General features: G+C 42.3%; 1 protein-coding gene across 8 annotated transcripts; it reads left to right on the plus strand.

Moving 5' to 3' along the window:
• The first annotated feature begins 47,163 nt into the window (after positions 1–47,163).
• Positions 47,164–480,186, plus strand: ARID1B (AT-rich interaction domain 1B). Of its 8 annotated transcripts, XM_054493038.2 has the most exons (22): positions 47,164–49,326; positions 99,085–99,279; positions 171,221–171,370; positions 205,347–205,457; positions 307,641–307,682; positions 355,119–355,362; positions 381,290–381,379; positions 403,733–403,912; positions 419,546–419,873; positions 421,657–421,785; positions 437,805–437,950; positions 444,798–444,907; positions 445,628–445,786; positions 451,779–451,988; positions 455,043–455,247; positions 460,508–460,646; positions 460,903–461,075; positions 466,975–467,125; positions 469,612–469,708; positions 471,508–472,291; positions 474,788–474,918; positions 477,070–480,186. In XM_054493038.2, exons 1-22 carry the CDS (start codon positions 47,524–47,526, stop codon positions 478,792–478,794), a joined length of 7,302 nt encoding a protein of 2,433 aa, XP_054349013.2. In that variant the 5' UTR covers positions 47,164–47,523; the 3' UTR covers positions 478,795–480,186. The 8 variants fall into 8 exon arrangements, with proteins under 8 accessions (XP_054349013.2, XP_054349017.2, XP_063522830.1 ...); XM_054493042.2 differs by lacking the exon at positions 445,628–445,786; XM_063666760.1 differs by lacking the exon at positions 381,290–381,379.
• Positions 480,187–563,211: the final 83,025 nt, after the last annotated feature.

Consider the following 563,211-nt stretch of genomic DNA (forward strand, 5'->3'; position numbering starts at 1 on the left):
GGCATCATAGTGAGATGCCATCTCTACAAAAAATTTAAAAATTAGCTGGGCATGGTGGCGCACACTGGTAATTCCAGCTAAGGCTGAGGCTGGAGGATTGCTTGGGTCCTGAAGGTCAAGGCTGCAGTGAGTTGGGATCGTACCACTGCCCTATAGCCTGGACGACAGACACTACTTGTTTTTTCCCATTAATTGCCACTTCACCCTACACTGTCTTGTGGCTTCTTTTATTCTGTTGTCTTCCACTGTTATTGAACTTCTGTCCCGTAATTTAACTTTCAGTGTATATATTTTTTCTTTCCCCAACCTTGATTTTTAAACGCCCTTAAGAAGAGCACTTCTACTTTATTCGTTCTCTTCTATAGCAAGCCTAACAAATTACCCTGAAAATAATAAATCTTCAATGAATATTTGGACAGAAATAATAAAAAGCTCATTGTCTTTATGTAAATATTGTCAGCATATCTGGTATCATAATTTAATAAGTTGCCTTGAATTTTGTTTCTTTATTGCTTATTGTGTACATCAGAGTCTTTAGTTTTAAAATCATTTTTGAAGCCTCAGCACTTTGGGAGGCTGAGGCAGGAGGATCACTTGAGCCCAGAAGTTTGAGACCAGCCTAAGCAACAAAGAGAGAGCCTACCTCTACAAAAAATACAAAAATTAGCCACGCATGGTGGTGAATGCCTCCCGTAGTGTTCCCAGCTACAGGGGAGGCTAAGGCAGGAGGATCGCTTGAGGCCAGGAAGTCGAGGCTTCAGTGAGTCATGTTCGTGCCACTGCACTCCAGCCTGGTGACACCAAAACCCAATGTAAATAAATAAATAAATAAACAGTTTTGAGAAGAAGGAGTGTATCAAAACGTAAACTGGGACAAACAGATTTAATTATCAGAGAAATATTTTTTAAAATTGTAAGGAAACTCTAAAACATATGGTAATTAATATGTTTAAATAAAGTAAATTCCAAATTTTAGGCACTCCACTTTTTATCCAGATATCCCTGCGTACCTTAACAAAAACAGCAATTGCATAATTGATCAAAATGGGCAACTCTCTCAAAGTATACCAAAGACTAAGTAGAAAGCAAACCAAACACCTCACCTATCATCTGTACTTTTGACCCAAAAGAGAAGATTTCAAATTATACGTATAAACTTACTTATGTATAAGCCTGAATGTAAAACAAAAACAACTTCCCCTATTACTAGTAAATAACAAGAAAAAAAAAAAAAAAACTTTTGAGCCTTACCTGGAAGGATGCCAAAGATATACACTTGAGAATATTTTAAGGTAATTAGCATTTTTGTCTCTGTGTCAGTTAAAATAGGCTTTTGCCTGCTACTAATTTTCTTTGGGTTACTGAGACCATTGTATGAATGAAGGGCTGTTAAAGGCCATTTATATTGTGCAAACAGAGGCACAAATTAGAGAGGGCATGTTAATAAGGAAAGGGGGCTTATGAGTGCTCAATTATGAGCCCAGAACCTGTTCCTATTTTAGAGGGATAGAAAACACATCAATCTTGCTTTTAGAATATTTTCAATTAAAATGAACAGCTCACGGCACACTAAGAGCCAGCAAAGGCTGAGGCCTTGTAGATTTTGAATCATTCTTACATACCATCTTAGTTTCAAAACTGATGTACGTATAATGGGCTGAAATATCATTTGAGATCCCAGAAGGCCAAGGTCCCTGAGCTGCATAAGAAATTCGAAAGGAAAAGAAATATAAAACTGGACCATCTGTTTCCCTTTTCAACATGCAACCTTTGGAGTAGAAAATTTGGAAGAGGATGCTATTTAAAACCTGAATAGGGATGAAATACAGTACACACACTCACAACATATCATTAACTTCCTCTCTCCTAAGCATAATCAATAGCATCTGCAAGCCTAGTTCTGCATGTTAAAAACAAAGCACAATGTTAGCCACACAGAGCAGCTCACCCTTCTCCCCACACAGAGACAATAGTGAGTCGTAATAGACTCACCAGGCAGACTCAATCTCCAGCCCTAGGCAGTGCCTCCTGCCTAATTGGCGTAAGCAAAGGGAGGCAACCACTCTGCACAGGCAAGTGTTTTGGGAATCTAATTCTAGTTTGCATATGCAACTATATGTATGAGCCTGGTTTTGCCCCTGTGTTAGCCACTACTTCCAGTGGCCTGCTATCATGTTCCTGATATGTGTTTATGAAAACATCGCAAGATATTGTCCCCAAAGCTACCTTTTCCCCTCTATGAAATACCTATTTTGGATTTATAGCTAAGCGGGTAGCCAGTGTTCATATAATGTTCATAGAGTGGAAATACACAAAATAAAACAGTAACGGGTGGCAAGATGAAGGTCTTTAGTCTCAGAGTAGAAAAACCACTATGCCTCAATACTATTCAGTAAGCCCAATGCTGAACTTCTGCAAACCATAATTGTATTGGATTTTTGGCCTTTCTTTTTCAGGTGGCACCAGTCCTCCCTCTTGAAACCTTTGTAACTATTAAGGTTGAAGTGCCATTTAAAGAAAAAGGAAGGCAAAGAAATGAGCTCCAGGAAGCCATGGTGAGTCATTTGTCAATGTATCCTTTCTTGAGCTCATTGGGGAAGCAGGCTTCAGGGTGATGGGATCATAGACTTTATTTTGAATTTGTCTGTTATAACCTTAAAGCTTTCTTCAAGGGAAATACGTAGGGTCCATGTCTGATATATAACGTCTGTTGCTATGGAAAAGTTTATACTTAATCATATAACAGTGTTCTCTTAGGGGTGGGGAAACTGGGATATCAGTTCATCTTGTTTCAAAAATCCATATGTTTTACAGGATAAAACAAGACAAAAAACATGTACAGCACATGTTTCTGACATTAGAGGAAAATTTGAAAGGTCCTTTTTACATTGTGTGTATCGAGATGCCATTCCGCATTCAAAAATGATAGTAGCCTCTTACTGCAAAAGTTAATGATAGAGATGTCAGTTACTCACAGCATATTATCTAAGCTCTTCTGATATTTCCATCTCTAAACTCATGTCTATGTTGCCTTTCCCGTTTCCACCCAAGTGTCTGTTGTTGGCTCCACAAGAGAGCTGTCCTGTTGGCATATTATCTAGTGCTCTGTTCTTGGTGAACAATTTCACCACATTGTACTATGAACGCTTGCTGTTCATGAGCCCAGCACTGTTTAAAATAGAAAGGCGGAGGCTGCCCTAATATTATAGTCTTGGCTTTTCTAGAAAAATGCAACAATTGTTCAAGCACAATCTAAACATTTTCAACATTCAGATTTTTCTTTCTATTAAACATTGAAAAGTATTGTTTGTTTTTTCACAGTAGTACGTTGTATGGTGCTGACTACTGCGCTTGTATGGAAGGAGGCAGGAGCGTGGACTGTAGAGTCAGACAGCCCAGCTCTGCCGTGCATAATCTTGGGCAGGCTTCTTAACCTTTCTCTGCCTGTTCCCACATCTGTAACATTGGGATAATAATAGGACCTATTTCATAGAGTTGGGGTGGGAATTAAACAAGATAGTTCTGGTAAAGCATTTATAATAGTGAATGACACATAGTAGGTAGGCAGTTAAGTGTTGGTTTACTACATTGTTGAATATCTTCATCATCCTACAATTTTTACTCTTGCCTTTCTTCTTTGTGTGTGTGTGTGTGTGTGTGTGTTAGACGGAGTCTCACTCTCTCGCCCAGGATAGAGTACAGTGGTGAGATCTCGGTTCACTGCAGCCTCCGCCTCCCAGGTTCAAGCGATTCTCCTGTCTTAGCCTCCCGAGTATCTGGGATGACAGGCACCTGCCACCATGCCTGGCTAATTTTTGTATTTTTAGTAGAGACGGAGTTTCACCATGTTGGCCAGGCTGGTCTCGAACTCCTGACCTCAGGTGATCCACCCATTTTGGCCTCCCAAAGTGCTAGGATTACAGGCATGAGCCACCGCACCCAGCCTGCCTTTCTTCTTGAATATGCAGCTACTTCGTTTAACTCAGAGGAATTTAAAGTAGTAGACTCTGGGATAGTGTTGAAGGATGTTTGAAAAATATGTGGAAATGAGAACTTTTCTGTGCCCCACAAACAATACTAAGAATCTAATTGATGACCTTCCTACATCTGTGAGGACAACTTTGCCCTCAATCTGTAATGACTGTGATTCCCTTTCTGCCCACTGTCTCAGCAAAAGCTTCATTTTGGTTCTAGATGATATAAACATGGAAACAGTTTGTCCAGGTGTATACGTTTTATATATGTTTTAAAAATCTCTTTACATCAACTGCTGTCTCTTTTTTTTTTTTTTGAGACAGGGTCTCACTGTGTTACTCAGGCTGTAGCATAATGGTGCAGTCTCAGCTCACTGCAACATCCGCCTCCCAGGTTCAAGCAATTCTGGTACCTCAGCCTCCCAAGAGGCTGGGATTACAGGTGTGCTGCCATGCCTGGCTAGTTTTTGTATTTTTAGTAGAGACGGAGTTTCATCGTGTTGACCAGGCTGGTCTCGAACTCGTGGCCTCATGTGATCCACTCGCCTTGGCCTCCCAAAGTGCTGGGATTACAGGCATGAGCCACTGCACCCAGCCTCACATCAACTACTTTCGTGCGGTCGGTCTTCCCTATTCACAGTTCTTACATGTTATCAAATGTAGAAAGAGGTTAAAAAACAATTTTGATAATTAACCACAATATATATAAGGCTTTACCAGTATCGCAAGTTTAATAAATGTAGGTGTCTAGAGAAAGACAAAGAGCTCATCTTGTATACATCCAAACCGATGACCAAGGTTTCGGCCCAGACCTGGAATTCATTGTCAGTGTTTGGCATTTACCACAACCAGTGGAATCAATATTAGTGGGACTCTTTTCTTTATGCAGGACACAATTTGGTACTGTCAAGTCAATCTGGCTACAATTGAATGGAAGTTTTTGTTCTTTAAATGCTGTTTCAAAAACATTTAATTTATATACGATCTCTAGTGAGGTCAAATTCCCCTGTAAATATTATCTAATTTGTTCTCATAACATCTCTAAGTGATAGGATGCATTTGTCTTTATTATTAGCATCTGGTGTTAGGAGATTCACATTTACTTTGTTGGAAATCACCAGGAATAAATCTCATGTAGACACTAATGGAAAATATAATAGGAGATAAATACAGGTATGTCTGCAAATGAGGATATTTTCCCACCTTTGAAATCTGTTGACTAAAAAGATAAAAAGTGGAACAACTTATGATGATTGAATAGTAATAAAAAGCTGCATTTAATCTAAATCTCTCTTTCCTATGATTACAGCATGCTAAATATTACTCAATACTAGGAAGTCAAGTCTGCTGATGAGCTATGTAAATGTTTTCCAATAAAATTAAATAGATTAGATTTGGAAAGAGAATGCTAATGTTTTGAAGGCTTTTAGGGAGTCTTCTTTTAAAACTTTTCTGAAAAATATAATTTAAGACCATGTGTCATAGTTTCAATAGTCCCTAGCAGAGTGAATGCCATTGCTCCCGTGTGGGTAGAACAGGCAGAGGCAACCATGATGTTCGAGAAGTTCTTGTCATCTGTGATCCTTTATTGTTAATTCTCTTCATGTATTTTGCCTGCTGCTTTGTTTTGGTTGTCAAAGTTTGTTACTGAGACAAGACTAAGATCATCCTATTCTGACAGTCGCGGATTGACTTGGCATGACGCACCATGAGGTGAGTTTAATTGCTGTTAATATTAGAAGGATGAATAATCCTATTAAAAAGATGAACAGTTATAAAAAAATAAATAAGTGGAGGCAAGTCTAGATTACATGAAAGAAAGACAGCTTGATGAGGGGAAACCCATTAACCTGAAAGGAGACAGTTCTTTGCTTCTAATTTAGCAGTTGTGAGCAAGACTGCATTCATACCAAATCAAAATGGCAACAATTTTTCTGTATCATTTATAGACTTAAATATTAGGTGTTCTTATACAAGGAAAAAGAGATCCTACTGTGATTCCTAATTGCTCGTAGAATACCAGGATGCCATGTTAGATGAGTTGACGTTGTTTATAGAATACCAGGATGCCATGTTAGATGAGTTGATGTTGTTTATAGAATACCAGGATGGCATGTTAGATGAGGTTTTTTCCCCCATCTTGTTCTTAGATATTATTACTGAGTCAAAAGAGGTAACTCTACGCTAGGTCAAGAGCACAATACTTGACACCAGTGCTTCTCAGACTCGAATGTGGGTGTGCATCACTGGGATCTTGATACATTGTGGATTCAGATTCAGAGGCTCTGGGTCGGGGCCTGAGATGCTGTACTGGAGAAGCTCCCAGGAGATTCCCACGCTGCTGATTCATGGCCACTCTTTGAGAAGCCAGGCTTCAGACAACTGTTTTATTTTATTATTTATTTATTTGTTTGTTTTTTTTGAGACAGGGCTCACTCTGTCGCCCAGGCTGGAGTGCAGTAGCGTAATCTCGGCTCACTGCAACCTCTGCCTCCCAGGTTCAAGTGATTCTCCTGCCTCCACCTCCCAAGTAGCTGGGATCACAGGTGCCTGCCACCACGCCCGGCTAATTTTTGTATATTTAGTAGAGATGGGGTTTCACCATGTTGGCCAGGCTGGTCTCGAACTCCTGACCTCAGGTGATCTATCCTCCTCCGCCTCCCAGAATGCTGAGATTACAGGTGTGAGCCACTGTGCCTGGCCCAGATAACTATTTTAAAAAGAACTCAGCCAGGCTTGGTGGCCCATGCCTATAATCCAAGCACTTTGGGAGGCCGAGGCGGGCAGATCACAAGGTCAGGAGTTCGAGACCAGCCTGGCCAGCATGGTGAAACTAACAAAATACAAAAAATTAGCCAGGCATGGTGGCACGCACCTGTAATCCAGCTGCTTGGGAGGCTGAGGCAGGACAATCACCTGAACCAGGGAGGCAGAGGTTGCAGTGAGCCGAGATCACGCCACTGCACTCCAGCCTGGGTGACAGAGCAAGACTCCATCTCAAAAAAAACCAAAAACCAAAAAACAAAAAACAAAACTCTGCACCCACACAAGGTAAGTTGTTTTGTCAAAGTCTGGGATGAGTAAGGACTCACGACCATAGGAGGCATGCCTGGAAGGGCGGACTCTCCAATCTCACAGCCAAATGCCACCTCTGTGTGCTGTGTGACACCTCCTGAGACACTGATGAGTTTCTTTTATCAAAGTCAAGTTTGCCCATGCTAGGCTCATTATTTTAGGAAATTGAATGGCATCAATATAACAAAATATGAACCACTTGTTCTGGAATGGAAATGGAGAGAACAAGGAAATTTAAAGTTTCAAGGACTCCTTTAAGGACAACCAGAAACACCAGCAAGACTGAAGCCAAAATGGAGCAGTCTAGAAAGGCAGGAAGTCTCCTGGTTTCCATCAGAGCTTTATTAGTGTTCTCCTTCAATCCCTTCCTTCCTTCCTTATGGTCACAGTTGTTAGATGGCTACAGGAAACATGGGAATATTCTGTCTATGTGATAGACATCACCACTGAAATTCACGATGCCTTAGTAAGAGGGAGCAGTATGCTTCTTCTTCCTCCTCCCACAGACTAAGTTGTTAAGAGAACACTGCAAGGAACACACAGCATGCACATCTCAGCCATTCAGCCTGTGTCCAGGAGATGCTATTTATTGGTAGTTACATACTGGTAAGATCACCCGACACCCCCCAGCGTGAAGTCTGGTGTTGTGGGCTCTCGAATGCATTAATCTTAATCAAACCTCAGATAGCTGAATAAGAGGGAGAACATTGAATTACTTGGAATAATTAAGAATGTATTTGAGTCAGGAGAGCTTTAAATGGGAAAAAATAGGTTTCAGAAACTTGACTGCATGTTAAATACTGTGCATTTGGGTTATCATGACTATCATTTATGACTTCTCTGGGTAAGTGTGTAGGAACAGCATAAATATGAAGCATAGACTTGCTTGAATAGATGATAGGAAAGCAAATGACAGGTATATGGACAGCAGGTGCATTAAAGGTCCATGAAGGTACTAGTGACTTTGCAGTTATAATACAGCCACAAAGATGAAGACTTTTTTCTTGCTTTTCAACTTACAATTATATATGTATGCATATGTATGTACGCATACATATATAACTTATAATTCTATGTGTGTATTATATACGCATGTATATACATATACATAAAATACATCTATTGTTTCTGAAACCATGAACCACTACATACATCACACTGATGTCCTTAAATCTGGAAAAAAAACTCTGATGATCATTTCATGACATTATTGAAGGTTATTTATTCTAAAATTAATTTATTCTTCTACTCACAACATAACCTTTTTTTAAAAAAAGGTTGTGACAAATTTATTAGCTACTAACTCATATAATTTCTTTGGCCTTGCTCTACAAAGACAAATTTACTTCTAGCGTGTTAGAAAAATATCTACTCCTTCTAGCGCACACAATTAGAAAGCAAACACAGTAGATATACATGACATGGAAAGCCTTCCTTCCTTCTACCAGGTCATGAAAGTGATGGATAAAACAAAACAACAAACTCAGACATTGTCTGAAACTGATACCAGACTGGGCCACATATTGAGAGGTCTGAATTTATAATATTTGCTTGGAAAACTGATCCTAAATCCATTGTCTTGGAATAGGACACTAAGCAAATAAATTAACAGAAAAATAGGTCCAAAGACTTTGAAACCTTTGGATCTGATAGAAGCAAATGCAAAAGAACTCTTTGAGGTTACTTTCAAAACATAGAGGTCAGAAGCTGTATTAATTGGCTAGGGCTGCCATAACAAAATACCATAGACTGGATGGATTAAACAATAAAATTTTATTTTATTTATTTTCTCATAATTTTGGAAGTTGCGGAAGCCAAGATCAAGGTATCAGCAGGTTAGATTTCACCTGAGGACTCATTTCTTGACTTACAGAGGGCACCTTATTGTATCTTCACATGGCCTTTTCCAGAGCAGACACATCTCTGGTGTTGCTTTCTTTCTCTTTTCTTTCTTTCTTTTTTTTTTGTGTGTGTGTGTGTGTGAGATGGAGTCTCGCTCTGTTGCCCAGGCTGGAGTGCAGTGGCGCAGTCTTGGCTCACTGCAACCTCCGCCTCCTGGGTTCAAGTGATTCTTCTGCCTCAGTTTCCTGAGTAGCTGGGACTACAGGCACATGCCACCACGCCCAGCTAATTTTTGTATTTTTAGTAGAGACGAGGTTTCACCATATTTGGCGAGGCTGGTCTCAAACTCCTGACCTCGTGATCCACCTGCCTCAGCCTCCCAAAGTGCTGGGATTACAGGTGTGAGCCACCACACCTGGCCTCTCTCTCTTTTCATAAGGATACCAGTCATGCTGTATTAAGGCCCCATTCTTTTTTTTTGAGATGGAGTTTTGCTCTTGTTTCCCAGGCTAGAGTGCAAGGGCACGATCTCGGCTCATTGCAGCCTCCACCTCCTGGGTTCAAGCAATTCTCCTGCCTCAGCCTCCCGAGTAGCTGGGCTTACAGGCATGCGCCACCATTCCCGGCTAACTTTGTATTTTTAGTAGAGACGGGGTTTATCCATGTTGGTCAAGCTGGTCTTGAACTCCCGGCCTCAGGTGATCCGCCCACCTCGGCCTCCCAAAATGGTGGGATTAAAGGCGTGAGCCACCATGCCCGGCCCCAGCCCCACTCTTATGACCTCATTTAATCTTAATTACCTCTTTAAAGGCCCTATCTCCAAATCTGGTTACATTGAGTGTTAGGGCTCTGTACTTTTGTGTTCTCCAAAGAAACAGAACCAACAGAATATATATGTATAAATAATGAGATTTATTTTCATATGTATACATATATATGGAAAGTGATTTATTGTAAGGCATTGGCTCATGTGATTATGCTGACTGAGAGGTCCCATGATATGCCTTCTGTAAGCTGGAGCCCCAGGAAGGCCTATTGTGTTGTTTAAGGGCTTGAGAGCCACAGAACCAATGGTAAAGATTCTAGTTGAAGTCTGAAAGCCTGAGAACCAGGAGCGTCAAGGGCAGGAGGTTGACATCCCAGCTTAAGCAATCAGGCAGAGAGAGAATTTGACCTTCCTTCATGGTTTTCCTATTGAGTTCCTCAGTGAACTGGATGATGTCCACCTTGGGGAAGGCCATCTACTTTACTCAGTTCACCAATTCAAATGCTAATCTCTTTTGGAAACACCCTCAGGGACATGCCAGAAAGGATGTTTAACCAACTATCTGGGCATTCCATGGTCCAGTCAAGTTGACATATAAACTTAACCATCACAGGCTTCAACATATAAACAGGGTTGTGGAGAGGGACACAGTTCAGTCCATAACAGAAACCTTTGTCTGAAAAACAAATTAAAGCACTGAAGATGAATACAAAACAACAACCACAAAAAATGTTATAAAGTACACAAGGAATGAAACTACCATTAAAAAAAAAGTCATTGGAGGCAAAAATCAAGAGAATTAGCACCAAAACAACTATGGATAACAAAACAAAATAAAAAACACTCTAAAGTAATATGCTTAAAATGAGTAAAGAGATTTTTAAAGGAAGTGAAAACATAATGAAACAATAGGACACTATGAAAACAAAGAGTAGGCAAATTTGAAACGACATAGAATGTCTAGAAATGACATTTATAGTCTTGGAAATGTTAATTGGATATGTTAAATAGCATATTAGACACATCTAAAGAAAAAAATTAGCAAACTGGAAGATATATATGAGGAATTTGCCCATAATGAAGTAAGGAAAGAAAGAGAAGAGATTAAAAAGTGGTTCAGAGATAAGGAAGATAAAATGAGAAGGTCCAACATATGTCTAATATGTCTCAAGGAAACACTGGAGAGAGCAGAAAATGGGATGATAATTTTCTGTAATGAAATACAAGAGTCTAAAACGTGAAGAAATACATTGATTCCCAGGCAGGAAAAATAGACGAGTGAGTATTATCTAATTTGAGAAAAATTCAACAATTTCAATGTTTCCCACAAAGGAAATCTCAATAGACAACACAAAATTGATTACATATAGAACACATTCTCTGGTCACAATGCGGTAAAATTAGAAATTAATAACAAAATTATAGCTGCTTGGAAAATGAAAATGAAATGAAATGAAAATGACCATAGTATCAATAAAGAGTCTGAAAATGACCATAGTATCAATAAAAAGAGTCTGAAAAAAACACAAACTACATTAAAGCATGAATTGAATCTTTTAACTATTTTTTCACCATATATATATGAAAACAAATTTTTAAGGTACAATATATGGCATATAGCTGTACCTGATTAATTATAATTCTGGTTTTTTGTTTTTTGTTTTTTGAGATGGAGGCTCACTCTGTTGGCCAGGCTGGAGTGAAGTGGTGCAATCTTGGCTTGCTGCAACCTCCATCTCCCGGGTTCATATGATTCTCTTGCCTCAGCCTCCACACCATGCCCAGCTAATTTTTGTATTTTTGGTAGAGACAGCATTTCACCATGTTGGTCAGGCTTGTCTCAAACTCCTGACTTCAGGTGATCCACCTGCCTCAGCCTCCCAAAGTGCTAGGATTACAGGCGTGAGCCACTGTGCCCAGCCTATAATTCTGGTTTTATAAGCAAATAATTTTCCTTTGCTTCATGGCTATTCCTGAGACTACTTTGTTAACTTCTGTCTGATTTTGATACTAGAGGACTACATTTTGTTGGTACTTTACAAAGTGCTTTTGCATACATTCCTGTCATCCTCTAATTTCCCCCTCTTGGTGATGTAAATGAGAGATGCATTTATGACATCCTTAACTTAACTAGAATGCAAATCACTTAGCAATATGCAAATGAATGAATATTGCTAGAGTCAGAAATTTCTTGTAAGTGATTTTTACTTCCTGTTACAGCATATAGAGACTTCATTCAAGTATGCCCAGTGAGTACAGACTTACAGTGGAAAATTACTGACAAAGGATTGAAGAGCTTGAAGACAGTATTCTCCCACTAGTATTAAGTATTAGATACACAATATAATAGATTTGTTAATTGATTTAAGAAAAGAACAGTCTGAATAATCCTAAGATATTTAATAATAAAATGTAACAGAAACATTGTATATAGAAAAACATTGTTTCCTTTAAAAATGTGACAATGGCCAGGCACAGTGGCTCACACCTGTAATCTTAGTACTTTGGGAGGCTGAGAAGGGAGAATCACTTGAGGCCAGGCCAGTTCAAGACCAGCCTGGTCAACATGATGAGACTCATCTCTCCAAATTTTTTTTTTAAAATTAACCAGGCAGCCGGGCACAGTGGCTCACACCTGTAATCCTAGCACTTTGGGAGGCCGAGGCAGGCAGATCACTGGAGGCCAGGAGTTCAAGACCAGCCTGGCCAACATGGGGAAAGCCTGTCTCTACTAAAAATACAAAAATTAGCCAGGTGTGGTAACGTGCACCTATAGTCCCAGCTACTCCGGAGGCTGAGGCAGGAGAATTGCTTAAACCCAGTGGGCAGAGGTTGCAATGAGCGGAGATCGCGCCACTTCACTCCAGCCTAGGGGAAAGGGCGAAACTCCAACTCAAAAAAAAAAAAAAAAAAAAATTAACCAGGCATGGTGGTACACTTCTGTAGTCTCAGCTACTCAGGAGCTAAGGCCAGAGGATCCCTTGAGCCTAGGAGTTCAAGGTTACAGTGAGCTATGATTGCGCCACTGCACTCCAAATTTTGATGTTAAGACATAAACTTCTACTAAGGATTATGTTCTTGTCATTTATTTAATAAATAACCCATAGAAGGCTGGGCGCGGTGGCTCACACCTGTAATCCCAGCACTTTGGGAGACCAAGGCGGGCGGATCACTTGAGGTCAGGAGTTCAAGACCAGCCTGGTCAACATGGTGAAACCCCATCTCTATTAAAAATACAAATAATTAGCTGGGCGTGGTGGTGAGCATCTGTAATCCCAGCTACTCAGGAGGCTGAGGCGGGAGAATTGCTTGAACCTAGGAGGCAGAGGTTGCAGTGAGTCGAGATTGTGCCACTGCACTCCAGCCTGGGCGACAGAGCGAGACTCTGTCTCAAAAAAATAAACAAATAAATAAATAAAATAACCCATAGAGGTCTGCTTGGGGAATATTTTCATTTCTGAACGTGTCTGTAGTGAACTTTGGTTGATACTCCAGACAGGCAGGCAGCTGTATCAGGAAACGTTGCATAGGCCTGCTAGGATTCACAAGCCCAGGCACAACTAAATGGCAAAGCATTGAATAAATAATTCTGACAGTTTTTAGTGCCGACTTTTTGTTATGTTACTGACGTGTCTGCTGTCCTTTTTATCTATATTGAGCTGAATATTTCTGCCTGGAGCCAACCTTGATATAAACTCTTTCTATTCACTGGCTTCCCCAAGAAATCCAGTCAGTTCAATATCCTTAAAGGTTTACTGAAGGCTGATGATGGCATCACAAGGGGTTACATCTCCCACTGTGCAAACTTTCACCTCCAGGCCTGTTGAACATTTCTTACTTTATCTCTTCTCCCAGGTCCCCAGGCATCAGGAGTCACCTTTTCTGGGACACTCACCAGCACAGCCTCACTGCACTCTTATTCCTCCAGGACTTTCTCCAAGGGGAACTTGTCACCTGCCCTTCGGCCCTGCACTATTAGGCAGAGTAATTCAGTCATCCAGCCCAATTTTCTTATTTTATCACTGCACCCAGTAAACTGAAGGCTCTCCAGCTACAAGAATGTATCCTCAGAGAGCAATGAGGGCTACAACCAACAATCATTCTGTTACATAAACAAAAAATTCTTTATTAAACTACCAGTACTGACATTTCCCCCCAAACCATCTTTGCCTTATAAATAAATCAAAATGTAAAATGGAGTAACTTCTAAAGAAATACAATAATCTAATAACAGATTGGTTACATTCCCAATCTGTTAGTATATCTTGACTAAAACTTGGATTTATTTTGGGGTAGATAAAAACTTCAGGATTAAATTCCTTTAGATTTGGGGCTTCTGAGTAGTTTCCAAGCTTGGTGAATATCTAAGGATTTTAGAACATCCTGATATCTCTTTACTTAGATTTCAAATGCTTTTTAATTTAGCTGTTATCTAAATTAATTTCAAGAGGTGGCCAATAGATATTTGTTCAATAAATGGAAAGATCTGTATATGTTATCACCTCCAGATAATCCTTATATCAAAAGTTTGCCTATCTTCTGATATGTTTACTTTTTTAAATTTAGTCAAAACCAAAATACATTGATCTCTCTTGACCAAACAAAAACACGAAAAAATAAATATTAATAAAATAACATCATACATTATAATAAATCTACTTTGCAATGTTAAACAAAATAATGTATTAAGTAGCCTTACTTCACTTGTATTTAAATAGAAACTAAATATGCAGGCCAAGCACAGTGGCTCACAATTGTAATGCCAGCACTTTGGGAGGCCGAGGCGAGCAGATCACTTGAGATTGGGAGTTCAAGACCAGCCTGGCCAACACGGTAAATCCCCATCTCTACTAAAAATACAAAAACTAGCCAGGTGTGGTGGTGGGTGCCTGTAATCCCAGCTACTCAGGAGGCTGAGGCAGGAGAATTGCTTGAACCTGGGAGGCAGAGGTTGCAGAGAGCTGAGATTGTTCCATTGCATTCCAGCCTGGGGGACAGAGCAAGACTCCATCTCAAAAAAAAAGAAAAAAATAAATAAACTAAAAATGCTAGCCTAGCAACATATTACTTTTTCTGTAATATATTTAATTATATTTGATTTTAATTTAGTTACTTTATTACTATGACTGCAATTGTCTAGCCTGTTTGGTTTGAGGAATTATGTATTTCTTAAATTAGTCCACTAATTACCTAATTAATGGTTTAAAAAAAAAATAAGCCATTGAGCATCTAAAACAATTTGGAACCTGAAACAGTGGTTTGTAAACATAGTTAAATAGTTACTTCCATATAAAATTCTAGACTCATAAGTTCATAGAATTTTAGGGGTTAAATCATAGAATGATGTGATTCTCAGAGATTTAGAAAAATTAAAGAATTTCATTTCACATAAACCAGCATTTAGTATTTAGGCTATTTCATCCAGCATTATTGTTACTAATTTTCCTACTCAAACTGTTTCAGAGATAAGACTTTTGTGAGCATTAGTTAAGTCAAGGTTAAGACATAGCTGCTGATAAACTGTGTGTACAGTGATCTGAGTCTTTGGCAATGACCTTCCTGTAGAATTGTGTATGGAATATAACAGTGATTAACTTTTAAGTCAAACTTTGGTCCCCTCAAAAAATACAACATTTCAGAAGATATGTGAGATAATTTGGAAAAGAGGATGTGAGTAAAGAGAGGGAATTGGGAATATGTCCTCTAAAGAGGACATTGCCATAGAAATGATAAAGAAAAAAATTGGCAAAGTAATTAAGAACAAAGTTCTGAGCAAAGCTTGAAATCCCCATAAATGTTCTATGTCTTATATTCTTAATTTATTTTATTCTAAAGGTTTCATGAGACATGAAGATGGTCATCATAATTCTTTGACTTTTCATTGTTCTTTCCTAATTTTTTTCTTCTTTCTGAATATAAATCTATCTTGGAGGTAATGACTATGTATTAAAGTTACATCAAACAACTATTTTAAGATTAAATCAAATAGAAGAATGCATTTTCTTTGGAAAAATTGATTAAATCCAGTTTCTCTAATGAAAGATTTAAATAGGAATGATTTTAAATCAAATTTCTCCTGGATAAGGAGTCTACTGATAAAACTAGGACTATTCTTTTAAATGGACTATTTATTATACATTCTTGAAAAAACATTTTTTATTTGTATGACAAGGTGTTAATTTCCTTAATATCCAGATGTTCTTACACATTAATTAAAAGGTAAACAAGTCAATTTAAAAATAATAGATAGTTTTGTTTGCAGGGGAAAAAAACCTGACCAATAAAAATATGCAAAGTTCAAACTCATTTATAATTGAAGATATGAAAATTTCTAAAATTGAGAAATGAATTTTCCTCTTTCATATTGCCAGTGATGAAAACATTTGTTGCAAGTGGGAAATCTGCCTCTCTGTTACCATTACTAGGAGTGCAAGTTGATAAAACCTCCTTCCAGAGCAATTTGGCAGGATGTATTAAACATTAACCTATAAATTTTACTTTTAAATTGAAATAACACATCTTTTGATCTTCCAGTTCCATTTAGAAATTTATCCTATGGTTGGCCGGGTGCAGTGACTCACGCCTGTAATCCCAGCACTTTGGGAGGCTGAGGCGGGAGGATCACGAGGTCAGAAGATCGAGACCATCCTGGCTAACATGGTGAAACCCCGTCTCTACTAAAAATACAAAAAATGAGCCAGGTGTGGTGGCGGGCGCCTGTAGTCCCAGCTACTTGGGAGGCTGAGGCAGGAGAATGGCATGAAGCTGGGAGGTGGAGCTTGCAGTGAGCAGAAATTGTGCCACTGCACTTCAGCCTGGGCAACAGAGCAAGGCTGTCTCAAAAAAAACAAAAAACAAAGAAATTTATCCTATGGATTTTTACACATGAACAAGCATAATCATCACATTGCTTTTTTTTTTTTGAAATGGAATTTCACTCTTGTCACCCAGGCTGGAGTGCAATGGGGTGATCTCAGCTCACTGCAACCTCTGCTTCCCAGGTTCAAGTGATTCTCCTGTCTCAGCCTCCTGAGTAGCTGCGATTACAGGTGTCCACCACCACGCTGGGCTAATTTTTGTATTTTTAGTGGAGACGGGGTTTCACCATGTTGGTCAGGCTGATCTTGAACTCCTGACCTCAAGTGATCTGCCTGCCTCAGCCTCCCAAAGTGCTGGGATTACAGGCATGAGCCACCACACCCAGCAACATTGTTTTGTAAAACCTAGCTGAAGGTCCATCAGTCAAGATCTCGTGTCTTCTATGTTACGGATATCTCTGCTTAAAGGGAGGAGATGGAGCTATATGTACTGGTAGAGAAAGATGTCCAAGATAAATTGTGCAAAAAAAAGCAAGCTGGAAAACAATATATAATACAATCCTATTTGTCTAAAATAAATAAATATTTTACTGAGGAGTTGAAGAGTGAGAAGTACTTTTGCTTTATACATTGTTCTATCACACACCATTTCTTTTCTTTTTTTCTGGTTTTGTGGTTGTTGTTGCTCTGTTGGATTTCTTTGTTTGCTTGTTTGTTTGTTGCCATAGCATGTATAATTTTTTATATAATTTATAGCTAATGGTGAAAGTCATTTTTACCTAGATTCAATATTTGGTTTCAATGTCTCTCAGTCTTCTGGGAACCACAATATATGCACTTTTAGGAACTAGAGTAGGAATATTATCAGTCCCTTTGTTTTTTTTTTCATTTCTCCCCCGTGGCGTTCCCGGTGGAGAGGCTCTTCTTTAACACTTGACTAAAGAGAGAAAGATGCCTCCGAGGTCACAGAGGATGCTCAGAAAATTAGCATCACTGGGTCTGAGGGCCAAAGTGGGCTTTGAAAACAAAAGTTAAATGTGCTTTTATTAAAAAAATAAAAACCCTACACTTACATGCAGCACTTTTTTATTTCCTCTCATACAGTCTCACTTAACAGCCATTAATTACAAGTAAGGGAAGGCAGAGAGGAATTAATGGCACAAAATGAAGCGAACATTTTTAAGCTCTCTTTTGTGGGGTAGACCTATTTCCAAATAACTCTTCCAATTCTAAAAAGCAGCAACAACAAGAACCAAAAGTATTTTGCTTCACATCATGTAGATGTCAGTTGTATGGTGAGAAAAAAATAAAATATTCATGCTACAGGAGAGTGGCTTTTGCAGACTGAAAAGCAACTGTGATACACTTAGAAATGCTTATTTCAATGAGATTTTCTGCCATCAGACTCAGTACATTGAAAGAAATAAAACAGCAGAGAAATAGGTTGTCCCAATAGCTGTTTTATTTATTCCTCTTATTTTCCTATTTGATCAAATTTTCTTGCAAACTCCTTTGTAGATTAAAGTTTATTTTAGTAGGCAATACCTTGGTTAAAGCTGCTTTGCAATAAGGAGGAGGATGGATTAAACTGCCCTCTTCCTAATTGCTTTGTGAAGCCTTCCTCTCTCCCTAATCTCACTGTAGTTTCTTAAGAAATGAGGCACTTACATATCCCAAGGGCTTAAACGGAGATTTCTGCTGCAGACGGTAAAGTAGGGAGTTTGCTGCATTAATCATTGAGTAACATCAATCACGCATCCACTTGGGCAGTTAAATTTCTGTTGAACAAAGTACAGAAGTACCTGGGGAATGTCTCCCCCTCTTTATAAGTGGTGTCATTAGACATCTGTTGTGAAGACTGTAAAAATAGATTTTAGATGCAAACAATGTCATTTTAATGCTAACACAGTGCTAGGCACATAGTGAGTAATATTCTATGAAAAGTATTGAGTAAATAAATTAAATTCCAAATTAAAGTATTGCACCAATTCCCTAAACAGACTATTAACTACCTCCTTACTCCAAATTTGTCTGCCCATTGCAGCAGGAATATCTTTTTTAAGCATCATTTTTATTTCAGACTCATTTTCAGAAGCTACAATAGGTCCAAATTTTTGCTCACATAAAACCTATATTGACGATTCATCTTGAAAGGTTTTCTAGCAATTGGTTTCCTTCTCCCTCATTCCTCTTTTAAAAGATGATTGTATATTCACATGATCTTTGCTAGCCTAGAACACATGCGAATTTGCTTCGTGATTTGCTTTCTCTAATCCAAATGCCATTTCTGCCATCTGCAATGCCTTTCACCATCTCCTTTACCACTCCAGATCAATCCCATTCTGCTCTTACTGTCACTTGTCCTCTCAGCCAACTTTGCAGAATTCAAGTACAGAACAGGGTATTTATAGTAATAAAGTATGGAGAGTTTTATTTCTGTTTTACTTGACTTTATGTCAACTCCATAGAGCTTCATTATCTTTTGTGGAATATAAGCACAGTGAAGGCAAAGGCTGCTTTTATGACTTTCTCATTCTCAACAAAATGATTGACATATACAAGAGATTTCATGACTTAATTTCAAGGGTCTGCTAACATCTCAGCAAAAGGATCAAAGTGACTTCACTTAAAAATAAGAAGAAATATGATATTAAATATTAATGGGAGGAGTCAATAATAAAAAGTGTTAAATATTTGCAAATTAGTCCAAAAGTATAATGAAATTCAAATCAAAGTCTCAATTGTGGTGGATTTATGTGTTTTTGTTTGTTTGTTTTGTTGGAATATTAAAAGCATTCTAAAGGCCAGGCACAGTGACTCATGTCTGTAATCCAATAGCTTTAGGAGACTGAGGTACAGGGATCTCTTGAGGCCAAGAGTTCCAGACCAGCCTGGGCAACATTGTGAGACCCTGTCTCTACAAAAAATTTAAAAATTAGCCAAACAAAGTGTCACGCACCTGTAATACTAGCTGCTCAGGAGGCTGAAGCCGGAGGATTGCTTAAGCACAGCAGCTCAAGGCTGCAGTGAGTTATGATGGTGTCATTGCACTCCGGCCTAACTTACAAAGCAAGATCCTGTCTCTAAAATATTAAGTAAAACAAAACAAAATTACTCTAAAACTCACCGTAAATGGTGAATTTGTATTTATGGAAAAGAATCTTTTAAAAATTTTATCAGGGAGAATATACCATACCGGTTATTATACACTATTCAAAAGCTAGAATAATTAAAGCAATGGAATTGGTAGAAAAATAGATGTATAGATCAACATAGCATAACTGAGAATTAAAAATGATCCATGGACATAAGAGAATTTAGGTTTTTCTACAGAGAGCATTTTGTATCAGGAAATAAAGGATGACATATTCAATAAAGGTTGAGACATTTGGTTAACCGTTTGGAGGAGGAAACATTTAGATTCCTACCATATAACAAAACAAATACTAAATGAATTAACAGTATCAAAGTAAGTAAAACAAAAACAAGACAAAAAATAAAAGTACTAGCGGATTGCAGGCAATTTTTTTTTTTTTTTTTTTTTTGAGACGGAGTCTCGCTCTGTCGCCCAGGCTGGAGTGCAGCGGCGTGATCTCAGCTCACTGCAAGCTCCGCCTCCCGGGTTCACGCCATTCTCCTGCCTCAGCCTCCCGAGTAGCTGGGACTACAGGCGCCGCCACCACGCCCGGCTAATTTTCATATTTTTAGTAGAGACGGAGTTTCGCCATGTTGGTCAGGCTGGTCTCAAACTCGTGACCTCATGATCTGCCCGCCTTGGCCTCCCAATGTGCTGGGATTAGAGGCGTGAGCCACTGCACCTGGCTAAAATGATAGAATTTCTAAACTATCTTTTTGGTTTTTACATTTCTGACTACATTGCATTGTAATATGAAATGTGCTCTGTAGGAAGTGAATACGTTGGTATTTGGGTTTTATTCGTTTGTTTGTTGTTTGTTTGTTTTGAGACAGGGTCTCACTTTGCCGCCCAGGATAGAATGCAGTGGGACGATCTCAGCTTACTGCAGCCTCAACCTCCCAGGCTCAAGTGATCCTCCAGCCTCAGCCTTCTGAGTAGCTGAGACTACAGGCCCACACCACCACACCGGGCTAATGTTTTTGCATTTTTTGTAGACATAGGGTTTTACCATGTTGCCCAAGCTGGTCTTGAACTCCTGAGCTCAAACGATCTGCCAGCCTTGGTCTCCCAAAGTGCTGGGATTACGGGTGTGCACTACTGTGCCTGGCCTCCTTGTATTTGTTGATGTATTTGTTGTGTCTAGACTGTGGTCACTCTACTAATTATCTGTTTCCTCTAATTATTTGGGGCAGGATTCTGTATATGTCCATTAGAATGTGCTTATTAATTGTGTTGTTCAAGACATTTTATATTTCCTAGTTATTCATTGGCTTGCTATGTCAGCTTCTGAGAGGGGTGTGTTAAAAATATCTACCATGTGGGGTGGTGGGAGGGAGAGCATTAGGAAAATTAGTTAATGCATACTGGGCTTAATACCTAGGTGATGATATTAAGCAAAACACCATGGGACACGTTTACCTATGTAACAAACTTGCACGTCCTGCACATGTACCCCGGAATTTAAAAAAAAAGAATAAAACTACTCTTTATCAACCATGCAAAAAACAAAACCAAAACAAAAACCTACCATGATTGGGGAATTTAACAATTTCTTTTAGTATATCTATCATTGTTTATCTTTATATATTTTTGTGGCTATATTGTTGGGTGCAAACAAGTTCAGGATTGCTTTATTTTCTTGATAACTCTTCTTTTTATTAGTCAATAATGACTTTTTATACCTAACATTATTGCCTTAAATTCTATTTCATATAATTGGTATTGTTTCATTACCTTTATTTGTTTAGTACTTACCTGAAATATTTTTGCATAAGTTTACTTCAGATTTTAAGAATCATTGTATTTTATGTTTCTGAAGAACATGAGAGCATAAAACGTAGATACAATTTGTATTTCAATTCAGATAATCTCTGATTTGTAACAGAGATTTCATGTTTACATTTATGAGGATTCCTTATATTGGATTTATTTCTATCATCTTATTTTATGTTTTCTAGTTACCATATTTTTTCATATTATTTGGGTTTTTACTTTTTCCTGCTGTCTACTGCATTTCTTGAGTTTGTTGCCTTTTTTTCTCCTCCAGTGTTTTGAAAGACATGTATTTTATTCCTTTAGAAGTTACCCTTAAATTTTGAGTATGTCATGCTTAATTTTTAAAAAAGCTAAAGCTCAACAGTAGCTCCATTCTCTCTCCCCATGTTATTGTTCTCTAATTTGTTAGTTTCGCCAGTTTTTGAAAATCTCTTTAAATTAGCCTTTATTATTAGAGTTGTAGGGTATCTCATATACAGAACTTATCTTCCTCTCTTAAAACTAGAATCCATATGGAGAAATAAGGGTGGAAAGAGGCAAGAATGAGAGAGTTGAAAATCAAAATACAATGTTAGCTTTATTTCAGGTAGGTCTCATTGCAGAGAGAGATTTTAGATCTGTGGACAGATGAGCTTGCTGACACTGTATTCCTGAATTAAATGGACTTTATGCCAATGGCAGAGTGGGACAAGAAGTGTCCCCAATAACGCTGTTTGCACAGACCACACAGACAAGAATGCAGCTTCTCTGGGAGATGCAGCTCTGAAGGAGAGAAAACAGTAGGGGCTGAGCCAAGCATGTTGAGGCCTTTCTTCTAAACTTTGCAATCCTCCTGCCTTGTGGAAGAATGGTTGAGGAAGCAGAAAGAAGTGCAAAGTGTTCTCACATTATCACTTGAGGAGATTAGAGTAGACCTTTTCTCCTCTCTGTGGACATATGAGCGGGAAACAGTTGTTCCTCTAACCATTGTTACTATTATTGCTGCTGTTATGAAAGTTGTTTTCTATATTCCCTGCAAAAGTCTGATTTACCTTGGAGCTAATATTTCAGTTTCAGGATCCCTAGTCTGCAAAGACACTTCCAAGGTCCGGGAAGAAGAAGTAGCCCCAGGAGAGTTAGAGGAAGGCAGCTCTGCCAGCCTGGAGGTCACTCTGCTCACCCTAGTGGTAATCCTGGAGCTGCAGCGTGGGGGTTGGGTACCAGGCCCCAGTGACAACTTGAACTTGGTGGACCTTATGGGACATCAGCCTCTTCCCCAAGGAAAACATTCTGAGACACAGCTCTACTCCCAGCCGCAGGGCCATGTGACCGGGCTTCATGGTCCCTTTGGCACACACTCTACCCCTGACAACAGCCGTGGCATGGCCAAGGGTGGCAGGGATACTGGGTGTGGTAAAACCCAGTCGACCTTGACCAGCTTGCTGTGACTGTGAGATCAAAGGGCTGATTCCCCTCAACTACCAATAACAAATTGTGAAGCTAAAATAAACTTTTCTCAACTATGACTGATTAAAAACAAATAAACAAATTTTGCTACTTGGGGAGCTGAGGCAAGGAGGATCACTTGACACCAGGAATTGGGGGCTGTAGTGTGCTACAATCACACCTGTGAATAGCCACTGCATTCTAGCCTAGGCAATATAGCAAGACCCCATCTCTAAAAACAAACCAACAAACCACAAATATTGATCTACTGTGTTAGAAGACTAATCTATCCTTACAAGACAGACTTCTCTTTCTACTTTTTTAAAATAGAAGATGATACTTAAAAGTCATTGTCACATTAACAGGTGATCAAAGAATATATAGCCAAAAAATGTAAGGAATATAAAAAAGGAAGGGATTGGTTATAATAAAATAATTGAAGATTGTATTATAGTCCTGGATTTTGTGAGGTTTTGAGGCACTTAACTACAATTTAAATTGTCATGATTTTTATTTTTATTCTGAGTAAATCTAAACTTTTCTACCTGGGTATTTATTAATAATTTGGTATTCTTTTATTTAAAAACCCCCCTCCCCCCCACCAAACTATTAAAGCTTTAGATCCCACAAAACTTGGGCCAAACCCAGCTTTTTTTGTTTTATGAATCATGTTTGCTGAACTAGGTGCAGGGGCTCACACCTGTAATCCCAGCAACTGGGGAGGCTGAAGCAGGAGGATTCCTTGAGGCCAGAAGTTTAAATCCAGGCTGCAAAACATAGCGAGATCCTATGTCTCTACAAAAAAATTTTACAAAATTAGCCGGGTATGGCGGCATGTATCTGCAGTCTCAGCTATTTGGTAGGCTGAGGTGGGAGGAACACTTTAGCCCAGCAGTTTGAGGCTGCAGTGAGCTGTGATTGCACCACTGCATTCTAGCCTGGGCAAGAGTGAGATCTTGACTCAAAAAGATTTTTAAAAAATTAATAATGTTTATTTATTTTTATTTTTTGAGACAAAGTATTGCTCTGTCACCCAGGCTGGAGTACAGTGGTGTGATCTCAGCTCACTGCAATCTCCGCTTCACAGGTTCAAGTGATTCTCCTGCCTCAGCCTCCCAAGTAGCTGGGACTACAGGCATGCACCACTACACACAGCTAATTTTTGTATTTTTAGTAGAGATGGGTTTCACTATGTTGGCCAGGCTGGTCCCAAACTCCTGACCTCAAGTGATCCGCCCGTCTTGACCTCCCAAAGTGCTGGGATTATAGGTGTGAGCCACTGTGCCTGACCTGTTTATTTAATTCCTTTGCTTACCATTTCTCCTTATTTTTCCCATCTCTCTTCTGGGTCCCTTTTCCTTATTGATCAAGTACAGTCATGCAGCACGTAATGATGGACTGCACATATGACAATGGTCCCATAGATTGTAATGGAGCTGAAAAATGCCCATGTGACATCACAGCTGCTGTAATATCATAATGCAATGCATCACTCACTTGTTTGTAGTGTAAGCAAACCTACTGAGCTGCTAGTCATATAAAAGTATGGCACATACAATTATATACAGTACATAATGCATGATAATAAATGACTGTGTGACTGGCTTTTATATTTACTATATTATACTCGTTATCATTATTCTAGAGTGCACGCCTTCTAGTTATTTAAAAAAAAGTTAACTGTAAAACAGCCTCAGGCAGGCCCTTCAGGAGGTATCCAGAAGAAAGCATTGTAATCATAGGAGATGATAGCTCCATGTGTGCCATTGCCCCTGAAGACCTTCCAGTGGGATGAGATGTGGAGGTAAGACACTGATGTAGATGATCCTGACCCTGTCTGGGCCTAGACTAGTGTATGTGTTTGCATCTTAGCTTTTAACAATATTTTAAAAGGTGTTTTTGTTTGTTTTTTGTTTTTGTTTTTGTTTTGAGATGGAGTTTCGCTCTTGTTGCCCAGGCTGGAGTGCAATGGCACGATCTCGACTCACTGCAACCTACTCCTCCTGGGCTCAAGCAATTCTCCTGCCTCAGCCTCCCAAGCAGCTGGAATTATGGGCATGCACCACCACACTGGCTAATTTTGAATTTTTAGTAGGGATGGGGTTTCTCCATATTGGTCAGGCTGGTCTCGAACTCCCGACCTCAGGTGATCCACCCGCCTCGGCCTCCCAAAGTGCTGGGATTACAGGCATGAGCCACCGCGCCCGGCCAACATTTTAAAAGTGTTTTAAAAAATTAACAAAAGGAAGCTTGGCCAGGTGCAGTGGCTCACCTCTGGATTCCTAGTGCTTTGGGATGCCAAAGTGGGAGGATGGCTTGAGGCCAGCAGTTTAAGACCAGTTTTGGGCAACAAAGCAAGACCTCATCTCTACAAAAAAAGTTAAAAATTAGCCAGGTGTGGTGATACACACCTGTAGTCCCAGCCAATCAGGAAACTGAAACTAGGGGATTGTTTTTTTTGTTTTGTTTTGGGTTTTTTTTTTAGACGGAGTCTCGCTCTGTCGCCCAGGCTGGGGTGCAGTGGTGCGATCTCAGCTCATTGCAACTTCTGCCTCCTGGGTTCAAGCGATTCTCCTGCCTCAGTCTCCCGAGTAGCTGGGATTGCAGGTGTGTGCCACCACATCCAGCTAATTTTTTTTTTTTTTTTGTATTTTTGGTAGAGATGGGGTTTCACCATGTTGGACATGCTGGTCTCAAACTCCTGACTTCAAGTGATCTGCTTGCCTCAGCCTCTCAAAGTGTTGGGATTACAGGCGTGAGCCACTGTGCCCGGCCTGGAGGACTGTTTGAGTCCCGGAGTTCAAGGCTGCAGTGAACCATAAAAGCGCCACTGCACTCCAAACAAGACATCACTATTGTATGTTGTTTTTTGATACATTGTATCACGTTTTTTGAAACAAGAGTGAGAACTTGTATCAAAAAAAAAAAAAAAAACAGAAAAAGAAAAAGAAAAAGAAAGAAAAAGGCTTATAGAATACACATATAAAGAAAGAAAGAAAATATTTTTGAACAGCTCTTTACTGTGTTCATGTTTTAAGTGTTATCAGAAGAGTCAAAGAAGACCAGGCACAATGGCTCATGCCTGTAATTCCAGTGATTTGGGAGGCTGAGAAGGGATGATGGCTTTAAGCCAGGAGTTCAAGACCAGCTGGGGCAATAAAGTGAGACCCTCCAGTCTCTAAAAACAATTTTAAAATGAGCTGGGCCTGATGGCGTGTGTCTGTAGTCCCAGTTACTTGGGAGGCTGAGGTGGGAGAATCACTTGAGCCCTAGATTTTGAGGCTGTAGTGAGCTATGAGTGCAGCACTGCACTCCAGCCTGGGCAACTGAGCAAGACTTATTTTTTTTTTTGAGACAGAGTCTTGCTCTGTCACCCAGGCTGAAGTGCAATGGCATGACCTCGGCTCACTACAACCTCCACCTCCCAGGTTCAAACAATTATTCTGCCTCAGCCTCCCAAGTAGCTGGGATTACAGGCGCATGCCACCATGCCTTGCTAAATTGTTTTATTTTTAGTAGAGACAGGGTTTCGCCACGTTGGCCAGGGGGGTCTCGAACTCCTGACCTCAGGTGATCCACCCACCTCAGCCTCCCAAAGTGCTGGGATTACAAGCGTCAGTCACAGTGCCCGTCCAAGCAAGACAGAAAGAAAGAGAGAAAGAGAGAGAGAGAGAAAAAAGAAGAAGAAGAAGAAGAAGGAGGAGGAGGAGGAGGAGGAAAGGAAGGAAGGAAAGAAAGGGAGGGAGGGAGGGAAGGGAAGACAGAAGGGAGGGAGGGAGAGAGGGAAGAGAGAGAGAGGAAAAGAGAAAGAAGAAAGAAAGAAAGAAAGAAAGGAAGAAAGAAAAAAAGAAAGAAAGGAAGGAAGGAAGGAAGGAAGAACAGACGGAGGGACGAAGGGAGGGAGGGAGGGAGACAGGGAGGGAGGGAGAGAGGGAGGGAGGGAAAGAGGGAGGGAGGGAGGGAGGAAGGGAAGGGAGGATGGAAGGGAGGGAGGGAGGGAAGAGAGAGAAAGAAAAAGGAAGGAAGGAAAGAAGGTCTAAAAGTTTTTTTTAATTAAGATTGTAAAGTGAAAAGGTTACAGTAAGCTAAGATAATTTATTACTGAAGAAATGAATGAATTGAATGCAGCCTCAGTGTCCAGTGTTGATAAAGTCTACAGTAGCACACAGTAATGTCCTAGGCCTTCACAGCCACTCCCCACTCACTCACTCACTCACCCAAGCAACTGCCAGTCCTGCAAGCTCCATTCATGGTAAGTGCCCTGTACAGGTGAACCATTTTAAAATCTTTTAAATTGTATTTTTGCTGTCATCTTTCCTATGTTTAGACACACAAAATACTTAGCATTGTGTTCCAGTTGCCTGTAGCATTCAGCACAGTCACATGGTGTATAGGTGTGTAACCTAGGAGCAACAGGCTGTCCCACACAGCCTAGGTGTGGAGTAGGCTATGCTGTGTAGCTTTGTGTAAGCGCACTCTATGATGTTCGCACAAAGATGGAAGTGCCTAACGATGCATTTCTCAGAATGTATGCCCATCATTAAGCGACACATGACTGTTTATTTGTAGTTCTTCCAGTGAAGGTCTGTTAATGGTGAATTCTAATAGGGTGATCATTTAGCCCTCACTCTTGAATGAAGTTGCTGGATAAAGAATTCTATCCTGGGGTTTTCCTCCCTTGGCCAGGCACGGTGGCTCACGCCTGTAATCCCAGCACTTTGGGAGGCTGAGGCAGGTGGATCATGAGGTCAAAAGATTGAGACCATCCTGGCTAACATGGTGAAACCCTGTCTCTACTAAAAATACAAAAATTAGCTGGGCATAGTGGCGTGTGCCTATCGTCCCAGCTACTCAGGAGGCTCAGGCAGGAGAATCGCTTGAGCCCAGGAGGCAGAGGTTGCAGTGAGCAGAGATCGCCCCACTGTACTCCAGCCTGGTGATAGAGCAAGACTCTGTCCCAGAAAAAAAAAAAAGAATTCTATCCAGGGGTTTTCCCTCCTTTCAGCACCTAGAATTTTTATGTCACTTCTGGGGTGTGTCACTGTTGTACAGCATTGAACGTTTTCCTTTGAAGGTAGCCTATCTTTACCCCCTATCTTTTCTCTGTCTTTGGTGCTCTGCAGTTTCACTCTCATATGTCTAGGTGTGAATTTGTTTTTATTTAACCTGCAAGGACCTAGGCGCACTTCTACAATCTGAGGATTTATGTCCTTTTTCAATTTTGGAAAAGTGTCACTCTTTAGCATTTTATTTTTTAAATTGTTTTTAATAAATACTGAGAAGATACAAAACAATATTTTAAAAATATGTGAGGTATAAAGTATAATGGAAAAAACAAAAAGAGAATAATAGTACAACCCCTATGTCCTCTCCCTCGAGTGTAGGAAAAGAGTGCCAAAGCCACACCATTGCTTTTGAATTCCTTGTCCACCTCCCTAGCCCTGCTGGTTTCCATTCTGGAGACCATTATAATCCTAAATTCGATAGTTATCATTTCTTTGTACTTTCACAAAGAAAATATAGTTATGCATGTTTTAAACTGTATATCATTGGACTAAAGCTGTGTTTTCCTTTGTTTTCTCCACTCAAAATTATGTTCTTCAGATTCTCGTGCATTGATGGGCACAGGTGTAATTTATTCATACTCATTACTATATAGTATTCTGTCACCCATATTTTATTCATTCTGCTGTCAATGGACATAGATTTGCTTTTAGTTTTTTTATTAGTAAGAATAGTGCTTCTTGGGCTGGGCGCGGTGGCTCACGCCTGTAATCCCAGCACTTCGGGAGGCCAAGGCAGGCAGGTCACTTGAGGTCAGGAGTTTGAGACAGCCTGGCCAACATGGTCTCTACTAAATATCCCCATTTCTACTAAAAATACAAAAATTTGCCGGGCATGGTGGCATGCACCTGTAAGCCCACCTACTCGGGAGACTAAGGCAGGAGAATCACTTGAATCTGGAAGGCAGAGGTTGCAGTGAGCAGAGATCATGCCACTGCACTCCAGCCTGGGCAACAGAGTGAGACTCTGTCTCCAAAAAAATAAAAATAAAAATAAAAGACTAGTGCTGCTTTAAGCATTTTCATAAATGCCTCCTGGAACAGGACAGTTTCTCTAGAGTTTATACCTAGGAGTGGAATTGCTAGGTCATAGAGTATGTATGTGCATTTTCACACAGCAAAATTGGTCTCCAGAGTGATTGAATTAATTTACACTTCCATCAACAATATATGAGAAAATGTTTTGCTTCACATCCCATTCAATGCACAGTAGTGTCAGGTTTCCATTTTTGCAAACTTTGCTGATGTATAACAGTACTTCATATCAGAATTAATTTGTATTTTCCTGATTGCTAATGAGTGAGTGACATTTTGTACATCTATAAAACACTTGTGTAATTATTCTGACTCTTTGGTGAAAATAGATGTCTTTTTTTATTGATTTGTATGGATTCTTTGCATGTTTAGGAGCCTAATCCCTTGACAATTACACATTTAGCAAATATCTCATCCTAGTCTGTGGCTGGTCATTTCATTCTCATTACAGCGTCTTTTGATAAATAGATGTTTTTATTTTAAATGTAGGCCAATTTGTCAATTTTTCCTTTGTGGATTTCAATTTTTGTTTCCTGTCTAAGAAAATGTTTACATCCCTAAGTTCAGATGAGTATTCTCCCAGACTAACTTCTAAAATTTCTGTAGGGTTGTATTTCACATGTAGCTCATTAATACACCTAGAGCTGATTTTTGTGTGTGATGTGATGTATTAGTGTTAAGTCCTAAGTACCCTTATGTATTCTACCCTTGTTTGTTTTTATAAGTATGTTCTCATCTCCCATCTCACTTATATACACAGCTATACTATGGGACATGGAAAAATGGCACTTTTTGAGAAATTTATAGACTTAATGCTTAAAGCTGAAAATTAAGTAGCTATGTTTTCAAACTTGAATGTTAAAGAACAACAGAAAAAAAATCACAAAAAAAGTGGGATGAAGAATGCTATAGAGATGAGAGCAGAAACCAAATAAATAACCACCATATAAATAATAGATCAATTAAACAGAAGTCAATTAAATAGGAAACACATAAATAATAGAAATGCTCAAGGAATCCAAAATACTGCTCTTTGAAAAGTCTAACAAAGTAGATATCTGGTAAGACTACTCAAAAAAACAAAAGGAGAAAAGGCAAAAATAAATATTGTTAAACTGACAAAAGTGTCATAAGTTCAGATGCAGCAGAAATTAAAAGGTTAAGAGAATGCTTTAATCAACTTTATGCCAATAAAATTAAAAATTCAGAAGAAAAAATACCATTTCCAGAAAAATGTATGTCAATTTTGCATCTATCCAGCTAAATTCTCTTGTTAATTCTAATAATTTCCCTGTGCATAATTTTCAGTTTTCTGTCTGGAGCAACTATACAATACATGAACTGTAACAGTATTACTCTTCCCCCATTGTTTCTTTGAATGTCACTACAATTGTCTTTCTGGAATGCCAATAAAAGTATAGTTATTTTGTACTTCTTATTCTGTCCTCCAGGCCTCCTAACCTCTCTTTTGTATTTTTAGTTTGTTTGTTTTTGTTTTTTGGTGTTTTGTTTTTTTTTTTTTTCTGAGACAGAATCTTGCTCTGTTGCCCAGGCTGGAATACAGCGGCATGACCTCGGCTTACTGCAACTTCCGCCTCCCAGGCTCAAGCGATTCTCAGCCTCAGCCTCCCAAGTAGTTGGGACTACAGGTGTGTGCACTATGCCTGGCTAATTTTTGTATTTATGGATTTGACCCTGTAGTGTGAATTTATATTTGGTTCTCAAGGGTCCCAGAGTTGTTGTGGGCCTTGGCCCAATTTGTTTTTTCTTGTGCAAGTTTTTTGTTAGTTTAGCAGCTGAGGATTCTCACCTTATATAGTGATATGTGATGTGTCTCGGGTGTGAGGATGTGTATTTGCGAGAGGTATTAGGGGTATGAGGATGTCTGTGCCGAGTGATTTCTAATTCTTCTACTCTTTAATACATTTACTTTACCTTGTCCTTATTCAAACAATCATGACTTCTAAATTATTGAGGCTCAAAAAAAGTTTTTCTCTAAGTGATCTGCCAATACATATGTACTGATTTTCTTTAAGTCAAAGATTTTTTAAAATACTTAATTCTAAAGGAGAGGAAAATAGAAAATATTCTGCAGAACTATCACACCAAACTTTGCTCAGCATATTATTTGAAAATTTTTCTCATGGTTCCTGCCTCTTTCAGAAAGCTTTGGCAATAAATTATATTAAAATAAATTCTATACAGAACACAAGACTGCCAGTATAGCAAAATGTGTGACATAGTTTCTCACAATGGACTTTCAGTGGAATATGAACATCTCTTTTCTAGATGATATAACTTTCCTAAGATATTAGAAGACATTTTAAAAGTTTCTCTTGCCAGGCGAGGTGGCTCACACCTGTAATCCCAGCACTTTGGGAGGCCGAGGCAGGCGGATCACGAGGTCAGGAGATCCAGACCATCCTGGCTAACACGGTGAAACCCCGTCTCTACTAAAAATACAAAACATTAGCCGGGTGCGGTGGCGGGCACCTGTAGTCCCAGCTACTCGGGAAGCTGAGGCAGGAGAATGGCGTGAACCCGGGAGGCGGAGCTTGCAGTGAGCCAAGATGGCGCCACTGCACTCCAGCCTGGGTGACAAAGTGAGATTCAGTCTCAAAAAAACAAAAAACAAAAAAACAAAAACAAAAGTTTCTCTTATACAGAAGGAAAGAAGAAAGGAGGAAGGAAGAAAGGAAGGAGGGGAGGGAAGGGAAGGGAAGCGAAGGGGGAAGGAAGGGAAGGGGGAAAACAGGAAGGGAAGCAAAGGGGGAAGGAAGGGAGGGAAGGAGGAAGGAAAGAAGGAAGGGAGAGAGGGAGGAAGGGAGGAAGGAAGGAAGGGAGGGAAGAATAAAATCTAATAAAGTTTTACCAAATATAAATACATTTTTATATGTGTTCTTCATACCTAGCATTTCCCATTATTAATTATTGGTAGTCTTGGATAAGAGAAGTATGGGCATGGCTCATGTGCTGTGGTGTGGGTCAAAAATGAAAGAGCCAATTATGACAGAACAGCCTGGCAGTGTGTGACCCTGGAATTGGACGCATCTATTGAGTTGGGGCCAAAGCGACAGCACCAAATTCAGCCCAGGCCATGGTGAGAGGTGCCTCAGCGAAGGCTTCACCCGAGACCTGTAGACTGCGGCCGCAGGGCTTCCCCAGAATGGGAACCAGCTTGAGACTCCTCCAGTCTCAAGATTCTCTCTTTACTGGTTGTATAACCTGATACAAATTCTTTTTTTTTTTTTTTGGCGGGGTGGGAGGGGGATGGAGTTTCGCTCTTGTCGCCCAGGCTGGAGTACAGTGGCATGATCTCAGCTCACCACAACCTCCGCCTCCCAGGTTCAAGCGATTCTCCTGCCTCAGCCTCCTGAGTAGCTGGGATTACAGGTGCCCACCACCACGCCCGGCTAATTTTTTGTATTTTTTTGGTAGAGACGGGGTTTCACCACGTTGGGCAGGCTGGTCTTAAACTCCTGACCTCAGGTGATCTGCCTGCCTCAGCCTCCCAAAGTTCTGGGATTACAGGCGTGAGCCACCGCACCTGGCAACCTGATACAAATTCTTTTACTTCACATTTTCCAGTATCCTTACCTGTAAAACAGAGATATTATCTACCTCATAGGATCCTTAGGAAGATCATATGAGGTCACGAATGCACAGCCCATGGCACTGTGCCCTGGCACACCACAAGCACTCGACTAATGTGAACTGTCAATGCAAGCAGTAGGCGTCAGGGCGTGTTCAATAAGCAGGGAGCTGATATTTGGCAATCCAGGCGGGCTGGCAGCATCATATACAGTTTTCAGCAGGTAACAAGATGACAGCAATGAACCAAGAGTTGAAGGACCAGATCCCGGTCCCAACGGAGTGGAAGGATAAAATAGACATTGTGGCAAAAGCAAAGAAGAGCCCCAGGCTCAGGAGAATAGAGTAGGCAGGATTCAGTGGTTGGGGCTCAATCCTAAGAAACAAGACAAGGATGTGGTTAGCAAAACTGTTGGACAAAGTGAAGACTGGGTCTTGGCTGCAGGTACAGCACAGAACTGGAGGAGCAGTGGCAAAGGAGAACGGGTGTCCACTCTCAAAGCATCTAGACATAGCTTTGGAAATTCACTGCATGTCACCCTACTGAAGCCCCGTTAGCTGACTGTTGGTCCTGGAGCCAGTGTAGGGGAACTTGCTGGAGATGATAAATAAAATGTTTTTAGATTTCTGTATTTATTTATTATAAAAGAAATTAAATGAGATCTTGACCGAATAATGTAATGCTAAGATGCATATAACATATAGCATCTTATACTTGAGTTAACAAAATTAGAAATTAAACCAAAGTATCTAGAAATTACATCACAGCTCAGCTACAAATAGCCTATTTTTAGACCTATCATGCTAATAACTTTATTTCTCTGTAGTGCAAGGAAATATCTAATGTCTATATCTAATAATTGTAATAGTCTGAGCTCTTTGGCAGTATAGAGAAAAAGCATTTTCAACAGGGGCTTTAGTTATTTTTTTAAAAAAATCCCAAGGCTAGGTGCGGTGGTTCATGCCTGTAATCCCAGCAATTTGGGAGGCCGAGGCAGGCAGACCACCTGAGGCCAGGAGTTTGAGACCAGCCTGGCCAACATGGTGAGACCCTGTCTTTACTAAAAATGCAAAAATTAGCTGGGTGCAGTGGCGTGTGCCTGTAGTCCCAGCTACTCGAGAGGCTGAGGCAGCAGAATCTCTTAACCCGGGAGGTGGAGGTTGCAGTGAGCTGAGATTGAGCCACTACACTCCAGCCTGGGTGACACAGCTAGACTCTGTCTCAAAAAATAAAATAAAATAAAAATAAAAATAAATCCCAAGTCTGTAGGGTGGCCACACAGCCTTTTTGCATGCCATTTAAAAATTATATATGTGCTCCGCATTGCACAACTTTTATTTCCCCCATGTTGTCTAGAAATTTTCCCCATGTTGATACCTGGAAATCATTAAAGCAATCCATGATGGCTGTTTCTAGTTCTTTGACTCTTGCTATGGGGAGCAGAGAACTTTTCTTCTATAATGTCCCAGGGCAAAATTCCACATTTCAGAAGTAGGGCTCCTGGGGAGGCCCTGTGGGCTTGGGGTTCCCTAACTACGAGAGCGGAGTACTGGCATAGGAGGGTGGTCGCCTCATGTTCTCCCTCCTGCACAGACCACCCTGCAGTATGTTCAGACGAGCAGAGTGACTGGCATGTGTCTTGAAAAAATATGGCTCCAGCAAGTGATTTTCTGAAGTCATTGCCCATGTTGTGACACGAGGATTCTGCTCAATTTCCCTAGAATCATGGATTGATCAGCCGGGCTCGGTGGCTTACATCTGTAATCCCAGCTCTTTGGGAGGCCAAGGCGGGAGGATCACTTGAGGTCAGGAGTTTAAGAACAGCCTGGCCAACATGGTGAAACCCCGGCTCTACTAAAAATACAAAAATTAGCCAGATGTGGTGGCGCATGCCTGTAATCCCAGCTACTCAGGAGGCTGAGGCAGGAGAATCACCTGAATCTGAGAAGTGGAGGTTGCAGTGAGCCAAGATGGTGCCAATGCACTCCAGCCTGGGTGACAGAGAGAGACTCCGTCTCAAAAAAAAAAGCAAGCAAGCAAGCAAAAAGGAAGAGAAAAGAATAATGGATTGATTGCTAAGGACATATCCTCATGCATAGGGGCCTTGTGCCTGCTCAGGAAGTGTTGGGAAAGCTCAAATGTATCAGTCACACTGGTCCCCTGCTTGGAGGAGCGGGCATTGCCCCACTATTGCTCTAACTGGTTTCAGAGGTCATTCATTCAGTGGAGGACCAGGTCCTAGGTTAGACCCTAGATATGCAAAAATGTGGGGGTGCCCTTCTGGAGCACCCTTTTTGAGGTCGTGACATGAACACTCACAAATATTTACACCATAATACAATAAAGGCTAAGATCGTGATGCCCACAAGCTGGTTTCATAGCTCTGAGGTGACTATTCCATAGGGCGTGTGGGAACTGTGATCAAGGAGGGCTTCACAAAGGCCGGTGACATTTGGGCTGAGTTTGGAAAGATGGCAGCTTCTTACCAAGCAATGGGAAAGAACACAGGAGGTAGCAAATGTAAAGGCGGAGAGGCGTGAGCGAGCCCGGTGGGGCAGGGGTTAGCAGTGGAACTCGTCAAGGACCACTTCTCAGAGAGGGCTAGTAGTGAGCCTGACTTGGGAGCAGTGGCTGGACATTTGGGGGAATGACACAAACCAAGGCACAGAGAGAGGAACCAGCAACAGTGGGTGAGGGCGGAGAGGCCAGGGCCGTCCTGAGGGGCACCAGGTGGACTGGAGGGCCATGGGGCAGTGGGGCCTGAAAGAAAAGGAGCAGATAGGGGCTGCCTCAGGGTTGGAAGGCTGTGGCTAGGAGGACAAGAAGTTGGTGAAGGAAACAGAAAGTGTGGAAGAAGCTAGAATGGTCTCAGAGAAATCAGGGAAGGGGAAAAATAATTTTGAGACTCACAGAGTCACCGGTGGCCACTAACTGGTCCATTCGCCACAGGAAATTGAAATCTGTCAGTAGGTGCCTCTTTCAGGTGGAGGACCCCCGTCTGCCCTTGAGACTTCCATCCCACCCACACCCCTGAGTCCTCTCACACATATCTGGCACTTAGAAGGGCTTATATCATGTAAACAGACCTCCTATCTCAGCTCTAATCAGCAGGAGTAGAATTAGTCAGAAAACACCACGCTCCAGATATCAATACGTATTTCCAAAAGATGGAAGCAGGGGAAAGCCAAGAAGAGACAAGAGGGTTTTTCTAGAAGAAAGAAGGTCATGAGAAATCAGAGATGGAAATTTTCCAGGAACCAGATGAGGCTAGAAATTAGAATGTGGCAGGGGTTACGGAATAAAATGGAGTCAGTGGGGCCAATTGTTTAAGGAATTTCTCTCTGGAAAATCAGCAAGAAATAATACTCATTGGAAAGGCTAAGAGGGTCTTACTCATCTTCTACAGTTTTATGTTTGTTTGTTTCTGAGACAGGGTCTCTTGCTCTGTTGCCCAGGCTGGCGCATAGTGGCATGATCATGGCTCACTGCAACCTCAACCTCCCAGGCTCAAGCAATCCTCCCAGCTCAGCCTCTCAAATAGCTGGGACTGCAGGAGTGCACCACCACACCTGGCTGATTTTATTTTTTATTTTTTTGTAGAGACTGGGTCTCATTTTGTTGCCCAGGCTGGCCTTGAACTCCTGGCCTCAAGTCACCCTCCCACCTAGGCCTCCCAAAGTGTTGGGATTACAAGTATGAGCCATTGCAACCATCCATCTTCTATAGTTTTAACCTCAAGCCTGAAATTGCTATGACTTCCATGAATTATCTCACATTACTAAGAGGATCTAGCCTGGCTAATGATACATGTATCAAATGATAAATTATAGTTTGTAACATTGTTTTTTTCCTAGACCCAGTGATGTCTTTAGTAACCATGTCTGGCTGTCTCTCTCACTCTCTCTCTGTCATTCTACCTCTCTCATCCCTCCCTCTTCTTCCCCACTTCCGTTCCCTTCCAGTTTCTTCCTTCCTTGTCCTCTTCTCCACAGCACTGTGGGCGACGTGGACTCTCATCTCTGTGCATGCACCAATCCTTGTCATTGCAGCCGAAGGGACCCACGTGGCCTCACATGGTAGGGTGCAGGTTCCAGAGGCCTAGGGCCAGCAGCTTCCTTTACTTCCCTCTTCCCTCCTGCCAGCATCCTTTTGTAGCGGTAGAGGATCTATAGTGCTTCGTCATCACCTCTAAAGTAAAAATGTTCTACATCATCCCCTGTCCTATGTAGCCACAGACTCATGGAATTAACTTGGGCTTGCCTGGAAAAGAGCCCCCCCTACTGCATGACCCTCCTTCTCAGTATCCATCTCCATCTACCAAGAGTCTATCATGCCATGGTCAGCGGTGGCAAACCCTGGGATTCCAGCTTTGAGGGAATGGGTTGAGGATCCATGAGACTGAACTGTTCAGATGGAAAGAAAAACTTTTCCAATATTTAGGTATGTTCTCCTTTTCATACCTTCAGCTCATTAATATCTAGGGCTGGGTCTGAGGGGATATTGTGCAGGAAATAGACTTTGTCCCCACCATTCAGCCTCCCATTCACTGAGGTCCCTCCTCCTGCTTCAGCTCTCCTTCTCTCTGGCACCCACATCCTCTTTCTCGTCTCCTCTCCTTCTTCATCAAAGCAGGCTTTCAGAAACAGATCCAAAATATGTTCATAAGAAGGTGTAAATAACTGATACAAGTTTAAGGTATTACTCGTTAGAAGCAAATTTGTATTTTGACAAGGCTCAAAGCCTTTGAGGAAAAGAATAAATCCATAAATCTTTAATGGAAAAGTTTAATTACATAGCAGGAGAAATGCTTGGGGTTGAGTGGAGTATCCTGGTTTTCCTGAAAGCATACAACACACATCTATTCTACTTAGACATTAACACACACACACACACACACACACACACACACACACACACACACACACACATTCTCAAACCTCCTTACCTGTTTAATTCCAGGCAATATGTTAAGTACTTACATATACTTTCTCATTTAATTCTTACCCCCAGAAATTGTATGAAGTAGGTATTTAGTGTCTCACGTACATCCTGGTACACAGGACGGTCAGCTCATTGCCCAAACTTGCACAGCCTGTAAACATGGAGCTGGGATGTGAATCTACCTTCTCTCCACAGATCATGAAGCCCCCGGCAGGAATACTCCATCCATGTGGCGAGTAGTAGTTTTCCTGTTTGCCTCCTGGGTTGCTATGTTAAGGAACATATAGAGCTTTAAGTACCTTTTCTCGTAAGTCATCTTTAAAAGGCCCCTTAATCATCTTTGTTTTTCTCTGAACTCCCCAGAGTCTGTGTGTGTCATCCTCATAATGATTTGCTTGAAATGAAACACAGTGGCCTGGTCTATTTTCACTTTTCAGCCTATGCAGGATATAAAAATAAACAGCATATGGTGAAAAGTTAATGAGATTTAAAAAAATAAGTTCACTTAAAATAATCCATGGGGTTTTCTACATGTGTTCTTGGTCTGGTTTCAAAAACCACAGGAGTTTTACTATGCTTTAGAAAAGGGTAAATATTTTGCATTGTTTCTGTTGGGGTCAATGGGAAACCAATCTTGTAGAATCAGCACTAATAATCATGTTGTTTGTAAACAACTGCCATGCTAGACTAGTACAGACCAAGCCTTACTGTGATGTGCCCAAGCATTAAAACATGTACATAGCAACTCTGCAATGCTTTCTACAGTTGCGAATCTCATGCCTACACAATAGTCCTTTAGCTAACAAGAATGAGGAAGTCTACCTGGGGGAAGATGGTAAGTCAGACAGAGTTCCTTTCTTAGAGCAGTAGCTCTCTGAACACAGCTGGAAACATATATTACCTTAATAGGTAGAAACCACCTTTTAAGAAAAATGCTCTCTGCCTTATTTTTCTTTTTTTTTTTGGGTGGGGGGGTGGTGTGCAGGGGGACAGGGTCTTGCTCTGTCACCCAGGCTGGAGTGCAGTGGTACAAACATGGTTCACTGCAGCCTCAGACCTCCTGGGCTTAAGTGATCCTTCCCCCTCAGCCACTCAAGTAGCTGGGACTACAGGTGCGTGCCACCATGCCCAGCTTTTTTTATTTTTTGTAGAGATCGGGTCTTACTATGTTGGCCAGGCTGGTCTTGAACTCCTGAGCTCAATCCTCCTGCCTGGGCCTCTTAAAGTGCTAGAATTACAGGTGTAAGCCAACATACCTGGCCTTCTCTGCCTTTTAAGTAATTTTTTAAAAGTTAGGAATCCTGTATTTATTTATTTTATTGAGACAGGGTCTCACTCTGTTGCCAAGGCTTGTGTGCAGTGGTGTGATCACTGCTCACCGCAGCCTCCAACCTCCCAGGCTCAAGCGATCCTCCCACCTCAACCTCCTGAGTAGCTGGGACCACAGGCACATACCATCATGCTTAGCTGATTTTTGTATTTTTTGGTAGAGATGGGGTTTCGCCATGTTGTCCAGGCTGGTCTCAAGCTCCTGGGCTCAAGCAACCCACCCGCCTCAGCTTCCCAAAGTGCTGGGATTACAGGCATGAGCCACTGTGTCCAGCCTGTCTTTATTTTAAATGACCAGCATAGTCATTGCTGCTTTAGCTACATCAGTTCTCCGCACTGAAAGAAACAATTAATTTGAAAATGCATGTAATAATTTTATTTGCATGTTTGGATTCAGCCATACAATTATGTTGACAATTGAGTACCCACTGTGGGTTCAGGAATGTTCTGAGTGTGGTAGACAATATAACAGGAATTGAAGACAGGGACTTTGTCCTTAAAAAATTGATCATCCGGCTAGAGAGATGAAAAGTACCTTAATAAAGTACAGTTAAAAAACACTTCCGGTGTGCCAGGTGCTGTGCTCAGAGCTTTGAAGGCATTATTTGACTGAATCCTCAGAAGCCTGGGGAAGTAAGTACTACTGCGATCTGTGTGTTATACAGGAGTAAACCAAGGTTTGGGATGTTTACAAACTCTTCAAAGGGTTGTTGTGAGGATTATGTGAGAAACCATAATACATTATATCAGTTGGGTTTACATGTGATTTTCTACTAAAAAAAGAAAGAAAAAGGGAAAAAAAACCAAAACAAAGCAAAAAATACCAGTAGCTTAAACAAGACAGAAGTTTATTCTTATTTCTCATACACGAAGTCAGGCGGCAGACAGTAGCTGAGCTGCCCTGAAGCTCCGCTTGAGCGTGTGGACATACTGACTTCCAAGGGAATCTGCAAAATGTAGATTTCTTTAAACAGGTGGTCATGTGCCCAGCTAAAAATTGGGGCTTCTGTAACTAAAGGTGGGAAGAACAGATATTGGGTTAGGCAACTTGCTTCTCTGCCATATGTATGCAAAGTGCCAGACATGGGATAAACATACTAAATCGTATGTAATAACAGTTACAAAGCTCAATGCAGCCTAGAGGTGGTTTGGTTCATTGATTAAATACAACCCTTTGTGTCTGAGGTTTTCTCTTTTTTAGGCTTGTGCACTATCCCTAAATAGGTAAGTGAATGAGAACAAGAGAGGGGTGTACCGCAGGCTGGGGGCATCAACATCCCCGGTCGGGCCAGCTTCTCCTTTACCTTTTCCAGAGATTCGAGGTGGTTTGCCCTAAGGTTTCACACCTGTGTGAAGGTGGCAGGAAGCAGCCAAGTCATGATGCAAAACAAGGACGCTGCCCAGGCCTGGGCATTTCAGCTTCTGCTTGCCTCTCCTGCTCCCTCTCAGCACCTGTGAATGACAGCTCAGGTCTCTGGCAAATGGGAAAAACCGAGGACATGCCAGTCACATTGGACAAGACATCCTCTGTATCAGTGACAACAAGCAAGATGCCCCTGGTGCTGTGCAAGCAGGTGGCCCTGAGAAGGGGTTGGTTGTAACTCATGGTTAGGTGTCTTGAATTTGGTCCATTTATTTTGAAAGGTTTTCCATGGATCATCTCAATCTCACAAATTCCTAGATAAGAGAGAAGATGCTCAGGCTACAGAATGTTCCCACTGTGTGGAATTGAGGAGTTGTCCTCCGCCTCTTAAACCTTGAATCTTGCTTTTTCTTTTTTGAGACAAGTTCTCACTCTGAGGCCCAGGCTGGAGTGTAGTGGTCTGATCACAGCTCACTGCAGCCTCGACTTCCTAGGCTCAGGTGATTCTCCCACCTCAGCCTCCCAAGTAGCTAGGACTACAGGCACATGTGACTATACCTAGCTAATTTTTTTTTTTTTTTTAATAGAGATGAGATTTCACCATGTTGGCCAGGCTGGTCTCGAACTCCTGGGCTCAAGCCATCCGCCTGCCTTAGCCTCCCAAAGTTCTGGGATTATAGGCATGAGCCACCATGCCCAGCCTGAAGCTTTCTTTAGATCTAAGTTTCTATCGTGAGCAGGGTTGGCTTATCAGAGCAGGGGTGGGAGAGCAAGCTGGGTAGGATTGATGGGTAGGGTGGAATGGTCTGGATGGCAGGGATAAAAGCTGGAACTTCCAGTTGCTTCATATATTGGTTTGGGTAGGAAGGGATGGAGAGGAAAAAGAGGAAAGAGAAGGCCTTGGCCCTGCCATCCTCTCACCTCCTTATCTAATCTACGACCTCATTCTTCAGTGTTACCTCCTCACCGTCTCTCTCATGGAGGCCACTGCTAGCATACATGGAGCTTTGTGTAAGTTAGAAAAAGACACCCCATTCTCCAGTGGACTCAGCTCTGTGCCAGGACTCAATGAGTGGCATGCAAGGCCCTGGCTGAATCAGAGCCCCCACCCACCTCCTTGGCCTTGAGCAGTGAGTAACCTGCACACTCTGAAGTAGTGGACTCTGTGGGGTCAGTTCACTTATCTCTATCCCCATAGTCCCTCTGGTCCCCATACAACTCCACCATCTCTCTTTTCTCACTTGGGCTATGCGCAATCATCACAGATAATTAGGAGAGTCATTTACAAAGAGGCCTACATTTAGACGTTGGTGTTGCTGCCAGGTATAGTTATACATTTAGTCCTAGAGTTACAACGACTAGATTAAAAGATGTTCATCATGTTTTTTGCTTTTTAGGTTGGGATCTATTATCAGCTCACACTGCCCTATGAATTAAAAAATAAATAAATCTTAAGATTTATTCTGCAAAAGGCGTATTTGTATGGCATTGTATTCTTGAGTCTGTACATTAGAAATTTAAAAATGTAAACATTAAAATACACATTTGTATGATCCTCTTTTATGGTTTTTAAAAATATCATAATATCCTCAGAGCCTCAATAAATGAGAGTGGCCAGGCCTCCCAGAGGTCCCAGAGGTCTGAGCCCTGACTCCTGGGACCTGCCCCCTGATTCTAGCTCTGGCTGCACCTCTAACGTGCTGTCTTCCTAGCAGTGGTTTCTTGCTATAACCCAGATGTGGTGTCAGCCCTCTGCTTAAATGCCCTGGTTACTTCCCACTGCTTTTGGGTCACAAGCCCTGATTTAATTGGGCCTGGGACAAGCATGGTGGTCCCCGTCTCCCAGCATGCCTGCCCTCACTCCCAGCATGCCTGCCCTCACCCTGCTCTCCAGTCCCACTTGTCTCCTGCCGTCTGCGGCACTCTTTCCCTTCTTTATTTAATGTTTTCTCCTCTTTCTTTAGTGTTCAGCCCAAGTCACATTTCCTCAGGAAAGCTGTCCCTCAGCCCCCAGTCTGCATCAGGCTCCCTGGCTATTTCCCTCATAGGACCCTGTACCTTTCCTTCAGAACCTATTGCTTTGTAACTCTCCACTAGTGATCATTCAATGAATGATCTGGTACATTCAATGTGGTCAAGTATTATTAGTTTTTACTGTTCACTATAGTGCCCACGGCACCTAGCACAGGGCTAGGGCAGAGTAGGTGATAGACAGTTCCTTGTCAAATGAATAATCAGGGTTGAGGCAAGGAGTCCCCTTCCCAGATGCTCCTTGTGGGTTATGCTTTGGCAGGGAAACCTTTTGGCATGTCCGGTCCTTGAGAAAGAGGGTCACCTATACTACACAGAGTACAGCTTGACACAGGTGTCGCTTGAGGGCCCAAGAAGATGCCAGGGAGAGCTCACTGAAATTTAAGTCTTAGAGTTAACATGTTGCAATGTAATTTCAAGTTAGAGAGAGAAAAAAATTCTTTACATTTAACTTGGGCATTTTTAGGGGAATGGGTTAATAAGCAGATTCCTCAATGAAATTATGTCATTTTGTGTACGAAAAGCATATAACCAAGTCCTTTGGCCCTGACCAAGACAATTAGATGACTGTCATAAACCCTTAAAGGTGCTCACTAACTCGCATAATAAATTAGAAACCAAGTCATCAGGTATAAGCAAGGTGAACTAAAAACAAGGAATGCGCTCCATTAATGCACGAGTTGTTACTTGGGACTTACTGTTTTTGAAATATAGTCTTATTCTCAAAGTTTACCTGTACTATAAAGCAATTAATCATATCTGTGAGAGACCTAGAAGGCCTTCAGGTAAGTTGCTGAAACTTTTCTAGAAAACTGAGGTGATTCAACTGCCAAGTGACTTCTTTGTATACCTGATTATATATGCTTACTACCCAAATATTTATTTTGAGGAACTAGAGAGGAGTTACCTATGCAGGACCTTTAGCCAGCCAGGCAGCATGTTATCACTAAGAACGGCCACATAGATGACTACATGATGTGATGTAGAATACTGAAAAACACTGGTAGGTGCTCAGTAAGTGATTTTCACTAATGGCAAAATGATTGAGGACAGTACTGGAAATAAAAGAAGCCATTGAACATACATTCGTCTAAAAGTTACAAGAAATTTATAAATGAGGCTGTAACAAAGTCATTCAAAAGCAGACAGTCCAGGATAAAATAAAAAGTACAATGTATTAAAATGTAGTAAGGTGTTTCTTAATGTATTTCACTGGTGTTACTATGTTTCTAAGGACTTTGGAGAGAAACTGTAGTAGCCTGATGTTAAACTTAAGGTTCTGGAAGTCCAAACTCCACAGTGGTGGGTTCCAGGTGTCAAGTCGGAGCTGTGTCAGAGGGAGGATTAGGGTCAGGTGCCCGCTAATGGCAGCCAGCAAGGCTCCCCTGCAGGAAATGCTGTGGGATGGGGAAAGTCTGAGCTTGCTTCTTTACTGGCCAAATCCCATGTGACATTGAAGGGCAGACCTTAGTAGGTATGAGTGATTGTTAACAGTTTATCTCCCCTATGAAGGACAGGACCAAAGTAATTATCTTTCATTTTCAAGGCATGGCACAAGGTAGACTCTAGGTAAATTTGTTGAATGACTACATGCAGTGTATCTCCATCCAGGTTTGTTATCCCCACAATAATTTTCTTAGTAAGTTTATTAGTGCTACCGTCTGCCATAGTTCCCAAATTTAAACTATTTTTTTTGCCTAGGCTTTTTTTTTTTTTTCAAATCCTACCTAATTGATTTGCATAGTTGTTTCCAATCAAATGCTACATCCCATATCTTGCAGTGACGCAGTTATTCACTGCTAACGTCTAAATCGGAGAAGTGAAAAGGACAATTGTTTCGTGCTTTCTTAAGTCCCTGACCAAGATCAGTAGGGAAATCCCATTAGCTCTATTCATCGCATTTCTCATAAATCTAAAAGGAAAGCAAGTATCCAAAGCTTTACTCTTTAATAGTTCTTATTTGTAAAACCTTGACAGGGCTTTATTCTAAATTGCTTCCAAATTACATAAAGAATAGTTAGAAATATGATGGGCAGTGAATCGTGATAGTTTCAGTCATCGAATAAATAAGTAGAACAGTAAAAGGGGACTAATCTGAAAGCAAACAGAGTATGATGGGCTACGATGAGGCAAAAAGAACAGAACTGTGGAATTCTTAAACTACCATCTGGCTCAATCCCCTTTAAGTGGCCAAGTTGAAGAGCCTTTTATTCAGTGCCCTAAAACTTATTCAAAAGGCGCAGTATTTGAATATTAATATTTCCATACAGTAAAAAAAAAAAGTCTTTTGTAACCAAAAAGGAATGTTTAACAAAATAATGGGTAATCCTCTGGCTAAACATGAAGGCGTGGGGAGCACCCTGTGGGTGGGAGGTCGGCTGGGACCCAGGGTGGCTGCGGGCAGCCTCGGGGCCTTCCCCTCATGGCTTCTTTGTGGTTAGGGTAACTTATTAAAGTTGTCATTGTGGTTTGAAATTTAGGCAAGAGGTGTAAAATTAAGGAGCAAAAATGAGCGCAGTGATTTCTAGTACCTTATTTCATCAAAAAGAAACAATAAGGTAGAATTGCCATATGAGATAGCTGAGGCAAGGAACACAATGGAAATTCGAACCTGTGGCTGAAATTGTGCTTTTGTGTAATGGGAACCTATTTCATCACTTTGTAACAGACCCCTGACAATTGGTGTTTTGTTTATTAAGCCCTGGATGTTTAAATGAAACTAAACAGGCTTTTATTTTGTTTTCCTGAGGTGTGTTTGAAAAGTTGAACAAATTCGAGTGCACTTCTTATCTTCAGCAAAGATTTTAGAAAGGTATTTTAGCATTCTCCGTGGTTTAAAAGACAAAACCAAGTCCTGCCGGCTTTGTGTTGTGCTTCTCCTACAGGCTGCAGTGCCTTCTGTCTGCTTTAGGGTGTGGCATCTGCCATTGGGGAGGAAAAACTGGCATGTGTCGCCTTTTATAGCAGACTGATTTCATTGTGCTGGGGGCCTCTATTTTATAGCCTCTTAGTTCCAATCTTCTAGTTGACTTGCTGAAGCAAACGGAATTAAAAGAGATTTTGACTTCTTTACTAATTTTTTTTTTTGTTTCATGATTTTCCAATATGAAAAAATATTTTAAGGAAAGGGGCCATAGCTGAACTTGGTGACTCATTTTCCCTTTTAGGATTAGTTGTGAAAATAAGCTACAACATATGGCTACACTTGTATGAACTGACTTTGATATATTTTATCAATTTGAAAAAATGCACTTTTATGATGATGTGTACATACTTAGTTTAACTATAAATGTCTAAAAGCATAAATATGTAATTGATTTTAGAATATATGTATATACACACAAAACAGACATATATTTATATTTGCATATGAAAAACTAAAAATTCAACTTCTGTGGTGTAATGTGTATAATTAGTATGTATTTGAATATATAAAGGGAGAAAATCCAGGAAAAAATGTCAAAAAGGCACACTAACAAAGATGTAGTATTCTCTTGGCAAAAACTGATGAATGATTTGGCACGAATTCATCTTATGGTTCTGTTATTCTCTCTAACACACGGTGATATACCCCGTTTTCCAGTTGTTTGCGTAGAATTGCAATTTGTTGTTTCTACACTCTATAATGACCCTTGGGTGTGCACCTGATTCCCTCCCCCCCCACCCCAATTAGTCACCAGTTTTCCCGTCAATCCTTTTCTATTTAGTCATGTAACATATTTACACTTGGTCAAACAAATAACCACTGCTGCAGTGGAAATGAACTAAAATAGTTTTTATGGAAAGCTGAAGAATGAAATAATTTTGGAAAACTATACTCTACCCAAACCGTCAGTATTGTTTCTGCCAGGTTTTAAATGCTTTCTCTCAATGAAAACTGAGTCCACACTAGTACAAGTGGGTCATTGCCTAAGGTTAAGAAGTCTTGCTTTTTAAAATGTTACTAGGTGACAATGCAAATATTGAAAACATTTAATAACAATGCAAATATTAAAAACATTATAAAATGTTAATAGACACCAATTTTTAAGAGAACAAAGTATGGAACATTTCTACTTTTGGACTAGAGTTGACTGTTTTATATTATTATTGATGTTATATTTATTAAATATAATGTCTATAATAGTGTCGTTCCACATCTCTTTGAAATGAATGTATATCGAGAGGGTTAACTGTGCACATGAAGCTCTGAAACATGATGAAAGGTGTCATATAGATTTATGAAGATACGAGCTAACCCATAGCTGTCACTGTTCTGGCACCAAGAGTTAAATTTTCATGTGAAAGTTGGCGTAGAAAACACCACTGTACATACTCGAGAGAGGACATCCAAGTGCATATAAGAAAAATGCTCCTTTGGGAATACACTGACAAACCTACATACGTGTTTAAGGTGCCTTCAAAAAGAGTTATGTAAACATTCTCTTTGGGGCGGGTGCAGTCAGTCATAAGCATTTATTGAGTACCTACTGGGTACAGGCCATAGAGCTCTCTGACCCGGGGCTAACCTTCATTTCAAATCTTTCCTAATTTTGCAGTTGGAAGAAGTTGTGGGAATTACGCCGATGGCCCGAAATCAAGGCAGAGGCGAACGTTCTGAAAATTACATAACTCCTGGGAGAGACTGTGCTTTTGCAGATTGCCTAAATACTTTCTTTCTCCGTCGGCTCCTTGTAACCTCTGAGGCCAACAGACAACTTTGTTTCCCAGCCCTTCTCCCTCTTTTGTCTGCTCGTCAGACTCGTTTTCCACCTTTGTATCGTTCCTTTTAGACGTGAAAACAAACACGCGAACGCCCGGTTGGCAAGGAGACAGCGGCCCGAGGGGAAAGTGCAGGTTCCGGCCGCCCCACGCCGCCGCACTCCGAGCGGCCGCCGAGCCGCCCCGGCCCCGGCCCCGGCCCCAGCCTTAGCCCCAGCCCGGCTGGGCCCCGCGAGGCTGCGCCGGGGCGGGCGGCGGCGGCCCGGAGACGAGTCCAGTCCACGTTTTGCGAGTGCGCGGGAGTAATGCGAGCGAAGTGGATAATAGTTGCTCGAGCTCGCCCGCTCCCTCTCAAGCCATGCTGGGCCCGATAGGCTCAGCTAGTCGTGTATTTACCCATATCCGGGTTAGAGAGGAAAAGAGAAAAGTTTCATTTAAACCTGAACTAAAAACTTTCACCATGAAAGCACACAGCGGGAGCAGGCCCAGAGCGTAAGGCGTGCCCGGCCCGGCGCTCCGGCGGGGCCTGCGGAGGGGGAGGGGGTCGCGGCTTCCCGGCGGGCCGCGTGGATGCGCACAGGAGGGGCCGCGGCCTGAAAAGTGGGGGTTATTGTCTCCCCCCGCCCCCCGCCCGGCCTCGCCACGCCGCGGCGATCATGGCCGCGCGGGCAGCAGCGGCGGCGGCGGCGGCGGCGCGGGCACGGGCGCGGGCAGGCAGCGGCGAACGGCGGGCGCTCCCCGGGCCGCGGCCGGCGCCCGGAGCCCGGGACCTGGAGGCGGGGGCGCGCGGCGCGGCGGCGGCGGCGGCGGCGGCGGCACCGGGACCCATGCTGGGGGGCGGCGGCGACGGCGGCGGCGGCCTGAACAGTGTGCACCACCACCCCCTGCTCCCCCGTCACGAACTCAACATGGCCCATAACGCGGGCGCCGCGGCCGCCGCCGCCGCCGCCGGCACCCACAGCGCCAAAAGCGGCGGCTCCGAGGCGGCTCTCAAGGAGGGTGGAAGCGCCGCCGCGCTGTCCTCCTCCTCCTCCTCCTCCGCGGCGGCAGCGGCGGCGTCCTCTTCCTCCTCGTCGGGCCCGGGCTCGGCCATGGAGACGGGGCTGCTCCCCAACCACAAACTGAAAACCGTTGGCGAAGCCCCCGCCGCGCCGCCCCACCAGCAGCACCACCACCACCACCACCATACCCACCACCACCACCACCATGTCCACCACCTCCACCACCACCACGCACTACAGCAGCAGCTAAACCAGTTCCAGCAGCAGCAGCAGCAGCAGCAACAGCAGCAGCAGCAGCAGCAACATCCCATTTCCAACAACAACAGCTTGGGCGGCGCGGGCGGCGGCGCGCCTCAGCCCGGCCCCGACATGGAGCAGCCGCAACATGGAGGCGCCAAGGACAGTGCCGCGGGCGGCCAGGCCGACCCCCCGGGCCCGCCGCTGCTGAGCAAGCCGGGCGACGAGGACGACGCGCCGCCCAAGATGGGGGAGCCGGCGGGCGGCCGCTACGAGCACCCGGGCCTGGGCGCCCTGGGCGCGCAGCAGCCGCCGGTCGCCGTGCCCGGGGGCGGCGGCGGCCCGGCAGCCGTCCCGGAGTTTAATAATTACTATGGCAGCGCTGCCCCTGCGAGCGGCGGCCCCGGCGGCCGCGCTGGGCCTTGCTTTGATCAACATGGCGGACAACAAAGCCCCGGGATGGGGATGATGCACTCCGCCTCCGCCGCCGCCGCCGGGGCCCCCGGCAGCATGGACCCCCTGCAGAACTCCCACGAAGGGTACCCCAACAGCCAGTGCAACCATTATCCGGGCTACAGCCGGCCCGGCGCGGGCGGCGGCGGCGGCGGCGGCGGCGGAGGAGGAGGAGGAGGCAGCGGAGGAGGAGGAGGAGGAGGAGGAGCAGGAGCAGGAGCAGGAGGAGCAGGAGCGGGAGCTGTGGCGGCGGCGGCCGCGGCGGCGGCAGCAGCAGCAGGAGGCGGCGGCGGCTATGGGGGCTCGTCCGCGGGGTACGGGGTGCTAAGCTCCCCCCGGCAGCAGGGCGGCGGCATGATGATGGGCCCCGGGGGCGGCGGGGCCGCGAGCCTCAGCAAGGCGGCCGCCGGCTCGGCGGCGGGGGGCTTCCAGCGCTTCGCCGGGCAGAACCAGCACCCGTCGGGGGCCACCCCGACCCTCAATCAGCTGCTCACCTCGCCCAGCCCCATGATGCGGAGCTACGGCGGCAGCTACCCCGAGTACAGCAGCCCCAGCGCGCCGCCGCCGCCGCCGTCGCAGCCCCAGTCCCAGGCGGCGGCGGCGGCGGGGGCGGCGGCGGGCGGCCAGCAGGCGGCCGCGGGCATGGGCTTGGGCAAGGACATGGGCGCCCAGTACGCCGCTGCCAGCCCGGCCTGGGCGGCCGCGCAACAAAGGAGTCACCCGGCGATGAGCCCCGGCACCCCCGGACCGACCATGGGCAGATCCCAGGTAACCCCCGCGCCGGCCGGGCCTGCTTCCGCCCGGCGGCCTCGCCGCGCCGCGAGCCTGAGTTTCTTTCTTTGCCGCGTACTTTTCCCCGTCTTCCCGCGGGGGCGGCGGGGGCGCGGCGCCCAAAGCCATCTTGACGGGCGGCCGCCTCCCGCCGCGGTCGGGGCGCCCCGGGGGCCGGCGCGCTGTCCAGGCCTGGGAGGGCTTCGCCGGGCCGGGCCGGGCCGGGTGGCTTCGACCCCGTCGGCCCGCACCCGCGTCCCCTCCTCCCCCAGGCCCGGGAACGCGAAGCTAGATCCCGAGGCGCCACCCGCGCGGTCGCCGTTTGGGGCGGCGGGGACCGTTCGGGTGTTTTTGTAACAAATAGGCTCTCCCGGCCAGGACGGCCGAGGCGAAGAGCCACCCGATCGGCTCTGGGAGCGCCCACAATGTGCTTTAACGGGGGAAAGAATGAGGAACTTTCTCCCACCTTTAGCCACAGCACGTTCCCTCTTGGCTTCCGAGGTCCAGGCAGGGAAAATAGGTTAGCTTTGTGACAAGCGAGTGGGTTTTTCCTACTTAGGGAGAGCCATTCAGACACACTCGGTGCGGGCTTCGAGCTCGAACGTTTGCTGGCAGGAATAATAACAAAATTTACAACGACGTGGAGGTGCAATATTCTAAAATACATCGATTCGTTCCTTAGAATAGCCAGGGAAATCCATTATTGGGCTTACGGGCTGCTTGCAGGGAGTCACCTTCAACAGGCAGGCTATGTGAAAGGAGCACGTTCCGGATCAATTGAACTTATTTTGATCATGGATTAGGCATGCATTTTATTTAGCAAATCCAGTAAGATAGCAGACCAGTGAAAATTGATCTTTTGGGATCGTATTTATTTGGATTTTCTTTATTTTGCTGTCACCAGAGTCCTACAGCGCTGTTAGGAAGTGTCCTGCACTCTTGCTGTTTCTTGCTAGTAGGCTGAGCCTAAAGACTGACTTGATCTCCTTTGCAAGGTTTGGAATTTGAATTGTGGAGGTAAACTGGCTGTAATAGTCTCCAGACAGCTGCCTCTGAGTTGACATCTAATCTGCCATCTGATTGGCTCCCCTCTCACCATTGGGCATTTAGCACTGCTGATGTAAATAGAAGTGCTGAGCAGTACAGTCACAAAAATTCTTGCCACAAATAATAACTGAGCTCTATTACAAGCAGATGTAAGGTTCGGTATTTAAAGCTGAAACTATTATGAATCATAGTTATTAATAAGAGGATCAAATACAGAAAAACAGTCCGCTGGTGTCCAGTATTGGGCATTTACAGAATTCAGATCTTTGATGATAGTCTTACAATATGCACATTACATATATCATAGACTTTAATTGGAGGCTGAGGATAAGGCCATTGAAAAATAAGTAAACCACGAATTTTACCAATTTTTGGATTTGTAAAGCCTTTATAAAAGTCTCCCCTTTACAAATTCAACTATGGAAAAATTTGAATTCTATCAGCACACGCAGCTTAATAAAACCTTAAAATTTTTTTAATTTTAAGATTTTGATAGACAGCAATATATTTTGGTGATGTGTAATTCACCTGATAAACAAGATTTAAGCTTCATTTTTTTGTGATTTATCAGTTCTGTTTAAAGATATTTGTGGATGAGGAGTTTTGGTTAGAATTGACGTATTTAAAAAACGAAATGAGGAAACCACATATTTGTGCAGATAATAATTAAAAGGGGAAAAATCAGATATTCCTGTGAAATACTAAGAATCGTTTCATACTTGCTTTTGATTTGGAGAATACAGAAATGCCCCAATAATCTTTTCTTTTTTCTTGATTGTTTTGTTAGATTAGGTAATTTGAGCCTTGTTTGAACTGCTTACACAATGAATTAGGGAAACTATATTCTAAGCAAGTTGTGCTGGGTGTTTTTTTCCAAATAATTTTTCTTTCATGTTAATGCTATGAAAGTTTAAAAAATTCTAATCTGTTAGAGGGGAACAACAGTCGTTGTATGTATATTTTTATGTAACTCATTTATTTTAGGAAGAGGTATTTTAACAGTAATCATACCTTAGAGACTTGTCAGAGTGAAGGAAGAGCTGAATTTAATAAATAATCTTGTGAATCCCAGGCTGAACACTGCTGTCCGCTGTTTTCAGATCTTTAGTTATTGGAGTTTTGCTTTTAAGGATAATATATTTTTCTATTATTGATAGAAAACTTGTGATTTCAACTTCTGTTTTTGATTCCCACGAGGAAAAACGTTATAGAGAAGAATCATGGAAATAAACCCACGTAATTAATTTTAAAAAGGTTTGCTTTGTCAGCCTGCTTTTAAAGGAGCAGTTTAAAATTCACATCTTCGTAAACTAGAGACGAATGAAGTTAGAGGCAGATGTAGGACCATGTTACTTTAGAGTATTTTTTTGTTAATGGTACCAATCATTTTCAGTATTTTGTTTTCTTGGAATGAGAATGAATCCATTATGTCCCTATGACCCTTGGGAATAGCCTTTTTTTTTTTTTTTTTTTTTTTTGAGGTGGGGGGAAATGTGATGGACATGCGACCTAGATTCAGGAATTTCTTTTAAGTACCTTACCGTGTAACATGTGGAATGTGTCTTTTTTACGATCCTTTTTTTTTTTTCTTTTTGGAAGGCTAGTATTATTTAGTATTTGTTGTTGTAATTATACTAAGAAACAGTCATTTGTCCAAAATATTAAATTACTGCCTGACTGTAGGTCATAAAATGCTATTAAATCACATTGTTAAATGATGAAATATTTTGGCTTTTAATACGTTTTTAGTTTCATTTTTGATTTCAGGAAATAGTTTCTATTGGGTGGCAAATGTTTTCGTAATTGGGACAAAACATGTATGTATTATAGGAGAAGGGTCTTTTTAAAAAGTGAAATAAGCCATTTTTGACTATTCAGTTTGTTACTAGATTTTTGTAAGATGAGTATTCAGATGGAGCAGTCTCAAAAGGAATATTGAGGTCTACTCACACACATAGGTTTTATGATGTCCACATTTCTACTGAATTCCATAAATGCAGTTTTAACTTTTAGTTTATAAAACGTAGTACAATGTATTAAGAAAAGGGCCTTATTTACCATTAGAAGAAAAGTGATTAGCTAGCATGCGAAGCAGGAAGCTACAAACTGGTTCCTGATTACCTTAAAATGTGTGTGAGATATATTGTTTGATAAAATCACTCCCAGTTAAATCTTAGGGTGTCTGATATTTAAAATCTTGTAAATAAATTTTTGTGGCCTAAGTTTATATATTTGCCAAAGTATGGATGGCTGTGTATAGTTAGAAAAGGTGGACTTAGTAACTGTGGCTCATGGAAAGGGCCTATCATTTAAAAAACAGGAAAAGAAAATACAACAAATGTCTGCAGTTTTGTTTTCTGAATCATCTGGGATGAAATTATGCATGGCTTAAAATCGTTTTCATTGGGAGTCCTGATTTTTGTGGTACATACTTTTGACAATATTTTGGTACTTTTTTTTTTAGTGGTAGCCACTCTTTAAGACAGCTATTACTTAGGTTTATGTTTATATTAATACTACATCAGTAAGTATATGCTAGGGACTAGCATATCCTTACCTTGAATCTATAATGAGGAACCGTAACCCCTCTTTGCTTTGGCTCTGCTTGTCTATATTTAGTCATGAATTTTTGGCAAGGCTTTTTATACTTGTTCCATTTTTCTCAATGTCATAGTGTATCAGAAGTGTGTTATGGATGTGGAAATAATGCAGATCACACTTGGACACTTTTACTAATATACTTAACCTCTGAATGTCATTTTCCTTTACTGAAATTGAAGAAAATAACGTCTTTATTCTGATATTAAAAAAAAAAAACATTAATTCTGGTTTGAGAACTGATTTTAAAAATGTAAGACAATGTAGAGGAAGACTTAATATAAGCTCATTTGATCGTTTTATTAGACACAGATACCTTTTAAAGAGAATAGGTGTAATAGAATGCAGTTGAGTTTTCAGTTCTATTTCTTATTAATAGACTTTATTTCTTTATCATTCCAGGCAGGGTGTATCTATCTAAAAAGATGACTTCTGATGTAATAGGAACACTTGCTTTCCTAGGATAAATTCCAATATCACAGGCAAACCGAAAAGATGATCATTTCATTTATTTAACCCTACCCTTTCCTAGGAGATGAGTGATTTGATGAACATTTGTTAGGGTTCCATGAGATTTTCTACTCCGTTTGGAGACTCACTGGGGATGTCAATTTTGGATGTGCTGGCATAGGACTCTGTATTAGCTTTTTTGCCGGTGTCCTCAATCTGGAGGCTTTTCTCGCAGCTCTGCGCTGGACTGACACTGCTCAGCTCATGGGGCTGTGTGCTTTGATCCATGTGGGTGGAAAAGGCACTGATATTTCATTCGTGTCACTTTTGTTTTGGAGTGTATGTGTAGATTTGTAAATTTGAGATTGATATTTATGTTTGATAGAACTGTGGTGTGTTGCATAAAATGACAGATTTATGGAGGCTGAACATGAATATTAATAAAACTCAATTCCATTTTTTTTTTGCAATATTTAGGTTTTCAAGTTGGATGTTATAAAATTTTTATGACATTTTACACTGCTGTTATTACTCAAGGGGCCGTATCCATCTCTTAGGCCTTTTTGGGATTGGGTGGTTTTGGTTGCATGCCTTTTCGAAGGTGCCCTTTCCTGAACGGGAGGGAGGTTTTTTGCAGGTTCTCTGTGGATATGTAAAGTAGTGCCGCACACTTGCTGTGTGTGCTTGCTTGAGGCTGAGGAATCCCAAACCCTGTTCCCTGTGGTGTCCGGGAGAGGCACTAGGCAAAACTGTTCCTCTACCAAGAATATATTTCTGTATCATAGATGTAGAACTATTATAAATATCTTTTCTCTAGCTTGGAGGCTATTTGAATAAGACTCAATGGCCCTTTTGGTTTAATTGGGTAATTGAGTGAATTAATTCTGATCCAGAAACTTGGTGTACTTTAGCAACTTTTTCTTCAGGAAATTTGGTGAAGATAAAATGACTTAGGTGTCAGTCATTACCTGAGTGTCCTAAATATTCATTTGTTTTTCCTTATACTGACATCTGAATGAATGGAATGGTAGATATATACTATGTAGTTTTAATTAGCAATTCACTTTAATTGAGTGAGTGAATTTTTTCAGAGTAGAATATGTGTTTCCACTGTAAGTTTTCACTAAATATGTTCTATTTTCAAAGTCTTTGACTTGGAGTAATTCTAAGAAAATTATTTCCTTACATTAGTTATTTGTTTTTCTTTTTGAGACAGGGTCTCACTTTGCCACCCAGGTTGGAGTGCAGTGGCGTGATCTTGGCTCATTGCAGCCTTGACCTCCCAGATTCAAGTGATTCTCCTGCCTCAGCCCCGCAAGCAGCTGGGACTACAGGTGCATGCCATCACACCTGGCTAATTTTTGTATTTTTCGTAGAGATGGGGTTTTGCCATGTTGCCCAGGCTGGTCTCGAACTCCTGAGCTCAAGTGATCCACCCACCTCGGCCTCCCAAAGTGCTGGGATTACAGATGTGAACCATCGTGCCAGGCAAGATTTACTTATTTTAATAGGATCCAGTAGGCAGTTTTCAAACTCACATCTGTATGGATCAATGCCAAGAATATTAGAAGGCTACTGAGTTTGACAGATGAACTAATGATGAAATTAACTTGTTTCTTGGATGAGATTTATTACCAGGCACCAGACTAAAGCCCTAAAATCTTAAGCATATCTGGTTTACAAATAGCTACTCTTATTTCCATTATTAAAATCAGGTAGATGGCAGCAGAATCTGGAGGAGATTGACCCTCTGTTGACCATCTTCTGTAAGGTGCACTTCTCAGTGTCTTCCTGGGCCTTGAGGAATGATGAGCTGGAGAACTAGACCAGAAGCCATTCCTTATCAGGCGACTCTGGAAGGGAAGCCATATTTGATGAAATCCAGAAGAAATCCTGGACCATAATGCTACATTTTTTCTTTTTTTGAATGGGATGCTAAAAAATTAAATATATGTTTTTTTTTTTTTTAAATAGAGGTAAGCTATATGTACATAACATACAGTTTACCATTTGAACCATTTTTAGGCATACATTCCGGTGGCATTAAGTACATTGTCATTGTTGTGTGGCTGTCACCATCATCATCTATCCCCAGAACTTTTCCTTCTTCTCAAACGGAAATAAAAATATTTTTCTTTCTTTTAAAATTGTTAGCTGCTAATGTGTATTGTAAGTAAAATAATCTTGTTTTTGTAACCATTAATCTTATCACTTCATAGTTTGTGAGTAAATTCTTCCACAGACATTGCATCAGGATGCTAATGGTTTTTTTTGTTTTTGTTTTTTATTAGTACATTACTTCCTCTCCATTCTAACTTTGGGGTAATCCTCATAGAGTTGGTCTCTTTGGAGATGTGTATTACAAAGGTTAGTAGTTTCACTGCCAGTTATGTTATTAAAAGTTTGAAAAGCAGCTTTTTGGAACCTTTCTAAAGTTTAAAGGTTGAGGGTATTTAGTTGAGAGAAACCTGGGACTTGGTTAGATAATAGGGTGTGGAAATGAACTGTTACCATTCTCACTTTTCCCTTGCCTTTCTTCCCTCACCTTTTGCATTTGTAGTCTCTTAAAAATTATTAATTCTATTTTCCCACTATTAGTGAAAATCATTTGTAGTGATACTTTTTTCTGTTCTTTCTGTGTTTGAAGTTTTTGGGCGTCTCACCCCCGCCAACCCAGAGCAAACGCAGAGTCTAGGTGGTGCCATGTCCTTTTCCATAGTGTTCTCTGCCGCCAAATTTGTGCCTCCCCCTCATGTTTTTACTTTCTAGTCCTCTGCAGAACTTCAGAAATTCTTTGTATGTGGAAAAATTACTAAATTAAGATGACTGACCTTTTAGAATTACATTTTAAAGGCAGCTGTGAAGGGAGACTTCTAGATCCTGCCTAGTCTCATGAACAGGCGTCTTTGGTTTGTGTAAGGTATTGGCATTGTACTGGAACTGCTGCTGATGCTGATAGGTAGTCACATCTTTGTAAGATCAGTTATGTACTTTTAACACTAGCTTCCACAGAGGGGAAATGAAGTGTTATTTAAGAGCTTGTACTGGGAAGCAATAATTATTTCTTTAAGGTGTAAACATTTAGCATTTGTGTATGCAGTGAGGTATATGTTAGATAAATATCTACTCCAGACAGTCAATTGGCAAATATTTATTGAGCTCCCACTTTCTTAATCAGCCCTGTGCCAGAGACAGACAATAGCTGGGGTCTGGGGATTGCTGCTGTTGGTGTGCGGATCATGCAGAGATATTGCTAACGCTTGCTCCCTTCATAACCTGGATCGTGGTATTGTTGACATCATTGACTTAGAACTGGCTCATTTAAACAAAGTGCAGATAGCAACCATGTGGGTCAGCAGTCTCTTTGGCCTGCTTTTTTTTTTTCCCCCCGGTGGGGGAGTAGATTTTGGCAAAACAAAATCTGGCCAACAACAATTGTAGGTTGTTGTGATACAGTTGATGTGATCTAGTGACTCTTTTCCATTTCTACCAATCAGTTACTGGCTTTGTGCCAGAGCAAAATATAGATCCACTACCGAGAATAATAACTAAAAGAAGGAAAATATAATCACTTTCAAATTTATATAGAATGGTCCTTTTTCTTTTTCTCAGTTTTCTACATTACATAGATTCTTGGAAAAAAAGTTAAAACAGTCTGTTCAGATTTAGGAAGATACTTGGATTGCTGGGGTATTTTTGGTAACTGTTTAGATAATGTATGCTGGCTGAGGAGTAAATTCAGCTACTGCTTCTGGGTCCTGAAATAAACCTTTCAGAAAGCGAGGCATTGATGATTAGTGGAGGCAGTTCCAGAATTCTTAGTATCTACTGTTTCTTTTTGTGATGAGCATCTTAGAAGTTAAACCACTCACCATATTTCATAGCCTTATATTGAAATGATTGTTAATTCTAAAATTCATTTAGAAGCTGGCATCTAATTTGTGAAATCTTGAGAACCACCTTTTAAGATTCAGTGATCATATATCAAGCTACACACCCATTTTAATGCCCTTTAAATTTTCTGTTACCACTGGTATATTTTATAATAAATTCACTCTAACCAATGAATTATAAATGACCTTGGAAATAGGAATGTGGAACATTGGTACTGCTGAGCAAGTATCTTTCTGAAGAAGCAGACATAATTCCAAGGGGACTGGCATGTTTGCTGTGTATTAGTTTATTTTGGTGGTTCTGAGGATTTGTGAGTGAATAAGCTTCTATGATGAGGCATCTTGATATAATGGTAAGATCACGGGCTTGGAGCTGGTCAGACCTTAGCTCATTTGGAAGCCTCAGCACCAATTTTCTCTGCGCTCCAGCAGGGGGTCAGTTTCCTTACCTGGAATGTTGGCTGCCAGGCCAACATTTGTTGAAAACCTTCACTGAGGTCATGGATGTCTATCTGTGGCATCTGTATGTGGCCCCTCTCTTCTCTGCCTACCTGCCTTCCCATGTGGGGCTTGTTTTCTCGTTCTTTGCCTGGTCCTGCTGCACTTCGGGGTGTGGCTGACTCAGAACAAGCCCTTGCTGGCATCAGTTAGGTGATGCTCAGCCCCTCCCACTCCAAAAATCTGTGCTGCTTTGAATTTTTAAACAAATAGTGCCTAATCAGCTATGCACCACTGAACAGCTTATTAAACCACACTAGATCCCAGACATATTCTGTGAATATAAACTGAGACCTGTGCAAATACATAGATTTTTGCATTCCACTGTAGTTTCCCTTACAGAATGTGGTTTTGTACTGATTGGGACTCTTGCTCAGCAGTTATATAAATTGGTTTTGGTTTACCCACAGAGCCTATGGCTGATGCCATTGGACCCAAGCTGCTATCCCATTCAGTATCCCATCCCTAATATTAATTAGTAGTCTCTTCTCCGGCCAACAGTCATTCCTCTGTTATACTTCCTAAACCTTCCCACTTTGATGATCTGCAAAAAATGACTGGCTTTTTAGGAGAATTACTTTTTGCAAAGGAACGAAGTTGCAAAAATTTAAAAGTAGGCTTCTTGGAGCTTTTGGGTGCTAGACTTTGGTCTCTCATTAGCTAAGTAACTTGCTTCTGTGTTTGCTTCAACTTCACTGAATATATGATTTAGACTTGATCCTTAGCAAAATTATAATTTATTACGCATGGAGGGTTAGGGCTGCTCCTAAATAGTCAAAACAGGAATGTCAAATCTAAGAATACCGGGGTCCTCCCTCAAATATATAAAGAACAATTTTTTTTAAAATGCTGAGATTTATAGAACTATCAGGGACAAAATGTAATTCTATTATGAACAAATACTTACTGAGCACCACTTGGTGCTTAAGATCCACCGAGTAAAGATGACATATGATCCTTAATTTTCCCTGGTATATTATCATAGACTCCTGGTGTTTTAAAAAGTGGAAATTAAAGTGAATGGCTACAGTTTTCTTCTGTAGTTCTTATGCAAAAAGACTATATCTATACCTCAAAGTGCACCATCTAAGAAGTATTTATGGAGTAGATGATGTATCCAAACTGAAACTTTCCTAATGAATGTGTTATTCATTTCCAATATCAGTTGCAAGGAAATCCGTTTGGTCAGTATTTGCTATTCTATGTGGAAGGTCAGTGTACTTGGAGATTGTTCTTTGGTGCTGTGACATTGATGAGAAAGTGATCCTAATTTGGATTTTGTATTGGGTGTCATTCATATGGTGATTTTTCTGCTAAAGAAAAGCCTTCACATCAGTAACATGAAGGATTTAATACTCAGTTCATCTACTTCACTGTATTGAACCGTCTGCGTCAGGGCTTTGGAACTATAGATTTGTGTCATCACAGCAATAATGTGGGCAGAAGGCGCATGTTTGTGAAGAGCCCACTGTGTGCCGGGCACCATGCTGGGTGATGGGATCCTTTGGTGACCTCCACAAATGGACAATGCAGGAACTAAGGACAAGGAAACATGCTACACAGTAAGGTGTAAAGGATTTTGTGAAAGAAGTTTTGATGTTAGAGGGTCACTTTATATAGATTAGGTTGGGGTGGAGTTGAGGCAGGAAGGCTCCTACAGCAAAGGGGGTCTGATGAGCTAAGACTTGGTTGATGAGAAACAAACAGTGAAGGTAAAGAGGCGTGGGGCTTGGGGCAAGGGCTAGCGCCAAAAGCTGGCAGGTTAGAGAGCACTGGAAGATTAGACATTTACTAGCTGTGTGACCTCAGGCAAGTCACTTCGCTTCTCTGTGCTGTGTGGTTTCCTCATTTGTCAAAGAATGGGAAAGGATACTTAACTCATGGAATTTTCGTGAGGACTAAACTTTATGAGAAACGTGTATGCTGCTTGGCAATGAAAAGGACCTTTTAATAGAGTAACAAAGGATTGTATTTTCTCATGAATAAGGAATTAAAATGAGTTAGAGGCGATTCTCTATTAGTTAATTTAACAAGTTACTTAGCAGACTATCGGTCTTTCAGAGCAAATAGGTTTATATTTGAAGCTTAGTTCTAATCCATACCATGGCAGTTTTCAAATTTCCTGATATGTTTTTACCTTGTCCAGTGTTTAGGAAAAGTAAGTTATTGAGCAATTCTAAAATGTTTGCTGTAGTTTGCCTGTTTTTTAGGCAGTCATATTTTTAACTGGTGAGGAAATAAATTCAGAAGATTTATAATTGAAGAATTTAATTTTCCTACCATCAATAAACATTTAGTGATGTTGGTGTAGGGGCACTGTACCACAGAAGTAGATATCCAGAAAATATTTGTAAATTGTTAAACATTGTATTAATTGTTGAGCATAGAGTGATGTCCTTAGATTACTGAGTAAATAGTGGTGATTAAATTAATTAAGATAGTTTGTGGGGTGTTTAAATTTTACTTACTATTCCATTTAATTAGAAATATAGACTTAATAACTCTGGCCTCATAAGCAATCTGAACTTTGAGTTGAAGGAAATGGGTGGCTGGCAGACAATTTCCAAATTGGTAAAATGGATCTTTTGCTTCTACTTTATTTTCTTCATGTATTAAACAAGTATTTATTATTGTGGACTGCTGGAAAGTTTTAAAAATTACAGTCATACTTTTTATGACTTTGCTGGGTGTGGAAATCGTCCCTTTCCCCCCATCTTCGTGCCAACTGCCTTTAACCTGAATTGGCTGATGCAGAACGCATTTCAGGAAGGTGCCATGCGTACAGGAGGCAGAGACATGCCCTCTGCAGTCCTGACTTTTCCTCTTTCACCCATGTCTATTGTGTATGACAAGACTGTCCTTCCTCCTTCACTCTGATATGGGTCGGAGATACAAGCACTTAGAAGCACCAGTGTTTTATTCTACAATTAATTACTGAAGAGGGAAATTGAAAGGAAAGCAGTTTTGTGTTTTATCTTTTATTGTGCATTAAGTTTCTGTAATTTTCCATATTGCTATATTATTAGTGAGAAAGAGAAGAATAGAGAAAGATGGAGAAGATGAATTTTATTTAAGAGAGTTATATTTGGATAACTTAAAAGAATATGCTTTTTTAGTCTAAATGCCCTTTCCCAGTCTAAGTAGTTTCATGCTTCATGGAAAAACTAATGCAAAGAAGTTGTAATCAGCTGTTAAGATATTTGAGCCAACTGGCTGTCAATATGTTGAAGTTTTATTCTTGGTGCATCCACAAATTTCATATAAATGTATTTTATGAAGAGGAAGGTGTACTAGCATGGCTAAACTGGTAAAGCTGAAATCTGGATTTGATTTGCATATGTGGTATTTTTCAGGGACTCTCAAACTTTCACACATGAAATAAACGAGGTAATGTGTATGGCATCACATGATCAAAATATTTTTCCCCTTGCTGCTGCCAGAAGCTATCTATTGCTTTTCAACAGTCTTACTTGTTGGGCATCATGCCAAGATGTTTAAGACAACCCCTTACGTGAGCTGTTCCATTCTTAACCTCTTTGACTGAAGTGCCGTGACCTTCACATATGTAGATTAGCCATGTGCTCTGTGAATTGAAACTTGCTGCCTCAGGAAGAAAAGGGTTTTTCTTTTTATTCCACTGGGAATTTGACGGCCATTCATCCCTGACCTGGGCAGAGGTAATGCAAGGAAATTGGATTCAAACGGAACACGGACAGATAACACAGGGAGGCAGTCAGCGTGTACAGGCAGGCAAGCTTTCTACCTGGTCCAGGGTGAAAATACCCACTGTCTGTTCACAATGTGCTGATGTGCAGGATCCGAAGAGCAACTGACAGATGGAGATAGAGAGATAAATATAGGAATTCTGGAACCGTGTCCTTTTAAAAAAGGACATTGTTATTATGGGCATTGCTAATTCATTTTGACTCTCCTCTTTCTCTTCCTTTCCAAACTATATTTTTTAAATCTTTGAATTTTTGTTTATTTCCTAATGCTGGGAATTAAATACTTTTGACATAGTGGACAATTTAGATGAGTCTTTCAAAAGCAGAAATCTTTAAAAAAAAATGAGAGATGAATGTATGACCTGTATCTGGAATTTTGAAATGAATTGATACTTAGAGCTTTACTCATATGAGAGTTATTAGCTTTGTAATAGCTGAGTATTTTTATTATAGCACTGTTATTTATGGCTCTTCTAAGTCTTTCTCTAAACCTACATTTCTTTATTTGAGAGGCAAGAATGAGAAGCAGCATATCCGTAAGAGTTTTGCCAATCACTCCTGACTAGAATGACAAGCTGATTTCATGTTTCCCCAAGTATCAGTCCTATGCAGCCCACCGTTTTTAAAAACCATGCAAGGCTGGGCCCAGTGGTTCAACACCTATAATCCTAGCTCTTCGGGAAGCTGAGGCAGGAGAAGTGCCTGAGGCCAGGAGTCCAAGGCCAGCCCGGGCAACATAGTGAGACCCATCATAGTGTAATGATGAATAAAAGTAATTAATAGCACATTTTTGGATTTTTATTAGACAAAACTAGTTTTAAAGAACATTTATCTTTGCCTTGTTAATAAACATACTTGCAGTTAGTGTAAAATTCAGTATAAATAATAGTCATGGTGCTTGAGTAGGCTGATAGGACGAGGTGCATAAGGAAGGTTGTCGTTATAAGAATAATAGGTCTGAAGTGGTACTGCAGCTAGTGTCTTAGCAAAAGGAGAGGTGCTTAGGGCAGTCTGAAATTTATGAGTGCTTTTGTATAGCTTTCAATGAGAGCTTTTCCTGTGTATATTAGGGTTTATGAAATATCGTGGGTCAGAGCATCCGTTACAGGCGCTGTGGGAGCTGTCATAGATACCTGGCTCTTTCCGTGGGTGTAAAATAGGTTTAGTCCTTAGGATGTCTGTGTGGGGAATGTGCTTAATGGATACGATAGACTATGGGGGAAGCAGAATTATCCTTTCACCTGAGGATGACTTGTTTCTTTCTCAAATGAGGACAATGAAAAAAAAATTGGGGAAAGTATCTTATCACAATCTTGTAGAATGTGGGGGCTTTCGTGGACTGCAGTTCGCATGGCAGGCATAAGGAGCGCTAATCCAGTGATGACAGCATCTTCATGCCTACCTGGGAAGATGCAGCAGCCAGCACAGCCCTAATATCAGATTAATACCGGGGTGAGGGCATGAGGCGTGGCTGGCACCTGAGAAGGCAAAAGGGAATTCTGTGATTGGAGAAGAAGCAAGGCAGGCGTGTCATTAAGGTCAGGATGGCCAAGTGCAGAGTGGTCCTCCTGGTGCACACAGTGAAGGAGAGCAGCCAGCTGGGTGCAGAGGAGGCAGCAGAAATGTCAGGGTGGCTGTGAATCAGCAGCTGAGCATTGTGGGATTTTTTTTTTCTTTTCTTTGAGACAAGGTCTTACTCTGTTGCCCAGGCTAGTGGGCAGCGGTGCGGTCATGGCTCGACTTTCTGTGCTTCAGCAATCCTCCCAGCTCAGCATTGTGAGTATCTGGGACTACAGGTGCATGCCACCATGCCTGCCTACTTTTTAAAATTTTTGTGGAGATGGGGTCTCACTGTGTTGCCCGGGCTGGTCTTGGACTCCTGGCCTCAGGCAGTTCTCCTGCCTCAGCTTCCCGAAGAGCTAGGATTATAGGCGTTGAACCACTGGGCCCGGCCTTGCATGGTTTTTTAAAAACGGTGGGCTGCATAGGACTGATACTTGGGGAAACATGAAAGCAGCCTGTCGTTCTAGTCAGGAGTGATTGGCAAAACTCTTACGGATATGCTGCTTCTCATTCTTGCCTCTCAAATAAAGAAATGTAGGTTTAGAGAAAGACTTAGACGAGCCATAAATAACAGTGCTATAATAAAAAGCAATAGTAATAGTAATAATGACTACCATTAATGGACTCCTAGTATGTGTGCCAGGCACATTGCACGTATTATCTGCAATCCTTTCAACAGTCTTGCAAAAGCATCATCATTATCTCTATTTTATAGACAAGTAAACTGGTAGAATTTAGGAATTTGTTCAATACCCTGGTTTTTCTGGTGCTAAAGCCTACATTCTTTCCACTAAACTAGTGGTTTTCAAACCCAGTTGTGCTTCAGAATCACCCAGGGAAGTAACCCCTGACCCCAGGGACTCAGATGCCATCAGGCTGTGGAGTGACCTGGAAGCCCACCTTTCTGTCTCTCACAAGGGCCACTGAAGAGCAAGTGGTAACATTTCAAAAAAAGGACTTCTTTTTTGTTATTGCTAAGACATGTAAAATTGCATTCTTTTTTTTTCTTTTCTTTTTCTTTTTTTTGGAGACAGAGTCTTGCTCTGTCGCTCAGCCTAGAGTCCTGTGGCATGATCATAGCTCACTGCAACCTTGAATTCCTGGGCCCAAGCAATCCTCCCTCCACAGCCTCCTGAGTAGCTGGGACCACAGGCGCATGGTACAATGCCCAGCTAATTTTTAAATTCTTTGTAGAGATGGGGGTCTTGCTGTGTTGCCCAGGCTGGTCTCTTTACATTCTGGGCTCAAGTGATCCTCCTGCCTTGGCCTGGGAGGTCTGGGAGTCTGGGCTCAGTCATTCACATGAACCGTGGAGCCTGGCACATTCTTTTTTTTCTTTCTTTTCTTTTTTTTTTGAGACAATTTCACATTATCACCCAGGCTGGAGTGCAGTGGTGCGATCTTGGTTCACTGATTGCAACCTCTCTCTCCTGGGCTCAAGTGACTCCCACCTCAGCCTCCCAAGTAACTGGAGTTAAGGCACGCACCACCACACCTGGCTAATTTTTGTTATTTTTTTTGTAGAGACGGGGGTTTTGCCATGTTGCCCAGGCTGGTCTTGAATTCCTGAGCTCAAGTGATCCACTCACCTTGGCCTCCCAAAGTCTGGGATTACAGGCGTGAGCCCTTCTGCACCTGGCCCACGTTCTTATAATTCAGGAGCTTTTAGTGTATTTTGGCTCTGTAGTCATTATCAGACATAGAAGAGGCAAGAATTTGGGCTACAAGGGCTGGAGGGTGGCATTGGGATTTTCTGATCACATCACCAGACATTAATTTACATTTGCTCTTCAGGGAAACTCCCTGCCATTATCTGGGTCATTGCTCCCTACCACCGTCTGGGTCATTGCATAGTTACCCAGGGTGGCCGTGAACTAGTCAGCAGCCGTGACCTAGTCAGCAGCCATTTAGAGGAAAGCCTGCTTGGCTTGGCTGGTTCAGGAGGCAGAGGCTGCTGCAGGGCCTGGGAAGGAGTAAGGCAGCACACGGTGGCTGTTAGGTCATTTGTGTTAGATGAAAGAGAGTTGGTGCACAGACTGGATGGTGTCTCAGATTCGCTGGGGTTTACGCGTCCAGAAATCCATGAGTCCAAGGAAGTGGGAAGAGAGAGTAAGGGAAGGGAGGCCAGAAGGTGGGAGAGAAGGGGAAATCCAGGCAGCCGGATGAGAGATAATTTTAGAGTAAGAAACCAACAAAATATAATATTCATTATGTACCCAGATTGAAGTACTATGGTGCTAAAAGTTGTCAACCAAACACCAAAATTAGCATATCTAAAAATCATCAAGACGGTAAATGCATAGTTAAAAGAACAGATGTAAGGCAGAAAACTCCTCCAGTTCTTCAGTGAGGTTATTTCATGACATAGAGTCTTGATTATTTCTGTCTTTGTAGCCACACGGTCATTTTGGAACCAGATTCAGTGGTGTTAGGAGGTTGTGGAAAGCACTCAGCGGACACCTTCTTTCCCTCCCTCCCCAGGCCGCCCAGGCCTCCCAGGCCTCCTCGGGTGTGGGAGGGCTCCCGAGACCCTCTGCGCCCTTCCTTCTCTTCCTTATTATTAGTATGCCTTATGGGTAAAGTACAGTACTGGGAAAAGTTTCTCTTTATGTCCCCAACTATTCCTCTCTTCTAATTGCCAATAAAACTACATCTCACAGCTTTAAAACAAAATTCAGTTTAGCTCATAACCTTGTCTTAGACAAGGGGTGTAAGTTAAATTTCACGTAAGCGGTCCTGCCGGGGTTCCTGCGCGGTGGGAAAGCTCGGCACTGTTTGCGGTGGGAAAGCTCGGCACTGTTTGCGGTGGGAAAGCTCGGCACTGCTCTGCTCATGCCTGTTGTCTGGGTTTTCAGCGTGTGTGCTGCTCATCTGCTTTCTCTCTAATTTGAGGCTGAGACTGTTTCCAAGTGGCATACCCCTGTAATTCTGTTTTTAGCTTAGAATTAAATGAAGTCTTTGCTGTCTCTTGTTTCCTATTTTATAATATTTCATCTTGCTTTATTGTTTATGGTAATGTATCACTATGAGGGTAATCATGGATTTCCAGTTTTTCAAGTTAAAGCTGACTGTGCCTAACCCATCTCAAGCAAATGAGTGGGCAGTTAATTTTTAAAAGCCCACAGGAAGAAAAAAACAACAAAATCTGCAACCTGATTTTTAGGCTTTTGCCATGTGTCTCTAAGACTGGACCTTTACTTTTTTTTTTTTTTTTTTTTTAAACTTATGAAGGGACTGGGCATCTTCAGTGTCTTAGCTGCCACGTTTAAATCTCTATCATTATGATGAAAGGTATCTTTTGCCTAGAAAGCTAACACCTGTCTACTTGTGTTATTTCTTTCAGGGAATTTCAGTAGTAATGTATCATTCATCTAGTGGTAAGATTTTCAGCAATGAGAACATTCTGAAGCAGCTGAGAAAGCCCTAAGAAAACAACTGTCAGAATGCTCATGAGCTTCTCTCTGTTGGAGAAGAATCAAGCCATTTCCTTCTTTTCCAGGCATAGAGGATAGTTATCCTTTTTGCCATATTACAAGGACAGAGTGGAGAAGTTCGTCATGCAGCTGTGGGTGCAGGCTAGCGTGCGGGGCTCGGGGAAGCAGACAAGTGGTGAGATGGTGGGCTCTGCTAAGCCCTGGGGTGGGTGTAGGAGCAGAAGCCAGAGCCTGGGGCCTCCGAGTGAGTGGGCTCAGTGAGGAGTAGGCCAAGCCTCATGTGCTTTGAGGTCTTTGAGAGCCTCAGACACCAACCTGGTAGAAGAGGCATTTGGAGGGATGCCTTCCATACCCCAAGACCCTGGGAAAGGAGAGCGGGGAGTCAGGGTTGGGGTGGGTGGGAGGCCTGAGTTGATTGCCAGCAGCTGCCAGATACGATGCCCCTTTGTGTATATACTTCCCTTATTCATCAAATAGCTGCTGCCGTCTACTCAGTTGCTGGTTATCTATTCAGTGCCTGCCGTATGGCAGAGTGTTCTAGGGGCTGGGGATACCACAGTGACAAAACCTAGTCCCTACTTTCATAAGGCTTACCTTCCAGAGAAATTTAATCTCAGAGACAGCAGACCAACCATCCACATGGGGGTGCTGCTGTTTATTGTAGGGATGAACAGCAGTACAAGGGAATTCAAAATAATGGAACATTTTCAAAAATTGGTTTTAATGGAGCTGTAGATGAATATGCAGTAAAATCAGTTTGGAGAGGAGCCCTCGCAGCTATTTCTCTAGTCTTTCAGATGCCCAGCCTGAGCCTCTTGTGCTGCAGGACAGTTGTTAAATATAGCATTTCCATTGCCCATGGTTGAAATGACCAGTGGCAGCCCTGATGCCACCTTTATTTCCTCAAGGCTGGACAGAAGAGGGGGTGCAAGCGCAAGGATCTTGATCTGACTCTATGGGAAGGTATCATACAGTGCTGGATTTTTTGAAGATGTTCCTGCTTTTGAATCATCTCATGTACTTGGTGGCAGGCTGTGGTTTTGGATTTGGACATGATGGGTTGAGATGGATTCCAGACAGCTCGATGGAGATGCTGGAGCAGAAGGAAAAGAGGGATGTGCAGTTGAGGCGGGGACAACGGCCGCAGCCTGAGGTGCCAGCTGAGAAGCCAATGACACTGCCCCGTGGAGCACGTGCCTGGTGAGGAGAGAGGTGCCTGGGCGTTTTAGGGGGCACCAACCTTTAGGGGTGAAGACGAGCCACCCAGAGAGCCAGAAAGGGCAATGGAGAAGCTGAGGAGAGTTCCACCGGGGCAGGAAGACGTGCACAACTGAGGTGAGCACTGAGGAATGCCCAGTAAGCCTGGGGGCTGACATTGTGGTCATTTCGTCACTGGTGACCTTCAGAGGAGTGGTTGGGAAGGCGGCAGGTTGCAGTAGGTGGAGCGAGAGATGGATAGGAAGCCAGAAAAAGGCTCTGGACAGCTGGAAGAGGAGCGGGGTGTTTGATGTGTTCTTCTTTCGCTGGAAGAGGGTGGAGCACCTGGGCCTGCCGCTCTGCTTTCTCTGCCGGGCGCTGTGCTGGTTGCTCCCTGCCGGGGCCCCTGCATGTCCACCCATCCTTCCTCCTCTCCGGTGGGCCTGGAGCTGCTCAGGGGAAGGCGGGAGCACGCCTGGCTCTTTGTGGCCCAGTGCCTGGGATCGTGTCTGGCATGCGGTGGGGCTCAGAGTATGCTGGTGATAGAGTTCCCTTAGCACTCCTAGGTGACAGGCTTTCCCTTCTGCATTTTACAGATTCTAAGGTAACGTACAACGAAGGGTGCGTGCACTTTGGCCAAGGCCATACATGATGGTACCAGGAGTCAGCCCTGAGGCAGATGAACTCCAAAGCCTGTGCTGCCCTCGCGCCTTGTTGAGGGTGGAGAATATTTCACTAGATTTGTAGGCTGAGGGGAAGATTATTCACAAATATTTCCAGAAGGTTAGTTTTGTAATATATTGAACTACCAGTATATTTTGGATGCCTTTGATCTCTTTGGTAAACTGGATTGTCACCTTGATGTAGTGAGTCAGCTGGCTTGGTGGAGACATCTCTGAGTGTCTGGAGAAACTTCATAGAAATTATTGCATTTGGGGAGTTAGTTTTGGTCATTGCCACTTGTGTGGCAAAAATCTTGGGTTAAAGCATGGTCAGCATGAGTAAATGTTGTTATTGTACATTTTCTCTTTACCCCTTCTGAAAGCTTATGTTTGAGAGCTGTCATTCAGGATTGGATACTAAAAAACTTGGCAGTTGTGAAACAGTTTTCTCTCTGTGTGTATAGGTTATTCTCTGATGTTAAAATGGCTAATGCTGCACAGGTGTGTATTTCCTACCATATATTTATAACAAAACCGCTCTTTAAACTTCAACTTGCATACGTGTCCCGTCTCAAGTATTACAGACTGTAGGTCAGATTCCCTCATGATATGTGGAACCTCAAAGGGAAATCAATTGTTTTGCTGTTGTAGTGAAATATTAAGTATTGAATAATTAACAATATAAAATAATTCATCAAGCAATTTCTAGGTGCCAAGCGCTGTGCTAAGAACTCTATATGCATTTTCTATGAGGTATGTTCTGTTACTGTACTCATTTTAGGCACACATCTAGCGAGTGGCATAGGTGCAGTTTGCACCCAGGCATTCTGACCCCATTGCCTTTTCATATATGCTGTATTGCCTCTCAGGAGGGACTGGAATGAGTGGAGTTGGACAAGTGATCTGAATTTACATTACAAAAGGTGTTATTATAATAGATTTTTTTATTGCTTGCTTGCACATTCACATCAGTTGATATATATGTGTTTTTTTGGACACGGAGTCTTGCTCTGTTGCACAGGCTGGAGTGCAGTGGCGCTGTCTCCTCACTGCAACCTCCACCTCCCAGGTTCAAGCAATTCTCCTGCCTCAGCCTCCCTTGTAGCTGGGATTACAGATGTGCACCACCATGCCTGGGTAATATTTGTATTTTTTAGTACAGATGGGGTTTCACCATGTTGGCAAGGCTAGTCTTGAACTCGTGACCTCAAGTGATCTACCCGCCTCAGCCTCCCAAAGTGTGAGGATTACAGGCATGAGCCACCACACCTGGCCTCAAATCATTTGATATTCTATGAAGATACTGGAAAAGTTGGTGAAAGATCTTCCTTTCCCTCCAAGAGGATACCATTTAGTTAGAGAGACCTGTGAAACAGAATCATTGAAGAAGCTACGCAGTAATAAGACTCCCAGCCAGCAGGTGAAACAAGAGTTGTTTTCTTGTTTTCGGGGTCCTAGGTGACATGGCTCTAAGGTGCCCACCCGGAACCCCCACCCCCACCCCTGCCATGGCAAATACTTTTATTATACACATCCCTCCTGTCTCACCAGTTTACAAAGCAGATTTGAACTGAAGCATATTTCTTCTTTTGATGAGAATGTGAAGGGGGATCTTTGTACTTGGTTAGTTTTCATTACAATTCCCCTTTCCTAAAGAGGAAGCTCAGAATCAGGATGCATTTCATGTGTCTGAAGAACCTTTTTCCAACATAAAACCTCTTCAGCATTAAAAGTATACTCTGAAATGGCTGTGTTCAGTATGGCAGCCATCAGCTTTGTGTGGCTATTTAAATTAAAATTAATTAAAATTAGGCTGGGTGTGGTGGGTCACCCCTGTAATCCAACACTTTGGGAGGCCGAGGCGGGTGGATCATCTAAGGTCAGGAGTTCAAGACCAGCCTGGCCAACATGGTAAAACCTTATCTCTACTAAAAATGCAAAAATTAGCCAGGCTTGGTGGCAGGCATCTGTAATCCCAGCTTTGGGGAGGTTGAATCAGGAGAATCTCTTGAACCCGGGAGGTGAAGGTTGCAGTGACCTGAGATTGTACCACCGCACTTCAACCTGGATGACAGAGCAATACTCCATCTCAAAAAAAAAAAAAAAAAAAAAGTAAATAAAATAAATTAAAATTAGGCTGGGCATGGTGGCTCATACTTGTAATCCCAGCATTTTGGGAGGCTGAAGCAGGAGCATCACTTGAGCCCAGGAGTTTGAGACCAGCTTGGGCAACATAGTAAGACCCTGTCTCTACAAAAAATTAAAAAATTAGCCAGGCATGGTGGTGTGTGCCTGTAGTCCCAGCTACCTGGGAGGCTGAGGTGGAGGATCACCTGAGCTCAGGCGTTCGAGGTTGCAGTGAGCCATTGCACTCTGGCCTGGGAGATAGAGAAAGACCGTGTCTCTTAAAAAAAATTAATTAAATGAAATTAGTTAATGTCTGCAGTGGCATTAGCCACATTTTATGTGCTCAGCAGCACAATCTATTGTCAGTAGCTGTCTGTCATAAGTTGCAAAATAGATCTAGAACATTCTCATCACTGTAGAAAGCTCTCTGGGACAGTGTTCTAGAGACTCTTGAGTTGCATCTTGTAGTATTTATAAGAATTTAAACCTACTAGTACTGTGCCTGGGTCTTAGCAAGTGCAGAATGTGAGCCACTTGAATTTTGGATGGCTGTCAGTAGGGTAGGATCTTGAATAATCGTTTTTTTTTTTTTTTTTTTTTTTTTTTTGAGACAGAGTCTTGCTCTGTCGCCCACGCTGGAGTGCAGTGGTGCAATCTCGGCTCACTGCAACCTCTGCCTCCCGGGTTCAAGCAATTCTCTGCCTCAGCCTTCTGAGTAGCTGGGATTACAGGCGCCCGCCACCATGTCTGGCTAATTTTTTGTATTTTTAGTAGGAATGGGGTTTCACTATCTTGGCCGGGCTGGTCTTGAAACTCCTGACCTCATGATCCACCTACCTCGGCCTCCCAAAGTGCTGGGATTACAGGCGTGAGCCACTGTGCCCGGCCTATTGTTTTTGAAACTATCTTTGATAGTACAAATGTATTGCAGTGATCTAAACTTTAAAAATAATGAAAAACCATTAAAACCACATTATAAATAAGGGAAGATTTCTTCTCTTCTTGAAGCAACTATCCAGGTTCTGCCATGGGGTCTAAGGATGGTAAGAGCAGGGAGGGGTCTGTGTTTGTTGCTTTTTTTTTAATAGTAGAGAAAAGGCTGTTTGGAACCAAACATGTGGAAGGCTGTTTTACTTCATTTTGTTTTATATCCACTGAAAATAAATACAAGCTTAGTTAGTGTTTTTTTTCTTCCACGATGTTTGAAGGAAAGCCCTGGATTTCTCTCTGTGTTGCAGTTTGAACTTTAACCTGTGGCCTGGTAGTTGAAATGGATTGTGCATTTTGGTGTGGAAAAAAAGTCGAATTGCTTTCTCAAGATTGACTAAAATGTTTTAACTCTTCATAGCAAATGAGGCGTGAAACAAATTGTCAAAAGCATGGAGACAAAATTACTGCAGTACTGAATGTTTAACTGGCTGGTGGCTGTTCTATCGAAGGTGTGAGCCGAGCAGATAAATGTGTAAACGGCACCTTTCTCCTTCTCTTCTACCCAATTTTTCACAGCTTGTCTTCACTAGAAGACCTCCATCTATGTCAGAAAAATCACAGTCCTTCTGAAAGTGTTAGATTACAGTGTTGCTGTGAGGAATAATTAGGAAGTCCTGTAGGCTATGGATTAGAAGAAATAAACTTCCTGTTTGCAAACATTTTATTTCACATCATCATTAGATGAAGCAAAAATACATCTTTTAGTGTCTCTGAAAGCTTGATGATATGTAAAGGATGTTAGTTATTTATGCTCATATTCTTTCGCATTCGTTCATTGTGTTTCATTCTACTTGGAATATTTTACCTTTCTTTTTAGGATTTAGTAGTTTGAATAATAATGCTTAACCTGAAAAATAATAAAATATTTAAATCATATACTTTTTAGTTTTAAAATATCAAATGTTAATTTAAGGAATGTCCAGAGGTTTAATAAGGAGGACTTTAAATTTTTGGCTGTTCCTTCACTTTTCTTTTTGAAGCTTCTATTTAGGTTCTTAGGTTAGGATTTCTCAAGATCCCTGCCTATTAGAAGGCTACTGCTCTCCTAGCCCACTGGGGCTTTGATTTCTAATGTAGGTCATTGAATGGCCAAAATAGATGTGCTATACAGAGTGCAAGGCTTTTAAATAAGGAGAAAGATTATGTATTGGCATTGTTTTTTGTGGCTAAGTGTAGGTTGAGGGTTATTGTTTATATTTCTAAGTATTTTTAGCATCTCATAAGCAAAGAGATGGATGAATATATGTGTACATATGTGTTTATGAGTATGTAGCTGTGTGTTATTTGTTATGTACACAATATGTTTCGCAGTTTTATTATAACTACAAATATGAAAAACAGAAATAAAGCATGATCCTTATACTAATGCAGCTGATTATACTTTCGCATCTTTCCATGTAGTTTTTATTTCTGATGGGTGTATGTGTGAGTATGAACATTTTTTTTCTGTCCTCCCAACCTATTTTGTTTTTTTTTAATTACTGCTATAGCGATAGGTGTATGTAAAGAGTATAGTAAATTGATTATACAACTTCCAAGCAACGATGTTTTCTTTTTATCAGATTGACTCTAGTTTGCAGAGATGATGGAATTTTCGTGCGTGTGGTCTTGCACATTTATTAAGCCTTTTCAATGAAGATTTAAGAGCCAACATTTTATTTATGAAATGCAGTCCACATTTATAATGTTGTATAATAAAAATGTATGTACATTTCCTGTGATTTTTCAGTATAGAAGAATAATGGATCTTGCAAAGATTGTAGTCACTGCTACTTGCCTTTTTAAGAGAGAACCAAAATATTTTCCTTTCCTTTCCTTTTTCCTTTCCTTTCCTTTTTCCTTTCCTTTTTTCCTTTCCTTTTTCCTTTCCTTTTTCCTTTCCTTTCCTTTCCTTTCCGTGTTCTCTAAGCTGTCTGTCTATCTATAAATCTTTATCCATCCACCATCTTCATTCCTCTGTACTTATCTGTCTTATACTTACCTAGACTTACCTTTGCTTTCGTTTTGCATTTATGATTTTTCCCTCCTTTCTCTTCAAGTGAATGCTTTATTTTTGTTTTCATGGTGTGTTTTTTCTTGCTTTCATTTTATCTTTCTCTCTCTCTTTTTTTTTTAATTTCTTTTTTGATCTAGTTCTTCCTATCTCTCCACAGCTGCCCACATTGAGTGGGTTAGTTGTAAGTGTCCCATTCCACATCCTGTCTTGGGTGGGCTTTCCTATAAGATTTTTTCTGGGTGTCTGTTATTACCTTTTTTTCCAATACATATTAAACAATTGGCCATTTTTAATCATGTTTAGGAAACACTTAGCCTTGTTTTCCTCATCTGCAAAATAGGGATGATGAAACTTAATTTACATGGTTGCTAAGAGAGCTAAATTAGTTGAGGTGTGTAAAGCATATAGCTTTACATCCAATGTGAAATAAGTGTTCATTAAATGTTAGTGGCAGAGGTAATAGTAGTTGTAATGTTGAATTGCCTGGTATGATGGAGAATGTTTCTAAAGAACACCCCTCAAGGCTGGGCATGGTGGCTCACTCCTGTAATCCCAGCACTTTGGGAGGCTGAGACTGGCTGATCAGTTGCGGTCAGGAGTTCGAGACTAGCCTGGACAACATGGTGAAACACCATCTCTACCAGAAAATACAAAAATTAGCTGGGTGTGGTGGTGCAAGCCTGTAGTTCCAGCTTCTTGGGAGGATGAGGCAGGAGAATCACTTGAACCCGGAAGCGGAGGTTGCAGTGAGCTGAGATTGCACCACTGCACACCAGCCTGGGCGACAGAGCAAGACTCCGTCTCAAAAAAAAAAAAAAAGGAATACCCCTCAATTTTGGATTACATTGATAATTAGGGGCCAGATCATAAAGAGAGCTTTATTTACTGTATTAGTTCGTTCTCACACTGCTATCAAGATATACCTGAGACTGGGTAATTTATAAAGGAAAGAGGTTTATTTGACTCATAGTTCTGCATGGCTGGCGAGGCCTCAGGAAACTTAACAATCATGGTGGAAGGCACCTCTTCACGGGGTGGCAGGGGAGAGAATGAGTGCCCAGCGAAGGGGGAAGCCCCTTATAAAACCATCAGATTTCGTGAGAACTAACACAATCATGAGAACAGCCTGGGGGAAACCACCCCCGTGATTCAATCACCTCCCACCAAGTCCCTCCCACAACACATGGGGATTATGGGAACTATAATTCAAGATAAGATTTGAGTGGGGACACAGCCTATCATGAAAAGATTACATTTTATTCCAGGGGTCATAGAAACCGTTGAAGAATTTTATTACTAAGACAGATGTGATCTGATTGGCCAAAAAAAAAAAAAAAAGAAAAGAAAAGAAATTGGCCCTTTTTGTGTCTTAATGTTCCTATTTCCCCCACCCTTAAAATATAAAATTTAAAGATTAGGCAATATTACTAATGGCCAGTATTTATAAAGTGACATGTAAATAGGACAAGAGTTTAACAAATGTAAACATCTCATTAAATTTTAGTACTTCACTTACCAACCCTTGGATGTTTAGCTAATAATTGCTAATTATAACTATGCATTTGTTTGCTTATACTACTCTGGCGGGAACAGGCCTCTCTCAGCTTACTCAGTAGGCCAAGTTAGAGTTTCTGGGTTGAGTCCTAGTTTTTCAGGGGTGTAGTATTGGCTCCTTGATTTGAGTCTTAGGGAAAATCTGGTGGAGACACTTTGCCTCCACCTGCAGCCTGCTGTGCTGTATGTGTAGTGAGGGAATGAGACAGGATAGGCCTGAGAGTAAAGTGGTCTGTTTGAATCCCCAGCTCTGCCACTCATTTTTTGTAAAATGGGAATAATGATAATATCTAAGGTCTGGGGTTATTTTGAGGATTAAATGAGGTTGCATGTTTGAAGCATGTAGGATGTTATCTGAGTGTCAGCTATTATTGTCACCATTACTATTATTGAGGAAACCTAGCAGGTTTACACTTCACCAAGGAAAGGTAGCTGTTGGTTTGCCTATAGGAGTATGCTCTCTCTGCTCTCAGAGGGCCTACAAGAAAAATTTTTTTCTATCCAAATGTCACCTTTGCTTTTATTTTCTTTCCTTTCCATACACGGAAGAAAAAATAGGAAAAAGAATTACATATACTTTGCAACTCTTTTATTATTTATTTATTTTTTTTAGAGACAGTGGAGTGCAGTGGTACCATCGTAACTCACTGCAGCCTGTAGCTCCTGGGCTCAGGTGATCCTCCCATCTCAGCCTCCTGAGTAGCTGGAATCACAGATGCACACCGCCACAGCTAGCTAATTTTTTAATTTTTTTGTGGAGATGGAGTCTCGCTGTGTTGCCTAAACTGGTCTCAGACTCCTGGCCTCAAGTGATCCTCCTGCCTTGGCGTCCTGATGTGTTGGGATTACAGGTGTGAGCCACTGTGCCCGGCCACATTTTTCAGCTTTGAAACCTTGTAATGTGAGTTTCCCCTCACTCCAGTTAGAAAGCTCATTTCTAATTTCCGTATTGGCCACTTTTTCTGTGTCACATTCACTAAATTAGGTTTAATGGTGGGTCCCAAAATCATAACCATAAACCTTGTTGAGGTTCTGTTTTCTTGTCCGTAAAATGGGGATTAAGTGAATTGCTGGAAGGGTGCGTTGCCCAGGTCCTCAATAAATGATAAACTCATGTTCAGCACATTAAACAAACTTTTAAAGGTTTTTAAATAAAAAAAGCAAAGGCTTATGGTCTTTGGAAAGTTCTTTCAGTTTCTCAAGTTGGGACACCGCGCCTTACCGTGCAGTTCAGTTGAAGAACAGGTTCTACCTCTGGCTTTCAGAACCTCCTTAGAGCTGGTTTGGATCTGTTCCTGCTCTCTACGTGTCCTTTCTTCTAAAAACACATTTCACAAAAATACATTTCACAGACTTTACTGTATCATATTTTCAACCAAAGTTTAAGTGGGGATTGTTTGCTCTTGCTTAATAATACTACTTTACAGATCATTTAATAATTTCCAAAGTGCTTTTCTTATCTAGTCCTCGCAGTAATCTTGCTAGGTTTGGTTAATATCCCTGTTTTGTGTGCGCTGAAGCAGAAGCACAGTGACTTGGTTAAGGACACGACTTGATTTCAAACCAGGTTTTGTGACCCAAATCTGAGCTTTTGCACCTCACACTGTTGCTGTGTGTTACAGTGATTCTTTAGCTTAGAGACACGTTTGGATCAGGGGGTCACCAAACTTTTCCTATGAAGGGCCAGATAGTAAACATTTCAGATTTTCTGGGCCAGATGATGTTTGTTTCAACTACTCAGCTCCGCTGAGGCAGTGCTGAGTGTCCATAGACAATCCGTAAATGAACGTGGGAGGAGGCTGCGTGCCAGAAAAGCTATGGAGCTGAAATTGAATTTCATGTAATTTTACATGTCTTAAAATATTCTTCTTTTGATTTCTTTCCCCCAACCATTTAAAAATGTAAAACATATTCTTAGCTTATGGGTCCTACAAAAACCAAGCGGTGGACCAGATTTGCCTGGAGGACCGCAGCTTGCCAACCCCTGGACAGCGTGCGTTTTTCCATTTCCAGTTCCATCCAAGTCTTGTGCACCCTCCCCACCCCCCACCCAATGAAGCATCTTTGTTTGCACAACTTTTTATTCTCTAGCATCTCAGCTAACAGGGAGCTGGGAGAAAGTTCAGATCTATGGAGCGGAAGAGCCCAGGGTGAAGGAGCCAGCGGATCACATGGTGTCGGAAACGCCTTAAGCAAGAAGCTTGCACGTCAGAAACCAAGCTCAGGGCTCTCTGTTTTGTTTTGATTTTTACTGCCCACCATCTAATTGAGTTTCTTCATGTTCTAGGAGCTCTGTCAGTTCTTTGATTCCCCCACTAGAGTTTTGAGTTTTTTTCTTAAGGTGTTTTTTTTGTTTTTTTTTTTTTGAAAAAGAGAATTATAGACATATAGTGTGTTAGTATAGTTTGATTATTAAAAGATTCAAACGCTGGCAAAAACGTGTATGTTGAATATTTAAACTCTCATTTACTGCTTCCCCTTCCCAGAAGTATATGCTCTTAAGTTAAATGTGTCTTTTAGTTGATTTTAAAATACTGCATGTGAACATAGACAATTATAGAAATGTAAACAACTGTATATAAGATGATATTGTACGTGTTCTCTGACCTTTTCCTTACAGAAAGTTCCTTGGATCACACCACAGTGGTTCGACTTTTTGCTTTGGGTAATTTGTTGTGTGAGCAGGAGAGGTTCTCAGTTGTCTAAGCAGTCACCAACAGTGAAAAAACACAATATCATTTTTTTTGCTGTGGACTGTGGAATCATTTTAGAATGTCATCCTCTTTTGAGGCAGTTGGCAGGATTTGCCCAGAAGGATCAGGATAGGGTCTTTGGGTCTGAGTCCTGCGTGACTTCCTTTTCTGACAGCCTCAGATGCAGTCCTAGACTCCCGTGTCATTGAGCGCTGTCCATAACATCTTACCATGAGTGTGCTATAAAAATACAACCTCTTCATTGTTAAGTTGTGTTACTGTTGAGGCTTTAACCCTATTGTATCCCAAAGCAGAAGCAGAGGTAAGTATTTCAAAGTAATTGGATTTAGTAATTGAAATTTCAAAAGTAATTGAGAGATGAGAGCGTTTCCTATTTGGAAGACGTCAGCTGGATTTTATTTTATTTTTCCTGAAGTTATTTTCATTCTGTCTTGTTAGCTTTAGAAATAAGAACAGGGAAAACAGAAAGGAGAACATGTAGTGGTATAATGTAGATCTTGAAATACTTCAGAGTTCTCATTCTTTTTTCGGTATGGTACTCAATAGGTATTCTAGTCAAATGTAGGCTATATAACTTTGTAAATAATCTCTCTTGAAAAAAGGGAGCCTTCATTGCATTCTTGGCAGCCTATCACGTGGTGCTCTTGTGAGTGTGGGCTCCAGCCTACATTGACTGTGAACCAGAGCAGCCCTGTTGCTAAAGTCAGTGCTTGTAATTCTCTTACAGTCCTCATACCACAGATTTCCTTGCAATCATACTTTTTTTCTTTCATTCTCTTTTTTACCTGTTTTGTTTTCAGTCTCAGCTGAAATTGAATATATATAAGTGTACTAACTCTCCATAAAGAAGTCTTTTTCTAATCTACATGCCACTATGAAAATTGAAAATAAAAACATCTGTATTGTTTAATAAGGATTTATTCATTAGTTGTGCACATTCTTTATTTGTTCATTTGGTTTTAAAATATCAATGCTCTTATTTTTGCTTGATGAAAGGAGAGAAACTTCTTTTTAACAAATATTTTTAGAGGCACTAAAATCCTTGATTAAAAACAGTGTTAAGGATTTGTATTTCATTGTGCTTTGGGAGAAATGTCTTAAGATTTGTACACACGAGTTTGTTTTATCTGTGTGACTCTAATTAAAGTTAATCAAAGTCACATGGCTTAGCAAATCACTGAAGTTTCTTTTTGGAGGTTTTTATTCATTTTAGTAATTTGATTTGTTGATTTGCTATTAATCTTTTAAAAGCGAAACATCAATAACCTAATTTTATAAAGTATCGGGTGTCTTTTTTTTGGCCTACTTTATGTTCCTTATTCTGTACTTTCAAGCAGGCACATAAAGGCTCAGTCTGTTTCAGCTCTGTGCACCGCTGAGCAGTGTCATACCATGACTGACCTCCTGATTAAGAGGAAGTCAGCACGTGAGAGCCACGTTGAGTCTGCTGGCCTTAGCTTCATGTGCTATGTGAGAGATGTGGTCGTTTTGTATACACAGGGTGTTATAATGGGATACTGACATTTTACGGATCCAGAATCCTGTGTATAAATTAAGCTGACTTTCTTTTTAAGAAGACATTTTACAGTTGTAAAATTCTCGCCTATTTGAATTTTGAGATCTCGATGAAACATAATCCCTGGAGTGCTCTTTCACTGTTGCAGTGTAATCTTTCCATATGATACCTGATTTAGTTGGAAGCAACTTAGTAATTATGCATACTTAAAGGAAGCAACTTAATAAACAGGATTTTAGAGAAACCCAATCAGAATTGTAAAATGATACTGGTGAATCAATTGCATTACATAGAATTATTGGGTTAGATGTAGGTTTGAGATAAGTGGGCAGACCTGAGGCTCCTGTACCACCACCATTGTCAAGAGCATGTGAAGATTTGCCTTTTTCAAAGAAAAAAAAAAAAAAAAGGACTCCCTTTCCCTTGGTTCATTCAAAAATGATTCAAAAGTAGCCTTCTCAAGTCTGGTGGCTGAGGGCCACCAGAAAGTGGAGCGGGCCTTGGCTCTGACATGGGCTTAGCATGGTAGGCTAGGTAAATTTAGTCAGCTTTGTGGAGGTGGGCACAGTTTGTTATGTGGTCAGGTGGCATGCAGAGGACAAAGAGATGCAGCTCTGAACTTGAGGATTTAAGCAATCATCTGGGAAATCGGCACAGCATGTGGCTGAGGAATCAGATTCAGGAGGGAGGTGAAGACCGTCAGGTGTATCAGGCCCCACGTGTGACCTCTGCTGCTTTACATGTGAAGTATAGGAAGGGGAAAAATAACTATTGAAAATCATTTCTATTCCTTGTCAGCATATACACGTGTACTATTAAATAGTCGCAGTTTAAACTACTTATTTTCAGTTCACTGTTTTGTACACATTGTCCTATATTGGTATTATTGCTAGCATTTCTGCCAATTTTTGAGTTAGAATTTAGGGTGACCTCTCAAGAATATTTTGTCATACTGATTCCATCTACAGATATACATTGTGGTAGGTTCTGGGTATAAAAGTGTAAATGGTAACAGCTGCCATTTACCAAAGATCAACCTGCCAGCCCGCCTGCTTTATAGATGAGGGTATTGAGGCCTGGGAGGTTGAGGAACTTGCCTCAGCTCCTGGAGCTGCGCTGGATTCCTGCTCTCGTTCTGTCTCCCTTGTAAAGCGAGAGGGGTGTTCTCCTTTGGTTTGTAAACTCTCTTGCTATTTCACAGCCTCTGGTGTCCAGAAGACAGACAGACAGTGGCAACCAAACCTTCTAAATTTTAGAACACAGGTTTCCTCAGGGGTCTCTGATCTCTTGATCGTTTTCATTTTGCCTGGTGGTTTCAAGATAAACTTGACATAGAAGGTGATCCTTGAGTCAAGGCCTGAAAGATGAGAAACCAGCCCCCAATAACTTCTGGAATCATGTGTCTTCAGGCTTCTGGTCAGTGAGAATGTGAGAGCACCAACACCAATGTTTTGTGCAGCAGCAGGTCTTATGTGGGAGGGGCAAGAGTGAGGAAGAGCTATATGAAATGCATATTATTTGTATTAGCTTGTGGATTAGTTTGCTGTTGCTGCATAACACATTGAGTGGCTTAAAATAACACACATCGATTATATCAGAGTTTCTGGAGGTTAGGATTCCAGGCATGGCTTAGCTGCCATACTCTGCTTGGGGTCTTAGAGGCTGTAATCCAGGTGTCAGCCGGGCCGCATTCTCATCGAGAGGCTTGACTGGGGAAGGCTGCCTCAGACTTGTTGGCAGAATTTATTTCCTGGTGGCTGTAGAATTCATATCTGCCTGCTTCTTCAGTGCCACCAGCAGAGAGAGAATCTCTAACTTCTGGGAAGGCCTGGACTCTCTTTTAAAGGGCTCACCAGATTATGTCAGGCCCATCCAGGCCACTGTTTTAACTTAATGTCATGTAATTAAGGAGGGGCTTTAATTATATCAGCAAAGTCTCTTCCTTTGCTGTATTTTCTTAGTTAGATGCAAGTCACAGGTCTTACCCATACTCAAGAGGAGAGGATTACACAGAAGTGTGGATATGAGGGGCATAAATCCCATGGATTTATTTTAGAATTCTGCCAACTACAGGTTGTGTGTTATAATTCATAAAAATAGCAGTGGTTTCTGTTGGTCTGTTTATGCTGCTATGACAAAATGCCAGACAGAATTTCTCCCTCTCAGTTCTGGAGGCTGGCAGTCCAAGATCAAGGTGCTGGCAAGGTAGTTTTCATTCTGAGGCCTCTTCCCTGGGCTTTTAGGTAGCTGCCACCTCTCTGTGTGCCCACTTGGTCTTTCTGAGCATGTGCAGGGGGAGAGAGAGGATGCAAGAGCCTCTGCATGCCTGTACCAGAAGCCTGGTCTGTCTTCTTATAAGGACAGCAGTCCTGTCAGATTAGAACCCATGCTCATGGCCTCTTTTAACCTTCGTTACCTCTTCATAGACGCTAGTCCCAAATACAATCACATTGGACGTTAGGGTTTCAATGTAGGAATTTTGGTGGGGGACACAATTCATTCTGTAGCAGGCTAAGAAAGTCTTCTAGTTACATTCTGCTTATCTCAGGGGATATCAGTTGGGGTATAGATGCCTTCCCCAAAAAGCATCATGACTCTTATATTATAATATGACCTTGGGCAAATTACCTACTCTAGGAGATGATTTCCTTCAACTAAAATAGTGGTTGGCAACATTAACTACTTTGCAGGATTTTTGTTCGCATTGGTTGTGCCGTGTGTAAATCACCTATAGTGTGCCGAGTGCACAGGAGGTGCTCATTAAATGGTGGCTGTTGTTGCTGTATTTGTGCCTTGATATTTCTGCATCTTTCTCTCTCTCTTTTTTGAGACAGGGTCTTCCTTTGTCGCCCAGGCTGGTGTGTGGTGGCATGCTCATCACAGCTCATTGCAGCCTCAACCTCCCAGGCTCAAGTGATCCTCTGTTCTCAGCCTCCTGAGTAGCTGGGACTACAGGCATGTGCCACCACACCTGCCTAATTTTTGTATTTTTTGGTTTTGTTATGTTGCGCAGGCTGATTTCTTTTTTTAATTACTATCTACCTTAAATGATGAATTCCCCATGAATCCTTCCATTTCTTCCAGAAAGAAGTGGTTACCCTCCCGTGAACTCATAGGACAGTGGCATTTATAAGCCTCTGTCCTATAGTATTTATAAGCTTATTTTTGCAGTGTATTATTTGTATACATCTTTTGTTTCTTCTGTTTCTTAAAGTCAAGGACCTTCTTATACCTCTGCTTATCTGTTTCATAGTGCCTTGTACATTAATATTTTTTCAGTTTAAACAATGTTGAATGAACGAATAAATGAAGGGGCATGGCCTCTGAGGTAATGTGTTTCTTCTTTCATCTAAATCTTTGTTTCTCAATCCTTTCTAACTCATGCCTTCTTCTGAAAATCTAAGTTTCCTTACACCCCTTCCACCTTTCAGTATCTCCTCCCAAAAGACCAGGCCCGCAGCTCCCATCTCCCTTGATGAGACAAGCTCTACTTTTCCTACAGATCCTCAACAGTTGAGATTATTTTATCAAGCTCCACTTTCATACTTTCATGTGGTATGTTATTAAAAAAAATAGCTTTTCTCCTTTCTTTTCCAAATAGAAAATTATAATCCTGGGGGGGTGTGTGTGTGTGTGTGTGTATTTTTTTTTTTATTTTTTATTTTTTATTTTTTGAGACGGAGTCCGCAGTGTTGCCAGGCTGGAGTGCAGTGGCACCATCTCGGCTCACTGCAACCTCTGCCACCCGGGTTCTAGCAATTCTCCTGACTCAGCCTCCCGAGTAGCTATGACTGAAGGTGCATGCTGCCACGCCCTGCTAATTTTTTTTTTTTTTTCGTATTTTAGTAGAGATGGGGTTTCACCATGTTGCCCAGGCTGGTTTCAAACTCCTGAGCTCAGGCAAGCTGCCCGCCTCGGCCTCCCAAAGTGCTAGGATTACAGGCGCGAGCCATTGCGCTCAGGCTATCTTGGGTGCATATTTTAACTGGACCCTCCTTGTAGCCCTCGTTCTTATTTATGTAGCATTCATTCATTTTCACCCTTGAGAATTACTGCTCTAAACAATTTGTGATATACTATAGAATCCTGTTACAGGAAGTAGTGAGGTTAGAATTTAGTGTTCAGGTGCAGTATTGTGTCTCTACCACCTTTGCACATGTGTAAGATAATATTCTGTCTTCCCTTTATATGATTCTTTTTTAATGACAGGGTTAAATTGATACACATTTGAATTTGTTGAACGCTATTCTCCAAAATGATTCCAGTTTGTGTCACTTAAGAAGTGACCCTAGACATATATTACGCTTTCATAAGACCTTTCTCTCCAGAGCTTATAGTGCTTTGCAGACATTACCTTATCAATACTTAGGGCATCCTCGTGAGCCAAGCAAGAACTGGGAGCTGTTGCTGTTTTTTTTTTGCAGTGGAATGACACAAGAGGTTCAGGAGGGGCCTGCCCTCCAGACTCCATCTCAAGGATGTGTGCACTGGTCAGACCTTACCTTCATGCTCCTGCGCTGTGGATTCTTCACGATAGCCCACACCATGAGAGTGGGTACAGTGTGCCAGCAAACACAAGATAATAGAGTAAATTTACAAGGTGATATTTATTTTTAAAGGAATACATAAGAATCAAAATTCCATGTACGGAAAGGAAGGTAAAATATTAATACATCTGGAGTGGTGGCTCACGCATGTAATTCCAGCACTTTGGGAGGCTGAGGTAGGAGGATCACTTGAGCCCAGTAGTTCGAGACCAACCTGGGTAACATGGCAAGACCCCGTCTCTACAAAAAATACAACAAAACTTAGCTGGGCATGGTGGCACGTGCCTATGGTCCTAGCTGCTATGGAGGCTGAGGTGGGAGGATCACTTGAGCTGGGTAAGCCATGATTGCCACTGCACTCCAGCCTGGGTGATAGAGTGAGAGGCCCTGTCTCAAAAACAAAAACACCAATGTAAAGTACATCTGGTTTCCACAGGGGGCCTCTTTTAAATTCAAGATGTCTTATTTAAAAGAGGCTGTGTTTGGAATTGGATTGCAGTGAATGGGGGTTGTTTTAAGCCTACCCCCCTCTGTATTCTGGAAGTTACGTTATGCCTTTGAAAACAAATTGGCTTGGCGTGGTCAATCCTGCTTTTAGTTAATGTTGAGAATGTGGGAAACGCAACCATGAGCTTGTGGGAGAGATGGGGTCCCAAGATTTAAGGACCTGTTTAGAATTGGGCATCTTTCTGAGAAGGCAGATTGATGGTAAAGAAAAGTAGAATCTTTGGCTGGTTTGATGTTTATGTGAGTGCACTTGAAATAAGATGTTGTAGGCAATGCCTTCTCACTTTTGGGAGGATGATACTCAATAACTATTAAAAATCCCCTTTCATCCCTTGTTCTGTACTCTTCATTTTTTTTTTTTAATACAACAAATGCTTTTTAGCCTAATCTCTGTTACTTGTGATGACAGGTTTTTAGGTGAAGACCCATCAATTATCAATAGACTATTAAATATTAAATAGTGAGCAAGAAATCCAATATAAAAGTGTGTATGTAACAATAATATTCAAATATTGTTGAAAGACTGCCTGCTTATGTGTTTTGAGTTTACATAAAATGGATATACTTTGTCTCCATTGTAAATTCCTAAAATTTCTGGTCATGCCTTTTTTATTAGAAAGCCTAAGAAAGGAAGAGTATGGGAAATTGAAATGGCTGGCAGTAGACAGTATGCCACTCTAAGATAGTGCTGCTTTTATCTTGATATAGACATATCCAGACATATGTATATATTTTGTAACGTAGGGTAAAATTTTCTACTGTTGTTTGTCCATATACATTCTAGTTATTATTTTAAGATAGTAAAGATCCTTCATGCCCTGATGCTAGATTGGTATATTAATTCATTTAGCAGAAGGGTATTGATATTGAGTGTAATTAGCATGAAACACTTTCAACTTTTTTAGGCTGAAAAGCATAATGTAACTTCTTTAGTTTTCCTCCTTTCTCCCTTTCTCCCCACACCCATTTTTAAAATAGCAGTGCTTTTCATACTGTCAGAATTTCATGTTGTGACACCCTACTCAGAAGTTATGACAGCAGGGTAATGACAGCAACTGCCTCCTGAGAATCAATCAGGCAATTAATTTTGTAAATGAAATGCTGATTATACAAAGCTTCAAATGAGAGGCCCAGTGATTAAAATCAATTTAACAAATTGTTTCAGGTGGGACTTGATTAATAATTTGCCATAAATGCTAAGGATATATGACCAGCATACCTTGTTGTTCCTGTTACTATCCAGCTATATATAAAAATCGACAGGGAAGCTCTATCTATCTTTATATTAGTGACACTTTGCTTGTTTGTTTACCTAAGTAGGCCTGGGTAACAGTGAAAATGGAATGCATTTTTACATTTTTATGTCATCCTACTTAATGTTTTCCTGTGTTCTGCTTTAAAAAACATTGCCCAGGCAGGTTTGAGTTCAACCAAGTTAAATAAGTTTTTTCTATATAGGACATTTTAGACTTTTCCCATGTTAATATATGTTATGAATCTTAAAGAATGGTGTGTGCTTTATACACATTTTGCATTCTTAATTACAATAACATCTATTCATATACTTTGGGAAATACTGTTTTTAGAATACTAGAAATAGTGACATTATAGCATGGAAATTAAAAAATGCGTATGTTTGGAGCATTATAACTTGAATTCAGAAGGCACTTGGAATAGGAGATGGATGTCTTTCCAGCAGTCACATACCAAATATTTATTAAGTGCCTGTTATAAGTCAGACAGTGTATCGATTTTCATAATTTTATTACTTATACTTGACACAGCTAGGAAGACAGTACAGTATTGTTTAGAAAAGGATGGCTTGGAGAGAGGTAAGGGTTAAAAGACGCACTTGGGTTTCTTTAATTTTGTTTTTTTATTAAAGAAATAATAGCAATAATAGTTGTCCATTGGGTGTCAGAAGTTGGGGCTATAAGGAAAATTAGGGTGAAGAAAAAAACATATCTGGCCTTAAAGAACTTACTGTCTGATAAAGGAGGCAGAGATAAACAATGGGTTGCAGTTGATGGTGATAAATTGAGTATCTGTTAAATAAGAGAGCTGTGGGGAACGGTGGAGCCTTGTGAAGGCAGGCTGCTGTAGTCACTGGTATTTCCCCGGTCTGGAAGTGCTTCTTCCGTTTACAGGGCAGCCACAGCTGTGCTGGGTACAGAGTGTTCTAGAAATGGGCTTGGAGTTGTGTGCTCAGGCATCGGCTTGGCGGTGCGTAAGAGGGCTGTCCAGGTACAGGGCGGGCTGAGGCCCGATGGGTCGCTGCGCCTGTCACCTTGAGGCTAACCTTGTTTGTTTGAATTTGTTCTTCTGGAGTTTAGATTTTTCGGACCCCTTTATGTCCTCTTTCTTACTTTTGATCTTCAAGGAAGTTTATTGATAAGATTTCTGATCGAAGAATGGGGCAGAAAGGAGAAGTATCTCTAACAGCCCACATTCTTTTTGATACCACAGCATAATTGGAAGGTCTGGCAGGGAGGGACAAAGGATGATTCTAGAATTATCGCACATTAGAACAGTAAGGAACTTCATCCCATTTGCCCTTTAATTAAAAAAAAAAAAAGGCCGGGCATTGGTGGCTTACACCTGTTAATTCCAGCACTTCGGGAGGCCAAGGTGGGTGGATCACCTGAGGTCAAGAGTTCAGACCAGCCTGGGCAAAACCCTGTCTCTACTAAAAATACACAAAAAAATTAGCCAGGCGTGGTGGGCAGGAGAATCACTTGAACCCAGGAGGAGGAGGTTGCAGTGATCTGAGATTGCACCACTGCACTCCAGCCTGGGCGACAGAGTGAGAGAATCCATATCAAAAAAGCAGCCTGATATTGTGACTCACACCCATAATCCCAGCACTTTGGGAGGTCAAGGCAGGAGGATCACTTGAGCCCAGGAGTTTGAGACCAATCTAGGCAATATAGCAAGACCCCATCTCTACAAAAAAAAATTAGCCAGGTGTAGTAGCACACGCTTGTGGTCCCAGCTATGTGGGAGGCTGGGTGGGAGGATGGGTTGAGCCCAGGAGTTTGAGGCTGCTGTGAGCTGTGATTGCACCACTGCACTCCAGCCTGTGTGACAGAGCAAGACCTTGTCTGACTCTTAAAAAAAAAAAAAAAAGAAACCACACACACACACACACACACACACACCTTTTATTTTGAAATAATTTTAAATTTACAGCAAAGTTGCAAGAATAGTGCAGAGAAGTCCCATGTACCTTTTATTCTGATGCATTACATTTTTACATTTTGCTACATTTATTATTCTGTCTGTTCATCCATCTGTTCATCCATCATTTATTTATAATGCATTTTCTCAGAATCATTTTTGAGAGTAGGTTGTATACATTCCGCTTCTTTACTCCTAGATACTTCAGGGTGTATTTCCTAGGAGCAAGCGTATGCTCTTACACACACCTCAGTGCAGTTATCACTGTCAGCAAACTTAGATTTAATTGCATACTTTAACCTAGAGTCTATATTCTAATTTTGTCTGTTGTCCTAATAGCATCTATATAGCAGTCTTCTTTCCTTCAGTGTAAGATTCTGTCTGGCCTTTGTATGTTGAATTTAGTTGCCCAATTTTTTTTTTTTTAAGAATATAAGATTTGACCATATATTAGTCATGTTAACTTCTTTTTCTTTAATCAACCACATTACAGTAAGAGTCAATATATGCTTACACATAGTTACAGCTCTGACAAATTAGATATCTAATAGGGTCATATCTCTGAAAAGCATTTTAAAACCAGGGGCAAATAGCCTGTGTATCAGCATGGCAAGCACCCTTTGTCCCAAGATAGGTAAGTCAGTTGGTAATTTAAATATCTTAACTGGCATTTTAATACAATTTTTAAGTTGTTTATTTAAAATATTGATAAAATAGTTGGAAAGAGGCATGGTAGCAACCATAGGGATTGCTGGGGAAATTAGTAACTTCTCTGTCTTTACGTAGTGCTCTGATACGTGTTTGGAATTGTTTATCCTTGCAAATCACACTAAACATCTTTTGAATGGTTGTCTGAGGGAGGTATTATTGTTTTTACTTGAGAGGTGGGGAAATTGAGGCTTAGAGTACTTCAATAATTCACTTAATATTTCATGGCTTGTCAGAAGTAGGAGAGAGATGTGAACCCAGGTGTACCTGATGACATACTTTTATGCTCTTTCCATTTTACTGGAGATGGCACATTGCTTTTTGCTTGTGCAAATTCTGATAGTTGACACAACTGCCCGCAACTTTGCAGGACAAAAGATTCTGAGGCTTACTGGACTTAGAGAAAATAATGCTAGGATTGATTAGCAATGTCTGTCTTCTGCACATTGATGGAGGAGTAGAGGGTTTCCATGCCTCATTGATTATTCTGGGATTATACCTCCGTATAATAATGGTGATAATAAAATCTATCCTTTTTTTTTTTTAAAAAAAAGCCTGTTATGTACCAAGAACTTGAATATATTATCTCCAGTTCTATAACAGCTCTGAAATGTTAGTGGTAGTGTTCTTTGTGTACAGATCCATTAACTGAGGTGCAAAGAAGTTAAGTGGTAGCTTTTTTCAGTATCACACAGCTACAAGTGGTGGGGTTAAAATTTGACATATTCTTACAAAAGCTTCTTTCTCAATTTGAATCTGTATTTGTATGGGAAATATACCATATTATTTCTCCTTTTTAAATAAGTGCTTGCTGCTAGGCTGTCAGTAGTGACACATGGTTATGAACAATATTGCATACTTAGAGATGTAAATGTTAGAAAATGTTAAAGCCATGATAAAAGCTTTACAGTTTTTTTGGGTAGCAAGAGTAACAAATGTGAGGAAAAATGGAAATATATTCTATTACTATTTTGGTATTCCTTTTAGATCTAATTTACTCTCAAAATAAACAATATATATAGCCTTTGGTTTGTTCATAAAATTATTACATTTGCTAAATTAAATTTAAAAGTGTAGCTTAGTCAGACAGTAATTTACTCATTGAATTGACTTACAAGCAGCTGAGCTTTGGGGGATGAAGCTAATAATAGGTTTTGCCAATTTATAAAAATCAGGGAAAAACTAGGGAACTAAAATAGTCTTCCTTTCTGGACTTATTCTGTGGCACCTGGATGATAGCTATAAATGGGTTTGATACTTGTTTTTCCCCTCTTCCGTACTCCTGTTTCTCTGGGACAGTCTAGGCTGGGGGACAGACATTGATCAAGTAGTCACACAGATGAGCCCACTGTTACTCTGAGAGGATCCTGCCCGGGCCTGGAGTTCAGGGAGGGCTCCTCTAAGGACATGATGTTGGAGCTGAGTTCTGCAGGAGAACAGAGCTCATTCTAGGTGAAAGAATGACATATTTGAAATGTGTGTGGTTTTTCTAGAGCCCTGTGGAGGCCAGCATGGTTGGAGGGGAGATTTCCTGCTGGCAGAGATGGGGAGGTCCCACAGATTGACTTGGTAAGGAGCTGGCTGTCGTGGAGAGGAGAGGAGGGGTCAGGATGTGTCCTGGATTCTGACATGAACGTCTGGGTGGATGGGGTGTCTTTCTCTAAGGTCAGAGAGAGGCGGAGAGGAGCCTGTGGATGTCTGGGCAGGAATGTTGCGCAGAGTTCTGGGGCTTGGAGGAAGCAGCCAAGGGAAGCAGCATTTGGGAGACAGAAGCTTGGGGAGGTGATGGAAGCTGTGGTCTGGGTGAACTTGTGAAAAGTGAAGCTTTGTCTGCAGGGAGGGGAGACTAGAAGGGTCTTTACCTCTTCTATCTAGTAGTCATCAAGAGGCCTACATTCTAGTTAGAGTCCTGCTGTTTAAGCGACCATGTGGTATTGAGGAAGCTGTTCCTTTCTCATGTCAACAAATGTTAATTATGCCAGGCATGATACTAAGTGCTAGGTATGCAAAGATGAATAAGACAAAATTTTCACCTTAAAATTAACAGTCTGCTGGGGAGACAGGAAAATATGTAGATTAAATTATTGAGTGGTTTAGCTCTGCTTTCAATTTGCTAATTTGTTAAGAGTAAAATAAAAGAGATTTAGGAAGTTCTTTTTATGTGATAAATCCTGTGGTATCTCATTTAATCCACCAGCAACACTGCGAGGTGAGTGTGACCATATTCTGTTGAATAGCTTAAGTTTACCTAGCTAATAAGCAGCACAGGCAGGATTCTCACCCAGGTTTGTCTGACTTGAAACCCTCTGCCTGCTCCGTTATAACCTTTTCCCCAAATTATGTTTCTAAACTTTGGATTTATTTTATATATTAGAAAAGATGTAGGAATTTGAAGTGGTCAAGAGGTGGTCACCTAAAGGCAAATATGGTATTGTACTTGCATAGCAAGAGTAGTAAAGGAATGGGAGGTTTCCTGGGAACCAGTGGAAAGGTTTCTGTACGGATCTGCTTCAAGAACACTGATGCTTGGATTTAAATACCAGTCTTTATGAATAGGTTTGGTAGTGAGTCCAAGCCTCTGTCTCCCCTCGCACCTCTTCAGTGTTTTCATTGGTGAAGACTTGGGTGAAATAGTATGCTGATTTCATTGATGGTTGATGTCAAGCTAGAAAATGCAGTTACTATAATAAGTCAGATCCAAATCAAGATCTGAAAAACAACCTCATCCTGGTAGAATGGTGATCAGAAATAAGCGAAATGCAAACAAGCGGAGATAAAGACCAACTGCTTCTACTAGGGTCAACTCCCCAAGTGTCTGATAGGAGATGGGGAGGTGGGGTTTAGTCAGCTGTTGATGGGGATGGGGCTGCCAACAGTGCAGAGCTCTTAGACTGTGTTGTCAGCAGTGCAGGTTCTAGAAAAAGGAAGCAAGAACTGCTCCCCCACTCCCCCCACAATACCTTTTGTGTTGAGGGGGCTGAGAATGGGTATATGTCATGCAGAAAAGGGAAATAGCTTACAGCGATCTTCAAATATTCTGCCAAAGGACCAAAGTAATACCAATGGGTATAAATGACAGGGAGCAGACTTTTGTTACATAGGAGGAAGAAATTCATAACATTCATTGTAGATGCTTTGAAAGGATTTGTACGTACATCACTTACGGACCTGTGAGGCTCTCTGCAGTTCTAAGGTTCTGAGTTTCATTGCTGAATCTTTGAATCTTTGGTCAGGGTGTCTTAAGAATTGTGATCACGTGAGAATATATTAAAGTACTTTGGAAATGCATGGTATATGTTGTTATTATTTGATAATGTAAGTCTGGGATCTTTGGATGGGTGTCTAGAGTAGATTCCATGAACTCCTCTGACACTGTATGCTAAATTGAGAATTCCATGGTTCCACAAATACATATGTTCTCTGCATCTTAAGAAAACCAAAACCAAGACCAAAAACACCGGCAGTGGTCATCTTTTTCAGTCAGTTATGAGTGTTTTGAGGTCTCTCCCCCAATATTGCTAATGACGTCATGGTTAGAGGGCACCGATAATTTGATGGTTCTTAGAGTTAATAACAAAACAACCTTTTCTGCCTTGTCTAATATCTTTTTTTTTTTTTTTTCTTCCAGCAGAGAAGGGATTTCACCATGTTGGCCAGGCTGATCTTGAACTCCTGACCTCAAGTGATCTGCCTGCCTTGGCCTCCCAAAGTGCTGGGATTACAGGTGTGAGCCACCATGTGTGGCCAGTCTTGTCTAATATCTTAGAATCCCATTTCTTGATCCTTTCTGTACCATTGGAAAATGTGGCAAATATTCCTGCATTAACAAAAGAAGAACTTCTGTGTGTTGATACCCACATTTGAAGTTCCAATGTGTTAGTTCAAGTCTTAATAAGCAGGCAGTATTTTGTCACGAGTTGAAGTAAAACACATAGTGGTTTTAAATGCAGGGTTGCATGTTATCCTATTTCAGTCTGATGATCGTGTGTAGACACACCAGACCAGAGAAGGGACTGTGGACCCAAGCTGGGAGACTTGACTCTGGTCTGAGCTCTGCTACCTCGAGCCTCCCTCGTGTCGTTGGGCATGAGAATCTCTTTGGCGATTACATTCTGCAGTAGTGGTGGCAGTGGTAGCTGAGATTCTTGGTTCTTTCTGGCTTAGAGAGGAGTAGGCACTTGTTACGAAACAAGGGAAGAGTCTTTAGTGCCCACTCTTACTTTTGCCATAAACGGGTTTTTATGCCGTTAGGAGAAGAACCTGACCAGAGTGTGCATTCAGTATTATCATTGTCTTTACTTGTGTCTTCCGCAGGTGTGTACAGCAACTCTGAAGTCTGTCCCACAGTGGCTTCTGGGTGGTGTCACTGGCACGTGACGGGGGACCTCTGTGGTGAGGTGGAGTGGGCGCCCACTGCCCACTGTTCTGTGTGTGCCGTGACCAGGCGGGTGTGCAAGGGAGGAAGACAGGCTAGACGGCCATGTTGCATCCACCTCCTGTTCTCCCTTTACAGAGAGCCAGAGAACTGTTTGTAGTATGCTCAGGGAAAAACAGAGGCATTTCAAGCTATATTTAGACACCATCACAGAAAAGTAAACACAGATTGCTTCCTGATATGACAGCAACTATTTACAGGCCGCTGTGGCTGACCCCGATCCTTATCGAGCTTGTTTTGCATGGCTGTGATCCGTGTGCATCAGTATTGAAGAAATGGCACGTTACCTGACATGTCCTCTCTATGCCTGTGTGTAGTCTGCTGTGTTGGTTTGTTACGGCTGGGCCATAGATTCTCTACTTCTGCACAGTTGGGCTGTTCCATTTTTTCTCAATGAGTAGGTGGGCCTCGGGCTCCAGGTGCTACCATAGCCCTTGTGACCTCTGAGAGCCTTTATAGCACTGGTGAATTTGATGTTCATAATAATTGCAAGGTGGGTTTTATTTCTCCTTTAGTGAATGAGAAAACTAAGAAATAAGGTCACAGTGTACTCGAGGTCCCTGGTGGGACAGGGCTGTGAATCCATTCTGAATCCAGAGCCCCTGCTTCCTTGCTGGGCAGTGCCGTTCAGTACACAGCTACAGACGTGAATAAACACCCCCTGCCCTGTTTGAGCGGGAGAAATAGAGTCAGATTTCAAAAGTTTTCTTTAGTTACTAGTAAGAGAATGTTGTTTCCCAAACAATGGTTCAAAAGGGGGAAGAGTTTTCTTTTCTATCAGCTCTTGTTTAATCCACATGAGTAGAAATTATTTTAGATCAACAAGATTTGATAGTTCTTTCTGTGGGTTTTCTTTGTTGTTGTTGTTGTTGTTGTTTTTTTGTGAAGCGTTTTTCCAATTTGCGGTTGAAGGAATTGGGCTGAAAAAAAGTAGTAAAATATGGTATGCATAAAGATACATCTAATAAACTATGTCCTTAACTTGATATTTAGGAGCAAATACAATTACATAGCCATCTTTTACTATAAATACATGTGTAGGGATACTCTGAAAGCGTGATAACAGAGTATCTAAATATAAAAAGGATACAGTATATCTAAAGTATACTAAAAGTATATAAGCAAGTTGTCCTTTAACTTGGATCATCTTAAAAAGGACAGTTGGATTCCCAGGCCAGCCTCTGAAAGCCTATCTGACATGTAATATAGCTGAATTGTGCTACCCAATATGCTTAGAAGAATCTATATACAAACATTTCTTAAAAATAGACAATGTATTTCTTCCTTAGAGAGAGAGAGAATAACTCCTACTTACATGTACATCCAAAAGTTTACTTTGAATAAGGAGGAAGAAAGTCTTATCAAGTAAAAAAAATTGCATTAAAAGCCAAGTAACTAAAATCAGACTGGTTAGGTTAAGAGCTCTTTGAAAATGGTGGTGTATATATTGTGGCCTTCACAGCACTTGTCTTATTTTCTGGAATTGAAACTCAAGCTGCAGCAGTTGTGGAATGCCATCTAGAAATGAAAACATGCTTGGACAACCTATTTAGAGAAGTTGTTGAGGGCTGTTTTCGATGTGGATGATAACCCTGATAGAGCATAAACTTTCAGTGAGAAATGAAAGTGGTCATACCTGGATAGATGTTAAAAAAACATAAAATTGGCCAGGTGCAGCGGCTCACGCCTGTAATCCCAGCACTTTGGGAGGTCGAGGCAGGCGAATCACTTGAGGTCAGGAGTTCCAGACCAGCCTTGCCAACATGGCAAAATCCTGTCTCTACAAAAAATACAAAAGTAAGCTGGGTGTGGTGGTATGTGCCTGTAATCCCAGCTACTCGGGAGGCTGAGACATGAGAGTCACTTGAATCAGGGAGGTGGAGGTTGCAGTGAGCCGAGATCGCGCCACTGCACTCCAGTCTGGGTGACAGAGCGAGACCCTGTCTCAAAAAACAAAACAAAACAAAAAACATAAAATTGCTTCAGGTTAGATGTGCATATGAGAAGCAGCTTGGCCTTTCTGTTTTCCAGAAGTCCTAGATTTGATTTGTTTTTTGTTTTTTTTTTTTTGAGATGGCGTCTTGCTCTGTCACCCAGGGTGGAGTGTGCAGTGGCACGATCTTGGCTCACTGCAACCTCTCCCTCACAGGTTCAAGCAGTTCTCCTTCCTCAGCCTTCCGAGTAGCTGGGATTACAGGTGCACGCCACCACGCCTGGCTAATTTTTTTGTATTTTAGTGGAGACGGAATTTCACCGTGTTGCTCAGGCTGGTCTTGAACTCCTGAGCTCAGGCAGTCCACCTGCCTCAGCCTCCCAAAGTGCTGGGATTACAGGCGTGAGCTGCCGCGCTCAGCCAATTTTTAGTTTCTTTAAGGGACTGGTAGTGAGAAGCAGGAGTTGAGACCCTCAGTTGTACATTTTTAATGCTCAAAATAGAGTACACAGCAGGATGGATTTGGACTGTGGGTGAATATTTAATAATAGGCCGTAAGGAGAGGTTAAAATTAAATAATTTGCACTGTATGAGTGTCTGTTTTTCTGTCTGAAGTCTCATTGAAAGATATTTGATGCATTTTGAGAGGTTCAGGTAATCTTTGTATTTCATGCTTTCGATTTTCAGAAATCTGAGGGTTAAGCTAACATTTTTGACATGCTGCAAATTAACTGAATTTTAAGTAGGACTGTGAGAGTTGATGGCAGTGATGAGACAGATATTACAAAACAATTTTAGTCACTGATAAGATAAATTTGCTGCACTGTTATCTATAGCATTAAAACATAGACATTCCAATCATTTTCCCGTTTAACATTTCTGCTTTAATTAAGGCAGTTTTAGTCGTGCACTATTTGAAGTGAAATAAGTAGACGTTTCCTATGCCCTGGGCTGTCTAGATTGAATGTGAAGATAGGACTGCCTCAGGGCCCCGTATTGGAAATTTAGCCTGAAATTTGATTTACTCAGCCTCTCCATAGGCCCTTCATTCACTTGGCTGATTTTGAAATCAGCAACTCAGCCTTGATTTTCATACTTCCATAAAAAGTTTTACCTTTTTCAAGAAAATCTAGAAAATAATCACATTTTATTTTTATCAGGCATACATTCTAATTTAAATAATTATGAGAAAATGAATTCTTAGCCCTAGATTTTAGTTTTATTACAAATATATCAACATATATGTTTGTACACTTAATTATGAAGGCGGCTCAGGTTATGTAAAATCAGTATATTGTTTGGTCAAACAAATGTACTGTCATTTAATTTCTGTCATTTTAAGTCCAAACAATGTCTTGGCTGGTTGGTGAAAGTAGTAACAGTTTAAAATTGCATCACATGGTGAATTTTGAGCAGAACAGTTGTTTGTAGGCTGTGGAGCCCGGGGCAAAGCACCCTCTTTCCTCCTGTGTCCTCCACAGAGCTTCATTCAGGTGAGATGGGTTCCTCGTGGCACAGTCCTGTGGATCCCTTGGGACTGAGCTCAGGTATTTCCTATAGGAAGCCTTTGTTAAAACCCATGGCCGACCGAGGGAGACACCCTCTTCTCGCCTTGCCTTGGTGCTTTGTCCCTTCAGGACATCTGCTGTGTTGCACTGTGACCTGTTTAGTCTGTCTCCTTCAGTGAATCTCCAGTACATGGAGGCTTGTTCATCCTTCTGCTTCCAGTGTTGGACACAACACACATAGTAGGTGCTTAGTAAATGTGTGGTGAATGGATTCACCAAATCCTTAAAGTGAACATCAGAGTATTGAGGAAGGCAGAGAAGGGGAAGGACCCATGGGTCCTTGGAGTGGGAGTGCCGGTGAAAGGGAGGACTGGCAGTTCTCGGGGTCTGTGCTCCTGCCTTCCATCTTCATCTCCCCTCCGTCCCTCCTCTTCCAACTTCAGCCCTCACCTCTGCAGCGAGACTGTCCTTGCCAAGCACAGCAGTGGCCTCCTCGTCAAGTATAGCAGAAGCCTTTACCCTTCACCTGACTGCATTCCTGGGCTGCATTTGGCACACCTGTTTCGTTGCTACACCTGACTCCCTTCCCTCCTGTAATACCACACTCTCCAGAGTGTCTACATTTTCTGAACATTCTTCCAGCTTGTCTGTGGGTTCATTTTCCCTTTTCCCTTAAGAGGTGATATTCTCTAGGATTCTGTTCACTACCCATTGTTTTCCTTTCATATATTCCTCCTAAATAAAGTTCATGGGTTTTATTGCTTCCTATTGATTAATTCATCAATTAATGTGCTGGGTACACCGTTCAACTTATGCCCTGGAGATATAATAGTGAATAAAACAGAAAATCCCTGCTCTCTGGGAGTGGATGTCCTCTCTGCTGACTTTACCTATTTTTCTAGGTCAGGCCTTACTCCCCAAGCGGCAGCTCATTGTGTCTCTTCCTTCTGGATATTTTCACCTGGATTTCATATCAGAGCCTCAAGTTTCCTATGTAAACCACTGAAGGCTCCCACTCCTGGGGATATGGTGATTGGCTTCTCCCTCTGCACACTCCATCTCATTTGGCTGCTGGCTTCCATCACTCATTCGGTCTCCAAATCCTGCCGCATTTCCCTCCTAACTGTGCCTTGGAGCTGGGCTTGCTTCCTCCCACCACTGCTGCCAGTTCAGGACCTCAGCCTCACCTGCCTGCCAGGGCAACCTGACCTGCTTCCAGCTGGGTCGGGTGCCCAAGGGAGCAGTCCTGTGTTCATCTGTCAGAGGCAGCCTGAGCCTGTAGAATGCCCTGCAGGGCTCACTCATGTTCTGGCTTCTGCCTGCTTTAGCATCTCCGCAAACTCGTGCTTCACGTGGATCCAGATGGTTTTTATTTCCTGATACACACCAGGCAGTTCATCTCCCTTGACCCAGTGCCTTGTGCTGTTTCTTCTGCCCTGTGGTACTGTACGTGCTGTTCCTTCCCACCTTGGACGTGTTACTCCCCTTTATCCTGGTAATTCTTTTTTCTTTTTTTTTTTGAGACAGAGTCTAGCTCTGTCTCCCAGGCTGGAGTGGCACAGTCTTGGCTCACTGCAGCCTCCGCCTCCTGGGTTCAAGCGATTCTCCTGCCTCAGCCTCCGGAGTAGCTGGGATTATAGGCGTGCAGTACCATGCCCAGCTAATTTTTGTATTTTTAGTAGAGACAGGGTTTCACCATGTTGGTCAGGCTGGTCTCAAACTCCTGACCTCGAGTGATCTGCCTGTCTTGGCCTCCCAAAGTGCTGGGATTACAGGCATGAGTCACCATGCCCAGCCTCTTTTTTTTTTTTTTTTTTTTTTTTTTTTTTAAGAGACAGGGTCCCACTGTGTTACCTAGACTGGAGTGGAGTGGTGTGATCATAGCTCACTGCAGCCTCGAACTCCTGGGGTCAAGCGATCTTCTTGCCTTAGCCGGAACAGCTGAGACTATAGGTCTGCCTGCCACCACGCCTGGCTTAGTTTTTAATTTGTTGTAGAGACAGAGTCTTGTGATGTTGCCAGGATGGTCTTGAATTTACCCTGCTAATTCTTAAGCCTTCGTGAAAGTCCCCATGTACTTACCTCAGTGTGAACGCAGCATCTGGCACACAGTAAGGATCAATATGTGGTTTTAGAAGGGCAGAGGAGGGAAGGAAGGAGCTGTTGGGTGAATGCTGCCTGCTTCTGTAGCACCGGGTGAGGGCCTTTCTGCCCATTGCTTTGTTCCTTTGACGCCCCAGGACATGAAGGGCTGAGGCTCCGCGCCTAGCCCTCCTGTATGACCTCGGCCCTGAAGCCCAGGGCCTGACTCACCAAACCAAAAATAAAATTCAACATCTACTTGTGAACTGGTTGTGTTTGGTAAGATGCTGACTTACATGGGGAGAGGTGCTGTGACTCAGTCTGAGTGCTCATCCCTACACACTGCTGGTCTCTGAACAAAATCTTTACCCTGGACATATGCATGATCTAAAATCTATCTTTTCACTTTTTAATGAACACTTGGTTGCACTAAGGTTTGATCAAGACTTGCAGACTCAGTTCTAAAATAAAATCATTGTTCTAAGAATACTTTGAAGGCCGAAAATGTTAATCACTCAATACCCTCTGCTCTTATTACTAGTAAGCTAAAAGGAGGTGGGTGAGCTTAACTATCATGCTCTTTTCCTGTACGCATAAGAGAATTTTAGATGCAAATGTTTTCTCTCTGCTTATGGTCCAAAATCGTTTTTAGTATTGTTTAGTCCAGAGCTCTCTTAATTGTTAAAAACTTCCTAAAAGTAAAAAATAAAATTTCTTGTATCCATCTAGGTTTTTTCTTTAATGTCTTTCTGGATTTTTTGTCAAATCGTTGTTTTTAATATTTTTAAAACTTAAGGATAGTTGTGTTATTAATGCATATGTTAACATAACACAAATTTCTGCCTTTGTAATAGAGAATGAATTAATAAACTGACTTCTTTTATGTCTTCACAGGGCAGCCCAATGGATCCAATGGTGATGAAGAGACCTCAGTTGTATGGCATGGGCAGTAACCCTCATTCTCAGCCTCAGCAGAGCAGTCCGTACCCAGGAGGTTCCTATGGCCCCCCAGGCCCACAGCGGTATCCAATTGGCATCCAGGGTCGGACTCCCGGGGCCATGGGCGGAATGCAGTACCCTCAGCAGCAGGTTTGTGCTGGTCCCCTGACCCCCTGCTTTTTTGTGATAGTTTTGTCTTTGCCTTTTGCTGTCCACCTAAGATTGATGTTAAAGAGAATTAGGGGGCATTGCACGGATTTTCTGCTTTAATTTTTATTGTTTTTTTAATCACAGATATAATTTTTTTTTTCTTTTAAAGATGGAAAGGTGAGCTTCTTAAAGTGGACAGAATACCTGTTTGGTAGAAGGGCAGCAGGACCAGCTGTATTTGATAGATGCACTGTGTCATAAATTTGCAGCAGATTATAACAGATGTAAGCTCTGAAGTGAACTTGGCATTCTAACATTTCTGTCAGACTGTGTCAGATTTTGAGCTGTTAATAGACTATCTTAAGGTGAATTTTCAAGTCATTTAAAGGTCTTTTCCATGAGGATGGCATCAAGTTTTTAAAATTGAAAAAAAAAAAAAATTTAGTCTCCCAAAGTTATTTTGCTTTCATTTCTTAACAAATTATTTCTTCTGTACCTTTTGAAAAAGGTTTCTGTATTTCATATAAGAGGATTTGATGTGCATCTGTTTTGTTAGGTCTTGATGGGTTTTGTGTTTTTACTCAAAAAAGACTTTTCCTGCTCTTAAAAGACCCAACATTTTCCTCCTTTTTCTCTAGAATCAAATGGAGTCACCTTAGAAGGCCATTTACCCTCTAGCAGTGGTAAACCTAGTCTTTTGGATACTTGAAAGAATACCCCTTTATGCTGGCTGGAGGGAGGATGAAATTTGGAAAAGACTAAATTAGATTCAGACTTGTTAGGGTATTTAGTTACTAGGAGCACCAGAAAGGCTTATTTATAAATCGCCATACCGTGCCTAAGCCCCCAGGGAGTGGGTCAGGCTGATGCTGCTGCACGTTTTACTGCCCCAGGCTGGGGTGTCCCATGGTGCGGCCATCGGTAATCCACAACAGGGCTTGACAGTGCTGCCTCAGGAAATGCTTCCATCTGACCAGACATCTTTTGTTGAGGGGGAAAAATTAGATATGACTACTGTTCTATCTGACGTGGATATGGAGAATGATTGATCATACTTTACATGATACATAGCTGTATATTAACAGTTCATTAATAGATTGCTTCTGAGCCTTCTCGTTTATACACTATTCGATCTGTATTGTGATTTATTATTTATTTCATTATTGTTACTAATTTATTATTGAAGTTTATTTTAATTATAATATTGTGTAAGTCTATGTTATAGTAGCATGGCATGGTGGCACCCTCCTGTAGTTCCAGCTCTTCGGGAGGCTGAAGTGGGAGGATCTCTTGAGCCCAGGAATTTGAGTCCAGCCTAGGCAATGTATCGAGACCCTAAAAAAAAGAAATAAGTCTTTTATTTATCAAATAAGAAATAAAATGTTGTCTTTCCTCTTTATCTTTGCTCCCACTTGGATGATTTTTTTTTTATGTTAAGGCCATTATGGGGGAAGATAGAGGTAGCTCAGCCTTTGAATCCTAGATGCAGATTGAACACCGTTTGCTGTTGTCAGAGACCTCACTTCTCAATTATTGAAGGTTACCCACTCAGAAGTCTGGCAGTCAGTTGCATACTTAATTGTACTCTTAATTTTTTCCACATTATTCCTTTTTTCCAGCAATATTTTGCTGCCTAGAGTAAAAATCTTTAGTTGTGGCTGCTGATTGTGAGAAGGAAATAATTTGTAAATGATGAAAAGTAAGGTAAAAGAGTTGCGATTTTCTCTCCTTCATTTTAGTTTTAGAGCAACTTTACCATTAGTTGAGAGGAAGACAGCCCAGGCAGCTGGCTGCTCAAGTCTCCATCGCACTCTGTTGCTGATTTTATGTGGGAGCTAATAGTTGTGGATGATGCTGTGGCCACAGGAAGAGAGCAGAGGTGGGAAGGTAGTAAGAAGTAGTGGGACCGGCAGAGAGAAGTGGATGCTTGCCGCTCTTGGTCTCCCCACTTTGCTTTTCAGCATGTTTCCCTGATGTGAGATTAAACAGTCAGTTTCAAAAGATGCTGTTCACGGCAAGCAGCCGGATCTCCCTGGTCTCTGAAGGAGTTAAGTCTCACTAGAAGTTCTAGACATTGGCTTAGTTTCCAGTCCCAAAGTGGGAGTCAAACAAATGGAGAGGGTGTGCGAAGAATGATTACCTAGGAAATGTTTTTAATTATTTTCTTTTCCAAATGTGTAAAGCTAAAAGTAGAGGACATACACAGATATATAGAGTAATCTCAATTTTCTTAGCTTCTTCCATTTATTTAATCCGTGTGACTCTTATACACTTTTTAAATCCAATGACTCTTAGATTTATTTGAAGGGACAAATTGATGTAGATTGCCCATCAAGTATTTCAGCAAATTTTTAATTAAGATTTTAGATTAGATATTTTACTGCTAACCAAAAGAAATACCCAATTCTAATTAAGCACACGTCTTTCTGATAATGAAAGGAAAATAGTATATCTGGTAAGAAATTGAATATCCTGGCTGCAGAAGTGTCGAAACTTTCATAATGAGTTAATCAAAGCCATGGGTCTAAATAATCTGTATTGCCTTTTTACCCTTTCGTGTAGTTAAATACAGCTTTGAAATATAGTATCTTGTTTTAAAATTTAAAAGGCTAAAAATAACGGAATGCACTTTTGAATGTGTATAACATTTTAAAGAAGACATACAGCTTTTATAATACCAAGGTCATGTGAACAGTTCTTAATAGTTTTTGAAATGGAAAAAAATAGTGAAGATTTAGAGCAAAGGTTATTAGAGCACATGCATTCATTTTGTTAGCTTGAGTCTGTGTTCTTTGGGGAGGAATTTTCAGTGAATTGCTTTGTTTCTGCAATTTGGGTAATTATAAATTTGTTCACAAACAGGGTCCTGGCACTGTGATTGGCTGCTGGTCCCATCCATCTTCCCCTAGGATTAATGTAATTGGCTAAGCATTGTTGTAGTTGTGGCTAATAATGTTCTTCAGGGAAAAAGTTGAAAGATAATCATGACATTGAGTATTTATTGAGTGGACATCACCACCTAGGCATGACTTTGCTTTGGATGGCTTCCAGAACGTTCTGTGTTTGGTTTGTGAACCTCTAATGAGCTGAATCCAGTTCATTTAATATTGCTCATATATTTCTGCACAGAATTAAAATGCAGGAATTCAAGTTTGTAAATTGAGTTGCCCACTTACCAGCTGAGTGGTAAGTTGTCTTTGGCTCAGGGGTCACAGTTTGATTCCTGGCTGGCATTCTGCTCCTGGGATATGAATTTTAAATGAGTATTTTGTTAGAAAGAACTGCAGTGCTGATGTGAAATTTAACATGGAGAGGAGTATCACTGTTTATTTTTTGTCTCTGAGAGTCTGAAGGAACTGGCCACTGACTGTGTTTGATTTTAGTATTACCCTGGTGATCTTTGATTTGTATGGTGATAATTTTGTTTTTGAGATATACTCGTGACTGGATCTTTGAAGCATGACGTGTTAATAGTACATCACTTTAGTCTTTATTAACTGGAACTAGATTTGTGGTCTTTCACTTGCCGATTCTCCCACATCATCAGGCAAATACATGGCTAAACAGATTAGTTTTGCACGGTGCCCTAAAAACTGGTCTACTTGGGTTTTTGTTGAGTTCAGGGGGGGAAATGAATTTTCTATGCCTCTGTGGAGAATGTTCTGCCTCCAGGCTTCTGGAATTCAGACCTGCGGTTGGTTAACAGAAGTACATTGGTTGATTTCATCTATTAGACAGCTACACAGAAGAGGCATAATTTTTAAGGTTACTAGAATCTGAGTTTTTCAGATTAAAAAAAAAAAACCTTAAAGACACCAAGATATTCTTTGCTGGGTCAGGAATGCAGATTTTGTTTCATTTTTCTTGTCCTTTGTGATCATAAATGTACACCTAGGCCTTTACCAACTTGTTTTAAATAAGATTTTAATATAAAATGGCACCCAGGAGAAATAGCTTACAGAAGCTGAGTTATTTATTTGTGTCAAGCAGATTTCAATTATGTAGACTGAGATTTTTCTGAGTTTTTTTTGTAATTGGGTTGATATTTTAACTATTCTTGTAGATGTTTGATAATATGATGCCTGTTGGAATTATAAAACAGGGCAAAAGGAAAAAAAGCAAAATGAGAGATTTAAGTTCGTGAGTGCTTTTATGATGGGAAAACATGACTTTTTTAGTTTTAAAGCCATATCTGTATTGCGAAGAACTTTATAGCAGGAACATAGAATATGATCGTTGTTTTGAAATAGAAAATGGCAAAATTAAATAAAAACTAATTATTTTTGTTAAGGTGATTCATCTGAACTTATTACTTCATATTGAAGTAAAAACAATTCAAAACAGGTTTCCTTGAAGAGGACTTGAAAAAGATTTGTATTCTAATGTTGCTGCATGTTTTTTGAGTAAAATATTTATTTCAGAACATAAGCATTTTATTTGGTACCCTCTTAACAGCCAAAACACTTCTTCCAATGCAAATGTTTATTTTGGCAGCAGATGTTTCTAAAAAGGAGACAAACATTACAATTGTTCGGCTAAAATAAATGTTTCCTTTGGGGTTATTAAGGCAGCCAGGCAATTTCTAGGGTTTCCACCTGTGTTAATTTATATTGTTGATCTATTCTGGAAAAAAATGTGTTTCTTTTAAATGTAATTAAAGCCATGTTTTGATATAGTTTGCATGAGAGCTCTGAAAAGTAAGGATGAATGGGGAGAGGAAGACTGGTTTAAGACTTAAAAATTCCGGAGTTTTTCATCATGAATATTTATTATGATTCAGTCTTTGAATCCTAAGTGTGAATCCAATAGGGCTTAATTTTTGTTTTATCTAAAAAAGAGCCTAGACTTCCTATGTTTGCGACTGTGATGGTGTGTCCAGGATGAGAAAGGATAACTCGACTTAGTATAATGGAGAGGAATGGGTGTCTGGTGCCTGTTTTACATTCAGACTCTTAATTTTTTGAGTCTCTATATTTACTTAAAGATGCCCATTCATATCTGTGTGCGCATGTATGCTCCCACATGTGTGTAAAAAACAGAACATTCATGTGACAATGGCATTCTCGTGTAATGAAACGTGTATATGTATATTAATTTATATGTTAAACATATTTGTAGATATACATATATAAACACACAAATAAAATGAAGGTGAACATTTTGGCCAGTAAAATAATGAAATGCTGTGAAATTTCACTATGTTATTTACAGCATTTTCATACATTCGTGTTCTATGCTGAGACTTGGAGCCCAGCTGATTTGCTTGTACACCTGAAATGTTTGGAGGCACTTCAGCAGATTGCAGATTTTTATAAATAATGGCCTTTCATTGGCCACATTTTGTTGTAGTTTCCTCAGTTGTTCTTCAGCAGTGAACATGAAGGTATTTAAGGTTTACCAGCAAAATACATTTATACCTCACATTTCTGCTTCCAAGTAGATAGCAGATGCTACTGGCTGTGATGCCAAAGCTCCCTGTAGATAGAGTTTTGTACTAAGAAAATATTTTTGGGCCGGGCGCGGTGGCTCACACCTGTAATCCCAGCACTTGGGGAGGCTGAGGTGGGCGGATCATGAGGTCAGGAGATCGAGACCATCCTGGCTAACACGGTGAAACCCTGTCTCTACTAAAAAAATACAAAAAAATTAGCCGGCGTGGTGGCGGGCGCCTGTAGTCCCAGCTCCTCCGGAGGCTGAGGCAGGAGTATGGCGTGAACCCGGGAGGCGGAGCTTGCAGTGAGCCGAGATCTTGCCACTGCACTCCAGCCTGGGCAACAGAGGGAGACTCTGTCTCAAAAAAAAGAAAAAAAAAGAAAATATTTTTGAAAAGATTTGTAAATTCCTATAATACCTAGCTGGTTTTGTTTACTTTTTATATTGTATTTGCGTTTAAACATATTTGAATTGTGACATTCTTGGAACAATATGTTAGAAGAGATCATATTTCAAGTTAAATACAGATTTTTAAATCTTTAGCCTTTTTCCGAAAAGTGAAAGAAGATCAGATTTTACCTGAAAGTTTAATGAGAAAATGTGAGATGATTTCACTTTAATATGGAAAGCTGCTTTTATATTAGGATGTTTATATTGATACATTTGTTTTTTATCTGTACATTTACATTATTCTCGATTTTCTAAGCTTATATACAGTATATAGCACCTGTTTTCTGCTGTTAGTTTATACTGTTTTGTCATGTACACATGAGTTCCACTATGTATCTTACATATAGACTTTCAACCTAAAATATCTGTAAGGTTTTCTATTTTATTTTTGAGATGTAAATCTTAAATGTATATTTTATTTTTATTTTTTAGAGACAAGGTCTTGCTCTGTTGCCCGGGCTGGAGTGCAGTGGCATGGACATGGGTCACTGCAGCCTTGACCTCCTGGGCTCAAACAATCCTCCCACCTCAGCCTCCCAAGCAGTTGGGGCTACAGACATGTGCCACCATGCCCAGCTAATTTTTAAGTTTTTTTGTAGAGATGAGGTCTCACCATGTTGCCCAGGTTGGTCTCGAACAAGTGTGTGTTTTAGTAGCATTGAATTAGTATATTTTAAATAAGTGTGATTTATTTGCTTTCACCAAAGAAACATTAAACATGATATTTATGTTAAAATGTTAATGATTCAAATAAAGGTAACTGTCGACATCAGTAAACTCAACCAACCATATCCCTTCAGGCTCCTTGGAAAACAAACACTAAACAACGGAAATCCCACAAGATAAATGGAAAGTTAAAGCGATTAAGTGACCTATCTTAGACAAGTGGTTCTCAAACTTTGCTGAATGTTAGAGTCTCCCAGGGCATTAAGAAAATCCCCCCACAGATGCCCAGGGATGCACATATCAATGACACCTGACTGTGAAGGCCCTAGTCTCCCGTGACTGCCCTGTGAGTCAGGGTGTTAGAGGGAGGCCACGTCGGCAAGCGGGGGCAGCTCACACCCTCTGGAGGCTTGGTAGTGATGCTGGTTCTTGGCCCACTCGGTGAATCAGAAACTCACCACTGACCCAAAGAATGAAATGGGCCCAGAACCAGGAGCTGGGATGGTTGAGTCCTTGCCTATTCATGTCTAATCTGTGTGTGATACTGGGAAAATCTGGATCTCACTGTGCTCCTCTGCCAGATGAGGGGGTTGGACTATAAGACCTCCCAGCTTGGATTTCCCCTTTAAAGTAATATTAAGTGAATGTCTTTTCATTTCAGTATTAGATTTTTGTTTGTTTGTTTGTTTGTTTGTTTGAGATGGGGTCCTGCTGTGTCACCCAGGATGGAGTGCAGTGGCACGATCACGACTCACTGCAGCCTTGACCTCCTGGGCTCAGGTGATTCTCTCACCTCAGCCTCCTGAGTAGCTGGGACTACAGGTGCATGCCACCACACCCAGCTAATTTTTAATATTTTTGTAGAGACAGAGTTTTGCCATGTAGCCCAGGCTGGTTTTGAACTTCAGGACTCAAGCGATCCACTCGCCTTGGCCTCCAAAGTGCTAGGATTACAGGCATGAGCCACCATACCCAGCCTCAGTATTAGATTTTAAAGTCTTATTTCAACAGTCTTGTGAAATGTATGGGTTGATGCTTGACAAATTGTATTAATATAACTACTGACCCACATTCTTTTTAAAAGACAAAGAGGTGTTTCTTTCTCCTTCAAAGATTAGCAAATTGTTGGAATCAGTCTAATAAATTATTTTCTAATTCTTAATTTTATTATTTTTTAAATGAATGCATTCTCACGTAAGTCTTTGTTCTGCGAGAACCTGGTATGTGTTAGATGTGTAGAGTGCAGTCTGTCCTTTTTGATAAGTAGAAAATCTTAAGGTTGACATTCTTGGAATCACAAAAGGAAGCAAAGAGAGATCTACCAATTACTCATTTTTAAGACATTGCTACTTTCTAAATAGTTCTGAAAATAAGTGTATATTGTACAACATCGGGACAAATTGTATAAAGTGAAGTCCGGATGGAAACACGTTTCAAGATTTATGTTCTATGCATTACCTTAACTCTTTAACTCTCATGAGGTAGGCTAGATGGCTTTGTTTTTGTATTTTAAAACAAGTTTCTTTTCTAAAGGTAAAAAGTTTTTTCTTTTATGTTAATAGCCAGCCAGTAGTTAAATTCTTAATGGCAAAAAATTCTTTATGGCAGTTTGATTATTTTTACATGTAACAAATTTATTAAAGCTATTTGCCCTTATTATAGTTTTGAAAAGGAACTTTAAAAGTTAAATCTGTAGTTGTGAATGAAATTAAGAAAACTCTTAAGCCTAGAGGATGCAGAGGAAGAAGATGGGTGGGAGCGTGTGAGGCAAGTAGGGGATTATAAAGAAGCAGCAGCCTCACTTCTCAGAGTGGCCTGTGGACTCCTCCGCAGAGCCAGGGAGCCTTGCTTAATCCAGGCTTCCTCAGGCCTCAGGAGCAACTCTGCAGTTGGACTCAAGTTTAGAAATGTTTGGGACGTCCTGGATTTGAGATCTGAATGTGGGTAGTGTGCGTGTATAACACAAACATCCCTTGCCTGCTTAAATAGCCCCAATCCAAAATTTTGGTCACTAGATAAACAGCAGGAGTTCCCCAGCTTCCCAATTCTTATGGAGAAGTGTGTTTAATTTAGAAGGCAGACCATATTCCAAAGAATGAGCCAAATTCATCTCCCTTTATTGATATTGACTTGGTAAGAGCATGCTTATTTTATTTTATTTTATTTTTTTTTAAATAACTACCAAGCAAACCAACCAGTAGAATTGGCTCTTCAGGGTTAGTCAAAGGCAGGGATCCAAGTCAATATCTATAAAACACCAAACATTCAGAAACAAAGTCAGACTAATGTTAATAGCAAAAATACGCAGGTATTAGAATTAAAATGCAAAAACCTGTCATTGCTGAGGTAATTAAGTTTTACTTAATGGTCCTGAGACATGGTATAACCAGCCTCACTTGGATAGTTGTAGTAGCTAGTCCTCAAGAGAGCTGGAGACAAATGTCTTTTGGAAGAAAGTTTCAGTCTGAGATGCACCACAGAAAAGACAGCTGTGCAGGGATGGTTTTCCAGCCTGAGCTGCCAACGATAGCGAGAGCATACCTGAAAGCAAGAGCTCTTAAAACACTCTAAGTCACCGGGGCCTGTCAGTGGGGTGGGAGGAGGGGGGAGGGATAGCATTAGGAGAAATACCTAATGTAAATGATGAGTTGATGGGTGCAGCAAACCAACATGGCACATGTATACCTATGTAACAAACCTGCATGTTGTACACAGGTACCCTAGAACTTAAAGTATAATAATAATAATAATAATAATAAACCAAAAAAAAAACACTCTAAGGATTAGATGTTTCTTTATAATCAGTATCATAATCATTGTTTCCGAAGAGAACTGGGAAAAGGTAAAGGCCAGAATAATAATTGGCCTATGGGATCTGTGACCTCAGATGCTCTCTTAAAAGGGTCAGCCAACAAGGAGGCTTCCCTTTTTTTCAATTAGTATATTACCTTGAGATTTCCAGTAGGATCTTCAAGTATCCCAATAGTCATTTTCCAGACATCTTAAGGATTTACATCTCTGGAGGTTCTCCTCAGTATCCTGGGCTTCATGGAGAAATAGGGCCTACCTTCTTTTCTTCCTGCTTGTGGGTCCTGTGCCATTCGTTACGGGTCATGGAGATGACAAGGTCTTACTCTTCAGTAATTGGCCAAAATTTGATGGTTAGTGTCTTAGTTTCTTTTTTGTTGCTATAAAAAAAAATCACAGACTGGGTAATTTATAAAGAAAGGAAATTTATTTCTTATAGTTCTGAAGGCTGAGAAGTTCAAAGGCATGGTGTTGGCCTCTGTTGAGGGCCTTTTGCTGCTTCACAGCGTGGCGGAAGGCATCACAGGGTGAGAGGGCAGGAGCATGCCGGCTCAGATCTCTCTTCCTCTTCTTATAAAGCCATGAGTCCCATTGTAGGGGACCTCATTCTGATGACCTTATCTAATTAATTCCTGAAGTCCCTACCTCCAGTCAACATATGAATTTGGAGATTAAATTTTCAACACATGAAATTTAGGGGATACATTCAAATCACTAAGCAGTTGGGGAGAGGAGAAAAGACTAGAATCCCCTTCAGCTGCCAGGGAGAGCTAATCTCTTTCTCCCCTAGTGTCTCTGGCTGAGTTCTCACCCGTTCTTCTTCCTCCTTGGCTTCAAAATAAAAGGATGGGAAGAGTGATAACTTGGTCACATCACTGGCCCTTCGTCTTCATGGCATCTGATGTATCACAGCACAGTTCCAAGAATGGCGGTTAAGGGATGCTTCACTGCACATACGCAGCAGGCCATGAGAGTGATAAGCACACAGTGGAGAGTGAGACATGAGGCTCCAGGAGGGATTCCAGCTCTGATCAGGAAATCACCACTGCTGCTGAAAGCCACCAAGGTCTGGCAAGGAGCATCATGCAGTGTGCTTACTTCCAAATCAAACTCTGCTATGATCTAACAAAGAATTTAAGTCATGTGAATGTACGCAGGCTGCAAGAGGCTGCGAATTTGATTTCTGATTTCTAAATTTTGGAGGCAGAACTTTGTGGTTGCTAACTCTTTGTAGGGAACACAGAATTGTTCTCGACAGTTCCAAAGTTTTTCTTGTGTAGAAATTTCCCTCTTCAGTGTCGCCTCCTGTAGTTTTCCTGTCTCAATACCTGGTAGCTTCTTCCTTCCCACCGTCTGGGCCACAACCCCTCCTCTGTTTCTCAGCCTTTAAATCTTTTTCTCAGCCTTTCTCAGCCTTTTTCATCTGTTCTGACCTTTGCGTTTCCTTTTCCTCCTGCTGGGAAGGCTTTTGGCCAGGTCTTGCAGGGCTTGCTATCTCAGTTCCTTGAGACATTTCTCTGACTTAAGTAAAATTGCACACTCCCCCACTGCCTCCTGCCCTGTTCTGTTTTCTCCAGTTCTCTTGTCCCCTCCTGAACCTCACTTGTCTGATCCTCCTGTTAGAACATATGGCCTAGGCTGGCAGGGACTGTTTTCCCCGGGTGTGGACCCATCATCTAGAGCCATACATGGCATTTCACAAACATTTCCAAACTACAAATGAAGAAGTTGCCAAATCCTAGACTCTGGCCGGTGAAATCTGTCCAGCTTGATGCAAAAATGTCTGTGTGCTTTAGCTGTGTATCTGCCACCCATGGTTTGCTCCGAGGTTAGGCTCATTCTCCAAAGCTTTCATAGTTTCCACTAGAATCCCAGTGCCCAGGTGCTCTGAGAACGAAGCCTGCAGACAGCTACGTTTTAATGCTGCTTTTAGATTCCCGAGGAAGTTTTGATGCCTGAGATATTGTTCTAGCTGAGTGGTTTTCTGTCTTGCTCATTTCAGTGTGTGTCATGTCCAGGGTCTATGTTTCTTCCTCTCTGATTCTAACCCTATCGAGTAAATCGGAGATGGCTACTACTCTGCTCTAAGGCCCATCATGTCTCAGAATGATCCCTTGTGCTGGGTGTAATACCTCGGTCTGGAGAAGGTTGAGTTGGATTTAGTGTACCTGTGATGGGAGCTATGTTCTTCATCACAACACCAGTCATTCAACAGTGCTTACTGAAGAAAGTTCCCAAGTAGTTAGGATGCCGTACACACAAAACACATGTTTTTCTGTTAGGGATTTGCTGCTGGAGGGAAGAGAGTTCTACCACATGTGGTGGAAGAACAGGGCCTGGAAGATGGGCTTTGAGCCTCTGCGGTGAGAGCACAGTTCACATCCATGTTTGTGCTGGGATCATGGAAAGGGCTTTTGATGGCATTTTAGTTCTCTGTCGCTGATCGTTTGGACACAGACTTGATTTTCACAGTGCTTTATGGGGGCTGCTGCCATTATGCATACATTGCATCGTAGTCTGTTTCCAAAGCAGAGGTCATGGCTACGGCTGGAATGAGTGTTGCACCTCGGAGTAGAGGAATGAAATTTAGGTTGAATTCTTAAAAATCATCCCTGTGTGCTTTATTCTAGTTGAGAATCTTTGATAGACATATAATTTTGATGATGATGATGACAGGAATCTAGTGCCTTCATGTAAACTGTCATCATCATAATTGTCTCCTCTCTGGACCCAATTTCTTATTTGTATAATATGAGAAGTTGCTTCTGGATGACAGTAACAATAACAGCAATCTCTGTGCCAGGTCTTATCCTAAGTACTTTTACATGGATGTTCTCCTTTAATCCCTGCCATCTTTCTATTTATCTCCATTTTATGAATAGTAATAGTAGCTCATGTTTATTGAGGGCTTACTCTGGGTCAGGCACTTGCTTGTTTTGCTTTTTTGTATGGATTAACTCACGCAGTCCTCATAACAGCCTCTGAGACAGGCATTGTTATATAGTCATCCTCAATTTACAAGTGAGGAGGCTAAGGGAAGGGGTTACTCAGGCTGTTCAAATTTACGTGCCTACTAAGTGCTATAACAAGCATTTCAGTTCGTTAGCGCCTGAACTCTGGGCACACGCTAGCACTGTTTTATGATTCTGGTAAAGCTGGAATCCTTGTAACTGACACTAGAGTTCCTTTGAGTTTTTAAATAATAAGACTGATTATAATTAAAGTAGCCTCATTTTGACACTGAATATTCGTTTCACGTAAAATCTTTTGTGACCTTTAACAAATTGAAAATTGAATGTTACCTACTATGTCTATCACACTTAGAGGAATTTTTTTGAGGGGAAATTCACATAACGTAAAATTAACCACTTAAAAGTGTACAGTTCAGTACTGTTTACTGCAGTAATAGTGTTGTACAACCACCTCCTCTGTCTGGTTCCAGCATTTTCACCACCCCCAGATGAGACCCCTGGACTCATTACGTTGTTACTCTCCATTGTCCCTCTTCCCCTCAGGCAACTGCTAACCTGCCTTCTGCCTCTGGATTTACCTGTTTTTGATGCTTCATGTAAATAGAATGATATAATATGTGACCTTTTGTGTCTGGCTTTTTTCACTTAGCATACTGTTTTCAAGGTTCATCTCTTGTGGCACGTTCCAGCACTTCATTCCTTTCTATGGCGTAATAATCTGTTGGATATATGCACTGCATTCTGTTTATCCATTCATCCATTGATAGACACTTGGGTTGTTTCCACCTTTTAGCAATTGTAAATAGTGCTGTTATGAACATTTGTGTACAGGTATTTGTTTGAATACTTACTTTCAATTATTTTGAGTATATACCTAGGAGTAGAATTGCTGGATCATATGGTAATTCTATATGTTAACTTTTTAAGGAGCTGCCAAACCGTTTTCCATAGTGGCTGTACCATTTTACACTAGAAACAGGTTTTTACCATTGGTCTGTTATTTACTAAGACTCTTAAGTGCCAGGGAATCTTGCCAAACCCTTTCCATATATCATTTCCTATAATTCTCGCCAAATCCATGAGGTAAGTAATACTACTCACTTTACCAGTGGGGAAACAGAGGTTAGGTAGCTTGCCCAAGCTGATACAAACTGTAAGTAGAGAATTCTGCCTTTCTGTTAGATAGTAGCCTTAAAGATCCTCCAGCCCAGCCTTGCTGTGTGTGCAACACATTCCACTGGTGTTAGGCAAGGTCATTTTGGGTGGCACATAGACACAGCATTACATAACCTGGAGTTCTAGAGTAGGGAAGTTGTTCTCTCATTGGTGTTAGTACGCGGTAGCACCCTTCCAACACTTCATAGTGCCGCCTACCCTGTTTCCTTTTTCTGAAGAACAGGCCCCTGTCTATGCCTTGGGTAGCATCAATATCTGGTTAGAATGTAACCATTATTGTATTGTCTTCATGGTATTCATTTTTTCTGGTAATCTTCTGTTTATCACGAGTAATATTATTTTATATATATAGTAGTATGCAAAGTTTTAAAATACAATTTTTGAATTAAAGAGTGTTTCACTGGAAAGAAAAACAGTTCATGCTGTAAGTTAAGCTTACTTACTTTGAGTTTAACTCAGCACATGTATTTTCAATGTCTACAGTGTGTTCAGTCCTGTACTAGTCATGGGGAAGTACCAAGACGGCTGTAACTGGGGCTTTGCTCCAGAGGACCATGGCAGGGACACTCTGCAAAGAGATATGCTGAGTAGTGCGCACAGGTAGAGGTGTTTACCCTGGGGCTATGGTAACACCGAGGGGCACTCCTGGGCTGGGATAAGGACAGGAATGTAGGGGAAGTGTTAGGCTGTATATGTGAATCCAGACTGATTCTAATAATAATATGTATTTACTAAATTTTAAAAATTGATATTTTGCATTTAGATAAATGCCATTATCTCATATGTCCATTGCTATCCATAGCTATTGTTTTGGTCGAATACATTGAGAGAATATTATTAAGGTCTTTGATAGTTTGTCCACTTAGTTGTCATCAGATGTTTATTGGTAGCCGTAAGTGGGTGAACTCAAAGTACATCATGGGAACAGACACGTACCAGGTACTTGGATGCAGTGTGAGGAGTGCTGGGTCAAGATCTATGGACCATACTCTGGGAACACCTGAAGCTGCATGGGGTGGGGAATAGGTGCCCCTAGACCTGGCTCTTGCTGTACGAGTTTGCGAGTTTGCTGGGTCCGGGGAGAGAGGCATGTGTTCTTGGGGAGTAGGTAGAATGTACTTTTCAAGTTCAATTAGATTGTAAAGGGGTCTTTGTGAATTTTACAGAATTTTTCACATTTTCTGTTTACACATGGTTATGAGCATAGAATCTAGCTTTCTCCCCTTCTTGCTTCCAGATTTTCCTTTCATCTTTGTTCTGCTTTGGTGCTTTGATGGATCAGTTCAGAAAGCCACAGGGCTGCTGCTTACAGGCTGGCTGGATCTTGTTTGACTTTGTTGTTGTTGTTGTTTAAGAAGAGAAACTGTTTCTTCGTACTTGCAGCAAGCGCTCAGGTTTCCAGAGTGAGGAAAATTCCTAATCTATCTGTGTATCCCCAGAGAATGGAATTGCAGTATGTCTGTAAACACTGTTTTGATAAGTAGACTTTTTAAAATTGGTATATGATTTCTATTAACCTTATTTTCTTCTATATCAGAGTGCATCATGCAATTATAGCACCTCTATGGCAGTTAAGTTTATATATAAAGAATTAACATTTTGCTTTGCAGTCTATATTGCTGGTGACTTTTGCCTTTGGAAATAGGAACTTGCCAGAAAGCTAAAGTAATGTTCAGGCGATATACTCAACACTCTGAGCATTTATTCTGGTGTGTTTAACCTGGTGAAGGATGATAGGGAAATAAGTAAAGAAATGAAGTTTTGAATAAAAACTGACTGCCTTGCCCTGTATTTCCTTTTCCCTCTATCATCTTTCCATATTATAACTTTTGGTTAAATCAACTTTCAGTGTTCAGGCTAATGTAACTATAAAATAACTGTCTGTAGTTGAGTCATGGACTGCCAGTATATTTCCTTACTGTACAACTTTCTGTTATCCAGGAGATGATAACTGCCCATTATTTTACTTTTTAAGAAATGTATACATCACCAGTTTATCCTCAAGCTCTGATAGAACGGTGCACTTCCTCTCAAGATGGTGGAACCCATTAGTTAATCAGACTCCGAGTGAACATTTTTCATGTTCATGGATGACCATCATCTTTTGAATAGCCTTTCCGTGTCTGGGGAGATGTCCACATGTAAAAAGCTCTGCCTCCGTAATTTAGGATTCAGAACTCAAATTCACAGCCTCTCTTGCAGCCAGGGATGCATTCAGATGGCTTAAGTTCTTTTAATTAGACCAGCCATACTGGACTTTGATTTGGAAGTAAGCACTTTGCATGTTGCTCTTTAAATTTTGTGTGGCTTTCAGCAGCAGTGGTGATCTCCTGGTCAGAGCTGGAATCTCTCCGGGAGGCCCCTGCTGCATTCTGCATTCTGTACTTTATTACCCGCCTGGCCCGCTGCGTATTCGGAGTAAAGCATCCCTTAACTGCCGTTCTTGGAATTACTTTGACTTCAAACCCTGTTTTCTGAATTCCATGTCTTGTCTTTATGTAATCCTCGTTTTAGTAGGGTTCATCCTGTAGTAGCTTTGTAGGAAGGGTGCAGGAGATGTGCATGTCTCTGCTTGTCAGAAAGGTGGCCTTAATGGGTGGATTGGCTCAGTGTAGAATTCTAGATTGGATATAATTTTCCCTCAAAAGCTGTTGTTCCCCACTGTCCTCCCAGCTTATAGCATGTCTGTTGAGAAGTCCAGGGCCCCTTCTTTGGTATGTCACTGATTGTTTTTCTCTCTGGAGACTTTAGAAAACTTGATTTCCTTGATTTCTAAAATGTGGATGAACTTTGGAGTTGGTATTTTCCATCCATTTTGCTAGACTCATTCAGTATTAAACTTGGTGCTATTTTTTTCTTCATTAGGGGAGGGTATTATTTCTTTGATAATTACCATATCTTTATTTTCTTTGTTCTTACTATCTGTGAACCTTATTAGTTGGGTGTTATAAGTCCTGGATTAATTCTTTAATTTTTGAAACTTTTTTTCTATCCTTCTTTCATCTGTTTACTTTTTTTTGTTGTAGTTCCTGGCAGATGTTTGTTCTGTTTTTGTAGTTTCACTTTCCATGAACTTGTTTTGTTGACCAAATTTTTCTTTTTTATGCCATCTTACTCGTATTTCATGGCTACAATGGTTTATCTCGCCGACGATAATGTTGGGATTCTTTTTGAACAGCTCCTCTGCAGTGTTCCTGGTCCATATTTCCTTTCAGCCCTTCACCTATGTGGCCTTTCTGGTTGGAGGCCTTTTTTTTTTTTTTTTTTTGAGACAGAGTCTCACTCTGTCACCCAGGCTGCAGTACAGTGGCACAATCTCCGCTCACTGCAACCGCCACCTCCCGGGTTCAAGTGATTCTTCTGCCTCAGCCTCCTGAGTAGCTGGGGCTACAGGTGTGCGCCACCACACCCGGCTATTTTTTTTTTTTTTTTGTATTTTTAGTGGAGACGGGGTTTCACCATGTTGGCCAGGCTGGTCTCAAACTCCTGACCTCGTGAACCACCCGCCTCAGGCTCTCAAAGTGCTGGGATTACAGGCTGAGCCACTGCGCCTGGCCATAGGCCTTCTTGAGATGTCTGGTGGTCCTTCGCTTTCTGCACATCTGTAACAGCTAGTTCTGAGAACTGATCGGCACGCTGTGTGTGTGTGGACGGGGCTGCGGTGGGTCGGGAGAGGATTGGGCCACGTTGTTGGCAGACCTTCACATGCTGTTATCTCCCCCTCCCCAGTAACTAACTCATCGTTGACTCTCAGAGGAGAAGTCAGAGTGTCTGGAGAGCTGGAGGCTGACTGGGGGACAGGCCTGTTACGTGTTTTAACTCAGTCCCTGTTTTCCATGGAGTCGCCTGCTGTGGCCCCTCCAGATGGCAAGTCCTCTTGACTTCCTACAGGACAGGTGGGGATTGGGAAGGGGGATCTCTGAATTGCTCCCTACAGATTGTTTACCCAGCCCCCCACTGCCCTCTGATTCCTGTCTTTGGGGTTCTGCACTTTAATTAGCTTGCTTCTTATCCTCTCACCTAGAACAGATTAAAACTTTAATAATCACTTGTCTTTTTGCTTTTCTCCTTCCAAAAATTTTTTGACCTTTCTTATCTGTTACCGTCTCGCCTCATGTTTTCTTTGCCCTTGTGGTACTTTTGTTTTTATTCCTTTACTGTCATTTTAATGGGGTCCCATGAAAGAGTAGAGAGAAACACGAGCATTTAATCTGTCTGTTTACCAGAAACCTCTGCAAAGGCATCTTTAATTAGCAGTTTTTTTTTTTTTTTAAACCAACCTATTTTCTACATAGGTTTTAATACTGTGCTATCTGGTAATGTGCCACAGTTTTCAGTGTCTCAAGGAATTGGTAGACTAAGAATAAATGAATTAAACAGCACAACTGGAGCGTCTCTGGCAGGGAACCTGGCCTGAGGAGGCCATGTAAGGGTGGGGTGGCCTTTGTTTAGATTTGCCAGGAAAAGCTTCAGGGAACTCAGGAAGTGCTGCTCAGGGGAAAGGGTCTCCCAGCTGTGTTTAGGACCCAGCGAATGGGAGATCTGAAGTGGGAAGGCCGGCCAGGCTCTCCCACCATCCAGAGGCGAAATCAGGTCTGGGTCTGTAGAGAACATCCCCAGTGAAGGAGAACAGAGAGGAGAGTCCAGCTGAGATAGACGATGGGAAGGAAAGAGAGTTTTGGAGGTTTCTTGCAGATGAGAGCAGATATATTGTAATGAGGCTGAAGATGATCCTAGTGTTGTAAATGTTAAGGATACCTTGAATGTGTTTACATTTGGTAGTTATTAACACACATCTGCAGGTAGACATGATTTTCCTGGTTATCCTTTGCTTTTAGGAGAAAAAAAGAGGCAAGTTAAGTAAAATATTTTAAGGTTATATTTAGTCCGAAAAGAAATTTCTGACTGTAGACCCGGCTCTCCGCAGATGTGGCTTGCTCTCCAGGAGTTGCAGAACCCAACTCGACCTCCTCCCTGGAAGCCTGCCAGAGAATCCAATAAATAAAACAGTCAGAGTGGGGCTGTTGTAATTGAGACCCCACCTACCTGGCCTTCTCCTTGCCCTGTCGCTGGACAGGTGATACTACTAAGCATTCATATTTAGAATTGTGACAGAGACTTTGCCAGTCTTCAGTCCTCAAGGAAAGATGCAGTGGTGCTCATTTAAGGCAGAAAATATAACTAATGTCTGTGTTTCAGTGTAATTTTTAACAATAAAGAATGAAATGGGAAGAAATTTCCGATTAATACTTATGAACCCAGAAAATGAAGTTAGTCATTGTAGCATAATCCTTAGCTCCTTAGCCTTCAGTTGTACTGTTGCTGTATTTGAGCTTTATCGAAGAGAACAGCTTCACAGTATCTGTATGTGTGGCCCAGTGCCAAGACCAGTGTGAAACTAAAAACAACAACAGCAAACTGTTAGAGTAATTATAACAAAAGTCAAGTCTGTAGCCTTATGTGTCAGGAATAAAGAATAAGAGTTCAATTTATTTGGCCAGTGTTTGGTGTTCACATAGCTGTTTATGTAACTCTACATATGGTCTTTCAAAGTGATCGTGCACTTCCAAAATGAAGTATCTACCCACTTTTATCAGCTTTCCCAAATGTTATCTTTTAATGTTTTCATCACGATTAGAACACCCATTAGTAATTAGGATAACTCAGGAAAAGGATCTTCCATGTGGACCACCATCCTGGCTGGAGGTTGTTATTCTTCTCTGCGCATTTTTGGTGCCCTGGATTTGGCCTGATCCTCAGGCCCCTTTAAGTTAAAAATACCCGGTGTGTGGTCTGCCAGCTGGCCCAAGGCCAGGCTTTTTATAGCCTTGTCTGGCCTGGGAATGGAGCTTAGCATGAGGGGAGGTGCCGGGGGAGGGGGGGGGCCTTCTCTGGCTTGGTAGACCAGAAGTGTGGGGAGGCCCTGCTGCCTTGCTAAGTCTTAGCTCTGGCATCATAAATAAAAGACAAGAGTCATCTGATGGCAGTCCCTTTCTTCTCTGATATCTTTTGGTAAGATATTTGTTGCAATAACCAAGGAGACAACTTTGAGTAGATTTCCCATTATTTTTGAAGCCTGTTGCACCATCTGCCAGGGAGAAACTTCACCGCCTGGGTCCATATACTTTCACTAATTAACTGAGCACCAGGTTCCTGGAGAAACATATTTATTAAATGTCAAAAATTTGGGGACATTTAGTCTTCATTTTTGGTCTTCTGTGTCCAGTGACATTTTTCCTAAATCATGTCCAGCATTTCCTTGAGATTACGTATGCTATTTTTTATTCTAAATTGTTGCGTCGATTCTTCTGAAGGTACTCATGTGTTAACAGGGTTCTTCCCTCTGCTCCCCTGGGAGCTCTTAGAAAACCATTTTTGTCTCCCTTCCTTCATGCCCTTTTCCCTGAAAGAGTTTTATATACTAAATCATAGGGTTAAAGTAATAAATGCCATCGACACCTTGCTTTATTTTGTTATTAAACATTGGTAAGGAATTTGGTAAAGTGAGGGATAATATTACAGAATTGTCATTACAAATAATTTTCACGCTATACCCCGCAGTTAGCCAACATGTGGGACCCGCTGCTAAGACTAGCAGAATGTTAATTAATTCATAGAGAGAAGCATCTGCATTTATGTAGTCTAAAAGAGTCAAAATTTAAACACCTCTTTGTGTAAATTGTTACAGTCTTTGCATGTTTTTCTGTCCCAGAGAGCAGACAATCACATTCATTTTCTCCTTCTTTTCTTATTCATTACTTGATGGAAGGGGCAAAAGAAGAAAAAGGCAAATATTTGGGTGTTTTTCTGTCCCGGGGAGGATAGCTTTTTTGGTTTTGTTTTGTTTTTAAAGCCCTTAAGGACCGTAGTTGGTAAGCCAATTGTCACAGTTTGGGTGGACCCTAAGGAAGGGAAGCCGTGTCATTGGCCCTGACACTGATTATCGAAGGACAATTGCTCACTTTCTCTCTTGGATTAAAAATGCATGAAAGCACCTTTTTGACACCGGGCTTTCTGAAACCCAGTGCTGTCTTTTTTGTAATACCCCTGTGGATGTTTTTGCACAAAGTGGCACCTGTTAGAGCTGGAAGTGTTCTTGCATGGCTGTCTTTGATCTAGTAGCCCTGGACAAGTTTTAGCGCACAGTTACTAGATGCAGGCCCATCTACTCCTGCCCAACCCCAGGAGAGCGTATCTGGCTTGCACATATTTAAGGTGATGTGCAGAAGAGAACTGGACCACTTCACACGCTGTGCTGTACAACACAATTACTGTGTTTCCCATTTGAATTATCACTTCATTTCTGAAAATGGAAAAGATGGGACAGAGTGACAGGAAGTTTTGAGAATGCTGCAATATATGATTACATTGGAGACTCGTTTTGACTGGACAATATGAATCTATATTTTTATTATTGCATTTTGGGTGATTTTGGACACCAGTATTCTTATTTAGGATTGAATTCTCACATGAAATTGTGTAAATATTTTTCTTTTTGAGGACCTATTTCTAAAATTAAGCGGTTTTTGTGAATTTGTCTTTTGAATTCCTAATTTTGTAGGATATGCCACTTTTAAGACATAAGTGCCTAAAAGGTTGAAAAGTAATAGAAAGTAGAATGGGGAAGTGGAAACACTGGAATCACCCCTTGCACTGAACGCATAGTAATTTTTAATGATCACAGAGTGGCTCTTCATTGTAATTAGTGTAATTTCTCAGACAAGCATTTAATGTATAGGCAGTTTAAGCATTTTTTTCTTTCTGAAAATATGTTAGACCAATATTCTTTCAGAATTTCTTCTGGGAAGAAGGAACTGTCTATTTAAATTTTACTAAGGCTACCTTTTGAAGACCACTAACCTGGTTGAAGCAGTTAAACTTACTATCCATTCTTTGACACCACATTGAGTGAGAAAATTAAAAAGGAAAATGGCTTAAATATTTTCCCTTTGACAGGAGAAATGATAGGTATTTACTGTGAAGTGTCCAGATAATGTAAAGGAATATAAAAGACACAAAAATTCCCCCATCATCTTTCCACTCACAGATAACAAGTGGTTGTATGAAGGGAGCGAGGTGTTTTATTAATCTTTGAACCTTGCATATTTGTCCCGTATTTATTAACAACATTGGGCAGTGTTTTTGAATGTTCTGTGTGGTTATATTATTTATTACCATGGGGGAATGGGCCAGGTCTGGCTCTTTGAACACTGCTACCTTACATGAAGAAAATGTCCACAAGAAGGAGCCTTAAATAGGGAAAGAATGAGTTACCTTGGCCTCTCTGTGCGTGTGCCAGAGCCCCCTGCAAGTACTGGGGGCTGCTTCTAGAAAGGAGACCCAGAGCTTCAAGCTTCGAGGAGGAAGATGCCCTATTTGTTCTCCAAGACCGTTCAGTCGTGAAGGGTTCAACTTGTTCCTGGTTACTTATTTAGCATTCTCTATTTTCTGCTTTGCTTTTGACACTCCAATGTTTAGTTGTATATTTAGGAAATAACAATGAAGAGTACATTTTTAAAAAGAGGAATGTTTTCTGGAAGGGATTTCCCCCCACTTTTGGACAGTGAATTAGACTCCTTCTGAAGGCTCTGGATCTAGGTTATTACAGGGTTTGTCTTCTTGAAGCTGGAACTGTCCAACTGTTGTGCTATTTCAGACCTGGCCTGTGTTTCACTTTCAAGCTCCAGAGATAATTTGTAGCTGTAGGGTGTCAGGAGTGGGCTTGAACTGGGCCTGCACAACGTAACATGGAATTGTGCACAGATTGTTAAAATTACTATTTCTGCATTCAAATGACTAAGTACAGTAAACTTTTTACTGGCACAGTTAATTTATTTGAATATTTGTTGGTCGAGTGCTTCACGTGGAAGGCTAACATAATGAAAAAGCCCAGCACATACTCAGAGCTGATTTGGCTTTTTAAAAGATTCTAGGCTTGAATATAGCTAGCTAAATGGTCTTTAGCAAATTGACTGGCAGTAAATTGATCCCTGTGGACTGTGGCTTGAATCAGCCTCTCATTCTTTAAAGGTATTATGGAGATATTGTTATCTCAGTGTAAGGCTGGTCTAGAAAAGGGATGCTTTCAGTACAAATACTTGTTACTTACATATTTCCTTCCTAACTGGGTAAAGTTATATTTCTATTCTTTACCTCTCGCAAGAGCATATAGGGACTTCGAATCAGAATATTTTGTTCAATAGTAATAGCCTTCACAAATTTAGTTTGTTTCTGTGTTTAAGTCTCTTTTGACTTAAAAAAAAAAAAAAAAAATTTGAGGCCGGGCGCAGTGGCTCACACCTGTAATCCTAGCACATTGGGAGGCCGAGGTGGGAGGATTGCCTGAGGCCAGAAGTTTGAGACCAGCCTGGGCAACATAACGAAACCTCCCTGTACAGAAAAAATTATTAAAATTAGCAGGGTGTGGTGATGTGCACCTGTAGTCTCCAGCTTGAGCAGTTGAAGTGGGAGGATCCCTTGAGCCCAGGAGTTTGAGGTTACAGTGAGCTGTGATGAGGCCACTGCACTCCAGCCTGGGCAACAGAGCAAGAAGACTCTGTTTCCCTGTCTCTTAAAAAAAAAAAAAAATTAAGAGCCAGTGATTTGGACCTTCATTAATTCAGTGTTTTCATTGACTTACTCATATGACTCTGTTCCAACCAGAAGGATGTAATTTTCCCCCCTCTGAGCCCCAAATTTTACCATTAGCAGATGTTTTTCCAAAACTAACCGCAAGGAAACATGTCAAGACTAACTCAGAGGATTATACAGAGGATTAAACTATGATTTAATTACAACAGTGGGCTCTCTGGCTCTATTAATAGCTAATGACTTGTATTATATTTTCGCGTGCCTGTGAACTCTATGCTATTTTAGACCTTTCAGATATTAGCGACCCCAGCTACAGCTATCTTACTTACTCTGAAAGTAAGAGCCTCTCTTTTCATGTTTGGTGTCGTTTTATAACTTAATATTTCTTCCTCCTTCACTTAATTGGGAGAGCAAAAGGTTTACTAAACAAACAGGTTTGAAAACCCAAAGCTTCCCTCATGTCTTGGTGAGCTTGCTGTGAAGTGGAGTAGCCTGTTATAATGCTGATAGGGATAATGGCTGGAAGCTTTGTGCTTCCTCAAGGAATGTGCTACATGCATCATTTGCACATACGGCGATCGGTTTGACTGGTGGAATTACTAAGACCATGGTATAGGGTGGTACTTTAAAATCTTACAGTGCTTAAGGACTGGATTAGGAATTAGGACTTAAGAATTCTAGGTTTAACCCTGTGCTTTAAATCTTACTTAACACATTGGGATTATAGTACTTAAGTATGCCTGTATTGAAATGTGTTGTGAGACTAGATGAAAGTCTATGTAAAAATGAATTTGAAATGTTTGGATATATTCTTTAAAACAATCTTGCTGTGTGTTTTTATTCAGAGCCCTAGTATCGTCCTGAGGATGAGTATTTTCCCACCGTGGGCATGAAAATGGGTCCTAATGGTAGACCCAGGCCTCTAGGGTGGTCAGTTTGAGGCCCAAGCTTCCTTTCCAGGGAGGCAGTGGCTTAACCTGGGTCACCCTGTAGGAGCAGTAGCTGGAGGCTGCTGGACAGGTGTTTTTTTCTCCTCCCACGTGTGCTTTTTGTGGTGGAAGAGGGGGCAAGGTGTAGATATGTCTGATGCTGATTCCTCTATCTGCCAGCATAGCTTCTCTTGTTTTCTGTGGTCTCACCTTTATGGCACAGTACTCATTCCTATTTGTCTTTGAGCTCTCAGGCTCAGCCCTAACCTCGAAGAGATGGTTTCTGCATGTGTCAGATGGGTCTCATAGTATTACCTGCCTCCATACGTTTTGTTTTTGTTTTAAGAAAAGGCCTTGTTCTGTTACCCGGACTGGACAGTGGCACGATCACGGCTCACTGCAGCCTAGAACTCCTGTGTTCAAGTGATCCTCCCATCTCAGCCTCCTGAGTAGCTGGGACCACAGGCATGTACCACCATGCTGGCTAATTTCATTTTTTGTGGAGATGGGGTCTCACTATGTTGCCCAGTCTGGTCTTGAACTCCTGGGCTCCAGTGATCCCCCACTTTGGCATCTCACAGTGCTGGGATTACAGGTACAAGCTACACTGCGCCTGGCCCTCCGTAAATTTTTGTGAGGTTAAATGAGGTGATACTTGTAAATAATTTAATGTTTTCACTCACTAAAAAACAAACTTTTTTGGTGAAAATGTTATGAATGTTTTCATAAAACATGTCATTCTTCAGGGAGTTGTGAATTGTGACATTAACAATTTCCTTTTATCAACCAAAGCTAGCTAACTAGTACCTGTTCCTACCCCCTCCACTTTCTGTTTTTCTGGCGGGGGGCACTAAGGAACGAATGCAGTTGCCAAGGTGAGCTGGAATGAGCTTGAAAGGCTATTTTCCTTGGTTTGGAGTGATTATTGACTTGTACTTGGGGACCTTCTGTGGAATTCAGGAAATTAAGGTTTCTTATGACCCATAACCTGAGGCAGTTCAGGAAGCCCTTTGGGGCTGTGAAGCAGGGGTAGGGGCTTGTCCTGGAGCAGAGCGGAAGATTCAGGTGTCTGCTTGGTTCCTCCAGGCTCTGGGATGTTAAGCTTATTAAATAGCCTCTCTAGACCCAGGGAACATGTTGGGTCAGCTTTCAAAATTGACAGAATTGTCTCAGGACTGAGGAAGTGTGGCCTGTTCCACAGTGCTTACAGCCTGCTGCTATAAACCGTCGCAGTGTGCCCCTGCGCCCATCCCGGCCATCCTGCCATGCGGAATTGTGTCTGCCTCTAGATACCAGGTAACACTGTGCTATTCGCTTGTTGTGTTTGAATATATAGGGCACAGATGAAACAGTGAAAGATTTAGGAAGGTTTTATTGAGAGTTCATTTCTTTTGCAAAAATGTTACAGCACATTAACTGCTATAATTACCATAAATAATTAAAACAAAAATATGATCATAAGAATAAATGAACAAAATGTGTTAAGTTGTAACATGGGCTTCTGTTGATTGTTCTGGCCTGTTTACTTCCAGTTAATTACTAGGCAGTTTTTGTCCACTTGGGCCGTTTGATAAGGCTTTTGTGATAAACTATGAGTTCGGGGCAGTTGGGGTTGGGATGGGTGCTTATCATATATCATGGAAGGCATTTCATGAAGCATAAAATTCAAATTGTAATCATGTCTCTAGTGTCTAAGTTAACACTAAGAGGTGAATGAACATAGGTCAGAGAGATGGGGAATGATGTCCACTTTTGGAAGAGCAAGTTTCTAATATTATTATCTAAGTTATTCTTAATAATTAGTAATAGATTTTTAAGGCGTGTGGATGATATTATACATTTAAAGCCCATTAGCGAGCACATTGTTTTTTGATTTTTGAAAGTTTGAGAATTAGTCAGAATTTACGCTGAGTGGACTTCAGCTACAAAAATATTGTTGTGTGCAAGTGTACCTTCTGCACAGGGTTCTGGTGTGTCTGAGGAAGGCGTGTGCTAACACAGACACGTGGGATGCCGACCCACAAAACACTGCAGGCTCGTCCACTTTGTGTGTTTCACATGGTGGCAGACTACATGCTTACCTTTATTTTTAGTTTCTTTTCTGACAAAATATCACGTATTTCAGTCAGTGTTTCTGATAAAGTTTGTAAAATAACCATTTTATAATTATATTAAGATGATATTAACAAGCCAAACAATAAGTTAGCTATATGAAAACTGGTTAAAATAATGAAACCTTAAGTTCATCAAAGCAGTTCATCATTTTGAATGGAGCCCTAAATTGTGTGTGTGTGCGCGTGTGCACGCGTGCATGTGAGTATCTTTTTTAAATGCCACAACTGGAGATGGGAATATGAAATTCAGTGATTTACATTGGAGAAATTAGCTCTGGAATCTAGGCACCAGCTGGCTACTTTTACTCATAGGATCCTCAGAGATGCTGTCATACTTTTATGAAAAAGACAATTGTTGAAATACCAGTATGAGAATAAAGATTATAGTGATTTGTTCTCTGTTATCAAAATTTTCAGGAAAAATGTGGCTATGTAGCCTACAGTTTTCACGTATTATAATTATAACTCTTCGTGTGGACTGGTTGTAGATGGAGGGAAGACAGCAGGCTCTGGAGACTTTCTGGACCCCTGCTTCTTTGTAGGGTTGTTATGAGGACAACATGTGTTCCTAGGTATTGAGGTCTTAGAGCAGTGCCTGGAGTGAGGTAAACAACATAAACTGATGTAGGTTGCCTAACGTTAACTTGAGCGAACTTACTGCAGGTGCCATGTGGAAAGATGTGTGTATGTTTCAACAAATACGTTCAACTATACCAATGCCTAGAACCATGTATGTGTGTGTGTATGTGATGACCGTATAACCTATGCTTTTCAGGATTCGTTGAATGATAATAACATAAACACTTATAACCTCCCACTGTGTGCCATGTGCTGTTTTTGGCATTTTATGTACATTAACTTATCAACTTCTTAGGAATTCTAAGATGTATGTCCTATTAACTCATTTACAGATGATGAAACTAAGGCATGGAGAGATTAAGTAACTTCCCCAAGTATTTCTAGTGGAAAAGCCGGGGTTGCATCCAGACTCTGACCTTAACCACTGCTCCATGCTGCCTCCCTGCATCAAGCACCGTGTCTTCTAAAAGCACTTGTATATCCACATGTGTGTGTCTGTATATGGCAGAGCCCATTTAATGCATCCTGTGTGGGTGGGCATGCATATCCTCTCTCTCTTTCTATATATATATCCTCTCTGTCTCTCTCTCTCTCTCTCTCTCTCTCTCTCACACACACACACACACACACACGCACACCTGATGTTGGCTTTCTGAAATGCTTAAGCCTAGTAAATCTCAATGCTGAAAAACCCATTGCCTTTGCTTAATTGTAAAATGTATCAGTCATATTTTGTTGAAACTGTGACAAAAGGTAAGGGGAAGAAATTTGGGGGAAAAACTAGAAAAGTAATATATATCTAAACTGGACCGTTGGGAGCTTGATGTGCTGGTGATCTAAGGGTAGGATGGGCTATCTGACCTCACTCATTCACCCCAAGGCTAGAAGGGTCCAGAAGGGCTTGCAGTTGGATTTATGGGAGCCGTATGGAGGAGCTGGGATTCAGGAAAATTTACATGTTGTGCCCTAGGTTTGCTTGAACTGTTACCACAACTAGAACACCAATGTAGTAAGATTTGTCTGTTTGCTGGGTGCTTTTAAATCAGTAATCTCATTTGAACCTCATAATAGCTCTCTTAAATGGCACCAAAAGTATTACTATTTTCCAGACAAGGAAATTGAGGCTTAGGTTAAGTGACATTCCTAAAGTTACACAGTTTTGAAGTGTCAAAAGCTGAATTGGTTTTCTGATGCAAAACAGTGTTCTTTGATTCTGTCACCTGCAATTTCAACAGGGTGTCAGTGCCCTGGTCCCCTGCTTTGTGGAGGCTGTACAGAGGCCCTGGGAAGCTGAGGTGCCAGGCGTACCCACTGAGAATGCAAGGACAGGTGGCTGTTAGAAGCAGAGGCCCTGGTGTGTCCTTGGCCTGGGGGCTAACTTCTAGTATGGAGTTTCAAGAAGCCCTCTTGCTCAAGTGTGAAGGAGGGCTTTGTTCTGAAGCTTCTATTTGAATTGGAAACTCAGGGTGTTGTTGAGCTAGGAAGGGGGCTGAAGAGCCATGACCAAGGTGCTGGCCACCTACTCTGGAACTACTTTGATTTTTTGTTTCAGTTTGGCTTGAGGAAACAGAGGCAAATAGCATTCTGTTCCTAACTGGTATAGTAGTCAGTTTTGCATTGGAAATATACAGTCATGTTGCTTAACAACAGAGATATGTTCCGAGAAATGTGTCGTCAGACAGTGTAGTCATTGTGCGAACACCATAGAGTGTACTCACACAAACCTAGATGGTATAGCCTGCTGCACACCTAGGCTATGTAACAGAGCCTGATGCTCCTAGGCTGCAAACCTGTGTTGCATGTGACTGGATTGAATACTCTAGGCAGCTGGAACACAGTGGCAAGTGTTTGTGTGTCAACACATTGAAACATAGAAAAGATACAGTAAAAATACAACTTAGGTGTCCATCAGTGGGATGAATGGATAAAGAAAATGTGGTACACAGACACAGCAGAATATTATTCAGCTGTAATAGAGAATGAAATCCTGTCATTTCCAACAACGTGGGTGAAACTGGAGGACATTATGTTACGTGTAGTAAGTCAGGCACAGAGAGACAAATAATGCATGTTCTCCCTCATAGGTGGGAGCTTAAAAAAAAAAAAAAGTGAACTCATGGAGCTGGATAGAATGATGATTAACAGAGGCTGGACAGTGTAGTGGAGAGATGGGAGGGGGGATAAAGAGGGGATGGTTAATAGGTACAAATATACTGTTAGAAGGAATAAGATGTAGTGTTTGATAGCACAGTAGGGCAACTATAGTTAACAATAATGTAATTTCAAAATCACTGAAAGATTGGAACGGGAATGTTCCTAACACAAAGAAATGACAAATGTTTGAGGTGATGGATCTATTAATTACCCTGATTTGATCATTACACATTGTATGCTTGTATCAGAAGATCACAAGAGGTTGGGCTCGGCAGCTCACACCTGTAATTCTAGCACTTCGGGAGGCCAAGGTGGGCAGATCACTTGAGGTCAGGAGTTCAAGACCATCCTGGCCAACGTGGTAAAACCCTGCCTCTACTAAAAAATATACAAAAATTAGCCAGGTGTGGTGGCGTGTGCCTGTAGTTCCAGCTACTCAGGAGGCTGAGGCAGGAGAATCGCTTGAACCTGGAAGGTGGTGGCTGCAGTGAGCCGAGATCCCGCCATTGCACTCCAGCCTGGGTAACACAGTAAGACTCTGTCTCAAAAAAAAACAAAAAACAAATCATACGTACCCCATGAATATGTACAACTGTTATGGATTCATAATAATTAAAAATAAAAGTTAAAAAAACCATAAAAATGGTTCACCTGTGTAGGGCACTTAACTGTGTAGGGAGCTTGCAGGACTGGAAGTTGCTCTGAACGAGTCAGTGAGTGAGTAGAGGGTGAATGTGAAGGCCTGGGGCATTACTGTACACTACTGTAGACATTATCAACCCTGTACACTTAGGGTACACTAGATTAATTTTTTAAATGATCATGCTACAATATGATGGTGATTACCATGTTACTGTTCGATAGGAATTTTTCAGTAATTGTATGGTACCACTCTTTTTTATTTTTTGAGACGGAGTCTTGCTGTGTCGCCCAGGCTGAAGTGCAGTGGCCGCAATTTCAGCTCACTGCAACCTCCACTTCCTGGCTTCACACCATTTTCCTGCCTCAGCCTCCTGAGTAGCTGGGACTACAGGTGCCCGCCACCACGTGTATGGGACCACTCTTGTATATGTGGTCCATCGTAGACCGAAACATTGTTATGTGGTACATGACTGTAAATGAATCAGAATTGTCTGATGATTCCTTTTCTGTCATCCCTTACACTACTGGTGCCAATGCCATTAGGATGGCTGCCCATCGCCTGAGTTTTGGCCATAAAGGAATGGAGAGCAGGGAGAGTTTGCCTTCCTTTAAGAGTTGGCATTTTTTGTTTGGTGCCTTGCTTGATGTTTAGATTTTAGTTCTTTTTAAAAAAAAAAAATTCCAGTGTTTACAGGCGTGCTGTAGTGCACCTGTGTAAAGGAGACTTAAAGTTGAATTATTTTATAATTTATACACCAGCCTTTTATACGGAGCAATGCTTATGGCAGCTTCTCTCTCTGTGTTAACTGGTATTAAAGCTTTTCTAGATTAAAAGCCGTAGGTTGCAAAACATGTGGTTTTTTGCATGTGCAGTTATTTCTTTACCACTGAGTTGTCCTTCCAAGCCTGGTCTAAATGTGCCTGAAAATTACCATCTGCTCCCTGCAGTTTAGAGAGGGCACAGAAAGACTAAGGTGAAAAGCTGTCACTTCTAATGTTTTCATTGAAACTTTCACACCCTTCTTGTCTAGTTACATAATTGTATGCAGCAGGAGTTGTTTCAACCATTTGGTTTTGTCCTTATTTTGAGAGAGAGAGAGAAACAAAGAGATTAATTTTAAGAGAGTTGGGGCACAGTACTGAGGCAGATTTGAGAATCTGATAAACCATGAAAGTGTTCAGAATGGAATCTTCCTGCTCTGTAAGTTTGTTAGTGGACAAGTCCATTGCATAAATGACATGAATATGAACAAAAGCACCTATACTTATGCATATGTCTCCCTTTGCAGAATATGCTTTAAATTTTGCAGAATATGCTTACAAATTTTTAATGCCGTATGCTTAGATTTTACTTTTTGAAATCAGTATAGCATAGAGTTGATGATATAATAGTGCTTTACAATTTTATTTGATGTGCAGAATTTATTATAGATAATATAAGAAGGATTTTGAATTGTTCACATAACTTATTTTTTCAATGTCTTCTTCTTTTTTTTTTTTTTTCTTAAAAATTGATCTATTTTGGTTTTGATTGGAATGAATGGCCACAATAGGATTTGAAAATGAAATATCACGGAAGCCTGTTAGTGTAAACTGGCAATAATTTCTAATAGTCAGGAACAAGAAGACCATTAAATCGTGGGATTTATGCCAATGAAAAGGCAGTAAGATAAAATGAGAATATTACTATACTCCAGAACTGTAAATTTTGATCTTTCTGCAAGTTAATTATCTAACATCCATACCAAGCTGGAGACAATAGCTGACTCTTTCATTTACTTGGAGATGATTGTGGGAGAAGAAAAGGATTTCAGTCTTCAGTTGGCAAAATGATGATTCTAACTTACATGTAATGGAATCTTTAGTATACCCACAAAAGATTATTTCGTTAAGATGTTAATAATAGATTTTTGAGGAACAGCGTTTTATACTTTTCATAATTAGGACATAGAACTTAAAACAGAAATTCTTTTTTTTCCCGCCTCTACTTCTTTTCTAGCTTGAGAAAATCTGGATCTCTTTAGAAAAAGCCTTTGGTCTATTTAAACACTCTCTTTGTGCCAGAGTTACTTGCTTTTTTGTGCAACCAACATTTTGGAATTTCTCTAATGAAACAAAAACTTGGTTTGGAAAAAGATATACATTCCAGGCCCTCAGAGAACAATAGGAGAGCCACGTAGTAGGTCTGTCAGCCACCTTATACACTGTGGTCGTTAGTAGAGCAGAGACGGGGAGATACTGGTTGTATGAAAGGTAGACAGAGGAGCCTTTGCAGGAAGGATAGGTGACATTTGAAGGTGTCAGTGAAGGAACAACAGGACTCTGTGTGTTTGGTGGTGGGGGGGGGACAGGCATGTTCTTGACGGGGAAACAGTTTATCCATTGCTTTATAATCCTAGACTTGCATGATGTGCTGACGAAGAGTAACCTGCAGAATGTGATAGAAGTTTGGGTTAAGAAACTAGACCAGGCCAGGCGTGGTGGTTCATGCCTCTAATCCTAGCACTTTGGGAGGCAGATGCCGGCGAATTGCTGGACACAGGATTTCGAGGAATTCGAGAGCAGCCTGGGCAACGTGGCAAAACACTGTCTCTACAAAAAATACAAAAAAATTAGCCAGGCATGGTGGTGCTAGCCTGTGGTCCCAGCTACTTGGGAGGCTGAGGTAGGAGGATTGCCTGAACCCTGGAGGCGAAGGTTGCAGTGAGCTGTGATTGTACCACTGCACTCAAGCCTGGGTGACAGAGTGAGACCCTGTCTCAAAAAATAAATAAATAAATAAATAAAATAAAAAATTAACAAATAAGAAACCAGACCAGAGACAGGTTGTGAATGTGAGTGGTCTTATACACCTTTCCACGGAATCTGAACTTTATCATGCTGAAATGGGAGCCCTTTCTCTTTGCTTACAAAACTTTAATAAGGAGGCAGCTATGAAGTCTGTACTCTAGAAGGCTCATTGCTGGTGGTATGGAAAGTGGGCTGGACAGGGAGCCTGAAAGGAAGGTGAGTGACAAGGGAGTGACCCTGTAGACCTTGAGATGTGCAGAAGCAGTGGGACCGACAGGGAGGTAGGGCTGACCCAAGGGGCATTTGTGAGTTTGAAGTCAGGCAAAGGAGGGTTTCTGAGATGATTCTCCAGTGTGCAGTGTGGGCATCCAAGTAGGTGTCAGTATAGAGTTCAAGGAATCCAGGAGGAACAGGTCTAAGGGAAGACAGTGACGTTGCTTTTGAACATAATTTGATTTATGGTAGGCGTCTTGAGGAAACAGAAATGTTCAGTGGACAGTTGGAAATATGGGTCAGGGGAGTTGTGGATGGTGAAGAGAGACATTTGAGGTTTGGGTCTACAGTTACTGTGTGGCTCAGTGGTTCTGTTCTGGGCTTTGCATTGGAATTGGTTGGGGAGCCTTAACGAATAGCCGTGGTGTGCCCCATCCTCAGATTTTACTACAGTCGGCCTGGCGCGGGCCCTTGGCCCTGTGTAAGCAGGGCTGAGAATCACAATTGTAGGCCTACAGTGGAAGCCATAGGAAGGGATGAGTGTTGTTCAAGGAGGGGGCTGAGCACACCTTGGCACCCCAGCACTTAAGGGGGGTATATGGCGAAAGAGGGCACAGTGAGAAAGTAAGACGAAGGCAGAACAGTAAGAGAAAAAAACCAGAAAAGAGCTCTGTCATAAAATGGATGGATATGGGCCATTCCAAAGGAGGATGCAGTGGCCAGCACCGCCATGTACTACAGAAGGTCAGGGAGAAATAAGGATTGAGAAATGCAGAGAGCCTTCTTGCAGTGATTGATGGTACAAGGCAAAGCGGAGTGGTGTAAGGAGTGAATGAGGAAAGGAAGAGGCAGTGGATGTGGACGGCTCTTTGGGACTGCATGTCTTGTTGTGTGAGAGCCAGGAGTGCTTCTCTGTTAATGAAGGCCTACCCTGTGCCCGCTTGGGGCTGGGCCCTGGCAGTGGAAAGTCATGTCTAGATCACTCTTCCTGCTCATGAAGAGACAAGGAAATAGTGAATGACAGAACAGATGATGAGCTGAGTTTCATAAGATGAATAACAGTCATTTAAAAACAAAAGGCAGGTGGGTAGAAAGAACAGCAGAGGAGGTGGAGTGTGGCGTCAGTGCCTTGACGGAATATGGGCCTGCGCCTTAGTTGCATGTGAGATCATCCTGGAGAGAGTGCCGGGTCAGGGAGGATGTGAAGATTAAGTTGGGAAGTTTGACTTGACCCTGTACTTCCTCTCCACTTCTAAGAATGCCTGAAATTAGCATGTTAGGTCACTTTTTAACCTGCTGCTTGGGGGGATAAGAAGGATTTAAAGGGAAGGAACCTGGAAACCACCTGTTCTGAGTCTAGGCACACAAAGACCAGAATAAGGTGGGACCTCAGCAGATTAGTATAGTGGAGGATAATAGAGATGAGAAGGAAAGGGGTGGCTTTAAATCTATTTAGAGGGCTAACCAGGCAGGACAGGGAAGTTGATTGCATTAGGGCAAGAAGGTGTGGGATGGTTGAGCAGGAGACTTGGATGACTCTGGATTCTCTAGGTTGGATGGAAGAGAAGAATATGGGTCTCTCAGCCAAGAGCCTGAGCATAGAAGAAGAGGCCAGTTTTAAAGATGAAGATGATAAGTTTGGTTTTGGATATACTGATTTTGAAATGATTGTATTGGTTGTGGATACTTGAGGAAAGTAAAGAGTAGTTTGTATTTCTTTTTTCCTTTAAGAATCTTAAAACAACATATATATCAAACTCTCCTGTGAAATACAGGAGAGTTGTATCTCTATTTTATAGATGGGGAACCAGAAGCAATTAAAATATTGACTTCCCAAAAGTATGAAATAGGAAGTGGAACCCAGGTTAGTGAATACTCCAGTTCTGTGTCTTGATTAATTGAGCAATTGCCAAAACTGTGTTTTCAGCTGTTGGTTGGATGAAAGATTAATTCTTCCCTTTATGATGCTGCACATAGCTTCTGAGCATTTTGGATGGGTGCTGGGCCTCTTTGAGTCCTTGGCAAAATCCATGTGCAAAATTGGATGTGTGGGGTGTGGGGAGGGAAGGAGAGATTCCATCACTTCTTGGGCCTCACTAGTTCGAACATTCCATTTCCAGACTTGCAATACCATCATCTCAAAATTGTTCTTTGAAATAACTAAACAATAATTTTCAACCTATAACAGATGATTTGTTTTGTATCCTTTTTTTCTCAAGTAGAAAATGGAAAAATTATGTCTGTAGAACACAGTAGACTGGAAATGACTTGTGAGAACTAGTTTTATATTTTCTTAAAACTAATCTTCTCCCTCATAGCAAAGCCTTATGTACTTAAAGTAATTGAATGGGCTGCAGGGTATACTGGGAATTGTAGTTTTCCACTTCTTTGTATTCTGAAGATTAATAATCTTGCAGCCCTCTGAGTGGGATAAGGAGAGGATGCTCTCTGACAAATTGTTATCTTGTTTTTCAGAAGTGTGCTTCGGGCAGTGAGTATACTCTCCATGTCTCCCTTGGGCTCTTGGCTTGATTCTAAGTAATGGTAATATATAGGATGGCTTTAAAATTGTTTTTGGCTTATGATATTGTACTTTCCACTAGCTATCTTTAATCTTTTCTTTTAGCCTAGTTTTTAAAAAGTTGTTATTTGTATCAGGGTTATATGTGTAAATGGTTTACAGAGTCCATGCTTGTGTAAGCCGTGCTGTCAGTAACAGTAGGTACTGCCCGCCTTTGCCCATGGCCCTTTCCCCAGAGGCGTCCACTTTCAACTCTTGTAGCTGCGTCTTTGAGGATACCTTCATGTCTAGAATCACATTCTTACATTGCTCCTTGAAGTTTTAGGCTTTGTCTGTTGCTGTCCCCGCTGGAAGATGATGATTTAGTACTCCCTTCTCACTTGGCCCTCACCACAAGCATGACCCTTTATCCTGTTTCATCCTCCTAGTATAGACTTGCTGGAATTGTGGTTTGATCAGTCTGGTATTTACATTATGAAGGCTGGGGAAACACTATTCAGAAATGAGCCATGTAATAAACTGTTATTTTCCTTTTCTGCACAGCTCTTTGTTTTTCCTAAATAATTTTTTTAAAAATTTTCTATATAAACTTACCATGCACTCCCCTTTAGAATCTTAATTGTCTGTCTCTCCTTGTAAGATGTTTAGATACATCAGTTATGTCATCAGTTTTATCTTCTAGAGGACTCCCTATCCTAGAGATTTCTGGCTTGCTCCAGTCTCTCTGGATTCACTTTCTACTGATGTTCAACTATTATCCTGGGATTTTCCTTTACTTGGAGTTTCCCTTCACTTTCTTGTGTTGGATCTTTGGTTTCCTGGATTCTGTGTCTTTCTTGTTTTGGTGGAGCCTGTCCTTCAGTAGCTTTCTTAAGAATGGTTCAGGAGACCAAATTTTTAAGATCTCACATGTCTGAAAATGTCTTTTATTTTACCCTCATGCATGACTTATAGATTGAGAATGGAATTCTGGAAATCACTTTCCTTCACATTTCTGAAGCACTTGCTCAGCTGTCTTAACCACCAGTATTGCTGTTGTGAAGTTTGAAGCCGTTCTTGCTTCTTGTTTCTTAATCCTTTGCATGTGACTCTCTTCCCTCAGCCCCTAATGTTGTAGGACCTTCTTTTGGTCTTTAGTTTTAGCTCAGTCCATTTTAGTTCATTTCCCCACGTACTCTGGCTCAATTATGGAAAAGCTCTTAAGTTTTTTTTATCTCCCTGTTCTCCTTCATTTTTACTCGTCTCTCTTTCTAGAACTCATCATCTCATACTAGACTTTTAACTTTATCTTTTCTTCTGTTTTTCATGTCTTTTCCTTTTTATTCCATTTTCTAGAAAAGCTTTTCATTTCTATTTCTGATTTCCAGGAGCTCTTTCTGTTCTTCTAAGACTGCTTCCCTCCTTCCCTCCTTCCCTCCACCTTCCTCCTTTTTCCTTTTCTTAATTCTTTTTTGTTTTGTTGTAAAAGACTCCTGTTCTTATATGAGGGTAGATTATTTTTTTCTTACCTCTTTGAGATACTGATTGTACTCTGTTTTACATAGTTTCCTTGTCGTCTAACTTGCCCTTTTCTGTTTGTTTTGGTCCCTATTTTTATGTTAAAGGCTTTCCCCAAGTAATTATTGGTTGCCTGGCCAGTTGTTCATCATAAGAACTACTGTGGGCACCTTCATGGGCTCCTTAGGGAAATCTGGGACATTCCCACTCCCATCCCAGGCTGTATTTAGACCTTTCTTACTGGTCCAGCCTCAGGTTTACCACAGAAAGCGGGCTGTTGGCAAGGTTGATTGTGCGAGGGGATTCTGTGGATACTGCTGTGGTACTTCTGCGGTACTTCTGCAGCAGTGGTTCTGAGGAACCCTCTTTTGCTCTTCTACAAGGAGGAAATCTCTGGGCATCTGCCGGGGTGAAGGAGGAGCTGTGCTTAGTGGGAGAGTGAGTGCTTCTTAGTCAACCCATCTACCGCCACACTGTACTCGGAGGTGTGTGCTGCCACCAATCGCCGAGCCTTTGGATGGTTCTGCCTTGTCAGCTGGGTGTCGGACTTAACCTTTCCAGGTTGGCTAAGTTAGTTACTATTTGTCCATCTGTTTCTAGCTTCCAAAATTTTTGGCTGGTTTTGTTCCTCTTCTTGTGGGTTTGTTTTATAAAAATAAACAAAAGGCAGGCAAGCAAAAAGCAAACAGTACTGCCGTTTTTATTACTAGATGTGAGTGCTGAATCTGCTGTCTTTATCCAGAGTCTCTTTAGGTTAAAAATATGTGAGTCATAAAATGAAAACAGTTTGGTTTCATTTACATTTGTGGGTCTGACTGCTGTTGTGTGCTACTTTATAAATACCTTTGTAATTTATGTTAATATGTTCATAGCTGTGGGTTACTGTCTGTCTAATACATAAACAGAATTGTCACAGACATTAAAATGTAATTAACAGCTACAAGAACTGTCTGCACGAGTTCTTTTGAATGGTGATACTACTTGGAAACGTTGAAAAACTCAGTTGATTTTGCAAGCATCATGGAAGTTACTTCATTTAAGTGTGATTTAGTGCATTTTATTTTCTGTACAGACATAGAAAAGTTACCTGTGACCACAGTTTTTCCCTGTACATGAATATCTCCCTTTAACATGGCCTGGCACAGTGCTGGCTTATTATAATGCTATTTGTTTCAGAAGTATTTTCCTTGGAGTCTTCTGTGACCTGTCTTTCAGCCATCCATTGCATACTCTGACAGACAGTTTTGATCTTTGACGACCAACAAGAGGTGTACACATGACATATCTGGACCTACTGAAGGGTAACAAAGGAAATCATATTGCTGGATGTTAAAATCAAAGTTTTAAAGTGGCTTGAGGCTCCTCCATGGAAAAGATGGTGCAAACACCATAGGCAGTTAGGTACTGGTGGCAGTCCTGTGCTGGGAGCCCTGGCCAGAGCTGTGTGGATGGCAGCAATAAGAACCGTCACTGCCGAGGACATGGGAAGAGCCAGGCTGAGTGCTGGAATCCATTTCCTTGGGCATAGACTGAGCTGGGAGAAAGGGATGTTTCCTCCCACAAATAGTGTGAGAGGCGTGATGAGCACACTGTTTCCTGTGGAAAGCTGACCTAGTGATTGTATTTTATTGGGATATTTGATCCTTCAATTGAATGTTTTTAAAAGTATCTGGGTGGTGTCATTATTAGGAATGCCACCTGATTAATTTTTTTTTTCATTTGGTTACATTTGAATGGTATGTGAATGTACTATTTTGAAGTTTTAAAATAACTTTGAAGATACTTTTGGTTTCCTTTAGGCCTTCTTTTCAGGTTAAGAATAAGACAGAGAATCTACTTCTGGTGTGACTTTTAAAAAATATCATTTTACCTTAGAAGTGGTCCAACCGATCTCAAGCTCCTCTTCACATGCCCTGCCCTTTAAATCTCAGGCTGTTCACTGGAGTTCAAAATACAGCTCCTCTACCAATCAAATAAGCTTTCATTAAAAAGACAGGTGGAGAAAACAAATGTTTGTTTCAGAAATCATTTTAATGTCCGAACAAGTTGCTGTATTCGCAGTCAGTTATGCACCTTGTCATTGAGCATGGCTGCTGCAGTTCCAAACTGTCCCAGTACCTTCCCGTCCCTAGCGCTCTTCCTCACAGTGGGGGTTGATGGATGGGTCATTTCCATCCTACCTTTCTATGAGGAAAGCCTTGTAGCAGGCTGCCAGGTGAATGTTTGCCTCAGTACCGAGCTATGCACAAACATCTGATTCATTATTTTGGATCAGTTTTCCACATGGTCTTTATTTTGTATTTGTTGAACTATTTAGGTAAAGTGTAAATTATAAAAGAAGCTCTATCATTCTTCTTCCTCCCTGGAAAGAGAATTGAGGAATTGGTGTTTCCTTGGTTGTCGTCACTGATACATGTAGGTGCTTCTATTATATTGTTATAACATGAGGATAAATATTAAGGATTTAAACCTCCTGTGATAAAGAAATGGCTTTAGAAGACAGAAATGCTGAAAGGGTTTATCTTAGTCTGTTCAGGCCGTTATAACAAAAATACCATAAACTGGGTGGCTTATAAAAAGCAGAAATGTATTTCTCACAGTTTTTGAGGCTGGAAGTTTGGGATCAAGATGCTTGGCACATTCAGTGTCTGTCGAGGGCCTGTTTCCTGGTTCCGGGACTGTGCCAATCGGGCTGTGTCCTCCTATGGTGGAAGGGGGTGGCCAGCTGACTTATTCCTAAGGGCTTCAGTCCCATTCATGAGGGCTGTGCCCTCATGACCTAGTCACCTCCTGAAGGCCCCACCTTTTAATGCCATCACCTGGAGGGTTTAGATTTCAACATATGAATTTTGGAGGGACACAGATGTTCAGACCATAGCAGATTTAAGACAATACAAAACAAAACAATAGGTATTCTTGTGAAACTACTTAGAACTGTTTTAAATGTTTTTTAGAAATAGGATTTAGAGACAATTTTTGTCAATTTTTAATAACACTTAACGGCACTTTGTTTTGCTAATGTGAAAGAAGAATTCAGCAAGATCGTTACAAGATAAAAGAAGTGACAGACCAAGTACAAATAGGGTTTATTTGGGTATGTAATTTTAAGTGAGTGAAGGAAGAGGCATTTGGTGATTTGTAAAACATTTCTGATTTTAAAAAAATGAATTTGTTTTTTTTTGCCTCTAATGCATTAAATTTTCTTGGTCATCAGTTGAAACTTTTGATTTCATTTTAATTGCTATATTGTATGTGCATTGTCTGTATATTTCTTTAAAGGAATTTTAAAGATTTGGAAGTCTGTTATCAAGTTTGTGTCAGAAGAGGCCAAATTTTCAGATTTAATACTTTTAGCTATTTTTTCTAATGACACTTCTTTCAAAGACAAGAGATTAACAAATTTTTTTTGTCTGTCTGTCATAGGTCATCGTGTTTTTTGGTATAGTTCATTCATCTTCTGTTGCCTCAACATCTGGCCATAAAAGCGAATAATGAATGGGTTTTTGAATTTGAAATTTGTGCGTGAGTTTTTGGATGAGAGACATTTTTATATAATTTATAAGTAACCATTGAGGAGTACATCTCCCTCATAAATATTAGCAAAATTTCACACTCAGATTAATGAGCTTATAAGTTGTTAGTCTGCATATATTTGATTTGCCTGAAAATAGGGTATTCAGGAAGTCTCAGTGACCTATATTAACTACTTTTTATAAGGGCTAGGACGTGGAAAGACTATTTTATCATGCTTTTCTTCACCCTTTTAGTAGACTTGCAGGCATGCAAGTGGGAGCCACAGGAATTAATACAGATGTCAGAAAATATGTGAAGAGATGGATTTGTCTAGAGTGAGCTATAAAGTGAATTTCTTCATATCAAATTTTATATGCCCATTGAGATTCTTAAGGAAAAAAAAGAGTGAGCATTCCTGTGGGGAAGAATCAGTTCTGAGAGCAAGTAGTGAAATCACACTTAACAACTTCAGACATCTGTTGAAAATATGTCTTTAAAAATATTTAAAATATCATTTCCAATAATGTTTTAATCCTCATAGTAGCAGGAGAGAGCATTTGATAATTGAGGCATTACTGATCTCCCTGAGTGAGTTCCCTACACACCAGGGAGCAGTGGCTGGGGCAGGGTGGGGGCGGGGAGGGCAAGCAGTTGAGAGGCTGTTCTCTGCCTTTGTCAGGGAGTAGCCATTCTGGTGGTCCGGTTCGTTCAGGGCTTGCTCTCTTCCTTGCAGTTCTAGTTCCGAAACACCCTGGATTACAGTCTTCGAAGAAGTAGGGGAGCCGGTGGTCGAAGTGCCCACTCATTACCTGGCCTTGCTAGTGGAGGTGTCAACCAGAGAAGCTGGAGAGCGCCTCCTGTTTCACAGGGAACTTCAGTAATTCCTTCTGCCTCCCGCCGGTCGTCAGATGCGTTCATACTGTGGTAGCAGGCCCCGTCTGAGGCCTATCCTGATGTTGAGAGGCTGGATGCTAGCAGGGAGCTCCAGGAGACGTTCCCCTGGCTGTTTATAACCAGATCCTGAACACAAAGCTTTCAGCCTGGTGCTAGAGGCCAGGGAGACCTGAAAATGTCTCACTTCAGGGCTTAGGGTAACATGGAATAAATATATTTGCAATTGAACAAATTATTTAGGTTAAATTGCCTTTGTTGTCTTTTCTGTATCTATAGTTTAAAAGATCTCCTATGCCTTGGGAGCTGCGGATTGAAGAGCTTGCTTTGAATGAAGTCTTGTCAAAGACTGAATCTGTGTGGTAACTTAGACCTGGTGGGAAAATGTGGATTCTGGATTTGCTGGGAAAATAGAAGTACTTTAAAAGCAATACTTAAAATGGTAGTGTTAAAAAAAAAAAAAAAAAAGGTCGCATACATCCAGCTAAGAGTTGCTAATTCTGTCGTATTGCACATTATAGATATGTTTACATTTTTAAAAAGCTGTGTGACATTGGACTCTAGACTCAGAACTAGAATATTTTACCAAAGCTCTTTGTTATCTTGCAGTAATATTTAGTAATGATTCTGTATCCAAAAATGTCCTAATAACATGTAACAAACCATGTTCCTAAAGTCTGTACATGTTTTGTATTTGGGATTTTTATCATTTTCAAATATCTAGAACTTTTGGATTTCCTAGCATTATGCCTGAAAGGGATTAGTGTTTATGTCAATAAGTTTCGTAACTAGAATCTGAGGGATTTTTTTTGCCTTGTCATTAATCTGAGGAGGTTTGAAACTAAGACTGCTGTCATGGTTTCTCCTTTCTTGTCCAGCCTATCTTGCTACGGTTTCTTACATATACCCATATAAGCAAAAGGCCAGCCTGTGGTGTAGAAAAGTGAGATTTTTGGAGGGCAGGGATACCGTAGCTCACTTATCTTTTATATTTATCATCTCCTAGCTAGTACAGTGCCTGGCATCCGGTAGGTGATGGACAAATAAATAGAAGGCAGTAATGGAATGCTAAGTGCACCCCATGGAATGTTCTTGTTCACTTATGCTATGGGCAGTCTGAAAAATGGTGCTAGACAGAGTGGAAATCAGATCTCATGGATAACCCTTTTGCACATTTGATAGGGAGTAGTGGAGAAGGCCTGATACAGATGGGGACCTGAGGTTTTCTTGGAGTGATTAAGTTGCTCAAGGTCACCTAATTAATAAGTGACGGGGCCAAGATGGGAATCCTGGACTGACTCCAACACTGTCGCTCCTAATTACTGTTTCATCCTACTTTTAGGACTCTGGAGATGCCACATGGAAAGAAACATTCTGGTTGGCGAGTATCTTCTTATATGCTTTTATTTGCTCCAAGTCTTTGGGACAGCATATGACAGTGGGGGCAGCGGGCACATCTGTGTTGTTGCCCTCCTGCAGGAACAGGGGCTTCTTAGATGGGAGGCTGAGGGCCCATCCCTGTGCAGGTGCACGTCCTGCTTGATGATACCAGGTCCTTCCAGGGCCTCCTGGGACTGGGCTCATTGTAAGTTACAAGAGCATTCACTTCTGGTTTTCCTTCTTGAGGAACCACGTTGTGCTTTTTTCCTGGTGGCTTATGTATACTTAATTGAAGACTTGTTTTTCTCTTTCTGTTTTTCTCCATGTTCTTAGATTTAAAAAATAGTAAATGAGTTAATGAATGAATATATGCATATATAATATTGTATGGTGACATATTGTTGGGAAGTTGGAATAGAGTCTGTGTAGAATAAAATAGACTGGATTTAAGCAACAGCCGCTTCTCAAGGCAAGTGATCCTGAGCAAGTTACTTAAATCGTCTGAACTACAGTTTCTTTTTTATTAAACAAGAATTGGGATTAGTCAATGAGATTTCATGTGTAAAAGCAGGTTGCCTAGGACCTGGCACTTAGTGCTCAATAAATCTCCTTCCTCCATTTCGTCTGTTTTTGGAATCATACCTGGTCAGTTTAATCCATTGTTTTTTGTTTGTTTGTTTGTTTGTTTTTTGAGATGGAGTTTTGCTCTTTTTGCCCAGGCTGGAGTGCAATGGTGCGATCTCGGCTCACTGCAAGCTCCACCTCCCAGGTTCAAGTGATTCTCCTGCCTCAGCCTCTCAAGTAGCTAGGATTACAGGCACGCACCACCACGCCCGGTTAATTTTGTATTTTTAGTAGAGGTGGGGTTTCATCATGTTGGCGAGGCTGGTGTCGAACTCCTGACCTCAGGTGATCCGCCCGCCTCAGCCTCCCAAAGTGCTGAGCCACCTCCCAAGGTGCGAGCCACCGCTCCTGGCCTAACCCATCGATTTTCAGTCTGTTTGGTTTATTGGCTTGCTAAGTTTTGTTTAATAATTTCCATTCAGTAGGACAGAGCCTTCCAGGGACCAGGAAAAGGGGAAATAGGTATTTGAGAAATAACAAGGTCTCTTCAGCACCTTGTTCCAACTGCTGCCCCCACGCTGTGGAGTGGATGTTGTTCCGTGAGCCTGCTGGTGTGGTCATTGGTCATCCTTACACATAGGTTGTTTCTTGGTGCTTTGTTTTCCTCCATGCTGTTTTTCCCCTGGAACCCCTGCCCATCGGCCCATCTGTATTTTATGCTGGACACCCCCCTCCTGCTCTGAGGCTACTCCGTGTGCTGAAGACCCCTCTACTCTTCCTTCCTTCTTGTGCCAGCCATTCTTACCAGAACTGTCGGACAGCGAGGCAGTGACCACATGAACAGGCCATTTCATATGTTTCTTTCTTTCCCTTCCAGCCTACAAGCATGCCAGTAGCCCCGTGCATGGCTTCTCATGTCTGCTCCTGGCACCTTGCACGATGCCTGACAGATAAACAGAAGGCTCTTAGAGAATACGAGTTGAAGAAAAGGGGAATGGGCACAAATTTTCATATGATATTTAATTACATAAATTAATCACAGGTTAGTTTATGTAATTATGTGATTAATGATTAGAAAGTTCTGGATTAGCCCACCGGATAGGATTTTCTATCACAATAATTGTATTCAACTGAAGATTCTGACATTTCATAAGTTCAAAGTGAATAATTTTTATCATACTTTGAGGAGAAGGTAACTAATATTAGTCTTTTATTTAAACTTAAAGCATATTTAGTCACGAATATTTTTGTAAACTTTGTAAAAATTAATGGTCAAGTTTTGAAGGAGAGAACTGGTGATTTACAGGGTAAGTGGAAATCTGAATAAACTTACTGAAGATCTGGAATCTACAAATGATCTACGTTGATGCAGTTGTGTTTCTATGGTTGGCTGCGTGCAGAGCTGTGATACACAGTGTGAATTATTTAGCAAATGCAATGGAGTCTTGTGCAGCAGGGCTTTATTACAGTACCTGTGTGCTTTGCAGATTCTCCTTCACTTACGTGTGTTTGCCTTGTCTCCTGAAGGATGGCCTGGTCTTCCCCACCTGTGGACAGTCTCAGGCATTGGTAACTTCAGGTGTCTGATGAGTGGCATCCTTTAGAAGGCTCTCTCCTGGATCTGTGCCCCCAGCCCAACCCGTCTCTCAGCTGCGGGCCAGCCTTGTCAGCAGCCGCCAAAGCATTTCTCAGATACCCACGGCCTCCTCAGAAACAGCTCTTCCTCCATCTGCTTTGCCCACATCTTCTCTTAATGGAACCATAGTATCCCCAGGCCTGTGGGGGCAGTGCCAAAGAGTCATATTGGATTTTGCCCTTTTTTCCTGTACTGACTAATTTCTCACGTTTAGGTTTTTTGTTTGTTTGTTTCATTTTGTTTAAACAGGGTCTCTGTCACCAGGCTGGAGTGTAGTGTCTCACGGCTCACTGCAGCCTCAATCTCCGGGGCTCAATCCTCTTGCTTCAGCCTTTCAGGTAGCTGGGAGAATAGATGCACGCCACCACACTTGGCTAATTTTTAAATTTTTGGTAGAGACAGGATCTACCTGTGTTACCCAGGCTGCTGTCAAACTCCTGGTAGGCTCAAGCGATCCAGCCACTTCTGTCTCTCAAAGTGCTGGGATTGCAGGTGTGAGCCACTGCGCTCAGCCGTTTAGTTTGTTTTAATATACTGGAGTAGGGGCCCTGACTCTCCTGATTCCCCTTCTCACTGACTGATTATCAGCTGTATGCTGTTGGAATCTCTCACCTATAGAGTGAAGTTGGTACGAGTCAGTTGAACACCACGGCTCAAGGCCTGGCATGCACGGTGTTAACACATTTCCCCCAAACTAAAAATCAGCAGGTGCATTTGCAGTCCCCTTTTCAGTGTGGCCTCTCTTTTGCATGGGTCCTCTCTGTGCTGGCTCCAGGCCCATCCCTTTCTGACTATGTCCTTCATTCCTCTTACACAAACCCCACCTTCTTAAATAGGTCTCACATTTTCATGGTGCTATTATTTGTGACTTGGAAGTCCTCATCTCTTTCCCTGTATCTCTGTCTGTTGCAACCCTGGCTACTCCTTAAAGCTCCATTCCATTCTCCTTCGTGGAGCTTTAATCCATTTCCAGAACGTGCGTAGTGCCTTAAGGGTGTCTCTTTATGGTCGTGGCATATTGAATCTTGACTTATGGTAATTGGAATATGGGTCCTTTGCTCCTTTAAGGCCCTTAAGAGCAGGAGCCACATCTGGATTTTATCGCTGTGGCATAAAGTGGAATAGCCCACCCATAGTAGCTGATCAGGTAAATATTTGACCTTAATTCACATATAGGATCTACTTTTACTTGCTAAAATTTACAGTATTCTTTGAAAGACCATCTCTAAATGGCCTATTTGAGTATATAGATGAAGAGTAGTCTCTAGATAAATATTTGAGGCTGTTGGCCATTCATTTATTCATTGTTCCCTCATTCCTTCATTAAACGAGCACTACACCATCACACTGCCATATGTTGTGTAGCAGGAACTCAGTGTATGGAAGGAAAGTCATTATTTAGCTTCATAGGAAATGGTTGTGATTGTGCATTGCATGATCAACTTTCAGAGCTTTACAAATCACTCATTTGAGTACCATAAGCTTTCTTCATATCTGCATCCATTTTCCAGTCCAGTTAGTGACATCTATATTTTCTTCCTTAAAAATGTATGGAACACTTTGCCATTTAGTCAAACTTAATTGCATTTGTAATGGTCAATGTTAAAGGCCAGGTGAGGTGAGAAAGTTTTCATTGACCAGCTGTATTCGATTCTGGATTAATGTTTTTGGTATTTTTATTTCACACTCTAGATTTTAGCGTGAGACTGATAGAACCTTAAAATTATTACCGTCTTTCTCCCTGCCAGCTTCTCCTCACAAAATAAAGATGCCAGTCTCTGTTCAGATTTAAACAGTTCATGCCTTTTCAGTGAGCTGCTGTTTAAAATGAGTTCCTCAGGAAAAAAGTGGCAAAGAAAGCTGCGCGTATTAAGTATGTTTTCTTTGTCTTAATAAAAGGATGGCTTACTGCCGTGTTGTGCTGTTGTTTAATATTATAGAGGTTTTACTGCAACTCTATGGTGATTACAAGAGGGCTACGTTTTAGCTAACAAATGTAGTAAATGTGGTGAAAATCCCCTGTGTTGTACATTTCTCTGAATAACATGTTTATATAACACGCTAAATACCTCTGTTAAAGAACTGCTTTCCTGAAATTGCAAATTCCATTCCAGATTTTAGTTTTACTGAAGTGTACTGTTGAATATTCCAAATTGTATGGGTATTTTTAAAGCATCTTTAAAATTTGTCTGCATACACTGCCCCTTTTTGAAGTTGGGTCTCTGAAGAAATTTAGAATTGTATCTCTGGATGATAGTGTTGACTTTCCCGTTGTACCTACCAGGCACTGAACAGAATTATTTAAAGAAATTTGCCAAAGTTTTATATTTTGGAGTAGATAGCACTGATGTGACTGTGTGAATAAATCACATGCACAGATTAATAAGTTTGTATTAATATTCATAAGATAATACTGTGGTGGTGTTCTCAGTGAACTGTGGGCCTCTTTCCTCAGCCTCACCCAGCTGGCTCTGTGGACTTCACGTTGAGTCCTGGGCTTGCCTTGTGGACTTGGGCCTAGATATCTATGTAGGCTCAGCTGTCTCGTCGTGGTTCCAGTGGCTCTACCCTGGACCACGGGCCACTCAGCCCGAGACTCATTGCTGATGCTGGCTGCGCGTGTCCACCTGGGGGCATCTCCAGCAACTCAGTTCCGAGTATCCTCATGGTGTTTCTTTTCCCCAGTCCACCGTTTGCCCCCATAAAAACATGGCACTGCTCAATCTCTTAAGTTGCCCGCCTGGGAAGTTATTATCCTTGGTGTTTTTGCCTCACTACCCTCCTCCACTTGATCACTAATTCCTGAAGACTGTCTCAGACATTTTCTGTGCGCCCCATCTTCATAGCCTTTACCCGAGTTGAGGCCGTTGCCGTCACTGGCGTGGGCAGTTGCTTTAGCCCCTCAACCAGAGTCTCTGCCAGTTATCGCCCTCCTACTTCCAGACCATTCTCACTCTGAGGTCCACAGACCCCTGAGTGTTCACAGATGGACCTCAGGATGCTGTGAATCCTTTGGAATTAAATATTAAGATTTCTTTTGTTTGTTTGTTTGTTTGTTTTTGAGACGGAGTCTTGCTTTGTCGCCAGGCTGGAGTGCAGTGGCGCGATCTCGGCTCACTGCAGCCTCTGCCTCCCAGGTTCAAGCCATTCTCCTGCCTCAGCCTCCCGGAAATTAAATATTAAGATTTCTATATATGTGTGTAGATGGATTTTTCTGGCCAATATACTCTCAAAGGTTCTATGAATCCCGAATGATTCACAGCCACTTATTATTTATTCTTTCACAAAGAGCTTTCACAGTAATCTTGTTAAAATAAAATGAAAATCTGGTATGTTATTCTTCTGCTTAAAGTTCTTTAGTGATTATCTGTTGTGAAATAAAATCCAAACTTGTGAGTCTGATGGCATGACCCTTCTGGACTCCTGTCTTCATGTTCACCCTTATTGCTCTCAGCTCTCCAGCCTGGATCTAAGCACCACTTTACTGAGATGCTTGCAGTTTGAGATTGCGTGGTGCTGTGTTTCACTCCGCACTGTGCTGTACTGTTCCCCGTGGACCCGCACTCCTTCCTCTCTCCTGTTTCCTTCAGGTGTCTCTTTCTCCATGCTTCTTCCTTGCCTGCTGGCTCCACCTACATTTATTCAACGTCTACTTCAATAACATGTGTCTCCCTTTATTAAAATTACCTGTTGCTATTGAATGTGTCCCCTGCTGAACTTGTGACCCTCCTGAGTATTTTCAGAGTCTGGCACATAAGGTCTCAACGAATGCTAAAAGAAGGAACACATTGGAGCTGCCGGCCTCTGAAAGTTGGGTCCATGCCACCTGTAGGCCTTCTTGCATAACCATATTTATCCTTTTTTTTTTTTTTTTTTTTTAATTGAGACGGAGTCTTGCTCTATCACCCAGGCTGAAGTGCAGTGGCGCCATCTTGGCTCACTGCAACCTCTGCCGCTCGGGTTCAAGCACTTCCCGTGCCTCAACCTCCTGAGTAGCTGGGACTACAGGCGTGTGCCTCCATACCCAGCTAATTTTTTTTTGTATTTTTAGTAGAGACGCGGTTTTGCCATGTTGGCTAGGCTGGTCTCAAACTCCTGACCACAAGTAATCCACCTGCCTCAGCCTCCCAAAGTGTTGGGATTACAGGCGTGAGCCACCGTGCCTGGCCCATGTTTATCCTTGACTTTTGATTAGTTACGTAAGATCTTTTGAAGGGCTTCTGTCACCCTACATACTTGATCAGGCAGTTGCCCTTCCTCATGCCTCTGCCAGCTGGGCATCACGTTCTGCCTTCTGTTTTTGCTTTGCGGTGCCACACATGTTGAGACTCTCCTTTAGTTTCTCCACTTACCTGGCTACCATTTCAAGGTACCATTTTACCTCATGTCAGCGAGGATTCTTAGGTGTAAGTGATGAAGACCAAGTCTAGCCAATTCAAGCAGAAAAGGAATTGACAGGCTGTTGGGAAGCCCACAGAATGGCCAGAAGGGCAGGAACAAGGGAGACCACACCATGAGGATGCTGCAAAAACCGGTCACAAGTACAGAGAAGACCTGAGCATGCCAGACACAACTTGTACCTCCATATCGCCCCACTGGCATCCTGGTAGCACACACACGTGCACACACCTGAAATTGGGTATTGCTGTGTGTACTGCAAGGAGAAATTCCTCCTCTCCTTGTTTCTTTGTATTACTGGCTAATGAGTCAAAGACCAGGACATGTGCATCTGATTGGCTGGGTCAATAATCTAGCTGCCTGTAACTCTAGTTACTCTGGTTTCTAGTTTGGGAAAGCAAGTAAGTGTTTGGCCTTTCCAGCCTCTCTGTTGAGAAGTGGAGTCTGCCTCCTATCAGGCTCATAATAAGGTGAGGAGTTACCCAAATCCCAGAAGAGGGTTCATAGCTTGGGCAGCCAAATGGTTGGACAGGTGGTCGCTACATTGTTGCTTTCATGCTTGCAATTGCACTGGTCTTGCTTTAGGAAGTGTTTGTTTGTAAGAGAATTGTCATCGTCATGGGTTTGTTTGCATCGTGATTGACCATTTAGGAAGTGTTTTTGCGTCAGCATTTCATTCAGTGAGGTGGAGGAAGTATTGTAGTGCCATTTTGTAAGGAGGAGGTAAGGAAACTGCTGGACAAAGAGGTAATGCAGTCTGATATAGATAGGACAGTTAGCTGTTGAGGGTGGAACTACAGCTTCTGACTCCAGTGCCCATGGAGGCTCTCCTCCGCACCAGCCTATCCCCGCTGTGCCCTGTGCATTGCTGCAAGGGGCCAGGGAGGCGTGTTCGCATTATACCCACACACTCGGAGCCTCTTCCAAAGGACTGAGATGCGTACTAGGGTATCTGGTTCTGCGAGGGCTAATTTGGCATTTTGTATTCTTGTTCTGTCTACTTGTGTTGTTTAATGTTGAACATCTCTCTGGTTGGCTGAAGCCATATGTCATTCAAATGGAACCTGTGCTTTGGCGTTGGCCTGACAATCACTCAGCTGTGGAGTACAGCAATAAAAATTAGGAAAACTGTATCTGTTCATTAGACCAGTGGAATTTACAATCGCTTTTGTGGCTGTGCCCCACAACTCTACACTCTGGCAAATGAGAGTGCAGTAAATTAAGCCTTTGCCCTTTTTTCCCTGTGTGAATTGCATATTTGTTTCACACTCGCAAATTGCTGTAGAAGCCAGATAGATGAGCACTTTAAAAGATTATAACAATGGAAAATGTGTTTTGGGAATGAAGTGCCTCAAAACAAATACTATAAGAGGTGTTCTTTTTCATATAATGCTAAACACTTCTGCAAACCCTTAAGAATTTTATTTTAGGAGTATCGGGTAGCTTTTCTGTTACAGGAAGCAGAGGGTTTATATCATTGTTTTTGTAAAGTCAACTCTTGCTGGGAGTTAAGATATAAACATATGACACATGTGTATATACGTGCAGCATGCGCATATGTGTGTGTGTGTGTAAGCTTAGCCTTCCTGTGTTTTAGACTAGTGATCTTTCACATATAGCAGGAAAGCTAAGAGTCAACTCATTCATGATGTTGGGAGAAAAGCAAAGCAAAAACTGCAACAAAATCTCAAACCCTCTCTGCAGCAGCAGATGGCAAACAGTGATCAGAGGAGAAGGACCCTTCCAGCATTAGAAGATTTCTGAAGGCTGTTCCAATAGGGGCTGTGGGCTTCTGGGAGCCCGGATGCCCCCCGACGGTATATTTGAGTTGTGAGGTGGAGGCCAGGTGGCAAGAGACGGCCAGCCAATGTCACTGAAAAGCCTGGGAGAGGAAAAAGAGATTTCTGGGAGAGGGAGACATCTTAGTGTGAGCGAATGACCATGTCGTTTAGTAGAGCGGGTCAAAGGAAAAGAAGGATGTGATAAGAGAGAAGGGAGGAGCTAGAAAATGGAATGCTGGTAGTGAAAGGAGAGAGAAAGAAAAATAGGGAGAATGTTCCATGATTGTGTTAGAGGCAAAAGCTTACTACAAGGCATTTCTAAGATAGTAGATAAGATGATGTAGTGTTTAAAGTGTCAAACTTAAGGCTCTGTATAGAGTAGGAAACAGTTATTTAGATTTATTGTGTAAGTTTTGCATAAGACAAATGCACATCAGCCAGGCGCAGTGGCTCAACGCCTGTAATCCCAGCACTTTGGGAGGCCGAGACAGGCGGATTAGCTGAGGTCAGGGAGTTCGAGAACAGCCTGGACAACATGGCGAAACCCCGTCTCCACTAAAAATACAAAAATTAGCTGGGTGTGGTGGCGCATGCCTATAATCCCAGCTACTCGGGAGGCTGAGGCAAGAGTTTCAGTTGAACCCGGGAGGCGGAAGTTTCAGTGAGCCGAGATCGTGCAACTGCACTCCAGCCTGGGCCACGGAACGAGACTCTGTCTCAAAAAAAAAAAACAAAAAACAAAACCACACACATTGATGGCTTTTGGTGGATGTTAGTTATTAAGCTTTTAGTATTTTTAAAAATCCGTGTTAGTTTTGTATAGCGAACAGAAATTTTAAATTGAAAACTGCATAGTCATTTTTTCGTGTTTCTTGTGTATCTGTGTTCTCAGACTAGCGTAATTTATAAGCACTTTTGTGGCTGTAATGTAGAGAAAAAGGCTAAAGAGAAGGGTTTAGAAGTCTGCACTGGTCTTGTTAGCTTGATAGTAGAGGTTAGAAGGGTATTTAAAATGCACTGACAGTGACAGCGTGTTGCCTTGGGCCTGCAGGAGTTTCGAGAGCCCTGCCAGGTGAGTTGGCCCAAGTTAGGCCTTCTCCTTCTCCCTGGGTGGGGCCTGCATGGCCCGGAACAGCCTCTCTGAGAGCCACTCTTGGAACCTGAGAAAGCTGATTTCTGTTAATTACGCTCACTGAGGCAGTCACAATTTGGTACTAGGAGAGCTAGAAGTTGCTTTTCTGGACCCAAATAGGGTTTAGTATATGGTATTTGAAATTTTAGATGTACCAGATTTGAAATTCTGGCATATTGTATTTGAAGAAATTGCATAATTTCTACTAGTTTTTGTTTTCAAAGCTTTGGAAAATAGGCTCTGTGCTTATACTGTTTTAAAAATATATGTATGCATACAATGTATGCACACATCTATGTATATATATAGTGTCACATGTAATACCTTTAGGTTCTCTCTAAATGTCTGCACAAATGGCATATTGTCTTCGGTTTTGCATCATTCCTTCTCAGAGCCTGAGGACTGCACGGGTTCCCATACCTCAATACTGGGCTACTTTCAACACCTGTGGTTGGAATTTTAGTCTTTAGTGATACATACTGGTGGATCTCCAGTGTTCCTGTCCCCATTGTGGGGAAGTAGTTATAGCAATAATTCCAAATGGTAGATATTCCTTAAAAATTGCTTCACGGTTTGGGGGCTGCAGTATTCAATTTGGGGTGGCAGCAAGTTTAACTTCCTCCCCATGGCTTATTTGGGTTAATAAGGCAAAGATGTGTTCTTGGCTAATGTGAGGAGGCATCCTGAAGGCTAGTGTAGCACTGGGGGCAGCCCTAATGCTTAAGTATGCACAGTTGATATTTGAGAACCAGAACTTGTTCACTTGGGTAGTAACATACATACTTCTGCTTTAAAATAAAATGTACTAATTTATTTCAGAGTCAAGCAATCATACAGCCAGCATTTTTTTAAGCATCTGCTGTATGCATAGCGTGGCCCTGGGAATTAATAAAATTCTGCCCCATCACTGCTCATCCTGTCCTGAATGATTCCTCTTTCTCTTGTGTGTTCCTTTCTTCCCCAGCTGGGTTGCAGCTGTTCAACAGATCTTACTCTCATTTCTCTTCTTTGATGGTTGAAAGTGAGTCCTCCCTCTCAGCCTTGGTCCCCGTGGAGCAGCAATTCCCATGTTCTGGGACCCATTTCCCCCCAGCTCCTCAGGCAGAGTTGGCCAGCCTGCCTCTCTGCTGTGCTTCTTTGATGCCACTCAGAATCTCCCTGTTTGCCTATGGGCTCTCTCTTCTGCTAGGGGCTGTTTCTTTGCAGAGATTCTGTCTTATTCATATTTGTACCATCTACAGGGCCTGTGATGATTCTGTGGATGCCTAATCATCGCACAATAAAGTATCAGTCAACACATGTGAATAATGGAAAATATAGAGGTGTTTGAAATCCATTTGGGAAAACAAAGCGTAGCTACAGATACCAACTATAAGGGTGCCTTGCCTTGCCTTTTTCTTTCATCGCTGTGGTCTCTTTCAATCAGGAGACCAGAAATATAGCACGGTTCTCATCACCCACTGGCCACATACTCTTAGACATTTCTCTGTGAAAGGATACTGATTCTACACTTTTTCGTAGGATTGTTATGGAGGTAAATGAGATCGTCTGTGTGAAAATAGTTTAAAACGTTTAAAAGTGCTTTGTATAACGTCTTGCTGTTGTCGTGAGCGCTAGTTGTGGGTGAGGGAAGGTGATATCAATGACATTTTATAATGAGGTCTGTTCGATAGTTATTTTGTAAATCATTTTGTAGTACACAGAGCTGATTAGCTTTATACTGTATTTTTGTGGCTAGGGGGTTTTATGTTGAGGCCTCAGGATAGAGAACAAAGTAAGGTTATGATGAAATCTTACACGGGGAACCCGAAAAGAGGGAGAATTCACTGTCTTAATTTCTGCATTTTCTAAGGGTAGACCCTGAATTAACGCAACTGCCTTAGGTTTCTTCTGGCCTCCATGGGAGTTATGGTCAAGGAGTGTTTGTGAGGCGCCTTTAGGCTCCTCATAACGACAGCATCTTACTTCGGGGCTCTCTCCCTGCATCAAATCTTCCTTGTCAGCTTGCAGTTTCTCAATTATATGTTAACCATCTTTATTCTTGGTAGCATTATTGTAAATTTGGGGTAGTAGTTATAATTTCTTCTAATTATTTCTCCCAGAGCTATTGTTTGCCTAATATTCATATAAACCTGGCAAAGAGCTCATTGCTAGGGGGTTCCCAAGTTACTCCGGGGACTTGGTGTTTTCAGAACTCCCACAGTTGGAGTCCTCCACTCCGGACAAATAGATTGCCTTGTCTTCGTGACAATTTACTTTTCTTCTTTGGGGATCTGTGTGGAAAGTTAAAATAAGTCATAGCCCTTCCTCTCCTTGCTTTTCTTTACTTTTCTGAGCTTTACTTCCTTCTCCTCTGTGGACGTGCTGCCTCTGAACGCCATGTCTTCCATGCTTTCCTCTCCAGCGTGAGCCTGACACACACCAGCCCCACTCTCCGATCCTCACCTCGGGACTGTCACCTGGCTGGCTGCAGCCCCATCTCTTCACCTTTCCTTGCTTTGACTCTTGACTTCTGAGAGTTGCCAGCTCCTCTGAGTGGCAGGTGCTGGAGGTAAGCTATTACCTGTTCTGCTAGTGTTTGCCTTCCTCCTGTGCAGGTGTTTCCTGTTAACCTGCCCTGGCTGTTCAGCCTACTCAGACCCGCAGTAAGTTCTTTCTCTGGCAGTGGCATTTTGTATCAACAACAGCTGTAGGTCAGGGAAGAGGCATTTCAGGAGCCAGAATCGCTGGACCCTCATTTATTCTGATACAGTATCACTTGGAACTGTTTTCTTTGAGATTCTCTGGGAAAAAAAATATCATGTCCTAATGCAGTGTTTTCTAAACTGCTGATTATGACTCGTTAATGGGAGCATGAAAGTAATGTATTAGGCTGCAACTAGAAATGTTTTTAACGGAAGGAATTTGATATAAAGAGTAGAAGATACAAATGTAGCACATACAGCGAGTGTCCTCTGTGTTCAAGGTTTTGACATAAAATATGTTTCTTCCTCCGAGTTGGAGTCAAAACATTTGACAGCCATTACTCTAATTAACTTTTGGTATTTTTTAAGCTCCTTTGATTCCCCTCTCCCTTTTTCCTTCTAATGATAATTTAAGAATTTTTTTTTTTTGTAGTTCAGATAAAGTAGATTTAGAACATGCTGTTTTCAGGACAACCTGATGAAAAACTGAAACCATAGCTAAGTGATTTGCCAGTTGCACGGCAGGTCTTCTCTATTTCATGCAGGTCTTTGCCTCCTAAGCAGTGCGCCTTCCCAGTAAAGCTCCAGCAGATAAGGGCAAGGTGGCCACCTGGAGGGCCTTCCGTAGATGGGCATTCCATCTGGGAGGATTAGGAGGTGTAAGGATGGAGCGCCCAAACCCCAGCAGTTGGTTCTTCCTGGATGCTGTATGCATACCACGTGTGGGCTAATCATAGTCTGCTAAGGAGGTGGCCGCGGTGTTTCTAGGATTATTAGGCTACCACTAGTTTGGGTAGTGAAGGGCAATGGAAAAAGGTTCTGAGATTCAGGAACCACCAAATGCCCAGATACTAGTGTTGCTAATTCTTTTTTCTGGCAGTAAGAAATAGCTGTAGGTTTTAAATGATTGTGAGTGATTATTGAATGTAGTATCCCTGGTCAGAAAATATTATCATTTCCCTCCAATTCCTTATACCTTGTCTTGAGCTCAGGGAAGTCCTTCCTGACTACAGTGTTGCTGCTGGGATAAAGTTTCATTGTTCTTGTAAGAAACATTTTTGAAAGGAAACTAAATATGTCAAATGAATAGTTGGAAATCATGTTTCCCTATAACATATACAGTGTATCTTTTAAATTTAAAGGATTTATTAAAGTGAAAATCATTGTAGGATACTGTTTGAAACCTGGCTTTACCTTCTAATGGTAATATAGCTAAAATAAAGTAAAATTGGAATATGATCTAATTTCAGAACTAAAATATTTTGGCCCAGTTATCCTTTTATGTCACTGGATTTTGGAGGGTTCTGTCTTAAGACAGGTATTTGTACCAGTTAATGTCCGAAACAGTGAAATGGCTTCACTGAAGTCTATTGACTTAACCTCAGAGGTGCTTAGAATGGACAATCAGAATACATCCATGTTGAAGTATTGGTTTGAGGTGGGTAAGTATCATTTTATGATTATTTATTGAGTTTCAAAATGTATAGTTTAGAATGCCTAATTTTAATGATTTGTAAATATAAAATGAGGAGGCAATGGAAAGAAGTGAGACATATATTTTGCTGAAAATTCTACATTCAGTAAGTCCTCCTCCCTTTCCCCTGCCTGCCCCTGGGTGTCTTTCTGTTACTGATTTTAAAATGTCAACATCCTATATTTTTTTCTGACCAATCTTTTGGGTCTACTTGGTACATGTTCCACCTGATGAAATTTTAAAAGTTGCAGATTGTTTTTCTCAAGGGAAATAACTGAATTATCTTCTTTTTATATAAACATTTACTTTGAAATATGTTGATATTTCAAGGACTTTGATACTTTATCCAAAGCATCATTTCTTCATATTGCCACAACTTTAAAATGGAGTTCCTGTTTATTGCCCAGTATAACAAGTTTATCATGTAAGTTATGGCTAAATGACTCACAACGAAGCCTCCCCTTCCCACTTGTGCCTAGAACTTTGTGTTGGTAGAAATTTTGTATGCTAATATTGTACAGGTTGAGTATCCCTCATCTGAAAATCCGAAATTAGAAATGCGCCAAAATCCTAAACTTTTTTTGAGTACTGATGTGATGCTCAGAGGAGATGCTTATTGGAGCATCTAAGATTTTGGATTTTTGGGTTAGGGATGCTCAACCAGCAATTATGTAATGCAAATATCTCAAAGTTTGAAAAAGCTTGAAATCTGAGACACTTCTGATCCCAAGCATTTCAGATAAGGGACATTCTACCCATACTTTCTAAATTAATCTCAACTACACAGATTTTACAATTTTAGTGTTATTGTTATTGTTTGTTTGTTTTGAGTTTTGTTCTTGTCGCCCATGCTGGAGTGCAATGGTGTGATCTCAGCTCACTGCAACCTCTGCCTCCTGGGTTTAAGCGATTCTCTTGCCTCAGCCTCTGGAGTAGCTGGGATTCCAGGCACCTTCTGCCATGCCTGGCTAACAATTTTAGTTTTTAAAACTTAAAGAAATGTGTGTGCATTTCTCATTTGCAGGCTTCCTTCCTCTATCCAGCTTCTTTTCCCACCCCTGCTGGCTCTCTCGTATCCTCTGGGCTTCCCCATGCCTTACCCCATACTGCTCTCCTGGGACACAGTATGACCTCCAAAGTGTCCTTGCCTCTCTTGTCCCAGTCTGAGTGGCTGTTCGCTTCCTCCACCTTTCACTTCCGTTTAATGACTGAGCCTCATGAGAGAGTGGAGTGAGCACTTCCGTTTGTGACTACTGGGTGAAATTGTGCAGGTTTCCTAGCCCTTGACCGTAACAAGGACAGAGTTGAAGCAGTGGCCTTTCAAAGTCTTTTCCAGTTCTGGAAGTGTATGATAAAGTAGTTCTTAATAATGTGTAACTGTGCCGAGCCTTCCCAGGAGGGAGGGAATGGATACATATTTTTTTATTTAAAACAATAGCTCATTGATCCAGCAATATGTGGACTGTGTACTGGATATATTTTTGAGTATCTCCTCCTCCCTTCCCTTTACGCCAACTCAAACTATGATCCAGGGAACAAGCTGCAAGGAGTCAGTTTTTGAACCACTGATGATGCTTTTGTGTTCCACTGCCGCTGCCTTTGCACATGGAATTCAGAGGAGGAATCATTGCTTTGTGAAATGGTGGGCTGGTGGTAGCAGCATCTTCTAATGTAGAAAGATTTATTTATTTATAAACCCACTCCTCATTTGTTACGAGAACATTCTGAAACTCAGGAAGGTGACAGAAGACTCATGCTCATTTGAAGCCTGTCCTGTCCTAGGTAATAGGAACAAAACCCCCAGCCTCTTCACTGTCTGTGTCAGTGTGCAGCCTCCTCTCAGGAGAGCAGTGGGTGCCAGTAATGTACCAATGCTGGCTCTTCCCATGGGACTGTCTGTTCATGGATTCTGCAGTCGACACGATTCCCAAAGTCTCAGAGGAGGAAATTTAAGAGCCAAGTTGGGTCTTGGACAGTCTGTGCAGAAGTTTGACCCTTGCATGATTACCATTGCTATTACTTTTCTCCATTGCTGTGTTTTTCACCATGTGCATCATTTAAATTTAGGGGTAGATAGATTAATGAGTAAATTTTCTCCCTGAAAAGTATCTTCATGGAACACTTAGACTGTATCTTTTTAAAGGATGATGCTTTAAATTAATGCAGTTTTTGAAATTTTCATTTTTGATGGGCTTGGCATTTTCTTCTATTTTCATCAGCTTAGTTACAAAAATCATTCTGAGGAGGGCCAGAAGAGAAAAAGGATATAGGAAGGCTGTGGAGCACCCACCCTCCCGCACCCTCAGAGAGTGGGCTTTTGACTCGTGGCAACCGCATAATCTCACCTCACCCCCCAATTCTTTCATTTGAAAAAAAAGAAGAAACAATTTCAAAGGCTGTATTTAAAACCCCACACGAATGAGTAATTTATATGCATTTATCATGCAAGTATACGGTCCCCAGGGTAGAAAGTGGACTGCAGTGAGTGGTCTCGCTCCTCCTGTTCCCCTACAAGGCTCCCCTTCCAAACTGGAAGATACCAGTTACTTGTCTGTTGACTCTTTTAAAATTCTAGTCCTCTTCTGGTAAATCCTATTTTCTGTACCCTGCCCCCACCCCATAGTTATCTCAAAGAGAACAGTCTCTTTTCAATCAAGCATTCACTGCACATGTTCCAGTCATGTGGTTACAAAGTTGACATTGCAGCCTCAGCAAAGGTTATCTCTTTAAAATTTTCTGAAATTCCCCTTTGGCACATTCATTTTGGCAGCTGGGTTTATATAGGAAAGTGGTAAAGCTCTTGGCTCCTCTTTTTGTGCTTTATAAAAATAGAAATCTCTGGCCAGAAGGGCAGATAAGCAAGAAGCTCCTCTGTAATTCCCATCACTTCTGCTTCCCAAGTGTTTTCTGTTTTACACTGTAGTAAATGGTGTCCTCACCATGTGCTTGTGGACCAAGTGGGTGGTTTTTAGAAACACGAACATACTGTAGCCTGACACTTATTTTAAAGTCTTATTAGAAAACCCTGCTGTTCTAACATGTGTGTGAAGTACTGTTAGACTGTTTTGACTTTTGATTTTGTAATCCTTTTGCATTAAAAACAATGGAAAAACTCAAAGATTACATTCACGGATTCAAAATTACCAGTTACAGTCTGGGCAATAATATAACAAGAAAGAGGGAAAATCCAAATTGCTTTGTAGAGATGTACTCATTACTAAATAAATGATACCATGAGTGTGCTTTCCCGGGACAGCATTTTTGGGATGGAAACAACCAAATCCCTGTGAGGCAAGGCAGCTCAGGCCTTTTTATTTTCTAGGAAAATGTTGCTTCTGTGAGCAGAATTGACCCATTCGTTACTATAGATTACCTTCTGAGCCCTTCGTTTCTTTCCACGTATCCTATGACCTTCACAGGAATAGAGTTTTACGAAGTCATGTTGATGCATTTCCATAGTTATGATTCTCTCATTTAAAAATGACTGTATGTTTGGTATGGAAAATACTTATTTTTTAATTTTGTTTTTAAATGCAAATATTGATATCCTAGGTGTCAAAGCTTCCACATTAAAAGTGAGTGTGGCTCTTTTTACTGTTAAAAATTCTTTCCTGTTTTATATTATTATACCAATAAGGCACACAAGCTTATAGGTGAATTTTTCACTGCTGTGACAGTTTAGGAAAGACCACATTTTAAAATGCCAGCTGTGTTTTCTTCAAGAATAGGCAGTATGAATTATTTAACTCTTAGGCAACCCTCCTACCATACCAAGTTTGTATACACTGGAAATACGCTATTTTTTAAAGCTGTTTTAGAATAAGATTTGTCATCCCTTGTATTAAATACATGCTCTTCTCTCAGAAGCTGTGGATTTTTGCCTGTTATTCTTCTGTTTTGTTAAAAAACACACCGTAGACTTTATAGATCTGTGGTATCGAATACCCTCGATTGGATCCTCAGGAAGAAAGTGTTTTAAAGTGTGTAATTAGGGCACTTGAGCATAAAACTACAATTATACACTTGTGTGTTAATTTTGTGTACAGTAAGACTTTAGTTCAACACTGGTTGTAAATGAGAGGAAGCATTTTACTGCCAGTGAATGCCTGCATTTTATGAATACTTAAATAAAATCTCCTCTAATTGGCTGACCTGGAAAGAAAGGTGAAAACATCTGTAGTTCAGTGGGAGAGGAGAATACAAAATGTGTACTAGAGATTTCCTTTTACAGGTACCTCGAAAAGTGATCTCTCTTGTACAGCCGTGTTTGCTGTGCCTTCGGGATCGTTTGTGCTATTCTAGCTGCTGTTTCACAATAAAGGCGAACGGGGTGAAAGCAGTTTAGATAGGCCAAGGAAAGAATCAAGGGACAAACTGGTGTGGACAGTAGTTGGCAAGGAATTTTTGATATGGTTAAAAAAAAAAAAAGGCTTTGGGCTGATATAATTGACTTGCGTTGATTGACTATACATTTGTTAATCAAATTCTGTGTACAAGAGTTAGGCAACACTCCTTGAAGCCTGAAGGAGTTAATTTTATGAAAACTAAAGGATGTACCACTTTGCAAAGTGGATAATAATGTGGCAGAGCTTGTTACCCTAAAGAGATAGCCTGGACTGGAAATATAAATTAATTTAAGAAGTGTATAAATAAATTCATGGATAATAGATTCATAATGGTTATTAAGAGGAAATAAAGGCTGTTCAGGACCTATCCCTGACTTCTGGAAATTGAGGTCATGAGAGGCACTACCATTTAGTTCCCACAGCTATATAGAATATTCACTCCGCAGAACATTGGTCTGACCTACTATTCACTTAAGCTGTGATTTGCTAAATATAGAGCAGTTGAACTTAGAATAAGCAGTGAAATTTTGTAGGCAATTAATAATTGTAAAGAAATCCAAGAGGGATTGTATGTGTATGTCTTTATAATCTTATATCGTGTGTACCCTTCTAAGTTTTATAAAAAATTGGTCGCAAAAAAAGACTTGTTACTGACAAAAAATGAGAACTTTTCAATGTTTCCCAAATCAAAAAAGGCAAATCTGTTTTATCCTATGATTTTTTTTAAATTTCTAAGCTAATGGGGAGGGTTAAATTATCCCAGATGTGTTGGTTTCAGAAAGCCTGTTAAAAACTGGCAATGTTTATGGCCCAGAAGTTAACTGTTAGAAAGGAACCAGGGCCCAGGCCAGAATGTAGTGGACTTCAGAGCAATGTGAGAGCCATGGACCCAGCTTGTGGGTGTGGGTGGTCAGCTAGCCCATTCTGCAGTGTGAGACACTGCCTGACCCTTTTGTATACTTTGCCAACTTCTTTCTCATCCCGGGTCGTCTTTTTCCTGTTAGTCAAGAGAAGCCAGATAGAATTGGAAGGAACTTAGCTTTAGTATACAGTGCATACAGTAAGTGCTCAATATACATTTGTTGACTATTTCTCATTTTTCAAGGATGAAAGGTGAATTTCAGGAAATTGTGGAGTTTTTGTTGTTGTTGTTGTTGTTTGTTTTTTCCTTAGACAAGCCTAAGGACAAGATTTATTTTTCTTCTTAAAATAAGAAAGTGGGGGGAAAAAAGGCACCTAAGTTGTTCAGAAGTCTCATTTGGGAACTTAGCTTAAGGGACTGTGGAATGTCGAGCAGTCGTAAGATCTTGACCTTGTAAACTTTATTTATTACCTTCTAGCACATTATTTTTGACTGGACATGTTGACATAATAAAATTTCCTTGTGCAATTGGCTCAACCACGCATCAGCTTAGCATCTGAATTCGTTGCTGTGGGGAATTTTCAGTCTGTCTCTTATGCATGAAAAATGGTGTTTGATCTTCCTGTGAAATCAGGAGCCAGCAGGATTTGCCACATGTGAATGGAGCTCTTGTGGACTTAAGATTTTTCTTCTGCTTTTTGCTTTCCCATTTTGTAGAATTTACCTGGAGGGGTTCAAATCTATGATGAAAAACAAACACATAAAAATTAAAGAGCTTTCTTCTGTTTAAGATAAATTGTTATAATATACTTTTTGATAACTCTTAGAAAGACAGCAGCAATAAATAATCCTAAATAAATTTCATTTTGTTCTAAATTCATGAAAAACAGAGTTGGTTTAAGGAGTGATTTTGGTATATATTCTTTGAGGATGTTAATTCTTTATACCTATGCCACACACAGATTTTCACATTCAAGAATAACATTATACTACATACGGTTTTGTAGCCTGCTATCTTTAAACCTCACCTCAATAATATATGGACAGAACTTTTTGTTATTAAATATAATGTAAAATGAGAATGATTTTTAATGGCTCTGTAGTATTTTATTGAATCCTCACCTCTGCTTTTTTTTTTTTCTCAAACCAATTTCCTATTGATGGACATTTAAACATTTAGGCTGTTTCCCTATTTTTGAGTGGAGCTGCAATGAACTCCTTGCTACACATATCTTTGCATACTTGTTTCATACTTTTTCTTTTTTTCTTTTTTTTTTTCTTTTTTCTGTTTTGAGACGGAGTCTCGCACTTTCCTCCTGGGCTGGAGTGCAATGGCGCGATCTCGGCTCACTGCAGCCTCTGCCTCCCCGGTTCAAGTAATTCTCCTGCCTTACCCTCCTGAGTAGCTGGGACTACAGGTGTGCGCCACGACGCCCAGCAAATTTTTTTTTTTTTTTTGTATTTTTTGTAGAGACGGGGTTTCACCATGTTGGCCAGGATGGTCTCTATCTCTTGACCTTGTGATCCGGTCCGCCTCGGCCTCCCAAAGTGACAGGTGTGAGCCACCGCACCCGGTCTCGTATTTTTTCTTAATATAAATTCCCAAACGTAGAATTTTGGGTTAAAGGAACGTTGTTTCTATACATATTGTGACTTGCCTTACATATTTTACTTTGTATATTCACCATGATTATTTCAGTTTGCCCTGTTGCTCTGTAATATTTTGGACTATGTAAAATGAAAACATAAAAATTCACTGATAAGCATCTAGGATCAGTCATTAATTATAAAACAGAAAATTTACCTCTAAGTCTAAAGGCAGGAATGATTTAAGCAGAAATGTGTTAAAATGTGTGTTATAGAATGATAAAAATGGAGACGAACAGTTTAGACTTCTGTATTAAGTGTATATATATATTCCACCAATATTTTAAAGCTATTATTTATATCCATTAAAATGCCTAAATCTGAAGCATGCAATTCAGTGAGTTTTGACAATTACATAAGTCTAGGATACCACCATCCTAATTAGAGTGTTTCCATCACTCCTAGAAAATTCCCTCATGTCTCTTTCCAGCCAGGCCCCATATCCCACAATCATTGTTATGATTTCTGTCACAGTAAGTTGATTTTGCCTGATTTTGAATTTCACGCAAACAGACCGTACAGTGTTAAGAATGTGTACATTTAATGTAGTTCTTTTCAAAAAATAGTTCTTGGTAGATGTGCAAATACCAAACTGTACTTCTTCAAACAAAAAGATCCAAAGCTGATATGAAAATCATATAGAATAACAATAAGTCTTTCAAAAGAATAAAATTGGACCCTTTACCTTACACTATATGTAACAATTAACTCATAATCTATCATAGACCTAAGTGTGTAAGAGCTTAAACAAAGCTATAAAACTTTTTTTTTTTTTTTTTTTTTTTTTTTTGAGATGGAGTCTTGCTCTGTCACCCAGACTGGAGTGCAGTGGTGCGATCTCGGCTCACTGCAACCTCCATCCACCTCCTGGGTTCATGCGATTCTCCTGCCTCAGCCTCCCGAGCAGCTGGGATCACAGGCACTCACCACCACACCCGGCTGATTTTTGTATTTTTGTATTTTCACCACATTGGCCAGGCTGGTCTCGAACTCCTGACCTCAAATGATCCACTCGCCTCGGCCTTCCAAAGTGCCGGGATTATAGGCATGAGCCACTGTGCCCGACTATAAAACTCTTAAAAGAAAACGGGAAAAGTTTGGCACTGGATTTGGTAATTATTCCTTGGATATGACACCAAAAGCATAGGCAACAAAAGAAAGGACAGACAAATTGGAGTACGTCAAAGTTTTAAAAACTTTTGAGCATCAAAGGAGACTATCGAGAGAGTGAAAAGGTACAACCCATAGAATAGGAGAAAATATTTGCAAATCATATATCTGATAAGGGATTAATATCTATATAAAACACTCCTATCAACAACAAAACAAATAACCCAATTAAAAAAATGGCAAAGGACTTGAACATTTTTCCAAAGAAGATATATACATGGCCAATAAACACATGAAAAGATACTCAACAGCACTGATCATTAGAGAAATGCACATTTCACAATGAGTATGTTGTCACTTCACACCCAATATTAGTACAGCTGATATTTCATATTAAGAAAAACCCAGAAAATACCAAGTGTTGTCAAGGGTATGGAGAAATTGGAAGCCTTGCGTTCTGTTGGTGGGAATGTGAAATGGTGCAGCCATTGTGAGAAACGGTATGATAGTTCTCAAAAAATTAAACATAGAATTACTATATACTCCAGCAATCCCACTTCTGGGAATGTACCCCAAGACGTAAAAGCAACAGTTCAACCAGATATTTGTAAACCCCTATTCAGAGCAGCATTTTTCACAATACCCAAAAGTTGGGAACAGCCCAGTGTTTATCCGTGAGTGAGTGGATAAACAGTTATGCCGTATACATTCCATGGCCTTGAACGGAATGAAACATGATACACACCACAACGTGGATGAACCTTGAATACATTATGCTAACTCAGACACAAAATAAGCCAGACACAAAGGAACAAATATTGTGTGATTCCGCCTATGTGAGATAGCAAGACTAACCAAATTCATAGAGTCAGAAAGTGTAATGGTGCTTGCCGGGGGATTGGGTGAGGACTGGGGGTTGGGATGGGGACCGGGGTTTGGGATGGGGAACAGAATGTGGGGTTGTTATTTCTGGGGCACAGAGTTTCCATTTGGGATGATGAAATCCTGGAAAAGGATGGTGGTGATGGTTGGCCAGCAGTGTGAATGTACTTATGCATCATTGAACTGTATACTGAAAATGGTTAAAATGGTCAATTTTGTGTATATTTTAGCACAATTAAAAAAGGTCTTTAGACATCGAAGATGAGAAAGGTGATCATTCTATTACATAGCAAAAAAGTAGCATGTTAGAATTCAGTAGTGGAGAGTTTTCACCACACTGAATATGTCTCTGATAAGTTTAGGACAATGCCAAGTATTTCTTTTGTTCATAGATTGTTTTCCTCCAAAAGGAGGAACAAACTGATAATGTAAGTAGATTGAGATATTCAGAGACACCAGGTCTATGATAGAAACTGGGGCGTGTTTTAGTATCATAACTTCAAAGCTCACATCAAGGAGGTTCTAATATCTGTTCCAGTGTCTTTCTGTGCTTTCCTAGAGATAGAACTGGACTGGACTATCGTTTAGCTCAAGGCAGCAGCTCTTAACGTTTCCATTGACTGTGGTGTGTGATTTCTATACGTATTTCAGGAGGTTCAGTCAACAGACATTCACCGAGCTCTTAGTACTGGATAGGCATGCGGAATACAGTGATGAACTAAACTAGCAAGGGTCTGTCCTGTGCAGTGGACTGTCCAGTGGTGTGGTGGTGTTCAGTGGTCAAATGAGTTTGAGAAATCTTGGATGTAAAGGTGGACAAGTTTCCAAACTTTTGAAAGGATTTCACATATCCTTTAATGTAATGATATAGTATGTTTTCTTTTTATAGTATATTTATTTTTTCAACTTTTTTAAATTATAGAACTCATTTCTGTGTGATATTCTATAGAATTAGTGTCCCTTGTGGGACCCATAGGGAAATTAGTGACCCTTAGGGAAATGCTGGCATAAAGTTCTGTCTGTTAGAGGTTCACCAACCTACAGGACACTTCTTTCCCTTGGGAGGAGACCATAATGAAGGCTTCCTCCTAGTTCTGTCCTGAATGCCCTGATGGCTTGTGAGAATAGGGACAGCCGCTCAGACACCAGAATTCAGAAGAGATATGGCCTGGAGCGTCCTAGGTGAAAGGCCTGGGAGTGATTGGAGCACCTGGTCTTGTAGTCAGGGACTTGGCCTTTGAGCTGAGTCTCTTTTCTCGGAAGGACACCTCCTGGGGTATCCCCTCCTGCATTGTGTGGGTGCTTGAGCTTCCCAGGGCCACCTCTTTTTGGGAGGAGGTGGACTGGGGTGGAGGCAAAATCTTTATGGTAAAAGTGGAAAATTGTGAAATAATTTAGACATATAAAAAAGTACAGAAGCAAATATAACAGACACACTTGTGTAATTACACATACAGTATATATAAGTATGTGTGTATATATATATATACACAGACACACACACACATACACACAGTATATACAGGTATAAAAATAACATGTTACCCTATTTGCTTCACATCTTTTTATAAAGGAGCAAAGCATGGCTGAAGCCACGCCCCATAATCCCCAATTCTTTTCAGTGCACGTTTCTATACTTTTGCTACATGTGTTTATAAACAGTATACACTAATATCTTACGTATTAAAATTTTATACAAATGGTATGATACTGCATTAACTTTTTGTTGCTTTCTTTTTAAACTCAACATTGTATTTTTTAGTTTTGAACCATTTTGATATGTGGCGTCTTACTCCTTCCTTTTTACTACTGTATAGATTTAATTGTGTGCCTATAGCGAAGTTAACTTTTCCCATTTACCTCCTGTCCTAGAGTTAGATTTTGTCCTCTTCTGTCAATTGTAGTAGACAGGACTGCATTGAATATCCTTCCTGGAACGTGTGTGTTTCATGGGTGTATACTTAACAAGGCACATGGCCAGGTCATGGGGTCAGTGTACCTTTAAACCTAGTAGGAAACTGCTCTCTAAAACTTTTTTAGGCTGGGCGCAGTAGCTCATGACTCTAATCCCACCACTTTGGAAGGCCAGGGCAGGTGGATCACCTGAGGTCAGGAGTTCGAGACCAGCCTGACCAATATGATGAAACCCGTCTCTACTAAAAATATATAAATTAGCTGGTCGTGGTGGCTCGCTCCTGTAATCCCAGCTACCCGGGAGGCTGAGACAGGAGAATCGCCTGAGCCCAGGAGGCAGAGGTTGCAGTGAGCCAAGACCATACCACTGCACACCAGCCTGGGCAACAAGAGCAAAACTGCGTCTCAAAAAAAAAAAAAAAAAAAAAAAAAAAGGACGCAGTGGCTCACGCCTGTAATCTCAGCACTCTGGGAGGCCGAGGCAGGCGGATCACGAGGTCAAGAGATCGATACCATCCTGGCCTACATGGGGAAACCCCGTCTCTACTAAAAATACAAAAATTAGCCGGGCGTGGTGGCATGCACCTGTAATCCCAGCTACTCAGGAGGCTGAGGCAGGAGAATCGCTTGAACCCGGGAGGTGGAGGTTGCAGTGAGCTGAGATCGTGCCACTGCACTCCAGCCTGGCGACAGAGCGAGACTCCACCTCAAACAAAACAAAAACAAACTTCTTTAGCAGGAAAAAGGGGGAGAGGGTAACCTTTGATCATTTCAGTAATTTTGGAGGATGAGCAAAAAGTTCAGGGTATGGTGAAATGAAAAATGTTTAACATTTTTCCTGCATGTTTAACATGACCCTGCATGTTTAACATGATACAGAAATGTGAAAGGTAGTAATTGTGTTCTTTATTGGGATAATTTTCTAAATTTCTAAAATAAATATGTAAGTGAATCATTTTTAGCTATAAATTTTTTGTTGTTGTGTGTGTTCATGTCTTAAAGGTCTTCTTTATTTAGAAATGAGTGAAGCAAATTCTTTTGCTTCTGCTGCTGCTTCTTCCTCTTCTTTTTCTTCCTCTTCTTCTTCTTCTTCTTCTTATTTATTATTATTTGAGACAGAGTCTTGCCCTGTTGCCCAGGCTGGAGTGCACTGGAGCGATCTCGGCTCACTGTAACCTCCACCTCCCAGGTTCAAGCGATTTTCCTGCCTCAGCCGCCCTAGTAGCTGGGATTACAGGTGTGTGCCACCACACCTGGCTAATTTTTGTATTTTTAGTATATACGGGGTTTTGTCATGTTGCCCAGGCTGGTTTGGAACTCCTGACCTCAGGTGATCTGCCTACCTTGGCCTCCCAAAGTGCTGGGATTATAAGCTTTAGCCACTGCACCTGGCCAGATTCTTATTTTTAAATAACAAATGGAAACGTTCTGATCTGAGGCATTTTTTTTTGAGATTTCCATTTAGTTCAGTTTTGCAGGTTTAAAAAAATATATATATAGTTAGAACTGTGTTCGAGGCAAAGCATGTGCTGGACAGTCAGGCATCCGTGGGCCAGCGGTTTTTGGCCAAGGACACTGTGCTGTTGTTAGTGTACCGTTCAGTGGCTGTAGATGAAGCTGAACACGTGTGTCAGATTTGGGAAGTTCAAGAGATTTCCGTATTATAATGTGTTCCTTGATTCGTTAAAATTTTTCATATAATAATAGCTTGCTTTAGTAATCATTGAACAGTACTTATCATTCAACAGATGTTTGTTGACGCTCAGATCCTTTTCCAGGAGCTTATATTCTAGTGATGAGGACAGATAGTAAACACGTGAACACGTAGTTAAGGGTTTCACTATATAACTAAATCAGTCTCCCCTGTGATAAGATCAGGTTGGTCAAGGCATGAGAATGACCATGGTTAGGGTTAGGCTGGGGAAGGAGGGCCGCCTGAGCTACGAGTGCTTTATGTCCCCAGCTCCCAGCAACTGCTGGCTAGCGTTCAGTAACTGTTGGTTGCATGTCACTTGCATGCAGCCGTCTGGTTATCTTAGTTATCCTGCATATGGTTAAGAATGAAACGACTTAAAAACTCTCAGCAATCAGAATAGGGTTTGCAAAGCTTGGGACAGTTGAAGCTCAGGTGCCTTCCTCATGGATTGGTCCTTTGGGCCCTCATTGTGTGGGCAGCGTGTGTGGGTGTCTTGGTCCACAGCATATTAGAAGCCTAACAGGGTTCAGGTGGGGATTGAGCTTGAGCGGTGAGCAGTGCCGGAATGCCCTGATGGCCTGTGAGGACAGGGACAGCTGCCCAGACACCAGAACTCAAGAGGAGCTGTGGTCTGCAGCATCCAGCAGAAGGCTCTGGGGCCTTCCATGTCTTGTGGGGCAGCCTGTTGATTTGTGTTTCATAATACTATTTAGTTTCAGAAGTCTGAACAGCATATAGTAGATCTTTCAAAGCCTTGCATCTCAATGCATTGACAAAAAACAATAATGATCATTAAAGATTTAGATTTTAAGCAGGGTGCGGTGACTCACATCTGTAATCCCAGCACTTTGGGAGGCCGAGGCGGGTGGATCACCTGAGGTCAGGAGTTCGAGACCAGCCTGACCAGCATGGAGAAACCCTGTCTCTACTAAAAATACAAAATTAGCCGGGTGTGGTGGTGCATGACTGTAATCCCAGCTACTTGGGAGGCTGAGGCAGGAGAATCGTTTGAACCCAGGAGGTGGAGGTTGTGGTGAGCCGAGATCGCGCCACTGCACTCCAGCTTGGGCAACAAGAGCAAAATTCTGTCTCAAACAAACAAACGAACAAAAAAGAGACTTTAGCTTCAGTCAGCTGGGGTATTCTATTGAGAAATTGGTTTTTAAAGGTAACATTTAGGAAATAATATTTTACAGAGAGCACTACAACTTCTAGTTTAATAAGTCATAATGGCACCTGTATAGACTTCCAGGTGGGACTGGGCAGGGTATCCGTATGACTTAGAAAGGCAGTCCTGTCTGACAGTTGGAGATGTAAGGCAGAGTCATGTGACTGACCATATTCACACAACTCACATGCAAAGGGAATTGGACTTAGAGTCCATGTATTTCGAACCCAAAGATTCTTTGGGTAAACTAGAGTTGAGCAATCTATCCCATCACGGCTCCCATTGAAGGACAGCTGACTGGGTCCAGTTGGTTGGCACTGGGCCCCAGGTCTCAGGGAGAGCCCCTCTGTGCTGTTACAGGTTTCCTCAGCCCAGGCTCACAGAAGGTGGGGTGCCAGCGAAGTTGGTCCTAAATGGATGAATAAGCCATGTGTCTAAAAGGATAGCAAATTGGTTTTAATTGTGGAGGAGCATATTTGAGGGCACCCAGGTCTCGGTTTGCTCAGTTGTGTAGGCGGTTGCTCCACTGAAGATTTCTGCTGCGCCCACCTATCCTCCTTGCCCCATACCCTGCACCCAAGCTTCCTGGAGCTGGACTAGGTAGTAAAAAATTCTAGTCAGCTTGTGGCTGCTCTGGTGTTAGTAGGTTCCTGCAATCTGTCCTGTTGTTGTGTTGCTTAGAAAACAGCGCCCCCCTCCCCAAACAACACTTCCATATTGTGTGTGAGGGCTTCTGTAACCAGAAAGTCAACATATTAAAGTGCAATTCATAGGGGAGTTGCTGGCTGTGTTGACTGAGCTTTACAGTCATTTTAACACTGGCAGAAGTGTTATCCTAACTGCTTTAAATCAAACTGCAAAGATGCTTGTGTGAAATATAGTATTAGATATCAAATCAAACATATGGGTGTTGAACGGAAGGATGTGTGTTGTAGTGGTATATGGTATTCTAGCATGTGGAGTTGTATTTTATGGAAATTCGTTGGCTTGGCTTATGGCAGGGACATACATTCATTATGAGATATCAAGCTGTAAAATAAATAAAAGCAAAAAATTCAACTGTGCTGTTAAATGGCTTGCAATGCAGACTTTTCTGCTCCAACAACTTAGGCTCTGTGTGATGAGAGGCGCTGCGAGCCGTTATGGTCCCATTTAATCTCATCCTCTTTGGTAGATCTTGAAAATAATCTGGATTGGATTGAAAGAAATATAGGAACTTTAACTTTTTCATTTTTTCCCCTTTTACCCCATTGTATGTGTTAGGAATTACTGTGCTGATTTTTCTTAGAGGCTAAATGTTTTACTCTTTTCATCTTTTACCATTTCATCTTTTTCCTCATTCAGTATTTCTATAGTGGATTTGGGTTTTAAGTGTGTATCTGGTACTCATTAATTTCTTAAGTGTGTGTGCTTATGGGGCTCAAGTTCTTGAAGTTCTCCAATGGACCATATTGTGGTATGAAACAAAATGACTTTGCCATTCTTGTTTCTAGAGTGCTTTTTACTGTCCTGATATCTTGTTTTTCTTTTCCTTTCCTGCTCTCTCTTGAAATTACAGAAAAAGGCAATAGGTTTCTCATTAAGAAAATATTCAAAAATACTATCCATGGTATATTTATTGCATGAGGAAGGATTTTCCTCTAAACAATGCTTTCAGGCATTTTTAGGCTGATGTAAATTAGAAATGGAGAAGATTGAGGCCGTTTTTGTCTATACCTCTGGTATTTACACTGTAGTACACCTTGCTTTACATTGTTACCTGTTTTATCAACTAAGAAAATGCCATCGTTAGCAAAAATAGTAAATAAAATTGATAATTTAACTGGTATATATGTGCTGTAAATGCAGTTGGTATATTCTGACTTTTTCATTCTGAACTTAGAAACAAACACACACAAGAAAGCACCCAAACCACAAGCCTCCCCTATAAAGTATTAGTGAGTTAACTTGGACTGTTTGAGTTCATTTTAATTTTCACTGTTGTGTGGGAATGGATTTCATATCATGCTTCTCTTTCTTAGTAGAGGCTATTTTTCAGTCTCAGTATTTAGCACTTCCTCCCCTCTCCAGCTTTATGATATAATCAGTAGTTTCTATCTGATAGAATATGATGGTTTTTAAAGGCAAAGTCAGATTGCCTTTTGACTTCATTTATAGTATGTGAATAGAAAGCAGCGTGTCGATTTGTCTAAGGAAGAGAGGATTAAAAATATTGAGTTTAGTTGCTTAGCAGAGAACCCCCTTCATGTTGCTGAATTGAAACCATATTTGATTTCATTTAATTGCACATTTTGACTTTCTCATTTGCTTTGCTTGACTTTTTGACAGATGCCACCTCAGTATGGACAGCAAGGTGTGAGTGGTTACTGCCAACAGGGCCAACAGCCATATTACAGCCAGCAGCCGCAGCCCCCTCACCTCCCGCCCCAGGCGCAGTATCTGCCGTCCCAGTCCCAGCAGAGGTACCAGCCGCAGCAGGTGAGCACAGCGCACTGCCCCGCAGGCCCTGTTTTCTCCACCAAGGCAGACCCGGCTCTGAATCGTCTTCCTGTCCTTTATTAAAAATTATGTTCTTGGTGGAAAAAAAATTAGTTTTGAGAAAATGCATAACTGTAACCTAATCTAACTCCATCTCTCCCTCCGTCTTTTCCCCTTTTGAGATTGGAGGGTGAGAAGAATGACTGGTTAAATAGCTGCTTGCATTACTGCTTAGTGGCAGCAGAAAGTGTCAGTCATTGCTTGTTCCCTGTCATTTGTGTTCTGAACCTTTCAGGAAAGCACTCTGCCACTTGTTAAGGCTTATTCAGGAGAAGGATTTTATCAATCATTGAATCCTTCTAGTTGGCACGTGCATGGTATTTTTATCTTGACCTTTGTTTTGTTTTGTTTTAATGGTAAGTGCTACTGTGTGAAAACATTGTTGCCTTTGTGTCATTCTCTTTAAACTAGCTTATAAGTAGATATTCACTTCAGTTGCAATATATTAAAATACTAATTGGAATTATGTACTTTAAATGTATCAAGCAGTTTATAGTTTAAATTAGTCTCATTAAATACTCCTTTAGGTTACTGGGTTATGTATTTTAGCTTACAGAATTTGTAGAAAAATAGTATGTATGTTATTTGATAAAATGATTTAGTTTCCTTATGTTTTAGAGACTGTCACTCATGAGTGACATGAAAAGGAGTAGTGAGTGAGGGACTCTTACTCTGAATCCAGATAAAATGTTCATAGCACATCCAATCATAAACATCAAAATATAATTTTCCATTTTAATACTTTCTTGCTTCTTTTTTGTGTGGTGGAGGTGGCAAAGAGAAGATGAACACATGTAGAATCGACTTTTTCCTCTTTAAAGGACTTCTTTTGTGGCTTGAATAGATCGTGGATGTTAAGCAAAATAAATAAATTTATGGAGCTTAATTTTAATCAATTTGGCTGGTTTCTTACATATTTTCTTGGGTTTGTTGGAGTCCATTTCCATATGACTTACTAGAGAATTCTAAAGAGAGTTTATGACTTTAAGCAAAACATGTTAAAACAACAGCTAGGATTCGAGACCCAGTACAGTCTTGGTTTTACATATATGTATTTAAAAGCTTGAACCCAGGAGGCGGAGGTTGCAGTGAGCCAAGATCGCGCCACTGCACTCCAGCCTTGCAACAGAGCGAGACCCTGTCTCACAAAAAAAAAAAAAAAAAAAAAAAAATTGTAACATTTGTGGGGTTTGTAGCAGTAGGAATGTACATCATTTTATAGTTAACTGGTCAAGTCTTTTATTAAAGTGTATGAAAATTTTAAAACACTTTAATATAATTTCTTTTTAGATGAGAGATGCTGGTATCTGGAGTTTTGATAAAGTTGTAACCTTTTTCAAGGGGCTTTCAGAGCCTTATTGAACTTATCTGTAGACACAGTGTTATGTCATCAAAATTTAAGGACTCAATAGATAAATTATATTACTCATTTGACTAGTATGCTGAAATGAATCTCTGATCATAAAACCGATTTGATTAAGGATTCTGAATGCCTGTCATTTTCTTCAAGACCAAGCTCAAAATTTACTTCCTTTAAAAATTATTCACTGATGACTTCCAGCACATGGCAATTAGTTATTTAATATCTTTCATATTTAAATATTTAAAGCATACTACAAGTAAAATCTTATTTTAATGAATATTATTTTAATGTGCTTAGTTTCAGTCTATCTTACGCTTTGATTATTGCTATCATTTTATTGATTTGAATACAATAAATTATATGGTAAATACTCTATAACCATGACTTTTTAATGTAATTGTGGTACTTTTTGTATATTCTGAATAAAACCAAACATTGCTCAGAATACATTGGAAATTTTTTCTTGGGTTCGTACTCCCTAGCTATAAAATGTCTGAGTTATATTCATTGTGGGGCAGAGAGGTGAAAGTTGGAGACATTTAAGTGGCCTAATCAGATGGTCTGGTTTGACAGGAACAGTCTTGGATTTTAGGGAGTTGGATGGGAGATGGATTGGAAAGTTTCTCAAAAAAATAATAACTGGCATTATAGATATATTTAGCACCTCCAAAACCTAAGTAATCCCCCTAAATCCTGAAACAAAGTGAAAATTACCATTAAAGTATTATCAAAATCAAGCTAAATCTTAATAACACTGAATTCATATACCTTTAAAAACTTAAGAAGCTCAACCATATTTAGTTTAACCAGCCAGTATTTCATAATGACCAGAACATTTCTTTATGGAGTCTTTCCTTTTGTTTCAAATGTGGTTTATGTAATCTCTTGCTTTTGTATAAGGCAGCCAGTTAGCAAGTATTAGTAGTACTTGGTGTCTTGTTAATGCGATTGATACAGATGGTATAATTTTAGGGTTCCATCAAGATACCTCACTTTGTGTCTTCAATATTTTTCATATGTTTAATGTTTTGACTAATCAGTACATTCATTGGTTTCAAAAAATGAAAAGTACAAGGAAGGGATTCCGAGAAAAGTCTCTTCCCATCTTAGTTCCCTCTGCCCACGTCACCACCCCCGTTCTTGACTGGATAACCATTTATAGTTTATTGTATGTTTTTCTAGAGTTTCTTTATATCAAGAAGCACAATACCGTACTTTTATATTTACCCTATTTTTACACAAATGATGGTATATCTAGTATATACTATATGGCTTCTTCCATATTTTTTTTTCTCATCCCCTCCTTTTACTCACTTAAATATATTTTCTGGAGATCTTTCCAAAGGAGCACATAGAGCAATCCCTCGTTCATTTTTATAGCATCATTACATTTTGTGGACATACCATGATATATTTAACCAGTTCTTTTTGATGGACATTTAGATTAGTTCTGGTTATTTGAATTGAAACAATGATGCCATGCTAAACTTTGTGTATGTGTCATTTCATAAGTGGACAGTAATATCTGCAGGATGAATTCTGGAAGCCACAGTACTGGGCAAAGGGTGTGTGCATCTGCATTCCCAGTGGGTATTGCAGGTTGTAGCCAATTGATACTCCCATCTGCACATGAGAGGACTCTTCCTACGTATGTGCCAGTAGCATGGCTTTACAAAGCTTCTGGATTTTTGCCAATCTGGTACAGATTGAGTACCCTAAATCCCAGTGTCTGAAATATGAAGTGCTCCAAAATCTGAAACTTTCTGGGTGCCAACATGACACCACAAGTGGAAAATTCCATATTTGACCTCATGGGATGGGTGGGTCACAGTCAAAACACATGTAAAACATGGTTTCAGTCACACAAGTATTTTAAAACATTGTATAAAATTGCCTTCAGGCCATATATGTAAGGCACGTTTGAAACATAATGAATTTCATGTTTGGTCTTGGGTTCCATCTCTAAGATATCTCGTTTGTGTATATGCAAATATGCCCAAATCTGAAATACTTCTTTTTCTAAGCATATAGTTTTAGTTTACATTTATCTTGTTATGAATAATGTTGAGTGTTGTCTTGTCTATTGAAGGGCATTTGTGTTTCCTTAAAGGAAATTTATATGTTTTTATTTTGAATTTTCTCTCTTTAGTTGTTGGTCTTTAAAAATTATTTTAAAAACCCGTTGTATATTAGGGAGACTGGGCCTTTGTCTGTAATATGAGTTATTAACTCCAGAGGACTGGAATCAATTGAATAGACTAACAGAATAGAATCAATTGTGCTCACGTGTGTGCACGTGTACACACACACACACACACACAGATTTATTATAAGGAATTGGCTCATATGCTTATGGAGTTTTGCATTTCCGAAACCTGCAGTATGGGCTGGCAGGTGGTGAGCCGATGGTCCGATGAAGTCAAAGACAGCTTGCTGGAGAATTCCTTCTTGCTTAGGTGGGGCTGGTCTTTTGATTATAGTTAAGCCTTCAAACTAAATGGATAAGGCCCACCCACATTATGGAAAACAATCTGTTATTCTCAGAGTCTCCAATTGAAATTGTTAATTCCATTTACAGTACCTTCCAAGATCACGTGTGAAATCAACCTTTGCAACTACCTTTCCCCCATCAACTGGAGATGCCACTAAAATCATTAACTGAATTTCCTTAGGTATAATGGTGTTTGGGGTCATTTTGGGATTTCTGTTATTCTCCATTGGTTCTTCTATGAATGCATTAGTATTGTACTGTTTCTCCGTTATCTTTTAGTATCTGATGGGGTAGTATATCCTCCTTATCCTTCTTTTTCAGTTGTTGGTTTTCTTTTTCCTTTTGCTATTTGTGTGTGCTTATTTTTTCATATAAACTTTTTCTTTTTTATCACGCTATTTTCTAAGAATTTTATCTTTTGTTATTGTTATAATGGGATCTTCTGTGAAACAGGGTATTTAGAAAAGAATAATGATAAGACACACAGAAGCACTTTACTTGAATAGCTTTTTCCTTTTTGGAGCCCACTGATCAAAGATGAGAAATATCCCTGTAATAAAAAGATGCATTTGTTTAGCTTAGGTGGCTGCAGGCCAGGGAGGATGCAGTCCTGCGGAGCCCCAGGAGCACTGTGGAAAGGGGGAGGTGGGGCTGTAGTAGGGTTGGGGTGTGTGTTAGATGACTCTAAGAGGGAGTGGCATCATGAGGGGTGGTCCTCAACTGGCTGCTCTTAAGAAGCTGGGGGTACTTTTGTGATTAGGTATTTTAATTTTTATCTAGGAGACAGGAGGATTGAAGTGGGGCAGGGTTGTCATTGGTAAAGAAGCACCAGCCACCTCACGCCTGTAATCCCAGCACTTTGGGAGGCCAAGGTGGGTGGATCACCTGAGGTTGGGAGTTTGAGACCAGCCTGACCAACGTGGAGAAACCCCGTCTCTACTAAAAATACAAAATTAGCAGGGCATGGAGGCGCGTCTGTAATCCCAGCTACTCGGGCGGCTGAGGCAGAAGAATCGCTTGAACCTGGGAGGCGGAGGTTGTGATGAGCTCAGATCGCGCCATTGCACTCCAGCCTGGGCAACAAGAGCGAAACTCCATCTCAAAAAAAAAAAAAGCACCAGCCACTTAGAGAAAGAAGCGGGGATGGTTTGTCATTTTTGTTGTCAGCAAGTGGCCCTGGGTGCCTGTTGTTTCGGGCACTGTTGCTGTGCTGTAGAAATCGTGCAGTCCGCTTGCTCTTCTGCCTGGTTTTCCAATGCTTGCCTTCACCCATTTCCACTGCACCATCCCTCCCTCTCCTGCATGGGATAGCTTTCCATCTCTCTACTTGTTTAGGTACTTTTCAGTTTCTTTTATAACATTCTTCAAAAAGACCTGCTGTATTACTTTTATTAGGATTATTCCTATATACCTTATTTTTTGTTGCTATTGTAAATTGTATCCTTTAAAAAATTACGTTTTCTCATTGTTACTGGTGTATACAAATGTAACAGACTTTGTATATTAACTTGTGTGTGTGTCCAGCTACCTTTTAAATTCTTGCTAATTCTGCTAATTCTAGTGATTTGTGAAATCTCAGGTTTTTTCATTAAAATAATACTTTAAAAAATCACTGTCTTCCTACCTTTTTGCCTTTCTGTAGACTGGCTCCCCTATATGCATTCTTTAAAACGGCTGGCCGTTCCTGTGTTATCCCTGATTAAATGAAGGCTTCCAGCATTTTATCATTTAATACAATGTTTCCACTTTCTTTTTTCTTTTCCCTTTTTATAGCTGTCTACTATTGGGCTAAGGAAGTTCCCTTCTTTTCTAGTTTGCAAAGAGATTTTTTCATGAGTGGATACTGAATTTTATCTTCTTTTTTGTATGTATTGAGATGATCACTTTGCTTTTTACTTATAATCTGTTTTTGAGGTAAATTATCTTTTAAGTATCAAATGAAACTTGCATTCTATACTAAACGTAGCCTCATGATATATTATCTTTTTTATTCATCACTGGATTCAGTTTACTAACATTTGTTTTAGGTTTCTTGAATCAGAGATTCATGAATTAGACTGAACTGTAATTATCCTCGTTAGGTTTTGGTATTTGTACTTTTTGAGCTTTGAAAATGAATTGGAGGCCAGGTGTGGTGGCTCACGCCTGTAATTCCATCTCTTTGGGAGGGCAGATCACCTGAGGTCAGGAGTTTGAGACCAGCCTGGTCAACATGGTGAAATCCCGTCTCTACTAAAAATGCAAAAAAAGAAAAAATTAGCCAGGCATGTTGGCACACGTCTGTTATCCCACCTACTTGGGAGGCTGAGGCAAGAGAATTGCTCCCACTACAACCTGGGAGGCAGAGGTTGTAGTGAGTCGAGGTCGCGCCACTGCACTGCAGCCTGGGTGACAGAGCAAGACTGTCTCAAAGAAAAAAAAAAAAAAAAAAAAAAAGAATTCAAGATGAGTCCCTTTTTTAATTTACTGAAAGAATTTGTGTTGTTATCTGTTCTCTGAATGTTTGGTAAAACTGTTCATAAAGCTATAAAGGGTTGTATAGCTCTTTATCTCTACCTTTTGTTTTACCCCTGATTTTTCAACTTTTTTAGGAGAGCTGATGAGGTCTTGCTGTGTTGCCCAGGCTGGTGTCAAACTCTTGGCCTCAAGTGATCCTCCTACCTTGGCCTCCCAAAGTGCTGGGATTACAGGCATGAATTACTGTGCCCAGCCATTTAAAATTTTTTATTTCATTTCTTTTGTCAGTATAGGCATATTCAAGTTAAATATTTCTTCTTGTGTGAGTATTGCTATATATATATTCCTGTGTATAGGAATTTGTCCATTTCATATAATTTTTCAACTTTATTAACATGAAGTTCATAATAGTCTTCATTACTTTAATCTCTGTACCATCCAGAGTTAAGGCATTTTAATTCATAATGGTTTTTCTTCTTTTATTCTTGATAAAACCCTTTCCAAAGTGACTTGGTCTTTATTGTCTCTATTGTGTGTCCTTGTAAACAAACTTAATGAAGTTCTTCTCTCACCTTGATTACGTCTTGCTTTCTACTTTATTGATGTTTATTTTGCTGTTCTTCCCCCCCTGCCCCCACTGAAGTGAATGCTTACTTTATTTGAACCTTTTTTGTTTGATGAAGCTAAATATGAGACTAAAATTTTTTCTCAAGTACTGCTTTGGCTGAATCTTTCAAATTTTGATATGCATCATTTTTGTTCTCTTTTAGTTCTAAGAAATTTCTTGTTTTTCTTCATTCCTTATTTTTTTTGAAGACATTTTTATTGAGGCCTGGGTTTGCATTCTGTTTCCTCAGAAGGATTGATTGGTCTTTGCTTTTGCTAGTTGCCTATGGGTACCAGTCATCTTGAACAATGTTTTGTGTTTGATTTTGTGAAAGTTTTATTACAAGAAGAATATACAGAATGACATAATGAGCACTCCTATGCCCTCACCTAGTTTTAATATTACCAGTATTTTCCCATGTCTGCTGCCCTGTCTCGTCTTTTCCTCCTCTTCCGACTTTCTTCAAAGTGTTTTAAGTCACAGATACATTTCTTCTCAAAATCGTTCTGTATGTGTGTGTAAAATGTAAGGGCGTTTTTTTTTTTTTTTTTTTTTTTTGAGACAGAGTCTCGCTCTGTTGCCCAGGCTGGAGTGCAGTGGTGCAATCTCGGCTCACTGCATCCTCTGCCTCCTGAATTCAAGCAATTCTCCTGCCTCAGCCCCCTGAGTAGCTGGGATAACAGGTGCGTGCCTCCACGCCTGGCAAATTTTTGTATTTTTAGTAGAAACGGGGTTTCACCATGTTGGCCAGGATGGTCTTGAACTCCTGACCTCGTGATCCACCTGCCTCCACCTCCCAGAGTGCTGAGATTACAGGCGTGAGTCACCGTGTCCGGACAAGGGCGTTTCTTATATAACAGCATCTCTGTCACCACATCTTATTAAATTAAATATAATTCCACTTGTCTAGAGACCTAGCCATGTTTAGGTAGCCCCAGTTGTCTTCAGAATACCCTTCTGTATCATTTGTTTCGAGCAAAATTTAAACAAGATTTATTACATTGATTTGGTTCTGAAGCCTTTTTATCTAGGACAGTTTCTCCTCCCCCAAATTTGTGCCTTGACATCTTGAAAAACCTGGGTCAGCTGTCCCGTGGAATGGCTTTATCTGCTAGTTTTCTCTTGATGTGGCTTAACTTGCTCATCTATTCCCTGTACATTGCAAGTTAGATCCACAGGCTTGAAGATAAACATTTTGTTTGTGGTCGTTGTAAATCATGTTCCCAACATTTTAGGCCTGCCCTTGTTCACAGGATGGGTCTGTGATCCTCCTTTTGAGTGAAGAGCCTGCAGGTGGTTCTAGCCCCTGCCTTTCTTGTGACCATCGGCTACAGCTGAGGCTGAAGAGACATTGTGATGGACAGATAAAGCTTCCCTTTGTACCCTGTCCAAATTCCTCACTAACTACATTGGTGAGCACAACACATGCTGGTGACCCTAGGCCACTGAGTTTGGGGTGGTTGTTACCTGTCATTTCTGACTGACTTGGTCTGGATGCTTCATAGGCGATGCTGTGGGTTTATTGTATCAGATTGAGCGTAATGTTTGGTTGTCCCACAACAGTGAAGTTAGGATTGATTAGAGGGTTTAGGTGATGATGGTGTCTGGGCCCGTTCTAAATGAAGTATCTTCTTGAGGTTTTGTAGACCACACCATTAAGTGTTAATTTTGACCAGATATCCTGGTGATGGTTAGCTTGTGGTTGTTGTTTCTTAAAGGAGCCACTTATTCCTCCTACCTCTGCATATCAAGTTCAAGGCAGGTATTTCTCTTTTCTGTTTAGTGGGTTTGCAAGCTCTTAAATGATGGGTATCTTCTTGGTCCTTAATTTAACTGAGAGGTATTGTCTTGTATTTTACTCCCTTTTGGCAGGCCCTGGACTTCCTCTCCTTTTCCCTGTTCCTCGAATAGTCGTCAAAGAGCAAGTTAGAATCTATAGCAAAAGTCAGCTTCTACCGCTCTCTTGGTTTCTCTGTTCTCATTCTGCTCTTTGGGTGTTCTTCGTGTCACTCACATTTATGGCAAGTCTGGGATTCATTTAAAAAGGATTAGAAAAGGCATTTTATCCAGTATTTCGGGTTTTTCAATCAATAGCTGTTTAGAGCATCTAATCTGCCATACTGCTGGAACTGGTAGTTTCATATTTTCTGGTTGTTTCTTTGGTATCCTTTATACAATTGGAAACAGTACAAATATGTAATGTTTATGATAGATCATTTAGAACATACAGATAATACCTTCTCATTGTTTGAATCAAACTTTTCTAGTGTCTCTTTTATTCTTTTAAAATAAAATTCTTAGGTAATATGAGCTCTCCCCACACAAAATTTTAAACAAAATTAGAATAAGGCACTAACTATACATGGAAAATGAAAAGAAAGAAGTATATAATAAAGTATATGCTTAATTAAACAAATGTTTAGGCATACTACTTTAGAAGACTTGTGAAATAGATGCTTGCTGTATATGTGTGATCACTGTGAACTTGACAGCTACAAAATAAGATTGATACAGGAATGTTGCATTGGCAACTCAGATGTCTCCAGCAGGGTTGTCAGTGGTGATGTCATCTTTTGAAATGATGAGCAACTGTTGGCAAAGTTCTGAGCAAAACAAAGTATAATCTTCCTCAATATACATGATGGGTTTGTTTCTGGAAAATTTATTATGTCATAAGATGATTTTAGGAACACCTTGTTCTTATTTGCAAAATGGAGTTGGGTTCTAGACTCAGCTAAATAATTAGCTTTTTTTTTTTGCTTTGTTTTTAAATATACCCAAATGTTGGCACTTTTGAAAGTAGTGTCGGCTGTGGCATGGTGATCTTTTCCATCAGTCACTCTTATACATTGCAGGATAACCTAGCATTCCTACCCTATAGCCACTGTTTAAATGCATTTCTGTGTCCTTGTGACAACTAACTACTCCGTTGAAATTTTGTCGCTACATGTGTTATATATGTCCTTAATTTTCCTGAAATTCATATGTAAAGTGAATTCCCTATGTATAAAATTTCAAACATGAGTATAATGCCCTGAATGTAATGGAAAGAGGTAGGAAAGGACAGAAAGCTGCGTATAACACATTTGTGTTTCTCTTAAGTAAATGCTCAGGCACTTCTCCATTAGAAGGCTTGTCAGAGAGTCAGAGGCTTGTGCCTGGGTGTGTGGGAGCCATGGACTCCACAGGTGCAAATGAGGCTGCTACAGATGTGTGGGATGAACAGCTCAAAACCACGAGCAGGCATAGAATCCCTGGGATCAATTACCACACAACAGTAATTATAGAAATGAAAGTATAGAAGACCACTTTAAATAACATGCCCACAGAGTTGTTAGAAAAGGTAAGTTACCCCAAAGTCTGGAAATGTTATAAATTTGTAAATAAAATACAAATACAGAGTAAAAACTGGTAAGAAAGTAAAGATTTCTTTTCCTTTGCTTTATTTGTATTTTCTAAATTATCTACATAAACATGTAACACATATATAATATTCTTAAATGTTGTGTAAAGGATTCCACGTTACCCATTATACAGTGTAAGGAATTACCCATTCCGGTGGTATAGCAGACTAGATGCTCTCAATGTCTCTATTGATCAAAATATCTAAAATGGTGGCTCAGTTCTTCAAACTAAATGAAACAGTCAATCGATCCTCCCTTTTTTTTTTTTTTACTGTTTCTTATGCCCCTCCTGTCATCCCTTTCTTCCTTACCCAACTAAAATTCCAAGCCCATCATCATACTCGCCCTCACGCTCCTGCATGTACTCTTAAATACTCGCCAGCCCCATCTTATTAAACCTATTTATGCAAGCCTGATGAAATCCACTTTTGTGCCCACACCAGGTGCGTGGGATGGGGAACGAGGGCGGGAAGACCCTGCTATTCATTTGAGTTGGTGACCACTGATGTTAGATTATCCTTGCCTTGTAGCTTTGCATTTCCCTAAGGCTATTTCAAATCCCCCTCTGTCTTCAAACCCAAAAGGCTTAAGCCCTGCTCCTCACTCTGAGCTAGTGAGGCTGCTTCCTGTTTCATTGTAGAAATCAACACAAGCAATCGGGAAAACTTACAGGTACCAGCCAGCCTGTGTCTGCATATCACGTCTGCCTTCTGTGATGTACACACTCTGCCAGAAATCTCCTTGTTCCTCTGGAAGGCTGCTCTGTGCCCTTGGTTCAGTCAGGTTCTTGGTTTTTCCCCACACCATCCGTTTCTCTGTCCTTCCCATTGGCATTTAAACATGCCATCATTTCTCCCACCCCAGACAAAACAAAACAAAAACGCCTTTCTTGACCAAAACCACAAGCCTGTTTTTCTCTTTTCTTGTATTCTCCATTTGCTGGTATCCCTTGAATTTACTCCGCCTAGGCTTTTATTTCAACTATTTTATCGAAATGGCTCTTTTCATACTTTTTTTTTTTTTCACTTTCTTTGTAAATTGAGAGGTAAAATTGTATGTATTTTCTGTGTACAATGTGATGTTTTGAAGTATATATACTACATTGTAGAATGAGTACATCTAGCTAATTAACGTATACATTACCTCACATAGTTACCATTTTTATGGTAGGAACACTTTACATCCACTCAACATTTTTTATTTTTATTTTTTTTTTATTTTTTATTTTTTTGAGACAGAGTCTCGCTCTGTCACTCAGGCTGGAGTGCAGTGGCATTATCTGGGCTCACTGCAACCTCTGCCTCCCGGGTTCAAGCAATTCTCCTGCGTCAGCCTCTTGAGTAGCTAGAACTACAGGCATGCGCCACCATGCCTGGCAAATTTTTTTATATTTTTAGTAGAGACAGGGTTTCACCATATTGGCCAGGCTGGTCTTGAACTCCTGACCTCATGATCTGCCTGCCTCAGCCTCCCAAAGTGCTAGGATTACAGGCGTGAGCCACCGTACCTGGCAGCATTTTTCAAGAATACGATATATTATTAACTACAGTCACCATGTTGTACAATAGATCTCTTGAACTTACTCTTCCCATCTAACTGAAATTTTGTATCCTTTGATCGACATCTTCCCAACTCCCAGCCCACCCCAGCCCGTGGTGCCCCCATCCCATTCTCTACTTTTCAACAACCAGCCCGCCCCAGCCCGTGAGCCACCATCCTACTATCCACTTCCCAACTCCCAGCCTATCCCAGGCCATGGTACCCCCATTCCACTCTCCACTCCCCAACAACCAGCCCATCCCAGCCCGTGAGCCACCATCCCACTCTCCACTTCCCAACAACCAGCCTACCCCAGCCCATGAGCCACCATCCCACTCTTCACTTCCCAACAACCAGCCCATCCCAGCCCCCGGTGATCCCATCCCACTCTCCACTTCCTAACTCCCAGCCCACCCCAGCCCGTGGTACCCCATTCCACTCTCCACTCCCCAACAACCAGCCCATCCTAGCCCATGGTACCCCATTCCACTCTCCATTCCCCAACAACCAGCCCATCCTAGCCCGTGGTACCCTATTCCACTCTCCACTCCCCAACAACCAGCCCATCCTAGCCCATGGTACCCCATTCCACTCTCCATTCCCCAACAACCAGCCCATCCTAGCCCGTGGTACCCCATTCCATTCTCTACTCCCCAACAACCAGCCCATCCTAGCCCATGGTGCCCCCCATTTTACTCTCCACTCCCCAACTCCCAGCCCTTCCCAGACTGTGGTGCCCCCATTGCACTCTCCACTCCCCAACTCCCAGCCCTTCCGAGCCCGTGGTGCCCCCATTCCACTCTCCACTTCTGAGATTACCTTTTCTAGAGTCCACATTTGAGTGAGATCATGCGGTATGAAACAGCTCTTTTCAAAGCCTCCAGTGTTCTGTTATTCAGCCTGATGGGTGATAGTCATTCCTTCCATCCTTCGCCTGTCATTAGCATTCCATGCAGCTGACAGTATCTTCCTCCTCGGAGCACCTGTCTTCCTTGGTTCCTGGGACGCCACCCTCTCCTGGCTCTCTTCCTACTTTGTGGCCACTCCTTGCCTTTCTTTGCTAGATTTTCTTTATCTCTCTGGCCTCCAAATACTGGCCCATGACCAGGGCTCAGGGTTGGCCCCTCTTTTTTTGTGGCTCTGCCCACCTTACCTTTATGATTTCTTTTACTCTCAAAGCTTTAAGTATCTGGAGGCTTGTGACTTTCATATGTACTTTTGCAACTTGGACCTGTCTTGTCCTTTCTACATCTATGTATGTCCAGCTCCTGCAGCTAATGACTTATTTGAATGCCCAACAGGCTTGGGAAAATCAGTATATCCACAGCGGGCCTCTGGCCACTCAGCCCTTTATCCACAAACCTGCCCTGTCTATGTTTTCCCCCATCCCAACAATATGTATGTCAATCCATCCTTCCTGACACTTTGAAATCTTTGGCTTTTCTCTATCAAGCCCACTTTTTTTTTTTTTTTTTTAAATATTGTGTGTGGTTTCCCCTTAAGAAAATAAGATTTATGAGTGGAAGGACTTTGTTTTGTCATTGTTGTGTCCCCAGCACCTAGGTCAATGCCTGCACAAAGTAGAAACTTGGTAAACATGGTGAAAATAGTTGATTTAATCATTCAAAAAATCTTTTTTATTTGCTGAAACATAGTAAACATACTTTACAGTGTTGAAGAAGATAAACGTTTACTGCTGGGTATTTAAATTTTGTGATTTCTTTTGGAATTGCAGATAGTGTTTTGTGGAATGCTTTTATAGCTGGTTCCTTTGTGCAGTATAGATGCGTGTATGTGAGCAAACAGGCTTTCTTCTTCGATAGAATTGCTGGGCAAAAGAATAGGCACATTTTAGGCCAGGCGCAGTGGCTCATGCCTGTAATCCCAGCCCTTTGGGAAGCTGAGGTGGGTGGATCACCTGAGGTCAGGAGTTCGAGACCAGCCTGGCCAACATGGTGAAACCCTGTCTCTACTAAAAATATAAAAAATTAGACAGGTGTGGTCACGCGCGCCTGTAATCTCAGCTACTCAGGAGGCTGAGGCAGGAGAATCGCTTGAACCCAGGAGGCAGAGGTGGCAGTGAGCTGAGATCGTGCCACTGCACTCCAACCTGGGTGACAGAGCAAGACTCTGTCTTAAAAAAAAAAAAAAAAAAAAAAAAAAAAAAAAAGGCACATTTTAAAGATTTGGTTTCGGGCAGGCTCAGTGGCCCACGCCTGAAATCCCAGCACTTTGGGAGGCCCAGGCGGGCAGATCACTTGAGGCCAGGCATTTGAGACTAGCCTGGCCAACATGGTGAAACCTGTCTCTACTAAAAATACAAAAATTAGCCAGATGTGGTGGTGCGTACCTGTAGTTCCAGCTACTTGGGAGGCTGAGGCAGGGGGATCACTTGAACCTGGGAGGCAGAGGTTGTAATGAGCCAAGATTGCGCCACTGCACTCTAGTCTGGGTGGACACAATGAGACTCCGTCTCAAAAAAAAAAAAAAAAGCCCCCCCCCCCCCCCTTTTAAACCAAATTCCTCTCTAGAAGGTTTTAACAAATTATGCCCTCCCATCCCCCAGCTCACTTTCCTACATTTTAATATATATTTTCCAGTGCTTCTTATTTTAAGTTTTATTTTTAATGAGGATTTAACTGTTTTCTGAGCACCAACAGAATTAAAGAGACCTCACAGAATTTGGAATTAGAATGGATCTAGGTGATGTGTTACAATGATGGAACAGATCGTGGAAATTCGATTGTATCAGGAAGAAGTACACAGTTGGACATTGGTAATTTTTGTGATTTACTGTTGACACCGCAGCTCCATAAATTCCGCAACTTCTTGTTGTTTACATTTTCATTACCATTACCATTTCTTGTCTCTGCTGCTGTTTTTAGGGGGCAGAATTAGAACTGGAGTGAGTAGGCCTAGTTTATTCTTCCTGTTGTAGATAGAGGATAACTAGGACATCAGAGGTGCACACTGTGCGTTCATCAGACATCTTATTTACCCAACACTCGTCATTTCCTTCTTTTAAAAAGTATCTATTTTTAAGGCCTTTAAAAAAAGCTATTTGAAGAAGTCGCTTCCATTTTAAAGTATTTTTACATCCTAGCTTACTTCCTCAGACTTCATTAACCAAGATTTAATACTTTTGTATAAAAGGGGAAACCTCCTTCAGTGCTGTGGTTTAGTTTTTGTTTTGTTCTGCTCTAACGTTTCTGCTTGCCTTAACGTTTCACCATTGTCAGGTCTCCATGCATCACGTGCCGGTCTGCTCCCCGGTCCCCTCTTAGCAAGCTCTCATGACCTTTCTCTCTCCTCCTAGTACCTTCAGACTCAGAATCGTTTTCCTTTTACCTCTGACTCTTGTTCTGCTTCAGACTCACTCTCCTAAGATACTGGAAGAGACCCTGTTTCCTGTTGAGGCACACATTTCTCCAGGAACCTTCACCCATCGTCTCCTGGCAGATGTTATGTGTTAAGTGTCAAGGCCAGTGTTCCAAGAATCAGGTAACTCAAAGAGAATTGCCTGGCCGCAGACGGGGCTGTCTGTCAGTACCCTTTCTTGTGACCGAGATCTTCTGCTGGTCTGGAACAGTTGGCATCCTTGCACAACCCTGTCTGTTTTCATGGCTTTAAGGGACACTGTTGTGCCCTCATAGCCAGAAAAATCTTTTTCTTTTCTTAGAGAAGAGTTGTAGCAAGTAACCTCATTTAAGAAGTCACCATTTTTTTTTTTTAGAGAGAGTATGGATCTTTTTAAAAAACCTTAGTGTAAAGCAGTGACATAATTTCAAACTTTGCTTTTATACTTATAGTTTCTCTTCAAGCTGATATAGTTGTTTCGGATTCTTAAGAGAAATAATGAGTATTATGAAAGTGTACTTATTTACCTCAGGGTCTGTTGGACAAGCAAAACATAAACCATTTTATGAGCCCCTTTGGGCTTGGGACTGTTTTGCATGAGGGAATCTAGTGTTGAATCAGACGTTGTTGCTGACCTAAAGGAGCCAGCCCCTGGTTGAATAGGAGGGTTGACAGTGCCGTGGGAGGGGTGTGTTTCAAGATGTGATTCTAGTGTTGTGAGGCTTAGGAGAGGATGTTGTTGATAAAAGTGTCTCAGAGGAAGTCTGGAAGAATGAGGAAGACTTTGCTGGTGAGAGAAGAAGTGATCCTGGGATAGGGCCAGTTCCTTGTTAGTGAAAATAGAGGGGATGCCCATTCCTGAGAGACACTGAACTAGACAGTGAGGTCAGTTAACAGTCAGGGTCATTTAGATGGAGCATATTATGATGGGAACTGGTGATTTATATTGCCTTTGCCTCAGTGATTAAAAATGAAATGAGGTTATTTATTGTTCAGTATCATTTAAAACAGAAAATAGTACCAGTTTAGCAGTTAACTTCTAGCAGTAGATCACTTGGTAGTTGGACCAAGTGGAAATCTGAGTCTACTTTTATGAGAGTAGGCAGATGGGTGTTTAAATTATATTTTCTAAAATATCTTTCTTCAGACATCTTTGTGGTCAGCATTTTTTAAAAGAGATGCCGTGAACTGAAAGTACTTGGCACATGGGCAATCATTTGGAAAAGAAGGAAATAGTACTGAACATGGGGGTAAAATAAGTTTCAATTTTTTAACATAAAATATCCATCATAATCCACATAATAAGCAAAATCTTTCAAAGGAGCTTAACTTAGAAAAAATACTTTTTTAAAAGCTAAAAACATAGTGAAATATATTTTTGATTTAAAGCTTGTAACAGCATGCCACTCAAGTCATTGAAGGAACACAGAAGTCACATTAGGGACAGAGGCTGTGATCCATTGTGGGGTAAACAGTTCCTTATATCGTTGTTATTTGTATTATGCAAATTTGTTTCTTATATAGCAATAAGACCAAAATTTAATTTATAAGCCAATCCTGCAGATTTTGGGGGAAAATTAACCTTACAAGGCCTGTGGAAAGCCACTGAAGTGTTCATTTCACTTATTTTAAGATTTTATTAGAAGTGCAAAGACAAGGACATATATAGTTTGTTGCCATTAATTGCTTAGTTTTTAGATATTAACACAGTCTATTAACTCAATAAAAACCAGAATGTAGTTAATTAATGTTATTCTTTGTTTTAAAGGATATTATTAGTGAAGACTTGGGTTATGTTTGAATTTTGAATCTTTCTTTCTTCTTGCTACAGTTGTCTCAGGCTTTGAACCATTGCTGAGGGAGATTTCCTTTTAAGTTTAAAGAGCTTGTAAGCATCCGAGGAGACAACTTCTGTGTCACTTAGTAGCTGAGCAAGGCCTATTCCTAGACTCTTGATTGTTGACTTGGGGCTTCTAACCTTGTGTTGGGGCCAGTTCTGGGAGCACAGAGGTGGGGTTAGATAGGCTGCAGGAGCCGCCAGCCTGCCTGCGCTCGCTCTGACAGGATGACTGATGCCAGGAGGATGGGAATGAGGAGTAGTGACCTCCCTCTTTCTGTTCCCTTTTTCTCCCTTGAGGGAAAAACTAGTATAGTAAAAGCTCAGCACTCGTTTTGAATGTAGGTGTAATTTGCTGCGTTAACAGTTTCAGTTTATTGTGTGTTTTGGTGGCGTTATTCCTAAAAGCTTCTTAAAATAAAAAAAATAGAAAAAAAGACCCATTGAAGAATGAAGAAAAATAACATTTTGAGAATGTTAGAATGTCTTTTGGCATGAATTTGGTTTTATTAATTGCTGTAGAAATCAGGGTGAATCTGTAGTTAGTTGCAACTATGTCTGCCTGGGCCTTTGCTTTTCCTTAATAGTGGCAGAAGAAAGCAAGAGAAAAATCCTCAGATTTTATACACATCACTTCTAGTATCATAGCATTTTTGGCTTTTAATGGAAAACTTTCAGTGTTTTTAAATATGTTTTAAAGTATAATTGGGAATTTAATTGCATTGGATCATAATTTGATAATGCTATATATTCATTTTCATACTTAACATATATTTTAAGTTTTTTTTTCTTTCTAGTACCAGAATTAAAACCAGGAAGTGAGGAATTATATAGTCATAATATTTTCAATACTAATTTTAGAAAGGGGATGGAAGGCTCCTCCTGAGAAGAATAGCCAGGAAGCCAGGCAGGCCTGGAGTGTGTGGCCAGCTGTGTCCTGGTCTGAAGCATCTCACACACTGTTGGGCAGCTGCTTAGCCCAGTTTAACTGAAATGTGGAGGAGATCACATCAGCTGGGCATGACTGTCTACCGTGGAGGCAGGAGAGGAAAACCTTAGATTGTTGAAGATGTATTTCTTAGTTGGGCGTGTTGGCAGACATCTGTAGCTCCAGCTGATCAGGAGGCTGAGGCAGGAGGATCCCTGAGCCCAGGAGTTCAAGGCTGCAGTGAGCTCTGATCGCACCACTGCACTCCAGCCCGGGTCACAGAGTGAGACCTTGGCTCTTTAAATGAATGAATGAATGATATATTTCATCAAAGGCTAAAGAAAAACTTCAAACACCTGAAGAGGAGGGTTTAGTCAAAAGAGCAATTAAGCTTCACCTCCTTCTCTGATCCTAACACTGCTATAACTAACTGTAGGTAGGTGATCCCTCTCTCCCGCCAGAGGAGGATTTATGGAATTGAACCAGATGTCTTCATGCATGAGTGGACATTGCCTTGTTCTCTAGTTTTTAGTCCTAGTTCCCTGGACTCAGCAGCCAGTGGAAGAAGAAGCCTGCTCTTCTAAACCAGAAAGTTGGGTAGAACTGGTGCTCTCCGAGCAAGCCTCCTCATTGCACCCCTTCACTTCCCTCCCCTTCAGCTCCCTGGGCCTGACAGTCCATCTGTCTTCCTCTCTGATACCCTGCTCCTGCCCCCACTGGTATTGAGGGATGAAGTTGGGAAGAGAATGCAGTGTGCAATTAAAAGTATCATCGAGGCTCATTATATATTCACTCAATTCTCTTCTCTTTCCTTGATATTTATATTCTGACACAAGGGAAATTGGGGAATTATTTTTTTCCTGGATTGTTTTTTTGCTACTCTCAGCTGCTTTCATTTGTCTTTAACATGCTCATTTCAATATGTTAAACTATGAAAAATGAAATAAAACATAATTTATACATATATTAAAGTTCTTTCTTCATCAGTTTCTTTGATTTTTAAAATTTTTAATTAGAGTAACAAGCTCTGTGTATATTGTATTCCAGAGGAAGATTATCTTCAGATGTTTGAAATGTAGCATTATTTTTAGCATTTGCTAATGTGGGCAGTGGTCACCTTTTTCTTTTTTTCTGCAAAAGAAAGAACAGAACTAGCTGTAGGTCACTGATTGATTTTCCCCAAAGTGCTAGGCTTTTGGGAGAGGAATGGGTTTATGTCTCTTTGCATTAGCCTAGGGAGGCAGAAGAAGATGGCGTCAGGAAGTCAGGCAGGGAAGTCCCTTTGGTATATACACAGCTGTGGTTTTCTTTTCTTTTTCTTTCTTTTCTTTTTTTTTTTTTTTTTTTTGACAGAGTTTCACTCTTGTTGCCCAGGCTGGAGGGCGATGTTGCGATCTCAGCTCACTGCAACCTCCGCCTCCCGGGTTCAAGTGATTCTCCTGCCTCAGCCTCCTGAGTAGCTGAGGGATTACAGGCAGTAATTAATTAATTAATTAGCAGGGGGACTCCAGGACCCAGGACCCCACTGTTTTACCAGTTGCCTAATATTTGGTGCATCATCCTTGCTTCAAAGCAATGGTTCTCATGTCTGTTTTCCTTATGGAAGAGCAGTGGGGATTAACTTCAGGATGAATATGTGACTCACCTTGCTTGGAAAGTTGGAGGTGTTCATTTTAGCATAAAGTGGGATGAATATATAGCTTGCCCTCCTTGGAAAGTTGGGGGTATTTAATATAAAGTGACTAAAGAAATAAATAAAGTGGGTAAAGAAATAAATTTTATTTTAATTTAATTTTGATGTATTTGATGATAATTTCAAATTTCTGGAGTCATCTTTATGTTTTTTCCCAAATGGAAATCTGACTGTTTAAAAGGTAAAAAATCTCCTACAATAATAGCAGCACTCGATGGGAACACACACACACACACACACACACACACACAAAATGTAAGGGAATCTCTAAAAAATTCACATTTTCTGCCATTTCTTGGAGAAGGGGAATGCCTGTGGCCTACTTTCGTAGAAGATTGGTAAAGTTGATACTAATTGGATGCTAAGTTCTTTTTAGTATATTGTTTTTCTGAAAGTCTGTACTCTTAGAGTGGGGAAGAGATAATTTAGTAGATCAAATGATCCATTTTAACATCTTGTAAAAAGTTCAAAAAGTAATACATATTTGTAAAAAAAATTCAGCAGAATCCTTTGTGCTTCTTGCATTTTGAAAGCATTATTGATACAATGCAAAACAACAGAATCTTCTTTATCTTTTATTGTCTTTGGCTGTTTCTTCTGTTTCTCTAGCTTTTTTTTTTTTCTTTTTCTTTCCTTCAGTTATTTTAGCTTTCACTCCATAGGCATTTCACAGAGAAATCAGACAACTTTTGAGATTAACCCCCTCAACAGTTTTAGGGATGAATTGGCAAGACAGGCTTTTGAGGCAGGATCTTTCTGGCGCTTTACTTCACTCTCTTTGGCAAAAAGAAGGTCTGTACCTGTTTATCCAGCACATGGGTTCAGGAGTTCTGTCTCAGCAGGTCACTGTCATGCCACTTGCAACCCCCCATGGTATTCATCTAAGTAAAGAGTGTGGATAATAACGTAAGGGGTTCTGTATAGGTTGCCCTTTTTTTTTTGTTTTTGAGACGGAGTCTTGCTGTGTCGTCCAGGCTGGAGTGCAGTGGTGCAATCTCAGCTCACTGCAACCTTTGCCTCCCAGGTTCTAGCGGTTCTCCTGTCTCAGCCTCCCAAGTAGCTGGGATTACAGGTGCGTGCCACCACGCCCAGCTAATTTTTTGTATTTTTAGTAGAGATAGGGTTTCACCATGTTGACCAGGCTGGTCTCGAACTCCTGACCTTAAGTGATCCGCCTGCCTCGGCCTCCCAAGGTGTTGGGATTACAGGGTGAGTCACCATGCCTGGCCTAGGTAGCTCTTTAGACTAGAGTTACTTAAGCAGTCTGGGCTTTTATTGCATGTTTAATTTAGATACTAATGGCATATTTGCAAATTGTTAAGTAATTTTTATTTGTATTTCAGTAATTTAGAAAAGTATTACAATGTTGAATGTGGTTATTTGCAGCTAATATGGTTCAAAACATCTCTGTGAAATTATGATGTTTTCAGTTTTGGTAAATCCCATTGTTGATTATCTCTGTTCTTACCCTTTAATCTCTCTGGAGTCTTTGAGAATCTGGTAAAAGCTACAGATTCTCCTCCCAGACAAATACATGCATCACAGAGTTGCTGTATTCTCAGGGGAGTGTTCAAAGCCCTTCTACTCCAGGTCAAGAATTCAGGCCCTAGATATGAGTTATGGTCCCAGCATGGGGTAGGAAGAACTGATGTTGCTAGTTCCGAAGGCCCCCTGTGGCCCTCCAGGTGGGTGGCTCATGTGCCGGAAGTAGTCTACTTCTTGGTTGGGAGAAGAAGGGGCTTGGGTTCTTGGAGCAAGAGTCAGCCTTCCAAGTGTGAGATGCCAGTGCAGGGCCATGTCATTGAAAAGCTGATGATGATGTGCTTGCATTAACCACAGTAAGACAAATAACACCATCCCTGGCCCAAGGAGGGTAGGTGAAGGGTGGGTGGACAGGTATCTACCTGGGAAATAAGCCATTGTTAATGTTACAGCAAAATGCCCTACTACAGATGCTAGGTAATGGAGTAATATCCAAAACCCCACATTGTAGGACTCAATTATCATAATTTAATGAAAATATGACACTATATTTAATCAACAGTCCTCGAAATTTATAGACAAATCTGGGAAATTCAGATTCCTGGACCCCAACCTCCGGTTGGGAATTGTCAGCTGTCAGGTAGGGTCCAGAAGTGCCTCCTTATCTGGTGGGTGGGAGCCTCATTAAGTGCACACACTCTAGAGAAAGAATATCTTGGTTCCCATCCCTGCTCCACCACTTGCCAACTGAGTGACCTTGGCAGGTTACTCAACCTGTTTCTTCATAAGTAAAACAGTACTTACTTTATAGGGTCAGTGTGAAAATCAAGAGTTTATTGCATGAGTAAAGCACTTAGGAGAGTGCCTGATAGATGGTGTGATGTAGAATTATTAGCAGCTGCTGTTACTACCAACACTGTCGTCAGCATCATGGCCACTGGATAAAGTTCTATTAGTTGATTCTCTCTTTTTTTTTTTTTAAGACAGAGTCTTGCCCTCTTGCCCAGGCTAGAGTGCAGTGGTGCAATCTCGGCTCACTGCATCCTTTGCTTTCTCCCAGGTTCAAGTGATTCTCATGCCTCAGCCTCCCAAGTAGCTGGGATTACAGGTGTGCGCCACCATGCCCAGCTAATTTTTGTAGAGACGGTTTTCACCACATTGGCCAGGCTGGTCTTGAACTCCTGATTTTAGGCGATCTTCCTGCCTCAGCCTCCCAAAGTGCTGGGATTACAGGTGTAATCTGTGGTGCCCAGACTGATCCTCATTCTTAAATATGCTTTTAAAAATAACAATAGCTGACATTTATGAACATTTAAATGGCGCCAGGCACAGTGCTAATTGCTTGAAGGCAGTGTGTCATGATCATGAATACAACTTTAGAAGGTAGGTTCCTGTGTCTTAGTAGCAGGTCCCTTATATCGTCGTCCCCCTTGTCAGCCAGGGGATGGGGGTAAGTTCCAAGACCCCCAGTGGATGCCTGAAACTGTGGATAGTACTGAACTCTGCATACTATACACAAATTTCTTTTTCCTTCACAGTTTCAAGGATAAAAGATTCATTCTTTCCCTAGATCTTAGCAACCTCAGGATGTGCTATTTTTTTCTTTGCTTATTAAGTCAAGAACTTTTCACTTAAAGGAAATAGTTTACAGCTTCTCTTTGGCTGACTGGTTGCCAGCATCACTACTCTGGCGCCTTGCGGCCATTATGAAGTAAAATTAGCGTGATTTGAACACAAGCACTGATACTGGATCTGGTAACAGCTCCTAAGTGACCAGTGGATGGGAAGCACCTGCAACGTGGATTGCCGCACAAAGGAAGGAGTCACATCCAGGCGGGCAATTTAAAATTGTGAATTGTTTATTTCTGGAATTTTTTCCCTTTAATATTTTTGAACCACAGTTGACCATGGGTAACTGAAATCATGGAAAGCAAAACCGCGGGTAAGGGTGGTGGGGAGCTACTGTATCTTGGTTTTATGGACGAGGAAAGGAATTCTTTAGGTAATAGGTTATAGGGAGTTGAGATTCTTGGATGTTGTACAGATTTTTAAAAATTATTAGATACATTACTTTTTCCCTACAAAGAGTATAGAGAGCAGAACATTTACTGTGGCTCATTTGCCTTTATCACTTTATTAAAATACATTCATTATGAAAAATCTTAACTAGTCTTTAGTCTTGCCTATCATTATGTTGATTATTTTAGGAAAATTAATTTTAGGCAAACTTGTGGTGTCCTTTCTCATTCTGAGCCCACTGTTAGTTTAGGAGAAGTCTTACGAAAACTTCTTTCTTACGAAAGAAGGCAAATTTAAAAGCTTGTCTTAAGTTTCGAATATAAATTAGCAGCCTCCAGGATTCTTGCTTCTTAAAAGCTTAGGGGAGACGGCTGCTCTTGCTGTTGCTCTGTTCTGTTCTTCCCAGTCCCCTCGGGGTTCCTCTTTACTGAAGCCAGGGACTGCAGGTCCTTGTTTACATGAGTGTCGTGTGCCATGGTGACATTCTGTGAATTGCAGGCGTTTTGCAGTGTTGAGTCCTTTGTCAGTAAGACTGAGACTTATCAGTAAGAAAGCATCATGAAGTAGCTTATACAAGCCTGTCCTTTTTCTAGAATGGTTTTTTGTTGGGTGTGGTGCCACACACCTGTAGTCCCAGCTACTCAGGAGGCTTAGGAGAAAGGATCCACTGAGCCCAGGAGTTTGAGGTCACAGTGAGCTATGATTGTGCCACTGCAGTCCAGCTTGGGCACCACAGTGAGACCCTTTCTCTAAAAAAAAGAAAATTATAAAAAGGTTTTAAAAAAGTCTGGAAATATTCCTTTGAATTGATAGAAAATAAAAAATATCCTGAATATTCTTTGGACTCATCAATAATATATATAGTTTATTAGAAGGAATATGGCTTTAAGCTTCTAATTGGCCTCTGGAATTAGTTGCAGTTAAAAAGCATTTGCAGTTTAGACATGTGATTTTTATCTAAACTAAAAGATTTTTGGAGCAGAGGGGAAGGGAAACTATCGATGTGGACTGGGAAAAATTAAAGGGATTTAGTAGTCTTCTGAACAGATAATGAACAGTACTCATCATGGCATATGCAAGAGACCCATTCCACCCCTGTTCTTTGAGCACCATGAGCCTGAGATAGACAAGCAGGAGGACTGAAGGCGGATGTGATGCACTCGTAGTCTGCATAGGCCATTGCCACCCAATATGGCTGGTAGAATAGGAAACTAAGCTGTTTGGAGTCATACAGCTGATGAATAGTGAAGTTGGCATTTGAATTTGGGTTTGTCTGAACTCAAAGATTCAAGGTCCTTAGAAGAGATCCATGGCTGCATAAGGCTTCTTGGAGCTGGTGAAATAGGACACCAGGCCTTTAAGAGGTGGGGCTAAGATAAAGTCAGTGTCAGATTTAGGCTAGGAGGGCACCTTCAGCTGAGATCAAAAGATTGAACAAGGATCACTGAGTCAACAAGAAGAGCAGGTTTTACTTTGGGAACCTAGGGGAAAAATGAAATTGTTAAGGTTAATTTGCTTAAGATCATGGAAGGGTTTTGTTTTGTTTTGTTTAAGACAGCTAAGCATTAGGATTTAATAGTGCAGCAAACATGTTAAAAATAGGTGGGGGCGTTATGAAACAGAAAGATTGAAAGTTCTATGGTTAATGCTTAATGTGTGTTCACAGGGGAGGAGGTTGGAGGCATAGTTTTTCAGATGAAAGCCAGAGTCAGTCTCAGCCCCACTCTAGGTTCATGAAGTTGCCTTTCATACCATTAACTCCATTCAGTTTCATTTAAAAGGAAATTTCCAAACGTAAACAGAAATAGATAATGGTGTAATGAATCTGGCACACGTCACTCCACCTTCATCTTGTTTCACCTCTATCCTCCCCCTTCTCACCCCCCCATCCCCTGCCCCCTTTATTATTTTGAAGTAAATTCCAGATGTTATTATTTTGAGAAGGAGTCTCTCTCTGTTGCCCAGGCTCGGGTGCAGTGGTGAGGTCTCGGCTCACTGCAACTTCGCCTCCTGGGTTCAAGTGATTCTCCTGCCTCAGCTTCCCGAGTAGCTGGGATTACAGGCGCTGCCACCATGCCTGGCTAATTTTTTGTATTTTTAGTACAGACAGGGTTTCACCGTGTTGGCCAGGCTGGTCTCGAACTCCGGACACCGTGATCCGTCCGCCTCGGCCTCTCAAAGTGCTGATATTACAGGTGTGAGCCATCGTGCCTGGCCCAGATGTTGTATCATTTCATTGGTAAATATTTCCGTATGTGCCTTTAAAAGATAAAGAACTTTAAAAACGAGACATAGTACAGTTATTGCTATTAAAATATAATTTATTCATATCAATTATCCAGTATTCAAATTTCCAATAATCTCATAAATGGAATATATATTGTTGTTTAATTTACATTGTGGCGTAGTTTGAATCAGGATCCAAATAAAGTCCAGTGTTAACAATTTGTTGTTATCTTTTAATTACCCTTCATTTCTAGGATTTTCCTCCATCTCCTCTCCTTCTCGTCCTCTCACTTTTTATTTTTTTCTGTTGCCATTTATTTATTGAAACTGGGACATTTGTCTAGTAGAGATTCCCACAGCCTGGGATTTCCTGATTGATTTGCAATGGTTTAACATGTTGCTTGGACCTTTTTATTTCCTATAAATTAGTGGTTTGATCTGCAGGTTTTGTCAAACTCATCATTTTTTGGGAGGTAGGATATTTTATTCCTGATCTGTTTTTTGGTAAGCATCAAATGTCTTGATTCCCCCCCCCCCCACCACCCTCATTCTGGTGGCATCATTGATGCTCTCTGCAGTCTTAATTTCCAGTATATTTTTACTGCATTATTTTGCAGTCATCCTTTTGCCATAAGACTGCCGGTAACAAACAGCGAAATGTGTTCTGTAGCACATTTACCAGGCAAAGTAGCTGTTAACATGATAAATATTCTTGGATGTGTGCCCAAGTTTTGTTCAGTTTTATGTGTTAGTCCTTATACATTTGTTTTTGTGTTGCTGTGTCTAATTCTAAGTATAAGCTCATAGAAACCATTCAGTCGTTCACCTGGCTTTTATCCAGTACCCATCCTTGCTGGGCCCTTGGGAATTCAAGACGACAGCATCCCTGTCTTAGAGAAATGGTGTCCAGTTTGAGATACACAACAAATAGTTAAGATATGGCATTCTAAGTTCTTTAAGAGGAGCCCATTTGAAGTTGGTTTGAGGTAGTTGTTTTGGAGGGTGACAGGGTTAACTTCTAGCAGGATCTTGAGGACAGTAAGGAGGAGGAAGGGCATCCACTTGGACCGGCTGAAAGGCACCAAGGAGCAGTGGCCGCATGGCCCGTGGGACCTGAGCAGCTGAACAGGTGAAGCACGGTTTTGTCCCACACCCTGGGGCCGGCCCTGTGAAAGCTGACCTGGCGGCTGGAGGGTGCCTGAAGAGCTCTTCTGAGCCCAGACTGGGACTTAGACTTCCTTCTGTAGGCCTTCGGGAGGCGTTTTCCGAGCACTTGTATTTGAGGAAGTCAGCAGCACTGACCGCAGTGCAGGTGTCGGCCGTTGGATCAGGAGGAAGGGGGTGGACTGGATGATGATTTGGGCTTTGGTGATGTGTCAGACATGCACAGATTGCAGAAGAGATAATGAGTTGTGTGGGGTGGCTCTGAGCAATCTCATTTGGGTGCTCACCTTCGGTGAGGTGGGGGCCCAAGGGAGAAGGAACAGGTCTGTGGGGTCATTTGGGAGGGTCATTTCTTGACCCAATGAGTGCAAAGCACTGTCTCCAAACATTAAGGATGCAGTTAAGGACCTCCTGTAGAGATTTGGGAATCACCACCAAGCAGGGGGCCACATGGAGTCCTTGGGGTACAGACACTCGAGGGGCCCCCATTCTTAAAGGACAGGGAGAAAGAGAAGAGCCGGTAGAGGATCCTTAAAGAATGTAATCTGGCAGGCGGGCCCCTTCACCTGGCTCACCTGCCAGCCTGTAGGCTTCTAGTAATGCTTGATGATAAGGAGTGTGGCCCTGCCTCCACACCTGTGGAAGAGAATTTTTCATGTTAGCATTTCTTACTTATTCATGGTACTGGAATTGATGTTTTAGAAGTGTTCCACGTATAAACTACTTAAGATTATAATTTTTCAAAAGAGAATTTAGGGGAATATATGAAGCCCAGGATAAAACCTTAAAAAGCTAAAATTATATTCAATCCCTTATTATGTGATGATGTTTGAAGCTTCCAGTTGTCTCTAGTGTAGTTATTATAGAAATGAAGAGATATCCATCACTTTCAGATACTCCAGCATAGTGCTCATAAGCTAGCTCTGCAAATGACTTCAGTTTTTGTTACCTGGTAGGAAAAAACGAGGTAACAATAGCAACTATCTTGTGGTGTTGTCGTTAGGACGAACCGTGCACAGTACCTCTGTGCACACTACCTCTGTGCACAGTACCTGTCACAAGTCCCCTTTTGCGAATGTGAGCTGTCACTGGGGCTTTCCTCAGGTGACAAGGGCTGAGCATGCCATCCTTGATGTGCATGTTGTATGGATTTATATCGCTTTCCTTTTGGAAATGATATTTTAAATTCATCTACCCACAGAAAGTGGAGGGAGGTCAATAATACGCCAAATGTCTGAAGCCTAGGGATGATTTCACGAACCGTGGCAGGCTGTGTGACCACCAGGCATCCTCTCTGTGGAAGTGGTCGCAGCCACCTCTCCCCCACCCTCACCTGTTGGGGATAGGCTTCTGTTTCCGTTTTAGGATATGGAATTGGTGATAGGGAATTTCCAAAGCACAAAGAGAAAAGGTTCAAGAAATTATTGAGACTACTCAAATCGTCATTCATTCCCTCATTCTGAATTATTGCAAGATAATAACAATGTGGCCATCTTAACTCTCTTCCTAGCATATCTGTACTTGATGTGAGGATTGGAAAAACTTTTCTTAAATAACATGACAGTTAGCACTTATTCCAGATCCAGACACCATGGAGGCTGTGTTGCATTTTGTTTCTGACCTGACGCTCTTTGTTGGATTTTGCTGGCATCTAGAGGCCTCCTCACTGACCTCTTACTAGGTGCCATTGCCATTTGTTTGTCAAGGACCAAGGTGCTCCTTCCCCTCCTCCATTCCTCCATCATCTGTTAGTTTATAGTCTATATGCTCTTAAATTCTTGGTTTTTTTGGTTACTGTCTACCTATCTTCCCACTCATCCCCTGCTCTGGTTTTGCTGCTTTTTATGATGTAGTTTGACACCTGGAGTAAGTTTTGTTTTATTCCAGAATGATGGACTGTAAGTGTAAATTGACACTTCCTTTGTTAAGAACAATTTGCCAGTATATATTAAAATTTCAAACGTAGCAATCTGATACAGTTTGGATCTGTATCTCCACCCAAGTCTCGTGTCTAATTGTAATCCCTAATGTTGGAGGTGGGGCCAGGTGGGAGAGGACTGGATCGTGGGGGCGGTTTCTCTTGAATAAGGTTTCAGACCATCCTCTTGGTGCTGTTCTTGTGATAGTGAGTGAGTTCTCATGAGACTTGGTTGTTTAAAAGTGTGTAGCACCTCCCCGCTCTCTCCCTTGCTGCTCCCGCTGTGTGAGACACCTCACTCCCCTTTTGCCTTCCACCATGATTGGAAGCTTCCTGAGGCCTCCTCAGAAGCAGAAGCTGCCATGCTTCCTGTATGGCCTGCAGAACTGTGAGCCAATTACACCTGTTTTCTTTATAAATTATGCAGTCTTAGGTGTTTCTTTATAGCAGTGTGACAATGGACATACACAACCCTTTGACAGAAATTTCACTTGTAAAGATTGATGCTAGAGAGATTTTCATACGAAGATGTATGCGTAAGGATGCTTACTATAGTGCTGTATGAAGAACAGAAGACTGGAAACAACCTAAATGTACATCAATAAGTGACTGGTTAAATACGTTACTGCACCTACAAATAATGCAATGTTGTGTGGCCATAAAAAAAAAGAATAAAGTAGATATTTAGTTGCAGATATAGAATGAGCTCTACAATATATTGTTAAGAGGCTGAACAATATGCTGTTTACAGAAAATATGCTGTAGTTGTATATAAAGGAAAAAGGATTTAAATTCACATTTAAACTTGGTAACACATTGAAAAATTACAGAAAGGTAAATAAAAAAATCCAAAGCTAGGTCAGGCAGAGTGTCTCGTGCCTGTAATCCCAGCACTTTGGGAGGCCAAGGTGGGCGGTTCACAAGGTCGGGAGATAGAGACCATTCTGGCTAACAGAGTGAAACCCCATCTCTACTAAAAATACAAAAAATTAGCCAGGCATGGTGGCACATGCCGGTAGTCCCAGCTACTCGGGAGGCTGAGGCAGGAGAATCTCTTGAACCCGGGAGGCAGTGCTTGCAGGGAGCCGAGATCGCGCCCACTGCACTACAGCCTGGACTACAGAGCGAGACTCAGTCTCAAAAAAAAAAAAAAATTCAAAGCTTACACCATGGGAATGTTTTACCTTTTTAATTTTTTTAAAAAGTGTCTTTGACGTTTTGGTTATTCTACATTTTATTCAAAGTTACATATTGCTATTAGGATTTTATTCATTTCCTAATGAAAGAAAACAGAAGCACTCCTGCTCCTGGCCTTTCTACTAGGCCCTTGTAATAGTTATCTTTACCCTTTCCTGTAGTAGAAGTGGGATACTAGTGTTTTCCTCCTGGTCATGTTTCATTTCATACTGTGATATGTTCAAGTACCTAGCAAAGGGAATAGAATAAGCCCATCGTAGGCATTCAGTCGGCGTCTACGACATTTGTTACAAGAGGCCTGGGCACAGTGGCTCATTCCTGATTTTCAGCACTTTGGCAGGAGAATCACTTAAGGCCAGTAGTTGGAGACCAGCCTGGGAAGTATAGTGATACCCCATCTCTCAAAATATTAAAATAAATAAATAAATTAGGCTGGGCACAGTGGCTCACACCTGTAATCCCAGCACTTTGAGAGGCCAAGGCAGGCTGATCACTTGAGGTTGGGAGTTTGAGACCAGCCTGACCAACATGGAGAAACCCCATCTCTCCTAAAGACACAAAAATTAGCAAGGCATGGTGGCGCATGCCTGTTATCCCAGCTACTCGGGAGGCTGAGGCAGGAGAATGGCTTCAACCCGGGAGGTGGAGATTGCGGTGAGCTGAGATTGCACAATGCACTCCAGCCTGGGCAACGAGAGCAAGATTCTGTCTTAAAAAAAAAAAAAAAAAAAAAAAATCAGCCAGGCATAGTGGTATGTGCCTGTAGTCCTAGCTTCTAGGGAGACATCGGTGGCTGAGGCAGGAGGATTGCTTGAGCCTGAGATTTAGAGGCTACGGTGAGCTATGATTAGGCTGAGCCACAGATCGAGACCTTGTTTCTTTAAAAAAAAAAAAAAAAAAGGGGGGGGGGGGAAGAAATACCAAACTGAAAATTTCTGAAACAAATGTGTAATTACTACTACCCTAAACTTTTTTCACACTTTTGTTTGTGAGTCAGTTTCCCTTTAACCTTTGACTCATAACATAAAGAAGGTTAAGGCCAGAGTCCATCAATGGTTAAAAGATTGTGAGTGAGATGTGGAAAAATAGTACTGATGAATTCTGAAAGGGAAGACCTCATTTCCATTGCCTGGTTCTTGTGCATTGCAGTATTATCACAATATGGCATTCTTCTAGAGAGTTATGACTTTTTACATATACAGCAGATAAATGTAATTATTTATATGTGTATATTGGTTTACACGCTGGTGTTCACTGGCTGCTTAAACTTAAAAATAACCAAAGATGGCAGTAATGTTTTAAAGCGTAAAGCTGTGCTTCTTTGTTTATAAAATATGATGCTGAACATATTCTTTATTTTCTGATACTGTCATTGCCTTCTTACTGTGTATTTGCTCTTCTTGAGATGAAAATAAGTATGTACCAAAAAATAAATATAGCTTTTTAAGATGAAAAAGCTCAAGTTTCTTATGGAATATTTTTATGTCGTTATTAAAGCAGCCAAACAGACTTTATAGTCCCACTGTAAGTTATATATAGTTGATGATTGTTATAGGTTTAAACTTGGCACCTTTTCTGTGTACTCCCTTATTAAATTAATACTTATGTTCAAACATAAGCTGAGGTAGAACACGTTTCCTTTTCAATAGTTCTCACTAAATTTTGTTTTGATTTTCTTTCCAACTGTACTTAATAGCTGAAAGCTTCTTGTGGTTAGGAATAGTATTTGAGATTTTGGTGGCATCTAATTATTTTGAACTTTTAAAGCCTTAAAGAGTGAAATGTAAGGCCACAATACATTTTTCTGATAGCTTTCGTAGTCTGTTAGTCTGTGTTGCTTATTTTAGGGGGACGATGTCTAAATTGAAATGTTTATCCACTATAGTTGTAATGATCTTTTTCAACTTCTTTAGAAAGCAGTTCATTGAGTGAAGAAGAGAAAATAAAAAGAAACATAAAAGGGTAATATGCGTAGGACTTTTGAGCCTGTTACTATTTCCTAGCTGAAGTTTACTTTAAAAAAAAAAGAGTGCCTAGGCATTGGGCAGACACTCTGTGCACGTGTGTTGGAGGAGGAGGCGGGGCCTGCTCATTTGTTTGCCCATTGTGAGGCTGTCCTGCACCTTTGTGCTTTTTTGTAACAGGGTGAAGGCCCCTGAATAGAGGCCTTGTGCCCTGCTTGATTTGAAATCCATGCTGTTTATGGAAAGGAACCTGCAGGGCACCCAGCGGGAAGTCTGTGTGACAAGTGGAAATCTAGGATCTGGAAGAAACGTGATGTTTGAGGGGGAAGGTGGTGGGGAGAGTGGTCATAATCTTTCAGCCTTTGCTTTTGTGCCCCACAAGCTTAATTGTCACCCTCTGCTGGCAACCAGATTGCAGAGCCACTCTTTAAGTGTCCTTGGATTGCCTGTGCTTACTCTCACCTTATTGTTATCAAATAAAAACCTGGACAAATAGCATTGAATTCGCTTAGAAAAATATGATATGAACTGGGTACATTACTAGTAGAGGTTAAATGTCTGAGGCTTTTTTTGTTTGTTTTTTGTTTGTTTTTTGATGGAGATATATTTAAAGGGAAGAAGGGCTACATGTGAAAAGCTGGAATTATTGGCACGCTCCTGTATTTCAGAGCGTGTTGAAAGGCAGGTCGCACCAACACTAGGCTGGTTAAATCTAGTTTGTACAGCTTGTGTACTTTGTGGTACCAGCTATTGCTCCAAAGTTTCCTGGCTTAAGAAGCCATGTAATTTTAAGTGTGCAAGAAAGGGGTGGGACAGCAGAAGCTTTTTATAGGATTTCAAGTAATAAACATTAATTTTTAAAGCAATATTCCAGGGACTTAACAGAAGTAGAACTTGTATATGATGTTTCTTTAATACCAACACATATTTGAACTGACAAGGGAAGGGAGATAATTTTATTTTAAAGCAATATTTTCCATTCTTTTTTTCTCTTCAATTAGAAACTGGTTCTTCAACTTTCAGTGCCGATTGAGACATGCTATAACAAGTATTTAACAATTCTGTCCTGCTGTTTGACTTCAGGGGGATGTGATGGTGGGATGTTTAGTAGCTGAGCATACACAGTTAGGTAGCTAGAGATCTGGTATACAGTAAATGTGGTGTGGTATTTGGGTTATATATGCTAATTATTTCAGCACAGTGCTGAAACCGTGCAGAATACCTCTTGGAAGAGTGTTTGACAAGATGCCAGAAAGGCCGTGTTAATTATAAGTTTATTGTGCCTATTCAGGTTTTTTGGGTGTGTTTTGTTCCCCACTGTTGTTTTATTCTTTATGGTGGTTCTCTGAAAACTATTCCCCATGAACATATGGAGTTCTATATATGCGTGTTTATTGGTTTTATAGAAACCTCAGGATTCTATGAGCTTAATAATGATTTATGCTGTTTTGTGGGTAATTGAGAGGACCTGTTAAGATATAGTTGAAAGTAAGGTTTTCGTTAGTTATTTCAATTTTTTGAGGTAATATTAAAGGCAGTTTGACCAAAATCGGAATTCAACAATCCAGGGAGCTTTTGGTTTGCTCTGGGTTCGCTCTGGGTTCAAAGACAGTTTGGTTTGGCTACAGCTGACCTCCCTCCCCGTTTTTATGAACTAGTCTTCTTCCTGCAAAACTCAAATACAGTACTTGGTATGGTCTCATAATAAATATAGTTGTTAATTATATATATATTTTATATATATATAATATGTATATATAGTTTATATTTCTGCTGTTAATTATTCACTGCTTTTTAAAATTTTTGCTTCTGATAACGTATTAAATTATAGCCATAACATATTTATACGTCTGCTAAAATGTAACATTAGTTGTTGGTTGTGATAAGCTTTTGTTTTGTTTTGTTCTGTTTTGTTTGACACAGGGTCTCGCTCTGTCACCCAGGCTGGAGTGCAGCGGTGCAGTCAAAGTTCACTGCAGCCTCCACCTCCAGGCTCAAGCTATCCTCCCACCTCAGCCTCCCAAGTAGCTGCACCACCACACTCGGCTAATTTTTATTATTTTTGTAGAGATGGAGTCTCCCTACGTTGCCCAGGCTGGTCTTGAACTCCTGGGCTGAAGCGATCTGCCTGCCTTGATCTCCCGAAGTGCTGGGATTACAGGCGTGAGCCACTGTGCTCAGCCAAGCTTTTGTTTAATTTTAGTTACTGAAGAAGCTTATAACTCATTGAGATATTTATGAAGTGCTTTGTGTTTGTGTGTTTTTTTTAGGACATGTCTCAGGAAGGCTATGGAACTAGAACTCAACCTCCTCTGGCCCCCGGAAAACCTAACCATGAAGACTTGAACTTAATACAACAAGAAAGACCATCAAGTTTACCAGTAAGACATTATTGTGCTGATTTGGAAATGTAATGAGTTAAAGACTTTTAGAAAGAGCTGTTGTTTTTGTTCTACTTTATATTATGACATGATTGAGAAGTTTCTAGATTTCAGGTATATTTTGTGGTCAGTTTTTCAAGGTTTACCTTTTAGGAGCTCTGTAGTCCTGGATAAGTCTATTTCATGTGTATATATCTCTGTTGTGGAGTGTAGACATCAGTTGGAAGGTTTTATGCGGCTGGTCGATTTTGTGTGCGGGCGGTTATTGCTGTTGTATAGTTGAGCTTTCTTTAGGCTGTTGCTTTTTGGTAGCGATACAGAACAGAGGTGTCCTTAGAGGAGTCAAAACTTAAAAGAAATTTGCACTTTGCAAAGGATACAAATGATGAGATAAAATACCTGATAGTAATTTGAATTTCTTCTAGGACTTTCTATTTATGTAATGAGAAATCACCCAAAAGAAAGTAGTTTAAAATTTGAGGCCAGACGCGGTGGCTCACGCCTGTAATCCCAGCACTTTGGGAGGCCAAGGTGGGCGGATCACCTGAGATCGGGAGTTCGAGACCAGCCTGACCAACATGGAGAAACCCTGTCTCTACTAAAAGTACAAAATTAGCCAGGTGTGGTCGCACCTGCCTGTAATCCCAGCTACTCGGGAGGCTGAGGCAGGAGAATCGCTTGAACCCAGGAGGCAGAGGTTGTGGTGAGCCGAGATCGCACCATTGCACTCCAGCCTGGGCAACAAGAGTGAAACTTCATCTCAAAAAAAAAAAAAAAAAAAAAAGACAAAGGTGTTTATTTCCACCAGTAAATAGTATATGGTGATTGGGGTTTCTATTTATAAGAGTAGTGGCTATTATATGGGGTATCATGTTGATGCTCATAAATAGTTCATATCTACTTAATTTGCCTTTTTTTGTAGATAACCTGATTTAAAGGAAGTCTTCTTTATTAACTAAAAGAATAAATCTGCAAGAGGCTGAGGCAGGAGAATCGCTTGAACCCAGGAGGCAGAGGTTGCAGTGAGCCGAGATTGCACCACTGCACTCCAGTCTGGGCAACAGAGCGAGACTCCATCTCAAAAAAAAAAAAAAAAAAAAAAAAAGAATAATTCTGTACAAATAAATATTTTTACATTTATTTGAAGAATTGTTGTCATTGCCTAGTTTCTATGGAGAAGGTTTGTTTTAAGAAGGGAATTCAGTATAGCCATGATTTTAATTGGAATTTCAACTATGTTTGCATTAACTTAGATTTATTATATTGCTTCTAAACATTTGAGAACAGACATTTGTAGTGAATGTTAAACATGACATTTGACATGCATACCATACCATATACATTTTAATGTATATGCAGATTTAGAGAAGGTAAGTGATGACCGCAGGATGTCTACTGTCTTTGAATCTGATGGATATATTTTTGAAACTCTAATTTTTATACCTTTTACTTTTATGTGAGAGAGGGTGAAATCTTACTGTGGTGTTCCCCCCCCCCCCCCCCCCTTTAGTTGTGTTGATGTATTTATTGTCTAGGTATTTGGTTTTGAAGGAGGAAAATAGGTAATGGATTTTGTGTTGTATGCTGCTAAACTTTCTTTAGCAGATAGTTCACAGCTTAGTAAGCATGTATTGTGTACGTGTGTGAGAGAGAGAGAGAAGGAGAGAGATAGAGGCATGCATGCTGTTGATAAATACTACATTTGCCAAGTATTTGGAAATTAGCTTTTGTGGTTCTATGAAATTTAAATAGATGCATGGGAAGCAGGTAAACAGTGAATTCCACTTTTTTTTTTTTTTTTTAACAGTTTTTTAGTGGTTTTGGAGATGCTCGACCTTGTAGATTTGTCATTGGATGATGATTTTGTACTGTGACACAAGTTGGTAAATTTGTCGTAAATGGATGCAGATTTTCTGCATAGCTATAAGAATAGTTTGTGGTAAACTGCTTTCTTCATATCTACTCAGAAACTTCAGCATCACTCACTAGTACATGCCTTTTGCCATGGATCTGTGTTGGAATGAATGGTTGACATTCAGCTAACTCTACAGTGTTATTAGGGATGGCACGAAGTATTGTAGTTTCAGATAACTGACTGAAGAGTTTGCTCTGGGATAGGAGCTTTTAAGTTGATTGCTGGAAGAGTGGATGAAAGCATTTAGGAGATGAATGAATATAGTCATGAACTGTTTAAATGTTTTCTGAATTGTTCTATTTCTGTCTTGTTATGTATGTATAACAGCTATCTTCCTTAACCTTTATCTTGCCTACTTCCCAAAAGTGTTTAAAGTTGTCCATAATGTAAGTTTTTTTTTTTAATGAAATACCCCAATTGGTATTTTCTTTCTGGTTTTGTAACTCACAGATAAATAAGATGCTGGTTGACTCAATAGTACTTCAAGCACATTTCAATAATCTATTTTTAGAGAGCAGAGTTTCCAGGTTTTATGTTAAGTATGTAGAAGATTCAGTCACTGAATAAAGGACAAACTGTAAGATAACCTGCTATACCTAAAACCCCCAGTCTGTTAGGATGAAATTTGGCTGTATTTAAATGAAATTTATTGCACCACTTTTTTTTTCCACGAGGGCTTTGCATGTGTAAAAACTTTCTATATGGGGCTTACAAATATTTTTATTTATGTGGATACTTATAATAAGTTGCACACAGCTAAGGTCATTGTGGTTTCAGGGAATGATTTGTTGATACTCTGTTATGGCTCTAATAGTCTGTATTTTACAATGTTACTTTTATTAGATACTGTAGTCCTCTAACTTGGCTGGGTTGATTCTGGAGAGCCCATGAAGCTGTATTTGTTATCACATCTGAATTTGCTGTTGGATCCTTTGTAGATTTACTCTTGTGCTATGGTTTTCCTTTTCAGGTGTCAGGGATATAAATTTTGTCTTTTCACCTACAGTCAATCTATGATAATTGAAACCTGTAGTTTTGTAATTTGGAATTAAGTATATTGTGTTATCTGTACCATTTACGAAATGCAGCATAGTGATTCTAATGTGTAATTATTCTATTCATTTTATGTAATGACGATGACAAGAATGCCTCTCAAGTAGTAATTTCTTAGTCTTTTTGCTTACAAAGATAGGTTTGTAATGTTTCTGCATGTGATATTTTCTACCTGTATCCTAAGTAGATTTTTCTTTAGCATGTTTGTTACAATGTAACAACTTTGCATTATAAGAAATCAAGGGATTTCCAATATCTTTATGCTACATCTATAATTTGATCCCTCAGCAAGTTGTCCTCACTGTTGTTTGAACTTGTTTTTCTGTATTTGCATGCCATTAAATTCTTGATGAACTTCAGTAGGCAATGCAGTTATGTTTTCCAACTAACTTAGACCTTCGCATCATCTGCAGAAAGCAAATGATTGATAAATTTATAACTTGTTCTCTTGTTGTCTTGGAGCCATGACCAGTCATATTTACTTTTTGCTTAGTGGGCTCAGACCTAAGCACTGAACAAATCCTCCTTAATATTGTCCACTTATTTCTATACCTCTTAGTCATACAGCATTTCCCTGTTTAGTTATATTAGTTTATACGTCCTTGGTATTACTGTTATTGATAAATCTTAACATTGAAGAGCTCTCTTTCTTAGACTATTATCACTTAAAATTTGAGCACATTTAGCTTTCACGACCTCTAATATTGGTATGAAATAAATCCAGCATTGAAGCTAAAGACACAGTGGAATGTCTAAAAGATGCTGTCAGTTACTTATTTTCTCGTTTCATAAACATTGGATATCCCTCAATTTATATTCCAAGATAGCCCTCAAATATGACTTAATACACTTTTTGTTGAGTGTTCTGTTAAATTTTCACCTCTTGTGGCATTTATTATTTATCCTTTTATTATAGTTATCTTGAACATTGTCTTCGCTCCCCTATTTGACTAGAAGCTTTTCATGGTATTTATTATGTCCTATTCAGTAAATATTTTCCTCAAAAATTTCTATAAAAATTATTTTAAAATAAATTATTTCTTCATTTTCAGAATTTTCTTTTAATTGCTAAGGGATCTGTTAGATGGCATTGAATGACTCTTGGGGCACCTGTGCTCTCTGTGCTGGTGCTGCTGAGTGATTAAATGAGTGGATGTCTGCATCGCCAGGCGGGTGTTATTCTTAAAATGATTCTATTTTACCAAGTGACATTTGGATTTGCTTTGGTAACCATAGCTTTAGGAAAAGAAGTGGACACTTCGGATAATTAAGCTAAAAATACCCTAAAAGCATTCTGTTCTTAGTAATACATCTTTTTTACTTATAAAAAATTAATTGACAGAAATGGTAATCATAAGTTCAGTAATTATATTACAGATGGATAGTTAATAAAATATTCATAAACATGTATAAAAGAAAGTAAACATGAAAAAGGAAAAAGTTTTATTTTCTTATAAAGCACGATATAAGCACTTTCTTATAGTGCTTTTCCCTCCAGGGATCTGAAAAGTTGTTAATATTCCTCAGTTTAAAAATAACTAATTTGTTTTATTCTTCAGAGAGGCATGCTGCTAGCTTTGTATTTCAGATAGGAGGTTCATTATTCTGTTTACCTAAGATATAGAATACAATCAATTTGGAATACAATCAGTTTGGCAGTCATATTCTAAGAGCGTTTGAAAATGGACTGCTTTGTTGGGACTTTGTGAAATAGTTCTATAAATATTGGCTGTTCTAGAAGGCTCATCAGGTCATTAAAAACCTCTTTGTGACCCTTTCTTCCTTAAATAGGAAATATCTAAAGACGTTGGCCTGAAAAGGGTTTGATCTTTCTGAGTTAAGTAAAAATCCCTAAATGTGTTGAATAGTGCTTATGGCACTTTTGTTGAGTTTGCAATTAGACGGAAATATTGGGCTTTAGATAAAACATATGTTTTTTGGTTCTTTGTGAAAGGAAGGAGGTAGTAAATGCTGGTCGTTCTTTGAAATAGAGGGTGTTAAACAGGATATTGGAAGCCTGAAAGAGAATGGTTGGAAAACTTTTATTACCAAGAATATTCTTTGGGCTTGGCTGTTAGCAGCAGAGCATGCAGTGTTCTGCCTTTAATTAAAGAAGAATACTCTGTTTGTGTTGGTTTTTGTTTCTTAATTTTTAATGACACTTATGTTGGTTAGTGGTAAAAGGTCATGTATTTTGGAAGCATATTTGAATATTGCTGACATTAATATGGATGTTCTAAGCATGTAGATTCGATAATACTGTGAATGATTGGAAACTACCGGGAAAAGCTTTTTAACTGGGTTCAGCTTTTTGCTAGTTCTTAGTCCAACCCAGCTAGAAATGTAAATTGCTAAGACCATCTGAACCTGTGAGTTGGCAGGTTTTGGCAAAAGTTAAAGTCTACCAGGTAAGAATGAGATGTATGGCTATTGAATGAAGTATTTTGAAACCTTTTTATTTGAGGTTGATTTAAATGGTTAAGAGTGGAGCTGTCTTCCGTTGATTGATCCTTCTCAAATCATTATGAACATTAAAAAAATTACAAGTTAATGAAGGAAAACCCATATCTGTCATCAGGCTTATCTCAGTGTTCAGGAATGGATGATGCCTGTGTGCTGCTGAAGACTTAAGCTGTTTATTATCAGTATTCTCAGCATGTTATTAGGCTATGTTGAGTTTTAGAGTTTCAGAAAAATACTTTATAAAATGGAAGCCTCCTGTGCCACGGAGGAAGAGGAGGTTCTCTGAAGGATGGTGCCCTGTCCCCCAGAACATCGACAGGCGTACCTTATCATTTGCATAGTTTCAAAACCAAAGGTACAGACACATTTTGATGTCTTGGAGAAGTTTTAAAGGGAACATGCAATACTTCAGCTTCTTAGGATTCATCAAGTTCTTGAACATAATTTTAATCACTGGTCTGTTCTATCTGGAGATATCAGTTATTTTTGGATTAAGATTAAGAGCATTTCAGGACCTTGCTGGAAAACATGAATTTAGAAAATATGATAGTGACTCTGACAGATGTTTATTTTCCAAAATGGATTATTTCTTTAGGATGTGATATCCTGTCATTTTATTCCCTAGGATATTTTCATGATATTGATAGTCATTTTGAAAATAGAGGATAATGCTTGAACTTGAACAAGGTAGGAAGCAGGAATGTATTTCTCTCTCCTTCTTTCAAAACAATCTTCCATTTAAATATTTGTTCTGTAAATGAAAATTCAATAAAACCTCAACAGTTTGGAATTCTTCCAGGAAAAAACAGGCTAAATATAATGGAAAGTCTGAATAAATTAATATTGAGAAAGAACTATAGTTTGCTTTTAAATAATTCAGATGTTTGTGTGCAAAGTGTTTCTAAGTTGACATACTCAGTTCCCGTTAAAATAAAATTCTGAATTCGTCATAGCTGAGATATTTGCTTAGTGGTAATGCATTAATTTTAAGAATTTGTTTAATTTTTAAAAATACATTTCAACTAAGCATGCCCCTGCAAACTTTTTCATATAGTATTCTGAAGATTTCCATTTAAAATATGGGGGAAATGAATTTCAACCCATTTTATAGGAGTGTCAATTAGTTCCTAAAAAATTAATGAAGGAGTATGAAGGAGTACTATAAAAAAATAGACACTAGACAAAATTGGAGATTAAGAGAGGCTGAAACATAACTGATTTGCAGGATATTGGTTTTGATAATAGAAGGATAAGGATGATCTATAGTTGATAAATGAGGCTCATTAAGTAAGGGATGATAAATGCAGATATTCCTGGCTAACAGAAAAGTCAGCATACAAATTTTGCTATAACAAATGAGGGATGGGCAGGCTTTGACCGGCTTGCAGCTCTTCCAATGACCTCTGTGAGGCCACGGAGCTCTTCTGTGGTCTGGATGCCTGGGCCACAGAGGCAGCGTGGACCCCATGGGCCTCAGGCCAGCAGAAGGGGGAGCCAGAGTGGGTCTCAGGGAGTCTAGAGCCACCTAGAGCAGAGCATACAAGGAGCTCCACAATAGTGCAGAGGCCAGGGCAGGACTGCAGCTCCTGCAAGTGTAAGTTTTTATTTTTTATGCTAAAAAGAAAAAAAAAAAAACCACATGACTCTAATGTTCTGAGGTCCCTCTTCTCACCCTAGCCTGCACTTCTGGTTTTGGCATGGCAGTGCCTGCCATGTTGGGCTAGATGCCACCATCTTCGCCCACCCATCCTCCTCTTCCTGCTGCTTCTCCTGGGCGTTGGGATCTGCTGCCTCCAGCTCCTGCAGGCAGTGGCCGGTGTGAGGCGTTGAATGCATTCTACTTTATATTATCCAAGTTAGGTGGGAAATAGCTTTTAATTTACAGATTTTCACTTCGCAGGTAACTCTGAAGGCACACATCTGTTTTATATGACAAGGGATATATAACCAGCAGGAGCTCGTAGTAGCATTTGTAGACTGGTTATTTGCTTTTATGTTTCTTTGGGACCGGAAGTAACAATTTTTAATGTTAACTGTCAGTTTAGGGGAGGAAATAAATACATGTAGAGAAGGTTCTACCTGAGCCAAAATTTCCTATTCTTCCCTCACAATGTAGGATTTTAGAGGTGTCTCTCTTTTTTTCTCATCTTTTTCTTTTGCCGTCTCTAAATTGTTGTAAAATAACTGAATGGTCTTGTTTTCCTTTGTTTGGGTCAAGAAATTTTAGCTGAAAATTGTTACTGTGTGAAAGAAGATTATTGACTCAACAAGCCTTCAATTTTCCGTGAATAACACTCCCACCCCCTAGCTTCAGGAACATGCCGTGCGTGCATTCTATTTTAAAATACAGACTGTAATTTAAAACAGGCATTTTGATGCCCCACTGAACTTTGTTTAAGCCTGGAATAAAAGAGGAGAAAAAAAGCTGTAAGCCACAAAAAAGTGACTAAGCTTTCTCAACTACTGTTCTTCATAATGCATTCTTTAAAAAAAAAAAAAAAAGCCTGTTGGTACGATTGTCTCTTTCCACAGGACCGAAATTGTACCCAATTTTAGACCATGGTGTGCACATCTTTCTACTTGGTTCATGATTGAGATACCATTTACATTTTTCAGTGCACAGGTTTGTATTTGTTTCTGTCTGTGTGCATGCATCTGTGAGTGTGGTACGTGTTCATTGCATGTGAGAATATTCTAAAATGACATATATCATTTTTAGCATTCACTTACTAATAGCTAATTTTTTAGAGTTCTCGATTTAACCTGATTATTAGATTGAAATGAAATAAATATTTAACTACAATTTTATTTACCATCGGGTCATTGTAAAAATTGTGATTTGAAAGTAGTTTATATTACTTGCCTTTTTTCCTCCTCACAAAAATGAAAATAAGCAACTTATAATGACTTGTATGGAAGAAACAATGGCTTTACTGTTTTTATAAAATAATATGTTTTGGCTGGGAGACGTATTCTAATCGCCACGCTGAATGCCAACAGGGCAGACTCTCAGCTAAGGTTCTGGCCTTGAGCAATACATGTCATTTCTCAGTGCTTCTGTTTCTTTGAAAAATGAGTAAGTTAGATTTAGGAAACTCTAGCACTTTCTAGCTCCAAAATTTTACATTAAAAGCCATCTTTGTTAGTGTATGAGAAAAAGCACTAATAAAAACGGACTCTTTGCATTTGGGAAAAAGTCAGTGGAGTGAGTGAAGTGCAGGTACATTGAAATCTTCAGAAACGGCTCCTGTGTGCTGCTTGGTGGCCTCTCTTCCATTCTCCGGTGCCATTTGCTTTTGTAGCAGGGACACTTGAACTTATTGAGGGATTTATGGTTGCCTTACTGAGTATATAGTCTTACTCTGCAGGCCATTGGAGAGCTGCAGACCTTCCTGTGGTCTCCCTCTTCTTGTTCATCCTAGAGATTCCAGAGGTCCTCCTTCCTCTCCTGTACGATCAGTTTGGGAGCCGTGATGTCGTTGCATATAGGAAAGTCTAGGGAAAAGGAAAAAACTTCATGAGAAAAGAAAGGGGGAGGTAGAACAACCAACCAGCCAACCAAATAAATGAAAAAGCTGCAGGACGCCGAAATCTTTGTAATGCAAAGGCTAATGCCAACCGGATGGTTTTCTGAACCAAGTTGATCATGTGGCAGTTGCTTTTCATTTCTTGGTGGGGGAAGGAGGGCCCTAAGGGTATGTATCTGAGGCCTCCATTCACCTCCAAACCTCAGGTTTACATTTGTTATACTAAAAAGTCATTCATAAACACACTATGCTTTTTAAACCGAGATTGAAATGAATGGAAGTAGTAGCAACCCAGAGACATGAAAAATCACTGTTCGTCTTTAATGCAACACAAGCCGTTTTCCTGGAGAATGCCTCCTGCATCCCCTGCAACCTTTTTCTTCTTCTTCTTCTTCTTCTTTTTTGAGACAGAGTCTCGTTGTGTCGCCCAGGCCGGAGTGTAGTGGCTCTATCTCGGCTCACTGCAACCTTCGCCTCCCAGGTTCTTGCCATTCTCCTGCCTCAGCCTCCCGAGTAGCTGGGACTACAGGCGCTTGCCACCAAGCCTGGCTAATTTTTTGATATATTTTTTTAATAGAGACGGGGTTTCACCACGTTAGCCAGGATGGTCTTGATCTCCTGACTTTGTGATCCACCCACCTCTGCCACCCAAAGTACTGGGATTACCAGTGTGAGCCACCGCGCCCGGCTTTTTTTTTTTTTTTTTTTGAGTGTTTAGAGCTCATTGGTTTTGATCTGGGTAGAGTGGTGTGTTACAGTTCTCATTTTTACTTGTTTTCTCACTGCTCTTTCTGTCAGAGCACAAAATGGTATGCACTGAGGCAGTGGCAGAAGCCATATCCGCTCCTCAGGCAGATGTCCTCTCTAAAGCAGGCCACAGTGAGCCTGGGGACCACCGAGTGTGCTGCGGCCTCCCGGCACCTGTGCCTGCAGATTCTTTCCTGTTTTTAGAATTTCTTGACTTGCGTAGGTAGGGATCTCCCTGAGTCTTTCTTTTCCTCATGGGCATGGGTGGTCGAGCTGTGCAGTGAGTCAGTCCACACCTGGGGAAAATGTGTAGTTGGTCTTTTGTAATTATGCTGTACCTGGAAAAAGTTTGATAATATGACACTTCGTTCATTGGACACCATTTTTAAAAGTCTGGTTGTATATAAATGAAAATATTGTCTGGGCACGGTGGCCCAGCACTTTGGAAGGCCGTGGATGGGCAGATTTCTTGAGCCTAGGAGCTTGAGACCAGCCTGGCCAACATGGTGAAACCCCATCTTCACTAAAAATACAAAAATTACCTGGGTGTGGTAGGGCATGCCTGTGGTCCGAACTACTTTGTGAGGCCAGTGTGGGAGGATGGCTTGAGCCTGCGAGATTGAGGCTGCAGTGAGAGTGATCAGGTCGCTGTACTCCAGCCTGGGCAACAGAGCAAGACCCTGTCTCAACAATGACAAAGGTGAAAATATTAGTTAATGGACTCTAGAAACTGCTAGTAAAAGAATAATAATGGGCCAGGCGTGGTGGCTCATGCCTGTAATCCCAGCACTTCAGGAGGCCAAGGCAGGCAGATAACTTGAGGTCAGGAGTTCGAGACCAGCCTGGCCAACATGGTGAAACCTCGTCTCTACTAAAAATACAAAAAAAAAAAAAAAAAAGTTAACTGGGCGTGGTGGTGCGCGCCTGTAATCCCAGCTGCTCGGGAGGCTGAGGCAGGAGAATTGCTTGGACCTGGGAGGTGGAGGTTGCCATGAGCCGAGATTGTGCCATTGCACTCCAGTCTGGGCGACAGAGTGAGACTCTGTCTCAAAAAATAAAAAAATAAATAAATAAATAAATACGCCCATTAGTGAGTGTCCAAGATACAGGTGTGTGAATTTTAAAGACGGGACTTCCTGACATCTATTTGCCTGCCTAAAGCCCCCACTCCATTCTTCTATAGTATTTTGAAAGTCTAGAGCTTTCAGGTTACTAAGCGCATTGTAACGCCCTTTTAACATATGCAAAACTTCATTTTCGAAATGCTGTCATAACCCTGGAGCAGGGACACAACTTGAGAGTGTTAGCTCAGCGATGCTGTGAAATTGTGGTGGCAGTGGGAGTGCAGAGGAAGAAAATTGTTGGAATAGAGGGAGGGAGGGAGGGAAGGAGGATAGATGCTTTTGAGGTTTTTAATCTGTGTGACCAGGATGTGTTGGTGGCGTTGCTGACAAACACAGGGAAACGGTGGTGGGAAGAGAAAGGAATGCCCAGAGATTTTTATGAGAGTAAAGCAAGTCCTGAATAACTTTGCTCAAATCCTGTAACATCTAAAAGGAAGCAACTCACTCATCTTTGCTACTAAAGCCTTATTTCTTACATAGTTCTTTATAGGAGAAGTAAAACGTTGTCATAAATTAGAATTGATGTTGAAAGATTGATGGCATTGGCTATTTAAATTTCATTTAAATTTTTGGAGATGATTTGAAGGGTATTGTAGCAGACTGTGTATAAACAACTCCACACATCATCCCAGAGTGTCTCTAACTGTAACTGGGACTAGGGCAAGAGCACAGTCCCAAGATAAAAATTGAAACTCTGTAGTTCAGTTGGGACTCAGGCTAGTCTTATTTTCTTTGCTTTTAGGATAGTGCAGTAAATTTCTATCCAAATAGGTTCCTTTCCTTGGGTAAAGACAAGTCACTTTGTATTACTTTGTTTGATATACTTTTGAATGATTTGGGCTACGTTCTTACTTTAGTTCATTTTGGAGGAATATTTCTTGGCTTAATTTGTCTCATTATTAATTCCTCCTCCTCTGAAACTTTTTGGGGGTATAGGTGTGTATGGCATAGTCTACAAATTCAATGCCTTTACTTGTTTTTTTCTCTTTTGCAGATGTAGGACATGTGAGTATGGGGCGATGGTGCGGGGAACCTTGCTTTCACACGCTGTTTTGAAAGATATCCCCTTTTATTTTGTAGAAATGGGTTACCACTTTGAGCACCAGGAGTTTCTTATACATTTGGATCCTAGCAGAGGAAATGGGACTTAGAAATATTACTCTGAACTCTGAAGGGCTAATTAAAAAAAAAAAAAAAAAATCAAGCCCCTCCCCCTCTTTTTTCTTCATTTTTAAAAAGCCCTGTCATTTTACTCCAGGAAATGACAAAGAAAAGAGCAAAGGTTTTGCTTTAGGGATGAAGGGAAAAACTTTTGGCTTAATTTGTTTAAAAAATTCTTTTTGTATAAGCTAAAGATGAAACATATTGCAGTTGCCAAGGGCAATTAATGAAACAAGAAAAATTAAAATTAATGATTTCTTAACATGCATGTATTTTTATATATTTAATTTGATTTGGATTATTTTTGAGCTGTAATTTCCATCTATAAAAATAGAGACTCCAAAATGGCAGGACAGCTGAACAGCGGTGGAATAGTGGTCTTATCTGGAGCTTGTTCCAGTCATGACAGCAGCTCCTTCAGGCACCTGCTCCTGAGCGTGGTGCCACCATGGCGTCCTGTGAGCTTTTTCAAAGCTAAAACAGTCTCTCCTTTTAAATAAAAAAACTATTTTGCCAATTTTGATTAAAGTTAGGGGTATTCTTGAATAAATACAAAGGTGGTCAAATTTCCCCAAATGTGTTTGCTTTTCATAGTTGCTGCATTTATTTATTTCTATTTAATATGTTTTTGAGACAGAGTCTTGCTCTGTCACCTACGCTGGAGTGCAAGGGCATGATCATAGCCTTGAACACCTGGGCTCAGCCTCCCACCTCAGCCTCTCGAGTAGCTGGAACTATAGGCATGTGCCACCATGCCTGGCTAATTTTTAAATTTCTTGTAGAGATGGGGCGGCAGCGGGTGGAGGGGGGGTGGAGGGTGTCTCACTCTGTTGCCAGGCTGATGTTGAACTCCTGGCATCATGTGATCCTTCCGCTTCTGCCGCCCACCCAAGTGCTGGAATTGCAGATGTGAGCCACAGTGCCCAGCCCCATAGTTGCTGCATTTATGCCTTTCTTTAGCCAGCATGCCTAAATGTTGACATCCTCAATTAAGATGCAGTATCTTGTCTTTTCCACATCTCAATGATGCAGAAAAATTCAGTTATGTTTAGTAATCATTAATTGTGTCTAATGTCTAAGATTTTGTATTAGATGTAAAGAAAAATAAATAAATAATCAAATTATTTCACTAGCTTATTAATGTTTGTTCTTTCCCATAACACATTCAGGAATAAGAAAAGAAATCCTCAACAGAAAATATCCACTTTTGGGATGCTGATTACTGAAAATACTTTAACATCTTTTTTCATTTTATCTTCAGAGAACCACGTACCTATAGTTGCAGAATTCATACTTTCAGCACATATAATTTCACAGAAGTGTTTTGCCATCTTGTGGAAGTCTTGACTATTTGAAAGTTTAAGAGCAGCAATGGCTATGACACAACTGTGGTCAGAGCTTTTTATACAAGACATTCAGGTGGCATTGAGTCATGTCTTATCAGTGCTGGTGATTTCAGAGGAAGAGAACACTGCCTTCCAAGTCTCCCAACCCTTTTGTGAACACCTGGTGTAGAAGAGTAATGTTTATGCTAGCTTTCTTGAGTGGCTTCATGAGGATTTTATTATTTTTACTACTTTTTTTGCTGACTTAATTGGCATTTTCTATGTTTTACAGGGATAAAAACATCTTTGATATAATTCTGGCCTGTTTTAGGGGTATCAGATATATATAAGTATATCTAAATATGCACGTTGTTGTTTGACAAAGAACATTTCACAGCTAATTGAGCTTTTCAGCCAGGATACTCCACCTAGAGTACTTTGCACATACAGGAGATCTAAGGTGCATAAACCACTTGGGCAGTGCCTGCCACATTCACAAGTGTCCATTGAATGTCAATTTCTTGCCCTTTCTTTGCCCTCCTCCTTTTGTGAAATGATATTTGGCTTCCAGGGCCTGTTAGGGCTGCCGGTGCACCACACTTCCCTGAGATTCGGCATTCCTTTCCTATGAGCAAGGAACTGGAACAGGCAGCTGACTCTTGTCTAAATCAGATCCCCGGCACTCCTAGCCTGTGACTTCATTGCTGAACCCCGATACTGCAGTCCTCTTTGGATGCAGAGAATGTTGGTGTAAATGCCACTGAGGTTCTTCTGCATCCATTTTATTTCATGTTCCTCAGTTTTATGTTTTTTATGTTTTATCAGTTTTACCCTGCACAGAAGAACATAAAGAAGAGAAAACTACATTAATAAACCTTGTGTTTTTAAGAATTTCCCCAGTATTATGCTGCCATTTTTGGTTTGTTGAGCTACCAAAAACTAAACTATGGGGATGAGTGAAGATGAAGGGCTGAAATCCTCTAGGTTTTAATACATTTTAATTAATTATTCCTAACAAGTGAATTATTTCTAACGCATTAGGAATAATTACAGGTGTATAGTTTGGACAATTAAAATATGTTGATGATTCGGAAATGTGATGTTAGTGACTAGCGTTAGACTGATCTGCACCCCAGCTTTATCTTCAGAGTCAGATGGTAGCATAGTGGCTGCAGTGATTGGAGTTCACCCTCCATCGCTCATTTCAGCTCATGGTATTACTAGTGAGTAGCAAGATCACCTAAAAGAAGGCAAAAGCAAAGGCATAGGTACAGATCTACTTGGTTTGCAGCGAATCTGCTTTAGGCAAACTCCTTAGATTGCTCGAAGAGTTTTCAGAGTTTTGGTACAAACACCATATAACCGTAATAGGAGCAACCAGCCGTGAAGGATAACACAGGTCTTTAGTGGAAGACCAAAGATGGCGAATCAGGTAGTATCACTAAATACACTTTTAAGTCAAATACTTAATGTTGAATCTTTATTTAAAATATTATATAGGTTTGTGTATATATATGGGGGAATAAGAGAAGGGGACATGCCTAAGTAATTACGTTAATATAAGAAATATACCTTTTTCAATTCTGCCTTTTTCCATTGCAGTTGATTAGATGACATTAAATGAATATGTTGTTGTGAGCCAGGTGGTATTTTGCAGGGGGTAACAACCTGAAAGTTGTCCTGGTTTTTTAGCACTGCTCTTTCCGAGTCTTATTTATTGAAGTTTAAACTATTCATAAGATCCAGTGGTAACTGGTGGAAAGGTAACTGGGGAAGTTATAGAGGAAATGACTATGACTTTACTGTTGCAAATAGATTAATGCAGTTTACTTTTCCCCAACATTTTTATTGACTGTCCTGTCATATCCCTTCTTAAATCATACCTACTATTACCAGCTTTACCTTTGAATTTACCTACAAACCTAAGTTCTCATTAAAACAATAAAAATATATGAAGTATAATATAATTGATGCAATTTTAGCCTCCCTAATGAATTTTTTAAATACTCTGGTATTTTAATATAAAGTATGACCCAGATACTCTATAACTTAATGATCAAAATTTAAGAATTAATTTCTTTATAAAAGTGTTTAAAAATAGCTTGGATGAGGTATTCTTTCAACATGTATCCCTGAAAATTATAAATAAATGGTTATTTTTAAATATACCAGTGGCCACTTTTAACTGAAAGAGTCCTGGTGTGACAGAATGTTTCATATCCTATGATGTTTTTATATAAAATTTATAACCCTTGTGCTTCCAGAAAGGATTTGAGCTGACTTACAGTAAAACGTTTGTATAAACAAAGACTGCTCCAAGCAGATTACAAATTCTAAAAAAAGTTTGAAAAAGAGAGAAGCAAACAAACCATGATAATGCAGTTACTGATGAATAATGATTAAATTTAAGGCTGCATTCCTGACTACCAAAGTAAAGGGGAAAAATTGGGATTACCCAATTATTAAAGTAAAACACTTTATTTATTTTCTTCTTCTTTTTTTTTGAAATGGAGTCTTGCTCTGTTGCCCAGGCTGGAGTGCAGTGGTGCCATCTCGGCTCACTGCAAGCTCCACCTCCCGGGTTCACGCCATTCTCCTGCCTCAGCCTCCTGAGTAGCTGGGACTACAGGCGTCCGCCACCACACCAGGCTAATTTTTTGTATTTTTAGTAGAGACGGGGTTTCACTGTGTTAGCCAGGATGGTCTCAATCTCCTGACCTCATGATCCACCCACCTCAGCCTCCCAAAGTGCTGGGATTACAGGCGTGAGCCACCGCGCCTGGCCAACACTTCATTTCTTAAGAAAGGGATATTATTTTTCTTTTATTATATTGTAAAAGGAAATACTTTATAAAGGAATATATACTCTTTTGAAAATAGTGAATAATGAGGCCAAAATATGAATTTTTAATATAGTGCTAAAAAAGTGGTTTCATGTTTGGGAAAATTATCAAAGGCCTAAATTAGGTGTCATGCCCTTTTGCTGTAACTTGCTTAACTACCTTGTTACTCTGTCCAAAGAAGTAGCTTATTGAACCCATTTTTATTTCACAATAATTTTTAAAAATAATTATTTTATAAGCATAAAACATGTACCAGGATGGAAACCCATTTAGTCAGGAAAGAGTTGAATTGTGAAGAGAGTGTTTTTTTATACATGTGTTTTTCTTTGTTTTGAGGGATAGGTGTGTGAGTGACATTTGTAATTTAGCTTGTTTTTCTGGGGAGAAGATTGCTGATCCTTGGGTTTAAAGATGAGGGCTCAAGATTAATTGATGAGACTAGTGATGGTCTAAATTTTACAGAACAAACATGCCACTAATAGATTAATAGTTATGATGATAACAGTTTATATCTGTGAGTGAATTGATGTGCTTTATTTTTCTTGAACTTATTGACTTGAATACATTATAAAATTGGAGCTGTGCTCCTGAGGAGTAACATGGAACTCCATCGTGGGTCCACCTCCAGCAAAAGGCTAGCGGGGGTGGTGGGGGCACTGAGGCTGTCTTGATTTCCCATCCTGCCCCCCATGGTTGGTCGTGGGAAGAAGTTCGGGTTGCCGTGGCTCCTGTGCACTTTGGTTGCTGAGAGTGGTTGTGGGCAGCAGGCCGGTGAGCAGTGGGGGCAGGGATCTTGACACCAGCCCTTGTTGGACTCCACACCCTTCTGGCCATTCATCCACCTGTGGGAGTGGGGAGCAGGGTCTGTTGAAAGAGGCAGCCATGTCATGCTCCTGTTAGTAAGGGAACTAGACGTTTTTGAGCCCAAAACAACAGAGAATTCAACAGAAAGAGAATTTAATGTATATATTTATTCTTGTAAAACAATAATATTGTAGTAAACTTACATCTGTGTGTTTGTTGGCCAGGCTAGTCATTTATGACTTTATTTGAGTAAGCGAAAATCCTTGGAGTCTGGCAATTCTTCCTTGTAGGGAATCTTCAAGAAGACTTTAGCTCCAACATTATTCTTTTGTATTTCATTACTTCTGGGAAAATTACTAGCTGGGCATTTTGTGGCATTCTCAACCTCAACTCTAGGGCTAGTGCTTTTAAAATCTGGTCAACTGCGTAATTGTGAAACAGTACTGTGTCAGCTTTATGCACTTATTATTTTTTTAAGACACAAAAACTTATAAATTGGCAAATTGTTTTTCAGTGTTTTCCCCTTCACAGGGCTTTAAAAATATCTTGAGTATGTTGGGGTTAGAGTGGGTGGTTGGAAAGCAAAGCTCCAAGTGCTAGAACGGACGGCTGCCCTCTGCAGCTTCAACACAGGGATCCACTCAGCCCCCTTAGCTGACTACTGGTGCTTAAAACGGTTTTTGACAAACGCCAGAGTTTCACAAATATAGAAGTAGCAGTTATAGAGGTGGTTTTGCAAGTCCCTTGGAACATTCATGCAGGTCTGCAGTCACTCTTAATTTGAATGAGAAAGAGGATGGTAGAAACTATTTTTATTTTCTCCTGGGAGCAAGAGAAAAGGAAGGCTAGAACTCTGTACTGTGTAATTTTAAAAAAAGAAAAAAATCGGACTCCATTGAGATTCTTTCATGTTTACTTTTTGTTTTACTCTCGCTGTCTCCTAGTGTGTTTGACTAATGTAAGTCTTCCCCCAGGAATATGAGAATATGTGGTACAGTCCGCCTCATAACCTTCCTGGATATTTTTATAATTTATCATCAGCTGACACTGCTTGGGTAGAATATTCTTACCACTCCCTCTGGCTGCTGGAAGTCTGAAATTACATCTTTGTCTTTGAAGTCAGGCATACTGTTAGCGTTGCTATGGTGACAGGGTGGGTAATGGCCTCCGCAGACAGGAGATTGGTATTTAGCGTTTAAACACTGCTGTACACAAGGCCTTGATTTTTAGAGTGGTTACTGAACTATCCCCTTTTAGTAAATGTTTAAAAATTACATTTTTACATGGTCTTACTAGATTAATAGTCATGGTTTATTTCATTTTAACTGCAAGGATAAAAGCATTATTCCATTAAATGGGCAGCTTTTTTTTTTTCCTCTTTTGGTTTATGCATTATTAACACAGGCTTTCCTGTTTTGCTTGTAACGTTTTATAGGCTTTTTCAAACATGCAGTCAGATTTGCTCTGTTGCTCCTTTATTTTTTGGACTTAACCCATTATCTGCTTGATCTTGGACAATTTCAGAGGAGACAAAGTTCTAAGGAACTAAGCTTTTAAAATATTAAAAACGAAGTTTTTTTTTTTTTAAACTGTGTATGTGATAATGTTGATCAAGATGTCTCTTTGGTTTCAAGTTTCTAGTTAGCCCCTTTCCTGAACTATACCCTCAAATGAGATAGTAAAGGAAGGACAGTTTATGGTTCTGGAGAACTGTTGGACATTTTGAAAATGTTTTAGTTGATGTAACTTTTGAAGCAATATGCTCTGACATAGTCAGCCTGTATGGAATGAGGCTGTTTGCACACACATACATATGTTTTTTTTTGATTTGTGATTATTTTGTCTTTAGAATAAAGATGAATCTTAATAGTTTGTATAGTATATACAGGTCCCTGTCTACCTGATACATAAACTGCTACTAAAACATCATTTTTAATGTCGTGTGATACGGAATTTATTACTTTATGAGGTATTTTATTTGTGGTAATTTAAATTGTTTAGGAAGTTTTTCCTTATATTAGCTTGAACTGTTTGTTTGTTTGTTTAAATCCCGGTTCTACTTCTGCCTTCTTAAACCACACAAGGTAAATCTAAATCCTTCTTCTGTATGACGGCTGTTCACAAATTTGAAGATGGTTTTCATTTGCTAGGATTTCCTCTGGGCTATTAATAGTTACTTTAGCTATTTCCCCCACTATGTGGTCTCAAGTTCCCCCTGCACCCTATTCTTAATTCCTTAATGAGCTTCATTTTTGTATAAGCACCTCTAAATGTGATATCCACAACCAAAGGGCAGGCTCCAAAGGCATGGCTGGTGGAGGCCACCTGGCCCGCTTTGTGTTGGACTGTCACGCTGCCGTGTATCAGAGGCATCAGGGTCTGCAGGGCTTTGCGGCAGCTGCAGCCCACTCTTGCCACTGTGATGGGAGCTGCTCTGAAGGATACGTCTCATTCATCCTGCACCTCAGCTCAAGTGCTCATCGACCCTTCCTGGCTGCTGTTGGACTGGGTCGGGGCTGTTGTTCAAGCTTGCTAATGTGTGTTAGGATCCTGAATCTGGCATCTGTTGTATTTAGCATAATTCCTACCTTTGTGTCCCCTCTAAATTTATATCTCATGATAGCTCTTAATATAGAAAGTTAAATAGGCTAAATCCAGAGCTTTCTGACATTCTGGTTATTGCCATTCATTCAGGTATGATAAACCTAGAGCTGCTGTATGTTCCAGGCCATACATTACATATTAACCACAATCCTGTCCTAGAGACTTTATCTGAGGTTAGGTGGGGATCCAGAACAACCAGGACTATAGTCCTTTCTGTATATGTTATAGTGCTGTCTTCCAGAATGACTTATTGTGGATTATATATGACTTCCAGTGACATAATACATATAAAGGCTCTGTAATAATTGAAAGTTATACATAATTTGCTATTGAGATAATTTTATCTTTATCAAGTTTTCTACATGAGAGAAGAAAATCTACCTTTTAAGCTAGTTCACCTTGCCACCTGAGTGATACGCCTCAGCTCTTTCCCTGTGTCCAGGAGGAACAGCCAAGATAAACATCAAGAAAAGGTAGGAGAACCTATTCCTATCTCCAGAAGGGCCCTAGAAACAGAGCCTGGATGTCATGGGGTCCAAGGCAGAAGATACTCGCCCTGGACTTGGGATCTTAGAAATGAAGTAACTCCATTTCAGGGGCCTAAGATTTGAGGGAGGAGAGCTGTTGGTCTCAGAAACCCTATCCCGTTAGGAAGGTTATTGGAGGCCGCAGGTGGTGGAAGCAGCGCCTGCTCTATTTCCTCACCTTCCTGTGTTCATCTGTGTATCTGCCAAGTGCCCTATGCTTTGCTTTTTACCACCAACTGCTTGACAGCCGTCCAGGACTGCTGGGTTCTGGACGTAAGGTCAGATAAAACTGGCCTAGTCTTTTCTAGGGATGTAAACCTTGGGGAAGACATGCACTGGTGGCCTGGTACTGGGGACAAGAGCAGGGCCCCTGCCTCTGTAGTGCACGGGGGCTGCCTCTACCAGGAGAAGGAGGTGGGAGGCAAGTGGGCCACTCAGAAAAAGACATTCTTTTTTGAATGAGTCCCAGGTACTTTTGTGAGTTCATGGAGGCTGGCCCATAATTTCCACTCGAACTTGTCATAAACTCTCCCCACTTCTTACCCCCACCCTTCTCTCAGAAGCCAGGACTCAGTGAGTTCTGGGCATGGGAACCTGGGAGGCAGAGCACCTACAAATGAAAATTTGGCAATAAGTTTTATAGACTGGAAAAAAATGGCTTCAGACCAGTGCTGATAGCAATGGAGTGGCAGATAGGAAACAGTCCTCTGGAGGTGGCCTCTAGGGACAGCAGCCCTTTCTGTGGTTAGTCCATAGGCCCTCTGCTGGGTCACCATGGAGGCTTCTTTAACCAGCCTGCACTTTCAGCTTGAGTTTGGGGTGAAGGGTGGATGATAGCTTCTTACTCCACTGATATCTTAATAAGATCTCCATTCAATGTATTTTACATCTCCCTCCAAAAGGAAGATTATATGAGTGAATTTTGTTTATAGCATGTGTAGCAGGCAGGGTGTTGCAGGGACTTTGGGATATTCTGGATCAGCACTGTCCAGTAGAACTTTCTGCAGTGATGAAAACAGTCCCTATCTGTGTTGTCCAGTATGTCAGCCACTTGCCGTATGTTGTTATATAGCACCTGAAATATGGCTAGCAGGAGGAATTTTGCGTTTTAGTTAAATTTAAACACGCTCATGTGGCTAATGCTGACCATACTGGACAATGCAGTTCTAGATTATGGATCCCATATGGTCAGGATCTTATTACAGACTGAATTTGGTGAAAATAACAATGTTAGGTTAAGACTCAAATTCTTGGCATGTAAGTTATTGATTTGTAATGTATTCTGAGCTGGCATTTAAAATTACCTCATTTTTACAAGGATACAAGAGATTGAAGGAACAAATATATTTTGGATGTAGAGTTTATCTGTTGCAGGGTTTGGCATGTAGGCCGGGAACCAAGATTCCAGGAGTAAGAATGGCACACTCGGTGAAAGAGTGCTGTGCACTTGGGTGCTGATTTACAAGTGACAGAGCCACTGTGTCCCACGTCTTTCTCTTTGCCTGTTTCTCTGGGTTTTCAGTTATCTATATTTATTAGAAACAGTTATTACAGAGTTGAGTATCTTGAGGATCTCTTGTGGACACACCCCCACTTCCCTCCCACATACTCACCAGTACCAGAGTCAGCTTCAGGTAGGGGGATGGCACAGACTCAAGGTCAAGCAGAGGTGTGAGCGACAGAAGCAGAGTAGCACTAGGCCGAGTTCCAGCGTTCTGGCTGCCAGGACCACCGTGCAGGCTTAAGAAGCTGGAGCTTTAGGATATGGAGTGTCCATCACTTGTCATCTTTCTCATAGCCCAGGTGGCGTCTGAGAAATAGGTTAGGATTGATTTGGACCCTATGGTTTGGTAAATAATGTCCCTTGAATGTATATGAATGATGTCTGTTGATATTTAAAATGTGTTTCTTTCTGTTTAATTGTAAAGGGGATCAGGAAGTCTTTTCTCCCACGAGTCTCAAATAATTTCATAGTTAGAATCCGGTAATTTCAGGCCAGCCTAGGGCTTTTCATGACTCTCACTTCTTAAGGCTGGTATCCTCATTTGCTGGATGAGTTGGGGTTCTGCTGATGGAGATAATGACGCCAGGATACCCATGTGTTGAGTCCATCTTGCTGCCCCTTCCAAGCGCCCCCCAACAACTGGAGTTCTGTATTCTGCTAGGGAATCCGTTATGTGGCATAGCCTTCCTCTTAGACTTAATTCATTCACTTTTTTTAGTGCTCTTCATGTTTAGAATTTTCATAAGAACTGCATTTTACATTCAGTATAATGTAGTTGGGTAGTTAGAATAATATGTTCCAAGATCTCTGATTCATTTGTCACCCGCCTTCCAAACTCAGCTTTGGCTTGTTGTCCACATCATCCCACTGCACACGGCAGTCTACCATTTGTAGTCCAATCCATGCCTTCTGGCTCCGTTTCCTGACATCAGGAGGTTAAAGACTAACTTGTTTTCTCCTAGTCACAGCCCCACACCTAGGAACAGCTTTTTCACTTTTAAACAGTTTATCTCTGTTCCCCCTACCCCCTTTAAAAAGAAAGAAAAACACTAGGAATGAATAATACTGATTTCTCAGTATTTGTTTGATTGTGTGACGTACTGTACACTTCAGCAGCAAAAGTAGATGGATGGGTTATTATTACTAGTTCTTACTCAGTCTATAAACCTAATTCATTTTATTTATGATGGGAGAAGGAGAATTTATGAATTCATTTTGTTAAGCAATTCTTGAGCCTTTGTAGTGTGCTATTATGATGGATACATTCCTGGTTCGAAGAAATACAGAGTCTCTGAGATCGTGAAGCACTTTTCAGCAAATACATTTTGTTGCAGTACGCATTTACCCATCTTGTTGAAGGACATTTAAATGTTGTCCAAATGTCTTTAAGTATTTCTTTTGAATAATCATTATTTTTAATTACAGTCTGGATTTCTCTTTCCTCTTTTGTGAAATAATCGTCTTCCCCCTTCCTTTTGGAAAAGTCAGTAATCTGGGTAATTTCTGCTAAAAAAAAAGCTCTATTAAAACCAAGGGGTGATTGTAGTCCAGTTAATGAAGCAAAGCAAAAAAAGATGATGAGGCCAGGAATCATAGGGAGTTAGTTTACTAATGAAGCAAGGTACTTTTAAAAGGTAAGGAAAAATAAAGGAGCCCCTTTCTTTTCTTTCAATCTGGTCATTACCTGGGATTTTCAGTTAAGTGAAATCATTAACTACTCATATGTGCCTCAACCTAAACACCAAACCCCAAAGACTATTTAATTATCATACTTTGGTTAATAAGATTACGGGAAGGTTATTAAATGAGTCTGTGGGACTTGCCTAGAAAAGATGAAATGCAAAATGAAATGTTTTCCTCTATTGGGAAGACCACTTGGCTTGTGTTCTTTTTAATGGTTGAGTGTAGTATCATTCTGTTTGGGAAGGGTGAGTGTGGGAAAATTATGTACAGTCCTCGGTATCCACAGGGAATTGGTTTTAGGACCCCCACGAGTACCAAAATCGTAGATGCTCAAGTTCCTTACATAAAGGTAGTAGTTGTAAGTAACCTACCATCCTCCTACATACTTTGAATCATCTCTAGATTACTTATAATAACTAATACAATGTAAATGCTTTATGAATAGTAGTTGTACTTTGTTTTTTAATTTGTATTATTTTTACTGCTTTTCCTCCCCCAATTTTTTATCTGCTGTTGGTGGAGTCTGCTGACACAGAACCCATCGATAGGGAGGACCAACTGTACCTCATTCTGTTCAAAACGTCTTGCTTAATTTGGTCTGTTTATTGTTACAGTGTGTAGGGTTTTGTACTTAAAATCTCTTAAAAGGAGGATCAGGAGGGTTGTAGTGTTCTATTAAAATATTTTTAATAAAATTTTATGAGAAATCTTTAGAAAGTGTGACTATAAAGGTTGAATTGTGTGACTACGTCATTTGAGTCAGAGTCCTTTTTAAATATATGATCAGTTTTAAAAATACAGATTCTTCCCCATCTCTCCCGGGTAAGTAAATAAAACATACGTCTACCATCCCCTTCTGCCTTTCGATCCATGGTGGCAAGCGGGAGGTCTGCACACCAGGCCGCTCTCTCTGATTTGCTGCGTGGCTGCACCTGTGTGCTAGTGAAATTTTCATTCAGTATTGCTGAAGATTGTCAACTTCTTTTTTTTTTTTCTCTCGAGACAGAGTCTCACTCTGTCTCCCAGGCTGGAGTGCAATGGCGCGATCTTGGCGCACTGCAACCTCTGCCTCCCAGGTTCAAGCGATTCTCCTGCTTCAGCCTCCTGAGTAGCTGGGATTACAGGCACACACCACCATGCCCAGCTAATTTTTGTATTTTTAGTAGAGACGGGGTTTCACCGTGTAGGTCAGGCTGGTCTCGAACTCCTGACCTCATGATCTGCCCACCTAGGCCTCCCAAAGTGCTGAGATTACAGGCATGAGCCACCACGCCTGGCCGATTGTCCCCTTCTTAATTTAACCCACAACCAAAACAGAAATTTCTGGGTTTTGATAGGGAACTGTGCTGTGTACATGTGTCCTGCGGCATCTGTTTGTATGATGGACATCCTTATTGACTCATAGTGCATTTCTCTGGACATTGATATAAGGGAATTATTGTCCTTAAAATAATTTATTCTAATTTATAGTGAAATAAAAGTATATTTTCATTTGGTAATTAGTTTAAGCAGAAAAAAATAACGTGAATAAACTTTGCTTTTGACAAAATATTGGCCTTAAAAGTACTATTTTTCTTTATGTATTTATTTTATGTGTTTAGTTTGAATGGGTTTGGGTATACATACCTTTGAGTCAGTTTTCATGGTGCAGTTATTTGCTAGAGTCTTAAAAATTCAAGCAACAATTTCACTACTAGTCTTTGCATTTCATTTTTATGTACTTAAAGGGCAGTTCTAAAGTGAGGGAGAACTCGAAATTATTCTCTGGAATAAAAACAACTGGTAAACTAGAATATGATTCAGATAGAGGAAAGCCACAGGGTTTTAGAATTACAGGCACAAAGCACTTTACTATCTTTTTTTAAGGCATGAAGTTAGATGATTTTGTTGAGTAAAGAAGCAGAATTATTCCCTGTGCATTTTATGAAATAGAGTCCTAGGAAGTGCTTTCCTCTCTAGTTAAGGGTGCCATTTAAAACAAACGAACCAACCCAGTGCAAAGTGGTCCACCTTTCTACTTTTTTAAAAAGGAAAAATCGTTGTAAAATGGAACATTGATTCCAAATTTGAAGATTTATGTGTTCCCACAGAAAAGGAAAGAAATCACCCTCTTAGGAAACAAAGAAACAAACCCCAAACCTCTAACCCGAATCCCTGAGCTTTTGCGGAGACAGACACAGCTTACTCCAGAAAGAAGGGTGCGGCTCAGCATCCCTAAACACTCCCCAGTGCGTGTTCTGTGACAGAGTGCGCAGGACACGTTGCTGCTTAATGGAAACCAATCCTGCAACACTCTGTACGTTTAGTCAGCTTTCTCTGTCAGATAACAGGCCTCCGTGCAGACTGTTCAAATGGTATTTTGAAAATATGGTGTTATTCCGCACAACTTTGAGGTGTGTAATTTTGGAGAGTAAAATGAAAGAAATCACCGGTCAGGCTGTTAAGGAGGTGGGGAAATGCCAACTTTGCCTCTTCCGGGCAGTGCTGTGGTGCTGCAGCCTCGGGCCCTGCCAGCAGCGGCTTGCTGGCTGGCGCGGGGTCCTCTCCCGGGTCCGCCGCGTTCCGCGGGGAGGACAGTCAGGTGAGCACAGGTGGCTCCGTTCACCTGATCTTCTGCCCTGTCTCCACTCAGGTGTCTTCTTGGTGGAAGCCTGGTGGTCCTTAGCAGTACTGGGAGTATTTGAAGACTAGGCCAGAAGGGCAGGGTCGCTGTGTGAGCCGCGCTTGCCACCTCTTGAATGTGAAATTGATACAGAGGTGGGATGTGCTGGTTGTTTCTTGAAGTACAAATAAATGGGCACACGGGGCTGGGAGCAACTCGTGTCTGATCTTGTTTATGATTAGTGTTTTGTTTACTGAGGAATGTATTTTTAAAAAGAAAATTTGTATTCTTTGTATTTCAAAATAAACATAATGTTGGGGTGGGGAGCAGCCTGCCACTTCTAATCTCCTATAAGTCAATTTCACCATAACACTGACCCTATTTTTACTAGAAAGAATGGACTGATTTCTCTGATAGAATAATTTTACATATACACAAATACTCTTAAAAATACTATAGAAGGGCCTGGCGCGGTGGCTCACACCTGTAATCCCAGCACTTTGGGAGGCCGAGGCGGGCGGATCACGAGGTCAGGAGATCGAGACCATCCTGGCTAACACGGTGAAACCCCGTCTCTACTAAAAATACAAAAAATTAGCCGGGAGTGGTGGCGGACGCCTGTAGTCCCAGCTACTCAGGAGGCTGAGGCAGGAGAATGGCGTGAACCCGGGAGGCGCAGCTTGCAGTGAGCTGAGATCGCGCCATTGCACTCCAGCCTGGGTGACAGGGTGAGACTCTGTCTCAATAAAACTGTAGAAAGGTAAATGATAATTCAGCAATATTTTTCTCTTTTGCCTTTAATGTCTTTAAACAGTTATTTCTAAAAAACTGTGTTACAAAATTTTATTTTTTAATTTTAGAAAAAAGTTTTCCAGATGTCTGTGCCTGTGTCTATTTCTTTTCTCTTTTGGGGCGTGGTGGGGGACGTGGGGGGAGACAAGGTCTGGCTGTGCCACCTAGGCTGGAGTGCGGTAGCACAATCACAGCTCACCACAGCCTTGACTTCCTGGGCTAAAGCGATCCTCCAACTTCAACCCCCCAAGTAGCTGGGACTACAGGCAGGCAACACTACCCCCGGCTAATTTTTTTGTATTTTTAGTAGAGATGGATCTTCCCATGTTGCCAGTCTGTTCTCAAACTCCCGTGCTCAAGGGATCCGCCCGCCTTGGCTTTCCAAAGTGTGGGGATTACAGGTGTGAGCCATCACACCTGGCCAATTTCTTTTCTTTCTTTTTGAGATGGAGTCTCACGCTGTCGCCAGGCTGAGTGCAGTGGCAGGATCTCGGCTCACTGCAACCTCTGCCTCCCGGGTTCAAGCAATTCACCTGCCTCAGCCTCCCAGTAGCTGGGACTACAGGCGTGCGCCACCATGGCCAGCTATTTTTTTTTGTATGTTAGTAGAGACGGGGTTTCACCATTTGGGCCAAGATGATTGCGATCTCCTGACGTCGTGATCCACCCACCTTGGCCCCCACAAAGTGCTGGGATTACAGGTGTGAGCCACCGCGCCCAGCCTCAATTTCTTTAGAAGTATTATGTAGTTAGTTATAGTTTATTTTGGTAGGTTCTGTCTGTTTTAGAGGGCTTAAAAGTCACTCTTTGTTTTGCCTGCACTGACTGTATTTGTGTTGCATTTTTGCATCAAGTAATGAATTTAGAGTTAGATTAGGAAATAAGAAAGAAGTGTGTTCAGTGATGTAAGTTTTCTCTTTCTAAAAATCGCTCTACTGGTTATCCTAAACACATAGTTAATATTTTCATTATAAAGTTGAGAAGATTACTATTTTCTCTTTCTCTTTGTGTATTCATGGATAATTTCTTTTAGAAGAACAGTCATATTCTATGTACTGTTTTTATTATCTACTTGGAAAATGTAATTTCTTGTCAAATACAGTTAGTTGCATAGGTCATTTTAAATGATTGCATAGTATTCATATGGAATAAGCCTGTTTAAGAAAATATTAAAGAATCTAAATAGACTGTAACTCAGTGTTGCTTAATTTAGTTGTCTTTTTTGTTATATTAATCTTTAGTGTTCAGAATGATATTTAAGCGTTTAAAAAATTCTAAGTAGTATTTATGAAAATGGATCAAATGCTACATAAAATCAAAACCATGGAAGAGTTTGTTTGTTTTGTAACAAATAAATCTCCTGAAACCAAAACAAACTTCTCCTCTCAGTATATTTATTTGAAATTCTTTTTGTTTACAGAAATTGTATAATATTTATCTTGCACAACAGAAATTTTAAATGTGCTTATGAGGTAGCAGTCCAAGAGGCAGGACATATAATAATCTGTAGCATGAACTATGCCCACGTGGCTTAAGTTTGGATTCTGGAAACGGTTTTCTGTTCCCTTTTCTTTAGTATGAATATGTGCTTGCCAATTATGGAAAGGAGCTGATTAATCGCACTTGAAGGAGAAATTCTTCTCCAATGCTCTTTTGTTTCAGTTTCAGAATCTCTCTGTCGCCCTTGGAAGCAGTCACAAGGATTCTGCCCCTTGGCCTGCAGTTGTGGGGCATGTTGTCCTCAGCCTTCCCCAAAGCCTGTCATCATGGACTCAGCTGCATGCCTTATTAACTCATCTTGCAACCTTTGGCTTGTCAAAACGATGAGCTGTCAAAGCTCGCAGTGACATCAGTAGTATGTGACTTGAATAGATATACCACATATGCTGAATCAGCTCTTTTTCATTCTCTTTGACATCAGAGAAGCAGGTGCTAAGTCTCATTTTGAGAATGTATTGATATCTGTTGCAGACACTTTAGAGACCACTCTGCTTATCAGACTAATAGCCAAAGGGAAGCTAATAGAGTGTTTTGGCATTTAAAGCCTAAAATTCTGCTAATTTCTTCTGGGGGAAAAAAAAAAAAAGTCCCGTCATCCCTCATGTGCTGTGAGACCACAGAAAGGCTAATTTAATATTCTATGTAGGGAAAATCAGGATAGGATTATTTGAGAAATTTGTGGTTTTAAATTCTTTTATGATGGCATAATTTTATGCGTATACTCAGGCCATGGAAGGTTATGTATGTGTGTATAAAAGTTGAAAGTTTGGAATCATTGATTTTACAAAAAAGAATATAGATTTTAAAACCATCTTTTTTTGACAACTTAACCTCAGTTGAAGTATGGATTCTCTTAATGGAAAAAATTTATTTTCATTAATATTTTAGCATGATTTAACACTAAGGTTATTATATAAGTCTTATATATGTGATCTGTAAAGGTTTTGTTTTAGATACTTGGGGGAGAATCAGCCTTGGTTCTTTTCTATTTTAGCTTGTAGGAAATGAAAAATATATAAACAGTCCAAGTATCAATGTAGATGAGGTGCTAAATAAATTGTAATGAGCACCAGAGGACATAAGAATGTGTTAATCTCAAAGCCGCATGATGGTTTTTGTGTTGTGAAAGGTTAGCTTTTCAATTGTAAGACTTAATTACTTTTCAAATGAATATTTCATAGAGTTACTTTGTCATTGAATATACAGCTACATATGTATTCTCTTCCCTATGTGCTGTATGTTGCTTATTAGTAGTTTGAAATTTAGTTATTTCCTCTACTTTTCTTTTGCATAGAGCAGCTGGGATCAAGAGTTTCTTATTTTTATTTTTTAAACACATTTTTTTAAAGCTTCAAAGGAATAACATAATTATGCAATGCTTTCCCTGTCATTACTTTGTTGATGCCTATCTGGAATGTGGTTACACAGTTTATTTTATTTTCTAAATTTTCTAGGCTTGCCCGGGGTTTTCCACCCTTCATAGAGGCACCTGTCTTCCTCCAGATGTGCCCGTTGTTCTGAAGCAGCTCTTTCTTGCTCAGTCTTTCTCCACTTTATCCTTAAAAAGTATGGAAAGTGGGTGTCACTTAAGAAAAGTCACTGTTGGTTATTTGATGACTGCTCTGCCTAGTTTAGTAGGCATTAACTGAATAAACTGAGTCTGCACTTCAGTTCGTGAATGTGTATTAATAGTTGTAGAAAGCATAGATTAAACACATATTAAGTTTCAAATAAAAACCTAGTGGTTTCAATTTAGGGAAAAATTTGTTATAATACAAATATGTACAACCATTAGTAGCCTCTTTTTCTAGCTCTTTTATATTTGATGCGGTTTTGAAATTTTGGAACCTAATGGAGAATTGTAGTTTGTTAATTATTTTGGGGGGAAGTTTGTGAACAATAAGATTTTTTTATTGTTAGCTTGAATGTCCAAAAGTCATATTTAAATATACACTTGCACTTTATTGCAGACTATGGAAAAATTTATTAATCGTTAATAAATTCTGAGACTTTTCAGATTAGACTTTTAAAATTTTGTCTTTAAGTTGTGGGCAGTGTATATTTGTTTTAATTACTAAGATGTATTATTTGTGTATTTACATGCCTGCTTTGCTTTTATTTTCTTTTAATGAAGTACCAGCACAACCACATGAGATTTCTGGCCTCATCACAGGGACCACAAGTCCTCATAGAGAGCTAAGATATGTAGGATGTTTTGCCTATTTTCTTTCCAATAAGTGGGACTAGCCTTTATCTGTATGTACAGCTAATTTATCATTCAACAAGACAGGCCCACAGCCAAACAAATTCTGATTAACCATTTCTTGCTTAACTTGAAATTTACATTAAAATCCTTTAAAGTGTGCAGATAATACTTAAGTGGTATATCGCAGTCCTCATATATAAGATTTAAGAAGGCATACTTTAAAATCTTGTTCATTTTCTCATTTTGGTAGTGTAAATGCTTAGAACCAGCGTTTCAATTTAAGGGAAAGTTACTACAATACAGACATAAGTAACTTTTCTTTCTTTCTTTTTTTTTGAGACAGAGGTTTGCCCTTGTTGCCCAGGCTGGAGTGCAGTGGTGCGATCTTGGCTCACTGCAACCTCCGCCTCCCGGGTTCAAGTGATTCTCCTGCTTCAGCCACCCAAGTAGGTGGTATTACAGGCACCTGCCACCACGTCCGGCTAATTTTCTGTATTTTTAATAGAGATCAGGTTTCATCATGTTGGCCACGCTGGTCTGGAACTCCTGACCTCAGGTGATCCACCCGCCTCGTGCTCCCAAAGTGTAGGGATTACAGGCATGAGCCACTGCGCCTGGCCATAAATAACTTTGTTTTTTTGCTTTGAGATGGAGTCTCGCTCTGTCGCCAGGCTGGAGTGCAATGGTGCAATCTCGGCTCACCGCAACCTCCGCCTTTCGGGTTCAAGCGATTCTCCTGCCTTAGCCTCCCGAGTAGCTGGGATTACAGGCATGTGCCACCATGCTTGGCTAATTTTATATTTTTAGTAGAGATGGGATTTCTCCATGTTGGTCAGGCTGGTCTCGAACTCCTGACCTCGGGTGATCCACCTGCCTCAGCCTCCCAAAGTGCTGGGATTACAGGCATGAGCCACCATGTCCTGCCATAAATAACTTTTAATAGGCTCTTTTTCTGGCTTTTTCTTTTAGTAACTCAGCCCATTTTCTTCTTCTCAATCTGCTCTTTGTTAATTTTGATAACACTGTCTTACTTTTAAATTGCCTTGATTAGAAATTACTAGAGATACACAAACCTAGTCTTTTGGGGGATATTGAAAGGGTCATAGTATTCTTACTGTCTTTCAAAATCTACCTTACATTTGAACATTGGAAGATACGTGTTGCTGAATACAAATTAATTTCATACACACACATACACATAGCCACATACATACACATATCCACACATACAAATTCACACACAGTCTTTTCAGATAAAAATATTTAGCGGTATTAAGACACAAATCACCATAGGAAATGTCATTAAACAGATATGAAAAAGTCATGAAGATAAATTAGCTGTCACCAGTGAAGTTAATGATTAATTTGGAAATGGGTTTTTTTCCTCCTGATGCTTTCGTCTTTTGACTGATTTTCACTGCTCTGTAAATGATAAGTGAGAGAAGAGGAGGAGGGAGAGAATGTGTGTATGTTTGTACATTTGGTACCTAAGATTTGTTTCAGTGCTTTTAAGACAGAAGAATATTAATTTGCCCTATATATTCAATTTGAAATAAAAATTTCCAATCTATTATGGTTTACCTTATATATTATATTCATTGTTATTATCATGAAAATTTAAGCTTTAGGCTTTTCTGAATGTATTTAAAGTTATTTGATCTTATTAATGAGGTCAAATTATTATTTTTTATAACGTAGACTTGTATTTGAAACATAGATGCTATATGAACCTCCTTTTGGGGGTTTCTGTGTATATTGAAATTGGTGATAAGATTTGCAAGGAACTTTGGTTCATTCAGTAGGGATCCCAGTTTTAAATTTTACTTTTCTTTCGGTTAAGTAAATTTTTGTCATTGATATATGCAGAGTTCAGATTTGTGTAGACTTTCGGGGTACTGAATTTGTTTCCTGTTCTTTCAGTCCTGGAAAGGAATGTCCTTTTCTCCTCTTAGGTCACACATGACCTTTCCTGGTCCCTGTCTGCAGTTTCTATCCTGCAGGGAGCTGTCTCCCCTTCGTGTAGCCACTGTCCTGAGCTTTAACCAAGCATCTGCAAGCACCTCACCTGGACTCTTAACACCTCACCTGGACTCTTAACGCCTCACCTGGGAAGTGATTATTGTAAACTGTTGTTTTGGTAATGCTGTTTGGTAGCCAGCATTTTAATTTTAGTCTATTGTAAATTGACACAAATATTTGAATATTTTGTTCATTTTGCCCTTTTACAAAAAATGAGGAGAAAGGGGAAATTGAGAGGAACAATATTAGTGATGAAAATATCTATATCTGAAAAATGTAATGTAAAGATAGGAAACACTTGGGGAAGATGAATGCAGAAAATCTTTTGTCTTAAATTGGCTATTCATTACCCCTTAGCAAGAAAGTAAATCCCCGTTGAGCATTATGTTTTAGAATGGAAAATGTAAATTAAGCCTTTGTTTTCCATCATCATTTTCATCGTCTTTTTCGTGCTCTCTAGTGGCAGAACCCCCACCCAGCTCCCACTGATTTCAGCTTTTGCTCTTTGGTTCTGTACATGCTTTTAGAAATACCCATATGTGAATGGAGTATCACCTGGAGTCTCAACATTCTCATCACCTTCAGTGGTTATAGGATTGTAGTCTCCTGGGGTTAGTTGGATGTGGGTTTGAATTCTGGTGCCACCACTTCTAGCTCTGTCACCTGAGCAATTCATTTGACTTTTCTGTTTGTTTTGCTGGAAATGGGAGTAAAAGCTCCTTCCTCACAGGGTCATTGTCAGGATCACTAGAGATCATGTACTACAGTGCCTCAGGGAATGGTGGTGATTTTTGTTGCGAATGGTTACTCTGGCTTGAGGTTGTGTGCTAGCTGCTTGGAGTGAAGGGCGCAAGCCCCTGGGAGCAGGTCTCTTCTGTGAGTGGAGCCCAGGTGGAGAGGTGGCCCCAGGGATGGGCTCCGTGTGCGCGGTTGCACTGTTGAAAAGGATGGCTCACTTCCAGTGCATTGGGTTCTGTTCATGGGTTGAAACTTTCAGAGGCTGAGGATTGAACTTCAATTTACTATATTTCTGGCAAATGCATTCCAGGTTCCAAACAACGTGATGGACTTGAGTAGCATAACTTATTTATAAATTATTACCTCAGTGGATAGTGAGTAAAGACATATCTTGCTGTTTATATCTCAGGAGATTTGTGTTTGTGTGTATGTGTCGACAAAGTTCTCCAGAAAATATTCCATATGAATGCAAATTGCAGTTCAAAATCAGTCTGTTAGTCTGGGCTTAACTTGTACCCCTTTCAGCCCCAGGATGGGTGGTGGTGGTTCCTTGTTCAGCCGTGTTGCATTTGTACTGCAGGCTGTCCCCGTGAGTGCTGGTATCTGTCTTAAGACAACCAGCTAGAGGAAGGAGTGCAGTCTGGGTTCAGAACACACAGCAGAACTCACTGTTTAAGCTACTGAACACATGGTAAACATGGCGAGTCACATTTATTTGCATTTACTGAAAAGAGATGTCACAAAAACATTTAAGGCCCCCTAATACAAGAATTGCTGTACATCTAATACCTATAGTTACCCAAGAGCCAAGCTACTTAACCACTTTCAACCTTATTCCAATGGTACTAGCTTATAACTGTTAATCTAGAACTCTGGATGTTAGATTTGATTCATACGAGCTTTATATGGCCAGGGGAACTTAGACTCTGGAACATTTATTAAAATAGATGTTTAAAAGCATACTTCAGTATTATATCCCAATTTTCTAAAGAGAAGACACTGTCTAGTAACTTAGAAGGCTGAATAATTTCAATTTGTTTTCTTCTGTCTTGTTTATTTCTTATTCTATAATGCTTTTTTTTTTTTTTTTTTGCATTGACTGGTATCAAGTAAACCAGCACCAGGTTAAAGCAATTGAGACTTGAAAATTAATGTTTACCTTTTCTGTGCCAGTTAGTGAACTATAGAATGTAGAATTTGTATTTAATTATTAAGAATAAAAGCTTTGACTTTGTTTTTTTTGTTTTTTTGTTTGTTTCTTTTTGTTTGTTTGTTTGTTTTGAGACGGAGTCTCACTCTGTTGCCCAGGCTGGAGTGCAGTGGCACGATCTTGGCTCACTGCAACCTCCGCCTCCTGGGTTCAAGCAATTCTCCTGCCTCAGCCTCCCGAGTAGCTGGGATTACAGGCGCCCACCAGCACACCCGGCTAATTTTTTGTATTTGTTAGTACAGACGGAGTTTCACCATGTTTACCAGGCTAGTCTTGAACTCCTGACCTCAAGTGATCCACCCGCCTCGGCCTCCCAAAGTGCTGGGATTACAGGCATGAGCCACCCTGCCCGGCCAAGCTTTGACTTTTTATATAAAAAATTTTTAATCAGAAATTGCTTTTGATTTTTGTCTTTTAAAAACAGTTTGGCATTTCACTCTCTTGTGTCACACTTGAAATGTGCTTTAACTATTTAACCAAGATTACTGAGTCTGCTATGATGTTGCAAATTTTGGAATATTAAAAACAATTTGTTCAAAACTATTTTAATCCTGTTTCATTAATGCTGCCAAATTTTTATGATTAGTAAACAACACTCAAAAGAGATAATTCTTTTAGGTTGTAGAGCAACTGTCTGTAGGTCATTGTAAAAGGAATGCTGTAGTGCCCAGCGTTCCTTCTGCATTGCTGTCCCAATCGCTTACCTGCTCTGCACTCACTGCTGGGCTGGAGCAGGTGGCTGCCTTTTGCCCTCTGAATGACAGCAGCTGATGTTTGTTGTTGGAGAGGGGGCCTATCTTATGCTGGACTCAGTTCTCTCTCAGCCTGGCTTTGTCCACCCTGGATCTCTAGCAGGGAAGCAGAATTTTCCCGAGTGTGCTCTTTGCGTGAAAGTGTAGGTCTGATCTTCTTTGGGTCCTATTTTACCCTCCGCTGCCAGCTTCTGCAGCCCGTGGAGCCCTGATGCTAGTCACCCAAACAAATGACAAGTTTACTGCTGTGTCTTCCTTCATCTTCATCCTTCCTGAAGTTCACAGTTGATGAAATTTTTGGGAAATTCTTTATAATTAAGAGTAATTACCAGGGAATTAAAACTGAAGGGTTGTTGTAGATTTGGGGGTTTGGATTCTAAAAGACATGAATTCATACATTCCTGTTTCTGCTTTTACTTTCCTTGTGGTCTTGGAAAAAATATGTTCTTTTAAATTGCGGTGTTATCTGTAAAATGAGCCTGCTTTCCTTATTGACAGACAGATTACATGAACCAATTGAACAAAGAGCTTAGCATAGTGCCTTAATCAATTTACTCCCATGTTCTTTAGCATCAAGTTATTTATCTTTAGAATGGGCATAATAACACATAACATAATGTAACACAGAGATGTTGAAGAACTTTGTGTATGCACGCACCTGTGTGTGTATGCAGAGAAAATATCCTAACTAGATACATTAGACAGTAAACTGTGGATGGGCTTGGGAGTGTGTTCCTTTACTATTGCTGTACTTATTTGGAGGCTTAAAACAACACCTGTGTATTATTTCATAGTTTCTATGGCTCAGGAATCTGGGCAGGCATACTGAATTCTCTGCCCAGAATCTCCTAAAGCTGATATCGGGGTGTCAGCCGGGGCTGTGATCTCATCTAGGGCTTGCGGGGGGGTCCTCTTCCAAGCTCCTGTGGTTGCTGGCATAATTCATTTCCTTGCAGCTGTGGAGCTCATGGCACCTTGCTTCCTCAAGGCCAGCCAGAGAGTCTCTCTCTGATCCCTCTTTAAGGAGCTCTCCTGCTTAGATCGGGCCTACCCATGATAATTTCCTTTTCGATTAACTAATTAGGGGCCTTAATTATATCCTCAGAGTCCCTTGACCTTTGCCGTATAACGTGATTTAATCATAGGAGTCATATCCCAACACATTCACGGGTCCTTCCTGCACTCCAGGGTCAAGCGCCCCAGGGTCAAGCGCCCTAGTGTTTGTACCCAGAGCCAGGAATCCCGGGTCGAGCGCCCTAGTGTTTGCACCCAGAGCCAGGAATCCCGGGTCGAGCGCCCTAGTGTTCGCACCCAGAGCCAGGAATCCCGGGTCGAGCGCCCTAGTGTTCGCACCCAGAGCCAGGAATCCCGGGTCGAGCGCCCTAGTGTTCGCACCCAGAGCCAGGAATCCCGGGTCCAGCGCCCTAGTGTTCGCACCCAGAGCCAGGAATCCCGGGTCCAGCGCCCTAGTGTTCGCACCCAGAGCCAGGAATCCCGGGTCGAGCGCCCTAGTGTTCGCACCCAGAGCCAGGAATCCCGGGTCGAGCGCCCCCTAGTGTTCGCACCCAGAGCCAGGAATCCCGGGTCGAGCGCCCCCTAGTGTTCGCACCCAGAGCCAGGAATCCCGGGTCGAGCGCCCTAGTGTTCGCACCCAGAGCCAGGAATCCCGGGTCCAGCGCCCCCTAGTGTTCGCACCCAGAGCCAGGAATCCCGGGTCGAGCGCCCTAGTGTTCGCACCCAGAGCCAGGAATGCCGGGTCCAGCGCCCTAGTGTTCGCACCCAGAGCCAGGAATCCCGGGTCCAGCGCCCTAGTGTTCGCACCCAGAGCCAGGAATGCCGGGTCCAGCGCCCTAGTGTTCGCACCCAGAGCCAGGAATGCCGGGTCGAGCGCCCTAGTGTTCGCACCCAGAGCCAGGAATCCCGGGTCGAGCGCCCCCTAGTGTTCGCACCCAGAGCCAGGAATCCCGGGTCGAGCGCCCCCTAGTGTTCGCACCCAGAGCCAGGAATGCCGGGTCGAGCGCCCTAGTGTTCGCACCCAGAGCCAGGAATCCCGGGTCGAGCGCCCTAGTGTTCGCACCCAGAGCCAGGAATCCCGAGTCGAGCGCCCTAGTGTTCGCACCCAGAGCCAGGAATGCCGGGTCCAGCGCCCTAGTGTTTGCACCCAGAGCCAGGAATGCCGGGTCGAGCGCCCTAGTGTTTGCACCCAGAGCCAGGAATCCCGGGTCGAGCGCCCTAGTGTTCGCACCCAGAGCCAGGAATCCCGGGTCCAGCGCCCTAGTGTTTGCACCCAGAGCCAGGAATCCTGGGGGCCATCGCAGAATTCTGCCTACCACAGAGTGAGCATGGGCTAGGAAGGACATAGATTTCTTAGTTCATATAGTTCTGTATTTAAACTTTTTAAAAATAGTATAATACACAAAAGTTAAAATAGTTCTTTTTATTTTACTTGGTGTGAGATTCCCCCAGAATTCTCAAATGAAAATTACAAGACATAATTCTGGAAGGAATTTTAGTTAATGTATACTTAGTCACAGTAGCCGTTCTCAAACACTTAGTGTCAGGAGTGGACAATCAGAAATAAAGCAAATGGTCTAGGCTTGTGACCTTATTTAGCCGTGGGGCAGGGATTGGGGCCAGCCAAAGGCCCAGGGGTGTCCAGTGGTTGCATGGCGGCACCTGTGCTAAGGGCTGGACGAGCTGTTCACTTCATCCCTTCCCCTGTGCCCACAGCTTTTGCTTTTCTGAGTGTAAAATTGCGCAGCTCTACTTTATTAAGAATATTTATTTTAATTGGATCGTGTCACGTTGATGAAGGATTTTTCTTTAGTTACCAGTGGAAGATGAACATTTAGTAAGCATGTGAACATAAATTTGGATACCATGGTTTGAAATCAGAACCATAAGCATGTAATGCTTTTCCATTATTATTGATTAAAATAGGAGGCTTCGTTTCTGTCTCACCTTTTCAGTTAAACCCTCATTCTCCCCTTGGTAATATATGGGATTCAGGTGTCAGTCTGTTCCAGCCAGAGAGAGCTGCAAGACTTAGAAATCAGACTGATTACAGTTCTGATGTTCTTTAAACAAGCCATGTGCTAACAAACCAACCACCAAAAAGGTGGTCACTTGTTAGAATTTTGCTTCAAATTTTCCAGTGAAAAGACATTTTAAACTTTCAGTTTCTTTGTATTTTGATTTTATTGAAGGAAATAAAGTTAAAAAATCATTTCAAGTGATACTTTGGTTGGTATCTGTTAATAGTGCTGTTGAGGATAGTTAACACATGGTAGTTTAGTATGTTTCTCATTGTATTATATAAAACCATATATAGTAGTTTATAGAGTATACACTATGTATAACAGACTAATAGTCTCACATTATATAAGCAAAAGCCTAAGACTTTGTGCTGTGCGGTACAGTGGCCACTAGCTGCTTGTGGGTATTGTGCACTCAAAAACTGGCTAGTAATTAAGGGACTGAATTGTACATTTATTTTAACAAATTTTAGAAATCTAAATAGCTACATGTGGCAGTCATGTTGGCTCATATTGGACAGCACAGATTATAGAACCTTTTTTTTATTTTTTGGTAACAGCAAGTTCTTTAGAACTGTGCTGGTGTACGCATACGTAGTTTATATGTTCCTATCATGAAGCAGTAACTGTTAATAAATGATCTTTGACAGCCCTTTCGATTCTCAAATTCTGTGCCATATTGTTTGCTATAAATTACTTTTTAATGCATTTTAATAGCATATGTAGGGTTATTTTACTTGTGAGTTTCTAAGCTGCTCATCTTCTGCATGTCTTTTACTGCTATACAATGAAAAACATTTTTGATTATTGGTTTAAACAGAACTTAGTTTTTAAGCATCACAGAATTTCCATATCAGATGGGAGTTGGAGGCAAATGAAATAAATAAAATAAAATTCTATATTAGTTTACTTTTTAGCCCTCCAAATCCTTCCTGCTCTCAGGAGAACTGAGACTTGATTTGTTTGTCTTGAAAGATGGAACCCTCAGGCAACGCCCCCACTGTGTCCCTGCCCCCACTTAGTTTTGGTTCAGTTTGATTTACCAATTTATTTCAGTATTTACCAAATTTATTTAAAAATTTCCTCAAAGACATTTATTGGCATGTATCATTCTGATTGTGGTTTTTCCTTCTTCAAAACCTCTTGATTGTTCGGGTTAGATTTTATGTGACCTGAATAGAAGTTCTCTCTTTGTCTGAAAACTTTTTCCTTGTGGAACCGTTTTCTACAACATTTTGCTAGGCTAATTTAGGTGTGATTTCCCAAAGGGCATCTGACTTGAAAACATTATTCGTTCAGGTCTGACAATGCCCAGGATTTTAGGAGAGAGAAAGAGAGAGACTAGGGAAGAAATGAAGTGAAAACTGTAGTTTAGTTTTGGATTTTGAGTTTTTACTATTTATATTTCATTTATATCTGTGTACATTTTATTTTTTTAATAGTCTGAATAAAGATGTGCAATTTAAACAAGTTCAGATTGCCTACAGTTCAGGATTTTTAAAACATGTACATTATTTTGGGAGCTTTATCTTTATAAACCTTGTAATAACAAAACCACATGAGTACCAGAATCGTTTCTCTTACTTAGTTTCTTGCAAGGGAAGCATTACTGACTCTTCTTTTTGCAGCAAACCAACATTTAAAACACACCGAATGATAAATAAGAAATAATCTTGTTTGGTTAATGTACCTGAAAAGCTAATTGTGTAGAGGTAAAGAGGAAACTGTTGTAATTTTGTTTAAGATTGGAGAAGAGAAAGGTTAAATTGTTCCTTGAAAACATAACACAGAACCAAAAGCCCCCACATGTATTCTCTGACATCTTCACACAAGACATATTTTATATTAATGAAATTCAGATAATTGAAAATCCAAGTGTAGGCATAGAAAAATCTTTACTTTTTCTTAGATACTGGCAGAGTTGTTTTAACTCAGTGAGAAGCATCACATGGAACAATAGAATTTATTAGCTGTTTGTTAAATTGTTTTAGCTGCTACTAAAATATATGCTTTCACTTACCAGAACTTACTTTCAAGTTCCATTACATCCTTCACATGCAGTATATGAACTTTACAGCAGCGCACACTGTCTCTCCCTTCTCTGCCTTTTTGCTGTTGTTGTTATACATTTAGTATCTCAATATTTTATAAACACCACTACACATATTTATTTTATCTACCATTTGATGGCCATTTGGGTTCTTTCCACTTTTCGGCTATTTTGAATAGTTCTGCCAGGAACAGTCATGTGTAGGTCTTTCTGTAGACATATTTTCAGTTCTCTTCAGTAGATACTTAGAAGTGGAATCTGCTGGGGGCGTGTGATTTCTGTGTAACATTTGAAGAAACTGCCACACTGTTTTCCAAATGACTGAACCATTTTACATTCTTGTAAGTGGTGTTCCTCTCCACACCTCACCAGCATTTATCTTTTGTCTTTTGCATCGTGGCCATTTTTGTGGATGTGACTGGGGTTTTAATTTGCATTTTCCTAGTAATCAATGATGTTGTGCATCTTTTAATGTGTACATTGGCCATTTATACACCCTTTTTGGTGAAATGTCTATTCAAATATTTTGCCCATTTTAAAATTGGATGAGTTTTGTCTTGAGTTTTAAGGGTTCTTTATATATCATGGATATGCATCTTTTATCGTATATATGATTTGCAGATATTTTCTCACAGGCTGTGGCTTATCTTTTCACTTGCTTAAAGGTGTCTTTTGAAGCAAAAAAATGCCTTTAATTTTGCTGAAGTCCAACTTTACCATTTTAAAAAATCACTTGTGCTTTTGGTGTGAAATTGCCTCATTTTTGAGAGACTTTTTTTTCCACTGGATATAGAATTTTAGTTTGACTGTATTTTTTTTTTCTTTTCTTTTTTTTTTTTCAGTTCTTTAAAGATACTGGTCCACTGTCTTCTGGCTTTCATTGTTTTGGCAAGAAGTCTTTTTAATTTTATTGTTCTTCATGTAATGTGTTTCTTTCTGACTCCTTTTAAGATTTTTCTCCTCTTCCCTCCATCTTTCCACACCACCACAGTAGTGCATGTCACGAGTGTCCATGTGAAGAGACCACCAAACAAGCTTTATGTGAACAATAAAGCTTTTTATTTCACCTGGGTGCAGGTGGGCTGAGTCCGAAAAGAGAGTCAGCAAAGGGTGATGGGATTATCATTAGTTCTTATAGGTTTGGGATAGGCGTTGGAGTTAGGTGATGGGATTATCATTAGTTCTTATAGGTTTGGGATAGGCGGTGGAGTTAGGAGCAATTTTTTTGTGGGCAGAGGGAGGATCTTACAAAGTACATTCTCAAGGGTGGGGAGAGTATTACAAAGTACCTTCTTAAGGGCAGGGAAGGATATTACAAAGTACCTTCTCAAGGGTGGAGAGGGTGTATCGTACAAAGTACATTCACAAGGACGGGGCAATATCATAAAGTACATTAGTGCAAGGGCTGGGAGGGTGTATTGTCACAAAGTCAATTGGTCAGTTATGGTGGGGCAGGAACAAATCACAGTGGTGGAATGTCATCAGTTAAGGCAGGAACTGGCTATTTTCACTTTTGTGAATCTTCAGTTGCTTCAGGCCATCTGGATGTATATATATGTGCAGGTCACAGGGGATATGACGGCTTAGCTTGGGCTCAGAGGCCTGACAGTGCATATGGATGTCCTGGCTGACGTTCTCAAGAGCATCAACAATGCCAGAAAGAGAGGCAAACGCCAGGTGCTTTTTAAGCCGTGCTCCAAAGTCATTGCCCAGTTTCTCACTGTGATGATGAAGCATGAGTTATGAGGGGTGGAGTTGGCGGGACTTCCTGGTCTGGGGGACTTTCACAAGAGACCCTGGTGACTCAGGGTTTTGAGTTCTTAACCAGTAGAGTGAAGGATTCAAAATTAACCACTCCAAGGGAGGATTGAAAAAATAACCACTCTCAGTGGACAAAAAGAAAGAAAGGGGAGAGGGTAACACAGGGGATATAAGCCCTAGCCACCCGAGCCAGCAACGGCAACCTTTCTGGGTCCCCTTCCACCACGTGGAAGCTTTCCTTTCACTTTGTTTAATAAACTGTGCTACTGCTCACTCTCCTGGTCCATGGACTCTTTTTAAGCTGTAACACTCACCGTGAAGGTCCGCAGCTTCATTCTTCAAAGTTAGCAAGACCATGAACCCATCGGCAGGAAAAACTCCTAACTCAGTTACGTTGGCAAATTTGAAATCATTGATGACCACAGAGCTGGGAAAATTGTTGTGAACCTCACAGGCAGGCTAAACAAGTGTGGAGTGATCAGCCTCAGATTTGATGTGCAACTCAAAGATCTAGAAAAATGGCAGAATAATCTGCTTCCATCCCGCCAGTTTGGTTTCATTGCACTGACAACCTCAGCTGGCATCATGGAGCATGAAGAAGCAAGATGAAAACACACAGCAAGGAAAATCCTGGAATTCTTTTTCTAGGGATGTAATACATATTTACAAAAAAAAAAAAAGATTTTTCTCTCTCCTTGGTTTTAAGAAATTTAATTATGATGGGACTGGTGTGGTTTTCTTCGTGTGTCTTTTGGTTGTTTTATTAACCTTTCATATCTGTAGATTTACAGTTTTTATCAAATTTGGAAAAAATTCAAGTCAGTTTTTTTCTTCAGATATTTATCCTGTCTCCTTTTTTTTTTTAACAGCAGCTCTAACTAAATATATATTAGACCCCTGAAGTCTCTTTCTCTTTGTGTTTTATTTTTCCTTTGTGGGCTGTCTTCGATTTCAGGCTTATTAGTTTTCATTTAAAAATTACCATTAAATCTATCCAGTGAAAAAGTGAAAATGTATTTTTTACATGCATCATTAAAGTTTATATCTTTAGAAGTTCAATTTGGGTTATTTGATTTAGTTTCCATATCTCTACCTTAAGATGCACATTTTTTGTGTATTTTTTGAACATATGGAATATAGTTACACTAATTTAATATTGTTGACTTTCAGTTCCATCGTCTTTGTTGTTCTGTGTACATTTCAATCGATTGATTTTTCTCTTCATTTGGGGTCTTTTGTTTTTGTTTGCTTCTTTGCTTTCTGGTAATTTTTATTGTGTGCCAGACATTGTGAATTTTACCTTGTTGATGACTGGGTATCTTTCTTTTTATTCCTATAAACGTCCTTGAACCAGTTTGGTCTGGGACCCAGGCATATTACTTGGAAACAGCTTGATCCTTTTGGGTCTTTAAGCTTTGGGAGGTGGGACAGGGTGAGCAGGGTCTGCACTGATTCTGCCCACTTTTCAGGCAGATTCCTCCCAAGCGCTCTGCGAGGTTTTCCCTCTCTGGCTAGTGGGAGCAGGAACTCTTCTGTGTGAGCCCTGAGGATTCTTCTTCTAATCCTTTTGGGTGCGTCTTTCCCCATCCTTACATGGTTTCTTCACACACACAGGCTGAACATGACTGCCCAGTATGGGAGGGAAGACTCTGCCAATACCAGGAGCGTTCTTGTTGGGTGGCTTTCCCTGTCTCTTACGCTTCCCTGAAAACACCAACCTCTTACTGACCTCTGATTCCCAGCTCCATTTCCAGACTCTGCCTGGTTTCTGCTCCCGGCACCTTGGCCTGGAAGTGTGTTCCAGGCAGTTTGCTGGGGCAGTCAGAGGGTTCACCTGGTTTGTTTCCCGTCTCTCAGGAACCAAGATCCTTGTTGATGGTCAGTGTTTTGAAAATGGTTGCACCACAGATCTTGTCCAGATTTTTATTTTTATTTTTTAAGGGGGAAAGTAAATGCAGTCCCTGTGACAGGAATGAATACTAGGAGAATAGAATCTAACAAAAGGGAAACAGGATTTTGATTTCTTCGTAGCTGTTATGGACAGAATTTGTATATCTTCCTTGAGTTTTGTTGAATAAACACAGTGCTAGACATCATTTGTGTGTAGTTTTTAAGCAAAGAAATATGGAAGTCCCTTTATACAGTGTAGAATCCATCTCATCACCATGAAAACCTTTGTTCTTGTGTGATATAAATTACTAGAGACTGTTTTGTGTCATTATACAGAAATTATTTTTAGTATGTTGTTTTGTTAGGTGGGTCTTTACTTAAAATCTCATTTAGTTTCATGGTAGAGTATCTTTGTTAGTATGATTCAAAAGAGAATATAATTTGGGGTTTTATTAGTGTAAAAAGAATTACCATAAACTTTAATTTCCAGTAGACTATATTTAAATGTGATATATTACTTTTTCTAGCCACATACTCTTTTAGTCTTCATTATAGCAGAATCAAAGTATGTTATTCCATTTGTTCCAAATTTCTCTCCATTTCCTATCCAGATGGCTGCTGACTCAAATGTATATGATAATACATTTACATTTTTTCAGTTAAGGCTGATAAATCCATTTTAATGCTATTGAATTGCTTAATGAATAAAAGATTTAAATGTGTTGTCAGTGCTTATGTTTCTGTAAAGTGAAGTATCCTGAAAGAACTAGTAGTGTTGATAAAGTTTCCACGTTGTGATTTAAGAACTTTTCTGTTTTGTAGTTCTGTTATTACTGTTTCTATACTTACCAGGTGACAGAGTCATTTGAAAGTTCGCAGTTGACAAGGATCTCAACCTTGCAAAGACTGTATATATTGTGTCATGTAATACAGTACAAATCTAAAGTAACTGCTGAGATGCCTAGGTGGAAACTTACCTTTCTAGGTCAGGTTCCAGTGAATCTTGTTTTCCTTATTCAGAATATGGTGTTAGGTGAACTGACTCAGCTTTAAACTCTTCATATCCTGCCATGGGGAGAAATTACCTGCCCCAGTGATGAGTTTAGGAGGACAGGACAATGCTGTTTATATTCCTTGCTGCTGTGGGAGTATTGGAAATTACTACTTGATCTACCTGAATTTGAGCTTGGCAGTGGTCCAGGGACATTAGTGATTTGCATGAAATATAAACATGAATTATTTGAATCAGCTGTTCCTGTTTTTTTGAGACAGAGTCTCGCTCTGTCGCCAGGCTGGAGTGCAGTGGCTCCACATGTCAGCCCATTGCAACCTCCGCCTCCCAGGTTCAAGTGATTCTCCTGCCCCAGCCTCCTGAGTAGCTGGGACTACAGGCATGCACCAGCATGCCCAGGTAATTTTTGTATTTTTAGTAGAGACGGGGTTTCACCACGTTGGCCAGGATGATCTCTATCTCTTAACCTCGTGATCCACCCGCCTCGGCCTCCCAAAGTGCTGGGATTACAGGTGTGGGCCACTGCACCTGGCCTGTTCCTTCCTTTTTTAAAATTATTTTTATTTTTTGAGACAGGGTCTCACTCTTTTACCCAGGCTGGAGTGCAGTGGCGTGATCATAGCTTGGCTATGTCTTGGCTTCCCAAAGTGTTAAGATTACAGGCATGAGCCACCACGCCCAGCCTGGTCCTTCCTTTTAAACATTGATTGCAATGTGGCCTTTCCTTTTTTGCCACCTAAGTTAAAAGACTTTAAGGAAAGTATATGTAAAAATTTAGTATTTGCCATTAAACATTCATTAAAATTTTTTGTAATGCTTAGATCCATAGTCATAGTGTCATTGTGATTTGCTAAGTATATGTGGAAAAGAATCATTGAAGGTCGGGCGCGATGGCTCACGCCTGTAATCCCAGCAATTTGGTAGGCTGAGGCGGGTAGATCACCTGCAGTCAGAAGTTCGAGACCACCCTGGCCCACATGATGAAACCCCATCTCTACTAAAGATACAAAAATTAGCCGGGCGTGGTGGTGGGTGCCTGTAATCCCAGCTACTCAGGAGGCTGAGGCAAGAGAATTGCCTGAACCCGGGAGGTGGAGGTAGCAGTGAGCCGAGATCATGCCATTGCACTCCAGCCTGGGCGACAAGAGCCAAACTACATCTCAAAACAACAACAACAACAACAAAGAATCACTGAGCTCCTTTCTGTGTGCCAGTGTGCTAGTCATTGGGGATAGAGAGATGAAACCACGCAGTGCTTTTCCCGTAGGAGGAGTCCAGTTTAGTGGCAGGGCCACTTGTAGACAGTGCCGTGTAAAATCCCCTGCACTATTGTGACTGAGGATCTGCAGGAGCCTGAGCAGGGATCCCTGCAGTGGAGGGACCGCCTTTGAGACGGTGGAGGGACCCGTGCAGCAGCCCGGAGCCCGGCACTCTGGCGAAAGGCTGGCAGCTTTCAGTGTACCCAGGAGCTTAGATTTCAGCTTGAGGCAGTGAAGAGCCCTTGACATACAGAAGAATACACAGATACTGGTTTATATTTTTAGGGAAAATCTTTTATTATTTTAGGGAGGGTCACAGAAATTAAGTCATTTTCACTCGTTGGAAGAAACAATTTCATGATAAATCTAGTTAGTGTTTATTTTGTTGTTTACATTGTAGCATAAACATCTATGTAATCATGGCAGTTAAGTGAAGCCACTGTTTTTGTTGGTTTAACTCATGACTTAGCAAAAACTGGAAAGGTATTTAATTTCTTGATACTTCTAGCCACTGTCCTCCCTTGTCTACTCCTGAGGGTGAGCAGTGCTGGTGTGACTGTTAGAAAGCACTGACTTAGTCTCTTCCTCTAAGATTGCTGCAGGTCCACATGACCTGTGGGCGGGATGGATGATTGATGTCTTTCTTTTGAGGGGTGGTAGTGAAGTGGAGCGTAGGGGATTATTAACCACCTAGGTAGCTGGATCAGGCAATGGAGAGTCTCTGCCTTTCTTCACATCGAGTATATAGAATTAAGCATTCAGAAACAAAAAGGAGTTAAGGCACATATATCCTTTTCTCCTAGGATAAACTGTAACCCAGGTCATCTAAGTTTTCAAAAATAGACAAAATTTAGGAATGTATGGTGAATTTATAGATGATGAAAATCAAATACCATTGTCTTATTACAGGTATATTTCTTTAGAAATGTACATATACATGCAATCGTTGCTATATATTATCTTTTAAATTCTTCAGTTTGGCATCATTTACTGGCTTTCTATTAGATGAGGATTGTAGCTTGCTGTACACTGTGTCTTTCCCACTCTTCAGTGTCCTACCCATCTAATCCCATCTGGTTTTGGTTAAGACTACGTTACTGTTTATGTTATTATGTCTTCTTAACTCTTGTTCACTAAGCTGAATATTGCGTTATACTATACTTATACTGTAATACTATAATAACTTTTAGTTTTGCTTGGAGTTCATTACCTCGTTTTTTTTCCACATGCTTTTCTTGAACATCTGACTGGGCCTTCCTGTGCCCTCCAACAACTGGGCAGTGCAGTCTTCATGCGGTCATACCTGCCAGAGAAGTTTTTCAGCTCCAGTATTTTTTCTTAAGAGACATCCCTTCTGGATTTCCATAGTCTTCACCACAATTTGGAGTGGTTGTTAACGCAGGAGATAGATGTGGACAGCCATCTCCTGGGATGTCCCTTCCTTTTTTTTTTTTGTGACTCTTCCGTTTGCCTCATGTGTGGATCTCCCATTTCCTAAATCACTTACCATTTTGACTGTGCACATCTTTCAATAGCTTCTTGAGAAAATGTGAATGGGAGGTAAATTTTTTAGACCTTGCATGTTTCAAAACACCTTTACTATATGCCCTCATATTTAAATTGATTGACTACATATAGCAACCCTGCATGGAAATCATTTTCTCTAAGAATTAAAAGATAAAAGCATCTGACTTCTGGGATTACTGCTTTCAGATGTTTCCTGTTGCTGTGGAGAAATTAGATGCCATTGTGACGTTGCCCTTTCTTTCTGTGTGATCCTGGAAACTGTTAGGGTTTTTGCCTGTGATGCCCCGAAATAGTGCTATGTGCCTCTACGGGTCTTTTTTTTTTTGGTACTTCATTGTGCTGGGCACTAAGTTTGTACTGTTCTTCATTTTGGGGCAATTATCTTATATAGTTATTTGGTAATTTCTTTCTCTCCCTTAATCTACTTTTTTATTCTGGTTCTCCTGGGTGTTGGATATACTGGATTGATAGATCTTTTCTTTCCTTCACTGATTTTTCTTTTTTGTTACTGTTTTCTGCCTGCGAGATAACCTTGACTTTATCTGCCAATCTGACTGTTAAATTGTCTTGTTTTTCTCTTTATATTTTTTAATTCAAAATGTTTTTCTTTATACATAGTTCCTTTTTTAATAGCATTCTTTATTTCCTGTATGCAATCACTTTTCCTCTCTCAAGCAGCATGTTATTATTTTTTACAATGTTTCTTCTATTCCTTGCATTATCTGTTTCTTCTGAATTACCCTTTTTACTTTTTACAATCTGTTTTAGGCAGGAGGCTTCCTCAAAAGTGTGAGAATCTTTGTTCCTATTTAAGAGTGAGGTGCATTAAAAGGCTGATTGGTAGTAGTGCGTGTCTGTAATCCCAGCTACTCGGGAGGCTGAGGCAGGAGAATGGCTTGAGCCTGGGAGGTGGAGGTTGCAGCGAGCCGAGATCGCACAACTGCACTCCAGTCTGGGCAACAGAGTGAGATCCTGTCTCAAAAGAAAAAGAAAAAAGAAAGGCCCGGCACAGTGGCTCACGCCTGTAATCCCAGCATAGGCTGAGATGGGTGGATCATGAGGTCAGGAGTTCAAGACCAGCCTGACCAAGATGGTGACACCCCGTCTGTACTAAAAACACAAAATTTAGCCGGGCATGGTGGCAGGTGCCTGTAATCCCAGCTACTCGAGAGGCTGAGGCGGGAGAATCGCTTGAACCCAGGCGGCAGAGGTTTCAGTGAGCCGAGATCGTACCACTACACTCCAGCCTAGGCGACAGAGCAAGACGCAGTCTCAAAAAACAAACAAACAACAAAAACAGGCTGGTTGGAAGCCTCCTGTGTGTGCTGGGCATGTGGACAGGTAGGCATTTCTTTGGGGTTATCATGTGATCAGCCAGCTTTTTCACTGAGGACTTCCTCATGTTGATAAGTGAAATACTTGCTCAGGAGTAGTTTATTTTCTCCAGAGAAGACACCGGTCGTGTTCTGCTTGGAGGACATGGTGGGTGATGTCTAAGCCTGGTTGCTGACATTACAGGGCTGGGCTGGGGGGCTTAGGGTCTCAGTGTTCGATACTTGCTCTTAATGTACTGTGTGGCCATTTCACAAACCGCCTCATCCCTGTGATCCCTACTCGTTTCTGGTTTCGTGTCTACAATGGAAGAGGGATGATGGTGGTCAGATGCTCTGGTTTTACAGACTCGTGATTTAAATCTGGTTTTGGTCTGGTGGTCTCCAGTTCTTGAGCTGTTCAGGTTATACCAGCTGTGTTGATTTGTTCCTTCTAGTTACCCGATTTCCTGCGCCCCTCAGCCAGTTAGGATTGACCTTGCTTTTCTCATTCCTCTGTTTGCTTTCCATCTACATATATTGTTAGCACTATTGTTTCCGTTTACAAATCACTTCAAAACTTCATTTTATTAAAACAATCATTTTATTATCTCTCCCCGTTTCTTGGGGTCAGGAAGTTGGGAAGGGTGGGGTTCTGGCTGGGCTTCTTGCACCTGGTTGTGGACAGGCAGTGGCTGGAGTTCGGAGGGGATTGGTTGAGCATCTCCAGGGAGTATCAGGACAAACCTTGGAAACGGGAAACAGCACAGCAAGGCATGCTCCCACAGCAGTCCTGTGCAGCTCCAGAATGAGGGAGCCATGGCAGGGGTGTTAGTTTAATAATCATTGGAACTAATTCTCTTTCCAGCTTCCCCTTGGACGTTTTCACATTTCTACCTAGATGTCTTATCAGAATGGAATTTTCAGATCCTTCCTTCTGCCCCACAGTGCTCTTTGCCATGCTCTTTTAAGGTACCAGAATACTGGGAAAAAAAGGGCGTTCTGGATAAGTGAAAATGTCCTAGGACCTGCTTGGTGTTTACTGACTTATTAGGAAGTTGATACTGAAATGTGAAGGGTTCGTGACAGTGACTCAGTATTACTAGAAAGCAAAAGTAAAGTGAGGAACATAGGAATCCACAAGTAGTGGGTGGCAGTTGTGGATGAAACTTCAGTGTGAAACTTGGAATCAGAACATTTAGCTCAGGCTAAATGGAGTTTCTTTCTTTTCTTTCCTTTCGTTTCCTTTTCCTTTTTTAGAGAGGGTCTCACTCTGTTGCCCAGCCTGGAATGCAGTGGTGCAATCATGGCACAGCGCAACCTCAACTTCGCTAGGCTCAGGTGATCCTCCCACCTCAGCCTCATGAGTAGTTGGGACTACAGGCATGCATGCACCACCACATCTGGCTAATTTTTTTGTATTTTTTGTTGAGACGGGGTTTTGCCAAGTTGCCCAAGCTGGTCTTGAACTCCTGGACTCTAGCATTCCACTCATGTCAGCCTCCCAAAGTATTGGGATTACAGGTGAGAGCCACTGCACCTGGCCAGTACTTTATTTTCATACAGAGACTGTTTGAGAGGAAGACTTCATTTCCAAATAAAAGTAGGTTATTAAATATTGCTTTATATATTTTTAAAGTTCTTACAGAAAGAAAGCTTCCATATACTCTAGACCATTTTGAAATTCTTTCAGGCTGTGACTCTTAAGGTCAGCTACATTTTTATTGACAGCAATCCTGGAAGAAAAGTAAAGAGAAGTGAGAATACAATGTTGTGATTCTGTTAAAATCACTCAAAATGCTTGAAATTTATAATACTTTTTGGCATGTTTCTTTCTAAAATCAATGTGATAATATCCGCTGCATTGATAAACATAGTTAGCAAGCATTTTTGTACTTAGCGTTTGTGTATAAAATGTAAAGGAAGGTTTTTTAATTCAGAGAAAGTGTTCATGTTTGAAAGACAATATATGGATCTGGAAGAAGTAAAAGTAAATCTTTAAACTCTAATTGCAAGGCTGTCTGCTCATATTTAATTGACACACGTTTAAACATTGGTTGTAATGGATTGTTTGCCATTTAACTGACATTAATGACCTCAGTTAACTCATGTTTTTATATTACATTGGCTGTTTATTTTTTGTTAATTTCCGTTTAGTGTTCAGCTTCCCATACATTAAAAGTTTTGCTTTTTATAAACAACTACTGTGTCTTGAATATCTTTTTATTATTAAAACTTTCATTCACACATGTATTGGGTTTAATTGCATATACTTTTTGTAGCCTGAAAATGTGAACTATATGATAATAAAACTTAAACATCTGCACATTGCTACAAAACACAGCTCTGTAAGGGAATACCTAAATATCATCATCCTGTCCAAGTCACTCTCAGAGATGTGACTGTGCCCTGCCTGGCTCGTCTCGGATCAGGACAACGCCTGCTTCTGGGATTGTTGGATGGGAGTTAAAAAGCAAAGCTGAAGCAGAACCTTTACTGCTTTATTTCGAGATGTGATGTCCTGTAGCACCGAGTAATTTTCAATGAAAGTATTCCTGCCTCCTGCGATTTTTCTGTTAGTTTTTGTTAATTTCTGGCAAAATTCCTTTACTTGGAAGGCTTTTGTCTTTGATCTGTGAGGATTCACAGAGGAAGGGAAAGCGATCTAGGGAGGATCTCTAGCCCTTCCTTTTGGAGTTACCTAATTTTCATTTTTATCACTTACCTGTCCTCAGGTGTCAAGGCCTCAGGACTGGTTTTGTTAGTCACTCTGACCTTCCTCTCAGCCCCTTAACTTGTTAAGTAGATGACATCTGTGTGGGAAGGTATTGGATTTTTAATTATTAGAGGGACATATCCTCTTTCTTGAACAGGCTTGTAGCTAAGTGTTATTAAATACAAAATTTCATTTCAGTTCTAATTTCTGTTTAATAAAAAGCTTTTTAAGTCTCCAAAGTTTGATTGTCTAATTATTTTTAAGCTTATTCAAAGCGTGAACCCCCTGCACGGTAAAATCGTCAGCATAAGAGACAGCAGGGGCTGGTAGTTAGGCCCTTGTGTTTGAATCTGGCTCTGCCACTTGGGCGGCTTGTTTCATTTCTTGTGCTTCAGTTTCCTTACCTACAAAATGGGACAACAGAACCTATGTCTTCGGTGAAGATTAGCACGTGATGTGCTTAGAGCATTGCCTGGCTCATAGTAATTACTCAGTAAATGCTTACTGTTACTGTTGCTATGACTATTATTATTAAACAGCTTTCGATACTTCTACACACACTACAGTATAGTTATCTGGACCTAATTTTTTTTTTAAGGCCAATGCTACCATTTTAAAAGGAAACTCAGCTGTCAGCATAATGGTAGTAAAGTGGTAGCAAAATGATAGTAAAAGTGATTAAACAAGATTAAAACACAAACTGGCTGTTCATTATATGTACTTTGTATTAATAAAACAACATAGGCCGGGTGCAGTGGCTCATGCCTGTAATCCCAACACTTTGGGAGGCTGAGGTCGGCGGATCACTTAAGCCCAGGAGTTTGAGACCAGCCTGGGCAACATAGAAAGACCCTCATCTCTACAAAAATATAAAAAATTAGCCGAGTGTGGTGGTGTGCCTGTCGTCCCAGCTGTCAGGAGGCTGAGGTGAGAGGGTGGCTCTAGCCCAGGAGGTCCAGGCTGTAGTGAGCTGTGATACTGCCACTGCACTGTAGCCTCGGTGACAGAAAGAGAGAGAGAGACCCTGTCTCAAAAAATTAAAAAACTAAAAGCAAAATATAAGATGGGGGCACCTGTTTTTCTTCCATTCTAGAGAGATAATTACAGCTAGTATTTCTGTTTCTTTTTTCTAGTCAGTTTTCTAGATATCAGTGCTAGTTTTGTGCCCGTGTTTTCTGCTGTTTTCATTTGACATCACTTGAATTTCCTTAGCTTGTAAAATCTTTTGTTTTGTTTTGCAAACTTATATTCTCATACTTGATAGTTACAGTAATACATAAGCTTTAGTCATTGACAGGCCCCATTAGCCCTTGTTTATGTTATTTACCCTTCAGAGTATCTTGCTCGAATCTAGAATTGTGTCCTGTTGAGACTTTATTCCTTTGAGTTGAATAGTACGTTTCTGTACTTTCTGTAATATGTTTTGAATATACATACGAAATACAATGCAGGTAATTAATCTATAGCAGATAATAAGTGTGTGCATGATGGTGATGTTGGGGATAATGGAATATTGTGGAAATAGTCAATATCTTAGTCTTTCTTTCATTCTAGATGCTTACTGTTTGTATATATAGGCAAAACACTCTAAAAAAATCTGACCTATTGGAATTCAGATTTGTCACAACTAGTTTTAGGGGGAAGGTAGAGGGATTATTGCTCAAGGATTTAGCTGGAAACGCACTTAGTAGTTACAAACCGGGAACTTGAAGAGTGAGAAGGGAGCTTAAGGGGATAGGATAAAAAACAGACCAGTAATATGCTAAATCATGTAAACTGTTGGGCCAGTGACTTAATTTACATATGCCCAATTTGTGTGGTGTTTCAAAGGAACACTTCTGTTGTTTTAAGTGAGGTGACTTACATTTGGTACTATCTTCATTCATGCATGCGTGGTGCCTGCAGCCTGCCACTGTTTGTTGTGCTTATCTCGGGATTCGCTGCAAACCATGGTGAGGGGGAGGGGAGGAAGAGCTAGTGTACCCATGGAGTCCTCCTCTGGCTGTCTCCTGGCTACTCCTTCCCCTTCCGTAGTTTAAATGGGGGCAGCACATCCTCTTGCCTCTACTAGGAAGTGAAAAGTCTTACTAGCAAGGAGTTAAGGACTGCCAGAGGAGCTTTCTTACCTGCCAGCTCTGGACATCTCATTTCCTGTTTGTCTGAATGCCTGTGCAAGCTTAGGAACTTGCCCACTGCAGCATCCAACACAGCTGGTTTGCCTGTGTTTCAGGAGCATGGGGAAGTGCTCTTCAGTCACTTTCAACACACTTCAGCATGTTGAGCCCTCTGATAGGGAGGGACATTGATGCGTTTTGCTGCCTTCTTCCTATGCACCTGGAGCTTCTGTTACCTTAACTGACCAATTCCTTACCTATAAGCTGGATTAGAGAATGGCAGCCAGTATTCATGACAGTCGCATATGTGCGTTCTTACAATCAGAGAAATGTGCCATAAAAATAATTTCTCATTTTTTGCCTCTGTGTATTCTGCTCCTGTAGCTTGGACCCACGGCCACATTAAGGCCATGTTGTCACAGGGATCTACCATACTCTGTTGACTTCTATTGTGTTCTGTCATCCTGCTGTTATGACACAGAGACCTGAGTGTGTTGTAATCTCCTACTCCCATTCTTTGAGCTCCCTTTTGGATTTAACTTTTTGGCCATGGTTATCATATTTTATTGGTATTACTCCTGATTATTTCACTCCCTGGTTGCTTTGCGAAACCCCTCTAAGTCAGGTCAGCCACACTATGTCTCTACTCCCGTGTCTTCCATGAAACACTGCTGGGGCAAAATCTCACAACTTTGGCTGTTGGCATTTTTGCTACAAAGGACCGTCTTATGTCCTGGTGGTCAAGGTGAAGTAGGATTATATCTTTTTGCGGTTATGAAGATTCCAAGCAAAAGAGAAGATAATGATGCATTTAAACAGTCACAAGATAATACATGTTAATCTTCAAAAAGTTTTGGAAATTCGTCACAGCTGTACTATACAAAGCCAGTGTATAAATTGAAATTCTAAAGTTTTACTCAAAGGTAGATTAGTCATTAAGTAAGGACACTGAGGTGACACATATTTGGCCTTTAATCCCAATTGGGCCACCCCATAGTTGTGTGACTGTGGCCAAATTACTTAACATCTGTAAGCCTCACTTTCCCCATCTGTAAAATGGAGATGATAATTCACCCCACAGACTAGTCTGAGGCGTCAGTGAGACTCCCCTTGACTTCAGTATTGAAATTAGCAGTGTTTGCTGATTTCTTATTAAGTGTACGTCGAATAAATGCCTTGTCAAGAGTGCTGATGGTGGGGGTAGTTGAGGTGGTGGTGGGAGTGGCAGTAGCAGTGGTAGATGTATGTTACCTCCCCGGTGGTGGGAGTCTCCTGTATTGCTGTCATGTGGGAGAATGACAGGAAATAGTGATCTTATATTTAATCAGAGGCATCTAAGCTTATGGTTGATACCTTTGGTATAATTCTTGCCAATTAATTTGATTTTCAACCTTTACAATGAATAGTGTAAAATTTCTTATACAGAAAGTATTTAATTCAGTGAATACTTAGGAGCACATGTTCTCTTACCGGGCTTACTATTTGGGGAGCAAAAATATGAATAGGAAGTGGTGTTTGACCGTAGAGAACTTGAGATCCAGTGAGTTGTAGAGTCAATGGACTGGTTACAGAACAGATTTCCTTAACTTTTTTTTTTTTTTTTTTAAAGAGGGTCTCACTCTGTGGCCCAAGCTGGAGTGCAGTGGTAGCATCATAGCTCACTGCAGCCTGGAACTCCTGGCGTAAGTGATTCTCCCACCTCAGCCTCCTGAGTAGCTAGGGCTGCAGGCACACACCACCACGCTGGGCTAATTTTTCAAAACATCTTTTGTAGGCTGGGCACTGTGGCTCACGCCTGTAATTCCAGCACTTTGGGAGGCCAAGGCAGGCGGATCACAAGGTCAGGAGATCGAGACCCTCCTGGCCAACATGGTGAAACCCCGTCCCTACTAAAAATACAAAAATTAGCTGGGCGTGGTGTCATGTGCCTGTAATCCCAGCCACTCCGGAGGCTGAGGCAGGAGAATCACTTGACCGAGGGAGTCAGTGGTTGCAGTGAGCCGAGATCGCGCCACTGCACTCCAGCCTGGCGACAGAGCAAGACTCCATCTCAAAACGAACAAACAAACAAACAGAACATCTTTTGTAGAGACAGGGTCTCATATTGTTTTCCAAGCTGGTCTCGAACTCCTGGCCTCAAGCCATCCTCCTTCCTCAGCCTCCTAAAGTGCTAAGATTACAGGTGTGAGCAGCTGTGTCAGGCCTTTTTCTGACATAGGAACCTTTTAACCCTTTGTTTTATTTTATATTTTTGCTCTACTGCATTAACTAACTGAAATTAAGTATCATAAATGGCTTTTCATGGCTAATCATATTTCACAGCCAAGATGATTAATAATTATATAACTATAATAGTAACAACAACTAACACTGATTGAGGGTTTACTTATGAGCTAGGCACTTTTGCAAACATTTTACATGTATTAACTCATTTAATTTTCATGACATTCCTACGAGGGCTGTTATTAGTCTTGTTAGTTCTACTTCCTCATGAAGCTCTGAGGAGCAGTAACTTGACTTGCCGACTGTTGCACAGTTGGTACACGTGGCAGAGACAGTTTCAACCCTCGCAGTCTGGGCCTGCAGATGCTAGCCTGTCTCTTATGATACTCATTGGGAAATGGGGATGCATTTCTTTCTTTTTTTGTTTCTGTTTTTGTTTTTTGAGACGGGTTTTGCTCCGTCACCCAAGCTGGAGTGCAATGGTGCGATCTTGGCTAACTGCAACCTCCGCCTCCTGGGTTCAAGCGATTCTCCTTCCTCAGCCTCCCGAGTAGCTGGGATTACAGGTGCCCACCACCATGTCTCGCTAATTTTTTGTATTTTTAGTAGAGATGGGGTTTCACCTTGTTGGCCAGGCTAGTCTTGAACTCCTGACCTCAGGTGATCCACCCACCTCAGCCTCCCAAAGTGCTGGGATTACAGGTATGGGCCACTGTGCCTGGCACATTTCTATATTAAGCTAGGATTGTCCAAATCAGAATTAGAGAAATGTTGAGGGGAAAAGTTCATACTTAAATCTTTCTTATGCCCTTCTTGAACTTCAGTAAATTAAAGGATATTTTCCTGAATACATTATCAAGGTACTGATTTTTAATTTATTTTAATTAGGAATAATTGGAACTTAATATGTTTTCATACACATAGTAATAAATTATTCTAAATGTCCTGAGTTTTTTTCCCAAACATTTCAGTATTTAAAAAGTATTTAAAAAGTTCTATTGAAATGAGATGCATTATCTGTAAACTGCCCTTTATTTTGTATCTTAATTTGCTTCTCCAGGACATGTTTGTTCAAGTGTATATTTAAAAATTTTTAATCTTGAAAATTAGCCAAAGATATTTAAGAAATTTGTAATCCTAATTTAATAACAAAGAAAACAATATTTTTGAAAAGTCAATAAAGTTTACAAAGATCTCTTGTCATGAACTCTTGTTATGTCTAAGTAACCTTAGACATAGGCATTATTTTACAGTTTACTTTTCTTTCCAGTAGAAATATTTTATGGAGAGTGTGTAATGTGTATGCTATGTATGTCATGTATAATAACTGTACAGGGTAGTATGTCAATGCAGATTGCACTAAGCTAACATTTTAGCTCTTGGATTTCTGTATTTCCTGCTGTGAAATATTAACTAGTTGTAGATACAGACATGAGCATGCTTCTGTGTGCGTATTGTAGTCCTTCATGCGGGAAAGCTATTGGGTATCAATGCAGTTCGGTTGCTCCCTTCTAAGGTTCATGGGGAAAAAAAATAACATGTAACTGTTACATGTTAATATCTCATCATCTCCCAAGTAAAACATAAAAAGCCAATTACTTTTGAGTTATTATCACAGCTTCTGAATTTAGAAGATGGTTAATTTGTTTTCAGTGGTTCCACAGCTTTGTTCTAAGATGTGTGTTTTCAGTGTTGGTGAGCATCTTTGTGAGTTTTCTGTTTGTTTTCCTTATCAGAAAAGGCACCCCGGGAATGGAGGGGACAGACGGCTAGCACCAGGGCTGTAGCTTTTGGAGCGGGAGGTACTCAGAACAGCCTCCCATCTGTGGGGCCTGGGCACTGATAAAACTTGCAGCGGCTGTCTGGCTTCTCCGGAGCAGCCGTGGCCTGTTCCTGCTCAGAGGCCACTGGGCCTTGGAAGACTGCCCTGGCTATGGAGCAGTCCCAGTAGGTTGCAGGCACTGTGCGGTGGGCAACATAAAGGTCAGCACCAGGCACAGCGTTGGAGGGAGCCGTCGGCTGCAGACTGGATTGCCTAGCACCTCTGTGTCACTCTGCAGTTAGCCAAGTTTATGTTTTGGATTTAAAGAAAGAAATCAACTGTGATTTTAAAAAATAGCATTCAGTGAATTAAAAGACCTTGTAAATCAGTCTAAAATTCATATGCCTTCTGTAGGGAGCTGAATTTTTATCAATGAGCCATTTTAGGCCATACTTGTATATATATGCTTTTGCTTTTTTTTTTTTTTTTTTTTTTTTGAGATGGAGTCTCGCTCTGTTGCCAGGCTGGAGTGCAGTGGCATGATCTCAGCTCCCTGCAAACTCCACCTCCTGGTTCAAGCGATTCTCCTGCCTCAGCCTCCTGAGTAGCTGGGATTACAGGTGCCCGCCATCATGCCTGGCTAATTTTTGTATTTTTAGTAGAGATGGGGTTTCACCATGTTGGCCAGGTTGGTCTTGAACTCCTGACCTCAGGTGATCCGCCAGCCTCAGCCTCCCAAAGTGCTGGGTGGCGTGAGCCACCACACCTGGCACATTTTTAATGTGTCTAATGAGACCTACATTCTTATTGTAACAAAGGATAGGGGAAATTTCTTTTTGGCCTCAAGTTTTTAGCAAAAGTATTCCACTAGCTCAGTATGGTGATTCTGACCACAAGCAGTTATTTCCTATTTTGCAAGATGTGTGTGTAACTGTATATATTATTTTACAGATAGACGTGATGCTTGGATAACAAAATATATTAGACCTTTAAGGCTATGATATTATACTATTTTAGATTCTCTAAAATACTGATTTTTCAGACTGGCCATTGAAGTTGTGTACCTAAGGATAGTGCCAAACAACAATCCCAACTTTCAAAATTTTTTGAATGTAGTAGGAATAATATTTATTCCGTTGACAAGCACGGGTTAGAACTATTGCTCTTTAGTAAAAGCCAGAAACAAAACAGTCTTGTTTCTTTTTGAAGTAGCCTGTTGACTTGTTGCTGTTAACTTTTAAATTTCTGTTGATAAATATGGATAATATGTCCAAAAATTTATAAAAATCAAATGGAAATTGTAAGTTTATCTCTTTGTAAAATATATAGTCTATCAAACATTTTGCTGAATAGGTAATATAAATATCGAGTGGCACTTATTCAAATTATAAAATAAATACTTATTGAATGTGTCAGGCTCACAGAGGCCATTGTACCATAACAGAAAGCATTATGTAGGAACGTGAAGTTTGTCAGGTATGTAGAAATTGAGATGCACATTTTTAAACTTTCGGTGATTTTTTTGTTCATGATTTCTGTGCTTGCTTTTTCCATAAGTACAATTTAAGAATACTTGATGCAGTGAGGGTAGAAATAGTGACTGATTTAAAAAGTTTTTTGCCCTTAATGAAGGGTTAGAATGGGTCACCTATTTACAGTCCCTGTAAATCCTTGAACTCTGTTTACCATGTATGTGGGTCTGCGTTCTCTTTCAATAACAAGCCAGTGTCAGTCAGATCTGACTGTATACATAGGTGGCAGACAGTCTTAATGCAGAATGCGCTAATGGGTTTTAAAGCTTCCAGCATACTCTCTCAGCAGTTTAAATTCCAGAGAATGCCCTCTGATTGTTTCCGGATCTCCATAGAAGAATTTACGAGGCTCCATTATTGATTTAATTCCTCTAAAAGGAGGAAATGATACTTAAACAAATATACAAAAAAAAAAATACCTTCATAAAATGCTTTTCCTAAGTAAAAACCAGTCCTCATTCCTGAATAATCAGAGACAGCTTAAAAAAAAAAAAAAAAACTATTTTGAAAACATGTGTTAAGTCTGTAGGGTGAGCACATGCCCATTATGGGCAACCTGATCTGGGCCATCCCCTGTGCTCTGCCTCCAATTCTCAACCGTTACCTCCAGTGTCAGTGACATTTAGTAACCTGTCCAAGACCAGACAGAAGACAGTCCAGCCCAGGGCTGCCTAGGATTGTCCTCCACCAGTGGACAGACCGGTGGTCTCTGTGCCCCGGTGTTTCCTCACAGGAATGCCTGGAGAGGTTCTCTTACCCTGAACACAGTGTCTCTACCTCTCCCAGCCATGCACCAGTGCCTGCCAGCACATGACGGTTGGGTTATTCTTACTCTCCTCCACTGTCAGTTGGGGCTGGGTGGACTGAGGGCAGAAGAGTCAGGGCCACTTGCCAAGACTTAGGTCTGAGTAGACTGACTTTGCAGGGGCCCCTCTTGCACCCCTGGAATGTGAGGATCTTGAGCAGAGGAGGACCTGCATCTTCCTAGGCGCCTCTGTCTCTGAAGAGGGCCCTACTGGTACCAGAGGAAGTGGGGCTGTGCCCTCTTCTCCTGGGCTTAGGACTCCAGGTGTACCTGAAGACAGACAGTAGGAAGCCTGAGGTGATGTACGAATGAGCCCCTGAAAAATGATTTCATTTTCCTTTCTTATTCACTGCATCTCACTGAAAAGAACTCTGTTTACCTGAAAGGGTACAAAAGGAGCCAAAGAGAAGGCAGCGATTTTAAATAGCTGACCTGAACCTTATTTTTACAAAGGACCTATACAATGTCCTGACTTAGGAACCTGCTGATTAGAATTGTTTATGGACAGAGATTGTCTTGAATAAGTAGGAAAGTTTTGGTAACTCTTCTGAGCAGTCTGCATTCCAAGGATTAAGTATTTGTTGCTGAAAACCATGTGGTCATATAGTATACTGTAAGTATCTGTTTCGCTCGAAGCTCAGGGCACCATACTAGGAACTGAACAATTTGGGACTAGATCCTCAAGCCTGCTACTTAGTAACCTTTTTGAGCTTCTAGACTTCACTGACACGGACAAGTGCAAGTGAGATGTGCTTAGTGACAGAGTGCCCAAAGATTCAGTTATTGTCAGTGCTATACCAGCTGCTATTAAGCTATCACCAGATGAGATGGAGAATCTGCAGCCTAGTAATGTGTTTCATATCATTGATGTGGAAGTAGAATTACCAGATAAAATACAGGACACACGGTTAAATTTGAATTTCAGATAAACAAGGAATAATTTCCTAGCTTAAATGCATCCTATATATTACATGGAACGTATTACATAGAACATGTTACTCAATCTGGCAGCCCTATAGAAGAGGAATTCATTTTAGTGATGAGAAGAGGGCCTCTCTCCCTGTGATATAAGCTGCAGAAAAACTTCAGGACCCCACACAAAATTGGAATGCTTATATTTTAGCTCCCCTAAATCTTTAAACTCTTCAACAGTAAGGGCTAAATCCTTTAACTCTGTAGCAAATTCAAGGACTGGGTGAATAATAGAAATATCTTCTATCCTCCAAAATCTTAATTTTTCTTAATTTTTTTCAAAAGCTTGTGTGGTGAGGAGTAATCTAAGCCGCAGGCTGGATGCTGCTGTTAGGTTTGTCTCTGTAGGTGATCGCAAAAACTGTAAGGAATGGCTTCAGAGCTGAGCTCTAACTCAAGTAAGGCTTTCTTTTCCTGCAGCGAGGTCATGTCTTGATGAGACTCCAGGGCAACCAGATGGGACGGAGTATTCTGAAATGTCCCCAGTCCCTCTGAAAGGGAATCTTGTAAAGCCATCCTCAACAACCTACCACCTTCATGGTGTGCCTAGTTAGAGACAGGATGATAACATGGAAAGAAATTGTACTGAACCAGAAGGTGAGTCATGGCTGTGTCTCTGGGCCTCCATTTGTTTCTCTACAAAATGGGATAATATATACCCTCAGTGCGTTGTTATGGAAACCAAAAATAAGTAATAGTCAGATCAAAATACGTAAAAGCATTTTGTAGATTGTGGAGTATTTTAGAGATAGAGGGTGTTAAGCCTACTAAGCCTACTAATTGTGCTGCATTTTGGGGTTTTTTTGGAAGGTTTATCAAGTTTTATTAAAAAAGAATGTGAATTTTAACCCATATTCATACCTCATTAAATTAGATTCTTGCTGTATAATAATTAATAAATTTTGAGAATTGGAATTGCAGTTTTACAATTGCGTTAATGTCCAAATTAAAATCAGCAGCCTGACTGAATGTTTTGTTTTTTAAATCACACATTTGCCTGAATTGTTCATGTTAGTAGATAGCCATGGTAATCTTTTAATCTATGACTTAAAAGTTTCTGAGAAAATATGATGATATTTGATGTTGTGAAGGGAAAAAAGAAACGTGTGTTATTCATAGAGAGTATGCAGTCTGGTGAAGTTGTCCTAGTAAACCTGATTTTTAGCATTACTTAAGACATAAATTCTCAATATTCTCAATCTCCAAGGAATTATTTTTAAACATATTATTTTCACAAGTGCATGTGAATTGATGTGGTCTGTGGGAAACACCAAAATAGATATAAAATTGATGGTCTTTGTGATTTACCATGCGTATTACATTAGTTACATGTATAAACATGATGTTGTTCCTCTTTGACAAAATTTAGAGGTTAGATACTTGATGCATCTAAAGAAACCATAGAAGTTTACGATTATATTACAGAATTCCTCTCATGTCTGCGCAGAAACCCTACACTCTGTGTTACAGCCCTTCAATCTATTTCCTATTCTGTAAATAAATGTCTAGGTATTGTAATTATACATGTGGCATCCCTTTTACTTTAGTATTGAAATAACAATTCTTTATATCATCACTGTTATGAATTCTTACCTTTGAATAGCACTTTATAGCTTTCGGGATGTTTTCTTTTATTATCTTATTAAATATTTACAATTACCAAGAGGTAAACATGGTAGGCATGTTTATCCTCTCTGTGTAAGAAGTAACAGATGTAGAGAAATTCTTATTTACAAAGTTCAGATGGGAAGTAGTAGAGCTGAGATTTAAACACTTGCATTTTAACTTGTTTTTTTTTTTTTTTTGCTGTTATTTCCACCATACCATACTGTTTTCCACAAGAACCATCATTTCTAGAACTTTATATTTAAGTTTACATTAGCATAAAGGAATGCATTTGAATATCTAAAGATTCTCCTATTAAGAATTGGCGTGAAACTCTGTATACATATATTATTTCTGAAAGATTTAGTAGAAGACTGCAATTACACAAAATAAACTATAAGCATAAAGGCATCATTATCCCAGGGAATTGTTTATCTGCAAATGTGAATACTAGAAAAGTGTTTATAAATGTTAGAAGAATGGGTGCAAATAAATTCTTATGGGACAATAATATGGGGTCTATTCTACCTCTTTCCGTTTAACGCTTAAGAGGAACCTCGTCATCGTGACTACTCCAGAGCATGGATTATGGGTGCTGTGCGGGCTGGCAGTCCTTGCATCTGTGCTTCTTGGTATGGATAGAAAGCAACTCTGAAGATATTCGTGATATGACAGTAGAGTGTGCCTAGATCTAGCTTTTCTATTTTGCTCCCCCTCCCAATCTTGTTCTCTCTCTCTCTCTTTTTTTTTTTGGTGGGCGGGGGTCAGAGTTTCCACTCTGTTGCCCAGGCTGGAGTGCAGTGGCGCGATCTTGGCTCACTGCAACCTCTGCCTCCTGGGTTCAAGCTATTCTCCTGCCTCAGCCTCCCGAGTAGCTGGGACTACAGGCGCCCACCACCACGCCCAGCTAATTTTTTTTTTTGTATTTTTAGTAGAGACGGGGTTTCACCGTGTTAGCCAGGATGGTCTGGATCGCCTGACCTCATGATCCACCCGCCTCCGCCTCCCAAAGTGCTGGGATTACAGGCATGAGCCACCGCGTCCGGCTCTTGTTCTCTTTTGAAAGAAGTTGAGAAAAGTTCCAAGAGGTGGAAGGGGCACGAGGAATGACCGCTGCAAGCTGAGAGTGGCTGTGCAGCCGACAGCAGCCTCACACCAGTGGACTCATCCTGAGGCTGGAGATTGGCTTTCTCCAGCTCAGTTGTTGAGCGGGGAGCTGCGATGGAAGCAACACCGCACATGAAAGTTACATTTCTTTATTCATGTCTAAATTGGTCTGTTTAACAATAGTAGGGAGAAAATCAACAACTGCATTTTCTCTGGTCCTCTATTCCGTGATAAAATGGTAACTCCAAGCTGTATTTATTCTGCCTGGAAAAGAGGAAGAAAGCATTCTTTTCCTCCAATTATGGTGGAATGCGGCCCTTGAGAAAATACCATGGAGCCTTTTGAGCAGGCTTCACTGGTGTGAGAACATGTTCCAAGTTAACTCAGCAGAGCTACTGGAAGGAATGCAAGGTGGGAGAGGGGGAAGTTTGTATGTTTCTCTTTTCAGTGGTGACTTTAGCTTCATGTGACATGTCCTCAAACCTTCTGGGCCAGCGACTTTCAACCCTGGTGGCCGTGGCGGTGCTGCAGTCACTCTAGCCTGGAGACTGGATGCGCCATGAGTCCTGTACTTAACGTATGAGGCACAGCTGCTTTCCAGTGTAGGAATTTACTGTAATGGTCAGTACATTAGGATTTCATTTAAAACCTTCATATTAACTAGTTATCCTTGGGATATGCTGGTTAACAGCATGTAATCAGTCAGATAAAGCCCAACCGTGCATACAAGTTATGTGACATTGGAAAGGATTCTTGATTTCTGTGAGTTATAACTTCCTCATGTATAAAACGAAGGTCACAATCCCTCTGTAACAGTGGCTCTTCAAAAGGTTAGAGGAGCCAGGGTATGACCCTGGCACTTAAAGGCCCAATAAAGCAGTCACTATTATTGTTGCAGTTAGCAAATACAAAACAAGAGCTGCTCTCACATGGGGGTTCAAGATATTGTCACTCTCTTTTCCATTTTTGCCATTGGTTTCCCACACTGATGCTAGTGATGAAGAGCCTAAGAAACACAGGCAGCAGGATGGTCTGTTAGGAAGCGTGTGTGTTTGTGTTGTCTGGGTACGTGAGCACGCAGGTGCTGCTGAGCCCCATCAGTAGGTCACCTTTTCAACAGATATTTAGGACCTGCCTGCCTCTCAGTGCCAGCACACTTGGAGGCACTAGAAACACAGCAATGGAAAAACAATTCCATTGTTCAGCTTCCCAAAGTGCTGGGATTGCAGGCTTGAGCCACCATGCCCGGCCTAAACACCTATTTCTAATAAAGCATGCCCAGGTTAGAAATCACAGTTGCTGCTCTCAGGGAGAGCTTGTGTTCTAGAGGAGAAAGACAACCAATAAATTAAAAAGATAATGTCAGAAAGACATGCTTGCTATGCATAGAGTGAAATACGATGACATGGAGTGAGTGAGTGAGTGGGAGGCTAATTTCTTTTGGGCAGTCAGAGAAGACGACCTGGTGGAGGAAATAAATCTGCAACTAAAATCTGAAGGAGAAGGAGCCACCTAGGCAAGGGTTTGACAAGAGAGCATTCCGGGTAGAAGGATGGCCGAGGAAAAGGCCCTGCTACAGGAACGAGTGGGATGAAACTGGAGATGGGTCCTGGGAGGCTGGAGAGGGAGCGAGCCAGGGCCAGTCTCCCTCCTTGAATGAATTCTAGAGCCGACTGGAGTCTGCAGGCTTCTTTGCCATGTTTCTGAATAGCACTCCAGAAAAATCACTGTGAACCAGAGGGAAGTAGGCTGCTTTGCCTCTGGAAACTTATCTTAGTTATCAAATGGAGATCTATTTTATATCTATTTCTTTGTGATGGGGATGTGAGAACAGTAAAGTAAATGTAAAAACATCCTGTGTACTATGAACCAAAAACAAATTGAAAAGAAATATTGTGAAATACTGTGTTATATTTTGTAGTCTGAAAATAGTTATAGGACTAATCCTAAAATCCTGATTTCACAGGATTTTATTTACTTGGTATTTAGCATGCTATATGGATGTGGAACAATGTTTTTACATTTTCCCACCAGCATTTTGGGGGTAGAGTGAGTGATTCCTCCAATAATTATCATGGATTTACACCCTTTCTAAACACCCATTTCTAATTATTCTTTTTTTTTTTTTTTTTTGAGACAGAGTCTTACTCTGTTGCCCAGGCTGCCGTGGTGCGTTCTTGGCTCACTACAACCTCTGCCTCCCAGGTTCAAGTGATTCTCGTGCCTCAGCCTCCTGAGTAGCTGGAATTACAGGTGTACGCCACCACGGCCAGCTACAATTTTGTATTTTCAGTAGAGATGGGGTTTCGCTATGTTGGCCAGGCTGGTCTCAAACTCCTGACCTCAAGTGATCCACCTGCCTCGTCCTCTCCAAAAGGGCTGGTATTACAAGCATGAGCCACTGTGCCCAGCCTAAACACCCATTTCTAATAAAGCATGCCCAGGTTAGAAATGACTGTTGTGGCAACATTTCATGGCATCTTAAATGGTCTAGAACACGTTTTATAGCTATCAATTCCTTCAGAATTTGAAACACATTAATCTCTAAAGCTGTTCTCTTAAGTCATACAGCAAAGAAACGGGGTAGGTGAAGATGCCTGGCGGAGCACATGCTGTATTCTAGGTTCATTTTTGAAGATATCTTTGCCACAGCACCCAGAGTGAAATGGTCTCATTTTGAAGGTGAAGGAACTGTTGCTCCAAGGGGGATTGCTCACGAATGGTGGAGCCAAGATTGAATCTGTGTTAATTCGGAGCTCACTCTCTGTCAGATCCCCCTCAGTCTACCTGGATAAATATGAGAAGAGCAGGCTTTCATCTGAAGCATCCTCTGACCAGCTGCAGATGACCTGAGGTTCTAGTTCACTTTACACATTTTGTCCGACGTCTCCTTTCTAGGGGAGAGCAGCCTGAGAGACTGACCATCGAAGCAGCTACTTCATGGTCTCCCTGTTTTAAGTTATTGAAGGTCCCAAAAGAATGCAGCAGACATTTGTTATTGAGCATTTAAAATGCCAGGGAACATCGTTTGATATATTACGCAGTGCTACATCTGAGCTATATGTGGGTTTTTATTTATATTGACAACAACAGAAAACAAAACGAGAAAGTAGAAGTTTTTGTATTCCTGGGCTTATAAGCATGTAAAATGCAGTTGTCCCCCTCTTTGCCCTTGGCCGATTGACTCATTACTTCAGCTTTTAGATTCTGAGAAGGTGGAGCCTTTGGCAGGTGGCAAAGGGGAGAGAGATGGTGGTCTCCTGGAATCCCCCAGGAATTCGGCCGGAGGAGAGATGGACTGAGTTTTGGCGATAGGTCGCACACCTTAACAACAGCAGGTGGCGAGGGCTCCCCACGCTGCTCGTTTCCAGAGGTGCCTCGTATTATTGAGAGGGCGTGCAGTGAATGAAAATGTGTCCACACAGCTCCTGCTGTGCCTGTGCCTTTGGGTTGCTGTATATTAGCTGGGATAGTGTATTTCAAAGCGCTTTATCAATTGCAAAGTATGGTAGAAATAAATATTCGCTTTAATTTAGTAACTAGAACTTAGAAAAGTTCCTCCTGTTTCCTGATTGCCAAGTCGGGATGAGAAATAGATTTCATAATTATGATACAACTTGATATCTTGAGATAAATGTTTAACTTTGAAAGTTAAACGTGGTATTTTTGAAATTTTATCATTTTGTGTTCATTTTGCAGATCTCTATACCTCTAATTTTGAAAAGAATTTCTCCCAAAGGTATCTTTATGTTATCTTTACTCTCTGCTTACTGTTTTAGTTTGGAAGCTTCTCCTTTAACCTGTGGATTCTAAAAGCCTTCTAAATCTGTGAGAGGACTAAAAATTTCCATGTGTTAAATTTATTCTTATACAAAGTTGACACTTGTAACACACAAACCTGCTTTGCATTTATACAAAGGAAACAAACTTAACTGTGTAACCACTGCATTGCATTTTCCAAGTTCCTGAGGCCTCCTCATTATATTTTATGATCTATTTTATGGTTGTGATACATTTGTCCTTGGGAAATGCCTTGAAAACATTAAAATAATTTCTTAGAATTGCTAAATAGTTGCTGGAGTATTTTAATTTAGTCTGCCTGAAACTGTTAGTTTGATCTTTCGTTCAGCCCATTTTTGTTGAGCATCTGCCGTGTTATAAGTGAAGCTGCAGTAATGAACAGGAAACAGACCTGCCCTCGTGTTACTTTATAATTTAGTGAGAGAGAACATCTTGCAGGTAAAATGCAAATTGATAGATAGGATTAGGTAGAAAACAGTGTTAATCTTTTCTGAAGTAAGAAGACATCTCAGTGACATCTTAGACTTGAAGGACAAGTAGCCAGGCATGAGAATGAGAAGAGGACTGTAGGCAGAGGGGGCAGCTGAGACCAGAAACATGCCAGAGCATGGTGTATTCCAGGAATTCCAAGGAAAGCAGCATCCATTAGGGAAGGAAGTGTAGGAACTGGGAGGCCGGGAGAATGGTGGGGAGTGTAAAGACTGGGGCCCCATCACAGAGGGGCTTTGAAGCTCCTGTGAGGAGGTTAGCCTTGATCCTAAGAGCAAGAGGAAGCAATTGAAAAGAGATTTTATTTTCGCCTGGGACATGACCTGAGTACACTTGAATTTCAGAAAGATCCTCCTGACTGCCATGTGGAGAATGGATTGGAAGGGACCAGACTAGAGCTAAGGATGCTCTTCGAGGATTTTGTGTATGGACAACACAGCCATGGAGGTTGGATACTGCAGAGAGTGAGGGAGCATCATGTGAATGCCTGGCCCCCAGCTCGTACTGTACATCCCGGACATCCTTACATGGGGGCTCTGCCAGAGGAGAAATTGTAGACATTTGTGATTGAGATTATTGTGGTCTAGATTTAGGCAGCGACAGTAGACGTGGAGAAAAGCAAGAAGATCCACAGGCCTTGTAATGTATGGCTGTAAAGGCGAGGGAGGGGAAGAGCCAGGGGTTTACCTGGTTTTCTGACTGGGCTTATCTGCCTGGAGAAGGATACATGGGAAAAAGAGCAAGGTCATTTTTTGTTTTATCCTCAAAAGGGAATGGACTACGTATAGTAAAGTGTTAATGGCAGCTGAATTAAGTAACATCGAGTCTTCTTATTTATTTGTTTATTTTTTAAGAGTTAGGGTCTTGCTCTGTTACCCAGGCTGGGGTGCAGTAGCACCATCATAGCTTGCTGTAGCCTCGACCTCCTTGGCTGAAACAGTCCTCCTGCCTCAGCCTCCCAAGTAGCTACGACTATAGGTGTGCACCACTATTCTTGGATAATTTTAAAATATATATTTTTTTCACTTTGGTGGTGAGTTCAAGGCAAGGCAGGAGGATCGCTTGAGCCCAGGAGTTCAAGACCAGCCTGGACAACATGGTGAAATCCCATCTCTGCATAAAGGACAAAAATTAGCTCGGTGTGGTGGTGCATGCCAACAGAGTAAAACGCTGTGTCAAAACAAACAAACAAACAAACACAAATAAAAACAAAAAACAACAGCACCACAAATTTTTTTTGTAGAGATGGGATCTGGCTATATTGCCCAGGCTGGTCTCGAACTCCTGACCTCAAGCAATCCTCTCGTTCTCCCGAAACCATAGGATTACAGGTGTGAGCCTTTTTATCTCTGCCTTTTATCTGTTTAAAATCCAAGAGCTACTGATTAACATTAGGGCACATGCTATGATGTTTTCCATGGAAATGTCTTAAATCTGGGAAGTTAAATATAGGCCAAAAAAGAACTTGAACTCTAATACTGCCTTGTAAATTATATGTTTGCTAAGTGTTTAGCAAGTGAAATCATTTTGCAGCCCTAAAATGTTAAATGAAGCCATTTTGTTCTTCCTGTGAACACATGTTAGAAACAGAGATCTAAGTGATAAAATACCATAATTTTGCTTGATTTTCTGAAGTGTAATTTCTTGAGAAAAAGGCTCGAAGAATACTGGGGCCATGGAAGGAGATTAAATATTAATTTCATTTCACAGATTTTGAAGTTTTAAAACATGAATTGTAATTTAAAAGATAAAGTTGGTCTCTTTTATAAAAAAGAACTCCCCCCAAAATGATAGTTACCTTAAATTTAGAAATGTGTTCGGAACAGCCGTGGACTTGGACTTGGCTGCGTGCACTGCTTGCGCTTCCCCTGAGGCTGGAGTGCTTTATTGCCGGTGTTAGGGGAGGGTGTTGGGGAAGTACACACTTTGTACCATATTGCTTATAATTATGTCACTTTTCAGCAGTGAATGTTAGAAAGAATTTAATTGGTTCTCTAGTTTTTTTGTGTGTACTTTTCACATGTAGTGGCATTTCTTTTTTCTTCTTCTTTTTTTTTTTTTTTTTTTTTTTGAGACGAGTCTTGCTCTGTTCTCCAGGCTGGAGTGCAGTGGTGTGATCCCAACTCACTGCAACCTCCACCTCCCGGATTCAAGCGATTCTCCTGCCTCAGACTCCTGAGTAGCTAGGACTACAGGTGTGCACTACCACGCCTGGCTAATTTTTTGTATTTTTAGTAGAGACGGGGTTTCACCATGTTGGCCAGGCTGGTGTTTGTTTGTTTGTTTGTTTGTTTTTTTGGTTGTTTTTGTTTTTTTTGTTTTGTTTTGGAGAGAGACGGAGTCTCGCTGTGTCGCCCAGGCTGGGATTCAGTGGCGGGATCTTGGCTCATTGCTACCTCCACCTCCTGGGTTCAAGCAGTTCTCCTGCCTCAGCCTCCTGAGTAGCTGAGATTACAGGCATGGGCCACCATGCCTGGCTAATTTTTTTGTATTTTTAGTAGAGATGGGGTTTCACCCTATTGGCCAGGCTGTTCTCAAACTCCTGACCTTGTGATCTGCCTGCCTCAGCCTCCCAAAGTGCTGGGATTACAGGCGTGAGCCACCATGCCAGGCCCTTATGTGGTGGCATTTCTAACACAAAAGATTTATTTTTACCTAAAATGACAATACTTACTGGGTTGCCAAGGAGAATAGTTAAGTTGTAGCTAAAGATAAAAAGCCCAGAGTTGGCAAGTAGGAAAACAGAATGGGTAAAACTTCTTTCTCCACAGGACTTTGGTTAGTGATTTGTTCATGAACTTTGAAAGCAGCAATGGCAGTTCCTCCCTGATGTCCTTTCTACTCACCACATCCCAATACCGTAAAGTGTATGAGCAGAGGAATTTAACATGATGCATTTGAAGTCCGTAAACTAACAAAATAACTTCAGATCTTTTAAAAATGCTGTTTAGAAGTTTGACTTCCATTTCTACCTTTTTCACCATATTCTGTCTCCTCAGCTACCTCCTAACTCCCAGAACTTAAAACTCTCTGGGGTCGCTTTCCATTAATACCTTTTGACTTTGTTTCTTATGCTTTGGAAATGTATACCATAGCGACATTGCTATTTTAAGAGGCTTTTATATGTTCACGTTTTCTCCCCTTTTCTTTCTGTCTTCCCTTACCCTTCCTTCTATTCCCCTTCTTATTCTTGCCACCCCACAACACCCCCCATTGAGAGATCCAGGCAAAATAGACTCCTTTGCCCTTGGTATTCCGTGGAAGTTCAGTGATACCTGATCTCACTGTTACGGAAACGTACAGCACGTATTCTTACCTCAGGGAACTAAGATTTAGAGACCATCTGGAACCATCTCTGAGCTCGGTCATTGATGGGCAGTTTCACACAATCTGTTGGTTGATAATGTTATATCAGAGCTTCAGTGTATTGCAAGCCATTTTATGGCAATGCTGGTGATGAGAGTAACCTGATGTGACATGGTGCATGTGGAATACTGTCTTAGGCCCTCCCCCACCTCCCTCCCGAGGCAACAAAATGGCCATTCTGAAGAGAGAAATTATATTCAAGGAATTGTAGCATAAGGTTGAAATTCTATTGTTTTATAAAATATCACTACAGTATAGAGATGTCATTGGAGAGCAGTACCAGTTAAGCAGCCATCATCTGCATATGCCTAGGAGAACGTTTTTAATAACTAACCTAGTTACCAGTAAACACACAATTTTAATTTATTTCAGTTATTAATCGTTAGGAAACTTCTTTAGGTTTTTTAACATTGGAATGATGTCAACAAGAAACGTGTAATCAGAAGGAAGAAATACTTTACTTTGCTGCAGATACTCAGAGCAGCATGTAGTATTTTAATAGACCAGAGAGGAGCCTGCACTGTTATCATTTTTTGTGAAGAAGCTTTCAGCACACAGCTGCAATTTCTAAATTGAATATTTTTATTTCAGAATGGAAAAAGGAGACTTTATTAACAAGAAAGTTTACTTACCAGAAATTTTTTGTCTTTTTTCATGTGGAAGTAATCCTGAATTACTCTTGCTTAAATGGAAATGTTATCAGTTTTCTAAAGAAAAAATGCTGTGTATTCTAGGCACATGTGTGTACACACACACACACAGACACGCAAAGTTTATCAGGCACCATGATATGGTCCCATACTTTAACTTTGTAATTCTGCTTTTGAGAATCTTTCCTAAGGAAATAATCCAAAATGTTGGGGACATGGGAGAGCTGTGTGTATAAAGGCATTTCTTGGTATCTTATTTAGACTAGTGAAAAATTGGAAACACCCCTGAATGACTGATGGAAGGGATGTAATTTAATGAATTTTCACACATGCCTTCAAATGGAAATTTTATGAGACTAAAGATAATGGTTACTAAAACTTTCAGGAAGTTAGAAAAATGCTTTTTAATGTTAAATTTAAATTCAGGAATTTTCCCTAGTTTTCTAAGTTTTCTGTATTTGTACTTATATTACTTTCATAATGAAGAGAAAGAATCCCAAAATGTTATTCTTTTCTGCTCTTTAATTGTTTAATAAGTATTGAAAATTGCTGCCAGACTAGGGTCAACGATTTTAGGCACTCTAAAGCTTTTCTTTAAATACATTAATGTTTTCTACATATTTTGGAAATGTTTTGTTAATTTAAAGCGAACCATTTAGCTTCTGTTACAGATTTGCACGTGCACACATAGACACAGTGGGAAGGATGAGCCCTAGGATTTGAAATATTAAAATAAAAAGAAAGTAGAGAATTATAAGAAATGAGTCAGAGAGTTGTTATAAGAAGATAATTGTAAAGAAAAATTTGTGGAACATCAGTGTTTTTGAAGTTTCATAAGAATTTTGCAGCAATAGTTAAGGAAGCCCTAAGTTTTAAAAACTTTTTAAAGTTTAAATTAAGCAAAGAGCTTCATCAAAACATTTAAATTCGGCAAATAAGCGCTATTACACAGATGCATAGGTTTGTTTTTCCTTTTCTTACTTTCCCTCTCTTCCTCCTTCCTTCCCTTTCCTTCCCCCTTTTTTGTTGTGGTAAAATATACATAACATAAAGTTTACCATTTCAACGGTTTTTAAGCACATAGTTCAGTGGCATTAAGTACATTCACATTGCTGTGTAGCCGTCACCACCATCCATCCATCTCCAGAAGTCTTTTCATCATTCCAAACTGAAATTCTGTACTCAGTAAACACTAATTCTTCACTCCCTCAGCCATGGCTACCCCATTTTACTTTTTGTCTCTCTGAATTTGACTACTCTAGGGACCTCCTGTAATCTTTCCCTTTTTAACCTCGATGCTGCTAAGTATTATTGAAAGCCATTCCCTCATTCCAAAGTTACTGTTATCTTCTGTCTTCAAAGGCTCTGGGTCAGAGTCCATTTAGGGGGTTAAAAAACATGGATTTGCACTCTGATCTCTTCAGCTTAACTCAGACATCATTCTCTGACTTGGACACCTAATCACTGTGATTGCAATTTTTCATTACTGCAGTCCCTGTTAGTTGGAAGGATGTTAGGCAAAGGTGACTTTGAGTTGGGTGGGAGGTGGGGGGAGGCCTTACCAAGCATGGCTCACTTAGCAGTATTGATGCCCATCTCTCTGTAGAACAGACCTCTGGGTACGGGATCGGTGGGGGAGGAGGGGTGGCGCTCAGATGACAGCATGGGTGCTTCACTGGTCATCCTGACAGTGACTTGTCTGAGCTCTCACAGTTTGTAGTGGGTGGTGGTGCTGGGAGCTGACAGGTTTCAGTTTGACACTGGCACACCCACCTTCCCAACTACTTCCAACTGCCTCCAGTGTTAAGATGTTTGGGCTTCCTTTAAGAATATAGTTTAGTTACAGACAATCTCGAAGAAGGTCAGTAATTCACTGGGTTAGCTTTTAGGCTGACCCTTTGTATAATAAAATAATCTGCTTCTTTGTAAATACCAGTCGTTCCTCTGTGCTTGGCCTTGAAGATATTCTTCATATAGGGCTTAGGAGAAGGAAGCCCGCTGGTCACTGAACTGAAGCAGCCGTCAGCTACAGAGACAGTAGTGCTCACAGTCATTTGTAGGAAACTATAATTGTGGATGAAAAACTGCAAGATTTCACTGGAAAACAGTAGTTCTGTGTTGAGTAAAATGGAGGTGCAGTAAGGAAAGTGAGGCTTCAAGGCGGTAATGGTGTGCACGTGAGTGTTTTTGAGCAGAGAAGTGATACGCACAAGGCTGTTAGTATGAGGAACTCTTCTCTCAATGACCTGGAAGAGATGACTAGAGGCAGGGAGGCCAGTTAGGAAACAGACAGAATAGCGGAAAAGTTGGCCCTAAACTAGGTGACAGTACTGAATATGGAAAGTACATTTCTCTTAGTTGAAAGGACTTAATTAGAGACAAGTGTAGTTTCTAGACTGGGTTCTGCATATATAGTTTCATTCAACAAGTATTTATTATATGTTACTATATTAGATATAAAAGCTTTGTCTGAGCAGCATATACTCTCGTGAACGTCATAGCTAATATGATGCAAAATGCTCATCAATTGAGACATTTCACTAATGTTTAATTGATAGTGGTAATATTCATTTGTTAATACGCTTTTCTAAGTGTTTTATATGCATTTATTTGTTAAGTCCCTTACGACATCTCTGTGCTATATAGTTACTTCTGTGGCACCTCTTTGCAGAGGTGGAACAGCAAGGCACAGAGAGGTTAAGTAAGTCTTAAGTTGAATCCCTGTAGGGCCAGGATTTGAACACAGGTTGTCACCTACACAGCCCATGCTTTGACCCACCCCTTGAGTGAAGAATGTGATGTAATATAGCCAACCTGTGTTCCAGGACTCTACAAAAGATTGTGAAGTTCTGCTGTTCATGAAGCAATCTTTTAGTAACTCTTACCCCTTCTCATATAAAACAGTGTTAGGGAAACTTAGAATAAGAAGAGAATTTCTAAAACAAAATATTGTGAACGTTTGGATTTTCTTAGCAATATGAGGGAACCTAAAGTGATCACGCTTATACCACTGATTCACTGGTTTCACTCAGGGGTTTTGTTTTTGTTTTTCTCTATCTTTGGGTAACCTTGAATAAGGCCGAGCTATTATTTACTCCTGATCAGTAAAATTCTAGGCTTCTAATTTTGTTAACATTTATGTATTGCCTGTTGTTGTTGTTGTTGTTGTTGTTTTGTTTTGGTTTGGTTTTGAGATGGAGACTAGCTCTGTTGTCAGGCTGGAGTTCAGTAGCATGATCTTGGCTCACTGCAACCTCCACCTCCCAGGTTCAAGTGTTTCTTCTGCCTCAGCCTCCCAAGTAGCTGGATTACAGGCAAGCACTGCCATACCCAGCTAATTGTTATATTTTTAGTAGAGACGGGGTTTTACCATGTTGGCCAGGATGGTCTCATCTCCTGACCTCACTATCCGCCCACCTCAGTCTCCCAAAGTGCTGGGATTACAGGCGTGAGCCACCACGCCTGGCCTGTTTTTTTTGCTTTGTTTTGTTTGTTTTTCTTTTTTGTTTTGTTTTTAACTGTTCTCATGTAGCAAGGCTTCTTTTCAGTTTAGGCAAAGCAACTTGTGTCAGTTTATCTAAATTGAAATTTTGCATGTGTGAAACTGAAAAATCTTTCTCGAGTGCTTAATCCTTCACTATAAGAAAGTAGGTGTGACCTCTTTTGTTTTTAGCTATGAAATTGCTACTTTCCTATTTTTCCTTCTGTACGAAATCTATAGATTGTGATCACTAATAGAACTATCATAGGGAATTATTAGTTTAACTTTTTAATGAAGGAAAAGAGACATGAGTCATGCAGTTAATTGCAACAGCCTGGTCCGAAGGCCAGGACACCTCTCATAGTTTTTCTTTTTTTTCTTTTCCCTATGGTGTGTGTTTTTTAAGTTTTTTTTGGTTTTGCTTTGAGGGGGTGTAGAATGGGCAAATTGAATGCAGAAAGCATTCTGTACTTCTTTTCATTTGTTCTACTTTCTCTTTTACCTTTTGTTTTTAGTGCAGGTATGATAAACTCTTGGTGACTAATCATGGTCAAGGATTTCCATATTCTTGTCATTAAAGCATGTAGATATTATTGACATTTAAAGAGTTGGAAAAATGAACAAAAGATAATTAGATTGCTATTTGAGGATTTTGTAGTTCCTTCAAGCTCTAATTAGTTGTCCAAAAAGTATTGTAGTTCTATGATAAATTCCCTTGCATATGAATTCTACACCTTTAGTCAGTAGTTAGAGCCAAAAACAAATTATGTAGCAGTTATGCCTTGATTAGTTAAAATGAACTAAGTGGAAAAATTGAAAAGAAAGCTTAATTGGTGTGAAGTATTGCATTATTTTCTGCTAAGGGAATTTTTATGTTGAAGTATAAAATGAAAATGTGATATAAATTCATTTTAAAGTTTTGAGGAAAGAATTCTTTCCTTAGAAAGTTATGTTTTTATGAACCACGGTCCATGAACAACCGTTTCACAATAGACATAATGGTCCATAGTTTAATTGTAGTTGTATTTTATTTATTTTTGTATAGTGTTAATGTGAATATTATCAGAGGATTTGTCTTTTATTACAAATGAATCTAAATGCATAAGCACCATAAGACTTCCTACTGTTGTCTTTCTCTACTACCTTATTTTGGTTGATACCTGTGTTGCATTTTTCAAAAGGTACAGTTATTTCTCAGAATTTATGATAATAAGGAACCCACAGATTCAGGAAGCATACTGCATTCCAGGTGTGAATAAGAAATCTGTGCCTAGACCGAAGCTATAGAACATCAAAGACAAAGAGAAAGTCTAGAAAGCAGCCAGAGAAAAAGCGCAGCTCATCTGTAAAGAAATAGACTGGCAGTAACACCATGGAACTCAGAAGAAACACATAAATGTGTATAAAATCGCAATTTAGCAAGACTGTTTCAAGTACTGTTCAAGAATTATGATAAGATGAAAACGTTTAGAGGTAAACAACAGCTGAGGGAGTTTTACCAAAGATCTCTAAAATTCTTCTGAAAGAACTGCAGGATGTAATTAAGACGAAGGAAAATTATCCCAGAAGGAATACCTGAGATGTAAGATGGAACAGTAAACAGGTAGAATGGCACAGTAAAGCCAAACAAACATGATATAACATAATAATTGTGTTGAATTTGTGGAATTAAAAGCAAAAAAACTGCAATGACATGAGTTAGTCCGTGTCGAAGAAGTCCACCAGGCAGTTGTGAGAACATGGGAGTGGGCCGATAAGGCAATTATGAGGGCTCCATTGTCAGCAAACAAGTCAAGTGTAAACTAAGAACAAAGGCACTTATATTGAGAATACATGATGAGGATTAGGGCTACCTTTGGTGAATATATGGTATACTGGAGGCTAACTGGAGGCTGCCTTTACGCAACTGGCCTTGGTTGTCAGTAGTTGACTCTAGCCAACTGTTAATAGAAGACATTATTGGGATGGTATACTGCAGTAGAAAGAGTAACACCCAGGGGGCAAGAGACCTAGGCTTTAGTCTAATTTCCTCAAATAATTGTACGTGACCTTAGACAGTCATTTATCCTATTTGGCTTCCGTTTTCCTCATCTATGAAATAAGAAGTTATATTCTGTTAATATCCAGTGTTTGTTTCAGATCTATGAATAATACTGCAGATTAACAATGAAAGCAACAAATGTGTGCAAATAATAGGAATGGTATGGGACCTTACACGGTGAGGTTTTTAAGTATGGCATGAAGTTTTGTTTTGTTTTGTTTTGTTTTTTTGAAATGAAGTTTCGTCCTTGTTGCCTAGGCTGGCATGCAATGGCAGGATCTCGGCTCACCGCAACCTCTGCCTCCTAGGTTGAAGCAATTCTCCTGCCTCATCCTCTCAAGTAGCTGTGATTACAGGCATGCGCCACCATGCCTGGCTGATTTTGTATTTTTAGTAGAGATGGGGTTTCTCCATGTTGGTCAGGCTGGTCCCGAACTCCTGACCTCAGGTGATCTGCCCGCCTCGGCCTCCCAAAGTGCTGGGATTACAGGCGTGAGCCACTGCGCCCTGCCGGCATGAAGTTTTGGACTTGCCATTTTGCCGCTCTAGTGCTGCCTAAGGCACTTTGAAGGCAGTAATTGCAGAGGCATTTAGTGCCTTCAAAGCTCAGTCGCAACCTAAGTTCCTTACCCTCTGAGATGATCCCAGGAGTGGCCTCCTCTGTTGCATGACATTTAGATCCAGGGCTCTCTGAAGCCTATGGACTTAGTACCATTCATGTGAGATGGAGTGATGGCAGGAAGAGAATTATGTGTTGCAACTGCTGGGCCCTGAAGTTGAGACCTCAGTTGAAGGTAATGATAAAAAAAGAAATGCTAGGTGCATTATTACTGCTTCATCTCTACTTCCTTGGGTTAGTTAAAAGGCATTTACCAGATTAGTTAACACTGAAAACAGGATCTGTCATGAGCCAAGTATTTCAGTGTGTGTTTTGCGTTTTGCTCAAAATAACCCTGGTATCCAACATTCACATTAAATACCACAGGAAGATTTTGGTTGAATGTGTACTGAAGGTTGAGGGGTGCCCGCACACAATCTCATGAACTTAGCTTTTTTTCTGTACTGACTAGAAACTGATTGCACTATAGCCAAATTACATATCAGCACAAAGGGAATTCAGCAGCAGGCCTGAACAGAATAGAAGTGACAAGCAAGAATCAATTAAAGGAGTCAGCCCCTTGGGTCTGTTCAGTAACACAGGCTAGCACTATGGGAATCTTATAACTCGGTGCTTTGCTCAAGATCAGTGCCTTGACTTTGTACATTGCTAATGCACACACAAAACCTTTGGGCATCATGAAATTTTTGATGACATTATTGAATATTTGAATATTGCTGGGTGTTTTTTGTTTTGTTTTTGATGACTCAGCATATAAACCTGCTTTCTTTGGGGGACAAAAGAGAGGTATGGAACTTAAAACGCAGCATGTATTTTCTGCTACTGAATCCAAAGATCTTAGATGCTACTGAGGGAGCGTGTGACTAATGACTAAGGGTTGGCCAGCCATTAGCTCTTGCCTGATTAAACTCCACAGACTTTGGAATCTGGCAATATTGTCAGCATCGTGTGTCCATTATTAGAATTGTTGGTGGTGACTTTCTGGGCAAATTATTTCTTTTGACCAGTCTCCCTTGGTTCTTACCTTTTGTGCAATCCTGGTTCTCCACTACTGATTCTGTAAACTAACCCAATATTTTTAATGAAATGTGCTTCCTTAGTTAGCTAAATTCAGTTTCTAGTCTTTCTAAGAACCCTGATTGCTACAATTAGTAAATCGGCTATCATATGAGTTTTAAAATAAGGGGAGGTATGCTATGAATCATTGGTAACTAGGGTCCTGCTACGAAAGTGATAAGAGAGACTCTATACTTTAATAGGTTAAAACTTATTTGTAATTATGTTGCTGTGGAATATAAGCACTTTTTTTCATCTCACCCAGTACAGCTACTAGGCTTTATAGATGTGTGACAGAGTTACCATGTGCAATAGAGTTTGGGGTGATATTATCAACATCATTGAATTAATCAGCATTTTGATAGAAGGGTAATCATCTGAATTCCAAATTTGAGGAACACAGTAGTTTTCAGTTAAATATGAATCTTTAGATTGGTATCTAGAGCCATTAAATTTCCTTTGTAAACTAAAGCATGATGAGTAAAAAATTACCAATTACCTTTTGTATACTAAATACTGTACTAGTCTCTGTATTATGCCAGGAATAAAAAAAAAGAATAGCAAAATAATATGCCACTCTCCATCTTATAGAAACATGCAGGCTAAAGTAAAAAACAAATAATCAGATTATTATAACTCAGTATTTTGAAGAGCAGCTGGCTAATCTGACTTGAGGGCATCAGACTGGGAAAGACGAGATGACGTTTGATACCACGTGCGTCTTTTAATCCAGCATTTTTCACACAATGCCCTGCACATGGTAGCTACTGAGAAAATATTTGGGGAGTAAGTTTGAACTGAACTGTGACTTGAAGAATAAAGAGTTGATGAGAGCCTGATGGAGATACAGAGAAAGACGGGGATATGATTTCTGATTGGAGCAATACAAGGAGAAATGGATAAGTCCCAGAGTTTTGAGCTTGGGCAGATTGGGAAATAGTTTGTCAATAACTGACAATACAGAAGTTGGTTAGGGATCAGCAGAATGATGGGAGAAAATTAGTTTAGTTTTTGACATGTTAAATTCAAGGTTTTTAAAGGACATCCTCATGGGACTGTTTAGTGTGCAGTTGGAGATGTCTGGTCAGTCCTGGAGCTTGGGTGGAGAAAGCTAAGACACAGATTTGGGATTCATCACAATATTTGATATTTGAAGCCATATCTGATATTCTCCTGGGTGTGAATGAGATTGCTCAAGAAAAGTGCGAAGACTGTCTCTGATAGATCCATGGGGAAGATAATACTTTTAAATTTGACATTTTTAGAGTTGATCAGAGTTATTCTAAAGGGGACCTACTGTAGTTAGAACACTTCTATAGCCTGTTTCTATTGGGAGCAGTTGGTTCTCCTGACTTCAGAGTTTCCCAGGTGCTGACTTATCGTATAACCCTGCGTTTGCTGTCATTCTGTCTTCACTTCACTGCTTTCGTTCCTGGCACAATAGTAAAATTGTAGATGTTCTCCTGTCCTCATTGTGCCAATCACAGCGTTACTCTGACCCCACTGCTACATACATCCCCCAACCCTCAGAAAGAAAGACAAAGCTGTGATGTGAATCCTGCATCTTCATTGCCTTCAAGACAGCAAAAATTAGACCGGTTCAGAGCCTCTTGATACAGCTGTAAGGAGATGTCTTCTCACAAATGGAAACGTTTTTCAGTTTGCTCAGGAGAAGGGTTGGTAGAAGTGGTTCTTTTATCTCAGAAGACATTTGCCTAGTTTAAGTACAGTACTTGAGCCAGCCTGGCTAATAGACAGTGTCCATCAAATTACTATTGGCTGCTATTTTTGCATTATTAGAAACATTTCAGTATTAATCGTTATTTCCCCTTTTAATGCTTTGTGCTGTATTTTCATATCAATAATCACTGATACATTTATATGCAATTATGTCTTCAGTTTAAAAAAAAGAGCCCCCTCAATGTAATTTTAAACTCCAATATTCAATGGCAAATAGGTGCCACCATCGCCACCCCCACCCCAAATATCTAGATTTGTCCAGTGTGGCTGTTGAGCACTTGAATTGTGGCTACTTTACAAAGTGAGATCTGCTTCAAGTAAAAGATATACATCAGATTTTGAAGACATGGCATTAAAAACAAAGTAAAATACAGCAAGTCCTTGAATAATATTGTTTTGTTCAATGTTGTTTCCTTATAACTTGGAGGAGAAAAAAAAATATCGATTCCCAGCTGGGGCCACTGTCTGTGTGGAGCTTCCTCCTACATCCCGAAGATGTTCCCCTTTGTGGGACCTGGCATGTCTGCGTGGTCCCATTGTGAGTGATTGTGGGTATGTGAGTGGCCCTGCAATGGAGTGGCATTCTGGCCAGAGGGGGTCCCGCCTGTGCTCTGCAGGGATGGGCTCTGCCCATGTGCGACCCAAACTGGAATACTTGGGTAAATAATGATATTACTTGTTTTTACTAATCTTTCTTAAATGTACGTATAGCTCACGTTTGTTTTGATGTTTAATATTGTAAGTATTTTGAGTCTTATTTCTTATTTATATAAATTGGCCTATGGAAAACTTGGTTTCCTGGTAGGGCATTTTACTTAAAGTCATGCTTTCCAAGGAACCTATCGATATTATTAAGGAACCTATCGAAGACTTACTGTATCTCATTAATTTTGTATTGCTTAAAGGTTGAAATGATAAAATTTGGGGTATGTTGGGTCAAATAAAACATGTTATCAAGATAATTCCACCCGTTTCCCTTTGCTTAATGTGGCTGCTAGCAAATGGTAAATTATATATGTAGTTGGATCATATTTCTGTTGGACAGGGTTGCTCTAGACAAACCTACACCAAACACAACTTCTTCACCCCAGCGAGTGGCCCTTCCTTGTGGACTTGTTATAGTGGTGGATTGCCCTTGTTTCGAATGTCACTGCCCAGTGTAGAAACCTCTGGTAATCCATCAACAATTCTGGTAAATTTTAGAGCCACATTATTGATTAGGGAGAGTTTTGGAAAGGGCAGATTGGGAAATAATTCATACTCACTGAGCTACTTAAGAGTAATACTTCCAATCAGTAAAACATCTATTGGGGACCACAGGAAGATGTTCTTTTTGTTTGTTTGTTTTGGCTAATAGATGACTATTAGATTTTATAAAATATGTTTGTTTTGGCTATTAAATGACTATTAGATTTTATAAAATATATGTTTACTTATTATCTTGTTCCCAAAGGGATTTAAGGCATTTAGTTAGCATCTTTCTTTAGGAATTCATCAGTAGTAACAAATGAGCAGTACTAGTTCAAATTCTAAAATAAAAACTCATATTCCTCTAGGTAGTTGCTTTTTAACCTTTTTAGGGGTCTTTCCTGAGACCAGACTGCATTCATCTGAAAACAAACCTGTAGTTAGGACAATCCATGAGTAAAGAAGCCCTCATATTTAGATTGTCATAGCTTCTCAGAATCTGCTTTGAAACTGAAAGTCAACATAGCTCCTTCTGCGGTGGTGCAAATGTCTAGAGCCTAAACATCTCTAAAATGGAAACTGGGCTGGGTGCAGTGGCTCATGCCTGAAATCCCAGCACTTTGGGAAGGTGAGGTAGACAGAAGAATTGCTTGAGCCCAGGAGTTGGAGGCCAGCCTGGGCAACATAGTGAGACCTCATCTCTTAAAAAAAAAAAAAAAAAAAAATTAGCCGGGCATGGTGTCATGTGCTCGTAGTCCCAGTTATTCGAGGGGCTAAGGTGGGAGGATCGCTTGAGCCCAGGAGGTTGAGGCTGCAGTGAGTCATGATCGTGCCATGGCATTCCAGCATGGGCAACAGAGCAAGACCATGTCTCTAAAAGTAAAATAATAAATAAAATGGAAACTGACTTTTTTTTAGTAGGAAAGAATGTCTAAACAAAAAGTAGTACGTTTTAAAAATAACTGCTTTTTTTGGGGCGGGGGGGAGATAGAGTCTCGCTCTGTTGCCCAGGCCAGAGTGCAGTGGTGCAACCTCAGCTCACTGCAACCTCCGCTTCCTGGATTCAAGTGATTGTTCTGCCTCAGCCTCCCAACAGCTGGGACTACAGGCGTGCGCCACTACACCCAGCTAATTTTTGTATTTTTAGTAGAGACAGAGTTTCACCATATTGGCCAGGCAGGTCTCGAACTCCTGACCTCATGATCCTTCTGCCTTGGCCTCCAAAAGTGCTGGGATTACAGGCGTGAGCCACCGTGCCCGGCATAACTACTTCCTTTTTATGATAAAACTCTGCTTCCTGGAGATAGTTGTCAAAAATTATTACCCAGCTACATGTGAGAAAGATAACCTTCAGGTCTCAGCCTTACTCTTAGTTTACTAATCTGAAGTTTTGGATTTCTGGCGTATGAGAACTTCTGTTTTCCAGCACATCTCTTTCATTTCTGCTTAAATTTAGTAGCTAAATTAATCTGTAGCAAACTTTTCTATGGATTTTGCAGGTGGGAAAATATGCATAAATTCACCATGGATGGACCTTGCCTTCATAGAGGTTAAAAGGAAAATAGACATATATGTGATTATATATAAAACAGTAAAATTCTGTCAGTCCAGTGCAGTAGTAGTACATAAAGTGCAGTACATTCCAGCCATGGGGGGTCAGGGAAGACTTGGAAGCATGACCTCAAAGGGCAAATGTACAGGGAAAGTGAAGGGATCTGTATGAATAAAGGGCTGAAAAAAAATACGGTAGGCTTAGCATAGAAATCATGACAGGGTGCTTCATATTCTAATAATGAGTTGAGGTAGGGGGTGATATCACATGGCAGATTAGGAACAGATTCTCCAAAGCCCTTTATCCCGAGGTGAGAAGTCTAGACCCAGTTCTCTTGGTCTGAGGGATATTAAGCAGAATGACATATTCAAATCTGTTATCTGAAGAGGACACTGGGGGCACTGTGAGGGAGAATGGGTTGGAAAGAGCCTCGTGTCAAGGAAACCAGTTTCACGGTATTCTAGGCTTAGGAGGAGAGATGCGAGTCTCAATTAAGGCATTGGTAACGGGAATGGAGGCTAGTCTGTATTTCAGGAATGGTCAGATGATGTTCATAGCCAGCATCTGGTAAGTGCTGATTTCATTCTCATAACAACCATCAGAGCAGACTGTCGTCATATACATGAAGAAGCTGAGGCCCAGAGATGCTAAGAAACTTGCCTAACTTCTCCAAAGCCACTGCTTGGAGGAGTTAAATTCAGTTCTGTTTAATGTTACCTGAGTCCATGTCTCACTTCCTATTTGTCTCTAGATTTGGAGGAAAAAGCAGTTCTGAAATTGTAAAATTTCTAGCCTGGTGGCTTTTGCTTTCATTAAGCAAGGAGGGAAGAACTTGTCCATTAAATGTTGGTGCTCCTGAAGGTTCTGTTTTAGGCTCTATCTATTCTCATCTCATCCTTTGCGATGCCTTTTTATGATAAAACTCAAGTCATCCACGCTCACTCAACTGTCATCTAATTCCCTGCGAATCCATGTTCTTTAGTCTCCTGCAACTTGTGCCATGACCTGTATTTCCTGCTGCCAGCGGGTCACCTCCGCGGATATACCACAAGCATGTCAAATTGCCGAGGACACAACCATGCCATTCATTCAGCCCACCAAGCCAAAAGAAAATCTGGGTGTATCTGGACGACTCCTGTCTTCCCCTTCATATGCAGCCATTATGTTTCTAGAACTAGAACCATCTGAAAATCTCCTTAAGTCCTTTAGGGTTTTTTCGCCCCCCGCCTTTCTCTTTTAGCAAAGATAAATAAAAAGTGAAACAAATTGGTACAATTTGGAGGATGAAGAAGTAGCAAAAGACAAAGCTGTCAGAGGGATAGGAGAAAGTCATTTTAGGAAGGAGGGAATAGACATAAGCAAATTTGCCGTTAAGGAAATGTTTTATTTAGGAAAATTAATATTTAGAAAATAAATTGGATGGAAATAAATTTTTAACATTCCTTCTCTGATGAAGAGCTGACCTAAAATGGATGTAGTTAGTTCTTTATTCTTGCTTTTTAACCTTGTAGATAATATCATTTTATGTTAGTCATTTACCCCCATACAAGTTGAGCACTCTGTAAGGGATGTAATTTAAACATGTCTCAAAACCAAAAACCAGTCCATGGGCAGATCTTTTTATTGCGATAATATATAACCACATAACTGTAAATTGGAACCTAAAAATATATATTTAATCTGAAATTTATTTAATTATCCCAAACTTTAACTTTTTTATAAGGGGTTGTGTTTGAATGCTTTAGCCACTAGGCATGTTTTTTTCTTTCTGATGCTGTTGGAGCTATAAATAGTAGGTAGAACTGAATGAGATGGCATCATATAAACAACAGAGAAGCCTAGCTTGGCCATTTCTCCTACTCAGATCGCGCGTCAAAATATTAAATAGTGGTGGTTTCAAACTATATGTAATTCCCTCAAAATTATTTTTGCTTCTCTAATTTTTTTCCATCGCTTTTTCCTCACCAAAGATTTGTTATCTCTCCCCTTATATAACTCTTGGTCATAACTCAATAAATTATTTTTTTAAGGAGTGGTACGAGAGTTTATGCTGTACGTGGTTTCTTTTGCTGATCTACTTGAGTCCTTCATTTTCTTACAAAAAGTAACCTGGAACTGGTGGCCAGAAACGATACATTCTTATAATATTAATAGCCGAAGGAACGTTGCTTCTTTGCAGAACTTGATAAAGAAATGGGAGATTCGGGGACCCGGAAACTTTTAGCGCTTGCCCTGAACAGCGGCCCGGAATCTCCCGCCCACCCGTCCCCGCCCGGATGCCTGCGCGGCGGCGGCGTCCTTCCCTCCTCGGCTGCGCTTTTACTCGTGGCCAGAGCCTGGCTTGAGAGACGGGGATTTTAGAGAGAGGGTGTGAAGGACGCAGGACCGCTTTCAGGCCGCCAGCTGTGAGGCCTCGCTTTCCGGTCCTCACTGCGCGTCCACACCTCGCCTTGGTTTCTTTTGTTTTATTCAAGCCCCGGCCCCACGGTCCAGCGGCGAGACTCGCCCGCGCCCACGGAAGAAGCTGGGCTCCTCCGAAGGGAGAACCAGTGATTCCACGGACCCCGGAATCCCCCGGGCGTGGGACCACCAGGCTGCGGGCGGAATTAACCCTGTCGCAGAGGCGCTGGGCGAGGATGAGGGCGGCGAGCGCGGAGGGGACCGAGTCACACAGCAGCCCGGCGGCCTCTGTTGGCAGGCCCCGCTCACTCCTCTCGGCCCGGCGCGGGAGGGGGTTCCGGCGCCGCCCTCCCTATCCCGCACGTAGGCTCGTGGGGGTGGGGACAGGGGGACGAAAACAACCGCGTCCTCAGCCTGACTGAACAGGCCCGGGCTCCTCCGACGGCGCCGCGGCGCTCCCGGGGCAGCGCCGCGCCGCACACAGATGAGCCTTTGTGGGCCCCCGCGGAGGGAGGCGCCGGCCGCAGCCACATTCCCTTCGGGCGAGCGCGGCCGCCGCCTGCAGGCACTGTCCGCCCCGCGCGCCCGCAGGTTCCTCCTGGAGGCGGGAGGCGGCGGCCGCTCGCACAGCGTGTTTTCTAAAGTTTCTGCTGACACAGCTTCGCGTTCACATGAGCCGGCGCGGCCAGACTCACGCAGGCACCGAGTGTTTCCCCTGCGGCGTCCCGCGTGGCGCGCCCAGCGCTTAAGGTTTTATTTTTCCCCTACTTCCTTTGGTGCATCTCTTTCCCCCTCTCAAAACCGCCACCCAAACTTAAAGGCTGGATGAGTTGGAACGCGTTCGCGTAATTAAAACGAGTGGCTGACGGTGGAAAAGCCAGGAACTATAGAGGAAAGACGCAGGCCGGGCCGCGGAGCCCAGGCCGCCAAGAACAGGGCGGGGCGGCGGGGCGGCGGGGCGGGGCCGCGGAAGGGGGCGAGGTGGAGGGGCGGGGCCGGCGGGAGGTGGGCGGGGCAAGGCTGGCATGCCGCCGCCATTGGCTGTTACCCGACGCACCGAGGCTGGGCGGCTTAGCCAGGCACTTGGATTCTATTTGTGTAATAGCTGTTTCTTGGAGCCAAGTGCATGCTCATCAACCTTCCTTGCTGGGAAAACCAACTCACAGTATTTTTTTAAAAGGCGAGAAACGCCTAGGCTTGTAAAGTTTCATCTCCTGCCTGTGCTTTCCTGTTCTTAATTAAATGCTGAAGAGTCTTGTCGGGATATTACTTTTCATCCCGTCTCTGCCATGGAGACTTTGGGATCACTGGGTGGTCTCTTGGTCACTTGTAGGTGTTTTAGGTAGGATGTTGCAATCTGCAATCTAGGGACATTTGACGACTTTTTCAAGTAAGCTAAACAACACATAAAACTATAGTAGATTAACCAAGAGATGCATTTACTCCAACTAGTAGCAATCAGCTACGGCCACTTTGGTTTTTACACTTTTTGCTCACTGTGTGGACTATGTAATTTGACCATAAATTCTAGTTTGTTTATTCTCTTGTTGGTAATTCTTATGCAGATAACTTATAACTTGTTATGTGTGTATTTTTATCAGACTCAAAGCAACTTAATTTTGGAATTCTGCAAATTTAATTGATGATCCATTATAACAACGTAGGGTTAGGGTTAGTTTTCGGTGTTGATGTAGAGACAGAATCCAAAAGTATTTTGAAATGTTTAAGAGAAATGGCCTTGAAGAGTTCTAAATATTAACATTCTTCTGTTTGTTTTTATGCCTTGTAGTATTTACCGCACGTGTGAATAGGCATAGAAATTTTCATGTAGCAATTTCTGTGTTTGTGATCTGTATACAGATTTTATAAAAATAATAGGGACATTTCTGACCTTGATCATTGTTGTTAACTGATGACGTTTGCCAGATACAGTTTAAATTAAGTTGAATTTCTTATTATTTAGGTGTTTCATAAGAAGGAGTGAGTTGCATACTAGGATATACTCTTGTATTCCATATCCTCTCCTCACTCCGGCGCTTCCTAACAGTAAGAGCAAATGCATTGTGAGGATAAACACTCATTGGTTACTATCTGTAGGGCAGGATTAGCAACTCTTTTTAGATTTTGAGCTGCAGTCTCTTACAATAGTGCTTAAATTGATGCAGGTCAGTGAATTTTGTGTTTACAGGCTTTTAACTCCCTAGCTTTGTGAATACTGAATTTATGGAAAAGCTTAATTTTCTCTGTATCTCGGGATATGTACAATTAAAAAAGAAAACAATACAAATTATTTTACATAAACTGGAGCAGTTTGAAAACAGTGTAATAAGAGTTGAGTAAAAAAATGATTTCTCCCCATCGTCCTGGCATATTCTACTGTTACACTTACCTGCCATTGCTCATAATGGGTCTGACGTTGTAGGTACATCAGAGTTTGGTTTGCAGTCACTATTTTATGTTATTTGGAAAGTCTTGGATTTTAAAATCCTAACCCAAATAAATATCAACAAGGCATATCTGTTTGGGAGTCACGACTTCCGCCCCTCCAACAGTAATTTCTATTTGCTGCAAACATTTGCCAAGTTTACGGCAAATTTTGAAGTTAAACTTTGCCTACCTAATATCATAATGAGTATGTGATCCTTATGCTCCCCTAGGTTTGCCAAAGGTAGTCTTGATATAAATAATACATTCAAGTGAGATTTCAAGCAAGTGTATGGCTTGACAGATTTTGCATGTAGATTGTAGCTAGTTATCTCAGTTTATTTATTCTTTAAACTTTCACCAATTTACCCAGTTTAAAAATAGTGAATTTGTATTAAAAATAGTTGGTAACATAAACCATGGCTTTCAGCCTACATTTCATATGAGATTTATCTGCCTGTGCAGAGATATTACTTAACTTGAAGGCCTCTTTGTAGAAGAAAGATTTGTCTTCCAACATTTGCGTCAGCAGTGCTGAAGTGCCACTCTGTGGAAGTTGCTTCTTATGCCCTTCCTGCCACAAAAATGATACGTGGTTTAACTCTTTCGGGAACTGGGGTCATTTCATCCCAAACACTGACCAAGTTTGTTTATAAACTCTTGGAAAAACATAACATAAATGAATCTTACTGCCAAGTGACAAGTTTCTTTTTATGTTTGGTTGTAAATTATTTCAGAAACCTCATTTTTGTTTAAAAAGCAGATTTGTATGAACAAAATTGAGTGAACAAATTGAGTCTACTTAATATTAAAATGTGGAAAGGGCTTACTTGGTGTAGATGTTTCATATATCAAAAATCTAGCTTTTCGGGGCTGGATGCAGTGGCTCATGCCTTTAATCCCAAAACTTCAGGAGACTGAGGCGGGCAGATCACTTGAGGTCAGGAGTTCAAGACCAGCCTGGCCAACATGGCAAAACCCCATCTCTACTTAAAAAACAAAACAAAAAACAGCCAGGTCTGGTGGCACACACCTGTAATCCCAGCTACTCAGGTGGCTGAGGCAGGGAAATCACTTGAACCTGGAGGCAGAGGTTACAGTGAACCTTGACTGCACCACTGGACTCCAGTGTTGGCAACAGAGTGAGATTCTGTAAAACAAAAACAAAAAAAAAAAAAAAGGAAGAAAAAAAAACCCAAAATCTAGCTTTTCATCCTTGAGACTACATTTGGAGCTTTTTGCTGTTGAGTAGAAAGGAACTTCATGGTGTAGTTCCGTACATTTCTGAGCTATAAGAAAAAGGTATAGTGATGATGTGTTACGTGCCATGCTTCAGATCTGAAGGTTGCGTAACAATTTTCATGCCTGTGCTTGTACAGACGATTTCACCATTGGCTGCAGTTCTGATTTTAAGTTGATTTGCTGGTTTTCATGTTAAAGTTGACATTTATATGTAGTTGTTATTAAATAACGAAGAATTTTAGTAAATGATTCCTTTCTTACTCCAAAGCAAAAAACTCAAAAACTTTGACCTCCTCCGTAAGAAAAATGTAGCAATTCCCAAATTATGCAGAAATGTCTAGAAATTATCAAATGTAAAATTTAACTCTGTATTCTAGAACACTTTGTCAGAACGAAAAGATGTGTTACACAGTGGAAACTAAAGGAATTTTAAGATGAGAAACTATAGGATTTTGTTTGAATTTGTGTCTGAATATTTGGACAAGATGAAAGTTTTCTGAGCATTGTGGATGGATTACTATGTTGAGAAATGCATAACAATGATGTGTAAGGCAGAACAGTATTCTAGTAGGACGGTAGAACATTCCTGTTACCTTAACAAGTTCCCCTCTATCTTTATAGTTAGTCCCTCTCTGTTAACACCCAAGTCCTGGCTGCCACAGATCTGTTTTCTTTCTCTGTAGATTGGCCTTTTCCAGAATGTCATAGGAATGGAATCATACAGTGGGTGACCTCGAGTCAGGCTTCTTTTACGTAGCACAGTGCATTTGAGAGTCATCCATTTCCTTGTTTGTATCAGTGGTTAATTCCTTTTCATTTGTGAGTCATTTTCCATTGTTTGGCTATGATCATAGTTTTGTTTATCCACTCATCAGTTGAAGGGTATTTGGATTGTTTTCAGTTTTTGTCAACTATGATGAAAGCCTCCCTAAACACTGTCATATAGGTTTTCATGTTAATATATTTTCGTTGCTCTTGGGTGAATACCTAGAAGTAGAGGATTGCTGGATCATATAGCAGACTGCATTTACCTTTGTAAGAAACTGCCAGACTTCTTCTGCAAAGTGGCTGTAATATTGTGCTGGAATAGATTTTTTTTTTTTTTTTTTGAGATGGAGTCTCGCCCTGTTGCCCAGGTTGACGTGCAGTGGCGCTTTTTCCGCTCACTGCAACCTCCGTCTGGTGAGTTCAAGAGATTGTCCTGCCTCAGCCTCCTGAGTAGCTGGGATTACAGGCACCCACCACCACGCCTGGCTAATTTTTATATCTGTAGTAGAGACAGAATTTCACCATGTTGGCCAGGCTGGTCTCAAACTCTCAACCTCAGGCGATCCACCTGCCTTGGTCTCCCAAAGTGCTGGGATTACAGGCATGAGCCACTGCGCCAGGCCTATTTTTAAAAATCAGATCTCTCCTTTGACTCCTATGTTTTTATCATGGAAAGAGACAAATCACTCATATTTTCTTTTTCCAGGCAATACTGCTTTCTGTGGTGTAGCCAAAAGACTCCTCTTTTCCATGTTCAGGTAATTTATTCTTTGGGAGAGCACTGTAATCATATATCAATCGTATTTTAAAGTGACTTTATTATTTAATGTCAAGATGTACCCTTGATATGAAGTAGTTTTATTTAATAAAGCAGCAACAGATCAAGAGCACTTGGTCTAGAGGAGTACGCTGACAAGTGGCGGCGCCTGCCTTCTTCTCGGGGCCAGTCTTCGTCTCAGAGCTGTCTAGCTTTCAGGTTTGTCTTCATTGCTTCCAGTCTCACCTAAGCCTCATGAATCCTCAGAGACGTATTTCTTAGGTGAGTAGAGGAGTGTTTGTAATCATCTCTGTGACTTTTGTGCTAAAATACCCTTTTTATTTTTGAGATGGAGGGGTCTCACTATTTTACCCCAGTTGGTCTCGAAATCCTGAGCTCGAGCAATTGTCCTGCCTCGGTCTCTTTATTAGCCAGGATTACAGATGCGTGCCACTGAGCCTGGCTATGAGAAGATACACTTTTTAAAGAGGCGAAGGGGAGCAGAGTGGAATAGTGGTATTGTGACAGTTACCTGGAAAACTTCTAACTCCTCTTCCTAAATTTACCTCTTACAGAATGTCCTGTATTAGGTAGCCTCAGTTTCCTTCCCGTGTAATGCATACATAGTTATTTGTTATTATTGCCCTTAGCAGGTAAGGCTGTATTAAACAATTTATGTGAGAGAAGAAAGGGAGATGACATGATTGGTGGGGAGCCAGGTTAGTTAAGGTTCTTTGGACAAATAGGACTTTTGAGAAATCTGAAAAGAATAAAAAAAAAAATAGTTGTCTGTCTTTCCTAAAGTTTTTTTTTCTTAGCTTCGAACTTACTAGTTTACCTAATTAAATAGATTCTTCAAAATAAGTTTCCTCTAACACAATAATTCATTTTAAGGTAAAAGATAAAACTCTGTGGTTAAATTTCAGTATACCTGATCTTACATTCTTTCTCTTATTGAATTGTCTTTCCATTCCAATTTGATAATCAAAATAATACTATACTACTTAATTTGAACTTTGAAAGGTTTTAAATATGCACTGTGATAAATGTCTTTGGTCGTAACCACTATTTCAGTGTTTTGAAACCCACATCTGTTTTGGTAGAAGTATTTTAGGATAAGAAAGAAGTTTTGTCATCTGTTAGTTTTTTGACATTTGGACCCAAGTGATAGAGTTGGGGGCAGGGATGTTTGGACAGGGAACAGGGCAGCAGAAAGAAAACGAGTGACACACAATCAAGATGAGATGTATGAACAGCCATTTGCTGGCTGTAATAGAAGTTTAATTTGCTGATCTAAAAATGTATTTGTTTTTAAAACACCTTTTCATTCTCATCTAATCAATAAAGTCATCTTTGTTGCACCTCATTTTCTTTGATACCATAATTAAGTTTACCATGCCTCTATCTTGGGGATGGCCATAGCCTGTGTATCCACAATATGTCTTCTGCACAGTGACTTTGTAACAACTTTCAGCTTCCTTTTCTAACTTCAATGGCAGGGTGGGACTGGGAGAAGGATTTAAGTATGATCAAATAGTACCTTAGCCACATTTTTATCTTTTAGTACTTCAGTTGATTTATCCAGGTATTTTTTAAATGTAAGATTTTCCTTTTTATGAAATGCCAAAATTAGGAAAAGAGCTTATTTATTACATTTTTAGAGAATCTAAACTTACCAAGCTGTAGCATAATACATTGGCTTCATAAACTGTGTGTGTATGTGTGTGTGTGTGTGTAAATGGTTGGGTAAATTGGGAAGTATTGCTTAAATAAAATGGCATTGAATTATGACCAAATTATATCACATAATGCAAGATAAATATTTAGAATATGACAATTTTATCTCACTTTTTATAAAGTTTATTAACTACCACTTACTTAGTGCTCAAATGTTTTTTGTTTTTTTTTTTTTTAAGCGACAGAGTCTTGCTCTTTCACCCATGCCGGACTGCAGTGGCGCTATCTCGGCTCACTGCAAGCTCCGCCTCCTGGGTTCATGCCATTCTCCTGCCTCAGTCTCCCGAGTAGCTGGGATTACAGGCGCCCGCCACCGCGCCCAGCTAATTTTTTGTATTTTTAGTAGAGACGGGGCTTCACCATGTTAGCCAAGATGGTCTCGATCTCCTGACCTCGTGATCCACCCGCCTCGGCCTCCCAAAGTGCTGGGATTACAGGCGTGAGGCACCGCGCCCGGCCTCAAATGATTTTTAACAGTCCCTCACTGCCTGGACACCCATCATTTTTATTTTCCTTCATCAAACTTTTTTGAATTTAGGAATAAGTGTAGAAAGTGTTAAGAAGAAATAGTTATTAATTTGAATTATACAGAAAAATCAATCATGTAGAAATAATGTAATGAATAAGTATTACTGTTTTCTAATTTAATAAGATACGGTTTACAGAAAGATCTAAAGGGAAAGCATTGCTTTTATTGAAAATACGATTTGTTTTCAAAATGTTTGTTTAGAAATCTAGATTTTTTTATATGTACACGTGTGTTGCATTGGAAAGACCAAATGAAATAATGAATAGATAACTATATTTTGGTCTATATTGTTCATGATCCCATAGCCATGTTTTTTGATAAACGCTGTAAGTATGGAAATGATGAACTTTGATACATGTGATTTCCTTAGGTATAGCGTTCTTAATGCCCCCAAATCTGCAAATAATGTCATCATGTAACTGACAGGGTTACACTATTCCACTGTCTCAAAATTATTTATGGAAAAGGTTTGGTACTGTGACCGTGTAAGCCTTCTGAGTGCCACTATTCTTCCGTGGAATTTGGGCCTGTCAGTATCCTTTACAATCATGTCCTGTAGCATAGGCAGATGTTCTTACCATCCACTGTGTTGTGGTCAGCCAACCTAAATTGGAAAGCTCAAAATTACTTTTTAAAATTGTTTGGAAGGACTGTGAACTGTATATATTTTTATAAAATATTTACTATAACTGGAGTCATTTGTTGGTATGATTCAAGTCTAAAAGTCATTACCTCTTAACTCAGGATGGATAGAAAAGATCTATCTTTGAGCAACATACATACTCATTTTATTGCCATCAGTTTATAAGAACTAATCCTTTTTAAGGAATTTAAGGTCTACTCTTGGCTAGAGAAGAGAGAGAAATGCATCAAATGCATATATATATATTCAATATAGCAAAATTGGTTTTTGGTTTGATTTTTAGTAACAGTCATATGTAATGCATGCAAGAGTGTATCACCAACCACATGGTACATATGACTTCTACTTACATAGTTATATTAGGTAGAGCATATTTTAAACCTTTTTATATCCCCATCTGTGTCATAATGAGCTGTGTCAAATTTGGGTTCATACACATGTATTTATATTTTTATTGTTTTGTTATAGTCTTTAGCGCATTCATTCATATACATTTATTCAACAGATATTTAGTGAGCTCCTACTCTGTGTCTGGCACTCTTCCAGGTAAGAGACACGCAACAGTGAATGAGCTAGCTTGCTCTTGTGAAGTTGACGTTTCAGTAAAGGGAGAAAGGTGATATACAAATGAATAAACAAGAAAATCTCAGGTGATTATACAAAAGAAGGAGAGGGATTCTCTTGAGGAGTGATTGGTACGACAGGACTGGCCATAGGACAGTCTGGTAGCACAGTAACTCAGGAGGAGGGAGCAGCCAGTGCAAAGGCCCTCAGATGAGCAGTGGCCATTTGGAGGAACAGAAGGCAAGCCAGTGCAGCGGGAACATTGTGAAGAGCAGCAGGTGGCAGGACCGACGACCTGCAAGGCAGGCAGGAGCCACGTGATTTAGCTTCTTGTGGACCATGGTAAGCAGCTCAGCTTAATTTTATGGTCTTGGAAGACTTCGAAGGTTTTAAGGAGGGAGTGGAGATGGAAGAAGCAATTGGCTGCGTGGATGCTTTCAGAACTTCCTTTAGTGTCATGGTGTTCTTGCCTGGAATTCTGCCTGTAAATCCATGGCACCTAGAGTTCCTTTATTTAAAGTTGTACAGTGCATCAGTTAGCTTTTGCAGTAGTGCTCAGAACAGCCACCATTTATGTAGCTCACGATTCTACAGTTTGACAATTTGGGCTGGGCTCAGCCGGGTAGTTCTGGTTTGTACTGGGCTTGTTCCTCCTACTTCAGTCAGCTGCTGACCAGCTAAGTGGCTCTGCTTCTCGGGCTCTTGGCTTGACTGGCTCTTGGCTAAGGCGATGTGGTAACAGGACCACATGTTATCAAGCTAGTCTAGGCTTGTTCATGTGGTGGTTGGTTGAGTTTCAAGAGAATGATTAGAAGAATTGCCTCTTGAGTCCTAGACTTGGAAGTGGCACAGCATGATTGCTGCTGCAGCAGTCTTTCGACCCAGGTAAATCATAAATCCATTCCAGATTGAGGGGTAGAGGATCAGACTCCACCTTGGATGGAAGAGGCTATAACACCATATTGCATAGTAGTAGCTGGTTTTGCACACTTCAAATCACTCTGTCTCTGAGTGTGATATCAAGAGTTCAAGATTGGTTCATACCAGGTGTCCTCATTGCTTTGTAAATCCTCTGTGGAGGTATCCTCACTGAGTTAGAGAACATAATTGGAAATAAGGGTGTGACCACAGTGCTGACTGACTTTGTTTTAAATTTAACAGCCTTGGATAGAAAGACACACCAGCATCCTAGTGCAGGAGATAATGTGAGCATATCACTTGTGGTGAAAAGTGTAATTATATTAACATCACACTGTCTTGAAATTGTGTCTTACAGTATTAAGTTTAACAAATGCTTTTTGATTGCATAGATGTATTTTTCATCGTTACCAATATTTATTGGGTCCCTATATAGAGACAAGGTTTTAGTTCATTTCCAATACATTCAGAGGACGGCCGCTGTACTCAGCAGCATGAGGCAGTCCTGTGTGTTCTTTCCGTTGCCGGCTAACCATGCATTGAGTGATTTCAGCAAGCCATGTCCTTGAGCTGTCATGTGGTCTGTCATGCTAATGAGGAGAACGAGGAGAATTAATAAGTAAAAGAGGAATGCTGGCAGTGGCTTATGGTTTTTTTTTTTTCTTAAGAGTTCTGCATTTTTAATGGATTAAAATCCCAAAAAGTTAATAAAATAATAATAAAGAAAAACACGGAACAGCTTCTTTGCTTGATAAAATTGAAACTTTGCAACCCATATGCTTCTCCTGCAGTTTAAATTGTCATAAATCCTGGAACATAGTTTTGGAGAGCAGTTTATTTATTAGTGTCTACTTTTCCTTAATGTAGGTAAAAGTATGATTAATGGAATAGGTTGTAGTTAGTGTATTGGACTTGTTGGCCCAATCAAGGCAGATACAGCAAACATTGTAAGGAGAGTATTTTTATCCCCTGGACACCAATATAGGCAAAAATATTCTTTCCAAGAGCATCTAAATTCTTGATAATACCCTTGCAGATAAATATTATTGTGACTGGAAATTTAATCAATTTCTTGTTGATTGTTACTAGCCTCCTCTCCTCGCCTTTATTCCCCTTTGGGCAGAACAGCTCACTTGAGTAATTTTGCCTTTCCCATCCTTGCCTGGAATTGGAAGCAAAATCTATATCATTTTAATGTTTAATTATGGTAAAGATATGATATCTATAATCACTGGAAAAAATAATGGAATATTCTTCATCACAGTTATTCAAATGGAAAATTAAAATTGAGTCACCCCCTCTTCTTGTTATTTCACAATAAATTACAGTTTGATCAAATATTTAAATGTAAAAATATCAAATATATTAAAAGAAAACAAATGAAATTTTTTTTTTTTTTGAGATGGCAACTCACTCTGTTGCCCAGGCTGGAGTGCAATGGTGCGATCTCAGGGCAACCTCTGCCTCCCTGGTTCTAGCTGTTCTCTTGCCTCAGCCTCAGCCTCCCAAGTAGCTGGGAGTACTGGCATGCGCCACCACACTCAGCTAATTTTTGTGTCTTTAGTAGAGACAGGGTTTCACCATGTTGGCCAGGCTGGTCTCAAACTCCTGACCTCAGGTGATCCTCCCGCCTCGGCCTCCCAAAGTGTTGGGATTACAGGTGTAAGCCACCACGCCCGGCCCAAAATGAATATTTTTTAAAATGCTGCAGTAAGGAAGACATTTTCCAGCGTGGCACAAACTCTAGAAGCTTGGGGAAAACAAATGGATACATTCGAATATTTAAAATGTCAAATTTTTTGTTTTTAATTTCTTTACATTAACACAGTTATGAGCATTTACCCGTGTTACAAAATATCTCTTAAAATCTGACATTTTCATGATTATTAATGCTCTGTCATGTGAATATACCATACTTTATTTAACCATCTCCCATATTTGTACATTTTTTTCTAATATGTTATTTTAAATAATGTGGTGTACATGCTTAATATATAAATGGTAGATCACAAATTATAACTTGAAGATAGCTCTTTCTAGTGGCTTGATTGCTGGATAAATGGGCATGAGTATGTTTGAGGATATTGATATGTAATGGAAGATTGTTTTCTGGGCGGGCCATTCTTAGCTACAGGCCCACCATAGATGTTGAGAAACCTAGGTGTACACATAAACCTGGACCACTATATTTTTAATTTTTGCTACCTTGAAAGATAAGATGTTTATTCACATTTCCATGATTATTAATTGACATGGAACAATGGGTAATGTTATTATTGACTTATTTTGTTAACTAATTACTTTTAATTGAACAAGAAGCACATGTAGTTTGTGGGAAAAGTTCTTACATTGATGTTTTTCTTCCATTTCTTTCCAAAAATATTCTAAGTACATCAAGTATATGACTCACCCCCACCTTTTTTAAAAAAACCGATGGTAGCTTACTGTGCACACCCTTTCCGTTCTTTTTACTTAGTAGTGTATCCTGGAAATCTTTTCTTATCTGCACATATAGATTTACCTCTGTCTTTGTAACAGAAGCATAGTCTTCTATGTTCGACTATACGGTAATTTACTATAAACTTAACTCCCTTGGCAATGAAAATTTGGTTATGTTCACTTTTCACTGTTACAAACAACTCCAGTAAACATCGTTTTAAATCTTTATTTTTATACTTTAGGATCAGTGGAATTGTTTGGGTTAATACTTGCATAATCATATACATGTGCATTTTGATTGATACTGCCAATTGTAATTTTATTTCAGTGTATGTTTTCATCAGCAGTGCAAGGCTATGATTTGAATAATTACCCAAACCTGTGTATATGTTGTAATTATTACAATGTTTAATCTTTAGTACAATATGACTTTATTTGTATTCCTTTAATTATGAGTATGGTTCGTTATACATTGTTATAAATGGACATTATTTCTCACTTTAGTTCCTCTTTTTGTGACAGTGTGATACTGATTTTAGAACTATTTAAGAAAAATAAATTGCAGCATAGTTTTGGCATTGCTTTATTTTAATGATAATGCTGCTAGAATTAGTATACTCTGTTTTCAATGAGTGCTTTACATTGTGAACATAAAAAAGGACTTTGAAAGTGAAAGAGAAAGGAAAGTATGGCCAGTTTTACTTCCAAATTCATGAATTCTTGTTTTCCCAATTTTCTTACTGGAATGATTGGAAATTAAGGTGATTTGTGTTATTTTTGGTGGAGGTGGGGCGTAGGGTAATTGGGAAAGAGATGTCAATTGAAGGTTTTTGTGCTTTAGGAGGGTGAGGACTGTAAATGGCTTAGCTGCTGCTGAACTTTACAGACTGAACTTTCACAGAGCTCTTAGAGGTTCTCTACAAATGGAATCCTTTTAGGCGCTTGTGTTATAAAGTGTTGATTGTAACATTTGAAAGAAGTGTGAGTTAATGGAAAGGGCCTTGTCTTTGGCTTTAGGAAGTTTCTACTTTGCTATCTTAAACCTGCCCCTTCACACCTCTGTACTTCAGGAACCCTTGAAAAGTTCTCTCTCCCATTGAAGTGAAACATGGGTCTCATCAGAGTATTCAAATTTGTCTCTGCATTTGTTACAATATCTGTGTGGAGGAGAACGTTGGCTATTATGTCCCAATTTTACATTTGATTAAACCTGTGACTTTTTTTCTTACTGCTGATTTTAAGTCTCCCCACATCAAAGTTTAAAAAGAAAAATAACACCATGAATAATCTTACCTTTTCATTTCTGAATTAGAATTTATTTTTGACTGTATAATGGATACTTAAATACATTTCACTTAGATATTTATACCTAAGCTAAACTCATCACTTTGATTTTCTTATGACATTAAGCACAAAACATTGCATTTAATAAATATCTGGACAGTATTTATTATGAATGAGTGATGGTTTTTTTGAGGTTAGAGCAGATAAATGCAGATTATAGGCAAAGAATTAGTATTTTAACATCAATGCTGTATCTTCCCAGTGCAGTATCCAGTCTTTTCATTGAGAATTTCCCAAATTTTTCAGTTGTATATTCTTGTTTTAATCGGATTAACACAGATCTACTTCTAGTTTATGTATAAGAATGATGGGTGGGTTTTGTCTTATGAAATATAGTTATTGACTTTTTTGTTGTTGTTGTTTAAATTTATGACAAAAGGAACAAAAAAGCTTAGCTGATTTCGGCCGGTAAGTTTAATGACTACTACCTGGAAATTAAGTGTGGAAGTTGAAATACTCCTTTGCTCCCACTAGAGGGGGATTCCTTCCAATTTAGGTAAAAATGCTCTTGGACTCAGCGTGAAAACCTTGTATGACATTGATATTCCCTTTGTATTAAATTGAGGATAACCTCATGTTTTTAAAATCAGCTGATTTTCTGTAGTTGCTGATATTAAAATCTTACAGAAATAGAGGATGTAAAGGATACTTGAACTAGGGTACATATGTATTTAAACAATAGTGCTTTTTAACAAAACATAAATACTTTTGTAGAGTTGCTGTAATTAAATTTGTTTAAAGGTATATTAAGAGTTTCAAGACAACTCCCCCAGCCCTGCTGGAGATAGAATCTGGGGTGAACGGTGCCCTGGTGAGATCTGGCTCCCTCTGCCCACCCACAAGGTCTGTCACTGTCTGTCTGCTGAAATAGCCACAGGGAGAGTTCTAAATTTCACACGAAAGCTTTGATTTGCTCTCACTTCAAGTTGTCAAATATATTAAAGCCTTATCTTTAAATAGAGCTCTATTTGCTATTGAATTTTCTTGTTACATTGACTTTTTATAATATGATAAAATATGCAGAACTCATACTCTGAAGATTTTTTTTTTGCAAAGTTAAACTGTAATATATTTTTAAAATAATTCTATGTGTGTTAAAAATAGCACATCAAGGGTGAGGTATGCAGATATGATCTATATGTGTAATTCACAAGCAAATGTCATACGATGTTCACAATATTTAATATTCAGCGTATTTCCTGTTCGCGTTTTTCCTTTAAAGTCTCCAATGTTGATTAGAGGTTTTAATTTAAAAAATAGTTGAGGTTAGTAACCTAGCATTGTGAAAGTCAGTGCTTGGGAAATTCAAACATGTAATCTTTTTTCCTTTTCTTAAATGAAAAGTCTATAATAAGGCCTTGTTTCTAAATCTAACAGCCTTGGAAATTAAAATGTAAACAGAAATGCTGTCAGTGAAACTTATAATGATTTTTTCTACTATAATTGATCCAACATTTCAGTCTTTAGCCTAAAATCATATTTGGTATCAGCAACATATGGTTTTCTATGAAAACGAGGCTGCTCATCTCCATCCCTAATGGTAGTATCTTTCTTTTGCTTTCTGCACCAGCCTCTGCCAGTGCCAGGGGGTGGTCAGTGAGCCTGGCTTTCAGTGAAGCAGTTGGAAAAGACAATTTGCTTCCTTGTTTCTTCTTTTGACCCTTTTACTTTCATACTGGATGAAAGTCTTATTGTCATGGTCTTCCTTTCTATATTTTCTGTCCACAAGGGAAGAATCCAATTTTGTTTTATAGCAGGATACATTAGATAGGCCTATATGCCTTCTACTTAAACACCTGCCACACATGCCTAGTTTTAAAAGGTTTAAAACTGACAGTGAAGCCTGTTACAGTCTGATATTGCCCACTCACCCCATCTTCCTCTTTAAAAATACTCAGATGTGTTCTGTTGCCTTCTTTCCTTGTTCTTTTCCATCGTGTATTGGTACTTTGCAATAGACAAAGTTAAAAGCTTTACACACGACACTGAATAATTATGTTTAAAAAACAGTAATTATCAATACACGTCTTGTTCCTCGCAGCTTTTTAAAATTCATGTTAATGAGCTCTGTCTTCTAATGCATGAGACTGACAGGCAGTCTTGAAGTTTTGCCATCATTTCACAACTTGTTGCTTAGACACTGCCTGCCTTTTCCAGAATATTGCTTTCAGGAACTCTTGCTTTGCAACATTCCAGAGATCCAGCGCTGCCCACTCTGATCTGAGCAGGACAAGAATCTACTGGTAGCACACATGCATAGTGAGATTGCTCTGCAAAGGGCAGCTTCCCCTCACTGTCTGTCAGTAAAAGATCAAAAGGCATATGCAACATGTTGTGATTTAGGTGAGAAGGATGATTCTACTCACTTCCTGGATTGTTTTTGAGGAACTTCAACCACTACGTCCACATGATGGCAGATGGATTCATTTGATAGGAGCTCCCGCCGTCTTATAAAACTGAAACCCAGACGGTGACTGGGATTTCAACCCAGCTCTTGAAGATACTCACAGATCTCTCTTTCTTGACAACTGACATAAATGGAATGCCAGTTTTCTCAGAACTCTCAATTCTAGGCCGTGCCTGTGTCTGGTTTCTGTGGCTAGACTCAAAGAGGTTTTTGATAGTTCCTAAATTATGTTTTTCCTTATGATTTCAGGTTGAAGTCTTGGCCTCGGAGGATGCAGCCTTTGGACTCAAGGTGTGTAGTCTGATGTAGTTCATTGTGGAGGTTTTTGTCAGTTCCTCCTAGATGAAGGCTCAACAGAGGAGACTTACTTTTTTTTAATCAAAACACTGAGGTTTAAAAATCTTCACAAGTTTAAGATTTCTCTTATTGTGATTAAGATTAGACTGTGGTAGTATTTTCATTACCTTCTTTGTTGTGTAGAATATGAGAAACAGTACAGGAAAACAAGAGTTTCGTTTAGTAGTAATTGACTTTTAAATTTCAATTCAGCATAGCACAAGATTACTTAAATTTTGCCCCAGTTTGGGGGTACTGAAATGTAAGATGTTATCAGAGTGCTGTATTTAGTTCGTAGCTCCAGTGTTATTCATTGATTTATTAAACGTCCCTGCTTCAGACAGAACCCCTACTGTCCAGTTACAACCAGATTGAAAACCCAGCTCCTTCCTGTGAGGACCTCATGACCAGTTGACAGATCTAAGCCTATAAGCAGATAAATCATCCCACAGGGTATCTGTATCCATGCAAGAAACGTGCCAGAGGCTGCGAGTTGGGTGGAATGGAGAGTGGGAAGGCTTTCTAGGAGGTGGATCCCTGGGCTGAGTTTTGAGGGCTTAAGTTATACTGAGGCAAGAAAGGAGGGCAGGAGTAATGAGAGCTATTTTCGGGTAGAACAGCCACCATGAAAAATATCTGAGGAAGCTAAAAGTAGTTAAGTTTCTGCCTGTGTGGCAAGATCTGAGACTAGAGAGGTTAAAGATAACTTTCTCCTATAAAAAACCGCTATTAAAAGATTTTAAGCCAGGTAGTGGTCAGATTTGCAATTTAGACAGATGACTTTGGCCACTTTTTGGAGGATGGATTAACCAGAGACCAGTCAAAAGCAGTTGAATAGACCCAGTAAAAGTGAACACAGGCCTAAGCTGGCATAGTAGAAGCAGTGTCAGAGGGAAGAGGACTGGCAACCTCAGTGTGCAGGGTCTGGTGCCTACTGGGGTGTGCAGAGTAGGAAAAGAGGAGCTCAAGATGAGTCCAGGGACTATATGGTGTCACCCTGAGATAGAGAACACAAGAGGAAGAATTACAGATTTTTAAAAATATAATCTTCCAGACCTGAATTGTTGATCAAATTATTTGCCTTTTGTACATATTTGCTGATAATTTTTAAATTTGTTAAATTTTGAGTGAATTGGGAGTCATTTGCCTTTTGTACATATTTGCTGATAATTTTTAAATTTGTTAAATTTTGAGTAAATTAGGAGACGCTTATTAGAGAACTCTGATTTCATTTTCATATAGAGGTGTAGAAGTATAGGGTAGGTGCCATCAGTTACTTCGGAAGTCAGTTTGGGAGGATAGGAAGGTTGGTAGAAACTATTACAGAACACCAGGTGTTGGTGACGACCCTCATGTGACTCCTCCATGTGTTACATCTTTGGGTTGAAACCAAGTTGGATTATTCATATATATTATTTTTTTTACCATTTTTTATCCTATATGCTTAACATTTCAAAAGCACAGTCTACCAGTTGTGAAGTAATGACAGGTAAGATGACACTGTAATGCTAACAAAAGCAAAGTTTCTGAGGTTACAAATGTAGAAAGATTTTACATTCATAAATATATAAAGAAAATTAAATTAATACTTTATAAATACTAGATACAACTCGTTTATAACCCTAATAAATTTTTTATGTTTCTGTATCTGCCAAAAATTACTAAAAAATTATTCTAAATAGAACCTAATTCAGTATTATTTACAGTATTTAACATATGGTTGTCTTGTGAATTTTTCATTTTTTATTTAATGCCCAGCATACATGTGGAATATTCATTGCATTTTTAATAAACCTGTAGGGTCAGTTCTTATGAGCTCATTTTCATAATCCTTCATACTTACTGAGTATGCAGCAACGTTATAGAAGATTAGTGTAGCCAGCAGCTCTCATAGTCTGCCCTGCTGTGTGAAGCCTCCGTGTTTGTTCTATGGCTGACCTAACAGGTTCCTTTTGTAGCCTTAACTTTTTTTTTTGAGACTGGGTCTCACTCTGTTGCCCAGGCTGGAGTGCAGCGGCGCGATCATGGCTCGTTGCAGCCTCAGCCTCCCAGGCTCAAGCGATGCTCCTGCCAGCCGTTTGCCACCATGCCTGGCTAATTTTTTATAAAAATGCAGGTCTAACTATGTTGCCCAGGCTGGTCTTGAACTCCTCGCCTCAAGTGATCCCTGGTCTTGGCCTTGCAAAGAGTAGTGTTGGAATTACAGGCGTTAGCCACTGCTCCTGACCTCATAGCCTTAAATTTAATAAGTTGAAACAACAGTGAAAATTTTTTTCAACAATCCAGTGACTTTCACAGTAATAGATGCTTTTAGCTTTTACTGATCTATACTGAAGTGTTTATACATATAATTAAAAATGGGAAATTTGACATTTCTTTTTACTGCTTCATTATCTGGAAGTCGGCAAGTATATTTTTGAATTCCAAAAGTTACCTTCTTTCTTTCTTTCTTTTTTTTCTGAGATGGAGTCTCGCTTTGTTGCCAGGCTAGAGTGCAGTGGTGCGATCTCAGCTCACTGCACCCTCCGCCTTCCAGGTTCAAGCAATTCTCCTGCCTCAGCCTCGTGAGTAGCTGGGACTACAGGCGCGTGCTACTAATTTTTGAATTCTTAGTAGAGACGGGGTTTCACCATGTTGGCCAGGATGGTCTCGATCTTTTGACCTTGTGATCTGCCCGCCTTGGCCTCCCAAAGTGCTGGGATTACAGGCGCAAGCCACTGTGCTCGGCCAAAATTACCTTATTTCGTAAAGGTCTAGGTATTCAGCATTGGTCAGGTTTTTAAACGCATTCACAATTGTTGTTTCTTCCTGTTTTTATAAGCACTGGGAAAGGTAACTCAAGTGTCTGAGTTACTGTGGTAACACATGGCACCCTCTTGGCAAATGCACAGAACATTTCTGAGCCTGCTGGAGTGTGTGTCCCATGTATGTCACCGCTTCTTTTAGTGGTGATCTTTAATAAGCCTTTATCTTTCTGTACTTTTTTTCCTACTGATTCTTTATACTTGTATGCTTTGCCTTCTCTTAAGCAAAATTAAATTTACAAGCTTAATATTGACTTAGCACGAATTTGTCAGTCTTACTGGAAAATGAGTTAAACACATTGGGACCCAGAAATGAAAACAACTTATTTTTGTATGTGCATGTGGCGAAACTACAACCCAGGGAAGCAAGCGTGCAGTCTCGCAAAACTATCATGACTAGCAGGGTTGGTCTGAGAGTAACTTTTTACTCTAGTCAAATGGCAAATATCTATGTTCTACTTCTTACATCTTAATTTTGCACAAATAGAGATTAATTGTTTTGTTAGGCTTATCTCGTTTAAAGGTAACTTAGAATTTGAAATGCTGAAACTGTTTCACGGTATAGTAAACAATAAGCACTTCTGCTGTTTTCCGGTGGTTTTAGTTTTTTCCTCTGAATTTAAGTAACTTTTATTTTCTTGAGTTTGTTTCTATACAGGTCTAATTAAGATAATTATTTTTAAATTATATCTACTTATAAACAAGAATTTGAGGTGAATAGAAGAGATGCTTCAAAATAAAAAATGGGTGAATATATGCCTTTATTAATAAAGTTCTGCAAACTGTAGACCACTATTCTTATTTTCAGCTTTGATCATGGTTTGAATATATTATAAAGTTTATAATTCTATAGAAAAATAAGTCAGAAGTTCCAGCAGCCACCAACATGGGTTGGTTCTTTTTATAGGATAACTGTGCCTTATATATCATTAATGAACTAACTAAAGCTGCTGTTGATAATGGGATGATAAATCAGCTAAGCATTTATATGTGTACATATGTGATTACATTACTAAACACAGGGAAAAGACTAAAACATTGACTTGTTGCTTATGGATTCTACATATAGTAGTATAGAAAATTATAGTAAGGGGTGTAAACAAGAAAGGAGTATGTAATTAGCCCTGGGTCATTAAAAAACATGTAAACATAACTTATTAATAAACTTCTTAATAAATTTCATAAGAAATCTTATTAATCTAATAAGTTACTTCAAAATTTCATGACTGTGAATGTTCTTCATCTTCTGATTAGGTGGCTAAGTCCAGAATTAGAAAAAAGCACGCTTTTGTTTAATCCACTCTCATATGAGATGTGGACACTGTTGTTATCCCCAGTATTAGGTGAGGAAACAGGAACTCGGAGTTTAGAACTTGCTCAAGTTCACGCAACCAGTCAGTAACAGAACTGGGATTTGCACCAGCACTGTCAGCCCCAGCACCTTGTCTGTTTTCTGAATGTCCTGAGAACTGATGGAACTGACAGAGTATACCCTGTACCCGCCTCTCACTCTTTACTCCCCATCTTCTTAGCCACCTTCACCTCTGCCCCACTCAACTCCTCTTACTAAGGTCCCCAACGACACACCCAAATCTAGCAGAGCACTTCATTACTTGCCCTGTGCCTGCCTCCTTGCGCGTTTGACCTAATAGACTTCTTCCTTGGCACACTCTCTTCCTGTGGCTTCCTCAGCAGCGTTTTGTTGATTCACCTCCTACAGGTCTGGCCTCGATTTCTCAGACTCGTCTTCCTCTTCACAGACAGGCAGTAATGTGTTCGATTCTCCTCTCTGCTACATAAGCCGCTAACACCCCACGTTACACCTTCCCCTCCTCCTCCAGGGTGTATTCTTAAATATCCTGCCGAATGAATGAATATGCATAAAGCCATGACAAAGATGAAAACATGTATCTCTTGTTCAATACAGTGTATTTCCTGGGGTAAATTCTTAGGGCTTGCCTATTTGACAATAACGTAATTTGGTTATCAAAATAATTTTTAAAGACTTTTCCCTTTGAAAGATGGAGGGACAGAAATATGTATTACCAGTTTATTCATTTGCTATACCTGTCTTCCGGTTCTAAATGGACATCAGAATTCCACAAAATCAAAAATATTTTGATAGGGTGTTTTGGCTGACATGTTCTTTGGGAGAAGAAAACTGTGAATTTTTTGACTCTTTTTATAATATTTGTTATAAACTATTAAAAATACATGTGGAGAGGTCAGTTTAAAATAAATTACAAGGATAATCAAGGGGAAGCATATTGTATTACTCTAAAAAAGAATGAGAAAAAGAAAAATGATGCAATTTACGCTGTCATTAGGTCCCACAAGATCACAGGAGCCCTTCACTCCTTTTTTTTTTTTTTTTTTTTTTGAGACAGAGTCTCACTGTGTCACCCAGGCTGGAGTACATTGGCGTGATCTCCACTCACTGCAGCCTCCACTTCCCAGGTTCAAGTGATTCTCCTGCCTCAGCCTCCCAAGTAGCTGGGATTACAGGCCTGTGCCACAACGCCCAGCTAAATTTTTTGTATTTTTAGTAGAGATGGGTTTTTACTATGTTGGCCAGGCTGGTCTCAAACTTCTGACCTCAAGTGATCCACCTGCCTCAGCCTCCCAAAGTGCTGGGATTACAGGCATGAGCCACCGCACAAAGGCTACACTTAACTTTAATCCTCTTTGGTGATAATTTTTAATATTTGTTTTAGGCACCTAAAATTTATTACTATAAAAGAGAAAGGTCTAAGCTAAAGTATCTGAACATAAGATGTTAAAGTAAATCCTAGACTTGTATTACTTTTTACCTGTATTTTGGTTGATTAGATATCTTAGAGAAAAATAACATCAGCGTTCAAACCGATCTTCCAACCCCCAACTAACAGAGTCCGTTAAATATCCCATGCCCTTTGCTGCCCTTAGCTTCCCTCCAGCCTAATCTCCACCTTGCCTTTCCCCTGAAATGCTTACCCTTCCTCTTGCTGCATTTCAAAATCCTGCTTTCCCTCCAGGCTCCATTCTAACCTCTCTCTTCTATGATTTGTCTCAGCATTGGAGCCTTCTGAGCGCCATCCTCAGAGCTCAACGGTTCTCACTGCCTTTAAGACTCATTTGGAATTTCTCATCTGCCAACTTGCTTTTGTGTTCTTTTGTATTTGGGAGACAGCGTGATATGGCCTAGCCCAACTCTATTATGTGGCATTTTCCCCCATAATATGATGAGCTTAGAGAATCCATTTTTTCCATCTTTTTGTATCCATATTGACTTTCACATGGGAAACAGTGAATAAGTACTGATGATTAAGAGTTTTACTGATAGTGTTAACAATTATCACTGCTAAGAGCATAAAATGTGTGATATTAACATATCACTACTGTGTTCTTCTGTATTCTGGGATTTCCTTGCCGATTCTCCTGTTATCTGGGCTAATATGTGAGCTTGGCATTTCCTATTTAAGCTCTGTAACGCCCACTTTAAGGAAGACATATTCATTGTTAATGTTGGTTGAAGCTATTGAATGGGTATGGCTGGCATCAAAAACTAGTTGGTTCCTTTTAACCTGGCTTATCTTAAATATGTTCATTAATCAGGTTCTGCAGTTGTATTCGTTCATATCACTCTACCTTTTTCCACTGCTTTCCATTCAAACAAATACCTATGGGATATACATGTTATTTGTCAAGTACTAGGGATGCAGTGGTAAGAATGATAAGTCCTTGCTTCCACGGATCTTACATTCTAGACACAACTTTTGGAATGATCTTATGTCAGAGAAAAATCCAAGAAGAGATGCAAAGTTTGGATATAATTGTATGCTTTTCTGTTGTTTAATTGTCTTAATTGAATCTATTTATTGTATTCTACAAAATGGAATGGGATTCCAGTTTGCTTAAGGAAATTATAAATAACAAAAGGATTAGTCACCTGTAAATATAATTTCAAATAGAATAAAAGTGGAAAATTTTATTTTGTCTTTTTAAAATAAGGTATTTTCAATTGTGGAACATGTGTAGCCTGGGGATCATATTTGGCAGTGACTTAAATCAAATTTGAGCTGCTTTCTGTCTTTTGACATCTGATCATTATGAAAATATCTGTATTTCACTTCCCTCATATAAAAACAAAATGATGCAGTCTATAACTATAGGATTTATCATACTGGCTAAGGAGGAAACAGAAAAAAATACAATGGCAACCCATGTCTGAATGGGCCTCCTGGCTCAGGAACCAAATAATGACCCTTGGGAAAAAGCTGGAGGTTCACTTGTAGCTTCCTTTTCTGATCCTTCTAACTTAGAGAGCTCCAATTTGAATTGTGTTAAAAGTCCATTAGTTTTTAATCATTTCTGACTGTGTCTTTTGTTACATTTTTCCAGTTTTAATAATTTCTCATTGCTCATTTTGGTTCTGTAGAGCTCTGCTATCCAGTGTGGCAGTCACCAGCCATGTGTGGCTATTTAAAGTATTTAAAGCTAAGTCAAATTCAAATATCATTTCTTCAGTTGCACTGGCCACATCTCAACAATTACATGTTGCTGGTGGCTGCCACACTGCCATAGTGCATGGAGAGAGCCATCCATCTTGACAATGAGTTCTGTTGCCTGAGCTGGTCTAGAAAATACAGGTTCCAAGTATGTAGATGACACAGTTTTTAGCATAACAGCCATTTATATATAATATATAAATGTTCCAATAACAATTAGAACAGCCATTTTAAAAATTGATTTAAAAACTAGGGATTTGAAAAGATAGTAGAAAACAGAAGGAATTTGCTGTTTGGGTAAAGTGCTATAAAGCAGAGGGGATGTTCTGCTTAGGAAAGAAAGAGAAACTATTATAAAGTTGACAAGTTTCATTAGATTTTGAGAATAGAAAAGTTTTAAACAGGGTCATGAAATTTGGCATCCTTCTAGAGTGACATTTGTAATGGGTCATTAATTCATTGATTTGCCTAAGATATGCCCCCAGGCTACCAATAGTATTTTGGATTTAGAGTGTTTAGTTTTGCATTGTAAGATTCTACCCAATAAAATAGTTCTTTCTTTTATGAGTGTAACCACATGAAAACATATACTAATCTTCTGTTTAAAAACATTTACCATATATATTTTTTGTCAAGCTGCATTAACTCTGGTTCTTGTCTACTCTTTGCGTCTTCTTAGCGGGACTTTTTTTTTTTTTTTTTTTTTTGTGAGACAGAGTCTCGCTTTGTCGCCCAGGCTGGAGTGCAGTGGCGCGATCTCGGCTCGCTGCAAGCTCCACCCTTAGCGGGATGTGTTTTCTAGTGAATTTACTTGGCTAACTCTCTGAGTGAGTATGACTATAAGTTAGGTGGAAGTATATTTAAGATAACCAATGTCATTGAAACAAAACTAGCAAACAGTTTTTTTGAACTCATAATCTTATGAACTCATGTTACTTTTCATAATATGAAAGATTTGTTTTTACATTTTAATCTTTTATTTAATTAAAATCTGTTCAAAACCTTTAGAGCAGTAGAGGACGAAGTTTATTCCATACTGTTTCAATATTGACTCAAACTTAAAATTATAGAATATATATTGTTAAAGCAAAAAATTTACTATTTCCTCTAAAAGAAAGATTCAAGGGGGTTTGGGGAGAGGAATCTGCAGTGTTTCTCTAGGACCTCAAGGATCTCAAGTTCTCCCGGATGTGGGAATCCAGGAATCCATATTGAGCTCTTCTCTTCTTTTGTTAGAAAATTTCCCAGCCTCTGCTTCTGCCATCTGCTGGTAGTTCAGACAGTTACATGTTTGAATTTAAAACAAATTTGCTTTATTTTTATTTAGAAATGATTTTGGGGAAATACTTTATGTATATTTACCTGTAATATTTTGATACAATTTTCTTTGTTAGGTTTAATTATCTTTTGAAGGGATATTTTAGCTTTTTTTTCAATTCCGTCTTTAGAGGAATACACAAGTCTAAAACTCAGAAAAGACAGAAGACTATGAGGCCAAAACATATGCAGTGAAGAGGCAGGGTAGAGCCCTGTTAATGAAAGGCCTTGAGTGGCCAATGAGGAGTTACTTGAGAGCTGTTAGGGGTCTCACCTGATGTCTGGCTTTGGATTAAATATGGAATAGGAATTTTTTCCTGCCATTTTATAATTGAGACTACTTGACTGGGAGTTGAACAGACCCATATTCTACTGTATTGTAGAATTCTCCCCATTGTGAGGCTGGAGAATTGATTTCTAGACATCATTAAATTTATTTCCAGCTCTAAAATTCTGCAGGTCCTTAATGCTAACAGGCCTCCTGTATTCATTGAAAGTACAAGTGTTTTACCATTTATTAGTCTTCCATTTCTTCCTGCTGATGTTTCCTAGACTAAGGTATTCTCGTTGTCTTGGGAAAAATAGAATTTTGTTGTTGTATTGTTGTCCACAAATAAATCCTTTCATTAAGTGAAGCCAGGCAAAAATTTTTAAAAGAAAGGTAAAATATAGAAATTTTATTTTCTGCCACCTTTAGTCTTCTTTCCTAATTTCCTTTAGAGCTGCTTTGGCCAGTTACTTTTCAGCATTTTCTCAAAGAGAAATTGTAACCTAAGATTTTTTCAATTTCTTTTTTTCACAATGACGAAGGCTGAGGGAGGGAAAGTGACTTATTTTAGGCACTGTCTAGTGGTAAAGCTCAACTAGAAGTTGCTGCTTCCCAGGCCTGTGTACTTTATGAAAAAATTCCAGCAGTGCCTGTGTTGTTGTTTTTTTAAATCAGTCCTCTCAAGTTTAGGAACTCTATATTAGGTTATATTTTACAGAATTGGCATTTCACAGCTCAAAAAATGGTGTAATGTTGGCAATTTCATATGGTTCAACCCAATGTACTAGAACTCTAATATCATTTTAGATCAGCTTTCAATAGTGAAACATTTTTCTTTAAAAGTAGTTTATTCCAATTGGAATGGGTATGAGCACACTCTGTCAAGTATTAAGGTGATCACGAGATGTTTGTGGAGCTTAACTGACATGAGAGTACCCAGTAGGCCAGAAAGCCCAGCAAAGAAGGTGTGACGTTTCCAGAATATGTTTTGGCATTATATGCAAAATCAGAAGTAGTATATTATAATCAAAGGAGTTCTTGGTGTAATAGGAACTCCATTTCTTCTAGACCAAGTATTCTGTCAGATGATGGTAGATGACAGAGTGTTTAGATAGATTCATTGACAGCATGGTGGCTGTCCCAAGATCTACCAAGTCCACTGTGCAGAAATGTTTGCCCTGCCCTAGTGGTGGTGAAGATAAGGTGAGTGGAGGGGACCATAATTTAGTGTAGTTCATGCCTGCCTTTGTCAGATTCTGTTCATTTTTATAAAAAGACGTTAGGAATTAAACATGGCCTCACGTGCTATGTGTCTGAAAAGTGGTCTTTTTAAGAGAGCAAGGAGTTATGCTGGAAGCAAGCTTATTTACTTGTATAATTTAGAGTTTGATTGACTCCATTTTTCTCTGGGGACATTATTTTGGCACTAGTTTTTGAGGACTTAATTTTCTAGTAATAGTAAAAATGCATATATTCTCTTATCCCCACCTTCAAACACCTGTTCATTTGGGACATGCACATATAATTAGAGGCATGTTTCAGGGCTTGCCTGTAAAATTCCTTTGCATACAGTTACTGTGATCGTATTAATAATCATCAAGCTACTTGAGATTTTGTTGGGAAGAAGCAAAGAAAATATCCTAGGGAAGATGGGGGTGATTTTGATTGTGTGTGTTTTAGGTTCTCTGCACTGCCAAATTTTAAAGCAGATTCTGTTTCTTCAGATGGTGAAAGCCCTCCTTCTTCCCTCCTCCTGCCTTAAATTTGGCTTCTTCCCAAGCCATGTCAATTTTTGCAAGTCAGTTGAGAATGTCAACGTGGCTGGTGTTGAAAGAGCCAATATGTTGGAATATGCTTAAAGCCAAGTAGAACATTTATGTGAATTAAAGAATATATCAGGGATGATTTTTAAAAATCAGATTTGGATTAAGAAACCTGTTGAATTAATACTTGTATAACAGATGTATCACTGATAAATACTTGTAAAAGATATTCCCAAATAAGCAATAAAAGTACAATTTTACAGCCGAAGTAATGCATCCTGTGGGTCCATTTGCAAAGATATGCCAACAGAAATGCATGCAGAGCTCTGGAAGTGATAATGCAAATAAAACATTTCACATTATAACTTAAAATAACAAGTTTGGAAGGAATAAAAAGTCTGGGAGACTATTTGTTTTGTCTAAATTCTGCTTTTACTCTGGTCTTTTAACAGTTGGCTTTTGATAATGTATTACTGCCTTAGTGTGTTCCTGTGTATTGAAGGAATACATTGTCTGACAGAATTGTGGTTGAAAATATTACAAGTTCTAAATAATAAGAGTAATAAATATCATATCTTGTTTGCTTTGTTGTCATAGTCGCCTGTTCTCATGCTTTCCTGAATTCGGCTGGTGTCTTGATTACGATGGAATCACTAAGCAGAGAGTTTTGCCATGTGTAATTTATTCGTTTGTGCACAGCCACAGCAGAGCATCCATGCAGCCCGCAGTGGGTCTGTGTTCCAGTGTGCCAGGTCACCAAGACTTGCTGCCTTGAGGCCAGGCGCAGTGGCTCACGCCTGTAATCCCAGCACTTTGGGAGACTGAGGCAGGTGGATCACTTCAGGTCGGAAGCGCAAGACCAGCCTAGCCAACATGGTAAAGCCCCATCTCTACTAAAAATGCAAAAATCAGCCAGGCATGCTGGTGGGCGCCTGTCATCCCAGCTACTCAGGAGGCTGAGGCACAAGAATCGCTTGAACCAGGAGGTAGAGGTTGCAGTGAGCTGAGATCATGCCACTGCACTTCAGCCTGGGTGACAGAGCAAGAGTCAGTCTGGAGAAAAAAAAAAAAAAAAGACTTGCTGCCTTGATTTGCTGCTCACTGTGCCCAGCAAGGCCACTCTCCCATGGCCGATTCTAGACCGTGGACGAGGTGGGATGAAGCCTTCTCTCTCTCTGGCCAGAGTGCTCCTCGGGTGTGACCTTCCTTTGGTAGCTGGGCAGTTTTCTGCTTGCAGTAGGTGTGGCCTTAGATGGCCATGTGAAAAGGAGGGGTCAGTGTGAGGAACTGGAGAGAAGTACGGGGAAGGACAGGACTGGCCCTTGAAATCGGCATAGAGAAAGTTAAGTCCTACAGGAAATTTCTTTTTTTTCCCCTAGCTACACATGGCAGTTTAAAGCATTTAATTGGCTGTTTCTTAAGAAGCCATGTACATTTTTATAAGAAATGTCTCTTAACCTCCCTTCACTCTTCCACAAATTAAATTTTCCTTTCAGAATAAATTTTTTTGTATCTCATTGAGGAAGAGGGGAGGTGAAGAACAGATCAGCAAATGAATACATATTATTTATAATGAGAATTGGATATAGGCTTACCTTATCCATTAAATGTCATGGTAAAATCAATAAAATTTTAAGAAGTATTCTAAAATTAATTTCAAACAAATTTTTGAAACATTTCTAGAATTTCTTTTTAAATCTTCACATTACATATTAAAGCTTCTCACATTGTATTCCTATTTTTGTCTCATTTAAGTTTTAATCTCCTTATAAAAGGATAAGTGTCTTTTTTTCAATCATCTTAATGTGTTAACCTGCACTTCATATCATCATGATTTTAAAACATGTATTGAATGCTGCTACAGTCCAAGAATAACAACGCCCATGGCCTCCAAGTAGTAAGGGCCCCCCGGACCATCAGCCCCAGCAAAAGGAAGAGAGGCACTCTCAGTTGTGGGGCGTCCCTGCCTGACTCAGCCCCCACCTCACTGAGGGTCTTCCATCCCCACAGTTTCCATCTCAGATGCCCAGAAGAATGGGAGGGGCCAAAGGAGCCCCACCTTGTATATCATCAATAAAGCCCCCTGTACCCAGTCCCCCAACAAGGAAAAACAACAGATAACTCAATTTAAAAAATGTTACTTGTGGCCAGGCGCCGTGGCTCACTCCTATAATCCCAGCACTTCGGGAGGCCGAGGCGGGTGGGTCATGAGGTCAGGAGTTTGAGACCAGCCTAATCAACATGGTGAAACCCCGTCTCTACTAAAAATACAAAAATTAGCTGGGCGTGGTAGTGCACGCCTGTAATCGCAGCTACTCAGGAGGCTGAGGCAGGAGAATTGTTTGAACCCAGGAGGCGGAGGTTGCAGTGAGCGGAGATCACGCCACTGCACTCCAGCCTGGGCAACAGAGCGAGACTCTTTATCTCAAAAATAAAAATGTTAACTTGTGATAAATGAATAATTTGAGAAGAAGAAATCCTGACTTTTATGGTGCAGAAGGTATTTCTTTATCATGTAGACACTTAGAGGGCTTCAATTTTGGTAGTAAATAACCTCCATTAAAAAAGTTAATTTTTTTGTTTTACCTTCATATGAGCCCTGTAATAGTACTTCTAATGACATCATACTCATAAAATGACTTTTTTGTTTCCTGATCGACAGTGGAAATGTTTATGATGTGCTGTGTAATAGTATGTGCAAACATCGCAGGCACAATATTAATAGATGCATGTATATGTGTGTCACACAGTAAATATTTCCCATTCACACATGTATGCATTCTTTTCTTTTACATAGGAGGCCTAGAGAAGTTGACCTCCCTAAAGGATAAGTTCTAAAAGGCAGGAAATGGAGATCTGCCAGGCTTGTTGGCTAGAGTCATGGACAAGAGCAAGGCCTGTCTGAACTGCCACTCAGTTTTTATTCTGTGCATTTGCAGGGCTGGTGATTAGAGTGGCTTTCGCCCAATTATGCTGTGATTATTCTGCTGCACTGTAATTGACTGGGGAGATATGCTAATACCTGTCATTTGGGATGATAAAAGATGAGCGGGGGACGCAATGCATTATTTAGCTGGCTGTGTGATAGATGAGGGATGCGCAGAGTGCTTTAATTGCTGAGAAGAGAGGTTAAGCTGAACGAACGGATGAATTAGAAATGAGTTTTTTTATGGCTTGTGGAAAAGTGAAATAAAGGAAAATGTGCCTTAAACTAAAACAGCAGATAGAAATGAGCACAACGAAACTAGATCTTCCAGGCAGCTCCCTTTATCCCTTTAAATGGCTAACGGAAAATGCAGTTTAGAATTCAGTAAATAATAATTGGAATAAGAATTTACAATGGATTCTCATATTAAGCAAAAATAAATGTTAAAGGAATTGTTTTTATTTTAGATAACTATTTGTAATCTGTAACCTCTTAAATTCACACTGTACTTTAGGTTATACTGAAATATAATATGCAACAATTCTGAATTTTATAGTTTGTATCTTTTGAATGTTTGAATGCTAGACTTCTTGTGCCTGTGTATCTTTCAATAAATGCAGGCAGAGGAAAGAAAAAAAAATGAATATTTATAATACCAGGAGAATGTAAAAATATAATTAGAGAGTGTACAGATGATTCTTGAGTAACAGGATCTGAGGCAGTCGGTACAGTCCTCATGCACCACACTCTTAGGTATTGATATTTTTATGCAAAAATAATTATGGAGAGTGGTATATTTCTTTTCATGCTGTTTCTTTTGTCACACGATATATTACTTTGTATCCATATTTCATAAAAGTATTTAAAATTCTCTTGTAATCTGTATGGTTATTTATATGATTAGATGTATTTTGCTTCATTTCAGTTTTGTCCAGTTAATTAATAGGTAATTATTTTGAAAATGCAGCCAGAACAGCAGTTTGCAGAAGAAGACTGTTAAAAACTGAAGGCTGAGGCTTTCTATATCTTGTGGGCTTCCAGGTACATCGTATTTTACCAAGTAATGATGTAGGAAAATGTCTCCAATTGTGCTGTTTTGTCTTGTAGGTGAAGCAATGAAAATAAAGGTTGGATAGCAGAGGTTATTTATATATATATGTAGTAAAATGAAGAAACTGATCCTCATATATTGTTGAATTATCTCTAGACAGTCAAGCTTCTCAGCCTGTGTGACTTATCTCATATAGAAGAATTGATCAGGGAATAGCTTTCAACTAGGGTATTGAATGGTAATAGATCTGTGTGGAACCAAGTCAGCCTGTTGGACTGGATGTCAACTGTAGACCGATGCCACTCTCTGCTACTCAAATAAGTTTTGTTGGGGCTGATTACTTTCCCCCAATATAATTGGCGCCTTTATTTGCACATTCTTTGTGAAACGAAGTGAAGTTTCCTATGGATATTTTAATCAGTGTCCTTGGAATTCCGAAGTGGACTCTTGTAGCTGTGTAACTCACACAGGCATAATCTGAATGGTTGCTTATACAGAATATCTTGTAAAGCAAAACAGAAGTTGCAAAGGAAACGATGTGCTTTGCTTCAAAGAGTTTAAGAAACGGACAAATATTGGACAAACATAGCAACCTATACCAAACAACAGCACCTAAGAGCAGTTTTCGTTTGTCTGTTTTTTGAGATGGCGTCTTGCTTTGTCACCAGGCTGGAGTGCAGTGGTGCAGTCTCAGCTCACTGCAACCTCTGACTCTCTGGTTCAAGCAGTTCTCCTGCCTCGGCCTCCCGAGTAGCTGGGATCACAGGCACATGCCACCACGCCCAACTAATTTTTGTATTTTTAGTAGAGACAGGGTTTCACCATGTTGGCCAGTATTGTCTCGATCTCCTGACCTCGTGATCTGCCCATCTCAGCCTCCCAAAGTGCTGAGATTACTAGCGTGAGCCACCACACCTGGCGCTAAGAGCAGTTTTTACCAGCCTGATTTACAACAGTGTAAAATATCATGAAGAATTATTTTATTGATTGATTGATTGATTGATTGATTTAGAGATGGAGTCTCACTCTGTAGCCCAAGCTGGAGTGCAGTGTGGCATGATCTCAGCTCACTGCAACCTCCATCTCCAGGCCTCCAGCAATTCTCGTGCCTCAGCCTCTCGAGTAGCTGGGATTACAGGCACCTACCGCCATGCCTGGCTAATTTTTTGTATTTTTAGTAAAGACTTGGTTTCACCATGTTGCCAGGATGGTCTTGAACTCCTGAGCTCAGGCGATCTGCCCACCTCGGCCTCCCAAAGTTCTGGGATTACAGGTGTGAGCCACCGCCCCCGGCCTGTCATGCAGAATTTAAGCTAGCTATTCTGAAGATAGCAATAGCCCTTTGGGGGATGTGCTGTCTTGACTAGTTTCTCTTGTCAATAGTATAAACAGAGCAGTATATAAAACTATTAACTTTTCTACATCTTTTTAATACGAGTAGTTTATAATTTCAACTTCCTACTAGGCAATTATTCAATCCTGCAACTTTGTTCCTGAATCTTGGCTATAATTATTATCACTTGAATGTAGAAATGATTCCTTCTTTAAGAACCTTAGTCTGAGTGGGGTTTGCTTTGTTTTATATGATTAGGAAAAGAGTCATGTCTGTGGCTTTTTGTTGCTTACATGTGTAATATCAAGCCTTTCTGTAAGTTTGATTTATTATGATAGCATGAAATTTTTCTTCTATGAAAGTGGATGAGCTGGGCACTGTGGTTCACGCCTGTAATCCCAGCACTTTGGGAGGCCGAGGCAGGTGGATCACCTGAGATCAGGAGTTCAAGACCAGCCTGGCCAACATGGTGAAACCCTGTCTCTACTAAAACACCAAAAAAAAAAAAAAGGCCGGGCACAGGGGCTCATGCCTGTAATCCCAGCACTTTGGGAGGCTGAGATGGGTGGATCACCTGAGGTCAGGAGTTCAAGACCAGCCTGACCAACATGGAGAAACCCTGTCTCTACTAAAAATACAAAATTAGCCAGGTCTGGTGGTGCGTGCCTGTAATCCCAGCTATTCGGAAGGCTGAGGCAGAAGAATTGCTTGAACCCAGGAGGCGGAGGTTGCAGTGAGCCAAGATTGTGCCATTGCACTCCAGCCTGGGCCACAGAGCAAGACTCTGTCTCAAAAAAAAAAAAAGAAGGTGGATGGCCAGGAGCTGTGTGATTCTTTGCCTTAGATTAGGTTTTTCCCCTTGGAAATGCTGTGTCTTAAAACTGAGATTTGTAACACAAGGCAGCATCAAACTATGTTCAATTTCCTTAGCATCTTTTAATGTTCTTACTGCCCAATTAAATATTTGGTTTTTAAAATGGTAGTGAGTCGTAGTTTTTTGAAATAATGTGTTTATATTATTTTATAATAAACATGTAAATCTGGTGATAGGATTTAGAGCTACAAGGGACATGAGAAATTATGTAATCCATTACCCTGTGTTATAAAAGTAGGAAGTGAGGCTCATGGAAGGACTAGTAACCACCTAGACCTCACATCTCCTCACTTCCTATCTGGGGCTTTTTGTTCTATGTCTGAGGAAGTGGTTCTTACCTAAAGAGCAAGGTTTATGGAAATAGTTGTTCACATTGAGCTGTGAAAGGCAAAAGAACCACAGCCTAGGCCTACTTACTAGATGTCACTGTTACAGGGGTGATTGTCAGATTGGTTAAAGCAGAAATCTTTGAAAATGATGCAGACATTATACATTTTATTTTAGCATAAAACACATAAATGTCTATTCATGTGTACCTCCCTCCTGTCCATGGTTCACCGCTGTCTCGGCCATACCTCATCCTGCAGCAGCGTTTCACTAGCTCATTCATCGCCAGTGGTGGGTCTCTTTTCACATGGATACATCACTTGGTTCCATTTTCCATTCAGTTTAGAACTGGAGTAACCTGCAGCATAAATCTGCAGAGGAGGGAACAGAACTCACCACTAGGAAGCATCCTCCTCAGCTGGCATCAGCCAGGAAGTAGGGGGGCTTTCCAGAGAAGAGCCACCTCACCACTGAAGCCAGCAGGTACCTCAGGTGAAGGTGGAGCTTAGTGTCTGCTGTGTGGACAAGGAGACCATTTGCATTGGTTTCCCTTTGGAAATGATGAGTAATTATCTTTCCTTCTACTTCAACCCAGGTCTCCAATAATATGCTGCTATAGAAAAGATACAGATTGTTAATTGGTTAACTAGACAATAATCATTAGTTTACCCATCTTATTTTTATGCCTTTGATTTTCCTTTCCAGTAACGTAATCTTTTTTTGTTTCTGTCTTTGTCATTTAAATTCACCTGTAGAACTTGTACAAAGTACTCTTTAGAGGTAGCTGCTCAGAATTTTTGCTTTAAAAAGAAAATACCCAAATATCACCTTAAATTTCAAACCTTTACTGCTCACTGTAGTAACTCCTCTTTTATCCTTAAATTTGATTATAATATTCTTGATAACAATAGAAAGCTAACTTTAACAAAAAGGAAAATTTGAAAATTCTTACAGATCTCCTCTGGTGAGATTTGAAAGGTAAGTGAGGTTTCAGATGTATTAATTTTCTGTTGCTGAGTAACACATTACCCCCAAATTCAGCAGCTTAAAACTATTCTTCCTGATTATCTCACAATTTCTGTAGCTCAGAGTCCAATAACTGGGTCCTCTACTCAGGATCTCACGAAGTTGAGATAAGGTATTATCAGGGCTGTGGTCTCATCTGAGGTTTAGGGTTCTCTTCCAAGCTCACCCGTTGGCAGAATTTACTTCCCTGTGGCTGGAGTTCTAAGGTTCCCACCATCATGCCACATGCTAACCCAGCACCCTTCTCAGTTTCTGGAGGTGACTTGCAGTTCCATGCCTGTCTCCACAACATTGCAGCAGGCAGGAGGAGATTTGCATTCAATCTCTCCCACCTCTTTTAAGGGATCACCTCTTTAGGTCAGACCCACCCAGGAATATCTCCTTTTATTAAAACCAAAGTCAACTGATTAGGGACCTTAATTACATCTGCAAAATCCCTTCTACCCTATAAAGTGACATAATCGCAGGAGGGTTATCTGTCATCTCCAAACCCCCCCTCATACTTAGGATCAGGCATTATGTAGGGTCTGTATACCAGGGGCTGAGAGTCTTAGGAACCATCTTAAAAATCTGCCTCCCACAGCTACTGATTTTACATTTGCCCTCAGATTTTAGAGATACAAAGGTTTTTTCTACATGTACTCAAAATGTCCTTAACTTGAATTTTTCTAAAATGCAGCTTTGGAAAAATGTGAGTGGGATATTATGGAACATATTTGACTGACAACATTGAAAAGAAATGATAAGCATCTTTAACAGAACTATCCATCATAGCAGCAGTTTTATTGTTAGCTTCTGAACCTTTGCCATAGAGCAAGATAAGTAATTTCTTACTACAGGCTCTTACTGTGCAGTTGATGCACTTCTAGGGTGGGTGGAGGATGTGCTACGTTTCTGTTTTCAGTGCTTCTGTTGAAGGTTTTTATGATCTCAGTTTCTCCTTCCAGTAGTTACGTTTGGTTATGATCTCATGAATCTTCATAGGCATGCAAATAATAGAAAAAGAAGGCCCTGCTGTGTCTGGTTAGTTTGATAGACTTGAAATGCTCAGAAAAAAATTTTGTCTAAACAATATTTTTAAAATTTTGATGTTCAGTTTTGACTAATCATTTTTGGAGCATATAAGGAGAAACTTAGGCAATTGAGTTTTGTTTTAATTTTTATTTTTTTGTTAAAACTTTTCTTCTTTTTTTAAAATAAGTTTAAGTTCAGGGGTACATGTGCAGGTTTGTTGTGTAGGTAAGCATGTGTCATGGGAGTTGTGCAGGTTATTTTATCACCCCAGTTGTTTGAATTTTTTTTTTCTTTTTTTTTAAGACAGAGTCTCACTCTGTTGCCCAGGCCGGAGTGCAGTGGCACGATCTTGGCTCACTGCAAGCTCCGCCACCTGGGTTCACGCCATTCTCCTGTCTCAGCCTCCCGAGTAGCTGGGACTACAGGCGTGTGCTACCACGCCCGGCTAATTTTTTCTATTTTTATTAGAGACAGGTTTTCACTGTGTTACCCAGGATGGTCTCGATCTCCTGACGTCATGATCCACCTGCCTCAGCCTCCCAAAGTGTTGGGATTACAGGCGTGAGCTACCACGCGTGGCTAACTTTTAAATAATTATGTATTTTTCTCTCAATTCTGTGAATCAAATACAATGCAACATATTTTAAAAATCCGAACTATCCTTTATCTTTTAAAAAAATCAATCTTATCCTTTTCAATTGTGTTTGCAGGTATATATGTATACATACATCTATATCTATAACTGCATAGATGAGATAGATAGTTGTTTAAGATGAGGTTTCACTATGTTGTGCAGGCTGGCTTTGAACTCCTAGGCCCAAACGATCCTCCCACCTCAGCCTCCCAAGTAGCTGGGATTGCAAGTGTGAGCCACCATGCTTGGCACATTATTTTGAATTTATCTTTGCTAACACTGATTCCTTTCAGAATTACTTTAGAGAAAAATAATATATTTTAAATAGGATTTGTATGCACTTGATTTCAGTCCTTTAGGTGGGGGAATTCCACAGAGCCGAAAATTTAAAAACGTATATAAAGCAAGTCTCATTATTTTTGAAAATGTGTCAAAATTTTTAAATAGCCATAAATATTTCCTGTGCTTGATTCTAGAATCAAACAAAAGTTTAGGAGGATTAATTTCAGATAGGGTTGATGATACCAACAGCATCCTCTATGAGTACATTGAGTGGTTTTCTGATATTCCAGAGGAATTACTAATGTTGACATGAAAATTACTAGTTAGTTTTCTTTCTTTTGCAGAATTTTTTGAGTTTTGATGGAGTATTTTATGGATGTACCCCTTTTTGGGAACTCGTGTGACTACAAGATGAACTGTAGTACTTAAGGAAAGCGGTGGCATAGTAAGGCAAGGCAGACACCCAACTTCCATGCACACTGAAGTCATTGTCCTGTCTGATCCTATGGTGGCTTCTCTGCTTCACCTCCAGTAGGGTCATGAAGCTTAGATACGCTCAGATGACCACCTGAACGCCATCAGGCTTTTCTCTAAATTATTATCAGCAACTGTTTCTCAAACTACTTTCTCTTGGTCTTTTTCTTTTTTTTTGAGATGAAGTCTCACTCTGTTGCCCAAGCTGGAGTGCAGTGGCACAATCTTGGCTCACTGCAACCTCCACCTCCCGGGTTCAAGCGATTCTCCTGCCTCAGCCTCCTGAGTAGCCAGGACCACAGGTACACACCACCATGCTGGGCTAATTTTTGTATTTTTAATAGAGACAGGGTTCACCATGTTGGCCAGGCTGGTCTTGAACTCCTGACCTCTGGTGATCCACACGCCTCGGCATCCCAAAGTGCTGGGATTACAGGCGTGAGCCACCGTGCCCAGCCCTACTTTATCTGATCTTTGTGCCAAATTATTTATTTGCTGCAACCGTGATGTCAGTCACCCTCTTTCATATGGCCTGATGTTCATGGAAGCAAGCCACATTATCCGCGGGAGGCAGCTTGTGGCTCACAGCGTCTTCCTGCCTCACTCACCCGTGCTGGGTGCTGAGGACACCAGCAGTGGCAGACGTGGTTCTGGCCCTCGTCATTTGCAATGCAGTTGGAGAGATGGGGCTGGGTAGCACCTGACCAGCGATATGGGGTTAATATGACACAGAAGAGGGAAAATACCATGTGGTCTGGGGTGATCAGGCATTGAAGGAGATTTGACTTAGCTCTTTGCGGAGGAGAGTAGCCTCACAGACAGGCAGGAATGAATAGGCAGATCTAGCTGGGGCTGAGGATTTGGGTAGGAAAGACTTGGAGGCCCCAAAACACCTTGCCTAGATGTTTCAATGAGATGAGTTATAGCCAAAGGTACTTCAGCTTGGAATTTTTTTTTTTTTTTAAATAAAACTATATTCATTTGTCGACAGTGTGTGGTATCTATTGGCATGAGAAAAGACTTAAGAGACGATACATTGATTAGTTGTGTATCTTTAGATTTAGAATCAAATGACAAAATGTGAAAGTGCTTGGAAAATAGTAAATTGATGTATAAATGAAAGTTTTACATTATCATGTATAACAGTTTGTTATATAATAGAGTTATGTGATGTCAGGAATAAAAGAAGCTGGTGAAATTACTCCATTAGCTAGAAAATGGTTTAAAGAATCATCTAAGCCCTTGCTTTTTAGAGAGATAAAGTTGCTTGTTGTGTTTTCCTTTCTTACCTGAAATCTTCATTACATAGTGAATTGTTTATAAATATTTGATAGTATACTGCAGAATATGAGGTTTGTTAAAAGAATCTGATTCATGTGATGGAAATTAATCTATTGGTAAGTCAAATAAATGTTTATTCTTATATTTTACCAAAAGGTTTCTGAGATTAGAGTATTAACAAAGAGGTTCTGAGACTAGTTTACTCAACATTTATTAATTGTTTTCAGTGGGCCAGGCCATGTGGAAAGCTCTGGGGTTAAACAATGATTAGCAAGATAGAAGTGACCCTAAATTTCCTTAGCACACCCCTTCTACTGCCTGGGAGACCTGGTGGGCTCTAAAGCTCCTGCTTGGCCTGGGAAAGATTTTGTGAGGGAGAGAAAGCAAGCTTTCCTGAATATTAGTGATTATGCTTTTGTCTGTGCATTTCAGAATTTACAAAATGCTTTCTAGGAGTTTAAATGAGATAGAATGCATTTTGTTTTAGAACAAGGAGGGAAAAAATTTATTTCACTGCTTGTTGCTTAATCAACATCTACACTGCCACTTCACATCAGCTTCTGTCCTTTTCAAGTGAATTAGTTCTTGTGGGCAGCACGTCAAGAGGAAGTGTATTGTTCCTGGCAGGGCACTTGAATTTCTAATTACCAGATTCCTGACTTAATTGCAATTACCTGGACACCAAGGCAGGGTGAACTTTTGGAAAAGAATGTAATTAGTGAAACAGGAACTTTACTGCCAACTCCCTGTCTAGATACCAGTACTAAAGAGACCACTGGTAAGTCCACATCTGGGAAAACAATCCATCAGTCGATAAAAACAGTTCTTAAGGTAAATTATATAGCATAGCGCCTCTCAGCTCTGAATTTAGAAACCAATACGATGGTAAAGCAGAGAGTGTTCAATTTTTGCATTGTAACGGTATAGTAGACATGTGCGCAACTTTCTGAGATTATCTGGAATAAAAAATTATTATTAATTATTTGCAAAGTCTCTGTTTGTATGCAAACACAAACATTACATACTTTGATTAATAAATGTAAAATCCCAAGGTCTAGTGCCATAGAAGAATAAATAATTTTCCAATATCACTTGTTTCACTAGTAGTTTTTCTTAAATACTTTTCAATAACAGCAATTTCACACACAACCACAAAGTTTCAATCTGGTTAACATATAGATTTAAACTTATTTTGAAAGCATTTTAATATATGTGAAGCAAAATCTGAAGTATTTTTTTTTTTACTATTCTTTCATTGTGTCATCACATTCAAGAGCCCAACCATGCTGTCTTGGCACAGATTCACAATCCTGAGATGGTAATAAATATCTGCTGATGGTTTACTTTACACATTTTTGATTCAGTCCTTAACCCCCTGCTGTTTTTTCCTTCTCAGCTTCTCTGAGCTGTCCTTCCTTTCCATCTCAACAAATTCCTCGTCCACACCAAGGTTAATTTTGCCCGTCTATGGTTAGTTAACTCACAAATGATCTTTTACAGCTTCTTCCCCCTGGAGCTGCTGGTCTTTTTTATTTTCAGCCTTTAAAAAAGTGTTGCAGAGTGGAGTGCTCTGCCCACTCCCCACCCCACACCTGCTGTGGCACCTCTGGATGGACAGAGGGTCTTGTGTGGTCTGTCTCACCTCCTGTGGACTCGTGACTCAGGCTGTCCCCTCAACTGATCAACCGAGACAATCATTTTTTTTTTTTTGTCAAAGTTTAATTCCTTCTAATTCTTTAATTGTAATATCTCCTATTTGTGTCTTTCTTATACATTTTATCATATATTTATTTTTACTGCATTAAATTGAGAGCCTGGCTGCATTTGAATTTACATTTGTTAGCTGTTTGCATAATAGCAATTATAATAGTAAATTTTAAATGGGAGCAATAATAGTACATATCTCAAAGTGGTGAAGATAGAGTTACATTACTTATCTGCAGCACTTAGAATGGTACGGAGCACATGGAAGTACTCCACATGTCAACCCTGCAAGGTGTGGCAGGTGATGTCCCATTTCATAGAGAATGGAACAGAAGAACCAAGAGGTGAGGTCACCTGCTTGACATCTCGCAGTTGTGGGGAGAGTTTGGGCAGTGGGCGTGGGTATTTTAACTCATGGTTATTACTGCTTTTACCGTCTCAGGGTTGTCAGATTTAGGAAAAAAAAAAAAAAAAAAAAGTTGCCCAGTTATAGTTGAATTTCACATAAGCAATGAATAAAATTTTAGTATAAGTCCAAATATTACATGGCACATACACTTAAAACTTGTTATTTCTCTGAAATACAAATTTAACTGAGTTCTCATATTTTATCTGATAACACTAATCCATTCAAATAAAGTGCCTACTCTGTGCCATTCCTTAAATAATATACCAGAAATAAAAAAGATAGCTGATTCCACCCTTTGTGTATTTTTTCACCGCATAAAAAAGCCTGTTTTTGTTTTTCAGACAACCCAATTAAGAACAATTAAACTGAAATGTCTGTGCCATGTTTTTTCCAAACGTGCATCGTGTGGTAGGAGTGAAGTATTTTTATGGAGGAGTCACCATGGTAAATTTTTCCAGCAGCTAATAACCGCTGAGTTTGCAGTGGGAAAAGCGAGACAGCAAAAATGAAAGGAGGTAAAGACAGCCCATGCGTGCTGTCACTGCTGTCACTTTTTGGAGATAATAAAATGTTTGACAAAGCAGTCATGATAAGCCGAATCTACTTTCCCAAGTACATAGCTACAACATTAGATTCTTTTGCTTTCTCTTGCTGTTGTGTGTTCCCGTTTCTGTTTCTCCTTTTGTTTTGTTGTTTTTTTTTTAGAGACAGAGCCTCACTCTGTCACCCAGGCTGGAGTACAGTGGCGCCATAGCTCACTGCAGCCTCCAACCGCTGGGCTCAAGCAGTCTTCCAGCCTCAGCCTCCCAAGTACTTGGGACCACAGGCACACACCACCATGCCCAGCTAATTTTTTTCATTTTTTTTTAGAGATGGGGATCTCACTGCATTGCCCAGGCCGGTCTTGAATTCCTAGCTTCAAGCAATCTTCTCACCTTGGCCTCCCAAAAGTGTTGGGATTACAAGTGTGAGCCACCGAACATGGCCTGTTTCTCCTTTTCTTAATTGCTGTAGACATGAGTTTGATTTTTAAATTTTCCCTCGTATATTCATAGAAGGTATGAGGACAGGGTACCATAAGAAACTGATAACGGTGGTCCGATGAGCACTCGCTACTTGCCTTCCTCCTGTGATGTTGGTTGTTTTATACAAAGCGTCTATTAATCCGGTATGTTTATATATATATATACACACACACACGTATATATGTGTGTGTGTGTGTGTGTGTGTGTGTGTTTATTTATTTATTTTGAGACAGACTTTTGTTCTTGTTGCCCAAGCTGGAATGCAATGACGCGATCTCGGCTCACTGCAACCCCTGCCTCCTGGGTTCAAGCTATTCTCCTGCCTCAGCCTCCCAAGCAGCTGGGATTACAGGTGCGCACCAGCACGCCCAGCTAATTTTTTGTATTTTTAGTAGAAATGGGATTTCACCGTGTTAGCCAGGCTGGTCTTCGACTCTTGACCTCAGGTGATCCACCCGCCTCAGCCTCCCAAAGTGCTGGGATTACAGCCGTGAGCCACCGTGCCCAGCCTAAAATATATTTTAAAGAAATAAGTTACATTTCAGAATGAGAATGGATGGGTCCTGCTGACCATCCTCATCTTGGATTTGAAGAATGTAGAGAATCTTCAATGTGGTGGCTTTTCCCTTTTTTTTTCTTTTAAACATTTTTGAATCTTAGATTACCATCAAGTTCCAAGGGGGAGAGGACAGTTTCCAGGACAGGTGAATGAGCCACCAGCCATTTTTTCATGCCAGTGTGAAATGTTGAGTAAGGGAAGAAGGGGTGGGGGCTGGGGGGCTAACATTTACTGAGCAGCAAGCAAATACCAGGTGCTTTGCATTTCTTTTAACATACCACCTTAAGAGGCAGGTGCTCTCATGCCCCTTTGACAAAGGAGGAAACAGCCTCACAGGTTAGGTAGCTGATACTGTGAGGCATGCATCTAATAAAAAGCCAGTGCCTTTTCCACACCAAGATGCTTATCATAGGGGCCCTTTCTTCCTCTGTTAGATATTTTTTTAGATAGTTGTGCTATTACTTGACTTGCCTATAGAATGTGAGTTTAATTCTATTATACCATAAGAACTGAGTGTGGAAGAATAGTATGTTAACTTCTCAGGCACATGTGAGTTACCAACATAAAATGTGTGTAAAATATAAAACTCATATGAAATGTACTTCTAATGAGTCAGACTTCTCAATTTTATTGTTATGTATGGAATGACTGCCAGTGGGTAAACCTGACAATCTAGTCCTTGTACAATATACAAATGGCTAGTGTGTTATCTGGGAGGGTTTTAGTTTTTCATGACTTATCACAGGGTGACATTCCTTTAGCAAATGTCTTTAAGACCAAGGTCTGGTTCTCTATTTTACAAGACTCAGAAACCAATGTTACCAGGAGAATACTGAGAGCTAGATGACCCATCTCAGATGAAGACTCACGGACCACCCTGGTTGGCACCACAGTGCTCTACCTGCAGGCCGACCTCTGCAGGGAGAGGCCAGTCTGTGAGGGGGGCATCAGAACATGGGGTGGTTAAATAATCAGAAGGTTTGCACCATCTGACTAGGCTAGCCGGAAACCTGCATCTCCACTGTAGGAATCCCGTTCTGGTTGTGCAGTCATCTCTGATTTTCGTTGGCCTGGATTCCCTCCCCCGTTGTCATCTTTGTCTTGCAGCACCTCTGAGATTTTTCCCTGGCTGATCAGCCCCTCGTTTGACTGATACAGTTTTTCCTGAGCCATCTTGAGTATATCTGGTCTGATGATAGGTACTGCCTGTTTAGGGGTTGGCCTTGCTCTTTAAGGTAACTTTGCATGTATCTGCTGAACAGGAATACTTGTTTTTCATGAGAATCTAAAGCTCCTTTCTCCAGAACGCATGTTTAGCTATGTCTGTTTGTAATATTAAAGAGCAAAATAAAACACTTAGAGGCTATGCTTAGTTTTTATGATGATGTGGAAACATTCTTCTTAGCGTTTCTTCTGTGGTTTGAGTGTATTGTTCCCAGTGAACAGTGAAGACTTGATTTGTTTTAATTTTTACTCTTCCAATGCTTCTTATTCATGAGCACTTGTAACCCAATCCAAAGTCTGTCAAGTGGAAAATACACAACCCTGGCTGGATTCGCTGAGAACGCTTCCAAATGCACTTCTAGCTGCTGCGCCTGACGAGTGTCATGCCCCACTGTCCCCACACCCTCTCCTCACCAGCTGAGTGGATTACACTTTAGAGCTTCGGCCCTGGTGGATCAGCTTCTAAATCCAGGCTCCGGCCTCCGCCTGATACTGCGTGCACCCCAGCCACAACCTTGGCCTGCCCCCTGCCCGTCAGCGCGGGCTCTCACTTTCTCTCCCTCTTTTTTTGATGGCTACTCCCTTTCCTTCCTCTTTAGGACAAATAAGCAGTAGAGGAAGTTACTGTCTTTTGTTGTTTTATTAGGAACTGACTATAATTCTAAAAGACACTCCATTTTCAAGTCCAAATGGCTCAACCCATTCTCTACTGGAGTAGTTTGTTTAACAAAAATTATTATTTGCAAATAGTTATATTTATAGATCTGAAAGTAAGGAAGTAGCGTTTAAGTTAAAAGAGTATTAAAGCAGCATTTTATCATATTTGGGGAAATTCACCTCTCCACATCCCTGTCTAACCCATACATAACCGTGCTGGTCAAAGTCATGAGAAATTTAAGTTAAAAGAAGTTCAAAGTAATGAAAACTTGAAGGAAAATCTGAGAGACAAATGAAAAATGCTTTCAAATGTGATACTACTGAAGATAGTAAGGTAAAATTGCCTCTCTATTTTTAAGCTGAAACTACTTTAGCTCTGGGTATTTACTGGTTCTGTACCATAATTGGAATATATCATTCCATATGTGTATGCCTGTGAATTTGTTCATATAAATGATGATGATATTGTGGTTTATATTTTATTTTAAATTCAAAAACCATCTCAAATTGATGAAAGGTGCCTTTATGGTGCAGTTACTTTCAAATACATCAAGGATTGCTTGGGTTGACCCTTGACTTCATGGGCATGTTGGTCTTTGACCCAGAACTGGTAAATGAACCCTGCAGGGAAATCATTAGAGAATTGGAACAATTGTGGTAGTGGGATCAGGGGTCAAACCATTACCTACCCATAGGAACTTCCGTTTCAATTGAACTTCTTGCTTTTCTGAGAGCAGGTCATATTTTCAGGGAGAATACCAAAGAAGAGTTTAGCCCACATTAGTGCTGACCTATCAGGATGAAATAAGACCATAAGGATTTGGTTGATGGCTGGTTTATCTTCTCTAATGCCATGACAAATTATGCTGTCATTGTGTAGAAGTACATTTTTTAATGTAAGTATTGCGGAAGTGTAACATAAATACAGGGACATGCACAAATTTAAATGTACAGCTTGATACATTTTCTCAAAATGAACACACTTGTGTAATCAGTACTCGGTTCAGAAACACCACCAGGACCCCAAAAGCCCTCTTATGCCTCTTTTGAATCATTATCCATCCATCCCCAACCCCACCACACTGTCTGAGTAAAAGTCAGTTAAATTTCCAATCCCTGATGGTCACTAATGGTAAGCCATTTTTTTAGTCTCCCTACAGAAAACAATCTTATTTCTTCACTTGAAAATGTGAGAGGGTTTGTGTGAAGAAAACACAAAACTTATTCAAGGAGTTTCTGTCAATATCAGTTTTTACTGTTTCATATAGTAACTAAAAGAAATTTTAGACAAGATGGATGTCATGGAAGAGACTATTCTTTGCTTTCAAAATCAGTTACTCAAGAGTTACCCTTTAAAAATTACAGAAAGGAAGAAAAGGTGTAGTTCAATTCTTTTCCATTTTGGTTTTACTATTCTTCCTTCTGTAATTACTATTTTCTGAGGACTGTATATAATCTCAGAATTTTAAATGGTCTCCTGACAAATATAAAATATAATGCACAATTAGTTTTAAAGTATCTTCCATTAAATATATAAATATCTCAATGAAGAAAGTTTTAATTTTAATGACATTTTTGGGCCAAAACACTGTCTTGCTTGTATGATGATATTGTAGCCTTTAACGGATAGCTTATGTCTGAGTTCATGGTGGTCTTTTGTTCCAAAGAATAGAATCATTTAGTCCCTTCGTTAGGATACTGGGAGTGGTGTTTTGCCATTTTCTGTTCCAGTGGAAGATCTGGGAGGTAATTATTGCAGTGGGAGAGATTTCATTTTCCATCAAAGCGAAAATAATACTTGTTTTGCTAGGAGAGGAAGGAGATGCACTTGAATTATTAAATGATTTTAATTTCAGAAAAACCGTGAACCTCCTGGAAAACACTGATAGAGTACAGTTTTTTAAAATTTCTTTCTCTGGCTTGTTTTTTTTTTTCCTTTGGTGTGGGAGTAGAAAGGAGAAAAACGTGTATTAGAGGAGTGGACTTTAGAACACTGAAAATGGGCTTTGAAGACAGAGAGCTGGACTGAAATCATGGCCCAACCACCTCACCCTCTGAATCTGTTTCCTGTGTATGAAATGCAGTTAGTTGTCTCTACTTATTGAGTGGGCTGTCAGGATAAAAAAACAAAAAGTGCTATCATTTATTCTCACTGTTTGCCAAGCAGATTCCAAGACTTTCTTCTGTATCATTATAAGCAAAGATTTTAGCAGTATTTCTACTAGTTTATCAATGAAGAAATTGAGGTCTCAGAGCTAAGTCAAGTGTTTAAGGCTGAATGGCTAGTAACCAGTAGAAGTAAGGAGTGAACCAAGTTCGGGTCACAAAGCCCATGCTCCTAACCACTAAGCTTTGCTCGTTTGTCTGGGAAGTACAGGCCATCTTCTGGTGCCAAGCAGGGTCACTGTGACAGCGCATCCAGGGTTAATTTCCTGAGAACAAATGGGGTTTGAAACTGGCCTGGTGCACTCTGCTGAAATAGAGTCTCGCTGCTCCTCTCATTCCTGAGAATGGGGTACAGTTTCCTTCCACAGAGGAACCTTGGTTTTATGGGGCTGCATCTTGCCCGTAGGGCCACCTTTTTTTTGCTTCTCACAAAGGTTCCTCCTGCTCAAATGTGCATGTAGAGTTTCCTATATCATTTAGCTTAGCAGTGATAGGTTAAGATTTTCAATAGTATTTATTATTTGCTGGATCTGCCCGACACTTTGTCTGCTTTCCTTGCTTTTTTCCCCATGTGTAGTCATTGACCTATTTGTTTATTCATACAGAAAGTATTATAATATGCAGTTGTTCTGTGTATTGTGCAGTGCCTGTGTTTTTCTCTCTTTTGCTCTCGTTCCCCATTTTCGTCTAGCCCCTTTATTCCGCCTCTTCTTCCTGTGTCTTGCCATATGTAATTGTGGAGTGCACATGGTCAGCTTCTCCATAGGTGCAGTCAATTCCACAGTCAACTGTTCTCAGGAATTTAAATTCAGCTTGTGCCATATCCCGTATGTTTAAGACCTAAAACAATTATAGATACTTCAGAACTCAGAACTTTATAAAATAAACTATTTATCACATCAAATGGCACCAGGGATCCATTGTAAGTTGAGAACTGTGCTAGATCACAGATGGTTTACTTCATGGACTGTGATTTCACAAAACATTCTGTCCTCACAATTTGGTTTTCTTATCTTTCACTCATGTGAATCCCATGGGGAATCAGCAGACAGAACAAAAATCTGTTGCCTTATCAATTCGAGCAAAATTATTAGCACTCATGATAAAATACATTTTACTTATTGCTCTTTAAATTCCCTCTGAACTTAATTATGAATTTTTGTGTTGTATTAGAGGTGGGCCTCCTGCACAGGCCAGGTAGGCACATTATGAAGACATTCTCTTCTGCCTGTGTCGGTGGGAGGTAGCTGTCTTCAGCTGAATCTGATGATGAACTCTTGGTTTATGGACCTGTGCACAATACAGGCTGTTGGGGATCACCCACAAGGAGATACACTAAATATTAATACGTTTGCAAGTCCAAGCAATTGGAGAACTGGAGAAAACATTCTGTGAGACCCACCAAAGGGTAGAAATTAGAAAACAAGAGATCTATTTTAAGTCACCAAAGGATCTCTCAAGGTATATCCTGCTCTTATGCATACTGTGACATTTCTGCCGCATAGTTTTGCATTTTACTCTTCCTTTTATCACTTACAAAGTTATATTTTTACTAAATGAAACAAGATTTTGAGATCATCATGTGCTTACATAGTGTGAAATACTTGTTAGAGAATGCATTTAACTAGAGACATACACCCTCTCACACACGTGCGTACACAGGTGCACACAAACACATCCTCTGCCCTCTTGGATGCAGCTATCAATATCTGCGCTGATGTTGTTAATGAATATATTTAGAAGCTGCATCCTAATGTAGTCTGTGTTTGTAGAACCTGTGCATAGTTTTGATATGAATCACTTAGCTTCTCCGGACCTCTGTTTCACGTTTCAAAAACACAGAATAGGAGTAAATGTCTACTGTGGTCTTGTTTCAGTTCTGAAAATTCTGTGCAGTTCCAAACAACCAGGCAGTCATAAGTGTTTCTCTTCTGAGTGAAATGTAGCCTCCCCCCACATTTTAATGTTTAACTTCTATCACATTTTTATCTGAAATACTGTGGTTATTTTTTTTCTTTTTCTGTACTCAAATGTGAGGCCCCTTAACATCTGCTAAACTGCCCTAAGAATTGATGATGTCTAGTTTGGCTAAGAAGAGCATAGGTTAGCTGTCACAAGTCTAAATATAGCTCCATTTATTTTTTATATATTATTCATGTCCTGCGAGTGTCAGGTATGGGAACCTTGCTTTTACTATTTATTGCTGTTGTCAGAATATTCAGTAGCAAGTTCCTGAGGACTGTTTATGGCCTCTCATTGTCAACTGTGGGCTACCTGGTTATAAAGCCATTAATCTAATAAAATTCAATATGATGTTTGCAACCTATTGCAAATTTAACACTACTAATTTCTTGTAGGTAGGCTACAGTTAATGCAGTTACTTAGCTGCTTCAGAAATGTTCTCTGGCAAAACCCACTTTTCCTCACCAATGTAAAGTGAGGCCTCTCTCAGTTTTTTGCCACTCTTGAACATTTAAATTCCCTTTGTTTCAGCATTTATTCATGTTCCTTGTACCAGTAATGTTATGTTATTCAAGGGCAATCCTGTTTGAATACTCAGAGCATAGACCAATTGCCAGTGCCTAAAGCAAACCTGGAGCCTTTTTCCTGTGAAGAATCAGTATCAGCTTGACACTAATGATCATGAGTGGTAGGTAATGAGAGGTTGCAAGCTAGTGGAAAGGAATCCCGCAAACATACCTTTCTTTGTAACATAACAGTACTTAACAGTTCAGCTTCTAAGACTGACTAGGTAACTACATAAAGCGGCATTCCAGCGTCCTAGCCTATACGAATAACATTTCTCCTTGGAAATTGTAGTTGTTCTCTTAAAAGGCATGATGTAATTCATTTTTCCTGATAGAGGATAGCAAGTAGATCAGTTGATATCATATCTGTTTTTGCATACGTATTATGCTTAAAGATATGTTGTTGTCCATACCTAAGAAAAAAGACTAGAAGGAAATATGGCAAAATGTTACAATTTAGTTAGCTCTGAATAGTGGCACTACTGATCATTTTTTTTCTATTTTGTTTTCCAATGTGTTTCTCTTATTTATTTAAAGAATAGTAAGCTGTGTTACCTTAAATTGTTCATTTTTTCTTTTTTTTTTAAAGAAAGATAAAATAATTTCTTCTATTGCTAATAAATATATTTTTTGGTTAGTAGTACATGAAATCAAGTCTTCAGATCTTTTCTCCTTTGAATAAAAATGTATATTGGAATTATTGTAAGTTTTGATATTCTAAATTGCTAAATATCAACATCTCTTCCTATTGCTAATATACTGACACCTCCTTTTTTGTTACTAGTTAAAAATCTTCAATAAAATAAACACTAAATGTCACTTCATAATTACAGTAATGATCACACAGCTGTGCTTTGCTCAGTTTATAACATATGTCAGCATCAGTTTAGGAGCTCAGCAGCATTTCCTGCCCAGATATAATTCTTCAGACAATTCTTGTGATCAGTGCTAAGGGTAGTCAATCAGGCCAGGAGTTCAGGTATGAAGCTCCAGAGCGTGCAGCAGTATCCCTTGCCCTTTGCAGGTCTCCTGGCCTTTATGTGTTTATTTACTTACTTATTTTCTTACTTTTCAAGTATTTTACATTGCTAGATTAGGAACAGTTTTATTTACGAGCATGTGAATTTTTGAGGAGGAACTCTTACACTTAAATGAACCTGTAAGAAGCCCATAGAAAAGCAAATGCCTGCAGCGCTAATAATGAGAACTGACAAGGCAATCCTGCTGGGTTTATTTATGACCTTCTGCCTTTGTTAGCTCTTGTGAGAAATTCCTTTCTAACCATAACAATATTGTTGGAGTTTGGCACTGTACAGAGAAATCCTGCCGAGCCCTGGGGCCCACAAACTGGCACTCGTGCAGCTCGGAGCAGATTGCTGTGCTCCTCGTAGCTTTATATTTTTTTCCTTCACTCTTCTTTTATTTAATTTCTAAGTAACATTTACCAGTCTTCATATGTTTATTTTTAAAGATGCTGCTTTTATTCTCGGATCCAAAATCATTTTATCCTTAGTACAATATCTTATCTACTTAGCAGTGTTGAGAAAAATTCAGAAGAGGACAGGATACAGAAGGCAAGAAGAGGCAGGTGCACTCCACACAAGGGCACACCTTGGAAGGTCCCATCACACTCTGCAGACTGATGGACTGCCGTGGTGCTCCTAAACAATCTCACGTGGTGACACATCCTGAGAGCAAAAAGTGAGCTCAGTAGGACAAATGGACTGCAGGTTATAGTTTTAGGATACTCTTTCCTCTCCATTTCATTACTTTAAGACTTCTACAATTTCCAAATGAAACAGGAACTTTAAAAGCATCAGTTCACAAAGAATTGTCTTAAAAATTATAATTTTCTTTGAAAGGAAAAAAAATAGAACAACAAAACAAACATTAAGCATGTAACTCTTAGAAGGAGACCATTGACAAGATCGTTGAGGAGTTATTGGGGGCATAGGCGCAACCTGTACCTGAAGCAGTGCTATTCATTGTTTCCTAATAATTGGTCCTATTCCACAAAGTTGACAGCAGTGAAAGAATAACAATTTATTTTGAAGTCTGTGTAAAGTATTGATAGGCATGTGACTTCTGCTTCTTCTGAGAATCTTCAGGTTCAAGATGCCAGCTTCTGTGACCCATTTAACTAGAAGTTCCTATGTCTGAATTTATTTGTTCGTCTTTTGGGGAAGGTTGGGTTGTTAGACTGGGGCTGCTATATCAAAAGGCCATGCTATTAAAATCCGACTTTAGACTTTTCTTTTTTCCACTTACCCAAAATCTGATTTTTCAGAAGTTTTCCTCAGCTATCTTATTCAGGTATTTACAGACTTGCTAAATGGGGACCATAAAGAAAATGTTAGTAAAAATATTAGCTTGATCAAATGTGCAAAGTATGCATATGAGCAGAATTTTTTCTTTGTCCAACTTGATCTTATCATTTCCTTGTTGTATATATCTTCATTAAGTTTTAACATCTATTCTGAAAATACTAATGTGATTTCATGCTACTGCTATTCATCTGTTTCCCATCTTTTAAATAGGATTTGTTGTTCACCTTCGAGTGGGCATAAGTTAATCTTCTCTTCATTAAGTTGTGCTGTGGCTATGTGTTAAAATCTCCAGGGTCCCCTTTTGTTTTATTTCCTTTACAAAAAAAGCTTCAGCATTTATACAGTTGGTAAATTCTCAAGTACAAAGAAGGAAGTGAAAATCCTCCCAAATCTGATCACCCCAAATAACTACTGTTAATATTTTATTCAGCACTAGTCTATACCTGTTAGGCATTTAAAAAGGCACATATATACAAGTGTATTTTGTATGTATAAATAAGTCTGCATGCTCATATAATCTTTATGATGTTTATTTTCTGTTGTTACTTGATTTTCATTCAATCTTTTCAATAAAATTATACTGTTTATATTAATATAACATACATTTTTAATAATTTCTATATACTTTTAAATTGCTCACTACTAAACAGATTTAGATGGTTTCTAACCTATTGCTGTTACAATGTCCAGTTTTCTTATTTCCTGTTTTAAATTATCTTAATACTATGTGATATTATAAAACAAAAATCAAAATAATCACTAACATATATTAAGTGGATTCTTTATTAACTCATTCAGTTCTCTCAGCCTGTTTGAGACAGAGATCCATTTTATAGGTGAAGAAACTGAGGCTTAGAGATGTTAAATCACTTGCCCAATGTCACACCACTGGGAAGTACTACAGCAAAGACTTGAACCAAGGCTTTACAACCTGAGCTGGTTCCCTTCTGTAGTCAGTGCTGTCTTTGGTGTGTAGTGTTTATATGCTTTAAAGAAGTGCCAAAGGCCATTTGCTTAGTATAATATTGATTGTTAATATAACTCTTTGCCTAATACATAATTATCTGACAAATATTTGATAAAGAATGGGATACATTTATGCCACCCCCATCTTCTTTTTTTTTTTTTTGGAGACACAGTCTCACTCTGTTGCTCTGACTGGAGTCCAGTGGCACAATCTCGGCTCACTGCAACCTCTGCCTCCTGGGTTCAGGGAATTCTCCTGCCCCAGCCTCCTGAATAGCTGGGATTACAGGTGTACACCACAACACCCGCCTAATTTTTATAGTTTTAGTAGAGACAGCGTCTCACCATGTTGGCCAGGCTGGCCTCAAACTCCTGACCTCAGGTGATCTGCCTGCCTCAGCCTCCCAAAGTGCTAGGATTACAGATGTGAGCCACCGCGCCTGGCCCTATACACCCCATCTTTTAAGTGAGATATTTTTCTACAAGTCATTTGCACATTCTTTACTCAAAATGTATTTTACCTTATAAGCAGTGTTTAAAAACAGTATGTGTCTGAATTGTGTTAATATGTGGATGTATTTATACATAGCGACTGCTTATTGAGCACTTATTGTATGCTTAATGTTTCAGATTCACAATTGCATTTAATTCTCACTGTGGCATAAATGTTATTTTCCCTATTTGGGGGATGGTGAAATTAAGTATTCTCAGTGAACTCAGGTAACTTGCTTAAGGTTAGGTGAAGAAATGATTGCACCAGGACCTGATTTTACACTGCTCTTACCCCACAATTCCTGCTGGAGGAGTTAGCTGCCATGTTATTATTCTAACACCTTTATCACAGTAAGTATTTAATGAGCACAGATCTTGGTGCCAGACAGATCATGTTTAGTGCTGCTTTAGTTAACTCTCTCAACACTGTGAGTTCATTATTTATTATCCACATGCTACACACAGAAGTGGAGTGGAGGCCGGTAGGGTTTGACTGTGGCTCAGGCCTTTGCCCAAGTCCTCCGAGTGAGTGAAACTGACCAGCAGCTGTCTGGGTTCCACATTCTATTGTAATCATCCCCATCCCCCAAAACAAAAAGAACACTGTTATGATACCATACAAATATCAAAAAGAAAACTTGAACATTGATTGCATGCGTTTGAGAAGCACGTTTCATTAGAGGATTAGAATAAGATGTAGCAAGAAGGCTTCACAGCACCTTCCAGAGATTTGCAGATTTTTTTTGTTTGTTTGTTTGTTTGTTTGAGACAGAGTCTCACTCTGTCACCCAGGCTGGAACTAAGTGGTGCACACTCTCAGCTCACTGCAACAACCTCTGCCTCCTGGGTTCAAGCAATTCTTGTGCCTCAGCCTCCTGAGTAGCTGGGATTACAGGTGTGCCTCACCACACTGGGCTAATTTTTGTATTTTTAGTAGAGGTGGGGTTTCACCATGTTGGCCAGGCTGATCTCGAACTCCCGAGCTCAGATGATCCGCCCACCTCGGCCTCCCAAAGTACTAGGATTACAGGCATGAGACACCATGCCCGGCCAATTTACAGATTATTGATCAGAGTTTAAGTCCAGTTTTACTTGTTTGGATATATAATTTACTTGGATAAAGAGGAATTAGGCAATATGATGGGCTAGTGAGTCAAGTTCTTTTGGTCTCTCCCTTGTTCAAAGGTATTACAGTGCAAAGGAAATGTGAATTTTACTCTTGTGCCTTTAGGAGTCCCATGTCTTATTTTATGCTGTCTTCGAGACTATAGTGGAGTGAAGTGATCATCAGAGGAAACTTTTTATCCTACTCTAGGGCCTGGGAACATGCTCCAGGGAACAGGGTAATTATTTATAAAGGTGAGGTATAGTAACATCATGGCGTGGTGTATGAATGGCTCTTGTGGAGAGGTAGTATGGTTGAGTGTGAAACACACTGGGTGTCCAGTGCTCGTTCAAGTCCTTATTGATACTATTTTCTTCATCATCATGGTTATTATTATTGGTATTGGAAGTTTCTTTCTGAGACCCTGAATAGGTTGATGACCACCTCCTTTTGAGTAGTTTTTGAAGTAACATACTATAAAGTGGTTATATGCTCTTGGAAAAAATTATTATGTAAAATTACACTTGAGTGCTAGCACTTGAGGTATTAAGTGACCAGCTGCCCCTGTACAAAAATGAAAAACAACTCATTTTGGAAACCTCTTATCTAAGTGAGTCTATGAATCATAACAGAAAATAAGAAAAATGCATGATTTTAAGTTTGACTTTTGCGGGAGTACTGCATTTGTTGAATTTGATTTTAAAATATAAAAATAGTCGTCATAAAACATTTCCATCTGTAATCTAGTTAAGCTAATCATGTAAAAAGTTTCTGAATTCTCTACTTTTCTAAAGCATTCAGAAGTCTTAAAAATGATTTTAATGAAAATATAAAAATTTTCTACTAGGATACTTGCATAATTTCATATATATCGCCCAAAATGTTTATTGTTGTCTGGTTTTTACATATATCCGCAAAATTTTTGATATTCTTTTACTAGGAGGTGGAGCTTAATTCCCCTCCCATGAGTGTGGGCTGGACTTAGTGACTCCCTTCATGAGTAGAGTATGGACAGGGAAAAAAGTAACTTAACAATGGAGAAACCTGGTAGACACCACTTTAACCAAGTGATCAAGGCTAACATCACCAGTGGTGAGTCATGTTGACATCGTCATGCTGACCTCGTCCTCCTCGCTATGGTACGATATGAAGGACACTTCACTTCTCTGGTATTCTCCCCCAAAATCTGTAAGCCCAGTCTCATCATGAGAAAACACCAAGACATGCAAATGAAGGACATTTTACAAAATACCTGACAAGTACTCTTCAAATGTGTCAAGGAAAGACTGGGAAACTGTCACAGAATGGAGGAGGCTAAGGAGACACGGCAAGTCATTGTAACATGGATGGTGGGTTGGGTCCTGGAACAGATAAAGGACGTAAGTGGCAAAGCTGGAAAAATATGAATGAAGTCTCTAGTTAACAGTGTTGTAGTACTGTTAATTTTGCAATTTTGATAAAATGTGCCATGTTATGTGAAATGTTGCTGTTAGGGAAACTGGATGAAGGATGTAAAGGAACTCTCAGTCTGAAGTCATTTCAAAATTGAAAGTTAAAAAGTTCAGTGAAGGATGAAGAACAAATACATTTTTTCTTATGGTTCCTGTGAATGGGTAGAATATCAAATAACCAAGTTTAGTAATGTTCTACAAGTAAAATTTCCCTTTTTTTCACTGTAGACTCCACACAATTTGTGAGTTGTGTGTTTTTCTGTTAGGTTTTTTTGTTTGTTTGTTTGTTTTTTTCAAGAGATGAGGTCTCACTGTGTTGCCCAGGCTGGAATGCAGGGGTTATTCACAGGTACAATAGTGTCCTACAGCCCTGAACTCCTGGGATCAAGCAATATTCCTGCCTAATGTTTTTAAAGTTGCTAATTTATTTACAGTTCCTATAAATCTTAATGTTTATAAGCATTTTACTGCTATACTACTGAAGAAATGAATGTCTCCAGAAGGCTCATGCCTTTTTATTGTGTTATTTTTAGAGACTCTGTGTGCTAAGCATTGTACTTCTAAGATAAACAGTAAAGTTATTGTGGGTTTTTTTTAACCATGAGAGATGGAAATGGTGGTGTTGATGGCTTTTCTGTCTTGAAGATTTATTGTAAACTTTCAGTTGTAAAAACGGGAATCTGTAGGCAAAGTCTAAATCTTATATATTTACAGGTCTTGTTAGTTTGTCAATTTACTTTCAAAAGCACATGGGTCATTAATATTTATAGGTTCCTACCTGGCAATGATGTTTGGAAAGCACCAACCCATAAACCCATCTCTCTCTCTTCCTCAGTGTTATTAGGTGATTTTTTCCTTTCTAACTAAATACCTTGAGAGTCATCACCAGCAGTTTTGGAATAGAATATAGAATTAAGAGACTATAATCTTTAAAACTGTATGTTGGTCATAGTTTTTAGATAACTGTCAGGCTGTTTTAAGGTTAAGGCATATATCTTTCAACTCATGTTTTTCATTGATTCTTACATGGACCTGAAATGAGTCAGATGACTATGTCGATCCTTAAAATTATTGCAATCCAGAAAACATGTTGCTATTTAACCTAGACTAGAGTTACTCAGGCAGTTTTGTTGTCATTGTGTTGTTTAATTCTATATAATGCTAAAAATATACAGATTTTTTAAAAAGCACTTTACAGATTTATTCTTAAATAGTACCAGCAATTTGGCCGAGTACGGTGGCTCATGCGTGTAATCCTAGCACTTTGGGAGGCCGAGGCAGGCGGATCACGAGGTCAGGAGATCGAGACCATCCTGCCTAACATGGTGAAACCTTGTCTCTACTAAAAATACAAAAAATTAGCCAGGCGTGGTGGCAGGCACCTGTAGTCCCAGCTACTCGGGAGGCTGAGGCAGGAGAATGGCGTGAACCCATGAGGCGGAGCTTGCAGTGAGCCGAGATGCCACCACTGCACTCCAGCCTGGGTGACAGAGCAAGACTCTGTCTCAAAAACAAACAAACAAAAAAAACTAGTGCTTGCAATTTTTATTATGTTTAAATTGTTCTTAGTCTCTTCATTGGCACTCTATTGCACATTTTTCCTCTTCTAATAATATTAAGACTCACTTTCTGGACCTCTGTGGCTCCCTGGTTCCTAAAAATGTAGGCCCCTGATCCTTGGCATGGACACACGGCCTATGCCCAGCCTGCCTCTGCCAGCAGGCTCACCCTCTCTCCTGGGCATCCCGAGTGCCTCCTGTCCCAAAATGAGCATGTGCTCCCCTCGCTCTTCCTGCCCTTTGTGCCTTCGTGGATTGTCCCCTCCGCTTCCTGTCTCTCTCCCTGCCAAGTGCCCCTTCCCACTACTTGTCCTAGAGTACCCTTTACTCCTGGTTTGGACCCCAGTCCCTGGACATTTACCCATCAGTCTGTCCTCTTAGCACTTATTAATTCACCCTCCATCATAGAATTTTCTGCACTTCATTGTCGTTTGTGTGGTTTGTCTCTCTTCATTGAGACTCAATGATAGAAGGACATTCAAGTGTACAAGTCCACGTATGAATATAAAATGTCATCCACACGTCAACACTGCCTTCTCCCTTTTTCTCTACCTCCTCTCACCCATCCCACAGCACCAAGTACAAAACTTAGGGCTTGCTTAAGGGTGACTCTAGTACAAAAATACCTTTCCTCACATTATTCAGTATCTCTCTTTTTTATAAACCTTTAATTTCATCAGTACACTATAATTTGTATTCAAAACATCATTGTTCCTGGAATAATAAAGGGCCAGCAGTTACGCAGTCTTTTTAGTGTTTCAGCACTGACATGGGGCTTGACTTGTGGGTAGGAGAGTCTTAAGTTCGTTGGACTTAAGTATGATAAAATCAGATAAAAAGCATTTTAACTGGTAGGAACAATGAACTGCCGCTAACAAGACGCTGTTATTTTCTCACGTAAGAAAATATGCATAGTTATCTGGGGCACTTAGACGGCCCTTGATCAGTGGTGGTATCAGTTGTTGTTAAAATCAGCATTCTCATGGCCAAATCATGAACATCTCTGAGGCTGGTCCTGGGAGTCTAACCAAGAAGGGAAACATTACTTCCAGATGAAGGTAAATCCCAGATTCTGTATGTGCAAAACAAACTTATAAATACATTTTCATGCCAAATTATTTTTGAGTTCAAGACTGCCCATACTATGTTGAGAGGTCTATTTGTTGTTCTTTCTAGTCTACATAACTCCTGAGACTGTTAATAGTGGAAGAGTGGAGAATCTCTTCAAAAGAGCTTGAAAGTGAGACTATTTTAGGAATCCCTTGAGGCTTGTGCAGTGGGGAAAAAAAGTCCCTTTTATGATGCATATTTTATACTTACATTGTTTACCGCTTCTAAGTTTAGGATGGCAACATATTCCATATCAGGAGTTTTAACCCAAGGACCTTTGAAAACGGCTTTTATTTTAGATGCTGATTTTTAAATACCAAAGAAAATGTAACCATTACAATGATATTTATCTAAAATGGTATGCCTAACTCTGAATTTTGCTTTTGTAAAGTGTCAGTTTAGCTGATTATCCTACAAATGTCCCCCTTAAAATGAGCGTTACCCATAATGGAATCTTTGCCTGAGAAATAACACAAATGTATCAGTTGAAAGTCATGTCACCCAAAAGTAGTTCTTGGCCACCTCTCTTAAAGTGAATTTTGGCTCATTAGTTTTTCTTGTATTATCTCTGGCTTTTGATACGGATTTTTGGAGCTTAGAGCTATTTTTAAATTAACATCAACCTTTTTTTTCCAGCTGACCTCGCACATCTTAAGGGTGTGTACTGTACATACTGTCACATAATGAGAAAATAAATACATATTTGGACATGTTTAAATAAAAAGTGACACGTATAACTTGGAAAGAGGATGCTCTTAAGGCCTAACAATTAGTGCTTGGAAGGATTTTTTTTCCAGGGATTCTGTTTTTCTGGTGCCTTTGCTTTATTTTTTAATGGGGTCTAAGATAGGAAGTCTGAGCTTTTAACTCATTTGCTGTCTAGACAAATGAAAGCAGCAGGGACTTTGGTAGGTATCTGGACATAAACACTATTACAACACAGGTTAATGCAAGAAAAAGCCTTTAAACATCATGGAAATTAAACAGTTTCACTGTGAGAATTTTCCTTTTGTGTGTACGTGTCTGTCAAATTATTGACTCAATTCTCGCATCAATTTCAAGGTGTATTCGTATCACATGACCAAAAATGATAGTTGCAAAATAAGGGTGGAAGATGTGAAGTAATTTTACAGTGTGTTTCTAAAGAACCAAGAATCTAATGACACTGGATACTTGACATCCAGGATGTTAATTAGAAACAGAGGGCTGATAATTCATTGCTAAGTTTTAATAGCTAAGTCAGTAGTTTTCAGTAGAGCATTTATGGTAAATATTTAGAAATATTTGCATGTGCTGGATTACTTTCTATAGTGTTTGCGGTTGTATTTTTCTATAGAGCTTATAAATTTAGTGATATTTACCGATGAACAATCATATCCATTTTGTCTTTAGCACCGCACTTAGCACAAGAAGTCACTACCCTTAAGAAGGTGAGGGTGTAGTTGAAGAGAGAAAAAGAAAAAGTACACAGCTTTGTTTCATTTTAATATTCTAAAAAGGAGAAGAGACACTATTTCTGCGTTTTAAGATAATTAAGAGACTTTTTTTGAAGACCACTGAACTGGTGTTTTAACCTGTGCTTTAAACCCATGGGAAGTCACAGTGAGAAATCATTAAGTGTATCCTATTAAAATCCTTAAACAAGAGACCTGAACTGGTCTCATTGATTGAAATATCTTCTCTATTTCTGATTCAGTGTTTATCCTCATGCTCTCCTGGGGCGCTTCTGAGCAAGAGATGCCCAAATGTGTGCAGTGCTTGGCAGCTTTCTATGAGCAGCTGATCTAATACCATCAGCTAATTGTATTGAGAACCATAGCTTAGAGTATTTTCATTTGCTTTTTAAAAAACCCACTTATTTAATTAAGCAAGGGAGTAAAATTTTCTGACTTATTCCCAGTTCTCTGTGAAAGTAAAGCCACCAGTATTGACTGAATTTATCCTTTGGTGAGCTAACTTATGCTAAATTGAATACCATCAAAACCAAATATGTCTTTTGATGGGTAGCGAGTCGTAATGTAGTAACGTAAAACATTTTTAGGGAGGATTATGTACAATCTGTAGGCATGAGAGAGTCTTTATATTTAATGTCTATTTCAATTATCTGCAGATTTTTAAAAATCCTTCCCATGCATTTTCTTTGTGGGATGTCCCATCTTTATTCCTTCTGATGCTGCCCTCCCTGAGCCTGCCGCAGCATAGAGAATCTGAACATATTTGTGCTGCATGTTAATTTGTGAATGTTTCTGTTGTCAAAGTCTGATAAGATTGTTAGTGCTTTGGGTGGCATTTCATTCTAAGCACAGTGAAATCTCTGTACTTGTCACTGGGGTTAGAATGAAAATGTTACATGGGCAGAGAGACTGGAAGGATGATGGTTACAGAGGGAGAGTCATTGCAGGGAACTGTCATTTAAATTAAGTTTTAAAGTTAAACAGCTTCATGATTTTGGTTTTTGAAGGCAGGGATTTTAAAAAATTAATCATCGATAGTAGGAGTTAAGTTATTTTTGGTGTGCCAGAAAGTAATCAGTATTCTGAGTGATGTCAGATATTGAAAACCCAACTTAATGGCAAGATTTCACCAAATCACGTGATGATAGCAAAATAGTGATTTTACTATGCTTGAGAGCCCATGAAGTCATTGCCTTACCAATCACCCCATCACAAAAAGAGCACTGATTTAAGGAATGCCATGGGGCAGGAGGACTCTCCTAGCCCCTTAAAAGAGACTGCCTGCAATTACCTCACCTGCCAGCTTTCCAGCAAGATAAATGGAAGCACTGTAGCTTGAAGGTGCCTTGGTTAGAATGAGATGCAGTAAGGTCTCTCTGTTCTTTACGGGCATCATAGATCTGATAGTACTTATAAAAGAAGAATAGAGTTGGTGCCCTGCTGACTAAATTGTCCTCTAGAGGAGTATTAGTTACAGAGCTTCTTTGTTAACTAGGCTGAATACTTAAACCACTGTTGAACTTCTTTTATTAGCAGGTTTTAAGATAGCTCTTAGTACAGATACCCTAACAATCTGCAGGGCGGGAATATTTCTGTATAATTTACATATAAAAGTTGCGTGAGTGTGTAACAGTAATATAATAATTATATCTTTTTATTACTCTTCTGTTACACTGAGGTCTAGTCAGCACTGAAATTCTGATGACACGTGAACATGAAGAAAGCCACTGTTTTAATATTTTTCTCTTGATACTTCCTTGATCAGCTTGTTGAATAACAGAAATGTTTTTGATGGCTTTGCAGCCTGAGTGAAGCCCTCTTAATACCCATCTGTGTCACTTTTTCAACCATAATATGGAATTTTAAGGGAGAATGGGGACGAAACTTGTAGGTTGTGCAGAGAATTACAAGAACTTCAAAGTAAAATTTCAGATTTTATGATGAGAGATTTGCATAAAATTATTTAACTGCAATAGATGATTTTTCAAAAATTAAATCTGATTTGTCCTTTCTGTGTTTAACTTCATATATAGTATGGGATTTTATATCTAGTTATCTACCAGATTTTTTTTTCTTTAGAGAAACATGAAAAGCCTATTTCCTGCCCGATGGCTGTTGCCTGACTGCCCCTTGTTTGTTAGTCATTGCCGTGTGGTGGGTACTGTCAGGGCCTGGATATGGAGGCCATCACCCATCCTGGGTTTTTATGATCCCTTCAAAAAGAGTAAGATTATATGGAGTTGTCACTCAGTATTTTTCAGGGGGATGTAGTAATGGAGTAAGTTCCTGTCCCTGTTAAACTTGTACCAGTCATGATGTATGGTAAAGTTATTGTGCAGTTCAGCTGAGGCCTGTCCTAATTCCTGTTTTTCCCCCAAGGAATAGGCAAAGGCAGTAGAGATGGTGTGAGTACACGTGGTTCTTTAAATCAGGGGTCAGCAAGCTTTTTTCCGTTAAGGGCCAGAGAGTAAATATTTTCAGCTTTGCAGCCCCCGTGGTCTCTGTCAAGACCTCTGTTGTTGAGCCCAGTAATCAAGTTAAATATGAAGTTTCACCAGCTGAATATGTACAGAACCATGCATCTCACGTGCCTTTACATTTCTGCTAATCATAAGGTTTAGCATAAATGTTTATATACCTTTGAATTCTAACAATGGGATTGAATTTACTTAATTTTATTTTGGATTTTTTCTGGGACTACGTCTCACTGTGTCACCTAGGCTGGAGTGCAGTGGCTGCTCACAGGTACACTTGTAGCTCACTGTAGCCTTGAACTCCTGGGCTCAAGCACTCCTCCTGCCTCAGCTTCCCGAGTAGCTGGGACCACAGGCTGTGCCGTCACTCCAGGCTTCTGTTTTGGAGATTTGATGAACTTTTTCTAGGGGTGCTATTTTCGGTCTGCTCTGTTGCTGTTCTGTTGTTTCCCATAAGCACAGTCATTGGACATTGAAGATTTTGTGGAATGAAGACGTTTTCTGTTTTACTTAGAAAGATGTTATTCTTCTTAGCAGAAGACATTTTGTTTTTCTATAGCATTTCTCTTTTTGATTAGGTTCTGTCAGTTATACTTTAGAATATGGTTTTTAAAGAGAAGTTAATTATATGCTATAACAGATGATTACCAGATAAACTAAACTATCCAGGGTACTAGGATCCTAATCCTGAGTTTGCTTTGTGACGTTTCAGGAAACCCTGAAGAGCTATAACCAGCTCTGCTTTCCCTTGCTTTTTTTTGTACTTTCTGGTCTAGGTTTACTCTTAGAATCTTAGCATTTTCCTCTGCCAGATTCTAAAGCCCTATTCTCAGAAGTCCCAGTTGCAAGCAGTGAGGTAAAATTTAACGTTGATACAATTTAGAGGGTGGAGATCTATTAGGATTGAATATGCTTTGTGAACAGTAGCATAACCAGATATTTCTGAGTCCATTCTATAGTATGGAGTCTTCAGTTATCAAGACAAGTATCTTTTATGCTGTAACTCAGCCTTGAGAACTCACTGGCACCTCGCTCGGTCAGTGATCTGGGAGTCCAGTCATTGCAGCAGGGATGCACTGAGCGAGCGCCTGCTGATGGGGGCCTCCATGGGAGCCATGGGGGGCACACCAGTGATGCAGGCTGAAGTAGAGGCTTTGTCTGCGTCTCCTTCTGCTGAGGGAGCACAAGACAGTTTCTTCTTCCTCCTCTCTCATCTTCCCCTTTTCGTCTTTAGCACTTGTAGTCTGTCCTCAGTAACATAACCTTCAACAGTAATTTGGACTCTCTGAGCTTCCATTGTTTTGTATCTGTATCAATGGGAATTTTAATCACTGCCTCAGAAAGTACGGTGATAAAATATAGATGGCATTGACAGTGCAAAATTGGTATTAAAAAGTAAGGTATAACATTAGGACCCATTTCTGCTAACATAACTTCAAAGACATTTATTTTCACAATATCATATATAAATACACACATTATTATTTTCTTTTAATGGCACTTTGTTGTAAGAATTTCTCGGCCAGGCACAGTGGCTCATGCCAGTAATCCCAGCACTTTGGGAGGCTGCGGCAGGCAGATTGCCTGGGGTCAGGAGTTCGAGACCAACCTGGCCAACATGGTGAAACCCCATCTCTATTAAAAATACAAAAATTAGCCAGGTGTGGTGGCAGGTGACTGTAATACCAGCTACTCGGGAGGCTAAGGCAGGAGAATCACTTGAACCCAGGAGACAGAGGTTGCAGTGAGCCGAGATCGCGCCATTACACTCCAGCCTGGGCGACAAGAGTGAGACTTCATCACCCCAAAAAAAAAAAAATTTTTTTCTCATCACAAAGTTTGGTCAAAATTGTGACTGCTATTACATTACAATATCCTAGTTTGAAATTCACGTAGTCCACCAATGTCAAGTTCTGAAAAAAAGGACTCAAAGCCTGTAGTTTTTTACTTTATGAAGTAATCATCTAAGAACCAGCATTCCATTCCTATGGTAAGTCACCAGGCAGAGTGCTGTGTTGTGTGGCATTTTGAACAGGTCTAATGGACTCGGTGCTGACAGCTGAAGGGCAAACTTTATGGGGATGGTTTTATCAAAGAGAAGTACAACTTTACTCATTTTTTAGGAGAGAGGCAAGATCTTATTGGTTCAACTTACAAACGACCTCATTAAAATCTAAAAAAGTCGCCATGCTTTGAATTTTGGGTGTTACCCAGAAAACCTTCATCTCTGAAGGGGACGTCATTATGATTTTCAAGTCGTCTTTTGATGAGATATTCATCCAAACGTGTCACTCTATAAATACATCTTTTCCTTTCTTAGGATCTGTCTGGCTCCATTGATGACCTCCCCACGGGAACGGAAGCAACTTTGAGCTCAGCAGTCAGTGCATCCGGGTCCACGAGCAGCCAAGGGGATCAGAGCAACCCGGCGCAGTCGCCTTTCTCCCCACATGCGTCCCCTCATCTCTCCAGCATCCCGGGGGGCCCATCTCCCTCTCCTGTTGGCTCTCCTGTAGGAAGCAACCAGTCTCGATCTGGCCCAATCTCTCCTGCAAGTATCCCAGGTATTTACTTTCCTGACAATTATTATTTTACTTCGTGATAAAGAGAGATCTCATGTTCATCAACAGCAACTCACATTTCATTACTTTACTATTTAAAACCTAGTGGCTACATATTAAGAGTAAAACTGAATTCTCACCAAGGCATATGAGAGTCCCAGTTCCTAAAGATATTCAACAGGTGATTATAACTACCCCTTTAATAAAATGACCAATTACTTTGTTAATTTCAATTTGCATATTTACCTTAACTTATGCCAGAAACAGAGTATTATTTATCCTCTTAGCATATGTTCTGTAATGATTCTGTTACATCAGATCTTCTGTTGATGAGTGCCACTAAAGTGAGATTGTTGATGAGAATTGGCCTTTTTTGTGGTTCTATTCAATACTTGCCACAGCATTTATTTTCTAAAACATTTCTACGGTCTATACTTATCAGTGTCTGATCCCATGCAGGCACTAGTCGAGGCGGAGCATGGTCGAGGGGTTCTTACTGATAACAAATTCGTGCCTTCTCTTGGACACAAGGAGCCCATGTTCTGGTTAACTCCATGTTCAGTTATTTCACTTGCCATGCATCACCTCTATCTTCTGCTCCCTTTATTATGTTCTCGAGGTTATGTATTTATTTGGTTATTTATTTGTCAGTTACTTCATCCTCATCCAGCTTTCTTCCATCAAACTTCATCCATTCAAGTCTAACATACAACTAGCTTTCCTTTATCACCAAACCAGATAATTCATTCTGTCCTTCCAAAATCATGGGTGTTAGTTTTGGTGCTTTTTAACATTTCACCTCTTTTATATTAAAAAAAACCAGTGTATTGTGGAATGTTTAGAATATTACACATATATATCTCTAAATAAAAGAACATACATAGCACACTAATTATGAAACATTAACTATCAAATAAACATTCATGAATTCACCATCTGGTTTAAGAATTAGAGTATCATAATGCCATTGTATCTACCTGTGTATTTCTTCCTTATCCCAAGCTCTATACCTCTTCCTCACTTCAAATATCCTTTGAATCTTTTTTAAAATATTGTTCTTTTGGTTTTTGGGTTTTTGGGGTTTTTTTCTAAGAATTTTATTACAAACATTCATAGAGTATATATTGTTTTATTAAGTTTTTAGCTTTATGGAAATGTATTATATTTGGAATGACTATAATTTATCATCCAATATGAGACACTTTTGCGCATGCAAAGGGCTACTATTAACAATTACAGTAGGATAGCGGCATAAGCCAGAAGGTCTTGGGCAGATCAGATAATATGGTCACCCCACTCTTAGTGTAGGCTAAAATTTGCTTTTTTTAACTAAACGTTACATTTCTAAGATTCATCTGTAATTTGATATAGGTATACGCTCAGTGCATTTTGATTAAAGCATTTCGATGTTATCTTTCTTTCAAAGATATTTGTTTGTCCTCATAGTGTTTGTAATAACCTGGACTTATCTGCTGCTTTTAACTTTTTAATGCTGTGAATACTCTATAGTCTAGAGTTTTTAAGACAGTTTTTGGTGTTGAGATGGTTTGTGAGATGTCACCTACCTAAATAGTGGAAAGTTATATGTAAAATATTGCATTACTCAGAGAGCTCACTCTTTCGTTCTAAATTGAGTCAAAAGGACTTTTTCTAAAATCCTAAATGAAAAGTTTCTAGAGGTATAAAGATATAATGGTTTTAAATTTTAAATTCCTGACATGAATAGTTAACCATCTGAAGACTTTCCACATGTCTGTCCTTTCAATGGGGATTTCTAAACTTGTATATTCATTGTTTGGATTTTGATGCAATACAGAAGATAAAACCCAACAAAAAAGCTCACTTCGGGCATGTGATCCTGGGTATCAGGTGTTACATTATATAGTATTTTACAGAGGAAGTAGCTCAGCAAATTTAACTGGCCTCCGAGTCTGTGGTTCATTTGGTTTGCACAGGGTAAAAGCTGGTGAGTGGGTTATACACCCTCACAAAGGATGCTCATTCTTCGCAGTGACTGCAGATGTGTGCGGGCAGAGAGCACAAGGACCTCACTACCATTTCTCCCTGCTAACTCCTAGAAAGCTTTCCGCTTTCTTGGATACGTCATTTAAAGTGTATAGTTTGTTTTTTAAACTTGTGTCAGAAACACTAACCACCATATTGCTTCACTGTACTATTACAAGTCAGCTCCTCTGTAGCCGACCTCTATATGGTGCTTGGTAAAGCTATTCAGTGAAATTTAGTACCGGGAAGAAATTAGGCAGCAAAAGCTCCACCTTTTTTTTTGGTGGCATATTCTTCAAGTAAATTCTTAACTGTCTTTGCTAAATGTGAAGCTACTTGGGATTAGATTATATAAATATGACAAATAGAACATTTCTTAGTGTATTCACCATGGAGTAACCTCTTAAAAAATCTGATAAGCAATTTTGGCATTTATTCACCTTTCTCCCAAGTGGAATTACAATCATTTGAACTGGATGGACTTTCATAATTATCTGATATTAGCCACATAACCTTGAAGAAGCTTCTAAGCCTTTCTGTGCCTCAGTTTCTGCATCTGTAAAGATGATAACCCCACCTCATAGTGGAAATGCAAAGATTAAATGTGTCACTGCACATGAGACAGGTACATGCGGAGCGCTCAGTTCTTGTTGATTCTTACAATGTTACGTTCACCATTATGGATATTATTCAAACTGAGACTGTCTGTGACAATTACTGTTCAGAGTTGTACAGTTGATTTAGGCAGCAAGTCTTTTGGTTCTTAATCCAGTGGTGTTTTTGTGCAATTCAGAAGACATGTATGTTGTTCCCAGTGATGACTTGGTGTGTTTGCTGAGGTAGTTCAGTAGGACTGCAAGAGCTAGCCATGAAAGCATCATATATTTTCACAGAGTTGAACTCAGTTTTCTTCTAGAAAAAAAAAAAAAAAAAAATGTCCACGTTCCTCTTGGAGGTTGAGCCTGAGAATACCAGAAAACAAAGGAGAGAAATGACTGTACCCCAGAGATTAACAGAATTTCTGCTGTTGTCTCTACACATGAAAATTTTAGCTGAACACTTAGCCCCTGCTTCTCTCAGATCATAGGCTAACTGATTTATGCTAGACTGCCTGCCTGCCACACAGAAAAGCTAACAATAGATGCAGTATAAAATCCTGGATTATTTTCCCTCTTTTTGCCTGTGTGGAGACCACATCAGCTAACTGTGAGCAGCACTTCCTGCCCAGTGGCCCCTGCCAGGGCTGCTGTACACACTTCAACAGGTGCTCATTGCACAGGGTCTGAGTGGTGAATGGGAGTTGACATCTACCTGCCCTCTTGTGGGAAGGGGCACCATTTTCTCATTCATACAGAGGAGCCAGGTTACCCTCAGTAACCTTGTCCTAGACCTTGTGGGAGTAGTCCATGGCTTGAGTCCAGGTATTACCCATTTCTCTTCTGTCTGTTCCCACAGCTAAGCCGAGGGGCACTCAAATGTCAGTTTTTGATAACTGTTCATCAGACATTTTATATGCAGCTATTTTAATGGAATTTACTCAAAGCTCATGACAGGTTTTTGTTGGGGGAAAAAAAAAATGATTGTCTTCTATTTCCATTTCCCTCCACCTAGGCACCCTGTCCTTTTTAATTTTTTAAATCATTTCCCTAAGATTCATATCATTATTCTCTGAGAAGTATTAAATATATTGAGTTATCCAACTTGCATTATGTTATATATTTGTGTGATCTTGGTCATAGGTAATAAAACCACATTTTGGAGATGATCATAAAGTTGGTCTTTGCTTTTTGTTTTATATTTACTTTCACCTAAATGCAAATACATCTTCCTTTAGAGAATAATGAGGCCCATCTCCCTCATCCTTTTCCCATCTCTAATCCTTATATTTAAATGGTGTGTATCTGTACATCAGATCCCAAGCTCATATGCAGTCCACCTTCATTTGGTTCTGAGTCTGCCAGTGAAGCATACATGCCACGTAGAGACGACATGCTCTCCCAAGCGTGATACTCAAACTGTCGAACTATCTGTTAGGAATTTCCCTTTATTTTTCTATATGTAGTCTTTTGTTTTCTTCCTGTCCCCTTCCTTCCTCTTATTCCCAGCACCAGCTTGTGTTTGGCCTCTGTTCTCTCCTGTTGCCTCCTGCCATATCTCATCACCTCCTCTCCATGTCTCACAGACAGGCTCTTTCAATCATTGTTTCTCCAACAAGTCATTGTAAAATGTGCAGGTGTTATGTAGCTGATAGCTGGGATGAAGTAAAGCCAAATGTTGCAGGGGATTCTTCCTGATGTTGCTTTCCTAGGATTTGTTGAAAAAGAACAATCAGTTTTCTCCATCTCTATCCTGGTAAGTGTAGTTGGCAGCTAATGAGAAGCATCACAGAGGTAGGTAAACGAAGCCCAGTAAAGCATCCCAAATGGCTGATTCTGTTTCTTGCCTGTTAAACTGTTCCTCCACCCACTGCAGATTTGCGCTCCTATCTTGCTGCCTCACAAACATTGTGAGTGTCATGGGAACCACTACTGTGATACACTGGTACAACACCGCCCCGCCACATCCCTAACTCAGCTGGGCTTTTCCTCCTGCATTCTTTGGAGAAGCAGGATGGAGATTTTTTATGTTAGGTAGCCACATGGATTCTCTCCCTTTGTTTGCACATTCCTGGGCTCCAGCTTTGCAGCTCTCTATAGTTAGAAGGTAAAGAGTTCAGGCCTGCTTGTTGACTCTAAACAAGCGTTTGAGAACAGAAACACAAACGCTGTACTCTCCCTCCAGTGCCATCACAAATTTTCTTGTTTACCTATTCTCTCTCCTCTTCATACTGATGTATTTATATTTAGAGACAGAAATGAAATAGCTCCATCTTTGTAATTGGCGGTGTGTATTCATATACTATACATTTAAATTAAATAGATGTAATGTCAGGTTCAGTTCATTCCGAAATGTGTGATATTAGACATGATGCTCATATTCTAGTAAATGATCCCATCATGTTGCACTTACTCTGCTTCTTGGGTAATATCCTAGCGTTTTTCACTTTGGCGTAAGGAGGGCTGCTGGGTTTTGGATGTGTATTGAACAGGTCTTGGGTCTTACGCTGGGCCTGATTGCCCCTAATGCATGGTGGAAGCTGACTCAGCACGGCATCTGAATGCACCGCTGTTGCCAGAAGATTCTGCGGATGTTAATTTCACTTGTCTTGCCTCCAGAGCCGGCCATTCCAGTTTACTAACAAAGCAAAAATGTAAATAAGCCAAACTTAAAAATTTTTTATTTTATTGGCCAGAGGCTTTTGTCAGCTTTTCCTCCACGTGCTGTAAGCAGCGGCAGTGTTTAAATATTGAGAAGAGGGAGCTCACCATGGGGATGAGGAATGGACAGGCAGGTGTTAACTGTTCATAGCCTGGCTACTTTTGTTTATAAAACTAAGCTCATCTGTTTTATTAATGAAGATCTAAGGATAGTAACTGAAAATTCCTGAATAGATTTTTCCCCATTCTTTTTTTTGGCATTAGGCATTTGGTATTTGTACCAAGTCTAGTGTAAGTAGAGTTAACTCACTTTGATCTGGCAGCAGAAGGCCACTGATCATAATAGATTAGGGTCAAAAACACAAAATTAGGTCTTCACGCTAGCACATAATGAGTAGCTGTTTGTTTCATGGCTGTTGTTCTTCTTGCCTGGTATTAGGTAAGACTAATCAAAGGCAACATCATCCTAGCTATCATAGACAGAAACAAAATAGAGTTGCATCAAATATGAAAGTAGAACCCCTTTTCTTTTTACATTTCGTGCTTCGCTGTTTGAGGCGCTCACCTGCTGCCTGGCCTCTCGGCAGACTACCTGCTGGCTGGCTGGGCATGAGGGATGGGTCAGGGCGGCTTCAAAGCTGAAACTGTGAAGCCGGGAGGCACACGTCAGGAGGAATCTCACTCACCTTCCAGGAGCCGCCTTCACTGCTCCCATCTTTTTCTACTGATACCTCCCCTCCCCTTCTCCCTCTCCAGCCAGCTGCGCTTCACCCCACTTCAGTGATCACCTCTGCACATGTGCCTCCTGCCTGGGGTAGCCACCTCCTGCCTGGGTTAGCCACCTCCTGCCTGGGGTAGCCACCTCCTGCCTGGGGTAGCCTCTTCCAGGAGCCCCTCCACAGTGCACAGCATGTGGCACCTGCTAATGTGAACTCATACCCAGCAAATAACTTCAGTCTCTGTCCTTTCAGTGACGAGCCTGAAGAAATCGCTTGGTCAGAGCTCGTCCTCCTACACCACAAAGCACCAGTTCCTTTATAGTGGAGCCTGATTCTCTGCAGCTTTATCATGGCCATTCCTAGAGGGCAAGAGATGCATCCAGCATACCAACCAGCCATAATGAATCTGTGCCCCTCAGGAAAATCTCAGACAAAAAGCATGAGTTCTAGAAAGGGTGGCACGTATTGGATTAAATATGGAAAAGAACTGTTTGGCAGCACTGGGGTATATTTAGAGCTCTTCTGTGTGAGTGCTCACCCAGTCCTACCCTTCAGCAAGTGAGAGCTAAGTAGATTTCTCTACCAGCCGATATAGCTGCAGATACAAACAAGAAGATATTCTGGTCAAAAAACTAATTTTCTTGCTTAATTTGACATTCAAACAAGCAGAATCTGGAAGGATGCTATAATGGGAAAGAGAAAAATGAATCTCAGTTAGGAGTTAGTCATAGTCCAGAGTGAACAGGAAAGATTCCAGTGAGAGGAAATGATAGCTCCTGGTCTAATTTGTCAAGATTAGTACCTATCAGATGAACAATGGAGGATGCAAACCAATGTCTCTCTTTCATTTAACCCATTTCTCCTGGAGTTTTAGATCTCTTAGGGCTCAAGCCCATCCTAAGTAAATAAACTTTCTACTTTATTAATTTGGCCTTAAACTCAGGGTAAAAAGCATGAGTTTATTTCTATATGTAAATGGTTCTTAGCCAGTGTCCTTTCATGATAACATTAGCAGTAGACCCTCTAAAATGGCATTTCATGTACTGGCAGAAATTTTTTATTTGAAAGTCTGGGTAATCATCTTACCTAATAATCTTATTTTGAAATATCTATTGAATGTTCCTTTTTGGCTTCACTGGAGGTGGAAATCCTGCAACAGCTTGTTGCAAGGAAGATGCATGCTGCTTATTGGCAAGCCGAGGAGGAAAAAAAAATTAACACAAAATGCCATTGATATATCCATGTTTTTAATCTGTGGCAGCACAGAAAACCAATTCAGCAGTTCTACAAACCAAAGCGAACTTAAGCCAGTATTTTTTTCCCTGACAAAGTAAAATATTTGAGTGTTACACAAAACTATTTCCATTCCCTTCCAAATGCTGCTTAGCAATAGTTAAGAAAGCAAATTGTATATTTTGTCTTTTTGAGAGATGGGGTTGCATCTCTGTATGGCTTAGTTATTGGTGGTGTGATACAGAACCTCCCACTTTAAGATAACAGCTTTAAAATTCAGGCCAAGATCCTGGTTATGGGAACTCAGCAAGTCCATGGGTCATGAATATTCTCAGCGCTGTTTCTAGAGGACAGATTCCCCATTGCTGTCTGGTGGCCAAGGCCTTGTGTTTGAAGAACTGCCTCAGTGTTTTGAGCTACTCTTCGCCTTCAGAGGTTACTCCAGACCCCAAGTCAGGTCTTCTGATGGGTGGGGAATGAGTATTCTTTTCTTCAAAAGCACAGATCTTTTCAATCTTTCATTCCAACAAACTTCAAATTCAGCCTTTTCTCCTCTTCTTTCTCCCACATTTAGAAATAAGAAAACATTAGAAATTTATCAAAATACAAATTCTCACTTAGTTTCGCTCCCTCTCTTAATTAAAAAAAGTTGGGCAACTCAGTTTAAATTATCCTGTCAATTTCCATTCCCTTTCTGTATTCTTCTGCGTATGAAAATACAAGAAAGTCTGCGTCACCAAGGCAATATTATGTGCCTTTTTCTTGCTCTGCAATCTCAGCAGTGACTCATGTGTTTTCATGGTGGGTCTAACGGTCCACTCCCACTTCTCCATTACTTTTTTGCATTGTTCCCTGGAGAAGCACTTCAGACACCTCGTTCTCTGTTTGTTTTCACTCTTGAGCTGAGTAGGCTGTCCCTGCTCTGAACCTGTGCTCAGCTGAGTGTCACTGTGTCTGGACTCTGCGTGTGCTGCCTCTGTGGAAATGCTGTTGGCATTGACCCGCTGCCTTCTCCCTTCACTGAGAATGAAGATTCAGAATGGAGGAGTACAAAAGCTTTTATGAACTAATTTTAGCCTAGAAGTAAAAAGTTTCAAAAATCACTTGAGTACATTTTGGAAAATGGTGGTAAAATGAATAGTACTTAGAGTCAAGATGCTCCTAAAGTTGATTTCACAAACTTCTGGTATATGACCATGTTTCCTAAAAGGAATAAGTAACAATTGTGGAAGGAACAAAACCATTTTATAGAGAGTGTTAGGTTTATTTCCCAATCTTCTGATAACCCTGGAGCCAGGATTATTACGATGTGTTGATTGATTATAGCCGTTAAGACTCTTACTAATCAGTTTCATCACTTATTCTCAATTTACACACTTGCACCTTTGATTTCTCTTCCATAACAGGGTGATATGGGTTGTCATTGACTAATGAAGAACAGAATTGGTTTCGGCATGAGACAAACGGAATGCCTTCACCAATCCTAAAATGCATTAATCTTTCATAATCCACATCTGCATGTTTATAAATGATATAACTAGGAATTGTTAATGTTGATATTCTCCCTTCCAAACAGAAAGTGACATAGGAGTTTGTACTTGCAAACTGCATTAAATGCATAAAGCTGAATGCCCAGAGTGTGACCTTGCTGAGGATGCCAAATATATTACTTCATTTGATGGTTTTAGAAAAGTAGCATGTTGCACTTTGAGTGTTGGATACACCAGGTGATATCCTGTGGAAAGCCAACTAGCCTAATTGTTCAGTTTCCTTCCTTCCTTGTTTTATCATTCTATTCTGTCATTAATTCAGCAAAGCACTGAGTGTGTATTATGCTGCAGGCGTAGTAAGTGGGGTAAAGGCGCTGAACATAAACTGCAAAGGGTCCTGTCGTCGTGAAACTTAAAGTCTAGTGGGAAAGACAGGAAATACATAAATAACTACATACTTTATTGTCAAGTAGTCAGGGAAAAAAATCAGGTTACTTATTTAGATAGCAGTGGCTAGTTAGGGAAGGTGTCTCTCTTAGAAGCTGATATTTGAACAAGAGAAGTGAAGGAAGGGCAGGGGCAAGCCATGTGAGCATCTGGGAAAGAAGATCCAGGCAGAGAACAGAGCAAACTCAAAGGCCCTGAGTTAGTATTGTGCTTAGTGTGCCGGGTGGCGAACACCAGGAAATCAGTGCAGCCAGAGCATAGTGGTCACGGGCAATGGAGCAGAATGCGTGGGCAGTTAGATGAGAGAGGAGCTAACGACTTTGTAGGTTATGATTATGATTTAGGAGGTTTCTTTATTACTTCTTTTTGAGAAGGAGTCTGACTCTGTCTTCCAGGTTAGAGTGCAGTGGCACAATCTCCACTCACTACAACCTCTACCTCCCAGGTTCAAGCAGTTCTCCTACCTCAGCCTCCCGAGTAGCTGGGACTATAGGCACGTGCCACCGTGCTCGGCTAATTTTTATATTTTTAGTAGAGATGGGGTTTTGCCATGTTGGCCAGGCTGGTCTCGAACTCCTGACCTCAGGCAATCCGCCCACGTTGGCCTCCCAAAGTGCTAGGATTACAGGCGTGAGCCACCGCGCCTGGCCGATTTAGGAGTTTAAGTGTGATGTGATCCCTCTGGAAGGTTGGGAAGGCAGGGAATAGCATACTCCTGTTTAGGTTTTAGGAGGCTCACTGTGGCTGCTAAGTGGACAGTATACTGTAGGGGAAGGTGGGAGCAGAGACGTGGGAGGCTCCTGCAGTAACCATGCAGAGGGTTGATGGCCGCTTGGATGTGCACATAGCGGGAGTAGTGGCAGAAGGAGTTTGGCCGAAGGAATTGGTAAATGATGGTTCTGTACAGAAGACAGAGGAACAAGTTTTTGAAGGGGAATCGAGAGTTTGGTTTTAAACATATTGCATTTAAGATTCCCACTGGGCATCCTAAGGGAGGTTTTGAATAGGAGGTTGGATAAGATCTGGACTCAGGCAGTATTTTGGTGGGAAAAATGAGTGTGTGAGGCTTTAGGGTTCAGGATGAGGTCCCCTGGGCACCCAGCCTGCCTCAGCATCACTTGGAGGGCTTGTGATTCAGCAGTTGTGGGGTGGAGCCCGAGAGTTTGCATTTCCAATAATTTCTAGTTCTGCTGAAGCTGCTGGTCTGGGAAGTACTGGCCTAGGGAGTGAGCGAAGGTCAGCGCTCTGCAGCACTCGCCACACAGCATGCCTGGGAAAGGACCGATGCTGGCCCAGCCCTGGAGATGCTGACCTAATCAGTCTGATGCGGGGTATTCCATCAGTACTTTCTTAAAGCTCTCCAGGTGGTTATTATGCACAGCCAAGGCTGAGAATCACTGAGAGAATTCTGAGGAAACCCTGGGGTACCCAAAAAGGTAGAGACTGTGAAAAAGAAATGGAAGAAGAAATGTTTCTAGAATATGGAAGAGAGCACCTATGTCCAAGACAGCTTAGCGCTTCCCCAGTGCTCCATGGGCATGGCTGAGAAGGAGGCCTGTATTCCCAGTTAGGAGTGCATACATTTCTCACAGGAAAGTTGAGGGATGAATAGCTGTTTTTTTTTTTTTTTTTTTTGAGATGGAGTCTTGCTCTGTCGCCCAGGCTGGAGTGCAGTGGCGCGATCTTGGCTCACTGCAAGCTCCGCCTCCCAGGTTCGTGCCCTTCTTCTGCTTCAGCCTCCCGAGTAGCTGGGGCTACAGGTGCCCACCACCACGCCTGGCTTATTTTTGTATTTTTAGTAGAGACGGCGTTTCACCGTGGTCTCGATCTCCTGACCTTGTGATCCGCCCACCTCGGCCTCCCAAAGTGCTGGGATTACAGGCGTGAGCCACCACGCCCGGCCAAATAGCTCATGTTTTAAGGGCAGCATAGTGCTGAGGTTTTTTTTCCTGATCTTTCTAGAACTGGATTTGGTTCAGTTGAAAGTAATGTCACAGAAAAAATTCTTGTGCAAAAATACTGTTGTATTCTCAAGTCCAATTCAGTTAGCAGCAGACTCCCTTATTTCCACAATTGTTACTTGAAATTCATTTCACATGAAATCCAAGAATCATGTTATTTTAATTCTACTTGAAAAAAAGCAAAAAAAGTATCACATTTTAAGAGAACTGAACCTCAATGGATATATATTTTTGCTGCGTGTTTGTTTTTAATGTGGCCTCATTGCCTTTTCTTAGAAGCAGATGGAGGAACTAGTTCAGAATTCCGTTTCTATACCACTGACCATGACTTTGCATCAGATCTTTGTCCCTAGAGCTGCATTAAAGAATAATGTTATTTATCCTTTCTGCCTGGAACATCCATCCCACTCTTTATGCAGCGCAGCAAACTCCTACTTACCCTTCAAGACCCCACTAAAGGATCTTTCCCTTCACGAAGTCCTTGCTGACCCCTGAAGCCCCGGAGTTCAGCTCTCCCTCAGGGCTGCCCCAGCTGCCTGAGCCCCTGGCGGGCTGAGAGCCTCTTTCTTCTTTTTGTCCCCAGTGCCAAGAACAGTGCCTGGCAAGTAGCGCTGTTCAGTAAACGTGGGCCAAATTAAATAACTCACAGTTCTCTTAGAAAAATGGAAATTCAATAGAAGAGAGTTCTGAAATTGGTGACTTACAACCTTTCTCCTGTGGGCTTGGAGCCGTCTTTCTGCCTTTGCATTTCACCCTCCATGGGATCATTCTTTTCCCCTCCCTCCTGAAAGCGACTCCACTGTGACAGATACCTTTCACAAGTGTGCTTGCCGAATATTTAGTCCAATCTGAAAGAAGTAATGAAGAGTACTTGAGGTCGTGCTCGAGAACCTTCTTCTCCACATTGCCACAGTCAGAGGCTCTGTGGCCTGCACAGCCCTCCTTGTCCCCTGGCACTCAGCATGGAGAGCTTAGCCATGCCTGGGCTGGCACTGCCTCTGGCAGAGTTTACTCCTGAGCTGCGGGTCCCTGAGGGTGCCCACTGCCACCCGCCTGGGCCCCCCAGTTCTAGCCTCGTGCTGGAGAGGCCTGCTCTCCCCCCAGCAACCTCACAAGCCCAGCACTGTTAAAAAGGAGTCTGGTTATTGATTAATCCGGGTTTCATTGTGCAACTCTATATCTCTTGAAAAAGCACTTATTTAAACACCCAAATATATTAATATGTCATGGTGTGAATTGTGATAGCAAAGCAAGGTAAGCAGGTGCTGGTTTCCTTTAAATATACATTGTGAAGTGTTGATTTATCCCCCTTAGATCCTGGAGATTTCACTCAGGAGCCTGGGGTTTTTTGTTTGTTTGTTTTTTAAGTTTTTCAGAATAGTAAGTGCTTTTAGCTGTCTCGTTCTTTACTTTTAAAAGTATGAGTTTTATGCCAAGGGTTTAAAAATCTTAAGTTTTATCATGAAAACAAGCTGTCATTACTTAGTATAATCACAAATGCAATGAAATTTTAAACTCTGTAAGAAAAAGCATATTATTTTAGTACATAAATTGACAATTCTATATCTAAATGGAGAATTTATAGAAACCATGCCACCTATAGTACCAGTGTTTTATCTGTTGGTCTCAACTTTATACATTCTGTGTTATTTCCCTCAAATTCCAATATTTAATTCCCAAACCCTGTATTTTTCCCTCCCTCTTCTCACATCCAGAAGCAGCATAAAGATGCCCATTGATTGACCACGTATGCCACCTTTTGGTCTGGAAAACACGGTCCCTCATACCTGCAGGGCACAGCAAGGCACAGCAAGCGCTCACATGCTATATTCTCTTTTAGGTGCAAAATGACTCCAAGGGAGTGAGCATCCGCATGTGGTACTTTTCATAGCCAGCCACCCATGTTTACAGGCAGAGTTGTCACGAAGCGTTGGAACCCAGAATGAGAAATTTGTGACAAGAGCGGGTGGAGGCGAGTGAAACTTTGATTAAAGGAAAGTGCCTTGGCTTTAAAAAGACCTGTCTCTATCCGGCAGCATAGAGCAGCGATCAAGTGGAAGAAAGAGAGCAGGCAGGCGCCTCAGCTAATCTTTCTCCTGGGGGCCCAGGTGGACAAATTGGCAACCCTGTTCACAGCTTTTTTTCTTCTCCCCTTTGTATCATAAGAACTGCTAATCGGATCCATGCTGCTGCAACTGTGGTTAGTTATTAGCAGAATAAAAGCAGATTTCTTCAAAAGAACGGGTGGGGGAAACGACTATACAAAATTGCAAGGTTGTTAGAATCTTAAATGCACAGCAGTCGATTTTTCCCCTTATTCTGAATTAGACGATGAATACAAGTCTTTCATCTGTCACTATACCCATTTCTTCAGAAGGCAGACAAATATTAAGCTTCTCAAACAAAAAAGGAATCTTAGAAAGAAGAAAAATATTGAGGAGGAATAAGAATGGGTGAGAGAAGGGAAAAATTCGGTTTTGTTTTTATTAATTTGCCCTGGTGAGAGAAATATAAACCATCCGCTCTATTTGGCGTTCCCCCCGCCGCCTCTTACCTTACATCAAAGCGAGGATTCGAGAGAATGGAGCTGGTGGCTGTTCAGCATTTTATGTCTGGTGTTCTGCCTGAGGAAAGTTCAGAACCTACCTCTTTTCTTACAGATAGCAGAGTGCTATGAATCCGGACTTCCTGGGGAAGGCCGGGCTAGCGATGCCATACCCAAATGTGCAGAACAGACCTTTCCCTCCACAAGTGGGTTTTCACATGGCGCGGTAGACCTGGGAATTGTATGCCTGAGCTTTAAAGCTATTGCAAAGGATAAGTTTTGATGAGAATGCCAGATTTACAGCGTGGTAGTTGATGTACTTCAGGACATCATGGACTTTCACAGGGGATGCCTCCCAGATCCTCAAGATTCCCAAATTTAGAAGTGGTTCCTGCTTTCAACCAAATCACATTTTTGGTCGTATTGCCTATTTACTATTCATGTCTTCACACCTGAAGTTAACTAAAGTTGAGAAGCTTTCCTTAAAGCTCCATCTTTTATTTAATGGCTGTTTTATCCACAAAGACACAGTTTTTATTCACCTCCCCAGAGTCGGTCCTGAGTGGAGCGGCAAGCGCCGTGGGACCCAGGCTGAGCTGCGCCAGCCGCCACCCTGAGAGTTGCGTCTCAGTCAAATCCAAAGCACACGATATTCCCACACCTTCCAGGCCACTTAGCAGTCATCCAGACTAAAAATGTCTCATTTTAATGCGGAGAATCCTCTATATGTAAATGTTTTATGACTCCAGTTTATTTATTTATTTATTTTTATTTTTATTTTTTGAGACGGAGTCTCACTCTGTCACCCAGGCTGGGGTGCAGTGGCGTGATCTCGGGTCGCTGCAACTTCGCCTCTCAGGTTTAAGCAATTCTCCTGCCTCAGCCTCCCAAGTAGCAGGAATTACAGGTGCCCACCACCACGCATTTTTGTAGAGACAGGGTTTTACCATGTTGGCCAGGCTAGTCTTGAACTCCTGACCTCAAGTAATCTGCCTGCCTCGGCCTCCTAAAGTGCTGGGATTACAAGCATGAGCCATTGCGCTGGGCCAACTCCAGTTTATCTTTAATCAAAGCTGTGCAGACTTAAATAGTCAAGTCTAGAAGTCATGCATCACCATGTACCCTCTGACTTAACTTGTCCTTTGTCTTGCCAGAGACTTTTCAATTTCTCTGCCCCAAGTTCTCTGTGGGAAGGTATCTCCCCAGAAGGGATCTCATGAGTATTAGTGATCAGACTGTTAAACCAACTTGCAAGGGTCTGTCTTACCCTTGCACCTGTCACAGAGTTTATGAGGAGGACCCATGTGAAAAACATTATGTAGTTTTAGTATGTTTAATTAATAAAAGAAAAGTTCTGGTTTGAATCTATTATAGCAGGCTGGGTGAGTAATGTTTTATAAGTTGGTCTTTAAGGGCTTTTATGAGGGCGTAATTCACATAGACTGCATCATACTCACTTCTGTTTTCTACCTGTTAGCTGATCGTCCTTTGTAGCTAATCTATCTTCAAGCCTAGCAGTGAGGTTTAGAAAAAGACTTGGAACACTCAGACCACAGTAGGGAGGAGAGTTGAAAATCTTAATCCAGCAGGTTTTTGACAGTGTGTTAGTTTGTTTAGAATAAAGGTATACGGCCCTGTGAATGGTGCGTGGGAGCTGTCTTGTTCTGTCAAGTTCGGGAATTGGAAGTATCCTGATTCCCTTCATGGCTCAGGAGTATCCAAGTCAGACAGCCTCTGAAGTGCCCAGTTATCTGTATTTTTAGGACCTAATGACTCATGAATAGTCTGTGATGTTTTGGATAAGGATTTAGGAAAGTCTAGCCCTGTTTTGAATGAACTTTTGAGCTATATGACATGTAAAGGTTTATCTCCCAAAGCAGGGGCTTAACTCCTTCAAGGTGAGGACACCAAGTTGCTGTGGTTCTGTGTTCTCAGTTGAAAGGTAGGGAAGAACATTACTTTCTGGTTTATACTGCTCTAATCTGAGATAGGATTTATTCACAATAAAGAATTATGTTGACAGCCTGTTCACCAACATCTTCCCCACCCCTCTGCCCTGATACAGGACCTTTTGGTAAAGGGTGAGATGATCTTATTAGAGACAGAGGCACACACACCCCATGCTGAACAATAGGAAGTGTTACAAGTTCACACCCAAGCACTTCAGATAAACTGTTAACCGGAACCAGTAAGTGGGAGCCCGAGGAGATTCTGTATTTCAGTAGTTTGCTTGGAGCATGTTGAAGTTGGTGTCAGCCAGCCTGCTGCTTCATTCTGAGAATAAGTGGGATTTTTTTCCGTTCTTGAAGCAAGTGAAATAGAAAACACTGAACAGAAGGATGCTATGTCTAAATAACTTGTGGGTTTTCTAACTCATCTAAATAAATGCCTAAGACTAGGACATTTGATGAATGTATGGATTATCAAAAATGTATTTTTCATTTACACCATTAGGTATTATGCAGGTTTTTAAAGAAATGACCCATGAAATCCTTGTGCTGTATTGCAGAGCTGTACCATCTTACCACACTCTAGCTTCTTACTAAGTTAGGTAAGATGTACAGTGATTTCCACAGATGCGGAGTCTACCATGCAACCAACCAATGCTGTCTCTTAACAAAATTATGTTGTCATTTATCATGGTAGAAGGAAAGATCCTGACCAGTTCTTCTTGTTTCAGAAATTAGAGGAGCAACTAAATACAACCCATAGTAAGAAGTTATAGCGTAATTACTAGTGGGTTTGGCAGAATATAAGAAATGTATCCTCCAGAAGATCGGTAAAGTCAGATGGTGGCAGGTCAGACCCGTATTCTACTTTAAAGATTTGAAAGAGAGCCGATTTCCATGAGGCTGTACTGGAATAAAGCAACCCAGTGTTTTAATTTTGGATGCAGCAGCAGAATTGCACAGTCAGTGGGAAGTACAAGATGAACATGATCATAGTAGTAATGTGTCAGTATTTGGTTGCTACAATGTGTTCTTTTAATTTCTCACTAAAGTTAATGACACCACCAAGAATTCTTGACGAGTAGAAGAATTAATTCAATTGCTAATTGCTGAAAACCATGAACTACATATTGATTTTTTAGCACCATTCCATGGGAGTAACTTGATCATGATAGAGTTATTTGCAAAGTGACTGGAAGCATTCCTCATTTTTTCTCAGAATTCAACAAGAACCACAACCAGTTTAATTCACATGGACCCAAGAATAGATCTGTCTTACCCTTGCAACTGTCACAGAGTTTATGAAGAGGACCCAATTACTTGCCACTAAACACCTCATGATCTCCATGTATTGAGGATGATTGGCCAATAAAACTGTCCAAATTTCCATGGCTTAACATGTCTTTTCACGTTAATTATAAAAAGCCAATCTTCTTGAATTACTAATCGAAGAATATAATTTAGGACATTGCCCTCTATATAGTGAGTACTCTTTTTTTTTAACCTCATTTGGTACATTCAAGCTAACTATCTCTAATTTACCTGCGAACTTGTAAGACAAATAAATGCATATTCTAGACAGCGCTCCCTCTTTAGCTCCTTCTTTCTTCACTTTTGCCCGGAGTCAGCTAACGTAGGAAAATTGGAAGGATGGAATGGATCTGAGGCACTAAAACTGAAATCAAGTAGTGTCTGTCATTCAGACTCCAGATTTGCTATCTTGACTAATCATGTCAGTATTCCATCTCAGATAACTAAATCCATCTTAGGTTAGTTGGCTTTTTAGCTGTAATGATGTGAAAGGAGGGAATAATTTTTCTATGGCCACTACAACTTTTGAAACATGGAATTTCTGAATATTTCTATATCTATTAGTATTACTAATACTGGAGATAATGCAGTATTATTTGAAAAGGGGTGAATGGTTTGTTTGCCAGAATTGGTTGTGGTTCAGGGTTAGTGTTCTTGTTCTTTTTCTATAATTGTATACTGTAGTAATGTAGAAAGGAATTATCCCCAGGGAATTTTAACCTCAATAAAGGATTAATGTGGGAATCCTATTCACCTCATGTTTATTCTCTACCATCCCAACACAAAAGTAGTAGAGTATAATTTATGCAATTGCATCTGATCAGTAGTCGATCTGATTTGTTGGTTTGTTTCTGATCCAAAAGAGTTGGAAAAATAAAACTACAAGTAATCATTTATCTAAACATTTACCTGCTAAATGTACTTACCATTGAAGTCTTAGACTTTTGCCTGCATTAAGTGCTAAGGAACCCAGTGCATTCCTACATATAGATAGGAGAGAGCATAAAGCAACTTCTGTTACTGACATTTATTTATGAAGCCTTCCCCTTTAAATATGGAAGAATGTGAGATTTATATGTCAGTGCTGTTGTTATTAAATATTCATCTGTGTTGGCTTTTTCAGCAAGTAAGTATTCCTCCTGAGTGGTTCTTTTTTTTTTTTTTTTTTTTTTTTTGAGACAGAGTCTCGCTCTGTCGCCCAGGCTGGAGTATAGTGGCGCAATCTCCGCCTCCCGGGTTCAAGCGATTCTCCTGCCTCAGCCTCCTGAGTGGCTGAGATTACAGGTGTACGCCACCACGCCTGGCTAATTTATATGTATTTTTAGTAGCGATGGGGTTTCACCATATTGACCAGGCTGGCCTCAAACTCCTCCTGACCTTGTGATCCACCCACCTCAGCCTCCCAAAGTGCTGGGATTACAGGTGTGAGCCACTGCACCCGGCCCTCCTGAATGTTTCTTTACTCATATTATCATTTAGAACAGGGATCACAAACTACAGCCTGAGGACCAAATTCAGACAACCACCTGTTTTGGCAAATAAAGTTTTATTTATGCTATTTTGTTTTCATATTGTCTGTGGCTACTTTTGAACTACAAAAGCTGAGGTGAGTAGTTGCAACAGAAAACATGTGGCCTGTGAAACCTAAAATGTTTACTACCTGGCAGTTTACAGAAAAAGTTTGCCTAATCCTCATCTAGAATAATAAGATAAAACTACATTATTACAGATGAGTTACAGAGATCTAATTATCTTAATCTGAGCTTGGTTCCTGGAATCATTAGCCATACTTTTTTTTTTTTTCAACAAATACTTATTGAATGGTTACTATATGCCTGGTTCAAGAGATATAATATAGCAGGGAACCAAACAGTCTGAATTTTCTGTCTGTATGGAATGTACATTGTAGTCAGTTGAGACAATGAACAGAATTAAATTAAGAACTATGGAATGTTAATACTGTGTCCACTTGTAAAAAATCATAGAATGTGGCACTTGTTAGTACTGACTGTCCCACCATCTTGTTCTATGAAGTATGCTGAGCTATAATATATTCATGTCTCAGTCCATCCACTGTACATTATACATTACTGGATGTGTGCTAATTTACCAAAATACACATATTAGCCACTTTTTCCCAATTGTGTTATATACTAAAATCCCAGTTATGTTACTTGAATATTTAATTTGGTACTCATCTTGATTTAGTTCTTAAAAGCTATTTTTAGTTGGATAAAATTCTCCCAAAACCTCTCCTAGTGTAAGATTCTAAAGAAAATATTAGCAAACGGAATCCAACTGTACATTAAGAAAATAATGTATCATAAGTGGCATTTATTCCAGGAATGCAAAGTTGGTTCAACGTTAATAACTTTTTTTTTTTTTTTTTGAGACAGAGTCTTGCTCTGTTGCCCAGGCTGGAGTGCAGTGATGTGATCTTGGCTCACTGCAACGTCCACTTCCCAGGTTCAAGCGATTCTCCCGCCTCAGCTTCCTGAGTAGCTGGGATTACAGGCGCCTGCCACCATGCCCGGCTAATTTTTTGTATTTTTAGTAGAGACAGGGTTTCACCATGTTGGCCAGGCTGGTCTCAAACACCTGACCTCATGATCCACCCGCCTTGGCCTCCCAAAGTGCTGGGATTACAGGCGTAAGCCACTGCACCCAGCCCAACAACTCTTATTATTAACATATACCATAAACATACATCTGGTGGGGGGAAATCCTCTCTTTAACAAAACTCAACACCCAGTTATGATAAAAACACTCAAGGAAGTAGCAATGGAGAGATACAATCTCAACATGGTAAAATGTATATGCTTTAGTTTCACTTATGGACTAGGGAAGCTCTAGAGGTATTTCCACTAAGATCACAAATAAGGCAAGGATCATCACTATCTTCACTACTGTTCAATAATGTACTACAGATATTAGCCAATGTAGTTAGGCAAGAGAACTCAATTAAAGGCATAAGGATGAGTATAGGAGAAATAAAACTGTCTATTTACAGATGATATAATAGTATGCCTGGAAAACCCCAGAGAATCAATGACAAATTAGCAGTGGAAGAATTCATTTAATGCAGTAGTGAGACATAAAATTAACATACAAAAAGCAGTAGTCTTTCTATACACAAACAATAAACAGTTAAAAGACATATAATGGTGAAGAGAATCCCATTTACAGTAGCAACAAGAAAAGACTACGTGCTTAGGAATAAACTTAACATAAAATATACGAACCCTCTAGGTACCTGAAAGAAACTAAAGACTTAAGCAAATGAAAGACGTCTCTTGTTCTTGGATGGGATGAACTCAGCAGTCATGAGTTCTCCTTAACTGATGATTTCAATCCAATTGCCGTGAAAATATTAGTGAGCTATCTTATATGGTTGGACAGGTTGATACTAAAGTTCATATAGAAAAACATGCAAGAAAACTTAAAAAACACTGAAAAAGAAAAGGTGGGGGCACTATTCTTACTGGACATTAAAACATGGTATAAAAATACTGGAACTAAAAATAGTGTGTGCTGGCCAGTGGAATAGAAGAGGAAGTCCAGCGTTAGACCAAATACATATGAACATGTATTAAATGACAAAGATGATATTTCAAGGTACTGGGCTAAGAATGGATTTTTAAATAAATTGTGTTGGAATACTTGGGGAGCCATGTGCAAAGAGATAAAGTTAGACCCATCCTCACATCAAATAAACTTGAGGGAGATCAAAAAAAACATGTATATACTCAAAGAAAACTAGGGTGAATTCCTCTTTAGCCTTTGTTTAGAGAGAATAGCTTCCTAACTGTGACTGAGAATCCAGAGGCAATAAAAATAAAGACTGATAAATTTGACTAGATTAAAAAAAAATTCCACTATAAAAGACACCGTAAGCAAGACTAAAAGACAACTGACAAACTAGGAGAAGATATTCACAATATATACCACAGACAAAGGACTAATATCTCTAATATATAAAGAACCCTTAAAAATTCCAGGGCAAAGGATTAAGAACATAAATAGAAAAATAGGAGAAAGAGTTGAACAAACAATTCACAAGAAAAGATATTAAAATGGCCCTAAAATATGAAAAAGTAGTCAAACTCATTCAGAATCAGTAAGACTGGTAATTTTTTATTTTTTATTTTTATTTTTTAAATGGAGTATTGCCCATTTTATTTTTTAAATGGAGTATCGCCCAGGCTGGAGTGCAGTGGTGCGATCTCATCTCACTGCAACCTCCGCCTCCCGTGTTCAAGCGATTCTTCTGCCTCAGCCTCCCCAGTAGCTGTAGTTACAGGCACGCACCACCATACCTGGCTAATTTTTGTATTTTTAATAGAGACGGGGTTTCACCATGTTGGTCAGGCTGGTCTTGAACTCCTGACTTCATGATCCGCCCGCCTCAGCCTCCCAAAGTGCTGGGATTACAGAGGTGAACCATCGTACCTGGCCAAGACTGGTAAAATTTTTTTAAACCGCAATACATTCTATTAGTGAGGTTATGGAGAGACAGGCCTTTCAAACATTGCTTGTAGCAATGTAAATTGGTACAAAGTTTCTAGAAGGAAATTTGGAATTGTGTAACCTTTAGACCCAACAATCCCACTTCAGGGAATTTTCCCTGAACATAGACCCCAGCAATACAAAAATACATCCACAAAAGATTGGAAACTGTCTAAATGCCTATACACAGGAGAGTGTTGAATAAACTATGGAGCACTCACATAAAGGGGTGCTGGGGAGCCCAGGACAGTGTGAACAGGACAGCATGAAAAAAAGCAAAGCCCAAAGGGTGTGTCACAAACTTACCAGCTTAAAACAAGGCACATTCATTATCTCTGTTCCCCTGGCAGAGAGTTCAGGCACCTCTTAGCTGCTCAGGACTTACAAGGCTGCAGTCAAGATGTTGGGCAGCCTGCATGCTCATCTGGAGGCTCGACTAGGGAACAATCTACTTCCAGTTTCATTCAGATTGTGGCAGCTTCATCTCTAGCGGTTGTTGGAGTGAGGTCGTGAGATTCTGGAGGCCTCCTGTTCTTGCCTTAGTCTCAGTTCACATCAGAGAAGCCTATTTCCTAGAAGGCCTGAGCCCTGTTGAAATGTCAGGCCCATACAGGATCATCTCTCTCCCTTTTGATTATTTCAAAGTCAGCTGATTAGGGAGTTTAATTATATCTGCAAAATCCTTTCACATTTGCCATCTGACATAATTGCAGGAGTGACAGCCCATCACTTTCTTCACATTCTTTGTATAGAATCACAGGTTCTGCTCAGTGGAAAGGAGGGGATTACTCACCGATGTTATTCATTGGAGGTTACTTGAGGGTGTGTTTGCCACAGTGAGTGGAGAGAAATAGTCTAATAAATAAAAAACCAAGAGAGGAAGAAAATGGTTCTTCTCACAATGGAATTCCGGTAACTAAATGTGGAAGAAAAAGGGGAAATATAGAATCACCGTTAGCCGACACCACTGTAATAAATGTAAACAAGATCTTCTAAAGGATCCTGAAATTCGTGAGTGCAGGTTTGAGGAGGCATAGGATTTGCATAGTCTCAAATATCTTCCAAAAAATACTTACCAACTACAAAGGGAAAATAGATTGTACTGAGAAGGGTATGACATTTTTGTGGTACACTTCCCCAAATTCATAACCTCATTTTAGGGATAAAAAGTATTATCAGAGCAAATAAAATTTGGCAACGTTTTACAAAATAACTGAACGGTACTGTTCAAAGGTGTCAAGGTCACAAAGTAGAAGGAAAGACTAAGGTGCCTACCAACTGGAGGAGGCTAAGGGAAAGTCACTAAATGCAATGTGGGATGATCCCAGAAAAAAGACATGGCGCAGAAAAATGGGTGTAATTCAGATGAGGTCTTTAGGTAAGCTTCTCTTCTAGGTAATTGTATTATGGTTATATAAGATGTTAACATTGGAGGAGGTGGGCTAAAGGATATAAGGGAACTCCTTGCACTATTTTTACAAGTTTTCTGTAAGTCTAAAATTAATTAAAAATGAAAGTACGTTTTTAAGAAAATGATAGCATAGACTTAGGCTGATTATTTCAGTAAAAGTAGAAATTCAGGTGACAGTTCTGCACCTAAATTTTGCACGTTGTTGTATATGTTATCATTGGAGAATACAGAAGTGTGCAATGGTGGAACTTATTCATAGTATAGTTTTTTCCAGTTGTATTTTTTTCCATTATGCTTACATAATAATAGACATTGCTGAGGAAAGAACACGGGGCTTTATTTTAAAAAAAAAAAAAAAAACTATTTTAATGTTAAAGTACCTTCATAAAGTGGGTTGGTTCACTGTGCCCGGCAGTATGCTCTTTAAAAATTATTACCACACTTTGTTTGAGAGGTTTTACTTGTGACCAACACATGTCATATAAAAATTTGTAATTTTGAAGGTGTTTATTGAATTCGGTTGGTTCGGAGGGCTCTGAATTTTCTTCTTTATATGGGCGAAGGACACAAATGAGTCTTCTATATCACTTTCTCAAATGCATTTTCTGAGTCATCATCTGCTGTGACGATGTTTAAACTATGCCTGTGGAGGATCAAGTTGTTTCTTAGTAACTATAGTTACTGAATCATAGTAACTATGACTTAGTAGTTATGGAACTATGGATAGAAAGATAGGGAGTAAAGGAAAATGAATAAGATGGTTTGGGTGGATCTGTATCATGATAAAGCTCTTGTATCTTTAACAGAATGAATTTAGTATGTGAATATTCTCATTGCTTTAAAGGGACATCTGTCTTAGAATTGTGCCACACAACCAGTAGTGCTGCTTGGCTGTGGCGGTATTTTATGAATCATGGGATGCATTACTTACAGCCTTTTTTATTTCTACTTGAAATATTGTGCATAAGAGCAGTGCCTCGGGCGTGCACCGTCTAAGCCATGGTGCCCTGTGTTCACATAGAATTACTGTTTGTTTTTACTGTCATGAGTCTGTGAATCCAGCCTGTCATGCAGAAGTGATCCTGATAATGTAAGCACTTACAGTCTTGCTGCAGCTGATTCCCCAGTGACATTTTAAAAAGTCAGTATTTGGCTGCAGAGTGCTTTAAATTTCTAAATGGACTATAGATTGAAGGCCTTAGGGTATTTCATAGGAAGCACATGACCCTGCAGTGAGCACACAGCAACTTTTGTAGATCTGTAGCCAAGTCGGTGACCAGTATTTACCCTTGAAATTGTTTTGGTTCAGAATGTTAAGTGTTTTTTTACTTTACATTTAATTATTTGGTACTAGTACTAATTTACTACAAATGTCTGAAACCAAATGGATACTTAACGAAGTCTATGCTGTTTGTCCAGGTCTTTTATCCCGACTAGTTATGGTTCTAATGTAAAAAACAGCTTCTAGTGGTGACACAGTGCATATTTCTCAGTGTCTATAAATTCAGGTCTTTGGTTTTCACTTAATCTGAAAATGAGAGTGGCAGTTACACACTCAGGAACACTCAGAAATACATAAACAAGTTTTGCATTCTTCTCTAAACGAAGCCTAAACCCCGGAAAACAGTTGTTTTATAGTAATATTTTAACAGCTATTTATATCTGTTATCTAAACTGAAAATCATATTCCTGACCCTCTGACTGCCACAGATACCCCGTGCTTAGACTTAGTAAGGAGTGCCAGTCCTGAGAGATTCCGGGACCGTGTCCTGCCTGGCCACGTGGGTAACAGACCCATCTTGTAGAACCGCGAGAGGGTTGGTTGTTGTACATCGTCAAATACCAGACTTTGTGCCAAATGTATCCTGACCTTCGCGGGGGCGAATTGGTGGTGATCTTTAGGACATTAATTTTTTTCTTTATTATTTGTAATTCTTTAGAGCAATATGCCTGACTATGGAGCAGTGGGTCTGACGGGGTCAGAGCAGTTAGCCTGATCCAGCCAGGGTCTCAGGACCACCGCACCAGAGGACTATGCAGTGTTCTTTATGTGTGTGTGTGTGAGTTTATTTGTGTTTCCAATTTATTGAAGCAAAGGGGGAGGGTAGAAGATAAAATAGCATGGTCCTCATGTCACGAGAGCTAGTGCCTTGAGGACTGTGCTAAATTCAGCTGCTTTTTAAATTCCATCACATTTTTAGTCTTAGAAATGCATCTAAACCTCTCAGCCAAAAAGTGAGTTGAGATCATCAGCTACCTCTGATGATTTTTAAATTTCAAAATCTCATCTCCTGCCTTCACATGACTCATTATCTCTCTTTTATCAATATAGTAAGAAGTATCTTCCTTTAAATAATATTCTCAGATTATGACTTATTAAGTATTTGTTATGTTCAGAGAGGGATTGAAGGAATACAGATAAGATTCCTGTCTTAAGGAGTTTACGTTATATTTGGAAAAGACAAACTGAGCATACATTTCAAACTGGAAATTAAATAGATACTATTGCTGTATTAGCAATAAAGATCAAAAGAGATACAGAATAATAGTCCCTTCTTTAGTGATCATATATACTGCATTTTATAGTAGTATGTTTTTTGTTTCTTGATGGAGGTCTTCTAAGTTTATGTTAAATCTCTGATTGACTAATGATGAAGATGTTTTAGAAGTCTATTGATATTACTGTATTAATTGGATATTACCACGAGTAATTGTTGGCCACTCTGCATGCCTGCCCACCTGGAGACTCACATAAGAGTCAGGAGGATGAGTTTGGCCCAGCTCTCCTACATTTTCTTAAATGCATTGAAGAAGTGTGTGTCAAGAAATTTCAGCTACAGATTGATTCATATATGAGTTTAGGAACTCATTCAGTAACAACTTTTCAGCAAGTGTTTAGCTAAATATGTTTATTCATGTTTCCTCTTTGTTTCCCAGGGAAAAGATGAACTATTACACTCTGAGCTATATCTTTTTTTAATGGGGCTATACCTTTTGTGATCATAAAAATTAAACATGGCTGTGTCTTGGTTTTGCATGACTGCACTATTAATGCAAAGGGTTCCCCCATCTCCACTTTCCCTCCTGTGTTTTACAGGTAGTCAGATGCCTCCGCAGCCACCGGGGAGCCAGTCAGAATCCAGTTCCCATCCCGCCTTGAGCCAGTCACCAATGCCACAGGAAAGAGGTTCGTCTCCAGTTCATGTCTTACATGCCTATAGTGCTTTCAGGCGATAAGGCATACGTGAGTTTGCTTACCTGTGTATGCACTTCCTTATCATTAATTTTTTTAAAGGATGTTATGTTTTCTTATCAGATGGAAGAAATAAACAAAAGCCCTTCCAACAAATATGGAGAGGAGGGAGGATGCTTTCTTGCAGGTTGGGTGAAATTTTTTCAAAGTACAATTCAAGGCCCAAAGAATGTGTGTGTCCACATGGCACCATGAAGCACGGTTCACATATGACTGTAGTCTGGTATTTGGTCTAGCTGTGTAAAAATAACTCTGAATGACTCAGCTAGGGTGTCAGTCCCAGTGTGTGTGTGTGGCGGTTGGGGGTGGGGGGTTGTGTGTGTTAATACTGGTTATTCCCTGATATTTAATAGTAAGATTTTAAACGCAGAGCAAGACCCTGTCTTAATAAATGGTAAGATCTTAGAACTGGAGCAGACCTAAAAGTTTCTATGGCCCAGTCACCTAAAGCAACTGGGGAGTGTAGCGGTTAGGTGTGACTTCCCTTATTCTCAGGAGCTGGTTAGTGCCAGTCCCAGGAAAAAAAGAATATGGGCTTTTCCTGAAACCTTTGGAGAGAAGTGGCCCCACATCTGCCAGTGCTCTTGACCTTTAGCTCAGTCCTGCCTGTCATCCCTGCCGTGCGTTTCTTACTGCCTTGCAGAGACCTTAGGCCCACCCATATTTACCTCTGTCTTCATTCTCCCTTGGAGTAGTAAAGGTACTCTTGGTGGTGGTGGTGGTGGTTTTAATCCAGATTGGTGTATTCTGGAGGTACAAGAAGCCTACCTGTGCTCCCCCGGTGCGGTGGCAGGTCACTTCCCTTCCTGTGGGGCAAGGCTTGCCTGCTCCATCCCACACCAAAAGAGAGAGATACCGCTGTCCTCCACTCCCCTCGTCTCTCACGCAGGCCCAGAGGCCAGAAGTTCCCACCTTGGCAGCTAATATGTACTGGGATCCTGACCCCTACTGTTTATAATTATTTGTATATGAGTTGTAGAGATGATGATTTGCTTCTGATCAGAATTATGAGGTTTAAGTTATTTTACATGTTAAAAACTCAGCAACATGTTTAGAAACTAATGTCAATGAAAAGACAGATTTGCTTTATCTACACATTATTTGTGTTGAATTGAATGTTTCAGAGTGATAAAATGAATTTTTCATTTTCAAATACCATTACATATATAACTTTTTATTATAATTTAAGGTATAGTCGATAATATAATGTTTTAATAATGGAATAGATCATGATTTTTAAACTTTAGAGTGTGTGAGAATCACCTGGAGGATTTGTTAAAAGAGATTCCTGGGCCCCACCCCCAAGTTTCCAATTCAGAAGGTTTGAATTGGGATGTTTAAAACCTCCATTTTTGGCAAGTTCTCAGATATTGCTGATGCCAGTGGCTTGAGGACCATACCTTGAGAACCACTGCCTTCTAATAGTACAATAATAGGTTTTTGAGGTGGGAGAATCACCTGAGCCCATGGAGGTCAAGGTTGCAATGAGCTGTGATCACACCACTGCACTCCACCCTGAGCAACATAGTGAGACCCTGTCTCAAAAAAATAAAAATAGATTTTAATAATTGTGTGAATATGTGCATTTGTTTCCCTAAATTCTCTACTGTGACCTGCTCTAAATCATCCTTTCATCCCATATCGTCTCTCTAAATTGCTTGATCTGTGTTAACTCCTCATATGGCTCTGGTCATCTTGAAGGCATCATAGAAGTTCATAGTGTACTGGTGCCAAGCAAGCGTGATTCTTACTAAAATCCTTTTTTTGGTTGTGAGTTGCACCTGTGTTGTATTGTTGGGTCACTGTGGGGAAAAAGGAAATTGTCTTGCACTGGGTGCCTACTCGGGTCAGGCAGAGAACTGAGATGAAGATTCACCCCATAACCCTGTAATATCACTCTCACTGGTACAGTTCTTTTTATTTTAACAAGTGTTAAGTAAGAGGTCCCTTATTTGAAAGTCTTAAAATTTTAACCTTTATTACTAAGAAGAAAACAAAGAGAAACCCTCTCAGATCCTTGAACAATGTCTTTCTCAACCCTTTCCAACAGATACGTGTTTGGGAAATTGGGCAATGTAGAAAACCAGATGTGAGAAACAGGACAACAATTAGGAAACTTAGCTAAATCAAACTTTTAACTTAAATTGATCCACTTTCAAGGCAAAATCTAGGCTCTTTAGTGGTACCACTGTATGGAAATTACCATGTTAATATGATTATTGTTTTTCCTTCGATTGCCTTTATTATATGTAGTATAGTTTGGGTAACTGATACCAGATACATAACAAGCTGGGTGGTTATAATGACCACTTCTTTTTTTTTTTTTTTGGAGATGGAGTTTTGCTCTTGTCACCCAGGCTGGAGTGCAATGGCACGATCTCAGCTCACTGCAACCTCCGCCTCCTGGGTTCAAGCGATTCTCCTGCCTCAGCCTCCCAAGTAGCTGAGATTACAGGCATGTGCCACCATGCCCAGCTAAGTTTGTGTTTTTAGTAGAGATGAGGTTTCTCCATGTTGGTCAGGCTGGTCTCCAACTCCCGACCTCAGGTGATGTACCTGCCTTGGCCTCCCAAAGTGCTGGGATTACAGGCATGAGCTACCGCACCCAGTCATGACCATTTCTTTCAAATAGTAAATATAAATTATATAAGTTGCTAAATGTGAATTGATTTTTATGAATGTGATCTCTAAACCTCCTCTGAAAGACTGTGAGAGACATTATTATATTGTTATAGTTTGTTTTCACACTGCTATAAAGAACTACTGGAGACTGGATCATTTATAAAGAAAAGAGATTTAACTGACTCATAGTCCTGCAGGCTGTGCAGCAGGCATGGCTGGGGAGGCCTATGGAAACTTCCAGTCATGGTGGAAAGTGAAGGCAAATTTAGCACATCTTACATGGCAGGAGCAAGAGGAAGAGAGCGAAAGGGGAGGTGCTACACACTTTTAAACAACCGTATCTCGTGAGTTCTCACGAGATAGCACTAGGGGGATGGTGCTAAACCATTAGAAACCACCCCCCATGATCCAGGCCCCACCTCCAACATTTGGGTGGGGACACAATTCAACATGACATTTGGGTGGGGACACAAAGCCAAGCTATATCACTATGTCCATTCCCTTTTATGTGTGTTTGTTGGTTAGGCAACACCCTGAAAAGGAAAACTTTCTATTTTAAGATGACTGTTATGTTAGAAGGTGCTTTGCCTTGCATAAGTGAAATTTCCTCCAGCACTGGGTAGCAAGGCTTTAAAGAAAATGGCTTTATTATTTATTAAAATTTAGGAAGAAATGTTAGCTCCTAATAACCTTTGATCAAATGCCACTTGATCAGGTGTCTAAATGGCAAATGACAGTGACTTTAATGCTTTGACACAATAATAAAAACATTTGTTTGTTGGACCATCATTTGGTGTGTACCAGCAGGATACACAATGGAAAGTAGATCTAAGAAAACTCTTACTAGGAAATTCCCCAAAATTCATTCCCCCATATTGGAAAGTAACTTAACTTTGTTTATACTCTTACAATTGATATATACCTACCTTGTTTAGGGAAGTGCTGAAAGAAACAGGCCAAGAAATACATTAGTGAGTTAGTATCTTTTTTTAAACAAGTATGTCACACTGGGCACGGTGGCTCACACCTGTAATCCCAGCACTTTGGGAGGCAGAGGCGGGTGGATCACTTGAGGTCAGGAGTTCGAGACCAGCCTTACCAACATGGTGAAACCCCGTCTCCACTAAAAACACAAAAAATTAACCGGGCATGGTGGTGTGCGCCTCTAGTCCCAGCTACTCAGGAGGCTGAGGCAGGAGAATCGCTTGAACCAGGGAGGCAGACGTTGCGGTGAGCTGAGATCACACCACTGCACTCCAGCCTGGGTGACAGAGCAACACTCCATCTCAAAAAAAAAAGGTATATCATGGAAACCATAGACCCTGATAGAAAGGATAATGACATTGCTTCTGTACTGCTGAGTGCTAAAATAACCACATTGAACAGTTCCGTTTACACTTAGTTTGTTTTAATAAATAAGATTATGATAATATAGTAATATTCCACCGTATACGTACTTTCTTTAATGTACCCAAGGAGATAACATTTTCTTTAGTGGCACGGAATCTAGAAACACATTTGCACAGAGACAAGAGATGATGGAGAGTGAGAGATGATGCAGCCTACTTCTCTCTAGAGGTGCAGTTTTCTGAGTCCTCCCTCCAAGTCCTCCTGGGGCAGTGATGCTGGCAACACTGCCTTGGAGCCTAAGTCCCCCCAGTCTCAAGAAGCTGAACCCTTGCTCTGATCTTTCTTTTCTACTTGGTCCTATGTTCCCATTCAGGAAGAGCATATGTTAATAAACCATGTACCCTGTGTTTCAGAGGTACCTTACTGGTGACAGCAAGGTCAGTGAAGTGCCCGGATTTCCTAACAGCAGTCCCTTGTAAACCTGCAGTCCCCATCCCCACCCCATCTCTTTTTCGGTGCCCATTTTATCTGGTGGTTTTGGTATTGAGTTTTGTCACAGGATATCAGTCACAAATCCATTTCCCCACATTGTACATAGATGAAAATAACTGTGAGTTTCTACAGTTTGATATTTTCTATGTATAAAAGGTATTTGTGCAAATAAATATGGATATGGCATCATAGGTTACAAATGGAGGGAAAACTTTAGATGTTTATTGGGCTCTCTACTCGCTTACATAGTATTGCCTCCTCTACATCTTCTGTTTTCCACCACGCCCGGCTAATTTTTTTTGTATTTTTATTAGAGATGGAGTTTCACCGTGTTAGCCAGGATGGTCTCGATCTCCTGACCTCGTGATCCGCCCGCCTCTGCCTCCCAAAGTGCTGGGATTGCAGGTGTGAGCCACCGCGCCCGGCGGAACTTCTTTTTAACTAAATAAAGAAAATTAGTTCAGATTTTTTGGCCTTTACTTCTTCATTATGTACATGAATTTTAAAGAAAAACGGTAAAAACCTCAGTTTAGTATTCTGTTGTAACACATTTGCCATTGGTTTTTATTTTAAACCTCTCTGTAGACCTCATATGGCAATATACAGAAATGTTACTAAATCACCTTGCCAGAAAATCAAGCAGTGTAAATTAGGCCACCGAAGGCATTGGAGGAACAGTTCAGATAACCTTAAAATACTGAAATGAATCTTACAAAAATTGTAGGTGACCAGTTCACATTTGTTTTATCCTTATTTCTTAATCTTTATATGTCTTGAAATTCAAAAGTAGGAAACGGCTTATTAATAGGTTGTCCTCTTTCTCAGGAAGTCTTGGAGGGAATACAGAATAGTCATCTGAGTAGATAAATAAGTATAATAATTATTAACATTAAAGTTACCACATTTTTAACCCCAATGACACATTAAGCTTAATGAAACTAACAAATGCCCTTCTAGTTTATTGGATTAGCAATTAGGTGAAAATGCTGACAGAAAGCTTATTTATTTGGACAGATGTAGAGAGGTCAGAATTAATTTTTCGAAAACCTTTTAATTGAATTCCCTTTTAATTTCACAGTGGTGTCTAGTTAAACATTCATGTTAATGCTGGTGATTTTCTGAAGGTCTGAGCTAGATCTGGATTCCCAAAATCAACACAGGTTATTTAACCCTTTTCATCTAGTAAGCCAGCAGGGACTTTCCTAGTGTAATCCCATAGTATTTGAATAATTAGAAGGTCGTAATGAGGATTTAATTAGTCCTTGAGATATGCTGAAGCAGAACCCCTAAGAACTTCCCCTTTCGGACACAGATGTGAGCAGAATGGATGCTGCTCCAGGACTGTGAGCCACGAGGAAATGTATTCTGTTGCTGGAGGCAGTTCTCTGGCACCATTGTGTGGCCATCAGATCAGTGCTGAAAGCATCTTAGGTGAAATCTTCCAGAATTACTGAATAACGGTCCCCCCAACCTTCATTTCTGCCCACTTTCCAACCTACACAAGGACTGGCTTTTCCTCTCCACTGTTAAAAAAGAGGAGTTGTAGTCAAAGCACGCTGTACCTGATTGAAAATTGGCTTTTGCTTTATCAGTGACACCAACATTAGGTGACCTGGGCGAGTTGTGTATTTTCTCTATAGTTCTGTAGAGAAAATAGATAACAAAATTTTGTGTTGTTCTAAGCCTCTGGTATTTTGTCCAGCCAAACATAGGGATCTTGACAGCTGTTTGTCAGCAGAATCACAAAAATCTCATCTTTGGAATCTGATGTTCACAGAGTAATATTTATCGGTAGCTGCATTTTTATAAACACAGACAGTGCCATTACCCAGCAAAGGGTGTAGCAGATGGGGTATGATCAGGCATTTCAAGGTTCTTTTTGCGTACTACCACAAAAAGCTGAATCAAAATTTCTATACTTCAAAAGTCTGAGGTTTCAAACTTACATATTTTGTTTAGACTGAATAGTCTTCATTATTGAATATTTCATTATTCAATATGTCTTCATTTTTTATATGCTGCTTCTGTTATTAACCCCGAATGTTAACTGCCTTGGTATAATTTTAGTCCCACTAATTAATAGTATATTTTAGCTTCTTTACAAAGTCTGAGTAGAATTCCTTATCAAATTTCGAGTCACATTCTATTTGCATAGGGCACATCTTTTGGCTGGGGGCATGTCTTTCTCTTACCTTTTCATGCAATCAGGCAAAAAAGAGAATGAATTCAGTGTCTTCCTGTGAGTTCGACTGAGCTTCCCTAGGGCCTGCATGGCCCTCGGTGTTCATCCCCTGCCAGGGACCCCCATGTCGGCAGAAGGCCGGGGCTTCACAGATGCTCCGCAGAGACTGAGCCGAACAACTAAAGCCATCCAGCTCTCGAGACCCTGTCAAAGCACAGGACAACCAAACTAGAAAATCTTTATTGTTGTGAAATTAAGAAAGCTTACAATTTTACCAATAAATACTGTATGTCGTTTGCTATAACATAGTGTTTGTCCCTCTGAACTCACTGTTAGTATTTTGATCTTACACAAGATTAAAGCTACCGCTGCTGCTCCCCCCTGCCCCCGTTCTTCCCAGATGCATTTCCATGACTGCATAGCTGTACTTACAGTGGGTGTCAGTATGAGCCATAGCCCTTGCACCTGGAGCCTGGCACTAAATGGATTGTGCTGAGTCCCCTCCCCAACCCCAGCCGTACTCTTTATGACCCAGGGGCATTTAGGTAGAAATATGTAAAATTTTGAAATTTTTTTACTGTTGTCAGCTAGTTTCATGGTGATATTTATATCAAAAGTTATTTTTTTAATGTGAAAATTGCTCTTGAATATCTTAATTGACCTAATTCCTTAATATTCAAGAATAGATTAACAAGTCAGTACTGAAATGAAGGAGACCACCCAGATAATTTTTAAGGAGTTGGAAGTCGGGTTTGATACTTTCTTCTGTTTTTGCAACCTACAGAAACTGTTTTGTTCTTCTTTCTGTTGGATTCCCAGTTGTAATTGTGACAGTAAATCTGCAGATGCTGAGATGTATCATAAGATATACTCTTGTCAGAAAATGTTTTCTTAATCTACCTTTCTAGTTTTAAAGAGTAAATGTATCATTTTCCTAATGTATGCTGTGTAAGTTTATAGATCAACCTGGTAGGACATCAGCAATAATCTACCCTCACCCCCAGATGCAATTAACTTAGCCACCGCTCTTAATTGAAGATCCCTTCTTTGTGATGTGTGAAAGATGAAAATAAACTCAAATGGGAGGCTTTATACAAAAGAGAATATCTAGACACCACTTTGGAAAGCTGCTTCTAATTTCTTCAGCCTCAGAACTCTGCCTCTGTGCTAGACTGTGGACCAAGCCAAAGCTAGTCAGTAATGAAGGCAGTCATGGCACAGGACTTGTGTTAGGTTTATCATTAAGTTCCTTTTAAGCCAGCTATCCAGAAATAGGTTCATCCCAAAGCTGGGAAAACAAATGTCACACACAATAAGAGTCCATTTATATTCATTGAGGAAGCATCAGTTGAAATTTTAGAACATTTTAAAAGAAGCATATTTTGTTACTTTTGTTATATGCAGTAATTTTTTGAATTGCCAATTAAAGTGGGCTTTTAATACTTAATACTTATTTGTAATTGGCTCATTATTCTTCATTGAAAACATTTGAGAACATCTGGATCTTAGGTAAATTCATTGATTTATAACAACACTTTTTTCTGTTCCTTTTGTGTTTTTTCTGTCTCAGTGAAAAACCGTTGTCTTTTTCCAAAGCCAAAAATTCAGAAGCCATCCTTGATGCGTTTTTCTCCCCCATCTGCCCCAAACTAATTAGTCACCAAGTTCCACCAACTCTTCCCCAGTAGAGGTTCCCACACACCCCTTCTCCATACCCACTATCACCACTCTAGTCCAGACACCTAGTTAACCTCACAGCCTCCTCGCTGTTCCTCCTGTCCCCAGCCTCAGGCCTTTGAGATCGTATTCCACCTCCTCAGACTGGTGAGAGCATGTCATTCCTCACCATCTATGCCTTTAGTCACTTGCCTGTGCCTTAAATAAAGGCGCACTGATCTATGTGGTCAAGGGGCCTGTCCTTATCCAGCCCTGGCCTCCTTTGCTGGCCTCCCTGTCATCACACTGCTTTCTCTCTCAAACACCTGCCACACTGAACCTCTTGGGATCTTTATGTAAACTCTTCTCTCCAACTGGAACACTTCTGCAGCCATCCCACCTCAGCCGCACCCCCACCACCCCTGTGGGTCTTCTTACCTGTGTATCTTGTCCTAATTCTTAAGGTCCTCAGCCTGGCTCTTAGTAGGTGCTTGAGTCGGTGTTTGTTGGGTGAACAAATGAAGGAAGCATAACCAGTCACGGTGCTGCCCCTATGGGCTAGGCGCCCTCTGAAGCAGCCCAGATGTGTACAGTGTTGGTGACCCATTAACAGCTGGGATTACAGTTGATTTGCAGTTGAACTCTCTTCCAGACTCTAGAGCTCTGTGAGTGGAGGGACCGTGGCCTTGTCAGTTTCAGAACTCCAGGGCCTCATGTCTTACCTGCTGCTTCTCATTTTAATCTGCACGGACTTTGGAATCAGAAGATCTGGGTTTAGGTACAAGCTTTATCACTAACTAGTTTGGTATCCTTGGACTATTTGTGAAATGAGGATCATGGATATATTGCACAATTCAAATAAGATTTTGTATCTAACAGTAAAAATTGCAAAGCACTGTGAACATAGTAAATGTAAGATCAGGTTCACATACCTCAGGTGAGACCTGGGTCAAAAGCCTTAAAAAGTAGTTTCTTTGCTTCTCCAGCGCATAGTGACGTACATACATTGTCTTTTTCTTCAGCACTGAAGCGGACTTTTGCAGCTAAAACTTAAAAGATTTGTGTAAGGAATGACTGGATCTTCTGTCCCCATCGGCCATCTGGGTGCTCAGTCTGACCCCTCCCCGGACTCTCATTTGCCCAGTGATAGGTGGTATAAGTTTCAGGACCAGTCAGTAGCGGAGAGGAGTTTGTGGGGTGGATGGGGACAGCTTAGAGGTTGCTGTGCCCGGCTCCAAGTATCAGGCTCTGTGGTAGTGGGGAAGGAGAGGGAGTAGTTTTGCCAGTTAACCTAACAGCACAGCTGGTGCGGCGCAGGGGGCCTGGGTTAAAGCCTTGAATGGGCCATTAGTTTCTGTCTTCTTCAAAGTAGTTCATGTTGTGAAGAGAGGAAGGCAGGCAAATAAACACTGAACATAGTTAAATGTAACGAGAATATTTTTTTAAATCTGTTTTTGTCTCCAAATGGGGATGTGACACCTATTTGTGAAGAGAAATGCCTCTGCCTGTCTTTCTGGGTGGAGACACCGCAAAGGTGGCGTGGTATGTAACCGTGGCGCACACACATGGCAAAGCAGCTTATTGAACTGGCTTGAAGAGACAGATGCCAACATGAAAATCAATTGTCCATGTGCCAAACGAAAAACGTGCTTGCTTTTCTGTGGCTTCTGTTGCCTTGGATGTCTTGTTGGCATCCTGACAATGCTGTCGTTCTCTGCTAGCTGACGAGGCACCTTTGATGAAGAAATTAAACTTTTCTGTAATTGATTTTGTGCTCTCCTGCATTGGCCTGGCCACGCACGCTTTCTGTCTTTGCTGGTTTCTCTTTCATGGGTAGGATGAATGGTGACTTGGGTTTCATGCTTGACTCTACTTTTTCCAACAGGATTTAAAGTTTCTAATGCTTACATTGCAGAATTTGTTGTGTCCCATGAAGAGGAAAAGAATACACGATTGGAGGCTAAACAAGATCCATGTTAAAATTCCTCCCAGTTTTATTTCCCCAAATTTCCTAGTTTTGCTTTCACTTTTTATTTGACTTTGTTTCTAACTCAGTGTTGTAACATCCTTCAAACTTAGAGATATGTTTTCATTGGATGGTACTTTAATTGGACCCATCCCTGGCGATTCTGGAACTTTGGCAACATTGCCCTGTTTAAGTTCACGGAGCTTCATCACCGTCTCCTTTATGTCGTCCACCCCCAAATATGTTTTAAGGACTAAGTTTACTCTTAAAATTAAATACAGTTTCATTCTATTTTTGAAAATTTCTAAAGTTAGGTCTCTCTCTTATCCAGGGAAGAATTTTTCTGTATTCCTACTACACAAAAATATTCCTTTTTTCTTCTTTTATATAGAAGATGTGATTTGCTTATAAGGACATCATAAATCAGTTTCTTTAATTTTTTTTTTGGTCTGCTAAGGTTTAGAAAGCAACATTAGATCTTTGCTATAAAGATTATCTCTTTTGCAAATAAGAGAATCATATATAGCTTTTTTTTTTGCTGAGGCGGAGTTTCACTCTGTCGTCCAGGCTGGAGTGCAGTGGCGCAATCTCTGCTCACTACAACCTCCGCCTCCTGGGTTCAAGCAATTCTCCTGCCTCAGCCTTCCAAGTAGCTGGGACTACAGGTACATGTCACCATGCCCAGCTAATTTTTGTATTTTTAGTAGAGACAAGGTTTCACCATGTTGGCCAGGCTGGTCTTGAACTCCTGACCTCAAGTGATCTACCCGCCTCAGCCTCCAAAAGTGCCGGGATTACAGGCATGAGCCTCCGTGCCTGGCCCGCATATAGCATTTTTATCAACTAGGGAAAGTCTCCACTAACCAAACCACAGATAGGACACTGCTGCAGAACACACTGGAAAGGTCTGGAAAACTCACTTATCTAAGAATAACACAGGGACATGTTTTAGAAATGCTAATTTGTTTACCACTGAGTCTCAAGCACCTATGACAACGACTGGCTTGTCATTAGGCCAGCTAGGCCAGTTTTCCAAGAGGGCAGTGAAGGGATTTCTTGTTTTTAATTGATAGAAGAAAAATGTCTCTTGGCTTAGTCTTTAACACAGGTCTCCATAATAGAGACTGAAGTAGCGTTTTTCCTAGACTTACGCGAACACTGCTTACATTGCCATGTAACAAGAATGGATTGTTGGAATAGGAATTTTTCACTGATGCTAATATTACTATTTACAGGAGAATGCCCCTAAATAAAACAGTCCTTTCAAAATGCAGACTCAATGACTCCAGGGAATATCCTGGCAGCCCACCACTACCCCTGTCTTCAGCTATTAGATATACAAAATATGGAATTCAAACAATTATCAAATTGTATTAGAATCCATCATCTAAATTAACACCATGTAACGTTGGAATGAACTTGAGGACGAGTGATTCGCCTCTTAGCATGTGGTGGAAACGAGCCTGCCCGGGTGGGGCTCATACCCTCACACAAGCTCTGGGGCAGCAGAACCTGCCAGGGCACCATTTCCTAGGCCAGGGTCCTGCGAGCTCTAACTTACAGCTAGAAAGGGAACGGTCTTCTTTTTTTTTTGAGACAGAGTCTCACCCTGTCCCAGGCTAGAGTACAGTGGCACAATCTCGGCTCACTGCAACCTCTGCCTCCCAGGTTCAAGTGATTATCCTGCCTCAGCCTCCCAAGTACCTGGGATTACAGGTGCCCAACACCACACCCAGCTAATTTTTTTTTGTATTTTTAGTAGAGACCGGGTTTCACCATGTTGGCCAGGCTGGTCTTGAACTCCTGACCTCAGGTGATCCACCCACCTCAGCCTCCCAAAGTGCTGGGATTACAGGCATGAGCCACCGTGCCCGGCCAGGAATAGTCTTCTTAGTTCAGACTGGTTTTCCTTTAACCCCCACAAAAAACCTAATGGGTTGTTTCATCCATTAAGACAAATGTTTATCAAGCTACTCACTGCCATGGGTGCTTGAGATCCCATGGTAACCAGAAGTCAGGGCTCTTCTCCTCACATTGAGAGTCTATTCAGGTACTTGATGGGGATTTTGAGATCTCTCTCTCCCTGTCCATCTCTCTCTCTCTCTGTCTGTCTCTCTCTCTTTTAATTCTTTCTTTCTCTCTCTCTCCCGCTCCCCCCCACAAGCAAACTCTGGGGAATCTGCCAGATCAGGAAGGATGTATACTGCTTCTTAGGCCGCCCAGAGCTAATCAGTACTATAGCTGTTGGTTGAGTGGCCTAAAACTGACAAGCTGAGCTTTTCTGAGCCAAATAACATGGTCGGCCAATTATTTCTGGAACCATTTATCTGGAAGGGCACAGGGCTTTCTGCATAGTGAACTAAGTGAGGCAGGGTCCCCCTCATCTCTAGCTGGCCTTGTAGAGGAGGCGTGGGACAGGCAGGCCCAGCCTGGAGCCACCACTCCCTAGGGGCAGCCTCAGAAGGCGTGCCAGGAGGCTCACAGGTGTGGCATTGCACCTCCAGAGATTAACCACCATCCAAGGACTTGCAGCATTTTCTGGCTTCACTGGTGAATGGTTTGTAGGGAAACCTGGCAAGAGAAATTAGTTTGGAAACTTGGAGTCAGGAAATAAATGGTAGATTGCATTAAAAATATTATGAATAGTAGTAGCTATCATTTATTAAACGTCTAGTGTGTGCATGCACTGAGCTGTGTGCTTTACACATTTTCTTATTTAATCTTACAAGGTAGGCTCAGTTGTCATCCACATTTTTCAGAAAAGGAAAGTGATGCTTTGCAGTTACTAACGTGCCCACAGCTGCTGAACTAGTAAGTGATGAAGACACGATTTGGCCCAGGCAGTTGGTCTGCAGAGCCCTCACTCCTCACAGCTTCACAGTGGCTGTGGAGATGGACAGGGTGGATGTGTCTGATAGTTATTTAGGCCATGGAAATAATCGTGCTTTCTGGCCTAGTAGACTCGTTTTTCTTCCTTGCCTTGCTGTCAGCTATCAGTTGTTCCTTCTCACAACAGTCCTTTCTTGGACAGCTGTCTCCCTTTCCTCAGAAACGATTCTTTGAAAACACTGTGAGATGAAGAACAAAACAATCCAATTTATTAAGCTGCTTTTGTAAAGTAAAGGCAAAGGGGTCTGAATAAAGATGGTTTATTGTTCACTAAGACCACATGTTTTTGGCTCTAACTCTATGCCAGATACCTTGCTTGGGCAGATGAGAGGAGAGTGTGTTTTAAAGCCTCCGGAACGTATAGTCTGGCGAGAGAGACAGTTGCATAAAAAATGATAGCAGTGTGCTAACTGCCCGGCCACAGCTAACATACGTGGTGCTTTTCAAGCATATGAAAGTGACCGCTTTCCTGGAAGGGCAAGGAATGTCATGGAAGATAGCACTAACAGAGTCATACGGAACAGGTGCACATCAGCTGTATGAAGGCAAGTGGCCTTCTAGGCACATCTGTAAAAACAGCTGCAGCAAAGGACACAGCACACCATCTTGTTTTTTAAGCTATGCCTCCCATTAGTGGATCTTTCCATGATATGTAAAATATCAGAGTGCACTGTACATAATAAGGGTCAACATTGTTCTGGAAAATGTAGAGTGTATGTGAATAGTATATGTAAGTATGTAAACATATGCACATTGGATCATGACATTAAAATATGTCTCTAAAGTATGGCTTGTTGAAAAAAAAGTTTGAAAGTGGCCTCACAAATCAATCTCTGTGAGCCTCACTGTCTTTAGGTTGATTTGAAGCTGAAATGGGCTAATAATGAACACGCTGTTAGCATATAATATATGCTCATTAAAGATCAGCTGCTCATAGGCCAGGGAATGGCACCTTGCCTAGAACCTGAGAATGCAGATTTGCTAAGTTTATACGTATTTGCTGAGTGACTGGATGTGCAGGGACTTGCAGGTCTGAAGCAACCCAGGGGCTACAGGGAGCTCAGAGCCTAAGTGACGGAACCAGAATGGGAGCACCTGGTGACTGAATGTCCAGGGTAGGGCGGCAGACTCGTGTGCTGGGCTAAGTTTGGCCTTCAGCCAGTTGAGGAGTCAAGAGACAGTGAATGGTTTTTGAATGAACACAGATCCCTGAGAGATGCGGAAGGCGGTTCAGCGCCCAAGTGTAGGCACCAGCCTTGGGCACAAGCAGATTTTCTTCTTAGAGAAGGAAAACCAATAAGCCTGGGGCCTGGCTGGAGATGCTCAAAGCTTAGAGGGCAGGAAGTCGTCAATGCTGGCTTTTCTTGTGTGGATGGTCATTTCTTGATAGTTGGTAGCTGGGCTACAGATGGTTTGAAGAAGTTAAAATTCTAAACCAGCCAAATAAAAGGGTACCTCCAGTGACGTCTAGACTCAACTCAATGCAGGAACTTTAGTTTCCAAGTCCATGCCTTGGGACATCCACTTTGGATGACACCCACTGGTCACAATGGAGTCTCTCAGAAGCCGTCTGGCCAGATTTGCCCGGGTCCTTCCTACACGTTGTTCAGGTCTCAGCTGAAATGTGACTTCTTCGAGGAAACCTTCCACCCTCCCAGTCTAAATTGGGTCTCCTCTGATACTCTCATAGCACCTGTATTTCTTTTGTTCTCCGCTTCACACACTGATTTTGAGTTATTTGTCAGATGTCTGTGTCTCCTGCTGGAATGTTAATTCCATGAGGGTAGACGTTGCCTGTGCTTGGCTCGTTCATGCCGCGGCACCTCATTAATGGCCCAGAAATGGAAGAGAAAGGTGGTGATATTTAGTTGACTAAGATGTTACTTTTTTTGTCTCCTATAAAGTTATAAATTGCTTTGTAATTTTAGTTCATTATTTTTCCCTATTGATAGGCTTTTATTTTCTGTTCAACTAAAATTTCAGTTCCTCAAGGGCAAGGATCACATCTTTTGCTTTTTAAAAAATACTCTTTTATTTTTACCACAGTTCCGAGAACGTTAGAGTAAAATAGGTGCATGCTAGTAGAAGATTTGTGTGACATTACTGTGGATTGAGTTACCAGTTTGATAGCTCAGATAGAAACCCACGCAGTGACTAAAGGGCTCACAGAATCACTATAAAGGCAATAGTAATGCCTTTGTATAGCGTTTTCATGGTGGTTTTCAGTTTAGCAAAGCATTTTTGCATGGATTTTTCTTATTTGACTCTCAGGGTGAATGATCTTGTAAGCCAGAGCAAGATGTGCGTTCTTCACTTTATACAAAGGAGCCTGTGGACCCACACAGCGAATGGGAGACTCGGCCTCTAAACAGATCTGCTTCCAAACAAATCCATAGGGGGTGGGTTTCTCCTACTCCACTACCTTAACTTCTCTCTAAGGATTTTTCTTTTGCTTGATTTTTTTTTCCCCCTAAAGGGCAGAAAGGGTAGTCTGGTTTTAACATCAGAAGGGTGTCTCTGCATTTGGAATGTGGTAGTACAAGTTCGGTGACTGTATGAGCATGCAGCGCAGGACTCAAAACTAGGAAATTCCCTGATCAGAACCCTGGTGCAGATTTATGTTACGGATGAATATATTAATCATATTTTCATATGACGTTTTGAGGAAACTTTGTTTTGTATCATGTAGATAATATCTAATTTAGTGCTTTGTCTAAAGTTTGAATTTTCCCATGTTAGATATTTACTTGGGACCCTATAATTCCATAATACATTTAGTAATTCAATATACTTTCACAATATATAGGAAATTCATTTTATATTTTCTGAATTTCCCTTACTAGAAAGTGTGGTACTCTAAACTCAGATGGCGTATGACTAGAAAAGGTCACACCTTTTAAAGACGCAGCTGCGTTCCCTCAGCTGTCAGGCTTGCTATTCGCAAACTCTGTTACAAGACACCATCTTAGAAGAACATTCTGAAAAAAGCAAGATGCAATCAAACAAATATGTCACCATAAATAGGAAGAAAATTCTTAGTTGAAATCTGATTTCTTGGGAAACATTTTAAAATGTATTTCTTTCAAAAATAAAAATATAACAAAACAAGAAAAGAACTACCTTCGAAATAAATATACTTGGAAATTGCAGACTTGATTTAGATTTCTTCCTAGGAAAGAAAAACGTTTAAACCAGAATCATAGACACCTATAGCTGGAAGTGCCCCTACAAGTATTGAGCGCAGGTGAGGAAACAGGCCAAAAAGGTGAAGTCAATGGCTAGAATCTGCACAGCAGACTTGGAGGCCAGGATGAGATCCTTGCCCAGTGCTCTCTTGGTTACCATGCCACCTGTCCTATACCCTTGTTTGAATCTATAATAGTGACAAGAATTGGCCGGGCATGGTGCCTCACGCCTGTAATCCCAGCACTTTCGGAGGCTGAGGCGGGCGGATCACAAGATCAGGAGTTTGAGACCAGCCTGGCCAATATGGTGAAACCCCATCTCTATTAAAAATACAAAAATTACGCCTGTAATCCCAGCACTTTGGGAGGCCAAGGCGGGCGGATCACAAGGTCAGGAGATCGAGACCATCCTGGCTAATATGGTGAAACCCCGTGTCTATTAAAAATACAAAAATTACACCTGTAATCCCAGCACTTTGGGAGGCCGAGGTGGGCGGATCACAAGGTCAGGAGATCGAGACCATCCTGGCTAATATGGTGAAACCCAGTCTCTACTAAAAATACAAAAAAAAAAAAAAAATCAGTCGGGCGTGATGGCAGGTGCCTGTAATCCCAGCTACTCAGGAGGCTGAGGCAGGGGAATCGCTTGAACCCAGGAGGTGGAAGTTGCAGTGAGCCAAGATCGCGCCACTGTGCCACCACACTCCAGCCTGGGTGACAGAGTGAGACTCCGTCTCAAAAAAAAAAAAAAAAAAAACAAAAATTAGCCAGGCGTGGTGGTGCACGCCTGTAGTCCCAGCTACTCAGGAGGCTGAGGCAGAAGAATCACTCGAACCCGGGGGGCAGAGGTTGCAGTGAGCCAAGAGTGCTCCACTGCACTCCAGCCTAGGTGACAGAGCAAGACTTCATCTCCAAAAAAAAAAAAAAAAAGCTACTGCTTGTTGAAAGCTTCCTGTGAGCTGGCCCTGTTATGCATGTTTATCTCCGTGAATCCTCACTACAACCCTATGAGGTAGATACGATTGCCCCCATGTTACAGATGACGAAACTGCTAATAGATATGCATCGTTCCTGTATTTAGGAAGTATTTCTATTTAGAAATACTTCATTTTTAGCTAACTTCTATCTTCTAATTTTTTATCAATTTGTTTAGGAGATTACGGCAATATTCAATAACCTTTAAAAATATCCATAATGGAATACTTTTTTAGTAGGATTAGCTAGTGTTGGCATTTAATTGTGATTTTCTATTATGTGTCACGTACCTACCTCCTAACTGGTCTTCTCACGTGTAACCTTTCTCTTCCTCTTCAATCCTTTCTTCATGATGCTTATTACAGTAGGGTTAGTTTTCAAAAATGCAACAGGGATGGTGGCCCACACCTGTAGTCCCAGCTAATTGGGAGGCTGAGGTAGGAAAATCACTTGAAGCCAGGAGTTCGAGACCAGCCTAGACAACATAGAGAGACCCTGTCTCAAAAAGAAAACAAATGCCAGTCAGGTCATAACATTTCCTCTTATGGCAATATATGGTCTATGCCATTATTACCCCAACTGAAAGACCAGCTTTTCACAGGACTGCAGATACAGAGATTTGGGTGAGCCATGCAGCCATTCATCTGTTAATAGGAGCTGTACCTGCAGATGAAATACTTCATATTCAAGAGAGAGAGTGCAACCAATAGAAAAAGAGATAAACGATATAAACAGACATTTATAGAAAAGGAAGTAAAGACAGCTGTTTAACATGTTCACATTTACTCTTGATAACCAAAATAAAAACACAACCACAAATTACAAAATATCTCTGAAAGAATACATTGAAAAACCATTTGCCTTTGGCCAGGGGAACTCTGGCAGAAGACAGGGATGTGAGAGGTACTTCCCATAATACAACCTTTTTAACCCTTTATAATTTGTACACAGTTACCCAAGTGCTGGAGTAATGTGGATTCCAGACATTTGAATTAAAAACATGTAGAAATAAAAACTTGTTCATCCCAGCTGGAAGCTTCATCTGAATGTATAGGCTATCCAAGTTAAAAGATATTTTTGGGAGTTTATAAACCAAACATTAACATTATAATGTCTTAACTTTTTTTGTATATCACATCACGGATTATAGGACACTTTGACATATTATCTCAGTTGATCCTCACAAGATCCAGGACTGTGGCTCAGAAAGGTTATGATTTGCCGAAAGTCACACAGCAAACTGTATTCAATACCCACTGCAGTCCATTTATTTACATATCTGTCTCCCCTACTAGATTCAGAGCTCATGACGCAAACAAGACCACAATCTATGCCTTCCATTCCCAGTCCACTGCCGTTAGATGATGCTAGCTTAGAAAGGAGTCAGGGAAAGGGGTGAGTCTCACCAAAAATAGAAAACAAGATTTCAGGAAGCTCTTTTAAGTGGTGCCATTGCAAAAGTAAATAATAGAAAGAAAAAAATAGCTTTCAAGTTGTAATTTCTATGTAAGGAGGTAGGTTCCACACCCAGTAGAACTTTGTCCCTAAGGTATGGGAAATTGATACTGTGAAGCAGCCTCGTTTGAATTCGCTTTTTGATTCTATCTCCTTTTGGAAACTGCATCTCCGTTTTGCAAATGTGATTTTGTGTGAAATGCTAGTGACAATTGAGATAGTTCAAGTGGAACATTACATATGTATTTTTAAGGACTGAGTAAATAGAAAAAGAAATACCTTGCCTAGGTATGAATTCTTAGCACTCGTTTGAACCAACCTTAAGCCTATAATGAGTGTCACAGAAGCCGCAAAAACTTAAGAGTATCGTATACTGCTGGGCGCAGTGGTTCACACCTGTTATCCCAGCACTGTGGGAGGCTGAGGCAGACAGATCACTTAAGGTCAGGAGTTCGAGACCAGCCTGGCCAACATGGTGAAACCCCGTCTCTACTAAAAGTACAAAAATTAGCTGGGCATGATGGCGTGTGCCTGTAATCCTAGATACTCAGGAGGCTGAGGCAGGAGAATCACTTGAGGTTGGGAGGCGGAGGTTGTAGTGAGATGAGATCGTGCCACTGCACTCCAGCCTGGGTGACAGAGTGAGACTCCATCTCAAAAAAAAAAAAAAAAAAAAGAATAGAGTATATTATCAGAGCTTCCAAACCCTTTGGCATGGACACCTTCATGGTTGGAGTGAAATTTAATGCTGATTAAAGGGCCTGTGTTATTTTCCTTAACTAAGGAAGAAAAAGCAATTGTTCTTTTCAGAGAAAGTAAGGGGAGACCCACATGATCTCTATGAAATTGAAACACTTTTTTTTATTAAACAGGACTCTATCTGAAACACTTGAGAATTTTATAGTAAAGCTTAGATAAATATTTCATGTAACATCTTAAGATGCAATCATTCATAGTAATTTTAGTGCTCTGATTTCTGTTTGTTTTCAGATTGAAAAAGCAAATGTTTTCTATGATGGTTTATATCTGGAAGCTGCCAATTGAGCCCAATTTCATAAGGCTTATCTTTATAAATAAGTTAAATAGGATAATAAGAAATAGTTCAACTTACTTTTATTTTATGTCTATCTCTTTAAACAGAAGCAATGTTAGAATATCTCTTTTTTTATTATTGAAATGTAAACTGTGGCCACCTTTGTAAATACAATATGCCATTTAACCTCAAGCCAAACTTAGATCTGGGATTATCTTACCCTTCAGCTGCCTCAGTGGACTTTCTTTGAAGCTACTGCTTTAGGTTCTCCTGGAGCAGAAACCTGCCCGTCTCCAGCTAGAGCCTTCACCTGGTAACGTGGGCCCGTCTCCCGAACACAAAACCCTGTGTTCTGAGAGTTGTTTTTCAAACTGTCCTCTGTTAGTGTGCTAGATGGATAACATCAGCTTTTTCTCAATCTGTCTTGATTTGGGGTCCTCTTTGTCCTAATGAGTATTTCACAGCTCCGTCTGTGAACTCACTTCTATTTGCCTGGACTCCTGAGAGTGGATGTACCTGGCCTTCCAGTGATGTATAAAGATGTGTTTTCTTTATCCATTTGAATCATCTGCCCACCAAGCACCTATGTGTTGTACTCAGCACTGTTGGGCGCATGAAGAATTTAACATCCATTCATTTTTTTAAAAAGCAATCGTTTTGTTAACCACCACGTCCCACACACTCTGCTAGGCACCGAGGATAGTGAACCCAGGTGTGATCCTTGCCTTCATGGAGCTAATGTTTTAGTGGGGAAGAGAGATGATAAGTGAGTCAAAATAAAATTAAGTGATTACCAGTGATTATGAAAAGTGCTATGAAGGAAGGTGAGTGGGAAAGGGCAAGGGTTGGTGTGACCTCTGATCGGGTGTCGAGAGAGGGCTGAGGGGTGAGAAGGACCCAGCAGTGTGGAGAGCAGATCGCGGGCGAGCCGGGAGGAGGGAACGGGGGAGAGAGGCTTTGCTGAGGGAAGGAGGACGATGTTGTCTTCTGGGAACTCTGGGACCTGCAGTGCAGTGGAGGGGGAGAAAGCTCTAGGAAATGGGGCTGAAGGGAGAAAGGCAGCAGCCAGAGCTCACGAGGTCTCACAGACAGGGTCACATGTGTGCATTTTATTCTAGCACCAGTGGGAAGCCTTGATGATGTTTTGTTTTGTTTTGTTTGAGATGGAGTCTCACTGTATGGCCCAGGCTGGAGTGCAGGGGCGCCATCTCAGCTCACTGCAACCTCTGCCTTCTGAGTTCAAGCGATTCTCCTGGCTCAGCCTCCTGAGTAGCTGGGATTACAGGCACCTGCCACCGTGCCCGGCTAATTTTTGTATTTTTAGTAGAGACAGGGTTTTACCATCTTGGCCAGGCTGGTCTTGAACTCCTGTCCTTGTGATCCACCCACCTCGACCTCCCAGAGAGCTGAGATTACAGGCGTGAGCCTCCACGCCCGGCCAGCTTTGATGAGTTTTATGCAGGGGAGAGATATGCTCTCATTTCCTTTTGTATTCCTGAAAGTTATTCTGGCACCTTTGAGGAAAATGAACCAAAAGGAGCAAGACTGGGGTTAGCAAGGCTGAGTGGTCGGTGGTACAGCTGTGGTGTGGACAGGAGAAGACACAACTGGGGCTGGCTTTGGTAGAAGTAGAAATAAGGAAGAAGTACCACTCACGATCTGTGTCGGAGCGGAGTCACCAGGACGTGCTGATGGATGGATCACACTTAGAGGAAAGCAGGAAAGGGTGGCCTTGTGGGCATCCCATGTGTCAGAAGGAGCATTTGGAGGAGTGGCAGTGCCAGTTACAGAGGTAGATAAGTCTCAAGACCCAACAGGTTTGAAGGAGAAAGTCAAAGGTTCTGCTGGGGCGCAGCAGAATACAGTGCAAGCCTGCAGTTGTTTGCAGTTGACCTGTAAGGGGTAGTGCGAGTCAGGTATTCAGAAGTCTGCAGGCTCTTTAGGAGCCAAGTTTAATGGTTACTGCTTGAGGACACCAGAGGGGAGAAAAACAGCCCTGTGCAGGGAAGAGCTGGTACCCTGGGTCTAACGGGTGGGATCTTTGAGTGACCAGAGAGCTGCATCCCAGGGATTGGGCAGGGAGCAAAGGCTTGGAGGGGGCACGCACGGCATGGCCAGCCTGGCAGGGGCAGAGGGTTTGCAGTACAGCAGTCGGTCACTGTTGCTTTTTGTAGGGATTTTATCTGCAAGAGAGGTTAAGGTCATTTGCCTTTTCTCCCTCTTCTCCCCTCCCTAATTTAAGTCCACAAGCCATTGTCTTCCTGGGAATCCTGATGGGAATTCAGGGTTAGGACCAGGGTTTCACCAGGGCACCCTCCAGACCGTCCACGCTGAATTGAGATGTCTGTAGCTATTTTTTAGGAGAATCTTATGGTACCAGCCTTCTCCCCTGCCACCTGCCACATCAGTCCATGTCCATTTGTATGTATGCAGAGATTATGAAACACCTGCATTTATATGTTTCCATTTATTTCCCACTTAGGTTTTATGGCAGGCACACAAAGAAACCCTCAGATGGCTCAGTATGGACCTCAACAGACAGGACCATCCATGTCGCCTCATCCTTCTCCCGGGGGCCAGATGCATGCTGGAATCAGTAGCTTTCAGCAGAGTAACTCAAGTGGGACTTACGGTCCACAGATGAGCCAGTATGGACCACAAGGTAAAACCAAAGCTTCTCCAAAATGCATGGCAGCAAGTTGTAGAAATTTTCTTAATGTGCTAGTCCTTCAAGATTTTAATATTGTAAACATATCGTAAGATCCATTATCTGTTACCTGACAGGTTTGTGAGGTTCATACAAGCCCACAGTACTTTAGTTGCCCATAATGATGGGAAGAATAATTACAGCCACTATTGGTGAAGCATTTATGTATCAGACACTTGGGTAGGTGCTCATCATCCTTGTGTTACTAATGAAGTAGGGGACCCCTATCTTCTGTGACGTGGTTCTAAACGTAGAGAAAAAGACACAAGCCACGTTCTCAGGTTTCTGATGTTAAACTTGGGCTTTGTTGGGCTGGATTCTGGTTTGGCCCATCCCTCTTAGTGATCACCGTCAAAACCCTGAGCTGACGGCTCAGGACGGCATTGCCCCGCACATCCCTCCCAGTTTCTCTCCGGGGTGCCACATCAGGTCAGCAGTAGCTCTCACTTTCCCAGTCAACCCCAGTGTGACTCTTCGGAAACAGGACAAAGCCTGAAATGCTTACATGTCTTTCACAAGAGAAGATAAGGGAGGAGCAGAGAACTAAGTGGAATCATGTCCAGCATGCACCACTGGCCTTCCTCCTTCCTGGAAGTGGATGTAGGTTTTGTCAGATACACATAGAATCCTTTTATCAAGGTTTTTAACCTGATGTGTGTAGGTATACATATATATATTTTTTTTCTAAGTCACTTTTAGCAATAAGACATTTGAATTTACCACCTTCCCTATATTTTGTTTATTTAAATTAGACATGAATGGATAATTGAGAGAGAATGAGATAATGTGGCACAATTCCCAGAGTTCCCTCACTTCTGAAAAATACCAGGAACATTCCAGGTGAAGATGATGAGTACCACTGGGAAACTGTAGTAAAATGTTTACCACTTCTACAGCAAAACCAGGTTTGCCTGGGGTAGAGCCTTAGTATTTCCTAGAGGCGTTTGCAACTGTTCAGCAAACCCATCTATGAGGCCAGGCAAATAGAAGGTGAGGCCCAGTCACCTCCTTTTTACCTGCTGTTTCTCAGAAAATCGCATCTTTCTGATGTATAGTACTTTACAGCTTGAAAAGCGAGTTATTATCTTGTGTTCTGAAGATCTTTTCCCGAAAGATCTTAAACAGTTTCAGTGCTACCAATGGAGCATTGTTTCTTTGCCTTAGAGGGCTTTATTATATTTACTTTCCAAATATTTCTATTGGTAGGAAGACTATGGGGATACCCAAGAAAGCAAATGTCTATATAGAGCCTCTCCTGCCTTTGTTCTAGGCTTGTCCTGAGAGTGAGACTTGGTGTTTTGCCCAATTCTCTTTATATCACATCATCAAGAGTTTTCCATGTTAGTAATTCCAGTAAACGTTAGGAATTTCAGTCCCAGTTGACAGTAATGATCTGCTTGTTCCCTGTCAGTGCCCGGTAACTATGACATGTAGCAGTTTGTTGCTTAGCAGAGGCAGGACTGTGGGTCACCCACCATCCTTACTGAATGTGGTGGGTGTCGTCAAAGCCAGGTTTCTTTAGCTGTCATGGAAAGAAGAGAGCTTAGTGGCAGTTGGAAAAATGGTTTATAACTTGTGGTAGGCACAGAAAATGCGGGCTTTTGCTCCTAATGTAATTGGAAGCAAGATGCAGACCTTGTTCTCAGAATTGGGTGTGGCTGAAGGTCTAGGAGTTAACTCTTAAGACCATAAGCCCTTCCTGGACTCTTTGAAATTTGTCTCCATACTCTTAAGTAACTCAATCTTGTAGCCTCTTTTTCTACTACTCATCATATGTGAAGACTAAGCCTTGGGCTATCTAGTAAGTCTTTTGTGAACAACTAAGGAAGAACTTTTGCTATAGGAATTAATAGCAGGGAAGGAAATTACTATAGAATGGATTTTTTTTTTTTTTTTAACTAAATCCCTGTTTTTCAGTATCATTGAATGTGAAGACTCTTAATTTAAAAGCGCTAAGCCCAGGAGAGTTCTTATCCAAACTGCTGTGTCTCCTTGGAAAACTGCTTACTCTCTCTGAATTTCTTTTTGTCTAGAAAATGAGAAAATGAGATTATATTACATTGGAAGTTGCTTCCACTTCTAATGTTCTATGAGTAAAGCCTTGCTTCAGTTCCAGGACCTTCACTGTTACGGTAGCCCACTGGGTTCCTGCATCACAGTTCAGCTTTTTGTTTGAGTGTTTTAAGGCATGAACCTTGAGTGTAGGTTAATAGTAGAAACGATCTGAAATGAGAATGATATTCCCACACTTGGCACTCTCTGGTGCCTGAAAGTTGGGCACCCCTCCCAGCACCATGCACCCTTTTCTCCTCTCCTGAGTGACATTGCCACTTTGTTCCCCTCCAAGGCATGTGTGCTCCTGGGTTCCTGCATCAGCTTGGAGTGCTGTGTGCTGTGAGGGTCCTGGTACTCTCAATGTCCAAATCAAAATCATCACCTTTTCCCCCTTGGAGCCTCCTGTCCTCAACAAACACTCAGCAACAGGAGATCACATTTGCAACATGTGTTGTTGAGTTCAATAAATGCTCTTCACTTTTTCTGTCTTTGTTATCCTTTTAGAAAGGGATCCTAATAAAGGGTTTTTTTTCTTTCTCCTCTTGATTAACTACTCAGATTATTAGTGACATATTCAGCTTCCTTCTTTGCATTAGAAGTGTTCATATCTCTGGAATGATTCACTCATGCAGCCACCCAAGATGTCATCAGTCTCCTTTTTCTGTTTTTGTTCTTAACTTCATGGCTTGCTTCTGGTTTTGCTTTTTTAAAGAAGTTTCAAATATTTCACAGCTGTTTTACTCACATTTTATATGAGCAGCTTTTCCAAAATTGTTAGTAATAACAACCAGCATTTATTGAACATGTTACTATGTCCTGGGTCCTATTTTCTAAGTGTTTTTTATATATTAACTCATTTAATCCTCACAGAAGTTGCTGTTATTACTCCACTTTACAGGGGAAGAAACTGAGGCACAGAACAGGTGAATAGTTTTGCCCGGATGCACAGTGACTGCAATGGTCAAGCCAGGATCCAAACCCAGGCTGATTCACCCATTCTCTTAATTAATGGGAAGCCCTCTGAGGCTGTCTCTGTTTTGTAAATGAGAACACCAAAGCCTTGAGAAATTTAATAATTCGGCCATGATCCCACAGCTGTTACAGTAAGTGGCCAGGCCAGGGTTCCCACCAACGGAAACTGACTTACGAGGGGCCTCTCGCGTGGTCATTGGCGGTGTTGCTTCCGACACCTTAGCTGCACTGCCTTCTCACCGGTTCATTCATTGAGTCACTAGGGATGTAAAACCAAAATGACAAATAACTTGCCTTTAAGGAGCAAGAAACATTTTAGGAATACAGGCGTGGAAATGTATATATAAAAAAATACTGGTTGGGCATGGTGGCTCACGCCTGTAATCCCAGCATTTCAGGAGTCCGAGACGGGTGGATCACTTGAGGTCAGGAGTTCGAGACCAGCCTGGGCAACATGATGAAGCACTGCCTCTACTAAAAGTACAAAACTTAGCCGGGTGCAGTGGCGCATGCCTGTGGTCCCAGCTACTCGGGAGGCTGAGGCACAAGAATCGCTTGAACCCGGGACGTGGAGGCTGCAGTGAGCCGAGATCATGCCACTGTACTCCAGCCTGGGTGACAGAGACCCTGTCTTTAAAAAAACAACAACTACAACAACAACAAAAATACTAAAGAGATTAAGAATGTTGCTCATGCCCATAATCTCAGCACTTTGAGAGGCTGAGGCAGGCTGATCGCTTGAGCCCAGGAGTTTGAGACCAGCCTGGGCAACATGGTAAAACCCCATCTCTACAAAAAGATATTAAAAAATTAGCCAGTTGTGATGGCACACACATGTAGTCCCAGCCACGTGGGAGGCTGACATCAGAGGATCACATGAGCCCAGGAGGTTGAGGCTGCAGTGAGCTCTGATCACACCACTGCTCTACAGCCTGGGTAGCAAAGTGAGACCCTGTCGCAAAAAATAAAATAAAATAAAATTTCTATGATGTGAAGAAGGGGGAATGTTAGAAATGTATATTAATACTATAAAATCTGAATTGTTAAATAAACAAATGAAGCCAATATAAATGTGTAAAAATACTTAATTACAGTGTATTTTATGAAACAGCACTTTGCCACCTTCAAGCAAGCACATGTAATAATAACTACCCTTGCAAAGTGTTTGCAAGGAAAGAGGACTATGGGGACTTGCTTTAATAAATAGAAAGGATTATGTAATTAACATGTTAATTATTAATAAGTGAGTTTGTATGGGAAAAAGAGAGCTAAAATCAATTTCATATCCATAGCCTTTTTATTTCTTAAGGACAAAACTATCTTGTTTGTTTTTTGTGTTCTCTAGAGGAATGTCTGTCACACTGACTATTCAGAAATACTTTTTGCATGTTGTTACTAGTTACAAAATATAAACACTCGGGCCTTAGTTTTGCTGTGAGTAAGTAGAGTTACCTTGGGCAAGTAACAGTAGTTCTGAGTCTGGATTCCTCCCAGGCCTCACTCACTCTGTAATAGCCTATGGGAGTCTGGGTAGGGCCACCACACACAGCCGTATGGGTGGTGCTGACACCTGGGTTTATGCCTAATTTTTATTGTGTGTGTCTTAGGAAGCAGAGGACTTACAAGTAGGTGAGTCTCATGAACTTTTTATTTCTAAATTACTTTGGTAAAGGTGTTTTTCAGAAGGGTTTAAAGATTTTTTTTTCACTAAAATAAATTAGATGCCATCTAGAAATTTCCTTTTCTCTTCATTCATTATATGTGTCTCATAAGTTCAACAAAGGCAAACTTTAAATGATATTCAGTTGAAATGAATACAGTTCCAAACTACTGAATTACACAGCAATACTCTTAAATTGTGGTTCTAGAGGGACAAGGTATAGATGTCAAGAGTTGTGGGCCCACTAGCTACTTGTGGGTACCTTGTAGGCTCTGCAGTCACTGAGACCCAAGATTTCGGTCTCTACTCTTCTAAGTTCAGAACCTCTGTCTTTGGTTGGTTGGTTGGTTGGTTAGTTGGTTGTTGAGACAGAGTCTCACTCTGTCGTCCAGGCTGGAGTGCAGTGATGCAACCTTTACTCAATGCAACCTCGAGCTCTTGGGCTAAAGGGATTCTCCCACCTCAGCCTCTCTAGTAGCTGGGACCACAGACATGCACCCCATGCCAGGCTAATTTTTTTTGTATTTTTTGTAGGGACAAGGTTTCAGCATGTTGCCCAAGCTAGTTTCAAACTCCTGGGCTCACAGGATCCACCCACCTCGGCCTCCCGAAGTGCTAAGATTACGGGCATGAGAGAACCTCGGTCTTATTATTGAATTGACTTAAATGCAGCTGCTCTTCTGCAGACGTGGGGTCTGTCTGCCACATGGATTCATTCTGTGCCATCAAAAGACTTCCCTTGGTTGGTGATGCAGATTGACAAGATCCTCTCCTCTGACGTTCCAAAGACTAGATTTTGTGCAGGTCACTCGCCTTCAGTGTGCTCATTTTATTGTTTTCTTGTAACAGGTTGATGCACTTGATGAGGCCACAGCTTCTTCTTATCTTAACCTTGTTTTTTGGTTAAATTGACAGTGCAAAGCAAAAGGATTAATTCCTTGTTCTTTGCTGTTATGTTTTCCTAAGGAAATATCCTAAATCTGTTCTGCTAATATTAGAAAAAACAAAAATTGAATTAAATTATTTCATAGCAAAGGATAGGTGAATGTAATCAAGTCTTCTTGTGATGCCTGAATCTAGCCTTCAAGTTATAAGACGTAAGCATGAATTTTTCTTAGACTGATAATCATCGTGATTTTGATAAGATCATCACATCATGATTTTATCAAAACCTGGGAATTAGGGAGAAAAACTCGGGAAAATATACAGCACAAATCAACTTAAAATGAAAAAAGAGAAAAAAGCAACTTTAATTTTGACTCTGGTGAGGCTAATTGTTTTACTGCAGTAATTAACATCAGCAGCACTTAAGAGGGGCGCACCCCCTGCCCTCGCCGTGTGACCAAGTGCACCGCCGTACACACCGTGTCAGGTGGGCTTCATTAAGACAGCGATGGGTGGCACCTAGAGAGGCAGGGTGTGGACATGCAGCTTCACTTGCCCTCTTAGCAAGGTACCTTTTCCCAAGGTCCATCGCTCTTCCGTTTATTCGAATGTTTAAAAGGAAATTACCTGTTGACACATTTCACAAATCTGTCAGAGCCGCACCAGGCACCCTGGAGAAGGGTCCCTCCAGCTGTGGTTAGCGGCAGCCAATCGGGACCCTCCCTGGCCTGCCTGCATGGGGTGCCTTTCCCCTGCAGTCTGTGTGGGGCATGCAGTGCACAGCAGCTGAGCCTGGAGACAGCCTCTGGAGTGTGTGACCCTGCCACTTCTGATGCTTAGATGCCTTCGGTTCTTACCATAGAGACTTGACTGTTTCACACTGCAGTTGACTATTGGGTTGGGTTAATAGCTATATATATATATATATATATATATATGTGTGTGTGTGTGTGTGTATATATATGTGTATATATATATGTGTGTGTGTGTATGTATATATAGATATATATTAAACTATATATCTATATATATTAAACTATATATATCTGTATATATATATTAAACTATATATATCTATAGATATATATAGAGATATATATGTATATTTTTTTAAGATGGAGTTTCGCTGTGTTGCCCAGGCTGGGGTGCAGTGGCACAGTCTCGGCTCACTGCAACCTCTGCCTCCTGGGTTCGAGCAATTTTCCTGCCTCAGCCTCTGGAGTAGCTAGGATTACAGGCGCCCACCACCACACCCAGCTAATTTTTCATATTTTTAGTAGAGGCGGATTTTCACCATGTTGGCCAGGCTGGCCTCAAATTCCTGACCTCAAGTGATTTACCCGCCTCAGCCTCCCAAAGTGCTGGGATTACAGGTATGAGCCACCGTGCCCAGCTTTTTATATATTTTTTAATGTCAGTGCTTACCTTTTATACATTCTTCTATTTGAGGAATAAATTGTGTATCTGTGCGTGATGAAAGTAAAACTAGGGATATAATGCAATATGATGATGTAAAGATAATTTCTTTTCACTAATTGTAAAGTTATTAGAACACTTTTTGGGCCAGGTGCAGTGGCTCACGCCTGTAATCCCAGCACTTTTGGGAGGCTGAGGTGGGTGGATTGCTTAAGCCTAGGAGTTTGAGACCAGCCTGGGCAACACAGTGAAACCCCATCTCTACTAAAAATACAAATATTAGCCTAATGTGGTGGCACGCACCTGTAATCCCAGCTACTCGGGAGGCTGAGGCAGGAGAATTACTTGAATCTGGGAGGCGGAGGTTGCAGTGAGTCGAGATTCCACCACTGCACTCCATCCTGGGCAACAGAGCGAGACCTTGTCTCAAAAAAAATAAAAAGAACACTTTTTGCCTATTCCTTGGCTGATTTTATCTATTCATTGTCAGTTATCCAACAATAGTTACTATATTTTTTTCCCTGTAGCAACCACATGAGTTAGAGAATCTTTCATTATACCCTTTTTATAGAGGAAGAAACTGAGCTTTGGAGTAACAGGTAGCTTTCCAGAGGTCACCTGCCCAGAACCAGATGGTGAGACCCACCTCCTGGGAGGCCTCTCTTCTTCACTTGCTGCCTGGACATCAGCTGCTGGCCTCGGAGCATACCCACGTGTCCTTGGGGTGCGCCTCTGACGTTAGCCGGGATCCGCTTCTGCCCCGGAAGACGCAGCGGCCTTCCACATGGCTGCCTTCCCCTCCCCACTCTGCAGAGTCCTCCCTCCTGTGTTTCTCGCCATCATTCTCGTTACCTCATGACATTTTCTTGATTTCTTTACTTGCCTGTCTCCTGCCACCAGGACATAAGCTCTTTGTCTTCATTCACTGCTGAATCCCCAGCATTTAGCACAGAGCCTGGCATGTAAGAGGCCCTTAATAACTCTTTCTTGAATGAATTTTGCTAAGGCAGAGTAATCCAGAGTCACTGATACTCCATCCCTCCCTGCCTTGAAGCTTGACTGGTATTGGGTTGATCATTCGATGGCTAAGAGCAGTACCTGGTATATTATCCTTGTGGGGAGAGACTAAGGATAATTTTTGTCTGTTTCTGTGCTTCCATATTTTCTGCATTGAGCTTGCGTTACTTTGTAATTAAAAAGGAAGACAATAATTGTTGTAACATAAATGGAAAAAAACTACCAAAAGTGAAACATTGAAGTGACATTGTAAGGTAAGATAATAGGTCTTTCTCCTTTTTTTACAAATTTTGTGTAATATTGTAAGTTTTACATTTTAAGGAATTTTAAAATGCATATTGACCTAAGAGAAATATGGTACCTTATATATAGTTCAGAAAACAAATTCTCTCTATTTATTCCCACAAATAGGATTTAATGCAACTTGCGGTAAGTCAGCTTTCATTTTGATGAACCTGTATTTGTGATCATCTACTTGATACAATTCTCTGGCTGAAAGAGCAGCATTGTGTGATAGATCTAAGTAGAAAGATAGACTTGAAAGAAGCTGTATTGAAATAGAACTTTATTTTTCACAGAAAAGATCTTACTTAAATATGGTAACCAGCAAATAAACACATGAAAAATCCTCCAAATTTTGTTTCATTAGGGAACTGAAAATTAAAGCCACATTGATTTCTATTACATACTGATTCGAATGGCTAATTTTTTTTAGGTTGAAATATCAAGTGCTGGCAGTTAGAACTCTCACACAGTATTTGATGGGAATATATACAAAATAGTACAGCCACAGTTTGGCAGTTTCTTATAAACACGTACTTTGGTAAGTACAGCCAGCAATCTAATTTCTAGGGTTTTACCAAGAAAGATGAAACATATTCCTACCACACAAAGACCTGTATACAAATTTTTAGCAGCTCTACTCATAATTGCCAAAAACTAGAAACCATATCCAAGAATGGACTACTACTCAGCACTGAAAGGGAATGTACAGATGCATGCAACGGTGTGGATGGATGTCAAAGGCATGATGCTAAGAAGCCAGCCACAAAAGCCTATACTGTGTGACTTCATGTGACATTGTAGAGAAATAAAATGACGTGAACGGAAATCAGATCAGTGGTTGCCAGGGGGGTGGCGTGGGGATGAGGTTGACTTACAGAAGGGAAAGAGGGAACTTTCCCCTCCTTTCATTTCTTGTGAGAGAAATATTCTGTACCTTGATTGTGCTGTCGATTACAGGATTATAGATTTTTTTATATCTCAATATAGACATGACAAAGCCGGGCACGTTGGCTCACGCCTGTAATCACAGCACTTTGGGAGGCCAGGGCAGGTGTATTGTTTGAGGCCAGGTGTTTGAGACTAGCCTGGGCAAGATGACAAAACCCTGTGTCTACTAAAAATACAAAAATTAGCCTAGCATGGTAGTACACACCTGTAAACCCAGCTACTTAGGAGGCTCAAATGGGAGGATCACTTAAACTCAGGAGGCAGAAGTTGCAGTGAGCCGGGATCACGTCACTGCACTCCAGCCTGGGTGACAGAGCAAGACTCAGTCTCAAAAACAACAACAATAACAAAAAAAACCCACAATATTTTGTAGTAACTGTTATAAAAATCATAAACATCACTGGCTACAAAACAAGATAAATGCATATTTAGCCCTAATTCACAACTGCCTTTATATAGTATGTAGCTAATTATGCATTTCTTTTTTCCACAAGGGTGAGATTTCTGATTTATGGCATGCACCTCCATTTTCTCCTCCACCATATAGGGAGTAATGCAGAACCTTGCCCATAGTAGTTGTTCATAACGGTTGAGTGATTGGAACTTAGAAGCAAAATTTCATATATGAGTGGAAACATTTAGTAGTTTACAAAAAGCAGTAAGCTCTGAGTATGCATTGCAACTAGCAACTTTAAATATTCTGGAGTCAGGTACAGAATTTGTTGTGATCTGCCTGAAATGATGATGGTGACTTGAATAGGGTCTAGCTTCTGCTTCCTCTCTCTGGTGCTTGAATGGAACTCCTGGTGGGTAGAAATCTGAATTCATTTGGTGACCAATTTTCCAAAGCTAGTGTGCCAAGATGAACCCACTTGAAAACTGTGGGCTCTTGGACTTGGCTGCAAGACCAGTCCAGCTGAGGTGGGCTGGCCCGGCATCTGCCGCCTTCATTGTGCTTAATGCTGGATCCATCTGTTTTCTGTCAAAGCCAGTGCCAACAAATTACTAACCTATTAGAGAAACATGGAAATAAGATTGCACTTCTCATTCCTGGCTTTTCCTCTCATATTTTGCTTGGCTTACGTATTTGGTTTTTGTTTATTTTGGGAAGAAAGATACGTTATCGAGCAGTTGGGGGGGGCATGAATCATTTTTCGCCCCATGCACACATTTTTAAAAGATGCAGGGCGGGGGGTGATGTTAGTGATGTTATGGCCGTTGATGACGATGGCAGCTGTCATTTGTTAGGCAGCGCGGTGCCTGGCGCTGTACTTGTTACTTTCAACCTCTTACTCATTATCGTAGTCACTTTACAGATGACAGAACCACAGTTCAGAGAGGTTAAACCACTTGTCACGCTGCTAGGGAGTGTCAGAACCAGTATTCACACCCAGATTCTGAAGCCTGTGTTTTATCCATTGTTGCCTCTTAAACCATTTTAAGCCTTTAGAAACTATTTTTATCCAGGCACGTGAGTCTAATGAGGAAAGTTTCAAAGAAAAGAAAAGGGGACTTTGTATTTCTGCTATCCGATAGAGGTTTCTGTAATTAGAACATATTTCCTTGATATGTACTTTTGAGTGCCAATTCATGGAATCAGCCCAACTGATTGGAGAGAAATAGATTGGCACCCCTGGCCTAAGCGCCTTTCTAAGCACAAGTGCACACACGCATGTCTTGGTGTGCATATCTGTGCTCGAACGCATGCTCCCCCAGGTTGCAGATGCTTCCTGCCAGGAGACGAAGACCAGCTGCTGAATTGAGCAAAGCTATTGAAACATAGCTCCTCTCTCTTTAGTATATAACATGAGTGAGAGATGGAGGTAGGGTACAGAGTAACTTAACATCTCAGTAGTTTCTTTACTTTGTGTTCATTAAAATACAGCCCTTGACTCCCAGTTAAACCCAGGAGGTTAGAGTGCCAGCATTTCCCCATTCCAGCTATAAGCAGAGTTCAACAAACTCAGAAACCTTCTTTCTCTAATAAAACTTCATGATGGGTATAGTCTCAACGCTGGTTTCTAAAACAAGATTAAAATGTTATTTCATTTCCTTCTAAAGCAAAGGGCACATAAGTTTTCACTGAAAAAGGTTTCTTACCAACTGAGTCACTTATCCAGTGTTGGGGGAGGGTGGAAACTAGCCCTCAAGTAATGGCATGAATATGTGAATTAATTACTTGTGCATTCAAACTATGAATGAGTATATTTATTTTTAATAAAAGCAAGGGCTAAGAAGGAGCACTGTATTTCACTGATCTTACCAGATCATCTGGAAGCAAAGGGGATGTGAGCTTGGGGAGGAGGAGGGAGGAGTCTGAATTCCTTCTCACAGGGAAAAGTCGTGAGGACTGGGACTCTCTCTGGGTAAGCGTGGGAAGAGGAAGGGCCCAGCAGCTGGCCCCTGCTCTGTGCCCACCTACCAGGGTGCACAGAAGGTGCCTTTTCCGCCGAGACTGCGTGACGGGAAAACAGACAGGGGAACGTATGTGTGTCCCGTGGGATGGGAGATTCAGAAGCAACTTAAGAAATTTTTGTAAAGAACTTTGAAACTGATGAACAGTGGTGTTTTTTTATTTTTTATTTTAACTTGAAAACAAAGTATTGATGGTATCTGCAAACTTCAGCTGTGCAAAAGCAGTGCCTCTTCATGCCGAAGCAGTTTGGCTTTAAGGAGCCACCAATAAAAAAGCTAATGGCGTGTGGCCCAGCGCACCCGAGGTGTCTGCGCTGTGCCTCTCCTGTTCCTGTTTCCTGTTCCCCTGTGTCTTCCACTTTCTTTCACAGTTCCTCAGATCTGTCGTTGTACACTCTGGCATCCCCTGAAGCCTTTCTCAGCCTTCCAGATGGTGTTCGGGATTAAGGAAGCTGCTAACTTGACCAGGTCTTACTTGCTGTTGCTAGTGTAGCAGTTTATTAGCTTGTCCCAAGACCGGTCTGTATCAGGAATCCACAGATTGTGGCCCGCTCTGGCCCACTACCTGTTTTTGTAAATAAAGTTTTATTGGAACATCATCACTCCCATCTGTGTGTGTGGCTGCTTTGGGGGCTACAGTGGCAGGATTGAGTAATCGTGATAGAGACTGTTTGCCCCAAATGCCTGAACTATTTCCTATCTGGCCTTTGACAAAAAAAGTGTGCTTGCCCACATCTGCTCGGACAGTGGCCTGTGCGTCGCCTGTGGGGAATAACACATGCCTCCCGGACAGCCAAATGAAAATGCACACAGTGGCTGTCACAGAGAGCAGACGCGCAGTAAACGTGGAGAAGTCTGCAGAGGTCTCTTGCAGATTTGTAGGTGATAGAACTTTATATGTGTGAATTTAAGAAAGCTGGTTTTGACCATTAGGGTAACATTGTTACATCAGCGTGCTTTTTCTTAAATATTTGAGAGACTATGTAGCAGAGTGTGTCATGCTTGGACTCTAAGCTACACTCCAGGCTGCCTGGGCTCAGACCTTAGTCCTCCAGTTGTGAGCCACGTGACCATGGGACATTTGTCGTTATTCACAGCCCCATGCCTTAGGCTCCTCATCTTCAGCATGAGGATTATAATAATGTGTACTTCCTAGGCTTGATCTGGGGATTGAGTTAACACAAAGAACTTGGAACTGAGCTTAGCACGTAGTAAATATTAAGTGTTTGCTTTTATTGCAGTTACTAATCCAATCCTATCTCTGCTGGAAATCCTTGAGAAGCTCCTCCTCATGGACAGGATAAACCTCAAACTTAGAAGCCTGGTACACAAGGCCCTGCCAGACTCAGCCTCTCCCCTCTATCCCCCCGTCAGCCACACACAGCGCCCCAGTGGCTGTCCCAAGTCAGTCTGCCCTTGCCATCGAGCCGGTGTCCCCAGCTTCTCAGCTATAAGTGCCCTTTCCCCTCTTCTGCCATAGTCCCCAGCCAACAATGAAGCCATCAAGTGGCACCCACAATTTTGACACTTTACATCCATTATATGGTTTAATCCTGAGAACACCTCTTCACGTGGACAGTGTTAGGATTTTCTGTGTTTTACAGAGAAGAGAATGAAACAAGAAAAGATGCAAGCAACTCCCCTAAGGTCCTGCAGGCAGGCAGTGCAGAGGCTTACCCAGCTGCAGGCTCTCCCAGCCCCTGAAGCCAGCTCCTGAGGGTTCAGCTCCAGAAGTGCTCATTCAGAGGACTCTCCACCAACCCCACCAAGGGGACCCTCAAGCCCTCAGCCCCCATCAGACTCACTCTCCCTTCTCTCTTGCACTTTTCACATTGCATGCTTTTTTTGTTTTGCTTTTATCCTTTTTCTTGTTTTTACCCTTGCTGCTTTACTGCACACACGCACATGCATACCCATACGTGCACGTGCATGCACACACACACACACACACACCCATGTAGATTGTGAGCTTCTCGAGTGCAGGAATTGGATTGTATTTAGCTTTACGTCACCTGTGCCTAGAACAGCTTCTGGCATATAGTAAGTGTTTAGTTATGTTACATGGATGGAGAAAGGCTTCCAAAAAGTAGTAAGGACTGATTGGGAAACACTAATCCATATTCCACACACACACTTGTCTTTTACATTTATGTAATTTCAACATTCATTTATCAGGAGGCAGCACGTTTTATTGGTCAAATACATGGGTCCCCGAGTCAGTTTGCTTGAGCTTCAGTCCTAATCTTCTAGCTCTTGATTTTTCTCATTTGTAAATGGAGTCCTGGGGTATCTATATTTCATGTGGTTATTGGAAGAAATGAATGAATTCATTGGTGCAAAGCACTTAAACCAAGTGCCCAGCACATACTGTGGTTCAGCAGCTATTATGATTGAAGTAGTATCATGTGTACCTTTGATTTACTTGAATTTATCTACACAAAATCAAAAGGTGTGAAAGGAAAGGGAAAACAACTGCCATCCCTCACCCCTGCCTCAGGCCCTGCCCACCATCCCTCACCCCCGCCTCCAGCCCTGCCCGCCACCCGCCACCCCCTCCTCCGGCCCTGCCCTCCGTCCCCCACCCCTGCCTCCGGCCCTGCCCGCCATTCTCCACCCCCGCCTCCGACCCTGCCCTCCGTCCCCCACCCGCTCCTCCGGCCCTGCCCTCCACCCCCCACCCCCGCCTCCGGCCCTGCCCTCCACCCCCCACCCCCGCCTCCGGCCCTGCCCGCCACCCCCCACCCCCTCCTCCGGCCCTGCCCGCCACCCCCCACCCCCTCCTCCGGCCCTGCCCGCCACCCCCCACCCCCCACCCCCGCCTCCGACCCTGCCCGCCACCCCCCACCCCCGCCTCCGGCCCTGCCCGCCACCCCCCACCCCCTCCTCCGGCCCTGCCCGCCACCCCCCACCCCCCACCCCCTCCTCCGACCCTGCCCTCCGTCCCCCACCCCCTCCTCCAGCCCTGCCCGCCACCCCCCACCCCCGCCTCCTCCTCCGGCCCTGCCCGCCACCCCCCACCCCCGCCTCCGGCCCTGCCCTCCGTCCCCCACCCCCGCCTCCGGCCCTGCCCTCCGTCCCCCACCCCCGCCTCCGGCCCTGCCCGCCACCCCCCTACCCCCGCCTCCTCCTCCGGCCCTGCCCGCCACCCCCCACCCCCGCCTCCTCCTCCGGCCCTGCCCGCCACCCCCCACCCCCGCCTCCGGCCCTGCCCTCCGTCCCCCACCCCCGCCTCCGGCCCTGCCCGCCCGCCGTCACCCCCGCCTTCGACCCTGCCCGCCAGCTCTCCTGCTGCCGTGTGCCGTGCTTCTGCTGGGACAGTTTTCCGAGATGTGGCAGCCAGCACAAACCAGCTGCTCGATCTGGAACTCAAGCAAAAAAAGAAAGAAAGAAAGAAAAAAATTATTCCCAACTTAGAGGAAAACTGGGGCTCATGTCAGGTTCCCGCGCGACACCTTCCTGTAGGGTTTTAAAGGATGATTTTGACCATATGTGCATGTCGTCTTACACGTTGTCTTTTTGAGCCCTTTCACCATGACTGTTGAAGGTAGCAGCGATCTAGTGGTGCTCGCCATTTTGGTTAAAATATAAGAATATGTGGTGTTGAATGGATTGAGGCAGCACTCGGTGTCCCTTGCCTATTCGTAGGGTTTGTTTTTTGTTTTTTGTTTGTTTCTTTTTATGACCAGCCTGAATTTCTCTTCATCAGTGCAGTGGTCCTCTGGGGCTGTCTGTATTTGAGTCACTCTCTGAGGGCCTGGGAGTGTGCAGAGAGAGCATGTTTGAGACTGGCAGCTGCACCAGCACCAACAGGAAGGGCCTATAAGGATCATGACTAATACTCCATGCTGATCGCATTGTTGGACAAAAAGTATTTCCAGTGAATGTTGTCACAAGTTTAAATAAAAGGCTTTACTTTGTGTTTGCTTTTTGTTTAGGTAACTACTCCAGACCCCCAGCGTATAGTGGGGTGCCCAGTGCAAGCTACAGCGGCCCAGGGCCCGGTATGGGTATCAGTGCCAACAACCAGATGCATGGACAAGGGCCAAGCCAGCCATGTGGTGCTGTGCCCCTGGGACGAATGCCATCAGCTGGGATGCAGAACAGACCATTTCCTGGAAATATGAGCAGCATGACCCCCAGTTCTCCTGGCATGTCTCAGCAGGGAGGGCCAGGAATGGGGCCGCCAATGCCAACTGTGAACCGTAAGGCACAGGAGGCAGCCGCAGCAGTGATGCAGGCTGCTGCGAACTCAGCACAAAGCAGGTACGCCACCCAGGAGCACGCCCCGGGCAGGTACGCTGTGTGTCTACCCGTGACCACGTGACTGCGCACATAGCTGCATTGTTCCCTGGGGTCACACAGAGCAGTAGAATGTCACTGTGCTTGGCCGTTCTTTTTGTGTTAATATATTCTGTAGCATCAAGGTCAGAGAACTAAGTGACAAACCATGTTTTATGATACATGAGGAAGGAATGTGAGCAGTGGGCATATCAGTCGTGGGAGGTGATTGGAAATGCCTGTGAATAGTCATTGCAGCAGCAAACCAGATCTGGTTGCACAGGGAAGTGTCTGCGTGGTACCAATTGAAGCAGTGACTTTTAAGCAGGAAATACTAAAGCTTAGGAACGATTTAAAATCTAAAACATTGAAAAGGAACACACTCCCCATCTTTTTTTCACCCTACCTCAAGAATCTTCATAAAATACAAACTTTGTATGTATACGTACGTGTATTGTGTGTTTGTCTAAACGTATATGTGTGAGATTTAGATACTTGACATTCTTACGTTATATTTTATTTTTCCAGGCATATCTATCTGTCCAAACCAAAATGTGGTTTAAAAAGCAAATATAATATTTTAGAAAGTTTGAGTTGATAAAAGGCTTTAGCTACAATTACTTACTCATTTTTAATCCCGACTTAAAAATTAATTTTGAAGTAAATACTTGACCTGGATAAAAATAACATAATTAAAAATTTATAAGGCAAAGGTGAATATGTTTTAAAAGCACATGTAAATATATTTTTAAGTAAAGTACTTTGAAAGATGTGTATCTTAATGGTATCTTCAGAAGCAAAGGTAGAAGATTCCGATTTTTGTCAAAGGGAAGCAAAAGCTAAGGTGTGTGTGCGTGTGTGCGTGTGTGTGCGTGTGTTTTTAAATGTGTCTTTTGTTACTTTTCCTCTGAAGCTGCTATCTGGGGAATGTGGGACCCCTCCAGTTTTATTGTTTTCTCCAAATAATAATAAATTTCCCTTGAGGAAATAAAATGAAAATCAATCATTATCTTTCTTTCTGTCTCCACATTACGATTACTTAAAATCTTCTGAACTCCAGCAGTCTAGCCCTCTGCCGAACCTACATAGGCTTTAGGGAATGTTTTTGTAAACCTGTTTGTGAAAACTGGTTTGGCTGTTCAAATTGAAGTTCTTCTAATTCAAATTTAAATGAATTGTCCATTGTTGCAACTCATAAAGCACCAGTTATTTTCTTTTTTTAAGTAGAAAGTATTTGATTGCATTTTGGCACGCAGCCTTTGGGAGGAACCTCAGAAGATAACCAGAGAGAGCCAGGCCTGATTTTGTGTGGTTACAAAGCCATGCGTGCCCCCTTTCTGAGTCAGTGTTTATATCATCCTGTAGTAATCAATATATAAATACACATCCATGCATTGCCATTTTCTGTTTCTAATGCGTAGACCATTCCAAAGCCTTGCCTTCAACTTACTGCCCATTTTAGCTCACCAGGAGTTTAAATGGGGGCTGTATATCTTCTTGTTTGCTTTTACCAAAGTCAAAGCTGTACTTTAAAATGGTAAATGGAGATTAGAATTGAGAATCTTACTTTTCTCTGCCTGTCCCCACCCTTTTGTTAGAGGCATTTTCTGTACCCCCCACCCCTCAGGCAGTGGCAGGATGCAGGGTATTCAACTTGCCTCCATGGTCTGTAAGCCCCGCACCTACATGTGGGGGTGACAGATATACAGGGCTTCATGCTTGTGCATCAGAACAAATCCCAAGAAGCTGTTCTTCTGTTCCACTTTAGGCCACCATACATTAGGTCGCCTGCTTATCCCAGCCAGTCTGGGGCTGGCGGACGCCCCATGTTTTCTTCCCAGCACCCCAACTATGGCAACTCTCAGGCTCCCATGGTGCACCAGCCTGACCAGTACGGGTAGGTAGCAACACACCCCGACTTGCTGCGGGACCTGGGCGTTTTCTCTGAAACTGTTAATGATCGTGCCGTCTGGCCACGAAAGGAACACCCAAACCAAGAAGGCGAAACACCTAACAGAAAATCCATCTCTGAGGGGGTTGTCCTTCTGTCCATTTTTGTTGGTGTGTTTGTTTCGTTTTCCTTTCGTATTAACAGTACTGTGGCCGTTCGGTGGAAACCCGCATGCATCCTCAGGCCCTGTCTGTGCATGGCTTTCGGCATGGCTGCTTTCCTTCATGCCTGAGAGGGAAATAGAAACTTTGATCTGTGTCGAAGACATGATGTCACCAACTCTGGCGTCATTTCCCCCGTTGTTGTCGTTTTGTCTAGGAACCTGTGTTGTGCAGCGCTGTTCTCATGACTATATTATCACTCCTGCTGCTACAGTGAGCGGCTGCCATACCCACCCCCAAATTAAGAGCACAGCATCTCATTTGACAAGAGACTCACTGCAGTTGAGCTGACAGGCTATTCATAGGACTTAGGAGGGGTTTCATTATATCACCACCAAGCAAATGTCTGTGCCAAAGACTTCTATTATTTTTTCTCCAGCGAGTATCAGAATATTGAAGTCACCAGGAAAATACAACAAAATAATCCAACAGATAATTTTCTCTCTAAACACAGTGTTGCCATATTATTCTCAATTTCAACACAGGAATTACATACAGCAACAAAAAGTATCTCTTCTTTCCTACTACAAAACTATGTAATATCAGGTTCTGTCTCCATGTTTACGTTAGTAAATGCTCTTAAAGTCTATTACTGTTGAGTGAATTACTAAAAAAAAAATTATTGCTATCATCCTGGGCAGACTTAATCATGTTTGGTAGTTAGTTTTAGTAGAGACATGCCTCATCTTTGGTTAAAATCAAACAGGGAACTATCACCTAGCTTTGTTTAAACAGTAAACTTATAGAACTATGCTTTCACTACTGGTTATGAATGCCTGACAGAGCTTTTTAGGAGTTTTATATTCAGTTTACATTTATTTAGACAGAACAAATGATAATTTTGGAATCGAGAGTTCTAAAGTCTGTAAACATGGCCTTAAATGTAGACCAACAAATATAGAATCCTGTAAACATCATCCCCAAAGTGAAATAACAAATATAGAATGAGGTGAACATGCTTATTCTTGGGAAATTGTCTTTTCCTCTTTGTTACTTTCTTGTGGTACCTTCAAGGTCAATTCATGAGTCAGTAGAAAGATAACAGTCGGAGGAAGCAAGCATTCATCATCTGCAGCTAATCCATAGGATCTGTCCTTTTACCAACTCCGGAGGCCTCTTTAGACCCACAAAGCTAGTTTGGCTGTGCCTTGCCAAGCCACATTAAGCAGCTGTGTAAAATGAATTTAAATGGCATGCATCAGAGTGAAATCTCTTCCACTGGGGCAGAAAATCGATGTTAGCTAACCAGCACGAGGAGATCAAATCTGTATTTCAGCCAGCAGCATCCAGATAGCTTCCTTAGAGTACAACACCTCCTCCTTAATTAAAAATAAGAAAAAGAAAAATGTTGGCGTTATTCTATGTAAATCTTATAAAGCACACTTGGCAAGGGCTCATATTCATAGCCCCATGACTGTTAGCTGTGAATTTTAACTTTTATGTCTACACTATTTCTAAAAAAAGAAAGAAGTTAAGTTTTATTTCTATTTTAAATCTTCCTTCTGTTCACTTCGCAATACACATAACCTGTGTTGTGCCTTTTTTCAAAGCAGAAGCTTGAATCTGAGAAAACATGTGTATGACATGTTTTAGTGCTCTGGGTTGAGAAATCTGATTTTCAACATGCTTTTGCTTTACTTATTTAACAGCTCGTTGCAGCAAACTCGTGGTTTTGCTTTGGTTTTTGTTCCCCCATTGATGACTCTGTTAGGTTGAAGTTAGGTTGGCGATTAGAAAAGCTAGTTTGCTAAATGTTAGTTTCTCTTTGGGAGAGGAAGAAATGGCATAGTGTGGGATTCACAGAGCTTGTCAGAATGACTTCTTTCTCAAGGCACAATCCCAAAGGACCTAGAGCCCATGGAAGAATTTGAAAAGGACAAATTAATGATGAAGGTGGAGCGTGAGTGAGTGTGTGTCTGCAATTAGACAAAAACAGAATGCTCTTTGTAAAAATGAAGGATTGGGGCAATTATGCTTCCGATTTTCTCAGCTGGTCAAGTATAAGATAGTAGAGAGAAAAAACATGCAAGTTTAACTGGTTAGAAACTGTTTTATTAATTTCTTTGAGAGTGACAGTATGAAGGTAAAATCGACCTGCTGCATTGAATAAATTAAGAAACATAGATTAATTTTTTTCTTTTTCACCTTTTGAGTAAATTCCTCATTTTGATCATCAGAGGATTTACAATAGAATCTGGTGAATCTTCTTGTTCAGGTACTAGATTCACTGTGCAGTAATATCCAGTCATTTGAAGTTAATGGTTTATAAGTAATATCTGTACAGAACCCTCCTCCTTCGACACACTGATACACTTTTTATCTGAAAATGCATTGTTGTGTACAGTTTTAAAGCATTGCTAGTTAAGGAATTTACTTTTGAAGATATAAGAAACAGAGAGTTGGAAATACTAGCTGATCTTACTAAAAGCCTACTTCAGGAATGGCAGTTTAGTTCCATCCATCTGTAGATCAGTTCTCGTGGCTCTCTATAGCATCATTTGGAGGATTCTGAGCCATTACCTGAGCATAGGTGAGCCAAAGTTTGCCAGAAGCTTAGGAAGAACTTTGGCCTGCCGCTTCCTAAAGAGCATAGCTGTGGATCCCAGGCTAAACACAGGCTTTAATATAGCTCACTACAACCTCAAATTCCTGGGCTCAAGCAGTTCTCCCACCTCAGCCTCCCAAGTAGTTGGGACTACAGTCATGTGCCACCATACCTGGCTGATTTTATCTTTACTTTTTTCTTGGAAATGAGCTCTAGGAGGAAGCATGATTTCACTGAATTTACAGAAGATCTCACAAGCCCTAGATCTTTAAGCCAGGGTAGATGGACAAACAGATTTTAATTCCTTAAGGCCTGCTACCCTAGCACCTCACATATATAAATTTTGATCAAGTCTTGAGTGACTTGAGATTGTTTGTGTCAAAATTCTGGCAGAGATCTTTAAGATAATACTGTGTTCATAAGAAGAGGTTCCATAAGGACATAGAATTTCAATTATAGAATGAGTGGATCTCAGAACTGGGAAGGTTTTAGACGTTACCCAGCCTCTATGTCTTGATTTTATGGTGGAGTCAACAAAGACCTACAGGGTCACCCACTCAGAATCATTGAGTCAGGAGCAGGGTCCCTGTCACCTGGTCCTATTGTTCTTCTGCTCTTCTTTTTTTTTTTTTTTTTTTTTTTTTGAGATGGAGTCTCTCTCTGTCGCCAGGCTGGAGTGCAGTGGTGCAATATTGGCTCACTGCAACCTCAGCCTCCTGGTTCAAGTGATTCTCCTGCCTCAGCCTCCTGAGTAGCTGGGACTACAGGCACCTGCCACCCCACCTGGCTAATTTTTGTATTTTTTTAGTAGAGACAGGGTTTCACCATGTTGGCCAGGATGGCCTTGATCTCTTGACCTCGTGATCCACACACCTCGGCCTCCCAAAGTGCTGGGATTATAGGCATGAGCCACCGTGCCCGGCCTGTTGCTCTTCTTTCTACTTTTTTGTTTTGTTTTGTTACAAAACACCTCTTCATTTTTGTTCTCCATCATATCTAAAGGCAATCCTGCTACTAGAAACCAAATAGTAACGAATATCTTAGTGGATCTTCCACCTCTTGCATTGAAATCTGGATTTTTTTTCTCTTATCTGAATTTCGTTACCTCTGCTGCACCTAAAAGGAAATGCATGCTTTGCACATTCCCGTGTAGACTCCACGTGCAGCTCGGAGTTAGATTGTTTCCAGAGCCAAGCGCTTTGTGAGATAAGTAACAGTTACTTGCTGGCACAAGGGCGGGTTTGAGTTTCGTCCTTTTCACCGTTTGAGGCTTTTACCAGCACTGCTTTGGCGTTTAACATTGTTGGGACTGGAGTGTGGCTGTTAAAGTACGAATTGCGAATTGCGAGTTGTGGGGGAGCAGAGTGGGAAGGTAGTGATATTGACATGGATACAGGTGCACACCTACATGATGCTGGTGTAAGTGCTACTGTCCTTTGCTGTCCCTGAGAGAGTCCTTGGTGGACTGACTGAGCATCAGAAGAAGGAGAAGTCTCAGACTTTTTAATTTCAAAAAAAAAAAAAAAAAGGGTAAAATGAATTAATTTGAAAAGTCTTGTTACTCTTGACTAGAAGGGAAGTTTTCATACTGAATATCACAAATATAATTCTGTAGACCTGCATTTTAATACTACATCATACCAAAAACTAGGGTCACTGAAATTAGCTTTCAAATGTTTTGTGTTGAGTCAATTAGGAAATTGGGAACCTTAGTTAAGATTATTTTTAAATCTTAGCCACTCATTAACAGGGTGAATAAATTCCATAGGGTAGCTAGATCAGTAGTAACCCCACCGTATTGCTGTTGGAGGAGCTGAATGTTTTGTGAGAGAATGTGACTAGCTGCCTTCCTCTGCTTGGAAGAAGCTGGGTCTATTTACAAATGCAAATGAATTGGACTGGCTTGTTGGATATACAGTGGCTTGTACTGTGGCTCGTGTGCACCCCACATAGACACACCTTCCAGCCACTGTTCTTTATTGAGGTGTATCTATAATTCATATCCTGTGTTGCCATTTGCCAGCAAGGCGCTTTTTCTGTGTTATTTTCCTCTGAAGCCAGTATGATGCAATTCTGCTGATGGACGAAGAGCTGCTGATGTGGAAATACATTAATGGAGATAGTGCATTAAAATGTCAAAGAGAAAGGGCAAAAAACTTCGAAATGTGTCAAGCCCCAGTTATAGTGGGGTCCATGTGCTAAAGAGCAGTAAGTGATTTGTATTAACCAAGAATCCAGCCCTTTGGATTTTGGACAATTAGGTTTTAACATAATAGCTATGATTTGAAAAGTCATGTTATTGAAAGACAAAGAGAAAAGATTTCAAAGGCTTAAACAGAGTTTTTATTTCCGCAATTAAATGTAAGCCTTTGCATTATCATCTAAATACTACGCTTTAATTTTTAGCCCCTTTTTTCTCTTCAAAATTTAGAATTTGAATGAATGTTATTATGTTAGTATTTAAAGATTATGATTTCAATTAAAACTTTTAGAATTACAGAACTATTATGGAAGCCATAAAGTGCATTTATAAATCATCAAATCAAAAAGTAGTAAAACACTAATTCTAAAAGGATCAGAGATTTCTTTTTTAATTTTAACGAGAGCCAAGGAATCACAGCATGAACTGCGCAGCAGACCTGGGAGGGACCGGAGACCATGAGGTGCCCCAAGCCACTCGTGAGCATCACCCAGAGATTTTCGACAGCCGCTGTACACCCTCACCCAGCCACGGGGCCAAGGTGCGGGAGCCTCAACTCCAAAATCCCGTGGCGGTTCTGGTGTGGAAGCCAGCTCAGGTCTGAGGGGACCCTCAGAGATAACCGCCTCTGCAGAGCACGGAGGCAGCGTGGAGGGGGAGGTTTGGGAGGCGCGCTCCAGACCCTTCTTCCTTATGCAGCCTTCCTGAGAGACACCACATGAGGAGCACATGGGGCTCGCACTGGGAGCACTGCGTGGCATCAGAAGCTCGAGTCTGTGCCGACCTGACCCTGACTCAGGCTCTGGCGATCTGTTGATCATGGCAGAGTGTGTCTTCCTAAATGCTTTGTCTTGATTTCTGCCCTTTTGCTTCCTCTCAGACCTCAGTATCCTCCTCATCCTCTGAAATACTCAGTTCCCCACCACACCTAGCCTGCCCTCTTCATTCGGATTTTCCCCTCTCCGGGTCTGGGTCTGGCCCTCTCACAGCTGGTGGCCGTGCTCACTCGGAGATGGCTCACAGTGACTCGCGCGCCACTGTCTATGCCACCTGTCTTCACTTCCAGCTTCGTGGCTCTGTTAACATCCTGCCCCCATAGATGCACATTCTCACACCAGATGTCCTGGGATTGTCACAGCGAGAACCAGCACTAAAGCGAACCCATCACTAGGTGTCATTAGCAGCACAGCCCAGCAACCCCCGCGGTTCTGAGTTACGAAAGGCAGGGATCTTTGGAATTACATGTGTGCAACAGGAGTGGCAATGGCCAGTGATGCCAACCTGCCAGGTGTCAGGCCGATGACCAGCAGGTGGTGAATTTTTCACAGCCTTGAAATCTGATAACCTCAACAGTGTTTTGGGCTGAAGGCAGCAGGAAGTTTGTAAGTGGTGTGAAGAGGCTATGACTGTGTCTTAGTATATTGCAGCTTGGGGTTTGGAAAGTGTCGTGGGTCACAAGGCATCTTAGTAGCAGTAAGGAGTATGAGAAGCAACTCACTGAGATGCTAAGATTCCTCTTAATCTTGGTCTTCATTCTTATTTTGAACTCCATTTCTGCCATTATATAGATTTAAAAAACCAAACAGGCCAGGCACAGTGGCTCACGCCTGTAATCCCAGTACTGTGGGCTGCCAAGGTAGGAAAATTGCTTGAGGCCAGGAGTTCACAAGCAGCCTGAGCAACGTAGTGAGCCAGTCTCTACAAAAAGTGAAAAACAGTGAGCTAGGCATGGTAGCGCACACCTCTAGTTCCAGGTGCTCAGGAGGCTGAGGTGGGAGGATCACTTGAGCCCAGAAGTTCAAGGTTGTGGTGAGCAAGGATCATGCCAGTGCACTCTGGCCTGGAGTAAAACAGTGAGACCCCGTCTCTTAAAAAATAATAATAATAACAAAAAACGCACAGACAGAAACCTGTAAGATTGTGGCCCTTGTTTTCAAAGTTAACTCGTACTGGATTACTTTCGATTGTTAAAATTCCTGCCAGGTAAGAACCTGTCTGAATCCTGTCCTGCACAGAGTGGCTGGTGAGGACATAAAGAACTATAGCTTTGCTCAGCTTGCAAGCCTTGCCTACATTTTAACCCTAACTGAACAATGTTTGGCTTTACCAAACTAAGTCACTTTGTGGCCCAGGCCACTGTTAACTTGGGAAATCTCCAAGAATTTTTAGGAAGATTTTTTAAAGATCAGAAATTACTGTTTTTCTGTTTCCTGGACAAGTGCATTTTTTATTAGAGGTTTCTACACAATATTGCTGGGACACGGTAATATAGGATGGAGACCTGAGGACCCAGATTAATTTTCTTAAGCCCACTGACAAGCCCATTAAGGCGTGAGAGGTAGATAGAACGCATGTAAGATAGATGTGTGCTTCACCCTCGCACTCCTAAAACTCAGGTTCGTCCATCAGGGATTGTTACCTACTCCAAGTATTGCCGGGCTGATAAGCTCTCTGTGTCTGAGGCTGTGTGGCTCCAGACCTCTAAGAGACCTGTTCCCTCCAGTCTGCCCCTGTGGCTTCTCGGCAGCTAAGCCACTTTGGGATTAGCAGTTCACTCTCCTTTACACCTCGTGGCCTTGGAAGGGGATGTCCTGGAATAAAGGATGTGGCTATTCCTAGCACTGAGAAGTAATAGCCCTCCTTGGAAATAACTGAGATCTTTTCTTAATGGTACTATGATCTCAAGATAAACTTTTTAAGTAAAGATCCTTAAGTAGAATGCAGTAGAGGTGACACTTTCTCTCTGTGGGTGACATCCTTGGCAGCTAATGTTTCTTTCATGCCATATGGATCTAGCTTCACGAGACCAGCCTCGTAACGGTCAGCCCCACATTCGTTCTTCTTGTCTCCGATGTGTTCTTCCCAGCGCAGCCAGAGAACCATGTCTTTAAAATAAACATATTTTAATGCCATTGCTCCTGCTTAAAAACCCCAAGTGTCTTCCTGTTTCTCTTAGGATAAAGACCAAACCCAGAGAACCATTTACTCTTCCATTTACATCTTCTCAGAGGTCAGTGGGATGCGACAGGTTACCAAACCCCCAAAGTTGTGGAGAGTCATCCATTGCAGGGAAAAGACAGGATTTGGGACCCACTGCTACCCCCTGTGGCTCTCATCCACACTGTGCACTTGCGGCAGCCCGTGTGCTGGGGATCAGCAGGGAAAAGCTGAAATCAGAATCTCTGAACTAAATACCTTCACAGTATTGAGGTTCATTTTTGTATGGTTGCCAAGAAAGAGTTCGTAGTAGCAGAACAATGGGCTTAACAAACCAAAATCAACTTTGAGGATGAAGAGAACTTCCTTAGTTATCAGTTGCTAAAATTCAAGCAGCCAGACAACACCGTGTTTGCATTTTCTTCACACCCTGACAAGGAGGCCTCTCGCCTCAGAACCCTTGAGTCTATTTGTTCTCCTGGTTGCTTTGAGAGAAAAGGTGAAGATCAGTGAGCTGCTTTAGGAACAACTAAAACTGGTTACCTGCATTGAAGCAAAAAGGAAGAGCTGAATCTTGAAATTGCACAACAGGTGCCATTTCAGCAGGGAGTGCCAGGAGCAGAGCTGGTAACAGGTCGGAACCCTCTGAGAAGTCTGTGTGAAGTATGAACAAAAGGGAAAAATGTTTCTGATGTTAGAGGCTTTTAAGAAATCCAGACTGGAATATGCAGTATTCCTCAGTGCTTAGCAAGAAGAGCTTCGCCAAGATGCAGGAGTGAAAAATACAGCTTTTTGGAGAAATGTGGAGACAATCAGGAGAAATGCTTTGAAAACAAGAGGCCCTGTGGGCAGTGCCACATTTTAAAGGCCCAGGCAAAGACGTGCCAGGGAGAAGTTATATTCTGAAGAGCTAAGGCATAACCACTGAAAAGATTATTCTTGAGAGTATGGTAACAAAGTTACTACTGTTCCTTTACTTAGAAGTTCTCTTTCATAAAGCTGTGCCAAAACAATATTCTTCTTTGCCCATTCTTAAAGGAAGAAAATAAAATGTAAACATATCAGCTACCAAAGGGTTTGGGGAGTTATTAACAGGGAGCTGGAAGATAACTGGTAGCTGCTCCAGCTTGTCTGCTAGCACTGAACACGTGGAAGCTTTCTTTGAGTGAACAGGGTGCCTCGAAAACAGGTCACATTCACCAGTGGAGGAAGACTTAGACAAGATTCACAAAGTCTTATATAGGGGGTTCCTGCATAGGGAGGAAAGATGACCCCAAACCTCTGCTTCCTGACCTGAGAGTCCACCTGCCTGTGTGACGCTAGGTGCTCAGAGGCCTGTCCAAAGCCAAACCCTGTCCACATGTCCAAAACTAAGCCCACGCTTTCCCCTGATGTTCTTTATTTCCGTGACTGCCCCATTATCTGCCCATCGCACAAGCTGGACACCTAGGAGACAGCTAGGCACAACTTTTCTTTTCCCCAGAGGACCTAATTCATCACCAAATCGTGTACGTTTCGCCTCCACGATATTGCTCAGCTCTCTCGATTGTGCTCCACCACCTGTTCCAAGGCGCCATCATCTCTTCCTTGGGTTGTGGTAACAGCCTCGTAACAGTCAGCCCCACATTCGTTCTTCTTGCCTCCGATGTGTTCTTCCCAGCGCGGCCAGAGAACCATGTCTTTAAAATAAACATATTTTAATGCCATTGCTCCTGCTTAAAAACCCCAAGTGTCTTCCTGTTTCTCTTAGGATAAAGACCAAACCCAGAGAACCATAAGCCTGGCCCCCCACCACTCTCACTTCTTATTTTGCTCTACCGTATTTTCTCCTGGAGAGGGGCTCCTGGATGCCCCAGGGCCCTTGAATTTGCTGTTTCTCTTTTCTCCTCACCTGGTTAATTCCAGTGGATTGATCCCTCAGATCTGAGAGATGGGGGGGACGTCATCCCTTCCTTGGGAACTTTTTCTGTGCTCGCCTTCCTATGAGCTCACATAACACACAGACCTCTCCAAGCCACGCATGTGGTTGCAACTTCACAGTCGCTGCCCTGGTTGTTTGACTTTGGTTGTGTTTGTTTTTAGTCTTGGCCCGCTGTTGTGCTCATTCCTCTCCCATACTTAATCTTAAAACACTCATCTTGGACAAATGATTATAACTGTCAACTAAGCAGTAGGTATTTCTGATTAATTTTGATTACTTCTAGCATGTCTCCCTGAGCAAAAGGGGTAGAATCTATTTTTTTAGTAGCATATGCTTATATACTTTTACAGGAATCTACATTTTTAAATAAAGGCACTTCTATTCTTTGTCTTTTGTCTAATGAGACAAATGCCACTTTACCGCCACAGGATTGATTCCTAGCCAGAGCCACTGGCTTGTTGAAATTACATTATTTTGCCACCAGAATTGCTAATGCAGTTGTTGTTGCAAGCACGCTGATGGATTAGCCACACCAAAAATTGACCAGGGCTTGACAGTCTTATTTTCTGTTTTGATTGTATTTTTTTTTTTGGCGGGGGGCACATAGTGGTTTTCCCTCTTAAAATATTAAATTTAAAATAATCTCAACTGAGTTTCTCCTTCTCAGTACTGCTTTGGAAGAGTCACCATGTAATTCGGGTTGAAAATCTGTTTCACCAGTGATGCTAGATACATGTGTGAGAAGAGTTTGTGTTTATAAAACATTTTATGTAGGGCATCCTGTGTAATGTTAATGTACGCAATTGGATCTCTCCAAAGGAATAAAGTAACACATTTAGAAATAAACTGCTGGAATTGGAGCTTTTCAAGGTTTTGAGCACTGGTTCTGATGACTATTGGGTTTAAGTGATAAAGTGCCCCAAGTTTTAGTGTTAGCCTAGTTTATTTTGTCAGTAAGCAATCTTTTCTGGCTTCATAACCCAGCTACATCTACAGTGACAGTACAGAGAAAGTTATGTACACCTGGCACTCGCACTCATTTTCCCAATAAAGCGTGCACTGCGTGATGCTCATTCCGAACATAACTCAAGGGTGGTATTTGCAGTGGATGTGCTGGAGCTTCCCCTGTGTCTGCCACTGGGATGGGACTTTAAAGTGGCTTCACTCACAGGGTCTCCATTTCTTCTGTCTGTCCCTACCCTTCTCCAAAGAACTGTATCAGAAACCCATTCATTTTAAAGATAACCTCACACTTCACCGTCTGTCACTGTTGAGAAAATACAGTGTTGATTGCTAAGATGATAAGGCCTAAATATTCGTCTCTAAAGCATCAAAATTATTTTAAATTTTAATGTAGTTGACTTTAAAACCAGATATTTAGAAAGATGTGGGTACTGCATGAAATTTCATACTAATATTTCTAACTGCTGAAAGCAAACTGTAGTGGGAAGTGATATTCCTCTTTCTGTTTTCACACTGAACCATTGGAAATAGTCGCTTGAAAACTGGTGTTTGCTTTGGGCTTTTTTCCCCAAAGACAGCCCTTTGTTGGGATATGAATATGTAATGTTTGAGAAATCTCCAAAGTGAATGAAAGGAAAAAGTAAAAAAGCTGTTGGGGTATGTGTGCAGCGCGAGGCAGGAATGAGGAGTGCTGTAGGGAAGACTCACAGGTCCCGCTTTCTCAATTATTTTCCCTGTAATAACCTGGCTTTGCTTATAGAATGACAGTTCTTAAATACCTGTGGTCCCAACCAGATTTAAATAAAGTTCTTCTGGTTATTCCGGAGGTCAGCATGTTTAAGTAATAACTCCCCAATTTGAACATTGCCGTTTAAGAGGAGGAGGGAGCGGTGCTATGGTCTAACCCTGGCCCAGGCGAGCGCAGTGTCATTCGGCATCCTGGGGTCTGGGGTCAGCACCACCCAACCAGGGTCACCCCCACAGTGTGCATCTACCGAATTATTGTAAATGTTTGTCTCCTTACCCCCCGAGATGTTCCTAGGCAGTCATTTCTACAGCCATGGACTCGGCATCTGCAGAGTCAGGACAGCTGTCCTTTGTAACAGACATGAAGCCCGCAGGCCCTCTGGAAGCCAGAGCCCAAGGATCCAGGAGGAGGCTTTGCTTTTCCGGGTACAGCTTAGGTTTCTGTAGGGTTTCACATTGGAAATGTTCTGCTCGTTTCAATTCGTGTTTTTGCCTGTTTTTGTTTTGTTGCTTTTGAAAAAAGCAACTGATTTACTTCTTCACACTCCTAATTCATTTGGAGCCGTCCAAATGTTGCGTTGGTCAGAAGGGGCTCAGCAGCCAGGGAGCGCTGCTCTGGAAAGGACCCAGCTGCTGCTGAGGTCGCCTCGGAACCCAGGTCGCTGTGGTCTCGGGCATTGTATTTTCAGCCCCACCAAACAAGGAGCTTTTTGTTGTGAGCCACAGACTCCTCCTAGGTTAGCAACACCACGCTAAGCAGGAGTGCTGGGTTAGTTAGGGTGGCAGCCATCTTAGGAGTCCATCCACAGAGCCCACTGTCTCCACTAACCAAAATCAGTGACGTGCAGTGCGAGCCTTCTTTGGTATCAGGCCCATGTTGTTTGTTCAAAATTACCAAGACTCTTGGCAGTAGTGTCTCAAGCAAGAGCAAATAGGATTTCCTCTGCAATGGTGAAAGACTGGCTCTCCACACCCAGACAGGCACCCGCTGCTCTGCCCTGGCCGCTGCTCTGCCCTGGCCACGTGTGGCCTGCGCTCCTGGGAGGACTCACTTCCTGCCCTGGAGGCCCAGTAGGCCTGCAGCAGGTGTCCAGGGAGCTGTTGTATTCATGTCTCCCACTACCCCTCACTGTGGCCACCTCCCTGAAGCCTGTGTTCCAAGACTCCCGGAGAGTTTACACCCTCTGGTCTGTCATCTTTGTACAACCGCAGGGCCATACACCAGACAGATGGAAAGGCATGGTGCAGCAGGCTGCCAGGAGCCAGGCACTTGGTCTCACTGAGTGTTAGCAGTGTTAGAGTCCCATAGAGAAAGAAGTGTAGTATACCGCACTGATAGTAGGTTTCGGGAATTCTATTTCTGCTACTTAACTAGCTGTGTGACTTTAGGCAAGTTACTTAACCTTTCTGATCTTTATTGCCTTTATTAATATATGAGCATAATTCCACCTACCTTCCTCCAGGAATCTAAAACATTAAATGTGTATGCCTAGAATGTGCACCAGGCATGTGGTAAATACTTAATAAATTACTGTCACTATCATTACCAGCCCCTCCCGGTTCAGTTGTAAAAACTGATATCCAAAGGACCAGAGCTCCCAGAGCTCCAGTGACAGAGTCAAGACCCCTGGCTTTTTAACCAAACTTTTAAAACTACAGATGCGCTTTAATTAAGGACCATTGTAACCAGCAACTGACATCCAAGGCATGGACCTTTAAGTCTTTGTTATTTCTTTGTCATTGTTAGTTTAAAGGTATTTCTTAAAACCTGTAGTGTGTGCCTTCATCATCTTCTGGTGATTAAAGATGGACAGTGCTGTCCTGGGGGAGAAATCCTAGATGAGGGTTGGATGGTTACTTCATTCAGTCATTTGCCTGGTGGATTTTCTATTCTGATTCTCTTTTTTACCTTAGTATAAACAAGTGTCTCAAGGAACCATTAGTTTCATACATGTTAGTTACACTATATATGAGACGGAATTTAATGGAAGCTTGAAAAGGCGACCATCTTTGTAATGCCTTTTTACAAGAATAAAAACGTTCTGTAGTAATTCATCCCTTTAACAATTTTTTTTTTTTTTTTTTAGTAACTTTCATGTGCAAGGGATTAATTAGGCCCAGATCCTCCTCTCAGGAGGCTTCCGTGCCTAGAAGAACGAAGACATGCATAAATTATTTTAACATACAAAAGAAAGAGCTCAGTGCTACAAAAGGCATAGATGAAGCTAAGTGGAGAGGCAGGGCTTACTTTCAGGAAGGATGACGAGGACAGCCATCACAGAGCAGTGGCCACTAAAATGCATCTTGGACAATGGGCCAAAATTGGCTGTGACTTGGAGGCAGTCGCTAATGTGGAAGTAGCCTTCCAGAAAACATAACCGTCCACAAGTGAAGGTGCTCTTCAGTGATTGTCTGCTAAGACACTGAGAGCAGTCCCATCAGGTGCCACTTTTGAAGCAGTTACCTAAATGCTCAATTGTCCCTTGTTTGAAGAACACCTCAAAGGGATACTTCTGAGGTACTTGAGTTAATGCCAACACTCTGCAAGATGATGTAAAGCCCTGAACCACATAGGGATGTGTTTATAGCTACTGTGCAATTGTGTGCATGAGTATATGATGACCTAGAGGTTAATCAGAAGCTGTTGGATGATCTCAGATCTGTTCTTAATGAACTCCAAGGGGTATTCTAATTCTGATTTAGCAGTCTGCAGTTATTCAAAGTGGACCGTCAGGAAGCTAAGGATTGCAGGCTAAAGTAACGCCCATTTCTCCCTGAGCCGCCCTCATACCTAAGAATCTTTCAGCTTCTAACAATGTTCTTTCCAAGCCATCATGGAGCATTAGATTATACAGAAATTTCTCTAGTTTGTCTAATATTTAAAGTAGACCAGTTATGCCTTTGATAGCTTGATTTTGCAGATGGTCCATGTTTGAACTTTTTGTACAGAGGTTTTTCAGTTGAGTCCACTGAAAATAGGTACACAAAAGGAACAGTATATTTTTGTTTTTAAAAAAATGATTTATGGACCAGACATGGTGGCTCACGCCTGTAATCCCAGCACTTTGGGTGAGCATATCGCTTTGAGCTCAGGAGGTCGAGACCGGCCTGGGCAATATGGCAAAACCCCATCTCTACAAAAATACAAAAATTAGCTGGATGCTGTTGGCTCACACCTGTAGTTCCAGCTAGTTGGGAGAGTGAGGCGGGAGAGTCGCTGAGCCTGGGAAAGCAGAGGTTGCAGTGAGCCGAGACTGCGCCACTGCACTTCAGCCTGGGCGACAGAATGAGACCCTGTCTCAAAAAACATAAAAAAATAAGATTTATGTTAATCTTTTAAAGGATCTCATTTTAAAATGTCAACTATTATACCAAGTGATAGCTTAATGGTGGTGGAGGGAGTTGTAATTAATTTGGAACAGATAGGCAGGGTGTCTTTGGATTTGTACCCCTCTTACTAGCTTGTACTCCTAAGATGAAACATGACTAGCCAAAACTTTGAAAAATTTTCTAAAGGTATGCTCTTTACATAAGAAAAGCTTGACTACAATGGTGGACTCTTGACGTTTTTGCCGCCTTGCTATCATTTCTCTTTTTAGGGCAATCTCTACACCAGTGTGCAGTTAAAGTCTCTCCCCCTCTCCCCCATCTCATCACCAACAGTCAGAGAATTGACATTGTGTGACAGTTATCTGCTTCAAATCAGAGAATACTCTTGACCTCTTTGCAAGAGTGAAGAGAAGTCTGACAGGGCGTAAGATAAAACTAACAAGACTAAGTCACCAAGACCGCCTCGTAGGTCTGCACCACCCTGGGGACGGGCGACTGCATGCTAGGGACACGTGCAGCTGATCTGAGTGCCCATCGTCCTCTGTAACGTAAAAAGCCCAACCAACAAGAAGTGGAAGTCTGATGTCTACTGTGGCATTTTAATGTAGGGAAATTGGTATGTTTTTAATAGAACCTAATTGCCAAAGTTAAAGAGTAGGGTCGGGGAGAGTTTTGGAAGTGCTTTCTCCCATATTCTTTATATCAGAAAATTTAGGTCAAAGAAGTTTTTTTAAAAAACATTCCCACACTGCCCATTTGTTTTTCATTTCTTAACCTTTGGGTTTTTATGTGAGGATACTAAGTAGTGTTAATAGTCAGAAGTTAATTTTGCTTGCTTTTGTAATTCCTGTTCTTATTTCAAGTTCCCCCTTTCTTGCTTATATTCCTCTATATAAATAATAACCTGGAACACTTGACATGATTAAAAATGTGTAATTTACTTGCAGAACTTGTAATATTTGGAATTGTAAAGGGGTATATTAAAGAGTTACCTAGCAATAGAATTCAGCCTTTCTCTCCAGGAAATAAACTGTTTTACACAAACATGAAAAGTTATAGCCCCACCCCTTACATAAATGCATTAGTAGAAATGACTGCCGGGGCAAACCGCTGCTTATGTGCATGGTCGGTATATGTGTGCTGTGCTTTCTCTTCCTGTAGGCAAGGCAGTTTCCCCGGCATGAACCAGAGTGGACTTATGGCTTCCAGCTCTCCCTACAGTCAGCCCATGAACAACAGCTCTAGCCTGATGAACACGCAGGCGCCGCCCTACAGCATGGCACCCGCCATGGTGAACAGCTCGGCAGGTAACCTTGGCAGCTCTGTGCTCCTGAGCCCCTCTCTCTCCCCTCTCCTCGTCTTAGGCTCCACCAGTGAATCTGCCTAAATGGCCCGAGAAGGTGGATCAGTTGGCGAAAGTGGGAATCATACTACTTTTCTGCTTCTCAGAAACTTGCTCCATCTATTTAAGACTTGAGAATTACATTATATTTTATGTAAATTATTTTTATTCAGTCTGTGTTTGTATAACAAGTGGACATATTTCAAGTATTATTGGAGATTGTTAAATATACACACTAAGTTCTCTTTCTCTTTGGGAATTATTAGTATTGGAAGATCCTCAAATTCTCTCCATTTGGTAGTGGTGGAGACAAACATTTCAAATTCACATTTCAGGGGAAATCGCTGGAAGGGCAGAGCAAGGGGGGTTTGAAGTACTTTTTACATTTAGGGAAACACCTCTAAATATATGCTCGGAAGTAGCTGCTTCATAAATGCTCTGTGCAGATTGTCTCTATTGGGAAACTGTTTTAAATGTTTTATGATGTTTAGTTATTTTAACCCATTTTATAATCTCCACAGTAGCGTTCTTAAAAGTCATGCCTGATGACTGCAGTGGATGAGTAGCCAGTGTGTGCAAAATACCGAGAGTGTCTAAAATTGTGCGTGTCTCCCATGATCTTAGACTCTTCAAGACCTTTGAACCCCCTCCTCAGGTTCCGTAACTACCTAAAGACAATGAGTGCCACTTTTTACATAAAGTGATGTGTATTTCCAGCGACCTGTTACCCTCTGTCACATGTTAGGATGGATCTCACGGGAGCATTCCCTCCTTCAGAGACTGCAGGGCGTGGCTTAGCCAGTGTGTATCCTGTGACGCCCCGTGATGCATTAGGAATGCATGGGACAGCCAGAGCCTTGGTTCTTTCTGATGACATTTTTTCATTTCTTCTGCCTTTCACCTCCTTTCTGGCCTCTCTGTCTTTGAAAGGCCTCCCCAGAAGTTCATGTTTCTCTGTCAGGCGGAACAGCCAGTAAGAGGCTGGGCTCGCCCCCTGTCTGAGCTTCTGCGTCGTTGATTTCTAGGACCTAATTGAAGGGTGACATTCCATGATGACTTCTCTTGAAAGATTTGTGAAAGAGGAACACATAGAAACTAGTGGTAAAAATGAAGGTTTTTAAATAAATAAAATAGCCTTTCCTGATGCTGCGTTGAGTGCTTCTCCATCACAGTTTGGTGGATGTTTTACATTCGAGATGAAGGTGAAAAGCTTGCAAACAGCATGTTAGCTGGAGGCCTCTTCTTTCCCTAATTTCCCTAACCAGTGCTGGCCCAGGTAACAGAGTATTGGGTTGTGACATACTATGTTTTGTCTGACTTGCTGGAATAAAATTACTTGAGAGCATTGAAACAACACAATCAATTTTTACCTAATATCAGCAGTGCTCATTTTCCCCTTCTTCCTTTGGACCCCAGAGCCACAAAAACAACCAACAACAAGCAGATGGCACAGTGCCCTGCCTCGGAAGATTTATGTATTCCTAAGGAATAGCCAGCTTAATGGAGATTCACAGAGAGGGTTTCTTTCTGTTCTTATTATTCAGATAATTCAGCTATTCGTTATTCCGTACAGAGGAAATCTGTTCAGTGAAAGGCCATCTATCCTCATGATCTTTTGTATGGGGTGGTAGTGTATTTTTTACTGCATTGTACATTTTGAAACATTGAATTTTTAATAATTTAAACATGTATCCAGTTTTCCTCTACACGTTGATCTGATTTTATCCCACCTTGATTAAGTGAAATGCGTACCAGAGGAGGACTGGCCATTTAGCACTGGCTGTGCACCTAGCGGCAGGGACACGTGAATCTGCGGTTACTGCGTTCTGATCTCTCAGAAAGACAAGAGTGACGTAGAGCGTCACAGCGCAGCCCCTGTGAGCGTCGGGATGCGGGAGTGTCCACCTGACTGCACAAGAGACGGGCCAGAAATGGTGGGATCACCATCACTTCAGTCTCCTTGGTTTGGGCCCATGGAGATAAATTACCAGTGATAACAGCAAAGCATTTCTCCATCAAAATATACTTTTGGAGAAAGCGAGGACAGCACAAATGATGGCCAGGTCTGGTGGTGGAATTTTCTGAACCTCAGCAGCCAGTGCAACTAGCATTCCAGCAATTCTCTTCGCCGAGTTCAAACAACTGTGTTGCAGACAGCGTACGGGGCCAAAAAAAAAAATCCTCCTGTGTAGTGACAAATTGTTACAGGCTTCAGTGAGCAAGTAATTATTTAAATGGAGTCAGTGTGAGTATAAATGTGACAACTATTTCTTCACTTAAAATGCCAAGGGAAGGAGGATGGTAAGCAGTGGGAATTTTTCCTTCTAAAGAGCTTTTTTGGTTTTGTTTTGTTTCAATTATTTAGATTAAAAGGTTAGAATTATGTATTACTGTGGGCAAAATTACAAATCACTGTAATACAATACATGTGTGATTGGTTAGGTTTTACTTATTTGTGTTGAGTTTTATAATATTCATTAGTCATTTGCACTTGTCTGCCTATAAACCGTCATCTTAAAGTGGACATCTAAATTCCAAAAAATATATCTCCCATCTGTGGTTCTAAGTTTGCCTCACCAGACGCTACTCTACAAAATGTAGGGCATTTCTCCTACTGCCACCTATAAATAGCACAGGAGCGGCCATATGTGCTGCTGGAACCAGGCTTTCTCACAGAGAGCCCTGGGCACATTCCAGAAGTGAGTCCTTCTGCTAACCTAGCACCACTCAGTCCCAAACGCAAAGTGTCCCCTTAATGCCCTGCCAGTACAGGGTATCCCAGCTCCAGTAGGCCTTTACAAAGAAAAAGGCAATCACACTACCACAAAAAGTGAGAACCTCCTACCTCCGGACGTCCTGCAGTGCTTGTTAAAACTACCGATTCCGGGGCTCCCTTCAGAATTCTTGAGGTGGGTCCAGAAATCCGCATCCCTGACCACTTCCGTGGGTAGTTTTCATGCATGCAAGCTCAAGTTTGAGAAGTGCCAATGTGGAGGTATTTTGCTCAGCAGTCTCCTGGCAGATCTGCTGCCAGCTTTGTGGGGCATTAGGTGTTTACCAGATGATTTGCTGTTTTGAAATAGAAAAAAAGAGAAAAGATTCACAAAACTACGCCTAGAATATCAATCTTCCAGCTGGATCACTGTTTTCTGTCTTGGGACTTCAGGGTCTCTCACAAAGAAAGGTTTGGGTCTTCGGCACCATTGTGAGGGGCTGGTTGTCCGGGTTGTTTATAGAGGTTGCTGGGGTGCTCCTTGCATGCTTGCTCTAAGGTAATGATTTCAAGTGAATTGCTGCCCTCCCCCCATATACAAAGGACTTGATAAAAGGGTTTTGATAAGTTATGAAAACCAAATCTCTTAAACTGGGGGAAAATACATCCTGAGAGTATGCCAAAGTATGTGGACGGTTCCAGACTCTGTAGGTGGCTGGGGGAGCTACTTTCCTTGGAAAGCCACCCAGCATGGCCAGTGTCCTGGGGGTGGCCACAGTGTGGAGGGGGCGTTGATGGCAATGACGGGGTATGCAGGGCCTCCAGGGTGCTCGCTGGCCCCGCCCTGTGCCGTGGAGGGTCCTCCCGGTCGGGGCTCTCAGGGCCTTGCGTATCCAATGAGAGCAATGCGTCTCCCGAGCCCTTCTTAGATCCTGCGTGTGTTACCTTCACGGTGGACTCTCCGTCTTGCCACATGGAAACATAGTCATGAACATCCACGGATGTACATACATAGATCAGCCCTCTGTGTTTTCAAAAACAAGAAATCAAATATTTTGCAGTCTGGTATATTACCATGAAATGAAAAGAACTGTGCCTTTCTGACCTATTTCACCATCTTCTGGAAATGATTTTGCAGACTTGTAAGGAGACTGAGTAAAGGAAGAGAAAGAAAGCAGGCATGAGTATTGAAGTTCGGTTTGACTCATGTCATATGTTCTTTACGTTCCTTTTGAATATATTAAATCCAGGGTGGAATAGCTGCCTTAGGACCTTGACCCACACTTACTTTAAGAAATTGTTTTAGTTCTTAAATTTCAACGGTAAAGCCAGAGGCTGGTGCTTGAAAAGTATTTACAGTGCTCAGGCAGCACTTGCTGCAGTCACAGATTCTTTACTGCCCCTTTTTATGTCTGAACTTTACATACTGGATTACTCATGTCAATAGGAGAAGGAACAGTGCCTTGATTTAACACGTCCTTGTAATAGTTGTGGTCCTTCTCTTCTGGGAAAGGAGAAAAAACAGTGCCCCTGGAGTCCCATTGCCTTGGGAGGCATATGGCTCGTTTCAGTGATTCCTTGAGAATTCTGGTAAGAAGTCAAAAATAAGCATTTAAAATAAAAAGAATAGTAAAAACCACAGTAAGGAAAGACCTTCTGATCCATTTAGTAAAATAAAACATACATTTTATAAGGTAGAAATATTAAATAGAACTATTTATTACTCTAAATTCTATCCTTATTTATCTCTCAAAATAATAGAACAGTGCCACTTTTGATAATTTTTCTATTTGCACACCCAAAATGCCTGTTTTAAAATCTATAATAGCGAATGAAGAAATTTGGGGAAATTCAGACCAACAATATATTTATATTCATGTAAGTCTGATTTTCAAATCAGTGTAAATTGTCAGTAATTTCCATAATACGTATTGGCCTAGTTCTGTATGCTTACAAGTTGCTTTTGTGTATGCTAACACATTTAATGCGTAAAATAGAATCTTACTATTCCTGCCTTCAAAATAATATTCATACATAATTTATTGTAAATACTGACAAAACTACCACTTATAACCATTGGAGAAGCTCGATGCCACAGAAGCCATGTGCCCATGACTTTACCACTTTCTCTGGAATTGTTTTGGCTGTCATTCCTTTGAACCCGCTCTGAATCAACTAGCCAGGATGTGTGGACTCGCATAAATAAGCCCCTCTTTTCCCACTCATCCTGCTCTTTTATCCTTCTATTCTTCTGAAAAGGGTGTTTTTTAATGTACAGGTTTACTAATTCATATCTCGTTAGACCCCAGAGACAAAACTGCGTGGAAGCAGTCCAATCCGCTGCTTTGAACAAGGCGGTCTTCACGGTGTAATATCTCTCAGCTGCTTGAGGTTTCACACATTCACAAAAATAACAACATTTTTAGCTGATCCCAATAGATTTTTCTCTGCAGCTGCATCACTTGAAAAAGCTTTTTGTTCCAGTTCTTAAAGTCTAAGTATTGAAAGTAATTTGAAAAAAAGAAAAACATCCCAATTATGATTTGTGTGTGTTGTGATGACTTTAAGGACTGACTGGGCTGCAAATGGGCTTTGAAAAACAAGCCAATGCGCCCGTGGAAAAGACGGGATTTCAAAGTGTATTGTTGAGTGTGCTGATGTAAACTCATGGGCACGTGGCAGGGCAGGCTTTTTTGGCAGGACCTGTGGTCTCAACCTGCAGTGATGCTAACGATATTAGCAAATTAGCACCACAAAGCTTGCCAGCTAATTCACCAGAGCCTGCTCACTCTCTCACTGCTGTAATTAAAACTAATTATTTTCTAAAACATAGTAATACATGAATATGTGCAATAATCATTTTGTAGTGGGCAATCTGCGGAGCCTTTTTTAAAGCTTTTTTTTTTCTTGGCACATTACGCTACATGTGTCCCGCCTTGGTTGAGCCAGCACTTTCATTTGCAGAATGTAGAATGGGCCCTGTTCATCAAACCTCAGGTTTATTTTCATTTGAAATAGGCCTGGTTTCTGGTTCTTCCCACTCGTGTATAAGGCTTGTCATTCTCTCCCCTCTCTCTCCTTCCCTCTCTTCCTCACTCTGACTCTTCACATCTGGTTGGTGCCTCACTCGCAGCCCCGGCAGCCCAGTGTTGCGCAGATGGTTTTCACAGTGGGGTTCTGTAGAAATTCAGCTGTTATTCCCTGGATAGCTACACTGATTCCTTACTCTAGTGTTGTTCTTCCACTAAAAAGAAATCTAAACCCATATTTTTAACCTGAAAATGTCTACTGGTATCTGCAATGAATGTGTAGAAGTCAGTTGTTCTATGGTGAACCTTTGATGCTAAGGCCTGGATAGAATTGATTGGATTTCTGAGCCTAGGGCTGGAAAATGTGGTGTTGACTCTGGAGCTGCTGTGGGCCTCTGACCTGGGCATTGAGCTGCTGTAGGGATTGATGACCACAGGCTGTCAGACAGACTGAAAGGATCCCAGCACAGTTGCAAAGTAATCAGAAATCCTTTCCTTCAAAAATTTATTTTTAATTATATTATTTTTGAAGCCATCTGCTGTGATTGTCTTCCCTTATTGTTGACTAGACCACATGCAATAGATAAGGTTTTCAAAAGAAACACTGTGAAATGTCAAATAATTTTGCAAACTATAGATTATTTGCACTTATGAAATTAAGAAGGTGCTAAATCCTCTAGTACCTAGGTAGAAAATATGCACACCCAGCATTTGCCTCCAACTCCTGATTAGTAATTTAAACATTTGCCTTATTTCCACTTGTTGCCTACTCTTTTAAAGGTATAATAATTTTGAAAAAATAATATTGATATAAGTTGACCTTCATAGGTTTGGGTCTTAAGCACACAGAATGACTGCCCTTTTTTTTTAGATAAAAAAGGATTTTGCCAGAATGCGGTGCTGTTTGCATTTCAGAAATTAATATGCTCCCCATTACAATTTCTTTTTTCTTTTCTTCCTTCAAGGGAAATGCGAGGGCCTCCTGCTTCACTCTGTAACTTGTGTTGGCAGGAGTACAGTCTGACGAATCACACGTATAATCCTAAACTCTTTCTCCTGTTTTCGATTAGCATCTATGGGTCTTGCAGATATGATGTCTCCTGGTGAATCCAAACTGCCCCTGCCTCTCAAAGCAGACGGCAAAGAAGAAGGCACTCCACAGCCCGAGAGCAAGTCAAAGGTACTTCCTTCTGCCTCTGCACGCGGTGTGGGGTCTGCCTAGCAAAAAGCTGCCATGTCGTTCTCTCTTCACTGGTGTTGGCCGACACTTTTTTTTCATTTGGTCTCTGCATGCTTTCATTTTGTGCAACATGTTTGTAGTCTTCTTTTCTTTCCCCAGCCCCTTCATGGTGTGGATCTGAAAGTTACTAGTTCTTATGGCATTAACTCACGGCTGGGGGAGAGGGGTGGAGGGACAAGACCCACCTAAGAAAAATGCTTCGGGGTGGGGAGAAGTAGGGGTCCTGCCTGGTTTCGGTACTTGCAGCCATTTTCTCTGCCTTCAGTTTATAGCTTCCTGTTTTGGCCGCCTCAGCAACAACAACATACTTAATATTTTGCTTTCCTGCCTTATTTGATAAATAAGGTGAACAGCTTTTTTTTTTCTTTCTTTCATAAGGGGTAACCCATGCTTAGCATTCCATGTAAGCTTGAAGTAAGCATGGTGGCGTACTGGCCTTCTCCAGCATCCAGCAGACTTACCCAATTATACTAATTAAGAATGTTGTTTTAATACCTTTATCTATGTGTGGTTTTGTGTGTTTGTTTGTACATGTCTTTATATATATATATATAATATATATAAAAAATTAGTTTGTTAAAGTGGATGTACTTTTTGTTATTTTAAATAAAGTTTGCCCTACCTTTGTCATTTTTTTTTTTTTTTATTCCTCTACCACAGGATAGCTACAGCTCTCAGGGTATTTCTCAGCCCCCAACCCCAGGCAACCTGCCAGTCCCTTCCCCAATGTCCCCCAGCTCTGCTAGCATCTCCTCATTTCATGGAGATGAAAGTGATAGCATTAGCAGCCCAGGCTGGCCAAAGACTCCATCAAGCCCTGTAAGTGGCTCTGGTTTTTTTTTTGTTTTTTTTGTTTTTTGTTTTTTTGGGGTTTTTTGATAATTAATTAATTCTACTTGAATGCTTGCTTGTTTATTTGTTTTATAAGACTTTTTCTTTATTATTTATCCATGAAAGGGTTTTCTTTATAAATAATAATATTAGTGACAAAATGAATAAAGTTTGCGTGCATCAAAGAAGTTGGTTTCTGGTAATGAAAAAGCTGTTCTAAAGAAGCACCTCTATACAAAGCATGCGAGTGTGCTAACTGGGTCCAAACTCCTTCACACAGTGACTTTTTTAAAATGTCTGATCCATTATGCACTTATAGAAGATTCTTCAAATGCGTTACTTCTCCATTTATATGGGAACTAATAGCAGCCATTGACTGAATGATAAGTTTGGCCCCTGACCTGTATTTTGCATGTTCTATCTATTTCAAAACTGCCTACCTGAAAGAAGTAAATACTCAATTTGGGTATGGTTTAGTGTAACATCAGCCCTGCTTTATTTTCAACCCATTTGTCTGAAATTAATAAAAACGTAGAAATGTTAGTATGTGAATGAATTTTTAGTTTAATAATGTGTACCTATGTTAGAATCAGTTGAGATGGAACAATTGTATTCTGCACAAGACTGCTGGTAATCTTGAAATTAAGTGTTGATTTCTGTATGATATATAAATTATAACAAAAATGTCATGGATGTATCAGGGAATTTTGTAAGCCTCAATGTTCTTCTGACCCTAGAAGTGGGCCTTTAGTTTCCTACTAAAGAAATTCTGTACCATTAGAGGGGGAAAAAAAAAAAGTAATGGTGCTGTAGCAACCTTTATTTTACATTCATATAAAGAATCAAAAGATCTTAAAAAAAAAAAAAAAAACTTAACATGCAATTACTTGCCAAGAAGGCTTAATTAACATGCTCATTTCTGTAAGACGATGTATTGACGAGCACGGCTCAGGAAGGCAAGTTGGAGGCAAGAAGACCCTAGCTGTGCAGAATCTGGCAATCTAGTCAAAACCCCAAAAGGAGGCTGCTATTAATTATCCATTCACTGGTTTAAACAGATAGAGCCTGAAGGCTTGAAGAGTTGGTTGTTCTAGTAAATGTTTGTAAAATTCACATGCAGCTCTAGGATAACCAGCATTTTCCCTTTCAGGGGAAGAAAGGGCGATATTCGCTCTTACCTTCTCTGTAGCTGCGTTTCGATTTTGCAGCACCCCTGATGAAAGAGAAAGCGCTTCTAGGATGGGTATAGCAGACAGTGCGCTTCTAGGAGGGGTGCATCCGAACTCGCAGGAAGGGGCGCAACTCCTGCATTTTGATGTCTTTGTGTTATTTGCTTTGAGTCTCAGAAGGCAGCCGACATTGTGTTTTTCCCTCATAGTTTACCCTGGTTTTTTGTTTTGTTTTCTTTTTTTAATAGGAAAAGCATTCCTGAATGAGTAATGCTCTCAAGTTAACAGGTAGAATTCAGATAACTTCTCAAAAGTATTTGTGTATTGGCCCAGAGGGAGAATTTCAGAGGTTAAAAATAATAGTCTTTAAAACTTAAGATAATAATTAAGGGCTGGGTGCAGTGGCTCACGCCTGTAATCCCTGCACTTTGGGAGGATGAGGTGAGTGGATCACCTGAGGTCAGGAGTTCAAGACCAGCCTGGCCAACATGGTGAAACCTTGTCTCTACTAAAAATACAAAAATGAGCCAGGCATGGTGACGGGCGCCTGTAATCCCAGCTACTCGGGAGGCTGAGGCAGGAGAATCACTTGAACCCGGGAGGCGGAGGTTGTAGTGAGATGAGATCGTGCCACTGCACTCCAGCCTGGGCGACAGAGTGAGACTCCGTCTCAAAAAAAAAAAGAAATTAATTAAGAATAAGCACTTACTAAAAACAAAGACTAACAATAGACCATATTATATTGTTTAAAACTTTTCATCTTGCTAATTTCATTGACTTATAAAGAAGGCTTAAGATAGTCACAATATTTTAATTCACTAGTTAAGATTATCTCCATCCACTGTAGGAGACTTTATCAAAATCTGACTTTCTCCTTAATGTAAGACAATAGCAAACTGAATTATAAACTTTGTTTTCTGATTATAATTAAACTTGAAATTGTGTATTTTTTCTCAATATTTCCATATATATGATCTCTTCCTGTGCCATAAATAGTTTTAAGAATTTGCAAGCAAATTCTGGCTCCTGTAGTAGATAGGAACAAGAGAAGCTGAAGTTCACAGTAGTGGAAAATGTCAGACTATTGCTCTGTGTTGAGAAAACAGCCACTTTTTTGAATGAGGTGCTAATTCAAAAAGGGGAGCAAAAGAGAGTATAATGAAGAACCTAACATTATCTCTGCTATCAAATCACTGCAAATACACGCAACCCCGGAATAGTTAACTGCTCTTTCTGAGATGCCGCTTCAATTTGGACTTAAAATTGCTCTTAATAGTGTCCTTAATAAAGCCTGTCTAACAGGTCTGGAAAAGGCAAAATGATGAAGATGCTCTATGCTTTGACAGTGTACTGTGGACCAACATTGTTTTGTTACAAAACATTCTAAAATAAAAATAAACATTTGTCCATACACATACACATACACATATTACCAGGCATATGGTAAAGACTGCTGAAATGTAAATCTGCCTAAAAGACTTGAGGAAAATGTACTTATAGGCTTAATTAAAGTATATGCAAGGAAAACATTTGTGGCACCATAATAATGTCTTGCTGTAATTTTACAGCAATTTCCATTCCTTTTTCTTGCCTCCACAAAGTTTCACAGCAGTAGGATACAATTTTTACAACACTGAGGCGGTACTAGGTAGGCCTTAGTGACTGGGAAAAGTGAACCCGTCTTTCCGAAGGGCAAGTTTGTTTGCCCACTGTCAGTGGGAGGAGTGTAAATGAAGACCTTTATCCAAAGGCAGTGTCTATGAACAAGGACAGTATGTTTGGAGCCTGGTCAGTGATGAGAGTGATAACGTACATGCTCTTTATTCACTAAGTCTTTAATTGCCCTCTGTTCAGACACCAAATATTGGCTGTGGTCATTGCCTGCCCAGTATGCGAACCATAAGCTGGGGTGGAGGCGTTGAGTGCTGGCAGCGGACACAACCTCTTGCTCAGCCTTCAGTCTTACTAGACTGTGCCCACGTTCACTCCACACCTTGCTCAGTGAAATCCTGTTTATAGGATATTTGAATCAGCTGTTAATTCCTGTTAGTATGTTGCCAAGCTTTTCACACCCTTTTTGTCCATTGGAGTAACCACTCATGGAAAAAAAAAAATGCTATCACAGCCCTCCAGCATGCAGAGCACCGCGCTAAGTGTTGGTGATCAGCATCCACACAAACCCTGCCTTGTGGAACTTAGAATCTAGTCGGAAAAGTGGGTGTCAGACAAATAGTTACGTGCAAAACATACAGTTTTACACAGTGTGTGACGTCGTGCTGCAAAGGAAAAGTAAAGCGTGTGGCGGTGGTGAAACTGAGGTCCTGGTTTAACTTAGTGAGCCAGCCTCGGGAGGCCTCTTCGGGATTTATCACATAAACTGAGGCCTGACAGTGTCAGTTCCCTGCAGATGCAGTTTCCTACATTATGGTGCCATAAAAATGCCTCTTAGGAGATCTAAAAATTATGAAAAAGAACTATTCTATTAGAAAGTATCTTCATTTAATTTTTCCAATGTTATGACAACAAATTGAGATAGGCACAAGTTAATTAAACTTCAGTTTATTTAACCAAGGAGAGAAAAGTTAATATATAGTCAAACTGTGTCCATCATTATCTCAGGCCTATTCCAGCTTGTAAGAATCCAGTCCCTTCAGAAGCAAGAACAAGCACTTCTGTGCCCCATTGCTCCGTTCGTGATTAACTATTCATCCAGAACCACTCCCCAGTTTCAGCTTAGAGAGGACCAAACCAGGAACGGCACATGGATCTTACAAACAGGATACCGGTTGAGCTAATTGGAGCAATTTTAAATTGAAATAATTGCTTTTATTTGTCTTATCTTTAAACTGAATCTCAAACTTTTACCTCAGTTTTTTACAAATAAAATGCAAGAGGGAAGTTGTTTTACTGTTAACTGATCATAGATTATAATGTCTTTTTCTTCATGTTCTTATTTCAAATTTTCACTTTTGAAAAACGTTGGACCCATTTTTTTAAGTGTAACTCCCCAAAGGAAAAAAAAAACTCTATACTAAAATTTAGAAACCTCTTAATAATAACTGTCCCGTTAATAAAAAAGAAAATTCCATACTAAAATTTAGGAACCTCTTTTTAATAACTGTCCCATTAATGACGGCAGAGCTTCTGAGGTGCTGCCCAGATGAGAATCTTGTGTAAAGTGTGTTAGAGCAGCCTCTTTTCCTAGTCAAGTAGGCCTTGGGTACAAGAATATGAAAAATAAGCTTTAAAAACTTATTTGGATATATAGTTTCTATATTCTAAGTGTACATATGGGTTTATAGACATATATATATTCACACATATATGAATATGTATACATATATATTTTTTAAGCTCTTATCTAAAGTAGTTTTTAAGTGACTTGAAGTTTAACCTCAGCATCAAAGTGTATTCTAAAATATAAAACAACTATTTGTTATCATTCTACATTTTTTATTTACATCAACTGTATCACCCATTACATATTTGATGAAGAGGTTTTGCCTCAGTAATTCTGAAGCTGAAGGCTTAAAATCTCAGCCCAGTGACTCTGGAGAATCACGTGTTAGTTAAAGGGAAAGCGGCAGCCTCACGTGCTGCGTAAGTTTCATTCTCAGGCATCCTTTCTGAGGGACCTACTTTTACTGGAGATCATTCTGCTAAATAAGGTAACATCCAGCCTCAGTGGCAGTCATGTTAGTTAACCCCCTAAATCTTCAGACATATGTTTAAAATTATGTTAAGCTAAATAAAGAAAAAGAAAAGGAAAAAAACTTAAGAATTCTGTCTAGAATAATTTCTCTATATTGCAAATAATAACCTAGGTATGCATAAATAAAGGAAGTAAATTATTGTTCCAAGAAATCTTTATTGAGAACTGAGAAAAGATTTTGTACAATAACCCTAGTATTGCAAATATTGTAAATATTTTTACAAATACAGAGATATAAATAAGAAAGGGAAGAGATACAGTTGGCCCACCTAGGGCTAAAAGTGTTACCTGTCCAGATTATGTAATCCATGGAGTAGGCGTCAGGTGTTCAGAAACGGCAACTCTTAATATTTTAGTGTCAGGTAAAAGCAGGTACATAGAAACCCAAGAACTAGAGTATCAATATAAAACACATGAGCATATAAATACATGGGCATAAAAATAAATGTATATGTTTATCCATAAATCCCAAAGCTTTGGTTGACCCTTAGTTTATTAAAAAAAACAAAAAAAAAACAAAAAAAAAAAACCACGAGCTTATAGCCCACACCACTGGTTCCCTTGACTGGAAATCTACCTTATATTTTTCAGCAAGCACCGTGTGGTTGCTCATCCTCCAGATGCTGTAGCATTTTAACGAAGACATCCTTTAGCCATTCTTGTTTTGACAAGGAAAAGTAGGAGTCCATTTAATGTTTTGGGCTCTATAATATCACATGTAAAAATTTTAATTCACTATGATCATTCCATGAGCTAGAACCCTTTTATTTTTAAAAATAACATGAGGTGTCACTGGAATTTTGCCTTCTGGGATTCAACGCTTATATCCAAAAGGGGCTTTGTTCTTTTTTGTTTTTGTTTTTAAGTGTATAAAAGGGGGAGTTTGGGCCTTTTATTTAAATTAAAAGTAAATTCCTAACTAAGAAAATGTATAGTTTGTGCCTGAACTAGTAGCCTTCATTCCTAATTGTTGTGTGATAGCAGTAGTTTTTAATCTCTTCTCTTCTTGTATTTGTTAGCTCATTACTTTTTTCTCACCTTCTTCCCTCTCCCGCTGCGCACCCATGCCTCACCTCCACATGCTGCTTCTGGGTACTAGAAGTCCAGCTCCTCCACCACTACTGGGGAGAAGATCACAAAGGTGTACGAGCTGGGGAATGAGCCAGAGAGAAAGCTCTGGGTCGACCGATACCTCACCTTCATGGAAGAGAGAGGCTCTCCTGTCTCGAGTCTGCCTGCCGTGGGCAAGAAGCCCCTGGACCTGTTCCGACTCTACGTCTGCGTCAAAGAGATCGGGGGTTTGGCCCAGGTAAGAATGAGTGAGGGAGGGGGTGAAAAAGGAAGCATTGTGGATAAGTTCTTACAGTGGCTTTCTTTGAATGTGTGGACTCATTTTTTTTCTCACAAAGGAAAAGCTAAGCCTGTGTGAAAGTCACCTTCCTGCAACCCATGTCTGTGTGCTGTCAGGGAGCACTGGGGGACCTTGGCTCTGCCACCAACTCGCAGTATGACCTCAGCAGGTCATGTTCTTGGACCTCAGTTTCGTCATGTGTACAGCGGGCCAGACTAGATTTTCCTGTAGGTTTCCTTACAGCTCCAGAATTCTCTGGAATCTGCCAGTAGTTCGTAGTAAATACTCAGAAATGTTTTACAAATGACTGAATGAATTATCTGTGTCAGATATAAGTCACATTTACTGCTTCCCTCTATCCAGAACAGGTTAGTAAGAAAATTAAGTGATACTTGTCAAACCATGCCCACAATAACTGGACAGTTAGGAGGGCCATTGCTGTGACCTCCAGCAGGCTAGGCCTGAGGTGTGACAGGGGAGTGACAGGGGAGCTGCCTGGGGTGCAGATTTAAGGAGCTATCCACTGTGTGCTTGCTTGACTCTCGGAGTGAGCACGTCCTGAAGTCTCATACCCCAGGCACCGGCTTTCCTCACTGTAGCCCTTGCTCCTTAATCAGGAGTCTAGTTGTAGGACCACACCCTGTCATAGGAACAGGGAAAAGGTACTCACTGTGTAACCTTTGTCTTTCTAAATACATGAGTCACCAGCCCCAAAGCATAGATGAAAAAACTCCTGTGTAACAAAATCAAGTACAGGATGGGGTGCAGTGGCTTACACCTGTAATCCCAGCGCTTTGGGAAGCCAAGGCAGGAGGATCACTTGAGGCCAGGAGTTGCAGACTAGCCTAGGGAACCCAGTAAGACTTTGTCTCCATTAAAAACTACAAAACTTAGCCGGGCGTGGTGATGCACACGTATAGTCCCAGCTGTTCAGGAGGCTGAGGTGGGAGGAGCACTTGAGCCCAGGAGTTCAAGGTTACAGTAAGCTTTGATCATACTACTATACTATAGCCTGGGTGACAGAGCAAGACCCTGTCTCAATAAAAAATAATATATTTTTAAAAAAATACAATAATGCTGTAGCCCAGGGACGCTCACAGGGTAGGTGGTGGGGCCAGGTCTGTCTGACTCCAGACACATACTCTTCCCATTTGCCAGTGGTTCTGGAGTCCAGCTATGCATTAGAATGGGCTGGGCAGCTTTTCAAAGCTGTCAGTGCCTGGGCCACCACCCGACATCAATGAAATGAAACCTTCTGTGCCCAAGGTAATCTAACAGGCAGTCAGAATCAGGTGCCCTGCGCCCCACCAAGGTGGCGGGGGTCACTAACTATCCAAGGGCAAGTCATCTGCCCTGCAGGTGTCACTGAGGGCCTACCGTGGTCTCAGTGCTGCATCTTGGGGGAGAAAGGGGAGGCCTTCTTTGTGCTTAGCCTTCCCACTAGGTGCCTAATCCATTCCATGGGGGAACTGAGACCTATGACAGAAAGAATTAGAGCTTGCCCAAGACGCTGCATAACCAGCTGCTAAGTTGTGTGATACCACGTGTGAGTGATGGTCAGCAAACAGAATGATTAAGACATGCCTCTCTCTGACCTGGACTCCCTGACCTTTCCCCTCTGCACCTGGGCTTCTTTGCCTTCCGCCCCTGGACTCCCCTGACCTTTCTCCCCTGCGCCTAGCCGCTTCTGACATGGATTTTTTAGAATCACCAAGACTGCGCAAACAATTAGATCTTATCAACCAGCACAGAGTAGATAGTGTCTGGCTACTTCCTTACCGTGGCTGTGTCCACAGTGTATATAACCAGGCTGGGTCTGTCACGAGACTCTCCGCGGGCTTGTAATGAGGGTTGCTGGAATGTAGCTGGGTTGCATCTTTGTCCCCACCCCATCATGCTGTCTACCTCGTGGGCATCAGATGTGATTGGGAGCAGGTGCTGCCACCACACAAAGCTCAGCTCCCAGCCTTCCTTCTTAGGTCACACTGAGCAGCACCCAGCTTGCCATTTCTGAAGTAACCCGAAGACCCACGGCTTGCAGCCCTGCATTAAGTGCCAAAAGAGGGCAGTGAGCATCTCCGGGGCATCCACGACTTATTATGCACCACCGAGTACTAAGTAAATGGACATAAGAGCCGTATGAGAAAGTATGAATCCAGAAATTTAATATTTCATTAAAAACCACTGTCCCCTTACCCCCTCCCTTGCCGCACAACGCAGGAGACATCAAAAGGCAAAACCTTCCCCAAGTTATTTGCAAATCCTCATGTTTCATTCATATGTTTAACCTTTCATAACCTGTTCCCAAGTGGGAATCAAAAGGTTAAAATAATGCCTGAGATCTTGACGTCACATTTCAGGAGTTCTCTTTCTTTCTCCTCCTTTTGCGACTGTGTTGTCTCCAGCCCTTTAAGCCTCCTTGAGTAAGAGCACCGCACAGGAACGTGTACACTTGCCCCGTCAGCAGGGCTGGTGGCCAGTGGCATCGCATCATGCTTTTTAAGTTGGGGGCCGTTGGTCCAGGGGCTCATTCGCCTTTGCACGAGGTGCTGCTTTTGCTTTTGCCTGACACCTCAAGCAGTCTTGGGGTGAGGGGACGGGTACGGCCCAGAATCACAGGCCCACTTCTGAGGGCTTGCAGCTGCTGGAATGAGCACTTTCACATCAGTGCCCAAAAACCTAAATTGCAAAATAGTGCCATTGTTGCTTTTTAAATGTTTTGAGATGCCCTTTTTCCTTAATTGGAGGTGGGGTGGGATGAGCGTGAGGCGTTGGGAGACGCGGCGGGCAGAAGGACCTCCAAGCAGTGCTTTTTCTGTTGCCATCAGCAGGTTCCCTAATGGTTTTATAACTGTAAATGCTGCCTATGCACTCCTGAGTGGGAGTAATGAGCATTAGTTAAAAGAGGCAAATGAAGAAAAGTCAACCAAGACATTAAGTGCTTTTTTTGTCTCCTGGCTTTAAACAAGCCACTTTGCTGCAAACCAATGATCCTGCCGTGTTTTTCGCTAGGTTAATAAAAACAAGAAGTGGCGTGAGCTGGCAACCAACCTAAACGTTGGCACCTCAAGCAGTGCAGCGAGCTCCCTGAAAAAGCAGTATATTCAGTACCTGTTTGCCTTCGAGTGCAAGATCGAACGCGGGGAGGAGCCCCCGCCGGAAGTCTTCAGCACCGGGGACACCAAAAAGCAGCCCAAGCTCCAGCCGCCATCTCCTGGTAAGTGGCGGCGCTGCAGTCACTGGCCCAGGAAAGCCCAGGCGCTTGGCCTGGGAGGTTCCGGGAAGGTGGTTTCACAGTCAGGCCAACAGAGAACTTGGGACCTTTGAGAGGCGGGGGTTCCTGTGTCGTTTTGTTTATTTAATTGGACACCCACTGGCAGTGTTAAGGGACGAGAGAATTAAATCTGGGATATGGCCATTTCTGGTTGACACTTAGAAGGCACCCCTTCTTTTGCTTTACCTTAATCAAAACAGGCTTTCGAATTCTGAGCCATATACGTTTATTCCTTATACAAGTATTCAAAAAGATTCCATCTACCTCTACACAAAGTAAAGATCCCCAGTGGCCAGTTTGAATACTTAACGCACTTCTAGGAAATGCCACCCTACAGGTTTGACAGCTCGAGCCCCCCCGCCCTCTGTCGGAAATCCTCAGATTTGAACTTCAGTAAAATGAAGCCTGGGCTTCGTTTCTAATGTCCCCTACCCAGCAAGTTCTCACTTCTAGGGAATTTAGCAAGCTGTCGTGGTAAGGATCCACACGGCCTTGTTTTGGAAACAGGTGGTCTTTTGCAGCCTTGTTCTGGAAGTCAGGGGTCTTAGGAATGGGTACAGCGCTCGCCACCAACACGCTCGCAGGCCAAGCCACATCAGTGACGCCTGCTGGCTCCCTTCCCTCTCCTCCCCACTGACAGAGACCCTCCCATTCCTTTCAGCTCCCCTGCCAGCCTTCGTTCTACTGTTTGGCTTTCAAATTTGAAATGACAAAATCATATATTCTGATAAATGCAATAGTAGAGGGGGGAAGAAATTGGCACTTTAGTGCTGGGTGGTGACCTCACTCCAGTAGATCCGACCATTCTCTTATCTGTGTCTGGCTCCCAGTCAGCGAGCTTCACCACATAGCCTCACTGTTCCTGGTCCCTGTCTACGAGATGTGGCCGCACCCACCACTCCTGCACACAGCTTGTTCTGAGCGTGGCTGGCAGCCCATGTTTCCTGAGCACTTCCAGTGTGCCGGGCCCTTTTCTAAGTGCTGTCATTTCATCTTCACATCAGCCCTGTGACACTGATACTATTTTAAAATCCATGAGAAAGTGAAGGTCTCATGGAATCTAAGTACCTGCCCAAAGCCAACTAGCTGGGGAGTAGAAGGTCTTATCTGGGGCATCTGGTGCTAGAGTATACACGATACCCACCAGACACCTCTGCCTGTATTGAAAATACCTTTGTAGTATGTGAAATGTTTACACATAGAAGCCAGAGAAAGAGGTCATTTCACTTTTAATGATTTCCTCTAGCTGCTGCCTGGATGGCAAAGCTGATATCCAAGGTTGCTAATCAAGGGATCTCACATAAATACATTTTAGGCCCAAAGTGCACTTGTAGTGAATACACCTAGAATTACATCTGTAGGCTCTAAAAACAAGTAGAAATCCTCGCTAACCTCATCCTTAAAGATTCAAAGGCTTTGCCAACTCAGGTGTCCCTTAAAAACTGGGAAATCTAATTTTAAAAATCTCACAACATTACATCCAGTTCACAGAGTAAAACAAGCTGCCTGTGAACAGCTCTGAAACTATTTTTCCAAAATAAAAACCCAGTGGGGCGTAGGGACCAAAGTGGTGATGTCTGTAAAGATCTAAGGGTACATTTTATTTGCCAGGAAAGAACTCGTGTCACTGAATGGGCTGCACTCGTGTATGGAGAATAGCTCTCCCAGTGTGCATCAGCTTCAGGACGGGGGCCCTGCTGAGGCATATAGATCCTTCAGAAAGTGGAGGGCCTGTTCTCTTAACAGCCAGCCCTTCCCTTTTCCCTTTTTTTAAACTGTCATTTTTATGGCAACATTATCATTTTAACTACACAAAAGAGCTTGGATTGCAGATGGACTCCTGGTATACGTTCTTCTCAGTAGTCCAGATGGAGCCGAGGGCCTGTGACACAGGAGGCAGTGGAAGGAAAGCCTCCTGGTCTCGTCCAGCCCCGAGAGCACGTGCAGGGGCCTCCAGGCACACACAGGCGTCCGGGGGTCGCAGGCAGAGGCACCCTGGTCTTCAGAAGCCTCTCGATTCACCACCGCCCACACAGCAGGTGGCCTTTCCAATTCCAGTCCCATCATTAGAGAAAGTGTCTTGGAAACATTTTTGTTGTTAAAGGAAAATAAAATTATTCCCAACTATTGGCCATGTTAGAGTCTCATTTATTACAAGATTTTTAAACACAAATTTATGGTAAAAATTTAAGCTCTTTGAAGTCACTTTTTCCTGGAAGAACATAATCATAGTTTTTTACCAGCACATTCAGGCAAACTAAACTAAAAGATTCTGAAGAAACATTTTAGATTTTTTTTCCCCCAGTGGTTGCTCTGAACCAGCTAAAATCCTAAGTCTTTTGATTGTATTCTAAGAGCACTCCGAGTCATCTGTCTCTAGTCAGGTTTCAATTTGGGGTGCTAATACAGCTCTAGGCTTCAATTTGACAGCCTCTGGGAGGCGTAAGCCCCTTGGCCCCTGGGGCTGCACCCCACACATCACTGCCAAGTGGCTGTGTGGCTTCTCACACCGGATGTCTGGGTTCCCGTCTTCCAGCAACCAGAGCAAGTCAGTGATTGAGACTCCCAGGTGAACCAAGGCAAGGCCTTGGGGTGTGGTTTGCGTCTTTAAGGTGCCAGTGGTGATCTTGTTATAAAGCATCTAGAAAAGGTTGTGGGGGAGTTTCAATGAGCGCTGTAGGAAGCACCTCCCCAGATGGCCCCTGCAGCCTGTAAGCTGGAGATGGGGAGGGGAATGGAAGGGACCAGGCTGGGAGAAGTGGGGCAGGGGCGGGGCATGGAGCTCCACATTCAATTAGTAAGTCTGTAACCAAAAACCCATCCATCTTGGCTGGCAGGTGGCTGACTGAATTTCTATTATTAGCTGACAGGTGATGTCACCAAACCTGTCATGGATCCAACTAGGGAATCCTCAGTGGAAGATAAATGAGAAAGGGACTCAGGTTATAAACAGAGGTGCCCTCTGGTTGACCTCTAGTCACTGTAGACCTGGGACATATCAGCTATTCCTTCTCCCCACCCTACTTCCCGCAACCCCGCCAGAACTAGGGCACCAGGTTCGTGCCGGGTAAATTATCTTCCCAGCTAGGAGCCTGGCCATGCTGTCTGAAGTGTGTGAATGTACTTAACCTTCAGTAACCTTTCCATTGTTTACTTTAGAGTATACATTTGTAGCTTCTGGCAAAAGGTAGGGATGTCCTAGAGAGCCTGCCAGCCTCCTCTATTAATGGAGTTACAAGAGGTTGCATTCATTTTTTTTTTTTTTCCATGAAAGGAAAGGAAAAAAAACACTGGCAAGGGAGATTTTTCCTTTTTTTTTATTAGCTATAAATGTGAATACTTGCAAATAAGGGTCTTTCTGAAATCAAGCCTTGCAAGTGATGTTTCCAAGGAGGCTGTCGGCTGGAGCGGAGCCTGCCTGAATTTCAGAAGCAAGTCGTTTCTCTTCTGCAGCACTAGGCGGGCAACCATGTCTGCAGGATTATTACCCTTTTATATCTGCAAAAGACGACTTTCTTCCTTTACTCCAATATGCCTTTTTAACATGCGTTTCCAGGGTTTTACGCAAATTTGGTTTGTAAGTATGAGTGAATACATTTTTCTTTTAAAATACCTACAATAAGCGTACAATCTTCTCTGTATAACAAACCTACAATTCTCTGTATAAATAACCTACAATCTTCTCTGTATAACAAACCCCCATGACACGCGTTTACCTATGTAACAAACCTGCATATCCTGCACATGTACCCCTCAACTTAAAGTTTAAAAAAAAAAAAGTAAATAAAAACTTTTTTTAAAAAGTCAGTCTTTCCAGCATCTCTGAGAACTTCTCTAAGTCATTCAGTGCAGGGCTCATAGGGACGGATGTTACGCAGCGTTCAGCTCTGTTGGCCAGCGTTCATTCCAACCCAGGCCAGGGGCTGGGCAGACCTCATCTGGCTAGAAATGTCTCTGTCTAGCTGAGGCTTTCCGAGTAGAAATAATGTACTCATTTCGATTTCTGACTCCTTCGCAGTGTCCTCTGTAACCTCTCGTGGTTTGTTTCACCTCCGTTGCCACTAGAGTAAAATGTGAATAATGGTCATTGTAGTGAGCCTTGGGAACATCATAGGAAAGGCATTCTACACAGTAACATGGAAAATGTTATTCACAAGCAGCAGTAATCCTGCCATTTGTTCGGGGGGTTCTGCGTGTTTTTATCAGAAACTCCATGAGGGCAGGGGTTGTTGTCTTTCTTATCAGTTTGGTCCACTGGTGTATGCGGGCATAGAAGAGAGCCTAGACTATAGTAGGTGTATTACTCATTTATTAAGTATTTGTTTAATTCACACATGAAACCAGTATCTATTGATGATCTAGCATGCTAAGGACTGCAACAGATGACAGAGCAGGAGCCCTGCAGATGTTACATTTTTCCCTCAAGGTGAGGTTAATTAATTTTTCCAAGAGTCCCACATAAGGTTTGGAAAAAACTTGTTCATTTCTGTTATTATAATGTAATTATACTTAAAGCCAAATCTCAGCACCCTGATAACAACATTAAAAAACGCCAAACCAGTATGACATGTGCTTTTTGATAACAAATCTGATTTCATAGGTCAAAAAGTGACGCTATTAATGACAGAGCACAGACACATTCAGATGTTGAGAAGCTATTGAAATGACATAAGGCTCATTGTTAATGTGTCCTTGCTTTTCATCTTAAACATTTCACATTGTCTAAGACCCAGAACTAAGTTTTCTAATTTTGTTTCTAAAACAGCACAATAATTCATCGAGTTGATGCACGAAAATTTTCATCCCATTTATAAAAATGTACATTTAGATTATTTCCAGTCTAGACAACAGCGAATAAGCACTTTTCTGCCTAAAGCCTCCTTTTTATTAGATTATTTTCTTGGGATAAATACCCCAGAAAATAAGTATCCAGTCAAAAGATATAAATGTGTTTTATGGCTCACAAATGAAATATGTTGCCAAATAGTTTACTCAAAAACTTCTTTACTAATTTTTGCTGTAAACAATAGAAAAGCAACGAATTTTACAACACCATTATCAGCAATGGCTATTGTTACTGTTTCTAATAAGATGGTGTCTTATTTACATGTATTTCTTTCATCTGTATAACTAGCAAGGCGGCTGGGCTTACTTGATAATCTCTGGGTTTCTTCCTGTTTTCTCTTGGTACTGCTACTATCAGCTAACTCGGGATCCTTGCAAGGCCCACAGACCCCCCAGTCAACTGGCAGCAATTCCATGGCAGAGGTTCCAGGTGACCTGAAGCCACCTACCCCAGCCTCCACCCCTCACGGACAGATGACCCCAATGCAAGGTGGAAGGTATGTTCGAATAACCCTGTGAGCCATACAAAGTCACGTTTGTTCATCTTTTAGTTTTCTGGGGCAAACTTCACAGAGAGAAGAAATGGTATTCTCTAGAGAGTTTTTAAACGTTGATGACTACCAGTTTTCTTCATGTCATTTATCTGGATGGTTTTTGCATTTGCACATTTCAAGATGGGTTCATCTTCTGAATGTACTGTTTGGAGGTAACTCCTGCTGTATCATTAAGCTTTCATTCTTTGCATCTCTCCAGAAGCAGTACAATCAGTGTGCACGACCCGTTCTCAGACGTGAGTGATTCATCTTTCCCGAAACGGAACTCCATGACTCCAAACGCCCCCTACCAGCAGGGCATGAGCATGCCCGACGTGATGGGCAGGATGCCCTATGAGCCCAACAAGGACCCCTTTGGGGGAATGAGAAAAGGTACGTGCAGAGGGCCCTCCGCCCGGGCATGGACCAGTGGGCATTCTACTCTCTGCCATTCCACAACAGTTTACCTTTCACTCAGAACACCTCTGAGCCCGTGCTGCATCGGTGTGGGTCCCAGGTCCCCATCCCACTCCACTTGTAGCCTTGGGAAAAGCAGTTAGCCTCTTTGTGCCCTCATCCTGTCCCCGGCTGGCCTCAGTGCCCTCGGCCTGTTCCCCGGCACATGCTCCCTGTTTCTGTATACCTGCCACCTCCTTACACATGCCAAGTTACGTTCCTTATGTAGAAATTGGGAAAATAATAGGACCCGCTTCCAAAGGCATGGCAAGGATTAAGTTCCTGTACACAGAGCTCAGAGAAGAGTGGCTGGCAGCGGTGGTAAGTAAGCACGCACTTCACGGCACCTGGCATGGTGTTGTGCTAGTGTGCACCGGGCGCTAGCTCGTGGATTAGTAAATCAGAATCGCTGCCCACCTTCAGGGTATCACAGACTCCCTGCCTTCTTACTTCCTGGGAGGAAGCAAAAAATAAGTTAAGCCCAAATAAGCAGTTAAAGATTGTGGTTGGTGGAAGACAGGAAAGTGAAAGGAAGAAAGGATTCAGATAGCAGTGGCACTGGGTGGCGCGGTGGGAGAGAGGGAAGGGCCCTGAGGACCTGTCATGGGGGTGGTGGCGGGAATGAGCTTGGTGTATGAGGAGGTGGTGGGTGTCCAGAGCACAGTGAGCATGGGCCCGGGGACAGGCTGAGGTCGTTGAGGCCGGCGGGGCCAGAGCCTTTCGGGGTCTGTGGGCGTACTGATGAATCTGGATTTTTCGCCAAGGTGAAAGAGGTTATGCAGGGAAATGATGTGAGTAGGATTTTTTTTTGTGATAAATAAATAAATAACTGGCCATCTCTGGAGAATGTACTGGAAAGAGGTGAGAGTAGCTGTGGGGAGACCACTGTAAGAGTCTAGGGGGAGCTGGCCAACTGGAGCCGGACACCAGCAGCACAGAGGGAACCCGCCGGCAGAGTGTATGTCAGAGGTGCTGGTGGAGTGAAGGCGGGCCCTGAGGGAGAAGCTAACCGTGACTGGGCGGGTGAAGACATTATTCCCTGCAATGCAGAGGACTGGAAAAGGACCGGGCTAGAGAGGGGAACGTGGAGTCCCTCTGGGGTGTGTCCCGATGGTAAGGCATGGAGTGCGTGGCTGGAGCTGAGCAGATGTTGGGATCGGTATGATCTTGGAGTAGTAAGTGTAGAAATGGCATCTGCAGTGATGGGATTGATGAGATCCTTGAGACAGAGAGTGCAGAAGTTTGTGACTGCCATCAGGAGACACCAGGCTGGCCCTTCCCTCGATGCCTGCCGACTCCCAAGGTTGAGGCGGCACTGAGGCTGTGACTGTGAGTCACTGTCCTTCAGTTCTGCCCGTGGTCTACAAGCCACAAGTGGAGACTTGATATTTTGCTCTTGCGCATTCTTCCAAATGTATTCAAGGCCTGTGAAATTGAAGCATGATGTGTATATTATTGGAAAAAAACATATAGAAGAAATAGTGAATAATATTTTTATGGAAATACTTACTCTGGAATCTCTTGAATAATAGTACCTATGTTGTGCTTAGATGTTGGGGTACATACATTTCTTGATAATATCGTCTGAGTGGAGAGAAGCATAAAGCCCAAAGCCTTGGTTTTCATATGTATTATAGACCAATGAAAAAGAACAATGGAGAGTCTTTAAAATTTGAGTATAGGGCATATACCATTTAAAAATGAAATTCATAGTATTTCATGTACAATATTTCAGGTAACACTCATAAAGCAAGGTCATCTATGATTTTTTTTCTTTCAAAAGTTTCAGGGCTGCTTATTCCAAGTGAGGATTTTGTAGAACATGCAGTAAATCCATAAGCTTAGAATTTCAAAAGCTTTGTGAATGTTGGGGGAGCTGTTTTTCTTAGTGGTATGAGATGCTAGACAGAACCTTTCGTTAGTGCTTTTGGTGGCTTTAGACTCGGAAAATATGACAACATGGAAAAAAATAATTAGTATTTAGAATTTGGCCTCAGAATGTATTGCAAACCATTCCCATATCCCACCAATACACCACATTAGACAACTATAGGTGTATTTCCCTTGTGTCCTCATGCCTAGAATTTCTTATTACAAAAATAAATTTGTGGGGGTGGAATGATTCTGGGATCACCTTGCTAGGCCCTAGGTAGATATATACAGATACTTATCGCCTTACAGCGGGGTTACATCAGAAGAAACCCATCCTAAATTGAAAATATTGGTAATTTGAAAACACACTTTCACTTACGATATTTTTGGTTGACAATGAGTTGATCCGGACATAACCCCATCTTAAATTGAGGAGCATACTGAATGCCTGTCTGTATCTTTCACACCATCATAAGGTTGAGCCATCCTACTTTGGTGACTGTCTCTGTAATGTTTTCATCAACCATGTAAATGATCCCCAGTTATCCCTAGTGTATTTCAATTCACCTGCTGCTTTATGGTATTGGTGTATTCAGTACCAAATTAAAGCAGATAAACAAAATCCACGGGAAACCGATTTTCTAAGAGTCTTAATCCTGTTGTGTATAGTTTTCCATTCTTCAGTTTGCCTTACTCTGTCAGTAAACTTAATGGTGCTCTGATTTTTTATTTAATGGCTAACTTCAGTGGAAAACATACTCTTTGTCACTATTGCTGCTGCTGGTGGTGTTAACCTGTAGTACAAGTAGCACAGTCAAAGAGTCTGATCTAATATTAGCCCTCAGTAGCCCTGAGAGGCCTGGCCCTGCCTGTTCACTGGCCTGCCTTCGCTGCCTTCTTACTTCCTTCTTACTTCCTTACTTCACTGATTGAGGCATTGATTGATTACATATAAATGAACATCATTTTATATGTTTAACAGAATAGTATATATCGAATTTCTATTAATATCTGTACACATAGCTCTACTTTTTTTAATTGAATAGATACACCCTAATGCTCTAGTAATGGGTGAGTTGTTCCATAATCTTTTCTATTATAAACAATGAAGCAGTGATTGTTGAAGTACAGTTTTTTCACATTGTAAGAATGTTTCTGTGAAATAGAATTCCTAGAAGTAGAATTGTTGAATCAAAGGATAGGAACTTTTTTTTAGTTTACTGAATATCTCAGCTTTTACAGTATAACAAACTACCCCCAAATCTTAGTGGCTTTAAAAACAGTAACACTTAATTATATCTCTCAGTTCTGTGGTAGACTGGGTATTTCTTCTCTCTGTGTGTCATGTTGTCAGCTAGGACACTGAGGTGGCCGCCATCATCTGGGAGCCAGGCTGAGAGCTCTGCTGGGCTCTGATGTCTCTCGAGTGGCTGACGTCATCCCCAGGCTCTACTGGGACCTCAGCTGGAGCTGTTGGCTGCAGTCTGCTCCATGGGGCCTTTCCATGTAGTTTCTTAGGTGCCCGTAACATGGCAGATGGATTTCAAGAGGGAGCACTCCAAGAGGACAGGTCTCAGGAGCAAGCACTTAAAAACTTTTGCTTGCATCTCACTTGCTGGAGCCCTCTTAGGCATTGCTGATCACATGACCAAACCCAAAGGCATCATGGGAGGGGTTTCCCAGGCTGCGAATGCTGGGAGATGCACTTCTTTGGGGGTTGCCAAAGCACAGCCTCCTATAGCAGGTAAAGCAGGTATTGGCAAAGCTTATACCAGTTTAATGTTCTCAACAAGAGCATGTGAGAGTGTGCGGGTTCTCACCCCCTTACTAAGAATGATCATTGTCCATCATGTTAACATTGGCCAATCAGATGGAAGGGGGAAGGCCTCATTACTGTTTACCTTGGATTCATTCCATTATTAGTGAACTCACACATCTTTTCATATGTTGATTGACCATTTATTTTTCTTTTATGAATGTTCATTTATGTGTTTGCCCATTTTTAATTTGGTTGTTGCTTTTCCTGTTGATTTTTTTAAATTTCCTTGTGAATTAGAGAAAAGCTATTTCATTATGCCACGTGATTTCTGTCTATCTCTGTTTTCACATCTACAAAATAGAAAGTAACTTCAAAACTGGTTCTACCACAGGTTGATGTGAGATCAAATAGATAAAACAGGTGAAAGCACATTGCAAAGGAAAATACTTGATGCCGGCATTGGCCCCTCTCTACCAGCCTAACAAAATGTATCTGCTCACGAAATCTTAACCAGCTTTTGCTTCACATAACATAAAAGTAACTATCATGGGATGGAGAAAGGTAGCAATACTGTATAACGATGAAAATTTATATTAAAATGTTTAATTTGCCTTCAGGCTAGTTTCTGGACTGAACACAATTTCCTTCAGGCTCTGAGCTGATGCTAATTTGCATATACTACCTAATTGTCACTCCATCCTGTGTTAGAAATAGTTGTGTTTCATCCCATCTTGAGCTATTCTTAACTCCCTAATAATTTTTTTAATCCTTATTTTGGAGTGAATCGTGGCTGAATGTTAAGGTTTTCACTCTTTTTCTTATGGGAGAAGGGAACTAACTTTGTATACATATTTTATGTCCTCCTTACAACCATTTCATGAGATAATATTACTGGCCTCATTTTATAGACAAGAAAATAGGGGCCAGGTGATGACTCATGCCTGTAATTCCAGCACCTCAGGAGGCTGAGGCAGGCAGATCGCTTGAGCCCAGGAGTTCGAGGCAACAGTAAGCTACAATTTCACCACTGCACTTCACCACTGCAGTTGCAACATTGCACCTTTTGTCACTAGGTGATACAGCGAGACCCTCTCTCTAAAAAACATAATAAAAATGCTAAAAAGAAATGAAATTAAACTCAGAGGTAACTTACCCAAGTAAGGAATGGATCTGGGCCTGTATTAGTTTTCTGTGTTGTTATATAACAAGTTACCACAAACTTAGCAGCTTGAAACAACATAAATGTATGATCCTCCAGTGTCTGTGGATCAGGAATCTGGCACAGTGTGACTGGGCCTCTGCTCAGGGTCCCACGGGCTGAAATCAAGGTGTCTGCCAGGACTGTGAGCTCCTTGAAGGCTCAGGGTCCTCATCCGAGTTTATTCAAGTTGTTGGCAGAATTCAGTTCCTTGTGTTTGTGAGGCTGCAGTCCCGTTTTCTTGTTGACTGTCTTCTGCCCACCTTCCCTAATACGTGATCCCCTCCACAGCATGCCAGTTGCTTCTTCAAGGCCAGCAGGAAAATATCTCTGACTTGCCTCCTCTCTAAGCTCTAGATCCAAAGTTAAAGGGCTACCTGGACAATCTCTCTTCTGGTTAAACTCACAGTCGGCTGATTAGTAACTATAATCACATCTGTTAAGCCCCTTTTGCCATGTAACATAACATAATCACGGGAGTGATACCATTGTATTCATAGGTCCCACCCACACTGAAGGGGAGGGGCTCATGGAAGGTGCCCACTGGGCAGGGGGTGCTGGATCTTCAGGGCCATCTTAGATTTCTGCCCCCACAGAGCACATCTTGGCTCCACACCTTACGCTCTTTCAATAGTATTATGGTCTACCATATTAAGAAAAAGTACAGGCCAGGCACAGTGGCTCACGCCTATAATCCCAGCATGTTGAGACCAGCCTGACCTACATGGTGAAACCCTGTCTCTACTGAAAATACAAAGATTAGCCAGGCATGGTGGTGGGTGCCTGTAATCTCAGCTGCTTGGGAGGCTGAGGCAGGAGAATCACCTGAACCCAGGAGGCAGAGGTTGCAGTGAGCCACGATCACACCACTGCACTTAGCCTGGGCGACAGAGTGAGACTCCATCTCAAAAAAAAGTCCAAAGACAATAGAGATGACTAGAAGGGATGGATGGGCCTTTGACTTTCAGAAATGCCTAAATGTATGCATTTTATTTAAAATATTGCAGTGCCTGGAAGCAGCGAGCCCTTTATGACGCAAGGACAGATGCCCAACAGCAGCATGCAGGACATGTACAACCAAAGTCCCTCCGGAGCAATGTCTAACCTGGGCATGGGGCAGCGCCAGCAGTTTCCCTATGGAGCCAGTTACGACCGAAGGTGAGTATTTTTTAAAATGACAGTATGAGGATTTACTAGAAACCGTGCTTTCCTCACACACACATTTCTGAGCCCTGGCAGCTGAGCCACTGATGACAATATACAGTGTCCCCTTTCCTGTGAAAGTAAAGACGCAATGGCTGCTGGTCACCAGGTGAGTGTCAGGTGGCTGCCCTCAGTAGATGGCTATTCAGGACGAGGGAGAAGGACCTTGGCCTTGGTAGGAGTCTTCCTCCCCAAGTCAAGAGCCAGGGCCGCCACAAGTCACGCTGGCACCCGGCACCAGCACCCAACATCCTTCTGAGGGACTGCCAGCTGCACACTCCAGACATGGCTCGCCTGGAGCTCCTGGATGCCTGGGCCTCCCCAGCACCAGCTCCCCTCCCTCCTTTCTGTCTGGGGAAAGGCCTGTGCAGTGGTCGCCACACTGGGCTTTCAGCATTCTGGAAACGTCTTTCAGGCAGTGCTTTTTCTCTGTGCATATTTTAAACAGAGGGACAATACTTTGCTCTTTAATAAACATCTCTAGAAAACCCACAGCACAGGCCTCACTGCAGCCTCTCTTAAGGAAGTCATCTTGAAATGACTTCAAATGGCAAGTTAAACTTGCAAGTTAAAATGGCAAGTTCAGCTGCAGGACTGATGATGCAGATTGATTTGTAATTAGATAGGAGGAAAAGTTGTTGAAATGGCTCTGAAAGGTAACCTGAAAACTGCTTCCTAAGATGATGGCATAGGGTAGGCTTCTTTTTGTGAAGAAAGTCCCTTGCCTGGGCCCTGACTTCAATACTCTTTTGTCACAAAAACCCCTTCCCCTTGTTGGTATGTTCTCTACCTCCTAATAAGAGACATGACGATAAGCAAAGTTTTCGTATAATGTTTCAGATTTTTAAAGAAAAAAAGATAGAGGCATAATAGAAGGGCTTTTCCCTCCCCGGAGCCAGTGTGCCACAGGGTGGAGCTGACTTTGGGATCGCTGCCTTTGGAAGCTGCGTGTGCTGTTCTACCGGGGACCGGCTGGGCCAGAGCCGCTCACCTTTCATCAGCCCACATGCTGGGGTCACAGGGACAGTTCAGTGGGAAAGCTTCCTCGGTGTAATACAAAGGAGAAAAAGGTTGAAAAATCACGGCTTTACCAAATGAGGTTTCCTTATGGTATTGTCTGTGAGCCTTGTTCCGGAGAGTCCATCCCATGTTTAAGGAGACACGGTGCTTTCTCCTAGGGACCTAGGAATTTACTCTTCTAATTCTTAACCTAGCCATAATATGGCCAATATTTACTTGTGATATATTCGTTAATCAGTTAACCATAAGGTAACGTTTAGTGTGCTGAATCAAGGATTTCAGTTAGGTTTGTTTTGTTTCTGAGGGTCCAGGAAAAGCTACAGATGTTTTTTTGGGGTGGGTAGCTGGCAAGACTAGAAGAAGAACAATTATCTTGGCTCTGCCACATTAAAGAGAGGTTTACCTCATTGTTAAGTTTTCTCTTCTGAAAAATGTTGCTTGTTATGCAACTTAAATTTTACCCATGTCAATTACATTTCTTTCCTCCTATCTCTGAGCTTTCTTCTTAGATATCAAAGTAGTTATCAAAAGTTCCCATGTCTGTTTCACATGTGATAGTCTAAAAATTCATTTATTTGTTTTTATTATTCTCATTCCTTGATCAGCTTAGGAATATATTCAGTCCATTGTTCCCTTTCTTACAAGATTTGGTATATTAAACCAATGTATTTTTCAAAGTTCCAAATCTATTGTCTTTCAAAACATGCTATTTTTTATGGTATTTATAATTTCTTAATGTACTAGTAGTTGAAAAATGAATGTATTATTCATTTCCATTTTAAGACGTAATAGGTGTACATTTAAATCATCGCTGTTATTCTTTTCTGAGCCTTTTAGGGCATAGGACTGTGAAATTCTGAGCACTTGTATTTATACAATGATTAGCTAACATTTGAATTAAATTTGAAGTATAGCTTTTAAAAATTAAACATTTTCCATTCATAATGAGAATGTCCAAAGTACAAACATTTTGATGTTCTGGTACTTCTAGGAACATTGCCTTTGAGTCTTAAGTTCTTCTCGTCGTTTCTTGCTTCCCTTAATGCCTCTCATCACAGCATTGTACGACACTTCCTAAGGTACACGTCAGTGGACAGGCGGGGCTGCGGCCTCCAAGGCAGAGGCCAGAGGCTCTGACAAGTGCTTACAGGGTGCCTGCCTGCTCAACCGGTATTCCTCTGACACCTATTAGCCAACAGCCCGAACTAGGAGTTTGGCACCATTCCCAAAATGGGTGTTCCCATCCCTGGTGCTAACAGTTGGCGTGCAGCTGCCTCTCAGAGGGCCTTTGTCGGAGGGGTGCGCGGTGAAAGCTACACAGAGCTGCTTGGGGGAGTCAGGGTTCCAGAAATGGATTGTTTATTTCTCTGTTTGCCTGAAGCTTTTTCTCAGTTAAGTTTTCTTTGAATGCCTCGTTCCAGGCATGAACCTTATGGGCAGCAGTATCCAGGCCAAGGCCCTCCCTCGGGACAGCCGCCGTATGGAGGGCACCAGCCCGGCCTGTACCCACAGCAGCCGGTGAGTTGGCGAGTGGGCGTGGGGTGCTGTGTTTTCTGGTTCTCTCCTGGAGGCTAAAACTCAAACTTGTCTTACTTCTGAAGATTTTCAGACGTCTAACAAAAACGATTAGTGTTTGCTGAGCGTTCACGATATAGTTAATGCTAGAAAGTACTCCTGGGATGTTGAAGTCAGCAAATTAAAAATAACTCTTGATACATGGTTTCCTGAAACAAATATAACCTGTAATAAGAAGTTGAGTGTATTTGGCCTTGTAAATAATAACAAGCCCAAGCTAGAAGTAGTATATTTTAAACATGTATCTATTGTGCATACTGTTGTATCAGAAGCCATTTTAGAACAGAAATTTATCAATGCTTTAAGGAGAATGTGTAGAAAAGCAACTTAAAATATTATATACTAATAGTGAAAGTGAATTGGCTTATTTAAAAATGAGATAAGATGCTAATGATACTTATTTTGAATAAGTAGGACAGGTTTTTGCTGGTTCACAGGTGACCATTGCAGCTCAGAGATGCTAAGTTACGCAGGATCTCCCCCTTACAGTGACCAGTGCGGCTGCGGGAACCGCCCTTCGTGGTGTGGCTTTCCAGACATACAGGACTTTGCTGTTTTTAAACAACTTTTCAGATCTGAGACCTCTTGCAAAAAATAAAAATTTTGAAAACTATATATATGTTATATAATTATAATAATTATAATAATATGTATATTATTTTTCATTTATTTAATTTTGCTGGAGCATATAGGCACAGTGAATTGCTTTTTTTTTTTTTTTTTTTTGAGATGGAGTCTCACTCTGTCTGGAATCCAGTGGCGCAATCTCGGCTCACTGCAACCTCTGCCTCCTGGGCTCAAGCGATTCTCCTGCCTCAGCCTCCCAAGCAGCTGGGACTACAGGCACCCGCCACTATGCCCAGCTGATTTTTGTATTTTTAGTATAAGAGACGGGGTTTCACCATGTTGGCCAGGCTGGTCTCGAACTCCTGACCTCAGGTGATCCTCCTGCCTCAGCCTCCCAAAGTGCTGGGATTACAGGCGTGAGTCACTGCGCCTGGCCAGTGAATTGCATTATTAAACCAACTGATCTTAAACAGTTTTCAAGTAAAGTGGAAAATATCAGCATCTCACTGCCTCCCATCAGAGTCCCACCTACCCCGATTAAGCACTGGTCCCGGAGCATCCTGGGAAGCAAGCTTAGTAACAGGTGTGGTCCCAGCCCTGTCCTCAGTGCTGGGACCAGTGGGGCTTTGGGGGAGCCGCACCTGACCAGGCCAGAAGTCAGGGCAGGAGCCGTGGGATGGATGTTGGGTGACACGGGCCAGTCTGGGGAGCCGAGTCCTGTTCGGAGGCTTTTCTGTAAAATGAGGCCCAAGAAACCCTTTTACCCCAAGACCCTTTCAGGCCAGCCCCTGGATGCTGGCTTTCCTGTGAGAGGGTCCTTCTGCCTCCTGCTGTGGTCCTAGCGCAGCTCCCAGCCCGGGAGCCGTCTGCCTGTGTGGGAGTTGAACGCTGGCTGTCCCGGTGGCACAGCCTAAGGAGAGGAGGCTTTTTTTTTTTCCACAGGAAGTTTCAAACACGTGAAAACAAACTCTGGATGCCCTCTCGTGAGTGTGTGACCTGGTGTATATAATACTGAAATATGGAACATAAATTGTTAGTTCTCTGTTGTTATAGGAGCTTCCCATATTCATTTTGAAATGAACATTCTAGCAGGTAATAACTATTTTGCATAATTTCAGTGTGTGATTATACCTGTAAGAGCACATCAGGATGATTTGTCTTTCTGTGAATTCCAGAATTACAAACGCCATATGGACGGCATGTATGGGCCCCCAGCCAAGCGCCATGAGGGCGACATGTACAACATGCAGTACAGCAGCCAGCAGCAGGAGATGTACAACCAGTATGGAGGCTCCTACTCGGGCCCGGACCGCAGGCCCATCCAGGGCCAGTACCCGTATCCCTACAGCAGGGAGAGGATGCAGGGCCCGGGGCAGATCCAAACGCACGGAATCCCACCTCAGATGATGGGCGGCCCGCTGCAGTCGTCCTCCAGTGAGGGGCCTCAGCAGAATATGTGGGCAGCACGCAATGATATGCCTTATCCCTACCAGAACAGGCAGGGCCCTGGCGGCCCTACACAGGCGCCCCCTTACCCAGGCATGAACCGCACGGACGATATGATGGTACCCGATCAGAGGATAAATCATGAGAGCCAGTGGCCTTCTCACGTCAGCCAGCGTCAGCCTTATATGTCGTCCTCAGCCTCCATGCAGCCCATCACACGCCCACCACAGCCGTCCTACCAGACGCCACCGTCACTGCCAAATCACATCTCCAGGGCGCCCAGCCCAGCGTCCTTCCAGCGCTCCCTGGAGAACCGCATGTCTCCAAGCAAGTCTCCCTTTCTGCCGTCTATGAAGATGCAGAAGGTCATGCCCACGGTCCCCACATCCCAGGTCACCGGGCCACCGCCCCAACCACCCCCAATCAGAAGGGAGATCACCTTTCCTCCTGGCTCAGTAGAAGCATCACAACCAGTCTTGAAACAAAGGCGAAAGATTACCTCCAAAGATATCGGTAAGAATTCCAAAGCTTTCATTCTGAAATGAATTCCAGTTGCAGTGTAGAATTTTAATTTTAGTAAAGATGCTGTTCCTGTTAATCTTAAAGGGATGAAAAAACTATGACTAGAAATTATCAAGATGCATTTTTATGTAGGAGTAATAGTTGGAGGCTGCTAATCTGAATTAAGAAATAGTGCCAGAAAGATTGGCCGGGCGTGGTGGCTCACGCCTGTAATACCAGCACTTTGGGAGGCCGAGGCGGGCGGATCACGAGGTCAGGAGATCGAGACCATCCTGGCTAACACGGTGAAATAAAATGGTAGTTTTACATGTGAATGTTATTTGTGTGAAAGATCAGAGCTTCAAGTAAGAGATCAGGGAATCCTCAGTGGTTATATACTATATTTTGGGCTTAAAGATTTGAACTTAACCAAGCCACTTAATCACTACAATACGTGCCTAACAGACCCCCCCATGAGGCTAATGAAATGCTAAAGGTGACCTGAGAAAATCTGAAGGCAAGTGAAAACATACAGTGAATTTCTGTGGGAAAAAGTTAAAGCTTGTATGTAATATGTAGATTGATAGATGGTATGACATATAGAATATGCTATGCTGTGATACATAGAACTGATATCATCCAATGCACTGGTAGACTTGGGCCAAGAACCATGTCTATCGAATGCTGATGTTGCTTGTTTATCCTCTGTGGGATGTTCTGAATACTAATCAGAGGTCTGGACTATCTGGAAGTACACACAGGGTTTCTGCATTATTTTTGAAGTACTTTTAACACAGGAAGGAAGATAATAGATCTGAGTTATATTAGGAAAAATTCCTCAAAAAATCTCAAGAACAAATTGACTTAAAATCTTTTTCAGTGATTAGAAAATTAAAGATATTAATAATTTAAAAGACATCAATCATTGGACATTAAGGAGATGTAGATTGAGAGACCAGGGCAGGAGAATCACTTGAGCTCAGGAATTCGAGACCACCCTTGGGCAACCTAGCAAAACCTCGTCTCTACTAAAAAGAAAAAAGATTAGCCAAAAATGAGATCCATTTCTGTAGTCCCAGCTATTCAGGAGGCTGAGGTAGGAGGATCACTTGAGCCAAGGAGATCAAGGCTTCAGCAGTGATTGTGCCACTGTATATACACACACACACATATTCCTTTATATATATATATTCCTTTATGTATACATATATCTATCCATTTATATATAATGCGTGTGTATCTATATCCCTTTATATATATATATAGATAGATATAAATATAGATAGATATAAATATAGATATAGATATATATAGAATATGTGTGTGTGTTTGTGTATATATATATATGGGGTTGCAGAGGGAGAGAAGGAGACACAGACACTGAGCACCATTTTATATATAGAAATATATATATACACACACACGTATATTGTGTGTTTATGTGTGTATATGTATGTTTAAATAAATACATCTAAATTTTCTAAAAATCTCCCAGCGCAGATTATATAGCATTTGTCTTCAACCTAGGGAAATTTATATGTTTATTTTTAAAAGTAATTTTGATTTTTTTATTGTAAAAACAGTATGTAGCTATCTTAGAAAATTTTAAAACAGATACAGTTAAAATCAAGTGGAAAAGCCACGGTGTCTCCCCCACGTGCAGTGATTCTTGGCGCCTGGAGAATGCCCCCAGCCTCCGGGCAGTTCCGGGGATCTGGCCGAGCTGGGTCTCTGCCCTCTCGGGCTGGTGCCCTGCACTGCTGCCACAGCTCCTGGGAAATTCCCATGCCTGTTGAGTCTATTCTCGCAGCCCCATCTCATGGCAAATCTTACAAACTTTCTACCTGATCATTTTGTTTTCTTCAGTAGCAGGAACAGGGAAAACAACAAACTACTTCCCATTCTTTGGCTCCAACCATACTCCTGAGAAATCTGAGCCATCAAAGTGCTGATATTTGTCACAGCATGTTCTGAGGGCAGGAGCACAGGACTAGAGGAAAGCAGCCTGGGAAGCCAAGGCTGTGGGTCCGAGGAGGCTGTTTTGGAGTGAAATTTTGCTTCCATGTTCTGCATACTTGGCAGCCTTCCAGGACGCCACCTTGAGACCCTCGTGAGTGGCGAAGGCAAAAGAAGACAAATACCACTTTTGGGTTTGACTCATTTATTAAAAGCTCTGATACCACATTGCAGACTCTGTAGGGTGGCTGAAAGAAATAACCCGGCCATGAGAAAGGACCATCTGTGCTCAACCACTCCACCTCTAGAAGCACTTTCGGCCCCTGCGTGACCAACAAAGCGAGAAGATCTTGAACCACAAAAGTTTCTCACTACAGCTATGGCCTCCATTTAAAATCTGAAATGATCACGCTTAACTGTCCTTGAGAGCATTTGTTTAAAGTCAATATTTAACTTAACACTCCACTTATTTTTTCTTACTCTTTCGTTAACTTTCGTTCTTTCATGCATAGAGTCAACATTCATGATATCCTTGTTCTTTCCCATCTTCAGTTACTCCTGAGGCGTGGCGTGTGATGATGTCCCTTAAATCAGGTCTTTTGGCTGAGAGTACATGGGCTTTGGACACTATTAATATTCTTCTGTATGATGACAGCACTGTTGCTACTTTCAATCTCTCCCAGGTAAGCCAGCATAGTCCAACTAACAACCAAATTAGGATAGGAGAGCATCAGGCCATGCACACTTGTGCTTGAACTAATGCCTAAGTTGATTAGCACTGACCGTCCAACACTGTTGATCACTGCAGTTGTTATCAAACAGCCTTAATCAATGTAGAGTTATCTGGGATAATATTCATTGTAGTCTTTAGTGTGTGTACACACATACCTCTATTTCTTATGAGAGAACAGTGACTGTGTGTGTATGTGTATGTGGGATAGATGACAGTAGTAACATTAAATTGTTCAGAATGAATATTAGCAGGCCAATGGGAAATAATCAAAATGTAACATTAAGTTGTGACTGGAGTCAGCATTGGAAACACAATTGGTTGCAATGGGACATAACCCTGCTTTCCAGGAGGACTTGACATCTTCTTTTCATTAAAAAGATATTCAAGATTTAGAAATTTATATTCTATACATTTATAGAATGTATAAATATATATAGAAGGAGAGAGAACAGTTTAATGAACCCCCATGTACCTCTCAGTCAGCTAAAATAGTTATGAACTCATGGCTAAACTTACTTCTTAGTCTATGCTCTCTCATTTCTGCCTCTCTCCAGGTTATTTTGAAGCAGTCATGTAAAAGCCTACTACTTTTAATGAGCTTAAACCCCTCCTTTGTTCAGAGGTAGGCTTCAGGTAGCTTCCAGCATAATAGCTAGAAGAGAGGAGGACTGAAGTTTGGGGAAAATGCCCAAGAGTCCACTGGGCTATAGACTTTGAAAGAAATATTTAGAAATAAAAAATGGAAAAAGGTCATTTTCCCTACAGTATACAAACAACTCTCTACTTTGAGCGCAAAAACTAAAACGCTTAATTTCCTTGCTTCTAAGGAAATAAGACCAGAATCTTCTACTTCTTTTTTCTCTCATTATCAGCCTAGAAAGGCAATTTTTCAATTGCTAGAAAGTTTATTAATAAGGTCATAAACATTGTACGAGTTCTGTGTTAACAGAAAATAAATATTTAAAAACTGTATACTGCATTTGCTAGAGTAATGCACTTTCATCCTTATGTTAGGTGAACTGTTGTTGATCACATATTTGCATAACCAGAATTGCTTTATTAACTTTCCCTTTTCCCCTGGAAAAAAAGGGAAAATGCCCTTGGAACATTGTGCCTTCAGCACACTAAAAGCAATTCCTTCTAGTTGGTGCTGGGGGCTTCCCCTGACTTCTTAAAAATTGTTCCAACTCTACTTTCAAGAAACTGACAGTAGGATATGAAGGTATAGCTGATTTCCAGAACATCTACCGGGAAAGAATCCTTGTTACTTACTCTTTAGAGTTCCTAAACATGGTGGGTGGGGGGCGGGTGTTGGGAGAGAGGGCAGTTGCTAATCATGAAGTGTACTGGTTTTTTCTTGATACAAACAGTTGCTTAAAGGAAACCAAACTTGTTTTCGTAGTCAGTGGTTCTCTCACAGTGGTTTTTGTCTTTCAACTAGAGTCATAAATAACTGAAATGTAAAATTGCATTTTATGAAACATTCTAATTTATTTATCATAGGCTAAATTGATTTGTTTTTAATTTTCAGTGTTCATGAGCTACCACATTGCTGAAATTATCTTTTCCAAAAGATATATAGAGAACATAAATTAGGGTAACCTATGGTACCTGAGACAGAAATAACCATAAAATCCTAAGAATAACAACCATAAAAATCCTGGCAAGCAAGTCTCAGATAAATAAGAGAACAGAGTCACTTTGGGCAAAAGAGTCTGTAAAATCCCTGTTTCCACTCTTCTAATAATGAGTACCTTGTCTCTAAATCAGGAACAGAAAGGTAAAGAACAGCAAGGCACTCCCTCAGTGATAAGATTAGAAATATGAGAATAAAAAGTAAGTTTTCGTGTAGGTAGTCTAAGCAAGGAAGCAGCAAATAAGGAACATGCTAAACGTTGGTTTAGTTTATACTGTAAAATTCAGGAAGTTCACTGGACCTGAAAGGTAGTTTATCTTTCATGGTCCAGCCAAAAAGGGAGACAAACGTGTGACAATGATGGAAAGGTATTGACGGGTCTCAGGATCTTTTCCCTCCTCGGTCATATCTGATGTCATGACATTGTACCTGTTCTTTCTTTCTTCTCCTCCTCCTCCTCTCTAGTTGTCTGGATTTCTCGAACTTTTAGTCGAGTACTTTAGAAAATGCCTGATTGACATTTTTGGAATTCTTACGGAATATGAAGTGGGAGACCCCAGCCAAAAAGCACTTGATCACAACGCAGCAAGGAAGGATGATAGCCAGTCCTTGGCGGACGATTCTGGGAAAGAGGAGGAAGATGCTGAATGTATTGATGACGACGACGAAGACGAGGAGGACGAGGAGGAAGACAGCGAGAAGACAGAAAGCGATGAAAAAAGCAGCATCGCTCTGACTGCCCCGGACGCCGCTGCAGACCCAAAGGAGAAGCCCAAGCAAGCCAGTAAGTTCGACAAGCTGCCAATAAAGATAGTCAAAAAGAACAACCTGTTTGTTGTTGACCGATCTGACAAGTTGGGGCGTGTGCAGGAGTTCAGTAGTGGCCTTCTGCACTGGCAGCTCGGCGGGGGCGACACCACTGAGCACATTCAGACTCACTTTGAGAGCAAGATGGAAATTCCTCCTCGCAGGCGCCCACCTCCCCCCTTAAGCTCCGCAGGTAGAAAGAAAGAGCAAGAAGGCAAAGGCGACTCTGAAGAGCAGCAAGAGAAAAGCATCATAGCAACCATCGATGACGTCCTCTCTGCTCGGCCAGGGGCACTGCCCGAAGACGCAAACCCTGGGCCCCAGACCGAAAGCAGTAAGTTTCCCTTTGGTATCCAGCAAGCCAAAAGTCACCGGAACATCAAGCTGCTGGAGGACGAGCCCAGGAGCCGAGACGAGACTCCTCTGTGCACCATCGCGCACTGGCAGGACTCGCTGGCTAAGCGATGCATCTGTGTGTCCAATATTGTCCGTAGCTTGTCATTCGTGCCTGGCAATGATGCCGAAATGTCCAAACATCCAGGCTTGGTGCTGATCCTGGGGAAGTTGATTCTTCTTCACCACGAGCATCCAGAGAGAAAGCGAGCACCGCAGACCTATGAGAAAGAGGAGGATGAGGACAAGGGGGTGGCCTGCAGCAAAGATGAGTGGTGGTGGGACTGCCTCGAGGTCTTGAGGGATAACACGTTGGTCACGTTGGCCAACATTTCCGGGCAGCTAGACTTGTCTGCTTACACGGAAAGCATCTGCTTGCCAATTTTGGATGGCTTGCTGCACTGGATGGTGTGCCCGTCTGCAGAGGCACAAGATCCCTTTCCAACTGTGGGACCCAACTCGGTCCTGTCGCCTCAGAGACTTGTGCTGGAGACCCTCTGTAAACTCAGTATCCAGGACAATAATGTGGACCTGATCTTGGCCACTCCTCCATTTAGTCGTCAGGAGAAATTCTATGCTACATTAGTTAGGTACGTTGGGGATCGCAAAAACCCAGTCTGTCGAGAAATGTCCATGGCGCTTTTATCGAACCTTGCCCAAGGGGACGCACTAGCGGCAAGGGCCATAGCTGTGCAGAAAGGAAGCATTGGAAACTTGATAAGCTTCCTAGAGGATGGGGTCACGATGGCCCAGTACCAGCAGAGCCAGCACAACCTCATGCACATGCAGCCCCCGCCCCTGGAACCACCTAGCGTAGACATGATGTGCAGGGCGGCCAAGGCTTTGCTAGCCATGGCCAGAGTGGACGAAAACCGCTCGGAATTCCTTTTGCACGAGGGCCGGTTGCTGGATATCTCGATATCAGCTGTCCTGAACTCTCTGGTTGCATCTGTCATCTGTGATGTACTGTTTCAGATTGGGCAGTTATGACATAAGTGAGAAGGCAAGCATGTGTGAGTGAAGATTAGAGGGTCACATATAACTGGCTGTTTTCTGTTCTTGTTTATCCAGCGTAGGAAGAAGGAAAAGAAAATCTTTGCTCCTCTGCCCCATTCACTATTTACCAATTGGGAATTAAAGAAATAATTAATTTGAACAGTTATGAAATTAATATTTGCTGTCTGTGTGTATAAGTACATCCTTTGGGGTTTTTTTTTTCTTTTTTTTTTAACCAAAGTTGCTGTCTAGTGCATTCAAAGGTCACTTTTTGTTTTTCACAGATCTTTTTAATGTTCTTTTCCATGTTGTATTGCATTTTTGGGGGAAGCAAATTGACTTTAAAGAAAAAAGTTGTGGCAAAAGATGCTAAGATGCGAAAATTTCACCACACTGAGTCAAAAAGGTGAAAAATTATCCATTTCCTATGCGTTTTACTCCTCAGAGAATGAAAAAAACTGCATCCCATCACCCAAAGTTCTGTGCAATAGAAATTTCTACAGATACAGGTATAGGGGCTCAAGGAGGTATGTCAGTCAGTAGTCAAAACTATGAAATGATACTGGTTTCTCCACAGGAAGATGGTTCCATTAGGCTGGGAGCAAAAACAATGTTTTTTAAGATTGAAAATACATACCTGACAACGATCCGGAAACTGCTCCTCACCACTCCCGTCATGCCTGCTGTCGGCGTTTGACCTTCCACATGACAGTTCTTCACAATTCCTTTAATCATTTTTTAAATATTTTTTTTACTGCCTATGGGCTGTGATGTATATAGAAGTTGTACATTAAACATACCCTCATTTTTTTCTTTTCTTTTTTTTTTTTTTTTTTTAGTACAAAGTTTTAGTTTCTTTTTCATGATGTGGTAACTACGAAGTGATGGTAGATTTAAATAATTTTTTATTTTTATTTTATATATTTTTTCATTAGGGCCATATCTCCAAAAAAAGAAAGAAAAAATACAAAAAACAAAAACAAAAAAAAAAAAGAGAGGGTAATGTACAAGTTTCTGTATGTATAAAGTCATGCTCGATTTCAGGAGAGCAGCTGATCACAATTTGCTTCATGAATCAAGGTGTGGAAATGGTTGTATATGGATTGATTTAGAAAATGGTTACCAGTACAGACAAAAAAGAGAAAATGAAAAAAAATACAACTAAAAGGAAGAAACACAACTTCAAAGATTTTTCAGTGACGAGAATCCACATTTGTATTTCAAGATAATGTAGTTTAAAAAAAAAAAAGAAAAAAACTTGATGTAAATTCCTCCTTTTCCTCTGGCTTAATGAATATCATTTATTCAGTATAAAATCTTTATATGTTCCACATGTTAAGAATAAATGTACATTAAATCTTGTTAAGCACTGTGATGGGTGTTCTTGAATACTGTTCTAGTTTCCTTAAAGTGGTTTCCTAGTAATCAAGTTATTTACAAGAAATAGGGGAATGCAGCAGTGTATTCACATTATAAAACCCTACATTTGGAAGAGACCTTTAGGGGTTACCTACTTTAGAGTGGGGAGCAACAGTTTGATTTTCTCAAATTACTTAGCTAATTAGTCTTTCTTTGAAGCAATTAACTCTAACGACATTGAGGTATGATCATTTTCAGTATTTATGGGAGGTGGCTGCCGACCCACTTGAGGTGAGATCTCAGAGGCTTAACTGGCCTGAAAATGTAACATTCTGCCTTTTACTAACTCCATCTTAGTTTAATCAAAGTTCAATCTATTCCTTGTTTCTTCTGTGTGCCTCAAAGTTATTTTGCATTTAGTTTACTCCACCGTGTATGATATTTATACTGTGCAATGTTAAAAAAGAATCTGTTATATTGTATGTGGTGTACATAGTGCAAAGTGATTATTTCTATTTCAGGGCATATTATGGTTCTCATGTTCCTTCCTACCCGGTGCACAGTAGCTTTTTAATACTAGTCACTTCTAATTGAAACTTTCTCTTCCTGGGTCATTGACTGTTACTGTGTAATAATCAATTTCTTTGAAACTGCTGCATAATTATGCTGTTAGTGGACCTCTACCTCTTCTCTTCCCTCTTCCAATCACAACATACTCAGAATCCCCAGCCCCTCGCATACATTGTGTCGGTTCACATTACTCACAGTAATATATGGAAGAGTTAGACAAGAACATGCAGTTACAGTCATTGTGAGACGTGACTCTCCAGTGTCACGAGGAAAAAAATCATCTTTTCTGCAAGCAGTCTCTCATTTGTCAACTCCCACATTACTGAGTCAAACAGTCTTCTTACATAACAATGCAACCAAATATATGTTGAATTAAAGACCCATTTATAATTCTACTTTAAATACATCTGCTTGCTAAGAACAGATTTCAGTGCTCCAAGCTTCAAATATGGAGATTTGTAAGAGGGAATTCAATATTATTCTAATTTCTCTCTTACAGAGTACAAATAAAAGGTGTATACAAACTCCGAACATATCCAGTATTCCAATTCCTTTGTCAATCAGAAGAGTAAAATAATTAACAGAAGACTGTTGTTATGGTTTGCATTGTAACTGATACGCAGAGTCTGACCGTTGGGCAACAAGTTTTTCTATCCTGATGCGTAACACAGTCTCTAGAGACTAATCCAGGAAGACTTTAGCCTCCTTTCCATATTCTCACCCCCGAATCAAGATTTACAGAAGCCCACGAAGAATTTACAGCCTGCTTGAGATCATCTTGCCTATAAACTGAGTTATTGCTTTGTCCTAAAAATTAGTCGGTTTTTTTTTCTATGAGGCTTTTCAGAAATTTACAGGATGCCCAGACTTTAAATGTGTACCAAAAAAAAAAAAAAAAGATAAAAAAATAAAGGTGCAAAGAAAGTTTAGTATTTTGGAATGGTGCTATAAAGTTGAATCTGTTGGTATTTGAGTGGATTTTTTTAATGTCACATAAGAGATACTGGGTGGCGTCTGCTCAGCAATAGCTATTCACAGTGTTTTGTTTGAGGAAGAGAATGATATAGAAGCATGTTTTACTGATGAAGGTGGCCAGTTCAAAGACTAGTTAAGCTGTTTTTTCAGAGTTATAATGAAGAATGATTTTTTTAAGGGCATACGGGCAGTCTCATACAATGTAAGCTATTAACTACCTCCTTTATGAAAAGAAGCCAGCCTTTGCCCTGAAGTCCATCCATTTAAAACTGTTGGAAATCTTTCATTTCCTATCAAACCACATGTACCTGTTCCCGTGTCTGTTCACCTTTGAGGAAGCAAAGAAAGTATTATAAATGAGCCACAAATGGACAGTGCAAACAGTCCCTGTTCTTCTTGCTGAGTGTTGGTTCACTTCTTTATCTCGAGGGCCGTGGCCCAGCTGCCTGAAGTCCTGCTCAGCACCAGCCTAGGAGAGCTTGGAAGTAAACTTCATGATCAGGCAAGATTGTTAAAAACTCTGATGAATACACTTGGTAGCAGCATTTAATCTGCTAACAGGCAACATTACTCATGAATTTAACAGAGATGTGTTGAGCACATGCTGTGTGCCTGGCTCTGTTCTAGGCTCTGAGGAGTCCTCAATAAACAATGACCCTGTTTCAATTATGTTCTAGTCTTTCATGTCAGACAATTATAGAAATAAACTAGTCTTCCAAATAGTGTTTCACATTGAAAACACTCAGAACGCTCCGTGTTTATGCATTGAACACTTTTTTTTATTTTTCCAAAGACAGGGTTTAGCTCTGTCACCCAGGCTGGAGCACAGTGCCATGATCATAGCTCACTGCAGCCTTTAACTCATAGGTTCAAGTGATCCTCCCACGTCAGCTTCCCAAGTAGCTGGGTTTACAGGCATGCGCCACCACGCCCAGCTATTTATTTTTAAGAACTCTTTGTAGAGATGGGGTCTTGCTATGTTGCCCCAGCTGGTCTAGATCTCCTGGCCTCAGGCCACCTCTGCTTCCCAAACCTCTGGGATTACAGATATGAGCCACCATGCCTGGCTGAAAACACTCATTTTTCATTTTTATTAAGAAATAAAGTAAGATACTGGCTATTGAGAATAAGGGGGTGTGATGAGATGAGCTCTGGACTGAAAATCAGAAACACTTAAAAGGTTAAGTCTCATCTGGGGTGTGGCCTGTAGGCTCCCAACTGTGCTCTGCAGATGTGCGAGGCCCTCCCATTTAAGAGCTGCTCCTGCAGAGCATGCAGTTCCTGGCCTGCCCAGCCTCCCGCCAGCATGCTTGTGAGTCCTGATGTGGAAGGAAAAAGCAGCAGTGGCTTGGTACCCGGTGCTCCCAGGCTCCACCATCAGCCCTTAGAAATGCAGGAACTGACTGCACCTGTACAAAGGCCGTAGTCAAGGCCTCCTGACCCCAAGCCCCACGCTGTCAGGTGCATCCACGTGCATCTCCAGGCACTGTGCTAGCGCTTCTACCCTTGCTTTCTGGTCCTGGTTTGGTTTTATGATGATCCAAGTCATGTCATCCTCTAAAATGCCAAAGTCAAATTGCTGAGTTAATTCACTTTGGGATTTAAAATGATGAACCCCTGAGGGAAAGTTGGTGGGGCTGGAGGTGGGAGGGGCAACCGCCAAGTGTGTCCTAAACATGAGACTCATTTGTCTTCTTCTTGAATCTGATTTCAGGGACTTAAAGTTTTACCCTAGCTTTTTCCAAAGTGTATTCTAAGAAACAGAAGAGATCTCCAAAAAATCACCTTACATATTCTTTTGGCAATCCATAGTCCATATTGCCATATTAAAGATAGAAATCCTGCAGAAGAGACACCTGTTTAATCCAGGCATTTCCTGACTTAATTAACCTTGGAATTTAAAAAAAAAAATTCCTGAAAACACGCTGCAGAGCTTTGGGAAACTTCATCCACCAGTGGTCATGCCTGGCATTGCCCCGGACTGAATGCTCCTTGCATTCTTACTTCTGAAACCAAGATTAGGATGTCCTCATGGGGGGAGAAAATATGGAATCTTCTCTTACTATCCCCATGGCCTTGAGCCAGGTACTTAAATTCTTTGAACCTCAGTTTCCTCGTAATATGGGCATGACACCCATCTCATGGGATTGGTAAGGATTAAACGAGATGATTAAAGGCCTTGTCACATAAGTGACCAGTGAATATTAACCCCAAACATCCACCCATCCATACACACACACTTCTCCTTTGGCTGGTGTCCTAAAATGTGTTTCACACAAAGTCCAAGAGAATAGCTTCCCATTTTCATAACCAGTCACACAGTTTGTGTGACTCTTTGTTGCTGTTTTTGGTTTATAGTACAACGGCTTAGTCCATCGGAGGCCTGTATTTGGCACTTGCCAAATACAGGCCTCCGATGGACTAAGCCGTTGTACTATAAAACGTCCCTATGTCCACCTGACCTCTACATCCCACCCTCACACCCTTGAATCTGTCTGGTCTTTTAAGGGCTTCAGCTGGCGGCCACTGCCCTCCCCAGCCTGGCCTGCCCTGCTTGGGTTCTGCAAAACCCCCAGTGGGTTCGGCCTCCAGTTCAATCCTCAGATCCCCGCATCTTTCTGATTGAGGATCCCATTCTGTTGTACCCATATTTAAAATTGCCCGGCATCTCGCCAAGGCCAGCTTGATTCTGCATAATTTCTCTACCAAATGTCAGTGTTGGGTGTCCGACACCCTGCAGTGGTGGAAGATCCCACCTTTTTTGCAGACCTGGGGGAAGCAAATCTCTGGACTACGGTCACACGGTAAATTTGCTCTGCCCTAACCTAAAAAAGTGGCTTGTAACACCTTTCAAAGGTCAGATGTGGCAGGTGGCCAACCACAGTGTTTGATTTGATACTCCTTTTCATCTGACACACAGCAGAGAGAGCCCCTCTAAAGAAAGGGCGCTACGGTCTTCACGCATAGCTGGAGATGGGCTGCAGTGCTGTGGGCTGGAGAAGTGGGATTCACAATACTCTTCACTTCCCGGTAGGTTTAAGGTCAGGTGAATCAATGAAGCTTGAACCTTGATCTGCGTAAGTTTGGTATTTAGCTGGCCCGGGATTTGTATATTTACAAACTAGATATTCCCCCAAGAGTTAAGGAACCGAAGCTTGGATGAAGCTTGGATGCGGCTCCTAAAGATGGTCTTCACCAAACAAAAGCGCTTCCTTCAGGCAAGAGCCACAGCATTTGTCGAGTTGCCTCCTGGTAAGTGGTGATTACTTCATATTTGGATGTTTTTTTGCACTTGAAAGAATTTCATGGCTATTAGTGGTTCTTCACAGAAGCCTTGGTATGGAACATTATCACATCCATCCTCCAAAAACAGAAGCAGAGGCTGACACCCAAAATAACATGCCGAGTTAGAACCAAGCCAAGACCAAGAATGTGTATGTACCCAAGATATTTTGCAGCTTTACACAAAATCTGGGGGAGACCAGGGACTTTTAAAACAGAAGCCGTGATGTACACTGGCCACAGTCAGAGGGAGAAAGGGGTCTTTCATTAATTCTTCATTCTAGAGATTTAATGTCATATGCTCAGTTTATATCTGTGCCTATATTAAAATGATACTGTTTCACCCAGAATCGGGATGGTCCCGGCAGCGCTCTGTCTTTGCATAGCAGGCTCTGCCAAGGGTCTCCTTACTGCTGTCATCCTCGTAATCCTCCAGAGCTTCCCTGCATGTTTTGAGGAATAAATGTCATTATCATCCCTCCCTGGTGTAAGCAGCTCCTGTTACAGGGCTCACACCTGCACCACCTCTTTAGGCCTCCCTTATTCTAATGCCCAAGGCTTGTGTGAACTCCTATGAGCAACTCAAGTTTGAGTCCATATTCGACACACCTACTCTCTTAAGGAGTAAAATTCCTAAAGCGTGTCAGACACATTTCTGCTCACCACAATCTTCAAATACACCACAGAACTTTTATTGAAATTGTGGTTTCTTCAAAAAATGATCTGGGCCCATGGGCTTTCATAAATGATATCTTATGCTGGACACGGTGGCTCATGCCTATAATCCCAACGTGGTGGGAGGCTGAGACAGGAGGATCACTTGAGGCTGCAAGTTCAAGACCAGCCTGAGCAACATAGTAAGATGTCTCTCCAAAAAAAATAAATTAACCAGGCATGGTGGCACACACCTGTAGTCCCAGCTACTTGGGAGGCTGAGGCAGGAGAATTAGTTGTGCCTAGGAGTTCAAGGCTGCAGTGAGCTATGATTGCACCATTGCACTCCAGCCTGTGCAACAGAGCAAGACCCTATCTCAGAAAAATAATAATAATGGGCAGGGCGCAGTGGCTCATGCCTGTAATCCCAGCACTTCGGGAGGCCAAGGTGGGCAGATCACTTGAGGTCAGGAGTTCAAGACCAGCCTGACCAACATGGTAAAACCCCTTCTGTACTAAAAATACAAAAATTAGCCAGGTGTGGTAGCATGCACCTATAATCCCAGCTACTTGTCAGGCTGAGGCAGGAGACTCTGGAACCCAGGAGGCAGAGGTTGCAGTGAGCCAAGATCGAACCACTGCACTCCAGCCTGGGCAACAGAGCAAGACTGTCTAAAAAAAATTTTAAAAATTAAAATAAATGATGCTTTATGATAAATTAGAATTGTGCTGCTGTCAACATTAACCAAACCCTGGCCAACTTAAAGCTTAAATTCATAGTCATCCAGGGAGTGGGCCTGTCCCGCAGGAATTGGTGTAACATTCAGCTCTGGGTTTAGTTAAGTCTTGGAAGCTTCGCTGACTTGGGGCTACTATTCCACTTAATAAATGACCTCTGGTACCCCTGTCGGACAACACTTAGGGTTCTGATTCAATATTTTCTTCCATGTTTCAGTTTTCATTCATCCATTGAGACTTAGAAGAAGACACCTGAGGAATGACAAGTGACAAAGGACATTTGGGGAGGACACTAGTTGCTTAGGTTTGGCTCATGGTTATAAAAATTCAGGTCTCATAAGACAGCTTATTTGTTCCTATGGGGGGTAAGTGACGTGGTATATTTTACACATTTAAGATGAATACACTTAGCATGATTTTTTAAAATTACCCATAAGTGCAATGCTTGTTTTGTTGGTTCAGTGTGTTTTTCACCAAATGGTGTGAACATATGGCCAGAGCTTCTCTTGGCCATAAGATCTGAAGGGAGAAGAGTCCCCATGGCAAAGAGCCATAGTGATTTATCCAGATGAGTTTCAATTCCAAAGGGGAGCTTAGAGTGAAGGCCTCTCCTAGCCAACTTTTCATACTCAATCCCCTCTCCCCACATTTAACATTCGACTTCTGCTGTGTGGGTAATAGGAGATTGGAATGCATCTGGGAAAAAGAAAAATGGGTTTTGTTAATGAGTGGAAGTTCATTTGGTGGGACCTGTTTTCAAATATTAAATGTGATATATTAGTTTGTGGGCTTGGAGTACTGAGCAATCAAATCTTGATAGGAACTGGCATCTCTTCCCACCCACCCAGAGTCTGTCTTTAGCAGCCGCTGCTGAATGGTGAGATCTGTAAGTGCCATGAATTGCTTTCAGTCTGATGCTTGAACGGCTTGAACGGGGTATTGAACTTAGATTCTTGGAGAACACTCCTTAAAGCCTCTTGCCTGGCTTCCTTTATGGCTTTTCAGTAGTTGAAAAGTGTATTGTTTTTTATTTTCAGGATGGTGGGAAGCTCCTACCTCCTCCCCAACCCTCATCCCCCCGCCGACTCAGCAGAGGCACTGGGGTGAGGGGTCATTACCCCCAGAGCAGCCAAAGGGCGCAGGACCCAGCTCTGTCTTCTAGGAGGGGTGGGTCTTTGTCAAGGGGCCCTGGTTCAGAGCCTGCTCACCTCCACACCTCTGTCTGTGTCATCCCTGCAGCATGACAGTGGGCAAAGCGTGAGCACAGTCTAGCATGTAATCATTATTCAGCAAACCATCGTGCTTTTTCATTCTGAAAGCAAATAACAAGCATCATCGTGTGACTCATGGGGCCACACACATCAGCAGGTAAGACCCAGCCATGGTGATGGCATTGCCGAGATGTGCACAGGGTGCCGTGGGAGGATCCAGGAGAGGGGGAGCCCACCCCAGCTGGGAGGGAGCAACCTGGGAAGGCTTCCTGCAGGAAGCTGCCTTTGGAGACAGAGGGCTCATCATATGGGAGAGACAGTTGGAAGAGATCCCTGGGCATTCTGGAATCTCAAAACATAAGAGTTCAGCTGTGGGTTTTGAAAGGTTCTGAGGGAGGATTTGGGGCGGGTGCCCCGCGTCTCTCCTGAGAAGCTGGCCTTGGCGAGATGCCGGGCAATTTTAAATATGGGTACAACAGAATGGGATCCTCAATCAGAAAGATGCGGGGATCTGAGGAGTGAACTGGGGGCCGAACCCACTGGGGGTTTTGCAGAACCCAAGCAGGGCGGGCCGGGCTGGGGAGGGCAGTGGCCGCCAGCTGAAGCCCTTAAAAGACCAGACAGATTCAAGGGTGTGAGGGTGGTGGGATGTAGAGGTCAGGTGGACATAAGGACAAAAGGGAACGGGGGGTCCTGGCGCTGGTCACTGAGAGTGGCGCTGCTAGTCACAGAGAGGCCAGATCCGAGGAAGGCCTGGGCTGGGCAGCCAGCCTCGGGGAGGGGGTCTGTCTGGCAGGATTAGGGCCCGGAGGCGTCCAGAACCTCTGAAGGCGCTGAGCTGGTGGCAGATGGAAGCTGAGGTTGCTCACCAGCAGGCCTTTGGGAAAGCAGTGGATCCCCTGCTATCCACATGGGCAAAAAAAGTACCCCAAGGGTCTTTGGGAAACGGAAGAGGGAGGCGGAAGAGGCGACTCAGAGAGACGACACTGCAGAGTGAGGGCCAGACACCACAGGAAGGTTCACGGCCAAGAAACCGGGAAAGGCAAGGAAACAGGCTCTCCCCTAGAGTCCTGGGGGCAGTGCAGCTCTGCCCCACTGTGATGCTAGCCCGGGAGGCCTGTGCCCAACTCGAAGCCACCAGAACTGTAAGCTCGTCCACCTATGTTGTTTTAAGTCACCAAATTTGTGGTGATTTGTCGCAGAAGCAACAGGACACTGATAGAGGGGCTTTTTGAGTCTGTGGTGCTTATAGGATGTCCGAGGGGAGCCAGTGAGGGGGCGGCTGATTGCAGGGGTCTGGGCTCAGCGGGTGGAGAGGGTTGGTGTCATCTCCATAGAGGTGGGGATTGCGGGGTGAGTGGAGACCTGAGGGTGGGAGCAGATTGCCAGCAAGAGCGTGGAAGGGGCGGGCTGGAAAGAGGAGGCAAGAAGGACAGGATGGAGAGGGCGAGTGGGGCGCTGGGAGAGGCCAGGGAGCCCATGTTGGCGCCAAGAGCTGAAGGCTTCCAGGAGATGCCGCCACAGGGCCCAGGCTGCAGGACAGGCCCAGATGGCAGCACAGGGTTCCCTCGATTCTGCAATGGGAGCTCGTGGACCATGCAGATGACAGGGCCAGCATTGGGAGGGGCCGTGCAGATGACAGGGCCAGCGTTGGGTGGGGGGTGGCTGTGCAGATGACAGGGCCAGCGTTGGGAGGGGCCGTGCAGATGACAGGGCCAGCGTTGGGTGGAGGGTGGCTGTGCAGATGACAGGGCCAGCGTGGGGGGTTGCTGCCCTTGCCCACCTTCAGGGCCTGCTGTGAAAGGCTGCTCCATGGACATGCCCTTTGAGATGCTTCTCGGGACAGGGGCTGGGGATCCCCCACGCCCGGCTCACTCCCGCTCGGGAAAGCCCTGCCCCACCAGCAACCTTGCCTCTCTTCATGCATGAAAATCATCCTACTTTGCTCTTCACAAAGTGTGGGTGGAGAAAATGGCCTTCAACACTCCTCAGAGCACCTCCTCGAAGCGGAAGCTGCTTCCTAGGGTGTGTTTCTGTTCTGGAGGTTGCACCTTCAATCCTGAGGCATGGGGAGCTGGCCTGAGGTTGAAGGTGAGGCTGAGGACCTGGGTGAGGCTCCCCAAGGCCCCCGGCTGGGCTGAGCGAAGAACGGGAGCGTGCCCCCACCACTCACAGGGCATCCACACCTGGAGAAGGAAACCACAGGCTTTGTCACCTATGTCTTAAGTCAGTGGGACAAACCTAGGAAGTGAGGCATTTTGGACAGCTCCAAGGTGGCTGTGTCCTGGCCTGCCCAGACTAAGGGCCCCAGGATTCCGGAGGCGCAGATTGGATCCCAGGATGCATGACTAGTGACTCCTAAGGTGGGAACCCCTGGGTGAGCAAGGAGTGGGAGGCCGGTGCACATCCACCTTCTGTCTCAGCCTCCTCTTCCGCTGGTCCTGTATTTATCTCGAAGTCTCATCCCGGCCACCAGAGCCTCAAGACTTCTCCAAGCTCCTGGCTCATTCCAAGGTAAGCACCTAAGTTGATGATGCCCTTCCCTCCACGCGCAGCACAGCCACGCTGTGGAGTGGGGTCCAGTGAATGGCCTGGGGACAGGTCACAAGCAGACCAAGGTGGGGGTGCCCTGGCCTGCTGTCCCCTCCACTCCTGTCCTGGGAGCCTGTCTGCACCAGCACAGAAAGAACACCACGGCTGTCACCCACAGGGCCTAGCAGCTGGGTTTTTCTCACCAAGAGCTTGTGTGGAGAGGGACGCAACATGTTTCCCTTTTATGAGGCTGCTCCCTGTCCACAAAGATGGGGCTGACGGGTGTTCCTGGGAAATGAGAGCCTGCCCTGCCCTTTCCCCGGGGCTCCCTGGTCCATGCTCAGCCTCCTGGAAGCCCCTCCTGCTGAGTTGCCCACAGCCCTCCCTGCCAGCCTGGCCTCTCCTTGCGGCTCTTCCTCTTCTCATGAAGGTGTGTGGAGGTTGGGGTTCACGCTGTCTCTTCCTTGATTAACCTTGCCAGAGGCTTGTCTGTTGCAGAGGATCCGCTCTCAGTGTCATTGATTCCACTCGCTGCTGAGTCATGAATTTCTCAGCTTACCCTTTCTTCTCCTTCCCTCCAGTTTAGTTTGTTCTTTACTATCCTGCTTCTTAATTACAACATTTATTTTCATTTCTGTTGAATTTTGTAAAACACATTCCAGTTATCAATTTTCCCTGGGGAAGAGTGGCTCACGTCTGTAATCTCAGCTCTTTGGGAGGCTGAGGCAGGAAGATCACTTGAGCCCAGGAATTCCAGACCAGCCTGAGCAATATAGTGAGAATTCCATCTTCACAAAAAATTTAAAACTTAGCTGAGCATGGCGGCGTATGCCTGTGGTTCCAGCTGCTCAGGAGGATGGGACGGGAGGATCGCTTGAGCCCAAGCAGTGGAGGCTGCGGTGAGCAGTGATGGCACCATTGCACTCCAACCCGGGCGACCGAGTGAGACCCTGTCTCAAAAACAAGACAAAAAAAATACTTTTCTTCTCAGAACATTCCTATGCCATGACTGTTGTTTTATAAAAACCCACAATGGCTGTGTTCTTTTCCTCTCCTACTCGTGATTTTTTTTTGGAGGCTCTTTTAGTTTGAAATAGGTTTTATTTTTCCCTGTTTTTCCTTGTACTATTGAATTTTAGTTTTATTGCATTATTATCACAACATGGCTTATATAATTTGTATATTTGATCACTTTTCATCTCTTATTTCTTCCATCATTACTTCTCTGCTCACGCTTGCCTTCTGGAATCTCCAGGAATACCCAACAGATATTTTGTGTTCTTGCCTTTTTCTTATCTTGTTATTTATTATTTTCGCCTCTTTATCTTTTCTTCTGGGTGCTCAGAGAATTTCTGTTGAGCTGAAAAACCAATGAATAATTAATGTTTTACTTCTAAAAACAATATTTTTTTACATATTTGTGCATATCTTGGTATAAAACAATATTTATTTTAAAGTCTCAAATTGTTCTCTTCTACTTTTAGAGACAGGGTCTCTCTGTCACCCAGGCTGGAGCACAGTGGGGTGTGGGTATTGGGTGGGCACAGTCATGGCTCACTGCAGCCTCAAACTCCTTCCTGGGCTCAAGCCATCCTCCTGCCTCGGTCTCCCAAAGTGCTGAGATTACAGGCTTGAGCCACTGCACCTGGCCCAGTTCTCTTTTCACAGAGGCAATTTTCTCCCAAGTTTCCTTTAGAATAGAGTTTTCTTCTGTTTCTTGGAGAACATCAATTTCACAGGAAAATAGTTGCTGGAATTCCTCACATAAGCCCCCTTATTTTACATTTCTGCATCTTTTATACGTTCAATTATTTTTCTCCATAATCTATTGGATTTGAGATGGATTTTGTTGGAAATTGTGTTGAAATATTTCAGTCTCACACAAAGGAGTAAAGAGAAACTGAAGGGACCCCGCACCTCCAGAGTCCCTTCGGTTTGCCCCCTTCCCGCCCCTGACCGGCTCCTGGCCACAAGTGGCTGCACCTCCACAGCCTGGGGTAGGACACGACGTCCCAGCTCTTCTGTTTCTTTTGGAATTTGCTGGAGCTTTTGTCACCTAGAACATGGCCAGGTTTTTATTATGAAAAAATATATCTAATACCTTTTTAAAAACATTTTATTTTGCAATGATTGTAGACTCACAGTAAGTTGCAAAAATAGCACGGAGAGGCCCCGTGTGCCGTCCCCGGTTTCTCCGGTTTCTCCGGTTTCTCCGGTGCTGTGTGCGAACCAGAGGGCGGTGTGGCGACCAGGAAGCGGGGCCGGCATAGTGCGCGTGCGCAAAAACAGCCCCGCGGACCCGGCCGCCGTTCTCCCTTTCCTAGACTGCAGGGGCCGATTCAGCCCGGGCGGGCCTGCTGCCCTCCTGTTACTGCCATCACGGGGACTCTGAAGATGCCTCCTCCATGACTAGACAGTGAGAGTTTATACCAGGGCCCCTGGTTCTCTGTCCTCACAGGCTTCTCCCTGCTCACTTCACCACATACTCACTCACACGTGCACACACTCTCAGACACGTACGCGCGCGCGCGCACATAGACACTTTCACACACACACGTGCGTACACACACATATACACTTACAGCCATGCACACACGCGTACACACACTCATACACTTACGCTCAGTCACACACACATACTTTCACACATAGTCATGCACACACACGTACACACACTCATACACTTACGCTCAGTCACACACACATACTTTCACACATAGTCATGCACACACACATACACATACACTTACGCTCAGTCACAGTCACACACACTCGCATTCATGTGCACACACGTGCACATACGTACACATACACACACACTGGGCCAGGGCTTGTCCCTGGAGCCAGGCGCCCCCAGTCCCCCCAGCCCTGGGATCCCGGGCATCCTCACTGCCTCCCTGCTGCCTGCAGTCTCAGGTCCCCAGGGCTGTGCTCAGGGGTGGCCTCTGTCCTCTGCCGGTCTTAGCCCCAGCAGCCCTGTGGGTCTCTTCCTGGGAGGCCTCCCGCCCCGTGTTGCATGGTTGCATGGTGTGGGGATGTAGGTGTGTGGGTTTTGGAGGGCATGGGCCCTGCAAGCTCAGTGGAATACAGCGAAAGTTCTGGAGACTTTTCTCTCTAGATAGGGGGACCAGCTGGTCCCAGCTTTGCTGGGACTTCCCTCGTTTTGGCCCTGAAAGTCCCACATCCCTGGAAGTCCTGGGTCACCCTCCCCTTGCCCTCCTAGGACCTTCTGGCCTCGTTCCTGAGTCAAGGAAGGGCTGCCCTACAGGTGTCCCCCGCCAAGGGCTCTGCTGCAATGCATCCACCCCCTCTGTGGCTAGAGGAATCTGTTGGTATCCCATTGGTGATTGGTGATGTCCCCTCACTCCCAGCCCTGTGGCCCCAACCTGGGGTCCCCAGGCTCTCTTGCCTGCCGTCCACCTCTCGCGCTGCCAAACGTGCTCTTCCCTGCCTTTCCAGGTTCTCGTCACAGTCTCACACTCTTTTGCCGGTTGGCAGGGCTGGAGAGAGTGGGCTGGAGTCACTCTGACCTGGCCTCTTGGGTCACTGTCCTCATCTCAGGCAGGGTTGTCCCAGCGGCTCTCACATGACTCTATGGCTTTGCCCACCTTAGAGAGTGGCTCACACGGTGGTTGCCCCCACCTGGCCCTGACCTGGTTCCTCTTGTCATTTCTTCAAGATGAGCCTCCTCCCAGCCCTCCTGGGTGGCTCCTGCCACGTGGTGCCCAGTTCTCTTGCTCCTTCCTCAGTAGAGAAAGCAGAAGCCGTGTTCTGTGTATATGGCATAGGTCACGTCCCTTGTCCACCCAGACCCCAGCTGTGAGGGCAGGGCCTTTGCCCAGCTCGGAGCTGGGGTGGGGCTGGGCCCCTGGAAGTCAAAGCATGTAGCAGTGGGAAGGTGAAGACCTTCCAGGACAACAGCTGCCCGCGCTTGTGGGTGTGTTTTCTCCTTAGCTTGCTGGGCATCGATTGATTTTACTGTGAAGGAGAGAAGGCAGTGTTTCCCCTTTTCTCAGTGACATTGTGGGGCCATTTATGAGTTGTGGTTTTCCTGCCTCCCTTCCCTGGGAGGGAGTGGCTCTGTCTGCCCCAGTGCAGGGCAGCTTGGGGAACACAGATGAGTCCCCAGGGAGGACTCCTTGAAGGGCAGTGGTGAGGCAGGAGGACGGCCCAGGGGCCCTCCAGGTGATGAGCAGCTCCTGATTGGTCCGAGGAGGTCCCTATGCATCACTCTCTGGTCCGTGGAGTGAAGCAACAGCTGCAACCTTTGTGCAGAAAACACAGAGAATCCCGCTGGTGTCACAGGGCTGGGGATCTTTAGTACTCATGGGCACCAGAAATTGCCCAAATGCCCTGCGGGCAGGCAAACCCCCAGAGCTGATTTGGAAGGAGGAGGTCTCCCCAAGTACCAGAGGAAAGCGCTGGGCGCCCCCCGCCCCCATGATGGCAGTGGACTGTGACTGCTGGTGCCCCTCCACGTCACTCCCTCTGGTCCCCTGCAAGCCCTTGGCACTCATGTGCAGGAGACTCCCATTGCTCAGCGGATGTTGAGGGGCACTTTGTACTAAAAGCGTGCTGGGGCAGAACGACTTCTTGGTCTCTTCATGTTTTAGGCAGCTCCTCCCGTTATGGGCCCCAAGAGCGCTGCTACCTCCCAAGGGAACACAGAGAAGGTGGCTGGCGTCTGTCCTGCGCAGCAAATGGTGGTCCAGGGGTGCTCCTGGACGGGGTGGAGCAGATGGATGACAGAGAAATTGGGGGGCCCTAAGGAACAAGAGAAGCTGTCTTGGTAGCAGCAAAGGAAGACACCGGCCTGAAGGAGGCACGGGACAGACAGGTGCTGGACGGAGTGCTGTGTGGGGATGAGGATGTTGTTTTTGACAAAATGAAGGGGAACATTCAGGCGGTCATTAGCGAGCATGGTAATGGGCTTGTCGCTTGTGCTGGGTGACAGCTGTAGTGGTTTCTAATTTCTCCTGCACCTCCAATTACCCTTCAGGAGCAAGTCCGTCCTCACGGTCAAGCCTTTCCAGCCAGCAGATCCAAACGAGGAATAAGATCTATGCAGCTTCCATGTGTCTCTGAGAGAGAAGAGTGGTAAAAGCAATTAGAAATTTCCTGAATTGCCTGGAGAAAAGAAGGCCAGCGGGAGGGGAGGGGGCGAAGATGAGGAAGGAGAGGGCCCAAGTTAATAACGCCTGTCCCGTTGCCGAGGGGATGCTGAGGGCCACGGCTGGGCTCTGTTTCGGCTTTGGGCGGAACAAAGAAGAAAGGGCAGCCGCTCCAGCAGTGAGGAGGTGGCTGGGCATGAGGAAGTCTGTGGCTGACGGGCTTCGGGGAGGCCTCCAGGGAGCTGCAGTCCCTGAGGACAGCACCCCGGTGCAGGTGGCTCCGGTGGCCCCTGGATTTGGCGCCCAGCACATTCCCTTGACACAGCATGGCTATTTAAGGCCCAGGCCAGCATCCCATCGGGTGCTTTTAGCCGCCTGCGTCTCCTGAGCCTTTGGGGCTTCTGGGGCCTTCCTGATAGCAATCACCAGGCCTTTCATCCCCGTGGCTCAGAGCATCCCCCTCAGGGGAGCGGCAGCCTTGGAGGGGGTGAGTGGGGAGGGGTGAGTGGGGAGCAGCTGAGGGGGACCGGCGGGCCCGCTCCGTTGTCCCCTGCAGCGGCAGGCGCTGGAGAACTCGGCTGCAGTCATTAGAGCCGGGAGTTGGCGACTGTTGGGGCCTTGTGTGGGGATGAGCTGTTAGGACTTTCCTGCCTTTAAAGAACAGGGACTGGTAAAATCGTATATATGAAATCAAAGCAAAGAGGAACCTGTTTTAGAGGTGAACAAGAGAGAGCTCAGAGAAGCGCATTAGGGACATATGGCATTTGTCAATCAAACGCAGAGCAACCTTCAAAAAGCCATTAGAAGGCAGCCCCATGCCGGCTCCGCCATTTGTGCCGGCTGAGGGCTCCCTCGTCCCGCAGGCCCCACAGACGCTCTGTTTCTGGGACTAATTAGCCTTCCAGAGGGCAATCAAGGGCCTCTGCTGGAACTTTCTTAGGAACTGAGCCGTTAGATGGCTTCAAATGGACACCACTAGAAACAGGCAGGAGCCAATTAGGCAGCGGCTCCCTCCCGGGGCCCAGCCAGGCTGCAGAGGGAGCCGGGAGGCGCCAGCAGCCTCTTGGTGCTCCCTCTCTCTGACAACGCTCCTCCCTCGTTCCTCCCCACATCCCCAATCCTTGCACTGAGATCGTTAACCTTCAGGGCTCCACGAGGGCAGGCATTGGGTCTGCTTTACTCGCTGCTGGGTCTTCGGAGTCTGGAAGGGTGCCTGGCACGGAGCAGGTGTTCACTCAGTGTGGCCAAATGTCTGGGTTTTATCCCAGCGGGACGAATCACGTGGGATTTCCTTTGAGGAGCATACTTTTAACAGGCCGGCCATGTCCACTCCCGCTTGAGTTGGACACGATTTAGGCATAGGGAAAAGGGGCGTTAGTACCGTTTTGCCACACTCGCCAGCCAGGCCCTCTGGCCTTGTCCCTGAGTTTCCCAGGGGAAGTGGGTGCCAGAGACCATCCAGTGCCCCCACACCCACTGAGTCTGTCGACTGAGTGCCGCAACCAGGTCCCAGCTAGGGGCCCGCAGGCTGCCCTTGGCCTGGGACACCACTGCGTTTTCCCGCAGGACCTGCCCACCGCTGACCTACCGCATCCGCTGCTGGCCTCCACCTGCTAGCCCAGGCCAGGGCCCAGGGTGTGGGTGCTGGACACGTCGAGGGGCACAGGAAGCCAAGACTGCCTCAACTAAGCCCCAGAGCCTGCAGCTAACAAGTTAATAGGGAGACGGTAGGTAGCAAACAGTCACACAAATAGTTCTTTCCCTCACTCCTTGCGTCCTCCTATTCACTCTCCTTTCTTTGTCCTTTTCTTAAAATGAGAAGCTAAAAATATGTCCATTGTAGAAACTTAGAACAGTACAAGAGCATAGAGAAACAAAGTTAAAAATATCAGTTACCTGTAATTCTGGCATCCAGAAATAGCCACTTTAATAAAGTGTTCAATTTTATAAGCAAACTTTAAATTTTATTATATCCTAAGCCTCTTCATGTCATTAATTTTTCCAAAGTTTGAGCCTTTGTGGCTGCCTAGGGCCCCATTTATTTCACCAATCCCCAGTTGTTGGATATTTATGTCTTTTCCACATTTTCACCCTCATAAAAAAATGCTGCAACAGACATCCCAGAAGATAAATCTTTGTCACAATCTCTAATTAATTCATTAAGATAAATTCCAGGGAGTGAAAAACAGTGTTTCAAATGGTATGACTATTTTTAAAGCTATTTGGACATGTGGCCAAGTTACACTCTTGGGAACGTCATGGAAAATCCCAGCAGAAGTCTAAGAAAGGATCTAGATCCAGCTCCTTGAACCCAGCCAGCACTGGGTTATCTTCCCACTTTGCAACATTTGTCCTGTTTTCATTTCCTTGTCAGCAAGATTGAATTTTTTTTTGTATGTTCCTAACCCATTTATATTTTGTTTTCTGGAAATTTTCTATTTGTATCCTTTGTCAATATTTTTTTTTACCAGACTACTAATCTTTTCTGAAAGTTTATTGTTTGAATTATAATCATTAAAAATATCTCCTTTGTCACTTTTTTCCTCCCCCCCACTCCCACCCCCAGCCCCAGTTCTGTGTTTCAGACCTCAGTCTCTTTATCTACAAAATGAATCACTGGGCCAAACGACCTCCAGACTCTGAAAGTCTTTTCAAGAGCTCAAGCCGGCTGTGTTCCGCCCGATATGTCTGGTATAATCCTCCCTCATCTGCAGCCGGTTCAGGTCTCCAGGCCCTTAGCATAGCTCCAGGAAACTTGAATTTCAATGCCTGCCTGAGTTTGAGTTTCACACTTGAATAACCAAGTCAGGTTTGCTAATCAGGCTTGCAGGTGTGAGTGGGAGCTGGTCCCTCCCAGGGGAGGGTCAGGGTGTCCACACCAGGAACCTCCAAGGCTGGGCAAGGCCGAACTGCTGCAGAAATGCAAGGCATGGCCCAACCACCCCCATTTATTGGTTGAGGAAATAATTCTGTGACATGAAAGAATTTAAATATGAAAAGGAGGTTTCAGAACAATGTGAGCCGTTCATGCACACACGTGCATGCATACCCACATGTGGAGACTAGGGTCATGCACACACACACGGAAACCAGGTCATGCACACACATACGTGGAGACCAGGGTCGTGTGCACACACACACATGCACACCCACACGTGGAGACTGGGGTCATGCACACATATGCACACCCACACGTGGAGACTGGGGTCATGCACACATATGCACACCCACACGTGGAGACCAGGGTCATACAAACACACACGTGGAAACTGGATCATGCACACACACGTGGAGATGGGTCATGCACACCCACACATGGAGACCGGATCAAGCACACACACACGTGCAGACCGGGGTCATGCACACACACATGTGGAAACCGGGGTCATGCACACACACGTGGAAGCCGGATCATGCACACACACACACACGTGGAGACTGGGGTCATGCACACACACACATGGAGACAGGATCATGCACACACACATGTGGAGACTGGGGTCATGCACACACATGGAAACCGGATCATGCACACACGTGTGGAGACCAGGGTCATGCACACTCACACATGGAGACCAGATCATGCACACACACACGTGGAGACTGGGGTCATGTACACCCACACATGGAGACCAGATCATGCACATACACACGTGGAAACCGAATCATGCACACACACATGTGGAGACCAGATCATGCACGCCCACACATGGAGACTGGGGTCATGCACACACACACGTGGAAACCAGATCATGCACACACACACACGTGGAGACTGGAGTCATGTGCACACACACACATGCACACCCACATGTGGAGACTGGGGTCATGCACACCTATGCACACCCACACATGGAGACCGGGGTCATGCAAACACACACATGGAAACCGGATCATGCACACACACACACATGTGGAGACTGGGGTCATGCAAACACGTGGAAACCAGATCATGCACACACACACGGAGACCGGGGTCATGCACCCACACACAGAGACAGGATCATGCACACAGACACGTGGAGACTGGGGTCATGCACACACGTAGAAACTGGATAATGCACACATACATGTGGAGACTGGATCATGCACACCCACACATGGAGACTGGAGTCATGCACACACACACGTGGAAACCGGATCATGCACAAACACACGTGGAGACCGGGGTCATGCACATCCACACATGGAGACCAGATCATGTGCACACACACACATGCACACCCACATGTGGAGAACAGGGTCATGCACACATATGCACACCCACACATGGAGACCGAGGTCATGCAAACAAACACACGTGGAAAACAGATCATGCACACACACACATGGAGACCGGGGTCATACACACACACAGGTGGAGACCGGGGTCATACACACACACACACGTGGAGACCGCAGTCATGCAAACACACATATGGAAACTGGATCATGTACACACACACACGTGGAGACCAGGGTCATGCACACACACATGTGGAGACTGGAGTCATGCACACACACGTGGAAACCAGATCATGCACACACACATGTGGAGACCAGACCATGCACACCCACATATGGAGACTGGGGTCATGCAAACACACACGTGGAAACCAGATCATGCACACACACACGTGGAGACTGGGGTCATGCACAACCACACATGGAGACCGGATCATGCACACACACATGTGGAGACTGGGGCCATGCACACACACATGTGGAAACCAGATCATGCACACCCACACATGGAGACCGGGGTCATGCACACACACACGTAGAGACTAGATCATGCAGACACACATGTGGAGGCTGGATCATGCACACACATATGTGGAGACTGAATCATGCACACACACGTGGAGACCGGGGTCATGCACACACACACCTGGAGACTGGGGTCATGCACACCCACATGTGGAGACCGGGGTCATGCACACACAGGCACGCATGCCCACACGTGGAGACCAGGGTCTGGAAGCATAGCCTTCAAAACATTAACCAGTTCCACCACTAGGAGGTGGGGTTACCCATTTTTATTTGGTTCTTTTAATTGAATTTTTCTATGACAAATGTCAATTATCTTGCCATAAGCAACACCCCTCCCCTCCTTCCTTTCAGATGTTGCTTCCAAATCAATTGCTGTGAGGCCGTTGCCTCTGAAGTTGCACTCCCACTTCTGGGCGTCGCCTCACCGCATCCTCTAGGTCTTGCCTCTAGATGCCGGGGCCAGTTCCCAGGTGTCAGAGAGTGCAAGAGAGTCAGGGGCCATGGCAGGCCTGGACCCAGGGAGTGTAGAGGGGGCATTCTCTCAAGCTATGGGTGGCTTTATCAACACACATTATTAACAAGATCCAGAACTGGCCAAATCTTAAATTCAGCTGGTACAATTATAAGATAATTTTTAAAATTAGGAAAACAGAATTGGCAACACAGGGCTCATGATGTCTCATAGATATTCCTATGTCATGACTCTTAAAATTTAAGAAAACCCAGTTTTTAGCCTCTATGGTTGGGCCTGGAAAAGGAAGAGGCGGCCATGAGGTCAGACCCCGGCATCTGTGTGTGGCAGCGTAGGACAGAGTCAGAAGACCTGTGTGGGGGCTGTGGGTGGCAGCCTCTCTACTCCATACCTTGGGCTTCCCAGGAGGACAGTGGCTGAGTCCCCTTGGGCTCTGCCTTGCAGGGTGCCGGAGTTTCACATAAGACCAAAGGTAGCTCTGGGGTTTGATGAGCCCTGACACCGACCTCTGTCATCAGGCTCCCTGAGTGGGGACCAAAACCGGGAGGCGGTGCCAGGCTGTGGGATTGGGAGAGCTGTGCCCAGCCCAGCATCAACTGCCTGAGTCTGTGCATGGGCCCAGAACCGAGGGTGAGGGCGCATTCCTGGGGGATCATTCCCTGTACCCAGAGATGCCACCTCCAGAAGAGCTACCCCAGAGCCACCAGACATTTCCTGGAACTTTTCTGAGCTCGCTCTGTCCTGTGGAGTCACAGCTGCGGCCTCCCCTTCCTCCACGCATGTCTCGGTGGACATCTGGGCAACTCCGAGTCTCCACTCAGCCGCATCAGGTGCATTTAAGTCCCAGGCTCTCCGCGAGCATCGCGCCGGCAGCCACTTTGTTCCTGCCTCCCTGGCTGCTTGCCCACTTGTCTGGTCTCCATGGCGACGAGCACCTCTAATGGATGCGCCGAGGTCACACCCGCTGCTTCTTTGCTGAGACTTGTCACCTCCCTGCCGGTGCACGCCCCCATCTCACAGCCTCCTCTTCCCCAGATTACCCTGCACGCTGAAGGTCTAGCTTCACTTCCTAAAATGTGTTCCTCCCTGACCAGCTCTCTTGTTTTCTGCTCAGATTTAAGCATCTCAAGGATAGTTTTCTTGAAGGTTTGCTGACCTGCTTTGGACTCTAGTCTTTGGACAGTGGGGAATGGGGATGGCTGAGGTTGTTGATATGCTGTTTGGGGATGTGGGACACAGTGGCCTGACCGGTGATGGTACTGCTGTCAGCGGCATCCGGAAGAGGCACAGGCTGTGGTGTGGGGAAGGCTGGGTTGGAACCACCACACAACAGCTTGTCAGGTGCGTTTAGCAAATAATGACCGAGCACCTGCTGTGAAGCAGGAATACACTGGGGGACCAGTCAGTGTCCTTCTTCGCGTAGCCTTTGGGCTAGTGAGCACAGGGTCATCACATTTAGCAAACAAATACAGAAGATGCCCAGTTAAATTAGCATAAGAATCAATATTCATTGTTTATCTGAAATTCAAATTTAACTGGGCATCCTGCATTTTGTCTGGCAACCCTAAGTGGGAGAGAAAGAAAACAAATAAATACAGAAATAACATCATTCCAGGATTCTGGTGTGTGCTAGGCAGAAAAGGCCAGTGTGCTGTGAAAGCATCCCAAGGGGACAAGTGGATGGTTAGGGACGGCCTCGTGACATTCTGGAGCATGGGAGGAGCCAACATACACAAAGCCTGGGGGAGGACACTCCAGGCAGCTGGGGCAGCAGGTGCAGAGGCCCTGCAGTGAGGAAGATTTTGACACAGTCCTAGGCCAAGCAGGCAGGGTGGAGTGGCTGGCGGGCAAGTAATGTGTAAACTTAAATTGATGACATAATCCACGCAGCCAGAAGGAGTAGGTGCTCAACAAATTGTAGCTTTTATGTCTGATTATTGATAATTACAATTTTAAAAGTCACACCAAATATGAATTCCAAACATTTCATGAAACACATCCTTTGGTGCACTAAACTGCTATATTTATCTTAACTTCCTATAAAGAGGCTATTTCAGTGCATACCATACTGAATATCATCCAGCCAAGCATAACGTATTTTGCCTGTATATTTAAAAGTACTCTTTAAAAATTAAAATGCAGGGCTGGGTGCGGTGGCTCACGCCTGTAATCCCAGCACTTTGGGAGGCCAAGGCAGGTAGATCACTTGAGGTTCGGAGTTGGAGACCAGCCTAGCCAACACGGTGAAACCCTGTCTCTACTAAATGTAAAAAAAAAAAAAATTAGCTGGGCATGGTGGCGCAAGCCTGTAATCCCAGCTGGTCTACAAAGCAGGGATAATAACACCTCAGGATCCAGGGCCATCAGGAGAAGCAGGGAAACAGTGTCTGTCAGGGTGTTTGGAGGCCCGCTGAGGGCCACGGAGAGGAAGGGTGGGGTGATTTCTGTTACTCTCAGAATCGTCCCAATTATCTCCTCTTTCTCCTAAGAGATAAGGAAGAGAGTCTGTGTCACCTACAGTGCCCACAGCTTCCAGGCAGTTCCAGAAAATCATCTTCCAGCTTCGTTTTCCTGAGTAGCTTGCTTTCAGTCTGCAGAGTGGAGGATGGAAGATTTAACAAACTGCTCTTAAGCTTTAAAGTACAATTTAGTGCCGAGGCATGTGTCTAATGGAGCTTAACGTTTGAAGGCTAAATATCAATGGCAGCGTTGATGGGAGCTGTAATTCACCCTCCTCCCAACCGCTTTGCCCTTCTTAGGTAGTTACTAGGCCCAGGTTTACCTCTAAAGTGTGTCACAGTATCCCAACACCAGTGGGGACAGGGAGGTCTGTCCCCAGCGGAACTTGCTCCCGTGGCTTGTGCTGGCAGGCGCTGGGCCTGGCTTCACATTTTCACTCTGTGGTACAGCAGCCAGGTTCACGGCTTCCTCCTCTACACACGGGGATGGGGTGCTGCTGTCTACCCACAGGCACTGGTGCAGATTCAGTCAGATAGCACGGGGTTGACAGGCTCCACGCTGTGCCTGGACCACAGGAGACATTCAATGGCAGCCCAGGACAAGGCCAACACCAACTTCGAGGCCTTTCACGTGGAAAGGGCTCTGGGCATGCCATCATCATTGCTGAGAGTGAGTGTGTGCTCACATGTGTGCGTGTCAGCGGCATGAGCTGCAGTCCAGCCCCCATACCGAAGCCCCCCAACACACAGCGGATGCAGAGTCCAGAGACCCCCAGCTCCTGAATCTTCTCTTTCCCAGTCATGGATACCTTGAAGGCAGGCTCAGCCCTTCAGTTCGGGCTCTGATCTCTATTATTCGGAGTCTAGGCGGGCACACGCTTTAGGAGGGGGCGGTGCAGGGCCCCTACTTCAAATTCCAGGTGCAGCCACGTTACAGGGACGTCAGCTGTGCTTGGGAAGAGTGTGACCTTATATTTTTGCTGCACCTCAAAAGAAAACTTTACACTTTAAATTAACAGCATGTCCACTGCCAGTATTTGTGGTTACTCCCTGCAACGTAAATCTCTTTTAGAGACGTGTGAGAACAGCATATGTAATGAAACATCAACGTGAAACTTGATTTAGCGTGCCTTTTCATTAATATAACAAATGAAGTGGACCAAAAATGGAAAGTATATTCCTTTGGGCCTAATTAAAACACTGAACAAAACACATGTATATGTATATTTTAAATGAAGACATTCAGTAGCTAGAATTAGCTACAAAAATTAATTCAAATTGAAAAGTACATTATGAGTGCATTGTTATTATTAACATAGCCAATATGCTTCCTCTGAGATATCTCCAATAATGTGCACCTGATTTAGTGCCTGTGTGATGTGACAGGCAGGATTTGCTTTAAAAATACCGCACACACAACAAAGTTGGCCCACCGGGGGACCTCGCAGCTGGTTTAACTGTGCTGTCTTTTGGCCAGAGGAGGATTTCCAGGTGAAGTGTAGGAGTCAGAGTGAGGGTGTCCTCTCTGACCGCAGGTCTCTCATCCTCAGTCCAGCTTCTGAGGGCCTGGCCAGAGCTGGGGAAGGGGCAGGCTCTGTTGAAGTGGAGAGGTGTATTGAGGGGTCAGGGCCTGGAAGGCCCAACCTGGCATCCAGGAACACGTCTCTGATGGTGGCCAGGAGACATGTGGAGGGTACCAGGGGATAGGCGTGAAGGACAGTGGCCTGCGTGGAAAGACGGTCTGATTCCACGCTGAGTTGAGGCAGGGAGTCGGTGCAGTGTCGGCCATGACCCCTCAGCCCAGTCCTGCAGAAGCAGGGCACTGAGGGGGTGCACACAAACTTAGGGAGGGGCCTCAGCCCAAGGCAGGATGCTGGGAGCCCACCTTCTAAAGGGTGGCAGGTGCCCCCCCCCCCCAGTGACAATTCTGGTTGATGGCAGAAGACACCCCAGAGGCCAGGCCACCTGACAGAGAGGTCCCTCAACCCATTGGGGACTGGGCTTTTTTTCTCCGCTCTGGAGCAGAACTCCTTAACCTAGCCAGTGGGGACGCAGATCAGCCTCCACACTTGGCGGGAAATGGACCTGAGGAGCCAAAGATGTGAAATAAGGGCCCAGAGAAGTTCTGGAACACACTGAGCTCTGTGCAAGGGTGGCAGGTGCCCTTCAGGGACTGCTGGTGTGAGGATGCAGCTAGGAATGGAGGACGCTCTCCAAATAGGGATGGGAGGCTTGTGTTTACTGTGGGTCCACCTAGAACTCCTGGCTGGCCAGCCCTGGAACCTCAGTACTTACCTGGAAATGGAAACACCAATAGTATCTACGCTCTTGGATTGATGTGAGGATGAAATTAAATACTTCATGTGAAGTATCATTCCTCAGAGTAATAAGAGCTGCAAAATTGTTAGTCATTATTCTTGTTACTCCACAAGTTACTGGCTCCTATTCCAGCCCCTGGGGACTGCAAGAAAGTCAAGGATCAGAACAATAACTGACATTTGTACAGGGCTCTGTAATTCACAAATCACTCTCCTTTAAACGGGCAACAACGTACACCAATTATCATTCTGATCTTCACTGGGGAACCGAGGCTCAGAGGGCATATGACTTCCCCAGCATCACACAGCTATGAAAGGATAGATGCAAGCTCCAATCCGAGTCCCTTGTCCCTCCTCCTGTACCTCCTACCCTGAAGGCAGCGGAGGGGATCCCTTGGAAGAACCCAGAGAAAGCTTTACAGAACTGTGGCCCTCTCCCTCACAGGCTGGGACAGAAGAAACGAAGCCAGGCAGGACAGGCGCAGACTGGCAGGAGTGAGCTGACCAGGGTCTCCCCTGGAACCCTTTGTTCTGATCAGCAACTGGCTTTATTCTCATGCAGTGGGAACACCGGTTTCCATGGTGATGGAAGGACCCAAGGTCCCAGGTCAAATCTCCCCATTTCTGGGTGATTTGTTGGAAGATAGGCGGCTGCTACCCAAATCTTTGTATTTAATTGGATGAAGAGGCACAAAGTAAGGAATTCTGGGCTCACAGAATTCTTGGATCTCAAATTGTCAGAATGGGGCCTTCTGCATTTGCTGATGCTGAGTCCCTTTCCAGGAGCACCTGTCCAGGTAAGCAGACACCACCCAGCCAGGTCTTTTCCCAGGCTGGCTCCAACAAGAGGCCTTGCGTGTGTGATCAGCAGTGTTCACCTGCACCGTGTGGCTGCTAGTGGTTTGGTGAAGCTAACGTTCTCCATGAACAGGCCCAAAGAGCTTCCCTTCTCCACCTGGCCCTGGTCCCAGCTTTCATCTCAGCAACACGGAAGGATTGTAACACCTACTGCTGCCCCGTGAGTGACATCTCCCACGAGTCCAGGCTCAGGATTGGGTCCAGATGAGGGTGCGGGGGAGGCTTGCCTGTTGGAGATTTTGAGGAAAGACTAAGGTGGAAAAGGTTGGTTGGGCCTCTTTGTTCTGAAAGACAGTGACCTAGTCCCAGTCTTCAGAGGTTGAGAGGGACACAGGCTTGTTTACAAATAGCAAGACAATTGCATGGGGACACTAGTGTTTGGGTGTGTGTACAGGAAGCCCTGCTCACACCTGGGGAAATGGACTTTGAAAGCTCATTGCTACCCCAACAAGTGGTGGGGACAGAAAAGATCACTGGACTCAAGGGCTACTAGTTTTGTTGTGGTTGTGTTTTGTTTTGTTTTGTTTTGTTTTGAGATGGAGTCTCACTCTGTCACCCAGGCTGGAGTGCAGTGGCACGATCTCAGCTCACTGCAACCTCCACTTCCCAGGTTCAAGCGATTCTTCTGCCTCAGCTTCCTGAGTAGCTGGGACTACAGGTGAGCACCACCACGGCCGGCTAATTTTTGTATTTTTGGTGGAGATGGGGTTTCACCATGTTGGCCAGGCTGGTCTCAAACTCCTGACTTCAGGTGATTCGCCCACCTCGGCCTCCCAATGTGCTGGGATTACAGGCGTGAGCCACGTGCCCAGCCGGCCACTGCGTATTTTTAAGAACCAAGGAGAGAGGAGGTTTTGAATGGCAGAAGATTAGAAGACTAGACCCAGCTGCTGAAACAAAGGCCAGGTGGTGGGGCCCTCCAGTAGGGACCCCCAAACCACTGGCTGGTTCTCACCATTAGGTGCTTTCACTGGCCTCCGCCTTTGCATGCGCCGTTCCTGGCCTGAAGCACCCTTCACCTCACTCTTGGCCTTCAACGCTTAACCTTCATTGAACACCAGGTGGATTTGAGTGACATTCCAAGATTTGGAGCAGATTGAATTTGGTGTTGAGAGGAGCAAGAGAGAGAAAGACGTCAAAGTAAGTCAAATGTGTTCTTACTGGAGTATTGCAACTTGTAGTGGTGCAAGAAGTGGGGAAATTGGAAAGGAGGGAGTTTGTGGGGGAGGAGATGCTCTCCTTCTTTGAGCAGGGTGGATTTCTCCGGCCAGTGACACAGTCATTGAGGACAGCCAAAGTCATCAAGAAAAGACACAGTGAGAACTCAGGCTTGAGGGTGGTGACCTGGGAATCCCTGGGTTGTTAGTTAGTGGTCAGAACTGGGCCTGATGGGCAAACTCAGGCAAGGTAGGGGTTAGGTGGGGACCAAAGCAGGCCAGGCTGATGGTGGAGTGCTCAGGCCCAGGCACCCTCCCTGGAGGCATCAGCCGGGGCTTGCTTTACTACTCTGGAAGGGAACCCAAGCCCTAGGACGCTAAATCTTATGCCAATGTTCAAATATAACCATTTCTTTCTCTTTTTTTTTTTTTTTTTTTTTGAGATGGAGGCTGTCTTTGGAGTGCAGTGGTGCGATCTTGGTTCCCTGAAACCTCCGACTCCCTGGTTCAAGCGATTCTCCTGCTTCAGCCTCCCGCGTAGCTGGGATTACAGGCATGCGCCACCGTGGCCCGCTAATTTTTGTATTTTCACTAGAGACAGGGTTTCACCATGTTGACCAGGATGGTCTCGATCTCCTGACCTTGTGATCCGCCCGCCTCGGTCTCCCAAAGTGTTGTTGGGATTACAGGAGTGAGCCACCACGCCCGACCAAATATAACCATTCCTAAAAGCATGCCTTAGCGCTTGGAACTTGCGAGCTGATGGCTGTTGGTGGAGCCCAGGAGGGGCGCTGTGGGGCACAGACCTGTGCGGGGCCGGCAGCTGCGGAGAGAGCAGCGCAACCCAGCCTTCAGTTCCCCTTCGAAGATGGGACTCTGCCCAGAGCCGAGGCCCCGGGCTGCTGCCCCGCTCTCTTGCGGCCGCAGTGACACTCAGAGCCAGAGTCCTCAGACAATCTTCACTCCTCCGCGTTGGCCGCCTTGGGAGGTGTTGGGGGGTGAGGGGAGTCGCAGCTGGTCCCAAGCAGTGGGGAGGGCAGGACAGGGAGTAAAACGCCGCCTTCCCGGGGTGCACACGGAGGAGGGGGCGCTGCCCAGGAGCGGAGGGGAGCGGAGTGCGGAGAGGAGACCGGTGCCAGACTTCACCCGCCTTGCTCTCGGAGCCCCCGGGGGCCGCGCTCGGCTCCGCCTGGGGGCTACCGGTCCTGGGCCGGGAGAAGTGGCATCCGCGGGGCAGGGCGGGCGGGGACGGCCGGCTCAGGTGGCGGCCCCACCCCAGCGCCCTCCAGCAGGCCTGGGTCGGTCGGCCTCGGACCCCGTAGGCGCCGGCGGAGCTGGGGGCAGGGACCCGACAGCTCTGCCGCGGACTCCGCAGGGGACATCCCCCACCCTGGCGGCCCCATCCAGGCGGAGCGCGGCGGAGACCGTGCATCCAGCGCGCCCTGGTGACCTGCGGGCCGAGGCGGGCGGAGGGGCTCGGCCCCGCGACGCAGCCTCCCGGGCCCACAGCGGCCCTGACCCGGGAAGTGCGGCGGTTCGGCCGCCTTCACCAGCGCCTGCCAGGCCCCTGGGAGCAGCGGGGGAGCAGTGGGCTCGCACACCGACGGCCTCCCGGGTTCGGAGGGGACGACCCGAGCTAGGAGCCTGCGGAGACCGTGGGAAATGCTCCGCCGAGGTGGACCCGGGGCGCCCGCAACCCTCACCTTCCTTCCGTGGGGCCCGGGGCCAGGGACGCAGCGGGGGACGGCGGGCATCAGCCGGGCAGCGCCCGAGCCGTCCCTGGCCGGGTCCCCACACCTGCATGCTCGGGCATCCCCAGGGTCGGGGGCGCGGTGAATCCTGGTACCCTCAGCCCGGGGCCCGCCAGGCCCGCGGAGTCAGCCCACCGTGACGAGGGGCCCAGGCACCCGCATTTAACCAGTCCCGGCCTCGGCACGTGGCAGCGCCGGTGTCGCAGACTCGGGCCCGCTCCTGGGAGCTTTGGTGCGAGGGGGAAGGTGCCCCTGCGGACGGGCTCGGGTGCCCGGTGCTGCCCCGCCGCCATCCCGGGCACGCAGAGGTGGAGAATGCCAGGCAGCCTGCAGTCCTAATTGGAAGTGGATGTTAAAGAGGAGAAATTCAGTTTTGTCAGTGAAATGTCACGGATTTCGAGTCTCAAGCCCACCCCTAGCCCTTTGGTATTTGACTATCTTTATCCTTGGCAGTGTGTGATTCCCATGTTTCAAAGAAAGAACTTTAAAGGTTCATAAAGCTCCAAAGATTTCAAATAGCTCTTTTAAAAGCACTTTGATGGTTTAAATGCAGACACATGAATTACATATCTCTTAAATTACACAGGGTTTTAAATCTAAGGGAAAATGTCTTTGGCAAAATGAATTGGGGTTTTGTCTTGTGTAGGTAGGTTTTGTGTGTGTGCGTGTGTGTGTGTGTGCGCGCAACATTCAGCTCGATAGTAAGTGGGGGAAGGGAGGCAGCCGGTGAGGATGCAGGGCTGCCTGCCACCTGGCCCCTGCTCTCTCACAGCACACGGGGCACGCGCTGGTCTGGGCCCTGTGTGATCCTCTCAGGTGAGGACAGCCATGTGGCCACATCTGACCCCTGAAGGTCAAAAGGATGAACTCCTCTAGGGAGGGCGTGCCTCCTCTCTTCATACCCTCCCCGCTCAGATCAGCGGTGAATGGGGGAATGAATGATACAAACAGCTCATGGAGGTACAATCACATCTCCACTCGCAACGCCTGCAGCTGGCCCGTGACCAGCAGCAACTGATCAAAAGATCAATCTCACCGGTCAAACCTTCAAGAAAACAGCAGCAAACAGAGATTCGGAGCCTAGGAGGGGGCAGTTTGGTACAGCAGTCCCGGTTTATTCACAGTTTCACTTTCCATAGTTTTAGTAACCAGTAGTCAAACGTGGCCTGAAAATTGGTGAGCACAGTGTAATATATTTTGAGAGAGAGGGAGACCACATTCACATCACTTTTATTACAATATATTGTTATAAATGTTCTATTTTATTATTGTTGGTCATCTCTTACTGTGCCTAATTTATAAATTAAACTTACTCATAGGTATGTATGTAGGTATAGGAAAAAACATAGCATATATAGGGTTTGGTACTATCCAAGGCTTCAGGCATCCCCTGGGGGTCTTGGAAAATATCCCCCACTGATAAGGGGAACTTACTATATTGTGAATGCTCACGCAGGGTCAGGCTGCATGGACTTGAATTCCTACCCTGCTACTTATTATCAGGGTGGCCTCTCTAATCCTCAGGACCCTCATCTATAAAATGGTATCACAGTGGCCCCTATGGCACTGGATTATTGTGAGGATTGTTCTAGATATATATGAAGCTCTTAGCAAAGGGCCCACCCCACAGGCACCTTTGAGATGGTGGTGATAGAGAGTATAATAGTGGTGATGGTGAAAATGGTGGTTGGTGGTGATGGTGGTGGTGATGGTGATTGTAATTGCAATGGTGGTGGTGAGGATGGTGGGAATGATGTGGGTGATGGGGGTGATGGTGGTGATGATGGTGGTGATGATGGTAAGGATAAAGGTGATAGTGGTTATGGTGATGGTGATGATGAGAGTGGCAGCAGTGGTGGTGAGGATGAGGGTGATGGTGATAATGATGATGGTGGTGATGGGGATGATGAGGATGAGGGTGATAGTGATGATGATGATGGTGGTGATGGTGGTGATGGTGGTAAGGATGAGGGTGATAGTGGTTATGGTGATGGTGGTGATGAGGGTGGCCGTGATGGTTGTGGTGAGGATGAGGGTGATGGTGATGGTGATGATAGTGGTGATGATGGTAAGGATGAGGGTGATAGTGGTGGTAGCAGTTATGGTGATGGTGATGGTGATGGTGGTGATGAGGATGAGGGTGATAGTGATGATGATGATGGTGGTGATGGGGGTGGTGAGGATGAGGGTGATGGTGATAATGACGATGGTGGTGATGGTGGTAATGGTAAGGATGAGGGTGATAGTAGTTATGACGATGGTGGTGATGGTGGTGATGGTAAGGATGAGGGTGTTAGTAGTTATGGTGATGGTGGTGATGAGGGTGGTGGTGATGGTTGTGGTGAGGATGAGGGTGATGGTGATGGTGGTGATGGTGGTGATGATGGTAAGGATGAGGGTGATAGTGGTGGTAGTTGTTATGGTGATGGTGATAATGATGATGGTGGTGATGGTGGTGGCGAGGATGAGGGTGATGGTGATAATGATGAAGGTGGTGATGGTGGTGGTGAGGATGAGGATGGTGATGATGATGAGGGTGATGGTGATAATGATGACGGTGATGATGATGGTGGTGATGGTGGTGAGGATGAGGGTGATGGTGATAATGATGACGGTGATGATGATGGTGGTGATGGTGGTGAGGATGAGGGTGATGGTGATAATGATGATGGTGATGATGATGGTGGTGATGGTGGTGAGGATGAGAGTGATGGTGATAATGATGATGGTGATGATGATGGTGGTGATGGTGGTGAGGATGAGGGTGATGGTGATAATGATGATGGTGATGATGATGGTGGTGATGGTGGTGAGGATGAGGGTGATGATGATGGTGGTGATGGTGGTGAGGATGAGAGTGATGGTGATAATGATGATGGTGATGATGATGGTGGTGATGGTGGTGAGGATGAGGGTGATGGTGATAATGATGATGGTGATGATGGTGGTGATGGTGGTGGTGATGGTGGTGGTGAGGATGAGGGTGACGGTGATGATGATGATGGTGGTGATGGTGGCGGTGAGGATGAGGGTGATGGTGATGGTGGTGGTGGTGATGGTGGTGGTGAGGATGAGGGTGATGGTGATAATGATGATGGTGGTGATGGTGGTGGTGAGGTTGAGGGTGATGGTGGTGGTGGTGGTGATGGGGGTGGTGGTAGTGATGATGATCAGGATGGTGATGAGGTGGTGATGGTAAGGATCAGGGTGATGTTTGTGGTGGTGGTGATGGTGGTCACCCCACAAGCTCTCAGCAACTGCATCCCAGTGTTATCACTAGACTCTCCTGGTGTCTATACCTCCTGTCTGCACCGGGTGTTTTTGTGCACAGCATGTCTCATCACCCCATCCTGTTAGTGGTGAGCAGCCCCTCCTCCCAGGCCTGAGAGATTCATCTGTTGATGAGGCGGATGGGCAGAGGGCAGACCTCCTGCTGTGCTCAGGCAAATCAGACTTTGCCAGGGAGTCCTGAACAGTCTTGTGCATGTATGAGCAATGAGAGAAAAGAAGACCCTCTAAACTATTTCTTAGAACAATAAGCTTGGGAATGAGATTTGCCTAGAAGAAAGGGTTTCAAAGACAGCTTTTAGGGGTCATGGTCCTTCCAGAGAAGCAGAACATATCGGCAGGCAGGCACTGTGGAGGGGCCAGGTCCAGTCACGCATCTTCCCATCTCCCAGTCTTACCAGGAACCCTTTGCACACAAAGAGAAGTTTCCTCAATCACATCTCTTCTCATCCCATCCCCAGGAGTTCTCGGTCTCTCTCCCTTGCCCTTGATTGACATGATGCCAGTTATCATTTCTTTGGTTTGGTGTGTGTTCCATATTTATTGATCTATCTGGCTCCTGTGCCCCAGTTCCAGCGGGGATTGTAAGGCTCTGGAGGGCAGTGCCTCTGATCTTTCTCAAATGTCCCACATGGCATTTAGCAGCAGTAGGAGGGCACCCCCACATTCTGCATCTCCCACGGACCTAGAATGGTGCTTTGTACATACTGGCAAATGTCTACTGAATAGATAAGTAGCCAGTGACAGGTGGGGGTGAATGTCATTGTCTCAAAGCAGCCTCTATCCTTGTCCTTCCCAACTCAGGTGGCCCCAAATGCTGTGTTTATGGGCTGGGGTTATGCTCAAGGTGGGCTGCAACATGGATGCCTCTGAGGGGAGCCACTCAGCTCCAACACCTCTCCTTTTAAACACAGCCTGGGGGCTACTGGGGAACTTGCCTCCTCCGTCTCCCCAGGAAACTCTTTGTGATTTTAAGCAATCAATATTATTAGATTTTTTAAAACGAATTCCTCATCCAGTCAGTTTTCATGCCAAACTCAAAAATGCTTCAAAACTCAACACCCTCCACATCAGAATGTCTGGTGAAACTGCTAACTCCTGATTTTACTGCAAGATTCATTGTGGGGTTGAGGGCTGGGGGAGGAATGAGCTGGAGAAACCCAACAAAGCGCCACCACTATCCTAATCTCTCTCTATTACCGAAATGGACGGCAAGATGCGGATTACTGCGGCTATAAATCAGCTTTGTGTTGGGGCTAATCTGATACATTTTTCAAGTGTTCTCTCTTCAGCTTTCAGGGAACTGCTCGGTTGGCACAAAGTTCGCAATCAATCTCCTCTGGTCGCTCCCACCGGCTCGCCACCTCCTCCGAGCCGTCCTAATATTTTATACATAAACCAGTTTCGATTCACAGGGCATTCCAACCAGTAAATGCTCTAAGATTCATCTTTATGGACTAGCAGCCCAGCCTTGTAGGCGTCCCAGCTTCTTAAGATTAAAAGGAGTTTTATTTGGTGTGTGATGCTGCGAGGGGAGGAGATGCTGGCGGCTGGCGGGTTCTATTTTTATTACGCGTGCTCCTCTCCAGAGAGGAGGAGGAGGCAAGGCTGGAGAGAGGCCTCGAGGGCAGGGTCCTGGAGATGCAGCCTCTTCATTGCCCCTCTTATTCCAGACCCTCCCAGCCCTGTGTCTGGGGCTCTTTGAGGTTCCCCAAGGCCTAAGCAAACAGGGGTGTTTGCAGTGACCAGGTGTGCGTCTCGGCTGGTCACAGGGTTGCAGCCCAGTACCCAGGGAAGAGGGATCCAGGATCAAAAAGATTAGGACAACCGCTGGGGGAGGGGCCAGCCCTACCGGAGGAAATGAAAATAGTTGCAGTTTCATTTGCTTTAAAGCACAGCCCTCGTAATAAATGCGCACAGCAAATGTGCTGAGCAAACACCTCGGCATTCATCAATATGCGGGGGCTGTTTACTGCCTCATAAGCTTGGAAGCAAGTGATATTGTCTCCTAAATCAATGGCTGCGCGGACAGCCTTGGCGCTCCAGGAGAACGGCAAGGCCAGGCCGCGCCCGTGCTGAAATTAATGGCTGGAGCAGTGACTGGAAGTGCTTAGTCACTGCCGAGGGGATTAGGAGCCATTCCAGGGGACGAGCAGCCAGCGTGAGTGAGCGTGTGGGAGGAGGGCTGATGGGCTGTGAGGGTGTCCCTACATGGGAGCTGCACTCCAGGGCGCAGGGGCCGATGACCCAGCCCTGGGGAGGGAGGAGGTGAGGGCCTGGCTGAACCGGGCTCCAGCCCCCCGCTCCTGGGGATCCCCAGCACCTTGCAGCCGGCCAGCTTGGGGTAATTGCTGAGGAAGAGGGTGGAGGGAGGGGAGCCAGGCAGCCAGGTTTCCAAGGGGGATCCCGGGAAGTGTTTATGGAGGTAGACGCTGCAGTGGGGGCAGTCCCACAGGGGCCTGGCCGCTTCTGGGAGGCTTCCAAGGTGGGATGGAGAAAAGGACACCTGCCCTTGGAAAATGCTGTCGTGTTGACCAAGCACCAGCCCATTAGTGAAGCGGGCTCGGAAAGAGCACTGCGGGCCAAGCCGGCTGCTGCCCTGCGCTTCCTGTGGGGTATTGAATGGTGGCCCCCAAAGTATGTCTGCATCCTAATCCCTAGAACCTGTGAATATGACCTTATTTGAAAAAAGGGTCTTTGCAGATATAATTAAGGATCTTGACATGAGGAGATCATCCTGGGTTGCCTGCGTGGGCCCTAAATCCAGTGACAAGCGTCCTTTAATAGAGAGGCTAAGGGAGATTTGAGACAGGTAGAAGGGAAGAACAGAGGAGAGGAGGAGGCCATGTGGAGTCTGAGGCAGAGCCTGGAGTGAGGTGGCTGCAAGCCAAGGAATGCCAGGCACTGCCAGTGGCCACTCGGTTTACGGCTTCTGGCCTCCAAGCCACGAGAGAATCAACATCTGTTGTTTTAAGCCACCAAGGCTGTGGTCATTGGTAACAGCAGCCACAGAAACTAACACACTTCTCTTCCCCAAACCTGGGCTCTCCTACAGTCCAGCAGCTGCGCCCTACATTTCTGGGGATGACTGGTTCTGGCCAGAAGTGCCCAAACCGGTGGGGGCAGCCCAGCCTGGCAGAGTTTCCTTCTCTTGGCCTCAGCAATCACTCCTATATAATAATAGCACCATTCAAAGCGCAGGTGGTTTTGTTCGCCTGAATTTGTTAACCTACTCAGGCACTCGGCAACTCATGCCAAGCAAAGTATCACTTAAAGCAGCAGGTGCCCCCAGAATTTTACTGAGGTCAAAATTGCGCCTGGGCAACATGGTGAAACCCCGTCTCTACTAAAAATACAAAGATTAGCTGGGCGTTGTGGCAGGCGCCTGTGATCCCAGCTACTTGGGAGGCTGAGGCAGGAGAATCACTTGATCCCGGGAGGCAGAGGTTGCAGTGAGCCGAGATCGCGTCACTGCGCTCCGGGTGTGTGTGTGTGTGTAATGGACCTTGGGACGAGTGACAGGAAGCCGTGATGCCGGGCGTGGGCCTTGCACCCAGCTCACCCATGCTGCCCCAGGGCGGCTTCCTTGTCCACACCCCAGCCGCTTTTCAGTTAAACATTTATTCTCAACCCCGGCCCCAGGTCCTTGTGTCTCGAGTTGTCTCATTTGTTTCCCTTCATGTGTCCATCCCCTCCACCTGGGGTAGAGACGGGCAGCGCCTGAGCCCAGGCAAAGAGCTTCGTAAGTCATTTCACAAGACGATGAGTTAACTGACGTACCGACAGGCAGAAGTGGATGCGGAGCCAAGTTCCCTCTGATAAATGGAAGAGGGTGCCATGGGGGAGAAGCCTGGTATTTTCTGGAGGGTCTCCCATTACCTTGATAATTTTGAGTGTGGTTTAAGGTTCAAATCTCTGCCTTATAGGATGAGAAACCCCAAATCGTTCTCACCCAGAGACAGAGGGCTTCCTCCCGCAGGGGGCCCGGGGAAACTGTTATGGGCCGCAGGATAACAATTTATTAACCAATGGTGAGAAATATTTCGGCTCTACTGTGGGAAATTGCCAATATTCGAATGCTTCTGCCCTATAAAAGTGGCAATTTCATATGGCGCAACACTACTATCGCCACAGGGGTCTGGGATACTCAGATCCCTTTGACCACAATTGTCCTCTGCAGGCCCCACACGTGGGAAGCCCAATTCTAATCCAAGAGGTTCTTGGTGAGCAATGAACTGCAGCAGGGATTCCGGGGTGAGAAGGTGAGGAACAAACAGGCAGACCCCGCCAGCTGTCAGCTGGGAGCCAGCCTGGCGCCCACCACTCCGCCGTGATGGTCTCTTGTTGAACAAACACAATTTTCCTGGACACCAACATCAAACAAGGCAACTCTGTGACTGGATGGGGGGAGACAAAAACAAGGCCACTTGTTCAAACAAGGTAATCACGTTTGAACACAGACACACACACAGCACACTATTCAAACCACAAAAACCACCACAGGTACCTCCCTGTCACCCAGTGTCAGTGACAGCTACTTCCTTACCAATGATAGCCTTAGCTCGCTCTATCCTTTCTCGTCCCGGATAAAAACTAGGGATACCCAGTCACACCCAATCCAGAGCGACTGCTCCCCAAGTCACCTAACACCAGCTCAACTCCTATAACAAGGTCACCCACCACCCTCTTACTGAGACACCCCAAGTTTCCCTGTGGTGTGCAGTTTCCCCTGTGGCAACAAGTACCCAGAAACCCAACTTTATTAATCTACGTGTTCCTGGTTTCTTTGGCTCACGGGCATTGATAACGGCAACGGGCTCTGCCAGCCTGGACCTGGTCATCTCTGCATTGACGATAGGCCCACCACCACCGCCATAATCACCACCACCACCACTATAACCACTTCCACCAGTACCACAATGGCAATCCCCTCGCCAGCATTACTGCCACCCCCACCAGCACAGTCCTCACCACCTCTCCCTAACTGCTAAGTGAGGTATACACATTTTATCCTCCTTTAATTCCATGAGTTAAGAACTGTTGTCTCCACTTTCCCAAATGAAGCTCTTATGGCTCAGTGAGGTGTTGCAGACTAAATGTTTGTGTCTTCCACCACATTCATGTGTTGAGATCCTCTTCCCCAGTGTCATGGCGTTAGGAGGTGAGAGCTTTGGGGGAGATTAGGTCATGAGGGTGGGGCCTTCATGAATGGGATTAGTGCCTTTACAAAGGACACAAGGAGAGGACCACCACCTGCAACTTCGAGGGCCATCACCAGAACTCAGCCAAGCTGCACCCTTTGTTACAGGGGCTTTAATGGACTGAGACACCAGGTTAGGTAACTGGCTCAAGACTGCACAGCTCAGAACTGGCAGAGCAGGGCTTTGGATCCCCAGTCAGCCAAAGACACTCTACTGCTTCCCCTGAAGCAGAAGAAGGCTTCGGGCCACCCCACACCCACCCCAACCCACCCCACTTCTCCCCCATTCCCACACCCTTCCCTCCTCTCCTTCCCCCTGCTCAGATAGGAGCTCCCTGCAGTTGCCTCTGAGACCCTCCAGGGCAGTCCTGGCTGGTCCCATCTGACTTGCAGATTGTTGTGTTTCTTTAAGGTGGCTTTGCACGCATTGTCTCCAGTGCCCTGTGTGTGGATTTCACAACTGAACGTGTGCAGGATGATGTTATTTCCTTCATACCAAGTCCTCCAGTCTATCTCCCTGTTGCCACCATGTGCCAAATGCAGTGAGCACATAAATTCTTTCCAAAGCCAAGAATAGAAACCAAGATTTATGAGTCTCAGTCTATTACTGTAACCAGCAGGATCACTTTCTCCCCATATCCTTTATTTCATGGCCATATTTTTCTTTGTAAATGGCACCTTTTTAAGATGCTATATAAAGAGGCCCAATTCAAAGTTTTAAATTCAGATTATTTGGGCTATTTGAGAACATTCTAAGCAGCTGAACTATGGGTTGAAATACCCTTTTTACATGCTTGAATAAGTCCAAACAGCTTAAAGGATTTTCTTCAAGTTTTCAGAAAAAAAAAGATTTACTTCTAGACTGAGGAAAAAATATGATAAATTTCTGCACAAAAGCAATGCCTTGAGAGAGAAATCACTTATGTGGCTGTGAAAATCAGGGGCTTTGCAGAAAATGCAACCCAGCCTACAAGCAGAGGTCCCCCGGGCTCTTAATGGAGATATCAAGGGTGTTTGCAGAGAAGCAGGCTCAGGTGGGTTTAGGGGGTGTCTGAAGGCTGAGATCTCTTCTTCCAGTACGTGTTTATGCTAAACCCCAGAGATAAGGATTAGAGGTCGGGCAAGGTGGCTCATGCCTGTAATCCTAGCACTTTGGGAGGCCAAGGAGGGCGGATCACTTGAGGCCAGGAGTTCAAGACCAGCCTGACCAACATGACAAAACCCCTTCTCTACTAAAAAATACAAAAATTAGCTGGGCATGGTTGCACATGCCTGTAACCCCAGCTACTCCAGAGGCTGAGGCAGGAGAATCGCTTGAACCTGGGAGATGGAGGTTGCAGTGAGCTGAGATTGTGCCACTGCACTCCTGGGAGACAGAGCAAGACTCTGTCTCAAGAAAAAAAAAAAAAAAAGGATTTGAAACAGAAATCATGCTCACTATTAAGTAGTTTAAATTGTTATTGATTCTGTTGAGTGTGAACGGGGAGCTTTTCAGTTAGGGCAGGGGGGTGGCAGGTGGCACAGTTCAAGGGAATGGCAGTAGCATTCCTGGTGCTCCAGGGAATTTCTCCTTTTATCGCTAGTGAGGCTGCACTGTGGTCTAGAAGCAGCTTCCAAAAATCTTCAAACGACACGTCACTGAGATGGTGGCTGCTCACTCTCTGAGCTCCTGTGTGCATAAAAACACTTCCCCGCTGCAGCTGTGGAAGAAACAGTGCTGCAGTCTGCTGTCTGCACCCCGGGATCTGCCTACGGCACTTACCTGCTCCTGGGCCACTCTTGAGAGGAATGCTTTCCAGACTCGGGGTCCTCTCCTGATTGGGGATGGGGGGGTGCTTCAAAATGTCCCCTCTGATCAGCTGTGAAAATGAGTCCGTGTTCAACAAACAGTATTGTTCCATGTGAGTGGCATGGAGGCCTCACCCTGTCCATGAACTGCCGGAGACAAGAGTGGCCATGCTATTGTCTTTCTTGAGAAAAACCTTTAAACCAGGTTCAAGGGTTCCTTAAGCCTTGGATGGGTATCCAATTACTTTTCTTTTCCCTCAATGCGTCATTAAAAAAATTGGCTCCATAGAACACTTGTCTCATCTGTTTTGCTCACAGACAACCCCCAGTCTCCCGGCAAGAAAGACAAATCCCAGTCTTCCCCAGACAGCAACCCCATCTCCTCAAAGACCTTGGGCAGCTGCCAGCAGGGATAAGAGCCACGTGCTTTTCATCACACCAGGGAGGCCATGTTCTGTTGTTTGGTTTTAATATTTCACAATGGTGATTCCAGCCAGAAATGAAAGCATTAAAAGGCTCTCTGGCTCATAAGCCCCCTGCCTGGCCCTGTCCTGAGTGGACAGGTCGTCACTCCCGATGCAAGTGGCAAATGCTTAGCAGGCCTCTGCACTTTCCATGAAACGCAAACCCTCCAAGCGCACAGCCGAAGCGGAGGGTGCAGGCGGCCCCCTGCACAGCCCCCTCCTTCCCCAGACCCGCTTTCTCCTGCACCGCGGGGCCTATCCCCCAATGGGGGCCTCTATTGGGTCTGGTCAGCGCGGGGCCCCGGCCCTCCCACCAGCGGGGTCCTGTGGCCTTGTTGTGGGGAAGCCCTGAGCCTCTGGTCCTTAGGGCCCCAAAGCCAAAAGGGGGCTGCTCTCTGGGGTGCTGGCCGCCGGAGCGCCGCAGGGCCAAGATGGATCAGTGTATCCGCAGCTGCGTCAGAAATACATTGATTTTTGTTACAGCCACGAGGCCCATCCAATTAAAAATAATCACCAGCGTGTTCCAAGTCCTTATTCTTGCCAAGTACATTGATGGCTGCTCACATGGAACAATGCTGTTTGTTGGACATGGACTCATTTTCACAGCCGATCAGAGAAGAAATTTTGAAGCACACCCCTGCCCCCAATCCTGGGCGGTCTGCAGGTTTTCCGGGGTGGTATTAATCCGCTTAGGCCTTTAGGTGGCTTGGGCCAGGGCAGCTTTCCTTGTCTGAGGCTGGAGTCATCACTAACCATTTATTAGGCTTCTATCTAGAGTCAGGCCAAAGGCCAAGGTGCAGCCGCAGAGAGAGAGGAGAGATAACGCCGTATGTGGTGACTGGGAAGCATTTTTAAAACGCCAGCAGGTTGGGAGGGGGAGGACAGGCAGGTCCTTGGAAATTACAGAGCCGTGGATGCACATCTGGTACCACTATGTAAACATAAAGGACACATAGGATAGAGACAGGACACAAACCTGCCCAGGTAGGACTGCTTATTTGCTTATTGGTAATGGCAATGATGGGATGGAAAAGTCAGCCACTGATATCAGACAAACCCGGATTTGAATCCCAGCTCTACCACCAACTAGCTGTGTGACCTTAGGCAAGTCACTTACCCTCTCTGATGGCTGGTTTAATCATCTCTAAAATCTGGCTAATAATACCTTCCTGCAGGGATTGAATGGCATTATCACTTATAAAGCCTTTAGAATAGTACCTGGTGAATACTAAGTCATCAAAGAACACAATTTTGATTAGTGTCTCGGTTTTCTGTAACTCTCAGCAATCTTCCAAATGTCTATTTGCTCAAGTCTGGAAGTATCCCAAGAGTCTATATTTAACTTTTTTTCCCCCCTTCTGGTTGAGGGTAGCAAGGAATGAGAAACTATATACAGAAAAAGATTCCTTGACAATCCCTACTTTTTTTTTTTTCTAGAGATATTCTTTCTTTCCAAACTTTTCAAGGTTTCCTTTTTATCCCAGATTTCTGTGTAGTACAGCAACCATATCAAGTTTTTTTTAAATTTAAATTTTAATTTTTTTAATAGAGTCTGGCCCTGTTGCCAAGCCTGGAGTGCTGTGGTGCGATCTCCACTCACTGCAACCTTTGCCTCCTGGGTTCAAGTGATTCTCCTGCCTCCCGACTCAAGCAGTTCTGCCTCAGCCTCCCGAGTAGCTGGGATTACAGGCATGTATCACCACGCCAGGCTAATTTTTTGTATTTTTAGTAGAGATGGGGTTTCACCATGTTGCCCAGGCTGGTCTTGAACTCCTGACTTCAAATGATCCACCTGCCTCAGCCTCCCAAAGTGCTGGGATTACAGGCGTGAGCCAACGTGCCTGGCCCAATCATACCACATTCTGGCGAATACGGATGCAGAATGTCTGGGTGTTAGTAGTGTGTCTGAGGGTGGGGTGGTTCTCATTGTCCTTGCTGGTGTGGTGTTTCCTTTCATGAGGTCTTCAGGTGTGTAGCTAGCTGAGGCCATGTGGTACAGTGCTTAGGCAGTGGGCTTGGGAATTCATCCACCTGCTTTTAATCCCTACCACGAACTCATTTTGTCATCCAAGTTCTCCAGGTCTCAGTTTGTCTGTTAAACAGGGATGATAAGGATAATACCCTCTTCCTGGGATTGTTGACCCCAGACACTGAGTTTTAGGTTCCTGACATCCAATGGACTATTATTTTGTAATATTGCACTCTTCCAAAATACCTTTTTCTAGAAAGTAACCAAATGATTTGTGACTCAGAGTTGAGATCTCCTTGCTCAGTGTATTCACCAGAACTTAGTAGGGTTGTTCTTTTTAATTTAGCCATTTTAGCAGGTGGGGAGTGGTTTTAATTTGCATTGCCCTACAGACCAATGATTTTGAGCATCTTTTCATGTGGTTATTTCTCATCTATATATCTTTTTTGGCATTATCTGACAATCTTCTGCTGTTTTTGCATTGTTTTTTATTATTTTGAGAGTTTAACAACTATATTCCAGGTACAAGTCCTTTATAAGTATTTTGCCAATATTTTCTTCCAATCTATAGCATGTGTTTTTGTTCTCTTAACACTGTCTTTTTTTTTTTTCTTTGATATAAGGTCTCACTCTGTCACCCAGGCTGGAGTACAGTGGCATGATCACAGCTCACTGGAACCTCAACTGTCCTGGGCTCAGGTGATCCTCTCACCTTAGCCTCATGAGTAGCTGGGACTACAGGTGCGCACCACCACACCCAGCTAATTTTCTTGTATTTTCCCTAGAGAAGGGGTTTCACCATGTTGCCCAGGCTGATCTCAAACTCCTGGGCTCAAGCAATTAGCCCAGCTTGGCCTCTCAAAGTGTTGGGATTACAGGTGTGAGCCACATTGTCTTTTGAAGAGCAGAAGTTTTTAATCTTGAACAAGTCTAATTTATCACTTTTTTTTTCTCCTATGGATCATGCGTTTGGGTGTGGTAGCTAAGAAACCTTTGCCAAACCAAGGTCACAAAATTTTCTCCTACGTTTTCTTCTAGGAGTTTTATAGTTTAGTTTTTACATTGAGGTCCAGGATCATTTTAAAGCTAAGTTTGGTATATGGTTCGAAGTTTGCATAGAGATCCCATTTTTTGCATATGGGTGTCCAGTTATTCCAGCATCATTTATTGAAAAGATGATCCTTTCCCCATTGAATTGTCTTTGCACCTTTGTTGAAAATCAGTGGACCACCTATGTGAGGAGGGGCTCTATTTGACGGAGCATCTCAATTCATTTTATAATCTTGTATTAAAATTCCCTGCTCCTGGCCTTCATCCCCTGAAACTTTTCCCTGTTATACCCAGACAGGGTCCCCCACTCTCATCCATGGGCACTGCTCACTGTATTGGGTCCCCACCACAAAAGGCACTAACTGATCTTCTATACCCTGAAGTTCCATGAGCCTTGTTCCAGTGGAGGTTGGCTGCAGATGGGTGCACAGGCCTCTGAGAGGTTGGGGGAGTCCCCCACACCATGTCTTCCAGAAAGCCTGTCATGCAAAGAGCACTCCCCACTGTGGACCACAGCTCTGCATGCCCAAGGTGCTCTGAAACCCTGGCCAAGTTGGAGCCCTCAGAGCCCCTCCACCTCCTCCCACTCCTGCCCCATCCTTACCTTCCCTTAACTCCAAGCAGGCTGGAGAACCTTCAAAAGAAACTTGAGGAGAAGACCCTGTCTGCCTTTGGAATACACGGAAGGTGAACTCCTCCAGCAGCCCGTCTTGGCCGCCTCTCCAGCAGCTGCCTGGGGAGGCAGAGCACGAGCGTCTGAGGGCTGCTGGCTGCATTTCCCAGCAGTTAGGAATTAGATGAAGCCATAACCAGCGCTATACTTGGCAAAGCACCTGGACACAATAGTATGCTTAATGAAATGATTAAATGTCTCCACAGCGGAGCTTCATTTCATTGATTTAACTTTTATTGACCTCTGATGAATGTCTGCCAAAACACTAGCACAGCATGGAGGGGCCTGGGCAGGCATCTGCCACCAGGGACGGTTTGGGCTGACCTTGTCCCCTCTTTTTTCCCAATCTGGAGAACTCAGTGCCATCGTTTCTGCTCTTTAAGTCACGTCTCCTGGAGATAACTGAATGAGTACTGAACTGGAAAAATAAAAATAAAATGTTTCCTTTTTCAAAGAAAATTGGTCCTGGCCAGGCAGAAACGTAGAGGGCTATGTTCCCTAACATTCCTATATTCAATCAACTGAAAATCATATGGTTTGTATCTAGGACAAAACATATTTCCAGAGAGTCCTACCAAGGTGTTCCATGGAAAATATTTTTCAAAGGGACAATTTTAATGTTAAGATTCATTGGAGAAATGCTGTCCACTTTTATTTATTTTTTTTTTTTATTTTTATTTTTTGAGACGGAGTCTTGCTCTTCCACCCAGGCTGGAGTGCAGTGGCACGATCTCTGCTCACTGCAGGCTCCGCCCCCGGGGGTTCACGCCATTCTCCTGCCTCAGCCTCCCGAGTAGCTGGGACTACAGGCGCCCGCCACCTCACCCGGCGAATTTTTTGTATTTTTAGTAGAGACGGGGTTTCACCGTGTTAGCCAGGATGGTCTCCGTCTCCTGACCTCGTGATCCGCCCGCCTCAGCCCCCCAAAGTGCTGGGATTACAGGCGTGAGCCACCGTGCCCGGCCAATGCTGTCCACTTTATCCCTTCTGTAAGATTCACAGTGCACTTCACCTTAGCAAAGATGCTGAGAAGTCGTGAAGGAGAGTCACCTGCTTAGCTAAATTCAGCTACTTTTTTGCAACATTACTTAAGCTAAGAACTCTTTTTTTTTTTTTTCACCTAACACCTGTTAACACCAGGGAACTCGGTTGGGAAATGCCTTTCCAGAAAATTCCATGAAATGTTCCCATAAAAGCAGTATCTGTTGCTCTGTTCTATTCAACAAAAGCCGTAGAATCAGTGAAGGGTGAGATAGTGAGGAACTGGGGGCCACCCTAGGCGCCCTGGCTGCTTCTCTCTGGCATTCCCGGCCTGACCAGACGTGAAAAGAAATCATGATGTTTTCCAGCGATGCTGATGAGTGGGGGGCCGGAAGCCCCAACCTGAGCTGTGTGATTAACCAGCTGAGTAAGGCTGCTTGGACCCCCAGATCAGAAAGAGTCCATTTCCCCGAGCTTACCACGGTATGCACTGACCTATGATGGCACAGTAAGTGTATAGCAGATAGTTTTTATCTTTTTCTCTCCTGCCAGTTTTCTGAAGAGATTCGTTTTCTCCAAATGTCATGACTGAATTAAAAAGGTTTTTTTTTTTTTCCAACTTACTTCCTTCTGCACTGCATCCCTTCCATCTCCAGACTCATGTTTGGGACTAGAGATCTACTATGGAAGACTTCTGATTTTTTTTTTTTTTTTTTTTTTTTGAGACAGAGTCTTGCTCTGTTGCCCAGGCTGGAAGGCAGTGGCATGATCTCAGCTCACTGCAACCTCCGCCTCCTGGGTTCAAGAGATTCTCCTGCCTCAACCTCCTGAGTAGCTGGGATTACAGGCACCCACCACCGCGCCCAGCTAATTTTTGTATTTTTAGTAGAGACGGGGTTTCACCATGTTGGTCAGGCTGATCTTGAACTTCTGACCTCAGGTGATCCACCCGCCTCGGCCTCCCAAAGTGCTGGGATTACAGGCGTGAGCCACCGCACCCGGGCCCACTCTGTCTTTTAAGAGGTATCAGCCATGCAAAAACAGAATACCACAGTGAAAGCCATTCTCCCCGCTTCGTATAGAGCCTCCACTGCCACTAATGCAGAATTAGATTAGAGCCTGACTATCCCTGTGAAATAAACTCTCCCCACAGTCAGAAAACATCTGGAAACCACGGAGTCAGCAGATAAAGCTCCAACCTTCCCTCTCGTCGCTCCCCAGCTCCCCAGCTCCCCACACAGTGTGCTGGGCTGTCATCTGCAGCGGGCACATTCATTCTCATTCTTTATGCCTTGTTATTCTGTCAATTTCTTAATCTATTTATGCTGACTTTATTTTTAGTGGGCCTATTGTGACAGTGAATCCTGAAATTGCCTTGGTTGTTTTCTGAAAATGGCTGTTACTGAACTATAATGCAGACCCCAAATAAAATAATGTAAGCCCCAGGCAGTTTCTGGAGGTCTGCAGCAGCTGTCTACATTTAGAGCTGCATATCAATTCTCCCTTCAGAGGGGCTTGCCGGGAGAGGCAGCTCGAAAGGCAATGCCATGTCATATTTAGATAAGCATCTCTGGGTCCCGCTAAAAATGCTCACTTCTTCCCCTTTTAGAAAATTTCTTCAAACATTAATAAATTCCCTCCCCTCTCCCTATCTGTTGTTGGCAAACTATAAAAAATGCAAATGATCCAGAAACCAATTAATTTTTAGAAGGTTGCAGCTGCTTTGCCGTATTCACAAGACATGGTGGGCACATTAGGGTGTGTGTCTCTGAGGCACATGCATGCAGAAGGCATCGACTTCTTGTTGCAGAAGCACCAGCTATCTCCAGATAGGAGCCATCGTTCAGCCGTGTCCGAGCAAACAGATTACTTCCAAGTTGCATTCCACATCCGAAGAACCTGCTAATGAAGGGGCCATGCGGAGGCAAGATGGTGTCCTCGTGATATATTTCCAGTAACACAATGAAAAGTTTCACCTTCTTGTACCAAGGAAATGCTCGGTGGAGAGGCAGAGGTGCTGGCACTGGAGTTCTTCAGGCCGGCTCTGGTATCTTAAGCCCTAGGGGCTTTGGGGTTACAGCTACTGAAACTTGGTTAGATTTAGAGCTCATAATTGCAAACATCAAAGTCTTTATTTTTCTGGCAATTCTACAAAATGTCAAAATAGTATTCCTGCAAGAGAACACCGTCAGTCTTTTTTCTACTTTCTATGACATTCAACCGTACTGTTCACAGCTCACCAACAGCCATTTCCCTTTTCCATTCTTCCCTTGTAGTAGAAGCTGGATTGGGTTTAGGTAGAGGGATAGCAATCCCATAATTTCAACCCCCCAAGGTACACTGTGCCTGGTCCAAACCAGTCACTGTAATCCCATGTTTGGCCCAGGACTTGGCATACAACCCAATTGTGGCCAACGAGACACAGAGCAAGCCTGCTGATAGGGCTTCTAGGAAATACTTTTATTTTTCTTCAGATACAAGACAAAGGCATGTAAGGAAAAGACCTTTATGCACCTTCCCCAACTTCCTGCCTCAAATGCTTCTGTGTGATGATGTGATACTTGGAACATGGTGGCATCTTGTGACCATGAGGTGACAGGCTTGGCATGGACAGCCGTGTGCTGTGGGTGGCAGAGCAGGTAACCAGGAAGCCTGGTGCTGACACCCATCCTCCTGCACCTCTGCCAGCTGGGACCACCCACCTCCGGACTTCTGGCCGCTTGAGCTGACCGCCTCTCTTCACTGCCCGGTGCCTGTTGGTCAGCTGTTTTGTTACTTGTGATCAAAAGCATTCCTGATGGATTCAAGACTCTTTGAAGAAACTGGAGCTGTGTCACCTGGAATCTCTGGTGTCAGCTGCTTGAATCCCTTCCCAGCATTTCCGCCAACCTGTGCTTAGGCAATTAGAGAAGGAGGAGCTCAGGCCAGGCATGGTGGCTCACGCCTGTAATCCCAGCACTTTGGGAGGCCGAGGCAGGTGGAACAAGAGGTCAGGAGATCGAGACCATCCTGGCTAACACGGTGAAACCCCGTCTCTACAAAAATACAAAAAAATTAGCCAGGCGTGGTGGCGGGCGCCTGTAGTCCCAGCTACTTGGGAGGCTGAGGCAGGAGAATGGCGTGAACCCAGGGGGTGGAGCTTGCAGTGAGCCAAGATCGCATCACTGCACTCCAGCCTGGGCGACAGAGCGAGACTCTGTCTCAAAAAAAAAAAAAAAAAAAAGAGAGAAGGAGGAGCTCTCCCGGGCCGCCCATGCCACCTCTGGGCCCTTCTGCCAGAGTCTTTCTTCTGTGATGAGGGAATTCAGCTGGACAGCGTTCCCTAGGAGGCACGGGGGCTGAGTCCCTCCCGGAGCCTGCCCGGAAAGGGCAGGGCTTGTCAAAGCCCCAGTGTGGTAGGCACCCCGGTGAGAGCCGCACTGGCCAGGTATGCCCTGTTCTGCTTCCTCCTGCGAGTTCCCCAGGAGGGAGGGGTTTTATTCTTTCTAAAAATAGCTTTACTGAAATATAATTCCCACACCACACAATTCACCCATTTAAAGTGTACAATTCAGTGGTTTCTAGTACTGTCACAGACAGGTGCTACCATCACCACAATGTTAGAACATTTCGTCACCTAAAGCAAAACAAAACAAACTTTTTCCCTTTAGCTGTCATATTCCCCCAAGTCTCCAGCTCCCCACTCCCTTAGCCCTAGGCAACCACTAATCTTTCTGTCACTCTAGATTGACCTGTTCCAGACATTTCCCATGAATGGAACCATGTAATATATGTGGTCTTGGTGTCTGGCTTCTCACTTAGCATCATGTTTCCAAGGTTCATCCATGTTGTAGCAAGCATCAGCACTTCAATGTTTTTTATGACCAAATCGTATTCCATTGTATTGATATACAATTGGTTCTCCTTATTTTTGGTAGTTCTGTTCTATAAAGTCACTGCAAACATTGAATTAGCAAACATTGAACCACTACCCCTAGAGGAAATACAGAGTTAGGTTCCTGCAAGCCTCTGGTCACATTTTTGCCTGCTGATCGATATGTAATCTTGTTTTATGTGTATTTCTGTTTAAAGACAACTAATTTGATATATATATATAATATGTCTATATATTTATATAATATGTGCATATGTATATATGTATAATATGTGCATAGATATATAGTTGGTTCATTAACATTGAAGTTATGGCCAACAGCATTTCAACTCATATTTCAGAGGGTGGAGGTTTGTGGGGAGGAGTGTTTTCCTGGAGTGCTCTCAGCATAGATACACTTGTGTGGACCTAAAATCGCCCAAGCTAGGAGGGCCAGCCGTTCCCGGTCTGCCCTGGGCTGAGGGCTTTCCCAGGAGAGTGAACCTTCAGTGCTAAAGCCAGACAGGGACAGCTGTTCATCCTACCTGCCTCCCTACATCTATCCACGGGTTCTGCATCCACCCTTTGGAGTGGCACAAAACAAAGATGATCCCCTCTTTCCCAAGCAGACTCTGAGTGAAGACACATCTGAGTGAGTGAAGACACATCTTGTGTCCACTTCTCAGGCTCAACATCCTCAATTTCTTGGACCTCCTTCAGATTGTGTGAGGTGGCAGAGGCTGCTGGCTGATCAGCAGGCTCCTCTCCTCTTCTTCTGCACTTTCCAGCCTCTCTCACAGGTAGGAGTGCCCACAGGAGTTCTAGAATGTGAGCAGAAGGCATGTGGCCACTTCCAGGCCCTGCCTATACCCACCTTCCACTCATAGTCCTCCATGCTCTTGCACAAGAGGGAAGCTGCCCTGGGTCACTGCTAGGGGAGGGCTGACCTCCACTCAGGAGCCCCTCCTAGGTGAGCAAGCCATAAGCGGTTGTGCTGGGTCTCTGTGGTTAGGGGCTTACCTGTCACAGCAGCCCAGTCGCTTTGACTGGCTCACATGATGCAAAGCTCTTTTGTGACCAGCTCACTCCTCTGCACACATTCCTGCCTGTCTAGACTCCTTTTTTGGAGTCCAGGTGTGGTCCATGTGTCCAAGGCTGAGGCCAATACTCTCCCTCTTCCCACACCTATCTCTAGGGGTGTTGGGTAAGATCGCATTAACTGGGGGAGCCCCACCCCATGGCTGTCCCACATGAAACACTGTTAAACAGCCCCCCAAGCCGTTTTCACCCATACCACTGCGAAGTCACGTTTTCCCCATCCTCTACAGCTGGGGGCTTGGGAACACAATAATTAGCTTTATTGTGAAAATCACCCATCACCGTAGCTTACTGAGATCCTCTGGATCCTGATTCTGTCCACTGTGCCTTGAGTCTTCCTGCCATCCACTGGTGTCTCCACTCTCCACTGCCTTATTCACAAGCATGATCACTATAGAGCACCACTCTAAGTGCTTCCTGAGTCTTAACTCTTAATCTTCTCAACAGTTCTCAAGTAGAAACTATTATGATCCCCACTATATAGAGGAGTAAACTGAGGCACAGTCAATAACTTGCTCCAGGACAATTAGCTAGTAAGTGACAGAGCTGGACTTAAACCCAGCAATTTGATGGCAGTCATACTCTTAACTATCAGGCTAATATGTTGTCTACACCTGGATGGTGTCTGAATTCAGTTGTTGCAGACACAAATAGAGAACATAGAAGTGCTCCAGGCAGCTGGGCCCTCTGCTGGAGACGCCTGCAGTTAACACCCCTCTGCTTACAGAGCATGTTTCAGGCGTACTTGTTCAACTAGTCACTCAGCCTCAACAGCCTCCAAGCTGTTTCATCATTTTATCTGTGACGATTTCAAAGGAAACCAGGAGCCGAGTGCCCAGAAAGAAAAGAAGACTGGAATCAGAGAGCATTCTGCAAGTTTGCAAGTTCAAGGGCCCAGAGGCACAGTAGCCCAGAAGCCTCAAGGACTTTCTACCAAAACTCACAGGTACAACCTTGAAAACACAAGAAAAGAGAACAAGAACTTGCCTTCTTGGGCAAAGGGAGTTGCAAGAGGCTGGGCCCAGAACTTCAGAGATGAAATGGGAGCAGCGGCAGCCTGGCTGTTATTCCAAGCGTGTCATGCTGAGAAGTAAGGGGAGTGTGTGCTCATCACTGTCTGTGGCGTGGACTCAGGATGCTCCCCCTGGAAGCATGGATTTGGCCCGAGTCGCTTGCTGAGGGTGTGCTCTGCGGAGGGGCTGCCCACCCAGCCTCTCTATGTTGACCATTTTCCTGCTTTATGCAAAGTAATTGGCCAAGCATTGTACAAAAGAAGGATAATTAATCCACTGGTTTAACCCTTGATGAAATTATTTTCTTTTCACTATCCAGCCTGATGTTGGGCGAGATGAAATAGAACGTTGAGAGCCGGAGAAGGATGCCTCTCCCCTCCAGTGGGGGCAGCTGGATGGTGGGCAGATTACCCTGGTGTGTCCCAAGCCCTCGGCCACACACAGCTCATGCTCATTCCTATCAAGGGAAGAACTGCTTTCAGCAAGCTAAGGCTGGCTTGAAAGTGGTCCAAGATCTAGAATGTCCATCCCTTTGTTAAAAATCTTCCTCGAACTTCCTGTGCCTTGTCCCCCCCATCCAGACAACCAGGAGGCAGACATAGGATCAGAGCCTGGCAGGGACAAGGCACCTACCCTGAGGATAGACAAGGAACACCTGAGTTTCTAACAGGCCAGTGGTGGGTTTCAACAGTGAACAGGCTGCAAATAACAGCAAGTCCTGCTAAACAGCACTGGAAGTTGAATCAACTTCACTTTGCATGTTCCACCCTGAATTATGTGAGTACACACACACACACACACACACACACACACACACACACACACAGAGGATGGGGAGGGAGGGGGGGTTGGGGGGTGAGAGACACAGAGAGAGAGAGAGAGAGAGAGAGAAAGAGATTAAGATTTTTTGTGTTTCTAACCTACAGGATTTCTCCAAACATGCTGTGCAGGTCATCCAGCCACAGAGAATACAGAAAACTTCCAGAGATAGAGAAGCACTTCTGCTTCCAGCCCTCTGATAAGGTATAAGAGAGACAGATTTTTAATAATGTATATCCAAATAGGAGAGAAAAAGATTCTGAAACTCTAACCTTGAGACAACTCTAACCCTACATATGATATATGACCAGCAGCTACATGTTTTCCATCATTTTAAAATAGACTTTTATGTATTTTAGAAATGTTTTCCATAAGCATGTATTACTTCAACAATCACAAAACATTAAATTTATAATAAAATGAATATGAAGATGAAAGAGAAGAGACCCACAGAGTCTTTTCTACATTTTTCCATCCTGAATTATATAATACACACACACACACACACACACACACACACATACACATGCACACAGAGGTTTCATTTTTAAAACTAAAATGGTGGTTTTTAATGGGAACCAGAGGTTAGATAATTACATAGTCCAGCACAAAAAAACCTGCGGGTGATCAGGAGTTGGAAGGTTACAAAGTAATGAAGGTAACACTGGATATAAGAAGGAAAACTGTTCCAGAATCTTGAGAGTCAGGCTAATACAACCTCTCCTGCAATCCTGTCTGTGCTCACTCCTGGAGTCCATCTTGCCAAGGCCAAAGCTGCCTCTGTCTTCACCGCCCCAACCCCCTTGGAAGTCCTTACAGTCCCCATCACAGCCCCAGTAGCCACCTTGATTATAGCCTCCTCTGCCACCATGACAATCATCTCCATAGTTACCCCCGTATGAAAGCCTCTGGTTCCCTTCCTGGGCCATCTACTTTACGGGCCTTACGCTGGTTGCATTCCATTCATTCCTCCAAAGAATGAATGATGCAGAAAACCATCGCCATCACCACTATCATCACCATCAACACCACCATCACCATCATCACCATCAACACCATCATCACCACCATCACCATCATCATCACCACCATCACCATCACCATCAACACTACCACCATAACCACCCCCATCATCACCATCATCATCACCATCACCAACACCATCACCACCATCACCATCATCATCACCATTACCACCGCCACCATCACCATGACTGTCATCCATCACCACCATCATCACCACCATAACCATCACCATCACCAACACCATCACCACCATCACCACCACCACCACCATCACCACCATCATCCATCACCAGCATCATCACCAGCATCACCATCAACACCATCATCACTACCATCACCATCGCCACCACCATCACTATCATCATCAACCCCATCGACCACCATAACCACCACCATCATCACCACTATCCATCACCATCACCAACACCAACACATCACCACCATCACCATGACCATCATCACCAGCATTATCACCAGCATCACCATCAACACTATCACCAACACCATCATCGTCACCATCATCCATCACCAGCATCATCACCATCATCACCATCATCATCACCATCATCACCATGAAGCCACATCAGGATGCATAGTGTGGTGAAGAGTAGGGGACACCGAAGAAGAGGAGTGGAGTGGTGGGATTCAGAGGCCAAGGCAGCCATATGGAGTGTCCCATGTGGAACAGGACTCGGTCTCCGGAATTGGATTCTGTTTCTGCCAACTGCCCGCTTTGTGACATTGGAAAAGTCACTTAACCTTTCTGAGCCTTAGTGCCCATGCATGAAAAATCAGGATAATAATGGTCCCTGAGGTGATGGTAAGAATTAAAATGTGTAGGCTGGGCGTAGTGGCTCATGCCTATAATCCCAGCACTTTGAGAGGCCAAGGTGAGTGGATCCCTTGAGCCCAGGAGTTCAAGAACAGCCTGGAAAACATGGTGAAATCCCATCTCCACAAAAAAAAAAAAAAAAAAAAAAAAAAGCCAGGCTTGATCTCGCAGGCCTGTGGTCCCAGCTGCTCTTGAGGCAGAGGATCCCTTGAGCCTGGGAGGCAGAGATTGCAGTGAGCCATGATCACACCACTGCACTCCAGCCTGGGTGACAGAGTGAAACCCTGACTCTAAATTTAAAAGAAAATAATTAAAATGTATAAGCCCCTGGCCAAAATACTAGTCTGACCCAGGGCAGGGTCTCGGCAAACAACAGCTTCTTCCACTGCTGCTGCTCCAACCCAGCAGGATGTGTCAGCATGCCGGTGGAAGAGTCCATGGGGCTGTTTCTTGCTGAAGATCTGGATGACTGGAGAAGGTCAAGCACAGAACATACAGGTGAGGAGGAGAAGGAAACGCCAGTGTGGGAAGAGGCAAGACTAAACAGGACTGGACTCCAGAAAGCCAGGGGGTGTGGCCAGCATTTATGGGATTGGGTGGCCATAAGGGCACTTTCAGCCAAGGGAACTAAAAAACCCGGCTGAAGATGGCTTATTTGATAGAGAAACGGATTCTTTCAAATCCGGCACTGGAAAGGAAGGTGGCACCAGATTTGATTCTTGGGCTCTGGGTCCCCCTTAAGCTGTGGCATCCAGACACAGTCTTCAGAGGAGGGACGGTCTCTCCTGGTCTCTTTCTTAAAAGCCAAGACACTTTCCCACACTGGTCCTGTGCCCACCCGCACCACCCACTCACTGCAAGGAGTGCATGATCCTGGTCTCGGGCCAATCAGAGTGTAGCCCTGGAGCAGCAGGCAGGGTTGCTTGGCTCTGAGTCAAACAAAATTGGGGTCTATGAAGAAGAAAATGTTGTCAGGGGTATTGTCTGGGCAACCCACAGCACCCCCTAAATCCTGAAGTGGGTGTGGTGTAGAAAAAGGACTTCCCAGCTGGGTTGAGGCACGGCGTCCAGGCAGGACCTGCAGCCTGGAAAAGGTCGTGTTGGGCAGAAAGCTGTGCTGCTGTCCACCATGAGGGGTCAGCTGGGGACTCCCCGCACAGGGACTACAGGCTGCAATACAAAGTGGTGCACAAGGGATCTAGAACAGACCACATGCCCTCCTCACATGGAATTTTAACAGAGCCCATCATCTGACACGGATCAAAACAGCATCTGCAGAGACTGACTCTGGGTCATCCCATCCCAGGCCAGTATGCAGGTGGCTCCAGGACCCAGGTGCCTTTCTTGTCACAGCCTGGGAGTGTCAGGGGCTGTGCAATGATCAGGCTCAGCCAGAGGGCTTGGGGCATCCCAATAGCTAAGGAGAAGCTTAATGCCACAGGGAGAGGTACAGGGTTGGTCCTCAGTTTCCACACCACGGATTATCCTGGGGGGCTTCCAGCATTTTGCACTGGGAAGCCGCAGGCGATTTCAGGAATCACGTGATCATCGTGCACTTCTCTCCAAGGCAAGCCCACTAGGAGCCCTGGGCTTACCTTGGCTCTTGCTTGACACCATCCTGGGGTCTGAAGAGAGCTGGAAGTGATTCCTGGACTGGCTGCTGTGGGTGTGGCTGGGTTTTCCCGGCTTCCTGGTGGAGAGTTTCCAGGGGGTTGAGGGAAGAGTCCCCTTCTTGGGAAGGCTGAATGCCCTGATCTCCAGGCTGGGGACCCTCTGGCTGGATGGACCCGGCCCCTGTGAATGCTCATGGCAGGTGAGAGAGCAGAGTTTGGGGATGGGGAGATTTGACATCGCAGATCAGACCCGAGAAGTTGGCAGAAACCTGAGACTAGTGGCTGCAGCATCCTGGTTGATATGGCCATGGTGGTTGTGATCATTCCCCACGTGGGTGAGGACAGCCCCGTGTGTGACCACACCATCACCGGGGAGCCACTGCCGGCGCTCTGCCATGGACGGCCATGTACACACCACTTGCCAGGAACCCTTGCTCAGGGTGGCCTCGGAGGTGTTAAAACAGGAAGAGCTGGCCCAGTGTGGGAGTGTGGTTTTTTGGGGTGCTGTGAGACAGCCTCCAAGGCCTCTAGATATGGCAGAGCCGGATGCTCCACAACCGCTTCCGTTTAACAACTTTGTTGAGATATAATTCACGAGCCACACGAGTCACCTGTGGGGAGTAGCAGCTCATCGCAGGCCCTTTTGGACTTCATTTATTCTGTTGAGATGGTAGAAGGAGTCCTTGCCCTTCAAGAGATCCCTCTTTGTGCAGAGGCCCTGACCAAGAGGCCCACAGGAGCCCTGGGATTTTAAGTCACCGGGAAATAGGACCAAAAGAACCAATCTGGTCAACTCCTCTCCCCTCAGCCGTGAAACTCTGGCTTATAACTAGGACACAAGCATTTTATTCTTTGAAAACTTTTTTGAAACATTGGAACAGAACACCACACAGACACACACGTGCACACATGCTTGCACACACATACTCGCATGTGCACACACACGGACACACATGCACACACACTCGTGTGGGCACACACACACATGCACACACACACACGGACACACATGCACACACACAAAGACCCTGACATGGCAGAGACCTTGGGAAAGGCAGCCCACTTATATCACTGTGAAAATGGGGGGCGGGGTCTCACTGTCTCTCTCTCTCTCTTTTCTCAGCCTTTTGAAATGCTTGTTTTGAGATAAATTGCCCACATCTGTGGAATCCTGCCTTCCATTCTGTAGCATTTGAGTCCCTTCTTGCTTCCCTCCCAGTGCCCTGGGCTTGGGTCCTGTCTTTTACTTTTGGTGTCTCACTGTAAACATTGAGGAAGGACTTCCGGTGGGTGGAACAACACACAACACTTATATTTAGTTTGATGTCCCCGCCAGTCCTAAATTAAGCCACCTTCCTCTACCAGATTATCCTCTAGAACTGGTTTAATGATGATAACATTATTCATTTGACAACAAGCAATTGAACATTGGTTTTTTTTGTTTGTTTTATTTTCTGTTTTTTGCCTTGACCCAGACGGCACTTCCAGCCAGATAAGTGGTATTTTACATTGGAAGCAATTATCATTGTAATTACAGAGATGGCTGTCATTAGAAAGGTGATATTCTAGGAAAAGTGTCAGAGGCTCCAGGCCACTTTGTTCCAGAATCCACACTTGTAGGCAAACTCAGAATTTTTAATCCGTTTCTTCGCCTCTCTATCTGCTCTTTGGAAGTCAGCCTGTGTCAGCTTTGGATGCCACTTCCTGGTTTGGCTGGAGGTCTTCTGAAGGCTGGCTTCTAGAGTATTTAAAGCTGACTTATTGATCTATCTGGTGATTTTGAACCTTTGGCTTCAAGAATGTAGTGCATACAAATCGCAGTCACAAAATCACATAAGCAAAAATTGTAATTTTTTTCTACAATTAAGCTACATTTTTATCCTGAACTTCTTTTCTGTCTAATGGTTAGAAAACCTAATCTAGTCAATTGCAGGTAAACTCAGACAATTTCACGATCCAGCAGCCCTTTCGTGCTTAAGATCAGTTAAGATCAGGATTTTCTGCCAGTTTTCTTGCTAGCATCTCATCGTGGGGAGGTTGGATGGGTGGTAGCTTACCTGGTGTGGTAGGTTGCAAGCATGGCCTGACTTCACCTCTCCCTCTATTCTGCCCTTTGCCACATAATTCTCGTGTGTCCACCCACGGTGATGCCAGCCTCCGTCATGGGACCTGTTTTGGCCAATGGGATATCAGCAAGTGTAAAGCAATTAGAGGCTTTCAAAGCACTTGCATGATTAGACTTGCTTGATCTTCCCCTCTGCCATTGCCAGGAGAAGGACATGCCCATGCCAGCCTATGGATCCCAGGAGAAGAAGGAGAGGCAGGTGGAGCACAGCTGGCTCACCTGGATGAGATGGAGGCCACTGTAGCCAGCGTGTGAGAAAGCAGCTCACAGCTACTGCAGGCTCATGGAAAACCCTGCATTAGGGGCGCTGAGCCCAGCAGGCTCGGAGCTGAATACGTGTTCCCTGTGGTTAGGCAGCATCACAGTGAAGAGACGATGCCCACGAGGTTGTGCTGTCTAGGGAAAGTATCTGCCCTTCTTGCACTTGCATTTGCAGTGATAGAAGGTCTTCCTCTTGTAGTTCATTACTGATATCTATTCCCTGTGAGATCCACTGGTCAGAACTGCCTCTCACAGACTGGGCGTGGTGGCTCATGCCTGAAATCCCAGCACTTTGGGAGGCCGAGGCGGGCGGATTCCCTGAGGTCAGGAGTTCGAGACCAGCCTGGCCAACATGGTGAAAACCTGTCTCAACTAAAAATACAAAAATTAGCTGGGCGTGTTGGTGGGCGCCTGTAATCCCAGCTACTTGAGAGGCTGAGGCAGGAGAATCACCTGAGCCCTGCAGGCAGAGGTTGCAGTGAGCCAAGACTGTACCACTGCACTCCAGCCTGGGGGATAGAGTGAGACTGTGTCTCCAAAAAAAAAAAAAAAAAAAAGAAAAAAAAGAAAAAAAGAAAAGAAAGAAAGAAAAAGAAAAGGAACTGCCGCTCACTGACATCCGGGGTGGCCAGGGCTCCGTGGGCCTCAGGCCGGCACAGTCACTGTGATACCCGTGGCTCTGCCTGCATTGTGGTATCATCCGCACCGCTCGCTTCCCCCTCAGTGGACGGCCATGCCTTCGCAGGGCACCAGGAGTGCCAGCTGCCCTCTGACTGCAAGACACTGGAGAATGTTCGGTTCCCTTGATAGCATCTCATCATTACCCTGGTCCCCAGGAAAAACCTCTTGACGCCATCCCCTAGTCCCCATGGAATGGATTTGTCTGCACAGCCTCCCAGACCTCCAGACAGGAGCTAAGCCAAGCCCTCTGTGCTCACATCCAAAACCTGTCTTACCGATCTGTTGTTGCCCGCCTCCACCTTCCCCAACTCCCCCAACAGTTCCGAACTGTTCCTGGCTCCCCCCAGGAATAGTTGGGAACCCCCTCATGCCTGTCTGCTATCCTTATCATCCTGCCTTCCCTCCTCCCTGGACATCAATCCCCTTCTACAGGATTCTCCAGCAGTGAAGCTTCCTCTCCCTCCAGTCTGATAGTCTTCATGAAGCCTTTAAGTGGGGTCATCTGACTTTTCATCTCTTCTCTTCCTACTTCATGTATGCGAGTTGCTGGCACACATTTCCGACTGGGTCCTTTCAGGGCTTAGCCACTCAACTTCTAAATGCCCAGCGCTTGCTTTCAAGACAATTCTCTGTGATGAGATTCAAGAATTGATTTTAATCTGAAAAGCCAAGAACTTGACCCCCACTCCCCTGTACGTCTGGGTTCTTTATGTTTTCTGGTTGTATTTCCAGATTAACATTGGAGGCCTGGCCCAGTGCCTCATGCCATAATCCCAGCATTATGGGAGGCTGAGGTGGGAAGATCGCTTGAGCCCAGGAGTTCACGATCAGCCTGGGCAACATCTCTACAAAAATTATTTTTTAAAAATTAGCCGGGTGTGGTGGTGCACACCTGTGGTCCCAGCGGGGCTGAGGTGGGAGGATTTCTTCAGCCTAGGATGTCAAGGCTGCAGTGAGCCGTGATGGCGTCACTGCACTCCAGTCTGCACAGCAAGACCCTATCTTTTTTTTTTTTTTTTAAGACAGTCTTGCTCTTGTGGCCCGGGCTGGAGTGCAATGGCATGATTTTGGCTCACTGCAACCTCCACCTCCTGGGTTCAAGTGATTCTCCTGCTTCAGCCTCCTGAGTAGCTGGGATTACAGGCACCCGTCACCACGCCCAGCTAATTTTTGTATTTTTAGTAGAGGCAGGGTTTCACCATGTTGGTCAGGCTGGTCTCGAACTCCTGACCTCAAGTGATCCACCCACCTCGGCACCCCAAAGTGCCGGGATTACAGGCGTGAGCCACCGCGCCCAGCCAAGACCCTATCTTAAAAAATAAAAAATAATTGGAAGAGGGTGGTAACTTGACACAATGAGAAAATGTATGTGAAAGAAACCTTAGTTAATGCCCCCAAAGTTTATCCTGTCACAAGAGTATGATTAAATTGAGAACCTCCTTTTGATTTGAGGCAATTGGCCAGTCAGAGTGCGGAACAAAGTTGAGTGAGTATGAGTGCTGAGCAAGAAAGCGCTGGCTTGGCAGAGAGCTGTCCGGGAGAGCTGCATTCCACTGTCAAGGCTGATGCCATCAGTGGGCCGCTGGGCAAACCACTTAGCCTCTCAAAGCCTCAATTTCCTCCTCTACAAAACAGGGGGTTGGATCAGAAGATATTTTTGGTCCATTCCAGCTTTGAAGTTCTGTGACCCAGGATTCATGCCAAGAACAATTAAGGCCAGAGCCAGATTTCTGATCTTGCTGAATTGACCACCTCTCCTTCTTTAAACGGACAGTTTTCCTTTCAGTTTCTAAATCTGATCGTTGCTATAATTGTTGGGCATTGACAATGGACGTGGGATGACAGCTGGACCCCCATGCAAACATCAGAGTGAAACAGGACAAAGATCATGGGCTTTGAAGTGAGACCAACCCAGGCTTTACGTTAGGAGGTGTTCAGCTGAAAATAACTTACAAATACCTAACAGTGGCTTCAACCATAAGGACATTTATCACTTTCTCACCAAGAAGTCTGGAGGCAGGTGACCCTCAGATTGGTTTGACAACTCCATGATGCCATTCTGGACCTGGGCATAGTCCAAGCTTCCATTTTGCATCTTCAGCTTGTTGGCTTTCTCCATGTCACCTCATAGGTCTCAGAAGGCTGCCACAGGCCACAAACCTGACTTCCATAACATGTCCACAGACAGGAAGGGGACATGGATCAAGAGGCACTGGTCCTTGAACTCTTCCCCACTTTTTACCAGGGAGAAAATCTTTCAAGAAGCCCGTCCTCCCAAAGCTTTCTCTTCTATCCCATTGGCCAGAATGGGTTACATGCTCATCCCATACCAGCCCCTGCCAAAGGGGAACAGGATTCTTGTGACCAGCTAAGACCAATCACAATTTATCTCCTGGGGCCAGCCAGATTGCCATAAAAAACGAGGTGCAGCCAGTGCTGCGGCTCATGCCTGTAATCTCAGCACTTCAGGAGGCTGAGGCAGGAGGATCACTTGAGTCCAGGAGTTCGAGACCAGCTTGGGCTACATAGTGAGACCCTGTCTCTACAAAAAAATTAAAAGAATTAGCTGGATGTGGTGGCATGCACCAGTAGTCCCAGCTACTCAGGAGGCTGAGGTGGGAGGATTGCTTGAGTCTGGAACTGTGAGGCTGCAGTGAGCCGTGATTGTGCCACTGCCCTCCACCCTGGGTGACAGAGTGAGACACTGTCTCAAAAAAAGGGGGGCGGAGCCGGAAGTTGGTCGGCAGCTAACGGGATCTGCCACACTGGTTTTTAATTTGGGCTCCATTTAATTGTCTGAACAAATCACTCAGCATTCGTGAGCCCCATTTCCAGCATCTGAAAAATTTCCAGCATCTGAAAAATAGGATAATCATTCTCACTTCACAGTGCCGTTGGGAGGACTAAGTCAGAGAATATGTGGACAGTGTCCAGGACATTTGACCAGACCACACATGTCGCCTTGTTCTTCCTGATGTTACTATGGATGATGGTAGAGGGGCATGGGCTGTGCCGAGCTGTCTATTTCCAGGTTTCAGTTTCAATAAACTCCATTTCCACAGCAAGACACGCATGAGCGTTGCCAAAGTCAACATGCTCAACTCGCGTGTTTACGGCTGCGGCACCTGCTGCTCTAATGGGGCTCTGGGCTGTTCTGTACATATTGGTTTTGGACAGTGGCTGCGACGATTTTGTCTTCAGATTTCTTATGGGGGAGATTTAGCACCTGGCAACACGGCCTCTAACTGTGAGGAGTGTCCTAACAAGCACTGTGGTCGGCCGTGTGCTGGAATCGGCCTTCTGTGAGGAGAGGAAAAAAGCATTGCTTAGACAAGGCGCTGATTCCATAGGACAAGGTGGCCCATTTCATGCCCTACTGGGATCTAATGGGCATCTCAAACTTGCAAGCTCAAGTTGAACTTGGGGGTTTCCTGTTCTCTCCCCTCACAGCCAATCTGCCTGCCCCCTCTCTAAACAGAGCCCGACCCGACCTTGTTCACTTCTCCTCTTCTTTATCCCACTCACTCTCCTGCAATAGGCCCTGTCTGTTCCCCAGCCCAGAATGGCCTCTCAGTGACTGTGCAGAGACAGAAGCCGTGCCAGAGCTCGCTGCTGCTTAGACCCTTCTGAGGCTTTCCACTGCGAGAGGAACCCAGTCCAGATCTTTCCCTGGGCCCCAGGCCTTGTGATCTGGCCCCAGCTACCCCTCAGGTCCCTCTTCTCACACAGGGCCACCCTCAGGGGCACTCGGCATCTGCAGGGGCTGTGACCTGGGGACCCCGACCAGGGCATCGCTCTGCTGCCCTTTTGAAATTCTGATCCGCTGTTGAACAGGAGGCCGCATTTCCTTCTGCAGTTGATCCCACAGACTCTGTCCTGTCTCCATACTCTTTCTGTCAGTCTCTGAACACCCAAAGCTCCCCCTTCCTTCTTGGGGCTCAGGACTGTTCCCCAGCCCTTGAAGTGGACCTGCCTTCCCAGCGAGGACTCCCCTGCCTGGCACTGCCCTGAAACCCAGCAGGCTCTGCCATCGCGCTGCGTGGCCCAGCTCCTCACAGCCCTTGCCCTCCCTGTAAGCTATCTTCTGTATTTGTGGCGTCTGGTTTCCCCTACACGCCAAGCTCCAAGTGAGCCGTGCCACCTGTGTATGTACACCGGAGTCCCCATGCTTAAGACAGCACCTGGCACACACAAACAGAGCATGCACTCAGGAGAACTGTTGAATGAATGAATGAATGAAGAGCATAAAGCAACCATCTAATTCCAGAATTTAGATTCTGTTTTAGGCTTAGAGGAAGTAATTTAAAGGGACAAAAAGTGTTGCTCACAGGAAGAGTTAATATTCTGTGATTTTGATTTGGGACGGGGGCACTGAAGGAGAGGAAAATGAGTACGGCCATCCCTTTGCTGTACGGGTGCTGGTCTCTCCAAAGATGTGGTTAATTGGGTATTCTGAATATTCAGTGAGAGGCTCTAATTCTTTAATAAAATTAGGACTCAGGTAAAGGACAATGCCCAGAAGAGCTGCCACCACACACACACACACACACACAAACACATACACACATACACACATACACACAAACACAAACACACATACACACACATGCACATACACACATACACACACATGCACACATACATACACATACACAAACACACACACACAAACATACATGCATACACACATGCACACATATACACACAAACACACACATATACACAAACACACATACACATACACACATGCATATACACACACGCACACATGCACATACACATGCACTCACAAATGCACACACATGCACACATACACAAACACACATACACACACATGCACACATACACACGCACACACAAAAACATACAATGTTACACATACACACACTCATACACACATACACACACATGCACACACACACGCACATGCACGCACACACATACACACACATACACACATGCACACATGTGCACATACACACATACACATATACATGCGGGCACACACATGAGTTTAGGGCAGCAGTGTCCCTTCTGAGTGGCTGTAGATGCTTTGCAGGGAGACCGCACACAGCCCTGACCTGTGTCTGGCAGGGGATCCAAGGGCATAGACGGGTCAGCCCGAGTGAGGTTCGCGCTCTCCAATTCCAGGATGCTGAGGTCCTGCCGCCTCTGCCCTCAGACCCAGCTTCGTGCAGCACCTCTGAGATCCGGGATGATCCCCATCGCCCATGCCTGTGCTCTGGTCTCCTCTAGAGAAGGCCAGGAGTGGATTTTAGTTTTGAGGACAAAAAATTAGTCTCCCTCCAAGAGGCCTAACACTGGGCCCCAGTCAGTGCCCCGAGGCGGCTTCAATCTCTCAAGCTGGCCATTTGCACTAAGCTGCCGTGAGCACTGCACGGGGTGATGTAGGAAAAGGCTGGTGAGCACGTGGGAGGCTCTGCACGCAGCCGTGGCTTCTCTGCCAGCTGTCTCGGTTCTGAACAACAGAACACACCCTGACCAGTTTGTGTAGAAGGGGAGTTATTACAGCGTATGTGATGGTCCACGGGACCACTGCGAGGGCTGCAGAGACAGGTCAAGGCCGAGCTTCCAGGATCAGTGCTGAAAATCAGCTCCCCAGCCACTGCACTGCCACCCACACCCATGCGGCTTCTACATGGAGCTGGGATCGGCAGCTTGGGCCACTGCAGCCCCAACTGCTGTCACCACGAGAACTAGGGGCACTTGCTTCCACCTGCGCCAGTGAAAAGGAACCCACAGAGCCTGTTCCCGCACATCACTCCGTGGCAGCTGACACCCCCTTGGGCCGCATCTGGTGGTAGAGCCTGCGTCCTCACTGCAGGGGGAGCTGGGCTTTGAATCCTGGCTTCCATGTCGAGAAGTCAAGGCTTGTAACAGGGGATTTCCTCCAACAGAGGAAGGTTACTTGGAGAAAGAGGGGCATGACATCCAGGATGAACTGGCCTCTCCTACGTTGCGGTCAATGGGGAACTCTGCACCTTCAAGAGCAGCCCCAGTGCTGTGAGCTGCAGGGAGCATGAGACACAAAAGAAACCAACAAATAACAGGAAGCTTCAGAAAGTTTCCTTCACCCAGGCCGAGGGCTTGGCTTCTGCATCCGAGGCCCCTGGGCATAGATCTCTGTGGGGGCCTCGCCTGGTGCCTGTGGGGAAGGGGGCAGCAGGCCTGGGCAACAGAGCCCTGGATGTTCAAAGCCAGCACCGCGGAGCTGGGCAGCCTCTGCCGGCTGGGGAGTTCTGGGTGCGGGTACTGGTACCAGGCCCTGTGGCTCCTGATGGCTCCTGCTTTGAACCCCGACAGAGCTACTTACTAATGGTGCATTTTCTCCAACAGGCCATTAGACTGGTGTCTGACTGTTGCCCAGGGGAAATCATCACCATAAACATGATCATCGTCATAATTTGCATCCGCCCGGTGCTGAACCGAGCACTTTTTTTTTTTTTTTTTTTGAGACGGAGCCTTGCTCTGTTGCCCAGGCTGGAGTGCAGTGGCACAATCTCAGTTCACTGCAACCTCCACCTCCTGGGTTCGAGCGATTCTCCTGCCTCAGCCTCCCAAGTAGCTGGGATTATAGGCTTGAACCACCTAGCCCAGCTAATTTTTGCATTTTTAATAGAGATGGGGTTTCACCATGTCGGCCAGGCTGGTCTCAAACTCCTGACCTCAGGTGATCCGCCCGCCTTGGCCTCCCAAAGTGCTGGGATTACAGGTGTGAGCCACCACGCCCAGCCTGAACTGCACGTTAAGTCTCTTATCTGTAAATACTCCAAGTAGCCCAGTAAGGTAGGTGTATCCCTACTTGACAGGGAAGACAGTGATGCGCAGAGAGGCTGGCACAACGAGGCAGTGGCAGCCTGGCCTGGGACTGTCCTCTGAGCCACTCGGTCAGGCTGTTGCTTCGCGAAGTGTGGACATGAGCTGCCACTTCACTCCCACGCACACTACAAACCAACGGGCACCGTGGGCCCCACACATCACTCACAAGGTACAGCATGACAAGCCTAGGTTGGGAGTGATGGATTCATTCTCCAGAGGACAATGACATCCCATAAGAATCCCACCTGAGTTCCTCCCCCAGGGAGCCATTTCTGTGCCCTGAGGGGTGAGGTGCAGAGTGAGGATGCCCCTTGCACCCCAAGTGTGTGAGGAAGAGGATGAAGCTCCTCCTGTCTCAAAACTACAGAGAGTTGAGGACAGAGAACTCCTCTGAGACCAGAATAGGACGAGAAAGCGGGACTTTCCATCTACTCCACAACAGAAGGCCTGGGCCAGGGCCATGACGAGTCAGGGCCAAGACCACTTGACCACGGGCCAGGTCTCCAGAGCGAACACAGCCAACCCTGCAGGTTCTGAAGAAAACGAGGCTGTGCTTGAAGATTCCTCTCGTTCAACCCGAACCCCGACTTGCCTAGTGGACTTGGTCAGCCGGCAGCGGACACTCAGAGTGTGAGGGGCCGTGGCTTGCACGGCCATCTATTCACTCACAGGCTATTGTTGTTAGAAAAGAATTTGCAATAGGATATGTGCAAGCAAAACACAAAAGACGTAAAATATATTTACAAGACCCAGGAGAGTGGTTAGAAACAAAATCAAGAGAAGGATAAAATGAGAATGCAAATAGGCAAGCTGTAGGAAGCTGCCTGAGGTCCCTGGCCAGCCCGCACATTTGGTTTTGAGATTCCTCATTGCAGAAGTGGAAAGAGAAATCTGGTCAGGATCCAGACGCCTGTGCTTTCCAGTCTCCCTCGTTCTCGGCTTCCGAGGCTGTCTCTGCAAGGGCCTTTCCAGGTCAGAAGTCCTGCTTTCCGTCTGTTCTCATAGGAACCTCCCCACCCACGCACTCCCTTCCTGTCCTCATTTTTCTGGCCCTTCTCTGGGTTTATTTTCAGAAGCCTTTTCTTCTGAAGCTGCAGGGACAGCACAGAAGAGTCCAGGTTCCAGCGTTCCCAGGCCCCTCCCTGCCGTGGTAAACCAGGCTGAGCTCGGCCCTTCCCCACTGGCCTGGCCTGCCTTCCCGGCTGGGTGTGGGCCAGTGGCCAGGATGGGAAGCCCGTGTGGAAAGAGATCTGCATGCACCTCAAAGCAGCCAGCATCAGCCGGAGTGGAACCCTGGCTTCTCCTTCAGAGTTAAGGGACTCATGACCTCCCTCATTACTCTTGGCTCATTTATAATCAGCTTTCCCATTATCTTGCAGTGAAGCCCTCCCAGAATCACATTAATTGCCTCTAACTGCAGCTGGGTGGTTCATTTATTTTTTCTAATTTACAGGATCCAAATGATTTAACCCCAATTTTATTTTAAAACTTTGGGGGTTTTGTAAACTTCAGGCACTAAGGCTGAAGTGGCCAGACACAGACTCACACACATCCGTATGCACACACACTATCACACGCACCATGGCACAAGCCAGGAAGGCCTTTTGGGTGAGATGCAGAGGAATCAGGCAATATGATCTAAGGGGCTGATATGTAACCAGCACTCCCACCATAACCAAAAACACCACCACTGCCAACATCAGTACCAACACTTCCACCCCCACCCAAACCACCACAACACCATGGCCACCACCACCAATACCAACACCAACATGGCCACTATTGCCACCATCCCTACCACCACCACCACCATCACCATCCTCACCATCATCACCAACAACAACACCATTGTCAACATCAATACCAGCACTACCACCACCACCACCATCACCATCCTCACCATCATCACCAACAACACCACCATTGTCAACATCAATACCAGCACTACCACCACCACCACCATCACTATCCTCACCATCATCACCAACAACACCACCATTGTCAACATCAATACCAGCACTACCACCACCACCATCACCATCCTCACCATCATCACCAACAACACCACCATTGTCAACATCAATACCAGCACTACCACCACCACCACCATCACCATCCTCACCATCATCACCAACAACAACACCATTGTCAACATCAATACCAGCACTACCACCACCACCACCATCACCATCCTCACCATCATCACCAACAACACCACCATTGTCAACATCAATACCAGCACTACCACCACCACCACCATCACTATCCTCACCATCATCACCAACAACACCACCATTGTCAACATCAATACCAGCACTACCACCACCACCACCATCACCATCCTCACCATCATCACCAACAACACCACCATTGTCAACATCAATACCAGCACTACCACCACCACCACCATCACCATCCTCACCATCATCACCAACAACAACACCATTGTCAACATCAATACCAGCACTACCACCACCACCACCATCACCATCCTCACCATCATCACCAACAACACCACCATTGTCAACATCAATACCAGCACTACCACCACCACCACCATCACCATCCTCACCATCATCACCAACAACACCACCATTGTCAACATCAATACCAGCACTACCACCACCACCACCATCACCATCCTCACCATCATCACCAACAACAACACCATTGTCAACATCAATACCAGCACTACCACCACCACCACCACCATCACCAAACCACCACAACACCATGGCCACCACAACCATCAATACCAACATCATCACCAACACTAACACCACCACTATCACCACCATCCCCACCGCCACCACTACAACCATCCCCACCATCACTATCATCACCATCATCATCAGCAATATCATCACTGCCAACATCAATACCAACACTACCGCCACCACTGCCACCACCACCACCGCCATCACCATCACTGTCACCACCACCAAACCATCACAACATCATGGCCACCAGCACCATCAATACCAAGACCATCACCAACACCAATAACACCACATCCCCCCCACCACTATCACCACCATCACCACCATTACCACCATCACCAACAATGCCATCACTGCCAACATCAATACCAACACCACCACCACCATCACCACCACCACCAATACACCATTACCAACACCAACATCACCACTATCACAACCATCCCCACCACCACCATCCCCACCATCACCATCCCACCATCACCATCCCCACCACCACCATCACCACCACCACCATCCCACCATCACCATCCCCACCACCACCATCACCACCACCACCATCCCCACCATGACCATCATCATCAACACCAAAACTGCCAACACTATCACCATCACCACCATCACCACCACCACCACCATCTCTACCAACATCAATACCAACACTACCACTACCAACCAAAACCATCACCACAACACCATCATCACCACCACCACCAATACCAACACCATCACCACCACCACCAACACTATCACCACTATCCCCACCATTGCCATCATAATCACCATCACCACCAATAACACCAACACCATTCCCCCATCACCATCCCCACCACTGCTATCACTGCTATCAATACCAGCACTAAAACACCATCACCACCACCACCAACACTACTACCAACACTAACACCATTACTACCACCAACACCATCTCTGCACCATTACTACCACCACCACCACCAACACCCATAACTACTACCATCAACACCAACACCATCACTACCACCACCATCACCACCTATACTACCACCAACACCATCAATATCAATACTACCAACACCAACACCACCAATACCACCAACAGCCTCACCACCACCACCAACACCATCAATATCAATACTACCAACACCAACACCACCAATACCACCAACAGCATCACCACCACCACCAACACCATCAATATCAATACTACCAACACCAACACCACCAATACCACCAACAGCATCACCACCACCACCAACACCATCAATATCAATACTACCAACACCAACACCACCAATACCACCAACAGCATCACCACCACCAACACCATCAATATCAATACTACCAACACCAACACCACCAATACCACCAACAGCATCACCACCACCACCAACACCATCAATATCAATACTACCAACACCAACACCACCAATACCACCAACAGCATCACCACCACCACCACCAACACCATCAATATCAATACTACCAACACCAACACCACCAGTACCACCAACAGCATCACCACCACCACCAACACCATCAATATCAATACTACCAACACCAACACCACCAATACCACCAACAGCATCACCACCACCACCACCAACACCATCAATATCAATACTACCAACATCAACACCACCAATACCACCAACAGCATCACCACCACCACCACCAACACCATCAATATCAATACTACCAACACCAACACCACCAATACCACCAACAGCATCACCACCACCAACACCAACACCATCAATATCAATACTACCAACACCAACACCACCAATACCACCAACAGCATCACCACCACCAACACCAACACCATAACACCACCGACGACACCAACACCATTACCACCACCAATGACACCAACACCATTACCACCGCCACCACCCTCACCAACACCAACACTAAACCATCACCACCAATACCAACACCACCACCACAATACCATCACCAACACCATTACCACCACCATCCCTACCACCACCATCACCACCACCATCATGACCACAATCACCGTCACTGCCCAAACCATCACTACCACAATCGCCATCACCAGCAACATCATCACCACCAACACCAGCACCAGCATCATTGCTACCACCACCATTGCCAGCACAACCACCACCACTACCACCAACACTAGCACTATCACCACCACCACCATCACTATCACTACCACCATCACCACCACAACACCAACACTATTACCACCACAAACACCATCCCTACCACCACCACTACCATCACAACCACCACCATCATCACCATCAACAACACCATGACTGCCACCGCCATCACCAATGATGTTATTACTCCTACTTCCAACAACACTAACACCACCACTTCCACCTCCATTGCTAGCCATCATCATGTGTACACACACACACACACACATGCACACATACTCATTTTGTAAGTTAAATAGTGAATGAAGAAATTTGCAGGAAAAAAAGTTTGCTGATCTCCTGCAATGGTGTCGAGAGTGCTATTATTTACATGTTTCTATCTTAACAGAGGCACAACTTCCCTGTTTCCTTGGTAAGGAGCAGATCCTATAAAACAACAATAGATAAGTGGGTCTCAAACTTCATCATGCAAGAGAATCACCCAGAGGGCTTGTTAAAACATAGATTCCAGGACTCCACCTAGAGTTTCTGATTCAGCAGGTCTGGCTTTGGGCTTAGTCATTTGTGTTTGTAATAGGTTCCCAGGTGATGGCTCTGGGGCCACACTTGAGAATCAGTACAATAGGTGAGGCACATACTCACATTCGCACACACACACAGAAACACTTGCAGAACAGATGAAACCTTTTTTATGTAAAGTTTCTGTCAAAGTAGAGCTTGGAGAATGTGGAGAAATAAAAATTAAATAAAATGAGGGCTCAAGACATGTTAAAACCATTTAACCAGCTGAGAAAAGTAATGTTATAATATGATTGGCCCAGAGATGTAAATTTTGGAGACATATAGAAAATAGAAGTTTTAAGGTCAAAGAAACCTTTCCGATGCTAGGACAGAGATGGAACCATTCAGAAGCAGCTGTAATGTGGAGGTGGAGCCATGGATGAGCTGAGAAGCAGAAAGCAGTGATGTCAAGGCCCAGCGGTGGGTGGGGAGGATTCCTGCTGAAGGCAGGAGGTGCCATGAGGGGCGTGAACACAGTGTCCCTGGTGACCCGGTCAGCAGCATTGCAAAATGTTGGTGCAGCCTGCACCTGTTTTCAGACATGACCAAGGCCCCCAAGAAAGAGGCCAGCAGCTAAGGGGGTCAGCGGAGCGGTGGGAAGTGGGGACCCTGAGTCAGAAGCCTGGCCCTTGTCACCCACTAGCACTCACTTAGCCTCTCCGCGATGACACAAAATGCCAACAACAGTCAGAGCTTGCCAGTTGCCCAATTGCTCTGCAAGGCTCAAAGCACTCTTATTACCAAAAGTGAGACTAGAATGCAGACGGTACATCCAACTCAAGAGAAGCCACCCTGCTTAGAGAGTTCTGTATGGTTTGTCTCAGGTTTGAGGCAGTTTAGAGAGAGATGAGCAGATAGACTTGCAGAGGGGCTGTGGAGAGACTGCACAAGGGTAGGCAGGTGTGGTAGCAGCCCCCCGCAGACCCAGTCACCTCCCTTGGCCTCTTCATGCCTGAAATGCTGCCTTCTGATACGCTGTTCATCTGAAGACCTTTCCATGTTCCAGAGTTTCTGCTGAAAATGCAAATACCCCTGGGAGATGTGGTGCCTTATGCCCTCTAGCCTGGGGAAGCAGCTGGCCCTGGCCACCCGCACAGAGCCGGGATGTTTGGGCTCACTCTTCCTGCCTTGTGTGGCCCCTGCGTATATTTTTAGCTGATTTTTCAACTTTGCAAACATACAGGGAGGAAAGAGCAGCCAGAAAACACAGGTCTCAATATTCAGATGGAAAGAAAACTCATTTGAAGCTAATCCTAATGGTTCTCAATTCAAAAAATATGGGCTGGTACCAAGAAGATATTCAAAGATCTCACCATTTCTTGAAGCCGAGTCTTCCCTGGCCTCCATCACATCCATGACAGTGACAGGGGGTGTGACAGGCATCAGGATTTTGAAAACTCCCCAGATGATTCCGATGGGCAGCCAAGCTTGAGAACCCGTGGCCTGGTCCGGTCTTAGGGCAAGAAAAACCCAGGGCTGGCGTTCCCCTCCTCCACCTGCTCGCTGTGTGGTCACAGGTCAGTTCCCCGCAGTCTGAGTGCCCAGCGCTGTCACCTGGGAAATAGGAGGGGCAACTTCCTTCCCAGGATAGATGTATCAGAGATAATGTGTGTGAGAGTGCCCGAGGCATGGAGGTCGGGGGGGGGCGGTGCCTGGCAAAAGGGAGATGTCATTATTTGTAATTTTACTGAGGAAGAAACTGAGGCACTGAAGCTGTGCGTAAACCTTGGTCTGGCTCCCAACTGGAAAACGAGACAGTTGGAGTGGAAAATGTCAAAGGTTCCTTTGAGCTCTAGCAATGTGGAGTTCTGCAGTCAGAGGATTTAAATGCTGGGACATCTTGAATTGTCTTGAAAGAAAAGACTCATAAACGAGGCACATCTCTCCCCCAGAGCCTTAGGAAACAGCCTGAATCCATGCACAATGAAACAGAGCCTCAGCTACTGAATTCATCTCCTCCCCTGACGCCCGCTTGCCCAGGGCCTCTCATTTCCACAGACTGCAGTTGCAACCTCTTGCCCTTTTTGGTCGCCAGTCATTTCAGGTCCTGGGCTAATGGACGTGGCCTAGGAGTGATCAGCCAGGGCCATTACCCCTTGGATGGTGCTGTAGGCAGTCCTAAGCTTCAGGGCTCCTGGGCTCCTGGACCCCTGGAAGAGTGTCGAGAAACATCTGGACAGGACTTCTCAATCTGGGCACTACCGACATTTTTAGCAGTGAATTCTTCTTTCATGGGGACCTGTGCTGGGCATTGCAGAATGCTTAGCAGCATGCTGGCAGCTACCCACGAGGTGCCAGTAGCACCCTCTTAGTGGGGAAACGTCTCTAGGCAATACCAGGGTCCCCTGGGGGAAGAGAGGCAAAACTCCACCCACCAACCCCCTGCCCCCAGCCTCTCATTGAGAACTGCCGATCTGGAGGCACCCTAGTTGTCCAGAGGCGGAGGGAGGAATGGGACTCCTTGGGGTCAATATTGATTTGTTTTGTATTCCTTGTATTTAAATCCACACAAGAAAGAGCCACTCTACAAAGGGCAGAGTTGTTTCAACTGCAGATGGACTCTGCGGGGACTAGAGGAAAGGATGGGATTTTCTTCTTCGAGGTGCTCTTTAAAAGGACACCCTGAAGCCTGGTAGCTGCAGCCAGGGATGAGACCTCACCAACCAAGGTGACTTAGGTAACAGGGCCCATGGGCCCCCAGGAGGCTCACAGGGAGGGCCCTCCCCTGGCCAGGCCTCGGGTGGGCTGGGTTTGCCCGCTATGCCCCGCCCACACTCGCCCTCCCAGTGGGCCCAGTTCCTGTACCCTGCTGGGTGCGTCTTCACTGTGATTCACAGAGAGACATTCTCACTGCCTTGCTCTGTGGAAAAGCAGATTGCAGAGGTGGATGGGAGGGATCCCTATTTTGGAAAAATAACATATATCACCGTACACACACCCACACGTAGAGGGGAAAATGTGGCAGCAGACACCAAAATGTTCCTATAGTTATTGATGGAAGCTGGGATTTCAGGTGCCTTTTTTGCTTATGTTTTCTCATTTTTTGACCTTGAACATGTAGTTACTTATAACAAGAAAAAGTCATTCGAGAAAGTAAAGAAAGTAGACAGAAAATGGCACCTTAAAACCCAAACCGCCAGAAACACCACTTAGATCTCAAAAAGGCACTAGGAAAAGCCGACATCTGGTTTTTGGGTTTTGGCACCCACCATGCAGAGGGCGGCCCCTGGGTGCTGAGAGTTCCGGGGTCGGGAGCGGGATACAGGTGGGTAAATGAGGGGCTCCGAGAGGGTGCAGCTGCGGGCGCTGAGGACTGAGCTCTCCTGGGAGCACGCGTGGGGGACAGGGGCGACCCCAGGAGGGGAACGGCGGCCACGCCCGGGGACCGACGCTGCAGCCGGGAGAAGGCTCAATCTCTGCGCCTGGGGGCGTCCAGGGAGATGCCAGGTGGGCGCAGCCGGACGCGGGACCTGGGGACCACGGGACCCGCAGCCACGCCTTCAGGACGCGTGGGCGGGACGGGCTCAGTGGGCTTCTGATGAGGACAGTCGGGGAGATGTCGCCTGCGCGTTTCCGGGCGCCTCCAGTGGCCCCGGTTCCAGGGGACCAGACAGAAAACAAAAGAGCGAAAGGCAGCCAAGGCCTCCAGCGAGGGGTCATCCCCGCAGCCCTGGTCCCGGACAGGGCGGGAGGCCGCTGTGGGGACGCGCCGCCGGGCCTCGCTGTCAGGTCGCCCGCGCCCCGCTCCGCCCGCCCCGCACAGGCGGTGACGGCCCCGCCTAGGCCCGCGCCTCGGCCGCCCTCTGCTGGGCGAAGCGAGCACCACGGCCGAGCGGCGGCCCCGGGAGCGCCGCGGGGACTGCCGAGCGCGGGGAAGCGGCGGCAGCGGAGGCTCGGCCTGGAAGGCAGGGGCCTTGGGGGCGTCCGGGGAGCGGGCGGGGGACATCTGTCCAGCGTGGGTCGTGCGCGGTGCCGAGCGCGCGGGGAGGGCTGAGGAGGTAGACGCGGACCCAGCTCCTCCAGGAGCCGGGAGGGATGGGAGGGACAGCGGGTAAACGGGCAGTGCCGGCCGAAGCCCGGTGGGACTCGGCGGCAGACAGACAGGCGGCTTCCGAGGGAGGACTCGGAGCCGGGCGCGGGCGGCGGGAGGCGGGAGGCGAGGCTCTGGAGGCCTGGCGCTTCTCTGCACCGCGAAGACCCGGAGGCTTCAAGCAACAGACGCGGTTCTGGAGGCGGGAAGTACAGAGTCAAGGTCCCCCGAAGGCTCGGGGGGGGGGAGAATCTGTTCCATGCCTTTCTCTTGGCCTCTGGGGCTGCAGGGTCCTCAGTGTTCGGGGCTTGTCTCCCGTCACTCCAGTCTCTGCGTCTGTGGCCACATAGCCCTGTGTCCCTGTGTCTGTCTTTTCTCCTTTTACAAGGACAACAGTGGTCTTGGAGTAGAGCCCACTCTCATCAAATATAGCTTCATCTTGGACGGGCGCTGTGGCTCACGCCTGCAATCCCAACACTTTGGGAGGCCAAGGAGGGCGAATCACCTGAGGTCAGGAGTTCGAGACCAGCCTGGCCAACATGGTGAAACCCCATCTCTACCCAAAACACAAAAATTAGCCAGGCCTGGTGGCAGGCGCTTGTAATCCCAGCTACTCAGGAGGCTGAGACAGGAGAATCGCCTGAACCCAGGAGGCAGAGGTTGCAATGAGCCGAGATCACACCACTGCACTCCAGCCTGAGCGACCAAGTGAGACTCCGTTTAAAAACAAACAAAAAAAGAACTCCTGTAATCCCGGCACTTTGGGAGTCCAAGGCAGGCGGATCACCTGAGGTCAGGAGTTTGTGACTAGCCTGGCCAACATGATGAAACCCCATCTCTACTAAAAATACAAAAAATTAGGCTGGTGGCGGGTGCCTGTAATCCCAGCTACTCAGGAGGCTGAGACAGGAGAATCGCTTGAACCTAGGAGGCGGAGATTGCAGTGAGCTGAGATCGCGCCATTGTACTCCAGCCTGGGTGATAGAGTGAGACTGCGTCCCCCTCTCAAAATAAATAAATAAAAATAAAATAAATAAAGTGTGTGTGTATATATACATAGCTTCATTTTAACTTGATGAAAATGGAAAGGCCTGATTTTCAAAGAAGGCTTCAACACTGAAACCTTCAGTACCAGGGGTTTGGGCTTTAACATAGCTTTTGTGGGGACACAGTTCCACCTACAGCAGGCCTGTTCCAGGTGGGCGTGCAAAGTCCACAGGGCTTCACTCCCAAGGCAGAGAGGACCTTGAAAGTTGTCATCATCTCACCTCCTCACCGGAGTGGCCCTAGAAGGCAAGAGCCCAGCCCCGAGTCCCAACAAGGAGGATTCCAAGCACTTCTACTCCCCAGGGAGGGATGGGGCCTGGGGACTGCTTGGGGTTTTAGATCAACCCATGTATTGCAGGCAACAATTATTTTATTCTCAAAACACAACCATGCCACAAATACCCCTCCTTCACTTTCTTTAGTTAGAAGAGCGAGCCATGTTCACTGGGGGAAAATGGGGCAAGTAGATTACAAAGGTTTAAAATCCCAGTGCCCCATGATGGCCACACATGAAAAGGTGCATCTGTCTACCTAAGTGGGTTGGATGTCACTGTCCGCAGTGGAATAATGCCACACGCCAACCTTTCTGGAACTGTGACTTTTGCCGTCACTTTTTAAGTTTAGTTTCCTAGACTCATCAATAGGGCTGTTCTCTGAAAATATGACCTGCAGTTAGGACTCGGTGCCTCTATAAGTGGCAGGTGCTTTGCTCGTGTCGTTCAGAAGATGTGGAGAGTCTGGGCCTCTCTTGAGGCGGTGAGCTTGGGGAGGATGCCCCTTGGCCACAGGCTCGATGCTCTGGCAGAACCAGGGGATGTGACCTTCTGAGGAGACATGACCCTGGTAAATAAGCAGGATCGCTGCTGGAAGAATGAGGCCGAAAGTGTCCAGAGAGGATGGGAGTGGGGAAGAGACCCAGGGGTCTCACAGGCCAGGAGCAGGGCCAGGCTGGCTGTGGGAGAGTTGAGAAAGAGGGGGTGTGGGGGCTGCATGGAGGGTGTGTGTGTGTGTGTGTGTGTGTGTGTGTACCGCTTCTTTTGAACAATGTAGAGTTCTCTATTACAACTGCTACATACCAATAGCCTTAAATGACAAAGTAATCTCACAGAGTAAGATTTCAAAAAATAAAGGACTGAAACAAAGGTGTGCACTGGGCTCTCTCTCCTGAGATAAGAAACTTCCTTTATTCTAACCTGGGAAGCTCAGGGATCTCCGTTCAGCCAGAACCGGAACTCTCTTTAGAGTTAAACCCCCAACAGAGGAGTCTTCATTTCCCTCTCCCACACTCCAACCAGCGGGGTTGCCCTTCTCTCATCTGGTGCCGCTCATGGCAGACAATAAGGAATGACATGGAATCTCCATTCGAGCGCATAAATTCTCCAACTGTTTTCCTCCACCCGGAAGTGACTCCACATTTCCCAGCCTCCCAGTCCACCTAGTCCCAGCTAGCTAAGCATAATCCCCAAATGTTAAACAATGCTTAAGATGAAAGCGGGGTGTCGCAAACAGCCACCACTTGAGCCACCATTTGCCATTGAAAAGTTTGCATTTCAGAGCTCAGGGTTATAGCAACCCAGGATCTTTTACAGAAGCAGAAACTTAAAACTGAGTTGGTGCACGGGATGTTTTGTGTTGAATTTTTCACAAAAGCCAAGTCACGATTTCAGATACCTCCTGAAATAAGAAAGCTACCATGGAAAGATTTCAGCAGTATTTATTTTTATTTACAATTTATACCCTGTCAGCTTCTAAAAAGGATTGGAGGCAGCTTCCAATAAAAGATACACGCACAATAAGGTTGCTAAAATGGGAACAGAAAATTGAAAACTCATGCTGAAGAAGGAGGGAGTCAAAAAGGTGGTAAGATTATTATGACGCGAGATTAAATTTAGTTCCAAGCTTTCTGATGGCCAAAGCAAAGACGGAAATGTGGAGGCTGCCACGCACTTCAGTATCTGAATAAAGAAAAGAAAATCATAACCCGTGTATTAGTCTCCAAGGGGTATCAGCGGGTCTCCAGTACCGTGCTCATTTGGTGACTCCTATAAGGGCCTTTGAGTCAGGTGATGGGGAGGGTCCAGCTCTCCTGCGGGTGGCAAGCCTAGGCTTTGGAGTGGGACACCCGCCGCGCCAGGCCCCAGGCAAGGGGCCCAGCCCAGGCCTCGCTGCAGCTGCCTCACCCTGAGGTGAATTATCCACAAGGACAGGGCCTGTCATTTCCTGCTCAGTCAGCCCCGAGACCCCTGAGGCTTGGCCTTTGCCCTGGGTCCATCCTCTCCGGTGGCCGTGTACGTGTTCATGCCTCTGGGCCTGAGGAGGGCCAGGGGCAGCCAGTGGGGTGCAGGGGAATTTGGACTGCAGGCTGGGTTGTCCACCTGCTTGTTACTATAATCATTGTTATTTCTGATTCACTGTGTAATTCTGCCACTTATATTTATAATGCTATTTGAGAGGTTGTGAAAAAAAGCAACACCACCCTGAAAACACACAGTCTTCCTCTAGGCTAGGTAGGCTGCAGCAGATTAGCGCTTTTCCCTTCTTCCTTTTTTTTTTTTTTTTTTTGAGACAGATTCTTGTTCTTGTTGCCCAGACTGGAATGCAGTGGCACAATTTCGGTTCACTGTAACCTCTGCCTCCCAGGTTCAAGCGATTCTCCTGCCTCACCTCCCGAGTAGCTGGGATTACAGGTGCCTGCCACCACAGCTGGCTGATTTTTGTATTTTTTGTTGAGATGAGGTTTCACCATGTTGGCCAGGCTGGTCTTGAACTCCTAATCTCAGGTGATCCGCTCACTTCCGCCTCCCAAAGTGCTGGAATTGCAGGTATGAGCCACCCTAATGGCCCATTTTTCCCTTCTAAAAGGGTTTCTTACCTGCATTTGTCCACGTCCTGTGGGTTTAGAGCTTGACATTTAAGGACTGGATTGGGCTGGGTGCAATGGCTCTTATCTGTAATCCTAGTGCTTTGGAAGGCCAAGGCGGAAGGATTGCTTGAGGCCAGGAATTTGAGGCTTCCATGAGGTATGATCACACCACTGCACTCCAGCCTGGACAACAGAGTGAGAAAAAAAAAAGAAAGAAAGAAAGAAAAGAAGAAAGGAGGGAAGGGAGGAAGGGAGGAAGGAAGGAAGGGAGGGAAGGAGGGAAGGAAGGAAGAAAGGAAGGAAGGAGAAAGAAAGAAAAGAGAGAGAAAGAAAGAAAGAGGAAGAAATGAAGGAAGGAGAAAGAAATAAAGGAAAGAAAGAAAGAAAAGAAAGGAAGGAAGGGAGAAAGAAAGAAAGAAAGAAAGAAAGAAAAAAGAAAGAAAAGAAAAGAAAGCCAGAGAGAGAGAGAGTGGGGGAAGGAAGGAAGGAAGGAAGAAGCAATTTCTCTCTCTTCTCTGCTCTCTTGTCCCTTTATCCAACCCTCCCCTAAAATTCTCATGACTTTCTACTCTATTATAGTTTTTTTCTGTTTTCTTTTTCTTTTTTTTTCTCTGGTATCTTCTCTCGTCTTAGAGTTTGGTCTTGCGGAGGGCAAGGACTATATCTGATGTATCTTTGATTCTCTGGGATTTACCACAATGCCTAATGCCTATAGATCCTTAATCAATGTTTGTTGTCCAAATGAAAGAATGAAAAAGATCATATCGTAAAAATAGAGATAAGTTGGGAAGATATATTGATTATGCTGTTCTGTTGAGGGAAAGATCATGTATTTAGAAATTTAAACTTTTGGTTATTGTGTTCACATCATAGTATACAAGCATCATTTATAGTTTGGCTTTGAGAACTTTCCTGGTATTACGTTTATGGAAAATGTATAAAAGAAACAAGTTTTGGTTATAGTTTTATATTTGTAAGGTAAAAGTTTGGTTAAAGTGATTACTATTCTTTTTTTATTTTGTTATTTCAATAAAAAATATTTGAAAGAGAAAAAAAGAATCAGTGAAGGCAGAGACTGAAACAACAACATCAACAACAAAACCAGTGCAGCCTTGCGGTGCTGGGTGGAGCCTCGGCTGAGGGAGGAGAAAAGGCTGAGCCCGGGACGGGCCGCTCTCCCCGCAATGTGTCCTGGTGGACCTCTGAGGAGTCTGAGAATTCCAAATGTGAACCTGGCGCTCCAGGCTGCCATGAAGCTGTCTGTCAGGGAAGGAGACGGAGCGCATTTTACTCCCCAGCTTGCGAGCTTGGTGGGTGACTGTTGCGCTTAACTTTTACGAAGGTGTCCGGGACCTGGGCCTGCGTTCACTCTTGCCCCGGGCCCAGCGAATGCTCAGTTTCAGGCTACAGTCGTCTTTCCCTTCTAGTCTGCTGCCTGGGCCAACGGGGTGTGGGGGCTTTATAGGCCAGAGGTGAGTTTGAATCCGAGCTGTGACATTTATTAGATGTGTGATCTTGGGCAAAAAATTCACCTGATTTTCATTCCAGCCATGTGACCCCAGGATACACTACGAATAAATAGTGCAAATGGAGGCCTCAGTTTCCTCCTCTGTACAATGAGGATATAATAGTGTCCACCTCGCGGAGAGTGTGAGGATTAAATGAGTTAATATATATAAGGTCCTTAGATCAGTGCCTGATATATAGTAAATGCTACATAGGTGCTGTTGTTATTATCAATATTAGGATCAGTGACTGTTCCTCTCTAAGTGGGTCTTATCTAATTCTCCCTCCTGCAGGACCCCCAAGTACAGGATCAGATCCTTGGCTGGCACCTCCCTGTGCTCAGCGGCCAGAGGTCACTGTGGAGGCCTGGAGGTGCTGTGAGACCTGGTGCCCCTTCCCTGGAATCCGAGCTGCCTCCCAGCTTCTCCAGTGCGGTGAACGGGAAGCGCGTGTGGCCCAGCTCTCACCCTCCTGCACTCGACCAGGAACAGGCCCAGTGTGGGTGCTGCACCCACAGCCACCCTGATATCCAAACCAACATCTGCCTCTGGACAGACAGTGCAGGGCCCTGCTCAGGTACAGCTCTGCCATTCACTCTCATTTCTTTTCTTTTAAAAAGAGAAAAGTGTCCGGGTGCAGTGGCTCACACCTGTAATTCCAGAACTTTGGGAGGCTGAGGCGGGAAGATCATTTGAGGTCAGGAGTTTGAGACCAGCCTGACCGACATGGTGAAACCTTGTCTCTACTAAAAATGCAAAAAAAAAAAAAAAAAAAAAAAAAAAAAAATTAGCCGGGTGTGGTGGTGGGCCTGTAATCTCAGCTACTCCAGAGGCTGAGGCAGGAAAATTGCTTGAACCTGGGAGGTGGAGGTTGCAGTGCGCTGAGATTGCACCACTGCCCTCCAGCCTGAGCAACAGAGCGAGACTCCGTCTCAAAAAAAAAAAAAAAGAAAGAAAAGAAAAAGAAAAAGAAAAAAGAGAAGAGTAAAATTAGAGCCAATGGGATCTGTGGGCTGTGCAGTCCACAGTGCACACCCTTCCTGTCCCCAGCCGCTGGGGACCCGCAGCCAACAGCTCTGGTCCTCCTGGCTCAGGCCCAGCCGCCTCCTGCTGGCTGTCCAAGGTGGCACTCCCCAGGGACTGCCAGGGCCTCTACTCTGCCTGTCCATTCTCCAGTCACAGTGGCCTTCCTCTGCCCCCTCAGATTACCGGGAGTTCTTAAAGGAGGGACCATCTAATTGTTGCCATGTCCCCACCTAGTGCTGGCCAGGCACTTGGTAATTGTGCTTTAAATGAATGAACGAATGATTGAAAGAAAATACCAGTTTTACATGTCACAAACTCAGAAAACTTTATTAACTTTATATTCTTGTTGCTATAGGCAAAGTGAAAACCTCTTAGTCAGACAGTCAAGGCCTTTTATGCTTTTATGAACTGGCCTTAACCACAGGCCTTAACCTACCTTTTTTTTTTTTTTTTTTTTTTTTTGAGATGGAGTCTCGTTCTGTTGCCCAGGCTGGAATACAGTGGTGTGATCTTGGCTCACTGAAACCTCTACCTCCCAGGTTCAATTAATTCTCTTGACTCAGTCTTTTGAGTAGCTGGGAATACAGGCACGAGCCACCCTGCCCAGCTAATGTTTTTATATTTTTAGTAGAGATGAGGTTTCTTCATGTTGGCCAGGCTGGTCTCAAACTCCTGACCTCAGATGATTCGCCCACCTCGGCCTCCCAAAGTTCTGGGATTATAGGCATGAGCCACCACACCCAGCCTTTAACCTACCTTTCTGACTCACCTCCCTCTCTCCATCCTGCCTGTCCCACCACCCACTGCACCGTGGTATCAGGCTCACTGTGCCACCAATAAGTCTTCCTCTTGGTGCCAGCTTCTCCTGCTCCTCTGGGCTTCTCCTGCTCCTCTGAGCTTCTCCTGCTCCTCTGGGCTTCTCCTGCTCCTCTGGGTTTCTCCTGCTCCTCTGAGCTTCTCCTGCTCCTCTGGGCTTCTCCTGCTCCTCTCTGCCTCATACCATCTCAGCCCATCTCCCAAAGCCCCTTCCTCTTTGGCCTCTTCCAGGTCATTCTCTCTGACTCTCATCTGCACTGTCCTCTCCCTTTCTGGGGTCATCAACCACACCAAGGTCTTGGTCGGTTAACTCAGCGTGACCTTGTCTGCCTCTCCAATTACATCATAAACAACCTGTGGACCGCACCTTGGGGGGCCCTCCTAAGTGTTCCCCATGTCTTTCCGCACGGCTCCTGAAGGGGTCCAGGGTCTCGTGTTGTCATGTGCCTGTGCTTCTGCCCACTCCTCGGGTGCTCATGAGGGTAGGGCAGCCTGGGTGAAAGTACGGCTCCTGCAGCTGCAGGAGAGGGAGTCCAGAGGTGACAGGAGAAGGAGGCAGCCATGGAGGGTGACACCCACTGATGCATTTTTCAGTCCAGTGAATGCAGTCACTTTGGATTTGTGAGAATTGGGACCAGTGTTACTGCCACTATCTACAGAGGCCTCACAAGGTTGTCGGTGCTAGCAAGTGAGTGATTAGCAAAGACACACTCCTGTGACACATGTTGAAAGTGCCATCATCATAACCATACCACAGGGCAGTGGTTCTCCAGCAACAGCAGCCTCGGGGAACTTGAGAGAAATGCAGATTCTCCGGCCCCACCCCAGACCAAAGAAATCAGAAGCTCTGGGGGTGGGGCCAGGAACCTGTGTTTTAACCATCTCCCCAGCTGATTCTGATTCAGGCTAAATTTGGGTGTCAGGCGAAGGGTGGGCAAGGTCTGGAGGCCCAAGCATTGGAGGAACCTGCCCTGATGGTGTAAATAGTGTGCTGTGGGAGGTGCACCTGCCCTGATGGTGTAAATAGTGTGCTGTGGGAGGTGCACCTGCCCTGATGGTGTAAATAGTGTGCTGTGGGAGGTGCATTTGGGGTGTTATTCTGCTAACTGACTAACATCAAATCCAGTGGGCCAGCAATCCAGCTTGGAGGCTTTCAGGAGCAGGGTGCTGCATGAACCCTCATTTAACCCTCCCTACAATGTGGTGCCACGGGAGTGCATGCACCTGTTTCAGAGATGAAGACAAAAGTCCCTCATGGAGTCATTTGTCCCAAGCCATCCTGGTTGTCAGTGGTGTGCCCATGGGTGGAGGGGCCCTGGCTGGAGATTAAGGCTGTGTATTAGGGTTCTTGAGAGAGACAGAACCAATAGTATCTGTCTGTCTACACCTATCTAGATAGCTAGATGGAAGGGATTTGTTGGGAGAATTGGCTCACACATTTGTGGAGGCTGAGAAGTCCCACCACTGGGTGTCTGCAAGCTGCAGACCCTGGGATGCTGGTGGTGAGGCTCAGTCCAAGTCCGAAGGCCTGAGAACCCAGGGGCCGCGGGTGTGAGTCCTGAAGTCCAAAGGCTGGAGCGCCTGGAGTTCTGATGTCCAAGGACAAGAGAAGAGCACCCCAGCTCCAAGAGGGAGAGACACCAACTCTGTTTTTGCTCTTTCCTCTGTTTTTGCTCTCTCTGGGCCCCCAGTTGATTGGATGGTATCACTCACATTGAGAGCAGATCTTCCCCACTTACTCCATTCAGACTCACACGCCAGTGTCCTCTGGAGACACCCTCACAGACACATCCCAAAATAATGCCTCATCAGGTTCCTGGGTACTGCTTCATCCAGTCAAGCAGATGCCTAGAATTAACCATCGTGGTTGGGAGGCTGGAGGAGGCCTGAGCTCTGGGGCCAGGTGGCAGTGGAGCTGGAGTGAAGGGACACAGATCTCGCCTTCACCCACCAGTG

This window comes from Pongo pygmaeus, chromosome 5, assembly GCF_028885625.2.
Source record: "Pongo pygmaeus isolate AG05252 chromosome 5, NHGRI_mPonPyg2-v2.0_pri, whole genome shotgun sequence".
NCBI lineage: Eukaryota > Metazoa > Chordata > Mammalia > Primates > Hominidae > Pongo > Pongo pygmaeus.

Coding starts and splice junctions, on each gene's coding strand:
- ARID1B (XM_054493038.2), top strand. CDS start 47,524: ATGGCCGCGCGGGCAGCAGCGGCGGCGGCGGCGGCGGCGCGGGCACGG. Junction 307,683..355,118: donor ATGCAGCCTTTGGACTCAAG/GTGTGTAGTCTG, acceptor TTCCTTTCTTAG/GATCTGTCTGGCTCCATTGA. Junction 460,647..460,902: donor ACCCCAATGCAAGGTGGAAG/GTATGTTCGAAT, acceptor GCATCTCTCCAG/AAGCAGTACAATCAGTGTGC.